This window comes from Phascolarctos cinereus, unplaced genomic scaffold, assembly GCF_003287225.1.
Source record: "Phascolarctos cinereus isolate Bilbo 61053 unplaced genomic scaffold, phaCin_HiC Scaffold_4;HRSCAF=312, whole genome shotgun sequence".
Lineage (NCBI taxonomy): Eukaryota > Metazoa > Chordata > Mammalia > Diprotodontia > Phascolarctidae > Phascolarctos > Phascolarctos cinereus.
Genome location: NW_027555847.1, coordinates 327,615,165 through 328,191,880, shown reverse-complemented (window position 1 = coordinate 328,191,880; position 576,716 = coordinate 327,615,165). Strand labels below are relative to the sequence as shown.

The 576,716-nt window shown below is 37.7% G+C and overlaps 4 protein-coding genes across 4 annotated transcripts in view; 3 read left to right on the top strand and 1 right to left on the bottom strand.

Moving 5' to 3' along the window:
* Positions 1-82,349, top strand: part of RGS7BP (regulator of G protein signaling 7 binding protein) — a 123,443-nt gene extending 41,094 nt beyond the window's left edge. Inside the window, 4 exon segments of the mRNA XM_021007295.2 lie at positions 32,825-32,955; positions 56,738-56,885; positions 62,318-62,388; positions 81,328-82,349. Of these exon segments, the coding sequence (XP_020862954.1) occupies positions 32,825-32,955; positions 56,738-56,885; positions 62,318-62,388; positions 81,328-81,419 (442 nt within the window). The 3' untranslated portion in view covers positions 81,420-82,349.
* An 88,087-nt stretch (positions 82,350-170,436) lies between these two features.
* Positions 170,437-204,864, top strand: SHISAL2B (shisa like 2B). Its single transcript, XM_021007197.2, has 3 exons — positions 170,437-170,788; positions 178,133-178,287; positions 202,570-204,864. Exons 1-3 carry the CDS (start codon positions 170,598-170,600, stop codon positions 202,719-202,721), a joined length of 498 nt encoding a protein of 165 aa, XP_020862856.1. The 5' UTR covers positions 170,437-170,597; the 3' UTR covers positions 202,722-204,864.
* A 6,637-nt stretch (positions 204,865-211,501) lies between these two features.
* On the bottom strand, positions 211,502-251,044 carry SREK1IP1 (SREK1 interacting protein 1). Its single transcript, XM_021007225.2, has 5 exons — positions 250,903-251,044; positions 248,580-248,627; positions 229,618-229,761; positions 217,374-217,452; positions 211,502-213,056 (listed from the first exon to the last, which is right to left on the bottom strand). Exons 1-5 carry the CDS (start codon positions 250,913-250,915, stop codon positions 212,864-212,866), a joined length of 477 nt encoding a protein of 158 aa, XP_020862884.1. The 5' UTR covers positions 250,916-251,044; the 3' UTR covers positions 211,502-212,863.
* A 290-nt stretch (positions 251,045-251,334) lies between these two features.
* CWC27 (CWC27 spliceosome associated cyclophilin) lies at positions 251,335-516,769 on the top strand. Its single transcript, XM_021007224.2, has 14 exons — positions 251,335-251,576; positions 261,803-261,899; positions 265,044-265,156; positions 271,752-271,895; positions 273,796-273,894; positions 275,439-275,542; positions 277,634-277,703; positions 286,340-286,419; positions 287,641-287,680; positions 288,363-288,517; positions 387,929-388,035; positions 474,438-474,547; positions 482,869-482,972; positions 516,221-516,769. The coding sequence occupies exons 1-14, from the start codon at positions 251,535-251,537 to the stop codon at positions 516,381-516,383; spliced, it is 1,428 nt and encodes a 475-aa protein (XP_020862883.1). The 5' UTR covers positions 251,335-251,534; the 3' UTR covers positions 516,384-516,769.
* Positions 516,770-576,716: the final 59,947 nt, after the last annotated feature.

Below are 576,716 nucleotides of genomic sequence, written 5' to 3'. Positions count from 1 at the left end.
TTTCCCTCCCAGATTGATTTTTTTTAACTAGGTAAGAGAGGCCATTCTTTGCCTCATTTCTTGCTTAGCCTTTATCACTGAATGGGCATTGCCTCAGTCAAACTGAGATCTAGGAAAAATCTTAGCTTAAAAAGGCCACGGTCCCCCCTGCACCGGGGCCATCTCCAGTCATCCTGATCTGTATCCTGCCACTGGGCCCAGATGGCTCTAGAAGAAAAAGTGAGGCTGGTGACTTTGCACAGCTCTCTGTCACTTGCATGTCATAGCATCACATCCCTGATATCATGGTCCTCTTTGAGAATGAAGGATAAAAAACAACAACAATAACTGTTTCTGGGCTTTCTAACCAAAGGCAGAAAACTAAAACTTTAGTATGAAGGAAAGCCAAGTATATATTACATTTAAACACATACATCTAGAATTCAAAGTTAGCTGTACCACTAGTCAATATATTAGGTAGTTTTGCAGAGTCTACTACCTTGGTGACAAAAGGAGATTATAAGAAAAGCTTTTAGCTTTCAACACTGTGAAAATATTTTATAAATTTGTTCCCTGTTATCTCCTGTTCTACTTTCTCACTGCTTGGACTTTTCCTTTTGAACATGCACACCCCCCCCCACACACACACCCCATATCATATATATCGTCTATACCACTTCAAATACCATGTATACATGTATGTGTGTATGTAAGTATGTATGTATGTAAATATATGTGTATACCACTTAATGATAAAGAAATAGAGATAGATAAATTTGCAGACAGACAGAATATTTATTAAGTGCTTACTATATGTTAGGCAAAGTGTTAAGAGGTGCCAGAGCTCATCATTGCAGGCTATCTTTAAGAGAGAATCTTGTATTTGTCTCTTGGAAAGATTTACTTTCATGATTTTTTTGGGTGGGGATACCTCAGAAAAGACACACAGTGAGTACAGTAGGCAGACTGAGCAAAGGAATCAGGATAGTTTGAAGGCTTAGAAAAAAGCAAGTTAGAGTCAAATGTGGGAAGCTCTTAAGTCTGACTTAAGATAGTCATTGATTTAAATCTCTTCATAAACAGAGCTACAAGTTTTGTTTTGTTTTGTTTTTAATTTTTTCTAGAAGCACTTGCTGGGATTTATCAACACCAGTTTTCTTAAAACAAAATAAAAAAGGTTTACTGTAACAATGAGCTGGAATCTGTAAAGCATAGAGAAACAGAATGAACTTTATAAACACCATTTATTCTTAGGAAGGATAGACTTCACAACATCAACTTTTCATTTGTGAAAGTGACCATGGTGTACTGGAAACAATACTGTATTCACACACAAAGGAAATGGTTCAAATCTCAGCATAGCCACTTAAGACCTGTGTGGCTTTTGGACAAGTCACTTGACCTTTCTGGGCTTCAGTTTCTTTGACTATGAAATGATGGCATTGATGACTTCTAAGGGCCCTATCAGCTTGAAATCTATAATTCTATAGACCCATCTATCTGCTTTTTAGGTATTTTGCCTGTGTTATCATTGAAATAAATTAAAACCTTCCTAACTGAAAAGAGATTTACATTTGTGAGGTTTATAAGATAGGAAACCAACACAAATGCCTTTTATTTGGCAAATATATATATATATACAAGAACAGAGTACAAAATACTTAGTCTCACAAGAAAGGACATTGCTTTATCTGCTACAAATTCCTTTATTGTGACTCAGATAAAGATGATCAGACAGAATTTTTAGTGTTAATCTTTTACCTAGGGTTGTGACTTGGTAGTTTAAACAAATGGTATTTTGTATATATAGATATAGATATATATTTTATATGAAGCTATTCTTACATGCGATACAGAACATAAGCATGTGAGTAGCTTAAGTGTCCAAAAGCATCTTCCTAACTACTGTGTTATAGTGAAAACTGAAATTCCCAGCACTTCAGTTTTCCAGGGGAGGGGCAGGGAATTCACACCATCCTAGCAAGGTTTCTTTCATCTGATTAACCCATTACCACGTAGATCACATTCAACTCTGGCCAATAGATATTTATTAAGGGTTTACTTGCTGTATCTGAGTCTTGGGCTAGGTTCTGGGGGAAGATACAAAGCTCATAGTAGGTACAGAGCTACAGAGCCTTGGAGTTGAAAGGGACCTCCAAGACAATTTAGTACAACCATAACAAGTGGTCATGCAGTTTAAAGGTCTCTAGTCAGAAGGAAACCAATCTCTCCTTGGGCAGCCCGTTCAGCTTTTGGATAGCTCGAAATGAAAGCTTTTCCTTACATTAGGCCTAAATATGTCTGTCTGCACTTTCTCATCTTCACCCCCTTACTCTTAGTTCTACCAAGCCGAAGACATCAAATTCATCTTCTATACGACAACCCTTCAGATATTTGAAGGTAGCTATCTAGTTCCCAGGAGGTAACTAAGTGGTTCAGCGGATAGAGTGCTAGGCCTGGAGTCAGGAAGAACTGAGTTCAAATCCTGCCTCAGATACTTACCAGCTATATGACCCTAGGCAAGTCACGTACCCTCTATTTGCCTTAATCCATTAGAGAAGGATATAGGAAACCACCAAGAAAACACCATACACCGTATGGTCCATGGGGTTAAAAAGAATCAGAAATAACTGAACAACAGTATCTAGTCCCCAGTACCATTCTCCCAAATCTTCCTTTTGTCCAGGCTAAATTTATCGTTTGCCTTAAACCAATTTTTGTATGTGGCATGGTTTCTCCACCATTCTGATCTTCCTCCTGGATACTCTCCAGCTCATCAATAGATAGGTGTATGGGGATTCAGGGAGGACTAGCACCTCTGGTGTGAGGGCTGTGCCTCCTCTTTTGGTGTTTACCTTCACCCAACTATCACCTGTGGCTCCAAGAAGCTGTAGCATGTACAGCAGCCACACCCTGGTAAAAACCATCAGTTGAGGGTAACCAACAGGCCTCCGAGCATGTGAAGACTTTCCTCAGTGTAATAAGTGGATGAGGACAATTTATTCCAACAATTATGAAGGCAGAAGCAGGTGCTGTGGAGCACTTAGACTTTGGTCATACATCAAAGACGCCACGGTCATCCACTGCATCCTGGGCCATTGCCAGTCATCCTGATTTTTTTCTTGCCACTAAGCTTCAGTTACTCTGGAAGAGAGAGGCTGATGACTTGGTGCAACTCTGCCTCATTTAAATCCAGTTCTTGATCATGTCAAGGCACTACCTGTGATGTCATCGATCCTCTTTGAAACAAAGTACAAACAATAAATCCTTCTTAAAATGTGGTACCCAGAACAGAACACAATACTCTAGATATGGATAATGGCATAATACAGCAAGACTGTTATTTCCCTTGTTCTGGACACTGTCTCTCTTAACAAAGCCTAAACTCTAGCTAACTTTTGGACTATTATATCATATCTTTAATTCACACTGAGTCCACCAAAACACAGAAACTGCTATCTAACTACCTTCTCCTGTCTTATACTTATGAAGCTAATATATTAAACCCTAGTGAAACAATTTTCACATTTATTTCTATTAGATTTCATATTCTTAGGTTCAACCTAAAGTTCTAGCCTATAACAATCTTTGAGGATCTCATACAATATGTTGGCCATCCCACTTGGAGCTTATTGTATAGTAAGAAGCTGTGACCCACAGATAATTAGAATACAGAATAATACATTGAGGCATGAGAGAAATGCAAGACTGTTGTAGGATTCACTAAAAATCACTGTGCTATGATAGGCATTAAGAGGTAATGTGGTATAATTGATAGAGGGTTGGCCTTGGAATCAGGAAGACTTGGGTTCAAATCCTGCCTTTGACAAATTGTAATTATATGAGGACAAAAAAGCCATTTAGCCACCCGGCATTATCAATATCTCTCTAAGAATAGAAGTTAAAGAAATTTCCTGATTTTCAGTGGTAGAGGTAGTTTCCTTACACAGAATTCCCAAGACAAAACTAAACAAATGAAACAAAAACCCCAAACCTAGAAATTGTAAATAGCATGATGAAGCAGTAGTAGTGACTAGGAGATGACAGCTATCTCAAAAGGGGTGACCTTGTGATCAAAACCAATAATGATGGACTTGGCTTCAGAGCATCTCCAGGAAGCAGACATCTGCTTTTTTAATTTTAATTTTTTGTAACAGCACAGCAGCTTCATGTCTAATAGCATTGATCTTACAGCACATTTTGATGTTAAGTGTTTTGGTCCTCCGCCAGTTAATAGGGACTCCTCCTCAGACTTCACTTGGGTCTATTACTATCTAATGCACATACAGTGGGCTGTATGCACCCACAGGCAAGGACCACATATGGGTTAAACTTTTTACCTCCTCAGTGTATCTTTGTAACTCCCACAGTGCTCCGTTGTAGATGCTGAAAGGTGTGCTGTAACATAGTATATGTAATATGCAAATATTATATATAGTATAAATTTATACATATATGTATATGTAATGTGGTCTTTAAAAAGTTTAGTCCAGAAAGCACTTGACTAGAAGGAAAGTGGAGAAGACAGCATATGTTCCATTTGTTTTGGCGATCAGACGCCTTCCAGCAGATTGACGATATTCTGGAGAGCTCTGTTGTCTCCTTGGCAGTGGAGGCATGGCAGCAGTGGGGGTAGAATGTTCCACTCCCTGGGAAGAACACGAAGCAGAAAGAAAGGAGGGCCAGGGAATTAACCCAAGGACTCACCTTAGGTCACAGTGTTGGGTTCTTGTGATCTATGGTTTCTTTAAGGGCTGGGTCTGCTTTTCGTTTGGTCACCCCTTGGTGCCTTTCACAATAACTGGAGCCCATTAGGCATTTATTAAATCCTCTTTGGATTGGTTTGAATTGCATTGGACTGGATTATATCGGCAGACAGTATGACTGACTAAACAAATGTTTAACCTCAGGCTGCTCCCTTGCCTGCTTTGTCGTGTAGAATGTACTCAGGGAATAAAAACTCATTTTAATTTTAGTGTCAGTCAAATGAAATCCTGATTCATTAGCGCAGGGAGCTCCCTTCAGCAACTTGGATCTGTGATTTAGGAAGTAAGGCCTGTGGCCTGGGACTATAAACATTGAATGCCTTCCACCAGGGCCACTTGACTAGTTCTAGGGGAAGGATTTAAAGCCTGGTGGATTTGTCTCAGAGTCCAGTGCTCTATCCCTGTGCTTGGCTGCCTTTATTTAGTCAGACATATAGAATGGAAACTTCTTGAGGGCAAGAGCTTTATCATTTTTGTTTGTATATCTCCAGTGCCTGGAAAGTAGTGGGTAATTTGTAGTGTTGTTTTTCAGTCCTGTCTAACTCTTCATGACCTCATAGATCATATTGTCCATGGGGTTTCCTTGGCAAAGATACTGGAGTAGTCTGCCATTTCCTTTTCCAGTGTATTACAGCAAATAGAGGTTAAGTGACTTGTCCAGAATCACACAGCTAGGAAGCATCTGAGGCCAGATTTGAACTCAGGTCTTCCTGACTCCCGGCCCAGTGGTCTATCCACTTAGTCATCTAGGTGACTATGTGTTCTGTAAAATCTGTATGTTTAAGAACTTCCAAGGACATTTCATTTAAATTTGGTCCTAAAAATGGACAAAAAGATGATACTTATTACACCCCTATTGATTCATCACTATCTGTTACTAACACATTGAGCATATTGGAAAACTGCAGAAGCTTCTAACTTAATACTTTGAAATTGGATAGGTTATTTTAATCCTCAAAATAGAAACTGATTTTCACACAATAAAATCCATGTGAAATCTGACATTTTCAAGTTAGGAAGCAGCATACTAGAGCAGAAAGAACACTATGTCTGGAGTCAGAGGACAGGGTTTAACATTCTGCCTCTGGCGATTTCTACCTATGAATGACCCTGGACAAGTAACTTCACTTCCTTGGGTCTTAGCTACTTCAGCTACAAAATAAGAAAATCTGGCTAGTGAGTCTCTGAGGTGTTGCACAGCTCCAGATCTCTGGGAGAGCTCTCATTCAGTTTTTCAATTCTTAGACCTAAAGTAGATGCTGAAGTTTTCTTCTTTAAATATTGGGCACAATCTTTCAGTTAACTAAGGTTGGTGTGTACTAAGGTCATTCAGTATGCAATGAAAGAGCCTTGGTGGTCTAGTCCAAGCCTATCATTTTACAAATGAAGAAAGCAAGGCATACATCAATTCGGTGACATTCCCAGTCACACAGCTAGTGCTCATACTACTTACATTCATCGATTTCCTGACTCAGACCAGGGGACTTTCCTCTAGGCTCAATCACCTTTCCTGTGGTCCTGACATGTAATCAGGGGTGGCTCATGAGAAAAATGTTATGTAGAAAAGCAGCTTGGTACCAATTAAATAGCACTGGCTGTAGAATCAGAGGATCTGAGTTCAAATGCTACCTCTGTCTTATTATTTGTATAACATTACACAAGATAGTCCTTGGACCTCAGCTTGATCATTTGTAAAATGAAGGGACTGACATCACCCTGCTTATTCTTTAGTCAAAATCCTCATTGCCCTCCCATAGGAAACTTGGACTCCATCCTGTCACTCCCTGACTCTAATAAGTGAGCTTTTGTCTTATGTTGCTGGGGAACAGGTGTCCAAGCTACTACCTGGCAGTCTCCTCACCATGTTGTCTCCAGCTATCATCCTCATCCTCATCTCCTTCCCATCAGATCCTTGATCTCTGCTTTGAGTCCTTTGGTTCTAATAGATGAACTGTCTGCTGGCCATCCCTCTTCTGCCTTGTCCTCCTTCTCACTGTTTTCTAATACTTCTCAATGCACTGACTTTCCCCATTAGAATGTAAACTCCTTAAGGACAAGTCTTGTTTCCTTTTATTTGCGTCCTAGGTAGTGATCCAGGCCTGGAGTCAGGAGCACCTGAGTTCAAATCTGGCCTCAGACACTTACTAGCTGTGTGACTCTGGGCAAGCCACTTAACCCTGTTTGCCTCAGTTTCCTCATCTGTAAAATGAGCTGGAAAAGGAAACGGCAAACTACTTCAGCATCTTTGCCAAGAAAATCCCAAATGAGGTCATGAAGAGCCAGATACAACTGAAAAAAAGACTCAACACATCAACAGAACTTAACACAATGTACAAAGCAAGTGCTTAACAAATGCTCTATCTATCTATTTATCTAGGCTCTGAGGACCCTTTAAGCTTAAGATCCATGATCTTATTTTGTATATTTAGCCCCATCTTTAAGACAGCTAAATTAAAATGTGTCCATCGGAAAATGTCTGTCAAAATAATTATGGCCCTAATTATAACAGTTTTTTGAGACATTACCATAGAACGTACATGTAAGAATTATGTACTTAAAGAAACCAGATGGAAATAATTCCTTCCTACCTCTAGGTTCACTGACATGTTGCAAAATTGGTCATTTAGGAAAAGATGATATTTGCCTCCCACATTTGCAGTGCAGTGGCCAAGCGTCATCCCTTTTTGAAAACATCATTTCACTATATAGTCAACAACCATCACTTTGTATCCCCCACATCACAATGTAAGGGACTTTAATGATGTTTTTGTTGAGAATGAGTACAGGTCTTTGTAGAAGAGGTGGGCAGTGTAGAAGAGGTGGAAAGGGAAATAATGAAATACCATTTTAAACAATAATCAATAACTCAAATACTAATCCTTTAATATTTTGACTATTTAGAGACATTTCCTTTTCATGACACAAGGTTATAATTTGTTTCAATACATCAATGGCTAGAATCGATGGATGTACATACTAAAATAAAGAAGGACAAATTTAAAAACCCTGAATATTAGAAATAGCAAGGGGAAAAAAACTCATGGATATATTCAAACAAGACTGCGTGACTCATTCATAATACTATAATATACCAGATTCATTAATTGTTATCATTATCCCTTAACATTCTTTGAATGCCCACAGGGTTCATGGTGCTGTGCTGAGGTTCAGAAACTAGGCCAAGGGAAGCCTGCCAGTGTGGTTGAGAGTTGTGAAGCTGCCACTTCACTTTTTTTGACTCAACTGAAAATGACAACAGTGACCAGAAGTTGGGCTACGTCACACTTCTGCTTCTAACCTCCAGAGTGAGGCTTAGAGTGTTTTCATGTATACTCTTCCCACAAACCCCTGTGAGCAAGCTAGGGACAGGGGAAAAAGCAATGACTCAAGAGTTAAAGGAATAGGGTTGAAATCCAGGATTGGATACTCTGGGACTGCATAGACCTGCATGACCTCGGCCGAGCCACTTACCTTGTATGGGCCTCAGTTTCCTGATCTATAAAATAAAGGGAATTGGAATAGTTTCTGAGGGCCCTTATAGCTCTAGCTCTGTGGTTCTATGGTCCGTCTTGCTCTGTGATCTAAGAATAGAAAAAAATCAGAAGTACCCAGAAGGGAATAGGACTGACTTTTAGCCACATAGGAAGTTGTGGCCAGAACAGAAGAATGAGGGCAAATCATATCATCTCCGCTTTAGTTTCCTGATCTATCAAATAAGAGGGTTGATGCCTGTGAAATAATTTTTATTACACATCCTAATTTTTTTTTAACTGAAAATATTTTTATAGACTGAATATGATTTATAGATGAAACAGACCTTAGGGATTGTTTAGTCCAACCCCCTGACTTTACAGATGAGGAAACCAAGGGCCAAAGAAACTTAGAACCTTACCTAAGCACCCATAGGTAAGGAAGTGGCAGAGTCAGGGTTAGAACCCAAGTCCTGTGACTCTAAATCCAACATTCTGATTTCACAGTTTCTTCTTCTTCACAAGAAGAAACTCTTCTTGTTTCTCTATGAATAGTAAGGCATATCATTCTGTAGTTGTAATTAATGGTCTTGATTTGGGTTTGAAATAAATTTGAATTTATGATCAGGAAAGTTTTACTTTAATTTGTTTCTTTTTCTACATATTCTTCCACACAGCTCCCTTCAATTTAATAAATGATTATTTCCTTTCCTCTTCGTCTTCTTAATCTTATAAGTTCTTATCTTGAATTCTGTCTGGTTGAACACTGCTTACATCTCCCTAAGAAAAGGCTTGTAGAGGTGTGTGTGTGTGTGTGTATCAGAGAGAGAAAAAGAGACAGAGACAGAGACAGATTGACATAGAGAAAGAGAGAAAGGAGAAGAGAAAGGAGAAGTGTGTCTGTGTGTGTATGAGAGACAGAGATGAGAGAAGAGAAAGAACATTATGACAATTTTCAAACATTTTAACATTTATTAAAAAGTGGTTGGCTCAAAAGTGCTAAGGAAACTGTCTTCAATAGTTACCTCCAAGGGAAATGGTTTTGTGTTTATTGAGTGAAGACAGGAAAGGGGTTGAAACTTCCAGCTTCGAATGACCATCCAAGTAAGCCAAGTGGAAAAGAATCTTTCTTAGAGGAGTGAGAGCCACACTATGTTCTTTCTTTTTAATGAGAAATTGTGGTGTAGAAATCCAACAGAAATTAATTCTGGCCCACTCAGACCTTGCAAAATAGGATGTATTATGTCGTAGATGTTTCACTATACTCTTGGCAGCTAATATGTGTAAACTTCCACTAGTGAAGTGCCGTGAACCTCCCACACAGTGCTCTGGTTTTCAGTCAGATTTATCACCTATCACTCCTTTCCTTGAGTCTCACAGTCAGCTAGTTCCCTGCCCCCACCACGGGCTTCTATGGCATGTTTCCCACTTGGATAATCCTTTCTACTTTTGCTGTTGTATTCTGTTTAATGGTGTGTCTTGCCTAAGGCACTGATGCTCTGGGTAGAGAGAATACATGTAGCCCGACCAGGATTTTTGGCTTTACAGAAAACCAGTTCCTGTATTGCCAGTCTACCTCTGAACATCCATAGATGTTAGTTAATGCCATAAAGTCTGACGCCATATAAATATTATTCATCACTCCTGAGGTACACTGGGCATCCATTTATCCAACCGAGATCATAGGAGCACAAATTTAGAGCTGAAGGGGACCTCACAGGCCATTTAGTCCAACCCTTGCTTTTTATATATGAGGAAACTGAGCCTGGGGAGGCATCTGGTCAGGTTATGTAGACTATGTGCTCAGATTACCGTGGTTCTCTGATAGCTAGGTAATGCATTGGATAGAGTGGTGGGCGTGGAGTCAGAAAGACCTGAGTTCAAATTTGCTTTCAGACATATACTAGCTGTGTAACCTTGGGTAAGTCACTTAACCTCTTTTTGCCTTATTTTCCTCATCTGTAAAATGGGGATAATAATAGCACCGACCTCCCAGGCTTATTTTGAGGATGAAATAAGATAATATTTGTAAAGTGCCTAGCACAGTGCCTGGCACATAGTTGGCGCTAATGTAGATGCTAGCTATCATCATCATCATTATCATCATCATCATTATTACTATTAATTCAACAAACATTCATTAAGTACATTTGAGGTGAGAGGTGATATTGGCCTCCAGTCAGGACAAGTCCAGCATCTCTGTCACATACTGGCTTTGTGACTGGGTAAGTCACTTAAACTCTCAGTGCTTCTAGACAAGTCTATAAGACTCAGATTACTGAACATTTGCCAGTCTATCTTGTTAGTGAGAGTCTCCTCACTAGGGAGCTGATGAAATCGGAAGTGTGGACTGACAGACCGATGTTAGGCCCTGAGGACAGGAAAGCAAAAATGATATACTCCCTGCCTCGAGGACCTTATATTCCACTGGGGGAGCCTATGTTCTCCTGAATGCACATTGAATTGTAACATTTTAGCAGGGCAGACTTGTATTTGGCATTCCCTTATTTTCCCCCTTTCCCATTTGTTTCACAGTAAACAACCCAGCATGCTAGAGTCAGGAAGCTGGGGGAGATTGTCCTTGCTGAGCCCAGGATGGTGACAATCACTTTACTATTCAAGCTCCTGTTTACCCATCTACTCATTTATAAAATGTGGATGATTGCAGTCCTTTCAGTCACCGGGAAATACCAATTGATAGCTAATGGGCCTTGTGATATTGGATCAAGGACAAAATCTCTTTTAGCCTCAAAGGAAGACAGAAACAGGAGGAGAGACAAAGTGAAGTGAAATCAAACCACTCCTGAATTGGGATGTGCCTGGCCTAGTAAAACATTTTGAGATCCTTTCATCTAAAGTATAAACCAAATAGGATTTGCTACTTGAGTGCACGCTCTCCAGGAGACCCCTCAGAAGTGTCTGCCAAGTGATGCTCTGCTCCCCATGGAAGCTTGTGATGTGAAATGCATTCTCACTGAACTCCTGGGGGCTGCCCTGGCTTTCCATCTGCTCTGGAGTAGACTCCAAGGTGTGGGTCTGGACCTCCCAAGTGTTCTGTAATTTGGGTCCTGATTAGTATTTGAAACCATATATCTCCTGTTTTACTCTTCTAGCAATTGAAAGCGACCCAGATGTCAAGCTCCCAACAAGGGTGGAGGAAGTGACGCACCTGGCTTGGGCATAGATAACAGGGAGATGCAGTGACATAAAGTATGTGTCTACCAACCCAAGCACATCATACCTTTAGGTTAGGGAGGCAGTTTTACCATTTTTGCCTTGGGTGCATAATTACTTCATTAAGATGCTGTTAGTTGAAGGCAGTATCATTCTGTTTACCAGAGTCCTTCCTAGGTCTGGCCTTATGTCCTCTGCCTGTGTGATGCCATCTGAGGAGCACTAGGCAGGGACTCTTGCTCTCATGTATCAATTTCAAATCCAGTTGTTCCATCGTTATACTTCATTCCTTCAGGCCTTGAAGTCTTAATGGTATTGAGGTACTTGTGAGGTAATAGCAGAAGCACTGGATATGGAGACAGAGAACCAGGATTTGAATCTTGATTCTGATACCTATGTGACTTTGGACAAGTCACTTCATCTCTGCATCTGCTTCCTCATCTGTAAAAAGAAGAGGTTGAGCTATGGGTCACAACCCACAGTTTAAGAAGCACTAAAGGGTTCATGAGTGGAAAAACTTTAAGAAGCCCTGGACTTGATGATCCCTTCAGTTCTAATCCCTGCGTGTTTTTAAAATGCGTTTAGTTGTGCTAATGGTATCATCTTAAGCCCTAGTATCATTTGATACCTGAATTACCAACTAACATTTTAAGTGAGATTAGTTGACAGGCAGGGCCAGGTAGGTGGTTTAGCAGATGCAGTGCCAGACCTGGAGTCAGGAAGACTCATCTTCCTGAGTTCAAATCTGGCCTCAGACACTTACTAGCTGTGTGGCCTTAGGTGAGTTACTTCACCCTATTTGTCTAAGTTTCCTTACCTGTAAAATTAGCTGGAGAAGTAAATGGCAAACCACTCCAGTATGTTTGCCAAGAAAACCCCAAACAAGATCACAAAGAGTTGGACCCGACTGGAACGATGGAACAACAAGCAGAAGTTGACAGGCAGTGGGATGCAGAGACAGGAAGCAAGAAGGGATGGGGCTTCTGTTAGGGGGAGATGAGAGAGCACCAAAGACAAACTCCAGCTCATTTAGAGGTTAGCCTAGAGCTGACTCTGGTTGTCCTATCAAAGAACTCAGATTCTACTGTGGTTCTCTGACATTCTGTTGTCTCCTGATTCTCCTCTCAGTTTCCCTTGCTGTACAGTCATCCACCCCCTAACCTCTAATCCTGATAGGTACACAATAATTGTTTGCTGAATTGAACTGAATTGTTATTTTAAAATAAATTTCAATTGATATCTTTTGGTTTTATTTTTACCAGAATTTCTTTTAGCATCCCATCCCCTGTCCCCTCCCAAAGAGCCTTCTTATATAATAAATGAGAATTGAATTGTTATGATCTGTTTAAGTGATATGAACATGTGTTTTATTTGTCATTTAAAAATCTAAGCACAAGACTAGAAAATTAACTGACAAAAAGCCATATCTTTTTATAATTTGGAAGTAGAGTGGAACCCCAAATTCTGATAATAGTTATAGAGGAGAGGAGTGACACCATAATTAAGAGGTAATTGTGTATACCAAGCTTTAACTGAGTTTGGGTACATGCTTCAGGGGACATAGTTTGAGATTAAGAACATTCATATCCATATCTAATAGGAATCTGAGTTACAACAGGAATCTACTGTATTTGCTTTTAGTGTGGATTTCATACTGGACATTTTTTTTTAAATCAGTAAGTTTCTTTATTCATAACCTTGTATATGTATGCCTATTTGGGATGCTGCTATAGTTTTCTTCTGATGTTTTGTAATCTTTGAAAAGCTAATCCTTGTCATCAGTGGAATAGCTATAGTCTTTTTTATCAGACCTGCAATTTCATTGATGTAAGCAGCTCTTGCCAAGGGAGACTCTCTCTCTACAACTATTCAGGCTGTGGTCTTAGAGTTGCACCTGCTTTGCAGTTCATACTCCTTGGAAGCTGCTTGGGAGCAATGATTAAGTGACTTATCCAAGATCACATAGACCAAGTATCATAGGCTGGATCTGAACTCAAGTTTTCCTGACACCAAGGGGATGTGTCGATCCACTGTTCTATGCCACTTAAACCTAACTCAAGATAAAGCATTGTAAAACATATGCCAAACCTCAGTAATCAGATAGCTATAACATCTGCACCTTTGTATTTGTCACCCTATCTTTGTTGCCTGCAGACCAAGAATTATAAGAGAATTTAGAGGTCATTTAGCCCAACATCCTCATTTTATAAGAGAGTCCCAGAGAAGTGACTTGTGTTATGTCACATAGGTATTAAGGGGCAGAGGCAGGGTTTGAACTCATGGCCAGTTATTCTAAATTTAGCACCATCCACTGCTTCCCCATGTAAATATAATCTATCATATATAATCCCTGCTTTCAAGGGTTTTCTCAAGGAATTTTGCTAGCTTTTTTTTTTACTATGGATTATAGATATTATATAGGTTATTTTGGTTTGCAAATTAAGGATTTCTTTTACTGCCCATTCCTCTGTCTAATGGGAAGAGCAGTCTCCATTCATGAACTTAGTATTTTTAAGAGATCAGAGGGGTTTCACTGTTAATCTACCTGTAGAATGCTATGTTTCATCATCCAAGGAGAAACAAGTGTGTACAGATTCTCCCTTGTTGAGCTGATAGACTGAAAAAGGGAAAGTAGTGATGCTATAGGATCAAGGGAGGTCATCAGAACAAGAGAACTGAACTTTCCATTACTGATGTGAAGAAAGAATTTTTCTCAGAAGAGCTATCACTATATATTTGTCATTTATGGAAAATATCAAAGGATGTTTTCAGGGTGAAACTTGAAGTCCTTTGAGTGACTAATGACCTGAAAAAAGACTCCAACAAATGACAGTATCCCTCAATAACTATTTGCAAGCCTTGAAGGCAAGAACCACATCTTTGTCACTAAGTCCATAGTAAATGGTCAGTGAATGAATGAATAACCTTTTTTTTTTTGGAGGGTAGCAGGTGTGTGTGTGTGTGTGTGTGTGTGTGTGTGTGTGTGTGTGTGTAAATATCAATTAAGCTCAGTACCCTAGGTGGAAGAAGAAAGAAGGCCAGGAAAAACATGTGTAAAGACGTCTGGGTGTACTGTGGTAGGTGCAGCCTTCATCTTTTGCAGTTATAGCATTACCAGCTGATTTCCCCTGACTTCTACACACTCCCATGCATTCTTTGACTTTCCCAGGCACTCAGAGAGCATGAGGCTGGGGAGGAGGTGAGTGGGTGTTCTTCCTAGGAGTAGCTGCTAAGAACATGGGTCTGCCCGGTTTGGAAATGCATGTCGTGACTGGTCTGCCATGGTGATCAGACTATCCCTGCCGCAGATGTGAGTCATCTTGAGTCTCCACCACTGACCAGATGTGGTCTCTGAGCTCCAGAGCCTAAGTGCTAAACTAGCCTCTTGGAAAAAAGTGAAACTATTGGAATTTAAAACTGCACAAAGACTTTTGGGAAACCCTGTGTGTATAATGAAATCCTAAAGTGTTATGCAAATGTTGGCTATAATTATGTTTATTATTATTGTTGTTGTGTTGTTATTATTAACCCTGCCCTTCTGGTTTCTCTGAATGACCTCACTATTTGTGTGATCTGGAGAAAAGCACTTACCTTTCTGGGCCTTAGTTTCCTCATGTATAAAATGGGAGAGTTGAACTGGATCATCTCATGTGTTTTCTAGTACTAAATCTAGGGACCCGCATTCCTAAAGTTTGAAATGTAGACAAATGTAGACAACCACCAGCAGTCACAGTTGGAAAATAGTTACGTCTGAGTGGCAGCAGAGACATAACATCCTTCAGGCTTTTATCAACTACTCCAGTTTTTAGTGATCTCTTCCTGGTTGAGCACTGGTAGCAATTCTGATGTGAAGCACTTGTGTAGTACTTTTCATATGTACTTTACATTATTTTTTTTTAAAGTATTTATTTTATCCCCGTCTCCTCTCTCTCTCTCTCTCAACACCATTGAGGAAGAAACAACAACAGCAAAACCCTTGTAACAAATACATATAGTCAAGCAAAACAAATTTCCATATTGGCCATGTCCAAAAACTTATGTCTCATTCTGTGTATTTCTTTTATCATCTCTCTGTCAGGATGTGAGCGATGTTATATGTTACTTTTTATTCTCATAACCTCTTTTTGCAATTAGACTGTAAGCCTTTTGAGTGCAGATCCCATATCTTATCTCTTTGTATCTTCAGCACATAGCACAATATTCTACATAAGTGCTCAATAAATGCTTATACCGATGATAATTTTGTCTGAACCAAGAATTTAACTATTAAGATAGAGAGGAAAGAGTAGTCATATCATGAAACATAGACTTAAAGCTGGAAAGGACCTCAGAAGTTAACTAGTCCAGTCATCTCAGTTACAGCTTAGAAAACTGAGCCCTAAAGAGATTGAATGACTTACCCAAGGTGATAGAGGTAGGAAATGGCAGCTATTGGACCCTAGATGTTCTGATTCCAAATGCTATCAGAAAATAAACTTTCTTATTCCGTTGTACAAGCCCTGCACAGTTATTCAGAAGACCTTCACTTCCTGCCAACAGTCTCACTCCCTTTCCTTCTTTAAATCCCATCTTCTATTTGGTATATGACAGTGAAAGCCTCTAGAGAAGTTAATTCTAGGATGGACTCCAGGTTAAGAGAGGGTAACCATATTGTGTTCCTAGAAAGACCTGTTTTTCCTGAATCCTGATAAGGATAATATAGTAAAAAGAGTCTTGGGTTGGGAGATAGGAGACAGGGTTCAGTCTCCACCCTGCTACTTGTTGCCTGTTCTATAAAATGAGGAAGTCAGCCTGGACAACTTGTAAGGCCCTTTCCAACCAGAAATAACTCTGTAATTCCATGGTTTACACTAAGTTCCAGTTATCTCCCCTGATAGAGACATCAGCTCCTTGAGGACAGGGATTGTTTCAGTACCTAGCACAGGGCCTGGCTCAGAGTAAGTGATTAATAAATCCTTGTTTAATAAGTGAATGAATGTGGGGGCATCGTGGCCCAATGAATAGGGAGCTAAGCTCAGACTTTACATTAGTAATAATTAATTACTTATTACTTGACTGTCTATATAATATTTATATTACTAATATTACTGTTATTAATGAATAAAGATCACTCATATATAATATAATTATCATATACTGTATTTTATTAAATTATAACTATTACTTAGTATTACTAATAATAGTCATATTAGTAATTACTTGACTCTAAGTTTATAGATTTGGAGTCAAGAAGATCTGCATTCAAATCGTGTTTCTATGACCTACTAAATGTATGACCACGAGCAAGTCACTTAATCTCCCTGGGCCTCAGTTTCCTTATCTGTAAAATAGAGATGATACCTTTAGTAACTACCTCACAGGGTTGTTGTAAGAAAACGAGATAATGTATATACAGCATTTTGTAGACTTGAAGTATATAAATATATATGTACATGGGAGACAGAGAGAGAGAGACAAAGAGAGAGATCGGTTATTATTCTAGACTTTAGTTGTAAAATTCATTTCAATTTACAGCTCTTTTAAAAGGCCAAAAGCTGCTGTCAGGCAGTGCAAATACACCATTCATCCTAGGGCCTTCCTCTTCATTCAGTAGAGTACACGGATCTTTAGAGTGAATAAACATTAGCCATTTTGCCTCTGTTTACAGAGATAATAATTACTACTGTCGCTGTTTTTTAATGCTAAATTTGGAAATTTTAAAAAAAAGACAAAAACCCTATGGCTTTTATTTGCCTTCAAATCTGTAGTGCAAAATTTGTGCAAATGACAGATATTGGTTTTTTTTTTAATTTTTGGACCAAGATTGGAAGGTGTCCTGATGTTACTTTGTTGTTGTTTTTTTTAATAGATGTGATTTATGTCACAGATTGGACTCCACATTAGTTCAAAGAATTGTTAAGGTCACATAGAAATTACTCATCAATTTGATTCCCACATTATTATCTTGTAGGCTGTGATGAAATCATCATTTATACTAATGTAACCGCCTCCTTCCAGATCTCTCCTCTTATTTTTCAGACCCAAGAGGGCTTCTTTTTATTACATTTGACTCCACTTGGGTCGTTGCGAACATTTTCTGCTAGCAACCTTCTCCCAAGCAGTGCTGAAAGGGTCTGTTAAGCCGTATCAATAATGTACATATCCTGGGCCCTAAACTCCACAAGAGGAAAGCAGACCCTGGAGCAATGGATTGCTACATGCACAGAATCTGGACTCTTAAGGCTGAAAGGAGCTTTAGAAGGTCCTTCATTTTACACCAGAAAGTTGCACTGATTCACACTCAAGTCTGCTGCATTCAATGCTCAATGCACTTTCCACTATACCGTACTGTTTCATACCAACAAAGAAAATGAAAAAAAGTTCTATGAAACAAGAATCTTTTTCTTCATTGGCATCTAGTCTATCTAGATAATTATCCTAAGTTTCTCTTGCTTTGCTGGTAAAGATACTATTTATGTGAAATTAACTAGAGGGTATTTGATGCAGTAGAGGCAGCTAGATGGCTCAGTGGTTAGAGTGCTGGGCCTGAAGTCAGGAAGAACTAAGTTCAAATTTGGTCTCAGACATATCAGCTGTGTGACCCTGGGCAAGTCACTTAACCTCTGTTTGTCTAGGAGGCAAGTAGGTGGTTCAGTGGATAGAGTGCTGGGCCTGGAGTCAGGAAGATCTGAGTTTAAATCCAGCCTTATACACTTACTAGCTATGTCACCTTGGGCAAGTCACTTAATTTCTATTTGCTTTCATCAACTGGAGAGTGAAATGGCAAACTACTCTAGTATCTTTGGCAAGGAAAACTCCATGCACAGTATGGTCCACAGGGTCACAAAGAGTTGGACATGACCAAACAATAATAATTTGATGCGGTGGGCCGAGGACTGGATTTGATGTGGAAGACATAGATTGGGTGTGAAGACTGGCTCCCCAATTACTACCTATGTGAACCAAGCAAGTTTTTAATTTCCCTGAACCTCAAGTGTAAAATGAGGAAATTGGTCTTCTTCTGAGGTGTTTTCTAACTCTGTGTCTGAGATCCTTAGTCTTCTCCAGACGATCGTTCTTACATATACACAAAGCAGTTCTTCGTTTCACAATTGCTTATCTGCGTTGTGGCAGGACATAGAATCTTTTGGAAGCAATAGAAGCACAAATTGTCATTTCATCTAACCTAATCTTTCAGAATCTTCTTACATAGAATAATACTTCACCACCACCATCCCCTCTGAGTTTGGCTTAGTGTGGCTTGGGGACGGGATGGCCATAAGCCTACAATTCCTGACACTGAAAATGTCTAAACATGCAGCCTTCCATTGAAATTCTTCCTCTCAGCTAATGAATGAACCAGAAGGCTGAAGCCTCAGCCCAAAGCCTTGACATCTGAAAGGAAAAGTGTCTGATAGGGTCCCGTATGCTCTGTATTGAGCATTCACCCCTTTTCCTGGCCAATATACACCTGCATCCTTGAACTGTCCTGGTTAACTAAGGTTCATATGCAATCCTCTCTTCAAAATTAGGCCAAGTAACAGCTAAAATAAGCAAGGTGAAAGGGGCAACAGGGGATACAAATTCTAAGTTATACCAAGGAAGGCCCTTGGTGAAAACTGTGAAGGAGTTAAAGCTACTATCCAGGCCATCTTTCTGGGCTTCTGCTCTAGGCACCCATAACCCAAGGTCTGCCATCATCTCTGGCTGAGAAGCCTCATGCTATCATTCATCCTCCTTGAACTTCATACCCAGCATTTATGGCTGTTGTGCTCATCTCCCTCCCAGCCAAAATTTACCTGTCTGGTTTCTTTTACCGTCATATGTTTGTCATTTAAAGTCCTTCACAATCCGGCAAACAACCTATCTCTTTGGCTTTTACATTATTTTCCCTTGCATGCTGTAGGTCCCAGGCAAGCTGACCTACTTGCCACCCTAGGAACTCAACAATCTGTCTCCCGCCTGTCCACCTTTGTGCCAGGCGTCCTTCATGCATGGGATGCTATCTGTTCTCATGTCCGCCTTTTAAAACCCCTAGTTTATTTCAAGGATCAACTCAAGTATCATTTCCTGCAAGAAAGACCCAATCTGTGTAGTGATCTCATAGCAAACTCATTGGGATGGAAACAGGTCTAAGGTAACCTGTGATTAACAGGACTAGCTTTCCCAATTTCCTCTGTTGTTTCTGCTCTCCCCCTTCCACTCCCAATTACCTTGTATTTACTTTCCACTTTATATTAAATAAATATTGATTTATCTGTGTGAGTGTTGCTTTCTGACATAAGAATATAAGCCCTTTGAGGGCAGCGACTATTTGATTTTTGTCTTTGTATCTGCAGGGCCTAGCACATCATCTTAAACAAGAGTAGGCCTGTTGGATGAATCTGGTAAACTGAAAGATGCTATTTCTCTCTGTCCCTGCTTTCTTTGTTTAGCCCATTAATATTCAATAGTGAGAATTTCATGCCTTTGAGGGAGATTTCATGCCTTTGGGGACAGGTAGGGACTTTAAGTCTCACCACATTGGGACCTGGGCCCACCCACATCCTGCTTCTGCTATTGATTGACTCATCTACAAAGCATGCTTAATGCGTTGGAATGTATGGTGTGTTTGGTAGGAACCCAGACAGAAATAATCCTTTCCAACATTATCATATATAATGGGGCTTCACTGACACTCAAATAGTTAATTATTAAATTATAGAAGAGCTTTATGCATTCAGTGACAGATAAATGAGATTACAGAACAATTTTAGATGATCACAAGCTCTTTTATATGGTCATGGAGGACTACAAGGACGCAGTTGGTCAATTCAGCTTCATCCCAGGTTGTCTTAACCCTGTTCTGGTCCCAGTCCAGTTTGCCATTAGCATAGTTAAACAGACTGTGTCTTTCTTGTGCTGGAGTAAAAGTCTATTTTCATTTAATTTTGTGGCACAATTAAGAACAGGAGTTCAAAGAATAGTGCTCTAATAAACCAACAGTTTAATGTCTGTGTCCTAAAAGTATCTAGTGGATAAAAGCAGGACTAAATGCCTGATGCAGTTAATGACCCAGGCTTTGAGTGTAATAGAAAATTAATGAGTTGAATTCTTTCCAAGATAACACACAATAATTGAATAATTACTGACCTTTGAAGCAATTTAAGAGCTTATTGATGTCACATGGAAACAATAGGGATCCAGGGCTGAAAATAGATATTTAGGTGCAAAGCTATTTTTCAGTTTTCAGTTTTTAGATTCTATGTTAGGCAAGACTAGGTCCAAATGGAAATAAATACACAATTTCTCAATTAATTTGTAATTTTTTTCCAAGTAAGGTGCTCAGTTTTAATTGTATGGTATAGTGAAAAGAGGACTAGATTTGAAGTCAGAGGATTTGAGTTCAAATTCCATCTCTGCCACTTTACAACTAAAAGCAGGTGGTATGGTAGATACAGTGCTGGCTGTAGAGTCAGGAAGACCCGAATTCAAATCCAATCTCAGACACTTGCTGGCTGTATGTTCCCAGGCAAGTCATTTGATCTCTGTCTTCCTCAGTTTCCTCAACTGCTAAATGGGGATAATAAGAATACCGACCTCACAGGGTTATTGTGAGGAACAAAAGAGAAAATATTAACGAAGGGCTTAACACAGTGTTTGGGATATAGTAGGCACTCAGTAAACGCTGTTTGCTTTTTCCTTCTTACCTGTTTGACATTGTGTAAGTTACCCAACTCTTAATTTTTTCATCTCTGAACTCCTTTGCAACTTTAACTCTATGATCCTATGATTCCTACTTCCTCTTTTTCAGAAGAGGACATTTAAAGCACCCTACCTACATCTCTAGATGGTGCTGTGGGTAGACTGCTGAGTTTGGAGTCAGGAAGACCTGAGTTCAGATTCAGCATCAGAAACTTCCTAGCTGTGTGACCTTGGGCAAATCACTTAACTTCTGTTTGCCCCCAGAGAAGGAAATGGCAAATCGTTCCAGTATCTTTGCCAAGAAAACCCCATGGACAGAGGTCCAGGAGGCCATGGAGAGTCAGATATAACTGAAACAGCTCAACAACAACAACCAACCTATACCAACACAGAAAATATTGGAGTGGGCAGAATCAAAATATATTCCTTAAATTTTAAAGATGCTGATCCTCGCTCCCAGCCATGCTGCTTCTTGTAAAGAAGCAAGGATTAAATTACCCAAAATAATATTAGTAGTAGCCCACATTTATGTAATTCAATTCAACAAACATTTATTAAGCATTTACTGTATACAAGGCATTGTACTAGGTATTGGGGACACCAAGATAAAGAAGAAAGCATTCCCTGCCCTCAGGGGACTTACATTCGACTGCAGTGGGGAGAGTGGAATTTATAATTTACATGTGAGGCTGGTAATGCAAGTAGCATTACTATATTTGACAAAGATCAAAGAAGTTATATGAATTGGCCAGTAACACAGAGGCTGTGTGGGGTCAGAGGCTACACACTCAAGTTTTTCAAATCCCCAGTCTAGTGTTCTCTCCAGGACACTCTTTACTAAATGAGGTGCCTGGGTAGATAACCCACTTAAATTTGGTTTCATTTCAGGCTTGGTTTTTCTGTTAGAAATAAAGTTCTGCACTTGATTCTGCCTCATAGCTCCAGGGCAGATTTTGATCCCCAGTTGCGTTAAGTAGAGAGAAAGACACAGGGCCACATGTTCCCATGAAGCTACATGATGTAAAGTGTAGGGAATTATAGCAATTGCCTCTTAAAAGCTCCAAGGTAAGCCAAATTGAATATGATTCTGTGCTAATAGTCTAGGAAAGTTTTTACCAAAGACACAAGTTCCATACAAATTATTGGAGGGAGGAGGGGTAGGGGAAGGAGGAAGAACATCTTTTTAAATGAAAAAGAAATTTGAATATATATATATGAGATACATGCATTTGTTTTGGGTCTGGATCTATGATGTTACCAGTGGAAGGGTATTCCCAGTCTACAAATTCGATCTACTCACGCAGATTAGTAAACTGATAACATAAAGTCTAAAGAGCCTCACCTGGGGCACTGAGAGGTTAAGTTACTTGCTGAGCAACACAGGGCCTCTATGTTCCAGGGGGAGAACTTGAACCTGAAGCTTTCTGACCCTAAGGCTATCCCTCAATCTATTACACCATGCTTGTTCAGTCATTCTAGTCATGTCGGACTCTTCATGACTCCGTTTGGGGTTTTCTTGACAACATGGTTTGCCATTTCCTTCTCCAGTTCATTTTATGGATGAGAAAACTGAGGCAACTGGGGTTAAGTATCTTTCCCGGGGTCACACAGCTAGTAAGTATCTGAGGCTGAATTTGAACTCAGATCTTCCTGACTCCAGGCCTAGCACTCCATCCACCGCATCACCTAGCTGCCCATTATGCTACCTGTCTAAATCAATCAACAGGTGTTCTATGTTCCAGTCAGTAATAGCAGGCTCTGGAAATACAAATAGAAAGAATGAAATAATCCCTACTCCCAATCAATTTACATTCTAATGGAGGAGACAAGAAGGATGTAAAACACACATATGTATATGTATATATACATATTATATATGTTGGTGACAAATGCAAATATATCCAAAGTGGCTGAATACAAGATAACATGGCAGGGGAGGAGGGAAGCATCATATTTCAGCATTTGGATTAGCTGTGGTGTTATATTATTGGTACTCCCATTTTGCTATTACAAAGATACCCCCTAACCACCTAATGGTTACCTAGCACCTGTGTTGCAATGGCAATTGCTCATGTGCTCTAACAGACATTGTCCCTTTCAGCATTGTCTGCCTAAAAATAAAGCCAAATAAATAATCCACAGATGCAGAGAGGAGACATGCTTCAACAAACCCAAATGCAGGCTTTTGTCCGCTTATTCCCTGTTGGATTACTGAAAAATAGAGCTACAGAGGTGGAAGGAACCGACTAGTTCATCACTTACCTTTAGGCAGCACTGTTGTCTACACTGTTGTTTACATATCCCCATTGAAAGTATGCTGTGGCCACTGTGGGACTTGGCAAAAATGTCAAGCTACCTATCTAGGCATATGGAAGCATCCATTGACATCCACTCAAGAGCCTCATCATGGCTTGGAGGTGACTCGAGATTCTAGAATGCTCTTCCAGGGCAGCAAAAGTTTTGATGGGTTCTGTCAACCTAGAATAGCTTTGCACATGCACCCAGGAATGGATTTCATGTCATCTGAGAACCAGTTTAGCTGATGACTTAAGACTTGTCACCAGATTGGTCAGAAAATGATGACGCTTTTGGCCTCAGTAACTTGAAAGCTCCCTATTAAATCATTATAGGACTGATAGAATCACAGATCAGTAAAGCAAAGAAACAAAGTATAGAAAATCTCTGAACTGCTTTTAGGATCATGAAGCCTTGAACAGTGGAAAGAGCACCGGCTCTGGAAGCAGGGCCACCCCTAGGTTCAAATCCTCCCCCTGTGAGTTTGGACAAGTCAGTTAAACTCCATGAACCAAATGAAGAAGTTGAACTAGATGACCTCGAGTCATAGCTCTAAAAGTATCATCCTATGACCTCTGGCTTAATGGTATCTGGGGGGGGGGGTCATTAAGAGTTAGAAAGAACCTGCACAGAAGATGCCCACCTTAGTGTCTTCTCTATTTCAGTAGATTGATGAGCTCATCAATGAGAGCCTTCCCTCTTTCAGTGCAGCATCTCTCTCATCATCTTATGTGTTCATGGCTTTTCACAGACCCTCCATAAAGAATTCACCTTATGTACTGGAGGCTTTCCCTCAGACCAGTCAGAATTCCTAGATTCTATCCTACCTTCCTTTTCCAATCATACCTGTCTTTGATGATGTTTTTTGACATCACTTCTTGCCACAAGTCATGACAGGAGACACGTATACAAGGCTTTTACTAAGAACCTTTTTTTTTTTAAGGCAATTGGGGTTAAGTGACTTGCCCAGAGTCACACAGCTAGTAAGTGTCAAGTGTTTGGTCTGAGGCCGGATTTAAACTCAAGTCCTCCTGACTCCAGGGCCGGTGCTCTATCCACTATGCCACCTAGCTGCCCCACCAAGAGCCTTAACTAAGCTTCTTAATCTCTTTTCTTTTCAGTCTTTTACTCTAGAAAAAATATAAAGAGAACCATCTTGTCAACAACACATAGACTCTTGTTAAGTGACATTAGTACTGATGAGATTATTATAAAAATTGGGGACTTGGATGTAGTTGATGTGACATAAGCATTGGCTTCCTGAGACACCTCCATCGTACATCTGCTTTTCCTGAGACACCTCAGTTGTACATCTGCTGTGGCTAAACTCTGTGAAACAGCTAATGTCTATTAATGGTGGGGGCTTACAGCTGCTTTCATTCTGGATTATATCGTCCCTTTGTCCCCACTGAGGACCGATGCTGAGACTTCTCCACGTTAAAAGAAAGCTGAGGAATCCCATGAGGTGGTGTTGCAGAGGTTGAGATCAGTGTCAGATTGAAAACTGGAAGGGGTCCTTACAGATCAGCTAGCCCAGTCCCTGAATTTTGCAACTAGACTGAGCTGGCTGAGTTGGGAAAGTCTGCAAGGGTAAGGTGTCAGTTCACCTTGATGTGTCAGTGAAGAGAGTTTATCAGAGTATTTACAAAGCAAATCAGAGGCCTAAGGCAGGAACTTTGCTAGGAAACTGAAGAGTAGATTGGCTATGAGGCATTCTTGAGATCCAAGGGGTGTGTGGAGTCCATAATCTGAGGTCTGGTGAGAATTTACCCAAACTGAGTGAATAGCATTGTCTGAGCAAGCAAAGATAATTCATTCATAGTCTGTAATATTCAACAAGATGAGTGTGTGTGCATGTTCCAGATAGGTGAAGCTAAGTATATCCTCCATATTCCTCCGAATGAGCTTGAGCTGTGGACTACTCATCCACAGGGAAGGAAATAACCATGCAACCAATGACAGACATATTTCCTCAACCTAATGGTCTCTTCATTTAACTGAGGGTTATCATGGAAGCTGTCAGCCTAAGAAGTGTTGTTAGAAATGACAACAGATAATTTTGAAAACTAAACACAAATATAATTTATTATTTTTCAAGACTCAATAACATAATTTTGATGTAAAGAGTCTTAATTTAGTTCAATTTGATTCAGAAGTTAGGAGTATAGGATTTAGACTTGGAAGGTAGGATAGGCACTGTCTAGTCCATCTCATTCATTTTACACCTGACGGAACGGAGGCCTAAAGGGGCTAATTGATTTGATTCAACAAACACATTATAGTCTCATGCAGAGAACTGAATTTTGGACTACTGCAGGGGTGAAGAACCTGTGGCCTTGAGGCTACATGTGACCCTCTAGCTCAAGTGAGGCCCTTTGAGTGAATCCAGACTTTATAAAAACAAATCCCAGAATTTGTTCCGTAAAATTTGGACTCGGTCAAAAGGCCTCACCCAAGGACCTAGAGGACTACATGTAGCCTTGAGGCCCCAGGTTCCCTACCCCTGGACTAGGGAAAATAAATGCTAAGCTAAGCCACATCCCCTGCCTTCATGGAGCTTACCCTATCCAATGGTTGGGGGTAGGGGGAATGACATACAGGTAAGTGTAATCCAAAACAATACATGATAAATGCATTTGAAGAGTGCTGCAGGAGATCTGAGAAATAGGAGAGTTATTTATGCCCAAGGAGAATCAGGTCATGTTTCCCATTTGCTTAATGAAGGCAATAGCCACCAGCCAAATAAATATGCCATAAAATTAGGAAACACAATGTTGAAATAAGGAATTTCTACTGGACAATATTTTTAATAGATATCATTACTAGGTTCATACACTTCGGTAATGACAGGAATATCATGGAATCCTTGATGTTTATTGCAATTGGTATATCATATAGTAATGTCTTACAACTAAGTTCTGTGATGATCCCAAATTCATAGTTTTAAAGTCTTAAAACTGGAAAAGAATTTAGAGATCATCTAATCTAACTTCTTCCTTCTATAGAAGAGAAGAGCAAGGCCCAGAGAGGCATAGTAATTTGCCTAAGGTAATACAGAAAGTTAGTGAAAGAACTGGAATGGAATGTTCCAGTTGTCAGTACTGTGGTTTGTTAGTTTCTTTTCCCTGCATTATACTGCCTTCTGAATTATGCTTTGTCAAACCAGATAACATCTCAGTTAATTTTTCAAGTTTTAATCAAATATTCAGTGTTTTATAATTGGTTATGTAAATTTAAAATTTGAACCACCAAACAAATATTTCAGAAAGGTCACTCTTCCCTTTGGAACAGCAAAATAGATACAACTCAGAAGGCAGCTGAGTGCACAGTGGATAGCACCCTGGGCTTGGAATCAGGAAGACTCATCTGCCTAAGTTCAAATCAGACGCGTATTAGCTGTGTGACCCAGGGCAAGTCACTTAATCCTGTTTGCCTCAGTTTCCTCACCTGTAAAAAAAGCCGGCGAAGGAAATGGCCAGCCACTCCGGTATCTTTGCCAAGAAAACCCCAAACAGGGTCATGAAGAGTTGGATGTGACCAAAAAACAACAACAAACAGCAACAGATGCTCTTGGAGGCCCCTTTTAGCTCTGAATCTGTGATCCTGTGATCCTGTGTTTCCTTGATTGATCGCCAACAATAAAAATGATTTCAGTTGTCAACTCTGCTGATTTTTGTTTTCTGGATTCAAATCACAGAAATATTATTACAGTTGATCCTCAGCTTCCTTTGATAACAAAGGTATGATTAGCCTGCCTACTTTTTAATAAGTTTTAATAAGCCAGCATAATAAAATATTAGCTCCTACTTCCTAGCCACCATTTGATTGCATTAAATGACCATTATTCTGGTGGCTCTCCATAGATAGAAGCCTTGAATGGCGGGGCCTTTTTGAAAGGTAAGAGCACAAGTACTGTAGTGCAAAGTTGCCTTCTAGCTAAGGAAGTTGTTTCAGTGTCCAGAAGAAAGCTCTTGAGTCTAATTTTACTTTAACATGAAAGATTCCTTAGATATTGTAATTTGGCTTCAGGAAATCCCAAACCTTTCCATTATTGTCCAAAACTTCTCTTCCACTGTTTTTGCTCTGACCTGATCTGAGATTCTGTAAATACTGGAGTAGCAGCATTGTTCCTACTGCTGGCAAACATCTTTTAGGTCTTCTGCCTCTACTAAAGGGGTCTAGTAATCCACTTGACAATTTGTTTTTTCTCCCTGATGAGCTTATAGGAAATCAGTGGCAACAATAAGTCTTTAGACTGAGAAAAAGGAATTGTAAATGACCAGAAATTAATACAGTACAGTTTATTCACTAGAAAGCAAAAAAAAATTTTTTTAACTTTGCTGCTGCTCTTTAGTCATTCTTCTTTCTATTTCAGTTTTCCAAGACATAAAAAAATAACATTTTCTGCAAAACATTACAGGCAAATATTTCCTCCTTGTTTCAGGTAGACCAAAAAGTCATACATAGGCTTATAGATCTAGAGGTGGAAGGGACCCCAGAGGCCATCCAGTCCAACCCTCTCATTTTACAGAGGAAACTGAGGTCCAGACATGCCCAAGGTCACACAGGTAAGCTTCAGAGGCAGGATTCAAACTCAAGTCCTCTTGCTCTGGAGACAAGTATTCTTTCCATTGTACCATGCTGTCCATTTCTGTTTTTTTTTAATTTTTTAAATTTAAATTTAATTTTTATTTATTTATTTATTTATTTATTTTAGGCAATTGGGGTTAAGTGACTTGCCCAGAGTCACACAGCTAGTAAGTGTCAAGTGTTTGGTCAGAGGCCGGATTTGAACTCAGGTACTCCTGACTTCAGGGCAGGTGCTCTATCCACCACGCCACCTAGCTGCCCCTTGTCCATTTCTAAATGTAAATGTAAAGCAGATGCATTGATTTCTGCTGTGTGGATTATACTTTGGGTTGGACCTACTCAGCCCTATTTCTTGCTCTAAAATCTGGGTGCTGTGTAAAGATTCTGTGCAGTAGAAGGCGATGTGTCTGAAGAAGCACATGAACCCAGGTCTTCCTGATTCCTAGTTCAGTGCTCTATCCTTGAAAACAGGGACTTTTTTCTTTCCGTTTCATTCCTAGCACTAACACAGTGCTTGGCATATAGTTGGTGCTTAATAAATGCTTTTTAAAAAATGATCCCCTACACTCTCATGTAGGGAGATCTTGATGTGGAACTCCCTCCACCAGTGCAGGTTGGCACCTTCTTTCCAATATGGTCTTTGAGTTTCCTGGGACATTGAGTGATTGAACCAGATTGAACCCAGATTGAACCCAGAATCCCACAGCTATTATGTGTGAGAGATTGTTCTACCTCTGATAACGATTATTTATAATAAATAAACTGTTTCACCTCTATTTTCCTCATCTTAAAATTGTACATAATATATACTGGCTCTCCAGATGTAATATAAATTAATGAGTCAATTATCTATTTTAGGGACTGTCCACTAAACTCCTCCTCCACTGCCTCAGTGTGTGTGTAGAGGTCAAACACTGACCTTGGCTAAGCTCAGAGAGGCAACTAGGTGGCCCAGTGGGTAGAGCGCTGGGGTTGGAGTCAGAAAGACCTGAGTTCAAATACGACTTCAGATAATTCCTAGCTGGATGAAGCTGGGCAAATTACTTAACCTCTCTTTGCCTCAGTTTCCTCAGCTGCAAAATGGGAATAATAGTAGTACCTACCTCCCATGTTGTTGTGAGGATCAACTGAGATAATATTGGCAAAAAAGAGCTTAGTGCTATGCCTGAGGCATATGCTGGCTTCCATCCTTCCTCATCTCCGGAAGAGTGCTCACCCAGTAATGAGTTTTGGGGGGGGGGGTTGTTTGTTTTGTTTTTTGTTTTTGTTTTTACCACAAAAAATCATGAAATCACTCAGTGATTGATGGAGGCACTATGGTGGTCAGTGGTGGATATATCCCTCATGATGAAATTGGAGATCTTTTGAGGCACTGAATTATGTTTTAGGAAAGCTCCTAGTTCTAAAAACAGTAATATTTCATTGCTTAATGTGATATTATCCTGAGCTTCTGGGTGTTCCCCATCATATTTATAATACATCCAGCAGTTTCTATTGCATCTATGTGCACACTGTAAAATAAGAAAATATACAAAGTGCTTTGTAAACTTTAAAACTCTGCATACTAGCTATTAATTATATTACATGAGGCAGGACAGCTGCCACATAAAAGTGATGTGAGCAGCCGCCAATGTAGCCTTGTTTTGGGAGCACTGAAAGGTTGGTCTGCTGAAAATATGCCCCTTGGGAAGCAGCAAGATACAAGAAACAAACACTGGTTCTGAGATAAGAGGACTGGGTTCGAATCCTGAGTCTGCCAGTAATTATCTTTGTGATCTTGGACAAATTGATTTTCCTTCATTCTGGGTCTGAGTTTCCTCATCAGTAAAATGAGGAAGTTGGGTCTAGCCGGCCTCTGAGGCCGGCTGTAGAGCTAGGCTCCTGTGAGCCCCCTGTAGCCAACCTTTGAGTTAAAGCACAGCCTCTCCAACACTCCTGTTAAAGTTCTGATACATTAATTAGTACATTAACCATGATCATTCAGTATCATTTTAGAGGGTAATAAGGCCCCGAGGAAGGGATTCAGGGCAAATGAATTTAGGTGGAGCAGAGCTAAAACGGTCAGGGAAGATTAAGAGCATGTAGGCCTGCGGTGGATAGCTGGACAGCAGCTGGAAGGCCCTGCATGCTGACACCTAATAGCAGAAACATTGAAAGGGAAAGGCATTGAAAGAGAAAGTGGGACATTCACCAAAGACATTTTTGCCTGCTTCAAAGTCTTGCCTAGGGCAGGACTTCCGAGACAGAAATAAGAGAGGAAGCTGCTCTTATTCTGTTCAGCTGGAGGCAAGCAAAGGACTAGATGGGATGTAGTTATGTTGAAGCACCTGTCTCTCCCGCAGTTGGCTCACTCACTACATCCCCCATCATACACTCAGCTATGGACAGGCCCATTTTTCTGACTTATGTAATCAGATGGTTGGAAGTGATTTTCCTCATTTCTTCAATGGGCGTTGGAAATCAGAATTAATTATGATTGCGAAGTGCTGCGTAAGGACCAACTATTTCCCCCATTCTGGCTTTTTTCCTTAGGAGGCAGCCTCCAGAATTTAGAAAAAACATATACACCATCTTTTTCAAAATAATTACATCTGATATCTTGCCACTGACCCACTTAAGGCAGAAGACAAATCCAGCCCCTGCATTATTTAATTAAACATGGTCAGCATTTTCAGATGAATGGCACTGAGAAATAAAGATGCAATCTAAGCAGAAATGTGGTCCAACTAACCTTTGAGCTTTCTGCCCTCCCCCCCATTCTTAAATTTAACTTGCTGTCTTTTGTTTTATTTCAAAATGTAAAATTTTGTAGGAATGAAAAATTATTTAAAAATACCTCCCCCAGAAACTTAAGTGATATCCCCTAATTAGTCCAAATATCCTACTTTACCTACCTATTTTATTTTTTGGTCTGAATCTGTGATTTCATCAGTGTGTAAATTTACTCCATGACTGGATCTCCAAGTTAACCGCAACTTCATCTTTGGGAATTGCTTGAGGGAACTGAAAGCTTAAGGATGCCACCATTAGTATGTGTCAGAGGCAGGACTAGACCCCAGGTCTTCCTGACTGCAAGGCTAATCCTCTATCTGCTCAGTCATGTTGTCACTCTTTTTTTATATTCTATTATTTTTTACAACTAATTAACTAATTTGAGGGTTTACATTTTGTTTTGATGCAAATGCTTCCCAGCACCTATGTAAACTCACTGACAAAATGCATTCCTCAAAAGGTTAAACAAAATTGCCTAATAGTGTGATTGTAGCTGCTGGTACATTTCACTTTCCACCTTTGTCTCTTGCCAATTATCAGAAAGGAAGAGTTGTTAACATAGAGGCAGTGTGGTATAATGGATATAGAGTCAGGAAACCTGAATTCAGGCTCTGCTTCTGTCGCATACTGGATGTAACCTTATCAGAGGAGGAGAGGTCCATCTGCTTTAACAGTGGAAACTTTCTCCTTGTGAGTGAAATATATCAGTGAAAACAGTGAAAAAATAAAGTCAGAAGGGAAGACTATAATACTCTTTTTAGATAGCCACAAGGATTTCAGCACAATATCCTGGACTATGTCTATAAGTAAATTCACTATTTATGCAGCTTGATTTTTCTAATCAACGATACTAGAATTTTCGCATTAATCTCCATCCCTCCCCTCTCCTCTTCCTTCCCCTCCCTCCTTTCCACAACCTCTGTCCTCTCCCCTTCCTTTCCCTACTCCCTCCCCACTATCCTCTCCTTTTCCCCTTCCTTCTCTTCCCACTTTTCCTCTTTCTTCTCTTTTCCCTTCTCCTCTCTCCCCTCTCCCCTTCCCCCACCCCATTGAATTTACAAAGAGTATGTCTCAATTAAAACAAACATGTTACAGATGGTTGACTATAAGGGAAAATAGTCTGGAAAGCAGCTTAATCTTGATGCAAGTAAATTCATGTCTTCTCTTTCTGGTCATCTGATTTTAGAGGAACTTTGTGTTGAAAATCATCATAATTATTTTCAATTAAATTAAATTCAACAAGCATTTATTAAGTGTCCAACACACTGGGGATACAAAGAAAACAACAAAAACAGAAGAGACTTTGCCCTCAAGTGGCTTACATCCTATTGGAAGGATACTTTTGAGTATATATCCAGTTTTATATACATATGATAATTTGAGGAAGGAGAAATCACTGAGAAATAGAGGAATCTAGAAAATTTTCCTGTAGGAAGCTGCTGAGCTAATCTCTGAAGGAAAACAAGTGTTCCAAGAGATAGAGATGAGAAGGGAGTACATTCCAAGTCTTGGGGACAGCTTGTGCCAATGGTCAGAGGTAAGAGAGATGGGATGTCAGGTCCTGGGAACATCCAGTAATTCAATTTCGTTGGAATATAGAATATGTTAAGGGAAATAAAAAGAAATATGTCTAGAACAGTATAGTAGCCTCCCAAACTTGATTCCACTTCATTTAGTTGGGGGGGGGAGTGGAGAAAGCATCTTCACCAGTGGTTCATGGAAGGCTAGGGGATTTTTCAGGATTAGAGTGTGGTGGGTGTGTGTGTGTGTGTGTGTGTGTGTGTGTGTGTGTGTGTGTGTGTGTCTGTGTGTGTCTGTGTTGACAGGCTTAGAATACTTAGGTATTGAAATTATTTAAAACCTTTATGATTTTAAATTTCCCATATTACTGCAGGGAGAAAAGAAACCCTTGGGATGCTTGTTTAAGGAGCTGTTAGTCAGAAGGGCACTTTAAGAGAGAAATGTGTCAGCAGTATCTGTTTGCAAGGCTGGATACTATGGATTAAATGCTTTCAGGAATCCTCCTTGTGTAACAGTTCTCTCTTGAGTGGGACTGAAGTTTGATAAGTGAAACCTTTAGGGTATTAACAGCTTTCCACCTTCTTTTTGCTACAGCCCAGAAGATGGTGAGATACATCCAGAAATCTGCAGGCTTTACATCCAGTTGCAGTGTTGCTTAGAAATGTACACCACCGAGATGCTAAAATCCATATGTCTGCTAGGATCTCTTCAGTTTCATCGGAAAGGTATCTCGTTTCACAAATTGCCAGAAATGCAGATGAATTTGTTATTAAAGTACAAACCATCCATATGCAGCATTATTTGAGCTCTTAGGCCCTGTATATGGTGATAGAGTGCAAAAATCCAAAAAGTAGGAATAATTATTGGGCTTTATTCTCCCACCACCAAGCATATAGACACAGAGACACAACCCCATAGCTCCATGAAACATTTCAGAGACCTTTTAGAGGTAGGTGTGCCATTTTCCAGAATGGTTTATATCATTTTGGGGTAAATGACATGCCTATGACACAAAAAGCAATAAAATGAGGAGTGGTAGTTAAGAGAAAATGTGGAAGATTCAGCCATTCATTCATTCATATACTTGACAAGTATTTGAGGACATTTAAATGTAAAATAATGCAAAGCATTGATAAAAATTACAAGAAATGTACCCCTTGATCATACCTTCCACACAAAAAGCTAACCTCAGGTTCAACTCATATTTTGGGTCAGCATCCACTCACCTACACGGATACATCTTCCCATGGAGTCATATACCACCAGTGGGTATGGAAATATGAAATACGCAACTAGGGACATTCTTGGAAGAGGGCATGTGGACAAAGTGCGGTTCAGTGGCAAGAACACTGGGATTAGATCCAGGAGAATTTGGTTTTGCTACTTACTATCTGTGTGACCTTGGTCAAGCTGCTTAACTTTTCTGGTCTTTAAAATAAGGATGTTGGACTAAAGGACTCTAAAGTCCTTACTAGCTTGAAGACTATGGTCCTAACCAAAGCAAGTCATGTTTGTAGGGGAGCAGCCCAGCTGAAACCTGTCCCTTGTGACACCCACTTCAGGGCCGCAGAGATAATCAACTGTTCTAGTGAACTCAGTAAATGATGTGCTACCATGCTACAACTTGGGTGTGTCTGCCCGTGGGCTATTCTCTATTGTGCTGCTTCATATAAATCAAATTTTCAAGGGGAAAATGGACTCTAACATGAAGAATGAGTAATTCTTCCTCCTGGGACCTACTGGCCCTTTCCCATTTCCCCTGATTGCGACTTCTTGCTGGTTGGAGAGAATGTACTTCCCAGATGCTACATTTTCAATTCTCTTGGTTAGGCTGCTGTCTTAAAATCTTAGGCAGTACCCGCATAGCCCTTCCCCCATAGCTACACCTATCCAGTTTTCAAAAAGCCAGCCCAGGTCATTAGGCTATTTTTTAAAACTACTTTCTTTCTGCCTTAGCCTACATTAGACTCAATCTGCTCTTTGAGGTTACATTGAGAACATTCTCTTTGAGACTCCTTTCAACTATTGTCATGCCTCTGGTTGCTGCCCAGGGGTCATGGGTCAGCTCTAGAATTTTACTGAACAAGACTGCAGAGGCAGGTGGAGTTAGTGACTTCTTGGTCTGCATTCTTGCCAGCGACAAAATCACTGCTCTTCCCACAGAATCATAAGAGATAGTCCCTACCAGGATCAGAATTCAAAGAAAGAGGGATCAGTGGGGGAGGGGAGAAGAGGGGAGGCATGCAAAGGCAAGGGGGAAGAAATGGGATGTGACCTGCATCCAGGAGGATAACTAAGATTTGAATAAGAGAAAGGGCATTCCAGGGATGAGAAGGAAAAAGGAAGGATTGAAAATATTAGTATGAGCAAAGGTTTGGAGTAGAAGAGAGAATGATGGTTTGAAGGTACTGTGAAAAGACCTTCCTATACATGGATTGAGGGATTTGTATTGAGGAATAGCTGAAGAAAACTTTTAATGGGTAGGTTGGGGTCAGATTGCAGAGAGTTTTGAGTGCCAGTTGAGGAAATGGACTCTTAGGTTGTCAGTCTCTATAAGCTGAGGGCATATGAATATAGAAGAAAAAACTATACTATAAAACATATCAAAAAATTTTTAGTGAAAAGAAACCCCTCAAAGCCATATGCTACTGTATATGTAGGGGAAAGCTAGTGGCACAGTGGATAGAGTGCCCAGCCTTGAGTCAGGAAAACTCATCTTCCTGAGTTCAAATCTGGATTCAGACACTTCTTAGATGTGTGACCCTGGGCAAGTCACTTTACCCTGTTTGCCTCAGTAACCCTATCTGTAAAATGAGCTGGAGAAGGAAATGGCAAACCACTCTAGTATCTTTCAAGAAAACCCTAAATGGGATCATGAAGAGTCAAAAACAACTGAAAAATGACTGAACAACAATAACCACCACGTATATCTATGCAAATATGCTCTCTTAGACTGTCAATGTGACCTTAGATAAATCATTCAACTAAGGTCCCTCTTTAGGCCTCGGTTTCCTCATTTGTAAAATGAGGGGGTTAGACTGGATGGCCTCTGGGGTACCCCCAAGATCTAGATCTATGATCCCATAAGTCTAGGATTTCTGCCATCCTCCTCTTCTTCATTGTCAAGAGCAACAACAGATATTTCTGTACAGGCATATCTGTATCCATGGCTTCTGAACAACCACGAATCCAAAACTCGGAGGTGTGAGGCAAATATCAAGCTCCACAGATAATGATACCAGTCATGAGCCAAAGAATCGGGTAATCAGCAGGCCATTTTTCCAGCACAGACTATTTGTGGATCTCTGTGCTAAATTCTAGATACAAAGAAATATAAAGTTCTTGCCCTCAAGGAGTTTATATTCTACTATAGGGACACAACCCATTCCTGGAGGTGGTGGCCAGGAAAAGAAGCTTTGATCTAGGCAGTCAGAGGGGCTGTGAACGGAGCCATCTGGCAGTAAATTGTCATGTCCTTCCTATTAGCAATGGTAATGATTGAACACATGCATTAATGAATAAATGAAAAAGGATTTATTAAGCACTTACTATGTGCCAAATCCTGTGCTAAACAATAAGGAAGGAGGAGTAGGGTTAGGGAGAGAGAAAGAGAGAGAGAGAGCGCATGAAATGAATGGATGGAGGGATAGATAATCTTTGCTCTTGTTCTAATTGGGGGAGACAACATTTATGGGAGAATTTAGCTCTAGGACAAATGGAAAGATCCAGGGGTCTGTGGATTCCTGTGCTAGGGTAGATGGCAAGGCCCGGAGGGCCTTAGGATACATTTCTAAAGTAGATGGCAATGTGATGGTGAGGGTGGGGTAGGGGTGGAGAGGAAGGTTGGAAGGTATAATAGCTGAGCAGATGGTAAAGTCTGGTGGTCCTTAGGGAGCAATGACAGGACAGACGGTAAGGCCAGGTGGTCCTCAATCTTAATGGAATGTATAGTTGCTGCCTCTCTGATTTCTGAATTGTTGTGAACATCCATGTCCACCCTGTAGCTGGTAAGCTGGAAAAGCCTAGGCTCATAACTGTTGTGGAGGAAGGAGGCCTAAGAGTAGGAGAAAAGTGGGTGTTCTAGGCGCCTTCCTGTGGGGGTGGGATGAGTGTTCAGTAACCATTTGGGGTAGGTGGGGTTAGGGTGAGTGATGTTGACAGGAGGGTTGAGGAGAACAGAAGTTTCCAGTGAAATCTGAACAAGAGCAGGCTGGGGAAGGAGAAGGGATTCTCCGATTCCTATTCCCATAAATATCAATTCAATTAGTGTTTCTTGGTCAAGAGGCAAAAGGTGCATGTTTGGGGGTAGGGGTGGAGAGGAGAAATACATACATGGAAGCTGAGCAGAGAACAAAATGTCCATCCTGCTTAGTCCCAAGTGGCCTGGTGGATGGCCGGATGGAATGAAGCATGATCTGAGCACCTGAGGTCTGGCCAGAAATAGTGAGAGGGGGTAAGGGTTGAATCAACCTCCAATTCAGGAATCTTCACTCTGGAATAAGTCACAAAGCTGAGGAAATTTACTGCTTCCTTCTCCTATTCCCCACCACCCAGGCCTGCAAACCCCAGAGAACCTTCTTCACATTTAAGGAGAATGTGTAGGGAAAAAAGCATGTTTACATATGTATACATGAAGCTTTTTAGCCATACTTGCATACTGACAGCAACTATAATCAGAATCTTCATGTTAAAATACAAAGGCCATGTACATAGATACATAGGTCTCAACAACGGTGACTTGTGTTCATACTTGTTTGCTTCAGTGTAGCTCTCCACTCATGTCAGCATGAAGCTTGTATGTTCGTCTAATCTCATTGGTGAGAGACAGACAAGACATTCTATCTGGGTGATCCATGTCAGTGTTGACCCTTTAGTGGAAGTCTCTTCCCAGGCCAATTGAATGTCTCTGTCATTGATAGTGTGGTTGTGGCATAGAGGCAAATGAGGTGAATGAAGCCTAAGGGTATGAAGCAACTCCTTCCTGGGTGCATTTTTTGGCATGAAAGGTTAAAAGAATGATTATAGAAATTGCAGTTGAGGGAAAGAAATGAGAATGATCTTCTGGTACATGAACAAAAATGATTTATTTAGCAAATTAAGTCCTTATTTAATAACTTCTAAATTAATTGTGGTAAGCTGCATTTCCCTGACTCAGGGACTCAGTACAAACTCTGGGGAGTATCATTCATTACTAGTGCTCCACACCTAAAAAAAAAAAAAACAAAGCTATTGTTTTCCAATTACTTCCTGATATAAGAAATAATTCAAAAGGCAGTCATGTGGGGTTTAATTTTTCTCTCCTTCCACAACACAACCTCTTTGTAACTTCCTTTCAGAGTTTCACTTGTAATAAACCAAACCATCATTTTGAGCTCTCCATAAAATAAAAGGAACATACATTTGGAGGGAAAAGGCACATCTGAGATCATCCAGTCCACAGCCACCATGCATTTCACCCTGCACCAGGTCAGAAGGCTTTCAGACTCACTTCCTCAGGCCTCTGAGATATTTTTTCCCTTACCGAAGATGTCAGTAGAAGGTTGGCAATGGGAACAGAGGACAGTTAGAGGATATATGTGAAACATTTTGCAAACCTTGTAGCACTATGTAAATGTTAGTAATGAATGTTCAATGGAGAGCAGAGAAACTCAGAGTTGGGGGGGATGAATCAGAAAAAAAGATGTCACAGACGTCACCTACTAGACGACATACTAGCCAAAATCCTAGGGTGTTCCCTCCACTAATTTAGATAGCACAGCTTACCTCATCCCCTTGTTACATTTTCTTGAGTTGTCAGGGCCCCAAAAATTCATTGCCTAGGTGATGACCAACCTCCTCCCAAACCTGTCCAGACTTAGTGAAGGAGCAGTCTGTCATCAGACCCACATTTGATGCCTTTGCAACTGGTTAATCCAACTTCTGGGATCTACTGCTTACATTTCATTGGCCATGGTATTTGAGAACCTAGGGTCATCTCTGTGCCACAGTGAGGCAGAGAAATAGGAATTTCGTAGAGCGAAATGTAATAATAATAATTTCCCTGGGGAAGGCATGAGAAGCTCCATTTCCTTTGTCACATTAGGCTAGAGTAGACAGAGCACCACAGAGCTTTACTTATACTATAGGAACACAAACAGGCCTCAAATATACTTTTAGTTTTTAAAATTAAATTAAATTAAATTTTTTTCAGTTAACAAGTATTTATTTCCTCTCCTGTTGAATAAAAAAGAAAAAGAAAGCCCTTATAAAATTTGCATAGTTATGTTTTAATTTTAATTGTGATCATTTTAAATTCAGGAAAAGGTTTTATATCTTTATAATATTGGACTGTTCAAAAATGACACCATTTGAGGTCAATTAAAATGCTTTGGGCTTAAAACTAAGTTTGGATTCATACAAACCTTTCTACCTGAGGAGTGGAGGAGGGAAGACAGTCTATTGTTTGTGAGTATAAAGTTAGCTTTCTCACTGTGGTTCTCTAGCTGGGTGATTATGAACAAAAGACCATGAATTATTATTTCAGAAAGGTCATGATAGTACAAGGTAGATACACGTACTTACTATCTCTTTTACTTAAGTATCTGATAGCCTCACCTATTTGAAACACAGCCAATTAACAGTAATGAGACAAAAGCAACCTCTGAGCAGCTTTTTTTTCCCCAACAACAAATAGGTATCACAACAGTCCAGTGACTAAAGCTTCTGTGCTTTAGTCATAGGGTGGTCCTTTGGGCCCTCATTTCTAGTTACTGGATGACTACAGTCTTAGTACAGCAGTGATTACTCTTGCCCATTGTTTTCCCATGCCCTTAGGAGGCTGAGGATGGGATCCCTCCTCTTTGCCACCAATTCAAGCCCCTACTAAGCTGTTCCCTGTTAGGAGTCTGAGCTACCCAGTTCCATTTAACTATTTAATTCAAATTAACTTTTACAAAGGAATATTTTCCCCAGAGATACAGCAAGAACAAATATACCAACATTTCTCAGTCCACCCTACCACCCCTTCACCCCCTTCCCCCAAATACCACTTTGTACTCTGGGGAGAGAAGGGATTGCAGGTGTTATGATTCTCATTTTATAGATCTAGGAAGCCAAAGTTCAGAGAGATGTGGGGTTAAACTTACCTGCTTTTTTGCAATATGATTTTTCACATTTTATGAATTGTGCTGGCATGGAGGTTCTGTAAAGAACTGAGAAATGAACAAGCTCCTTGCTCACAAGACCCCTTGAACTTAGCGTGTATTTGCAAGCACAGGAATAGAAAGGAGACTGTGAATGTGCCTAGCAGAAATCCAGTGATCATACTGTGAAACATAGCCAAGGGTGAGCAGTACTGTTTTCATTGGAGTTGTTTTCTGAAGTAGTTGAAGACAGACCTCCCAGAAGAGCTGAGCCTTGAAAGATCTTAGCAACTTGTGGAATAGGCCTCATCAGCTACTTCAAATGAAACTTGCCATACTTTCCCTCATACTTCACATTCTCCAGGCCTTACGTTTGCCCATTTTGGGGGCCTTCCATCAAATTTGTGACCTTAATGAGTAGCAATAGAAAGTGGGATGTGGAATTGTCTGTAATGAAATCAAAGTTTGTCAAAGTCCCTAAAAGGCAGCGAGGTGGTACAGTGGATAGAGCACCAGGCCTAGAATCAGGAAGACCCGTCTTCCTAATTTCAAATCTGGTCTCAGACAGCTGGAGAAGGAAATGGCAAGTCACTTAACCCTGTTTGCCTCAGTTTCCTCATCTGTAAAATGCATTAGAGAAGGAAATGGCAAACCACTCTAGTATCTCCACCAAGAAAACCCCAAATGGGGTCACAGAGAGTCGGATAAGATTGAAAATGATGCAACAATAACACAAAAGCCCCTAAAATTAATGAAGCTATAAATATATGTTGAGACCATTTCATTTCAGTCCTCATGTTTTCATGACTAAGGGGATACTTCAGAAGATTGGTGATTTCATCCATATGACCACTCTCTCCATTGAAATAAATTATAGTTCCTTTATTTCTTGGGAGAAAGTTTCATGAGATCTTTTGGTCAAAAAAAAAAATCTAAAACATTTTCTAGGTTGTAAATGTAGTGTAAATAATAAAGTTTGTAATCAATTTTGTATCAGGCAGGTATACATAAAAAAGGTAGAGGTATAGAATGGGGTGGGATGAGTATTGCGCTTGTGTGGGGGGGGAACAGATGGCCTGTCAGTTTCATCCAGTCCTTTTTGTTCTCATGCCTAAATTCATTTGCATGTCAATTGAGGAGAATCAAGGGCAGTTGGGAGAGCTTTATCACCTTAGTTCTAGAATAGCTCCTATGAGATTTTAGAGGGCATTGTCCCTGAAATTTTTTTTTACTGAGGGGCCAGGAGGTAGAAAGATCACAACTAGCAATTTAATAGTCATTAAAAGGAATTTTCTAACATCAAGTCAATAAATGCCTGGGTCCAAGGACCTACTATTGGCTCCAAGACAAAGGTGCTCAAAAGAATAGATTTAAAAGTAACTCAGAGGCCCTTGCTATCTTTTGCTGGTTGCCAAATGGGAGCAGTGTCTGCTAGCCCTAGGCAATGCACTAAAAATTAGCTTGTCCTTGTTAGTGAGAGGCTTTCTATAGCTACCACACCATAGCAGAGAGAAACTGGACTACTAGAAGATAGCAGCTTGGCCACCAAAAGACCAGTCGGGTTACCTAGCCCGAGCAGTGCAAGGAAGAGCTAGGATATAACACCCAGCAGAGACAATGGCATCCCACTACAGACTAGAGATTCAGTGCCCAACTCAGAGCAGCATAATGACATCACCAGATAATGGCTTTGCACTATTAGAGTTATAAGGTGCCCAGGCCATGTAGGCTTCTTGCTTGTGCCACTACATGCATGTTCTCTGCTTAATGATATTTCCTTTACATGTAGGCCCTCCAAATGTGTTCCTTGGTTATGCATGTTCTTTATATGCATGTACCATCCTCTTTTTATAGTGTGGCAACCTGTGAAAGAGTGTATTATGAGGGAGAATCTTCTCTTTTTACCTTATTTGCTATGCTGTTTAATTAAAAGTTTTTTTCTTTGAATTCATATGTTTGCTGGCTGGCTAGTAAAAATATACACATTGTTGGGGTCCATTAACTATAACTTGAAGTGGATGCTGACCTAGAGAGTGCTTCTTCTGACTAGAGAAGTTTTCTATGGACCCACATCGTAGGGGACTATAAACATCATTCCTTGTTTTTCCTGCCACTGTTCTATTTTCCACTGCAACTAAGTGAATACGTCTATAATTACAGGCTAGATCTCCTGGCTTATTTGTGTAGTTTTCTAGTTCATGTTCCTGTCCTCAGACAAAAACATTGAAAACATCAGCTGGTGCCACTACTATCTGTTCTTTCTGGTAAAGTGTCATTGGAAACTGGAGAATAACCTTCTGTCTGTTCCCAGAAGCCTGCATGCATAGTAATATGTACCAGATCTATTCCTGACTGACAGGGCAGCCCTGATTGAGAATGATGGGAGAGCTTGTCACTAGTGGTCACGGATGGGCAGAAATCAGCAGAGGAAGAAATGGGCTCCCAGACTACAGCACAAGGATATTAAACTTCCAGAGAAGACTTGGGGGAATTAAGAGAGGCAGCATTTTCGGGGCATTCAGAGGAAGGTGTTTTCTAATTCATAAATGTCGAGGGGGAAAAACAACTGGAGAACTTCAGAAAAAAATCAGTCACTGCTGGCTAAATTAATGACACTTCTTCAAGAAAGCAAGAAAACAAAGCAACAAAAAAACTAAGGGGTAGGGAAGATGAATCCTACTCATGTTCCTTATTGAGAGATTACATGAAGATCTGTGATTAAGGAAAAATCTCTTTGGACAATGAAAAATAGAGCTGGGAACCGAATTGAACTAAATACAATTTAGAAGGGAGAACAGCTCCCTTTATTCTCCCCTTCTCCAAAAACCCCTGTTTCTGAAAGGGGGCAGTATTGCCTAGAGGAGTCCATTTCCCTTCCTCTAGTATAGATAATAACAATAGCATCTCACTTCACTGCTGTAAAGAAGGGTAAAGGTTAGTCATTAGGAAGAAAGAACTTAGTAAGAATTGTAAGATGCTAGATTTAGCTTGTCTTGCTGGAGATAGGGAGACAGCCAGGTATTATAGAAAGCCTTCAATTTTACCCCCCTCCTGCCACAGATTCACTTTGTGACCTTGATTATTTAAATCATGTAACCACTCTGAGCCTCAGTTTCCAATATCTGTAAAATGAGGGGAGTTGGAATAGATGCTCTCTAAGGTCCCTTCTAGCTCTCACCTTGTGATAATCTCTGAAGTTTTCTAAATGAAGAAAAGACATCTTAATTATCTTACTGTCATCATTTTGTTATAACCTTACCAAAAGGGAGGAAAGTCATATTAGGAGGTTTGGAGTTGAAAGGGACTTTCGAGGTGATCTAAATCAATTTTGTTTTACAGGTGAGGAAACTGAGACAAGGCCAACAGAGATGAAGTGTCTTATGCAAGGTCACATGTAGAAAGTAGCAGAACTGGAATTTCTCTGATTATTAACTTCACAAGCAGCAGTATTGCCCCAAAGCTCCAGAAAAATTGTTGTTTCCTATCTTGATCTTAGGGCAGCTAGGTGACACAGTGGATAGAATGCCAGGCCTGGAGTCAGGAGCACCTGAGTTCAAATCTGGCCTCAGACACTTACTAGCTGTGTGACCCTGGGCTAGTTACCTCACCCTGTTTGCCTCAGTTTCTCATCTGTAAAATAAGCTGGAGTAGGAAATGGTAAACCACTCCAGTATCTTTGCCAAGAAAACCCCAAATAGGGTCATGAAGAGTCAGACATGACCAAAACAATGAACATTTAAGAAAATTATTATTATAATTAATAATAATATTATATTTATTTGCTTATTAGCATTCCCACCCAGAAAAGAATTCCCTCTGCTATCCATCAGTCTGGCTTTTGGTGGGTACCTCTAGAAAAAAAAAATGTTGGTAGGAAGCAATGTTGAAACAAAGAGAGAAAATCAAGTCTGATGATGATCTGTCCATTTCATTTGTCTCTGTGATCCTGCTGCCTCATAGACACCATTCATTGTGGGTAGAGCATATATGAAATTTATTTTGACTGCCTCAAACTCTATATAGCAAAGGCACCTAGTGGTCACTCTCTGTGCTTATGAGTAGTTTCTAGAGGAGAAAAAAAAGTCTTTGAACTAATTTTAAAGTGAGCCCCAGTGTGGGTACTGAGAGATTAGAATTTGTGATGGCTATAGCTCCTCTCTGCCAATTAGGCAAATGATAATTACCCTCAGCACTTAATGAGGGCTTCAGTGGAGCTCCCTCCTTTCTTCCTATATTGTCCTGCTGAGTTGTCGAGGTTGAATAAGCCTGATTGGCATGGTCTACCTGGATGCCTTTGGTATTTCACAAGATCAAAAAAATTGCCAAAGAAATGAAGGAAAATGATGCTGGAATGGTTCTTTCTTATTATGTCCAGACAAAATGTAATTTAATAATCCAATTTAATTTAATTACAATAATGTAAGACAAAAACCCATACTTAAGGAAGAAGGTTAGGCTATATCAGGTCAAAAGTGGTTTTGAAGAACTGCACAGTGTTTTTGTTTTTCCTCTGAGTGCCTTCTTTCTCCAATCCATCCCTTAGACTGCTGCACAGAGATACCCAAAGCACAGATCTGGCTGTGTCACTCTTCTGATCAAAAAACTTCAGAGATTCCCTGTTATCTTAGTATAAAGTAGAAACTCCTCTGTCATTTACAATTTGTTTCCAATTTCTCTTTCTAGATTGATTACATATTGCTGTCTTTCATACATCCCACTTTCTAACGAATCTGACCTTCTGGCTGTCCCTCCCACGTGACCCTTCATGTCCCATCTCCACGTCTTTCCATGGATTATGCCCCATGCTTGGAATAAAGTCAACATCAGCTACAATCAGCAAGCATTCATTAAGTGCTTACTATGTTCCAGGTTACTGTGCTAAGCCCTGGGAATAATAATGATGGCTAACATATAGCACCTGCTATGTATCAGACATGTAATGCTAAGTGCTTTACAAGTATCTCCCTGGGAGGTAATAATGATAGCTAACGGTTTATAGGATTTACCATGTGCCAACGTGCTAAGCACCTTACAATTATCATCTGATTTGATCCTCACAATAAAACTGGGAGGGAGTTGCTTTTATTACTCACAGATGGGAAAACTGAGGTAAACCGAGGATAAATTACTTGCCCAGAGTCACATAGTTAGTGAGGGAGAATTTGAACTCTACCCACTGTGACAGCTGCCTCAATATCAATATAAGCAGAAAGAAAGATATTCCCTGCCCTTAAGGAGTTTACATTGTAATGGGAAAAGCCAAAGTCAAGGATAGCTGAAGAGGAGTGGGGACAGGGAAGGCAGAGTAAGGGGGATGGTAGAAAAAGTCCGGAGAACAGAAGTACAGACTTGAGAGGTTGGATGACATAGGCAGCCTGGGTGGCCTCCTTAAAATGGAAGTTCTTCAGGGTCCCTGCCAAGTAGAGAGAGAGCCATAGAGATGGAGGGTGTTTCTATTGGAGAAGTCCAGGCATACAGCGAAACTCCCTGGGTGAAGAGGTTTCTGTTGCATGATAGAAAATCAGGAGGGCAACCTGGGTAGCGATGTGCCCCTTGCCTCTGCTTCTTAGGCCCTGGCTCCCTTCAAGGCTTAGCCCAAGTTAAGTCTTGTTCGGCGAGTGAGGAACCAACCTTATCCTGGCCCCCTCCTCCAGTTATTAATGCACCCCCCTTCCCATATGCTGTGTATTTACTTCGCATCAATTTTATCTTTACATTCCCAGTGTATGCCTCTCCCAATCCCCTACACCCCACCCCCCAGAATTCAAGCTCCTTGAGGGCAGAAATTGTTCCATTTTGGTCTTTGTATCTCCAGCACCTAGCGTAAAGTCTGAGTACGGGATAGTGTGTAATACTGGTCTGTCGTACACCCTAGGGTAAGCATTACATTTCTTACACTTTCCCTTTACTCTTTCCCGCACGTGCAGTTTATGGGCTTATGTGTCCCTCCCTTCTCTCCCCCCCCATCCGCCCTCCCTTCCCCCCCGCCAGTGTAGGTGCTTAATAATGACTGTTGAATTGAATTGTGTGGTGTGGAAGAAGGGAGACTGTGAATTTTATTCATATTATTGTCAGGAAATCTAAGCACCATTTTAAAGGAATCAGGTGACAGCAATCTTGATTTTGATCTTCTGTGTTTCAGCCCATTGCCTTCAATTAAGGCAGCCTCTATACCTGTCTGGAGTAATCCCAGAGGCGAGAGCCCTGCAGTTTAACCCTATGCCTTCCATTTCAAGGGGCTGTGTGATATAGCAGTAAGCGTGTAGGTCATGGTTCGACCTTCTTCAGGGTCCTCAAACTAGATTAAAATGTAATTAGGAAATATTTGACAAACACAATAAAAATAATAGAATTTAACAAAATAAAAAGAAATACACTAGAACATAGATAATGTAAATATGTGGTTCTCTAAGTCAATAAGGCAACCAGCAGGGATCCTTACAGACGGTTTAGTGTTTCTATCTGAGTTTGATGCCAATGATGGAGCAGACAAGAAAGCCGAATTGTGATTCAGGGATGCCTTTGTTCAGTTCCTGCTTCAGACCCTTATTAGCTGTGTGACATTGAGCAAGTTACTTGATTTTTCTGAGTCTCAGTTTCCTCATGTGAAAAATAGACACATTCTTGCTCTCAAGAAGTATCTATGGTACCAATCTCATGGTCGTAAGGCAAACGAAATAGAATGTTTTGAAAGCTTTAAAGTAGTTGCAAATGTCTATTATTATTATTATTATTATTATTATTATTATTATTATTATTATTCCCTGTAAACCAGGTGAGCTCATCATTTACCTCTCCTTCCTTCTTTTAATTTATTCTCTCTCTATACCCTTGATAGGGACTGTGTCCCTGTCTGGTTATATTCCCCTTTTCTGAGACAGCATATCATGTCAAGTAACCGAACTCCATTTAGAGTATCTCCGCTCTCCCTCCTCTCCCTAGTGTCCATGAAAGCATGAGCTCCCATTCCCCAAGATACTTCAGTACCATGATGACAAATACACACATAATATTGTGTAAATGAAATGTAATCACAGCAGGGAAAGGATGGAGAAATGCTGAGACAAAGTTAGAAGTCAATTCAAAACCTACTGGGACCAAGGAAGCCCAAGATGGTCTAATGAGTAACAAATAAATCAGAGTCCTGGAAAATACAAAATGAGCTCAGGGCCCGTGAAAAGCGCATTAGCTACAGAGGCCCCAGTGGATTCACCATCTGATTAAGGGAGTTTACAGGAACAGTATAAGGGAATATCTGAGTCAAATGAAAAAAGCACGCATTGCAAAGACTAAAATGCACTTATAATGCAATAAGAGCATGGTGACAGGGAGAAAACAATGGCTCGAAAAGAATGGAAAGACATCATAGAAAACACACAAAAAGAGCCTTACATTTCAGTGCATATGTTACCAGGGGTGCAGCATGATTTGAAGACAGTGAATAAGTTATAGTAATAATAATCCCTCAAAGCTCCACCTGTCGTCCATGTTGTGAAGTGGGGAGAATGAAAAAATCAGGGAATGCTAGCCAAGGTGATTGATGAACTTTGGGGACTGTGGGTGCCACATTTAGTACTTCATAGTGAATCAGTCAGCAGAATTTACTGAGCACCTACTGCGTTCAGGGCACTGTATTCTCAAAGTCATGTTATGGATTTAAAGGACATAGAAGACATGTTCCTGCCCTCAAGAAAATTACAATTTGGTGTTCAGCAATTAGGTACTAACAACACTATCGAATCCTGGATCCAGAAAGGATTTAATTTTATCTGAAGGAATTTCATTAAATTGAGGCTGACTTTGCAAGAGAGCAAGGATCAGCCACTAAGCCAATGCTTTAACCCTGAGTGCTCCCAATGAAACTGCTACTTGGTACCACTGTGAGTTTAATGCATAGGCAGAGAGGAAAAAAAAGATAGGAAGTAGAGGAGGAAGAGGGGAATAAGGACGCAAGAGGGAGCAAGGAAGAGGAAGATTAAGAGAAAGAGAAAAGAAGGAGGTGTATATGGTGACTACATAGATGCAGCCAGTTGCCTCAGGTACCACTCAGGTAGCATTGATGTCACAGATCACAGGGGTGGGGAACCTTTGACTTCGAGGCCACATGTGGTCCCCAAGTGAGGCCCTTTGACTGAATCCTAACTTCACAGAACAAACCCTTTTAATAAGGGTTTGTTCGTAAAACTTGGACTTAGTCAAAAGGCCACACCCGAGGACCTAGAAGGCCACATGTGGCCTGGTTAGACACACACCAAGGGCTGATCCATAGAAATGAAATACTACAACTCAGTCCCATGTTTAGTTCATCCTCAATGACATAATTATGGGTAGGGTCACAGGATCTATGACAGTCAGAGAGTCCACAGACTAAAATTTTATTTCTAACTAATATAATGAGGGACTTCAAGGAAGTACCCTAGAACTCTGCTTCAATTTCCTCTTATTTAAAATGCTTACGTTAATCCCTTGCTCACATGAGGCACTGTCTGAATAATATGAGATCACAGTTGTGAAACCACTTTGAAAGAATGTAAAAAATGTCAGAGGAGTGTTCACATGCATATTCAATTCAATTCACTTTAAAATCTTGAATAAAAGCCTGGGATATATATGACCATATGCTAAGTACTGGGGTTAAAATAATGAAAAATGACTGAGTCTTTTCCCAGAAGGAACAATGGTGCCAATGCATGATTGGATCAGTATCTGCCAGGGTCTCCCAGCTTCCTGGCGCATAGATTAGGCTAGTTCTATCCCCCAAAGGCAAGGAAATTGTCCTCATGACTTGAACAGCCTCAGGCCAAATAAAGTAAATAGCCAACATTTATATAGCACTTGATATGTCAGGCACTGGGCTAAGCATTTTACAAATGTTACCTCGTTTGATTGCCACAACAATCCTAGGAGGTAGGTGCTATTATCCCCATTTTACAGATGAGGAAATGAAGCAAAGGGAGATTAAGCAATTTACCCCCGGGCACAAAGCTAGTAAGTGTGTGAGGCTGGATTTGAACTCTGGTCTTCCTGATTCCAGGCCCAGCACCCTATACACTATATCACCTTAGCCACTGAGTAGTTGTTCATTTGGACATGTCAAGGCATAAAAAGTCCTGCCCATTGGAATTGAGCCCTTCAGACTTGATAGAGGCCAAGGGAGTCACCAGGCCTTGCCTTCCTGATCTGATGCATTTTCATACGAAAATGAGGGAAGGGAGGTTGTCTACTTGTGTTAAGCACATTTTCTTGTCGAGTATCCTTTCTGTGATATGACTCATTAAATGTTCTTTTATTAACTATTGAGTGACCTATGAGTGTCTTATTTCGTTCTAGTGTCAGACTTGAACTACCTGAGGCCCAACCTAAGTCAGGCCTAAATTATAAGAGTTGACATAGTTGGTAGTTGGAACAAGATACCATTTTGGTTCATATTGTGGTTGAAGTGGGGAAAGGAGATGCAAATATAGACCACAAGGTGATTGAGCAGCCGGATATAGTATCAAAACACTTTGTGTCAAGGGCCTTTTTGGTGGTAAGAGCCCCCTCAGTGAATCTTGTTGATGACTATAAATTAGCACAGTGGGTGCTAGAAGATGCTAATAGGAAGGAAAAAGAAAGTTCCAGGCTTTCTATCCCTTGTTTATTGTTAATCATCGTAGAGAATCTGAATAGCCAGCACAAAAAAGTGGCCCTTAAGCTGGAACAGCATATTGAATAGTTAGAGAAAGAGCTTGTTGTGTTTAAATATGCAGTGAAAGCAGAGGGCTTTGATAGGACTGGTAACAATACAGTTGAAAGGAGTGATGCTGATGTAGACAGGGACCCACAGTTCATAAGGTCTCTGACCTAGAGGTTTTGCTAGAAAATATGCTACTCTCTTAGCTGTCTTACTATAGAAGACCCTAAGTTGTGATGAAAAATCAGTTACTATGCTGGATATGGCATCATTAGTGCAGTATCTCTGATTTTCCTGGTGTTCCTCTGGCTCATTGTGACCACTTTTCATCAGGTCACCCAGTGTGAACTGCAAAAGATTGTGGCATTTGACCCACTACATGGACCAGATCATTGAGATCCAGGACCTAGCCTTTCTAAAGTGAAGAAATGAAAGTGTAAGATTTCTTATCTTCATTCTCCTCCACATTCCTCCAAGGAGCCATTACATTTTTGTTTATTTTGGGTTTTTTTGTCTTTTAAATTTAGATCTCTTTCCTTTCTTTTTTCTCCAGTGTTGCTTATGGAAGGTTCCTTGAGTTCCCAAGATTAAGGTTGTCCAGCAACAGTCTTAATGCCATTCAAATGGTGGGAGGCCCTCTAGAAGACCTTTAGGACCTTCCTAAAAGATAGGATGGCATAGCATATCTATCAGAATTCCTCCTTTCACTCCCCTTGCCATGTAGGTTAGGCTAGCAAGTAGCTGTCATCAACACTTAATTGACCAGGGACTAAGGCTTATGCTGAGTAACTGATATCACTTCTTGCTTGCCTCGTGCTTACCTGATCATGTAAGGGCATAAAAAAGCCCACCTTTGTGTTTCAGGCTTTTATACTTAGTGAATGTCCCAAGGCCATTTGAGTAACCACAGCCTGCCCTGCTGCCCAGGTGATTTCCATACAGAATGGAGGCAGGGGTGGGGACTCGGGAAGTACTCTCAATTTGCTATATCCTTTTGAGTGTCCTTTCTATGCTATGGCTATGAACCTCCCTTTGTTAACTGTTGAATGACCTACAAATGTCTCCTTTGGTTCCAACATTGGACCTAAGCTACCATGGCCCAATCAGACCTAAACTATAATGCAGTGCTAGTCTTCTTACTGATCATGGTTGGCTGGGCCCCTTTGTGAGAATCCAGGGGAAACTTGTAAAACTTATACCTTAAAAATGGTAGACTTTAGGGAGACATGACATCCATCATTGCCTCCCTGCTCTGCCAACCACACCCCCATGCCACAGAGTATCCATAGGAATATAATGTAGGCATCTCATAAGTACTCAGGTGACCCTGCCTTTCAGTGGTTCAGGAGAAAGTGGATCTGACTATTGAAACAGGCAGCACCTGATTTCACAGATTTTCATTGTTCCTCTCAGTCTCTGAAGCCTAAGGTTGCCTCTGCCCAGGAGCCGTGGGTAGCTGGTACACTGCCTTGCTGTGCTCATCCTGGATGCCAGATACAAATACTCTTGTGAGGTCAGTGCTCCACAACTATGAAATGCTTGTTCTGTGCTGAATTAGGTGTGCAATTAATTTCAGCACCACATAATCAGAAAATAATTCCCTACGTGGTTTCCACAGCTAAGCACAAATGTACATAAACACACTATGGTCAAATGATCCTAATCAGTTGACTTGTTTTTTATGAATTGTCTGATGGATCTGATGCTTTGTTTTCCACAGCTTTATGAAGGTGCCTGGAATCCCTTCTTGTTCTGTCCATTGCTTCTGTGTCATGGTTTGGAAGGCATGATAGCAAGATGTAGTGAGAAGATCACAGAATAATTGATTTAGAACCAGAAGGGACTTATAGAGGTCATTTAGTCCAACACCCTCATTCTGTAAATGGGAAAACCAAAGCCCAGACAACTTGCACAAGGTAAAATAGGTAGGAAGTGGGAGTATCAGAATTTCAACCAGGTCTTCTGACTCAAAAGCTAATGTTCTTTCTACTGTACTACTCTGCCTCTCAGCAGTTATAGAGTCAAATGATTCATGTGAAGGTCTAAATATGACATTTATTAGTAGTATAACTCTGAGAAAGTCACTTAACATCTCTGAGCCTCAGTTCTCTCTTCTATAAAATAGGGATATTGATACTTGTACTATCTGGATCACAAAATCATTGTCAGAAAAGTATTTGTGAGATTAATGTACTATATAAATGCTAATTATTTTTATTGTCATTAGGCAGTGACTAATGTAGTCTGGTTGGGGTACAATCATAGTAGTTATGAAGGTTTTTGTCATTGTTGAGTTGTTTTTAGCCACATCCAACTCTTTGTGACCCCATTTGGGGTTTTCTTGGCAAAGATACCTGAGTGGTTTGCCATTTCCTTCTCTAGCTCATTTTACAGATGAGGAAACTGAGGCAAACAGGGTTAAGTGGCTTGTCACACAGGTAGTATCTGAGGCCAGAGAAAGGAAGAGGAGTCTTCCTTTCTGGGTCTAGCCCTTTAATTACTGTGCCACCTAACTGCTCTCACATACATGCATACATACATAAATAACTGCATACATGTGTGTGTATATGTATAAATATGTGTGTGTGTGTGTGTGTGTATTCTGGATCCCTAGAATACAGCCACTACATTCCCACAGGGCACTAAGGGGTAACCCTGATAGGTTGGAGGCTATCTTTCTAATACCACATAGCTTCCAAGCCCCTCTACCAGTATGCTTTCTGCTATGTTTATTGGTTTGAGTAAGTCAACCAGACTTTTAAGGGGTATTTAGTGCAGTGATATTATTGGTACGGGTGGTACATACATTCCCCCAAGTCTGTGACACCTGCTTCCACCAGTACATGCAGAGTCCAGGAGAAAGTTGGCTCAAGCTTAAAGAGGACAAGTGACAAAGGGGTAACTCACTGCTCCTGGACCCCCTTTTGCTGGAGTTCCCAAAATGTTTTCCTTTAGCTTTTCTGCTGGGTTCTTTATACAGCCTTGCTTTTGCTTTCCTGGTTGAATCTAGTCTATTCTTGGTTTCCAACATCCACCATGCTGGCCATCAGCCACTGGGGATATTGCTCGGATGCTAAGGTAAAAGCTACACCCTTCAGATGCCCCTCCAGCCAAGGGGGATTGGAAGAAGACAGAACCTTAGGCAGATTCCTTGGGCTCTGCTCCTCCCCACAATGGATTCCTTCTCAGGGGTTCACCTGGCACAGTCTCTCCTCTTTACTGCCAAACACTTGATGCCACTATGCCAGCTAGCTTGATGGTTTTATACAGGCCCCATAGGGTGTGGCCAAGTCCCTCAGCCAATTTGAACAGACTTTCTGTTGCGGCTAGAGAAATATCTAGTTCATGTTCACACCTTGTGAAAATCAACATGGGATCTTTCCTGATAAATATATCAGAGTGCAGCATATTTTTATCTACTTTAAGTGGGGTAGGATAATTATCTAGAGTCCAGAGGTAGCAAATTCACAGCCCCATGCAGGAATTTGCCTAAAGTGTAATTGGCAAATATTTAACAAAATAAATTAAAATAATGTTTTTTGTGGCTTTCTAAGTCAATGTGCAGTGCACAAAGATCTGTTTTTATTTGAGTTAGACTGAACCTCTACCCTTACATCCTCCCCTAGGTTTAATGACAATGCATGCCCATGTAGTGTTTGCCTTGCATGTAATTACATATGTTTACTGACACATTGCATTGTTGTGCACTCCTGTTTTTTTTCCTGTTATGCATTTATTTGCTTTGTTTCAGCATTACTTACATGTTGTAGTTTCCTAATTCTGCATCGTTTTTTTCTTAGCTATGAGGATTGTGATAGGGCAATTTTGTATAGCCTACAGACATTAGCATTGCTTTAATGTTATAGTCACTGTGACAAGGGCAGCTGGGTGGTGCCTTGGATAGAGTGCTGGGTCAGAAGTCAGGAAGATTCATCTTTCAGAGTTCAAATCTGGCCTCAGATACTTCCTACCGGGTGACCCTGGGCAAGTCACCTAACCCTATTTGCCTCAGTTTCTTCATCTGCAAAATGAGCTGGAGAAGGAAATGGCAAACTGCTCCAGAAACCACCAAGAAAACCCCAAATGGGGTCATGAAAAATCTGACACAAATGAAACAAATGAATAACAAATATACAAATAAAACAAATGTAAATTGAAGCAGAGTGCCAAATCTCTGCCTAAATGTTAGGAATTTTCCATACTAACTAGGTGCTGCGAGTAACTGTGATTGTTGTTCTAATTTCTTTGAATAGAATTTCTTTTAATATAAGCTCACCAAAGCAGCAGAGGATGGAACCATGTAGACAGGAGGGACTGTTATATTGCCCTTAGGCTTCGCATGAGCTAATTATTCTAATAAGGTGATATATAGATATGTACAGGTGGTGATTGGGGGGGCGGGAAGGCACTTGAGATTGGGGGAGCAGGAAAAGCTTCGTGGATGGTGGTGACTGAGCTGAATTTTGAAGGTAGGGAAGAGATTATAATCATAATTCTGTATGTGTGGAAATGGAACTTCACACCATTTAAGTGATTTATCCAAGTTCATGCAGCTTAGTAAGCCCAAGCACCAGGACTGAAATCCGTATCTGACTCTAAATCCAGAACTTTGTTCTACCTCAGCTGCCTCAGAGAAATTTCTTGCCTCTTCTCTACAACTAGAAAATATCTACTCCATCTGGCAATTTTTTTTAAAAATAGAAGTAATTATATTAAAACAAGAAAAAGGTCTAGCAGTTCACATCATTTGGGGAAAAGGCTAAAGTAGTTGTTTTATAGAGATGTAATGAATTTCATTATATTATTAGAAATAGTGACTATAAGAAATCTACTTAAACATGGAAAGACATATGAACCAGTGCTCACTGGCTCATAGATTTAGGGAGGGACCTTAGAGGTGATCTGATCTAACCCTCTCATTTTACAGATGAGCAAACTGAGACCCAGAAAAATTAAGTGACCTTCTTAAGGTCACACAGCTAGTAAGTGGCAAAGTTGGGATCTGAAACTATGTGTTCTGGCTCCAAGTTGGGCAGTCTTTTCACTATACCACCCGCCCTAAAGAGTGAGAAAAGTAGAAACAATATGTACAATGACTATAAAAATGTAAAAAAGAACAATGATTTTAAAAAAGCATAATTCCAATAATTGCAATGACCATTCATGGCCCTGAATAACAGATGATGAATCACACTTTGCCTTTCTTGGTAGTGATATGGAAGACTGCAAGTACATAATATTGCATTGTCAGATATAGTCATCATGTCTGTTGTTTTGCTATATGCTTTTATTACAGAGTGGTTCAAGGTAAGGGGGGTAGGGAAGGCCTATTGGAAAATTATTTCAGTGTAAAAACAAAAGGCAGCAATGGAATTAAAAATAATTTAATCAAGTTCTAGCTGCAATCTACCCTTGAGACATATTTTTTATACTATAGTCCCTGAAGAATTATTGAAGTCATATATATACACAATACTGATACTACTAGTTGAAAAAGTGGAGAAATAAAGTGTTTATTTCCCAGTTTAAGAAATGCTGAATGTTGGAGCAGGGACTTTAAAGTTCCTCTAGTCTAGAGGCTGGCCAACTCTGGCCAACTATGACCTTCTGCAGAGCTAAGAATTTATTTTAATACTCTCTCTCTCTCTTTATATATATATACATACATACATACATATATATATATATAATTTTTAATAAGATGAATTTAATTTTAAATACAATAAAACTTTAATTTTTATTTTATTAAAACTTTATTTTAATTCTTAGCCCAGGGGCAGTACAGAAACAGTGAGCTAGATTTGGCCAGCAGGTGATAGCTTGCCAACCTCTGATCTAGTATGACCCTCTCGGTTCCCAGATGAGGAAATTGAGAATCAGAGAGATGAAGTGATTTCTTCCAAGATCACACAGGCAATTAATAGCTGAGCCGGAGTAGATGTGGTCTCCTTACTCCCTGTCCATCCTTCATTTCATCCTGCTATGCTGCCCCTTCTTAGATCACCTTCACAAACGCTCATAGCAGATTAAATAACATAACAAAGGACATGGGAGTTAGAATGTATGTTCAGTGGCACATCTATTGTTGGGTGAACCAGTTGAGGAGAGGAGAAGTTCAAGGAATCCATGGCATCTTTGTGCCCACTGAACCCTCATGTCCATCCTCCTGCCCTGCAGCAATAGTGCCTGGGCCTCAGGGCCATTCATATACACTTGGGTCTGATGGCCATAAATCACTATTCCCAAAGCAGCAAGCCTGGTCTCACACATCAACACCAAGTTGAGAAACAGCAACGCTCTCTGGGGAGCTGTTAATTATATTTGAGTCTTGAGTTTATATTGATATTACATTGTCTCTGTTCAGTTCTCAAAAGTTGGCTCTGCTTTACCACTGCAGTGTTTATGTGTATGTATGTATGTACATATGTGTGTGTGCATACGCACCTATATTTTACATGTTTACATGCAAATATGTAAAAACAATATATACATGGTATGTATGTATATGATTTTTTATATCATTCCTTTGCTCAAGAAGCTTATGTCTCTGCAGTATGTCTCTGCAGTAGGATAAAATACAAACCCTCCGTTGGACATTTTAAATCCTTCATAATCTGTTTCTAGCCTGGCTTTCTAAAATGATCATACATCGTTCTTCCTCATATACTTTACATTCCAGTCAAACTAGTCTACTTGCTCTTTCCCATACATATCTTGCAATCTCCAGCCTCCAAGTATTTGCACAAGCTGTCCCTGGGTCTAGAATGCTCTCCCTCTTCATTTCCATCTCTTGGAACTTCTAGGTCTCTTCAAGGCTCAGCTGAAGAGCCACTTCCTTTAAGAGACCTTTTTTTAATTTCTCCTAACTGTTAGTGACCTCCCCTAAGTAACTATATATTATTGATTTTGTATAGAGCTTGTATGTACTTATCTGAGGATATGTTTTATCCACTCCAAGAAGAATGTAAGCTTCTTGGGGGCAGGGACTAATTTATTTTTGTCTTTGTATCCCCAGGACCTAGCATAATGCATGGAACTTTGTAGGTATTTAATAAATGCTTATGTTATAGATATACACAGAAATATCTATATACATACCTACATACTGCATTGATAGTGAGAATTACTCTCTGGAAGCTTTCTAGACAGATCCAATAATACATGCATGCATACATACATATACACACAGAGTTTGATATTGTTATCATGTACATATGCACATATATACTCGTGTGTATATGTGTGTATATTGTACATATATGTATATATACGTGTCCATGTGTGCAAATATATACAGATATATGTATATAAATATAATTGTTTACCAAAGCTAATAAGGTAGTTAATTAATAATAAGTATAGCTAGGTGGTGCAGTGGATAGAATGCTGGGCCTGGATTCAGGAAGACTCATCTTCTCGAGTTCAAATCCAGCCTCAGACACTTACTAGCTGTGTGACCCTGGGTGAGTCACTTAACCCTGTTAACCTCAGTTTTCTCATCTGTAAAATGAGTTGGAGAAGGAAATGGCAAACCACTCCAGTATCTTTGCCAGGGAAACCCCAAATGGGGTCACAAAGAGTCAGACACAACTCAACAACACCAACAATAACAATAACAACACAGTGATCTTCAACCAAATGTATGGCCCATCTTAGAAACTAATGCTTTCCATAGAACTTATAGTTATGATTCCTCACATTTCCCTCCTCTAGGAAAGGAGCCTGGAGCAGGGATCAAGAGCCCAGAATGCAAAACTGAAGAGGGTCCAGAAGTCCCCATTTTAGAGGACACGCTATCTTCACCAGTAGACACTCAGCATCATTCCTGGCAGGTTTCCACGGATATTGAGAATACTGAAAGGTAAGTGGTCTTAGGATAGCTCTGCATTTACGGAACAATTTATTTCCCAGATTACAGCATTGCATGGCACAGGGGGTGGAGACATCTTAACCCAGGTCTCAGAAAGCAGACTTTTCTTCTGCCTGCCATAGTATCCTAGAATTGGGAGGGACTTGATCATCTGCTCTAACCCCTGTGTTTTTCAGGTGATGTGCCATCAGGCCAGAATAGTAAAGGATCTAGCCCAAAGTCACATAGCACATTAGTGTCAGAACCCATGCCAAAAACTGAAACCCTAGGTCCACTACACGTTACTGCATCCCCAGGGAAGTTGAAATATATTATGTTTCTTTGTAAAGGGATTAAAGGAATTTCTCTTGTGGGATTGAGATCCCCTAATTGTTTCTAGTTTACTCTGGACAAGAGCTATGAAGAGGCTGAGGTGGTGAAAGGAGCCAGGACCCAGAAGACTAGATGAGGCTACTTCCAGTTGATGCCCAAACATTAGTTATCCATATGTCACATGGCAGTCATTGGGAGAGATAAGAGGGACAAGAAAGGGGAAGAAGCATTTGCTATGTGCCAGGCACTGTGCTAAGCTTTTTACAAATGTTAACTAATATGATCTTCACAACAACCCCAGGAGGTAGGTGCTATTATGATCCCCATTTTACAGTTAAGGAAACTGAGGCATACTGGTTAAGTGACTTGCTCAGGGTCACACAGCTAGCATCTGAGGTCAGATTTGAACTCAGTTGTTCCTGACTCCAGGACTAGTGCTTTATCTACTGTACTACCTAGCTGCGTCAAGAAGAGGCTATTTCTCTGAACCTACTTGGCTGCCAGGAAGTGACATCTTAGAAAAGAACCCAGTGTTTTTATTTCATTCGGGTAAAAGAAAACCATAACAATAGCTTATATTCATATAACACTTACTATGTGCCAGGCACTGTGCTAAGTGCTTTACAAATTTTATCACATTTGATCCTCACAACAACCCTTCCAGCGAAGTGCTATTATTATCATCCCCATTTTACAAATGAGAAAACTGAAGCATACAGAGGTTAGGTGACTTGTCCATGGTTACACAGCTACTAAGTACCTGAGGCTGGATTTGAACTAAGATCTTCTGGACTTCAGGCCCAGCACTCTACCCATCTAGTTGCCTCTGATAGTAGTGTAGATTACTTAACATGTTGATGTATTTTACTAGACACAGCCTGGCATGGTTGAGAGAGTGCTGGGCTTAGCGTCAGGAAGACCTAGGTTCAAACCCCACCTCTAACCCACATTACTTGTGTGACCTTGGGCATGTTGTTTAACCTCTGTGTGCCCGGGGCAGCAAACTCCCGTGGACTACTCTCCTTGGTCCTTCATATTCCTGTATATCCCATATTCCTCATTTTCTCATATGTTTCCATATATCTCATTAGGATGCTACCATCCCTTATTCTGCTACAAACCCTCTCTGTGTAGTGTCCACACACTGAGGAAAGAGCTTTGGATTTAGACTCAGAGAACCAGAGTTTAAATATAAACTCTTAACTCTGTGACCTTGGACAGCTTGCTTCACCTCAGTTTCCTTACCTGTAAATGAGCTAATTAGACCAGCTGGCCTCCAAAGACCCTTTTCAGCTCTCCCCTCTATGATCTTATGACCCAAATAGCCCAGTTCTGTAATCCCCAAAGCTGGCACAGCACAACTTGATTGAATATGGGACAGTTCCAAGGAGTAAGATGTGTTGGGAGTATTGCAGGTAGGTTGAATTATCGACGAAGTAATGAACATTTTATTTTATTATTTTTACAAGGTTAAGACATATTTGTATTTGTAGTCTTTGCATTTCTACTTCCAAATTGTAGTACAATTACAAAGCTAATTACCAAATGTCCATGTTTATAGGAAAAAATGGTGTATGTGGTAATTATGAGCTATTGATAAAACTCTCACCTTGTACGAGCATGAAAATTGAACAATTCAAGCACTGAAGCTGTTTGATGAAAGTGATAGTACTCCACAAACAAATTATTAAGGATGATTTCTTTTTTCACTGGAAAAGCAGAGAATTCTGTAGTCTAGAGCTTCTTAAACTTTTTTCCACTCACGACCCATTCAGCACTTCTTAAACTGTGGGTTGTGGTTTAAGAAGCACTACTTGGAGTCTGTTCCCTATAAAATCAGCTTCTTCTGACCATTGCTTTCCACAATCCATCCTCCCTCCTATCAGCCTTTTCCCCCTCTTCTCTTATTTCTCTCCTTTCCTACTTCCTTGTAGACATATATATGTATATATGTACACATATATCTATCTATAGATAGATTTTTATACCCAACTGAGTATGTATATTATTCCCTCTTTGAGCCAATTCTGATGAAAGTAAGGTTTAAGCATTGCTTGCCACCCCCACCCCTCTTCCTCTCCACTGTAACAAAATCAGCTTCTTGCCAAATTTACCTTGGCTAGATTCATTTCCCTATTCAGAAGCCTTATAAGTCAGCTATCAGATTCAGAGGTTATATAAAAAAATCAAACTGTGGAAAAATATGGATTTTTTAAAAATTGAAAAATTTTAAAAATATATTCTAACATTGGCACTCTGGCCCCCATCCTTCAGTTAACCTGAATTTCCTCATAAGAGTCATTAAGGACAGAGCGGACAAATAGAACGGAGTTCTCATGGAGTTAATTATGTTCTTCCATTTTCCCATATTCTTATTCCTAAGGGCCTTTTGACCTCCAGAAGTCAATTAGTATATATTAAATATTGACTATTTAATGAAAATATATGAGAAGGAGCCGTGGGCATTTATGAACTCATGGCCCTACTCTTGAGAAGTTAACGGAATAGTGGGGAACAGTGTGGTATAATCAAAAGAGCACCAGGATGAGAGTTAAAAGACTGGGATTTATGGAAGTTCCAGCTTTCACACTCACTAGTTGGGGCTCTATGGACCTAATTTCCCTTATCTGTAAAATAAGAGGGTTGGACATAGCAATCACGGAGCTCTAATTCATATTAAGGGCCTGATCATCCTAATTTTCTCCTAACATAGAACCTCCACATTTACCTTATTCTTCTATGAATTAGTGTTATTTACAGACATTATCTTCAGATTCATCCTCACTATTTGTGGATAAAGATGCCAAATATTTTTGTGAATGGATTAGTTTTTGTTTTCTGTCTCTAGAAGGGCTTTCTTTCCCATATGGCTATACCGAGTATAGAGCTTCTTCCGAGCAATATTAGCTTAATACTTTGCACAGCTCTGTAGGAGAGAAGAATGTATGAATCTGCTTTTCTGCAGGTCATTGAAATAAGAAACTCAGCTCTACATCCAACCAAATAGAAAGAGGGAAATGGACTAGTTTAAGGACAGGCAAGGTATTTTTGTGAGTACTCATCATGAAGAAAACATGGATTCTAGCTGTATGCCCTTGGAGAAGTTACAACCTCTCTGAGTTTCAATTTCCTCATATGTGGAAAAATGGAATTAATACCTGGCCTGCCTGTCTGCCTCAGTTGTAAGGATCAGAGGAAAGAAAGCTTATAGAAATGGACATTGAAAAGTACTCTACTAACAAAAGGGACTCTGATGTTTTCATAACAAAAGTATCATCCTGGATCAAGTTTTAGCATTAATTTTGTCAACACCCTAGCATCCTTTATAAATTGGAATTGCATTTTTTACCTTATAAAAGACTTGTCTCTAGGATCAACAAGGTTCAGGCTAAGGTGAAGAAGAGAAAGGTCATGTATGGCAGGATTGCTACCAACAGTATGGATTGAGGACCCCCCAACTGAGGACATTCTCTAGGAAAAGAAAAACAACAACTCAATATCTGGCTGCATTGCCACACTTTACACTTATAAAATAGTTAATAACAGCTAGTATTCATATAGTGCCTTAAGATTTATAAAGTGCTTTACAAACATCTCATTTTACTGTCATGACAGCCCTGGGAGGTGAGTGCTCTTCTTATTCCCATTTTACAATCGAAGAAATTGAGGCAGATAGAGGATCAGTATCTTACCCAAGGTCACACAGCTATTAAGTGTCTGAGGATCATATTTGACCTCAGGTCTTCTTGGCCTCAGGCCCACCACACTGTATATCACACCACCCTGCCTTTAGATCGTTTGTATGGTACTTTAAGAGTATTTGACCTAATTCTGTCAAACTGGCAGCTGGTGGTACAGTGGATAGAGCACTACACCTGGCATCAGGAAGACCTGAGTTCAAATCTGACCTCAGGCATTTATTAGCTGTGTCAGCCTGGGCAAATCACTTAACTTTTGACTGCTCAGTTTCATCAGTTTTTTGTAAAATGGGGATAATAATAGCACCCACCTCCCAGGGTTGTTGCTAAGATCAAATAAGATAAGATTTGCAAAGCACTTAGCAGAGTGCCTGGTATATAGTAGGCATTTAATAAATATTTGTTTTCTTCCTTCCTTCCGACACCCCCAGTGGCACCAGCAGGTCATATCCCTACAGGTCCTTCTCTCTGAGTTCTAGGGTTAACCCTAAGGGATTAAGACTGATTTCTAACACTATAGCCCTAATCTGATGTGCTGTCCTTCCCCCCCCCAACCCACCCCTCACTGACTGATTATTCACTACTTAGAAACCAATATTTGCTAGGGTAGAATAGTTAGAAAAGTTGGTTAAAAAAATTTCCCCAAAAAAGTCTGGGGCAGACTCCCACAAACACATAGAGTGTCCAGGGGGGAAATGGGCATGAGCTTAGAGAGCACGTGTGGCAAAGGAGTAACTTACAACTGTTGGTTGGATAGAAATCCTTCACTCCCTCTGTGGCATCCTCGGGAAGTTCCCTTCAGCGCTGGGACCTGAGCAGTACCGACAGCCCATCAGTGTTCCATGGATGTTCTCATTCAGTCCTCACTACAATTCCATAATAGAGTTGCTATTGTTTTCCTCATTTTCTAAAAGAGGAAAATTAGGCTGAAACAAGTTAAGTGACTTGCCCAGGGTCACACAGCTATGTCCAAAGTGTGCAAAGCAGGAATTGACCTCAGCTCTTTCTGACACCAAATCACCGATTAATTGCATTTGAAACCAGATGCTTATTTGACATGATATATGAAATAAAATTTATGGCAAGAAAACTGTTACCCACATCCTCATTCTCTAACTCAGGGCTTTTTGATCAGGGGTCTGTGAACTTGTTTTCAAAAAAAATTGGATAACTATATTTCAATATAATTGATTTACTTTCTTATGTATTTTATTTTATGCATTTAAAAGCATTATTCTGATAAGGAGTCCATAGGCATCACCAGACTGTCAGAGGGGTCCGTGGCACAAATAAAAATAAGAACCTTTGCTCTAGCTGGTTCTTAAAGGAAATGAATAAAAACTATCTAACAGTATTTGTACTTAAAGCTTACACTGACTAATGCTGTCATCAATGTGTTTGTCATTCGTGCAGAGACATGCGAGAAATGAAAAACCTTTTAAGCAAACTCAGGGAGACTATGCCTTTACCATTGAAAAATCAAGGTGAGTCTTGTCATTTCTCTATGAAAGAATATGTTTTCATTGAGATAACGTTGAAAGTTCATTTTTGAGAAGTTAATTCAAGCTTTTTATACCCATATAAAAATGAATTTAAGAGGAGGCAGTGTGGTATGTGGAAAGATCACAGGCTTTGGGGTCAGAGAAGCTGGGTTCAGATTCTACCTCTGACACTTACCAGCTGTGAGATATTGGGTAAGTCACTTAACTTCCATGGGCCTCACTTTCTTTGTCTGTAAAATGGGAGAGTAGAACTTGACCTCTGAGGTCTCTTTCAGTTCTAAATCTATGATTCCTGTACATTTAGTTTCCCTTTATCAGAAAAGATGGAGAACTTTCCAGATGACCTTTGAATGGAGAGGAGGGAAGGGTGGCAGTATTCAAGCAGACAGATATTTATGTACAAGGTGCTGTGGGAGACCCACAAAAGAACAAGACACAGCCCCATGCCCTCTGGGAGCACAGTCAATATGGTGGCTTGAGGAGAAGTCTTAAGTGAAGTCTGTCTGATGCCAAGAGATAAATGTCATCCACTTGATTTGGTCATTGTCACAGATGCCCTACATGTACACGGTACATAAAGGGTTACAAAGCATTTTACAACAACAACTCTGTGAGCTAAGTGCTACTGTTAGCCCCTGTAACTATATGTAGAGCACTGCACCGATAAGTCCCAGAGAAATTCACTAGGAACAAAATTAGGATGGCTGAACAAACAAGTGAAAATTATTTAAAAACAGAGCCATCACTAATTTGGAAGAAAAACTCCATATGTTTTAGCCAAAAATCTGTCAGAGACATTGTATTAACATGCAAGCCTTTCTGCTTGGAGAGAGATGGGGAGTTCCGTCTACTAAAAGGGACTTCCACCTTTCACTTAATAGTATTGTGAAACAGAAGATAAAGTTTCACAACAAAGTAAAATGAAAAAAAACATAGTTTAGGATTTTTGATTTGCTGAAGGCTGATAATAATGTTAATGCCAGTTTATGCTTAGAGAAAATATCTCCCTGAAAGCAATTATTCTCTCTTTAGTTACTCCCCTTTCAATCTAGTCAAAGGTGAATAGAAACTTCTTTCTTAATTGGATCAAAGACATTCCCATAATTAGATCACATAAATAAGGCTAAGGGGAGTCAAGATCCCTTACTGAAATTGTTTGAAGCTACTCAAGGAATTAGCCACCCCTCCCACATCTCCTTTCTAAGTGCTCCAAAACCCCGACACAACATTGTCATGGTGGCTCCCTCTCTCTGCATAAACCCTACCTCCCAAAGGGTGATAAGGTCTAGGGGATAGGTTGTCTCTTCCTTTGGTGGGACTGTCCTCTCTGCCAATATAACCTCCCCCCTGTCCTCTGCAACATTAGCATCCTCTTCCCCTTAACTGAATTTGTAATAATTATGGCTAATTATGGCCTTGCTTAAGAACCAAGTCTTCAACATCTACAAGTGTAGTAAGGTCTCAGGAATGTTGACCAAGCAAGCTTCAAATAGATCTGTAGATCTGCTCTGAACTGTACTTGCCAAGGGAGAAAACCACAGCAAGAGCACAGACTATGAAATAATAACAGGTAGGCCATTCTGTATAGAGAGTTGGGACCCACATGATGAGGGAGGATCAGTCAGACTTGGATAGAAAAAGGAACTGAGGAAATAATTGCTGTGGAGACAAGAGAGACAGAGAGAGGCAGAGACAGAGAAAGAGAGAGAGAGAGAATTTGTCACTTTTCTTTCCTCTTAAGAAATGATGAAAGTTAGGGGAGGATGTGATATTGTTAGTGAGGGAAAGGAGAGAATTTGGCAGGCAGGAGCTAGGGGAGCATTTCAGGCAGAAGGAGCAGTGTAACAGAAGGTGAAGAGGTGGGAGTGAGAACAACAGATGAAGGGAGTGGTGAGGAGCTTTGCCTGAGCAGCATGAAGGGATAAGAGAGAAAATAAAATGCATGGGGGCTTAGGTGGCCTGAAGCATTTGCTTGATGGAATGCCTGAGGGGGAGGGAAGGAGCTTGATTCTCTCTAATGCATCCTGTGGCTGGACCCTTCCCAGTATTTTAAAGAAAAAGGCAATGTATTTAAAACTAAGAAGATTCTGATCATAGAACTGAAGCATTTACCCTTTCCAAAAGCTCCTTCTATGAGTGCAGCTATGGTCAGGCAGTAAGAGCAGTGAAGAAGAAAATAATCAATCAATCACCAATTTATCAACAAGCATTTACTAAGTAAGCACCTACTAGGTGCCAGGCACTGTGCTGGTCCTGGGGATACAAAGGCAGAAGTGAAATGACCCCTTCCCTCAAAGAGCTTACATTCTAATGGGAGAAGCAACTTGTCCATGTAGAAGTATATACACAAAGCAAATGCAGGGTAAAATTTAAAAATGACTTTTTATTGTTTGTTTTTTAACATCATAAAATTTCTCTCCTCCCATAGAGTCATGCCATATGACAAACAATATGACAATGTTTTCAAGAAAAAAAAAATTAAAGAGAATAAAAATCTGCAAAATGGTCAGTATAAAATGGTCAAATCAGAAAAAGTCTGAAAATATGCACAGTGTACTACACCTGTGAAACTACCCCTCTGCAAAGGACTGGGGTGAGAATGTCTTTTCACATTTCTCTTTGGAGTCTTAGCTTAGTAATAGTGCATTACATTTATGTGCCATAGTTTGCTTAGCCATTCCTCAATCAATGGTCATCTATTTTATTTCCAATTCTCTTCTAAAACAAAAAGTGTTGCTATTAATATTTTGGTGGATAGTGGAACTTTTCTTCCTATCAGTGACTTCCTTGGGGTATAAGCCTAGTAGTAGAATCTCTGGATCAAAAGGTATGACATTTTAGTGACTTTATCCTTATAATTCCAAATTCTTGCTTTCCAAAATGGTGGTACTGACTCACAACTTCACCAAGAAGGCATTGATGTGCCAATTTCCCCATAACCCTTACAACATTAACCAAACCAATTTTTTATCATCTTTGCCATCTTGCAGGGTGTATGGTAAAACTTCAGGGTTCATTTGATTTGAATCTCTATCTTATTATTAATGATTTAGATCTCTCTCATTCAGTTTGCAGTTCTCATTTTGAGAACTGTTTGTTCAGATCATTGGCCACTTATCTATTAGGGATTGCTTTTGATCATTTATAAATCTATTTTTCTATCTATCTCTCTTTAGATATACCCCATCAGAGAAATTTGATATAAAGATTTTTTGACTATTTCCTTTTGTATGTTAGATGCATTAATTTCATTTGTTCAGAAGCCTTTTAGTTTAACATAATCAAAGTTTTCTATTTTATCTTTTATCCTATATCCCTTGTTTAGGCAAGAATACATCTCTTCCCTATAGTTGTAGAAGGTATCTGCTTCCCTTCTAATTTTTTAAAGATATGATCTTTAATATCAAGGCTATGTATCCATTTAGAATGTATTATGAAATATGGAGTAAGGTGTTTGAACTAATATGATCTAAGCCTAATTTCTGCCAAACTGCTTTCTAGGGCACCCAACATTTTTTTTTTCAAATAGAGAATTCTTTCCTAATTTAGGTTTTCTGGTTTATCAAACACTTACTTGGTCATTGAATTCCATTGTTTCTGCATCTCCCTTGTCTCATCTGTTCCATTGTTCTGTCTCTTTTTTAAACTAATGGCAGATGGTTTTGATGCTTTATAATATAGTTTAATGTCTTTAAGGGCTAGCCGTCCTTTATTCCTGCCTCTTTTCATTATTTCCCTTGATATTCTAGATCTTTTATTTTTCCAAATGATTTTTGTTATTTTATTAAGTTTCGTAATATACCCCTTTGATAATTTGATAGGTATAGTTAAAAGCAGAAGTTAACTTTAATAATATGATTTGATGATATTGTCATGTTTATTGTAATATTGGCCCAGCCCAGTCATTAGTGCTGACTATTTGTCCAGTTCAAGGAGCACTTTGTAGTTGAATTTATACAACTTTAATAGATTTGTATTTAATAGATTGGATCCCAAATATTTTGTGCATTTTGTAGTTATTTGGAATAGTATTTCTCTATTGCCTTTTGGATTTAGTGCTTATTATGTAAAAATGCTGCTGATTTGGGGGGGAAGGGTTATTGACATCTGCAATTTTGCCCAAGCTATTGTTTCAATTTAATCTTTGGATTCTCTAGGATTTTCTAAATAAAACATCATGCCATAAGCAAACAGGGTTAGTTTTATCTCCTCTTTACTTATATTTCTGTCTTTAATTTCTTTTCTTGTCTTTTGCTATTGCTAACATTTCCAGAGTTGTATCAAATGATACCTGGAAAAAATGGACATTCTTGCTTACTCCTGTATTTCTTGGAGAATGTGGTATATCCATGTTGCATAAGATGCTTACTTTTGGTTTTAGATAGAAATGTTCTACCATATTAAAAAAGCCCATTATGCCTATACATTGTAGAGTTTCTGGCATAAATTAACATTCTTTGTCAAAACCTTTTCGTAAATGTGGGCTGATTTTGTGAGGGAGATATTAGCAGATGTGGAGGGATCTAAAAAAGTACCATGGATAGGGGTGACATTTGCATTGAGCTTTGAAGGAGGCAAGAGATTCCAAGAAGTGGAGGGGAGGAAAAAGTAAATTCCAGGCATCAATTAGTAATCAATCAATAAACATTTATTAAGTGCCTACTGTATGCCAGGCACTGTGCTAAGCACTAGAAATACAAAAAGAGGCAAAAGATAATTCTTGCCCTCAAGGAGCTTACAATCTAATGGGGGAGACAACATGCTAACAAATATATACAAAGCAAGTCGTATAGAGGATAAATAAGAAATAGTCAACAAAGGGAAGGTATTGGAATTAAGAGAGGTTGGGGAAAGCTTGAAGTAGAAAGTGAGATTTTAGTTGGGACTTAAAGGAATCCAGGGAGGTCAGTAGTTAGAGTAGACGATAGATAGCATTGCAGACATGGAGGATAATAAGAGAGAAATGCCCAGAGCCAAGGTATGGATTGTCTTTTTGTTAGAATATCAAGGAGGCCAGTGTCATTGTATTGAAGAGTACATGGCAGGGAGCGTGGAATAAGACTAGGCTATGAATGCCAAACACAGCATTTTGTATTTGCTCCTGGAGGCAATAGGAAGCCACTCAAACGTATTATGATCAGACCTGTGCTTTCAGAAAATCACTTTGTAGCTCAATGGAGGATGGATTGAAGTGGGGAGAGACTTGAGGCAGGCGGACCTACTAGCAAACTATTGCAATAATCTAGGCATGAGTGATGAGGACGTGGACCACAGTAGGGGCAGTGTCAGAGGAGAGGAGGGGTTGAATTGTCTGTGAGTGGATGATCATACCCAAGACCTAAACTATGAACATACTGGAGTATAAAGAAAAGTTAGACCAGAGAGAAAATTAATTGCTCAGAGGAGAGTGGCAGGCTTTTGAAGGAGCCAGTATAAGAAGATTAAGAAGGTCTGAATTTGGAGTCAGAAGACCTCATTTCAAGTCATACTTCTTCCCCTTACTTTGTGACCTTGGAAAAAATCATTTCATCACTCTGGGCCTCAGTTTTCTCACCTGTAAAATGGGGGGCTGGATTATAAGGTCCCTTCTAACTCTAGCTCTATAGTCCTATGAATTAATATCAAGGGGGAAGAATTGTGGAGCATCTATGCTCCCTTACTCTTACTCACTCAAGGAGAGAAGTGAAGCCTTAGTATTGTTCATAGGAGTAGGGAAGGGGCAGGAAACAGATAATTCATGTGAAGAAAGATTTCTGTTTTCTTCCTATATGATATCAGCTCCCAGCAAGATATGTATCTTTTTTTTTAGTTTTAAAAAAATTATTTATTTTTAACATTCTTTTCTTTTTAAATTTTGAGTTCTAGATTATCTTCTTTCCTCCCACCCTTCCCCCACTGAAAAAGCAAACAACATGATATAAATTATACATGTGAAATCATGCAAAATATATTTCTACATTAGCTATTCACAAAAAAATTCACAAAAACAAAAAATAAAACAAGAAAATTATACTTCAATTTGCTCTGTCATTGCAAAATTTCATTTGAAGCATTATATTAAAGTTGTTTGGAAGGGACTGCTGGGAGAGTTCAGCTGGGTCCCATCCCATACTCTGCCATCTTGGCTCCCACCAAGATATATATCTTTAGACAACTTATAGAGATTGATTGATAAAGAGCCAGGCTGAAAGGGATGTAAAGCCATGTAAATGAGGGGGGGAGTCAAGGAATACCAATTAACTTCATCTTTCTGAAAATACTTGTGACAGAAACTAGGCAGAGAAAGAAGTCCTGTGGCATTGTACCTGACACATAGTAGGCAATTAATGTTAGTTGACTGACTAGAGAACCCAATCTGGATGGGCCCAGAAATGTCTTCCCCTGTGTCATTCTCTGTACCCATTTCTAACCACTTGATTATTGTCATGGCCGGTATTGCTGTATCGAGGCTGAAGGATAGGGATAAAGACTGCACCTATGATTCCACTAAGCACTTTCTCTGCAGCCTATAGTCTTAAAGGACTGCCTAGAACATTGAGAGGTTAAGGGACATTCTGAGAGTTACATAGACTGGGTCAAAGGTGGGACATATGGAGGATGAGAGGTGAAGTAAAATGATCAGGAATAATATTCAGATTCTTTTTTTTTTCTTTTTTGGTGAGGCATTGGGGGTTAAGTGACTTGCCCAGGGTCACACAGCTAGTAAGTGTCAAGTGTCTGAGGCCAGATTTGAGCTCAGGTCCTCCAGACTCCAAGCTCTATCTACTGTGCCACCTAGCTGCCCCTATTCCGATTCTTTTTTTGCAGAATTTGAATGTTTCTCTTATGCATCTGACTTGATGAAATCCATTCCTGAAACCCTGTTTGCTTTCTTCTGTTTTCATTTTGTTCCTTTCCTGTAAGTGTATGTTTTGGGGCAGAGAAAAGCTGGGTAGAAAGGGAAAGTCTCACCCTAAGTGTTTTCCTCCTTGAACTTTGGCTGTACAAGATAGCTCTGGATAGTGGCTAGCACACTCAACCCAAAGTTATACTCCTCTCTCCAAAATGCTATTCCTAAATCTTCTAAGTTCCCATCATTGTCTATTACCATATGATCACAGGACCTTAGATTTAGAGCTGGATGGAGTCCAAAATCCTTATTTTACAAATGAAGAAACTGAGGCAGAGAGGATTTAAGTAACTTGCTCAGGATCACACAGCTGTTAAGTGTTTGATGCAGACCTTCCCGACTCTAAGCGTGGTATTCCAACCTTCTTGACTCTTTTAGTTATATATCTCATTTATTTATATATCCATCCATCTGTCTGTCTATCTATCTATCTATCTATCTATCTATCTATCTATCTAGTTCAATTATCTCCCCCATTTGGATCATCACCTGTTTCCTTTAGAATTGCTTTAGCAATGGAGAAGAAAGCAGCAAGGAAAGACACAAAGGCCAAAGATTATAAAGATGGGTATACTTTGGATTCCCAAAAATCAAAGCTTAGAGATTCACCTAGCCTAAACCCCTTGTTTTACAGAGGAGAAACCGAGTCCCAGAGAAGCAAAGTGATTTGCTACAAGGTCACACAGATAACTGGAAGAACCATGATGTGAACCCAGACCCTCTGACTTGAAATCTAATGCTTTTTCCATTGTGGCTTGCTACAACCTTTCCCTTATAACTTCCTCCCTGGAAAACTGAAAAAGCTACAGGACTGCAAGAATACAGGAGGTGTCCTTGTTCTTTCCTCATTAGCCTGTCAGGACCGAGGGAACCTAGGACCCAGTCCATTGCTCCACGGCAGACTCTCTCTCCTCCTTTGCCCCACATTCTGGGTCAGTGGCAGTGCCGTTGGGAGCTTCGTTAATTATAACCATCTTGCTGTGTTTAATGGATTACAAATAGAACAGCCTGCAGAGAGCCCTCAAGGTGACTAACAAAGGGTCAAAGAAAGAGAAAAGCTAAGGGCGAACATTCTCTAAGTGCCCATTGTTCAACAAAACAAGTCCGTGGAAATGAATGGAGCCTGAAAGTCAGTCTCATGGTCTCATAAATCCTGAGGCAATTAATGTAATGTTCTGGAGTGTTTGTGATACATTCACATGTGTGCGCTTAGGATGCTCTGGTACTTACAGTAGAAAGAGGGCTGGATCTGGAGCCAGAGGACTGGAGTTTGAATCTTGTCCCTGACACTTTAACTACCTCCTGTGAAACCTTGGTCAGGTCACTTAACCTCTTGGACCCTCAGTTTTTTCATCTGTAAAATAAGAAAGTTGGCCTTGTAAGACCCCTTTTCAGTCTAAATGAGAGTTCCTGTGATTTTGTTACAGAATACTGTGAACCATAGACAACATCTACTTGGCAAATGGAAAAATTGTTCTTACCCTCTTATTGTGTCTGTTCAGTTTTTTCAGTTGTGTCCCACCCTTTGTGACCCCATTTGTTGTTTTTTTTGGCAAAGATACTGGAGTGGTTTGCCACTTTCTTCTCCAGCTCATTTTACAGATGAGGAAACTGAGGCAAACAGGGTTAAGTGAGTTGCCCAGGATCACACAGCTAGGAGCTAAGTGAGGCCAGATTTGAACTTAGGTCTTCCTGACTTCAGGCCCAGTGCTCTATTCACTGAGCCACCAGCTGCCTCTAGATTAAGTCTAGAATCCAGATTAAAAAACAAAACAAAACATTTAAGTGCCTACTGTATGTAAAGCACTGTGTATCCAAAGGCAAGAATTGCAACCACAGGGAACTTACATGCTACGAATATGGGCAACTTTAATCTATCCAATTTTCTGAGTCTAGTAAGAATCAGGTTCAGATTTGATGATGAAGAAAATTGAATTGGATTCAGTTCTACAAGTATTAACAAAGGAGCCTCCTCTGTATCAGGCACTAAGTTATATACCAAGGAAATAAAGTTAAAAATGAAACAGTTCTTGCCCTGTTAGTATTCTACTGGGGGGCAGAGAACCACATATTTGCAAAAAAACAATTCAAGACAAATGATATACAAGCAATTTTCCTGTTAGGAGAGAGCTAGCAACTGGCAAAGTCAGTACAGGCATCAACACTTTGAATTGAACACTTTGTTTCTCACATCCTTGTAATCATCTGAAAATGGGGTCTAATAATCAGGAAGAAGCATTTCTGTGCTGACACATGTGGGAGAAACACAAGTGAAGAGAAGTTTCACCCACAACAGGTAACAGTTTGCCCTTTCTGAACTGTGGGCTTTCCTTCACTGGAGGAAAAAGACATTGAATTTGACATAAACAAGTAAAATAACTTTTGAGGAAACAAGCAGGTAAATCTCCTGTCTGTTTCTCCTCTTTTCTTTCTGAAGCTGGTCTCAAGAAACAGGCCATAGATTCTCAGAAGAGTATCACTTATTTCAAGAGTACATTCATATGTACCCCAGGCCGGTACAACACTACATGGTCCCTTCATGTGGGACACCAGACAATAAGGACAGGGGATGAGCTAGCCCTGAGTTAGCATCCCTAGCCAGCACACAGTGACACTCAAGAGGCTTTTCTTGTTTTTGTCTTTGTCAGCAGCACCTAATCCAGGTGCTTATTGAATTGAATTGAATGAAATTGAATTGGGTCATTTCTAAGATAGCAAGTCTGGAATAGAGCAAGACTGAGAACTGAGTGTGATTGCCAGTCTACCCCCAGGAAAGTCTTGGGGAGGGTTAGAGAATCACAGAATCAGAGCTACAAGAGAATTCAGGGCTGATCTAGTCCAATCTGTACCAGGACAAAAACTCCCTCCCTATTCAATCCTGCTGAAACGTGGCCATCCAGCTGTGGCCTTGAAGGCTTCCTTCTCAGAAGCAGCCTGTTCCACTTCAGGACAGCTCTAAATGCTGTGAAAAATAAAATAAAATCTAAGACTGTATCTTTACAAGGCATTCTATTTTATGGGGTCAGGTTGAACAAGTCTTTGGTCTTTCTTATTCATGACAGCTCTTCAAGTACTTAAAGAAATTTAACAAATCCCTTCAACTTTTCTGTTTTCTAAGCTAAAAGTCCTCTGTGCCTTTGACTAATTCTCATTCTCTCTGACAAATATGGTCCAGTCGCCAATTCTCTAGCTATCTTGGTTGCCATCTGGACACTGTCCAGTCTGTCTCTGTCCTTCCTAAAAAGTAAAGGCAAGAAATGAACACAGTATTTCAAATGTGGTATGATCAGGGCATTGTACTCATCCTGACACTATGCTTTTCAATTCAGGCAGAGATGGGGTTATCTTTGGTTTTTTTCATTTAATTTTATTTATTTTTTCAACCAGCAAAAATCCACCTTTTTTTCCTCTCCCTTCCCCCAATTTGAAAAAAGAAAGAAAAACAAAACCTTTGTTACAATCATGTATAGTAGAACAAAAATTCCTCATTGGCCACGTCAAAAAAAAAAGTCTCCTTCTGCACTGAGTCTTTCACCTCTCTATGAGGAGGCGGGTTGCATGTTCCATCATTAGTAATAGGATTAGCTTTTTTTTTTAACCTCCATGCCACACCATCAACTTATGTTGAGCCTGCAATTCACTAAAACTCGTTTATCTTTTCACTGAAATTTACTGTCTAGTTATGCTTCTTTCATCCTGTACTAGTGTGATTGATTTTATTCCTGTTAAATTTAATCATATTAAGGGGCAGCTAGCTGGCAAAGTGAATAGAGCTCTGGCCTTGGAGTCAGGAAGACCTGAATTCAAATCCAGCTTCAGTAACTTAACACTTACTAGCTGTGTGACCCTGGGCAAGTCATTTAACCCCATCGCCTCACCAAAAAAAAATAATAATAAAATAAATAAATTTAATCATATTAGATTCAGTCCATCATTCTAGTCTGTCAAAATCAGTTTGAATACTGACCATCATTTATCATGTTAGTATCCCTCCTAGCTTTGTATTATCTGTAGATCTGACAAGCATGCCTTTTATTTGTCCAAGTTACTGAGGCAAATGTTAATTGTTACAAGGCAAAGGTCAGACTGCTTTGCAGACTCCTTTGCTTCAAACTGAGATAGACCTAAAAATGGACTTTCTTGGTCCTCTCCAATCCAACCCCATACTTTCTTTGTTTTAATTTAAACTTTTAAAATCAGGCTGAAGTGATGCTAATGGCAGGCAGCCAAGGCAGGCAAGAAGCATTTATTAAGTGTTTGCTATGGGCCAGGCACTGTGCCTACTACTAGTATATACGAAGTCAAGAGAAAAAAAAGATATTCCCCACCCTCAAGGAACTTATATTCTAGTGATAAAAGACAACACTTAAAATGGGCATGAAATTGGGGGTGAAGTGAGGGTAGAGGAGGGGTTGAGTAAATTTTAGAGTCAAAAGCAGGAGGAGAATGAAGTATAGAAGACCTGAATGTCCCCAAAATGAAGGTCCCAGAAGCAACTCACCAATGTGAAAAGGGGGCAAACATAGCAGAAGATGTTCCAGGCTGAGAAAGCCCTAGGTGCTGAGAAAAGTTCCAGGATGAAAAGATAGCTGAGTCATGGTAGCAAAGCTTGTATAGTCAGAAGTTCAGTCTGGAAGGGGAATGGAGCATGGTGGACCTGGGCCCATCCCCAAAATGGAGACCTTGGAAGGAATTGGTGGAAGAAAGGGGCCAACATGGCAAAGGGACCTAGCAGGATGAGAAAGCCCCAGGTGCTAAGGAAAGTTCCCTGGTAAGGAGACAAGACGCCTAGGATACTGAGCCACATATGCCTGGTAAGCTCCATCTAGGAATGTGGCACCCACAATAGGTACTCAGTAAATGTTTTATGAATGAATGAATTTGTAAGGGCACCCAGTGACTCATTCTAATATTAAAATGTCACCTTGGGTATTTATAGCTTATAACAGAAGCTCTTCTTCACCAAATATGTGTATTTTGACACAAATTCCAACATACTTTCAATATCCTTGAGCATTCCTAGAAATAATCAGCTGTCTCTTCCAATGTGAGCACTCGCTTTGGTCACAGAGTCCAGCTATAGCCTTGCTCATGTGGCTGGATACCAGGTATAACTTGTAAATTCCTCTTTCCCAGTTATTCTTTTTCTTCAGTGGGGAGCCCTAGTACACGCATATTTTTTTTTCAGCAGAACCAACACTGTCTATGGGGATGCTCTGTCATTATTCCCAGGCATAATACTTCCATTGGCTGTTTGACCTCTAGAATTTTGCACAAGCCTGGCCGGAATTTGACATCACCATCTGACCTAGAGTTCTGCCCACCCCATCTTTCCTCTCTTACTTCTTCTAATCTTTTCTTCCCTCCATCCACTTCCCTTAACTCTTTCCTTTTTCTTATTTTTTAAGTGTTAAAATGTTACAATTTGTAGTTCTCACAGCATATCTTTGTATTCTTTAGAGGTAGATAGCAAAAGTCTCACACATATGCTACATCCAGTTGTTATTTAGATGTCAAAAACTTACAAGTCCTATTCAAGAAATGGGTTGGCTCTTTTTTATTTTTTATTTTTTAGTCTTTTGACTTTGTTTTATTGCTTCTTGATGTCTCATGGAGTCACTAGCTTCCACTGGACCAATTCTAATTTTTAAAGAATGATTTTCTTGAGTATTTTTTGAGCCTCTTTTTACCAAACTGATAATTCTCTTTTCACAATTTTCTTGCACTGCTCTTATTTCCTTTCTTATTTTTTTCTCTTCACTTTCATTGATTTTTAAATTATTTTTGCTCTTCTTTTTAATCTCTTTCTTCTACTCTTCTAGGAATTATTGTTGGACCTCTGTTCAGTGTGCATTTTTTCTTTGAGGCTTTGCTTGTAGATGTTTTCAATTGTCTTCTTCTGAGTTTGTGTCTTGAGCTTCCCTGTCACCATATTAGTTTCTTTATGGGCAGATTTTTGTTTTTGTTGTTGTTATTGTTGTTTGCTAATTTTTCCATCCTATTTCTTTCAATTTTATGTTAAAATTAGGTTCTGCTCTCCTCTGAGGGGATGACTGGTCTGAGCTTCAGTCTTTTTCAGGTCTAGGGGCCTAAAAGTTTTCAGGGAGTGATCTGGTCATTGCCCTCCTGGTCTGTGCTCTGGTCCTTACCCAGGTAGGGTCCTGCCCCCTTGTGACCACAGTTGTTCCTCTTCACCCTGGAATTGCAATCTGAAACTGGGTAATGGGCAATGGAGCTGCCAGATGATGTTGAATCCTGTGCCCAGTGCTAACACAAGGGTCGCCTGGGATCTCTTTCTGCTCAGCTGTTCAGTCCCCTTACCTTTCCTGGGCAGTGGATTCTCCTGGCACCACTGTCCTTGTGCTGCCTCCAAAGCCAACAGCACATGCTGCTGCACACTCCCATCCCAATGTTGGCACACTTTCTGTCCTCCTAAGCTGCTCTGGGCTGGAAAAATGACACACTGTGACTTTATGTTAGTTTTCTCATTCAGAATTCAACTTGACATGCTTTCTAAAGTTGTTTAGAGGTGTGTGTTGGGAGAGCTCAGCAAAAATACTCCATCACTGTCTTTTTAAGGAAGAAGAGCCCTTGGAGAGCGGGTGTGTGTGAAAGAGACACTATTCATAGGATATAACTTTTTGAAGAAACATGGTGTACATCCGTAAGTTTTCAGTTTATGCCAGAGAGATTTTACAAGTTTATCTGTACATATAGATTCTTATTATTTAAAGGTTATACAGCTTAATACGATATAATACAATACAACACAAAGACCAAATAATAAAAATCTATTGCCTTGAGTTCCTGGAACATAGAAGACACTAAAATAAATATTTGTTGATTGATTGATAGTGGAAAGGATGCGGAACTTGGAGTCAGACTACCTGAATTCAAATTTAGACATAAACTATTACTAGTTGTATAACCTTGGGCTTTTCAAAACTTTTCTGAGCCTATTCCCTCATCTGAAAAATGGGCATAATAACATTTGCACTACCTACCTTTCAGAATTGCTGTAGGAAAATTCTGTGTAAATTTGGAGCACTGTGAAAATATGAGTTATTGTAATTAATATTATTCTCATGTACATGGGAGCTGAGAAATAGAAGTAGCACCCAATGAGGAGATAGTGGGTACAGTAGAAAGCACACTGGCTGTAGAACTAAGAGACTTGAGTTCAAATCCTCCTCCTTGTTTGACCCTGGCCAAGTTACTTCACTTTGAAAGGGAGAAGAACTTGGAGGAGGGAGGCCTAGCAGCATCATAACATGGGCTCAGGATTCAGGGAAGGGAGGGCACACCAGCAGAAATTGGCTTTGGCCAATGGAGTGAAGAGAACATGAGAACTCAGCTCAACTCTAAGGCTAGCAATCTATTGGTTGCAATAATAATCTTATATTCATATAGTACTTTACAACAATCCCTTGAGGTAGGTAGTGCAAATAGGATTATTCCTGTTTTACAAGAATAAGAAACTGAGGCTCAGAGACATGAGGTAACTTGCCCATGGTCATACAGCTAGTAAGTGACAGAGATAGAATTGGAATTCAAACCAGAGTTTTGGCTCTTTTCCCTCACAGTAGCTGACTTTGATACAGGGCCTAAACATTTGCACAGAGCACTACAGAAAATATCAGTATCTTTGATCCTTGCAACAACCGTGAGAAGGCGGTTGAGATCGACATCATCAGTCTCATTTTAGAGATGACAATCCTGAGACCTTGCCGCTGTTGCACAGTTGGTATGGGTCTCATTAGTTTATTTGGTCTAAATGAGCCCCACTACGTGGATTGAAACAGCCTTGTTAGCCACCAGGTGCCAAACCTGTCCTAGAGGATTAACCTAGAGATTTTGCCACCTTACCCACATTGTTTCTCACTCATAGCCTGTTCAGAGAGAAGATTTCAGCCCATGTGGAGCTTTCCTTTGATTTCAATTCATCTCATTTATTTCAAACAGCATTTTCTGTAGGTCACCACTTTGTGAATTTCAGCATCAGATCCAAGTGCTGAGCTTCCCACAGTGTAGAAGCTGCTCTGAATTCCTGGCAAAGGCATTGTGGGTTTTTTGTGTCAGTTCAGCAATAGGGGGTGATCATGAGAGCATGGGGCCTGAGAAAGGGAGTTGTCACAAGTGTGGGGCAAAGGTCTCCCAAACCAGGAGTCCTTCTGAACTGAGAGCGTGGTCTCTGCTGAGAGCCCGAGCACCCAAAATCTCGTCTCTCTCATCACTTCTAGCAAATGCTGGATACTTAGAGAGGGCTGAACAAGGGGGAGAAGTGAGCTGTAGGTCATGGCGGCCTCTCATTGTTTGTGTGTGTGTGTGTGTGTGTGTGTGTGTGTGTGGTGGCATTATGAAAAGAGCAGTACTTTAAAGGAAAAATATCTTATGCCTAAAAACAAACCGTGATTGTTTATGGTGCCACAGCTCTTGGTGGATCTGTGAACTCGGTGTAAATATTTCCTTCACTGGTAGAGATTGCAACTCATCCATGCCTGCCCATGTGGAAAAACATAAGAATGAGATCATATATACATTCTTTCTTCCTTTGTGCTATAGATACATTATTCATTCTTTTCCCCTTTCTCCCTTCCACTTTGCAGATTTAGCACAGTTATAGAAAATAGTATCCTTGAGATGTCAAAAGGGCATAAGGAAAGCCCTTAGCACAGTGGATGGACCCCTTGTGGCCAATTTATGGGAGGACGCAGAGAAAAATCACAAATGAATGGGTGGTGATCTGCACATTGCTTATATAACATGAATTAAGTCTTATATCCCCTGAAGTATTTCGTGTCATATAAGAGACATATATGTGAATTTCCTTTGTTTATATGTAAACAACAAAGCCATGTATTTGTCCCAAATTTTGTCAACTATGGAGGTATGTGGAGGTCAGAGAAAATAGTCTTCTGAACTCCTTTAAAGCATAGGAAATATTCTATAGATTTTTAATAAAGAACATCTGCTACTGAAAATGCTGAGATCTTTGTTCCTCATAAAAAGATTATTATAGATTTGATGAACATAAGCCAGACAATTTTAAATTACTTGCTAGATTGGGATTGCCAAAAATCCATCCAGTATTCAAAAGAGTTATTGCAAAAAGTTATTGCAAAAATTGCAGTTTCTGAGGTAGCTCCAATATGTCAAATATGTTAAATTTGCATTTAAGTGGGATATATATGCATATATGTGCATATATATATATATATATATACATATATATAGTTAGTTAGTGATGAAAGGTATAATATTCATAATTATGATGAGGCTAAATTATTTTTTTCTTCCAGTTTTTAATTGTGACATGAGTCATTCCTGAACTATCTCATTACAATATGGTACATTATTTTATGTATCTTAACTAGTTGGAAGTTTAAGTATAAAAGATGTACTATTTCTAGCTTCCAGTATGTTAACAGTGGATTGTTTTTACTCTGAAAGGAATGAGGTAGCACTGTTTTTTGGGTTGTTGTTGTTTTGAAAGATCCAGAAATAAGGTTTTTAAGTAAAAAGGATTTTAACCTTTGGAGCCTGAGCAACTGAGTTGTTTGATTAATTTGGTCTACACAGCTGAACTTCCTGTTGTCTTCCCTAATTCTGTACTGCCCTCCTGGTTCCATCTGAATGCATCAAGTCCTGTTTTCAGAAATACTATTGCCCCCACTGGGTTGTACAATTTACAGATAGGAATGGCATGTGACAGAAAACCTTGAGGAAGAGAAGGGAAGGAAAGGGGCATATGTTTGAGTGGCCCTGTTTAATCAAGAGGACAAGATAGAGTCAAGACTCATTTTTCTTTCTTGCTGAGGTCTTGAGCCTTCAGATTCAGGCATCAAGATGAAAAATCAATCTATCAACAAGTATTTATTAAGTGCCTTCTATGTCCCAGGAGCTGTGCTAGACTCTAAGGTTACAAATACAAAGCAGCCTTGAAGCATCAGTCAGCACCTTCTAGCATACAATTCCTTCCTTTGTCCAACTAAATATCCGGGGCCTTTCTGCAAGGTTGGACTGGAATTGTCCCTTAAAAGTCTGGAGGCAAGAAAAAGAGTTACTTAGTGAGGCTCCATCTCTAAAGAGGAAAAATGCACACAAGTCTAAGGCCAGGCTAGTGGATACAGTTTTGTTTGGGGACTAGTTGAAAGCATCCAGAACTATAAGGGCCACTGTGGCTTTGGGCACCTTTTTGTTCCATAGTGATACCTCGTCTGCCAACCACTGCAGTCACTAGAGTGCTCCACCCTTTGGGTTGGAGGAACAGTTGTAGCTTGATTCCTTCCTCCACTTTGCTGTTGTTCATTGGTGATAAGCTCCGTTGAATTCCTCCTTTGATACCTCATTACTGTAACATGAATTTTCTGGGGCTGTGGCAGCAGAGCGCATGCCCTATCAAGTCCTATGGAGCTGAAACTTTTTCAATCAGGGGTCTGAAGTTGGATGGTGTGTGCCTTTCATTCAAAGACCAGCTTAGCTAAGTGTGAAAGGGCCTGTCATTATAATAGTGGCCACCAAGCGATGGATTTTACTAGCCACGGTAACTCATGACATGTCTAGCAAGGTGCAAAGGGATTTTGTTCTTCATTGGTAGAACAAACCACAATGATAATAATGGTGATATCTTATACTTACAGAATACTTTAATATTTTGCTAAATGGTGTATATACATTAATTTCAGTTCTGTTCCCTTGTGAGCACATATGAGGCAGCTGCTCTTATAATCTCTATTTTACAGATGAAGACACTGAAACAGTGCTGAACTTAAAGTTGCAGGACTTGAGTTTAAAGCTCTATTCTGCCACTTATGTAACTTGAGCAAGTCACTTAATCTCTTGAGGCAAGAGTGGGGATGGTGAGGAAATCTCTTATTTGTATAATGAGGTGATTAGATTTTATGATTTCTGAGGTCTCTTCCAGCTCTAAATCACTGATCTTGGGAAGTTTAAATGACTTGTCCAGAGTGGTGTAGAAAGTGTATGAGATTTGAACCCCTTATTTGTCTGGCTTTGTGTTCCATCCTGCTGCTCCATACTGCTTCTAAAAATCACAGATATTTTGAAATTCAACTAGTAAATAGAGCCAATGAGTATCATTGACTGAGTACCCTTGTGTATAGATTAGGCTTGGCTTGAACCCCAAGGTGCTGAGGAGGAGAAAGGAATTGAAACATTAGCTCACTAGCAAAGGACATAGCTTCTCTAAGGTTGTCTTCTAAGCTATAACTTCTTAGTCGAAGGATAATAGACTGTTGTGGTTTTTTTTTTCTTAGAGCCATTTCATAGGAAAGCAATTGATTTGTCTCTAAGTATATAAACAGCAAGGAACTGGTCACTAGTGGGGTGCTCATCAATTGGGGACAAATTGTGGTTTATGACTGTGATAGAATACTATTATGTCATAAGAAATGGCAAACAGAGTAGGTCAGAAAAACATGGGCAGTGTTGTATGAACTGATGCAAAGTGAAGTGGGCAAGTCAATTTAACAAACATTTATTAAATTACCATGTGTCAGACACTCTGCTAAGTGCTGGCAGTGTAAAGGAAGGCAAAAAATGATGCTTTCCCTCAAGGAGCTCACCTTCTAATGAGGGAAACAACATACAAACATGCGTACGTACAAGCTATCCGGTCAATTAGAGGTAACCTCAAAGGGAAAGCAGCAGAGAAAATGTTTATGACAACGACAGTATTGCAAAGACAAACAATTTGGAAAGATTTCAGATCTTTGATCAATGAAATGAGCAACCATAATTCCAAAGGGCTTGTGACTAACTGTGCTAACCCACCTCCTGACAGAGAGGTAATGGGCTCAAAGTGCAGAATGAAAGACATTTCTGGCTGTGGAAAATGTGCAAATTTATTTTGATTGACTAAGAATATTTGTTACAAGAATTTCACTTTTCTTTCTCTTTCTCTTTTAGGGGATGTAGAAAGGAGAAAAGATAAATGCTTATTAACTTAAAAATAAAATAAAATGAAAAAAAAAAACGAATTGCATTCATGTATACATTTTTCCCCATGACAGATGACAGCAGCCTCCTGAACCTGACTCCTTATCCACTAGTTAGAAGACGGAAGAGAAGATTCTTTGGTCTATGCTGCCTCATCTCAAGCTAGATAATTCCCATTAAAACTCCCCCAAGAAAGCCAGAACATCAAAGAAACAGATGTCATTTGCTTTTCAGATGGATAAACCACACAGTTATTGGTTATCGACCATGTTTTCTATGCTTCCCTCTTAATTTTCTTCCCTTCCTTTTCAAGAGTTTTACACTTTAATTATTGTCAAGGACCAGAGAGAGAACAGATTCAAAATGGAGAATGTTTTTAAAAGGATTTTTTAGATGACCTAGTGCATGTCTGCTCTGAACTATACAATGACTAGATGCAAGAATTATGATTTTAAAGTCATTCTAAGTTTTTTATGTATTGTATAAATTTCAAATGATTTCATGTACAGTAGCATAATTATAGCTCTTACTAGTCTCATGTTAATACTTTATCATATATGAAAGAGTCTTTAAACATAGAAATCTATTTAAAATTACAAAACTGTGTTCAAGGTCAAAGTTATTAAATCACTAGAAGTAATATTGTTAAGAGAACTTATATTCCTCTCCTATTGCTTTCTCTGCTGTCATTCATGTCTAGTCTTCCACTCTGTCAGAATTTATCCAAGAGCTTCAAAATACACATATCTTAATTTATAATGCTAAAAATATTGAGGCTATTAAAAATTTGTAAATACACAATAATATCGTCATACAATGCACATGAGCATAAGAGTAACTAATTTCTTTTTGATCCAATGGTGTCTTTTTTCAACTTCTTGGAGAATGACATAATCCAGTTAGGAAATGATGTAGTCAACTATACAATTACCCTCAAATATAAAATTGGATTATTATTACATTTGATTTTAATTGAAATTTGAAGCATGGTGTCTGCACATCAGCATAGTGTTAACTCATATAGGGCATGCTGGAATTAGCTCAGATTGTATAATATTTAACATTTTACATTGTTAATAAAAAGTTTTTTAGTTAAGCGAAGCCTGTCTCATTTTAGATGACTATAGAGATAGAAAATTCCCTGGCCGTGCTTAGTGAGTGGTCTTATCATTAGAAAAGCACATGGAATTTGGAGTCAGAGGAACCCCACTTAAACCTTGGCTCTACTGCTTACTTCCTGGGTGACTAACCTTGGGCAGGTCAATGACCATCTTTAGGCCTCAGTTTCCTTGTCTGTAAAATTGGGGAGGAAGTGGTAGACTATATGAATTTCCAGCAGACTGATCCTTTCCAGCCTAGAGTGGATCCCATCTAGGACTCAGCTATTTTGTAAACTTTCAGAAAGATGGAAAGAATGAAGCAGTATTGTGGGACAGGGAGAGGAAGCTTCTCATCTTCCTCCCCATTAACATAGCATGAATTGTACCATTTTTCACTGATCTCTTTTTGGCCCCCTTCCCAGAAAAAAATTCCCGTTCAATTAAAAGATTCCTATTTACCTCCTTTTCCTTATTTTCTGGGTCTGGAAAATTTTAAAACTAGATGGGAGACAACATAGGCAACACTATTTACCATACTACAGGAATGATATTGCTCTGTCATTAGGAAGAACCAGAGCCATACACAACTTTTTCCAAGCTCAGACCTCACCCTGTGATTTTCTTTCTTTCTTTCTTTCTTTCTTTCTTTCTTTCTTTCTTTCTTTCTTTCTTTCTTTCTTTCTTTCTTTCTTTCTTTCTTTCTTTCTTTCTTTCTTTCTTTCTTTCTTTCCTTCTTTCTTTCTTTCCTTCTTTCTTTCTTTCTTTTTCCTTCCTTCCTTTTTCCTTCCTTCCTTCCTTCCTTCCTTCCTTCCTTCCTTCCTTCCTTCCTTCCTTCCTTTCTTTCTTTCTTTTCTTTCTTTCTGTTTTAATGTCTTTTATTTCTTGAGAAAGTCTTTTTCTGAATGTACCAAACCACCCTTAGAACTCTCCCCAATAACCAAGAAAAACAGTTGTACAAAACCAAATGACCCAGCTGTAATCTGACAGGATGTGCAACATTCCACACCTATAGTCTCCTAATTCTCCACAAGAAGCAGGAGCTATGTTTTGCCATGGACTTATGGTGGTGTGAAGTTGATGCTGCAAGTTATGCCAAAGGAGTGTAAGCCTTATCGTATGTCTGTTGAGCCTGACTGTGTGCCTATTGTGCAAGGATGAGCCTAACTCATTTTAAGGCAGTCCACAAACAGAGTGTTGACCACTAGGTGATAAATTTTGGTTTTTTGGCCAAATTGTTATGGTCTCAATCTAGAGTGCTCTGTCATATAATTTGATCACTGAAAGGAAAATCACATGTAAGTATAGGAACTAGACTCATGATTTCATTGGTATAAGGAGCTTCTACTGAGCTACTTCCTTTACCAGTGGAGGTTAGTACTTTCTCTGCAACTTGTAGTCTTAAGGAGTTGCCTGGGGCACTGTGGGTCAGAGGAAGGACTTGAACCCAGATCTCCCTGGCTCCAAAGCCAGCTGCTATAAGTATACAGCAAAAAAAAAAAATCCCATAACTTCATGTAAGTAATCAGTGAGTTCCATCTATAACTTACTAAACAGGGAGTTACCTGAAGCACTTAGAGGTTAAGTGACTTAGGCCAGAAGCTGGTTTTAAGCTCAGGTGTTCTTGAATTGAAGCTCAATACTCTAGCCACTGAAATACTACCTCTATTACACAAAATTACTGCTTAAAAGACATTGGCCTATTTGAGAGAACCAACTATTTTCTAAAAAGGCAACTGAATCAGTGTTTGGGAATATGTTGAGCAGCAGACATGGTGGATTAAAGAGTACCCAGAAAAGTGAGCACTTTACAGTGTCAATCAAAGGAATTTGGGCTTTTCTGCTTGGGAGGAGACTGATGTGTGCTGGTAAATATTTAATAGTTAGTTGACTTTCTTAAAAAAAAACACAAAAGAAAAATGTACTCTCAACCTGCTTTTAAGTTTAGACTGCATTATTATTGTTTTCTCTATCACTTTCTTATGTCCAAATAATCAGCAAAATAATAAATATTGCCCTGATTTGTAGCATTTGCCAATATTAGATGTAAATACTAACACTGAAAATTTAACAACCAACTCTTGAAAGCACTCTCACTTGCCTTCCTCATCCCCATACTTTCTCTGATTCCACTGGAAATCCCACTACTCCATGTGGTTCCACCACCCTGCTGCCTCCATCTCCAGGCTCCAACCTCCTCTTGGTGACATTGAATTCCAGAAAACTGCAGCTGTGAGCAATAGCTTCTGCTAGTGGTAAGTGGGGATGGAGCAACCTCTTTGAAGAGGGGAACACTCAAGGATTCTGTCTCATCATCTTCCCCTAGCATTCCTCTCTAGCCTGGCTAATACAGAGCCATTTGTGAGCTTAGAGAGATGCTCTCTCTGACTGGGGGACTCCAAGCAGAAAAGTTGCAGGCACTTGCTTTATGTGTTTAAACTGAGGAATTGGCTTCCTTTACCTTATAGCACAAGTTTCTTCAGAGTGTGCCTCCTGCTGGGAAGCTATTGCTACTGCTTCTCCAGGATAGAGCAGAGAGGCTGAAACCTGGCCTATGGTACTAAGACTGTGATTAGGAAACATATGTAGCTTAATAATCAGATTTGAGAATAAAATGTGGGAATAGAGATGGCTACAGTATCTAATTTGCAAATCCAGGTTTTTATATAATGACAGGGATAGTCAAGGCAAGTCAGCAAGAATTCAGTAAGCACCTATTACAGTTTTCCTTCCACATTGCCACTTTCCCCATCAGGGTTTCACTGTATCACAGGTTGGCATAAGAAATAAAATGGGAATTTGGGAGGAGTTTTGTGGAAGCTACAGACAACATGTGAAGGGCAGTAGACAGCACAGAAGTTTAGAAACTCAGAAATGCATAAAATATGTAAATATGATACTGTATAATATCAACATATTTTATCTTTTGATGCCATAATAATTCAGAATACTTCTCTGGTATGAAGGGAGGGCCAAAAAATTTTATATGGATTTTCCATATCATGGGGGTGCCATCCCCCTAAGACCCTTGATGTGGAAGGGATAACTGTGCCTAGTCTGGGGATACAAAGAAAGGCAAAACATAGTCCCTGATCTCAAGGAGTTCACAACATATACACAACTATGTATAAATAAGATATATTCACCAAAAATTAGAGATAATCTCAGGAAAAACATTTTGTAGAAGGTAGAATTTTAGTTAAGATTTGAAAGAAGTCAGGGAATGATGGAGGTGAGAAACCAATAGAGACAGCATTTCAGGCAAGAGGGGAAGCCAATGACAAGGTACAGAGTGACAAGATAGGGTGTCATTCAAGGAACAGCAAGGAGGTCATTGTCACTGTATCACAGAGTATGTGGGAGTGAAATATAAGAAGCCTGGAAAGGTAAGAAAGGGCAAGGTTATAAAGGGCTTTAGAAGTCAAGCCAATTTGAGTATTTTATATGTTATCATGGAGGTAATAGGGAACCACTGGAGTTTATTGAAGGGTTGTGAAGGGTGAGTGAGGAAGTGACATGGTTAAGCCTATATTTTAGGAAGATCATGTGACAGCTGAGTGGAAAATGGGCTGGAGTAGAGAGAGACTTGAAGCAGGGAGTCTAAGGCTATTTACAATAGTCCAGGAGTGAGGTGATGAGGACATGCACTAGGGCAGTGTCAGTGTCAGAGGAGAGAAGGGAGCATATATGACAAATGTTCCAAAGGCAACAGATTGGATGTGGAGGTGGGGGAGGGGGAGTAGGGGAGTGGGAGGAGAGAGAGAAAGAATGAGGAGTTGAGTATGATGTAGAGGTTACAAGCCTAGGTGATTCAGAGCATTGTGGTGTCCACCACAATAATAAGGAAGTTAGGAAGAGGGACTGTCTGGGAGGAGGGAGAGATGAGCTCAGTTTTCAACATGTTGAATCCAAGATGTTTAAAATATATAATAATCCATTGGAGATGGAAAACTTGAGGTCAGGAGAGTGGTTAAGGTTAGATAAACAGATCTGAGAATCACCTGCATAGAGATGATCATTGAATCCATGGGAGTGAATGAGATCAACAAGCAAAATAGTATAGAGAGAAATGAATAGGACCCTGGACAGAGCATTGGAGGACATTCACAATCATCAGACACATATTAAATGAAGATCCAGCAAAGGAGACTGAGTAGGGGCAGTCAGGTAGGAGAAGAGCTAGAAGTGTGATAACAGCTTAGAAAGAAGAGAATATCAAGGAGGAAAGGGTGATCAAGAGCGTCAAAGGTACAGAGAGGTCAAGAAGGATGAGGACTGAGAAAAGGCAATTACATTTGGCAACTAATTGGTAACTTGGTACAGAGCAGTTTTAGTTGAGAAGCCAGACTGCAAAGAATCAGGAAGAGAGTAAGAGGAAAGGAAGTGGAGGCACCGATGGTGGACAGCCTTCTCGACAAGTACAGCCACAAAGGGCAGGAAAGACGTAAGATGATAGCTAGTGAGGAATGGGTGAGCAAAGTGAGGGGGGGTGTTTTGTTTGTTTTTGGGGAATGGGGGAGAAACAGACATGTTTGCAGGCAGAAGAAAGCAGCCACTAGACAGGGAAAAGTCAAAGTGAGAAAGAGGGCCATTTCTAAGAATTGACATGCTACACGTTCATAATGGTAGGCAGCAGAGAGACTCAGACGTGTCACTGCAGCTAGTATGCCCCTCAAGAACGAAAGCACCTGTGGGAAATTCTCAAGCTTCCCCAGGCAGCTATTAGGGCCTTTGATGCACCTGTGCACCACGAGAAGGCTCTCTGTTTGACAATGCTGCCATCTACTGAGGGTTTAGCATCAAAACACAAACCCAAACCAAAACAAAACAGAAAAACAGAGGACAGTAACCCTGTGAAAGACCAGATCCACAGCTAACTTGTTTTTGATGCCAGTTTTGGACAACATTGGCAATGACACCACCCTGAGGACTGGAATCACATCCATCCATTTCTTCACTTTATAAGGCCTTAACCAACTGTCAAAAATATATAATTGTTCTCTCCCGAGGCTCCTCGTAACCTGGCCCCTCTATACCTTTCCATCTTCTTACATGTTACTCCTCACTTCTCTCCCCAAGGACTCTGTGATCCAATGACTTTGGCTTCTTTGCTGTTCCTCCCACACAATGCTCCATCTCTTGACTCTGGGCATTTTCACTGGCTGATCTCATGCCCAAAATTCTCTCCCTCTTCATCTCTGCCTCCTGCTTCCCTGGCTTCCTTCATATGTCACCTGAAGTCATACTTTCTACAAGAAATCTTTCCCAGTCTTCCTTTATTTTAGTGACTTCCCTTTCAGACCACCACCAATTTATTCTGAATATCTATTGTTTGTTCATAGTTGTTCTCATGTTGTCTTTTGCATTAAACTCTGAGCTCCTTGAGATCAAGAATGGTCTTCTGCTTTTTTTTTTGTAATCTTGGCACGTAGCTGGTACATAGCTGGCATTTAACATAGTCAGGCTGTTGACTGTCTTAGCAGATCAATTTTAAAATATAAGAAATATCATACATTTAGCTTTTTAAATGTTCATATTCAGAGAAAAGGCATGGGTAAACCAAAAATAGTGAACAAATTTAATATTATGTTAGAAAATTAGAAACAAACTTTAGTACTTTCATGATATATAGTTCCCTCACTGAGGGTTTCTGCCCTCGTACCTCATATGTCCTTTGCATCTTAGTAGATGGTCTTTAAGAGTTGCTATGGCCATAAAAATTCTTAACTCTAGCTCTGGTAATGAACTTCTCCAAACCTTACCAGGATTATCCTTGAATGACACCTCATTACACTAGATTCTTCTATTCTTGGCAGAACCCACCAGAACTTATAAGAACCTTTGTGCATTCAAGGTCACCTTCATGCCACAGTGAAGCAACAGAAAATATGTTAATGGAGGAATTGATTCAAGTCAAATATTTATGGAGCACCTACTATGTCCTCCGCATTGGGATTTGGGGGCTCAGGACTCACAATTTTATGGGTGTACGGAACTCACTATGGGAAAACTCCCCCAGTCAACGTAGGTCATATAATCTCAGAGATTTGCCTGGGAGTGCTGAGACCTGTTCATGGTCACACAGCAAGTAGATGTCAAAAGTAGAACAGGAATGCAAATCTGGCTCTGTAGCTACTTTTCAGGCCCTGATAATCCAAATATAAAATAAAACTGTTCCTGCCCTCAAGGATATTGCATGCTCCTGGAATTGGAACCATACCATCAGAAACATACACACATGCTCATTACCCTCTGTACTCGACTCCAAGCACCACCTCATTCATGCTTCTACTCCACATACCCACACAATGACTAAGCCAGGGGCCTATGCTCAAAGCAGTCAGCATCAAAAGGGTTAGAAGAACTTGGTGAATTTTAAAAGCTTCTCTCAACCAGCAAAATCCTTGTTTTTCTCTAATGTTTTACAGCAGTCATTGGCAACCTACCTCTGCCAAATCCAGCTCATGAGATGTTTTCTAGTGGTGTGTAGGGTTTTACTACCCCCATGAGCTCTAAACATAATAGGAAAGTTGATAAAATCTGTTTGGGAATGGTCTACCTCCAAGTGCCCTCTCTCTCTTCCCTGAGGCCTTTCCCGATGCTCTTTTAGGGCCAGCTGTTAGGGTCTCATCTTCACACTGCTCTTTAATCATTTTAGTTGTGTCTGACTCTTCATGACGTCTTTTTTGGAGGGAAGGGTTTTTTTTGGCAAAGAGACTGGAGTAGTTTGCCATTCCCTTCTCCAGTTCATTTTACAGATGAGAAAACTGAGGCAAATGGGGTTAAGTGACTTGCTGGGGGACACACAGCTAGTAAGTGTTTGAGGCTAGATTTGAACTCAGAAAGATGAGGCTTCCTGACTCTAGGCCCTGCACTCTATCCAGTGTGCCATGGAGCTCCATGCTCACTTTACTTGGTACTAATTTTATATAAACTGTGTATATACAGGATGTCCCAAAAGTCTAAGTGCAATTTTAAGCTTTTACAGCTTTGTGTTTACATGTGGTGTCCATCTCAATAAAATGTAAGCTCCTTGAGTGGAGAGACTATTTCATTTTTGTCTTCGGATCCTCACTAGCTAGTCCAACTCTTGGTATATAGTAGGTGCTTGATAAACATTTGTTGAATGAATGAATGCTGAATGCCTTCATGTTATGGAGCCCACCAGTTCAGTTCTCCAACTGTCCCATGGTCCAATGCAATCATTCCTCTCCGTAAGCCCAACTACCTCTAGTCCAAACTAGACTAGTGACCTCAGCCACATTAGGAGGAAATATGGTGATTAAATGACTTGATCAAGGACATACATGAAGTAAGTGGCAGAGCCTGGGATTCAAACTCAGGTTCTCTTACTCCAAATTCATCACTCTTTCCCCTACATCATGCTGCTCTTGCCTAACGTAGATTTCGTTTTCCTTTTAATTTAGTCAATCAGATGCCAAGGAGGCCTGTTTGTCCTCACAAATAACCAGCCCATATGGCAAAAGAACTGTAACTGACGTGGTTCCTCCCTTTTTATCCCACGCAAATCAAAACCCAACCATATCTTTTCATTCTGTGTCATTCTTGAGTCTCTTGTCGTATATCTTCCATAGTCAGTCTGGTGCTCAGCACAATGCCTGGCACATAATAAGTGCTTAAAAAATATTTATTGAGTTAAATTCAACAAATCCACTACTCACATTCTGCATATCTGCTGGGCCTTTTCAGATTTCAGATACGAGGGCATCATGAGAAGCAAAAGAGCCTTGAGCCTGCCTTGGAGTATGGAAGACCTGGCTTTAAATCCTTAGGACATATACCTGCCTTGTGAAAGGAGGCCAGTCATTTAACAGCTCAATGCCCCAGGCAACTAACTCTCTGAGAAAGAAAGAGAAGAGAGAAGAGAGACAGACAGACAGACAGACAGACAGACAGACAGACACAGAGAGAGACAGAGACAGAGACAGAGAGACAGAGAGAGAGACAGGGACAGAGAAACACAGAGAAAGAGAGATAGAGACAGAGCACCAGTAGGGGGAGCTTCCTCACAGGTAGTTCCCTACACTATTGAAAAACAGGTTTAGATACATCATCCTCTCCCCACCAAAAAGAGAAAACAAAAGCAAAACCATCACAGCTCAGCCTTGGAACTGCAGGTCTGCTATATCTTAATCTCACTGCCTAACACCTGGATGTCCTGATAGCCTCTTAGACTCAACACGTCCAAAACAGAACTCATCCTCTTTTCTCAGAAGCCCACCCCTCTTTCACATTTCCTAATTCTCTGGAGAGCACTGTATCATATCAGTCACCCAGTATCATAAACTTGGAATCGTGCTGTTCTCATATGTAATGCTCTTTCTTCTATCTCCCTCAGGGAATAAACATTAAGCTCCTGTTATGTGCCAGGCTTCATGCTAAGTGCTGCTAAAACAAAGAAAGGCAAAAACCAGTCACTACTTTCAAGGATCTCACAGATCCCATCACTTTTCCTGGTCCCCCCTGTTTATTGTACCTTCTCTTTCAAGGCTGCCTTTCATCTAATCTGTAGTTATTGAATGAACTGTGATTTATACATGTGTTGGCTTCCTCATCAGCGGATCATGAGCATACAGTGCAAAAAAAAGTCAGACCATAGAATCTTTCTTTGGTGACAAAGAAGACCAAAACATACAAACCAGAAGAAGACAACAAAGTCAAAGGTCCTACATCCAAAGCCTGGGAAGAGATATGAGAGTGATGCAAGAAAATCATGAAAAACTAGTCAAATGCCAATTCCTCTATGAAATCTTTCCTGACTCGCCTGGCCCCCTTAGTGTTCTCTCCTTTCCTCAAATTATGTTGTTGTTATCATTTTAATCTGGTACACACATATAGATGTAATATTATAGATTTAGAACCGGAAAAAAACTTACGTGGACATCTATTCCAATCCTATCATGTTACAAATGAGGAAACTGAGGGCCAGTGAGGCTAGGTGATTTGACCAAGTTCATACAGGTAATAAGAGGGCATATGATGCCACATTCACATAGCTGAAAATTGAACCCTCGTCCTCTGACTCCAAGTCCAAAACTCTTTCTTTTGCATCATGTTTTCCTTTTACTGCTCAGTCCAATGGAAGCACTTTGATGGCAGAGACTGTTTGGTTTTTGTTTCTGTATCCTCAGCACCAGAAACACAGCCTTGCACATAGTAGGTAATAAGTGTTGAATTGAATTGTTGAGCTCCAGGAAACTGCAGGGCTTCTTCAATGAGCTGCTAGCCACTCACAATAAAGGACAACCTGAATTATGCTGAAAGAATTATTGAACCACCTATACCTTTTGACCCAGCAATACCACTATTTGGTCTATTCTGAAGATAATTAGGGGAAGAGGGAAAGAATCTATGTGTTCCAAAATATTTACAACATCTTTCTTTGTGTGGAAAAGAACTGGAAATTGCAGGGATGCTGCTCACTGGGGAATGGCTGAACAAGTTGTGGTATATGATTGTGATTGAATACTACTGTGCTATAAGAAATGCTGAGTTCAATGATTTTGGAAAAACATGGAAAGACTTGCACAAAATAATGAAAAGTGAAATGAATAGAACCAGGAGAACTTTATATACAGTAACAGCAGTATTGTTTTAAGAATGACTTTGAGTGAATAAGTAATTTGACTACTATAAATACTCAAATTAACCATCAAAGACATATGAAGAAAGATACTATCTGCATCCAGAGAAAGAGCTGATAAATAGAAGTATGTACAGAATAATTTTACATATGTATACCTTTTTGTTTCTAATAGTAGCCCTCTCTAGGGTGGGAGGTGGGGAGAGAAGAAAAAAAGAAACATGATAATGTTGTTGTATATTTGAAAGGAATAGTAGATTTACAGTTTCATGTGCAATCATCTTTTTTTATTGTACTATGCTATGGCAATGCTTGTTTTATTCCATAAATTTAAAATTAAAATTAAATTAAATTTTAAAAACTAAATAAAAAATACAATTAAAATTAAAAATAAAATTAAAAATTCACACAGGAAAAACCAAGTAGATGAAGAATGTCGATTATCTAGAAAATGGCACACATCTGAATGGGCTGCCCATCGAACTAGTCCAACAGATACCTTGTAATAAATTTGCAATTCATTCTTTTTTATCCCTCAGAAGCTGATTTTGGTGGGGGGTGTGGGATGGAGGAGAAATTCAGAATACCGTAATTTAAAGTATGACCCCAAGGTGGCAGTACAGTAATGCTTTGTGGCAGCATGTTTCCCTAAATGTTTAGCACTCTTTACTACACAAGGTGTTGAAGACAAAGAGATTAAAATTATCTATTTTCCTCTTTTTTCTCCTTTCATAAATATTGATTCTTTTTGTTGTTACATTACACTAATTTCTGAATACTTATCTTTTCTACTTCCCTACCCATGGAGCCATTTATTTGAAAAAAGAAGGGGAGGAAAAAAGCAGTTTATACAAACTACCAAAAACATTGACTACATCTGGCAGTACATATCACACTCACACTTCCTCACATCTTCAATGAAGGTACGCACATTTTCTCAACTCTTCTCCAGGACCAACTTTGATCATTATCATTTGATAGCATTCCATTTAATTTTATTGTTTTTTTCCTTTTCTATTACATTATTGCAATCATTACACATATTGGGTTTTTTCTACTTAATTTACATCAGTTCCTTGTCTCTCTGAATTTTTCATATTCATGATTTCTTGGGTAAAATAATATTTTATTACATTTATGTGTCACCATTTTTTGTTCCCCAGTTGATGGTTTACCTACTTTGTTTCTAGGTCTTTGCTACCACAAAAAGTGCCTTTTTGATATACTTTTAAAAAATACTTTGATGTATGTGGGAATTTTTTTTCTTTTACCTCCTTGAGGCAAGTAGGATTTCTGGGTCAAAGGACATGGACATTTTAGTGATTTTTTTTTAAAAAGTCAAGAAATATAATTCCAATTTTTTCTCCTAGAATTAGATAATTTCATGGTTCCACTAACATTGTATGAGTGTGCCTTTCTTCCCATATCTAGCCCTTCTAAAACTGACTACTTGCAGTTTGAGTCCTCTTTGCCAATTTGTTGGGTGTGAAGTAAAAACTCAGTTATTTAGATTTGCATTTTTCTTATTAGTAGTAATTTAGAAGAATTTTTCACGTAGTAGTTATAAGTTTATAATGCTTTCGAAATAACCAACTTACCCCCCACATATGATTGCCTACTCTTTACCTGTACTTGCCATCTTGGAAATTGTGAGTGACCATGAACTTGACATCCATAATAAAATCCATTGTGTAAAGGAAAGAAGGAATGGTTGTGCCTTTCACAAGGTAGCCACTTAGTAGATTTTTGTTGTACTACGTTCATTTGTTTGAATAGAACATACAGGTCCTGCTGAAGAAATGTTAACCCCTTAATATATTCAACATACCCTCTTAGCGTATATCAAGATAAGAACAGTTTCTCAAAGCCCTCATAAAATTAGTTTAGTACAAATGAGGAAAACTCAGGCACTAAGAGGATAACTAAATTTGTCCAAAGGAAAGGCCAGGAATAAAAACCCAGGTATCTTGATTTCCAGGCATGGCCAGATTTCTATACATAGGGAACTCCACATTTCTTGGATGTGATAGGTTCCCTCCTGATGAGTTAGCCTGGTGAACTAATAAGGAAAAAGAATTCAATTTCATTGCATCCAGAGTCACGCCTGGGTTCAAATACCAGATTTTTCCATTTAGTACTTGTATGATCTTGGAAAAGCCTATTAATTCTCCGAGCTTTCTTTTCCTCACATGTAATATGAGAATTGCACTAGTGTGACTCCCAAAGTCTTTTCATGCTTCTAATGTATGATCCTATAATCAGATGGCTGCTAGAAGTTTGGGGGCAGCTGCACTTGAAAGTACTAATGAGCCTTTTCCCTTCTCAGCTGCTCTTCCTGAGTCTTGGTAAGTGCTTAATAAAAGCTCTATCTATTATATCATATGCAATAATAAATTCAAAATGGATATCACCTAAATAATAAAGATCATATTATAAAAAAAATTAGAAGAAAAACAATGCAGGCATCATCTTTCACAGATGTGGCTCGGACTTTTTATTTTCATTTTTGTGAGACAATTGGGGTTAAGTAACTTGCCCAGGGTCACAGCTAGTGTCAAGCGTCTGAGGCTGGATTTGAACTCAGGTCCTCTTGACTCCTAGTCTGGAGCTCTATCCACTGTGCCACCTAGCTGCCCCATAGGACTTAAATTCTTAACAAATAAAGTATAGAAGCAATTATAAAATATAAAATTGATCATTCTGATTGCATGAACTTTAAAAGGTTTTGTATGAACAAAATTAAAGCAACCAAGATAACGATGAAAGCAATTGACTTAGAAAAAAAACCCTTTATATCAAATATCTCTGATAAACATTTGATAGGTAAAGTATATAGGTGACTAACAAATATATAAGACCAAAAGCCATTCCCCAGTAGATAAGTGGTAAAAAGATATGGATAATTATATAAAAAAGCCAGAAAATCATGAAAAAATCATATAAAAGAATGGTCCAAATTACAAATAGTAAGAGAGATGCAAATCTAAACAACTCTGAGGAGTTTCACCTCCTACTCAGATAATTGTCAAGATACCAAAAGGAAATATTGATTAAGTAACTACTATTTGTCAGGCAATGTGCGAAATACTTTACAAATATTATCTCACTTGATCCTTACAACTCTGGGAGGTAAATGCTATTAGTATTACTGCCATTTTACAGATAAGGAAACTGAGGCTAACAGAGATTAAGTTAATGAATCTCAGACCAGATTTGAACCAGTTTTCCTGACTCCAGGCCCACTGCTCAATCTACTGTATGAGTTAGCTGCAGATGGCAATTGTCAATGTTGGAGGGGTTGTGGAAAGACAGGCATAATAAAAATTTACAAATGTTGGCAGAATTGAAAATTGATCCAATTCTTCTGCAAAGTAATTTGGAACGGTGCAACAAAATGTCTATGTCCACTGCAGGGCATGTATCACAGAAGATCAAAGGTAGCAAGAAAATTCCCATATATTAAAATATTCATAGCCCCATTTTTATGGTATCAAAGAATTATAACATAGATGCTCATCAACTGAGAAACGGCTAAACATATTGTAGCGATGTGTGTGATAGAACATTACTGTGTTGTTAGAAACAACAAATGTGATTGAAATGGAAATGCATGGGAAGATTTATATGACCTGATGCAAAGTGAAGTAAGTAGAACCAGAAAAACCATATACATATTGAATGCAATCATATAAATGGAAAGAACAACAATAAAACAATCAAGGTAAATGGTGCCTCCCTAGGGTTTGTATCCTGCTTCCTATACTTTCTAGCTGAGGGAACATAGTCAGATCCCTTAGATTTTCTGGAAAAAGTACAGAGTGTATTATCTACCTCACAAGGCTGTTGTAAAGGAAGTACTTTGTCAACATGAAAGCACCATACAGGATGTCCCAAAAGTTTTAGTGCAGCTTTAAGCACTAGCTTAAAATGCAAAAAAGCTATTATTAAAGTCATTTAATCAGATTCCTTCCTTCCTTCCTTCCTTCCTTCCTTCCTTCCTTCCTTCCTTCCTTCCTCTCTCTCTTTTTCTTTCTTTCTTTCCTCTTTTCCTTTTCTCTCTCTCTCTTTCTTCCTTCCTTTCTCTTTCTTTCTTTGTGATTTTAAAAATGAAGGAAACTCTCTCTACTGAAATCTATCAGCAACCATCCGCAACTTTGAGAGTTGCCTAGGTCACTGTAAGTGATATTCTGGTGGTCACATAGCTAAGAGGTATTAGAAGAAAGAATCGATTCCAGGGACAGCCTCTCGTCCTCTATGCTGAACTACCTCTCTTCAATCAGATGCCAAATGTTATTAGTGTAGTTGGTCTTCAATCACTCACCCAAAAGAGACTGCACTTCATAGGGTCCTTTAGGCATCTTCCATTGCAGTACAAAGAGACCACTATGAAAATAGCTGCAGCATATTTACCACTATCTGCTGTAGAAGGTGAAGAGCTGGAGAAATTCTACAAAAAATTCAGTGACACCATCCATGTGAAATCATATACTTTGACACACAGCAACCTCAATGCAAAGATGAGAATAGGTAATAACAGCAAGAAATATATTGGAAAACATGGATCAGAAGTAAGTAGCCAAAGGCTTGTAGGCTACATAGAAGCCTCATGCCTTTACATCATAAATACTTTGTCAAAAAAATGTGTTGAATACAGTGAGCAATGAATAGCATCACACACATATAAATTACATGAAAATTTTGTCTTTCAAATCATTAAATTAAACTTGTGTTTTAGGGGGTGGAGCCAAGATGGCAGACTGAAAGCAGTGAGTTGCTTGAGCTCTTCCCCAACCCCCTCCAAATACCTATTAAAAAAATGGCTCTGAACAAATTCTAAAGCAGCAGAACCCACAAAAAGATTGAGTGAAACAAATTTCCAACCCAAGACAACCTGGATGATTCATCAGAAAGATATATCACACTAGGCTGGGAGTGGAACACAGTTTGGCCTGGGCACACAGGCTGCAACAAACCTGGAGCAGGCCTCAGAGGACTGAATCACAAGAAGCTGTGGCAGTTTCCAGACTTCTTAACCCAGGAACGCCAAAGACAATTTAGAAGGTCAGTGGGAAAAGTCTGCTTCTGTGATGCTGAGAGAGAAGCTCCATTCCCGAGTGCAGTCCAGGGCAGAGGCTGCCTCCTGAGCTTCTGGACCACAGACTGAGGGGGAATCAAGTGGCTGCTCAGAGGGTGATTGCAGGGATCTTTTTGCTGGTGCAGGATTCTCTTGCTTTGCCTGTGCTTGGATCTGGGTCACAGTTCTGGGTGGTGGTCCTGGGGCAAAGAGGAGTGCTTGCATGGTGGAGCTTGTAGTGGCTGTGAAAAGGAAATTCTCCTCACAGTTGCAAGGCAGAAAAGAGTGCTTGTGGTCACTTACAGCACAGAGCACAGACCAGGAAAGGAGTAAACACCTTGCGCTTCATCATACCACCTTGGAAGAACTGAAAATTTACAGGTCCCCCAGAAGTATCTCTGAAAACATTTCACGAAACCCCTGAAGCTTGGGACAGTACATTCTCTACACTGGAAACAGACTCCCACCTTAACAAAGAGTTTATAACTCAAGTAATTGGCCGTGATCATGAGCAAGCAGCACAAAAAGAGTCAGACTATATTATCTTACTTTGGTGACAAAGAAGATCAAAACACACAACCAGAAGAAGACAACGAAGCCAAAGCCCCTACATCCAAAGCCTCCAAGAAAAATACGAATTGATCCCAGGCCATGGAAGACCTCAAAAAGGATTTTGAGAAGTAATTAAGAGAAGTAGAAGAAAAACTGAGAGTGATGCTAAAGGAGACCCAAAAAAATACTGAAGAAAATAACACCTTAAAAAATAGCCTAACCCAAATGGCAAAAGAGGTCCAAAAAACCAATGAGGAGAAGAATGCCCTAAAAAGCAAAGTTGGTCTAATGGAAAAGGAAGTCCAAAAGCTTACTGAAGAAAATACTTCCTTAAAAATTCGAATAGAGCAACCAGAAGCTAGTGACTTTATGAGAAATCAAGACACTGTAAAACAAATCCAAAAGAATGAAAAATTAGAAAGCAATGTGAAATATCTCATTGGAAAAACAACTGACCTGGAAAATAGATTTTTAGGAGAGATAATTTAAAAATTATTGGACTATCTAAAAGTCATGATCAAAAAAAGAGCCTAGACATCATCTTTCAAGAAATTATCAAAGAAAACTGCCCTGATATTTTAGAACCAAAGGGCAAAATAGAAATTGAAAGAATCCACCGATCTCCTCTGAAAGAGATCCCCAAAGCAAAACTCCTAGGAATATTGTAGCCAAATTCCAGAGTTCCCAGGTCAAGGAGAAAATATTACAAGCAGCCAGAAAGAAACAATTCAAGTATTGTGGAAACACAGTCAGGATAACACAAGATTGCAACTTCTACATTAAAGGACCGGAGGGCATGGAATATAATATTCCAGAGGGCAAAGGAGATAGGATTACAACCAAGAATCACTTACCCAGCAAAACTGAGTATAATCCTTCAGGGGAAAAAATGGTCATTCAGTGAAATAAAGGACTTTCAAGCATTCTTGATGAAAAGACCAGAGCTGAATAGAAAATTTGACTTTCAAATACAAGACTCAAGTGGAACATGAAGAGGTAAACAGGAAAGAGAAATCATAAGAGACTTATTAAGGTTGAACTGTTTACATTCCTGCATGGAAAAATGACATTTATAACTCATGAGACTTTTTTCAGTATTAGGGTAGTTGGAGGGAAAAAATTATATGTATGTATGTGTAGATAGATAGATAGATAGATAGATAGATAGATAGATAGAGATAGAGATAGATAGATAGAGGGCACAGGGTGAGTTGAAGATGAAGGGGTCATATCTGGAGAATAAAAATAAGGGATGAGAGAGGATTATGCTGGGAGAAAGAGAAAGGGAGAGATAGAACAGGGTAAATTATCTCACAAAAAAAACAGAAAAGAAAAGGCTCTTACAGGGGAGGGGAAACAGAGGAATGTGAGAGGGAATGAGTGAATCTTATTCTCATAGGATTTGGCTTAAGGAGGGAATAGCATACATGCTCAATTGGGTATGGAAATCTGTCTTACCCTACAGAAAAATAAGGGGAGAAGGAGACAAGAGAGCAGGGGAATGACAGAGAAGAGGGCAGATTGGGAAAGGGGGTAATCAGAAGCAAACACTTCTGAGGAGGGACAAGGTCAAAAGAAAGAATAGAATAAATGGGGGAGGTGGGACAGGATTAAGGGAAATAGAGTTAGTTTTTTGCAACATGACTACTATGGAAGTGTTTTGCATAACTGCACATGTATAACCTATGTTGAGTTACTTGCCTTTTCAATGAGGGTGAGTGGGGAGGGAGGAAGGGAGAAAATTTGCAACCCAAAGTTTTAAAAACACATATTCAAAAAAAATGCAACTGGGAAATAAGAAATACAGGAAATGGGGTACAGAAATCTATCCTGCCCTACAGGAAAGCAGAAGGGGAAGGGGATAAGAGAAGGGGGGGAGAGAAAGAAGAGAGGGCAGACTAGGGGAAGGGATATTCAGAATGCATGCCATCTTGGGGTGGGGGTAGGGGTGAGATGGGGTGAAAATTTGGAACTCAAAATCTTGTGGAAGTAAATGTTGAAAACTAAAAATAAACAATTAAAAAAAAAACTTGTGTTTTAATGGGAAAGACTTGTTATTTATATGAAAGTCATCCCTGAATTATCTGACTGTGTATAGTCAGACTGTCAACTTTTTCAATTAAAGATCAGAATTAATATAGAAGACTAATTATGCAAAAAATTACAGCATACAATTGAAATAACTCAATGTGGATCTATTTAAACAAATTGATAAATAAAAATGGATAAAAAACAGTAGAAATGACATTGACACCAATTAACAATAATCTTACATAGAAATTTAATTAATATAAATCAATTCTGATAACAAGGGACCAAAAGAGCCTTAAAAGCATTTCAGTTACAAACTGTCAATTTGCTTACAAAGCAAAGAGAGTTGGGAGCCAAAGGTAATACTAGCTTAAAATAGAACATAAAGACCTTTATGAAATCTTGAAGGATGATGGATAACTATGATCTGGTCACCTCATAAAGCAAAAAGAAACTATGGAGGGTAAAACCAGTTTATGGAAATCTTGGCAGGAAGTCCATTTAAGCAAAATCATCCCAAGGGCTTTGAAAAATAAAAATGGACTAAGGGCAAGAAATGAAAGGAAAAAAATCAGAAAAGATTTGTATAAAAGCCCTTTATAACCTAGCTTTTGCCTATCTTTCCAATCTTCTTGAAAATTGTACAGTCTTTTGGAAGAGACCTGTAACCACTCAGAAAAATTTGTCTTGACCATCCACAAGGAAAGACCGAGTGGGTGAACAAAGTCTGTTCCCTAGACTTCGGTTCAGTTGGATGGATGACAATAGAGCTTGTTAAAAGTATGTGTGTGTGTATGTATGTATGTATATATGTATACACACACACACACACACACACACACACACACATATATATACGTGTGTGTGTGTGTGTGTGTGTGTGTGTGTGTGTGTGTGCATAATAGACAGTACAAATAGACAACGAACTGTACCTGGAATTTAACAGAAACAGAAGAGGTGGGATTCCTCTTAGGAAATTGCAAAGCTCCTTTAATGACCCTAAACTACTCCTGGAAACACACACTCACCTTTTTAATAATGATATTTTAGCAGTGTTGTCATACGACTATGAGACATGGAACACATTAGTCTCCAAGGAATGGAAAGTGAATATAACAGAGGACAAGGGGCAGCTAGGCGGCACAGTAGATAGGGTGCTAGGCCTGGAGTCAGGAAGACCCTCTTCCTGAGTTTAAATCTGGCCTCAGACACTTAATAGCTGTGTGACTCTGGGCAAGTCACTTAACCCTGTTTGCTTCAGTTTCCTCATCTGTAAAATGAGGTGAAGAAGGAAATGGCAAACCAGTTTAGTATCTTTGCCAATAAACCCCAAGTAGGGTCACTCTTCTGACAAAGAGTCAGAAATACCTGAAACAACTGAATATGCCACATAACAGAGGACGATAGAGATGCCCATAGTGGTTGTGATCAGGTTGGGATGTATAACAAACAAGGAACTTAAAAGAAGAAAAAGAAGAAAAGATGTCATTAGCAAAATATCAGATAGAAGGGGCAGCTAGGTGGAGCAGTGGATAGAGCTCCAGCCTTAGAGTCAGGAGGACCTGAGTTCAAATCTGGCCTTGGACACTAGACACTTACTAGCTGTGTGACCCCGGGTAAGTCACTTAATCCCAATTGCCTCACCAAAAAAGCAAACACAAGAAATGTAAGATAGAAAAAGAAGCGTTCTGATAGAGCTTTTTTTCTGATTCTTTTAACTGCTAGTGGACTTCTTCCCAAAACTACCTTGTGGAGCATATATAGTTTCCCAGCTCATTGTCCCAACCCCAACTTGCACTTGCAGGGTTGGATTTCCAGAGTACTGTCACTACTCCCTCCTGGGGTTGTAAAGATAACCCAGAGGACTTGGGGGTAGTTTTTCTAATGCTATAATTCATGAGCCCACATTTAGTCTATTTCCCCACCATCAATTCCCAGTCACCATTTCCCCAATATCAGTTAACACATGATTATCTCTTCTATATCAATTAACCAATTAATATTAATTAGCTTCGATAAAAGGATATTTACTTAATTATGAATCCCCTTTCCCAAACCAGGGGCACACTTTCTCTAGTGTGGACTCCAACTTAACGGGGTTGTTATAAGGTGATCCTCCCACCAAGCTGACTTCTGACTCTAGCATAGCCCATGGATGAGTTGCTCCCTAGATTGCAAGATATGATGTCTCTGCTGCTGGAACGGGTCATTCAACCAGGGTTCATTCCCTGAACTGATTCCTCACCAGGCTACCAGTAAATAATGCTACTATTATTTATGCCTTATTGGATCTCTGATGGCTCTTCTGACCTTTGGGTGCTTACAAGGTCATAATCTTGTCTGTTCCTAACTAAAATACGATGATATAGGCAGCCAGGTTGTCTAGTGGAGAGAGTGCTGGAGTTAGAGGCAGCAAGATAGAAGTTCAAATACTACCTCAGTCAAGTAGTAGCAGTGTGACCATCATCAAGCCACCTCAGCTTTTTGTATCATTGGAAGGAACATTTGTATGGGCGAGGTCATGGATTCATTTGAGTATTTGAACACTTTGAGTACTTTGCAAATGGTATTTTTTTATAGTGGCACAGTAGATAGAGAGTGAGCCTGGAAGCCAGGAAGACCCAGGTTTAAGTTCTGATTCTAATACACTGTATGATCCTGAGCAAGTCACCTTAACTTTTAGGGCTCTATACAATTCTCCAAGACTATGAGTTGCAGAGAAGGTGCCAATCTGCATTGATAGATGGAATTTCCTCACCTGGGAGTTCCTTTTGACAACAAAAGCAGAGTTCTAGTCCCTGTCCCCTTGCCCCATACATTGCTGGAGACAAAAAGCTCAATAGTGTTTTATGATTAGCCTTTTTAACATATAAAAGAAACTGAGCACATGACATGTGCTTATATAACTTGTAGTATAAAATAGAAATTGTGCCATATATATTTATATACATACATGTATATACACACACATATACACATATATATATGTATGTGTGTGTGTATGTGTGTGTATGTATTTTAATTCTCATCAGAAACTGAAATGTGGGTGATCTCTGCCCTTATGAAGCAATGTGCTTCTAGAAATCATGTCAGAAATTAGTTCAGGTTAAAGCAACTCAATTTGCACAATTGTATTCAAATGTTCATCATGGGCAGAAAGCATCAGATGAACAGAAGAAATAAAAGGTGTTTATTAAGCAGCACAGAATGTTGGAATCAGTAATTGCTGGCTTTCTGTGTATGTGAAAGGGAGAGAAGGGGGGAGGAAGCAGAGACTATTTGTATACTTAGACCATAGACTTAGAATCAAAAGAGCCCCCAGAGAGAAAACTAAGGCCAGCCCCCTCCTTTTCTAGATGAAGTATCTGAGGCCCAGACATATGCAGTGGTTTGCTCAAGGTTACATAAGTTAGAAATTTGGTTTTGAACTCTGGTCCTCTGACACCAAGGGCAGCTAGGTGGCCCGGTGGGCCTAGAATCAGATGGACTCATCTTCCTAAGTTCAAATCTGGCCTCAGAAGGGTCCGACAGGACTAAAATAATTGAATAACAACCTCTGATGCCAAATCCATCACAGCATTCTTCTTTTCATGGTGCAATTGCATGATATTCTTTCAATGCATCAAGAATATGGCCCCCAAATGGCATCAGAAGCCATGCAAATAATCACCAATGCAGGACAGACAAATTTTTTTTGGTTGAAAAAGAATCCATTTTTAAAAACCACTAAAATTCATAGTTTATTTTTTTTAACTAAACCTGAACCTCCACTAGAAAGAATCCATTGGAAACAAAACAAAACAAAACAAATGCAGTTGACAGGTAACTGCTGTCTATTTGTTGGCTGCATTACCCAATCTACTATAATTGGGTATTGGATATTTAAGAAAAACAAGAGAATAAAGCAGAGAACAGCCATGCCAATCATCCTTTCATCATCCTTTCTACACAATGACCTTCATCATGTTCCCTTGCCCTCCATCCTTTCCAGCTTTCGAACAATAATCAAATCAATACTAACATTGTACCTGGAAAGAGTGTCATTCAAATTCCCCAAGATTCTACTCATTATCCTTGGGACCTCCCAAACCAAAACACTGCCCTGCCGTCACTCCTCTAAATATGTTAAACTACTAAAGAGCAAGGATTGTCTCATTTTTGTGTTTGCATCTCTGGTGTTTAGCACAGTGATTGTCACTTAGTAAACCCTCTCTTTGCCATGCTGTGCTTCATCTCATGGACAGCAAATCCACAAGTAAATGATGAATTCCACTTATGATGAAGTCATCTCTACAGTTAAACAAAGCAGTGATTTTATAATGATAAATTTATCTTCCTCCTAAAGTAAAGACCTGCCCATTAGATAGAATGAGATTAAAGTTCATCTTACAATACTCCTTCGTATAAACTTCCTGCTCCAATTAAACTTTGTATCTGTCTCCTTCCCCAACGCATCACATCATTCCTGCTCCCTCATATTTGCTTTCATTGCATCTCCTACCCTACGTGGAACATCTTCACTCAACTTCTCCAAGTTGCTCAGGGTCACACAGCTAGCAAGGGTCTGAAGCCAGATTTGAACTCAGAAAGATGAATCTTCCAGACTCCCTGCCTGGGGCTTTGTGCACTATGGCCCCACCCAGCAGCCCCCTGGCTGGATATTTACACTTTATCAGTTCCTGTAGTCTCAACTATGGTTGTCTCTTCATGATTAAAGGCTCAGCCACGAGAGGTAAGCCTGCTGTTATCAAAGTCCACTTCTCTCTTAGTGATTGCCACTGCTACCCTGTCTCTTCTCAGCCTCAATCTCCTGTTTGGGGTCAGGGTGTGAGAGGCAAAGAAATGTTTCTGTTACTGCTGCCTCTAAGTCTCTCCCGAGCAGTTCTCCCTTCGCTCTTCTGCAGAGGAACTGAAAAGCTCCCAAGTCCAGCAACACTCAACTAGTCTCTTACTGGTCTGGGGAAGGGATGCTGTCCCTCTGGACAACAATTTCCGCAATTCCAGATTAAGGTTCTAGCACTTTTGCCCTGCTCACAGGGAAGTCTGGATTCCTATTACCCACACTTTGAGTAGTCCAGGACTCTAACAGAGATAGGTATTCCTGTTAACTATAACACAAAAGGAGGCACTAAGGGCTGTAGGAATTCAAAGGAGGGAAAGTGTTCTTATGGTTGGACGATCAAGGAAGGTTTCATGGTGGAAGCAGCACCTAAGCTGGGCCTTGAAGAATAACTAGAATTTCTCCAGATACAAGCCAGGTGTTATCTATTTCAGATGTGTGGGGCTCTTTTTCAATCTCTAGTAATGGGCCTGTCTTTGTCTTTGTGATCTCACTTAGATCCCATCATATTTCTTTAATGTAAAACCATATCCACTTTTTAAAAATAGTAGCATAGTCTAGATCTGTGTATCTACCCAATTAATTCACAAGAAGAATATTATGTTCCAAAGCATTTTTTACAAAAGAACCTATTCCATTTTATTTGTGAATGCCATCTGGCCTCTCAGTCATTAAGGAGAACTTTTTGAAAGCATTTTCCTCTTGAATAGGTCTTGCATAATGTCTGTTTTGAATAGATGAACAAATAGATCTAATTCTAGAATCAGATAAAAGGGATGAAATGAATCTAAAAGCTTGATCCGGTAACAATTTTGTAGAACAACTACTATGAGCTCAGTAATGGGTGAGGCACTGGGGTGTGGGAAGGATAGAGTCAAGAAGACCTGAATTCAAATGTGACCTGAGTCACTTACCAGCTATGAGACCCTGGGCAAGTCATTTAACCTCTGTGTAAGGGTTGATTTCCTCAATGAGGATAATAGCACCTACCTCTCAGGGTTGTTATGAGAATTAAAGGAGATAAATATTTGTGAAGTGCTTTGTACCATACCTGGCACATAGAAGGCACTAGTTACTGTTCAGTCCTGTCCAATTCTTCATGACCTCATTTGGGGTTTTCTTCGTAGAGATACTGGAGTGGTTTGTCATTTCCTTCTCCAGCTCATTTTAGAGATGAGGAACTGAGGCAAATAGGGTTGAGTGACTTGCCCAGAGTCACACAGCTACTAAGCGTCTGAGGCCAGATTTGAACTCAGGAAGATGAGCCTTCCTGCTTCCAAGCCCAGTGCTCTATCCATTGTGTCACCCAGAAAGCACTTATTAAGTGCTTATTTCATTCCCTTCTGTTTTTTTTATCTCTCCCTGCAAAGGTGTAGGCATTTTAATCCTAAATTTCAATATTCTTTAAGTCTGTTATAATTTCTGATCATATCTGTAAATTTGAAAAAAAATTTTCTTTTCTTTTAAAAATAAATTCAATTCAGTAAACATTTATTAAGCACCTACTATGTTCCAGACACTGTGCTTAAGTTCTGGGGATACAAAAAGATTCAAAAGACAGCACCTGCCCTCAAAGAGCTTACAATCTAATGGGAGGGTATCAACATGCAAAAATATATGTATACAAAGCATGCTATCTATAGGATAAATGGGAAATAATTAAGAGAGTGGAATACTTCGTGTTACATATCTATTATTTATTCATTTTGGGGGAATGGCAATTGGAGGATACCAATGCTTAACTTGAAATACGCAGAATTTAATTAGGCCAGAGAATTATACTTCCCAGAAGTCAAGATTTCATATTGGCTTGGGGCTCTGAGATGTTATGGAGAAAGGATCGTAGGATGATTTTTTTTTAAAATTAACAACTTGTATTTATAAATTCCTAAAATTAGCAGAAAGGAACCCACATGTCTGGGACCATTTCACTACCTAGGCTAAAACTGGGTCATTCATTCTTATAACTGGATCCAGGTGTGTGCTCATACTGTAAGGGCCTCAGGCAAATCTCTCAGCTTCAAGTAAGAAGGGGGACACTGGAGTGTGGACTAAGGGAAAATCACACCAGGGGCTGACTAGTAGGAAGAGAAAGTTGTGGTCCAGGAAGAACCAGCTCCTTGTCAAATGTCTATGGGAGAAGGGAGTATAAAAGAGCAAGTGAACTTTACTCCACAGAGACAACTGCTAGGTTACACACACACACATTTTTATATATGTGTGTGTGTATATATATATATATATATATATATATATATATATATATATATATATGCAAAAGAACAGCATGATGTAGCAGAAAACTTGTTTTGGAGTCAAAAGAGACATGGTATGGGAGAAGTGGGGTCTGTCTTAGCATACTGGACTAATTTCCCTTTAAGGAAAGCAAAGAAGACATTTTCAGGATTTTGTTGGTCTAGGGAGCTTGGGCTTCCATGTTCATATATCTTCCTCATTGCCTGAGAAAAGTCCAGCTTGTGTTGAGTTGGGTGCATCAGAGGTTTGATATAATTCCTATTTCCCTGTGGGAAGTTTTTCTGACCCAACATTGCTGCCCAGATTCAAAAGCAGAGGGGAGTGACATCCTTTTGAATTAGTAAATTGCATCCTTTTAATCTTTAATTATAAGTATGTTCATTATTATTGAATTTTATAGTCCTAGAGAGTTTCATTGCATTCTAATCCCAACCCTGTATCACTAGACTTGGCCCATAGTAAATCCTCCCTCCTATGCTTACTAGTTGTGTGACTATGGAGAAGTAACTTAAGCTCTCTGAGCCTCAGTTTTCTTATTTGTAAAATGGGACTAATAGTATCTGTAAACCTACTTCACTGGATCATTGTGAAAAGAACTTTGGAAAGATTAAAGTTCTATATAAATCTCAGAAGCCAAAGGCCATTTAAACCTATATTGACACCCCTGTACTGGGAAAGGTCATCTTAGCCTTCTAAACAGCCTTTTTGGCCCAATTTAGGGCCAAATTAGGAATAGACTTTTGATTCAAACAATAAACAAGTATTTATTAAGCGTCTACCATGTGCCAGACTCCATGCTTGGTACCTGTTTCCACTTCGGAACAGATCTCTAGCCTTCTGTCCTTACTCAGAGACTCCTGAATGATTCCTCCAGTGTCCTCCAACCAGATCACTTGATCCATCAGATCTTCTGACCAGTGGCCTCTAGAAACATTTCAACTCATATGTGCAGTGCATGAATCAAATTTTTATAAAGGTTTTAAAATTTTTAATAGGTTTGTATTGATGTCTTTTATTTTAATGTTGATTAGATTTCTCCTTGTCCTACTTCCCCCTCCAAGAGAGTCATCTCTTATAACAGAGTTTTGTTTTGTTTTTTCCTTATGGAGAAAAAAAGAGGAAGAGAAAAATCATCAAAACCTACCAATACATAAAAAAACCTGTAATTATATGAAATGTTCGATTCATGAGCCCCCATTTCAGCAAAGGAGCAGGAGGGATATCTTCTCATATCTGTTATTTTGGGCCAAATTTGTTATTTATAATTTTGCAACACTCATTTTGGATTGTTTTGTGGTCATTCTTTCTATTTCCATTGTTATAGTTGATTTTGTACATCGTTTTCTTTGCTCAGCTTATCTCACTTTTCACAATTTGTCTAGCTTTTTCTAGGCTTCTCTTCATTCATCTCATTCATTGTTCACCATTTTGCAGAGCACAGTAACAATCCATTACATTCACATACCACATGTTTAGCTATTCACCAGTTAATGGGACCTACTTTGTTTTCAGGTTTTTGCTACCACAAAAAAAGGTTTTGGTATATATGGGCCTTTTCTTTTTATTTTAAAGATGTTTTAGAGTATATGCCTAGCAGTGGAATCACTAGGTTAAACAGTATGGACACTTTATTTCAAGCAAAATCTTGATTAAAATTTGAGTTGCTTGATAACATAAAATGCTAATGTAATAAAGTTGAAAACAATGAGAAAGTGAGGTAAAGTGGCGGAGGTGTACAAAGGAAGAAAGAAAGCTGAGGGGGAAGACCAAACAAGATTAACCATATTTTATAATTTTTCAGTTACCTTATCAAATCTACAATTGCTCTGCTCTGAATGGAAGAGTTACTGTATTCCAGCTGAGAAGGTAGTTACTTTCTGGACCACAGTTCCTCTTTCTACATTTGCCAAATGCTGAATAAATTTAAACCATGTTCAAGTTCCAACCTACAGTTTTACCACTGATTTGTGTTGAATTCTTGCTTGAAAATTGGATGAACAAATTGGGGTACATGAATATGATGAAATATTACTAGACTGTAAAAAAAAAAGACTACCAATAAGCCAGAGAATTTAGATTCAACATCTTCAAAATTAAACTCATTATATTTTCCCCAAAACCCTGATTTCCTAATTTCCTTATTTCTTTCAAGGGCACTACCATCCTTCTAGTCTTCGGGGTGTGAAATCTGGGGTTATCCTTGACTCCTTATTCTCTTGTAGCCCACATAGCAGACAATTACTAAATCCTGTCATTTTAAATTTCACAATATCTCTTGTATCCTTTCCTTTCCCTCAACTCACATGGTTTTAATGGCTTAGAATGAATGTAAATAGCAATTGTTTTCATTCTGACCAGAAACTTCGAGATTCTTCCCTTCCCAGATTGATATTTTTGTGATGGTAAATTAGACTATCTTTTGTCTCAATTCTTACCTACCCCTTAGTCATTGAATGGCCACTGCCTTAGACAAACTGAGGCCAGAGAAAGACCAAAATTAAAATCCCTGATCTCTCCCTTGCTATTTTCCTGATCCAGAGCAAGTCATTTAGCTTTTCTTGTCCTCATTTCCCTCGTTTATAAAATGAAGACATTAGAGTAGATGGCCTCTAAATCTCCTTCTAGCTCAGAATCTATCATCCTTTGAACTGATGCAGAGTGAAGTAAGCAGAACCAAGCAAACAATAAATGCAATGACTACAACAATGGAAAGAAATGGAAACAAACAAAAATCCCTAAACACTCTGAAATTTTACTTCCCAATCTTAGCTCCAAAGAAGAAATAAGAAAATGCCTATTCTTCCCTCCTTTTCAGAGAAGAATCTGGGGGTGGGGGGAACACTGCATATGCTTGCAGACCTAATGGATAATGTTGCTTAGTTTTACTGAACTTTTAATTTTCTTTTTCAAATTTTTCAAATTTTTGTTGTTGTTGTTACAAGGGATGGCTCACTGGGTCAGAGTGGGGAGGTAAAGTAAAGACAAAAATTCTCAGTAAAAGTTAAAAAAAATGTTATTGTATAAGCATTCCCACCAGTCTAACTTCTTTTGTTACCATATTTTCACTCTTGGCAAGCTGATCCACTTCCAAGTTGATTCTTCCAAACTCCACATCTCATATCTGTTTTGTAAATATGGATGTTCATATACTGGATTAACTTAAATCAAGGTATAATTTTGCATGTTTCATAGACAGGCAGACAAACACACATACACACACACACACACACACACACACACACACCTTTGGAACTGCTTTTTTTTTTAGCTTTAGATTTCCACTTGTCTTTTACTTTAGAAAGTGTAACAGTGAATAACTTTCCAAAGTCACTTTTAAGTACTGCTTCTAAGGTACTTCCATCTCTCTTCCTCCTCTTTGTCAAACTTTTACAAAAAATAATATAAAATATATAGACAGTCATATGCACATGTGTAAGGAATTTGGTATAGAAATACATTGAGTTCAACAGCAAAACAGGAAAGGTGGAAAGAAGGGAAGAAGAGGAAAGGTAAATTAAGGGAGGGATTAGTTATAAGCAAAACAAACTAATCTTGGAACAAATACTGCCTGGTTTCTCCTCAGACTTGAAATTAGGTTGGTGGAAAGGATTGTAAAACATCAAGAAATTATGTAAATTGGATTAACTTAATTTTAAATTTTTTTCATGAAAGAACTAGATATCTTTAGGAAGAATCAGCACTGCCTTACTAGCAATTTTCATGAGCTTTTTTGTATGTGATGGTAAGAGAAATGATTATTTCTCTCTTGTACTAATTACTAATTATTAAATCAGGACCCAAGTTTTTCCCCTTTTCTACTTCCTCATCCAGAAATCAACCAGTGTGAGAAATCTTTCTCAAAGACTTATCCAGATAGTATTGCTAAAATCTAATCAAAGACAGTAAAAGAAATTCTAAGTTTAGGCAAATGGGTGGATTCCTTCTCACTGTGTTTACTTAGACAGGTCTGGAAAAACATGGATTCTCCCTTCTGTCAGACAGGTGTTGTGGAAATTGATAAGTCCCTTTGACCAAGACTTGGGTGATCTAAGTCATGTACCCGTAAGGCCCTCATTAGAATGAGCCCACATCTCATTATAATATTAATTTTCTCATTGTTAATAAATCAGAGTTGATTGCCACCTTTAGGAATATCCACCTTTCTGAGGGCATATAAGCACTGAGTGGGCTCCATGAGGGGTCTTTAGCATTCAAGAGTGCCACCAACCTCCTTTGTTAATAACATGCTAGCCTTATTAATGAAATGATAAATTACCCAGAAATTATGTCTCTTGAACTTTTCAAACATCACAATGAGCTCCCTTAGGGGAAATGGATTCCTAATAACTATGTCTTCGAGTGTGGAGCTATCTGCCTTCTCTAAAACGTCCTCTAGATCAAGAGGGTTATGTGGTAGGTCTACTGGAGAGCAAGATGCAGGATCTAAGATAGTCTCAGAGAAGGGAAGGGAGAACATTTTAAACAATAATTTTTCGCAACTACATGTAAAAAACAAGTTTTAAACATTTGTTTAAAAATTTTTGAGTTCTAAATTCTCCCCCCCACTCCCTTCTTGAGAAAGCAAGCAATTTGATATAGGTTATACATCTACATCCATGCAAAATATATTTCCGTATTATGTTGTGAAAGAAAATACAGACCAATAACAAACAAGAAAAATAAATTTTAAAAAGTATGCTTTGATCTGCATCTAGACTTCATCAGTTTTTTTCTTGGGGTGGATAGCGTTTTTCACCATAAGTCCTAGAGATAAGGCATTTAAACCTACTCATTTGATGTATAATTTATCTATTGGCCTGCCCCTTTGTTAAACTTACTTCAATACTTCAACATACCTGGTTGATTTGGTGACACCCTTCACCAGTGTGAACACAGTCTGGTTAAACCTTCACATCATTTACAATTACTGTCTACATTCTCAGAGAAATCCTTCATATGAGAGGCAGGTTGGTATGGTGGAAAGAGTACTGACTTAAGAATCAGGAGCTGCCTGGGTTCAGATCCTGTTTCCAACACTAATTAGCTGTATGATTGTGGGCAAGTCACTTAATCTCTCCCAGCCTCAGTTTCCCTAGGATACATCTATTTTCACCAGTTTGTTTTAAGGATCAAATAGGATAATGCAAAAATCCTTTGCACAGTTCAATTCAACAATTCAACAGGCATTTGCCTGGCATGTACCTAGAACTGGGAATACAAAGACAAAATCAAAATAGCCCTTGCCCTCAAAGAGCTTATTTTCTACTGTACACAATATATATTAACTATGCTGAATTGAATTTGTGTGACTAAGAGTGCTTATAATATGAACTAAATAGAAGGTCTCCCCAATACTTGGGTGGTCTTTTTCTCTGGCCATTACATATTTCTATGACACCAACTACAACATCATCAACACAACACTTGTTCTGTGAATCTGTTATCCTTGTTTTTCACTAGGTGACTAGCCCACCTCCTTTTCTGGTCATACATGTTCCATCTGATGCCTTTTTATGCCACTTCTCCTCCTCACCACTGGTAATTTGATGCAGCCCAATTACACCTACTTCCTGTGAAAATAAAACAATTATCCTAGGGATATGGTGGAGTCTGAGGTTTCCTAGGGACAGCTCAACCCCACAAAACCAAGTATTACCCGTAAAAAAGCTGCCAAACTGAGAAAATTCACCAATGCTTCAAAAAATGGTGTGATAGTATCTCTTTCTCTTGCCAAGATTATTCTTACAGAAAAAAAAAATGAGGACAAATTCACCAGCCTATTGTTCTGGGTGCTTTCGAAATGCCTGACTTTCCTGCCCCTCACCCCACAGCCATTAGCTGCTGATAACATTTCTGCTCCTCAATTTTGAGGCTAGCCCCTTTGTTAGCTTCAGCCCTGTATTCTCTCTCACCTCACACATCCAATCAGTTCCCGAGTCTTGCTATTTCTACCTCCCCAACATTTCTCAAACCCCATCCCTTCTCTACTCATTCATCTACCACCTTAGCTCAGACACTTAGAATCTTTCACCTAGATTATCGTGACAGCCTGATTGGTCTCCCTGCCTCAAGTATTTCCCTACTCCCTTGATCACATACACTGCTGCCAAAATGATTTTTCCCAACCTTGGATCTGACCTTCTATTCAATAAACTCCAGTGATTCTCTATTGCCTCTGACATAAAATATAAACTACTCTGTTTAGCTTTTCAAATCTTTCATATCCTGGTCCCAACCTCGATTTACATCTTCATTGTATAGTTTTCCCCACCTACTTGTCATCCCCCATGACTAGAATGCACTCCCTCCTCATCGTTGCCTCTTACATAACCTCTCTTTTCCTTTATGACTAAGCATAAGCATTACCTTATACATGAAGCCTTTTCTGATCCCCCAAGTGCTAGTCCCCTCCCTATGCTAACTGTCCTCGTATTTGCTCTCTTTATATTTATTCTGTATATATTTACATAAGAGTGGAGGCTCATCCACACCTCAATTAATTATACAAGGCCCAAATATTTGGGTTGAATGAAATAATCATAAAATACATATGGAAAAAGTTCTTATTCAATTTGAAAGTATCACGGGGACTTTGGGTCATTGGATAAAGGCAGATAATGCGACACAGGAAATGTCTTATGAATGGTTGAAGAAGATCAAATCATTCCTCTTGAGCTACATGAAAAAAAAAAGCAATTTATTTCAGAGCCATTGGGTTGAATGGTGGTAATCATGGACTCCAGAGAGGGTAATTGTGATTTGGAGGGGGGGGCGCAGATTTTCTTTCTTTCCTATACCCTACCAATTCCCCACTACCTAGGTGATGACCTTGTGTACTTCAAAAGAAGTACAGATCAGAAGATCTGTAGTTCCCATAGGCATTAATAGCACTACCCCTGGAGCAGCAATAGCTGATGAGAGAATAAGTATTTGGAGCTGAGAGATACACTGAAGGCAAACTAGACACATCAAGAAAATGAAGTTTCAGGACTCTTCAAATACATCGACACACGGAGCCCAGCAAAGAGTTACATACAAGGGGAATTTTATGGAGATTTCACAAAGGGAGAAAAAGATCTCCAATAAACAAAGAGATGAGTTCACCTTTTGCCCATGAGTACTCTCTTAGTTTAGGCTACTCTCCTTAGGGTATGTGCAAGAAGAATGGACCCTGGTTTAATGAAATGTTTCTATAGCTACTGTCCCTGCCATACTTGCTTAGTGAATATCTTTTCTAAAAGCTAATTAAGTCTAACTGATAGTCCCTAGAAATTACACTGCTGGAGACTCATGAGCAACACCACAATACCAGAAAACTGAGTTCCTCCAGGTTCTAATAAGTAGCTACCTCCTGGGAACCCAACCTGCCAAAATTAATGGGGTTTGAGAATGGTTTGAATGTAAACTCTTTGAGAGCAGGTATTATTTCATTCTTTGGGAATATTTCTATCCCCAGTTTTTAACACAGTGCCTACCAGGTGCTTAATTACGCTTATTTATTATTTCTTGAACTAAACAGACAAAGGGGCTTATCAAAAAAGACAACTTCATGAGTGAAAAATGCATAAGCAGAGAACCCTTATGCTTGGGACTCAGGACAGAGGGTTATGAATATCAGACCTGGGATGAGTAAAATACCCCAAATCAGTCAAGGTAAAATTTCAGCTACAGCTCAGTCTCATGCAAAAAATAAATAAGTAGCAAACAGCTCAGGATCCTCTCTCTCTCTCCCTAGACTTTCCCTTTCTCCTCTTCTAACTGATATAAGGAAGAATAAATTTTTTCAAATACAAACATTGTAGAATCATTTTTTTAAATGGACTTTCACTAAATCTCGTATCCCAGTAAATTACTATCACAATTTTATGGCTGAATTCAAAGACTAAAAAAGAAGATAAATATTCTATTGTCCAGAAAGGGAGAAACTGCTCAGCTAGAAGAGAATAATGACACAAAGTAGGCTTGATAAATAAATGTGCCTGCTGATGGACCCTTTGTACTATATTTTGCTGTTCCAATACCGTGAGTGTGGGTGGGGAGAGAGGCAGGAAGGGATATGAAAAGGAGGATTATTTTGATTCTTTAGGCTACTGCAAAATTACCTGAATCATACAACAGAAACCTCTAAGTGGTAGAGCTATGGCAACACAGGCAGATTCCCATGGGTTGTTTTGTGTCTGTTGTGTAACCGTGCTCATTCAACATCGCTGGGCTGTGACTCAGTGCATTTATCGAAGGACTGAACCCTTACAATATCGATGGTTGATTTCTTTACCATGTTCTACTGATAAATCATATTTCTAATGAAACACAGAAAATGCATGATAATCGTATCAAAGACTGAACTACTCTCAGATTTAAGTTTGCTGCTTTGAAAGGTAATAATTATTCAACCCAGGGCTTGAAGCCCTCACTCAGTGTGTTACTTTATTGCTAGTCACACCAGGGACAAATTCATTATATATGCTTTTAATTATGGAGAGTGTATGGCCAGGAGTAGTCTGGTCATTTGGCGTAATAATAATGAGTTGGCATTTATATGGCGCTTTGAAGTTTGCAAAGCACTTTACAAATATCGTATTTGAGCCTCACAACAACTCTGGGAGGTAGGTGCTATTTTTATCCCCATTTTACAGATGAGGAAACTGAGGGAGACAGAGGTTAAAGAGACTTGCCCCGAGTCCAATAGCTAGTAAGTGTTCAAGGCTGGATTTAAACTCAAGTGGTCTTCTTGACTCTGAATCCAGAGCTCCATCCACTGTGCCACATAGCTGCTTCCTCATCATCATTGTTATTATTTTATAACTTCCTCAAAGCTCAACCTATTATCCATGTTATAAAGGGTAGGTCAATAGCTAAGTAAGAAAACACCAGTCAGGGAATTCATGTGCTCTAATATCCTACAGGAGTTGTGAAGACCAGGCCGGAACCCTAGAACACTGACTACTTGGGCTCTGATTATACCACTAATTGGGCTTGCACCCCATCCAGGGTTTTTTAAAAAATAAATTTAATTTTTTATAAGCAAAAATCTACATCTTCTTCCTCCTGCTCCCCTCAATTGAGAATATTTTAAAAAAAAAAAACCTGTTGCAAAAATGGATATTCAAGCAAAATAAATTCCCATAATAGCCATGTCCAAAAGAAATATGTGTTCATATGTTCACATATGCATGTATATATATATGTATGGTGTGTATGCATATGTATTGTGTGCACATATATGCACCCATATACATGTGTCTGTGTATGTATGTATGCAAGTATATGTACATACATGTATATTTGTATCTTATACTGTACTCAGAATCTTTCACTTCTCTATCAGGATGTGGGTAACGTGTTGTTTTTCAGTTGTCTCAGTCATGTCTGACTCTCTGTGATCCCATTTGGGGTTTTCTTGGCTAAGATATTGGGAGTGGTTTCCCATTTCCTTCTCAAGCTCATTTTACAGATGAGGGAACTGAGATAAATAGGGTTAAGTGACTTGCCCAGGGTCACACAGAGAGTAAGTATCTGAGGCCAAATTGGAATTCAGTTCTTCCTGACTCCAGGCCTGGCAATCTATTCACTGTGCCACCTCATTGTATGGTAACATGTTTCATTGTTACTCCTTTGGAATCACAGTTGTACATTATACTGATAAGAGCCCCAAGTCTTTCACTGTATAAATTGTTCTCTTGGTTCTGTTGACTTCCCCTTTATCGGTTCATATTAGTCTTCCCAGGTTTACAGCACAATAGTACTCTACCACATTTAGATGGTATGTCTCATTCAATCTTTCCTTGGTTAATGGGTAGTGCCTCAGATTCCCATTGTTTGCTTCTCAAAAAGAGCCATAAATATTTTTATACATCTTTAGAGTTTGTTTTGCTTAGGACTAATTCCCTCCTTTAATTTGCCCTCCTTTCTCCCTTATCCTCTTTCCTTCCTGTTTCCCTGTAGAGTGAAATATATTTCTGTACCTATGTGTGTATTCTTCCCTCTTTCGACCAGTTTCTGATGAAAATGAGGCTCCAGTGTCAACCACTTCCCCTTCTTCCTCCTTGTTTGTGAAGACTTCTTGCTCACCCTGATTATATGAGATATTTTCCCTAATCTTTCTTTCTTTTCCCTCCTTCCTATACAGTGTCCCCTTCTCCTCCTCTCTTTCCATTCTCAAGATCATTAAACATGACAGAGCTCCCAAGCTCTTTGTCTAACTCTCTCATGAGCCCTGATGATGATAGACTTCAAAGGGGACAAGCGTATCATCTTCACATATTTGAATGTAAGCAATTTATTTTTGTTCAATCCCATATCGCTGTTTATGTTTATCTTTTATGTTTCTCTTAACTCCTGTGAAATAACTTCAAAGTTTTTATGCAGCTCTGGTCTTTTTTTTTCATCAGGAATACTTGGAAGTCCTCTATTTCATTAAAATTCTATTTTCCCCTCTGTATGATTAAAATCAGTTTTTCTGGGTATGTTATTCTTGGCTGTAAGCCCATGTCCTCTCACTTCTGAAAAATCACATTACAGGCTCTCTATTCTTACAATGCCACGTCTATAAAATCCTGTGTGATTCTAACTGTGGCTCCTTTATACTTGAATTCTTTCTTTCTGGCTGCTTTTAGTATTTTTTTCTTTGACCTGGAAGCTCTAGATTCAGGAGTATAAATGTTCATGGGAATTTTCTTTTAGGAGGTGACCAACAGATTCTTTTTTTTTTTTGGTGAGGCAATCAGAGTTAAGTGACTTGACCAGGGTCACGCACCTGGTAAGTTTCAAGTGCCTGAGGTCAAATTTGAACTCAAGTCCTCCTGACTCCAAGGCTGGAGCTCTATCTACTGTGCCACCTAGCTGTCCCAACCAACAGATTCTTTCTACTTCACTTTGCCCTCTGGTTCTAAGAGAGCTGAACAGGTTTTGGTTTGCTTGTTTTATAGATTTCTTGAAATATGATGTCTTGACTCTTTTTTTTTTTAAGTCACAGCTTTCAGCTTACATTTTCCCCCTGCCTCTATCTATTTTCCAGGTCATTTGTTTTTGCTATGCTATATCTTGTATTTTCTTCCATTTTTCAGTCTTTTGATTTTGCTTTAATATTTTTTGTCATCTCATGAAGTCGTTGGCTTTTCTTTGGTCCATTCTAATGTTCAGAGAGTTTGATGCTTGGGCAAAGTTTTGTTCCTCTTGTTCCAAACTATGAATTCCCTTTCTAATTCTAATTCTTTCTTTAATAGCTCTTACCCCGCTCCCGCCTTTTTTTTTTCCTCTGGTGCTCTTATTTCACTTATGAGAACATTTTTAACTCTTTTAAAACATTTCTTGCTTCATCTCTTCTAAGAATTCTAGTTGAATCTGTGCCCAAGCTGTATTTTTCTTTGAGACTTTATTTATAGATAATTTGGAATCATTCTCTTCTTTTAGTTATGTGTCTTGAACACCCCTGTCATCATCATATCTTTCATAGTGGAATTCTTTTTTGTTTATTAGTCTTCTAGCCTACTTTCTGACTTGAGATTTGATGTTAGGGCCAAGCTGTGCACATTTCTGAAGGTAAGGTCTAGGCTGATCCTGTTCCCGCTTTCTTGGGGTATGGGGTATTGTGCTATTCAAGACTCTTAGGGACAGCACAGGTTGAGAAGCCTACAAGCTATTGGTGATCCTGAAGTGATTCAATTTTTTTTTAAAAAGTCTCATCATTGTCCCCTCATCTTAGCTTTGTAAACTCCTGACTTGAGATTGGATCTGAGTGACAGGAGAATACTGCTGGACTCAGCCATTGCCAGCCAGCTGGGAAGCTCTTCCAGTTGAGAATGATGGAACTGTAGACTCCCCTTTGGTTTGAGATTCCTGCCTTGGTTATTCCTCTTCAGGCTTCTCCTGGGGGTCTCAACCATACCACTACCACTTGCTTTTGAACTTGCCCACTATCCTTCTTCACTCTGTACTGCCATCATTAGGCACAGGAACCCTTTTCTACCCTGGATCTGTGACCCAGAAAGTGAGTAGTGAGCAATGAACCTGAAATTTGGAACCCTGTGCCATGCATGAAGCTCAGGTTCCCTGGTATAGGTGGGGGACCTCCTCTTACCCTGGTGCAAAGCCTCTCCTGTGCTAGAGTGCTCCTTGAAGCCCTGTCCTGGCCACACCATGGTCCCAGTGTCGAAAGACCTCTCTATCACCCTATGCTGACCTGAGCTGGAAAAATGACTCACCGTGGCTCTTTAAAAATGTCCCATCATTATCAGCATTTCTATATATTACCAACAAAGCCCAGCAGCAAGAGATAGAAAGAGAAATTCCATTTAAAATAACTGTAGATAATATAAAATATTTGGGAGTCTACCTGCTAGCACAGATCCAGGAACTATATGAACACAATTATAAAACACTTTTCACACAAACAAAATCAGATCTAAACAACTGGAAAAATATCAACTGCTCATGTGTAGGCCAGCTAATATAATAAAAATGACAAATCTGTTTAAATTAATTTATTTGTTCAGCATCATACCAGTCAAATTACCAAAAATTATTTTATAGAGCTAGGAAAAATAATAATAAAATTCATCTCCAAAAACAAAAGGTCAAGAATTTGAAAGGAATTAATGGGAAAAAAAAGCAAAGGAAAGCAGCCTAGCTGTACCAGATCTAAAACTATATTATAAAGTGGCAATAATCAAAACTATTTGGCACAGCTAAGAAATAGAGTAGTACATCAATGGAATATGTTAGGTGCACAAGATAATAGTCAATGACTATAGTAATCTACCCTTTGATAAACTCAAAGACTCCCGATTCTGGGATAAGAACTCACTATTTGACAAAAACTGCTGGGAAAACTGGAAAATGGTATAGCAGAAACTAGGCATAGACCAACACCTCATACACTATACCAAGATAAGGTAGAAATGGGTACGTGATTTAGAAATAAAGGATGACACCATGAGCAAATTAGGAAAGCAAGGAATAGTTTGTCTGTCAGATCTTATGTAGAAGAGAAGAATTTATGACCAAAGAGATAGAGAACATTATGAAATGCAAAATGGATAATTTTGATTACATTAAATTAAAAAGGTTTTGCACAATCAAAATCAATGCAACCAAGATTAGAAGGAAAGCAGAAAGCTGCAAAACAATTTTTACAGCCAGTGTTCTGATAAAGGCTTCATTTTTCAAACATATAGAGAACTGAATCAAATTTATAAGAATACAGGTCATTGATAAATGATTAAATGATATGAACAGGAAGTTTTCAGAAGAAGAAATCAAAGCTATCTACACTCATATGAAAAATGCTCTAAATAATTATTGATTAGAGAAATGCAAATTAAAACAACCCTGAGGTACCACCAATCGGATTGGCTAATATGACAGAAAAAGAAAATGTTGGGTGTTGGAGAAGACATGGGAAAATTGGAACACCAATATGCCATTGGTGGAGTTGTGAATTGATCCAACCAATCTGGAGAGCAATTTGGAACTATGCCCAAAGGACTATAAAACTGTGTATAAGGGGCAGCTAGGTGGCACAATAGATAGAGCTCTGGCTTTGGAGTCAAGAGGACCTGAGTTCAAATCTGGCTGCAGACACTTGACACTTACTAGCTGTATGACCCTGGCAAGTCACTTAACCCTGATTGCCTCACCAAAAACAAAAACAAAAACAAAAAACTATGACTGTGTATACCCTTTGATGCAGTAATACCACTACTAGGTCTATATCCCAAAAAGATCATAAAAAAGAGAAAAGGACCCACATGTACAAAAATATCTATAGCAGCTCTTTTTGTGGTGGCAAAGAAATGGAAATTGAGGGAATGCCCACTAATTGTGGAATGGCTGAACAAATTGTGGTATATGAATGTAGTGGAATGCTATTGTTCTATAAGAAATGATGAGTAAGTAGATTTCAGAAAAAGCTAGAAAAACTTACATGAACTGATGCTGAGTGAAATGAGCAGAACAAGGAGAACATTGTGCACAGTAACAGCAACACTGTGCAAAGATTAACTTTGATAGACTTAGCTCTCCTCAGAAATACAATGATCTAATACAATTCCAAAAGATTCACGATGGAAAATGCTATCCACACCCAGAGAAAGAACTATGGAGTCTGAATGCAGATTGAAGCAGACTATTTTCTCTTTTTATTGTTCTTTTTCGTTTTCTTTTTCTTGTGGTTTTTCCCTTTTCTTTGGATTCTTCTTTCTCAACATCGCAAATGTGGAAATATGTTTAATATGATTGTACATATATAGCCTATATCAGACTGCATGCCATCTTGGGAAGGAAGAGAAAAAGGAGGGGGGAAATTTTGAACTCAGAATCTTATAAAAGTGAATGTTGAAAACTATTTTTACATGTATTTGGAAAAAAAGCACTACTAAATACAAAAAAATATCCCATCAAGTTTTGGTCTGGTACATTTTCTAGATCTGTTTAAAGGAGTTTTGGTGTGGAGCTCACTGAACTTCATGCTACTCCACCATCTTTGCTCCACCCTACCCCAACAATCCCATAAAACTCAACGTTATAAAATGGCTACTATTAGTTTCATAAATAGACAGGGCAGGCTAGGTTTGAAGATTGGCGTCAGTCAAAACCATTGTGATGATCAGCTTGACACAGAGGACAGTAGAGTGAGTGACACTTCTTAATGCGCTGGAACTCCAAGATGGCAAGATACATCAGAACAGATCAAAAATACCCACACCTCACTTGCAACACACACTTTAGCATACATACTGCAGGGAGTGCTGACTACAAAAGCAGGCAGATTATGAGTATGCATTAAATGGACTAAAGGCATAAATATTTTCATCATGAACCAATATGAAATCATAACAAAGTTGGAAAAAGTTATAGGCAAAGTCTTCATGCTACTTTTTGTCAAAAGGAGCCTTGGCTTCAAGACATACAACCACATATTGCTGACCAGTACTGGGTAATCATAAAACAAAACTTCATTCCAAAGCCTAGATTAGATAAAATAAGAGATAATATTGAGGCACTATTAATATCTGAATAGAGAAAAATTGAAGATCTCAAGAGAAATGAAATCTTAAAATTATACTTCATAATGAAATAGATGACAAAAATAGCATTGAAGTCACAAATAATTTTGAAAAGAACATGGACATACTTAGGTAGAAATACCAATAAGTGATCTTTCATTCTGATGGCATGAATCCAACTAGTACAGACTCCTTTTAAGAAAATAATATTTAAAAAAAGCTAATATTTGCTGCAATTACCATGAACCAATGCATTTTCTACTGATATTTGACAAAAGCAGTTAAAAAAGATTTCAATACCTGTATTCAGTAGTATATACATCATCATAAGAACCATAGGCAGAAAGATTGAGCTGTCAAAGATGCCTAAAGATGGGCATCAGACAGAACAATAAAACAAGTGACTTAAGAGAGCTGTTGAAGAGCTGTAGAAGGGCATTGAAGGACTACATTAATATCTAACTGGTTCATGTAGTAGGAAACTTGAAGGCCATAAAAATAAAGTAAACAATTCAGCATCAATCGGAAACAAACCTTGAGATACAAAGAAATTGGGGCCATGATGGAGCCTAAAGAGGAGGATGAAGATAATTCCTGATCACTTGTATGGTCTCAGGAAGTTCAACAGAATGAAAATGCAAGTTGGATTATACAAGAGATGACCTAAAGAGAGAATTTCCAGGAGAAGAGGATGACCACTAGTGTCAAAGGCTTCAGAGAGACCAACAAGGTGTTATAGTTTTTATTTCTTTGTTTTGCGTTCTTTGTATCCCCACAGCTTATGTGCCTGGCACATAGTAGGTACTTAACATGCCTTTTCACAGTTTCTCTGGAGATGTAGTTGGTCATTACATTGGTCAGAGTTCTTAAGTCTTTCACAGTTGTTTTTCTTCACAGTATTTCTGTCATATAAGTGTTCTCCTGGTTCTGTTCACTTCAGTATGCATCAGTTCATACGATCTGGGATTCTCTGAAATTATCTCTTTCACCATTTCTTATGGTTCAATACTATTCCATTAATCAATCAATAAGCAGTTATTAAGCTCTTATTATGTACCAGGCACTATGCCAAGTGATAGGGATACAAAGAGAGGTAAAAACACATTTCTGCCCTTTAGGGGCTCATATATCAATGTTGGAGAAAACATGCAAACAACTATGAACCTACAAGATATATACAGTGTAAATGGAAGATAATCTCAAAGAGAAAGCACTAGCAGTGCGATGGGAAGGCCAAGTCCTTAATAGGAGACAACTAGTAAAAACACATAGAGCATGGAGTGCCATGTGCAAGAAGCAGAAGAAAGGCCAGTGTCACTGGATCATAGGGTACTGGGAAGGAAGTAAAGTATAAGACTAGAAAAATATGAAAGGGTCATATTGTGAAGGACTTTAAAAGTCAAAGAGAAGATTGTGTATCTGATCCTAGAATGGAAGGTCATTTTGGCAGCTGAATGGAGAATGGGTAGGAGTAGAGAGAAACTTGAAGCAAGGAGACCAACCAGTAGTCTATTACAATAGGCCAGGTGTAAAGTGATAAGAACATGCAATAGGATTGTAACTGTGCATGGAGAGAAGGGGACATATAGAAGAGAAGTTGTGAAGGTAGAAATAATAAGATTTGCAACAGGTTGACTATGTAGTTGAGTTCAAATCTGGCCTCAGACATTTACTAGCTGTGTGACCCTGGGTTAATCACTTAACCCTGTTTGCCTCAGTTTCCTTATCTATAAAATGAGCTGGAGAAGGAAATGGCAAACCACCTCAGTGTCTGTGCCAAATGGGGTCATGAAGAGTCAGATATGAATGAAAAATCACTGAACAATAACAACAACAACAACATGACTGTTTAGGGAGAAGACAAGAGAAGAGTCAAAGATGACATCAAGGTTGCAGGCCTGGGTGACTAAGAGGATTGTGGGGCCCTTGACAATAATAGGAAAGTATAAAAGAATGGAGGACTTGGAAGAAAGTGATAATGAGTTATTTTGAACATATTGAATTTGAGATCCCTATAGGATATCCTGCTTCAGATGTCCAAAAGGTAGTTGGTGATGTATGACTAGAGTACAGGAAAAAGGCTAAGACTATATATATATGGGAATCATCTGCATAGAGATGACTATTGAGTCATGGGAGCCAATGAGAACACTAGGGGTGATGGCTTGGAGGGAGAAGAAGGTCCAGGACAGATACTCGGGGTATGCCAATGGTTAAAAGCCATGACCTACATAAAGATCCAATAAAGATCACAGAGCAAACAGGTAGGAGGATAACCAAAAGAGAGCAGTGTCACAAAAACCTAGAGAAGAGAGAATTTCCAGAACAGGGTGACCACTAGTGTCCAAGGCTTCAGAGAGACCAACAAGGTGTTATAGTTTTTGTTTCTTTGTTTTTGCCATTCTTTGTATCCCCACAGCTTAGCACAGTGCCTGGCACATAGTAGGTACTTAATAAATGCTTAAGGTAGCTAAGTGGCACAGTAGAGTGTAGGGCTGAAAATCAGGAAGACCCTTCTTCATGAGTTTAAATCTGGCTTCAGACACTTACTACCTGTATGACCCTGGGCAAGTTATTTAACTCTGTTTGCCTCAGTTTTTCCTCACCTGTAAAATGAGCTGGAGAAAGAAATGATAAACCACTCCAATTTCTTTGCCAAGAAAACCCCAAATGGGGTCACAAAGAGTTGGACATGACTGAAAAACAACTGAACAACAACAACCAAATAAATGCTTATTGACTTGACTTTCTGTCCTCCCTAAATTCATGTCACCTGACAAGCATTTTAATTAATGCTTATATTCAAGTCATTGTTTAAAAAAAAAGTGAACACCAAATGACAAAAGAGAGATTGGTAGAGCAATCAGTAGAGAACTCTCAAAACTGATAAATATGGCAACCACTTTAATTACTGCTTTTTATGTCCTAGTCATTAAACCAGCCCTGAATTCACCTAGCTATACTGTTATGCAGCCAAAATCTCACTACCATCTTATGAAATAATTTGAAGAAATTGAAGTATTCTGTATCAGTGGAATTCCTCTGATCTACAAGTTTAGCTGCCTTATCAAAAAAAAAAAGGAGAGAAAAGGAAATTGATTTAGTCTGGCATCATCTATTTTTTTATGAAGCCAAACTGGCTTTTTGGTGATCCTTGCTTTCTTGAGCAATAACAACCACCACCTTCCTTTTTAGGGGCTCACAAACCCTCAAATTTAATAATACGTTCTAGAATTCTGTCAGTAAAAAAAAGTCAAATACCCTGGCTTACAGGTTTCAAAGTCAACCTTGTTTTTTTAAATTGGGACCACACTGGACTTTTCCCAGTCCTGAAGCACCTCTCCTTTTTGGTGTTTATTTTCCATTGAGACATGACCAGCCCATCGGAGTTGCGCTCTCTGAAGTACAGTACATGTGCCAAAAAGACTATTTTGTGGAGAACTCACACAGGGCAAGCGCTCACATGGTGGTCAGAAGAAACGATACAAGGACACTCTCAAGGTCTCTCTTAAGAACTTTGGAATTGATTGTGTGACATGGCAGTCACTGGCACAGCACCGCTCAGCATGGCGTGCCCACATCAGAGAAGGTGCTGTGCTCTATGAACAAAGTAGAACTGAAATAGCTCAAAAGAAATGCAAGACGCACAGATTTAGAGACCCGTCCCCTCCAAATGTTCACGTGGACTATTTGTGCCCAACCTATGGTAAAGCCTTCCAATCTCCTGTTGATCTGATCAGCCACGGTCAGACACACTATAACTTGATTCCAGCATAGGGATGTCATTTTGGTCCTCTTCAAGAACAAAGGACAGTGATTGACAAACAAGCACCTCTCCTACCCTTTGAGGTCTTGTAGAGATCAGGAGTGACTCAGAAATCACATCTTCAGTTAGTTCCTTCAGTAATAAGGCTATGGTCTTCCTGGGCCTGGTAATTTAAACTTACTGAAAACATCTGGCACTTACTATTAGTTCACTCATCTTGGGTTAAGCATTTTCCTTGTTAAGCATTTTCGTTCCATCTTTCTCAATCCAATGATCATTCTCCTTAGAAGAGAAAACAAAAGAAAAAGAAAAATTAAATAGCTCAGTGTTCTTACCATTGTCCATCTTCAATCTATCCTTCAGTAAACATTCGACCTATCCCTTCTCCAATCCTCTTCTTTTCCCCAACATAGATAAAACAAACCAAAACAAAAAACAACCTTTTGTGGCTCTCAGCATTCTCAACCTCAGCTTATTCTAGATCTTAGGATTTCTGACATTCTCTAAAAAATGAATAGGACCCATTACTTTTTTTAGAAATTCCTATAACTATCTTTTAATTTAATTGGTTTCCTTTGCAATTCTATATGTCTTTTTTTTTTGAGGCAATTAGGGTTAAGTGACTTGCCCAGGGTCACACAGCTAGTAAGCGTCTGAGGCTGGATTTGAACTCAGGTCCTCCAGGGCTAGTGCTCTATCCACTGCACCACCTAGTTGCCTCAATTATATGTATTTTAAAACACCATTCTGAGAAGTGGCCCATAGGCTTAGCCAGACCCTCACTTAATCTATCCCTCCCAACTATTTATATCCCTAAATCTCTCCTTCCTTTCATTACTGAACTCCTCAATTATCATCTCTATGCTAACGATTCTCAGATCTACTTAGCTTACTTATTCACAGATGTACTTACAAATTTCAGATATACTTATCAGATATCTTATCTCCTAACCTCCAAACTCCATCTCCAATTGCCTATTAAACATACTTAATTGGATGTCCTGTAACCATCTTAAATTCAACATGTCCAGAACTGAATTCATTGTCTTTCCCCAAAAAATCTCTTCCCTTCCAAGCTTCTCTATTATTTTTTTTCTTTTTGGTGAGGCAATTGGAGTAAAATGACTTGCCCAGGGTCACACAGCTATTAAGTGTCAAGTGTCTGAGGCTAGATTTGAATTCAGGTCCTCCTGACTGTAAGGCCAGAGCTCTGCCTACAATGCCACCTACCTGCCCTTCTTCCTTGTTATTTTTGAAGGTGCCACCATCCTCCCAGGCAGCCAGCCTTGCCACCTAAGTGTTTATCTTCAACTCTTCACTCTTACCCTAATATACCTATCTGTTGCCAAGTCTTGTTGATTTTACCTTCATAACATCTCTCATATATATCCCCTTCTCCCTTCTGTCACTGCCACAACCCCATTGCAGACCCTCATGCCTAGGCTGTTGTAATAGCCTTCTGGTTGTCCTCTCTACCTCCGTTCTTTCCTCGCTCCAATCCATTCTCTGCTCAGTGTCAAATTGATCTTCCTAAAATGAAGATCTGACCTTGTCGCTTTCCTATTCAATAAAACTCCTGCCTGGAATTTCTCTTTGTTCTCACAGTTGCCTCCCGGCTTCCTTACTGTCCCAGCTAAAATCCTCATCTTCGAGAAGTCTTTACTCATCCTTTAATGGGATTGCCTTCCCTATAAAACTATCTCTAATTCATCCTGTTTACATCATTTGTAAACAGTTGTTTGTTGTTATCTTCCCCCACCTCCCTTTATACTATGAGCTCCTTGAGAGAAGGCACTGTCTTTTGCCTTTCTTTGTATCCCACAGTGTCTGGTACACAGTAAATGCTTAATAAATGTTGACTGACTGACTGAGCAGACTGCCAAATGGATCCATGACACAAAAAGAGGTTAAGAAGCCCTACTCTAGCTCCACCTTCTCCTATAAAGTATTCAACCATTTGGTTGCAAGTCCTTTCCCAGAACACTTTGAAAATAGCTTTCTCAGAATTTTTGGTGCATGTTGGACCATATCCAGCTCACCTCTCTTCTATCACAAACTCTATGATGGAGTGGCCATTTACTGCCCCCCTCCAAGGTTCCTGCTGTTTCAGCTTCACCAGAATTCCTCTTTGTTAGTCAGAATTGCATTTAGAAGAGCAGCTCCTTTTTAGTTCTATGTTTTAAACAATAAAATCATCACAAAGCCAAGTCACGAATTGATCCATTGCTCTGCTTGTGGCAGACAGCTTCAACAGCTGTCCAGACAGTTTAAGTGCCTCATCATACTTCTATGCCAAGTTTTTCTAAAATCTATTTCCTAAACTCCTCATCTAATAATTCCACAAATCCACAATTTTCTTTCTAGCTCCCTGAACTTATCCTTGTCATAATCCTGTCCACCATATTTCCCCCTTCACCTTCCTGGGTTTCTTCATATGAGCATTTATCTTTAATGGGCAATGCTATGCCCTTTGATCTTTCTCTTTTTCTTGGATGAGCTACACCAGTACATACATGAGTTCCATCCCTCTATCTCTCATGAATGCCTATAAGGTCAAATTTGTCTCCTTAAATTAGTCTATCTAGTAAACCCTATTTATTACCCTGAATTTATGTAGATGTGTGAAGTCATAGATTTTGTTGATGATTTTCTTCTGAAGTGGGGTAGCTAGGTGGCATAGTAGATAAAGTGCAGGACCTGGAGTCAGGAAGACCTGAGTTCAAATCTAGCCTCCGACTCTTACCAGCTGTGTGACCCTGGGCAAATCACTTAACCCTGTTTGCCTCAGTTTTCTCATCTGTCAAATGAGCTGGAGAAGGAAATGGTAAACCACTCCAATATCTTTGCTAAGAAAATCCCAGATGGGGTCACAAAGAGGCTGAAACAACTAAACAAAAATATTTATTACCCCTACTTTTTGAATTTGGATAGACATGTGAAGCCATAGGTTTTGTTAATGACTCTCTTCTAAAGTCTATAGCTGGAGTGAGGAAGATAAGAATCCAGAGTCAGATATTTACTATCTCATCTATAAAAAGGAGATTATGAGAGTACCTTCCTTAAAAGGTTGTTGTAAGGATCAAATGAGATAAAAATATGTAAAGCATTTTGTAAACCTTAAAGCTCTTTAGATATCATCTCCTGTGAATCTCTGATGCTTTCTTTTTCTATTCTTCCTATTGAGAAAAGTGACTACTTTTCTATTATACTAATAACCAAGTATTAAGTTAGGATGAAGGTTTGTTTCCTTCTTTTTCCTCATTCAGGGACCAGTCCCTGTAAGTCAGTCAGTCTCTGAAGGACGTTGCTAATAGATAAGATTGCCCAACTCCTCTAGGAACATACTCCTGAATCTTGAATGGGACCCCACCCAACTAGGAGACCTTACCTCCGTTTGGAGTGTAAACAGAATCTAATCCAGCTGAATGCTAGCCCCAAAGCTTTAAACCAGGGTACTTGGCTCCCTCCATTGGCATTTAGGCTAACCTGACTCATGAAGGAGAAAACCAACCAGAGTAGTCTGGGTAGACATGGATTCCTTTGCCCAGATTGCTGAAGGTGGTCAAGTCTCATGACCAAGCCATGTTCTCAGAAGGAGGAGCTGAAGACTTTTAGCCCACCTCCTCAGTAATATTTCCACCCCTTCATTAATTGTTCAACAGTCAAGGTTGGTTTTCATCTACTGGGGCAACCCTCATTTCTAAAAGTCCAAATCCTGCTTCAGATACTTGCTTTGTGATCCTGGGCAAGTCACTTAATATCTTTCAGCCTTGGTTTTCTCATCTTTAAAATGGACATAATAATAGTACTTATTTCACAAGGTTGTTTTGAGGATCAAATTAGAAAATACGAAAAGAGCTTTTCAAACCTTAAAGAACTACATGCATGCTAGTTATTATTATTGTTATTATTACCAAATTAATTTGAGCAGTTTTCCCCACCTTATCCTTTTTCTGCAAAAAATATTCTTGATTGGGTTCATAATACAACAGACAAATATATTTATACTGGTCTCTATTAAGTGTACTTTATCCTTGGCCAAAAGGCATCTGGATGATTCAGTGGAGAGAACACTGGGCCTGGAGTTAGGAAAACTCAAGTTCAAATCCAGCCTCAGACACTGGCAAGTCATTTAACCTGTTTGCCTTAATTACTAGAGATGGAAATGGCAAACCACTCAGGTATCCCTGCCAAGAAAACCCTATGGACATTATTGGTGTGCTATGGTCCACAGGGTCAGGAAAAGTTGGACACAACTGAATGACAATCCTGGGCCAAAAACTACCATCCTAATATTTTAGGTTATGGCCCAGGGACCCAATCCTTTTCTGAGCTCTAATTTCTTAGCCAGCTGTGCCTGCCTCCTCTGAATTCCCTCCTTCAGTCAAAGGAAAGAACTGCCTGTACCCCCAAGGTTTTTAGGCTTTTTTGCTTTGTAACTTTCTTCTTGTTGTGTTATTTGTCCTCCCCCCTGACACTTTCCACCCCACCTCCCCACTCACATACACACATTGACTCACCAGAAGTGGATAGTGGTTGTCAGGTTTGAAAAGGCTCTCTGTCTTGCCCAGACTTCATGCCTTGGGAAGACGGCTGAGCTCTCTGGGTTGGGTAGGTTGATAAATATCCTGCTAACCTAAGCACCACTTTGATTGATCTCTTTTCACTCTTACCATTTTTGTAGTGCTGCTCACCTGAGGGGGTCTATACAGCCACAACATGATTTCTTAAAGAATAAGAGACTGCTTCGTCTGAGATCGCCGAGTTCCCTGCACCCACCAGGAAGAGCCTTATTTCATAGAGACTGTGTAGTATAGTGGAAAGAGCTCTGGCTGAAGTGCCCTTTAACCCAGCTATATCACTGCCAGGCCTATACCCAAAAGAGATCAAAGAAAGAGGAAAGTGTCCTATATGTACAAAAATAGTTGTAGCAGTTCTTTTTGTGGTGGCAACTAGAAGCTAAAGAAGATATTCAACAATTGAAGAATGGATGAATAAAGTGTGGTCAAATGTGATGGGGTGCTCTTCTGCTATAAGAAATTAGGAAACAGATGATTTAAAAAAAAAACAAACATCAAAAGACTTAGATCAGGGGGCAGCTAGGTGGCACAGTGAATAGAGCATCAGCCCTGCAGTCTGGAGGACCTGAATTCAAATCTGGTCTCAGACCACACACTTGACACTTACTAGCTGTGTGACCCTGGGCAAGTCATTTAACCCCAATGCCCTTGACAAAAAAAAAAATTGAGATAGATCAGAGGTGTCAAACACATGGCCACTCTCCACTGGGGCTTAAACTATATTAAAATATAACTGGGAAATAATCAAATACATAAAATGTATTAAAATAAATAATATCACATTTTAAAACTAAATTACTATGTGGCCACAGGTGTTCTTATGTATGGATTAGTGGCCCTATTTCTATTTGTTTGACCCCACTGGCTTAAATGAACTGATACAGACTGAAGTGGTCAGAACTGGAACAATTGATACTACATCATCAATATTACAAAAAATGCATAATTTGGACAACTCACATAAACTGATGAAGAATGTAATGAGCAGAACCAGAAAAGTAATTTATACAATAACAACACTGTAAAAACAAATGAATTAGAAAATTGTAAGAACTATAATCAATACAATGACCATTCTTGATTCCAGAGTACAAATGAAGCAAGCTTTCCACAACTGAGAGGTGATGGATTTAGGGTGCAGAATAAGACATGAATTTTTTATATACAGTCATTAAGGGAATTTGTTTTGTTTGACTCTGCATATTTGTTACAAGAATTTGTTTTCCTTTTTTTTTCCCATTCGGTAGGGGTGGGGGTGGAGGAGAGAAAAAGAAAATAGATTTCTGTTCATTAAAAAAGTAGAGAGATAGGGCAGTGCTAGAGATGGGAAATGCATATATGTTCAGTTGAGGGCACCATAGGGTTAGTTTTTGTTACAAGAAACTCTCATAGAGTGGGAGCAATGGGTAAGTGTTTGTAATGTAAAAAACAAAATCAATCAATCAAACAAACAAACAAAAACACTAGACCTGGAGTCAGGAAGACCTGGGTTCATATCCTATCTTTGACACTAGCTAGGTGGCATTGGGCAAGCCAGTTAACTTCTGAGGGAGTCTCAAGTGCCTCAACTGCAAAATGGGGTGAACAATACCTATGGTCCTTCCCAGATTTGCTGTAGAGATCAAACAAGACAATATCATTGATTATAATGTAGCTCCTGGTGTTCATTGGTCCTCTTTCACTTCCTTCTCTGCACTCTGTCCTTCCACAGTTCAGCTTCCTGATACAGGTACGAATCCCCCTTTGCTTCTTTATATCATTTTTCTTTGTTTCATCTCCAAAACACTTCTATTCTTTCAAGTAACATATCATTCTTCCTGACAACCAAGGGTGTGGATGCTTTCCTCCAAGCCTTATACTTACTCTTCTAGACAGGGACCCATTTGTAATTTATATTTGCCTAGTATTATTTTTTACTTCCAAACATAATGCCATCATAGCACATGACCAGCAGTTTAAAGCAAAATGTTCCTTTCCCTCCATATTTCTTTCAAACAAAATACAGTCCTTTATCTTCCTTTTTGGTAGCTCTCATGGTTAATCCTTGTAGCTAATTGGCGTTTGTGGCAAACTGCCTATTTGTGAAGTAGGAGCAAGGAAGCTAATGAAGTCTATCTATCTCACCTCACTTTATTGATCTCTAGATACTTGCCTCTATTTTCCTGGGTGCTGACTAACCACAGGGCAAAAGGGGAGGAAGCTGTTTTTGAAGAGCAGCACTGCCACAAAGGGATGAGAATGAAGAGAGAAGAACAGATGCCAATGGAGAAGAGCATAGGTTGGGGCGGGGTGGGGGTGGGGCCACCACTGTCCCCAGCTCCATAGGCAAGCTGATATAGTAGATGTGTGCTTTCTGACTCAATCCCCACCACATCCATTCAAGGCTCTAACTTATAGAGTGTTTTAGACAAAGAGTTGATATAAGATCTAATATGAGACTGCCCTATCACCCACGAGGCAAGACAACGGGGTAGCACAGACCTCTGAATCAGTGTATCCTGTGAACTGCTTAATAAGGAATTGAGGAATGAAGGGCAGGGAAGCAGAAAACTTAACTCTAACTGTGCCGTGGCGAGCAAATGGATAGGGATGGGAGCAGTGCCAGTCTCTAGTCAATTAAGTCTTAGCATACTTGCATTCTAGGGATTGTGGCCATGCCAATTCCACCAGTTTTCAGTAGCTAGCACTAACTTTTGTCTCTCTGAGAACTCATACCCTCTTTTGTCTTTAATCTCCTTGGGTCTCATTTTCCTCATCTGTAAAATGTGATCATTGGATTAGTTCATTCTTTATATTTAATTCTAGTGCTAAAACATTATATGAAAGGATTTTAGTAGGAAGCACAAAAAGTGAATAAAGGGACTGGACATCAATTTGATCTGTTTAGCAACTTTCCTAGGGCTAGCCTTGATTTTGTATTCATTCACTCAAACACTTCTTCAGTACCTAGCATGTCCCAGGCACTGTCCTCAAAGGTATGAGGGTGAAAACTGCGTGACTCAGGGAGCTTATAACGTAGCATCATGGAGTTATAGATCGTTAGAGCTTCAGGGGGTTCATATATAATTAATAACTAAAATACCTCAGAGGAGCAAGCTGGATCAACTGTAAGTTAGGATGAGAAGTTTATTTCCAAGTCAATTATAATATTTGTATTTAAAGAGCATTTGCAAATATGGGAGAAAAAATATTATCTGGACCTTTGGGTGTTAATTATGAAAGGATTACCTTATCACATACTCAGGAGGAGAAAACAAGCTCAGATTAAATTTTTTTGCCCAAAATTATACAGGGAGAGAGTCACAGAAACTTAATTTTCCTGACTCCCAGGCCAGCACTCTGAGCCAAGACTAGGCATATGCAAAGTACATGGAATGCTTTTGAATGTTACTTTATACAACTGCGTATTGAAAATGTCACTCTTCGTGGCACACAGTTATTTATTTAGTCAAACCACATGTGTTGTACTGAAGGCTCAAAACTTCAGGTGAATAGTACCAATCAGGTAATGATATAATTTTCAAATGGGGGTTGGGAAGCATATTTTCAAATCTCGTCTGGGGTGCATAAATGTTCTTTCCATTTCATCACACTGAGGCATGCATACAAAGAAGCATGTCTCGTAAATAGTCATGAATTTTCAAGCTGTCACATTTTGTGTCATTGGGTTTACTAAGTAGCATTATCCAAATTCTAACTGCAAGATAATTATAGTTCTTGAATTGCTCATTTCACAGCTCTCTGTTTTGCTTTGAAAATGGAAGCATAGAGGTAAAAGATGAAATAAACAAGCTTGTACAATGGGCCTTTCCCCATATGGTAATTAAATAATGCTTGATTACTATCCATATTTCAGGTGGTATTTAAAGACAATCTGGTGCTTACCGAATCCTGTTTCTGTTATTCTTTTCTGTGACTCAGAATACACTGGTCACAATCATTCAGGGCTTCCCAAAAAGCCCCTGACTGTGTTAATCTTGGTTAGTGCACATTTGATTTCATAGAGGGGGAGCTCCTTTCAGTTGTTCTGGTTAAGTGTCAATCTTTTTTCTTTCTTTTCTAAATTACTAAGAGAACTGAATGACACATCTACAAGAAAGTAGCTAAATCTTTAAAAGAAAAAAAAAGCATCTCTCAAGACGTTGCACGTTGCCTGGCACATAGTGTATGCTTAATAAATGCTTGTTGACTTGTATGAAGTAGCTTTGAAATAGGAAGTAAGAGGGATGTCTCCATTTGGATTTAGAGCCTTTTATAAAGAGTATTCTGAATACCATCAGTCAATCAAAAAAAGTCAAGAATAGTACAGGATCATTAAGAGGATCATTTCTTAGGACTCATTACATCTTGGCATACAATTGCCGGTGGGTTTCAATTACTCTCAATAGAGACTGCTAACCAACACTGCGGGGGATTTATATAACCAGAAATACATGAAGCTGGTGGGGGATGGGGGTGGGGAATAGCCATAAACTATAACTTCAGGGAATCTGCAAAGTCTCCATTTGCTCCTAAACCTATTTCCTGCTGGTTGTCTTCCTCTGAGGTGCCTAAAGTTCTCAGTACAGAACTCAATAGTAACAGATTAGACAGCTTTATCTCTAAAGACAACAATTTAAAAGTACAGAATAAAAGATTTTAAAGAGAAGTCTTTTAGCCCTCTTCTGTTAGCAGGATTAGAGTATTTTTAGAGTAATTAGACAACTGATTTCTTGAGGAATCCAAGCGTAGTGTCTTGTCATCAAGAAGACCTGAATTTTAATCCTGCCTCTCAAATTCACTAGCTGTGTGACCTTAGTCCAGATAAAACCTCTCGAGCGTCACTTCCCTCATCTGTAAATGGGAATAAAAACAGTTCAGTGGAAGTACAAAGAAATGTTTATCCTTTTTTTGTTCTTTTAGATAGTGTCCAACTCCTTGTGATCCTTGGCAAAGATACTGGAGCAGTTTGCCACTTCCTTCTGAGGTCTTTTTACAAATGAGGAAACCGAAGCTAAGTGACTTACCCAGCTGTTGTTGTTTGTCCTTCATTCTCAAAGAGGATCAATAACATCAGGAAGGTGATGTTTTGACTTGCAAGGGAATTGGATTTAAGTGAGGCAGGGCTGTGCAAAGTCACCAGCCTCACTCTCTCCTTCAGAACCATCTGGGTCCAGTGGAAAGATATAATAGATCAGGGCAACTGGCGATGGCCTCAAGGCCTCTTTTACTTACTCAAAAAAATAAAATCAATCAATTTGGGAGGAGAGACTCCTGGCAGCACTCTATCTACTGCACCACCCAGCTGCCCTTTCTTTTAGGAGGTGTGAGGAAAGTCTTTAATCAACCTTGATGGAATTATAGGGAAACTAGCTACTGACTAGCTGAAGGTTTAACCACACCCTTATTGACTTTAAATAACAAACTAGCCAGTAGAAGATCAGTCAGGACTGGGAGAGCTTTGTCAGTTTGGAAGTCTCTGGCTGCAGAGAAGTGAGGTCTAGTACCTCTTTTCAAGTGCAGCAGGGAAGGGATTTCTTTCTCTCCTTCTTCTCTGCCCCCACTGGCAATAATGTCTTGCATTGGAGCAACTCTTCCAAGGGGAGATGTCACACAAAGCACAGAATCCAACTGTGTCAGTCAAGTTGAGAAACCAGTTAGTAGAGTGGAGTTCCAGAGAGGAGCAGGCCCACGGAACACCGGTGGAATGACCTTCCCAATGGAGGTGTTACACACAGGAGGACCAGTGAGGATACCGTGAGAAGTCAAAAAGATATTAGAGCCCTCTAGTGTTAGAAGTGTAAGATGCCTTGACTATGTGTGTTCCCTATGTGTGTCCCTCTCTACTAGTCTATCCTGTATGTGTCCACTCTTCCCACTGCTGTTATGTGTATCTGTGTGAGAGAGCACCTCGGGTTTACCTAGGAGTAATTTGTTCTGACTACACCATTTCAATAAATACTTTTGCTTTGAGCTAATTGTGTCATCTAGGCAACTATTTAAGGTGAACATACTGGTGGGAATGTGTATTAAGTACCTTGACCTGGGGTAGTCACCCCCCAGGAACCCAGACTGAAATTCAGAATTGGGGGACAGAACCATCCTGGAAAGGGCATGATGATAGCACCTGATTCTCAGGGTCATGAGGATCACATGAGATAATATATGTAAAGCATTTTGCAAACTTTTAAGACATTGAATAAATGGGTGATATTTTTAGTACCTTGAACCTTGAGGTAATAAGAAACAGGACAGAAAAATTTCCGTGTAAAGATGGGGTTCAGAAACAAGTATACGGAGGCAGAAAAGGTAAATTTACCTAGAGTGAGCACATGGGAAAAAAGGGTGGGAGTACCTTAAAAAGGACAAGACTTCAAAGAAAAACCCTAACTGTCTTACAACTTTTTTGAACGGTGCCAGACCATGACAAATTAAGATCTAGCCTTATCAAAGGAAAATTGCAACCAATGCCACCATGGAATTCCATTCCATGCCGTAACTGAGAGCTAGCTATTGTCCACCGTACATCAAGCATCCAGGCCTTTCCAAATTCCAGCCTCATCTACCTCTCAGAAAAGCAACAGGCGTGAAGGAAGCCTCTGCTAAATGCTTCCTCTGTCCACAAGTAGTAAACCTTTAGGAATTTAACTGTATTATCTTAATTTACTTTGGAATGTTCCTTGTTTATAACCTGTTGGGAAGGGTGGGGGTCGAGGACATCACTGAAGAAAGATCTGATTGACAGAGAAAATGGACTGGTCACAATGCAGAAGGAGCAATAACCCATGGATAGATATCCTTCATGCTCCATTGGCACCATCCTGCTCTCAAGAGCAATCAAAGAGGGTGCTGGGGTCACCTGGGGAAAACCAAGCGAAGGACTTGGACGAGACTTGTAGGAGGTGGGTGGGTATGGATGGATTGTTGACGTACGTCACTGAGCACAGCATCCATGTCACTGAGAACACCCAGTCGGCAGAACACCAAAGCACTTCTCAGAAACATTGTCAGTGCATCTGAAATGTTAAATTTTAGGAGGAGATCGTTGACACCAAGAACATAATGGCGAAAGCACTGTGTCTGCCTTACCCTGCAATACAAAAACATAAGGGATAAAGCAGAGAAAATAAATCTTCCCAAGCTCCCAACATTTACAAGTTAGCTTGGTGAGTTACTAAGAACAAAATACCCTCCTAGGCCCCAACAGAATCTCAGGTCTAAAAAACAAACCAGTTGATGTCCATGAACCTCAGGTAGATGACCAAGGGTGAAATTATCCTAACCTACGTGTGGTCGTGTTTGGTCTTTCTTTGTAAGTGGAACATTGCTTCTGGGTTCACTTTCACAACGCCTACTCCCAAAGGCAGGTTGGAGCCCCAGACAGTGGATGGTTAGGCTACTCACTTAAAGTTTCTAGAGTGGCCTGAAGGATGGGAGCTTCTAAAAGTCACAAGGCCCCACCCAAAATTCTCCCCAAGATTGATAAACCAGGTAATATCAATTAGCTTTTGCAAAGAGATGTTTACTGAGAAGGCCTAGTAACAAGGACAATTGGTTCTAGAATCAGTCCCTGAAAAAGTCTTGTGCCACTTTGCCATAATTACATTTGGGGTGATTGGGGAAATTAGGCACAGCATTAGAGAGCACATATGATGAAGGGTAGCTCATAGTTCCTGGGTACTAGAATCCTTTTTTTCCTTTCATACAGTCCTTGTAAAGTTCCCTTTAGGTGTAGCTCTCCTGGGCACCAAAGGTTGCAAAACACATTGAGTCTTAAAGTGGCCTTTCTTCAGTTTATCTAGTTTGTCTTTGCTAGGTCTCTTAGCGCCTGCAGATTAGCCACTGATCCTGGGGGAACACTCATAAAGTGCTGGTGAGAACTGCTGTTCATACCAATTTTCTAAGAACCTTCAAAACTCACCATGTTGTGTCACCTGATCAAGGAGATAAAGAAGAGAAACTTGATCTCCCCTTCAACCACCACTGAATTCACTGTTTCTGGAATCTCCTGTAAGAAAATGTTCCTTGTACCTTCTTAAGGAACAGGGAGGGAAAGGAGAAAGGGGGGAAATATGGAACTCAAAAACATGTTTTTTAATGAATGTCAAAAAATTTTGCTTACACGTAATTGAGGGGAAAAATAAAACAAAAATTAAATGAAAATGTTTCTGGTGGAAGGCTCCCTTTGGAAAATGTTGGAATCCAAATTGTTTTACATAAGGTCAGAGGTGAGCATGAGTCTTTCAACCAATCCCAATACATTTCATATATGGTGTTATCTGATTTTATCCAATGGTTAAGCACTTCACTCCTCCCAAATTGGTAAGACTTGTTTGTACCTATTCTACAGTTTTGATTCATTTATTGAGTCAAGTAGAAGACTGGGCTCTCTGCAGATACATTAACTAGGAGAGATGTGGGTTCATTTTGCCTGCATTCATTGGAGGTGGAGATTTCCTTCCCTATCCTTACACAATAGGGTGACAATAAGTATTTAGAAGTGACAAGCCAATGCCTATGATCCCAGACAAAGTGATAGTGATGCCACATCAGCCCTCAAAATGCTACTTGCAGTTGGCCACTTAGAAATCAATTGAATTAGAACTTTTCTTTACATTTTCAATTCCACTACTACAAAGCTCGTTACTTTCTCCTAAAGTTTGATATGCTCAGTTTGATATACACAATATTTCATAAGGACTAAGAGAAAAAGGAATGTAGACATGAGTAAAGAGCTGAGTAATCCATATATGCACATTTTTTAAGTTCTCTTTTGTTGTCCAGGCATGCCAGTTCTTTATTATCCCATGGACCCTACTGTCCATGGGGTTTTCTTGGTAAAAATATTGGAGCAGTTTGCCATTTCCTTCTCCATTGGATTGATGCAAACAGGGGTAAGCGACTTGCCCAGAGTCACATGGCTAGTAAGTGTCTGAGGTCAGGTTTGAACTCAGGTCCTCCTGATTCCAGGCCTAGCAACTCTATCCACTGAGCCATCTAGTTACCCTATTAAGTCTCTACCATGGGCACTGAATTCTGTTGAGATATTAGGAGACACCCTGTTTTCCAGAACTTAAGGCCCAGAAAACAAGCTGTGCCCTGAATTTGGTATAACAACGATCCTTTGTGCTCCGCCCTTTAGCAAAGTCACATAATTTTTGTATTGCTTGACCAGCACCAGGTGTCTCTGAGCTTGCACAAGCTCAGATGAGTACCCATGTTCCAGTCATGAAGCCCTGCTATGAATCAAATGTGTCATTGTTGCTGTTACCCCTCATTGTCAGGGCTACAGCTCATTGTGAGGTCAGTCATTAGTATAAATATTGAGTTTGGACACATTAAAGTGGGTTCCCCCTATGAGGGGTGGGGCCCCAGCACAGGTGTCTAATCTGCCTGTTTGCTTGCAAGCCTTTTCCCTCACTTTGAAATTAAACTTCTGTTTGATTCCTGACTCTCCTGTCATTGGTCTGCTGTGTTCTGCTCTTGCCATTCACAGGTTAGAGGCCAGTTCAGTCCAGTTGACAGTTCTAAGTAGTGAGCAGAGAATCATATCAATATTAAGTGCTTGGATACTGATTTTCAGCTTGAAAATGTGTCCCTCGTCACTGTAAACCTTTTGGATTTTATCAGTTGTAGAATTCATAGGATCGTAACTCACAGGATCATTGATTTAAAGTTCTAAGGCATCTTAGAGACAATCTTACCTTCTTATTTTCAAGATGAGGAAACTAAGGCACAGAAAAATTAAAAAATATCTCAGGGTCACACAAAGAGTAAAATCTAAGGCAGAATTTGAACTCAGATTTGGCTGAGTCTAAGTTTGAGGAATCCAATGCCCTAACCACTACAAATGCTGACTTTCTAGAGCAGCTATTCTAACAACCACAAATACTCCCCACTAGGGGGTGCCACTTCTAGTTTGTCTTGAAGGCCAAACCCGTGTCAATCCATGACAGGGAAAGGAACCATTTATGGAGTAACAATTATCTATTTTCCTGAACTTGATGTGATAAAAATCTGTGATAAAGAGAAACTGAGGCATAAAATTCAAAGCACGATCAATTTATTAGTATAGCTAGCAAATACCAATAAATTGGATCTAAGACCCCTTAGTAGTCAAGGATGCAGCTGACAGAGCAACTCTTATATACAGTTGAAAAGGTAGCAAATCATATAGGGTATATAGCCCAGGCATGCAAATTACATCTGCAACTGTGATTGGTCTGACCCAAAGATAGAAGGTGGGATATGCTTGGCTTGACTCAGAGAAGGGATTTCCACAACCTGAAGTTAGGGCAACAGGAAAAAAACACTGAGTTGACTAACAAACTCTAAAAAGTCTCCTGGCGGGCAAATATCCTATGATCAGATTGACTCATCTCCCCCCATGATCAGCAAAAGCTCACAGATTTGAATCTTTGTGGCTGAACTGTAGCCCAACACAATAGGAAAGTTAGAGTCTTACAAATTTTACTAATAGGACCTATGTAAATCAAGTCTGAATTTGATTCACAAATATTGATTCTGATTAGATAGAGTAATTAGATACACTTCTCAATTAATAATTAATCATGGAATATCAATTTTCAAATTTCACAATAGACAACTGAAGTTATAGACTTGAAGGATCTCAAACTCATGTAGTGAGGGGACCAACTAATAATACAGAGTGGATTGATCATCAATATGTAATAAACTGAAAATAATAGAAGTAAAGTGTGGTGCTAATTTTCAATTTCACAAACTTAAAAAGTTATCTATTACCCAGTGGACCTTTCTTTTCCCAACAAAATATCTCCATTCAGCTTGCTAATGAAATCAGTTTGTACAATTGCTGAGCAAATAGTTTCCATGTATGTGCTAAACATATGTAGGGCAGCTTGCATGGGGCCATCTCCTCAGGTCTAATTGAGTGGACCCTCTCCATGGACTGTGGTAGAACAGAAACTTCTTACAATGATGATCTGGCCTCAGATGAGTCCATTCAGGTGAGACTCTTGAATTGCAGGGGAAACTATCTGCTTAATAAAAACAGAGATAACAGGACCCCTGGGTGGCACAGTGGATAGAATGCTGGATGACCTTGTCATTAAGGTGATCAAGAATACTGACTTAGGAAAACTCATCTTCCTGAGTTTAAATCCACATTGAGGCACTTACCAGCTGTTTGACCCTGGGCAAGTCACTTAACCCAGTTTGCCTCACTTTTCTCATCTATAAAATAAGTTCGAGAAGGAAATGGCAAACCACTCCAAGTATCTTTGCCAAGAAAACCCCAAATAGGGCCATAGAGAATCAGAAATGACCAAACAACAACAGAGGGAATACAAATTATATGGAAGAGAGAAGGTAATGACTAAGCTGCAAGTTAGACCTAACCTTTTGCTGGTACTGTGAGTATGTGGACTGTGTAGGTGCTGAGGGGAGGATACTTGATGTACCCTTGACCTCTTTGTGCTTGAGGCAAAATTCATTTAGCTAAAAGTGTCTGGGTAATGAAACAGCAAATTTTAGTATCTGTATATAGAAGAGCATCTAGAGGAGAAGATAGAAAAAGAGATGAACTTTCCTTGGGATTTCCTCCAGCATGGATTGTCCTCTCTGCCATACTTGTGGAGCCAATAATTATCCTTTACATCTCCCTTCCTTGCCACAGGTTAGTCTTCCTTTGCCCTCAAAGATGTAATGGAAATGTCATGTTTGCTCCAACTTATAGATTCCAGACCAGCAGAATTTTCCCCCAGGTTCTGAGATAGCTTCTTACTTTTAAGTTGCTTAGGCTCTGACCCAATCTCCCACATAAAATGACTGATTCAGTACAGATACTGTTCACACTCTAATTGTTTGACTCATTCAAAAGTGTTCTTAACTTCTTAAAGTATCAAAGCTAAAATGGGGTGGTTTCAACTCCACGTTTACACTACAGGGCCTTTTTTTAAATTTTATTTTCTGCTTTTTTTTTGTTGCACATGATACTATTCTAGTGTAACTAAAATAAAGATGAATATTTATCTGTCAAAATATTTTATTACATTTAATAGTGTCAACTTTTCTCATTTGTTTTTTCTTATATTTATTGCAGTTTCATTCGATTCACAATAAATATAATTTTACATTTTCTGAATTCAATTTTTCTTTCTAAATTTCAGAAATCCTCATTGTGCTCTAAAAATGAAGAACAATGTTAATGCATTTTTAAAACATTTCAACTTTAAAATATAAATTAAAATGCTTTAAACCATGCAAATAAAATACCCAAACCATTTGCTTTCCATTAACATTTTTTAAAAATTCAGCATGACACCAGCGTTTTACAAAATGTTAACATAAATGTCCAGGAAAGACTTAGAGTCAAAGGGCACCAGAAGCCACTAATTGGCCACTATGGACAAAGTGAAAATTTCTTAGGATCTCTAGTCTCTGTATAGAATCAGACACACACACACACACACACACACACACACACACACACACACACACACACACACACACCCTCTGTATTTTCTTTCTTTTCTTCTTAACTTTCCCATCTTGGGCTTCAGGCCAAACTAAAATTTAAACACTGGCAACAGTATGCTCATCTACTTTTTAAAGAAACTGATTTTGCAGTCTTTTCATAATGTATCACAGTCCTTGGTTGTTTGGGACTTTCTTGATTTCTCCCCGGATTACATCTTCCTGAAGGTATTGGAGTTGGGATCAAATGGAATACATGAGTCCTAAAGACCCAGGCAGGGACCCAGGCTGGAAATTCAAGAAGGTAGCTAGGCATGCAGGACTTTTGAAGGTGAAGATTAGGGCCAGAGGTGTGGAAGCATGGGGGCAGTGGGGAGGTTCTTTATCTGTGCCTGGGCCCCTGTCCCAGACACTCTACAGGTAGAAACCAGCAGAGGAATGAGGATGAAAGTGATCCAGACTTTGGTCTAGGCTGTGGTGGTTGCCATAGGCCTATAAAGTCACTGTCCAGTTAAGCAGAAAAAAGCCACATGCTGAGTCAGCAGGATCCCCAGTTCCTGTGGATGTTAAGGTACTGAGTGAGAAAGGTAATTTTCATCTGGTACAGCAAGTGGGAGGGACTGAATCCCACATACTTTGCCGTATTGTCACAGTAAGCAGTTTCTGTTAAACCCTTGAATTTTCTGTTTATTTTGCTTTGAAACAAGAATTCCTGAAAGTAAGGGTCTACCCCGGTGAAAATGGTGGAAGTGAGACAGTTACCACTTCTGAGATGTGTGAGGTATATAGGGTGTCCAGGGAGGGCTAGAACCTCTGGTGCAAGAGTTTGAGGAGTCTTTTCAGGGTTGTTTATTCACACCTTTGGTATTCACCTTACATTCAATTCTCGCCTGTGGCTCTAAGAAGCTGGAGTATGTGCAGCCACCAGACCAGGTAAAACCATCTTGGCAGATGGGCTAAATTAGTTGAGGGTAACTGATAAGCCTCAAACCCATTGGTGAGTTAGAGTGATATCTACCCCAAGCATGTGAAGATTTCCCCAAGCACGTGATGATCTCGTCTACCCAGAAGGCCTTGAAAGTGGCTGAAGCAGGCGCTGTGGAGTGCTTAGAGATTAGTCAGACATCAAAGACACCAAGGTCATCCACTGCATCCCAGGTCATCTCTAGTCATATTGACTTTTGTCTTGACACTGCACTTCTATGGCTGTGGAAGACAGTGAGGCTTATGACTTTGTACAGTTCTGCCTCACTTCAATTCACCAGCAAGTCAAGACATCACCCAGGGATGTCACTGGTCCTCTTTGAAAACAAAGGATAAACAACTTCTGACATATAGGTATCTGTTTGCTTTTCAATACCCTTTTATCTAACCTAATTCCTCAGTTCACTAAGATCTACTATACAGAAGATATTGATTACCAACTCCAAAAGAAGGCAGGAAGTAGCCAGTGGATGGGGGATAAATTGAGAGATTTGATAGGTGACCATGCACCCACCCCTAAACTGACCTTAGAACCCAACTTGTTGTAGCTCACTAAGTGGAGCCAATTGGTGAGTGACACCTGAGGATCCTGAGAGCAGTCAGCAGCCTGGCTAATACACACAATGCCCTTGGGTTAAATGAGATTGAAGCTAAGAAAAGTGATCTTTCCCAAATAACATGATTAACTTCTTTTAGAATCATCTTCCTTAAGCAACTATGTCTCGCTTCTTTAATCTAGTTTTGTTCTGTGAAGTGATGAAAGAGAGCTAGAAGAACATGTTTCTGTAAAGGAAAAGACATACTAATTGTCAAAGGATGTGAGATATTGCCACAGTTTTAGATGAACATTGATATCTGATAATAACAAAAGAACTTTGTCTTAATAAAAAAAGTATTAATATATTTGTAGGAAAACACATGACTTTAAAACAATTTGAAATTTTGAACAGAAAATGATCTGTGCTATAAATATAAAGGCTGAAACTTTCTTCTGAACAGTGTAAACAATGTAAAATGATTCATTGAGTGGAACTATTTAATGTTATAACAAGGCAGAGAAAGATCTTTTATTTACTAAAAAAAATAGAGAAAATAAGGAATACAGTTTCGAGATCATCAAGAGATGGGCAACTATGTTGAAACTTCAAAGCTGCAAAGCATTATGGTATATCAGCAAATCTGAATGTATTTTGTATGACTAAAGGGAGCAAAACTATAAAAAAAAACACAGAACATGAGAAATTACATAAATTTGAAGACCACTATGATTTTAAAAGGACTTTCAAGTTGACAGGGGAAATTTAGGGACTTGTGATTTTTTAAGGGAAAGGTGAGACAGAGAGTTAAGAAGCTATTTAAGTCACTGAAGTTATAGGAACCTGAGGAGAAAAGCTGAAAACAGGGAGGGGAGGGGATAAAAAGCAGCTTTGTAGGAACTATGGTGGTTAGATATAGCCTGATGACAGAAGGCTTCAGTGGAGTAATGCCTGACTGATGGAGAGAAAATTGAATTCGTTGGCCTAGAGTTTCAGTGATAGCAATTGCCTTCCATGGAGTTGGAGAGAGGTGAAACTTCTCATGAGGGACTGTTTGCTCTCATAAGGGTTGCCATTCATGTATAAACCATATCAGATTGCTTACTGTCTCAAGGAGGAGGGAAGGGAGGGAGGAAGGGAGGGATAGAATTTGGAACTGGAAACTTTTTTTAAAAATGTTAAAAATTGTTTTAATATGTACTTAGGGAAAAATAAAACATTATTTTAAAATAATTAATGGAAAAGGGGGGGCTGCCACCAGTGGCTTGAGAAGGGAAAGTAGAGGGGAAAGGAAAAGCATCCTGGCAGGTGCTTTAGCATCCAGGTCAGCTGGCTTTAAGCTGAGCTGTGTCGATGTGAGTGTCATTCTGGTCAGACAACATGGCAAACGAGTGAGTGAATAATGTACTTGACTAGTTTATATAATACAAAACAGTGAATTGGACGAACTTGACAGTTCCTTGGCTCAAAAAGAGCTGCTATTCATATTAAGAGCTAACATTACCTAAATACCATTTTTTAAAAAACAATAAGTTTTTACATTTTCTGTTTCTTATATCACCATAGTCATCCCATGTATCTTTCCCCTTCCCCCTCCCAGAGAGGCATTCCATATGACAGATAGCAAAGTATTTTGTTGGAGAAAAAAAAAGTCAGCACAACTGATGGATACGTTGAAAAAGTAAAAAAATATGTGTGATGTGTAACACCTATCAACTTCCCACACTAAGTACATGAGTGTTTCTCCCTTGCATACTTCCCTGCAGGTTCCTTTAAGTACACACCCATTCTTCACCATAGTTATTAAGTGCATTTATGGGAGAGTGTGATGTAGGTTTATAAATATATTGTGATCTGTTTTTATTATTTTGTTTGCTTTGATACATTAGCACCTATAATATTATTTCTTGTGCTTTGTTGTTACATACAGGATTCTGTTTAAGATCTAAAGTGTCATTATTGTGAGTGGCTAGTTGTGTAAATATTATACATTATGTATAATATTTGGCTGATTATGTAAATAGAAAATGCATTAGATAGAGGTTCAAGAGCTAGAGTGATGAGGAAGGGGATTGGACTGACATTAATAGGTGTTACTCCAAGATCCTAAGAGAGTTTGAACATAACCACAGGGTAGTGATCTATCTCTGGGAATTTGTACCAGCCAGGATGAGGGTAAGCTGGTGTGAACTAGTGAAACCCATAGAAAGAGTAGGATGTCAATAGGCCTTGTGAAATGGATGATATAAAGAATATAGGGTGTAATATTAATGATGGTCACCATGCCAATTCTCCCACATTATGTTGTGGTGGCTACATGTATGAGCATTGACTGTATCCCCTGTAGTGATGACACTATTTATAGCATCACATTTATATACTTTTGGGCTAATCTAATTAATCCCATTTAATGGCTATCTAATTTCCTTCTTACTCTTTTCTCTTCCTCTACGAGTGACAGTCTGAGATGTTGAAACTGCCCATAGTAAAAATTGTAAGTTATGTATGTGTGTGTATTTGCTCTCAGTGGTCAGGCCAATTACCAAAATAGCAGAAGAGATGCTTCTGTCCAAGCAAGACCTCAAAATAGTTTAGCTATAACATATTAAAAAAAAATTCTGAAAAAAACCCCAACAACAAACAGATGAACAGATGCTTTGTTTTTAACATTTTTTAGGTGTGTGTCAATGTGTTTGTGACTTAGGTGCTAACAATTCATCAGGCCACCATGTAATGCATCTCAGAATAAGACATTGTAAGACATTTTAAAATATGGATTTTGGAAGAGCCACCATTTCATATCTTTACAATGAAACTAGGAAATTACAAAATACACTCACACAACTCTCTGCCACAGCAGAAATGAAGAAGGTAATTTTATTAGGCTCTGGTAGTATAAGATTAAAAATCTTATTTTTCTAAGCCATTTATGAAAAAAGAAAACAAAATAATTCTCGTTATAATAATTCCCATTATAATATTTCAGTGAAAACAAGATACAATTGCATTTTGTAGAGCTAAATTCTCAAAACAAAAAAAAACCCTATATAGTTAAAATTAGGGTGAAAGTTTTTTACTCTGAACTCTGATTAAAATGCCAGCTAGGAAAGTATCAAAACTGGTCATGGACTGTTGCATTCAATCACTCGTCAAGATAATCAGATCTTCATTTCCAGAATAAGTCTCTCCTAGCTACCTGGCTACTACTAGCTTCCTTGAACTACACCCTTCTTCAGTCATTTGATTCATTTACCTGTTGTTATTTTTTAACAAATATTGATTGAGCCATGATATGCAGGAAGACTCAGGAAATTTAAAAAAAAAAGATGAATAAAACATGATCTCTGCCTTTGACAAACTTCTCCCCAACTCCACTTCCACTCCTATTTTTGCTAGCTAGCTGGTGCGATATCATCATTAGAAAGATTTGTTAGGAAGGAATCTATTTATTTTACATTTTTCTTTGGGCCTATGCTGGCCAGATCCAACCAATTAGAAGATGAAAATAGCATTGATATACAAATGCTGTCAGAAACTCCAAAAGTCATAGGCCTAAAGATGGAAAGTACCTCAGAAGGCCATCAGTCTAACTCCCTCATTTTGCAGGAGGGGAAATTGAGGTTCAAGGAGGCTTTTGTGGACCCCTTCTCTTACGGGTGGGTGCTTCCCAGGACCTTCATTTTGGGAAAGGGCTCTAGCAGAGGCATTGCTCATTCTTCATAGCTGCCTCCAGACTCTACTCCTGTGGGCCCCCTTTCCCATTGGTGAGCTCTTCCTGAGACCTCCATTTTCAGAAAGGGCCCCACTCTAGCCATTCCTCATCCTCTGGACTTTGGGATTTAGCTCCCACATGCCCCTACCCTGGGTACCTCTTTCCCTACACTTCCCATTTTCAGCTCCCCTTTATATGTTGTCTTCTCCCACTAGTATGTAAGCTTCTGGTTACTTCAGGATCACACGAGCAACAAAACGGCAGACTAGATGTTTTATCTGATCTCCATGACCTCTCAGACCTCTCCAAAACAGAAACTATGTGCCAAAAACAAAGCAACTTCAGTTGTCTCCATGGTCCAGGATATCCAGAATCTAAAAGAAGATTAAAAAACTGCATGAAATAATGCTCACTGTTCCTCAACTCACTCAGCATCCTTCACCTATCTCCCATTCTACAGACAGCGAGGCTCACTAGCAGACCTAAAAACCCAACACATGGCCTTGCAAAAACAAAACAATCCCACACCCAGGTACCCCCTCACTCTTTCCAGTGCCATGGAAACCCTGGCTCTAGGCTGCAGACTTTTGCTTAGGCAGTGACAGCCAGCCAACACAGTGGCAGCCCTTCAGGAACACAAGCCTTCTGGGGGCCTTGACAGACAGCCAGTGCTGTGGTAGACAACCCCATAGTGCTCTCTTAACTGCTACTGCCTGGCTACAGAACTAAGGAACACAAGGAGCCAGACAGGACACCACTCTCTAAACCTAAGGGAAACAGCTTAGCATCTGGCTGGGGCCAATTCTGTCTGTCCAAAAGTCATTTGGTAGCAGAGATCTTGGCTGGTGAAACATGAAATGTTCAGCACAAGAGGAAAATGAGATGTCCTATCCTCTAAGAAAACCATTATCACAAGGGACAGAATCAGAAAGTAAGGAATAAGGGATAATAAGGGGGGGGGAAGGGTAAACTGAAATCTACAAAGACCTCAGGAAAAAGAAAAATCAAAGACCTTGAATGTAAACAGATAAGTCAATAGAAAAATAACAGAAGGAAATATGGTCTCCAGATCTAGCAAACAAATTCAGGCGTTAATGAATAAATACTCTAAAACAAAGAAAAGTGATCCAACACTGTGGAATAGGAGAACACAGAACCACAACACTGCTCCTGAGTGGTTCAAAAGAGAAATGAGAATCATGAAAATAAAATTTATGGTATGCACAGAAACAATAATAGACAGAATAGAAAAAATAGAATTTACAATGACAAATCTCACTAAAGAAATAAAAGAGAGAACAATAAAAAAATTCTCTTGACATTGCCATCCTCTCTATCTATGATAAGCACATAATAAGTGTTTAAAAATATTTGTCAGGAAAATGATGAATTTTGGAGAAGATGTGGGAAAATTGGAACACTAATGCATTGTTGGTGGAGTTGTGAAACGATCCAACCATTTTGAAGAGCAATTTGGAACTATGCCTAAAGGGCTATTAAATGTGCATACCCTTTGACCTAGCAATAGCACTTCTAGGGCTGTATCCCAAAGACATCATACAAATGAGAAAAGGACCTACATGTACAAAAATATTTATAGCAGATCTTTTTGCGGTGGCAAAGAAAAAAAGAATTGGAAATTGAGGGAATGCCCATCAATTGGGGAATGGCTGAACAAGTTGTGGCATATGAATGTAATGGAATACTATTGTGCTATAAGAAATGATGAACAGGCGTCCACCTGCTCAGAAAAACCTGGAAAGACTTATATGGACTGATGATGAGTGAAGTGAGCAGAACCAGAATGTTGTACACGGCAAAAGCCATATTGTGTGATGACTAACTTTGATAGACCTAGGCTTTCTCAGCAATATAAGGATCTAAGACATCTCCAAAAGTCTCATGCTGGAAAATGCTATCCACATCCAAAGAAAGAACTATGGAGTTTAAATGCAGACTGAAGCATACTACTTGCTATTTTTTTCTTCTGTTGTGTTTTGTTTCCTCTTTCTGGTGGTTCCTCCTACTGGTTCTAATTCTTCCTTACAACATCACTAATGTGAAAATATGTTTAATAGGAATGTGTATGTGTAGCCTGCATCAGATTGTGTGCCGTCTTGGGGAGGGAGGAGGGGAGGTAGGAAGAGAAAAATTTAAAACTCAAAAACTTATGGAAGTGATTGTTGATAAATCAAAATCAATTAAAAATTTTTTAAATATTTAGAAAAAAGCTTGTTGACTTGACTTGCTCAATGTTAGCTTGGAGATATGTCCCTAGTGCAGCTCCCCAAGACCCTGTAACAGGCCTTATGCTCTTTAGTGGTTTTATCAGTGACTTAAATGAAGGTATAGAAGGCATACTTGTCAGATTTAAAGATATCACAAAGCTGGAAAGGACAACTAACATGTTGGAGGACTGAGTTGAGATATTAAAAAAATCTCAATGGGCTAGAATAATGGACTAGCCTAAACTTAATAAATTAGAATAGAAATAAAAGTAAAGTCCTACAACTATGATGAAAATGAATTTCACAAGAACAACATAGGGGAGGAGTGGCTAAACACCAATTAGTGTGAAATATGTCTGGTGGTTTTAGAGGACTTCCAACTTGCACCTCAGCCTTCACTTCATTATAGATGGTATGGTAGTAGAATGGGTCCTGAATTTGTAGTGAGGAAGAACTGAGTTCCAAGCCTGGCTCTTCCTCTTAACTATTTCAGTGATTTTCAACCAATCAATTAACCTCTCAGAGCCTCTGTTTCCTCATCTGTAAAATGAGGGAGTTGAATGGGTCAGCAAACTATGACCCAAGGGCCAAATATGACCTGTCACCTGTTTTTGTTATTCTAACATAAATTATCAGTGCCAATCCAAAAAAGCTAATGAAATCTTAGGATTCATTAAGAAAAGTGCTGGGTCCAGAAAGAAGGAAGTGATAATCCCATTGTCTTATGCCTTGGACAGACCAAATATGGAGTATTGTGTTCAGTTTGGGGCACCACAATGATAATCTCTCACAGTTATATAGCACTTTAAGGTGTACAAAACTCTTTATGTACACCATCTTCTTTGTACCCCACAAGAACCTTATGAGATATATGCTACATCTACATATGTGCTGCATCTACAAATGAGGGAACTGAGGCTTACAGAGGTTATGTGACTTACCCAAGGCCACTCAACTACTAAGTATCTGAAATGGAATTAAAACCCAGGTCTTCCTAACTGCAAACCTTGTACTTTAGCCACTATGTTGTGTTGCCAAGGAAACCTTTATTACCCTAGGACCATAGATCTAGGGATCAAAGGAACTCTTCAAGGTCATTTATTCCAACTGTCTCATTTTATAGTTGCAGAAACTGGCCTTGTAGAGATTGGGTGAGTTGCCCAAACTCACATAAGCAATGAGTAGCAAAGTCAGACTATAAACCCAGGTCCTCTGACTCCAAATTTAGCACCCTAGTCACTCCTGCATTCAATAAACTTCCGTGGTTCCCTATCATCTCCAGGCTCAAATATAAAACCCTCTGTTTGATTCTCAAAGCCCTTCATGACCTACTTTTCTGGTCTTCTTAAACCTTATCCCTGTCCACATACTCTTCAACCCAGTGACACTGACCTTCTTGCTGTTCTCCCATCTCCTAACTCCTAGCACTTTCCCTGGTTACTCCTATGCCTGGAATGTTCTCCTTCATCTCTGCCTCCTCACTTCCCTGGTTTCTATCAAGTCTCAGTTAAAGTCCTATCTCCTCAAAAAGCCTTTTTGCATCCTCCTTAATCTTACTGCTTTCTCTTTGAGACTACTCCCAATTTATCCTGCATATATCTTGTTTGTACGTAATTGTCTGCATGTTGTCTCCCCCATTAGGCTGTGAACTGGTTTAGGTTTTTTTCCCCCTTTCTTTGTACTCCCAGCACCTAGCACAATGCCTAACACATAGTAAGCACTCAATATATATACTAGTTGATTAACTAATGGAGACCACAATAAACAAGGATTTGTTAAAGGTACCATGGATGTTTAACTTGGAAAAGGAAAGATCTTGAAAAGATGAGGTGACAGAAGAAAGTGATAGCTGTCATTGTTGTTGTTCATCCTTTCTTTTTAAAAAGGACCAATGACATTGACAGGGTGATGTCTTGACTTTCGTGTGAATTGGATTCAAGTGAGGCAGAGTTGCACAAAGTAGTCAACCTCACTTTCTCTTCCAGAGTCATTAAAGTCCAGTGACAGCACAGAAGTCAAGATGACTGGAGTCTTTGGTTTCTGACCAAACTCTAAGTAGTTCATAGCGCCTGCTTCAGCCGCCTTGGCTGTCTCTAAGTATTTGAAGGTCCATCAAGTGAAGGAGGGATTAGAAGACAAAACTAAGGACAATACATGGAAGTTGGAGAGAGACATCCGCTTGATAGAAGGATAAACTTGATATAAGGAAAAGTTTTCTAAACATTTAATTCCAGAAGTTAGACAAGCTGCCTCAGGAGGCAGTAGCTTCCCCTTCCCTAAAGGTCTTAGACAAAAATGTTAATGGTGTGGTAGAAGGAACTCTGGTCAGGTTCCAAGAGAATTAGACTAAATTGTTTCTGAGCACTGTCCTTCTGATTCTGTGATTCGATAACTAGGAATAAGCTACTATTTTGTTTACAGATATCCTTATTTGCAGTTTTGTTGTTACAAAGACCAATCAATGTGCCCACCAGTTGCTGTGGTGATAAAATTTTGGCATCAGGATAACTTGATTACCATATTACGCATAGAAAAAAATGTACCTATAATTTTATGATGATGTTTATTCTCAAATACAGTCATGAAGTTAGCTTAGAATTTTTACAGGGTTATTTGCTAGAGATACAATAGGGAAATGGTATAGCTGGATATCATTACTCTTGTGATAGTTATCACAAAGTAGATTTTTTTGGAAAAGGTTTACAGTCTTGATGTAACCAGCCCTTGTTCCAAATATTCTTAGCAATTGTTAAATTGAAATAATTTACTTTGTAATGTTATTCCTTGCTCAAACCAAGCTACTTCCCAACAACTTCACACTATTATTACAATGAATGATAATGTTTGTACCCTGATCATCACTGGGGTCTGTTCAGAGAAGCAGCATGGTGCCATGAATATGGTGCTGGATTTGGAATCAGGGGACCTGGATTCAAATTGCATCTCCAGAACTTATTGCCAGTATAAGACCTTGTGCAAGTCACTTAATTTCTCTGAGCCTCAGTTTCCTCATCTGTGCAATGAGGTTGTTGAAATACGTGGTCCCTTTCATTTCTGAATCTGTTTCTCTGAAGAAGTACTAGGAAGGAAGGGACCTGTTATATTCCACTTCCCTCCTGAAGTCTACTATCCATCAATTCCCTCAAAATATCAGCTATAGAGGAGCTCCACCTGTGGGCTAGCTCTGATTTGAAATAAGCTCTTGGAAGAAATTACTTTCAGGTACAAATTTTAGGAATTAAGAACAGGCAGTTTCCTATTTGTTCTCTCTAAGAACAAAAAAGAAAGCATTATGTCTTTCCCTTCCTTCCTTCCTTCCTTGCTTGCTTTTTTTCTTCCTTCCTTCCTCCTTCTTTCCTTCTTTCTCCTCTTTCTTCCCTTCTTCCTTACTGCCCTCTTTCCTTTCTCCCTCCCTTCTTCCTTTCTTCCTATTAAAATGCTAAAAAAAATTACCAAGATTATAACCTACAGGTAACTTTAAATGATAAACCACCCTTCATCTTTTATCTATGCAGTAAGAATATTGCCTTAGGTTAAGCATGCCCTGTTCTAACTCAAATGAGGTGAGAGGGGTTTTTTTTCATTAGCTTTAAAAATTATTCTTTTATTGTTTTTCTGATGCTACTTGCATTATGAAGGGAGAGACAATTGTTTAAGTTATTTATATTTCATATCTAATACTTATGGCAGCTGTATTTTTTCATGTAAGTTTTCTGAGCAGTCATTTTTCATTATTTTGAATGTGGGATTCCATATCTTGGCAATTTTTTCATATTTATTGTTTCTGGTATCTGTGTATTTTCCCATGGTTATTAAAAACTACAGTTTATTAAACAATAGAGCTACCTTTTCTGTATAGTTTTATAGTAAAGCACATTTTCCTACCAATAATTGCTTTACTTTTTGGTCTTGAATTTATTTGGATATGATCCCCAAGAAAGCTACTCTTAGAGAAAAATGGCTACTTACATCATTATCAGTAGAGCATTGGACATGGGGTCAAGAACCATTTGTTCAAATCCTGCCAGAGATACTTTGTGTGACCATAGTCAAGTCATCTAATCTCTCTCTGAAGCTTTTTCCTCATCTTCAAAATGAGGATAATACTAACACCAAGCTCACAGGGTTATTGTAAGTCTCAAATGTGATCAGTGATGATGGTAGATAGTGATGTGATTGCTGATGATGCTTTAAGATTTACAGAATTGTTTGCTTTTCAAAAATTCTTTGCATTGTTAAATATAACTTCATTGCTTTTACAAGCAGCATAACCAAGTCTCAGTTAAATGACTTCTTAATACCATATGATCAGTTAATGTCAGAGCTAGGATTCAGATCCAGGTCTCCTAGTATGTCAAGTCTAATCCTTTCTCCACCATACCCCACTGTACTGTTGTGTTTTGGTCTTGGTTTTTCACTTTTATTATACAAGTCCATGTTTTTCCCAGATTACTTTTGTTATTTTACATGTCCACAAATTATGAAATGAAATTGCTATTTCGAATTGTTTCCAGTATTGTTTATTATTATTCTCATTCATTGTTTCAATATTCAGAGCATGTTAATATTTTGTTTTGATTAACTTTATTTGAATCTCCTGCAATTATGAGGACTTTTAAATTATTTAGCATCTATCTATCTGTCTGTCTATCTGTCCATCTATGAGACTCATCACCAGGTTTCCCTCAGGCATCAATTGTTTTGGCCACAGCAACTCTCAAAAAAATCTACTAAGTCACAGAGCAGTTGCAAGCAATGTCAGTGGAGAGGTTACTCACATCAAAGAAACCATGGTTTGATTGAAATATTGAAATATACTCATGTTTTCTTCGGAAATAAAAAAGAAAATGACATAGTAAATGAATTTTTGGCCTTGGTCCTTAGCATATATGAGCTCTGTTACCATGGGAAAGTCATTTAACCTCTGATTCTCAGTTTCCTCATCTGTAAAGTAGGGATAATAACAGTACTTACCTCACAGATGTGTTGTGTAGATCAAGTGAAATTATGTGTGTAAAGCATGTTATAAAACCTTAAAGTGCTGTAGAAATGTGAGCTATTATTACTACAGTTTTCATTTCTTTACCCATTTTTTTGGATGTAGACTTCTAATTTGTGTGTCTGATTAATTCTTGACATATCCATAGAAGTAGTTTGTTAATCAGTTAAGTTTTTCAGTGTTACACAATCTTTCCTCTGAATTGACTATCACTTCTAAAGTTCCAAAGGAAATTTCTGCAAGCTAAGTCATTCTATTACCTAAACCTCCAGCATTTCTAGGGAAAATGAATCTTTATTTCAAAATCAACTTTGAAGCTCGAAAAAAAAAGCCAACAAGCTATTTCTTAATGTGGAAAGCTTTTGAATAAGGACTTTAAGGGATGTTACTGATTTCCTGTGATATCCACATCTCAGCTGAATTTCAGGATTCTGGCAATCCCTTTTTTTCTTCTCCCTTTCTCTTCTCTTCTGTGTCTCTATACATCTTCCTCTAACCCTTTCCTTCTGCCTGTTTTTCTTTCCTGTACCCTCAGTTCGTATCTTTCACTATGCTAGCCATGATTTTAGAACTTTAGCGTTTATTATTGCAGTTATTGAATGTAATTTTATGTTCCCTGTTCTCAATGTTAAAAGCTGAGTGGTACAATGAATTTTTAAACACATAAATAAGTTTTTAAAAACCCAAAGAAACCAAAGCTAACTGGACTATTTTTATTGCACCCGTGTGTGGCCCCAGGCTTCTTTCTGTCAATGTCTTAATAGGCTAGAGCTTGTGCTGAAGTTGGGATGCAGCTTGAATTAGCTCTGCCCCCTGGCGGATTGACCAGAAAACCAGGTGTGGGGCCCCTGGGAAGTTGTACTCATTTGTACCTCTGCTTATAAAGTCCTTATTTACCTGAATCCTCAGGTTCAGATCAGGAACCCCTCTGAGACAGTCAGTGACCCTCAATTATAAAGGGTCTACAAGTAGCTAGGGGGAGATCACGATAAATGTTCTCTCATCTTAGGCAAATTTACTGTTCCTTAAAAGCCCAAGTTAAATGCCTTCTCCCAGAAATCTTTCCAGACCACCTCAGTTAGAAATAGTATTTCATCCTTCTGAGTTCACATAAGAATGTTCTTATTATAATAAGAATGCTTTTTTATAATTATTCTGCCCAACAGTTCTATAATTATTGTATAATGTGACATGTATAGTGTTGTATGCAACACCCCTTTCTGTGCTAGGTGACAAATATTATGAGATATTAAGTCGTATTTATCACTGTGTCTTCCTCAGTATGGCACAGGAGATAGAGAGCCAGCCTCTGAATCAGGAAGACTTGGGTTCCAATCCTGTCTTTGATTCGTAATAAGTAGGTGGCCATTGGCTAGTTACTTAAAAGTTAATTTTTCAAAAAAGCTAACTTAAAAGTTTTATTGTATTTGTATGTGGACCTGGATTTCTTTTTTTTTTTCCATACGTGGATTAATGTTTTAGGCCAGAACCAATGCTGAGCATGGGATGTAGTTTGAGTCAACTCTGCCCCCAGGGCCCCTTTGGAAGATGCACTTATTTGCATTTGCTTAGTAAAGTCGTTGTTTACCTGAACCCTCAGCTTCAGATAGGGAACCTCTCCCTAGACAGTCAGTCCCTAGGCAATGCTATAAGACTGTAAGTTTTAGATCTGATGATGATCTGCATTGGTGAAGGGAGTACCCAAAGAAATGGATCCAAAAGACATGTCTCTCAGCTCCTTATTTACTACTTTGACAAAAGAATGCAGGCTCAATACATAGCTACTAGTTGAAAGAAAGAACTAAGAACTAAAACAAGAGGCAAAGGGGAGAGAGAGCCCTGGTCAGTCTTTTCTGGAAGCCCAGTGATCAGTTTGCTTACAGCTTTGGGGGGAGAAAGAGAGAAAATGAGAGAGAGAGAGAGGAGAGAGAGAGAGGAGAGAGAGAGAGAGAGAGAGAGGAGAGAGAGAGAGAGAGAGAGAGAGAGGAGAGAGGCAGGTAGAGACAGAGAGAAGGAGGAGGAGGAGGAGGAGAGAGAGAGAGGGAAAAGGGAAGGGAAGAGAAGGGAAGAGGAAAGGAGAGGAGAGGAGAAGTGATGAGAAACAGATAGGGAGAGACTGAGAAAGACACAGAGAGATTGTTTGGTGTTGCCTAGATGGCTTGTCTAATATGTTGTTGAATTGCTCCCTAAACCTAACAGATGAAGCACTTCTTGCTGACAGCCTTTCAGATTTCAACTATTTACTCTTGAAGATTATCTTCTGGGTTATTTCATGTGATTCATGGCCTTATCTTTGTTTGACGCCACAGATGGCAGAATTTCTTGACAGCTAACTTAAAATGCTAATGTTTAATTACTTCAAATCTGAAGAAGCATCTTTGTCCATTTTAGTCTTGGAAGGGTCAGGGCTTTTGGGAATGGTAACAGGCATGCTTTTCTCTGACTTTGACAGAGGCAAATGACTTTCATATTTTAAAATACTTAAGTAAGCAACTAAGTAATTGATGAGTTACTTTTTATTTGAAGATACCTTTTAAAATTCCCATTTTTCTAAGATATTTATGACTTTGATGACAGCATTTTTAACACCTGAATTAATTCTGGCATTTAAATAATTGTTAAACTGACATTTCCTCATGCTTGCTCTTTCCTTTCAGTATTTAGTGCTCAGGCCCTATCTAACTATGTGCCAAGGTCTGTCAATTCTTCCTTCAAAATGTCTCTTGAAACTATACCTACTTCCTTCCTATAGCAATGGATGCCATATAAGTTTGGTTTCTTATCCCCTCATATTTAAACAATAGCTCCTAAATGATATTCCTATCTCCAATTTCTTCCCTCTTCAGTCTACTGTGAACATCATTGATAGATTCATTTTCCAGCAGTTAAATGCTTTAAGATCATGATTCTTAGTGCCTTCTTCCCTCTCTTCTGTCATACTGCCCTTCTCATAATAGAACTGAAAGGGGACTACCTGAGACTGAGGACCATTTTGCATTTTTATATATTTCTAGGTTTGCTATAAGGGATAAGCCTGATGCTAGCACCCTAATTAGTTCAAGTTCAATGTTTAGATTAAATGAAACACTCATAGGTCAACAAATAATGGACAAATAGAGGCTTATTTAACCCTAACACACCAAGGATATACAGAAACACTTCACTTCTATTGATGAGGCCCTCCTCAGATCCATATGGAAACAGGTCTGGTAAGAAGGGCAGAGTTTGGAGACTTGCATGATCTTCAGGCATCCACCAGTTCTGAAGGACATTGAACCCATGTGGATGAGAACTTTTCTGTCTCTAGGTAACCAAGAAGCCACATCAACAAAGATAGAGGCCACCAGGAAGCTGCATCAAGAGAGGCACAGCTTGAGTCTTGCGCCACTCCCAGGCCAATTAAGTCCTAGATTTGTGGTCTTTTAGGGTAATCTAGCCTAACCCATATTAGAGAAGGTGAGAAAAGGAGAAACCTGGGTAGATACTGGTCCTATCATAGTTGCCATGGTCAAAGAATTCATCACCTGATGACTAGTTGACTCACAATGAACCTCTTCATACTTTGTTACACTAGTCCTTACTGAGCAGACACATTTTTTCTCCAGGACCACGTCTGAAGCCTTTCTAGCCAGGTGAACACTATTAGAACTTGTACTATCCTGGAATCACTTTTATGACTCTAGATTCACCTTCATGCCACAATGAAACCTCAAAGTCAGACTTTTGTGAAATGTTTCCCTACTAACACCCTCCCCAAACCCTCTGTTCCAGCCAAATTATTTTTCTCACCATCCCTCAAACATGCCTTCTCTTTTTCCCCTGCTCTATGGATTGACACACACCGCTTCCTAGTTCCAGAATGTTCTTCTTAATCTTTTAAGACTCAGATCAATCCCTGTCTCCCCTGTGAAGCCTTCCTCTGGTAATCCCAGCTTTAACTGAATCTTCCTGCTTTTGAAATCCTATAGCATTTATCTAAACCTGCCACTTATCATTTAATGCTCGATATTTGTATCTTTTAATGTAAGAATGTAGGATGTAAACTCCTTGAAGGGATAGTGTGTGGCATTCTTATCTTAGTATACCTAGTACCCAAGGAATACTAGTATCCCAAGTCCCTGGCACTCAGTAACTTCATAAGTATTATTGAATTAAATATTTTTGCTATTTTATTTTTATCATCCCAACTATACTGTAAAATCTGTAGGAAGAAAAACTGTGTCTTACATCTTTGTACTTATCATAGGTACTTGATTTGTATGCATCCTGCATGCATGTACAGCTCAAAAAAAATGTTGATTGATATTTCAAAGGGTCTTGTTCTATGACAGTGAAACAGCACTACAAAAAATGAGTTCAAAAGTCTAGACATTCACCTTTTATAGGAATAGGAATTTTCCAATTCTTCCCATATCTGCCAAGAGAATAAAAAATTAGATTTTGTTATCTATCAGTAACATAAAGAAATAATGTACTAAAGTTCTGGGCCATATTTTCAATTATTACTAAAAATGGATACGCATACCCAGTATATGATTTCTTTTAGGTTTCAGCCACCATGTGCTAAGAATGTAAGCACCTGGAGGGTAGGGACTGGCTCACATTTGTACTTGTATTCCCAGCAGTTACGACAGTTCTTGACACGTAACAAGCACTTAATAAGTGCTTGTTGATCAATTGATTATCATGGCTGCAATAACAGTGAGATTATAGTCAGCAACATTTAGGACTAAGTTTAATAACTTTTCATGTTAGTACTTGTCATAAACCATGAGAAATTATGAAAGGCAGTCTTTCTTTTCCCCCTTTTTGTTTTAAATTTTATTTTATTGTGATCTGGTACTATTTGTATATCTGTGAAATGCATAAAAATTGTCTGACCATCTTTTTGTTGAGAAAACACCTATTTCAAGATCTCAACATACTTTAAAAAGTTTCCACTATTTGTCTGCCTCATTTCAAACCTCCCTATTTCCATCAAAGGTAACATAATCTTTTCCTATTCGCCCAGTTTTCTCATTTCACTGTTTTTCTTGACATCTTCCTCACCCCACATATTCACTTAGTTGCCAAATCTTGCCACTTTTACCTCCACAACATCTCCCTGCTTCTAACTCCTCTTTATTCATCCCACCACCATCTTAGTTCAGATCCTCATTATCTCTTGCCTGGATTATTTAAATTTAATACGTTTTATTTTTGTCCAATTTCATGTTAAAACAACTTCTAAACATTTTAAAATAAAGCTTTGAGTTATAAATTCTATTCCTCCCTTCCTTCCTCTCCTTTTCCTTCCCTGAGATGGTAAGTAATCAGATACAGGTTATACATATGCAATCATGTCAAACATTTCAATATTAGTCTTTTTGTACAAGAAGATTCAAACAAAAGAATAAGAATGAAAGAAAAAAGTGAAAAATAGCATGATTCAGTCTTTATTTAAACAATATCAGTTTTTTCTCTAGAGGCAGATAGTATGCTTCATCATTAGTCCTTTAGGATTGTCTTGGATCGTTGTATTTCTTGCCTAGATTATTGAAAAAGTCTAATTGGTTTTTCTGTCTTGAATCTCTTCCCACATCAGGCCATCCTCCACACAGATGCCAAAGTCCTTTACCTTAAGCTCAGAACTGACCACATCACTCTTCTACTCAATAAACTTCAGTGGCTCCCCATTGCCTCTAGGATAATAGATGAACTCATCTATTTAGCTCTTAAAGCCCTTCATAACCTGGTCACAACCTCGTTTTAGAGCCTCGTTTTATAATACTCACCTTCCTACACTCTGTGATCTAGACAAACTGGTCTTCTTTCTGTTTCTTACACATGACACTCCATCTTCATTTCCCATGCTGCTATGACCATCCCCCGTGTCTGAGATTCTTTCCTTCCAAATCCCTCTCTTCCCTTCAAGAAAAAGATCCAGCACCATCTTCCACATAAAGCTTTTCCATATCTCCCTACTTGCTATTGACCTCCTTCCCAAACTACCTCATCTTTGGCTACTGAGACTTACTCTCTTCATATCAATTCCATACATAGTTACATACACACTTCTTGTCTTCCCTGTTAGGATGTAATCTCCTCATGGGTAGAGTTTGTCCATTCTTTGTATCAGTATCCCTAGAACCTAGTATAGGACTGGGAAGATAGTAAATGCCAAACAAATTCTTATTGGTTCATTGATTGATTACTTTACTAGGTTGTATACACTGAGAACTTATAGAAATGGGAGTTGTTATGACTCTTCTGGCCATCCTTGTTGGTCCAAATAGAGGGAGGTTTTGTAAGTTGAAGAACTGCAAGATAAATTAACAGCAACAGCAGGCACAGTACTCAAATCATTAAATTAAATGTTCCCTAAGATTCCACCCTTGGATCCCTTTTCTTCTTATACTATCTCCCACCTTATCCACTCTCATGGTTAAAAGTTATTATTTCTAATAACCCCAAAGAGATAAAAGGAAAAAGAGCCACATGTACAAAAATATTTATGGCAGCTCTTTTTGTAGTAGCAAAACATTTGAAAATGAGAAGATGCCCGTTAATTGGGAAATGGGTGAACAAGTTGGGGCACATAAATGTGATGGGACTCCTATGTGCTGTAAGAAATGATATAGAAGATGGTTTCAGGAAAATCTGGGAAGACTTATATGAATTAATGCGAAGTAAAGTGAGCAGAATGAGGAGAACAATACATACAATAACAGTAATATTGTAAAGTTAATCCACTGTGAAAGACTCAGTAATTCTTATTACAATTTCTTTTCTTTTTTTTTCTAAGGCAATCAAGGTTAAGTGACTTGCCCAGGGTCACACAGCTAGTAAGTGTCAAGTGTCTGAGGCCAGATTTGAACTCACGTCCTCCTGACTCCAAGGCCGGAGTCCTATCCACTGCACTACTAGATACCTCGGTTCATCACAATTTCAAAGAACTCACGATAGAAAATGATATCCCCCTCCAGACAGAGAACTGATGGACAGTTTAAGCAAAGTAGGCCTTCAGATCTAGTTCCTCTGACTCCGAATCAAGTAGTACCAATGCCTACCACGCTGCCAGTCCTAGCCCTCATTTTGACTTCTTCTTTTGTTCTTTTGTTCTTTGCCATCTTGTCTGTTCAGAACTTTGGTGGATCATCATTCTTTCTTCTCCCTTACCTCTCCAACCTGTTTCAATGACCTATTAATTCTATTTCCCCAATGCCTCTCACTTTTGTCCTCTCCAATCTGTTCTAATTACTGTCACTCTGGCATATCCCATGTGAACTATTGTGATAAGCCTTTTGATAGATCTTTATGCCTCTACTCTCTTTCCCTCCAATCCATCCTTTATACCACTTCCAGAAGTCTTCCTGGTGCTCAGATCTGGTTATACACTCCTCTAATTAAAACCCTCAAGGGGTTCCATATAGCCTATTAAGTAAGCTTCAAAGTCAGCCTAATATTTAAAGTCTTATACCCCAATCTGTCATTATCCTACCCTTTTCTGTCTTATTCCCTGGGACACAGCCTGATAAAGTGGAAAAAGCATTGTAGTTGGGGTCAGAAAGGACTGGATTCATATCTCAGCACTAACCCTTACTCGCTATGTGAACCCAGCAATCCCCTTTATCATTCTGAACCTCAATATCCTCAATTAACAATGTGAATAATAATGTTGATAATATCTGCTTTACTCGAATGTTAGGAAGAAAATGCTCTCAAAAAGCATTATAATGGAGAACTGGCCAATAAGCCCAGCCGCTATGATTGTATACAGTGCCATTAATGCAATTCCCTATGTAAAAGAGATTAGGGAGCCTTTTTCCAAGACAGTCATTGTGACTTATAATGAAAGTGCCTTGGAGTGACTTCAGAGCATGTCATTTTGCAATAGCTCTATGACAGCTAAGTGGCACAGTGGATAGAGCACTGGGCTTGGAATCAGAAAGACTCATCTTCATGAGTTCAAATCTGGCTTCAGACACTATCTGTGTGACTCTGTGAACATCAATTAACTCTGTTTGCCTCAGTTCCCCAATAAACTAGAGAAGGAAATGGCAAACCACTCCAGTATCTTTGCCAAGAAAACCCCAAATGGGATCACAAAGAGTTGGACAGAACTGAAACGACCTAATAACAGCAAAAATAGATCAGGAAAATAATAACATGAATTAAATGGCAGTGGAACAGTCAGATGGAGGTGTCCTTTAGGAACTTAGAGAAGCAAGTATGGAGCTCGGGACAGGTGTAACAGGGACATTCTGTAAGTGGTTCTTGTCTGCTAACCACATGGTATATAGCAGCCTTTTTGATGGGCTATGGTTGCAGAACCAGGACTGAAGGTGCATTCAGAAGGCTTTCCTTAGCATCCTCTTTCTTTTCTTGGTTTGGCCTCTTTTCTTTGGCTTACTTCAACCTAGGGTATGGTGTTCATTAAGAGACAATGCTGTAAGGGGAGAGATCTTTGGCCTTCTCCCCTTTTGAAGCCAACATGTGGCCTAGTGAATTTGGGCCTTGATTTCTTTGACTGCCTTGGTATTTGGTCTTTCATTTTAAAGAAGGAAATTGGAGCCTATGACCTTGTGAGTATTCAAAGATCAGCGACTGATACACCTGGGAGTCCAGGAGTCCAGAAATCTGGCAGCTGAGTCCATGAAAGATTGTAAAGCAGGGATGCCAAAGATGCCTAGAGAAGTGACTTTTCAACAGTAGCTAAAACAAAACTCATCTGGTAGCTTCTCTTCATTTGAATGTGGACTTGGTGGGACCATTGCTAAGTTTGAGCCCAGTAATCCCAGAGGATGAACACAGTGTACCCCCAAGGTACTTTGGAGGAAGAGAAAATGTTTTTTACTTCTATTCTTGCTATATCGTCAAAGTAAATATCCCTTTGTAAAAGTGAATTAATAGGTTAAATGGAACCAGGGAACTACTTACTGGTGGTCCATGGAGGGAACACATTTGGCATGAGAACTCATGCCTTAGAAATGTCTCAATTGCTCATGGCTGCCCCTAGAACCCTGAGTGGAACATGTAGCCAGTGTAGTTCTGGGGTGGTAAGTCTAGAGAGTACTCACTAGAGCACCATAAAAATGGAATTTATTATTAGCTCTTACTATTCCTTGAAAAAGTACACTGCAATCAATCAATCAGCACTGCATGCTGTCCCTAATATATGCCTTGTGCTTTTTAAAATCTGTCTCTTTGCCCGAAAAAGTCTCCACTACATCCCCAAACTGATCATTCTTATACTTACTTTCGAGCCCAAATCAAGCCCAAATTTCTCCAAGATGCTACCTCTGACCTTACTCTTTGGTAAGTTCTTTGCTTATACTTCTCTTACGTATTTATACATTGTAGATATTTATGTATAACTGGGTATTCAGACTTTCTCTGTGGGAAAAGAAAGGTTCTGGGACCTGGCAACTCTGACATCTAGGAAATTCATTTCTAAAGAACAGTATGAGTTCCATCTCAGGCCACCCTTTCCTAAAACCCTTCCAGGAGTCCTTTGTCCCCTACACACACACACACACACACACACACACACACACACATATACACATGCACAACCACACATACAGAGGTTCAGGCATGGAGTAAAGATGGCAGTATTGGCCCAATGGTAATTAGAAAGTGAGAGAGACAAAGAGATAGACAGGGACAGACAGAGACACAGAGAGACATGCACATAGACATAGTTTAAAAAGAGACAAATAGACTCAGGAAAAGACACAGGGAGGAAGAAAGGAAAGAAGCAAGGAGAGAGAAAGAGAGAGAGAGAGAGAGAGAGAGAGAGAGAGAGAGAGAGAGAGAGAGAGAGAGAGAGAGGAAGAGATTGAAATTCAGTCTGAGGGTTCTAGGCTTGGCTCCAGAGGCCACAGGCTCCACTCATTAGTCCATTAGTCACTCAACAAGCATTTATTATGTGCTTACTATATGTCAGGCATAGTGTTAAGCACTAGGAATACAAGGAAAAGTGAAAACATGCTCCCTGCTCTCAAGGAGCTCACATTCTAATGGGGGAGACAACATGTAAATAACTAGGAACATACAAGATGAATATATACATATATGTATATATAATACAAGATGTACACACATACATATGTATATATATACACATATATCTGTGGTGTGTATATATATATATATATATATATATATATATACATATGTACATATATACATACATATATGGGGCAGAGAGAGAGAGAGAGAGAATAGATGAAAAGTGATCTCAAAGGAGAAGGCATTCGTGCCTAAGAGAAAGAGGTGAGGAGGCAGAGCATTCCAGGCATGGGGTCCAGTCAGCATAATGGCACTGTGATGGGAAATGAAATGTCTTGTGTCAGGAACAACTAGTAGGTGAATGTAGTTGGATGTGGTGTGTGGAAGAGAGCTAAAATTTAAGAAAACTGAAAAGGTAAGAGGAGGCTAGGGCATGAAGAAATTTAAATGACAAATAGAGGAATTTATATTTGATCCTAGTGATAATAGAGCCATGGGATCTATTGAATAGAGGAGTGACGTGATCTACATTATAGGGATGTCATTTTGGTAGTTCAGTGGAGGATGGACAGGAGTGGGGAGATACCTGAGGCAGAAAGACCAATTAGAAAACTATTATAATAGTCCAGGCAAGAGGCGATGAAGGCTTGACCTAGGTTGGTGGCTGTGCAAGTGGAGAGGAGACATGTTCGAAAGATATTGTGAAGGTAGAAATGACAACATTTGGCAATGGATTGGATATGTGAGCATGAGGCGTCAAAGATGACACCAATGTTGTGAGCATGTGCAACTAGGAGGGTGGTAGGAAGTTGGGAAGACAAGAGGGTTTTGTCAATCAGTCAAAATTTTACTTAAAATGTCTACTATGTACCAGGTACTGTGCTAAGTGCTGGAGATATAATGAAAGTCAAAAGACAAATCCCTCCTCTGGAAAAATTTACTGTCTGATGGGGGAGATAACATAAAAAGGACTATGTACAAACAAGCTATATGCAGGATAAATTGAGGAGGAGGTAAATATGATCAGACCTGCACTTTAGGAAGATCACTTTGACAGCTGAATGGACGATGGACTAGAGCAAAACGTGACTTGCAACAAGGAGGCCAACCTGCAGGCTATTGCCCTAGTCCATGAGAGGATGAGGGACTGCACCTCCCTCACCTTGTCCCTTATGCTGGCAGTTGGCATGTATTTTCTATATGATTTCTTTATTTTATTAAACTGTTTCTAATTCCTGATTTTATCTCATATAAATCATGAATAGTGATAAATGATTTATGACTCACATCTGTTCATTAGTAGCATACACTAATACACTGTTGGTGTAACTGTGAATTGATCCAACCATTTTGGAGAACAATCTGGAATTATGCTCAAAGAGTTATTAAACTGTGTATGCTCTTTGACCAAGTAATACCACTGTTAGGTTTCCCAAGGTGATCAGGGAAAAAGGAAAAGTACCTATATGTTCTAAAATGTTTATAGCAGCTCTCTTTGTGGTGGCAAAGAACTGGAGACTGAGGGGATGCCTATTAATTAGGGAATGGCTGAACAAGTTGTGATATATGATTGTGATGGCATATTACTGCACTGTAAGAAATGATGAGCTAGTTGATTTTAGAAAAACACAGGAAAACTTGCTTAATGAAAAGTGAACAGGACCAAGAGAATGTTGTATACAGCAACATCAATATTGTTTGAACAATAATTGTGAACAACCAAGTTATTCTAAGTACTATAAATACTCAAATCAGCTATAAAGAACTTGTGAAGGAAGATTCTATCTACCTCCAGAGAAGTGATAAATAGAAGTATGCATAGTATGGTTTTACAGATATTTATAAATCTGCATCAAATGGTGGCCTTGTGTAGTTCAGGATAGGGAGGGAGAGAAATAGTTTAGAACTTAATATGTAACAAAAGTAAATAAATAAAAACTTTTAATAGCATACAGGGGGATTGAAAATGGAGGAAACCAGTGACTAGCTTGGCATACAAAGGACTAAATAGGACAGAGGTCCAAAATGCCAGGCCTCAATGTCTCCCAAATTACTTCTCAAGTTCCAAGGAATCTCTCTGGATGCAATTGTGTGGGATTATTTAAATCAAACTACTTAGAGTAGACCTAGAATAGGATGACTGAGAAAAGAGAAACAATTCTAAGAGACCAGTTATGTGCTCTGTCTTGTCTTACCCTATTGTCGACTTGGGCTGTGGATTTTTACTTTCTTCTTCTTATTTCCCTACTCTGAAGCCTTCAGTGGCTCCTTACTAACTCCTATCAGCAAATTTGTTCTCCACAAACTATACCACCAGAAGGTCAGTTTCCTAATACATGGACGTGACCCCCCAGAGTTCTGTAAGCGTGAATTCCCTGGTTTGGGGCCGAGTTGAATGAGAAAGCATCTTATAATTTTGATTTTGTTAACTTTTATGATCTCCTCAATAGCAGAGATAGAAGGATAACTCCTAAGCTACTGAGTCATGAGTAAGCAAGATTTAAAGGGCATAGAGTGTCAGGCATCTCAGTGAGGCTTCCACCTTCAGCAGGAGGCATGAACCTCAGTAAGATCATTATCCTCATGCCATGTGGTAGGAAGAAGAAGATGTCATCTCAGGGGAGCAGGAATACCCTAAAGCTCTGAAGGTGGGGGCTAAAAAAGAGAGCAAGGGACTATTCCTGTCACTATTTTTTTTTTCACCTAAACCTCCAAAGCTTGCCACATACTACCACCTGGTGGCCACGTATGTATATGTATCTCTGTCTACTAGACTTGAAGCCCCATGAGGCCAGAGGCCACATCTTATCTAAACTTTGGGTTTCTCGCTTTGCTTCACAAAGATTCGTTGAACTTGACCCGACAGACCTTACCTCGAGTTTTGGCAAAAACGTATTTTTCTGTTCCACTTATGGGTAGTCAGAAAGGTGTGTCAGGTTAATGTAATACATGTTTAAAATTGTGTCATAGTGTTATAACCTCTGGTTAGAATGTAATCAAGGCTCAGAAAATAGATACTGGTAGTCTAAGACAGAAATGACTAATGATACTTGTAGTTGAGAGATGACCCTGTATTCCAGAAGTGGAGGACAAGAGATGAGGGACTTAGGACTTGCAAGAAGATTCCAGCTATTTAAGAAGTGTAGGAAGTTGCTCAAGCCTAGTCCTCAAACTAAATGATTGGTCTTTTTTAAGCTATAAACACTCTTAACCTTCAACTTCTTTCATCATTTCAGTAAAACAATTGATACCTGAAGCAGCTGATTGTCCTGGCTGTCGTTTTGGACTTAGCTGTGGAAGGTGGGGTTGAAAGGCTAAATGGGATGATAGATAAATGGGAGACAGACAGATAATGTCTAACTTAGAAGGATGTGCATTTACAGAATTCTTCCAGTTACACTCATGTCATTACCTTCTGCATTAGAAAGTACATAGAAGGGTGGTATAGTTTATACTAGATCAGTTTGGACTTGCTGGTAGGAAGTAATAAAGAACCACTGAAGGCTTTTGAATAGAGAAACGACAACAATAAAATAGACATCTGCAGCCTAAGCCAACAGTAGGGTATGACAAGAGAACATATGACAAGGAATTATTCCTCTTTTCTCAATCACTCCACTCTAGGTCTGGTATAGGTATGGTGATTTAAATGATCTTTTAAAGAGATTTCTTGGGACTTAGGAGATATTTGTGGGAGATATTGGGGTGCTTTGCTAACTCCAGTACAAGTTAGGCAGGGGATACCTTTTCTTGGTGTCAGAGAGAAAGGAAATCTGGGTTTTATAGTCATCATATCTACTCTTGGTGATGGTAACTGAGGCAGAGGGTAATGGACTTCCTGTGGTCAATCAATCAATCATTAACATTTATTAAATACCTACTATGTGCCAAGCGCTATGCTAAGCACTCAGGATAAAAAAAAAGATAACTCCTGCCCTCAAAGAGCTTACAGTCTAATAGGAGAGACAACATATACAAAGCAAGTTATATGCAAGATAAATAATTAACAGAGGTCAAATTTTTTGTTAGAGTAGGGGTAGTAGCAAAGAGGTATATAGGAGGCAGAATGTTGCAGTGAAATGAAAACTGCAATAGAAGTCATAGGCTCTGAGTTTGAATTCCAGCTTGCCACAGTTACTTTGAGCTTTTAGCTTCTCAATTTCATCTATAAAATGAAAGAGTTGGATTAGATGGTTCTTTCCAGCTCTAAATATGTAATCCTATGAAATAACATTAGTGAAGGTCCATTCCTAGTCTGGCTGTGACTAGTGCTGTGTTGTAGGGAGACATGCATTTCTTGCCAGAGATAATCAGGAGACAATCCCTTCTTGCAGTGGGCAGAGATGGATCCAGGGAAAAACCTGGAGAACACCTAACACTTCTTAGAACCTGCTGGGACTCCTTTTTATGTCTTTCCTTCTCTTTCTCTACTTTCTTTTCTCTTTCCAACTCCTCTGAGGCTGTCTGTTCCTTGCTTCCTGTCATTCTACTTTTTAGGTATCAGTATCAGGATACTGATTAAGTACCAGTGAATAGAGCACTGAACTTGGAGGCAAGAAGACCCAAATTCCAATCTCCCCCTGGGCCCTTGCTACCTTGCTACCATTGTCAAGTTCCTCTGTCTCTCTCTGTCTCTCTGATTCTGTCTGTGTCTCTCTGCCTGCCTGTCTGTCTCTCTATGATGATATAGATATCTACATAGATTTTTAGATATAGATATAGGATATTAATAATGATAATAATATTAAGCCTTTATATACAAATATATACATATATAATATAAATGTAAATTATTTCTGATTCTCATTCCTTATTTTCCTTACTTCCTCTCTTTCTCTTCCTTTCATTTTCTCTCCATAATATGGAAGTGAAGCATATTTTAAAGTATTTTTTATATTTATTTAATAAAATGTATTTAATTTTTAATGAGATGCTTGACTTTTATGTACTTATGGGTGAGTATATATAAAAATAAATGGAAACCTAACTAAATTAAGTTCCTCTTTATCTCCCCAGAACCTTTGATTGACCTTCCCCTCACACACATTTCAACGAGAAAAAAGAGACATAAACAGAGATAGACAGAGACAGAGATATCCAACCCTTTCTACTGTTCCCAGAATTTTCATCAGTCCAGAGCTCATGGTAACTTTGTGCTATATGCTTAGATTGCAAAGTCTTTTCTAGCATCCCAATTTCTCTCCCTTGGTTCCTTCCTTTATTCTCAGTCTCTTTTTAGGAAGGGAAAGAAAGATCACTTTGGTGAGTAAAATAAGTAAGAGAAGAAAAGATCAGGGAGGAGAGAAACAGCAAGACAGAGACACAGAGAGAGTATCAAAGATGAGGACCGTGGTGACAGGAACAGAGGCCAGCAGATTTAAAAAAAAAAAAAAAGGCGGTCCAGGAGCCAAAGAGAGACGCCAGAGTTAAGCTCCATGTGGAGAGAGGCAGCAGAAGGAGCAGTAGGGGCAGGAAGGAGACCAGACGCGTAAGCTGCCAAACCCCTAACCAGAAGAGGTGATTCGGCTACAGGGGGTGGCGGGATTGCGAAGAACGGAGAGCAGGAGTCAAGCTGAGGTGGGGCTGGGCGCAGGCTTTGAAGGTACACAGCCCAGAGTCGGGAGCCTCTCCGAGGCTGTGCTTGCAGTGGAGATGATCGAGGCCGGCCAAGTCTGCTCGGGCTACTACAGCCTCAACCACAGCTTCGTGGAGACCTTCCAATGCCCCCGACGTGGAGAGGGGGCCAGCCTCAGATACTGCTGCGGCTTCGCAGACCTCAAGTACTGCTGCAGCGAGCCGGGCAGCTACTTCCCCTACAAGTACAGCTATATGTGGAGCCTCAGGTGAGGGTGTGGGAACTGGGGAAGAGGGGAGAGAGGGGCTGGAAGTGGCTGGGACAGCCAAATGGAGAGCGATCTGCAGCACCCTCCACCGGGGACCCAGGCATCCACCCCTCCGCTCCTTTTCCCCAGCCCCAAAGCCAGAGAGACACAGCCACCTGTGGAGACTAACGGAATAATGCAGGCTGCTTTATGTGCGCACCTAGAGAGAATTCTCCAGCCTTAGAAATATTACAGTCTTTGGTCTCAGAGCAAAAGGTCCTGTCCCCGATTCCACAGCCAACCCCTATCGTCATTCCCATTCTATCGTCATCCCCATCCTATCCCCATCCCTATTTCCATTCTGATTCTGTTCCCCGACTGCATCCTGATCTTTTCCCCCATATTGATCCCCTTCCCATCCCATTCCCATACTCATCTTCTTCCTTTCTCCCTTCCCCTTCTCTCTCTTTCCTCACGCTCTCTGCTTTCTCCATCCCTTCCCTATCTACATCCTCTCATTGCTCTCAGAGTCCAGCCCCTCCTCAATATCTCCTTATTGAACTGGGAAGAACTATTTTCTTTCTTCATCATCCAAGGATATTGACTGTGAAGAGTTCAGTTCTTGAGAATCATGTCCTGTTCGAGAAGGAAAGGGATAAATATTTGTCCTGATAAAGCCATTGTGCATATGTTTTAAATTGAGAATATCGAGGGCACAAGAATAGCACCCCCCCCATCCAGGGTGTGTGTCCTTTGTAGGGGCTCCCGTTTCCAGGTTTGCTTCTGACCACATAAAGTGAATCAGGCCCATTTGAGGGGCAGAGAAAGCCCACTGAATTTGAACTCCTTAACTCAAGGAGAGCAATTACTCTGCATTTTCATCCAGAAGATTCAGAGAAATATTCACTGTAAGGCAGAATCAATTGATATATAAAAGTGGAAAAGGCAGTGGGGCACTAATAAATTATTTGCTGATTAATGCTGTAAACTCCTTTGCTGTTTTGTTTCCCTCCTTTAAATCAAGAGCTACTTTTGAGATGCTCATTTCTTTTGTTCTATCCTTCCTTCTTTTATTCCCTCTTTCCCTTCTTTCTTCCCTCCCTCCCTCCCTTCTCTCCTTCTTTCCCCCTTTTCTCCTTCCTTCCTTCCTTCCTTTTTTATTCCTTCCCTCCCTCCCTTCTTTCTATCCTTCTGTCTTTTCCCTTTCTTCCTTCTTTTCCCCTCTCTCCTTTCTTCCTTCCCTTCATCCCTATCCCAATCCCTTTCTCCTTCCCTCCCTTCCGCCTTTTTTTTTCAGATGTTCTGACACCATCCCTTAGTTCAGTTTAACAGAGTGGCCTATTGTTTTGTTCAATCCTTTAGACATCATCACTATGATAAAGTGGATAATATTATGCAGAAAGTTTGCATGCCACTTCCATTTATTTTCCAATTTTGTTTTACATAATGTACCTTACCTATTGTGGACAAATGATCTGACCTCAGGCAGAATTTTGCTTCTTTCCTTTTCCCATTAAAAGAAGTACAACTGAAATATGATCATCACTTTTATTTATAAAGTGCTTTTTTTTCTACTTTAAAGAGCTTTTACTTTTAGTGACATATGACAATTTCTTCATTTGGGAAAATGCATATACCTCAGGGTTTGTGGGAAATAAAAGCATCCTTTGTATCCCCTCGCTGTAGTTGGGTGCCCTACTCTCAGCTACTTTACATGATTTGGGAGGCAGCACTACCCAAATCCACAGTAAGTGGCTAAATATTATTTCTATCAGTAATAAAACTGCATTTTTATATTTAATGTTTTTGTTCATTTCAGAAGGGGAGTATTCTCCTGAATTAAGTTCAAATAGGTACTGCTATTTTGGCAATAAGTCAGACAGTATGATGATTTAGGCTTAAATATAATGGATTTCTTCAGAACAATTGTGCTTGGTACAGCAGGCACCATATTATTTGATGCTTGAATGAGTGGTTCACTAGGCTGGTCTGGTGAAATAAAGACTCTGAGTAATGGTGGCAAAGTTTCAAATAGAAAGTTTGCTCTTCCTACATTGGATATAATAGAAATTTTTATTTTGGCCACTGGGGTCTCCAAGAAGCACCCAAGCGCCACACAGAAATGATTCATTATGAAATGTGGAAGCCAATAGATAGCTCCCTAACATCCTCTAATACTGATAAATATTCAGTGGAACCTATCTAGCAGAATGTTTCTGTCACCTTTTATTTCTTTAGGAAAATGTATAATTCATCCATTCATAGATTCCAGTTAGTAAACCTGGAGTTTTTATGTCATTATGAAGTTAGGTCTGATTGGGAAAATTATTCCGGGAGTTACCTGTACTTGGACTCTACTGCTGCTGTAAGAAAAGGACAGCTGTCCCTAAAGGTGGTGCAGTGGAAGGAATGCTGGATTTGGGATCAAAAGTCTTGGGTTTAAATATTGGCTCTGCTGTTCTGTGTGACCTTGAAGAAATCACTTAACCTCTCTGGGTTTCAGTTTCCCCATCTGTGGAATGAGGGGGTGGAAGATTCCTTTTGGCTTTGATCTTTTGACTTTCCTTGAGGAAAGTGAGGATGCTAGGTGGGCCAGCTCACTGAAGTTGGGACCCGAGATTGGACCCTTCTCTATAATGGGAGAAAGTGAGGTGGAACATGGCATTGCTGCACTACCTTCCCTTATCTCCAATCTCCTTGTCTTTGCACAGCCTGTTCCGAATCCCTGAAATGTATTCTGTTTAAGATGCAGAACATGCACTCTCTTCTGGGTGAAGCCTTCTCTGACCCCCCCCATACTAGTGCCCTTTCTCCCAAACTATCTTTTAAGTACTTTGTATATATTTGCATTTATTCACTTTATGCTTATGCTGTACATATATGTATTTTGTATGTGCTAGTTATTTCTCCAACTAGAATGTAAGCTCACTGCAAATAGAGACTGTTTAATTCTTTGTTCTTGTTATCTCCTATGCCTGGCACACAGTAGACACTTAATACACACTTATTGATTGTAATTTGCACTGTCTCTAGCATCTAGAGATAGTACTTATTACACAGTGCTGAGCATGGGGTAGGAATTCAGTAAATACCTATTGAATTAGCTATTGGGAAATCTATGTGGTCATTCTTGGTAGCCCATCATTGTTTAGTTGCTTCAGTCATGTTTGACTTTTCGTGATCTCACTTGGGGTTTTCTTGGCAAAGATACTATTTCCTTCTGGTCATTTTACAGATGAGGAAACTGAGGTAAATAGGGATAAGTGACTTGCTTAAGGTCACACAGGTATTGTCTGAGACCAGATTTAAACTCAAGTCTTCCTTAATCCAAGCCTGGTGCTCTATCCACTGCACCACGTAGCTGCCCTGGTAGCCCATCAGAATCCCATAAACATAATGTCTTTACACCCATTGCTGAAGAGGGTGATAACAAAGTAATGTCAGGAGGAAAGAATGTGGCACCAGGAGAAAAAATATGAATGGGATATTTTGGAGATCTTTACATATAATAGCCAAAACTCATAATCAAATGTAGAAATATTCTCCCTCCAGAATGCCCAACCTTGTTTTTGAAAGTTCCATGTAACTTTTTTTTATACCTTTTCGTGATCTAGTTCTCGTTTTTAGGTAGCTTTTCCCACTGTTAGTCTATCTGTCACGACTATGCATTCATCAGATATCATTTCCATGGCTATGTGTGCTGGGTTGGGCACTGTCCAAAGCAACTTGCCCAAATGGGACCACAGATCTTTCTGACCCTTGGAATGACAGCTAACAGCAGAACTTCTGGGTAGATAAATGTGCCTAGAAATGCTCTCAAACACAAAAATAGCACTAAATACTAGAAGATACTGCAACTGGAAGACTCAATCTTAGGAAGAAATATTTACAGTGAAAATGAAATTAGACACTCCCTCACATAGGTCCGGGAACTGATTGAAATCTAAGCTGAGGGAGAATAGACTAAGGAATCTGAGCCCAGTGACTTTCTGGAAAGCAGCAAGTACTGGTATGGCCTACTAGAAACCAGCAGATGACCATAGCCACAGTAATAAAATCGTGCAGTGATTTATCATTCATTTTCAGTGCAATGTTGCTACTTTGGGGTCAGTCACAAGGTAGTTATAGGGCATATGCTTACTTCTGGATCAAGAATAATGAATCAATCAATCAGCAGACATTTATTATTTACTGTGTACCAAACACTGAGTTAGATGCTGGGAAGTATAATAATAATAATAATAATAGCTAATATTTGTATAGCATATACTGTGTGCCAGGCACTGTGCTAAATGCTTTACAAATTATTATCTCATTTGATACACACAACAAACCCAGGAGGTCAGTGCTATTATTACAGATGAGGAAATTGAGGCAAACAAGATAAATGACTTTGCATAGGGTCACATAGCTAGCTCGTGTCTGTCAGATTTGAACTCAGGTCTTCTTGATTCCCAGCGCACTGCTCTACCCTTTCTACCACCTACCTGCCCCAAATACAGTGAATGAAACAATCCCTACTCAGGAGAAGCTTACAGAAGAAAGATAGCATATGTATATTTGTTCATTTTCTCTTTAAAATCCTATCTCTTTTCTTCCAATTCACTTTTTCCCCACTTAAAATATGAAGAGCCTAAGTTCATGAGCATAGATCTAGACTTGGCAGGGACTTCAGAGACCACCTACTCCAGCCACCTCATTTTACAAATGAGGGATCCGGGGAGATTGTAACTTATCCGAAGTTATGCAGCTAGAAGGAACCACAGATGGGATTCGAACTCAGATCTTCCCTATTCTAGAACCAGCGCTCTTCCTGTTGTCAAATGGACTGAACTGGCCTCTCGCCTGTGGATGGGCAGAGCTGAACAGAGCAGGCTAGAGAAAGGAGTGTCAGGAATCAAACAGAAGTTTAATTGCAAAGTGAGGAAAGTGGCTTGTAAACAAGGAGGCAGATTAGACACCTGTGCCAGGGCCCCACCCCTAATGGAGGGTCCCGAGGTAGCGTGCGGAGATCTCAATCCTTACACCAATGGCTGCACAGTGAGCTGCGACCTTGACAATGAGGGGTAACAGCAACAATGAGACAAGTTGGATTCATAGCAGGGCTTCGTGACCGGAACGTGGGTACTCGGCCAAGCTTGTCCGAGCTACGAGAACACCTGGTGCTGGTCAAGCAATACAAGAATTACGTGGGATTTTGCCAGACGGTGAGCACAAAGGATTGTTGTTATGCCAAGCTCAGGGCATAGCTTGCTTTCTGGAAAACAGGGTGTCCCCCTAATATCTTGACACCATTGAACTACTTTTCCTTCTTACCGAAGCAGGTATTATTTCTGAAATAGCTGTTGATAGAAATTTGGGACCATGGCACCTTCGCTGACTGGACCGCTAGATGGCGCCATAGTGCATAGAGTGCCAGGCCTGGAGTTAGGAAGACTCATCATCCTGACTTCAAATATAGCCTCAGTTACTTACTAGCTGTGTGACCCTGGGCAAGTCACTTAACCCTGTTCACCTCAGTTTCCTCATCTGTAAAATGAGCTGGAGAAGGACATTGCAAATCTCTCCAGTATCTTTGCCAAGAAAACCCTAAACGGGATCACGAAGATTCAGACATGACTGAAACGACCGAACAACAAAATTCAGCGAACTGTAATAAACTATATAAATATGTACAATTTTTTTCTTAAAGTTCTAGACATAAGTGATCTTTTGAGAGAAAATTCTTCTGTGACTGATTCCAGGGTTTTCCCCAATGTTTTGCCTTTCCAAACCATTAATGGGAGATTAGACTAAATAAGATTGTTTTCTTTTTTGGCAGTTGGGGTTAAGTGACTTGCCCAGGGTCACAGAGCTCCTAAGTGTCAAGTGTTTGGTCTGAGGCTGGATTTGAAATCAGATCCTCTTGACTTCAGGGCTGATGCTTTATCTACTGCACCACCTAGCTGCCCCTAAATAAGATTCTTGAGTTTAACCACTTCAATTCCTGTTTTCCCTTACCTAGGTCTTTTTTCTTTTTCTTTTCTTCCTTCATAATAATAACATTTTCAGAGGCCAAAGTAAGAAATTCTCTTTGTAGAGTAGATGTTTTGCTTTTTAAGACCACAAGATCATAAATTTAAAGCTGAAAGGAATCTTAGAAGGCACCAATGACCCTACTATGATCAGTTCAGGATTCTTACCTTAAAGATGAGGCAACTGAGTACCATAGAGGTTAAGTGACTTGACTGAGGTCATCCAAGTAGTGAACAGAAGTGGACTTCAAACTCAAATCCTTTGATTCCATCCAAGGCCCTCTTTCCATTGTACCATGCCTAGAATTATCTTGCTTATTTTGCCTCCAAAAGAAATCCTCATGTTGATATTTGCCTCTAGGAAGCACCTCATTTTCACAGAAAACAAACAAACAAGTATTTTCCTATTCATTTTGTTTTACTGTGGCAACTTGGCAAAATCACTAGAAAGGTGGCCTCAGAGTCAAAGACCTGTGTTCAAGTTCTACCTCTGACATAAACTACCTATGTCAACCTGAGCAAGTTTCTCAAATTCTTGGGATCCCAAGCTATTCTCTAAGAATATAAAAGTAGAAATCTAGAGTTTCAAGAGACCTCAGGAACCACCAGCCTCTCATTTTACAGATAAAGAAAGTGAAGCTTAGCAAGTGCCTTGTTGAGCCAGTCACATAGGTATGCAAGCACTGGAGCTAGAATTTTAACCTAGATCCTCCAATTCCAGAGCCTGGACTTTTCCCACTATGCCAATCTGTACTGGTAGAGGACATTCTTCTCTAGGCATCCTCCACACCAGTGAAATCACAGGTCCAGGGGGTGAGGGAGGAGGGGGTGTATGACTTTTTTTTTTTTTTGCTGAACTTTGTACTTCTTCCCTAGCCATCCTTTTCTGATCTCTGAAACAAATGACTGTGGGGAATACATTCCAGGGACTTCACTGCAGTATTTATGGAGCCCATTAGATCAGGCAGGGAATACCAACCTGGGAGAAAACTCTCCTTGGAGAAATTTGGGAGCACCACACTCGGAGAAGGGGATTACGGTGCCAGGCACCATGTTAGACAGTGGGGACACAAAGGACATAAGGAGAAATAGGTCCTGACCTCTGGGAGCTTGCATTCTCCTGGGTTTATCTCCTGGGGAGAAAAAACACGTTCTAGATAAGTTAATATAATATCTAGAACATATAATAATAATAATAATATAACATAGTATTATGTGATATGATATGATACAATATGATATGGTATGTTATGATAAGGTGGCATATGATCCCTCCTGGTATTCATCCTAGAAGTTTTCTGTCTGTTCCAATCCAGTACACGTGATGTGTTGGTTTTCTCCCCTCTCCCAGCATTGGTGCCTTGATTGGACTGGGAATTGCTGCGCTTGTTTTACTTGCCTTTGTCATCAGCGTCTGTGTCCTTTGCTATTTATTTCTTTATTCAAAACCTCCGAGATTAGACACCGGACTCAAACTCCAGCACCTGGAGGCTTCTTCAGGAGAAGGTAATCAGCAACCATTATTGTGACAATGTGTTGATACTGTCTCTGAATAAAAAAGCAATGAACTAGCATTAAGGCAGACTGTTAACATGAAGATGCTAGCTTTTAAATTCCAAATCATTACCTATCTTTGCAAAGCCACATTGAACAAGGCTTTAATGATGAAATAGCTTTGAGAAATTATCTTAAAGAAGTGATGCTGGACCAAAGAGAGTTTCCAGAAGGAAAATTTTGTTCCAACAAAAGCACTTTGTGTCTGATACAGGATATATATCTGTGAAAGGACCTATCATTTCTCATTGTTTAAAATGACTTTTTCTGGGCCAACTCAGAGAGTCAAATAAATAGAGCAACCAGAGGAATGATATCTAATTTGCAGAGCCATGGTTGTCACGTTACTGTAGTCTGGTAAGTCACTGAGTGAATAAACATTTTGTGTGTACCTGCTATGTGGAGGGCATGGGGATGCTACCAGACGCCGAGAGGAGAAACAAATAACACGAAAGATGTGATCTCTGCACCCGCGGAGGTCATAACCTAATCAAAGGGACAGTCAGGCATATGTGCCTGTGGGCAAACTCATGTGTGTATGTATATGTGTGTTCTGTGTTTAGGAAATAATTTGACGTTTCCATAAGCTATGGGTGAAAAATCAGTCTTAATTCTTCACAGTTGCATACTGTAAGCACACACACAACATGTGTGTTTGATATATTTAACCTTTAAGGAACAATGTCTTTACACTAAACTCCCTTTTTTCTCTCAAAAGAGTATAAAAAAGCCAAGATCACAGAGAATATATGATCTCCAAAGTCACTGGTGATATAAGTAAGTTACAGGGCATTATTATAGGGTTAGAGCATAGCAAAATAAAATTACAAAGTTAAAGAATTGCATAGTGTTGAAACCCTAAGGGAATCTGATCTGGTCCAAACTCTTCTGTTATTCTCTCTATGTGTGTGACAATACTTCTGGGCCTCAGTTTCCTCATCTTTAAAGTAATAGCAACCTAGTATAGTGGGAAAAGCATTGGTATGAGAATCAGAGGGGCAGCTGTGTGGCACAGTGGATAGAACATTGGCCTGGAGCCAGGAGGACCTGAGTTCAAATCTGACCTCCACTTGCTAGCTGTGTGACTCTGTACATGTCATTTCCCTCAGTTTCCTATCTGTAAGATGAGCCAGAGAAGGAAATGTCAAAGCACTCCAGTATCTTTGCCAAGAAAGTCCCAAAAGGAGCCATGAAGAATCGACTATGATTGAAGAGGACTAAATAACAACAACAGACTAGAATCAGAATCCAGTCTCTGACACTTGCTGCCTGTGTGACCTTGGACAAATCACTTAACTTTTTTGGCCTCAATTTCCTCATCTATAAAATAAAGGGATTTGACGTATAGATAAGGCTTCCAAGGTCCTTCTAGCTTATAAGTTATTCACATAATGCTATGAGGTTTATAAAGATCATATCTATGATCTGAGATCCTCTAGTTCCAAATGCTATGATTTATTTTATAGATAAGAAAACCCAGGAAGGGTTAGTGCCTTGCCCGAGATAACATAATAAATTAGGGGCAGAAGCTAAAATTACAGCCCAGGTCTCCTGACTCCCACTACATATGCTGTCTATTATTCTAGGTATGAGTCATCTTTTTAGAGAGGAAAATACAATAAAAATGAAATTCAAATAAAATGTGGTAGGTGCATATTTGCTCCCCATTTTTCTTAATTACGTTCTTTGTACAAAAATCTTGCCTATACTAAGACTCAGTGCAAATAATGAATCCCCTGAAGTGGTTGCATGTATTTGAATTCACACAATTTGAAGTTATAATTATGTAAAATATGGTGATTGGTCCCAGCCCCATGGAAATATGTAGTGCAAATTCAACTAATGGGACCACTTCACAGTATTTATTATTCACACTGGTCGGGATCCAGTTGTGTATTGAACCTTGACAGAGTGCTAAAAGTAAGAGAAGTAGAATACCATGGTGAAGTGGGGACCTAAAGGAGCTGACTTCACATCTTACTTCATAAACCCTCTGGCAAAGTCATTTAATAGCTCAGTGCCTTCTCTCCCACCCCCCAACTCTCTAAGACTATCAGTAGCAGAGCAGGAGCTGATCCAGACAAGCAGAATCAATCCATAAATGAGTGTTTAAAAGTAAAGCACCTACCATGTGCCAGGCACTGTGCTAGGCAGTGGCAAGATAAATGATACAAGTACAAAGAATAAAACAATTCCTGCTTACAAAATGCTAACATTCTAATGGGGGAGACAACTTATATATAAAGAAATATATATGTATATATATATATATATATAAACAGTGTATAGATATAGATATATACATATATATATAGACATACACAAAACATATATTCACATATGGTATATAAAATTATATTCGCATATATAAACACATATACACACATCGTATATGTATACATACACTTGTATATATTGTATGTGTTTGTGTGTATATATATGTATATATGTCATAAACTTAAAGTGAATTAATACAAAGTGGTTAAATGCAATGTATTATGGGATGGAGGGCACCAGTAGTTGGGGAGATCAGGAAAGGCATCATATAGAAGGTGGCACTTAAATTGACTCTTAAAGGGAAAAATATCAACTCTTTGAAGTAGTGGTAAGGAAGTAGAGAATAAATTCCGGACATAAGAGAAAGCCAGTGCAAGGGCATGGAGGTAGAGATGGATTTCCTTCATTGAGATTTCCTTACACAAAAAAAAAATTCCTCACCCCACCCCCCAAATCCCTTTATTATAACTATCACTATATTGGTACTAAACGCTGATAATTCACACCAATGTGCTCACTTTGATTCCTACCTCCATAGCACAGCAGCACCTATCTCAGTGGATACTCTACGATTCCAAGGCAGGAAGGGAGAATTTCATGCTTAATGGAGGCCTTGAGATTTCCAATCTCCCTTGGAAATGGGAAGGACTGCCTATTCACTCTACATCTCTCAAGCAGCTGGCTAGATTGTCACAGCAGCAACAGAACAAAGAGCTATGGTAGAATTTATGGAATTTCGCCAATGGGCTCCTTAGCCTCAGGATGAGACTGAGATCTCCTCAAAGCCCTATTTTGAATTTAGGGGTTAGAGACCACAAGATTGAGCATCTTGTTGTTAGATTGAATACGGTTGGAATCATCAAACTGGGTCTGTATGAGTGTATGGGCAGAGTTGTTCTATGTGATAAAGTAGGCTAAGACACAGGCCATAAACATAATTTTGTCTCAATGACCTAGAATCCCAGGGCATAGAATCTGAGAGTGGGAAGAGGCTTTAGGGTATCTAATCTAAACCTCCATTTGCCACTCATGGCCTGACCTCACTGCTGATTGATGGGAACAGAATCTTTGACCTTTTTTCCCACCTTAAAAAGCCTGGTGGCCCTCTGCTCCCAGGGGAGCACCGTATTGGTGCCAGACTTAGTGGAAATACCAGATTGACTTTATCCCTACTGCACCTCAGAACTCTCGAACTCAAGCAATCCACTGGCCTCAGTCTCAGTTACCCAGTAGCAGGAAATAAAGGTGTGCGCCATGAAGCCAAGCTTACCTGAAATCTTTTCTACAACAGCTCCAACAAGTAGCCACCTATTTGTGCTTAAAAACTGCCAGTAATCCAATACTCTTTCCACTATGATGTGGTCTTTAGCAATGAAAAGGGCTACATGATTTCTCTGTGGCATAATTAATTTGTCTAGAGTAGCAGACAAACTCAATTAGAATTGTTAGGTGCTCTTGATATTTCCTCACTAACTTAACCTTTAACACCCCTTTAGTCATATTTTGCCTTTTCTTTGCAGTCTGAAAATCATCCACAGAGTCAGAATGTCAGCCTTGGAATGGATTTCAGAAGTAATTTCATTTTTTATCATATTGCATTATGGAAATGCTTGTTTTATTCCATAAATTAAAAATAAAATAAATTTTAAAAATTTAAGAAGAAGTAATTTAATTCTATAACATCCCCCAAAGTGGTCATCCTTCAGTGATGGGGAACTTACCTTCCAACAACCTTTTTCACTTTTGGATCACCCTCATTGTTAAAATATTTCTTCTTCTGTTGAGCTAAAATTTGTCTCTACAATTTTCTCCCATCCATCCTACTTCGGCCTCTGGGGATAAACAAAACAAGTCTAATCTCTCTTCCACATGATTGATAGCTCTTCAAGTACTCAAGTCTTCTCTTCTCCAGACCAAACATCCCCATTTCCTTCAACTAAATCTCAGTAGAGCATAGTTTCCATGCCTCCCACTATTCTGATCATTTTCCTCTTGATATACTTCAATTTTTCAGTGTTTTTCCTAAAATGCCCAGAACTGAACGAGGAAACAAGTATTTATTAAGTGCTTAGCATGTACCAAGCACTATGTGATGAGGATACAGATATAAGCAAAAAGAATGGTAGTCCCTGTCCTCGAGGAGCTTACATTCAGTTGGAGAAAGATAATACACAAAAGAGAGCTGAAAAGCTGGGAGACAGATTAGTGTCCATCAATTTAATTTATATCTTATCTTGATCCTGTTTTACGATGGGAGCATGAGAGAGAATGGTTTTGAAATCCTGAAGCTGGAATAGGGCCAGGAGATGAATGAATGTGCCCTTTTACAAAATGCAGACCCCAAGAAGAACTCACCAAAGGGAGAAGTGGGCGGGCCTTGTGGAGCCTCCTGGACACAATAGTTCAGATAGCGTAATAGTTCAGAAATCTGACCAGGGAAGGGCACAGTAGGACTATCACCTCCTTTACTCTGGACATTTTGCCTGTATTTTAAAAAAAACACCTTTTAAAATAATTAAGCAGCTCTTAATGAAGCCCAGGATTGCATAGATTTCTTTGGCTACTATGTCACATTATTGTCTTATTTTGTACTTACAGTGCACTAAAACCCTTATCCCTTTTTCTGAAAAAACTGCTGCCTTACCACACCATCCTATGCCTGTGCGAATGAATGTATGAGCTTAAGTGCGAGTCTACATTATCTGTACTAAATTTCTTCTTTTAAAAAAATTATAGCTATGTTTTAATTTTATATTACTTTCATTTCTGAATTTATCCCTCCTATTTCCCTATCCTACAAGCTTTCTCTTGTAGCAAAGAATAAAAAAGAAATAGACAAAAAGCAGTTCTACACAATCAACCAATACTTTAACCACGGCTGACAGTATTTGCAATACTCTACACTCATCTTTGGCTAGGAGGCACAGTGGACAGAGCACCTGGTGTGGAATCAGGAAAACCTGAGCTCAAATCCACAGACTACAGTGGCTATGTCTGACCACAAACACTTAGTAGCTCTGTGACCCTTGGCAAGTCACTTAACCTCTTTGCCTCAGTTTCCTCATCTGTAAAGTGATCGGGAGAAGGAAATGGCAAGCCACCCCAGTGTCTTTGGCAAGAAAACCCCAAATGGGGTCACAAAGAGTTGGACATGACTGAAATGACCGAACAGCAGCAACAGTATGTTTGTATTTGTACCATGGTTTACAAAGCACTTCATATATTTATATATGTTAAACCATTTTAAATACTGAGCTTGGAATCAAGAAGACTCCTCTTTCTGAGATTAAATTTGGCCTCAGACACTTACTAGCTGTGTGACCCTGGGCAAGTCACTTCACTCTGTTTGCCTCAGCTTTCTCATCTGTAAAACGATCTGCAGAAGGAAATAGCAAACTACTCCAGTATCTTTGCCAAAAAAATCCTAAATAGGGTCATGAAGAGTTGGACACAACTGAACAACAACATCCATATTTCCCCTACCTTTATAAATAAAGGAAGGAGGTACATTTCTCACTCTTTTCTGGAATTAAGTTGGCCATTATAATTACATAGTGTTCAGCATTGTTTTTTGGTTGTTCTTTCCACTACATTTCATTGTATGCTGTATACATACATATATTACATACATATGTGTGTATGTATATGTATACTGGAGCCAGCTCATAGGTTGATTATTAGGCTTTCATTGTGAATATTTACACCTCAGAAATTGGCAAATGCTACAAATAGGATTTGACTTATTCTTTTGTTGATTAAATAGACTTAAGAAAATGATAGAGAAAGTGTTAATAATGCATATTACCCTTAAAAGTATGTTGTGTGTACTTTTTTTCTGGAGAGCTAGTTGTTAAATATTTACCAGAACACTCCTGATTGTATGAGACACATCCCATCATTATAGTTCTGACTATACGTTACTAGATGTCTGACACTAGGCAGGTCATTTGATTTCTCTGTGTACTTAGTTTCTTCATCTATAAAATGAGGTTGGATTAGATGATACCCACAGCCTTCTCAAATTCTCAAATCCTATGATCTCTCTGCTTTCTTCTTCATCAGAATTAAGAGTCTGCCATCCTTTTGGGGCTAGCTTTCTTTTTGGAATTTTATACCATGTGATCCTAACTACCTTTTCTGTGAGTTCTTTGCAATCTACTTTTCTTAAACCTAGAACATGCATCAGACTATGTCCAGATGCCCCCTTCTCTAAGGTAGAGGGATCACTTACTCTCAATGTTCTCACGATTTCTACCTCAGAAACAGTTCAAAGTAATAGTTCATTTATTACTTCCTCCATCTTTTGGAGAGTGAAATTATCCATAAGATAAGGCAAGACTTTGCCAGATGCTCTGCTTTTGGCAGAGAAAGAGCTATAGCAGATGTTTGGATAGTGAAAATACCTTTTTACAGCTAGATAACTCCATGCCAGGCTTGTAATTTGTTTCCTCATGTCATCATCCACAGTCAACTATCTAAGTAATTGTCCCAAAGTTCTATTTCATTTTGCCTCTGAAGACCTAGCAACAAAATTGTGTGATTTGATGATTCATCTTTTGTGACTTGGCTATCATATGATTACTTATGGTACTATGCGTATACAGTACCTATATAGATAAATAACTTTCCACTTTTTTGTGTTTTGGAGGCAATCAGGGTTAAACAAGCAATAATTGGGTGTTTGAGGCCAGATTTGAATTCAGATCCTTCTGACTCTGGGGCCAGTGTTCTATCTATTGCACTACCTAGCTACTCTGACCTTCCACTTTGAAAATTTTTTTATTAATTCATCAATCAAATATTTGTTCAATGTATGCTACATACTACAGTGTTCTAAATACTATGTATAATACAAAGTTGTACAAGACACAATGTCTGCTTTCAAAGAACCAAATATCAACTGGATTTTGATCCTATTGGTTGATGAGAATTTGTGTATATATTGTATCCCCCAACAAAATATAATTTGTTTGAGAAAAGGAACTATTTTTTCTCTTTTACTCTGTATCACTAGCACTTAGCACAGTGCATGGTACATAGCAAATACTTAATTTTTTTTTTATTAAATAGTATCATTGGAACGAATACTCATTGTTTGGTTTTGTTTTGTATTCCTTGAGAAGCTTCAGTTGAATCAGTGACTGGAGACTGATATGCCTATGGCCAAATACCAATCAATGAACATTTATTAAACACTTAATATATCCCAGACACATATACAAAGACTAGTCCAACATGTTTATCGAGAAATAGAAACCTGAAATTGTTTTTGAGAGCTCAAGGCAAAAAGCACAAGTTAAGGTTCATAATGTTTTGTAAATCAGAATCACAGTCAAAACATATGAACTAATATATTAAGTAGGTCAAGTAATCACACCTAAAAACAAACAAAACCTCCAAGTCCCAGCAGTTGATATTTCCCCCCACAGAACAATCTCTTCTTAAAAGAAAAGCAACATCTCATGCTTGAGATAAATTGTTATTTTAAAAATTCTTCATCATTATAAAAAATTCAGAGAACTTTGGGGAAAAGTAGCATTTATGCACGGATAGGAACCAATTTCAGGACCTTGGACATTTCCTCCCTCTATCAACTTTGGTGGTAAGATTTTCCTGGAACTGTTAAGTCTAATAAAGTTCCGTTTGACAATGATTTTTTTCAGTTCATCACACACACACACACACACACACACACACACACACAGACACACACACACACACACACACACACACACACAGAGTCATTCTTCTTGATGTATATAATTTAAGTCTTTTAACAATGGCCTTGAGACAGTGGGTCTTTGTGTTATGATGCCAGGATTTAGAGCTGCCTCTCTCTGGGGAAGGGTTTTTCCCTGCTAAAGAGCTATTACCGAGCAATTGATTGGTGTCTCAATCTTGTCTCTAAGCAATTTTCTTCCATTCTAACTTTTGTTAGAAAGGAACAGGTTATAATAATTGTAAATCATTGTGTTTAGAAACTACCACTGTGAAAATCTCATAGCTTGTTAAAAGTAAGCAAGGTGCTTATTACTCTTTGTGAAGAAAGAACAGTGGATTTGGAGTCAGAGGACCTGGGTTCAAATCCTAGATCTGCCATTTCCTACCTGTATGGTCTGTTGACTTCATTTACCTCATTTGTTAAATGGAAGCCCTTTTAAGATCTAACATCCTATAATCTTATGAATTATATAAAGACATACAGTTCCTTAGTAGGCACTCATTAAGTATTTGTTGGATGATTAATTCCATAGCTGAATACATCCAAGAAGAGTATGTAAAAACAAAATCATCTTCCTAGACATCTCTTCATTGTTACACTGAGCTTTCAGTCAATGCTGAATTTTAATGTCATAGTGTGTGGAAAAAAGAAAAGTTGATATAGGAACCTAGAGAATGATCATACTAAAATCAATTTGGAGTGAAATGTCTGGGGGTAGTAGAGAGGCTTTCAAATTAAAATTTAAATCCAATGAACATTTATTAAATGCCTGCTATTAACATGGCACTATGGTAGGCACTGTAGGAAATACACAGTTTAGAGAAGATGGTCTGTTCTCACTATGCCTACAGGTGGAAAAGAGACATCATAGATAACTTTAATCCATAAAATCAGCAGAAATGAGCAAGCAAAGTCCTATCCAGAGGGCAGTAGTTTGACAAAATGACAAAAAAGGTGAGTTTCAGAGCCTTGAATATCAGTATAGAAACTTTACCTACTAGGCAAAGGGGATCCACTAAAAATTTTCCAAGAGATGTGATGTGACAAGATTGATTCATAATGAAAGTATCTGACAGTGGTATAAAGGTTGGATTGGAGGAAGAAAGTATAGAGTTGTGGAAGCCTGTTAGGAAGCTAATGCAGTATCAATCAGGTGGCTGATAATGGAAGTTTGTGTGAGGGTGGTAGCAACAGGAATAGGAGGGGAGCAGGTCCAAGAGGTTTTTCTGGGAATAGAATGAATTATATTTGGAACTGAGGTAAAGGAGAGGAAAGAGATAGATAACCTCAACATCACAAACTTGAAAGGTCATGTGCACGGTAGTAAATAGTAAAGTAAAAAGGAGGAACATTTTCATGGAGAAACTTCAGTTTGGTATACATTATTCCTGAGGTGCAGCTGGGACATCTGGGGAGGAGGTGTACTGCGGGAGCTGGAGATGCAGGTTTGGAGCTTGGAAGAGAGGTCAGAGCTAGAGGTTAAGACTGCAGAGTCATTTACATAGGGGTGGTAGTTGAATCTGTAGGTGTGAATGAGACCACCAAAGGAAAGAATGCTTTGTCCTGCATGTAAGAAGGAAGACATAAGCACACAGTAGTAGTGGGACTCTGCGGAATTTAGTCTAGTGGCCTCTTTTGTGATAATAAATGGTATTCACTGCCGATAGAGATAGGCAGGGAATTGTAGCAATAAGGCATCATACTCAAAACACCTAGAAGAAAAAAATACACTGCACCAAGAATCCAGAGGCTGGAAGGAATCTCAACAGATGATATAATCACCTTGCCTGTGGATAAGTGTAACTAACTCCCTTCAAACTGGCTCAGAAAGCAATTTCCCCTCCTTCTCAAAATAGCCAGAGGAAAAGTTCCATGTTAAACATCAGTTTATAGGATTGGAGAACAAAGTAGGAGATTGTGGTGAAAAGAGTAAACAGACCATATGCTGTTAACTGTTTTGGTCTCCTTTTGCCTCCTACCCTTTCTGCATCTTCAGCTCCTTCAGGTAGCTTGTCTATCAGTTCCTCAAAGTCCTCCCGATTATATCATCACCCGTATGGAGCTCTTCTATATGTGCTTGATCTGCTTTAGCTGTTTTTCCTGTCTGTATTTTCTTTAGTGCAATTTTTGCTTCCTTTCTAACCAATGCGATGTCACGGTCCAAGTATGATGGTTCTACTCTTTGATAGAGGAAATAGCTTATTAAAATGGCTTTTACAAATCCTCCATTTTTCTTCTGTTTGTAGTCCTTCCATATTCCTCATTGAATCTCATTTTGGGATGGTTTTGTTAAGCTACATATTTTGCCACATTTTCTTTTTTATCTCGCATTTAATTTTATTTTTTTCTCAATTATATGTAAACAAAGTTTTGACATTTTTTCATTTGAGTTTTAAATTCTATTCCTCTGTCTTCTCCCTCCTTCTTGTCAAGGCAAGTATTTTGACATAGATTATACAAGTGTAGTCATGCAAAATATTTCAATAGCCATGTTATGAAAGAAAACACAGAACAAGAAAAAAACAAGAATAATAAAGAAAAATCTAAAAATGTTCAAACCTGCATTCGTGCACCACTAGTTCTTTCTCTGGAGCTGGATAGCACTTTTTTTAAAAATCATAGGTCCTTCAGAATTGTCTTGGATTATTGTATTGCTGAGAATAGCTAAATCATTCACAGTTGATGACAATATTTATCTTACTGTGTACAATGTTCTCCTGATTCTTCTCATTTCACTTTGCATTAGTTCATGTAAGTCTTCCCAGGTTTTTCTGAAGTCCACCTGCTCATCATTTCTTATAGCACAGTAGTATTCCATTACATTCATATAGCACAACTTGTTCAGCCATCCTCCAATCAATGGGCATCCCCTCAACTTCCATTTCTTTGTCACCACAAAAAAAGCTGCTATCAATATTTTTGTACATACAGGTCCTTTGAGATTTGGACCTAAATCTCTTTGGAGTATAGACCTAATAGTGGGTTGAAGGGTATGCACAGTTTTATAGCCCTTGGGCATAGTTTCAAATTGCTCCCCAAAATGGTGGGATCAGTTCACAACTCCACCAACAGTGCGTTAGTGTCCAAAAGTTTCCACATCACCTCCCACATTTGTCATTTTCCTTTTCTATCATATTAGTCAATCTAATAGGTGTGAGGTGGTACCTCAGAGGTTTTTAATTTGCATTTCTCTAATCCATAGTGATTTAAAGTATTTTTATGAGACTATAGGTAGCTTTGATTGTTCTTCCATAAACTGCTGTTCATATCCTTTGACCATTTATCAAATGGAGAATGACTTTATATATTTGACAAATGAGGCCTTTGTCAGAGACACTTGTAAAAAAATTTTTCCAGTTATCTGCTTCCCTTTTAATCTTGGCTGCATTGGGTTTCCTTATACAAATACTTTTGAATTTAATGTAATAAAAATTATCCATTTACATCCTATAATGCTATCTATCTCCTATTTGATCATAAATTCTTCTCTTATCTGTAAATCTGATGGGTAAAATATTTCATGCTCCCTTAATTTGCTTTTAATATTATGTTTTATGTCTAAATCACATGCCCATTTTGACCTTATCCTGGTATACAGTGTGAGATGTCAGTCTATACCCAGTCTCCACCAAATTGCTTTCCGGTTCTCCCAGAAATTTTTCTCAAACAGTGATTTGTACCAAAATCTTGCATCTTTGGGCTTGTCAAACACTAGGTTACTATGGTCATTTACTATTGTGTATTGTGTACTCAATCTATTTCACTAATCCACTACTTTATTTTTTAGCCAGTACCAGATCGTTTTGATGATTACCACTTTGTAATACAGTTTGAGATCTGGTACTGCTAAGCCACCTTCCTTCACATTTTCCCCCTACTGATTCCCTTTTGATATTCTTGAACTTTTGTTCTCACAGATAAATTTTGTTATAATTTTTTTCTAACTCTATTTTTTGGTAATTTGATTGGTGTGGCACTGAATAAATGAATTAATTTAGGCAGAATTATCATTTTTATTAAATTGGTCTTGGCCTATCCATGAGCAATTAATAACTCTTCAGTTGTTTAGTTCTGACTTTATTTGTGTGAAAAGTGTTTTGCAACTGTCTTCATATAGTTCCTGGGTTTGTCTTGGCAGGTAGACTCCCACATATTTCATATTGTTTGCAGTTACTTTAAGTGGAATTTCTCTTTTTATCTCTTCTTCCTGGAATTTGTTGGTAATATATAGAAATGCTGATGATTTATGTGGGTTTATTTTATATCGTGCAACTTTGCTAAAGTTGTTAATTATTTCAAGTAGTTTTAAGTACACCATTATATCATCTGCAAAGGGGATAGTTTTGTTTCCTCATTGCCTATTCTAATTCCTTCAATTTCTTATTCTTGTTTTATTGCTATAGCTAGAATTTCTAGAATAATATTAAATAATAGTGGTGATAATGGGCAGTCTTGCTTCACGATTGATCTTATTGAGAAGGCTTCTAGTTTATACCCATTATAAATAATGCTTGCTGATGGTTTGAGATGCTACTTATCATTTTGAGGAAAGCTCCATTTAGTCCTAGGTTTTCTAATGTTTTTAGTAGGAATAAGTGTCATATTTTGTCAAAAACTTTTTCTGCATCTATTAAGATAATCATATGATTTTTGTTGTTTTTGTTATACATATGGTTATTTTGCTGATAGCTTCCCAAATATTGAACCAGTCCTGCATTTCTGCTATAAATACCACCTGCCAATCATATATGATCTTTGTAATATGTTGCTGTAATCTCCTTGTTAGCATTTTATTTAAAATTTTTGCATCAATATTCATTAGATAAATTGGTCTGTACTTTTCTTTCTCTGTTTTTGCTGTTCCTGATTTAGGTATCAGGACCATATTTGTGTCATAAAAAGAATTTGGTAGGACTCCTTCTCTGCCTATTTCCCCAGATAGTTTATGTAGTATTGGAATTAATTGTTCTTTAAATGTTTGGTAGAACTCACTTGTGAATCCATCTGGAGCTGAGAATTTTTTCTTGGAGTACTCATGGATGGTTTGTTCAATTTCTTTTTCCAAGAAAGGGTTACTTAAGTATTCTATTTCCTCTTCTGTTAATCTGGGAAATTTATATTTTTGTAAATATTCATCCATTTCACTTAGTTTGTTAGATTTATTGGTATATAATTGGACAAAATAGGTCCTGATAGTTGCTCTAATTTCCTCTTCTTTGATGGTGAATTCACCCTTTTCATTTTTGTTAGGGGTACTTTGTTTTTTTCATTATTTTTAAAAAAATCAAATTAACTAGTAGTTTTCTATTTTATCATTTTTTTCTCCCATAAAACCAGCACCTAGTTTTATTTATTAGTTTAATGGTTTTTCTTTCTTTCAATTTTATTAATCTGTCTTTGGATTTTTAGGATTTCCATTTTTGCTTGCCCAATTCATTGATTTGTTCTTTATCTATTTTATTGATGTACACATTTAGAGAAATAAATATTCCCCTGCTTTGGCTGCATCCCATACATTTTGGTATTTTGTCTCATTGTTGTCATTCTCTTTAATGACATTTTTAATTGTTTCTATGATTTATTCTTTGACCTACTCATTCTTTAGGATTAGATTATTTAGTTTCCAATTAATTTTTAATCTGTGTTTTCACAGCCCTTTTTTGAATATAATTTTCATTGCATAATGGTCTGGAAAGGAACTATTTAATATTTCTGCTTTACTGCATTTGGTTGTGAGATTTTTTATGCCCTAAGACATGGTCAATTTTTGTCAAAGTGCCACATACAGGTAAGAAAAAAGTATACTCCTTTCTATTCCCATTCAGTTTTCTCCAGAAGTTTATCTAAAATTCTATTCATCTTCTTAACTTCTTTCTTGTTTATTCTATGGTTAGATTTGTCTGGTTCTGATGGGCGAAAGTTGAGGTCTCTGACTAGGATGGTTTTACTGTCTATTTCCTTCTGTAGCTCATTTAACTTCTTTAAAAATTTGTATGCTATGCCATCTGGTGCATATATATTTATTACTGACATTATTTCATTGTTTATGGTACATTTTGGCAAAATGCAGTTTCCCTGCTTATCTCTTTTAATTAGGTTTATTTTTGCTTTTGCTTGTTCTGGGTTCATGATTGCTATCCCTGCTTTCTTTTTTTTTTTTTAACCTCAGTTGAAGTATAATAGATTCTGCTCTGGCTCCTCATTTTTGCTCTGTATGTCTCTCTGTTTCAAGTGGTTTTTTTTGTAAAAAACATATTGTTGGATGCTGCTTTTTAATCCATTCTACAATCCACTTCCATTTTATGGGTGAGTTCATCCCATTCATATTCACAGTTATGATTATTAACTGTGTATTTTCCTCCATCTGATTTCCCCCCTATTTATCCCTCTATTTCTTTTTACTTTCTCTCCTGAGAAGTCTGTTTTGCTGCTGACCACTACTTCCTTCACAAAGCCTCCCTTCTTTCAGTACCCCTCCCCTTCTCTTATCCTTTTCCTCCCCTGCTTTCCTGAGGGGTAAAATAGATTTCTATACCCAACTGAGTGTGTATGTCAATCCTTCTTTAAACCAATTCAGATGAGAGTAAGATTCAAGCATTACACTCCCTCCTCTTTTCCCTTCCATTATAAAAGATCTTTCTTCCTTGCCTCTTTTATGTGAGACAATTTTCACCATTCTACCTCTTCCTTCTCTGTTCTCCTAACGCATCCCTCTTTCTGATAACTTAATTTTATTTTTTTGAAATCAACTCTTCATAGTCATCTCATATCCATGCCCTCTATGTAAACTCCTTCCAATTGTCCTAATAATGATACATTTCTTAGGATTTACAATTATTATATTCCCCTATAGGAATGTAAACATTTAAACCTTATTGAATATCTTATGATTTCTCTTTCATGTTTACCTTTTTATGCTTCTCTTGAGTCTTGTGTTTGAATGTTAAATTTTCTATGCAGCTCTGATCTTTTATCAGGAATGCTTGAAAGTCCTCATTTCATTAAATATGCATTTGTCCTCTAGAGGAATATACTCTGTTTGGCTGGATAGGTAATTTTTGGTTGTAATCTTAGCTCCTTTGGTTTCCAGAATATCATATTTTAAGTCCTCCAATCCTTTCATGTAGAAGCTGCTAAATCTTGTATGATCCTGACTGTGGCTCCATGATATTTGAATTGTTTCTTTCTGGCTGCTTGCAATATTTTCTCCTTGATCTGGGAGCTCTGGAATTTGGCTATAATATTCTTGGGAGTTTTCATTTTGGGAACTCTTTCAGGAGATGATCAGTTGATCCTTTTAATTTTAAGTTTATCATCTGGTTCTATGATATCATGGCAGTTTTCTTTGATAAGTCTTTCAAATAAGATATCTAGGATCTTTTTTTTTAATCTGGGCTTTCAGGTAGCCCAATACTTAAATTATCTTTCTTCAGTCTGTTTTCTAGGTGAGTTGTTTTTCCAATGAGATAGTTCACATTTTCTTCTATTTTTTCATTCTTTTGATTTTGTTTTATTTTTTCTTGGTGCCTCATAGATCCATTACCTTCCACTTTCTTAATTACAATTTTTGAGGAATTATTTTCTTCAGTAAACTTTTGTAACTCTTTTTCTATTGTACAAATTCTACTTTTTAAGGTATTCTCTTCAGGGGAATTTTGTGCCTCTACCATGCTATTGAGTCTCTTTTCACAATTTTCTTGCATTACCCTCATTTCTTTTACCAATTTCTCTTCTAACTCTCTTATTTGATTTTTAGAATCATTTTTTAACTCTTCCAAGAATTCTTGTCAGGTTTGCATACAATTCACATTTTTTTTGAGGCTTTACTTGTAGCTGCTTTGACATCATTGTCTTCTTTTTGATTTGTGTCTTAATCTTTCCTGTCACCATAATAACTTGTATGGGCAGGTTCTTTCTTTGTCATGCTCATTTTTCAAGCCTATTTCTTGACTTTGAACTTTATGTCAAAGTTGGGCTCAGCTCACAGGGTGGAGGAGGCACTGTCTTAAATCTCAGGCCTTTCTTGCTGCTGTTTTCAGAGATAGCTCTGGGGTCTGTACATTTTTGGTGCTTCCAAGGTGGTATGATCTAAGAAGATGTGTGGTCACTGCTCTCCTGATCTGTGCTCAGGTCTTTACCCAGGAAGGGACCTTATTTCCCTGTAGCCACCAGCACTAGATGTCCTTCTAGCCCTGAGACTCTGACCATATCCCTTGCTCTTCTACAGTCACAATTGCTAGTGCTCACTTCTGTCTTGGAATTGAGATCTGGATCCCTACTGCCCTGTGAGTGACTATAAATGCTTCTCTTATCTCTTGGGACCATGACCTGGGCCCTAGCTCCCCTGTACTACAAAAGATATTGCTCCTTTTGGCCCTGGAACTCAACCCTGAACTGTGTGTGTGCAATGCAACATGGTACTGAACCCAGCACTAGCAAAATTTCCCCTGCAATCTTTTTCTGACCAGTTGTCTGACCCACCCCCATACCCCACCATCTGTAGGCTGAGAGCTCTGGAAGCTGCTTTTGCCATTAATGCAGCTACCCCCAAGGTGCGACCTTTACTGCCTGCATTGTTCCTGCCTACCTCCTAAGTTATCCTGGACTGGACAACTGTTTCATCCAACCTTTTGTTGGTTCTGCCACTGCAGAATTTGATTTGAGGTGTTATTTTAGAGTTAAAGGGGAGAGCTTGATTGAGTGCTTTTCTATTCTGCCATCTTGGCTTTGCCTTCTATCCATCCATAGTTTTCTTTAAACCAGTTTTAAGTTCCACTTGTTCTACTTCATCTACCATCCTTCTTTGTAAGATTTTGCAGATGAATTTATAGTTCAATCTGGTACTGTCTTTGATGGGCCTTTCTCCTTTTGGAAGTAAGTCAGATGTCTGCTAACTGAGGCTTTTTTGGACTTTTCATTCTCCTTGTTGTGCCAATTAATTTATGAAGAGAGTGTGAAATGACATGTCTTCTCTCTCAAAGCTGGAGGCTAGAAGACTAGAATTCAAGACTAGATTCAAAATCAGTGTTTTGTACCTCCCCCAATGAGGAGAATCTTATAAAAATGGTTTTTGAGCCATGGGTTATGTTCACATTGGTTAATCATCTAAATAAAATCATTGTAGTTGGTGTTGATGTCAGTTCTGTTGTCCATTAAAGACTAATTACTATTTTGGGAGTTATCACTGAGTCAGTTATCTGTGATTTGTTAGAATTAAGATAAGATTAAAAAACAAAGAAACAAAAAACAAAACAAGAAGAAGAATGAAGAAAAATATGGAGTGCAATTAAAATGACTGAACTTTAAATTGTTTAAATAAACAATTGAAAATCAGAAATTGAAAATGGATTTGGCGAATATTAAAGTTAAAAAGATGTTTTGCGTCCAATAGCATCTTGTGATCTTTGAAAATCCTATGAAATTTTTCACATGCAATTCATTCCATCTTCTTCCTCTAATTCAATTGTGAACCTGGCTCACTGTCTACCTGCAGTGGTTGTCCAAGGTATATATTTTGATTGATTCAGAGCAAAAAACCATGATGTAAAATATAATCATTTTCATAATATCCAAGAACCAACATATATTTATCTCTCATAGAAACAATTTTAGTACTAATAGGAATTTAGAGGTTTCACATACAAGAATGAAGGGAAGTAGCTACATTACTAACTGGAAAGTATGTAGAGATTCAGGATAGTGTGAATGAAGATAGGAGGATGTGAAAAGATTTTATAAAATCTGTGATTTCATAGCTATGAGTACTCCCTCCACTAATGCAGGTCGCAACCTTTCCCTGTTTTAGAGGATATTTTTTGTGAGTTGTTATAACCAGACATATACCTTCTCCCACACACTCACAAATAATCAACTGATGGCTAGTGATATGGTAATGAATTTGGCTGGTCCTAAGATAATATTGTTGGGCAGTACTCAAGGCTTTCCCAGATTGATAAGACCAGCTGGAATTTGCATTCCATTGGCCTAGCCTTCAAGAGTCCAAGGTCACCCTCATCCCTTAATAAAGTTTAGTTAACCCCTCTGGGAGATTATCCCAATTTGTACTTGCAAGTCAGATCCCTACAAGAACAGTTGATATCTGGGGTATTGTAGGTTTGGACTACTAACACTACTAGCTCCTATACCCCCACTGCATTAGCAATCATACAGTAGACACAATTAGCTGTTAGCCAAAGCTTTTACTCAAATGGAATAGCAAGAGTAGTAGCCACAAAAAGTTCCCATTACAAAACCGGGGTACTCCCATAAATGCACACTGTTCATTGTAAGAGTGGGCTCAAACTTAATCATAACGGTAGGGTGGCACCCATGTAGGATACACATGTGGCAAAGGTTATTCACAGCTCCTGGTATTGCAGGGCCTGGGAGTCTTGCTCGCTTTCCGGGGTCCACATGCAGCTCTCCTTGGTGAAGTGCTTTTGCTGGACAAAGTGTTGTTCTCCCAAAGTTTACTTCTCACTATGGTATGACTGTCTTCTCATCTGCTAGGAGTCACTCTCCTGGAAGATGCTTTCTCCCTCAGGTCTCATTCTTTATCTGCATCTATCTGGAGTGTGGCGTGGCTGGATGCAGTGTCTCATATTGATCTGGTAGTTCTGATTAAAAGCTGGATGGTTGATGTTGGTGGGATGAGAAGAGAGAAAACCCTTGCTCTTCTCCCTCTCCCTACTTCTCCCTTTCTGCAGAGGTCTCTTTGCAGCTTGCAGAGGCTTCAAAACTGAGACAGCTGGATGAGGCATCTCCTTCTGGGCATGGTTCTGTGACATATCATGACAAACGAGGTGTGGAAAGGGACTCACATCTCTTCTCCCTTACAGAAGAATCAGAGGATAATGAAAGAAAATTTAGCTCTAGTTTCGCCTAATGACAAGGAAATAAGACCTCTAAGATGCCTTTAGTCCCAACAATACATGAAAATTTTGGTGAGAAGATATTGAGTAGGAAGGTTTTTAGGATAATATATACACTTCTTGAAGAATGACTCTAAAAGTGAATGTAATCAGAAAAAAAGATGAATGAAATCATAGCAATTTTAAGAAGGAGAGCACTGGCCAGCTTTCTGATGATGATAGGTAGAAAAATGTTGCCAGCTTACTTATTGAACTGAATTTAAACATGCACAATTAAAAAAAAAACCAACAACCAAAAGATAAAAAAGATTGAAGGCTGAGATTGACATATGAACATCAGATATAAAAGAACACAATGAAAAAGAAGAAATGAAATTATTGGTTCTAGGCAATCTCCAGAATGGAAAGAAAAGGAAATAAACAAATGCTTATGCATGTGTAACAAATCTTTGAGGAATTAAAGTGCATCTTTATTTATATCTTTATTATTAATAATAATAATAATAGCTAGCATTTATATTGGGCTTTAAAGTTAACAAAGAGCTTTATAAATATTGTCTCATTTTATCTTCTCAACAACCATGAGAGGTAGATTCTATTATTATCTCCACTTACAGATGAGAAAATGGAGGCAAGTGGAGATTAAGTGACTTGCCCAGCTACTAAGTGTCTGATTTTTTGAAGTTTTCCTGATTTCTGGTTCAGTGCTCTATCCATTGTGCCAGCTAGCTGCCTCTTTGGTTGAGAACATATCCTTGCAATATCATTATGACCAAGAAAAGAGTAAGTAGCATTATACCTAGCTTGCAGATCAGGTAATTAGCTTTCTATCTAAATAAAGGAAAGCCAGAACTGAGGCTCATAATCTTTTCCTTTTCAGTTTTATTTCCTTTTCTCCTCCTGTATTCCTGGAGGGAAAGCAGTGACTTTTGAATAATGTCTACTATTTCCATGTTCCAGATTGTAAATGTCTTTTTTTTCTCATTATGTGTACCTAGTATAATTTATTGGTGGGGTATAAACAGAAGGCCTTTTGCACAAATTCGAGAAAGAGAGTGAACACTATTAGTGTTGACTGGCTAACCAAATCAGGTCAGTTTGGTATTTAAAATAAGAATTTTCCCTCATGGTCTGAAAAATTAGGGGAATTGCTCTAATAAACAGGTCTAATAAGTTGTGTCCTCTCCCTCATGTTAAAAAGAATGAGCCACAGGGGGCCTCGCTATTTTCAAAAGAAAGAGAAAATTCAATGCCCTAGCATTAGAACAAAATTTTGCAAGCCTATAGAGTTCAGTGGGAAGGGGGCAGATTAAATGATAAATTATTTTAATTGCTTCTAGAATAAATATAAGAGAAATCAGTTGTTGGAATGTAGATAACTTACAGAGAACACCCAAATTAACTGAGTTAGGAAACAGCTGATAGTTTTTATCTATTAGGAAATTGGATATGATTGGACAAAACATGGCTTTTTGAAAGTCAAAAGAAACATGACTCTAAACATGGCAGGATTAGCAAAATAGGAGGAGACCTAACCAATTGCTGACTTCTGAGGAGCACTATTTAAAGCAATTAAAGTACAGATCTTTTTTTTTCGAGTGTTTCAGATGCTTATTAAGATTTAAGAAAACTTCACTAGGCCCAAAATAGTAATCAATTATATTTTGTTTCCTTGACCTTTCAAATAAAGCTAATTTATGTTTTAAAATTGCCTCTTTGATTAATGTAATGATACTGAAAAATAGTAAACAAAGAAACAAAATGAACTATAAAGTAACATAAACTTTCTCCTCAATTGTGTACCACAGAAATTATAATGTTCTCATACTATATATATAAAATACTCACAGTATAATAATATAATACAATGTAATACAATAAAGAGACTATAATATATAGTTCAGGTCTGACTCAGGTGGATCTGGTGCTTCAGCTTTGGAAATGAAACAAAATGAGATGTCTACAAACCATCTAACAGTTAACAAGCCATCTCCAGTCGTCCTGATGAATATCCAGCCACTGGACCCAGATGGTTCTGGAGGAGAAAGTGAGGCCGGCAACCTTGCGCAGCCCTCCCTCACTCAAATCAAAATCAATTGTAAGTCATGTCATCATCTCTCTGACGTCATGGTCCTCTTTGAAAATGAAAGACAAACACCACCACCACCACCACAACAATAGTTAACACAAGGAGCATCACTTAGCCATAACAGGGAAAAGATACTTAGCAAGGACACAACATTGATTCAGTTGAGTGCAGTTGCATTACTTCTGTTTTTGCCCTACTGGAGCACTACTAAAGCTTAAGGGGGAGGAATAATCAATGGTTTGAGCCTTAATCTCAGTTTCCTAAGTCAATTAAGCCTCAAAGCTGGCTTTTAATACATTTTAAGGAAAAACTAGCTTAGCCTACACAGTAGATATTGTTCCTACCACACTGGTCAAAAGAACATAGAAATTGTCTTTTCCACCAAGCACTTGATCTCCCTGCCAATCATGTAAACATGGCAGCCCAGGGTAACGATGGTTTAGCTTATGAGCTCATTTGCATAGTATTAGGTGAGAGGATGTTGGAAGATGCAACCAATATCATCTCATAAAACAGATGTTTTCATGTCTCTTTAATCATGTTAAAATTACAAAAAAAAATATCTACAGTTTAGAACTCTTGTATAAGGATCATATAGGGTTCAGTGAATAGAGTGATGGGCCTGGAATCTTCATAAGTTTAAATTCAGCCTCAGACACTTACTAGCTGTGTGACCCTGGGCAAGTCACTTAAACCTGTTTGCCTCAATTCCTTGTCTATAAAATGAGCTGGAGAAGGAAAGGGCAAACCACTCCAATATCTTTGCCTCCAAACAGGGTCATGAAGAGTCAGGCGTGACTGAAACGACTGAACAGCAAATAGGATCATATATTCAGAACTGAAAAGGACAGTAGAGTTTATTTAGTCCAACATCTTCATTTTTGCAAATGAAGAAATTGAAGCCCAAAGGAGTTAAATAACTTACAAAATATCATATAAGTGGCAGAGGCAAGATTTGAACCCAGGCCTTCTGACTTCAAATCTAGTACTTTTACTTTACTACACTGCCTGGGGTGCATGCCTCAGGAACTAAAATACTTAACAGCTAAATTATATTCTAACACCAAAGGAATTCATCCCATTTTTCTAATAAGAATAAAAAATTTGCCAGTTTGCCTAAATTCCTTGCCAGCCACTCCTCACAATATGAGGTAATAAAATGAATGAAACTAGCCATCTTTCACACCCCTATAGGCTGAGAGGGCAAAAAGCTATTGTTCAGGCTGGTGGACACATTCTGCCTTGTCAAATAAAGTTCTACTTTGGGAGTTACTGTATTCCATTTCTGCCTCATTTCCCAATTCATTGCCTGGTGGGCAGCTTGCTGGACATAAGCCTTTCCAAACTGAGTTTGACTGGTCCTCAGATGAAATACAGGCTATTCCAAGGTCTGAACTCAATACCTTTCCAGTTTGATAGAATTTGCTACAGCATATGTTTTAGGAAATCCAGGATGACTTCTGTTCCATGATGAGGTATAACAGGATTTTAGTGGCAAACAAGATGTTAAAGGCACAAAATGACAGTAATTTATTAGTACCCACTGGAAAAGTTCCAAGGAATAGTAATGGATTGAAACTCTTCTTTGCAGATCATTGGCTTTATACTTGGAAACTTTTTTGTGTTAGAAAAGGAGCTACTATCAAGCATATTTGTTAAAATGAATAGTTTCAGGCCCAACTTCTAATGAGTGAATATCTACATCAAAAGTGCTCTGCTTCTGATCCAGCTTTGTGGCACAGTTGATAGAACAGTCAGGAAGACCTGAGTTCAAATCTGGCCCCGGGCACTTACTATCTGTGGTACTCTGGGCAAATCACTTCACCTCTGTTTGCCTCAGTTTCCCCTCCAAGAAATGGGGATAATGAAGCACCTATCTCCAATGATTGTTGTAAAGATCAAATGAGACAATAATTGAAGAGTGCTTGGCATGGTGCCTGGCACATAGTTGTTGTTTGTCCTTCATTCTCAAAGAGGACCATGGCATCACAGAAATGTTAGCTGTTATAGCTATTGTTATTCCGCTTCCATTGGTTTGTAGTCTCAGTTTCTCTGTATGCAGTGACTGAAGGAGATGGTGAGTCACCGTACTTGGTTCTGATGTTAATGGTTTTACCGGTTAAGCCATGTCATCTTTCTAGATCTCAGTTTCATCTATAAAATGAAGCAATTGGACTATAAGATGTGCACTGTTACTAAATTACAAAAATTATGGAGTATGGCACTACCAATGCATTCCTTTTTTTAAATTTCTTCCTCTAAGAACTTTATTACTTCCTTTACAGGTGAAGAAGCCCAGGTTCAGTGGGTAGATCCTTACGAATGGACAAGATTTGATTCTTCACTTCATGTTGCCAACTAATTTCATGTCAGTTCTTTTGTTATTTTTGTTTTTTTTAATTAATTTATTTTGATTTATCAACAATCACTTCCATATGCTTTTGAGTTTAACAATGCATTCCTTTTGCTGGTCTTCATAAATAGCACTCATCTTGATCATGACTCTGGTCAAGATGAACAGACTGGTTACACTATATACTTCCCCCCCCAACCCCCCCCAACGGAGACGTAGCCTTAGTATAAATGTCAAATATCAATTAGGCCTGGGAATTGTGAATGAGAGGTAGAATGGCATAATAGAAAGTGTACAGGACTCAGAATAAACCTTAAGTCCTAGCTCTGACATCTACCAGCTGTGTGACTTCAAGCAAACCACTTAAAACCTCTCTAAGCCTGTTAACCTCATCTGTAAAGTGGGGCTAACTGTACTTGTGCTGTATACTACTCAGAGCTGTTTTGTTAGCTAAAGCTGTAAAAATGTGATTTATTAATACCTTCTGATCTAGTACGTGTTTCTGTCATAGAATCATGGAGGCAGAAAGTATGAATGAAAATGAATTCAGTGTTGCTGTTGTATGTTGGGGAGGGAGGGAGAAAAGGAAGGAGCAAGCATTTATTGGGCATCAGGGTCACACAGCTAGGGTGAGGATGCAATTGAACTCTAATCTTCCTGACTCCACGACTAGCATTCTGTTCTGTACCACTGTCTCTTTTCACTTTCATCAAAATTTTTTTTTTTACTTTCAAGGAAAGAATTAATTATATCTCATTCACAGCATAGGAAGTGATTTCTAGCATAATGCTTCTACTTTATAAAATGTTGCTCCTCCAGGAAAAATGATTCCACCATTCAAATTTAGCAAAAATTCAAAAACCTAACTTTATATAATAATGTTCTATAGTTATTTAATGGTGTTTTGTGTATTTATTTACAGGTAACTCAAATAGAAAAGCCAAAGCTACTAATTTAAGTGCAGTTTCAAATTCAACAAATGAAACATCATGTGATGCAGATGAGATCATTCAAGAAAAGCTGATGGATAAGACAAATCAACATCGCTCATTTGTTAAAAATACTGCGTTTTAGGAATTTGGTGGAAGGACGAGAGTGAAAACAGTATGTATTTTAGGTATCTTTGCAATTTCAGATGCAATTTTTCAGCAAGACAACAGTGACATAAAGTCACATATGCACGCACACACACACACACACACACACACACACACACACACACACACACACACTCTCTCTCTCTCTCTGTCTCTGTCTCTCTCTCTCTCTCTCTCTCTCTCTCTCTCTGTCCCCTGCATCACATTTCCCAAATAATCTAGTTGTTTTTTGAGCAACAGAAATTTTTATGACTCAAATGCCTTGCTCAAGGATGTGGCATTAACTATATAATAGGGAATTAGGTTAATGAGGTTCTTTGGTAGAAATACAGTTAAATTTCCACACAAATGACAAAAATATCTATTAGTCTATTACAGCATAAGAAAAAGGCATAAGAAAGTTTGTGCCATGTTATGAGTGTTTGATAATTCAAACAATTCAAATTGCAAATTTAATAGTCTTTTAATAAGCCTCTTTTAATAAGAAATGGTACTTTGTTTATAATTACACATGAGGTGAGATAAACAAAGTATATTTCCTGGTTCCAGTCCCTTGAGGATTCTCAGACCAATCTATGTTTAGTAAGCTTTTTTTCTTAACCCATTTTCCCATTAAAATAAAGAAGTCCACATACTAATGCTGGTTCATGTGCCAAAAGTCCTGTTTCCTTGATCTAATTACAATGGTTTCTATGGTAAGTAATAGGAGTTTCATGTTATTCAGTGGAGAGGGGACTAGTTCTGGAGTCATAAGAGCTGGGTTCCCCATCTTTGGTGCTTATTATCTGTATGACCTTGGTCAAGTAATTTATAACTTCCCTCCACCTCAGTTTTCTCACCTGTAAAATGAGGCATTAGGCTAGCAGGCCTCTGAAATGCTTTCCTGGGCTGGCTCTCTGACCCTAATTTGGTACAAGTTATTTCCACTGCTTCTCAATAAATTATTCTGTAATCCTACTCTATAGGCAATAGGACGTAAGTTAATACAGTATTTCAACTTTCTGATTTGTTTTTAGTATATGTTAATATTTGAAATGTTGTTAATAAAGTTATTAAAGTATCATCATAAAGTTACCTATTTTTCCTTAATTGTGTGATTTCAAAGATGTTGCTTCTGAATTGCGATCTCAGTATGTCCAGTTATGAGCTTATAATGGAAATAAATGGGGTAATAGGATTCAATTTATAGCAAATTTTACTTGGGCGTGTTTTTCTCTTAAGTGAGGTAGACATTTATTTTGACCTTTTCACCAAGACTCAGTTTACAAAAAAAAAGATTTACTGTTCTTCACAGGCAAAACCTCAGAGATAGGTGGGCATTATTTATCAAGCTCTGCCAAAATTCCTAATAAAAAACCTGAGCAAATCTTATACGCCATTAATGCAATAGCTCATGAGCTAAAGTTATAGTTAAAATAAATGCACTGAACTACACATCAAGTTCAAAGAAATAGTTCAAATTTGTTTCAGTTGAAAATTCAAAATTGCTTTTTAATAGTGCATGAAAGCCTGAAAGTTGAAAAATTTCCATTATAAGAATGACATTTTGTTTGAATGTAGAGTACTAAGAACTTGGTATTCATTTTTATGAAGGGTGAAAATTTAGGGCAGTTATTTATAATACTACTGTGGACACACTGTGAATTGATTTTTAAGCTTTTAGTGTAAAAATCCAGAAAAGTGGCTATTTTAACAGTTACAGCCAGATATTATCTCTGATGGATATTTGGGTTGAGGAACAGGTTAGTTAAGATACTGGTATGTTTTATTTTGTATGTGTTAACTATGTTACACAGATTATTGAGACAAAACTTAAAGATCTGGCAGCTTGAGTCAATAAGAGTTATTTTCAAAGCTGATGTGGAAAAGATTCCATGTCAAATAAAGCACAATGGTGTAATTCCAATGTTTCACATAGCCTTGATGAATACTCAATATATTTTGTTGTTTTTATCTGCTTAAGTCATTATATGGTTTTGAATTAGGTTTCTTACTGTTTTCACTATTTAGTAATATGACAGAAATATTAGAAAGAAGGAAAAAAAGGTAAAAATGAGAAAACAAAAATAAGCAAATAGAATTTGATATGGCATAAATCCTCTATGTTATTTAGTTACGGCAATTTCTTCTAAATTGGAATAAACTATATTGTGATTATGTTTAAAAAATAAACTTAATTTTTTTGGGTAAATTTTCTACATGTATCTTTAATTTTTTGTTAAATGATGTACTTTTTTACAATGATCTATGGACTGTATTTGTTGTTTTAAGTATGCACATATACTTGTTTTGTTCATTCCCAGTTACTGAAGCTTTTCGATTTACAAAAAAGATCTGAGATCATGGAATTTCTATGCGATGAAAGTGTGTAATGGATAAGGAGAGCCAGTGACACTTCTTAGCCAACAGGTGGCATGGGAAAAAAGGAAGGAAGCAGTTGGCAGTTCTGCCTATCTAGAAGCAAATTCTTTACCTCAAATCCAGGGACCTCAACAGTTAATCTTGATGCATTCCCCTTTTGAAAGATCATGTCTCCATTTCTATCTAGATGAAGGTGAATCTGTGTATGTGCCTCTGTGTGAACATTTGCAAAGTGATTCCAGTTAAGTACTGAAATATCTACATATTGGATAAAATGCTATTTTGGTGATAGTCATATTTGTATAACCTTCAGAATTTTTATTATTACTGAATGATAGTAGCTTATTTGAAATAGCATATAATTTTTATTTATATTAGATTAAATGAGTCAATATTTTGGAGAAAGGACTGCAACTCCAACCCCCTAAACTTTATTGATAAAGAAACTAAAGACCAATGAGATGAAGTGACTTGCCCTAAGTCATAAAGCTAGTTAATAGCAGAACCTAGGTCTCCTGGTGCTCTTTCCAATGCATTTTCTGCCCCACCACACTGCAGAAGAATAGCGTTTGTTCACTTTCTGTTATGGTAAACTGGTAAAAGTAGAAATGAGAATGACAACTTGTATTGCCGTTGAATGGGTATTCAATTCCCATAGCAAGTCATAGGTTCACTATGGAAGAAAATTAATCAGAATTCATACCTGAAATCAGGAAAAGGACTACATAATGATAAAATAAATAAAATTGATAAAGAGCAGACTTAGGAGCAATTAACTAAAGCTCTATGGAGCATCTGAAAAAAAAAAAGCTGTGGGCAGCTATGTGGTACAGTGGATAGAGAGCCAGGCTTGGAGTCAGGAAGACTCATCTTCCTGAGTTCAAATCTGGCCTCAGACACACTTGCTGTGTGACTCTGGGGCTGTCACTTGACCCTGTTTGTCTGAATTTCTTCATCTGTAAAATGAGCTAGAGAAGGAAATGGTAAGCTACTCCAGTGCCTTTGCCAAGAAAACCCCAAATGGAGTCACAAAGAGTTGGACACGACTGAAACAACTAAACAATAATATGGGCAGTGAAGAAATGGTATTAGGTATTATATATACCTTTGGCTGACCTGACTAAAGCCTTTGTTAGTGTTGTTTTATATATGAATTTTGATGAATAGGTGATCATCTATTAGAAAATGAGTCTAATTTGTTCATTTATTTAATGTAATAATATAAGATAAAGAAATTGCATTTGGAATCAGGTGAAGGTTTGAAGTAATCATGTCAATAACTGGGTACATTTTATACTTTGCTCTCAGATCACTACTATAAATGTCAACCATGCCAGAAATTCAATATGATGAGTCCATACTTTTATGTGTAGCAGCTTACATTCAATTTATAATTTTAGAAATTTCAGGCAAGATTAAACAAGAAAAAAGTCAAGTATCTGAGAGCTAGATACACATTTCTTACCCTTTAAAACTTGTGTGATCTAACCTCCAGGTAAGAAATTGTTTTGCCTATGAATAATACCTCCCTGAATCTACCCTCTTATTCCTTCTCTTCTGCTAGTGAACTGTATTTTGCACCCAATTGTGTGCATATTCTTCCCTCCACTCCTTCCATCCTTTCTTCCTTGAACAAGCTTTGTGTTTTTCTACTTACAGACATTGATTATGTGAAATAATTTCTCCCCACCTTTCCTTCTCCCCTAGTGTATTCCTTTCCCTCTCCCTTCTTTTATAACCATCAAAAACAAAAGTACTCCCAAACTCTTCGTCTTATTTAACTCCCACCATGAACCCTGATAACAAGATTTCGAGGGTTATCTCCCCTTATCAGAATGTAAACATTTCATCCTTGTTAAGTCTGTTATGATTGCCCATTTGGATTTATTTTGTTTCTCAGTTCCCATATCTATATTTCAAAGTTTCCATTAACTTTGGGAATCTTCTATTTCATTAAAGGTCTCTTCTTGCCCCTCCCCAGTCCCTTAGTAGGATTATAGTGAGTTTTGCTGGGTAAGTTATTCTTGGTTGTAAATACAGCCTATATATTTTGTCTTTTGAATACCATATCCCAAATTCTCTATTCCTTTATATAATGATGCCCACTAAATTGTGTGCCAACATAAATGTGGTGCCTTGAATTCTTTCTTTCAGGTGTTGTGTCAATCATTTTAGGGTTTCTTTTAGTAGGTGATTCTTGGATTCTTTCTTTTTTCACTTTGCCCTCTGCTTCTAAAAGAGCATTTTTCTCTCAGGCCTTAGTATGTTCATGGCTTTGAGGCAATCCAAATGCTTCTTAGATTATCTTTCCTTGATGTTTTTCAGGTCATTGTTTTTGATATGAGTCATCTTACTTTTTTTTTTCTATTTTTTTCAGGGTTTTGATTTTCTTTTAATATTTGTTGCCTTGCGTATTTGATACATTCTAATATTTTCATTTTTAATTAATTTATTTTGATTTATCAACAATCACTTCCATATGCTTTTGAGTTTAAAATTTTTCTCCCCCTTCCTCCCCACCACCCTCCCCAAGACAGCACACAATCTGATATAGGCTATATATATACATTCTTATTAAACATATTTTCACATTAGCGATGTTGTAAGTAAGAATAGGAACCAATAGGAGGGACCACCAGAAGGAGGAAACAAAATTCAACAGAAGAAAAAAAAAAGTAGCAAATAGTACGCTTCGTTCTGCATTCAAACTGCATAGTTCTTTCTTTGGATGTGGATAGCATTTTCCATCATGAGACCTCTGGAGATGTCTTAGATCCCTGCATTGCTGGGAAGGGTTAAGTTTATCAATACTAGTCATCACACAACACAGCTGTTTTTGTGTACAACGTTCTCTTGGTTCTGCTCACTTCACTCAGCATCAGACTATACAAGTCTTTCCAAGTTTTTCTGAAGTCAGCCTGTTCATCATTTCTTATAGTACAATAGTATTCCATTGCATTCATATACCACAACTTGTTCAGCTATCCCCAATTGATGGGCATCCTCTCAATTTCCAATTCTTTGCCACCACAAAAAGAGCTGCTATAAATATTTTTGTACATGTGGGTCCTTTTCCCATTTGTATGATCTCTTTGGGATATAGCCCTAGAAGTGCTATTGTTGGGTCAAAGGGTATGCATATTTTTATAGCCCTTTGGGTATAGTTCCAAATTACTCTCCAAAATGGTTGCATCATTTCACAACTCCACCAACAATGCATTAGTGTTCCAATTTTTCCACACCTTCTCCAACATTTATCATTTTCTTGTTTTATCATCATGGCCAATCTGATAGGTGTGATACTATACCTCAGAGCTGTTTTGATTTGCATTTCTCTAATCAATAGTGATTTAGAGCATTTTTGCATATGATATAGATGGCTTTAATTTCTTCATCTGAGAACTGCCTGTTCATATCCTTTGACCATTTATCTATTGGGGAATGACTTTTATTTTTATAAATTTGACTTAATTCTTTATATATTTTAGAAATGAGGCCCTTATCAGAGAGACTGGTTGTAAAAATTCTTTCCCAATTTTCTACCTTCCTTCTAATCTTAGTTGCATTGGCTTTGTTTGTGCAAAAACTTTTTAATTTAATGTAATCAAAGTTACCCATTTTGCTTTTCGTAATGTTGTCTATCTCCTGTTTGGTCATGAATTCTTCTGTTTTCCATAAATCTGATAGGTGAACTATTTCTTGCTCTCCTAGTTTGCTTACAGTATCAGCCTTTATACGTAAGTCATAAACCCATTTTGACTTTATTTTGGTAGACGGTGTTGGATTTTGATCAATGCCTAGCTTCTGCCATACTCTTTTCCAGTTTTCCCAGCAGTTTTTTTTTCAAAGAGTGAGTTCTTATCCCAGAAGCTGGGGTCTTTGGGTTTATCAAATAATAGATTACCATAGTTACTGACTACTGTGTCTTGCATACTTAACCTATTCCACTGATGCACCACTCTATTTCTTAACCAGTACCAAGCAGTTTTGATGATTGCTGCTTTATAATACAATTTAAGATCTCGAATGGCTAGGCCACTTTCTCCTGCATTTCTTTTCATTAGTTCCCTTGATATTCTGGACCTTTTGTTCCTCCAAATGAATCTCATTATTTTTTCTAACTCCATAAAATAATTTTTTGGTAGTTTGATTGGTATGGCACTGAATAAGTAAATTAGCTTAGGTAAAACTGTCATTTTTATTATATTAGCTCGGCCAACCCATGAGCAAGTGATGTTTTTCCAATTATTTAGATCTGACTTTGTGTGAAAAGTGTTTTGTAATTGGGAGGTAGACTCCTAAATATTTTATAATGTCTACAGTAAGTTTAAATGGGATTTCTCTTTCTATCTCTTGTTGTTGGGCTTTGTTGGTAATATATAGAAAGGCTGATGATTTACGTGGGTTTATTTCACAGCTTGCAACTTTGCTAAAGTTGTTTATTATTTCAAGTAGTTTTTTTACCTGATTCTCTAAGTATATCATGTCATCTGCAAAGAGTGATAGCTTTGCTTCTTTGCCTACTCTAATACCTTCCCTTTCTTTTTCTTCTCTTACTGCTAAAGCTAATGTTTCCAATATGATATTGAACAACAGTGGTGATAATGGACATCCTTGTTTCACCCCCGATCTTACTGGAAATGCTTCTAGCTTGTCCCCATTACATATGATGGTGAATTCTAATTTTAAAAGTCTTTTGCTTAGGTAAGATTTTTGCAATGTTTGTGTTAAGTTGTTAATTTTCTTTCCAAATCATTCATTTAAAGGTCTCATTTCTTTCCCCATTCTTTTATCTAGCACTTTCACTTCATTTATAAAACCATTTTAAACTTTTTTTTTTAGTTGTTGCAGTATTTCTTTTGGGAATTCTAATTGATCTTGTGCACAAACTTTTTCTTTGAGGCTCTGCTTGTACTTGTTTTAGAGTCATTCTCTTTTTGTTTGGGGCATTCTGGTCACTTAAATAGCTTTTTAATGATAGGATTGTATTTGTTTACTCATTGTTCCAGTCTTACTTCCCCAAATGGACTTGCATTAGGGTCAGGCTCTGTACCCTTTTGGAGAGAATGTCTGGTGCTTGGTTGTTTTGTATTCTCTTGGATCTTATTGCTGCTTTCAGCAGGCAATGAATGTTGCATTCTTCAAGGACCCCATAGGTATCTCAAGCTGGGAACCTGTCAGTTTTCAGTGCTCCCAAAATGACAAAGTGAGACCTGATTGCTGCCCACCTGACTGAGCTTTACAAGTGCCTGATCCTGGTTTGGGTCTGAGTAACACAATGGTGGGCTTGCTCTTAGTTGGAACTACAGCAGACTGCTACTAAACACAATTGCCATCAGCTAGCTGAAAGACACTAAATTGAGAGCAATAAAACTGCAGGCACTCCATTAGTCTGAGCTCTCTACACTAGTTATCCTGCTATAGCCTTCAACCTGGAGTGCGGGACTGGGTCTGAGATCTTGCTCCACCCCCAGGGTCAGAGCCCCATAGCTGCTACTGACTTATGTTCCTGCACCATGTCCAGAACACAGCTTCATGCGTAGGACTACTCTTTGTCCTGGTTAGCCACACCCCTATAGGCCTCTTTGGGCTGCACTGCATCTGTGACCTAGCTCTAGAATCTACCTAGATCTACCAGTTGGCATCTGTTCCTGCTCCCTGCATAGCTGGATCCAGGACCTCTTCTTGCCCTTGTAAATATTCCTAAGCCCCATTTCATTCCCCACACTCCTCCATGCAGCTAGACCCCATCCCAATGCGATAGCCCTCTGTTCCTCAACACGAACCTGGACTAGAAAAAATGACTATGTTGTCCCCTTGAATTTCCTAATCAGGCTTTAGTCTGCATTTTCTAGGTCTCTGTGGAGTATTTGTGGAGGGAAATTGTGCTGTAATACTTTCAGTTTAGTTTGTCATCTTGGCTAGTCTTTTCCAGGCGCTGTCTAAACTATATAAAAAACTGAATCTCTTTCTCAGCGAAGCTGGGAATGACTAATTTGTAGGAATGAAGGTTGCACAAAAAACTGACTTGGACTGACAACTGCTGAATTGTCATTGTCAAGGTAATCTAGGAGAAGCTGAAAGTGCTTAAGTCTCCATGGCCACCAAACTGGAAGAAACACATATGAGGGTGCGGCATCATGGAAATTCAGGGCATGGATATAAGGTAAAAATATCTTCAAATATTTTAAAAAAAGGCTAAGAAAGGTAAAAAGTCATTTCCATTCAGGCAATGTGAATGAAAATGGCACAGTCAGATACCCTCTAAAACATAGATACTTTCATCTCCAGTATCATTGACTGAACTTATCTGAAGTCAGAACTCTCAACTGAGGCAGCTCTCAGGACATAAGGCTAGCTGGCAATAGGTCAATAAGTTGGCATTCCAAATGCTGATACAATCTGATAAATCTTTAATTTATTGATCATAACCATAAAGAATGTTGTCCATTATTAAGGAAAAAAAATCCAGGACAGGTTATCTAAGTATGCTAGTTTATAATTGAGAATGCTCAAACATATAATTTTTATTTGAAAAATGTAAGGTCATAGCCAATGAAGACAAATTATTTCTAACATTCTGAAGCTTTTAATTTTCCAAACAGATGGCAGGATAAAGATCTGCAGTCTTTCTTCATCGATAACTTAATTAAAACTATTTTATGCATCTGCTAAAGTTTATGACTAAGTAAAAATCAAATTCCTTCTCCTACCCCAACTGGCCACTTAAGAAAGCACGAGAATTAATGTCAAATGTTAAAAAAGCATTTAAAAATTATTTGACAAAATACAGTATATAATTTCAAATTTATAAAAATTCCTGCACTACTCTAATACAAACAAGCTTCATAAAATTTTGATATTTCATCTGACAAAAAAAAAAAAGCCAACCCTAATGAAGGTTCCATCTTCCCCCAGAATACAGATGTTGATATCTGAAGCATCACTTTTACATATGCCAATGTGGCACATTTACAAAACAAAACAGCTGTTACTGCTATAAATACTGATCAACAGAATCTTATCTTTAAGTCTTAAGTAGAGCAGCAATGCTAGGAATAAATGCTCAAAATGGACTGGTCTTTAAAGAGAAAAGAAAATACTACAACTGCTAGAGGGAAAAACCCACACTAGGCAGTTACTAAAAACTTTTTTCACATAAGAGTAAAACTTGGAACAAGGCTCTTGCATTTAGTACTTTTCTGTACATTCCATTTATTTAAAGAAAAAAAAGACCCATAAGGCAATGTTATGGGTCAAAAGCCTGGTCCTATAAAAACAATATACTATTACTTATATAATAGGATATAAGGCTACTTGATTTTGCTGTGGTTTTTTTTGGAAGATGTTGAATGTCTGCAGGGATCCGCTTCCCAAACACATGTTTCACTTCCTAGATCTGCTCCCTGGGAAGGTGGACAGACATTTGGTAATAGCATTGAGAGTCAGGTAGGCTACTTGTACAGATGGTTTTTTCCTTGTCTTTTGTGATGACACTTTACGATAAATTTCTAAAGCAATGGTAATAGCAAAGAAAAACATATTAAGGAGAATGAAATAAGATATGTCCCTAACAAGACTGATTCCTAAATCTTATAATAATCCTTCTTACTTCATAGTCACAACCCGGGTAGGTCAAGAGCGGTGTTGGCCTTATACATGGAGGAATGCTTGTCTGGAAGGTGTGAGTTTAATACAAAGCATAATTACTGAAGCAAATCTCTTAAATATAAAATGTCAGCAGAATGAGTGGATATCTCAGTTACTACTAGAAGAGTCTGAACTATCAGAAGAAGAAGAATGTTTTTCCTTTTTTCGCTTCTTTTTCTCCTTTTTGTGATGTTTTCCTTTTTTTGTTTTGCTTTTTTTCTCCCTTTTCTTTTCCTTCTTCTGGGATTTCTGTTTCTTTTGTTTTGAAGTATCTTCTTCAGTAGAACTAGATGAATAAGACCTATGGATAATATAAACATAGGTTATCAAATCAATGGCTGACAGAGAAACTTGAACAAGAATTTATATTTATTTTAGAGAAAGTGACAAAATATAAACTTCTCAGCTCCAGTTTATCAACATATTTTAAACCTAGTGAGGTAAAATCATCTAATTGTAATTTTCATTTTTCACTCTATAACTAACCTTATGATATAAAAACTTAAAAAGCTTAATTTAAGTAGCAATTATCATTTGTCATTATATGTTTATCTAATTCATTTGCACAAAAATAAACTCACTACAAAATTAGTATATTCCCCTAAGAGACAGGGAGATAGTTACAGGCATGAGACTGGATTTGATTCCACTGGTCTAAGGCAGTGGTGTCAAACTCAAATAGAAAATGGGGGCCTGAAACTGTAATTAAGGCTTCTGTGGATGCATACTGACTTAGAAAACTACACATTAATGTTATCTATGCTTAATTGTGTTTTTTATTTACTTTGTTAAATATTTCCCAATTACATTTTAATCTCATCCAAGCTGCAGCACTTAGGAGCATTATTTGATGCCTCTGGTTTACAGAACTCCTGAGTGAGGAAACTTTCCCTTACTGAGGCTGTTCAGCACCTTCTCTGGAAATTATAATCTCAGAGAGTTATCTAAAGCATTGAGATGTTAAGGGACTTGCCCAGGATCACACAGCCAGTATGTGTGAGAGGCAGACAAATTTGAACCCAGGTCTTTTTGGATGAGGATGGCTCACTAATTGAATTACATGAACAGTTATAATTTTACATGAATAAGGGTGGCTCAAGGATGAACACAAATGAATGAAAATGAAAATAAATATAAATATAAAAATATAAATATATTTTTTTAAAATGTCCCTTAAGTTAAATAAAAGTATGGATCTCTTTGACTAAGAGGTAATACAGAATAGCAGACACATTTCAATACAATTTTCATTACCTACTTAAATACTCTATACAGGCAGTCACAAAATTCAACTTTACATAAAGAATTTGGAAAGAAATCAAATCCCTCCGAGTGAAAGCAGAATAACAGATGAGTAGACAGACCACCATGCCACTGCCATGTTGGTTTAAGACCTCTAGTGCTGAAAGGGGAGACCTTTGCCTTGCTCTGCGCACCTGCCTGAGTCTCCAGCCCCTACATATCTGTCTTCTATTCACGGTTGGGTACCGCCTGTCTGTCCTTAGCTTCCATGTGCCTCTCTGTGTCACCCGTCCTCTCCTGTCTGTGTCCCTGGCTGGGTCCATGTGTCTGCCCCCTGTGTGTTTTTCCTCTCAGTTCCAGCCAGGTGCCCATGTGGCTGGCTGGTCATGCGTGTTTCTCCTCCTACTCTTGCTTCTTTGTCCCTGGCCCCCATATATCCTTGAACTGCGTGCTGGACCCCTCCCTCCATGGACATGAGGCTCTTTCCTGCCTTCCCCTTCCTCACTTTCCTACATCTGTGGACAAATTAACACTATGTAAAAATCACTTTAAGTAGAGGTCTGTAGAACAGCTCATTTATGTAAAGAGAGAACTGTATTTATGAAGTAGGACCTTGCAATCCCTTGCTTTATTTTTTCTGTTCAATAATATTTTCAAATTAGTAGAAAATAACAAATTAGAGCAGGTTTCCTAAACTTCACACCCTTACATAAAAACCAACGCTTCAAAACTGTATATAAAGCTGTGCAACATGCTACCTTTCCCTGGCTCTCAAATAACATGAGACAAGACTACAAAAACTTCTATCTCTCCCCAACCTCACACACACATTTCAATAAGTTAATGAACATGGAACAAAAATGGAAAACTTGAAATAGGTGAATAACTCAACAAACAACAATGTCAAACCCTAAAACCACTCTTAAAATACATAAGATAAAACCTAGATACATAAAGAAAATACTGTTCTCTAATGAATAAGTTCTAGGTCCTCTCTCTGTTTTAACTGTTTTAGGCTGAACAGAGATGGACAAATCTTTAGGTTTCAAGTTTAAGAGGTACCTAGAAACTGGAACCTACATGAGAATGACAGCATTTTTTCTCTTTGGAAAAATGTACTTTTGTGTTTTTAACAGATAGTCCTACATAGATATTTTATTTGCATAATGCTTGATATCCTAGAATTCCTCCTAGATCTAAACAACCTTATTAATAGTATTATTTTTTAGAGGGGTGTGTGTGTGTGTGTGTGTGTGTGTGTGTGTGTGTGTCTGTAAGGGAATGATGCATTACACTGGATCTTTACATTCCAGAACAGTGGTATCAAACTCAAATAGAATAGAATCTCTACTGGCTGCATTTTGACTTAGAAAACCACAAATTAACATAATCTATGTTGTATTTTTTATTTATTTTGTTAAATAGTTCTCAATTATATTTCAATCTGGTTCCTGCTGCACTGGGGAGTTTTGTGGAACTTTAACACCTCTGTTGTAGATGAACTTTGGCATTCTCACTTTATACTGTTTCTTCTATTGCAATAGCAGCATGGGAAGAAAAAGTAAAAGACAGTAAAAGATCAATTTTGGACCATAGGTGATCACAATCTCATCCCTTTACAACTCTCCTCTGGGACCTTGTTCCCTCATTTAACCCTTTTCTCTACAGCATCTTTAATTGTGCCCCACTGGTTCCTCTCCCCTCTGTTTTCAAACATTTTTAGGTCTCTACTACTTTGAAAAGGCTTCATTTTCCCCCTTCTTTCCTCTAACACTACTACTGCTTTGGTGCAGGCCCTCCTAACCTTAGGTCTAGATTATTCCAATAGCTTACTGGTAGTTCTCCTTGCCTCAAATCTCTCTCTAATTTCAGTACATCCTCCACTTGGCTGTCAAATTAATCTTCCTAAAGCACAGATCTAATTATGTCACCTCCCTGCTGCCCCACCTCCCCTTTCAATAAACTCCCAATCACCTCTAGTATTACATATAAAATGTTGCTTGACATTCAAAACCCTTTGCAACTTGACCCCTTCCTAACTTTCCAGTCTTCTGCACCCTACATAGCTCCTCTCTCTCACTCCCAACCCTGTTCTTTGCTATCCAGTGACACTGGCCTCCTTGATGTTCCTTACACAATGCACTCCCATCTTCAGGCTCTAGGCATATTCATGGTATCCCTCGTGTTTGGAATATTCTCTCCTTTGCCTCTTGACCTCTTTGTCTTCCTTCAAGTCCCAGCTAAATTCCTATCTTCTACAGGAAGTCTTTTCCAATTCCCTTTAATGCTAGTGCCTTCCTGCTGTTGGCAAGTCATTAGCTCTCTGGACTTTAAGTTCCTCAAATATAAAATGAGTAGGGTGGACTGGATGATCTTTTAAGGTCCCTTTCACTTTTAAATCTGTAACTCCTTTTTTTGGGGGGGAAGGGATGGAAATTGAGATAAGAGTAGTGAAACATGAATCCTCAATAATGTCTTCTGTATCATTTATTTAATGGAAATTGGTAACAAGCTATAACCTATTAAGTGCCCCAAATAATTAATAGTCAAAATTCATAGAGAGATCAACAGTGGCAAAGGTCCTGAAAGACATGGACGGATTTTCAGTATACTACTCAAGCACAAGGACATCTAGGATAGAGCGCTGGGTCTACAGTCAGGAAGACTCATCTTTCTGAGTTCAAATCTGATCTTAGACATTAACTAGCTGTTTGACCCTGGACAATTCACTTAACCCTGTTGGCTTCAGTTCTCTCATCTGTAAAATGAGCTGGAGAAGGAAAGGGCAAACTTCCAGTATCTCTGCCAAGAAAATTTCAAATAGAGTCATGAAGAATTGGACATCACTGAAAATGACTGAACATTCAAGCACAAGAGGGATATATCACAGTTTTTTAGAAAAATAAATGACTTCTTTCAAGACAATTGTATTTTGAAGATGCAGACATATTTTGACATTCATCTTAGTGGGCACACAAATATGAGAGAAAAAATGATCAGAAAGATTTGTGACATTCCATTGTTTTGTTTGATTAAAGGTGTATATAACGTTTTAAACTTTAACTCTAGAGTATAACCGGAGAGAGATTAATTTAAGAAAATTTAAGAGACAGCTTACCACTCATAATTTTGTTAAGTGTGTTAGTCTTTGGTTATCAAATGCCAACAAATGAGATGTTTTATATCATTTTTGATTCTTGAACTCTCTCTCTAGCAATCCTGGTTTTGTTAACAATTGATGCAAATAATTCAAGAGAGTGTGACTATTGACTTAGACCCTATTCCAACAACTGGCAAATCTACTTAAATAAATCAATTTAAAACTTTCAAAGACATTCCAGAAAATCTTATTCTTCTGTATGAGATTAAAGGGTACCTTTTTCTTTTCTTTTTCAATTTAAGTTTCTCTTTGTTTTTTCTTTTCTGTTTTTTCTTTTCCTCTTCCTCATTTATATCTGTAGAAATAAAAAGATCAGGTCGTCATACCATACATTAATCTAAGGCATATTAATAGCATTTTAAATGAGGAGGTTTTTCACACATGGTAGAGAAAAGTATAGTGGAAGAAAGGAAAGAAAACGTTTGTAAGATCTATTAAATTTAAAAAAAAACCAGTGAAAAATATTCAGAATTCAAACAACAAGTATTTAATAGGTTTCTACGATGTGCCAGGTATTGTGCAAAAATGAAATAGTTCCTGCCCTCAAGGAGTTTACATCATCTATCAGTTGAAACATCATATGCACGTGTAAGTATATACAAAGTAAAAGCAAGGTAATTTTGGGGAGGAAGGCATTGGCAGTATCGGTAATGGTGTCATTAAGAAGGAAGCACTGGAGCTGAGTTCTGAAGGAAGCTAGGGATGCTAAAGGGTGGACAAGGGTGGGAGGTCAGGGGGAATGGCATGTGCAAAAGCATACAGACAGGAGATGGGATGTCATATGTGAGGAATATCAACAAGGCCAGTGTGGCTGGAACGAAGACCATGTGAAGGGGAGCAATGTGTAATGGGCCTAGAACCAGGCTGTGGAAGGCTTTAAATGCTAAAACAGAGAGTCTGCATTTGACTTCAGAAAAAATAGGGAGCCCCTGGAGTTTACGGGCAGGGGTGCAACATGGTTGGACCTATTCTTTATCAATATCATTTTGGCAATTATGTGGAGAATGGAACGGAGGGAAGAGAACTGAGTCAAGGAGACCAATTAGGAGGACATTATAATAGCCCAGGTGAGCAGTGAGGAGGATCTAAACTAGAGTAGTTTTTGTGTGAGTGGAGGAAAGGAGACAGATGCAAGATGGTGTGGGAAGCAGAATCACTGATACTTGGCATGTTACGATGCATATGAAGTGAGGAAAAATGAAGCATTGTAGATGCTTCTGTGAATGTACCCAGCTGGGCTAGGATTGAGAATGAAGACATATATACAAGGACAGTCTTTGCTTCTAAGGAGCGTACAATCTTCAGGTAGGATGGGAAATACAATATATTTGCAGATGAGTGAATGAAGCATGTATCTATAATAAATACACAGTGACTGAGTGGGATGTCTAACGAGTAGGGGGAATCAGGAAGGATTCCTTTCCTCATCTTCTGAAGGATATGGTACTTGAACTGAGTCCTGAAGGGAAAAAGGAATTCTAAGGGACAGAAGTGAAGGCAGAGACCCTTCCAGTCATGGCATGAGAGATAAACTGTCTTATTTAGAGGAACAGCAAGTAGGATGGCTTTACTAAATCACTGGATGTTTGGGGGCACCAATTTATAGTCAGTCTGCAAAGTTAGGCTGGAACCATACTATAAAGGCTTTTAAATGTCAAACAGAGGAGTTTTCATATCATGCTAAAGGCTATGAGGAGCTGATGATACTTTCTGAGTGTCTGTGTGTGTGTTATATAATGAGACAAGTACTCTAGGAGTATCAATTTGGCAGCTGTGTAGAGAATGGACTGGAGAGGATAAAGATACCAGTGAGGAAGCTGGTAGTCCAGGCAAGAGGTGACGAGGGCCTAGATTAAGGTGGCTGTGGTGTGAATAGAGAAGGGGGAATGGATGTGAGAGATCTTGAGAAGACAGAAATGAAAGGACTCGGTGCCTGATTGGATATGGGGGCATGAATAAGAATAAAGAACTAACCTCAGTTCTGAACCTGGGTAACCTTAAGGTACAATGTAGGGACAGAAACTGCAAAGGGAGAACACTTCAGTCTCCTTTATGAGATCACTGTTCATGTCCTGCCCTTAACTACAGGTATACCGCATGGTTTGGTTCTGTATCTTCTCTTCTTTCTCTAAACTATTTCTCTCTCTCTCTCTTTTTTTTTTAGGCAATTGGGGGTTAAGTGACTTGCCCAGAGTCACACAGCTAGTAAGTATCAAGTGTTTGGTCTAAGGCCGGATTTGAACTCAGGTCCTCCTGACTTCAGGGCCGGCACTTTATCCACTGCGCCACCTAGCTGCCCCTCCTAAACTATTTCTTGATGACCTCATATTAGCTCCCATAGGTCTGACCATCCTCTCTATGAAGATGACTCCTGTATTTCTTTATCTGGCCCTATTTTCTTGCTTCAACTTTTGTCTTGTGTTAGCATGCTCTAATGGAGATCCCAAACTGACTGGCCCAGAGAAATCTTAAACTAAATATGTCCACAACAGAATTCACTGTTATGCCTCAAAACTCTTCCTTCTTCCAAACTTCTCCATTTCTGTTCAGGAGGCCACTATCCTTGAAGTCACCCAGGCTGACACCTTCAGAGTCATCTTTGACTATTCTCCCTCACCCCATATCCAGCTTCCAAATGTTTTTAGAACATCTTGTCTATACCATCTCTCTCATACCTGTCCCTTTTCTCTATTCACACAGCTATGACCCCAGTTGAGGCTCTTATCATCTCTTTCTAGGACCATTTCTATAACTTCTTAACTGGCTTCCTTGCCTCAGTCTTTCCTCTGCCATCCATCTTCTAAATCCCAGGGCTGATCATGCCATCCAAGGGCTCCCCACTGCCCCAGGGGTCAAAGAGAATCTTCTCTATTTAGCATTTAAAGATCTTCATAATCTGGCTCCAGTCTACATTTCCAGTCTTATTACACATCACTCTCCTTCAAACACTCTATGTTCCAGCCATAATGCCCACTCCAACAGTCCCACTCCCACAACTGTGACATGGTACAGGCCATCTCTCATGCCTAGGATGCAGCTCCTCATAACTCTTACCTCAGAAAATCCCTAGATGCTTTCAAAGTTTAGCTCAAGTACAACTTTCTACATAAGGCCTTTCATGATTTCTCCATCACCATCTTTAGTTACTTTGTATATATTTTTTAATCTTCTTATGTGTGTGTGTATATATATGTATGTATACACATTGTTGTTCAAGAGAATGCAAGCTTACTGAGGGCAAGGACTATTTGGTTTATATCTTTGTGCATAAAAGTGTCTGGTACAGTGTTGAGGTACACAATAAATGTTAATTCATTGATTATGTTTGTCAGGATAAATACTTAATCATAACTATTACATTATGAATTTGTTAAGGTTAGGGGCTATGTTCGAACATTCATTCAACACTTATCATGTACCTACTATGTACAGAACACTGAGGTAAGCTGAGGTCATATGAAGTTTAGAGAAAATATGGTCCCTGTCCATATGGAATTTATAGTCTATTATATTTATGGAACCTTGTTGCCACTAGGATTATATACAAACTCTCCAGCATGGTATTTAAGACCCTCTGCTATCTGGCTCCCATCTATCTTTCCATTCTTATTTTACAATATTTCCCTTCACAGATGCTGTCCAGCCAAATTGGAATAACTTCCTGAACTTGACATTTCATCAAATGTCAAACTGCATTTACACAAGCTGTCCTCAAAGCCTGGAATGTATTTCCAGCTATAAAGCTGCTTTTTAGTATCCTTATTTTCTTCCAAGGCTTAGCTTAGGTATACTTCCTCCATTAAATTTCCCGATTCTTTCCAGCTGGAATATACTTATCCCTATACAAGCTGTGTCCCTTCTCTTCCAGTAGAATGTAAGCTCATTTAAAAGATGGACAGTTTCATTTTTGTCTTTATATCTAAAGCACCTAGCATAGAGACTTGTGTACCAGAGGTGATTAATAAATGTTTCAACTGGCCTTACGGTTTGTCATTAGTCTGATAATGTGAGATGGTTAAAGGGACAACATGTAATAAAAAGGACAATAAACTACAAGTCAAAAGACTGGGGTTCTATTGCTAGTTCTGCCACAAATTGTGTCACACTAAAAGTCATGTAATCTCTTGCCCCCAACAATTTTACATGTAAAATAAAGGGGTTATTTAGATGTTCTCTGAAGTCGCTTTCAGCTCTCACGTTCTAACAACATCCTGTTACAATAATTAGCCTAAGTCTAGGGGGAAATATAATGGCCCCTAAGGTCCATGTGATTCCCTCTTCAACTTTATCAAGTTTATTTTAGATGAAAGGTTATGAGTTCAATCACAATTATTCTGAGCACCTAGTTAGGAAAATTCCTAACGTTTAGGCAGAGGGTAGGTTCTCTGTCTTACCTTTAATTTATATTTATCTTTACTTAACCCTAGGTTATTTTGTGATTGAGGAAAAATTCCGTTTATTTGAAATGTTTTGGTAATAGAATTTACTGGGCATTTTATCACTTACTTTAAGTTGGGTGAGGTTCAGTAAATCAGTCATCCCACCCTTATACTATGGATTAAAATAAAGTTTAAAAAAAGATCATGGACAGAGAAGAGGTAAATGCTGCCCTTTCAGAACTGAGAGTCTTTAGTTGCACTGGTTGGCAAACTGTAACTGTGATTTTGGCTGTATGGACTTCTCCAAATACTATTAGGAAGGTAGACTATCTTTAACTGATACGGTAAGATATTTTAAAAAATACTAACTTTTAGATGCTTATCCTCATCTGACCCTCCCTTTAGTTCTCTCATTTTCAGTAACTCAACAAACTGAAAAAGATGGAAAATATTTTTCTAAGCAGCACAATGGAGATATTTTTACCCAATGTAATATATTCCATTACAGCCAGTTTTTCACTCTTGGAAAAAGAAATAAAAATAAACCCCAAAGCCACAGATTTCACTTTAAAATTCCTATCATACTGTACTGCTATATCCTCATTATTTCTTCTTAGCTTATAATTTTTTCTGACATAGCCTCCTAACACACAAACCTCTCCTGGTCTAAATAAGATAATGGTCTTGGCTTTCTCAGGTGTCTATAATAGGTTTTTCTAATTTTTGCTTAGAATCAAAATTTAAAATCCCATTTTAAGATTCCTTTTCTATTGAGTATAGAATTGAGTTAACATCTGTAATAGAAGCAATATTTCCTGGGGCTCTGCCATGTAGAGGCTGGGCTAGCTTTCCTAAGACTCTAACCAGTGCAAGTCAGGGCAGTTATTTTCCTTAAGAGGTACAGAAATTCTCCCTGACACCCGACTGGCTAAGGGAAGGGCTTAGGTTGCTGGTGTGGCTTGCTGGTTGCCCAAGTACAAATGGCTATGAGGAGTTCCAGCTCCCTCTGTGGTTTCAGATGCTGAAAAATAGTGTGACTAACATCAGGTAGCTTCATTCACCTGAATCAATGTATTATCTTTACTGATTATCTTTGTTGAATACCCTTCCCTTCCCATGGCTCCTTGTAAAAGTTAACTGTAAGTGGACTACAAGTGCCTCATTTTGTTCCAGTACTGAACCTAAACTATATTTGCATCTCCAGCACCTAGAACAATGCCTTGCACATAGGAGGTATTTAATATTTGTTCAATTGTTTGTTGAGTAGTCTAACCACACAAGCTCTTTAATCATATTGGAGGTCATCCTGGCAGCAAATTAAGTCTGCTTTTTGGAGAATCAGCTGGGCTAAGTAGGCTGGCCAATAGATGATGAATTCTTTAGCTATGACAACGCTCTTAGGGAAAATAGTAGGAAAAGGGGCAAATATATTAAGAATGATATAGGTTTAAGATAGTCTGTACATATTAACTTAAATGAAAGGTCTTTGCCTAGTACAAGTGACTGGACATACTGCTAGAGGAAATGAATCATAACAATGCTGACATTGTCATGAATCAAACCAGAAAACAAAAAAAGAAAGTACAGTTAAATGGAAGGATGGCTCACAGGCAACAGGATTATATTCTTAGAGCTTGAAGGGACCTCACATACTATCCAGGCCAACTCCCTCATTCCCAAAAGAGAAAACTGAAGTCCCAGGAGATCAACTGACTTGCTCAAGGTCACCTAGCCCTAGAGAAGCAAGTAAATAAACTGGAAGAAATGGTTTTATTGCAAGTACGATGACAACAAGAAACATCATTTAATGGGATACTTGGTTATCCTGTCTTGAAGTGTTTATGACGGGCATTTATAAAAAGACCACCATGAAGCCTATTCCATTAAATTAAATCCAACAGATATTTATTATGTGTTACACTATGTCCAGGGCATTATACTAGGTGCTGTGGACACAAAAATAACAACACAAGGAATTTGATCACAAAGAATTCATATTTTGGATGGTAGTAGAGGAGGAGGGAACATATAGCACATAAGGATAAGTATGAAGAATATATATATAACACAAAATAATTTTAAGATAGAATAGGCTTTAACAGTTGGGCTTGGGGCAATCAGCAAAGTCTTCTTGAAGAAGGTGGTACCTGAACTATCCCTTGAAGGAAGCTAGGGATTCCAAATGAAGATGAGGAAACAGTGCATTTCAGATGTGAGAAACAGCTGATGTTAAAGGCATGGAGGTAGGTGAAGTATGGCATGTACAGCAAACAACCAGCAGGCCAATTTAACTGGACTGGAGAGTACATGAAGGGAAGTAATACAAAATAAGACTGAATGTAGATAAATATACGAGTATATGTTAAAGAAGATAAGGATGTCAAGTAATACTGTGAATTTTCCAAACTGACTCAATGTATACTTTAATACTTGCTGACTTCAACACAAAGTGAGAATAGAGGACAGTGAAAAATGCGATGGAAAACACGACTCAGGAGTAAGAAACAAAAGAGGCCAAAGGCTTATAGATTATACTCTACAAGACCAAAAAAGCCTTCTATCTATCAAAAAGGAATACTTGAGAAGAAACTTGGCAAGCGATAGACATGGCAAGCACAAAATGATACCACAAGAAATGAACCTGATCATGTCTTGACTACCAATTGGGAACTGTTTTAAAATCATCTAGATTCAGGTGAGAATTAGACGATCTGCTTGTTAGAGGAAAAGATAAAATTCAACATCAGATTAGAGAAATAAAAACGTGAACATGTGATATGATAATTTTAACAGCTCCAACTCAAATATAAGCTCTTTGATGGTAGGGATTCTTTGTATTTGTATCCCAAGCACCTCACACAGTGCCTGCCGACTAGTAGGTATTTAATAAGTGTCTGTTGATTGGCTGATACTGGAAAATGTGAAATAGATAAAGGAATAGATATTGACATTTAAAATCACTTATAATCATCCTTTCCCATAGAAGTTTTAGTAAGTGTAAAGCAACTATCAAAAAAAAAAAAAGAAAAAGGAAAGAGTGTAGAAACTGCTTTGGCTAGTATACCTCATCTCCTTGGCAAACAAAAATATTAGGCAGTCAAGGGCAACATTCAGTTCAGAATATAGACTTGTTTATGAAAAATCTTAGAGGAGGATGGTAGAAGATTGCAACCAGTATTACTTCATAAAACAGCAAATAGTAATGATGGGGAAAATAAGATTTTAAAATTTTGGCAAGAGACCCAATGAAGCTGGGTTATCCTGCAAAATTTATGGATGAAACTGGAAGTACAACAAATGAAACATGGAAAAGATCTGTTAAGATTACTATAATAAGTCATTTCTCTGCATCAACAATAATGGAGCTACCCACACAGGTTAACATCATAGTCCCTGATATACTATAGGAAGAAGGTGAAATGTTACTAAAGGATATAAAGATGGGCAAAGCATCTAGACCAAACCAAGTCTAGAGGAAGTCCATGCTAAAGGCAATGATTGTAGGGATTGGTTTTCTTTCTTTTTTTTTTTCTTTAGGTGAGGCAATTGGAGTTAAGTGATTTGCCCAGGGTCACACAGCTAGTACGTGTCAAATGTCTAGTCTGAGGCTGGATTTGAACTTAGGTCCTTCTGATTCCAGGCTCGGTGCTCTATCCACTGCACCACCCAGCTGCCCTGGGATTAGTTTTCATGATAACTGAAAGATGAGAGGATAGTGAAGGATTTGAAAAATAATCACAGATGTTACTCCTCTTCAAACATGTGGATTAATAAAACATCATTAACTACTGACTTATATTCCTATAGAGCTTTCCTATCACTGAAAAATCTTTGAGAGTAGTTACACATATATCAAAGGTGTGCTTGATAAAGAAGGCATGACACAATGAACAGACAGGCTTTGGGAAATAATGTTGTATAGCAGACCACCTCTTTATAGTCACAAAAGGTAAAGAAAATTCAAGCTTCCACAGCACTTACTAGTGTGTTGACTATAAAAAAAAAAACGCCTCAACAGAACAAGATGCTGCCTTACAGGCACTGCTGCAAAAAAGTGTATCTCGGGGCAGCTAGGTGGCACACTGGATACAGCACTGGCCCTGAAGTCAGGAGCACCTGAGTTCAGATCTGGTCTCTGACCAGACATTTGACATTTACTAGCTGTGTGACCCTGGGCAAGTCATTTAACCCCAACTGCCTGAAAAATTTTTTTTTTTAAAAAGTGTATCTCATTAATATTCTGAAATCATACAAGATTCTTTGAAAGATTCAATGAAATTACTTTGAATTTCTAATTATTAATATCCAGTAGAGTATGAAACTAAGACATATAGGCTTACAAAAAGTATCTGTTCCTGTCATTAAGAATGTGCAGCCCTGAGTCTAAACTGAAGAAGAATGCTCTATAGTTGGTTAGGTTATGCAGGAATTCCTGGTGGTGGATAGCACAGGAATGGTGCTGATTCCATCAAACTATGGATACTGTAGATATTGGGAAACTGCAGAGTGGTTTGAACGGCACTTTTTTTTCCTTCTGAAACACATGCTTATCTTTTTAATGACAATATTCTTCCAGTGATGCTTTGATGCTGTGAATGCCACAGTCTCAGAAGACTTAGTTGCAGGTCTTCCAAAGGGCAGTGGAAAGAAGCATGGTGGGCCGGAGTAGACTGCAGACAAAGGGTGATTACTACCCCTCAAAAAAGGGTCCATTAAGAATATCCTGAAAAGGAGGTGGGCTGGTCACGTACAAAGAATTAGTGACAACCAATGAAGAGCCTTCTTGCCACGGTACCTACAGAATGACAAAAGCCTTACCGGGAAGTCTCTATCAGGTTGTGTGGACTTCTCTACAGAGAATTTACAAGAGGATGCGGGCCAAGGCGCAGGTGATAAGGCTTGGGTGGGCTGTCATTTCCACCACTGGAAGATGTACTCATTGAATATTCTAAGGTACATTTTTATTAATATAATGGAGAGTAACATAGTATTTGCATATATATTATTCATTTGTCCATCACAGTAAGAGCAAGTATGAATATTTTCATTTTACAGCTGAAGAAACTAAGGCTCAGGGAGGTTAAATCCACATAATAACAACAGCTTATGTGTGTAGAGCTCTTTAAGATTAAAAAAATCCTTTCTTACAATGCCTCTGTGAAGCAAGTATTGTAATTATTATTTCCATTTTACAGATGGAGATCCTGAGGTTTAGAGCAGTTAATTGGTTTGCACATTGCTACTCAGATAAATTTCAGAATCAGGACTCAAACGTGGATCAGGTGAATGACACTTGAGTTCTTTCCATTTAGAGCCAGTCTTCTTACTCCTGTTCCAGGACTCTCCACTAAAGCATGTTTCTCCTCATTTCCTACCCTTGATCAACAATCCTAGAAACGTATCAAGGATGGATATGGGTTCTATCAAAAGATTTTTGTCTTCAAATGACAGTTTGTGTGTTTTACTAAATTAGCAAGTTATATTTATTCATCTGTCCATCCATCTATTTATTTATCTGCAAAAAATGATTGGCTGCTATTTGGCCACAGCTGATCATGTACTTACCCTGTCTTACTTTGTAAATACTCTCACTAGCTTAGAGCAAGAAAACAACAAGGAGAAAAATAAATTGGGACACAACAGTAGTACTGCTGAAATATACTTGCTGTAGAACATATCTGCAGAGATAGGTTCAGATTAGAAGATCCTGGGATAAGCAAAGTTTTTCTTAGAAGTTTATTTTCTTAGGGACAAGTATTCTGCTTTCCTTGATAATTTGCCAAATGTATTCTGCTTGCAACATATCTGTTTGCAAGCTTAGTAGTCGATCACTCAATAAGTATTTGTCAGCCATCTACTACATGGCAGACATTGTGTTAAGCATTGGAGCACACGTGTGTGTGTGTGTGCACGCGCTCATGCCCATGTAATACACTAAAAAAAAGCATGAAGGGTTTAGTAACTACTCTATACAGAAACAAGGAGACATCCACCCACTGTACTGAGTTTCTTCAATGAATGTGAGATTTCATTGATATAAAATCTAACCCCTTTGTTTTACAGATGAAGAAATGGAGGCTTGCAGAGATCAAGTGACTTGCTCAAGGTCACACAGGCAAATAAGAAGGAGTAAATCCTCTCTGGGCTCCACTCCTGACTCCCTGGACTTTTAATACCATGCCACAGCAGCCTACTCACACCAGCAGTTCACTCCACCAAACTTACCAAACTGGAACTCTGTTGTGGCTCCCCCCTCTGGATGCTCCTAGAACCTACATTTAAAGGAAAGCATGCAGGCAAGTCATCTCTTCATTGCTCTCCATGCTCCATTCCTAAGTCTCCTCACCCTGGAAATTCAGTCTACCCCTGACCTTTTTCTAATGGAAGGAATCTGCCCCTGCAGCCCCTTCCCTGATTGGCTAGTCTCTCTCAGGATCTCCATTTTGAGGAAAATGTTCAGGCTAGGTATTTCTTCATTCTTTTCCAAGTTATAATTCTGACTCTCCTCCCTCTTGCTTTTTAACTTCCTTTTACATGCTGTCTTCCCTCAATTAGAACATAAGTTCATTGAGAGCAGGAACTGACTTTCTATTGCTTTTATATGTATTCCCAATGGTTAGCTCAGTGCTTGGTACAAAGTAAGTGCATAATAAATGCTTATTGACTTGACATAAACCCAGGTCCTTTGATTCTTGATTCCATGTCCTTTCCACTGTACCACATTACCTTTCAGCCCAACAGTGGCTTCACATCCTTGTCCATGTGCTCTATGGCAGGCCTGGACAACACGCGGTTCACCAAAGTGAGCCGCCGATGGCATTTGTGCAGGTCTGTATTTACATCTTTTACATTTTTTGTGAGCCACTGGAAATCCTTTGGTGGGCTGCAAGTGGTGCACAGGCTGTTATGTTGTGCAGGCTTGCTCTATGGGGATGACAGTGAGGAGGTGTGTCCAGTGTGCTAGGGAGCTTTCTCTTGACATTGTATCCTTTGATACCACTACACAACTAGCTCCTCCTTTACTGATTATAAATCTTTTTTATATCTTTTATTCTGCTTCTTCCGTATAGTTATTGTATGTTGGATCTTACTCATGCTCATCACACACCTCTCCACTACCCTTTGGCTGATACACAACTTGCATCACTAGAAGAATACTAATGTTATAAAGATGGCTTTTGTTTCAGGGAGAAGGTCGGAGTCATAAAAACATGGTGCGATTTCCCAAAAAATTGCAATCCAGTCCAACCTCTGGTCACTGGACTCTCTGACAAGCCATGTGGGCCTCCTTCACTGTATACATAGTGTCCACAACACGCGCAGACTTAAAGACTATCTCTATGCCTTGCTTAATCAAATACATATCACAGCTTGGACAACAGGCCTTCTTCACCCACTTGGTTTTCTCCTGGTAGATGGTTAGGCCAAACTCTTTTGAGAGACTATAGATCTCACTTAAGAGTCTCTTTAGTATTCTAAGGCTTAACATAATTAGTACAATGTCATCTATAAACAAAAGTTATCTGGAAGGCGCCACCAACTCTTATGGAATCCTTCTTCACCTTGGATTCTGCACTCAAGGGATACATTTGGTCAGCATACATCTCCTTGTTTTATGACTCTCTTGATATTAATAAGTAGATAAAATTATTTTTGTCATACTATCTTTTTAGGAATCTTGTATGATTTTATCATATGCAACAGAAAAACTTTGTTGGAAGTGTGCCTTTAAGGTGCCATCTTGCTTTTTTGAATTAAATACTTTTCTATAGTCACCAAATAATAAGCATAGTGAAATCATTCTCTTCACCTCTCAGTCCACTATGACTATCAAGATGTGTTCTGCTCTAAACTATTGTGAAAACCTGACGGTCCCACTCATACCTTCATCTAGGACACTCCAGATGAAAGTGTAAGTTATTCCTACAAAGACTTTATATAGTTGGGAAAGTAGGTATTTAGGTTAGTAGTTCGGGAATAAAGTGACTTTAATATTGTGACAAATTATACACAAAATAAAATAAAATACCTAAAAGCATTACAAAGGCTTCTTAGTATGATCCCTAAAATGTTTTACTTACTTTTCTCAGGCAAAGTCTGCAATTTATTGAGTTCCTCAGCATCTTCCTCACTGTCTTCACTACTTGTGCTGCTGACATCTAAAACTATGTCTCTTTTGGGGTCTACTCGGAGAAAATTACGGCATTCAAAAGTCAGGTGACCAGCTGAATAAAACAAAACAGAAAATTAAATGACAAGATGCAGAAATGGAAACATCAGATTATTTTATGCTTGAAAATTATAAATATTCAATGTAATAAGGGCAAACCATAATTTTAATAATGCCAGATGAGAATGTCTTAACTTTTACAAGACTATAGGCTATATTACATTAAAGTTGTTCAGTGTTTAACAAAATACTTTCACACAGATCACCTGATTTAAGCCTACAAACTAGGTAGGGCTAGAGAGTGATTTGTCCAGGCTGATCTTGCTAGAGGTAGATGAACTTAGAATCTGACTTCTGCTCTAGTGCTATTTCCACTTTACCAGGACACTAGGAGAGAAGAGGGATATTTTTTTCTTTAGTTGACATTTTAATTTCCATAACATTTCTTCTTTTAAAAACTTTTTCTTTTGTGCTAAATATTATTTTTTCTTCTTAGATGTACAAATGTAGACTCATCTTTGATTTCTGCATCTCAAACTTTTCTATATTCTAATCACATTTACTAAGCTGTTAAAATCATTAAAAGAGCTTTTGCTCAGCAGCCGCTAGGACGTGAATACACTACTTGATCCTGGCTAATTGTACCATTCACACAAATTAATATGTTCTTCTTTAGGCTACCTTGAAGACCACTTATAAGTGCAAGTTTATATGGTACATCTGTAGCAAATAACCTGTTCATTTAAATTTAAAAAAAATACCTTGTGCTTTGACCTGTAATAGCTATCTACTTCCTTTATGAGACAAATCAATTTTTTTATCCAAGTTATATTTGCCCAGGCAAGGAATAACTGAGATTATAGTATTTATTTGCAAGTAGACAACATCAGTAAACAGGATAAATAAGCAGGAGCCTTGGACACACCTTCCTACTAAAATGAAAGGAATGGAAACAGGAAGTAGCCCATGATATGGGTGAGTCAATAGGAAGAAGGGAGCTGGTGAATTGAAATAAGATTTTACATATGAGGAAGAAAAGAGAAGCCAGAAAATAAGTTGGAACTAGAAATAAAGTTGTACTTAGCTCATCTTTTTTAGCATAGACACTGAGGTAAAAACAGATGATTCCTATGTGAACAGAAACTCCCAAGTATTGATCTTGGCTATACATACCTACATCAGGCTGTAATATTAAAATAACTAATTAACTATAAATATAACCATTAAAATATTAAAACATAAAAGTTAAAATTAATTAAAATTATTACGTAATAAGAATTAAGCAAAATGACTAAATAACAGAACCTAAATTGTGGTGAGTCAGAAAATCAAACTGCTTATATATACAAAATGAATGAATTCTTCAAAATCACCAGGGACTGTTTAAAAATTTTTCTTCTGGCAGGAGTCAGAAACAGGCTATTTGTAGCCAGAAACAAGACTACTGTTAACACCAATTGATGCTTTTAATATCTGAGAAATTTCATCATTTTAACAACTGTTAAAGTGATGTGAGCTCCCTGATTGTCTTTTGCCTTTCTTCATATCCCTAGCACTTAATATAATGCCTGACATATAGTAGGCACTTAATATTTATTGACTGAACAAATAATGGTATATAGTGTTATTCTTAGGACATTTTCCAAAAGCTTAAAATTTTTTTAATTGTTAAAAAGAAAAAGAAGTCCATCAGTTTTAGTAAAAAGTATTTCTATTATTAATGTAATGTGCCACTTATATGATGAAAAAAGACGCTTTTTAAAAATAGCTCTAATTTTTAAAGATACATTTATTGTAATTCTAATACTTTTTTTGGAAGTTGGGAGAATTTGGCCCTATGTCATCATATGGCACCCATCATTATGTTATTATAAAATTTAAAAATATCACCTGCAGAAAGCTCAAAACATATAATCTAGCCAATATATAATCTAACACAGTTGCGTTGGAACACTAACAGCTTACCCCACTGAGAGCCCTTTGCACCTGGCAAAACAATTAAGAGTACATAAAGAGAAAAACAATGTGAGAATTGTAATTGTGTGAGGAGCAGCTGGAAAAAGAGTTACTGCATTTAGTTATTTTACCTTCTAATCTGTTCAAAGTGGAGCTTCCATGAAAGACATAAAAAAGAAGCCAGCATTTAAAGAAAATACTTTTATAAGAGGAAGGAAATAAACTAAAAATTTTTTAAAGGATGATTTCCTTTAAATGTCAGACAAATTTATTTCAGAGGTTCATAAAGAACAGTTAGGGCAACTGATTTAAATATATGCTATTACCAAAGTAGTTGGGGAGTGTATATAATCATGCTACCTTGTATCTTACCAGACATTAATAGTCAAATGATAGCATAAACAGTGTATACTTTTTTTTATTGCCTCCCTCTTACCACCTCATATATTTTGTGTTCTGAAGTTCCAGAAACGGACAATTTACAGTATCAAGGAATAAATATTGTTGATGACAAATCATTTCAGTTGGATCAATAAGAAAACAAATACAAAACCATGATATGGTCATAGCAAAAATAGTCTCCCCCAAACCCTCCAAAAACACAGATTTCTATGAAAAGCAATCAAGAATGAAATAAAAAAGTAATATGGAGTACATAGCTGACCTGGCTTGACAGATTTTTTTAGTCCATGGAGAGCAAACTGGTTCACTGTCATTTCTGACATTTGTAATTTTTAATATTAAAGCTGAAATAGCATGTTACAGTGGAAATAGCAATGGACTTTGAGTCAAGAGACTTTGGTTTGAATCCTGGCTCCACACTCCACTCCTAGCTGTGTGACCAGGAGGGCATGTTACTTAACCTCTCTGAGATGATTTCCTCACATGTAAAATGGTAATAATAATAATAATATCTGTACTGCAAATCTGAATGAATTCTTGCAGAGAAAATATTTTACAGAAACAGGTAACTGGGTAAAAAAAATCTTTGCAAGAAGCTTTACTGATAAGAGTCTCATTTCCAAAACATATAAGGAACTGATTTAAATCTATTAAGAAGAGTCATTCTCTAACTGATAAATTCCCCTCAATTATATGTAAAAAAAAAATTTTAACATGAGTTTTTTTAAATTTTGAATTCCAAATTCATTCCCTCCGTCTCCTCCCCCCTCCTTGAGAAGTCAAGCGACTTGATATAGGTTATATATGTACAGTCATGCAAAACTTATTTCCATATTAGCCATGTTACAAAAGAAAAAACATTAAAAAACAAGCAAGAAAAACAAAGAAAGCAAAAAAAAAGTATGCTTCAATATGCATGCAGACTCCATCAATTCTTTCTCTGGAGGTGGATAGCATTTTTCAAGAAGAGTCCTTTGGAACTGTCGTGGATCTTTGTACTGCTGAGAATACCTAAGTTATTCACAATTGATCATCGTACAATATTGCTCTTACTATGTATGTACAATGTTCTCCTGGTTCTGCTCACTTCACTTTTTATCAGTTCATATGAGTCTCCCCAGGTTTTTCTGAGAGCATCCTGCTCATCATTTCTTATAGCACAACAGTATTTCATTACAATCACATACCAGAACTTGTTCAGCTATTCCCCAACTAGTGGGCATCCCCTCAATTTCCAATTCTTTGCCACCACAAAAAGAGCTGCTATCAAAACTTTTTGTACATATAGGTCATTTTCCTTTTTCTTTGATCTTTTTGAGATACAAACCTAGTACTGGTATTGCTGGGTCAAAGGGTATACACAGTTTTAAAGCCCTTTGGGCATAGTTCCAAATTCCTCTCCAGAATGATTGGACCAGTTCACAACTTCACCAACAATGCATTAGTGTCCCGATTTTTCCACATCACCCCAACATTTGTCATTTTCCTTTTCTGTCATATTATTCAATCTGATATGTGTGAGGTGCTACCTGAGAGTTGTTTTAATTTGCAGTTCTCCAATCAATAATTATTTAGAGTATTTTTTTTATACGACTATGGATAGTTTTGATTTCCTCTTCTGAAAACTGCCTGTTTATATACTTTGACCATTCATCAATTGGACAGTGACCTGTATCGTTATAAATCTGACACAGTTCTCTATATATTTGAGAAATGAGGCTTTCATCGAGATATGTGGTATAAATTTTTTCCCCTCAGTTTCATGCTTTCCTCCTAATCTTGGCTACATTGCTTTTGTTTGTGCAAAACCTTTTAAATTTAATAATTATTCATTTTACCTTCTGTTATGTTCTCTATCTTGTTTGGTCATAAATTCTTCCCTTTTTCCACAGATCTATGGGTAAAATTTTCCATGCTCCTCTAAGTTGCTTATAACATCACCCTTATGTCTAAATCATGTGCCTATTTTGACCTTATCTTGGCATACAGTGTGAGGTGTTGGTCTATACCCAGTTCTGGCCAAACTGCTTTCTAGTTTTCCCAGGTTTTTTGGGGGGGTCAAATTGTGAGTTCTTGTCCCAAAAGCATGAATTTTTGGGTTTGTCAAACACTAGATTACTATGGTCATTTACTACTGTGTGTTGTATAATCTATTCCGTTGATCCACTACTCTATTTCTTTGCCAGTACTGGATTGTTTTGATGATTACTGCTTTGTAATTGTTTGAGAACTAGTACTGCTAAGCCATCTTTCTTCACATTCTTTTTCACTGATTCTCTTGACATTTTTGACCTTTCGTTCCAGATGAATTTTGTGATTTTTTTCCTTATTCTATAAAGTAATTTTTGGGTAGTCTGATTGGTATGGCAATGAATAATCAAATGAATTTAGGTGGAATTGTCATTTTTATTATATTTGCTCAATAGACTGAGCAATTAATATTTTTTTCCAGTTGTTTAGATCTGACTTCGTGTGAAAAGTGTTTTGTAATTGTATTCAAATAGTTCCTGGGTTTGTCTTGGTAGGTAGACTCCCAAGTATTTTATATTGTCTACAATTACTTTATTTCATTTTGTTTTTTTTTTTTTGGTTGGGCAATGGGGGTTCAGTGACTTGCCCAGGGTCACACAGCTAGCAAGTGCTATATGTCTGAGGCCGGATTTGAACTCAGGTTCTCCTGAATCCAGGGCCAGTGCTCTATCCACTGTGCCATCTAGCTGCCCCTACAGTTATTTTAAATCAAATTTCTCTATTTTTTGCTGCTGGACTTTATTGGTAATATATAGAAATACTGATGATTTATGTGGGTTTGTTTTATATACTCCAACTTTGCTGTGGTTGGTTAATTATTTCCACTAGTTTTTTAGTTGATTCTCCTGGATTTTCTAAGTAAACCATCATATCATCTGCAAAGAGTGATAGTTTTGTTTCCTCACTGCCTATTCCAATTACCTCAATTTCTTTTTCTTGTCTTAATGCTCTAGCTAGCATTTCTAGTACAATATTGAATAGCAGCAATAACGGGCATTCTTGCTTCACTCCCGATTGTACTGGGAAGGTTTCTAGCTTATCCCCATTACAAATAATGCTTCATGATGGTTTTAGACATCCAAGATACTACTTATTTTAAGGAAAGCTCCATTTATTCCTATGTTTTCTAGTATTTTTAATAGGAATGCGTATTGTATCTTGTCAAAAGCCTTTTCTGCATCTATTGAGATAATCACAGGATTTTTTTTTCTCCCTGATAAGGTCAATTATGCTGATAGTTTCCCTAATACTGAATCAGCCCTGCATTCCTGTTATAAATCCCACCTGGTCATAGTGTATGATCTTTGTGAGATACTGCTATAATCATCTTGCTCCTATTTTATTCAAAGTTTTTGCATCAATATTCATTAGGGAAATTAGTCTGTTGTTTTCTTTCTCTGTTTTGGCTCTTTCTGGTTTAGGTATCAGTACCATATCTGAACCATAAAAGGAATTTGGTAGGATTCTTTCTTTGACTATTTTTCCAAATTGTTCACAAAGTATTGGAATTAATAGTTCTTTAAATGTTTAGTAAAATTCACTTGTGAATCCATCTGCTCCTGAGGATTTTTTCTTAAGGAGCTTACTATTTAATCTCTCTTTCTTTCTTTCTTTTTTTTTTTAAGGCAGTTGGGGTTAAGTGACTTGCCCAGGGTCACACAGCTAGTAAGTGTCAAGTGTTGGGTCTGAGGCTGGATTTGAACTCAGGTCCTTCTGACTCCAGGACCAGTGCTATATCCACTGTGGCACCTAGCTGCCCCGATTGATGCATTTTTGTACTCTTTTTCCATTTGGCCAATTTTGCTTTTTAAGTAAAGCTTTCTCTTCATTAGATTTTTGTGCCTCTTTTACCATTTGGCCAATTCTGTTTTTTAATATTGTATTTTCTTAAGTATTTTTTGTGCCTCCTTTACCAATCTATTGACTTTCTTTTAATAATTTTCTTGCATCACTCTTACTTCTTTTCCCAATTATTTTCTTCACCTTTCTTATTTGATTTTTAAAATCCTTTTTGAGCTCTCCCAGGAATTCTTTTGGAGACTAACCAATTTGGGCCTGTGACATTTTTCTTTGAGTCTTTACATGCAGTTGTTTTTACTTAGCTGTCTTTTTCTGAGTTTGTGTCTTGTTCTGCCCTGTCACCATAGTAACTTTCTGTGGTCAGGCTTTTTTAAAAATTGTTTTATCATTTTTCCAGCCTATTTCTTAACTTTTAACTTTATGTTCAAGTTGGACTCTGCTCCCAGGGTAGAGAGGACATTGTCCCAGGCTTCATGGTTTCCATGCTGCTGTTTTCAGAGCTAGTGCTGAGGGCCTATAAGTTTTTGTATTTTCCAAGGTGGTATGATCTAAGGAGAAGTTTGGTCACTGCTCTCTTGGCCTGTGTGCACCACAAGTATTCTTCTCTACCCTGGAACTGTGACCAGGGACCCTGTTCCCCTGCAATCACAAGTGCTCTCACTTATTATGGCCCTGGAAATTTAACATGGGCCCCTGCTCTCCTACAGCCATAAGGATTAGTACTCCCTTTTGCTCTAGCCCTGAGACCAGGGTCGTTGTTCCCTTGTGATTGCAAGCACTTTTCTCCATCCTAGATCTGTGACCAGGACTCTGCTCCCACATGACACCACATGTTTGGCCATTAGTGTTCCTTTTTGCCCTGGGACTACAACCTGGAACTCTGTATGGGCAATACAACAGGATTCTGCACACAGTGCCAGCAAAAGATCCCCTATAATCTCATTCTAATCAGTTGTCTGATTCCCTTGTTGTGTGTGGGCCTGAGCTCCCAAAGCTGCCGCTGCCTCCACGGCCTGCTACTGCCTGACTGGAGCATGGCCTGAATCGAATAGCTCTCTAGGTCTGACCACCACCCTAGTGAGACAGACCTTTCCTACCAAACTCCTAAGTTGTCTTGGGCTGGAGAATTGTTTCACCCCAACTTTTTGTTGGTTCTACCATTCCAGAATTTGATTTGAGGCATTATATCTGAAGGGTGTGAGGTGGAACCTCAGTGATGCTTTAATTCAAATTTCTCTAATTCTTATCAATTTAGAGCATTTTTTATATGGCTACAGGTGATTTTGATTTCTTCCTTAGAAATCTGCCTGTTCAAGGGGAAGAGCCAAGATGCCTTTACTTTGCCACCTCACACCCTTCAGACTTGGCCAAGTTGACAAAAAAAGGAAAACGACAGGTACATTAATGCACTACTGGTGGGGCTGTGAATGGTCCAGTCATTCTGGAAAGTAATTTGGAACTGTGCCCCCAATTTACTAAAATGTGCATGCATTCTGACCCAGTAACACTACTACTAGGTCTATACGCTGAAGAGATAAAGGAAGAAGAAAAGGAACCATATGTTTACCAAAATATTTATAGTAGCAGCTCTTTTGCAGTAACAAAGAACTGGAAACTAAGAGAGGGATACTCATAAATCAGGGAATGATGGAAGAAATTATGGTGTATTAATATAATGGAATATTATGTGTCATAAGAAGTGATGAAATGGATGGTTTCCCAAGAAATCTGGGAAGATTTGAATGAACTGATGAAAAGTTAAGTGGGTAGATACAGGATAACAATTTTTACAGTAAAAACACTGTAAAAACAAACTGAAAGCTGTTAAGACCTCAGATCAATGCAATGACTAATCATAATTCCAAAGGACTCACAATGAAGCATGCTAACCACCTCCAAATGGAGGCTCAGGGTACAGAATGAGTCATATATATTTTAGGCACAGCCACAGAGGGAATTTGTTTTGCTTGTCTATGCATATATGTTGTAAGGGTTTTTTCTTTTTCTCCCCTCTATGTGGTGAGAAAGAGAAAACAGATTTTTATTAATTAAAAAAATACCTTGTAAATCTTGTAAGACTAAATAAATGAATATTTTGTAAGTTAAAAAATTCATGATAAATGTAATTCAGTCTTTAAGATTCAATTATCTTCTAAATAAAATATTTATTTAGAAGTACAGCTCTCATTCTTAACTTGAAAAGTCAATTTATTTCAGACAACAAAATACACTATTAAAACAATCCTATAATCACTACAAGTATCTTCAATAAAGCATTAAATACTTTAGATGTAAATTGCTTAATGTGTGTTGCTTTTTGTTTATTTTTATAGCTAAAGAAAGATAATTTTCCTCTGTGATCAATTCAAGGACATCCACATTTCAGGCATGAAAGCAAAATAAATTGATTCATGAAGCTCTTTCTGTTACTCCTATAAACAAAAGAAAAATGTTATGGTCCAAAAATAATGAGCTGACTGATTGTATTTTTAAAAATGTAGTCCATATTGGAAAACACTTGTTCACTGAAAAGGGTTTTATCAGTAACATCTGTAAAGATGTAAACCTAACAATAAGAAAGGTTCAGCATGCTATGTTGGTAGCTAGGCAACAATAATAACAAAAGCTTCCTAGCATCTGAAGATTAGAGTCTGAGAGAATAATGTGAAAGGAAGGCAACCTGAATATCAGAATCTATTTGTAGGATACTGCCCCTTTAATATGCAGACATTTTGCTTGTTGAAAGGGGGAGAAAAAAAAGAACATTTATGTGAGGAAAACTGACAAAATCAGTTTAAGAGTAAACACATCCTCTCATGAGGACAAAAAGACTGTTCTTAGGACCTGAGGAGAGAATATCCTAGGACCCATTTGAAGACACATAGTTAACTGAAATAACAACAATTGCATGGTACTATAGTCCATAAGCTCATTTGCATGTGATTATTTTCAGAGTTTTGAAGGTTATAACTGAGAAATTGTAAATAAATAACTTTTTGAAGACTATGAGAAGATTTGGGGGTGATACCTGATAAAAAGATGGAATTTCTGAGTTTCATATCTTATGTTACAGGTGTATCACTACCTGATTTGAGCCATTAGAAGAGAAAGAGGACATAGGAAAGGAAGGAGATAAAAAGATGAGAGAATCAGGAAAGTACTTTGGTTGACAAGATGGCACAGTGAGAAAAGAACCTCTGAAGCCCTCCCAAATTCCCCTCCAAACAACTAGAAAACCATTTCAAAACTGCTTTAGGAGCAGGGAAGTAGCTTACCAGCATGGTGGGAAAGATCTGTCTTACTAGGGTAGGTAGGAAGCAAGGTCCAAGAGCAGCAGCCAGACTCAGCCTAGGGAGCCTGCAGCAAGGCTCCAAACCTGGGGCAATCCACCAACAAGGCCCCACCCTCTTGCAAACCATCAGCCCCTGGGCAAGTGCGCAGTTTGTGCATCTCAGGAAGGCCCCACTCCAGTGACCCTTCCTACCCCCCCAGCAAAAGCCACCAGCAAGGCCTTGATTCCACTGCTGACCAGTAGTGAAGCCTTCCTCTGGGGGCCTGCCAGCAGAGAGAAAGACCTTGTTTGCATAGCAACCCAGCAGTGGGGCCCCACCTAGTGGGCCAACCAGCAACAAGATCACTCCTCCAGGGCCAGCCACGAGAAAGACTCTATTACAACAACAATCCAGTAGCTCCACCCCTAAGGCAGGCCAGCAGCTAAACCCCACACCAAACAGTAAACTCCTTGTTGAGGCCAAGAGGGAAGCTCAACTCCAAGTACAAGCCAGAAGGGTAACAAACCCTCCAGTGAAAGCCAGCAGTAAGACCCTGAGCAGCCGCACAAAAAGCTTGGAAGAGTACAAAACCAGAGCCCAACCTCATATAAAAACACCAAGTTACAAAAAAGGTAAAAAATGAGCAAGACAAAAATACAAATGACTATAGAAAGTTACTATGGTAACAGAGAGAATCAAGACATAAACTTAGAAGAGGACAACAGTGTCAAAAAGGCTACATGTGAAGCCTCAAAGAAAAATGTAATTTAGTCTCAAGTCCAAAAAGAATTGCTAGAAGAGCTTAAAAAAGATTTTAATTAAACAAATTAAATTAGCAGGAGAAAAATTGAGAAAAGAAATGAGAGAAATGTAAGAGGATCATGAAAAAAGAGTCAACATCATGGGAAAATTCATAAAAAAATTTACTGAGGAAAATAATTCCCTAAAAAATAGAACTGGCCAAATGGAAAAGGAAGTACAAAAGCTCACTGAAGAAAATAATTACTTAAAAATTAGAATTGAGCAAGTGGAAGCTAATAACTCTATGAGACATTGAGATACAACAAAACAAAATGAAAAAAGTAAAAAAAAAGAAGAAAATTTGAAATTTTCATTGGAAAAAAAACAACTGACCTAGAAAAAGATCCAGGAGAGATAATATAAAAATTATTGGACTACCTGAAAGCCATGATGAAAAAAAAAAACAAAAAAACAAAAAACCAAAAAAGCTTGGACAACATCTTTCAAAAAATTAGCAAAGAAAACTGACCTGATATATTTGAACCAAAGAGCAAAAGAAAAATGGAAAGAATCCACCAATCACTGCCAGAAAGAGATCCCAAAATGAAAACTCCTAGAAACATCATAGCCAAATTTCAGGGCTCACAGATTAAGCAGAAAGTATTACAAACAGCCAAAAAGAAACAATTCAAACATCATGGAGCTAAAGTCAGGATTACACAGGATCTGGCAGCTTCCACATTACGGAACTAGAGAGCTTGGAATATGATATACTGGAAGGCAAAGTAGTTAGGTACAACAAAGAAAACATCTACCCAGCAAAACTGAATATAATCTAACACAAGAAAAAAATGGACATTTAATGAAATAGAGGACTTTAAAACATTCCTAATTAAAAAGACCAGAGTTGAATAAAAAAATCTGACCTCCAAATACAAGAGTCAAGGGAAACATAAAAAGACAAAAAAGAAACAAGAAAGAGAAAATATAAGAAATTCAGTAAGGTTTATATTTTTATATGGCAAAATAATATTTGTAACGCTTAAGAATTTTATTACTATAAGAGCGATTAGAAGTATATACAGTCAGAGGGTGTGAATATAAGGTGACTTTGATGGGATGATATCCCCAGAAATAAAGGAATGAGAAAGAAAATTACACTGGAAGAAGAGGTGAGGGTCGGTAGTGGTGGTAGTGGAGACTCAATGGGGGTAAATTATCCCACATAAAAGAGGCATGAAAGATATAATGTAGTGGAAAATGGAGGTGGGTAGGTAGCAGGCAAAGCTTAAACCTTACTCTGATCAAAACTGGCTCAAAAAGGGAATAACATACACAAAATCCATCTTACTCTATAAAGAACTAAAAAGGGAAGGAGATAATAGAAGGGGGAGAAGGGATTGATAAAAGGAAGGGTATATTGGGGAAGGTGGAGATTAAAAGCAAAACACTTATGAGGAGGGAAAGAGTGGGAGATAAGAGAGAGGGAGATAAACAAAGGGAAAATAGCTTGAAGGGAAACAGTTATCTTAACTATAAATATGAATGGAATGAACTCACTCAAAATGGAAGTGGATAGCAGAATGGATTAAAAAGAATCCTACAATATGTTGTTTTTAAGAAACACATATGAAACAGAGAGATATACACAGGGTAAAGGTAAGGGGCTGGAGCAGAATTTATTATGCTTCAGCTAAAGCAAAGAAAGCAGAGGTAGCAGTCATGATCTCAGACAAAGCAAAAGCAAAAATAGATTTAATTAAAAGAGATAAAGAAGGAAACTATATTTTGCTGAAAGGTAACATAGACAATGAAGTCATATTAATAGTAAACACATATGCACCAAATGGTAAAAGCATATAAATTTCTGAAAAAGTCAAATGAGTTACAGGAGGAAATAGATAATAAAACCATACTAATAGGAGACCTCAACTTTCCCCTCTCAGAACTAAATAAATCTAACCAAAAATAAACAAGAAAGAAGTTAAGGAGTTGAATAAAATTCTGGAAAAGTTAAATATGATAGCTCTCTGGAGAAAACTGAATGGAAATAGAAAGGAATATACATTTTTTCTCAGCAGTATATGGCACCTACACAAAAACTGACTATGTATTAGGACATTAAAAACCTCATAACCAAATGCAGAAAAGAAGAAATAGTAAATACATCCTTTTCAGATCATAATGCAATAAAAATTACATTCAATAATGGAAAATAGAAAGATTAAAATTTAATTGGACATTAAATAATCTAATCCTAAAAAAATCAGTGGGTCAAAGAACAAATCATAGAAACAACTGATAATTTCATTAAAGAAAATGACAACAAACATACCAAAATTTATGGGATGCAGCCAAAGCAGCACTTAGGGGAAAATTTATATCTTTAATTGCTTACATGAATATAATAAAGAAAAAGCAGATCAATGAATTGGGTATGTAACTAAAAAAAAACTAGAGAAAGAACAAATAAAAAAATTCCCAATTAAATATCAAATTGGAAATCCTGAAAATCAAAGGCAAGATTAATAAAATTGAAAATAAGAAAACCATTGAACTAATAAATAAAACTAGGATATGATTTTGTGGGGGAGAAAAAAGCAAACCAATAAAACAGATAAACCATTGGTTAATTTGACTTAAAAAAAAAAAGAAGAAAACCAACTCACTAGTATCAAAAATGAAAGGGGCAAATTCACCAGCAGTGACGAGGAAATTAAGACAATTGTTAGGAGCCATTTTACCCAATTAGATGCCAATAAACTTGACAATCTAAATGAAATGGATGAACACCTACAAAGATATAAATTACTCAGATTAACAGAAGAAAAAATAAATACTTAACCCAATCTTAGAAAAAGAAATAGAACAAGCCATCAATGAACTTCCTAAGAAAAAATCATCAGGACCAGATAGATTCACGCACAAATTCTACCAAAAATTTAAAGAAAAATTAATCCCAATACAACATAAACTATTTGAAAAAATAGGTGAAGAAGGAGTCCTATGAAATTCCTTTTATGACACAAATATGGTGTTGATACCTAAACTACAAATATGGTGTTGATACCTAAACTACAGAGAGCTAAAATAGAGAAAGAAAATTATAGACCAATTTCCGTAATGAATACTGATGTGAAAATTTTAAATAAAATACTAATAAAGAGATTATAGCAATATATCAAAAGAATTATACACTATGACCAGGTGGGATTTATACCAGGAATGCAGGGCTCGTTCAGTATTAGGAAAACTATCAGCATAATTGACCATATCAATAATGAAACCAACAGAAATCATATTATTATCTCAATAGATGCAGAAAAAGCCTTTGATAAAATACAGCATCCATTCCTATTAAAAATACTAGAGAGCATATGAATAAATGGAGCTTACCTTAAAATGATAAGCAATAGTTATCTAAAACATCAGCAAGCATTATCTGTAATAGGGACAACCTAGAAGCTTTCCCAGTACCCCAAAACTCCAATCAGGGCTGAAGCAAGTGTGTACTACAGTTATCCAAAAATAACACTCAAAGATTTTCTAGGTATAAAGTGAAAGATTTATTATGTTCTTACAAGAAGTGGGTGTCTGCGGAGTGAAGCGAGGCAAGGCACAAAGGCCAAGACAAAGGTTTTATATATATATAGCCCTAACACAGAGATACCCACCCACCACTGGCTTTGAATTCCCATTGGACAGGAATTTCAGCCTTACAATCAAAAACGCAAAAATCTACCACAGAAACAAGGAATCTGATTATAATACTACCAATCCTAGCTATTTTATCCTTTTTAGTAATTAGCCATTACCTACTGCTGATGTAACAGTACAAATCATGTGTTTTCTAGGAACCTGAAACTTAGGCCTATTGAGGCTAGTGTAACCAATCTTGAGTTTGTAACAGTCTAAGAAATTGCTACACTCAGTCCATCTGAGAGATCTCACATTGCTTACATTGTTTCACTCAGTTAAAAAAACCAGAGTCTTGACAAAAGTTTGCAGAAGGAGATATCTTTTCATTGACTTTCTCCAGAAAGTGCACCCCCCTGCTGCCTCAGCTGCCCTGAGAGTTCCAAGTGCTCTTTGTTCAAGGTAAGATTACATAGACCCCAAGGTAGCAGCCCACCCTAACTTCCCGTCGGCTCATTGACTGAGCCTTAGGTATACAATCTATTCGTGTAAAAACTACCCCAGCAACAGAGAGAACAAAGAGGTATAGAAATTATGTTAGCACATTCCCCTTTTCAGGGCCTCACAGTTTCAGCGGTCTTTTACCCAAGGTCATACAACCAGCTAGAGGACGAGATAGACAAGATGCTCCCATGTCTCAGGAATTTCTGCTAACACTATCCAAGAGCAGGAGAGGGAGAAGGCTAGGGGAGGGGGTCTTACATTCTGAGGGGTCTTCACTTAGTATTGGTACATATGTACCACTCAAAAGCAACAATACCAGAACCATTAACAAGAACTAATGACCCTTTGAGGAGGCTTCACTTCTGAGAGATCATCTCTCATACAAGGATGCTCATTACCACCTCTATTATTTAATACTGTACTAAAAATGTTAGTTATAGCAATAAGATAAGAAAAAACAATTAAAGAAATTAGAATAGGCAATGAGGAAACAAAACTATCACTCTTTGCAGATGATATATGCTATACTTAAAAATCTTAGAGAATCAACTAAAAACCTACTTGAAATTATTAACAATTTCAGCTAAGTTGCAATATACAAAATAAACTCACATAAATCACCAGCATTTCTATATATTACCAACTATTCCAGCAGCAAAAGATAGAAAGAGAAATCCCATTTAAAATAGTTGTAGACAATATAAAATACTTGGGAGTCTACCTGCCAAGGCAAATCCAGGAACACAACAATAAAACGCTTTTCATACAAATAAATCAAATCTAAACAATTGGAAAAATATTATTTGCTCATGGCTGAGCCAGTATAAAATAAAAATAACAATACTACCTAAATTAATCTTTTTATTCAGTACCATACCAATCAAATTATCAAAAAAGTTATTTTATAAAGCTAGAGAAATAATCACAAAATTCATCTGGAAGAACAAAAAAGTTCAAGGATATCAAGGGAATCAATGAAAAAAAATGCGAAAGAAGGTGGTCTAGCCATACCATATCTCAAACTGTATTATAAAGTGCTAATTATCAAAACAATCTAGTTTTGAAATAGAGTGAGTGGATAGTAAGAAATAGACTGGTAGATCAGTGGAATAGATTAGATACAAATTACATTATAGTAAATGACCATGGTAATCTAGTATATGATAAACCTAAAGATCCAGCTTTTAGAACAAAAACTCTTTATGTGACAAAAACTGCTGGGAAAACAGTATGACAGAAATTAGGTATGAACCAATATTTCACACCATATACCAAAATAAGGTCAAATTGGATGTTTTATACCTAAAGGTTGATACCATAAGCAAATTAAGAGAGCACAGAATATTTTATCTATCAGTTTATGGATAAGGAAAGAATTTAGGACCAGAAAAGATATAGAGAGCATTACAAAATGTAAAAGAGAAAGATTATATAAAATTAAAAAGTTTTTGCACAAACAAAACCAATGCAACCTAAATTATAAGGAAAGCAGAAAACTGGGAAAAAAAACTGTTGCAACAAATATCTCTGATCAAGGCCTCATTTCTTAAATATATAGAGTATAAATTTATAAAAACATAAGTCATTCCCCAATTGATAAATGGTCAAGGGATATGAACAGGCAGTTTTCAGACAAAGAAATCCAAGTTATCTATAGTCACAGGAAAAAATGCTCTAAATCATCATTGATCAGAGAAATACAAATTAAAAGAACTCTGAGGTACCACCTCACACCGATCAGATTAGCTAATATGACAAAAAAGGAAAATGTTGGCTGTTCGAGGGGATGTGGAAAAATTGGGACACAAATGCACTGTTGGTGGAGTTGTGAACTGATCTAACCATTCTGGAGAGCAATTTGGAACTATGCCCAAAGGGCTATAACTGTGCATACATACCCTTTGATCCAGTTAAATACCACTGCCAAGTCTCTATACCAAAGATATCAAAAAAATGAGGAAAAGGACCTCTTTGTAGAAAAATATTTATAGTAGTTCTTTTTGTGGTGTCTGAGAATTGGAAATCAAAGGGATGCCCATAAATTGGGGAATGGCTAAACAAGCTGTGGTATATGATTGTAATGGAAATATTATTGTGCTATAAGAAATGACAAGCAGGATGATTCCAGAAAAACCTTGAAAGACTTATATGAACTGATGCATAGTGAAGTAAATAGCAGCAAGAAAACATTGTATACAGTAACAGCAATATTGTTTGATGAAGAACTGTAAATGACTTGCTATTCTCAGCAATACAATGATCTAAGACAATCCCAAAGGACTAATGATGAAGCATATTATCCCCCTCCAGAGAAAGAACTGATATTGTTTGAATAGACTGAAGCATGCTATTTTTCACTTTCTTTTATTTTTTTCTTTTGAGTCTACTTGTACAAAATGACTAATATGGAAATGTTTTACATACATAAAGCATGTATAACCTATAGCTGATTGCTTACCATCTCAGGGAGGGGGGAGGGAAAGGAGGAAAGGAGGGATAGAATCTAGAACTCAAAATTGAAATGAAAACGTTAAAAAAAAATTATCAGGAGAACAAGCTGAGGCAATCAGGAACAGAATATTAGGAGATAATTAAAAAGAGATGCTAATGAAAGAGACCCAGGAGCTATCAGGAGTTGAAATGCTACATGCAGGATCTGCACCTGTTATGCCAGGACATGTGCGAAGAAGACACTCCTTTGCTGAGAGCTGATTATTTGGCAAAAGGAAGGACTGCCCTCTAGTACTATTAAAGTATGAAAGAGGGGAAAACTCAGTGGTTTATCAGTGTTGTATGTTAGGGGCCTCTGACATGCCAATGATAAACAAGCAGAGTCTTTGCATTTATTTTATTCTAAGAAGAGTTGCTCTAAGAGAGCTAACCAGATAAAAAAGAATCCCCTGCTGTTTGCAGAACTGGTGGGGGAGAAGCCATATGGCTCTCTTGTTATCTACAAATCTACAACTGGGAAACTAACAAATTTTAGGGAAACACCTCAGATAGGATATATTAGAAATGAACAAACTTGCATTATTTACTTCAAAAGAGGTTTTCTGAAGAGATTATTCAAAGGTAAAAACAATGGTCTTGATTACTGTGAAAATATTCTTATAATCACAAATACTAAACAATGTCTATTGGACAATGACTCCAACAGCACCATCAAATTACTAGCACAAATATTATTCCCATTATTGATAAAGAAAATGAAGTTCAGATAGGTTAATTAGTTTGCTCAGAAACATGTAGGTAGTGTCAGAGCTGGGAATAGAACCCAAATTTTTTTAAAAAACAATTTTTGTTCTTTTGCTTTTTTATCACCTACATTCCCTAATAAATTCTTCCTCCCCCTCCCAGATAGCAATCCCTGAAAACAAATAAAAAACAAAAATAAGTAACTCAGCAAAACTAACAAAATGAGACAGTCTGACATCATGTGAAGTATTCTTCGACAATACCACCTTAATTTTGTAAGGAAGGAGGTGAGTAACCTCTTATCTCTCTTCTTTATGGCTAAACTTGGCCATTAGCTCCCTAAAAGGGGGAGGGGGTTCTTTCTTTGTCTTTCCAGTACTTATATATAGCGTCATAGGTGTTTAATAAAATTTTGCTGTCTTAACTCATTTCGTTTTGGATTAGTTCATATAAGACTCCTCTTTTTCTTTGGAGTTATCATATTTATCATTTCTTACAGCATAGTGGTACTCAATTATATTCATGAACTATAACTTGTTTAGCCATTCCCAATTGAATGGAATCCAAGATATCTAACTTCAAAATCACTGGTTTTCCTAATACACCACCATGCTTCTCAAACTGCCATTTTATTTTCTGAAAAAACTTTTTGGTGATTTTATGAATATGTTAATAGTCTTAATGTTTAAATAAAACTTTCACAACCAAACCTATCTGTGATAAATGAATACATTAGTACACAAGCTAGAAAATTAAATGCAATTTTGAAAACAAAGACAGTTTTCAAGTAAAAGGCTCTGCATATACCAGGTGTTTAATCAAAACTTGATGAATGATACAAGCAAATTGATAATGATTTATAAACCATAGGAATAAAAAAAGTTATGCCAAGAAGATGGTTTAGAATACAGATATAAATATAAAAAAAGTAATCAGATAGTTGTCAATTAGTCAATGGCAATAAACAGCCATTTATTGCACTGCTGGGCTTTATATGATCTATTCTTACAGTAAAGTTAAAAGGTAAGGAAATACATTCAAAGATTCCTTTTTTGGAACACAGTTTGCATGAAATTACATTCTATAACTAAGCACTAGAATCCTGCTTATTCTATTCTTGGACAGTCATAAGATTTCTCACTGATTCTTAACAGTCAGTAATGGTGAATTCTCTTTGTTCCGATATTGGAATCTCTGAACCTATAAATGCTTTTTGGGACGTCAGGCTTTTTGTTACATTCCAGGATACTAAATAAAACATAGTTATAACATAACAGTTCTAAAAGCTGCAATATGAAATATTATAGTATGGAATCTTAGAGTATGTAGTACTTACGATAGCCACATTTTTTACATCCAGCTCTGATATTGTCCTTGTTGCTACCTGAAATAAAATCATACATATTTTAGGAGACACACAAATATGTAAAGAACCCAAGAATGTCTTAAAATGAAAAAAGTTTAAAAATGCTTTTATATCAAAAACATACATAATACACAGAGACAAGCAGTGTGGCATAGTAGATAGAATCAGAAGAGCTAGGGTCAAGTCTTGCTTCAAACACTAACTGGTTGGATACTATGGGCAAGTCACTCTTTCTAAGCCTTGACAAACTCACTAAAATATACTATTACATTCCAGACAAGTTGTGTTCTAAGTGGTTATTGATATTCCAACATATATCAATTACTATGGAATCCCTTTATTCCCCAGACAAAAAAGGAGAACGAGAGGAAAGAGAAATCTTTTAACTTAACATAAACTAGATGGCACAGTGGACAGAGTGGAGTCAGAAAGCCTGGAGTCAGAAAAGCTCGAGTTCAAATTTGCTCTCAGACACTTCCTAGCTGTGTGACCCTGGGCAAGTCACTCAACCCTGTTTGCCTCAGTTTCCTCATCTGCAAAATGAACTGGAGAAGGAAATGTAAACTACTGCAATCTCTTTTCCAAGAAAGCCCCAAATAGGGTCGCAAAGAGTCAGACATGACTAAACAACAATAAACTTATTAACACAAGATAATTCTTATATTATCTGGGAAACACAAGGTTTTTCCACTTAAGATATTTCTGTTGACACATTCTGTGTGTATGTGTAATTAAAAAAAAAAGCATTACTATTAAAAAGCTTTTAAAAACATCATTCTCCTCCCCCATCACATCTACTCTTTCCCACACAAGCATTTGTGCACACATACCACACATATAATATATATACATACCACATGCATACATAAATGCATGACATACATCAAGCATACACATATCACATATACACATACTACATATACACATACAGTCATACATGTAACAGCACACACCACAATGCACTTATACATTCATATACACATGGTATGCACAGCACAAACATATACCCATGCATATGAAAGACATCATACAATGTAGTATAGATATGTTTGCATGTATGTGACTGAACGTATGGCACAGATATGTGATCACATCTGCATGCATGTGCACACCACACAAGGCACGCTTACACCCATAACACATACACACAATCACAGACACACATATACCGATAAACATGTCACATAAACATGTATATACCACATACACACATGCATGCACACACAGCATGTATACACACCCATACACAGAACACACATGTTACACACTCACAAGTACAAAATACATTTATACACACATATATGTATACATGTACATCACAAGACAAGCACACAAACCACACACACATGGCATACCACACGCATGTAATCACATGCATGTCCCACATATACTGTCACATAATACATGTAAACATGCATGCACTAGATGTACATGCTCACACATACACTGTACACACACAATCACATTATACACTACATTCATACACATACACACACATAAATGCGTACCACATATATCTAGTCATATACATACCACATACATACATAATTACGTGTACGTTGTGCTGTGTGTAATTCTTTGCGACCTGTGGACTATACTGTCCATGCGCTTTTTTTGGCAAAGTTACTGGAGTGGTCTGCCACTTCCATCTCCAGTGGATTAAGGTTAAGTGACCTGTCTAGGGTCACACAGCGAATAAGTGTCTGAGGCCTCATTTGAACTCAGGTCTTCCTGTCTCCAGGCCCAGTATTCTCTCCACTGATCCACACAGCTGCCTCCACCTACAGGTACACACACCACATCTACACACTCACACATGTATACCACATATACAATCACATATTCACAGCACACACCATACTTGTGTTCAGACACTACATACACACATAAATACACACCACACGCACACGCTCACACTCACAGACACGCACACCGCACACTCGATCACACACACAACTGACACACCACACGTGTTCACACACTACATGCATACACACATACACACCAAATATACACACACCGCATACACGATCACAGACACAATACACACTATGCATGTGTTCACATACTACTTGCACACATAAATACACACCACACATACCCGCTCACACTCACAGACACGCACACTCAACCACACAGACACCACAGAAGCACCCCCACACACGCCCTCCTTCGCCCAGGCCGCGCAGCCACGGGCTCCCCCGACACGTCTCCCCCGGCCGGCCCGGCTCGGCTCCGCCGGGCTCCCGGCCTGCGCCTTCACCCCCCGCCGCCCCAGGGGGCAGTCAGTCACCTGGCAGGGCCATGGCCGGGGTGGGGGCCGCCTCTGGGCCTCAGCTCCCTGGACTCGCTTCCGGTGCCTCTCGCCGGCCGCCCGCCGCTCCCGCCAGCACCTCCTCTTAGGGACGCGGGTCCCAAGGAAGGCTACAGAACCCGGCGGCTTCAGCCGCAGTTCCCGGGCGGAGGCAGAGGACCGAGCACTAGCCGTCCAAACCATTTCTGACATATCCTGGGGGGGTGGTGGTGGTAAGAGGAATTGCCAGTCGCAGGCTAAAGAGTAACAAACCACAAGAAGGTTTCTGGCGAGGCTGGATAAGTAAATGACTCTTAACTTCCAGTGGATGATTAGCGGGCCGCCTTCGCCTCTGCCGGAGCATTTCTGTAGGAGAGGGTCGAGGAGCCCCCTCCCTTCAGAGCGCGGTGCTCGGGCCGGGCGCAGTATGGCGGCCGCCTTGCTCCGTTAGCGCCTCGCTAGGCTGCGGGAGAGAGAGGAGCCGCGGTCGGGGCCGCAGCTGGGGTCGCACCTGGCCGCCGACGGTCCGAGCACTGGGCTGTCCCTTCGCCGGGCAGCGCGGACGGTCCGAGCGAGCGCCCCTGAGCCTCGTAACCGAGCAGGGAGTCTCCCCTCCCCCTCGGCCACCCAGCATGAGCAACATTTACATCCAGGAGCCGCCCACGAACGGCAAGGTGAGCGCGCAATGGGGGCGGGCGCGGCTTCGGGGCTTCCCCGCAATTCCCTGGAGTGGGATGGCAGCCTCGCAGGAAGCAGTGTGGACCGCGCCCATTGGGCTGCGAGTCGGGGGATCTGAGTTCGAATCCCCGCTCTGTCGTTTACTAACGTGCAACTTTGGATGAGTCACTTAACTTCTCTGGGCCTCGGTTTCCTCGTTTGTAAAATAACGAAGTTGGCCTAGATGATTGCTGAGGACGTTTCCTAATCCAAGTGCTTTAATCCCAGGGTCGGAAAGGTCACAGATTCTATCTCCCATACTTTCGGAAGAATTGCAACTAAACCCAACCTCAGCTAGGTGCTCACTTTTTAAAAACAAGCAGAGAGGGAACAGTCTACTTTTTCATCTCTCCCTCCTTCCTTTCCTCGCCGTACTACCCTTTCTTGGACCTCGCAACTTTAACCCATTTTTGTGTCCTGAGCCCCTTTGCCAATCTGGTGAAGCCGCTGGATCCGTTCTCAGAAAAAGGGTTTTGAATAATTGGTTAGTGAAGATAAGGATGCAGTTTTTTCCCATCCAAGTTTACAGGAACCCCCCCCCCCCGCAAAAAAAAAATCTGTCCATGGCCCCTAGGTAAAGAATCTGCAGGAAAGGAATCCCAATCAAGAATTTGTTGAGTGCCTACTATGATGCAGGTGCTGGAGATACAAGTAGGACCTTTGATACCACCTGGTCCAACCCCTTCCTTTTGTAGATGTGGAAAAGGAGATGGAATGAAGTGAGTTGCTTAAGGTCGCTTGGCTGGGGAATGGTCTGTCAATAAACATTTATTAAACACCTGTTACAACACTTATTAAACACCTTTGACAAGCACTGTGCTAAACACTGGGGATTGAAAAAGAGTCAGAAGACAGTTTCTGCCATGAAGGAGCTCACAATCTGATGGTGGAGAGCTAAAGGAAATTAGGGAAATTAATAGGCAGAGTTGAGGAGGGAGAGCATTCCAGGCATGGGGGACATGTCCTGAGAGAAAGTGTCCTGAGAGGAGAGATGGAGTGTCTTGTTCCTGGAACAGCAAGGAAGCCAGTGTCAGTGGATTGAACAGGATGAGTACATTTCAGGGAGTAAAGGTGTAAGAAGATTGTAAAGATTATGAAAGGCCAAACAGAGGATTGTATATTTGGTTCTGAAAGAAAAAAAAATCAATCAGTAGGGGCAGCTAGGTTGCACAGTGGATAAGAGCACTGGCCCTAAAGTCAGGAGTACCTGAGTTCAAATCCAGCCTTCGACCAAACACTTGACACTTACTAGCTGTGTGACCCTGGGCAAGTCAGCCCCAAATTGCCTAAAAAAATTTTTTTTAAATTAAAAAAAAATCAATCAGTGAACATTTATTAGGCACCTACTATGTGCCAGGTACTTGCTAAGCACTGGGGATACCAAAAGAGGTAAAAGACAGTTCCAGACCTCAAGGAGTTTATAATCTATGGGGGAGATCACATGCAAATCTATGTAAAGCAAGCTATATACAGGATAAATAGGAGATGATTAAAAAAGGGAAGTTTATTGAGTAGGTGGGTGACATGGTTGAACCTGAACTTTAAGAAAATTACTTTGGTGGTTGAATGGAGGGTGAATTAGAGTGGGGAGAGCCTTGAGGCAGTCAGACCCACCAGTAAATTATTACAATAGTCCAGGCATGAGGTTGTGAGGTTTCACACTAGAATAATGACAGTGTCAAAGGAGAGAAGGGGGCATATTTGAGAAATGTTGCTGCAGAGGTGAAATCAACAGGCCCTGAGCAAAAGATTGAAAATGGAGGGTGAGAGGAAGTGGAGGTGAGGAGTCGAGAATACCTTCTAGTTGTAAGCCTGTGTGGACTGGGAGAATAGCTTTGCTGTATACAGTAACATGGAAGATAGGAGGAGGGAAGGGTTTAGGATAACAAATTCCATTTTGGATATATTGAGTTTAAGATGTCTATTGGACATCCATTTCAAGATGTCTAAAAAGCAGCTGGAGATGTGAGATTGGAGGTCAGGAGAGAGACTGGGGCAAGATGGGTAAGTTTGAGAATCATCAGCATAAGGATGATAATTAAATCCATGGGATCTGATGAGATCACTAAGTGAAGTGGTATACAGGGAGAAGAGGGTCCAAGACAGAACCCTGAGGGAGATCCGTGGTTGGAAAGCATGATCTGGAGGAAGATCTCTTGAAGGAGACAGAGAAAGAATGGTCAGATACATAGGAGGAGAACCAGGAGAATTATGTCCCAAAAACCTAGAGAGAAGAGAATATCAAGGAGAAGAAGGGAATGCATAGAGTTAGAGGCTACCATGAGTTTGAGACTGAGATTTGAGAAAATTTTGCTGTTGAATTTCACAACTAAGAGATCACTGATAACTTTGGAGACAGCAGCTTTGGTGGAATGATAAGGTCAGAAGTCGAATTATAAAGGGTTAAGAAGAGAGTGAGAGGAGAAAAAATAGAGACAATGTACATGGCCTTTTTAAGAAATTTACCCACAAAGGGCAAAAGAGATATAGGATGAGAGGGGTAGGAAGGATCAAGTGAGGTATTTTTGAATTTGGGGAAGACGTGAATATCTTTGACATTCAGTAGGGAAGGAATTATTAGATAGGGAGAGACTGAAACTAAGTGAAAAAGTAAGAATGAGATTGCCCTTTGTTGGAGGGGCTGGGATAGAATGGGATAACTTGAACTTACAGGGGTTATCGTTGGTAAGGAAGGAATAAAACACCTCATCATGTGATGTGAAAGAAGGTAGTGTCAAAAAGCATGTGAGTGATATGAGATGAGGAAGAGGAGAGAAGAGGGAGCTCATGATGAATGACTTCAATTTTTTCTTTAAAATATGAGGCAGGGTTCTTGCCTGGGGCGGGGGTGGGGGAGTGGGAAGGAGCCATGGGAGGCTTGAAAGAGAATGAAAAGGTTTGGAAGGGCTGATATGGAGAGTGAATTAATAAGGCAGGTAACAAAGGATTGCCTAGCAGTAGTAAAGGTTCAGGTTTCTAAGTGAGAGCCCAGTTGAGCTTGTGTTTATACATAAATTTGTAGTGGATCTAGTCAGAATGGTCTAATGAGATTTTCTCCATCATCATTCATCAGTATGTGTGTAGATGTATGTAGTTGTGAAGGAGGGGGATGGTGGAAGTGATCCAAGGCTGAGCCTTGGCAGGGCACAATCAGTGATATGCTAAGAGTGGTAGAGAGTTGAGTGAATTAGAGTAGACCTTAGAATTGAATTGGCTCACAAAAGAGTCAAGATGGGGAAAAGAGTATAGTGGTTAATGCAGGGGAGATGACTGGGAAGGAATCTTAAGGTAAAGGGACTGGAGATCATGATGTGGACAAAGAATAGATTTTGGTAAGTGAAGGCAGAGGGAGTGGTCGAAAGCCAATAGAATATGGTCAGATAAGGGGATTTTGGAATTCTTAAACATGGAGTTGGGGCATTTATTGGAATGTTGACTGGATCAATGGTATGACCATCTTTGTGTGTGGCTGAGGTAGGGTGAACAAGTAGAAGTAACTTATAATCAAAAAAAATTGAGAAACATGTTAGAGAGATGACTTAGATTTTGTAGAAAATGGAAAGATGAGGCATAAAATGAGAGGGATTGTAATAGATTGTGCCCTTTTCCATATTTTTTCTGTAATAATTCTTCCATTGTGAAAGCACTAATGTTTTGCATAGTGTCCTAAAACATCTATGTTTTAGTAGTTTTAATTTTTCCCTTTTTGTAATGAAGTTTAGAAAGTTAACACGTAACAAGAAATCCAAGTATAAAGGTTAAAGTATATTTGTTATTATTTATTGTATACTTTAAGGCATGCTGTTTTGTGATATATATGATTGGAATCTGAGTTTCTGAAATGTATTTTATTTATTGAATTTTGGAATGGTATATGTAGATGCAGTGAATCTAAAAAGAAGAGGTTCTGTGATAGAAGCAGAGGGAAGGACTTAAAATGTCAGTGAGGAGCATGGAGTCTACCTCCTCCTACTTTTAGTCCACTTTGTGGGCAGAAGCTCCAGAGAAGGAACACCTGGTCTTGAAGAAGATCCAGGAATATTGTGACTTCTAGAAAGGGCCAGGTTTTTATGTATGCAAGATGATAAAAAGAGGCACGGGAGCTGGGTTGAGAGAATGTATTTCCAGAGAACAGAAGTAGAAGGACGTTAGAGAGGCGGAACTATATGGGGATGAGAATGAGGAGTGATAACAGTTTATTGTTGTTGTTTTGCTTTCTGTAGCAGAAAGCTATTTGAATCACATGTAAGGGGAGGAAAAGAAGAGAATTTGTTGGGTGAGTGTGATAGTGAGTAGACACTGAGGAATTTCACTTAAGATTGTGTCTGTGTTCAAATCTAGCCTTCATATTCATTTAGTTTATAAATAATTTAATAGATTATTAAAATTTTAAATGGTCTAATCAGGACTTTTAAAACTGGATGACAGAATCCTCTTTAGTCTATTCTAGCATTGACAACTTAGGAACATATCCTTTGTGCAGTAGATGTAAAGGAGGTCAAAATATATTTTTTTCATGTAACAGTGTGATTTAATGAAATACTGTTCTTATAAATCTGCATAATTTGAACAGCCAAGTAAAAGACAGTTTACTTTTGTACGGACAAGTCATTCTTCAGATCTCTTTTCCTTAGAGTGCAAGTATGTCTTCTGGCTTACATTTACATTTTGAGATTAATATATTTTTAAAGGAATGCATCTTTTCTTTTCATTTTTTATTCGAGTGAGGTGGTTCCATTAGCTACTTCTATAAGGGTGAATGACTGTTTCAGATATTATATTTCAGAAAGGAATTAAAATGTCAACTTATAACAAAAGTGAGAACTGCATATTTACATATAAGAATATATTAAATAATGTACATTATATGGAAAAAATCTCACTTAACTCTGCTTCATACATAGAAGTCAGTAAAATTTCTGGATTTTCTGGTGAATTTTAAAAATTTATTAGTATTTTGCATTTGTTACTATTATTATCATCATCCTTTTTGAAAAAAATTTAGTGTATTGTCCTCTGCTTTGTGCTCTGAAACTACTACTACTAAAAGTAATAGTAGCTAAGTGTTTATAGAATACTTTAAGGTTTCCCGGTCCTTTTCATATGTTAACTTCTCACAGTTTGATCCCCACAACAACCTAATGAAGTAAGTGCTAATTATTATCGTCATTCTACAGATGAAGAAACTGAGTATGAGTGACTTGCCCAAGGTCACAGAGATAGTGTCTGAGGCAACATTCAAACTCAAGTATTTTATATTGTACCACCTTGCTGCCTAATCAGAAGTATAGTTTCTAATGTATATACTAATTTTATTATTTAAAAATATTAGTAACTATTATTTTCATTCAGAAGTGGTAAATTACTGTCTTTTGAAAAGTAGACAAAAGGTATTGCAAAATAAAGACAGTGAGTAGATGAGAAACCTTTTTTAGAGGAACTCGTCAAAGCTAGGTGATATACAAAGCAGTAGGAATAACAGAGTCTATCCATCAAAATTCATCTTTGATCAGTTTTATTTGTAAATAAGAAGGTAAATTTTCATTTGTTCTATAAAATGTTTAATTCATATGAATGAATGAAAATACCAGTTATTACATGTTTACTATGTTAAGCTAAGCACTGGAGACAGAAATTCAAGCAAATTTGCCCTGCCTTCAAGGAGCTTATATTCTAATATGGTGACCAGAGAGAAATATTAAGTCATTGGGAAATCCTGGTGATTGTAGTCACTGAGGCAGTTGCTTGACACTTCCTTTCCAGGAATGGTAGTGTTGACTTGATTACTTTTTTAAGGGCTAGAATTGGAAAGGAGGGAGGTGGGGAAAAACAGGAAGAGGGTATCATGGCAGGAAAATTTCTAAGAAGGAACATAGTGGGCCTGGTTTTGGTTAGGATAAAATGAATGTTTACCAGGGTCCTGAGGTAGAAAGAAAGAAGGAAGGAAGGAAAAGAGGGAGGGAAGGAGGAAAGAAACATGGGGAGGGGAGGGAAACAAGCATAAGTGCTTACTATGTACTAGGCACTGTGCTAAGCCCTTTACAAATATCTCTTTTGATCGTCACAATAACCCTGGGAGGTAGGTACTCTTATTATCCTCATTTTATGAATGTGGAAACTGAGGCAGACAGAGGTTAAGTGACTTGCCCAGGATCACACAGCTAGTAAATATCTGACACTGGATTTGAACTCAGGTCTTCCTGACTCCAAGCCCAGCACTCTATCCAAGCTGCCTCAAAGTGAGCCTTGAAATCTAGTTTTAAGGTGAAGAACAAGAGTATGGCAGCTTGAAGGTAGCCCAGAGGATGTTTCCCAGATTTTATTGAGTTAATATGTATAAAGTGCTTTATAAACCTTAAAATGCTGTATAAGTTGCTATATAAAGTATTATGTTGTTGTACAGAGAAATCAGCCAGAGAGACCCAGATACAGTTTGGAATGTGGATTCATTAGCACGGCTGCAAGGAGTATACACCCAGATCGAGCAGCCCCCATCAGGGGTAGAGCTTGGGTTTCTAAAGGCAGAAGCCACAGAGTAAACGGTCATTTTATCCTAACCAAAACCAGGCCCACTATGTTCCTTCTATCTTAGATATTTTCCTGCCATGATGCCCTCTTCCCGTTTTTCCCCACCTCCCTCCTTTCTAATTCTAGCCCTTAAAAAAGTAATCAAGTCAACACTACCATTCCTGGAAAGGAAGTGTCAAGCAACTGCCTCAGTGAGAAGTTACAGAAGCCAAACAAGCAATTGGTTAATCCTGCCTTTGGGACCGTGTAATGATCATGAAATAGATTGGGGCAGATAGCCTTCTTGGCGGGTTTTCTAAGGCAGGAACTCCTACTTCCGTGAAGGAGGGCATACAAGATGGAGGTCAGAAAACAAAATGGAGTTCAGTACTTCAATATTAATAATTCTTTCAAGAATGGTTTTTGAAATTAGTATTCAAATGTGATTGTTCTTCCATTTGATGGACTTGGTGATTTCTTGAATTGTGAGATTCTCAAGTTATAAAAGATGATTCTTTAATTCAACAAGCAACTGATTTTTTTTTAAGTGCTTACTATCCACAAGGCACTGCTAGTCACTGTGGGAAATTCGAGGAAGGACAAGATACAGCTGTTGTCCTTCCTGAGCTTACAGACTAGTTGGGAAGGTAACAAAATGCAGAGATAAAGATAAGGAGATAGAAATAATAAAAATACAGTAAGAGAGATACAAACTTGAGTGGTCATTCAGATGGAGGGATTCCTTCTGCTTGTGCACCTTGACTAGAAGTCTGTCCTCCCATCCTTCTCTTGAGTCTTGCAGAAACAGGTTTCTATAAGACTGTTTTCCTGTTCTCTGAAATTGTTCTCTTCGTAATAGGGGCCCAATCCCTTCCTACGTAATTCTTAGGCTGTACCATCTAATAAAATTTTTCCAGTCTTACACATTACTCTCCTATATGGACTCTGAGGTCCTGCCCTACTGGCTTGCTTGCTGTACCTCACATCTAATACTCCATCTCCTGGATATGAGCCTGCTGGGGATCCTCCTACCCCTCACTTCTTAGAAACCCTGCTTCTTTTAAGACTCAACTCAAATGCCAGCCTCTGTAGGAACCCTCTCCTGATTCTCCCCCTCTTGGTGGTTATCTTGTTTCAACTCTGTAAGTATCTCCTGTATACCTATTTACTTTTGTATTGTAACCCCCCCCCCATAGGATTGTAAATTTCTTGAGACCCCAGGCAGTTTTTGCTTTTACTTCCTATCCTGAGCCTTAAGTGGGTGCCTGGCACTTGGTAAATACATGTTTAAGTGGATAAAGCCTTGAACCTGGAATCTGGAAGATCTGAATTAAAATCTAACCTCGGATTCTTACTTATGTGACCCTAAGCAAGTCATTTAACTTCTCTATGCCTCAGTTTCCTCATCTGTAAAATGGGGAAAATAATAGCACCTACCTCCAAGGTTTGTGGTGAGGATAAAAATGAGAGAATTTGAAAAGTTCTTTGTAAACCTTAAAGCACTGTATAAATGCTAGTTATAGCCTTCATTGAATGATTCCTTTCTTCTTGGACTTTTTCTAACAAAGGACCTTGGTTCAAATCCTAGCCCTGCCACTTACTCTCTGTGACCTTGAACAAGTCCCTTCATATCTTATCTTGGGCCCTATTTACATTGTAAAACTAGAGCTTTGGGCCAAATCATCTCTAAGATTTTTTTCTAGGTCTAAATCTTTGATTTAATTATGCTAAGCTGAAATTTGCCACCTCTTTTTTTTTTCCAGTCTGGATCTGTGATTTCATTGGTTAACTCAAAGCTGGTCTAACTTTAAGGAATAAAACAAACAAATAACAAAACCCAGAAAATTGTAGCCACCTTGCAGTCCTGCCCCCTGCTGTTCTTTCCAGCTATTGTCTGATTTCTTTTCCTTTCCAGTGGAGCTCCTTGAGCATAACTGCTCTACAGAACTACAGCAGCCACATGTATTCCATTTGCTGGATCAAAGAGATTTTCTGGGTCAGTCTAGATTTCAGGAAAAGAAAGTATACATTTTTAACCCAAATAAACCTTCCTTTCATTTATTCATTTTCAATTTAAAAATTCATTTAATTTTAACTTTTATCGATATATATATATTCAGACATTTAAATAAATACATAAGAAAAACAAAGAAGCAAAAGAAGAACATTTGTAAATTATAATAGAAAGAAAACTTAAATTTAAAAAAAATTGATATCTTTTTTTTCCATCATTTATCATGATATCATTTCCTTGGATTTATACCTGCTGTCCCTACCTCTTGCCTTACATTCACTTTTAATTTTCTTCAAACTGACTTCCTTTCCACTTTACTGAGATTGCTCACTTGAAAATTATCAAAGCCCTCCCTCCTGCAAGTTTCCGTCCCTCCCAAACTCTATTCAAGTAATAGTTGAAGAAACTGCTGTGTGGGCTTGTTTTATGTAGCATTATATAAAATATTAAAAATCAATTTTACAATATGGAGTTTAGAACACAGTAAAATTTCATTGACTTGGACTAGCTTGAAGGCTAGCTTAAATAGTGAAACAATCTGAATTGTAGAACATTTTAGGAGAAGTTCATTTTTAATTTCATGCTTCAAAGCCCTTAGAGGACTAATTTTAATATATAAAAATTATTTGGAATTAATTATTTATAATGATTATTAATTATTTACATGTACAAGGATAATTGTAAGTTATTGGGAAACAATTTGTTGTTTTAAAAAGGTTGTTTCCCAGACATTTTTCTTTAAACTATTGACATTAAACTGTTGATCTTCTGAGCTTGCAGAGAAGGCAAAATGCCATTGAAGGGAGAATCAAAGAGCTGAGTTCCAATTACTAGCAATGTGATTCTGGTGGAGTCAATTTCTCAGTGCCTAAATTTTCTTAAACTAGATATAGCAGTGTATAGAATGCTGGACTTAAAATCAGGATGACTTGAATTCAAATTTTGTCTCTGACACTGGCTGTATGATTCTGGACAAGTTACTTAATGTCTCTCAGCTTCAGTTTCCTCTTTTGTAAAATTTGCATAATAATAGCATCTACCTTCTACAATTGTTGGGAAGACCAAATGAGATAACATAGAAAGTGCTTTGCAAACCTTAAAGCATTATACAAATGTTAGCTATTATTATTATTTACAAAATGTGTTAGATAATATCTTAGAGGACTGTTGTGAGAAAAACACTTAAAAAGAAAATACAAAGTACTACAAAATATAAGAGAATACTGCTTCTCATTTCTGTACAAGTGCTAGCATAAATTCGGAGTCAGCAGAGTCCAAATTAATTAATTTTTCCTATAACATAAATAGGCATATTAACTTTTTAATCAACCCAAAATTTATTTTTGAGAGCTATCTCGGATACGTTGTAAGTAATAGTTGAATATTTAAAGTTTCATTGACTACAACAAAAGCCAAACTTTCTAATATTTATTATAAAACTGGGCAAGGGCATATAAGCTCATTAGGGCACAGACTGTCATCTTTTATATTTGTATCCCCCATGTGCTAGACAGTCCCTTACACATGGTAGATACTTGATAAGTGTTTGTTAAGTGAATGATTGAATGAATAAATGGATGTGTTGACTAGTGATTGTAACACTGAAGCAGATTCATACTTTTATTTAGTCATAATTTAATCTAATTACTTAATTTTTTCTAGGTTTTATTGAAAACAACAGCTGGTGACATTGACATAGAACTATGGTCAAAAGAGGCTCCCAAAGCATGTCGAAATTTCATTCAACTTTGTATGGAAGGTAATAGTTACACTAAAGTTTTTTCTGTGGAAAAAATTAATAGTTGTTAATTTGGAAAATCAGTTATTGGTTTTTGCGTCTTACTCCCTTGCTAAAGGGAGATCTTTGGTAGGAAGGATTGTGTCTTAGCTAAACTTACTATATGCTCCAGAGCCTAGCTCAATACTTTGTACCCAGTAGGATGCTTAATAAATGTTTGTTGAATTTCACTTTGTATTCTTTTATAGAGATGAGAATTTTGTAAAAGAACTCTCTTCCCAGGAAGTTTCCAATTTAAGACTAAGTTCATTTCTCTGAGTTTATTTATGTAAAAGTCATTGCTAGGCATTCAGAAGACATTTTTCAGTAAAACATTATAAATTGCTATTACGTTTCCAGGCATACCCACAAAAAATTATTCATGCTATTATATATATGATCTGTAGTATTGTACTAATAGTACTCAGATATATTGTTTCACTGGGGTATATTGGAGAGGAAAGAAACAGTAGAACAAAGAGACCAATTAGGAGACTATTTCAAAAATCCAGGCAAGAGGTGATAACCTGAATTGTGGTCCTGACTCCATTGTGAAGAGAAGGAGACTGTTGTGACGGATGTTGTAGAAGTAGAATTAACAAGATTTGGCAGTTGATTGGCTGTGTGTTGTGAGGAAAAGTGTCAGAGATGACTGAGGCATGAGCCCAGATAACTAGAAGGAACAGAAACAGGCAAGTGTGGAGGAATACAGAGGAAGTTAATGAGTTTTATTTTGAACAGGTTGAGTTTCAGTTGCATGTGAAATGTACAGGTGTTGTCTCATAGGCACATGGTGTTGTGGGACTGAAGCTCATGAGAGAGAATAGAGATTGCAAAGTGATAGTATACAAAAAATAATTATGTCTCTTTCCTGATTAAGAATCAACTTCCTGTTGTGTCCAGGATAAGATACAAACTAACTCCTCTGCTTGGCATGGAAAGGCCTTCCCAGTCTTATTTCACCATGCTCCCTCTCACACATCCTAGTTTCCAGCTGAGCTGGTTTCCTGCTTTTTCTCACACTCTGTCTTCCCTCTCCCATCTCTGTGCCTTTGACTTGCTTTCCTCACATTTTCCTCCTAGAAATCCTCAGATCAGCTTAGGAGCTGTATCCTATAGGAAGCCTTTGTTAATGTCAGGAAATTTTTCCTAACACTTAAAGCTGTCAAAAAGTGGGATGGACTGCTTTTAGAGGTGATAGGTTCCTCCTTGAAAGTCTTCAGACAGAGGCTGATTGACCACATGTCAGAATTCAGTAACTTTGGGAAAGTATGTAGCAGTTAATACATTTTGTTTTTCTGTTAAGACTTGGAATTTCATCAGTGTAGGGAATTCCCACAGTGAAAATTCCTTACAATGATGAATATGCTCACATTAAATGTAACTTATAGACTTAGAGAATCATCTTGGACACTGAGATGTTAATTGATTTTTCCAAGATCGCATAGCTAGTATTTGTCAAAAGCCAGGGCTACAATGCATGTCTCCCATGGTTAACCATCTGTCCATTGTGCCATACAGCACACGTAATAGAAGTGTGGTGTGTTCTATGTGATCTAATTTAAAAAAAATGAAAAATGAGAGAAATTGTGTAAAATAATACAACTCTAGAAGTTTATAATGACTATTTCTGATATTATTTGACCTCTCTTTTAATTCAGCATGCATTTTAAAAATACCTTAAAACACTCTTCTAGGTGCTGAAAAAATAAACATAGGCCAGCCAATCCTTGCTTTCAAAGATCCTCCATTCTTTTGGAGGAGGTGGAGACTCTGAGCTCTTCCTACTAAGAACAGATTTACAAAAAGGGCAATCATTTTATATAAAAGGACACACAAAAATAACTCATGTTGAGGAAAAGAGAAGGGCATAAGCATAAAGGAGGTTATGGAAGAGGACAGTATAATAAATAATAACATTTGGAAATAAAAATGATGAGTCATTGAAATGAGTCACTCTGGACTTAATAGAATATCAGTATAGGCTCATTTTATGTTTAAAGATAAATGTGCATAGTAACACTGTGAAAATGAACCATTTTGAAAGACTTCAGAACTCTGATGAATGCAATAACCAACCCTGATTCCCATGCTCCTCTCCTTCTGACAGAGAGGTGATGGCCTAAGCATGGATAATGAGATATGCATTTTTGGACATAGTCAGTGGAGGAATTTGTTTTGCTTGACTATGCATATTTGTTAATTGAAAACAAGGGAAAAGAAATGCTTGTTAATTAAAAAAATAATAAAATTAAATGTGGATTTGTAGAATTTAAATTGGTAACTGTTATAATTGGGGTAAAATCTGACAGAGGCTGTTTGGTTGCTTGGTCGGGTCTCATTGGCTGAGAATACTTTGATATGGTCACATCTGCTCTAATATCTGGTCATCTACTTTGTAGGTTTAGGAAATTTAGTTTATCATCACTTTACTTGATGTGTAATCAGGAGATTGAGTCACCTTAACCACACTTTAAAAATAAGTATGATGTAATTATACCTGCATAAAGTTTGAGACCAGTGTATAGAATGGATTGTAGATAGACTAGAAGTGGGGTAAATTATTGGAGTAATTAAGAAGGAACAAAGGCCTGAAGTAGAGTTTTTCTAGTGGGGATGGAAAGGAGGGGACAGATTGATGAGGTAAAATAAGTGACATGGCAACTGATTGGTTATGAGACTCAGGAAGCTTAAATGACTTGCCTTAGTTAACACAGGTAGCAAATTGCAGAGCCTGGATTTTCTCTTAGGTTATTGGAGTAGTAGAAACAGAAACTAGATTGTAGAGGTTAAAAAGGAAGGAATTGGCTAGGAAATGGAAGTATTTGATGAGTTCATCACTGAAATGATGGTGATAATTTGGATGACATCTAGAGAAGGTAACCTTTTTAAGAAAAGGAAGACCTGAGAATATTTTAAGGTAGAAAGACCAACTTAATATGGTACTTTTTGAGAAGAGTATCAAATATGGGAGCAAAGTCACTGAGCCCCTGACTTGGAAGGGGACTTCTGAAGTTTTCTAGTCCAATCAGTATCTGAACAAGAATCACCTCTACAACCTCATTTGACAAGAGAGGAAGAATCTCATAGTCCATCTTGGTAAAATCTCAAATGATTTCTTTTCAGGTTATTATGACAACACAATATTTCATAGGGTTGTACCTGGTTTTATAGTCCAAGGAGGAGATCCCACTGGTACTGGAACTGGTGGAGAGTCTATCTATGGAGCCGCTTTCAAGGTGAGCTTTGATTTGCTTATTTTGGTTATTATTTTCTAGAGCATCATTTATCTACTATCTCTTCAATATGAGATTTACAGGCTTCTGCCATTATTCCTCTGGCTTACTTCACTTGTCATCAGGTTATCTTAACCTGAATTTTCTGAAATTATCACTTTCATTGCTTCTTTTTTTTTTTTTTTTGGCTAGGCAGTGGGGTTAAGTGACTTTCCCAGGGACACACAGCTAGTAAGTGTTATGTGTCTGAGGCCAGATTTGAACTCAGGTCCTTCTGAATTCAGGGCTGGTGCTCTATCCACTGCGCCACTTAGCTGCCCCCATCATTACTTCTTACAGGATAACAATATTCCATTACACACACATAGCACCATTTGCTCAACCATTTCCTATTTGATTGGTATCCCCTTAGATTCTTGCCCCCCCCTTTTTTTTCCTTTTAATCCCCTTATTAGGATCAGGAAGTTTGTATTGCTTATTCTATCTCTGATATTATATTGTCCTCTACTTTGGCCCCTCCCACCCCCAGTTCCCACTTTTTTCACTGTTGAGTTTTATATATTTCTACTCCAAATTATGTTTGTTATGAGTGTTTCTGTTTTCAACCCTTATTTGTCCATTTCAGATAAGAGTGGTCCTATTATCTGCTGCCTATTATCCCCACTCCTTTCATATTATGTAATCTTCTCAAGCACCCCAAATATGAGAGTTAGCAAGTTCCACTCCCTTTTCCTTCCTTTCCATACTGGGGTATTTTTTTTACTCTCCTTTCTCTTTCTCTTCTGCAAACCCTTAGGACAGAACCAATCCACCTCCAGGTCATTTCTTTTTCTTACTTAACTCCTTAATATCCTTTGAAGACATTAAAGTTCTAAAGGGATATTTATTTCTTTTCCTTTATTAGAGTGTTAGCACTGTATCATTATAGCACCTTCCAATTGCTCACATGAATTTGCCTTTCTTTGGTTGTAAGCCTTTATCTTTTCCAAAAAAACAAAGGCCTTTTGGAATTTATATTCTAAGCTCTCTTCTCATTCATTTATAATTTCTTAAAATATAGTGCACAGATTTTTTTAAAAAAAATATGGTTCTTAGGAAGTCCAATGATTCTTAAATTACTTCTTTTTGACCTGTTTTTCAGGTTTCTGAAATCAGATATCTTACATATTCTTTTATTTTTTTCAATCTTTTAATTTTGTTCTTATATTCTTTGCTGTTTCATGTAATCATTGATTTCTCTTTGTTCTGTTGTAGTTTTCATGAAGTCCATTACTTGGGTAAGATTTACCACTTTCCCTTATAAACTACTTCTTGTTCTGTTTTCAGTCATGTCTGACCCTTCATGATCCCACTTGGGGTTTTCTTGTCAGAGATACTGCAGTGGTTTGCCTTTTCCTTCTTCAGCTCATTTTATAGATGAGGCAAATAGAGTTAAGTGACTTGCCCAGAGTAATCCAGCTAGTAAGTGTCTGAGGCCAGATTTGAACACAGGAAGATGTCTTCCTGACTTCAGGGCCAGCACTCTATCCACTGCACCACCAATGCAGGATTTCATATTCGTTGAGACACATCTCCCATCCTTATGAAGCTCATATGCATCTCCCCTTAATAAAACAATTATGCAGGGTATTCCACACCTTTGTTTTTCATTCTTGTTAAGTTTCATTGGCGTAGTCTTGCACATACCCAAGCCCAAGATTTGTGTGGGGTAGTGACTATTTCCGTTGACCTGATGATAATTTTTTTTTAGACAAGCAGAGTTAAGTGACTTGCCCAGGGTCACAGAGCTAGTAAGTCTGAGACCAGACTTGAACTCAGGTCCTCCTGACTCTAGGACCTGTGTACTATCCACTGTGCCAACTTAGCTTCCCCGCCCCCCCCTTTTTAAATTTTGGCTAGGATTCTGATCTCTCTCTTTTTTCTTTTGGTGAGGCAGTTGTGGCTAAGTGACTTGCCCAAGGTCACAAAGCTAGTACGTGTCAGGTGTTTGGTCTGAGACCAGATTTGAACTCAGGTCCTGCTGACTTCAGGGCCAGTGCTCTATCCACTTCGCTACCTAGCTGCCCCTAGAATGGAGATTCTGAACCTGGAGTCTATGAACTTGTTTGTTTTTGGATAGGATAAATCTTTGATTTCAGCAATGTATGTATTCTCTTTAGTGATACAGATTGCAACCCATCAATATCTTTTCATCCTGTATATCTCTTGTTCATGTCCTTCAGTAAATCTTCCTCCAGGGATTCACCTATGCAGAAATGCTCATGTATTCTTCTAGGTTTCTTGATATTTAGTATTCATCCATTGGTTGGTTCTTCCTTGTTCTTGCTATTCGGACTCAGTTCAATTCAGTAATGTTTATTAGGCGTTTATTGTTTAGAAGGCACTGTGCTTTCCTTAGTTGCTAGGAATACACAGATTCTGCCTTCAAGGAGTTTATAATCTCCAGCTTTAATCAATTAGCCTCCCCATCCCTATGTTGCTCTAAGGCTTAGTACTTTTCTGTTTCCATGTGGAAATGGGTTGTACTTTTTCCAGCTATAAACAATAGATTTTTCTCTTTTTCTTTTCTCTTTGAGGAAGGGAGAATAATGCCAAGTTATCAGAGAGTTGTCATCTAAACCTCTATCTGCATTCAAAACTTTTCACAACCTGCTTTCCTCCCACTTTTCCAGTCTAATTACACCTTACTCCCCACCCTGTGCTTTGTGATTCAGTGACACTGGCCTCCTTGCTATTCTTTGACACAAAACACTCCATCTCCAGACTCTGGGCATTTTCACTGGCTGTCTTTCATATCTGGGATTCTCTCTCTCTTCAGCTTTACCCCCTGGCTTCTTTCAAGTCCCACCTAAAGTCCCACCTTCTATAAGAATCCTCTTTTCATTATTTTTCACTTATACTGTCAATAGCTTGTTTGCATACACTTGTTTTCATATTGTCATTGTCTCTTCCATTAGATTGTGAGCTCCTTGAGAGCAAGGATTGTCATAGTAGGGTCTTAAATGAATATTGATTGATTAACTGACTAACTACCTGGCCTTTAAACTAGAGGTTTGGGCAGTCCAGAGGAAGAAAGAGATAACCCCTTTTTCTGTTTTGCTTCTAATCTCTTAGTGATTACTTTGCCTTGGTTTTAAAGTCAATTTGCCCTAGAATCCTCATTTCACAGCTTTAAACCTCAGGGGTCTTTCTGATCTCAGGCATCCATACCATGCTCAGGCCTGTTGTAGTGTCAACTACACACCAATTTTAGTTTTTATAGATGGTGCTTAGACTACTGGGAAGCAGATTTTCCATTTGTAATATTGTTGCTTTGGAATTAACTTCCACCTTTGCAACTTTGTTTCAGGAAAGTGTTTTCTTTGAACCAATTAATGATGTAAGGTAGGCTATGAAAGGAGCAGTCATTTAGTCAGAATTTCATAAATGATCGCACTTAAAACTGAGAAAGCTTTTCTGTTCTTAGCAGAGGCAAATTATTTGATTCTATGATGGAATTGAGCCCAGGTATAAGGTGATGATAGGAAAAGATGATGGTTCAGAAATGAAGAATGTATCAGTTGCAGTGAAATCTGGCTTCATTTGATTTCTTCAGATAAAGAAAAATGGAAAGCTTTTGGATATTGTGTATGACATTTTATTTTCAACAGTTTTACTTTAGCTTTAAAGTGCATCTATTTAACTTTGCTAATTTTGTGTGATAGTGTGCCATAACACAGAATACATGCCAAAAAAAGAAATCAAATAAGAACAATAAAGCCTATGGCAAGAATAAAAACCCCAAACTTGGATTTCAAAGAAAAAAGAAAATAATGATCAAGAATAGACTAGTGATTTTTTAAACCACTAACATAAATTTAAAAGAAAAAAGAATTGATGATGTTTGCATTTAGGGGAATGAGAATGACAGAATTACTTAGAAGTTTATTCTATTTCTATATTATTCCCATAGTTCTCCTTTAAATGAGGAAGGATCAGCAAATTTTTTTTTAAACCCAAAGACCCTTGTATTGAGAGTTCTGTGGGCCAGTAATTGCACTTAGATTCCTAGGGCCTTGAAGGCCTCCACTCTTTACAAGCCAGATGAATGTGGGAAAATCGATGTGCAAAATACTACGTTAGCTCTTACTAATCATCACACAATGTTGCTGATACTGTATACAATGTTTTCGTGGTTCTGCTCTTTTCACTTTGCATTAGTTCATAAAGTCTTTCCCTGTTTTTCTGAAATGTGCTGTCCATCATTTCTTATTGCACAATAGTATTCCATGACATTCTTATACTACAGCTTGTTCAGCCATTCTGCAATTGATGGGCATCCCCTTAATTTCCAATATTTTACCACCATGAAAATATTTTTGCACAGGTAGGTCCCTCCCCCCCTTTTTAAAAAGTTATTTATTTATTTTTAGTTTTTAACATTCACTTTTATAAGATTTTGAGTTTTAAATTTTCTCCTTCTCCTTCCCCTTCCCCCTCCCCAAGTTGGCTGCATTTGATATAGGTCATACATGTACAATCATATTAAACATATTTCCACCAAATGGTAACATCTTGTGTGGTATATGATGTAAGTATTTCAGACAGAGTTGTGGAATTAAAAATTATTGAGGTGGATTGAGAATTATCAGTTTTTAAAAGGGAACTTCTCTTTGAAGAAACACTTGCTATTAATGAGTCCCAGCCTTTGTCCCTACCCCCCAGAAAAAATGTAAATTCCTTAAGAGTAGGAGCTGCTTTTTGTCTTTGTACCCCTAGCTAGATGTTGCATATACAACTTAACACTTTTTTCTGTATACTACTTAACACTTTTGTAGTACTGAATTTAAGTCAATTGCCTATTAACTATTAGGTTAATGAAATAAATGAAATATTATAGCTCATATTTAGAAAAAAGACACATTTTTAGACAAATTAGCCCATCTGAATATTGGAGGATGAGATCATACCAAGTGTATAGAAAGGTTTAAACAAAGAAAATGCTATACATGCATTTAAAAAATAAGCCAACTGCTCATTTGCCACTGTAAATAGAGGAGAAGGGAAGGATAGGCAGTTTCTTGGGTCACTAAAGAGTAATGGGGATGTAACAAATGCTACGCTTAACTTGGATGACAGAATAATTTAGTAAATGTATTCAGACACCCATGCACTCTCCACAGATCTGTGAGCATCCTAAATATATAACATGCTGCTGTTTGATAGGTGTGTATTTATTAGTGAGAGGACCCTAAAAGGCAATACCCTTCTTACTTGGCAAACTCTTCTGAATGGATCTTTGATACCATCCCCTCTCATCTTCTTCAGCAGATTACTCCCTCTATCTTGTCTTTATTCTCTGTCCAATTTTCAATCTCTTCTTAGCTATTGACTCCTTTCCTTCTTGCTATAAGTATGCCCATGGCTCTCCTGATCTTTAAAAACTCACTTGATCTGGCCATCCCTGCTAGGTGACTTGCTATATCTCTCTTTCCCTTCTTTGCTGAACTCCTTGAGAACACCTGTATGTTAAGTGTTTCTAATTCTTCTTCTCTCACTCTAAACTCTGGATAGTCTGTTTTCTGCTATCAACTGAAATTGCCTTCTCCAAAATTATTGTTTTCTTATCACCAAATCTGATGACCTGTTTTCAGTCCTCATCCTTCTTGATCTTTCTGCAGCACTTGACACTTTTTTCCTTAGGATGCTTTTTACTCTCTAAATTTCATGACACTGCTCTCTCCTAGTTCTTTTTCTATTTGTCCAACCACTCCTCAGTTTCCTGTGCTTGGCCCTCTACTTTTTTCCATCATGTTTTCTCTCATTTGGTGATCTCATCAGTTCCCATCATGTCCATTATCATCTCTATGGTGATGATTCCCAGAGCTATTCATCCAGCTGATGTCTTTCACCTGAATTTTAGTTTCATATTACCATCTCGAACTGGATGTTCTGCAAAACACATCCAAAACAGAACTCATTATTTTTTTCTCCCAAACTTTCCTGTTACTATCAAGGTAACTATCTTCTCAGTCACTCAGGCTTGCAACCTCAATGTCATTTTAGATTCCTTATTCTGATTCACACCATATTTCCTATCTGTTGACAAATCTTACCATTTTTGCATTCTCAACATTTCTCAAATATATCCTCTTCTCTCTGCTCATACAGCCACCACACTAGTTCAGGCCCTTATCATCTCTTGCCTGGATTATAGCAATAGCCTTCTGATTGATCTCCCTGCCTCAAGTCTCTTCCCACTCTAATCTTTTGCTACTCAGTGGTCAAAGTGATTTTCCTAAAGTATAGGTCTGATCATGTCATCTCTTCTCTCCTCTGCCTACCAACTCAGTAAACTCCAGTGACTCCTGATTACCACAGATAAAAAATCCCCTTTTTGGCATTTAAATCTCTTGTCAAGCTGGTCTCTTCCTACATTTCCAAGAGATGTTGTTACTAATGATAAGTAAATATAGACTTTTGTCATACTTGAAAATCAGTTCCATTAAAAAAAAAGGAATTTTGAATAGAAAATAAAATTTATGTAGGATTTTGCCAACCAAATGAACATTGACTAAACTGATCTTATACATTTAATCTTTTCTTTTTTCTGCTACAGGATGAATTTCACTCACGATTGCGTTTTAATCGGAGGGGACTGGTTGCCATGGCAAATGCTGGACCTCATGATAATGGCAGCCAATTTTTCTTTACCTTGGGTCGTGCAGATGAACTTAACAATAAACATACCATTTTTGGAAAGGTCAGTGTTCAGTTCTCATTTCAAAGATCCGCTTTTGTTTCTTATTAAGTTTTATATCTCCAAAATTTTTGGCTTTCTAACATTTGTGAATTGGTTATTGTTTCCTTTTTATTCACCTTTTTTTCCCAATGTTTATCAAATGGTCAAATTCTAACTGCTTATCTTCTAGGCCTGCAGGATTGCTCAGTTCTTTTTACTACATAGAAATTTTGTTGCAGCAAATAAAATTGACAAGTGGCCAGAACTTTTAAGGTTTTTTGCTTCTAAAGGATTTGGGGTTAAATTTTTTTTCTGAAACAGTTATAATCATATGCTACTTGTGATATGATTTAGTCTATTTTCCTAGGTGAATTTTTAGTGATGAAGTACAAGTCTCAACTAAAATCCCATCTTCTTCAGGAAGCCTCTCCCAACTCCTCTCAGTTCTAGTGCCTTCAGTGTGTTAATTTTTTCCCCCTGTTTATCCTATACATAGCTTCTTTGTACATATTTGTTTGCTTGTTGTCTCCCTTATTAGATTGTGAGCTCCTTGAGGGCAGGACTATCTTTTGCCTCTTTTTGTGTCTCCAGCATTTAGCACACTGCCTAGCACATAGTAGGTACTTAATAAATGTTTATTAGCTGATAGAATTTGACTGTTTATAATTAATTTTACTGATAGCATTATTAATGTTTAAAATGGAAGGAACTTTTTTAAAGTTGATTGATATATCATCTTTTCAGCATATTTGGATTCTATTCCAAAATGAATTCTTATTTAGAATTTATTAATCTCTGTATTCTTTGACTGAATTTTCAATAAACTTTTCTTTGAAGTCTCTGAACCACCGTACCAACTTCCATTTCCAGTTTTACAAGAAATTTTAAAAAAAAACCCAAAACCTAGCATTTTAGTTCCATGGGTCAGTAGCTCCCTCTGCTGGTATATTGTGATCCACTTGCCCGTCCTTTGATCAAAACTGGAATCTATGATCATCGTGGAGGAAAGCCATGTAAACACAGTAATTAAAATTAAATTAGAAACCCAAGACAAATGTTAAATGTTTTTAAACTGGAGAACAATGGAAACTCGAAATAAAGTTATCAGTCCTCATGAATATTGCTAGGTGGCCTAGAAGATAAGCAGTTAGAATCTCCTGCTCTGACCACTCTACTGAAGAGGGACTTGAGATTATAGATTTTGGGTGTTTTTTTCCTTTTTTAAAATGCCTATGGTTTGCTAATCCTGTTGGAATATTTGGGATTTCAGTGGTGAACATGAGATCATTGTTATACACTTGAACATCTTGTGTGTACTTTTATAAATTGACTGCTCTAAATCTGCTTTGTGGGACAGATTTTTCTCAGATTCTTAAGCACAAGTTTTTTGATGCATTGAAAAAAGTGCTATTCTAGTCAGGAAACTAATATTAAGTGCCTACTATGTTGCCAGGCAGTGTACTAACCACTGGGACATAAATTCTAAAAAGAAAGGCAGCCTCTGATTTCAAGGTGCTCACAGTCTAATAGGGGAAAGCAATATGTAAAAGAAAGCCAAGGAGGTAGAGAAGAACACACCTGTTGGAGTTGGAGGGGTATAATGGGGAAGTCAAAAAGGTCCAAAATGAGTGCTGCTGGAAAATCCAGGGAGGTCCCAAAGCAAGTGCTGTTGGGTGGGAAATGAGGAGATGTCCAAGATGTCTCCACTTCTCTGAGTTAGTTAGGAGAAGGTCATATTGAAGAGGTCATTTCAATGAAATTATTCCATTTATATATTTTTTCTTTTGAGGAAATAGTTTTGTTTTCCATATTAAATATGCATATACTTCAATGTTTTAATATTAAATACATCTTTTTATTTTAAATATTTGGAAAAACCTTAATCATTATTAACTATATTTTCAATATTTCCATTTGATAGGTAACAGGAGACACAGTATACAATATGCTGAGATTAACAGAAGTGGACATTAATGAAGAAGAAAGGCCACTTAATCCACATAGAATAAGAAATTGTGAGGTGGGTATTCAGGATACTTTTGATGAGGTTTGTACCTTGAATAAATTATCATCAATTTTTTTGAAACCTTTGGTTGAAGTAATAGATGTATGTGCATACATTACATACATATATATTTGTAATATTTCCAGATACTATATATGTATACGATATATGCATGCGTGTGTCTACATGTGCTTGACAATTAGGTGATGAATTCTTTGGTCTGGCCAAATCCAAGAAAAAGAAATGTGCCCCTCTGCTTGTTCGGTGACAGTGGTAGATTGGCAGAACAAAGATGAAGGGGGGCTGAGAATCACATGGTCTTTAAATATCCCCTGACTCTAAAATAGAAGCAAATACGAGTCCACATAAAATTAGGCATGAGACCCACATGAGCCACATCATTCTTTAAGAGAATTCTTAGGTGCAGCTGATTGAGGGATAACAAATAGATCTATAATGAAAAAGGTTTGCCAACATTTCTGTGATGCTCTGTTAATGAAACATGAACCATCACATTTTGATGGTTTCTTTAGTTTCCATTACAAAATATTGAAATTCTCAAATGAATCTCTGATGTCATCATTTAGAGAGTTCCTTCCAGTGGTGCATATTGCAAGTTGTCCATGTCCACCTATCCCATGCTACTCTTTTCATGTTCTCCCAATAGTTTTCTACAGGGGGTCCAGTCTTCCTGGTGTGATGGGAGCCTTTATCACTTTCTCCTCTTATCATGAGGGTACCAGTAGAGCCTTCTGGCTCTCCACTTGTCATTCCATGCTCTTGCCATGTGATTGGCCCATTTTTTCTTCCTGTCATAACATTCCTTAATGATGTTCTTTACTCCTTTAGAGTTGTACACTGGTTATATATTGCATTTTTTTCACACCTACCATATGCGTCACCACTACCCTCTGTAATACTCATCTTTAGTTCTTCAGACATAGTGATTTACCACATCTTGTTTCCATATAGCAACATATACATAGCAGAACACAAAATGAGGATTCTTTGTGAAAGTAGAATCTCTGTCTTTCTCAGTTTGCTTTAGAAAAAGCATAATAAATTCTATACATTACTTTCAGAACTATCTTGCTAGTCTGTGCTTTCCTCTGAGCTTCTTTTCTGCTCTCTTCTGTGCATTTTTAAAGAAATGTTTTAATGGTTCTTTCTTTCCTTTTTTTTTTGGCATCACTATTGCTACCCCATTTTCTGCTGATACATACTCACCCCATTAACTGAGAGAAAGAAAAAAACCCCTTATAACAAGTAAGTGTAGTCAAGCAAAAGAAATCCGCATAAATACTTGTATGTGACCCATAGAAAGTGTGAAGGATGTGAGAACTCTGGATCATCTTACTATGTTAAGTCCTATTCAGATTATTGCTCTATTTACTTCTTGAGTCTATATAAATGTGAAAAAAATGATTTAAAGAGATATAAGACAGATGGCTGGATAATGGAAAAATATTGCACTAGGGAAAAACTGAGAATTAAATAAGGTTGCTTATTTTAAATATTTTAAAATAGCCAAGTCATGTTTTAAATGTTACTTTTCCTAGGTTTTATTTAATCCTTTTGATGACATCATACCAAGAGAGAATAAGAAGCCAAAAAAGGACAAACCAGAAGATGAAGTAAAGAAATTAACAACTAAAGGCACAAAGTAATCACAATATAAGAATTTTACTCAAATGTGAAAAGTACTACTAACTCATCAACTTTCCTAATTTGCGGTAGTTGGTGGAAGACTAGTTTGAATTACTTCAAAATTAGAATTATAGAATGTTTTTAAACGTGGATTGAATGCTTTAAAATATGTAGTTAAAATCCAAGCTTATAAAGTTGCCTAATAGATGTTCTTGAAGAATTTGTTTTAGTGAGTAGATGGTAAAAATTTATAATTTATGACAAACTGTATGTAAAGGGATTCAGGCAAGTTGATTGAAAAGAGTTTGTGCTTTTAATCATTTTTTAGATTTCTTACACAGTGCTGTCTTCATCCTTAATTTACTTAGCAAATCTTTTGGGTTTGTTTCTTTAATCTACATTAAAAAGATAAACTTCCTTCTAGGCCCCATCACAAATTCAGAATAAATGAATTCTAATTATTAGGTTTTATTCTTCTACATGTATTGCAAAGCAAGTTAATAATCTGGCAGATATTAATAGGGATCAAATTGTAAAAGGACTCGTTATTGCATGATAACGTCTTACCTAGCTCAGAATTTAATTTATTTCTTTGCTTCATTCTGGCTAGTGTTATTTGTATGAAATGTCACCATTACTGACATTTGAATTGATTTTTCAGGGGATATTATAATAATTGCAAGTAAATTTTTTCTGACAATAAACAAGAGAGGCCTTCTGGCATAGGAGATGAAAGACCAGTCTCACAGCCAGGAAGAACTATGTTTAAGGCCCAGATTCTGGACAAGTCACTTAACCTCTCATTGCCAAAAGCAACTGTCTTAGATTATATGTTGCTTAATGGTTGCCAAATTGTATCTGGTAAAGGGCATTTCCTTACTGGGAGCTACCCTATGCCAGGGAAATTACAGGCCCAGACTAAATCAGTCAACCTACAAGTTACAGAATTGATGCTTTCACTGCCTCTACAGCTTGCAAAAAGCATTCCCTTCTAATGCTAATGATCTGTCAAGCCTTCTCCATTTCTTTATATCATTTTTCTCTAATAGTTGAAAAAAACAAGTTCAGATGAAAGAATGATAATTGCCATTTATTTTACTTGGTCTTTGAATTACAGAGCATTAACATTAAAAAGAGATGGTCTAATCCAGGGATTCTTAACCATGTTTTGGGTCATGGACCCCTTTGGCAGTCTGATGAAACCTATGAACCCCTTTCAGAATCATGTTTTTAAATGCATATAGTAAAATACGTAGGATTACAAAGAAAACCGATTAGAGTGAAATAAGCATGTAATTTTTTTTCCCATATGAGTTCACAGACCTCCCAGAATCCATCTACAAATCTCTTTAGGGGCTGTGGGCCTCCGGGGTCAAAAACTTCTAGTCGATTTCAACCCCTACATTTCACAAATGAGTGAGCTGAGGGCTAGTGAGCAAAGTAAATTGTTTCAAGTTAGAAAGCCAGTAAGAGGCAAAGCTACCTATGTCTTCTGACTTTTCCAGGGTTTATTCCATTAAACCTAATTGCCTTTCATTTTAGATTGAGGAATTAAGAAAGAAGAATAAGACAATTTTCCTGATTTCCTCCAATATCCATTTTTGCATGGCATTTTTGTTCATATACAATTTTTGCATAGCAGATTTTAATGAGTAAAATGAGATGTTACAGATTATTTTGGTACATAATGTATTGTTTTATCCTTTCGGGGTTTTTAGGGTAGGCATTTGCATATTTTCAAGAATTTCAATTATGTAACTAGCCATTTGGTAAGTTCAGAGATTTTTTAACTCTCTTGGAGTGATGATTATGTCAAAATATCTGATTATGTAGATCCTAGGGTGAATTTTGGTTTGGTTTTTGCAAGTTGAACTAACAACTTGAGAATATCTGTGCTCTGTGGCAAAAGCCTTATTTTTTTGTTTTCATTTAGGAAGTATTTAGTAAAGCAAATTCAGATAATAGTGCATTTCATCAAAATAAGGTATAAGTTTTATTTTTGTCAAATAGCAAGTACATGTTTGCTCTTGAAAATTTAAGTCTGTTTCTTGGCAACGAAAACAAGATACTTTTGAATGCTGTTTTATGAATCTTTTGCTTTTACTAGGAATTTTAGTTTACTTTCATTTGGAGAAGAAGCTGAAGAGGAAGAAGAAGAAGTAAACCGAGTTAGCCAGGTGAAATTGCAATTTGTTTTTTCTTTTGACTCATAATTCTTTTGATAACTTTTGGAAAATTTAAAATCTGTTTAGTCTATCACTTTTCTTTTTTCTTTTCTATCTAGTGAAGCGTCTTAAAGCTAGACACACACACACTGGCTTCTGGCTTTTCAGGAGTGCTGACTTCCAGACTTAGAGCTACAAATTAGGCTAAAATTGTTGGAGATATCACAAAGACCATTTTTTTCCTCCTTGTCCTATTTCCTCTAAAAGGGCAGAGGATAGTGCAGTTCTTAAATTTACCTTAAGAGGTGCATTTCTCAAGTCATTTTCACCTCTGTTCATTCACTCCTTTTAGATAATATGTGAAAATTGACAGCGGATGAAGATTTGGAATTCTAAACTCTATTGGACCTTTTTGAAGAAAAGTTGTGGCTTATGTGGAATTTACATGGGCCTCTTGGTTGGAAGAAAGCTTATCTGTTTAGTATTTGTGCATTTTACTAGATAGCATTGATTTGTATTTTATAAGATTTCTGTACTCTATCCTGCATTATCCTTAGGTATTTTATTTCTTGTATTTATATTGTAATAGAAGCTAGAAAACCTTGTTACTATTTTGAATGTATTTCAGATTCCTTCCTTCAGAAATTGAACTTTTCCAAATTAAAAATGGGAATGATTTGTTCCCTTTGCTTTATTGGTTTTTCTGTTATCACAGGGTGGAGCTTTTGTATGTGTGTGGATGTTTTCTCTCAGTGAAGGTGGCAGAGCCTTTCTTTACAAATTTTTTAACTTTTAGGAAGTTTCTGGAAACACATCTACCTAGATTTCGTCTCTTCCTCCAAAGTCTAACTAATTTAAAACTCCATCTACATTTAACAGAATAACAATTGGTACCAATGTTTGAATTTTTTAATCAATGCCGTTTATAATTTCCCCTTCCTACCATCAAAGATATCATCCATATTTGTCAGTGTATGCCACTTGCCTCCTCTCCGAGCAGATAATCTTGTCCTTACTTCACTGAGAAAATCCACATCATTTCTCATTCTTCTACTCTTCTTCTCAAAATGTCTTCCCTAATTGTTTCTCCTTTGCTCTGGGCTCAGAATTAAGTTGCTCTTCCTGCCAAGGTTTTATTTCTCCTTATCATCTGAATCTAATTGATCCCAATGTCTCTCCCTTGAGGAACAGGCCTCATCATTAATGAATCCTTTCATATCTTTCTCATTTTTCAGTCTATTTACTTGCTTCTTCTATACTTAGTTCTCCCAACCCTTAAAAGAATTTCCACTTGAGCCTAATGTGCACCCAGGCTATTGTCTTGTATTTCTATTTGCTTTCTCTTTTTAGAGGATCATAGATTTCAAGCTGGAAGCAAACTTGAAGAGTTATCTATTCCAACCTCATCATTTTACAGATGAGGAAACTGAGGCCTAAGTTGTGCCTGGAGTGCCCTGCCCAGAGTCACACAATGTAGTGAGTGGCTGAGCTTTGATTTGAACTCGGGTCCCATCACTCTAAGTGCAGTTCAGCATTCATTACCTGTTAAACTCCTAGAAAAAAGTAATCTTTACTATCTACCTTTTGAGATGTGGCTTTCAGCTCTAAAACTGCTCTCTCAATGATCATCAGCTAACATTTTATGTCTAAATTCAGTGACCTTTTCTTAATCTCTGTTCTCCTTGACTTTCTTGCAGTTTTTGATGCTGTTGACCACCTTGTCATATGTACTCTTGTCATCTGTGACACTGTTCTCTTCTGGTTCTCCTTCCTCTCTGCTGGGTCATCGCCGGCTTCCTGTCTTTTAACTGTGGGCGTCCCCAAGGGCTTTATCCTGATCTCTCTTCTCTCAATGATCTCATCTGCTCCCAGATATTCCTGTTCATCGATGATATTGTGCCCACTGCCTCTTCTAAGTGGGGATGTTCTCTAGGGTTCTTTCCTTGTCTCTTGTTCTTCTTTCTTCTTTGATGAGTTTGTCTGCTCCTAGATGATGCTGTGCTTATTGCATAAAGTTGTTGAATAATGCAGAATCTCTTCAGGCAAATTCTTGGCCACTCAAAAGAGACTGACCTGCCAATCCAAGCTTATGGCTCAGACTATGACATGAGTTAGTCTATCAGTACATCTATCTTGGACAGGATAATGGATTTGCAACCTGAATGCTTGTACCAGTGCCCGTGAAATTTTAAAAGGCCATATTGGGCAAGTACTCTGTGGAAGAGAATTTTATCAGAGTCCTGCCGAATACAGAAGTGTGGGTTAGATCTTCAGCTTTCGATCTGTGATGAGATCTCTGATCCATTGAAATATTGAGGCGTAATAACGTGAGGCAGAAGGGAATTTTTACATGAAACTTTATTAATCAGTAGGTCTTTTAAAAAATTCATTTCTGTAAGCTTAAATCACACATTTGAAATTTAATAACTTCAATATGAAAGTTAATTTCATTCATTTAAAAATACTTTTAATATAAAAAATTTTTGTAGGCAATTATTTTTCGGAATTGACCTCACTAAAAAATTAACTTGTATTTTCTTTTACTTTGCTATAACAGCATGTGTTTTGGAAATGGAACTTATCTGCTTTTTCCTGCTGCACTTGGTTACTGTTCCATGAAATGGAAAAAAAATATATATATATATATATACACTTAAGATCTACTGAATATTGTACACAGTGTGCTATAAAAGCAATTTGTCCCAACTAAGCTTAAAGGGGATAAGAATGCTACTATGTATGACATGTTACTTCCAAACTCTAGAACATTTTTTTCTTTCTTAAAAATACGAAAAATTACTATAATCTATTGAAAGATTGAATACAATTGTTCTTCTTCAATGAGGATATTAAAAGCCAGTGTTCTAGCAAGTAATTGGCTTGACAACTCATCATGTTATCCTATGTTATGTTTCATTGTCATAAAAACTGGTGAAAAGGCACTGTGCAAGGGAAAGCGTTATTATGAATTATTTTATTATTTTGATACTAGTCACAATTAATAGAAATTTAATGGAAAGCTAGAGGTAGCAACTAGAAAGTATGTGGTATAAGAGAAGGAAAATATTCTTGGGTGGAATATTTTCTCAAGGGATGGATGATAGGATGAATTGATATAATACTGTATATTTTCTCTCTGTAACCACCACAGAAACATGAGGTTTTGTGTGTATATGTGTGGGTATGTGTGTATATGTACAGTAAAAGATAGTCAGTTGGAGAGAAGTTCTGCTTGAATTTGTGAAAAGTCTTAGGAATGTTTTAAAAAGAAATTGAGCTATATTCTTTTTCAGGTAGCTATGCTAAAAATATCTAGACTAAACTAAGTGTTAGCTTCAATGAATCACTTTTGTCTTTGTACTCCCAGTGCTTCTCATAAAGTAGATTAGTTGTAAATGATTACTTAATCTTTTGGAGTTGGTTAAAAATGTTTTTTAATTAATCTCATTTAAAATTCTTTGCTGACATTAAGATTACATTATTTAGACATAAATGGATATTTCAGAACAATTTGAGATGACTTTATTTCATTCTTTTACTTAGGAAGTTCATTTTTTCATCAGTGGTTCAGCGGTAAACCTCTGCCCACTGACCCTGTTTAAACGATCACAAATTAAGAATGAATAAAGCTTGAACTCGACTTTACTGTATAAAAATAAGAAAGATGATATAGGGATATTCAGCATTTTGTTGCAGAGACTTCTTCATCTGATTCTGTCAAATCATAATTTGACTTCCTTTACCTTTGAGTTCCCTGAGGTTTTTTTCATTCTTTACTCAGTTCTTCTCTACTGTCTCACAAAGTTTTTGTATAGAATATTATAGAGATCATTTCATCCAACCTCATCGTTTTACAAATGAGAAAACTGAAGTTCTAAGACATTGTGACTTGTCAAATGAATCTGATTTCCATTATTTTTTTTAGTAGTCTTACTAAACGAGTACGTTAGGGGAATGCAATAAACATATACTTGACTTCATAAAGAATTTGGCAGTGTTTTTCGTGACAGTCTTATAAAAAAAAGAGAAATGTGCTTAAATAATACGATAGGTTGGTTTTATTAGCAGGAAGCAATGTGGCACACAGAGGAAGCTTGGTGTGGTTTATATAAAACAGCAACACTGGGCTTGGAGTAACAATTATTGGGATTAGAAAATCATTAACTAGGTGGCTAAGAATCAATCTCTCATACTTTCTGATCTTCAGGTCCTTCATTTCTAAAATGGAGTTGGTAATATTTACCATTAGCTGTGAATATGAACTATCATTTCAATTCAAACATTTATCAGGTACCCTGCTTGTATAATCAAGAAGTATTTTTAAAAATTATAATAGGCAAAAATGCAGGCTTTAGAGTCAGGAAGATCAGGGTTCAAATCATCTCTGACATTATTAACTGTGTGACCTTGGACAGGTCATTTAACCCATATACCTTAGGCAATTCCCTAAGACTTTAACTACTAAATCATAGATAGGTTATGATCTGCTTTGGTTCAGGGAATTTGCAGAAGAACTTCCTAGTGTAGGACTCCCTATTATTGGTGAAATTATAGCTTATGCATATAAAGCTTTGTGCTAGGCGCTGGGAACACAAAGGAAAAAAAAGTACGAAATCCTTATCATCCTTAGAGCCTCCATCTATTAGGAAAGAGCAGATGAGAAGCTAGAGGCAGCTAGGTGGTTCGGTGGATAGAGCCCTGGGCCTGGAGTCAGGAAGACCTGAGTTCAAATGTGGCTTCAGACATTTACTAGCTGTGTGACCCTGGGCAAGTGATTTAACTTCTGTTTGTCTCAGTCCACTGAAGAAGAAAATGGTAAACCACCAGTATTTTTGCCAAGAAAATCCCGTGGAGGGTATGGTCCATAGGGTCACAAAAAGTCAGACACAACTGAACAACAAGAAGATGGAAAATTATGCTATCTATTCAGATTCATTTAATATGTTGGGGGAAGGAGAAATCTAGAAAAAATGTTCTCAGGAAAACTGTGAGAGGCTAGGTAATTGAACTAAAGTCCTTTGATTGAATGATGTGCTGCAGAGCCCTACCTTGACCCTGGTTAACATTTTTGTCAGTGACCATTCTTTAGCTAGTGTACAACATGAGAGAGATCAGAATGGGGTGACTTAGTCAGAGAAAGTTTGGGGGGGTCTTAAAAGAAATGTTAAACATTGATCATTGTTGATTAGAAAGGGATTAGGCGGGGAAAGTGATATGAAGAATACTGAAGATTTTGTTTTTTCATTATCTTAGACAGATATACATATGTATGTGTATGTATATCTACATACATATATGTCTATACATCTATAGCTACACATCCACACACATATACATATGTGTATATATGTATATATACATACAACTTATAGTTGTAAACATACAGGCATACCTTGTTTTATTATACTTAGCTTTACTGCACTTCACAAATATCATGGCTTTTTACAAATTAAAGGCTTGTGGCAATCCTTCATCAAGCAAGTCTATCAGTGCCATTTTTCCAATAACGTTTATTCACTTTGTGTCTCTGTGTCACATTTTGGTAATTCCCATAATGTTTCAAACTTTTTCTGTATTGTATCTATTATGGTGATTTGTGATCTGTTATCAATGATCCTTGATGTTACTATTGTAATTGTTTTGGGGAGCCACAAATCATACCCATATAAGATGGCAAACTTAATTGATAAACGTTGTATGTGTTCTGAGTGCTCTACCAACCTGCCATTCCCCTCTCTTTCTCCCTCTCCTCAGGCCTCCCAATTCCCTGAGACACAACAATGTTGAAATTAGGCCAATTAATAACCCTACATTGATTAATCAATAACCCTGAGTGTTCAAGTGAAAGGAAGAGTCAATTGATATGGCAAACTTCATTGCTGTTTTATTTTAAGAAATTGCCACAGTCATCTTAGCCTTTAGGAACCATCCCCTTGATCAGGGAGCAGCCATCAAATTGAGGCAAGACTTCAACCAGCAAAAAGATTATGACTTGCTGGAGGCTCAAGTAATGGTTAACATTTTTGGCAATAAAGTATTTTTTAAGTAAGATATGTACATTGGTTTTTTAGACATAGTATTCTTGCACACTTAATAGACTAGAGTATAGGGTAAAACACAACTTTTATATGCACTGGGAAGCCAAAAAATTTGTGTGACTTTCTTTATTGTGATATTTGCTTTATTGTGGTGATCTTGAACCGAACCTGCAATATCTCTAAGGTATGGCTATATTGTGTATGTTTTAAATAGCATATTTTACATATATACACCAATATACATATATACATATATATTTACAACTATAAGTATTTTATTTATGTAGCACCTTATGATTTGCAAAGTGCTTTCATATCCTTCATCTCACTTGACCCTTACAATGACCCCTGAAGTAACAGGAAAATAATAGTAAATCTATTTTTTTATACAAACTTGGAAACAGACTTTGAAAGATTAAATGTATTTCCTGAAAGTCACATGACTGCTGGTAGAGCTGGTAATAGTGGCTGGTGAAGTATTGCCTTTTCCACTATACCATGCTGCATTTTAGTGAACGTTTTTTCATTTTTTCCACTATTTAGTATTGCATAAATATAATTAGAAAATAATTCAATGATAATTAATCTGTCTGTTCATCACTACCAAGTCTAAGCATGGGTTTAAAATTATCTTTTATACCTAAATCCATTGTATTTTTCAAGTTCCCTTCTAATGTTAGCCAAGATGTATTTTCTTACCATTGATCAGACCATATCTGGTCACTGCAGAACAACCTAGATGAGGTCCGAGACATGGCACCAAGAAGCTGGCCATTGCATACTGGTTTGCTTTCCTCATGCCAGAGTGGAATTCCAGATTTGGATTCCCAGGACCTGGTTCAACTTCTGGCTCTGTGACTCTGGGCAAATCATCCAGCTGTTCTGGACTTTAGTTTCCTCATCTGTAATGAAGAAGTGGGGCTTTATGATCTCTGAGGTTCTTTCTAGGACTAAATATATGATCCAATGATCCTAATTATTCTAAGATCAGTTACTAAAGCATGAAAAGATGGTAGTAGATGTAGGTATGTTAGTGTAAGGAGTACATGTACTAATGAATTGAAATAAGTATTGAGGAATAATGCCATATTTTCAAATAACTGTGTAAAATGAAGTAGTTCTTTTGAAATTATTGCAAAGTAGATAGTTATTGATTAGATCAATAAAATGTCCAGAATTTATTATCCCAAAGAATTTAACTTTCACATTTAAAATTAATATCCATTAAGTATTTATTAAACACCTAATATATACCAGGCATTATATATTTGGGCAGCTGTGCTAACTGCCACCCCTTTCTGCTACTGGCTTATCTCCTTATTGATTTATCTCTTTCTGGGTTCAAAGGCAATATAGTAGATTGCTCTGTAATATTCTCAGTCAAATACCAAAATTGCCAAAACTCTTTCTGTAACGACTGTGGTCCCTGCTCTAGAGTAAAATCAGGGAAATTCTTTTTTTCCCTCCATGGAATAGTTTCCCTTCTCTCAGTCTTGAACCACAAACATACTGTTAGACAAAATCACTGTTAATGTCTGCGTAATTTATTAGCAAGCTTAGGTAATTTAGAAATACAAATAAACATTTAAACAAGGTTTTGAAGGCTATGTTACTTCTTTCTCTATCTTCTACTCCTTCCTTCTAGCCATTCTGAGAGGGATTTTTGAAGATGGAGAATGAGATTTAATTCTGGTTAGAAATTTCCCCAGCATTGTGCTCTGGGAAAACAGGGTAAAGATAGGAACCCTCAACTGGACTTTGTCACTCTTGTTCTTGCTGGTTAGAGGGCAGAATTGTTTTTGTGGTGCAGTTTTGTGAAAGCCCTCAGTATGGTTAGGCAAGGGAGACTCTGTGGACTTAGCATGCATTTTTCTGACTCTGGGTTGATGTTTTGGGGTTGCAGGTGCCTTCAGGAATCCAAAGAAGCAGGAAAGTATTTCCCTAGTGGGTACAGCTTCAGTACAGTATTATGTTTGCTGGCCAGAGCATCATTAAAAAGAATTGATAATATGGAAGCAGAAGAGTATGATTGCTACAAAGGAGTGAGAATCCAAGGATAAATGATTTGTCAAAGAAGCTGTCAGGAAGGACGATATTTATTTGGATTTATAGGCTCTGTTATGTTTATTTAAAAATCAGTTTTATTACTTTAGAGGTATGAGGGGGATCAGGAAAAGTTTCATTTAGAAAATGGTACTTGAACTGCATCTTGAAAGAAGGTATTGTTTGATTCAGAGATGAAGAGGTAGTGCATTCCAGCCAAACATGGGACATGGCCAATGCAAAAGCACAGCGATGGAGGTGGCATGCCGTGCATGAGGAATAGGGAAGAGGCCAATTTGGCTGCATCTTAAAATGTGGGAAGGGGAATAATGTATAATGAAGCTGGCAAGAACTTGGAGTCAGGTTGTGAACAGCTTTCAAAGCCAGAGGACTTTGTTATCCTAGAGATGTTCAAGGTCATCCAACTACTAAGTGACAGAACTAAGATTTGAAACCAGGTCTCTTTTGATGACAAGTCCAACACTCTTGGGACCATACCATGCTATGCTTTTGGTGGTAAACTCTGCTCCATTCATAATATAATTTTTATTAAATCTTACTTTTCAGAGCATGAAGGGAAAAAGCAAAAGTAGTCATGACTTGCTCAAGGATGATCCACATCTCAGTTCAGTTCCAGTTGTTGAAAGGTTAGTTATCACACTGGTGCAATGTCAAGTTCATGTATGTGTGGGGTTTTTTTTTGGGGGGGAACGACATATGTTGCTTGCAGTATTTAAATTCCCTTTTTGTAGTGTCATTGATCTCTCAAGTGTACGTAATCTTAAATTTTGTTTTCTTCACTTATCGGCAGTTCATCAAACTTGTGTTTGAATTTCAAATTGGAGAGAAAAACCTCCTAAACTCTCTCCTTCTGTTATTATTGCTATTGAACTCACAAAACAAATTGTTTTAATTTTAAAGCTTTGTAAAATGTTTTCTTTATTCAGCGTTTTCTTCAGAAATTTGATGTTTAATTAAAATCTGGTTTGCTGCAGTGGTGATGTAGTTGAACTAAATTTTTCATAAAAATTGTTTCAGCTATATTAGTGTTTTCATTAAAGTATAACGCTTGAATCTCTCTTCTAAGAACAAGCAGTCATGTTTTGGTCTAAACCATTGAATATTATTTTTTGCCCTCTGGAGTACAACAAATTATGGTCTGTGTTGCTTCCCTTTGGGGATGAAGGATAGCTTTTGATTAGGTTCTCTCTGATTAGCTGGTACTTGATTAGTTGAATGACTATTCAGTCTATTTTTCTATGTCAAATTCTTTTCACATCTTACTTTGGTGATCCTGTTAAATGCAGTCTTCCCTAATAGGTACTGTGCTTTTATTCAGACTGTTCATTGGGTTGTGGCCCAAGAAATGCTGGAACTTAAGCATTTAGGCTACAGTTGAGAGAGGGAGTAAAGTGCTAGTTTCTTAAGGTTAACACATTTTAAAAAGTCTTACTTGGAGCAAAACATTTAAGAATATGTGAATCGAAAGAATATTCTTTAACTAGAATTGATACAATAGGAGCTCTTTCCAAAGATTTTTCAACATGTTGACATTAGAAATGTCCTGGACCCTCAGTCTGGTTCAGTAACATAATAAATCTGTTTTACAGTTTCTTTCTCTTCTCACAAGTCAGCAAGCTTCATTTGTGTGAGTAAAGAGTGACCACCATTGAACAGTAATAACTTAATGAAGCTTCTTTAATTGTGTATCAGTTTTGGCATGCGTATTCAAAAACAAGACCCAAGTAAAATGAGTATGGTTGATCTGATGTGTCTGGAAAGTAGGCTGTACTTTTTTCATTTGTTTAGTATTTTTATTAATTTCAGGGAGAATCTGAAATTTATGTGTGTCTTCTATTTCCTTTTAGTGAAAAGGGCACAGATTCAATGACAGGAGATTCAGATGATGTGAGTAATAACTTTTTTATAAAGAGTTTTGCACTGTTTGTAGATGGCTTAAATTTCAAATGTAATTAATTTTGTAATATTAATGTAAATGTCCATGGTTAGATGTTTTACATGAAGTATTTGTAAAATGTATGTGAGAAATAATAGCTTCAGTATTTTTTCTTTGAGCTATTATTCTACTTGCATACACACAGTTTTGCATTTTAGGTTTGTCACCCAGGAGTTTATTAAGATTTAAATTTTAAAAATAAGTTGGTGATGACCATATGACTAAAAAACTGTAAAGGTCATTTTTCTTTTAATATGTGAATAGGCAAGGCCCTTTAAGTCAGTGAAATGTAGCTATTTAACAAGTAGAGAATTCTTTTGTACCTGAGCAGGAAGTATCAATTATATATTCTTAGAAGGAAAAGCTTTGTCTTTTTTTTCTTTATATCATTCATCAACAGTTTCTAGCACAGTGATGCAATCATAATAGATCAGTGAATGTTTGTTAAATGAATGAACATGTGTTTTGTGGCCAGCAGTGAAACACCATAACCTCTATTCATTAAAAACAATTTATTGGAAAAATGTTATACAACATACATAAGAAATGAATAGTGTGTAAAATATTTATCTTTTTTCTCAGTGCTTGTTGGGGTAATTGTTACCTACGCAGATATTAAATTGTATTCTCTAGAATGAAGATGAATGTGAAGAAGATGAAAATGATAGTGATGAAAAGAATCTAATGAAAGAGCGAATTGCCAAAAAATTGAAAAAGGATAGAAGTGAAAATGTTAAATCTGCTAAAGAAATAGATAAAGAAATAGAGAAGAAATCACCTAGCCGCAGGTAAGTCAAACATGTTTATGATTTCAGTATATCTTTGAGGAAACCTCATTCTCTTTCTCTGACGACATTTTAAAATAAAGCTGCATACATTGCAGCTGTAATGAAAATATCTTATTTTAATGATTGGTCATTCTTTGCCTTGCCTGCTTACATGTGTGTACAGTCTCAATGAGAAGTTATATATGTTGTGCGAATTTAGTGCTTGTACACTATATTGTCAATCAATCAATATTTATTAAACCCTTTACCCCACACAATACAAAATTAAGACCAAAGACCAAGACAAAAAAAAACCATAAAAAACCCTTGTTACAAACAAGAATAGTTGAACAAAATGAAGCCACACAGTGGCCTTGTCCAAAAATATGTTTCTTTGTGCACCTTGAGTACAACAATGCTCTGTCAAGAAGTAACATGCTTTATCCTGTATTCTCTGGAGACATAGTTGGTGATACTACATTGAAGAGAGTCCTTAAATCTTTTAGAGTTGGTTTTCTTTACAACGTTATTGTAGTTGTATACATTGTTCTTCTGTTTTCTGCACTTTACTCTGCATTAGTTCATAGTATCCTGGATTCTCTGAAATCATCTCTTTTGTCATTTTACCACTCGCTAATATTCTAACTACATTTATATTCCAGGATTTCTTTATTCATTCCAAAATTAATAGGTACTACTTCAGATTCTAATTTTTTCTTTTTTTCCCTTTAACTCACCACTTCAAGATCAAGAAGTTTGTTTTGCTTACAGCTTTCTTTCCCTGGTGTTATCTATCGTATTGCCCTGCTTCCCCGTTTGTTTCCCTGTTGAATTTGATATATTTCTGCATTAAAATATTTGTATATGTGTGTTCAACCCTTCTTTTTTCATTTCAGATAAGAGTGAGTCTCATCTAATGCCCATTCCCCCTCCTCGTTCCTCCATGTTTCTATACTCTTCTTACTTACTCCAATTATGAAAAATAGCAAGTTCTACTCTCATTTTTCTCCTTTCTCTACAGTATTATTTTTACTTTCCCTTTTTTTTCCCCTTTGGAAACTGTCAAAACAGAATCAAAACAGAACCAATCTACTGTCAGGTCCTCTTTTTTCCTTGTTTAACTCCCTAAATACCCTTTGAAGACATTAAAGTTCTGAAGGGACAATTGTTACTTCCCGCCCTACCTTTCCAGTATTCTTACACCTTATACCTTTCCACATTCACTTCAATCCAGGGACACTGGCCTTTTAGCTGTTCCTTGCACGTGACACTCCATCTCCCAACTCCATGTATTTGCATCGGCCATCTCCCATGACTGAAAATCTCTCCCTCCTCAACTCCCTTACTAGTGTCCATGAATTCTTTTAAGTCTCAAAGTTCCATCTTCTGCAAGAAGCCTTTCCCACTCCCCCTAATTTATAATACTTTCCCTTTGATGATTATCTCCAATTTATCCTCTATATATTTTGTTTGTACATAGTTCTTTGCAAATTGTTTCCATCATTACACTGAAGGTTCTTGATAGCAAGGACTGTCTTACCTTTCTTTGTATCCCTTGTGTTTCACACAGTGCCCATCACATAGTAGGTGCTCAATAAGTGATAGTAAACTAGCTACATCATCATACAACACCTTCCAAATTCCCAAATAAATTTAGCTTTCTAGATTTCTCTGGACTGTTGTTTGTATTTCAGAGTTCCTACTTAGCTTTTATCTTTACATCAGAAAGGCTTGAAAGTTCTCTAGTCCATTTTCCCCCTTGTAGGATTATATCAAGTTCTACAAAGTAAGTTATTCTTGTTATAAGTATATTTTTTGCCTTTTGAAATATTGTATTCCCAGTTCTCCTCTGATTTTTAAAATTTATTTATTTATTTTTAGTTTTCAGTATTCACTTAAACAAGATTTTGAGTTCGAAATTTTCTGCCCATCTCCTCCCTCCTCCCACCCCAAGATGGTGTGCATTCTGAATACCCCTTCCCCTAATCTGCCCTCCCTTCTATCTCCCCCACCCCTTTATTCCCTTCCCCTTCTGTTTTCCTGTAGGGCAGGATAGATTTCTCTACCCCATTGTCTGTATATTTTATTTCCCATCTGCATGTGAAAACAATTTTTAGCATTTGTTTTTAAAACCTGGGGTTCCAAATTTTCTCCCTTTCTCCCTCATTGAGAAGGCAAGAAACTCGATATGGGTTATACATGTGTAGTCATGCAAAACACTTCCGTAGTAGTCATGTTGTGAAAAACTAACTATATTTCCCTTCATCCTATTCCGCCCCGCATTTATTCTATTCTCTGTTTTGACACTGTCTCTCCTCAGAAGTGTTTGTTTCTGATTACCCCCTCCCCCAGTCTGTCCTTCCCTCTGTCATTCCCCTCGCTTTCTTATCCCTTTTCCTCCTATTTTCCTGTAGGGTAAGATAGATTTCCATACCCAATTGAGTGTGTGTGGTATTTCCTCCTTAAGCCAAATCTGATGAGAATAAGATTCACTCATTCCCTCTCCCCTGCTTCCGCTCTACTGGAAAAGCCTTTTCTTGTCTATTTTATGTGAGATAATTTACCCCATTCTACCTCTCCCTTTCTCCTTCTCCCGGTATAATCCTCTCTCACCCCTTAATTTTATTCTCCAGATATCACCCTTTCATTTTCAACTCACTCTGTACCATCTATCTATCTATCTGTCTGTCTATCTATCCATATAATTGTTTTTTCCCTCCAACTACCCTAATACTGACAAAGGTCTCATGAGTTACAAATACCATCTTTCCATGCAGGAATGTAAGCAGTTCAACCTTAATAAGTCCCTTATGATTTCTCTTTCCTGTTTACCTCTTCATGCTTCTTTTGAGTCTTCTATTTAAAAGTCAGATTTTCTATTCAGCTCTGGTCTTTTCATCAGGAATTCTTGAAAGTCCTCTGTTTCACAGAATATCCATTTTTTCCCTTGAAGGATTATACTCAGTTTTGCTGGGTAGGTGATTCTTGGTTGTAATCCTATCTCCTTTGCCCTCTGGAATATTATATTCCAATCCCTCCATTCCCTTAAGGTAGAAGCTGCTAAATCTTGTGTTATCCTGATTGTGTTTCCATAGTACTTGAATTGTTTCTTTCTGGATGCTTGCAATATTTTCTCCTTGACCTAGGAACTCTGGAATTTGGCTGTAATATTCCTAGGAGTTTTCCTTTGGAGATTTCTTTCAGGAGGTGATTGGTGGATTCTTTCCATTTCTACTTTACCCTCTAGTTCTAGAATATCTGGCCAGTTTTCCTTGATAATTTCTTGAAAGATGATGTCTAGGCTCTTTTTTCAAAAACTGACTTTCACATAGTCCAATAATTTTTAAATTTATCTCTCCTGGATATATTTTGCAGGTCAGTTGTTTTTCCAGTGAGATATTTCATGTTGTCTTCTATTTTTTCGTTCTTTTGGTTTTGTTTTACAATTTCTTGATTTCTCATAAAGTCACTAGCTTCCATTTGCTCCATTCTAATTTTTAAAAAAGTATTTTCTTCAGTGAGCTTTTGGACTTCCTTTTCCATTTGGCCAATTCTGCTTTTGAAGGCATTCTTCTCCTCATTGGCTTTTTGACCTCTTTTGCCATTTGGGTTAGACTATTTTTTAAGGTGTTATTTTCTTCAGTATTTTTTTTTTGGTCTCCTTTAGCAAGCTGTTGACTTGTTTTTCATGATTTTCTTGCATCACTCTCATTTCTCTTCCCAGTTTTTCCTCTACTTCTCTTACTTGCTTCTCAAAATCCTTTTTGAGCTCTTCCATGGCCTGGGACTGATTCATATTTTTCTTGGAGGCTTTGGATGTAGGAACTTTGACTTTGTTGTCTTCTTCTGGTTGTATGTTTTGATCTTCTTTGTCATCAGAGTAAGATTCTGTGGTCTGACTTTTTTTTGTGCAGCTTCTTCATGTTCCCAGCCAATTACTTGAGTTTTAAACTCTTACTTTTTTTTTGGGGGGGGGGCTAGGCAATGGGGTTAAGTGACTTTCCCAGGGTCATACAGCTAGTAAGTATTATGTGTCTGAGGCCGGATTTGAACTCAGGTCCTCCTGAATCCAGGGCTGGTGCTCTATCCACTGCGCCACCTAGCTGCCCCCAAGTTTTAAACTCTTTGTTAAGGTAGGGGTCTGCTTCCAGTATGGAGAATGTACTGTCCAAAGCTTTGGGGGTTTTGTGCAGCTGTTTTCAGAGGTATTTCTAGGGGACCTGTAAATTTTCAGTTCTTCTAGGATGCTATGATCAAGGGCGAGGTGTTTACTGTTTTTCTGGCCTGTGCTCTGGTTTATGAGTAACCACAAGCACTCTTTTCTGTCTGGGAACTGTGAGGAGGATTCTCTCTTTACTGTCACTATAAGCTCCACCATGCCAACACTCCTCCTCATGCCAGGACTACCGCCCAGAACTGAGCCCCAGCTCCAGGTACGGGGAAAGCAAGAGAATACTTCCTCAGCACCAGCAAAGAGATCCCTACAATCCCCCTCTGATCTGCTACTTGATTCCCCCTCAGTCTGTGAGCTGAGAGCTCTGGAAGCAGCCGCCAACCCAGCGCTGCTCTGGGACTGGGGCTGGCACCAAGCTTCTCTCTCACTGTGGTCATAGAACTTTCCTACTGTCCTTCTAAGTTGTCTTTGGTGTTTGTGGGTTTAGAAGTCTGGAAACCACCACAGCTGCCTGCAATTCAGTCCTCTGAGGCCTGCTCCAGGTTCGCTGAGGCCTGGTCTTCGCCTGTACACCAATGCTGAACTGCATTCCTCTCCCAGCCTGGCACAAAAAACCTTTCCAATCAACCATCCAGGTCGTCTGGGGTTGGAAATTTGTTTCACTCTTCTTTTTGGGTATTCTTCTGCTCTAGAATTTATTTAGAGCCATTCTTTATAGGTATTTGGAGGGGCTTGGGGGAGAATTCAAGCAAGTCACTACTTTTACCCTCTCCTCTGATTTTTAGTAGAAGCTGTCAAGTCCTGTGTAAAGCTGACTGTGGTTCCTTGGTACTTGAACTGCTTCTTTCTGGATGCTTGTACTTTTTCTTTGATATGGGGGCTCTGAATTTTGACTAGTCCCTTCTTGGGAGTTTTCATTTTGGGGTTGTATCGAAGAAAAAATAGGTAAATTATTTCTATTTTCACTGTTCTCAGATTCTAGTATATCTGGGCAGTTTCCTGATGAATTCTTGAAATAGGTTGTTCAGACTATTTTTTTGGTTATAATTCTCATGTGGTCTAGTGACTCTTAAATTATCTCCTATTAACTAGTTTTCCAGGTCAGTTGTTTTTGGTTTAAAGGATCTTATATTTTCTTCTGTGTTTTCTACAGAAATTATGTTCTAATATATTTTGCTCTCTTATGAAGTCATTAATTTCTGTTTGTCTATTCTAGTTTTCAGGGATTTCACTTCTTGGGTAAGGCTTGCCAGTTTCTTTTCAAAGTTGTTTTTTCTTCCTTCCAGTTCTTTCTTCAATAGATTTTATTTGATTTTTATCCTTTGCTTCCTTTATAGCAAAAGAAATACTAATGCCAGCAATTAATAATTCTGTAAGATAGTATTTTTTTTCTTTTTTCGAAGTTACTTATTCCTTTTTTTGGGTATCTCTAGTTCTGCAATAATATACTGCTTAGTGTTTTCTTTGATATAATGATATCTCCAGCTTTATTCTGAATTGGGTCTTTGTACCAGGGCTACTTTTTTGGGTAGGCCGTGTTTGTTCTCATCCTGGGTGTCCCTGTGCTTACCTCCATCACCTGAGGTTAGTCCCCCCATCTCACCCCCTGAGCTCTATGGGGAGAAAATGTCTTCTCATAGATAGTTTACTTTCTTGGATAATTGAGTTTTAGGTGTCCTTTCCTGTTGACAGTTCATAAAACCTTTCTCTTCTCATTTGTTCTTGATTCTCTCTCCAATATCCATTTGACTCGTGTGTTCCAGATGTTTCACAATTTATTGTGAGCCCTAACCAATGACTGAACTGGCCTTCTTTTGGGCTCAAGACATCCCACCTAGGAAAAAGTCATGGTTCTGAATTTCTAATAAAACAAAAAGCTTTCTTAAATCTATTTTATAATTTCTATCATTTGAGTTCCTGTGTCAGTTTCATTTGATTGTCTACATTTGTGTAACCAGTTTCTCAATTATATTGCATACCAACCAGGTCCAACTGCCTGCTGTTCACATCACAACTAACCCACTTACTGATTCCATCAGAATCTGTGGGACCTTGTCCTTTGTTTCAGTGCATAGGCCCAGTGGCCTGGGGAAGCTCATTGACCAGATAGAACTACTAATTAGCTCATGACCAACCCAGAATCCTCTTATCATACTTTTCTTTGTGTGTGTGTGTGTGTGTGTGTGTGTGTGTGTGTGTGTGTGTGTAAAGTCATTTGGTTGTGAAATTCTGCTTCTAACAATTGCTGTGACTGGACTCATGATTTTGCAAGAGACTTATAACATGCACAAATTCAAATAAAAGCAAAAGTTATTTTACTTAAAGTGAGAGTGCAGGAAGTCTACAAATGAAAGGTACTTATTACCACATCCTTGGAATAGTAGCTCTCTCTAGCTCCTCAGGTCCAGGATTCAACATTGAAATCTCTGGGTAGATGTTTTGTACCCATTCTTACATGTGTCAAGATTGGGGAGAGAGTGGACTTGGATTTCGGGAATTTCTCATGCCCAGAATGAATTCCTTCCTCGCGCCTGTTTCTTAGAATCATTTTTTTTTTTTAATTTAAATTTGTTTATTTTTAGTTTTCAACATTCACTTCCATAAGCTTATGAGTTTTAAATTTTCTCGCCCTCCCCAAGATGGCATGCAATCTGATATAGACTCTACAAATACATTCATATTAAACATTTTTATATTAGTCTTATTGTAAAGAAGAATTAGAACCAATATCCCTTGCTTTCTTCAAAGCTCAGCTCAAATGCTGCTTCTCATATGAGGCCTTCCCTGATCTCTTTCAGTTCTCTCCTACCCCCAACCCACTGCTTATTCCTCCCTTCTGAATTAACTTTTTATTATTTTGCATATGCATAAGACCTGGCACATCCTAGCCATTTAGTTAATGCTTTTTGGATGTAGGTAGGTGGGATGGGGAGAGAGTTGGAAGATGGACCTGGGAGAAGAGGAGTAGAAAATACCCTAGCCTGGCATATTATTTTCTTACACATTTTCCTTTTTCCCTTCTAGCCCCTTATTTACAACAAAGGAAGGAATAGATTAAGAGAAAGAATCTGATCATCACTGTAATGGAGCTAGTCTATTACTATTCCTCTTCACTAGTCCCAGACTCTAGTCTCCAATTTTTGTACTTTCTTTTATTCCTCCCTAACTGTACCAGTCTTCTTCTTTCTTTATCCCACTTGTATCTTCATTGAGAGTGGTGTGTGTGTGTGTGTGTGTGTGTGTGTGTGTGTGTTCGTGTTTGTTCATTCCCCCTTTATATGGTTCAGATAAGGATGAGGTTATGAGATGCCCACTCCTCTGACTCTTTCCTCCATGTTTGTATGCTCTTCTCTTATTCCTAATTTATACAAAATAGTAAGGTCTTCCTCATTTGTTTTCTAGTATGTTCTGTTTTTTCTCATCATGTCTTATGGCTTCCAGCCTCATTACAGGCATTCATGTTGATTTCCTGACTGGAACCCCTGTATTCTCCCTGAGTTCTCTGGTAAAGCCCTTCCACCCACCACCCCTGCTTCTAGGTAGTTTTTTAGACACTCCTGGATTGGATGTAGAGGCTTATTTCCGCTTCCTTTCAGATTTCCTTTTGGTACCTTTTTCAGATGCTTGCTGTAGTTTGTGTGGGAGAACAAGGTTTCTCTGTGACCTTTCATGTTGCCATCTTAATTCAGTATCACCAACTCTTAGATAAGTTTAGCCAATACAAACAGTTGCCATGGTTAGGTGGTGTAAAGAATCATGAAACTGCTTCACCTGGGCAAATACTTGAACTCCTTGAGAAGTTATGATAGTCAAAGGCAGCACCAGTTAGGATGTTTGCTCATTTTTAGACCTTTCAGAGAACATTGATTGAAAATTCCAAGAAGTAATGTCTCCTCACAAAATAAGAAAAGCAGTTGAGAAAATGAACCTTCAGATAGCTTGGCATGATATCCTGCTAAATGAGATCATTTTAAGTTCTCAGTGAAATTTATAATAATTCAAAAGATTGATCTAGTCATCAATCAATCAACAAATATTTTTTAAAGTGTGTAATATGTGCCAGGCACTGGGCTAAGCACTAAGGATACAAAGAAAAAAGAAGTCCCTGTCCTTATAGATCTTACATTTTAAGCAGGGAAAAAAACATGTATATAGTTATATGCAAGATACTACACTAGTAAAAATCAAATGAATTAAAAAGGCATTTTTTCCAGGCTAAGACATGCAGGTGGATTTGCAGCCTGACATGTTAGTATGTTTAAAATAGCTAATAGTTATATTTTGAACAGACACTGTAGGTAGACAATGAACTTGACCCAAAATTTATTAGAATAATAAACTTGGATTGGATCACATTGGGGAAACTGCAGCTCTTTCCATGAATCTCAACTATTTGTTGTTGCTGCTGCTGCTGCTGCTTCAAAACCTTACGTCTTTAAAACTTCAATTCTCACCTTTTTAACAATCTCCTGTTGATTCAAAATTATTCAGAATAGTACAAATCACAACTGATCCTTAAGAGAAAGGAAAGATACATACTAACTATGAAGAGACTACAGCGTTTTATTAACAATGGCTTGTGCATAGGAAGTGGTATGACTCAAGGATATGGATGTAGATAAATATAATTGTTATGTATATGCCAATAACACTCATGACCTTAACAGCATATGAGAATGAGAGAGACAACAGATGGATAATCTGAGTATTATATTGGAACTCCCAAGACAGTAAAACAGCCAGAAGAAACCATCTAGTTTATTGGGTGGATCTTTTATGAAGGATTTGTGAAAAAGACTTTCATAAGAATTATACAGTATGAGGTCTTGAAGCCTTGAAGTCCTAGTTGAATAGTATTGAAGTCATAGTGCCTTCTAAAGAAATGTAAATAGAATTCTTTACTTCTTCAGTAATAAGTTATAAGCAAGTTAACAAAACCTTGGTTTTGTAAGTATATTCATATAAGAAACTTCATCTCAGAATGCATTTTCTCTGCCTTGTTTACCTAAAATCTGTCCTGTATCATGTGTTAAATAATTCAGCATGACAGTTTGAGTTTATGGAGTTTAGTACTAAAATGACCCCCAGTATTCATGGCCATATCCACAATACTAAGAACAAGAATTCTTGAATTTTTCAGTCTCTTGAATACAGTCAACTATTCTAAGGATATGTTTGCTTCTGTCATTATTTATAAAGGGCGATTGTGTTTCCAGGCAAACTCATACAAGACTATTCTAAAATGTTGGTTTTTCTATAAGCTTGCATTTATTCTGTTATTTTTAATCATTGCTTAAGCTTCTCCATTTTAAAAATAGAACACAAAAGTTAAATTAGTCATGTGATTATAAAATTTATCTGAAAAAGTTTAGAACAAATCTTGAAAAAACATAGGATTTTAACTTATGATAAATCCTTACTTTCTTTGAAATTCCTAAACTTTATATTTTTGCTTGAATTATGCATTTAGCATAGAGCTTTTTAGCTAGGCTAAACTTTCCATCAGGTCTAGTTAAACTTATTTTTGAGCATACAGCTCGTAAAGTTACCTGGTTTAAATAACTAGTGCTTTTCTGCTTTTCAAATGTGTTCATTTTTATTGAGTGAATGTAAATAGAACAAAATGACCTGTCCGAGGTTGTTCTCCTTCAGTTCCCTTTAAAAAGTAGCATTTTTGGTTGTAGAGGCCAGAGTCTGGCCACAGAGCACAGTTCTTATGAGACAGGGGTGAATAATGTGCTCAGGGGTAGGGCTTCCCTAAGACCTGATTTCTAGTTTATATAGAGCACTGTGTCAAAATGAGCCTTCTCATATCACCAATAGAAATTGTGTTGTTGTTATAGCCTAGAATTATCTTAAACCCAGGATTGGGGAAAGAAGGCTGTATTGGGAGTCAAGAGTCAAATTTAGATCCCAGCTCTTTTGCAAAACCTTGGACAAATCACTTCACCTGCAGTTTCCTTGTGTAAAATGAGGGATTTGTTCTAGATAACCTACAAAGACCTTTCTTTACAATGTAATAATTTCCCCCTTCTAGGAGGAGCAGGTCTCTTCATCTCACTGTACTTCCTTTTCCTCATGTTATAAAATGGGGTCATTGGAGTGGATGATTGTTTTCAGGCCTAACATTCTGTGATTCTGTGGTTTCTTAAATATAAAGTGCATTTTGTTCAGGGAAAATAAATAGCCAAACAGATCATACTGAAACTTTATCAAAACTAGTTCATCCTTTATGTAAAACCAAACATTAAAAAGTTCATTCCTACAAGATTATTTAGGGGCAGCTGTGTGGCACAGTGAAGAGTACCAGACCTGAATTCAGGAAGACTCATCTTTCTGAGTTCAGTGGTGGCCTCAAGATATTAACTAGCTGTGTTACCCTGGGCAAATCAGTTAACTTTTGTTTGCCTCAGTTCTTAATCTGTAAAATGAGTTGGAGAAAGAAATGGCAAACCCATTCCCATGTTTTTGCCAAGAAAACCCCAAATGGGGTCACGAAGAGCCGGACATGACTGAAACAACTAAACAATAAAACTATCCCTTGATGGTTGTTTGAATAAATAAAAGTGGGACTATATAACTTTCAACTGACTTTTTTCATGATATAACTTATAATATCCAGACTACTTTGTAGACCAGTTCTTTTGAAATGCTTTCTACTTGGGCGGACATTTTAAATGATAGGCAATATGTGTTGCTTAATATTCTCTTGGATGGGGGCAGCTAGGTGGCGCAGTGGATAGAGCACCGGCCCTGAAGTCAGAAGGACCTGAGTTCAAATCCAGCCTCAGACCAAACACTTGACACTTACTAGCTGTATGACCCTGGGCAAGTCACTTAACCCCAACTGCCTAAAAATAAAAATAAAAAAAAGCTAAAAAAATATTCTCTTGGATGGTAATCCCATGTATGTGATACACACACACACACACACACACACACACACACACACACACGGGTATGTATATGTTGAAGTATGTATTTAAGTTTTTCCCTTTTATTAATAATTCTCTTTTTCCTGTTTTATGAGCAGAAGGCTTGACTCATTTTATGTTTTCATTCTTTAAAGAGACCCTTGAATTTAAAAGTACTTTGTTTTATGTATGGCTAAGCTTCAAAGGGGAAATTCTCTTGTCAGCTGTTGCTTCTTGCTTAATTTGCTCCATGGGTGGCTTTTAAGGTTGAGATAAGCACATCAGTATTGTGTTCATTATTGGGTTCTTTTAATACAAATTGTCGGGAACCCACTCACATATAAATGGTGAAAGAACTTGACATTTATTCTCCTTTTAAGTATTCCAAAGCTTTTCTTCACTCTTTCTTTTTTTTTCTTTCTTCCTGCTATTTAAACAAAATAAAGGAAAAACAAAACAGTGTTTGAGGATTATGGGGAAAGCAATAAGTTTCAAAGGGAAGATAGTGTTCTTGTCTCTTCAGCTTATTAATTTATCATCTAATGTCTTTCACTATTTATTTTTCAGTAATATCAATAATCACAGCTTTTTTTTTCAAATATGCTTACTTTATGACAATTTTAGCTTCTGGAATCCACCTTTGGTAAAATTAAATCTCTCTTCTCTTTCTCCTCCCTCCTCTACCCCAATCTCCAGACATCCTTGGTTTCAAAAATGAGAGAAAAAAAATGAATATATGAGAATGTTATAAAGGAGTAAGTCTTTTGGGCAATCCAAAATGAATTAAAATAGCTATTGATGTCAGTTAGATAATTTAGCTGTGTGAAATGAGTACGTGTGTCACATATTTCTCATTTAGGTATATTTCAAGTATTCTCTCTTCTTTGGTTATTTTCTTCTTGTTACTATAGTATTGTCTATTTTGAATAGAACAGGTGGGGACCTTACTAACTTTCCATCACTTTGGGCAGAGGGCCATGCAAAGTATATCTTCACTGATAGTCTAGGGTACTCTTCCAATTGGTGAAGAAACATCTGGAATCCATTATAGCTGTTCGCATAGGCTGATGTTTAAATCTACAAGTAGATTGAGTGAGTATTTACATGATTCAGCTGGGGAATGGTATTAACAATGTAATTTTTCAATAAATTTATAGACAGTCAAGTTTTCCTCTAATAACTTATCCTCAATAGTTTTTTTTTCCCTTCTACTGAAGGTTACATAGTAAGTTGGGTGTAAAAACCTGCAAGTGACAGATAACTTCTATTTTGTGACTTTTCTCCTAATTACTCTTAACTCATTGAATAAATCTTTTTTATAGGGTTTGAGAAATGTACTATATGTAGAAGAAGAATTTAGTCATACATTTAAATATCCTTAAGAGAGAGAAAATCTGTTCTGTTCAGAGTTAGGTAACTTGTGGGAAGGGAGGGAAGAGGAAATTTGCATTATATTAGATTTCCTTCAGTGTAAAATGTCAGATCCATAGTAGTAGATATTTAAATAGATTACTCATTATTAGTTTGGAATTACAACTTGTCTTTTTGCAGCCATTTCTGAATGCTCTAAATCTTTTAAATTCTTAAAGAAAACTATCATTTTTTATCCTGTAGGTGGAGCTCATCTGCTATAATTTTTTTTAAAGAAGTAAATCAATTCCAATTCCTTCCCTGCTTCTTTTATCTTTGTCTTGGTATATAGGTATTTGACAGATACTTTGCTGGCCAGCAAGATGTGTCAAGATGCTCTAATGACAGAATAGATAGTAAGAACATATAAAATATTGTGATGGACAAAAACATTATGGGAGCACTTTTTGTCTTGTCATCAGTGCCAAAAGTTAATTCCTGTTATGTTTAAAACACTTTCGAAAGTACAGCAAGAAGTAGCCCTTTGATTTCGAGGGAGATTTCAGCAGGTTTTTTCTCATTTGTGACTTCTCTTTTGTTTTCTCTCAAATCCACTGTAAATCAAAGAAACTTTAACCTTCTGATCATTAACTATTTGGTAGTAATCTTGTAATGGTAAAGATATGAACCCTGGAGTCTTGGACAGCTTCCAATGTGGTTATATTTGTATTGTGCCCGTAGGTCATTTTCTTCCTGTCATTTTCAGTTGGATATAGCACTGTTTATTTCTTGTTTGGATCAGTTCTGTTGGTTGACACTGTTTAATGGAATTTGTATTTTCAACCACATATGAATTATGTTAGACTGACCAACAAGTGCAAAATGACTTACTGGAGTGGTTATTCCAGGAATCTGGAAAGCAGTATTGTTATAGAATATAAAATGGGCATTGAAGTAGAGGTTAAGATCTCCCAGAAAATTGGATTGAACCTAAAATTATGAAGCAAGAAATAATAAATAGCCATAAGTAATGTTTTCATACCTCCAGAGGCTTGGATAAGCACCCAGAAATGCTGTTGCTAATTTTAACCTTTTAAGTCTGCCTACTTTGGATGTGAAATATGAGAACAGGGTTTCTTGCAAGACTTCTGGTGCTTTGTCCCCTGTATTTCTAGGCTTTCTCAGAAAAGGGAATAGATTCTCACATGGTGCTTCCTTTTATAGCAGTCCTCACTTCATTATCAGACTTAAGAAGTGAAGATGTGTCTGAAACTATAAGCTCTGTGATTATGGAGATTAGGCTAGTTAGTGCAGAAGAGTGAAATCCACACGCTTTCAAACTAACTTTACTCATTAGAATCATCCCTCCCAGACCCCCATGCAGACTTACAAAATCAGAATTAGAATTGAGGAAGTGAATTGACCATTCACCTCCCAAAATAACTAACTAACTAAATATGTGTATGTGTATATATGTATATATGTATATATATATATATATATATATATATATATATATATATATATATATATATATATATGTGTATACGTATATACACATATATATACGTGTGTGTGTGTGTGTGTGTGTATAAAATTTTTTTTTTGGCTAGGCAGTGGGGTTAAGTGACTTGCCCAGGGTCACACAGCTAGTAAGTGTCAAGTGTCTGAGGTGACATTTGAACTCAGGTCCTCTTGACTCCAAGGCCAGTGCTCTATTCACTGCGCCACCTAGCTGCCCCTCAAAATATTTTTTTAAGTACCTACAATATACCAGACACTCTTCTATTCAAAGAGAACTAAAGCAAAATAGCCCTTGCCCTCAAAAAGTTTATATTCAGTTGTGAGGTAATGACACATAAACAGAGAAATAAATACAAAGCACATACAAAAGGGAGCTAGGGCTTCCAAGAGGCAAAGAAAGAAGAGCTTTCCAGGCATGGGGACAGCTTGTTCAGTGTCATGGAGGTGGGAGATGGAATGTTGTGTAGGAGGAACAGTAGGAAAGCCAGTTTGGCCGGAAAATAGTGTGTGAAGGGGAGTTATGTGTAATCAGTCTGGAAAGATAGGCTGGAGCCAGGTTCTGAAGGGCATTAAATGTCAAACCAAGGAGTGGCAATAGGGAGCTGCTAAAGCTCTTGAGTAGAGGAGGATTATCAATCAATCCATAAACATTGATTACCTATCTTTCTAATATGTGCCAGGCACTGTCTTAGGTGCAGGGTATACATTTTTTACTTCAAGAAACTTCTATTGAGGGAGACAATATATACATATGTATCACAGGTGTACATGCGTGTGTATATGTGTATATGTATGTGTGTTTGTGTATGAGAGAGAGAGAGACAGGGTAATGGGGGGAGAAGCTGGGAATATCAAGAAAGGACTTGTGGAGGAGACAGCACTTGAGCTGAACTTTGCGAGAAATTAGGGATTTTAAGAAGTGAAAATGAGGAAAGAAGAGCTTCTGCAGACACGAAGATGAACAGTGTAATGTGTTTGATAACCAGGAGGAAGGCCAGTTTCATTGGACCATAAAGTGTGTGAATGAGGGTAACATGTAATATGGTTGGAAAAGTAAGCCTGCTTGTGAAGGATTTAAATGCTAAACAGAGGAGTTGGTATTTTATCTTAGTGATAAGGAGCTGCTGCAGTTTGAGAAGACAGGCAACTTGGTTCAGACATGTGTTTTAAGAATACCACTTTGGCAGCTGTGTGGAGGATAAAATGGAGAGTGGAGAGACTTGAGGTAGGAAAACCAGAGTGCAGTGTCATTAGTTCAGGTGAGTGCTAAGGAGGAACAGAATCAAGGTGGGGACTATGTGAGTGTAAAGAAGGGAACATAAGAGAGGTGTTGTGGAGATACAGAGATATGGTGATTGAACACCAAGAGAGAATGTAGTTAGAGAAGAGAAGAGGGCTTTGGACTAAGTAGGAAGCAATTGCAGTGGTCCAGCTGAGAAGTGGTGAGGGGACTGAACTAGGCTTGTGGCCGTGTGATAAAAGAGAAGAGGTTGGTTTCTTTAAGTGTGGTGGAGATACAGAGGTGGCAACTAATTGGATATAATAATAATAACATTTATGAGCACTTTAAGGTTTGCGAAGCATTTTACATACTTTATCTTTTTGTATCCTCATAACCCTGTGAGTTAGGTACCATTGTTATTCCCCTTTTACATATGAGGATATTGAAACTGAGAGAGATTGAGTGACTCTCCCAGAGTCACACAGCTGATAAGTATTTGAGGAAGGATTTGAACACAGGTCTTCCTAATTTCCAAGTCTAGTGCTCTATCCACTACCACACCAGGCTCACCTTTTGATTTGAGGGATGAAATTGACTAATGGAGTATGACTCATTTTGAAAAAAGTCTTAACTTCTTTCTATCCATTCTCTGAGCATTAGAAAATATATTAACAATTAAATGATTCAAGTGGTTAGTAAAAAGTAAAATAAAATATATATGTAATCTATATACTGGGCTATTTGCCTTTGAATAGTGAAAATTGGATTGTAATTGTTTTTTGAGTATGGGGTTGGTGTTCCATACTGTTAGTGTTTTATTTGTTTTCTTAAACTTAAAGCTTAAAACACAAATATTGTGCAGTTCTCTTTTGATGAAACTTGTTTGCTAAACTGTCATGAGAATTCATTTTAATTTATAATATCATTTTGCCCTATGAATTTTAACTTAGAATTTATTTTAATTTAGGTTTTTAAGTAACTAAAGTTTTTTTCTTCCCAAAAAAAATACTAATGAAAAATTCCTGTGTACTAGTAAAAGAAACAGTTCTGTGGGGTGACTATTTGCTTAGAAACAGGCTTCTGGTATCAAGTTCAGTATTGTTTCCTGTGAGTACTTATTTTATTAAATTAGACCTGCAGAATTTCCCAAAATAGAGTAGTAGACATAGTTGATTTTCATGCCTTTGTTTTTGATGGTTAGATGTGGGAGTAGGAGAACTCACAATATAAGTTTACATTATCCTTTAGGCAGCTTGTCAAACTTTCAGTTTTCTTCCATTTTAGTCTTGACAGCATATTTCTTGTGTGTAGACATTTTGTGTAATGTGGCTTCTCTGACCATGTAACATGTAGTGTTACTTTTTTAGCTGATAAATCTCAACCCATTCACAAACTGAGGAAATATCCAAGGGCAAGGTGGTGGGGAGGGGGAGGGTTGGCATTTCAAAAGCAAAAATCTTTAAGCTTCATTCATATTTCTAACTGTATAGAGAGAGAGTGAGCAAATATAGTAGCAGCTATTTTTTGTCATTAAATTTTGTATTTCAAGTAGAATACACAAGAATATATATGGGGAAAAATTCCTCATAGAAATATAGAAGGAATTGTTTTAATTTGTGTTTAGTGTTTTTGAGAAGGCAGTGTGCCCAAGTGGGTAGGGAGCAGGCCCTTGAGTCAGAATCCCTTGGCCAAAGTCCCATCTTTGACACATTTTGGCTCTATGATCTAAAGCTTTTTACCCCTCAGTGCCCCCATTACTCTTAAACACTACACAACGGAATGGTTATAGATCTTCTTTTTCAATAAGTTATCTTATTGGAAATTCTTTATACCAATGAAATTATAGCTCCCTATTCCCACTCCCATGAAGGCTTATTTGTATACTTTTTGAGATTTATAACATGCTATTTATCTTAATATGGTTGTTGAGGATTGAATTAGATATCTTATGTAAAACACTTTCCAAACCTCAAATTTATGGAATTATTATTTACAATAACATCATACCCTTGTAGCACTCACATTACTACTAAAAAAAAAAGTTTTTTTAAAAAGTCATTCTGCATTTTAAGTGTAATCTGCCTTGAAAAAAGTAGTCATATTTGAGAAATTTAATTCTTTAAAGTGAATGGCTCATTGTTACTTTACCTTTAGGATAGTTCCTGGTTTGAGGCATTAGTCTTGGGTTTTTGGTATACTGTACAAATCCAATTGTAAATTTCACCTCAAACTAGTTACTGCATAAAGTGTTTGTGCTTGCCTGGGCCACCTAGTATGTGCAGCTTCTCCTTGTTGACACATAACTGAGATAAGCTGAAGCCACATGCAGTATGTTTATTTTTGGTGTCTCTAGTCTCTCTGCTTCTTTTACCTTCCTTCTCTGTAACCTTCCCTCCCTTCTGTCAGGTACCCAGGGCTGTTCTGCTTCCCATGCCTTTTTCTATAAAAACAGGAAAGGGTTGGTTATCTTCTTGTATGCTTTGTCTGGGACTCCTACACACTTTTGCATTAACTCTTCCAGGTGCTTTGCATTTTTATTTCTGACAGTAATGAATATGTGAAGTAATATGGCTAGTCCTTCTGCTTGCCCGTAGTGTGACTGTATGAGTCTGGTTCTAAAGGCAAAGACCTAATTAAATGGTTTTACTGTACCAGAGGAGCTAGATTAGAAAAAACAAAAGTAGTGAGTACTTGAGCTGTCTATTCCTCCAGACCTTTTTATTAAACCTTACCTGCCCTATTCTATCCCATCCCCTCAGACTTCTAGATGTCAGGGATCCTAATTGGTCTTCTGGCCTCAAGTTTCTCCTCTCTCTAATTCATTCTCCACATAGGTGTCAAGATGATTTTCCTGAACACAGAGCTGACCATGTCATTCCCCTATCAGTAGACTGCCATGACTCCCCATCGCCTCTAGGATCAAAAATAAACTTCTCTGTTAGCCTTTTAAAGCCCTTCATAGCCTAACCCAATCCAGCCTTTTTATACGTTACTCTTCTACCTGCGCTTTATAGTTCTGCTAAACTGACTCCTCTTTTGTTACAAATAACACCAGATTTCCTGCCTCTGGGTGTGGAATGTTCTCTCTTATGAATTCTGACTCTTTGAAGCCTAAGTTTTCTTCACTGATCGATTGAGGTATCACTTTCGACATTAACTCTTTTCAGATTGTACCCAGCTCCTAATGCTCTGTCTTTGAAAATAACCTTTTTAAAACTTTGGTATGTATTCTATATTTACTCAATTGCATACATGTTGTTTGCCTCAATAGAATGTAAGTAACTTGAGGGCAGGGAGGGACTGCTTTAATTTCTTAGATCCAGACATATTTAATCTTATTTTTGCTTATGGTGCATTTGTAAAATTCATGTCACCTTCTATAGTTCAGCAGGTCAGTATTTAGTAAGTCCGAGTTTCCCTTTTCATTCTCTTTGTTATCCACTCGGCTCTTAAACTGTAGTTCCTTCCTTGTTGTCCCTTAAACTAGAAGCATGAAACTTTGTAAATAGGAATGTGCTTTTGAAAAGTATAAAGCTCTGTGTGGAAGGGTAGCTTTGGTGGTGGTGATTCAGGCAAAGACTGCCTGACTGTGGCAAACTTGGAACTTTCTCTGATTCCACAGGCAAGGCTCCAGAAAACATGGATACTTACCTGACAATTTTCCTATGGGGGCTCCTTTGGGGCCTGCAAATTCCATGTGCCTGATACCTACTTTTTCCATGTGGGTCATGGGTTCATCCTTTCTCATAGCAAGTAATTCTCTATGGGGGGCGGGGAGGGGACAATTGAATTTATTAATCTTTTTCCATTGGAAAAAAAAGGTTTTTCCAGGGTATATTGCTTTTCATTTGTTACTGTGTTAAATAAAGGGCAATGGCCGTTTTTCCAGATGACCAGTGTTTGGAAATAAGTAACCGTTCCCAGATATTTATGAAGGTTATAAATAATAGAATGGCTAGGTATTTACTAATCTCAGGAATAGCAGTAGCACCACCATCCTCTTCCCTCTCTTCTCTTATCCCTTCCCCAAATATAAATTTCTGAAAATTGCAAGGGATTGTTCATGTTTGAAAGCTGTTTGAGTTTGTCACGTCATTAAAAGGGTGATGAACCTCATGTTCTAAATATGGCATATTCATAAGCTTCACATTAGGAAAGGGTCTCATGGAATCCACTATTTCCAACTTGTTTGTAATTGTAACACTTTATGTGTCCATTCTTTCTTCCCAGCTCTCTGTTCTTTTAAAGTGCTTCATGATTTAGGGATTGGGGTGGGGTAGGAACTGGACCTTTGATTTCATTGGTGTTTGGAAATCCTGAGTGAAGAACCTCTGTCTACCAATGTATGTATCCTTATTTTTTAAAATCCATTTCATGGTATCTTTTCAGATATTTGGAAGCACTTTGGAATGTTGTGAGACCAGTGTATGTTAGGGAAGGAAGATAATTACATTCCTGCTCATTTATGATTCCTATAAATTTTAAACCTGAGTCATCTGAAATTTTGAAATGTGTTTATATTTAACACGAAAATAACAATAAAGTAATGGCAGCAGATAGAGTACTGGACCTAGAGTCAGGAAGATATGAGTTCAAATCCAACTTTAGACGCTTATTAGTTATATGACCTCAGACAAGTCACTTAACCTTTGCCTGTCTCAATTTCTTCATCTGTAAAATTGGAATAATAATAAGACCTATTTCTTGGGGTTGTTGTGAGGACAAAATGAGAAATATTCATAAAGGCTGTAATATTTTTATCTTCGGGCTTTGAGGGAATTATTTTTTGAATATGTTTTAAAGCAAATAAACATATGCATGTTTATTGCATAGTATCTTGTTATAAACATTTTAGCCTAAAAGATATGCTGTTTGGTATACTTAGGTGAGTGTTAACATTTGTGACTCAAATTTTTTCCTTTAATTTTTAGATTGCTATGTATGTAATATTTGCATTTTATTTATATTTGCATTTAATAGTATGACTTTTAATCACTTTTTATCTTTTCATTCAAATTTTTATAGGTCCACAGATAATTTCAGGAAAAAACAGATACTTTTTTTTTTCTGTATCCAGTTATATCTGTTCACTAGTATATAATTTAGTTGACTATGTTAAGTTTAATTCGTCTGCTTTGTATTTAGGAATTGGTGGAATTTATGTAGCCATTTATTTCAAAACTTATCTAATTTAAACATTCTTGAACTCATTATGTACTGACAAGTGTTCTGGTTTCTACTAAGATGTCCTTTTTCTGAAACAAAAGCAGTTTTTAAGTGTTATATAAATTGAGGCTGCCAATTCACTTCCTTTAAGTGTGTATTTTCAATTTATTTAAGAAATTAAATAGTTCAAAAGTGTATATGCAAAATGTATGAAGTAAGATTTGCTTTTAGTCATATATTTTATTTTCTTATGTTTTTGAAGAATGTTTTCTTAACTTGAAAGGCTACTTCAAACTTAACTTGAAAGTGATTTCTTCTTGACAACTTATTCCTATCAACTTAGACTTTTTACTATAGTTATCTTAATGATTTGTATTTATTAAATTTTATCAGACACGCTAATTAATGTGATGGTTGACTGTCAGTAATGCTACTGTTGCTGCTGTTGTTTGTTCTTTGTTCTCAAAGAGGGCCATGACATCAGGGGGGTGACGCCATTAGCAAAACATACCAAGCATAATACTGTTGGTTTTAACATAAAACTGTACTTTTTTTTGTTTTTTTCTTGGCTTAACTTGAAAGCATCTAAGAAGGATTATCTAAGAACGAAGTCTAGAGTGTTACAGGTGTATGGTTCAACCTGTTGCTACTTGGTAAGACTCAATATAGTTTTAGATAAAGTTTATAGGTACTTGACTGGTCAGCTGGGAAAAAGGGTACTTTGCTAACTAGTGATGGTGCATTTACTGTGATGGAAGGTAAGAATGTGTAATACCCATTATACAGTCTAGATCATTAAGATGAAAATGGTGAGCACAATATCATTTAACTCCTGAATCCCTTTTGCCTATATTTACATATATTGACATTTTAATTGAGCCTCAAAGGTTTTTTTACAGTTATTTAATGTTTATATTTGTATGTTTTGTTTTCCTAAAGAGAGTAGCTTATAATAGCTAGTTGAGGCCAGGGGTTTTTATCTTATCCATCTCTCTAGCCTCCATAGTATCTAATCGGGGCTATGTACAATTGAATTGAATTAAGACTTTTAAATACGATATGGGAAATATTGACTAATTTGGATGAATTTGCAACTATAGGAAACCTTGTCTGACTTTCTGAAACGACTCAATTTTAAACTACGTTTCCTGCTGTTATAGAGGAGGCGTTTAGCTTTTTGCTAATAATCATTTGTTGGTGAGGCCGAAGTTGCCTCATTCTGAGAGACCTCCTTTAGCAGCAGCCCCCAAAGCTGTAGCTGTAATGCCTTGGGGAAAGTAGGACATGCCCAAGAGGATTATTAATGTGGCAGGGAATGAACAAGACTCCTCACTTTGAATATTGTTGCCACTGATTGCTTTTACTCCCTGGAGCTACCATAACTATTTCAGGCGCATGATCTGTGCTTCTAGTAGCAGAGGAGGACACAGAGTCTAGAAATCAAATCAACAGGTATTCATTAAGCACCTGCTGTTTACTCTCAAAAAAAAAAAAGCAAAAAGCACAGTCAAGCAACCTCTAGTTGCTTGCAAAATATCACTGGGGAGAAAAATAACCAACTTAAATTAAACAAATAGAAAACAGTACAACTAACTAAAAATTGTGTGGAACAAAACATAAGTATTCCACATTCACCTACACTACATCTTAGAGAAAGATCATGGTGGGCCAGAGTAGCTGGGGAAATTTTCATAGAGGAATTGAAACTTAAACTGAGCCTTGAAAGATTTGTGTTCTTAGAGCAAAAGTGTGTTGTAAAGGAGAAGAACATACACAAAGACAGGAATGAACAAAACTTGTGTGAGAATCAGTAAAAAGACTGGTTTGAATGGTGGGGAGTAGTGGGAAATAAAGTTAGATAGGAAAACTGCATCTCGAGTATGGAGGGCCTTCCCTTCCAGATGGAAAGGTCTGGAGGTAGAGGGAAGCAGCAGCTCCAACTGTGGCACTGACAGCAAGATTGAGGGTTGGCTAACCTCCCAGTGGAGGCGAGCCCTGTGTCTAGACTGTGGTAATAAGTGACAGCCATACTCAGAGTGAGGAAGACTGTCTGTCATCTGTTGCTGAAGCCGTACCACAGCCTCTACACATAGTCTGGATATAGCATTACTAGTCCTGGCCTTCAGAGGTGGGTGAGGTCTTTGGTAGTGGCTGCAATGAAAGATCAAGGTAAATAAACGACATCCTCTGTACCACCGAGGATTGTCTCCATGTGAAATTCTGTCCTTACTTCAGGTTTGGGAGATTGTCTGAATTACCATGAATTCTGAATTCAAGTTGTCTGAATTGAAGCAGGGTTTTTTTTTTTAAAGGAAGTGGGATGGGGTGTTGAAGATTGAATGTCTCAGTATTCTCTAACACCAGTGAAATTTTGCTTGTTCAAGTTTAAACATGAAAAGGCATCTTCACATGCAGGAAAATTTAGCTTAGTAAAGTCACAAAGATATGGTCCCCTTTGAGAGTTCTTAAGGCAGCTTTTTTCAGTGTTTGAAAAGTCATCCTATACATAATTTTCAACCAAATTTTTCATATTGTAATTTAGTGCTGAATTTCAGCTTGCGTTAATGACTGTAAAAAATCAACAGTAGAGCTATATGTCATGGCATGGAAGAAGAAAAAGAAACACTCCTTCAGGGCCAAGCAGGGTTGTCCCATGTGACCTCTTTTCTGATTTAGAAGGCCTCTAGATTGGAGCAAGTCCATTGTTTTGCTTTACCACATTGTTTCTAAATACCATTGATTGAGGCTAGGGCTGCTTTAGGTGGCTTCCTTTAAATGGCTGTCTGGAGAAAGAGCTTTCTCTGTGTTTCCAAAGTTTTTTTATCAGCTTAGGACTGTCCTAACAACAATTACACTTAGCATTTTAAAGTTTGCAAAGTGCTTTGCAAATATTATCTTATTTTATCCCTCACAACAATCCTGGGAGGTAGGTGCTATTATTATCCCCCTTTAGTTAATGAGGAAAGTAGCAGTTAAGTGACTTGCCCAGGATCATGTAGCTAGTAAGTATCTGAAGCTGGATTCTCATCTGCAAAATGAGCTGGAGAAGGAAATGGCAAACCAATACAGTGTCTTTGCCAAGAAAATCCCACGTGTTCACAAAGAATCGGACACAACTGAAAATAATTGAACACTACTACTTCTTGATTCCAGTTCCAATGCTCTGTCCACTATGCCACCTAACTGCCCATATCACCTCTGCATGATCCCATGTACCTGCCCAGCTGAGCAGGTAATTTTAGTTTTCTATTTTGATTTGGCAACTATTTTTATTTCCCTAATTGTCATAGAATGATCCTATTTTCTCACTTTAAGTCATATAGACTTTCATAGTTTATGTGTGAATGGTGACTAGTAGATCTAATCATATGGAAATTAAGATTATCTAAGTTAGCTTTTACACTATACATTATTGAGTAGAGAAAAACAATACTAGGAAGCTTGCCTTCATTTCTTTCAGCAGTGTTCTAGGTTTTTCTTCAATGAAATTAAGACTGATCTTGGGTGATATATTGAATTCTCATTTATGTAAAATTTATCAATAATAAAGGTATTCAGAACCACAGTACTAGCATTTTAATTCTTCTTGCTCAGTATTCTGTTTATGTGCAGTTTAAAGGCACATTTTGATTTTTTTTTAAAAAAAGCTTTTTATTGAAAACAGGTTTCATTTTTCATTGAATTGTTAGCCTTCTGGTAGACTTAGTAACTCCATATAATTATCAATCAGATTTAGGTATATTAGAGGTCCCTAGTTTGCTTTCACTAAATCTAATATAGTTTGGACAGATTTACAATTTTTTAAAAGTAAAGTACTATATTAATTTCATTTAAAGATAGAGTATCCTATAACAACAACAACAAAACCTTGAGTTATGGCCCATCACTGTAACAATTATTATAAGCTTTTAAAAATTTGTGTTAAGTGGTTACTTACAAATAAGTGAAATCTCCACTAATTATATTGTTTCTTAGAAATTTCATTACATTCATGAGTTATTTTTCCAAGTGCTATAGCAGTTGAAGCATTTTCCCATATAGAGCATCTAGGACATAGGAACCCTTGGCCAGTTTTTTTTTCCTTGTTTCAGTGTAATATTATATATGTACGTAGTACAAAACTGTTTATGAATTGAGAAAATTCTAGCTACAATCCATAAAAATTAAGATAAAGTAAAATTTACCAAAGGCCTAATTGAACTTTGCCAACTTTAAAGGCCCCAAACTAGCAGCTCTTGGATGATTCTAAACTTGGAAAATAAATTACAGCTTTATAAATGCCTAGGGAAGGGATGGAATTTACAGTTTTCTTTTACCATCTACCTTCCTTCTCTTCCTGCCCTCATCCCTCACCCTAACATACCTGCTTTCCTTTTATATCTCTGACTCATTAGACCATGAATCTGACTTATAAGAATCCTTATTGAGCCATAATGAAGCAAGGTGAAACATGAAAAAGTTAATTGTCTTAGCAAAGACAAGATGATTGACTTATATCTCTAATTATGACTTTGGGGCCCTGAGATATCTTCCTAGTTGTAATCCAGGGGGCTAGATGCAATTTTTTTAGTATAGAGACATGATTATTTCCATTTTTTTTATTGTTACAGAATTAAATGAAGTAATGCTATGTTAAATTCACTATTACCAATTAAATAATCAAAGGCGGCACTTAACAACTGGTGCCCTACAATTTGGTTTGGGTGCCTATTATTTTAGAGGCAGCTGGTGGCATACTGGATAGAGCACTGGACCTGGAAGACCTGATTTCAAATCCAGGCTCAGCCACTTCCTAGGTGTGTGACTCTGGGCAAGTCACTTAACCTCTGTTTGCTTTGGTTTCCTCCACTGTAAAATGGGGACAATAAAAGCACCTGCCTTTCAGGGTTGTTGTGAAGATCAAATGAAACAATATTTGTAAGAGCAGTTAGTGCAATATCTGGAACATAGTAGGCACTTAAATGCTTTCTCCTTCCCTTTTTGCTGTAATTTTATAAAAATTAAGTGCATTTCGATGTTTTTGCATGTGCTTTTATGTGTTATTGTTACAATACCTTTAATTTTCTTTTAAATTTCTTGTTGTTACATCATTCCTTTCCAAATATATCTCCCTTCCTTACCCAGAAGACCTCTTGTAACAGAGATTTTAAAAAGAGGAAAACAAAGGAGTTCTGCAAAAGTAAGAAACACCTCAGCTATGTCTGCTAGTATATATGCTGATCTATAATCCATAGTCCTCAACCATCTGGGAGATGTACTTTTCCTGACTCTTCTTAGCAATCAAACTTAGTCATTGTATATATTGTTTTTCCTAATTCTGCTTGCTTTACTCCACATCAGTCCATATCAGTGTTTTCCTTGATTCTTACAATTTTTTGTATTTTTCATTTCTTATGGCACAGTAATATCCCATTACATTCATTTACTTTATTTTGTTTAGCCCGGTCTATACACACCTACTTTGTTTTCTACTCTTTGTGCCAGTTTTGGGCAGCTATGAATATTTTGGTTTATATGAGAACTATCTGTATTTTATCTCTTTAGTTATATGTCTACTTTGGCATATACTTGAAGTAGTGTTCTGGTCGGATGTTCCAATTTCCTCTGTGAGATTTTGCAGACTGACCCTGGATGACCATATTTTGGGTCTCGACTTAGTTAGAAATCAGTGCATTATGACATTTTGTAGCCATGCCCTTATCTTCTTTCTCTCACCTTTCACTCCTTATAGTTTTTTTCTTTCCTTTAAAGAAGAAAAATTTCTCTACTTCTTAAATTTAGAGGATACTCCTGTATTGAAAAGAAATTTGTCAACTATCAAGTGGTTGGTACATGGGACCTTTTTGATATTCAAGGCCAATCTACCTGTAGGTGAAATTAATACATTAGTTTCTTAATCTATAAAATAAGAATTAGATAAGATAATTTTTGCAGTCAGTTTTAACTTCTTGTTTCCATAATTTAGAATCTTATTGGACTTAATTCAACATTCCAAAACAGAGGTTGTGACATTTTAAGGTAAGCTTAAATAAACTGAGGTAGGAAATCTTTTCTTTTTCTTTATCACATGTCATTAATCTCAGTGGGCCTTAATTTCCTTGTTTTTGAATGAAAGGGTTAGACTAGATGAATCCTATGTCTCCTAATTCTAAAATTTTATGATTCTTTGCTTTTATACCATAGGTTAAGAATTGACTTTATATTGTTGAATTAACAGTGAAATTAGTTATACTCTGAAAACTCTTCCTCTGATTCTCTTGAGAATGGCATGTAGAGTATGGTCAATTTATAAAACAGTTTAAATGGTGAAAGAGGTCTTCCTGTTTACAGGAAGATAAGGAAATCTGGAAATGTCATCAGTTACTTTCTAAGAATATTTTCTGTGCTGCACAATGTGATTTTTCTTCCTTCTTCATTTCCAAAGGTGTTTGTTCTTGTAACTCATTAAATATAATAGGATTAGCCAATATAGAAGGCTTTCTTATCAACCTACATTCTTCAAAGCATTTTGTTACAATGCAGTTAGCATCTAACCTGATCATACAGACACTCGCTTACTGAATGAAAAAATGAATAACTGCATTATTTTTCCTTTTCATTCCTTATTTGTTACCTTCCATCTCTCCCCTCTCTTTTGGACCCCTTGTCCCTCTCAACTTAGGTACATATGTATATATACACACACACACACACACACACACACACACACACACACACACACACATACACAACACTTAGGTGTGTGTATATATATATATATGTGTGTGTGTGTGTGTCTATGTGTGTGTGTGTGTGTGTATACATATATATATGTATATATATGTGTGTATAGATATGTATATCTTCTTTCCCTGCTAGCTCCCATCACTGCCTGTCATCCAGGAACCCTTTATATCACATTAATCTGATCTCATGGTATGTAGGGAGGGATTCAGAACTAATCACCTCAAAAAGAACAAGGTTTATGACTTATTATATTTGGAGAAATTTACTAGAAATGAGGGTAAACAAAGTCACAGGACCCTTAATTAAAAAATGATCACAAATTTTGTTACCTCAAGAATTCCTCTTCTTCCCAGAACCTATAGATGGGAATGGCTATTTGGACAAATTTATATGTTATCCAATTCACTTGAAACCTGTATGTCTGACTTAACTAGTTTTCTTAAGACAAAGGATGAATTTCACTAAGTTCTAAAACTGAACAGTTTCCACTGAATTGCCGCCCTCTAGGATTCCAGTTCAGTGATCCATCATGAATTAGGCTTCTCCTGGTTTTCTCTGACTTTCCTGTTTGATTACTGTATGTATCCTAGCAAACTCTCCATTATCCAAAAATGCTTATCTTATGATGAGTTTTTCTTTCAACTTCCTCTTTGTAGTTTAAAGTTCTGTTAGCTCCTTTTGTGATGTTTTCTTTGCTTGTTATTAATAGCAACAAAAAAAAGCTGTCTTAATTTTTCTTTAATTTAAAGTCATGCCATACTTACATTTTAAAGACTCTATGTTTCTGTTGAATTGCACTGAACAGAGACATGATGACTGCTAGGCCTCTTTCGGCCTTAGCCAAAGTGATTCCAAGTGATTCTGTGATCCAAGAAACTAAGAAGGCACTACAGCATAACAATTAAGATGAATATGCATGGAATATGACTTATGTTTAATTTTAAGAACTAAAAAGTTTCTTATAATAACGCACCTGGAACCATGTACTTTGCTGGAAGAGAGTAGCAAGGAATTTACGTTCCATATTTACCTTACTGATAGAACTGTGATGCTGTGGACCAGGAGACAGGTAACCCTGTTAATTGAGTTGTGACTCTACCAGAAGGAGATATGGCATACTTTGGTATGGTTCATGTCAAAGAATGGCTTCTATATGAAAAAATTCTTCATTTTGGGACAGTGATATTGGGGAATACTGTTGGCATTGAGAAACTGCAAGGCATTTTTGTGGAACTTTATGAAACATAAAAATAGTACTAGTCTGCAAATGTAATTATGTGTAACTGATATACGTGTTCTTTTAGAGAAAAAAAGGATAAAAAATGGAAATACTAACTTGAACTGTCTCATGTATAACTTGGTTTTGGCAAGATGAGCATTTTGTTGAAAATTCAGTAATGATTTGTGCTGCCCAGAGAAAACATTCCATTTTACAAATTTTTCCCTTCCCTCCCTCCTTCCTTCCTTTCTATTTCTTTCTCTTTCCTTCCTTTATGCTTCCATCACCAAATATCCCCTATTAATAGAAACATGAATAGGAACTCCTGAAGTCTCATGAAATAATCCAAATTAAAAATTGAACAGCAGAATGGTGTAATGGAAGGAAGACCTGACTGAGAGTCATGAGACCTTGTTCCTAGTCTTAACTTTGCCTTCATTTCACTGAGAGACCTTAGGCAATTTATAGCCCCTCTTGCGTTAGTTTTTAAGGTATAAAGAGCAGTGTAGTGAAGAGTAGAATATGGAGAAAATATGAAGCGTAGATATGTAGAAGCAGAGTAGTGAAATTCTTGATTCCATTCTTGGCTTGATACCTAACTGCCCATTTCTATGACCTTGGGCAGATCACTTCTGCCTCCTGCACCTCAGTTTCCTTTTCTATAAATGATAGATTTGTTCTAGATAACCTTTGAAGTATCTCCCTTACATCTGTCAAAGTGATCTCTCAAAGTGTTTAAATTCCAAGCTTTTCTAGAATATTTCAAGGTATAACCTGTTGAAGGTATCCTCTTTTGGAGGGCATCACTTCATATAATTTTTCCACATTTTCTTTTATGCTTCAAATTGATTTTACTCAAAAATTCAAATGGCACTATGATCTGATTGATATGCGTATTTGCTTAAATGATGAAGATCCTCACCAATCCATGTATGCAACTCTTGTTCATATTTTCCCAGAAATTTACCATTAGAGACCTTATTCACTTTCTCTTATGTAGTGTGGTTGCCAGAAGAGCATTTGCCATGAGATCAGCTAACCTTTTTTTTCTTCTCATAAATTTCTTTGATGATATATCACTTTTCCATAATTCTTTGTAATGTCTTGTAGTCTTTTTATGCCCACCAGGATATATCTTACTAATTAGGGTTTTGTCCATTCAACTGTATATCATAGTCTGGAAAATGACATTCTTTTTCCACTTAGTTTTTGTTTCATAGAGAGTGAGGCCAAGCTTTTTTGAATGTTTCTTTTTTGTTTTGTTGTTAAGACCAGACTTTTTTTTTTTATTACACTGATATAGTGAACCCTAATTTAAAAACTCCCTTTGCCAATACAGATCACTACCGGCTCTGAAACTTAGAGTCTTAGAGTTGACTTGGACATTGAAAAATTATATGACTTGTCCAGGGTCGCACAGCCAATATGTGTGAAAGGCAAGTCTCCTTGACTGCATCCAGTGACCCCTCTGTGGACAGTGCCATGCTGCCTCTTTATTATGAATTGTATTGTACTCTGTATTGTTCCAGATTGGATGTAATCAATGCTGTGTCATCCATAAATAGGAGTATCTGAAAAACCTCACCATCTCTAGGAAATCTCTCCTTAAGTTGGACTCTACATTGGATCTCTACCCTCATTGGTGAATACCTGTGGCTAGTGTGTGTGTGTGTGTGTGTGTGTGTGTGTGTGTGTGTGTGTGTGTGTGTGTGTGTGTGTGTATGTGTATACAATTACCTGTTTTAACCCTTACTTAATATTAATGATCATAGGGTTGTTGAATAAGGTTATTTCTTTATAATTTTCAAGAAGCTTGTATAATTTTGACATATGCACGGGAGATAATCTTGTTGGAGGACAGCCTTTAAGATGGCATTTTGCTTTGCCAAATCACATGCTTTTTTGATCAGTAAACAATAATCACAGTGGGATATTGTATTTTCTACCTTTTTCGAGGTAAAGATGGGTTCTACTATGGGACGTCACTAAAGAAAGCCTTCCTATTCCCTTCTAATACCCTTAGAAAGAATGCACATGATACACATGTAGATTGTTTTCCTAATATTTTTTATTCATGGGGAAGCAGGCATGTGGGTTAGTAGTTAATGTTTGTTTTTTTGTTTGTTTTTTTGGTTATCTTAGTTTATAAGGTCAAATTTATTTTTACTTTGGTTTCTTGAGACTCGATTTCTCAATGCTGTTGCAATTGTGTCTCCTCCAGCGTGGACCTTGTCCGCTTATACTCAGTCTAGTTTAGCTGCTTTTCCCATCTTTGGCTTCTTCAGTGTCATTTCCATTTCCTTTATGAGCACATGGAGAACTTTGTTGATGGAATCCATGTGTGGTTACTCTGTTGTCCTTGAAGGTAAAAAGAAGATATTATTATATATCTTAGCTGTTTTTTTCCATCTTTTGCCTGTTTGTTATCCTCCTTTCAGTTTCATTTTTAAATGTGCTGTCCTCAATTTAATTTTGCTTATTTGGATTTTTCTCCAAGATTTTTTAAAACTGTAAACTTTTTTTCTCCTCCATTGCTTCTCACTATGCAAAATATTCTACTGTCCTTCTTTATAAGATTTTTACAAATAACTTTATATTCTAAAGTTGCTCTTGGGTAACATATATCTGCATTTGCTATTAAGTCAGGTATTTCCTGATTGAGTTGTTTTTTATGCTCTTTTTGATTTCTTCATTATGAAAGCTGATTTTTACATCAATTAAACTTTTGTATGAAATTCTAGTAATCAGTATCAATGTTCTTTCTTCCATCTATTTCCCATTTTTAATATCAGTTACTTGTTTAAATAGATCATATTGGAATTATTTTACTTATGTGCCATTTCTTTTTCTGATTTTATTCTCCTAACTTTATATTAATTTTTATCTTTGATTGAATAAGTTGATGGTCATACTGTATGCAGACAGCCGATTCAAGAATGAATGACCTCCTCTTCATGGCTTTTCTTGTGGTATTTGGTAACCAGTGTTCATGGTACCTTCTCATTGTTTTCTCAAAGAAAGTATTCATGATGTTTAGGCATAAAGCTTCTTTGAAATCTATGAATATTTCACCTCTCACATGCCTTAGTTTCCATTCATATTTTTCAACATATTTTCTTTGTCCTTGTTTATTCCCACTTTTGCACTAAAGTCACTGAGTACCATTTACTTTGCACAATCTTATAGAGCTCTTCATAGAATTTTTTTTATCCCTTCATCCTCTGCAATACATGTTGATACATAATCTGTAGTTCATTTTATGGTAGTCTTTTTGCAAGTCTTGACCATGAATATTACAAAATGACCAAAAGTCCCAGTAAATGTTTCTTGTTGCCTTTGTATGCATAATAAAACCAACTCCTTTATTTGCCTCTCCAAGGGGAACAACCTAGGAGCTATCCTTTCATTTTGGTGTATTTCTTCTGCCTTCTGGTTTTGTTCATAGGGAATATGTCAAGATTGATATGATTCAGTGCCTCAAGATTAATATGATCTGTGTCCACTTGGTTTTTTGGACAGTTATATTTAAAGTTCTAATTGTTAAGTTAATGTTTATAAATCATCTAAAAACTATGCTGCTTAGCACCTTCTTTTCCTTTTTCTATCACTGTGCCACAATAAAGGTAATATAATTACAATTTAAAACTGCACTAAGACTTTTGGGACACCGTATATGTGAGACATTTTTGCAAACCTTAAAGTACTATATAAATGTTAGCTGATATTATTTAGGTCCTAGATCCCATTAGAATTTATTGTGGCGCATGGTATGAGATATAAATAGCTCCAAATTCAAATCCCTTGGGTTTGCTACTTAATTTTCTGTTCCCAGGTATGTCTTTTTGTAAAAATTTATTTATTTTTAGTTTTCAACGTTCACTTCCACAAGATTTTGAGTTCCAGATTTTCTCCCCATCTTGTCCCTCCCCTCACCCCAAAATGGTATGCATTCTGAATACCCCTAATCAGCCCTCCCCTGAGGTATGTCTTTAAAACTGGATTTATTAAGCTCTTTATCTACTTTGTATTCTATTTTGGGATTCTCTATTCTTTTCAATTTGTCTATATAGTCTTTTTCCAATATCAGATAATGCCTTTTTTCAGTTAAGTCATGTAGTGATGGACAATATTAATTTTCAGTTAAAGTGGCTAAAATTTCTAAATAATTATATTTTCTATAATTTCAGTGTATAAAATGTCATAATTTTTAACTACTCTAATAAGTCTCCCATTAGGATTCTTTGTCCATTCATTTTTATTTGCTTTTTCTCTTACGGTATAATTGTTATTTTTTCTAATTCTTCTCTCATTTTACACTATTTAATAAAAGTCATTAAAGCTTTCATTGTATTTCCTACTTGTTGGTCTTGATTGTATTAGAGCCTTCTGTTACATGAATGCATCAGAATTTGTTTAACTCTTCCCTCTCTAGTTAGACATTTGTGTTGTATCCAGCTCTTTGTAATGCCATATAATATTGCTATAAAAAAACAAATTGGGAAGAGAGTTTCATAACACTTTCATGGTATATTCACTGCATTGCAATTTTTAGGTCAAAGGGCAACTCTTACAATAATTCTTGCTTTCCCAAAACTATAATTTTTCAATTCTGCCAGTTTAAAAAGCACTTGTAGAAATAAAGAATTTAAGACCTGAATGGATCTTAAAGATTATCTAGTTCAAACTCCGCAGTTAAGTAATTGAAGCCCAGAGAGATTGTGAAAAGCCCAAGGTCACATGGAAGGACAGTGTGAACCAGAAAAACCTACATACAATTATCTATATTCCGTAAAAGATCTGAAAACAATTGTGGAATTATGCTACCTTAGCAAGAAGTGAAAACAAAGAGGAAAGTGTATGACAGGCATCTCTTGGGAAATTTGCCAGCAGAGGGGTGCCATTGTGTTTTTTTTTCATCACTGGCCCCAGGCCAAGCTTATGTTCTGTTGAATGGTAGGTTCAGATCCACCAAAGGGGTCCTGTTCAGTTTCTTGACCATTTTCCACAGTACCATTTACACGGTATGCTAAACTTTAAAGTTAAACAATAATTAGCATTGAAACCTTGGTTCTGTGCCAGTTAATCAGCATTAAAGCCATACCAGCTTCATCCCAGTGTTGATAAACTGGTTGTGTGCCAAAGTTGAATGAGAACAGGTTACCTAAACCTTGTTTGATAATGCAGTGAAGTGCAATGAATGATTTCTGGGAAAGGCAGAAAAAGAAACCCAGGAAGTGTTCACTGAGTAAGAACCCTCAACAATGCAGAATAGATATAGACTATAGCCAGATCGGTTCTTTGTGTATCAGTCCCAAGATGAATGGATTATTTGGACTATGCGAATCACCAAATATGTATGTAGTGGCAAGCCCTGCAGAAAGTGGATTTATAGGAAATGTTCTTTTTGAAGATTTGCATGAGTCTCAGTTTTAAATATGTGTATGAGTGCTCTGTATTTCTTATGGTGCTATATTTATCAATTCATAACTTGATCATTGCTCCAAAAGCAAGAAATCTCCTTATTTTTTTAATCTAAAATGTTTACAGAACATCTTAGGCAGAATCTAACCCAAAAATAAGTAAATAAATCCAACATTCATTGAAATCCTTAGGAATGAAGTCCTTCCTTCCTATCTCTGTCAGTCTACTTTGGTTTATCACCTTCTGTTTGTAGTTAAGCATTCATCACAACTGACACTAAACCAACAATTTTCTCCTTATTTGACTGTGGTGGTATGTAGGTGTCATGCCTACTTATTAATAAATAATTCCTTTTGGTTTCATACAGAGGACTAAATGAATGATTTTAGGGCACCTAAAGTGAATTATAAAGCTAGTATTTAGCTGAATAGAGAAACTTTTAACAGAAATTATAATGAGTATCATCTTTGGATTACCCAGTCAATATTTTGAGGCAAATTTCTGTGTCATTACATGAATAGATCTCATTTTTTTGTTTTGCATATCTAAAATTCAAATTAGTAGAACATTCCTGAAAATCATTGTCAGTGTTTTTATTCAGTGTCAAATATCTTTTCTATCTCTTATGCTTTTGAAAATTAGAACTTGAGAATTTCCTTAGTTTTTAAGCTACTTGTCTTTCACTATGTCCTCAAAATAACATGTGCACAAACATGCACTCATGTGTGCACAAACACACACGTGTGCACACACATATACACATTTAACTTTTTAGAACACAGAAATGCAAACTTTTAAGGAGCTTGGGAATCCATCCCTTCTCTTTAAATAATTTTAAGCCTATCTGGAAAGATGGTTGCCTATCCCATTGCCCTGAAATGTTTGTGGTTATTTCTTTGTTCCAAGTTACCTGAGAGAGCAGAGAAAGAGACTGTCTTTCTAGATCAGACTTCTGCTCTCCTGCCCTTGACTTTGGCATCCAGGCTGTTGCTTTGGCTATGGTCCTATAGCTTACTATGGAGAGCAAGATGCCTGACAACCCAGGCTGCCACTCTGGCAACATACTGTTCTTTATTTCTCATTTGACAGGCAGGACCAGTCATCAAGTACAGCACACACATCTAGGCTGTGGTTTCAGCAGGGAACCTAGGGCTTGCCTCCAGCGTGGCAGCCTCAGGAACACTCTCTGGATTCTCTTGTTCATCCCTTTTGGGACCAGATGAGGCATGCTGAGCAGACCGTTGAAACAGCAGACAGCTAGCAGGCAAAATGCCCTAGTCAGGTGGCATTTATACATAGACATTTATACATAGACATAAGAAGTATGGCATATATGCATCTAATTGAATAGTCAAGTCCAAGTTTGCTCTAGCCACCTGTGATCTGGAAACTTAAGGTTTTTTTGTTTTTTATCTTTAGTGTAATCCTTTAAACTTTTCAGGAAAAGAAAGAAAGAACTAAAGTTTTCCATTTGCTATCTTGTGTCAGTTATATCTAATTATAAATTGCCTTAATGCCATAATTTAACTTGATGTTTTCACTTCATGGCATTTACAACCTCTTAAGGCTTGTGTCTTTTTTAAAAATGTTTTGTTATTTATGTTGTTTTCATTTTAAAGTACTACAGAATTATGTGACCAATTGATTTTGGGATCTGCTCTGACAATTTCACCGTTGGTATGAACAGCTGAGCAGGTTAGTCAGTTAACATTTACTATGTGCCAGACACAGTTCTGCTAAGCACTGGGGATCCAAAAAAGGGCAAAAATAGTCCCTGCCCTCAAGGTGCTTACATTCTAAAGGGAGATAGTGTGCATACAAGATAGATACAAAGTAGATAAAAGGTAGTCTGAAATGAAAAGGCATTAGCAGCTTTGGAGGTGAGGGATTGTGGGGTGGGGGAGACTGGAGACTGGGTTAGGCCTCCTGCAGAAGGTGGAGGTTTAGATGAATCTTGAAGGAAGCCAGGTAAACTGAGAGAGAAAAGTCCACCAAGTATGGGGGACATGAAAACAAAGGTTACATTGTACATTCAAGTTATGATTGTATTTGAATGGTCTCTGGTGTTTAAGGAGAGGAGGTAATTTTAACAGGTCCATAACTAATACTAACATGAATTGTTACAGTGAAAATTGTCAGTGATCCTGGAGAGAATGGGTTAACACAAAATTTGAGAGCATTCCAGATTTAAGAACAGCAAAGCATACTGCACGACACAGCTGGATAATTTCACAGCAAAATTGCTTTTTAAATGAGAATTATATTAGTAGTGAAAAGCTTTTGAAGTTTCCTTGTTGATGAACAGGCCATACTAAGCTCATTGATGGAAAACGCATCATTTTCTCTTCAGAACTCCTGTTCAAGACCTGGAAGTCACAGTGATGTAATTTCACAGTTAATTGGATGCACCTGTCACTTGTTAACTTCTATAATACAATAGTTTTTGAACCACAAAAGGTCAAAACCAAGAAAGAACTCTTAATGTTTATTTGTTTGTTTGTTTGGGGAGAGAGGAGTGGAGAAAAATCCTATCTCAGAAAGCTGTAGTACCTCAGTTTAGTTTGATTTGTTTTCACTCTTGATAGGGAGCTATTATAATGTTGTCTTTGTTTTTGCTGTTTAGAAAATAGTACTTGCTGACATTTCAACAAAATGTGTTGCTTTTTTAAGAAAATAGTACTTGCTGATATTTCACAACTATATTTGCCTAATTTGAGCATATTTTGTTCGTTTGTCTGAAATCTGTTTGTAATTACACTATCAGTTCAAAACCATGATAGCTTTTTATCTTCACACAATGGAAACATAACATGTATTTTCAAATCTCCTGGCATCAAAGTAAGAAGACCCTAAAGCCTGTTGCATTTTGATCTTTGTTTTTTAAACAAGTAATTTATGTATTAATTGATCTACATTTAAAAAAAAAGATATTTGTGTTTTTCCCATTACAAGCAGATAGTAGGATTGCAGCAATATTTTTAAGAGTTTTGAAAATTTTGTAACTATAAAATATTCACTGTGAGTCATTTTTAGAGGAAATCAACATAAAAATGTATGAAAAAAGGCATCCCAAAAGACTACTTAAAAACCACTGACATTTTGCTCATCCATGTGATTGCATCTATGACTTGCATTTTAATGTTGAATTCACACTAAAATAATCCCCAAAACTCCCTTTACTGAGATTTCTTGAAGCTTATGTATTTTAGGGCATTCTTTTGATGAGGAAAAAACGTTACTTTTAAGAGGTATATTTAATTAATTATTTCAATTAAGTTCTAGAGAAATTTTTTGGGTTTTTTAGGGCATTTGGGGTTAAGTGACTTACCCAGGGTCACACAGCTAGTATGTGTCAAGTGTTTGGTCTAAGGCCGGATTTGAACTTGGGTCCTCCTGACTTCAGGGCCAGTACCATATCCACTGAGCCACCTAGCTGCCCCTAGAAAGGTTTTAAATAATATGTGTTGGAAACATTTATTTCCTATCCCACCTTGAACCCCATTGGCAGTCTGATGAAACTTATCGATCGTTCCTCAAAGTAATGTTCTAAAAAATTCATAATTGGAGGAAATGAAAAATTTCAATTAGAGGTTAGTGAAAATAAAGAAGTAATTTTTTTTTGGTCCTTCCAAGTTCACAGACACTGAAATTTATCCATGGTGTTCAGGTTGCTTTTTTGTGTGTCTTTTCTTACACAATTTTTAATATTGATGCAGTCATCTTGAGATTATCTAATCACTGATTTTTCTAGCTAGGTGAATTCATCGGAACTTTGGAGGTTATTTATGACAAATTGTATCTCAAAAGGAATTTCCTTCTAAAACATTCCCAAGAATGAAGACTTCTAGTGATTCTCACTACATCTTAATATATACCATTTTGAATAACTACAATAGATTTGTTTCTCTTATATTGAGCTGAAATTATTTACTTTTTAGATGTAAGGACAAGGTGCTTTAGTAAAAAATATTTCCATCAATCTTAATACTACCAGTTTGTTTTATGACCAGGTATGATGCCAGCTTAATATTGTATACTAGAAAAAACTTCACACATTTCCAGAAATATTTAAATTTATAGACAGTCTTGTTTAGTGTAATTGTTAAAATACTAATCTTTCACCAAAGTAACAATTAACTACATTGTCTTTATTGGTGTTGTTGAAAAATAGTACCTCTTGTGTTTTTCTTTCAAAGCTACTTTAGTATTCATTGCAAGGGACTTGGCAACTTAATATTTTAGAAAGTAACAAACTGTAGTATTCAGAAAAAAATTGAAACAGAAATTGACTGTAAGGTGAAGTCTAGGTTTAGTGTGTTGGTTGATTGCTGAAATGGTAGTTCCTGTCATTTGGCACACTCTAAAATAAAACTTCTGTGAAGTTTATTTTAAATTCTGAATAAAAAGGTAAGCTTCTTAAGGAAAGAGACTATTTTATTTTTGTCCTTGTATCCCTAGCACCTAGTCCAGTGCCCTGCCCATAGTAAGCACTTAATAAATGATTTTATATAATGACTCAATAAACTATAAACAAATAATTGAAATTAACCAATACTTATTCAGTGCCTGCTTTGTGCAAGGAAAGTTTGATGGATACAAGGATGTTTAGAAGTCAACAAGCATTCATTAAATGCTTACTCTGTGCCATGTACTATGTTAAGCTCTAGAGATAAAAATATAAACAAAAAGAAATTCAGTCCTGTGAGGAACTCCCATTCTAATGGAGGAAGACAAAACATGAAAAGAGAGCTGAAAGGCAAGGGTGCTTGTTGGGGAAGAGAAGCTATCTGAATGGGGCCAGTGTGAAGTCTGGAGAGTCACAGGCGGAACCAAAAGAGGAAATGAAGGATGACCTGCACCCTGCCTATCTACCTAATCTTCTTATATATAACTCCCCTACACAAACTCTTCTATCCAGGAATACTGGACTGCTTGTGGTTCCTCATACAAGACACTCCATCTCTGGGCATTTTCACTGGCTATCCTCTCTATACCTGGAACACTCTCCTTCCTTACCTCCCATTCTGGCTTTCCTGGCTTCCTTTCAAGTCCCAGGTAAATTCCCACCTTCTGCAAGAAGTCTTGACCAACCCTTCTTAATCTTAGTGCCTTCCTTCTTAAACATGCCTCCTCTCCTCCTCCTCCCCTCCCCCTCACCACTTTATCCTGCCTCTATCTTATTTGTATGTAGTTTTTTGTTTTTTTGTTTCAATGTTGTTTTCCCCATTAGACCATGAGTTTCTTGAGAGCAGGGACTTTCTTTGTATCTTCAGTGCTTAGCACAGTGCCTGGCATGTAATAGGCTCTTAATAAATGTTGACTAAATGATCCTCAACAAAATTTGGGAGTTTCTAGGAGGAATTCGGGGCAGCTAGATGGTGCAATGGATGGAGTGCCAGGTCTGAACTCAGGGAGATAAGTCTTCCTGAATTCAAATATGGCCTCAGATACTAAGTAGCTGTATGACCCTGGGCAAGTCACTTAACCCTATTTGCTTTTCCTCAGTTTCCTCATCTGTAAAATGAGCTGGAGAAAAAAAAATGGCAAACCATTCCAGTATCTTTGCAGAGAAAACCCCTAATGGGGTCACAGACATGACTGAAACAACTAAGCAATAATAACAATAACTTGGGCAATAGTTATCAGCCTGAAGATTTCCCTTTCTTTGTGACTAATACCAGGAAGTTTGATTCTTTTCCTTTATTCTTCCTACAGTTACCACAATATTTACTTTTTATTCTTGTTTTGTTTTTCAAATTCTCTCAACATAGTAAACTATTATAAGTTTCACTATTACCATTTGCCTTATACAGATCCTTAAAGTTTTATGACTCTCTTTAGACAAGGTTATCTCTCCCACAAAATGTGAAATGAGAATTTGGGGCGTTTTTTTTTTTTACTTCTGCTTTTGGGGCAGAAGTAAAAGTTTCATTTCCCTGGAATAAATCCTTTATTTATACAACATCAACAAATTGCTAGTGGTATTTATCTTTAAATCATTTTCTTGTATTTACATGTTGGAAAATAAATAATGATTTAAATAGATTCATGGCTGTTATCTGTCCTTGACATGCTATTTATCCTTAAACATGAGGACATACGGGGATATAATTACTTTGGGTAAAGTAGTTTTTGAGGGGCTTTTTGGGAATAGTAAAGGAGACACGCCTGAACTGTTTAAAGAGTTCTTTACTATGAGCATGGAGGTATTGTTAGAGATTGTGTGTGTGTGTGTGTGTGTGTGTGTGTGTGTGTGTGTGTGTAAACAGTCTCATAATCTGCTGTTAATGATGAAAATAATGTTGACTCCTTGTTGTTGAAATTGTACAATCCTAAAAATTAGAGATACCAAACCTGGATTTTACATTAATTTCCTCAGCTTGGATAAAGATATAATATGATACATTCTTCTATTTGTGGTCAGAAAATATGATTTTTTCTTCTGAACTAAGTTTCTATTAAGTGCCATAATAGAGTTAACATGTAAAGTCTTCAGCTACCGTTTCCATAACTTCATATGATATAAACAAAACTGGGTAACTGGAAGCTTTGTAACACCTTACAAAGAGAGATTAGAGTAATTTTTTTAAAAAATTATAATATGTTGGTAATTTGTATATTTTTTCATTAAATTTCCCATCATTAAAGGTTGGCTGGCTGTAACCTTGGCTGCCTGCAGGTAGTGCCACCAATATAAGCTCTGGTAAAACCCATCAAGTCCAAAAGACTTTGAACATGGGCCTCATGCCTCAATTTTTTGGGCTGTTGGAGTCCCATCCTAGCTAAGTTCCTTGAGAGTTGGCTACCAGATGATAATTTGTTTCAAGCCCAGCAATTCAAAAAGACTTTCTACTAAGGCATAGGAGATTTGGAGTTTGCAGTGCTGAAGAGAATGACCCATATTAACCAAACTTATAAACCTTTAAGGCATTTAAGAAGTTAATTTGTTTTTTAGCATTTTGTGAGAACCAGCCCTGTCATTAAAAAATTAGCATTTGTACTAATTGTTCTTCACAGCCTGGCCAAGGAGTAGAGTTCCATGTAATTTACAATCCAAACAGTTTACCTAAAAATTCATTTTTATTGCATTCTGTACTGTGTTGTATGTTTAGGATGAAACTAAAGTGTTTCTTTGTAAACTCCAAGGACATTACACATATGGATTCTATACCTAGTGTCCAAAAGTTTCCTATTGGTATTCTCATTCTAAGCTGTTTCTTAAGAATTTTGTACATCTAAGCTCTTAATCCCTTCCTCTAAGCCATCTCCAAAAGTATAGCCTCCTATTAGATGAAGCAAGAATTGTTTCTGAAAATTGGCCTTGGACTTGGTTACAGGACCAGAAAAGAGTTTGTAATTCTAGGAGTGCCCCTGACTTCTCCCATGAAAACAGTCAAAGGCTTCATCCACTGCCGTTCTCTCTAAATAGATGCAAAAGCATAGCTTTTTAAGTCTCACTTGACATAGTAGAAAGGAGAGAGTTTATTATTTTTTTAAAAGTTTTTTTTTTATTTTTAGATCTGAAAGAGGTCAAGCAAACCATGAAGCATTTCCATCAGATAAATAAAAATCTGTCCTTTCAGATATTTAATAATAGCATAATCAAGGCTGGAAAAAAAACAACTATTCAGAACGCATTCTAGTCTTTTCGTGTACATTTTTATGGTGCTTCCTAACTTTTCATCTAAATGAGAAAATCCAAAATTGACTACATATAATCAGTAAAGATGACATTAAAAATATGACTGTGTAGATGAGTGAATTATTTCTATGTTAACTAAAAAATGTGTATCAGATTTTAGAGGATCATAGGACTAAATCTGCGCTCATCCCTTTACATGTAAGTGCCTAAAGCAGATGGCCATGGAAGCTATATGCATGCATTCAACCTCTGTCAATTCCTAAATGTTTGGCAAGGATAATTATATATTTTGGCTTGGGGTATGGAAACAGCATGTGAAACTTTTCCACTTTCCATTATGTAAATTAGCAGTGGAAATAGCTGTATATTTTTTTTTGTGGTATTATCTTTCTAAATGTAGGCAATGTATAATTACTCTTATTAGAAATAATGGCTTGCTACTAATTAAAACTCCATTTTTAGGTAGTTATAACTTAAAATTTCTGACTTTTGAGTTTATTTCTTACTGTGAAATAAGTATAATGAAAACAAATTACCTTGGGCAATTTATTCTTACTTCCATTAACTTTAATAGATGATAAATATGCCTCTGGCAAAAGCAGTCAATATTCCCTGATCATTTTGTCTTTCATAGAAAGTCTTTCCAATTGGCATTATCAGTGAGACTAAACTACTATTTCCTTGGCTCAGGAGAAAATACTGGAGTCATTCTGTCATATGTACTTCTCCTAAGCCTATTTTTCCCTTGTTCTATCTCAGCTTTCCTATCCTGGTGTGTCTTATGTTAATTTAACCCAAATGAGGATTTGAAGCTTGCTCATTTTAATATTTCAATCCAGCAGACATATATTAGGTGCCTGTTGTGTGCTGGGCACTGTGCTATGTAGGGAGCATACAGTGACAAGAACCAAACAGCTTCTGCCCTCAAGGAATTTGCATATATTGTTCTAGGGAGAAACAAAAAGTACAGAAGTCAGTATAAAAATACAAATTTAAGGGAGTGGTCAGGACCTAATCTCAGAAAAGGAGCCTACAAGATGGTGTGAAAATAACTGTAAAAGGTGTGGCCTTTCCAGATGATCTTTTTATGAGGTGCAAATTAATCCCTTGAATGATTTAGGAAAGAAAAATAGTCACCCCAATGTGACCTTCAGAAGTCAGCTCATTGAGTCCAAAATCTGGGTTCCTCTCTGAGTCAATGTCCGGGGCTCATTGAACTGTCTTTTAAAACTCAGACTAGTCATTCAATTATTATTCATTCTATGTGGTTGTTTCCTTTCATTCATTCATTCATAAAGAGATCACCTGGTGTGGCCACATCATTTACGGTTAGTTAAACACCTCCTTGTAGACTTATTTTCTCTGATTTGGCCTTGGTCTTTAGACTACTACTCTCTCACATATACAAAATTAATAAAACAAGAGGTTGGAGAGGTGTAGTAGCAACTGAGAGGATCAGTATAGAGCTGAGGAGATGATGTCTGAACTGACCCTTATCGGGAGCTAGAGATTAAGAGGGGCAGAGGTGAAGAGGGAGGGCATTCCAGGCATGGAAGACGGTCTGTACCAAGGCACAAGAGTTGGAAAATGGAATATCACATGCAGGGAACAGTAAATAGACCAGTTTGGCAGAAATGTACGGTTCATGAGGGAGAGTAACATGAAATAAGTGCGGAAATGTAGGCTGGAGCCAGATTGTGAAAGGCTTTAAATGCCAAACAAAGAAGTCTTATTTTGTCCTAAATGCAATGGGAAGCCACCAAACATATTGTTAGTTATAGGACTGACTTGGTCAGATCTGTGCTTTAGGGAGATTATTTTAATCTTTTTTTTTTTGTGGCTAGGCAATGGGGTTAAGTGACTTGCCCAGGGTCACACATCTAGTTATGTGTCTGACGCTGGATTTGAACTCAGATTCTCCTGAATCCAGGGCCAGTGCTCTATCCACTGTGCCACCTAGCTGCCCCGATTATTTTAATCTTAATGATGGTAAAATATACTATCACCAATCCACTTAGGCTACGGAGAAAATATTTCATGTCATAGGAAAAAAATGTATTGTGAATCTTATACCTCCTTATACTTACTGAATTTATTTTTAAAAAGAATGGCATCATTCAGCAGATGGTTATTCAGCCACTCTGCTTCTCCTTTGCTCTGTGCTTCCTTATCCCTTTATGATATGGCACAATATTCACTATGAGATCTAAAAGAGGAGGCAGGTAAGAGAAAGAATATTTGTCTCAAATCAGTCACAAACAGCATTGACTGACTATCTACAACTTCTTCTTGCTATGAACTATGACTAATGGGTTAGTAGAACAGTAGATTAAATTTGCTGGCTGTATGAAATTTTTAAATTTTTAAATTTTTCATCATTTTATTTCATCTATTTGTATTTTCCTATCAGTAGATAACCAAATGATCATACTCAGAACTCTATGTAGCTATTTCCTTAGCATTGCTATTTTCTGCCTTAAAATGAAGGAGTCGGAGGAGAGTAACAACAACGACAACAAAAAAAAGCTTCAGCTTTCAGTATGTGGTTAGGTGTGGTTTGGCTCATGCACATCAAGCCTAATTTGAAGTGAATTAGTATTTTGAGAATTAGCCTTTGAGAAAATCCATCTCTTAAAATTTAGACTAGAAGAAGACAATAAATCTCACTGTTTAAATCACCTAATAGAGTAACAGTACTGTTTGTAACATTTCTCCAGTTTTAGTTCTCTAAATCTTTTGCTCTCTGATGTAGAGCCTTGGTTGCTTTTCAGAACTTTTAAATTTGTTTGCAGAAGGTGGAGTTCAGAAAATGTGCCCATCATTGAGTGCTCTAAGTTTAGCTGAGTAAAAGCAAGGATGCTGTAATGTTTCTATTCTAAAAAGCTTGTATTTATCTGAGTTACAGGACTGGTTTATATAAATGTGAAGCTAAGATTTTCCATATTCCTGAAGGAATTGCAAAAGAGTGGCTTTTCCACTTGCCATTTTACACCCACCAAATTTTATAAATAAATAATTGTATCTACCCATGACCTTTTGTGGGCAGTCATTGAGATTGAGATTCACAGGCAAATTTGTTGTCAAGACTTGCCTAGGTACAACTGCATGGAATCTTTGAAAATTAGTCTTACTTTAAATTTTTTTAGAGCCAGGTCAGGTTTTAAATTTTACTTAAAAAAATATGTATATGTATATACACACACACACACACACACATATACATGAAAAAATATATTAAACTGAAAGCATATTGCCAAAGACTCTTTGAATTTCAGGAAAATATTATGTCAGCATTTGGTTGAACCCATATTGTTGCATTAATTACCATATATGATTTTGTATGATATTCCTTATACTCTTGATTCTTGGGCTCTCAAGGATGTTGATTTAGAAACAAACTTCATAGAAATTTCATGTCTGATAAGTATTCTGTATGATTCTTCATGTCCCTTCCTTTGGCATGGAAGTGTCAAATTTGGTTTTGGAATTTGTGAAAAATTGATTATAGTTAGCCTTTTTTCCCCTTGTAGAAACCAGATGCAATCTCACTGAAGTCATAGAGTTTAATATCCAGCATCAGCTTTACCTCCATTGCAGAGCAAAATGCTTTCCTTTAGTCAGTGACAAAATGACAGAAGACCAGACTTAAGTCCATTTATTTTATCACCATATTTCCCACTTATGTCACAGGAAATCTCTAGCAGCTTTTTTTTTTAAAGGATGATGATGATGATGATGTTGATGTTGATGTTTTCTCATTTTTTCCCATGGGATTCAAGTAAAAATGGTCCTGGAACAAGTTGCTATCCTGCTATTTTTTTTATACTTAATTTTCTATAGACATTGCACAAGATGACAAAATAACTGCTTTTTTGTATTCTTGTTAAAAATCAGGATGTAAGATCATTTTGTTTTTTAATTTCATTACTGTTCAAGTTAATAAAAATTTATTTTCTGTCTCTTCTCTCTTCTCTTGCTCTCTCTCAGTCTCAATTAAACGACAACAATGAAAAACAATCTCTACAAATATGCATAGGCAAGCAATGCAGATTCCCACATTGGCTATGTGCGGAAATTTATGTATTGTTCTGCAATTTGAGTCTGTCATCTCTCTGTCAAGAAGTAAATAGCATGTCATACAAAGCTCTCTGGAATCATGGTTTGTCCTTGCATTGATCAAAGTTTTCCTTATAATGTTGTCATTTTATAAATTGTTCTCTTGGTTTTGCCCACTTCACTCTGTGACATTTCAAAAGGGTCTTCCTCTATTAAGCTGCCCATTTTGTCATTTCTTATGTAACAGTAATATTCCATTTCATTTGTATACCATAATTTGTCTACCTATTCCCCAATGGGTGTGCGTTCCTTAATTTTCAGTTTTTAGCTACTACAAAAAGAGCTGCTATCATATTCTTTGTATGCAGTATTCAGATGACATTAGTTCTTTCTCTGGAGGTGGACAGTATTTTTCATCATGCATGAGTCCTTTGGGATTGTCTTGGATCATTGTATTGCTGAGAATAGCTAAGTCATTCACATTTGTTCATCATGCAGTATTGCTGTTACTGTATACAATTTTCTCCTGGTTCAGCTTACTTCACTGTGTGTCAGTTCATGTATCCATATCATGTATCAGTTCATGTAAGTCTTTCTAGGTTTTTCTGAAGTCATCCTGTTTGTCACCTCTAATAGCAAAATAATATTCCGTTACAAGCATATACCACAACTTGTTCAGCCATTTCCCCCAGTTTTTCCATATGTAAAACCTGTTTGTGTCTTTCTAACTTCCCGTCATTGTTCCTAGTTGTACCCACTGAAGCAAAGCAGAAAAAGTGTCATTCTTCTTCCACATGATGATAACCCTTCATGTACTTGAAGACAGCTTTCATAACTTGACATCTCCTCTTGCCGACCACCTCCAATTTGTTTTAACTACTCCTCATGTGACATTTTTTCAAGACTATTTACCATTATGGTTGCTTTCCTCTAGCTGTGCTCTAATTTATCAGTTTCAAAAAAAAAAGTATCCTTCTTCAAATTGAGTATAGCCCAAGAGACATAGGGCTCTCTCCTTCTTAATCCTGACATATCTCTCCTGTTCTACATTCTCTTAAAGGGATCTCCAGCTGTGGCTCAGCATTCACATCTGAGAAATCTTTCAATACCCAGAGATTTGGTTCATTTGAGCCAATTGAAAACTGCTAGGTGCTGGCTTATCAACACTCGTCAGATTTCAGTTTCCTATTAATTTTATTTTTTAAAATTTATTCTTTGATTTATTCTGTCAGTCAGAAGATCATTCTTCTCAGTAGAGAAATGTCAGTATATGATTTCATTAGTGTGGGAACTCCCTCCATCAACGCAAATTAAATAACCTGTCTATGACATAATGGACAAATCTTAGGGAGGTACTTAAGACTTTGAGAGATGAAGTAATTTGCAACATGGCTAATTTATATTAGAGATTTGAATACACATCTTCTTGACTCTAAGTGTATTCTTCTATCCAATACCCCATACTTCACATCCAGTATAGAAAATAGATGTAAAATACAAATACAGTCTGCTTTCTTTTCATCCATTATCATTGCCCCATTCATCTTAAGCAGTAGTTCTTTTCCTTCTTTGATCATCCTTTTGTCCCACTATAGTACAAAAAGCCCTTTTTGTCATCCTTAGCATTCATCAAAAACCTCAATTCCTTCTGGTTTTAGCATTCCTCTTATTTTTCTTGCAACTGAGCCACTCCTTTGTATTTATTTTCATTTATCTGCCAATAAGCGTTTAAGTACCTGCTATGTTCCAGTCACTGTACTAAGCACTGGGGATAAAAAGAAAGGCAAACCATAGTCCCTGCTGGCTTGCTAGGGCAGGGCCTGCACTGGACTTCACTCTACTCTTACCTCAGTGAGACAGATCTTTCCTGCCAACCTTCTAAGTTGCCTAAGACTGGAAAAGTTTTCCGTGCTGGTGTTGGTTCTACCACTCCATAATTTATTTTGAGGCATTATTTTAAGTTGTTTGGAGGGGAATTTGGAAGAGCTCAGGTGAGTCCATTTTTTCATTCTGCCATCTTGACCTCTCTGTGTTATTTCCATCTTCTGTTATGTATCTTTTCAAAATCTAAGTTGTTAGCTGAGTTCCCTATGCATCCACATTGTTCTCTTCATGCAGTTTTATTTTCTTCCCATTTGGAACCATTTGTTTTTGTGCCTTCAGAATTTCTTATTGAATCCCTTTTGTTCAAATGGTTTCTGCAGTATTTTAGTCCATAGGAACCTTTTTGTTGTGGTGGTGGTGGTGGTGGTGGTTTTCACTGGTATCTAGGGTTCATGCCAGATTATCTTCAAGCAGTGCTTTTCTTACCTCTACAATAGTATGGTCACTACCTCCCAGGATTTCCATCATTTTTGCTTCAGTAATTATTCTTTCTTTTTGGTCAGAATTTAGTCCAGAATAATAGTTCTTGTTGCTTCTTCAGCCTTTTAGAGAAGAAATTATCATTAAAGCAAGTTAAGAATTCATCAGTGTCTCTGCTAGAGAGAGAGAGAGAAAGAAAGAGGGAGAGAGAGAGAAAAAGAGAGAGAGAGAGAGCTCCAGTAGATGTCTCTATACTTGAAGTCTACTTTCACTACTATTTTGTGACTCTGCCAGCTTTATTTTCTATTTCTAGAACCCATCATACATTTCTTCCTTGTGGTCAGGTGACCTTTATCATATTCCTGCCACAATATCACTTTGATTTTTATCTCCCTTGTTCCTTACCCAAATTTTCTCTTCACTACATTTTTAGATTTCCTTACTTGAGTATATCTTCTTTATCTGCAGTGCTGCTCTGCTACTCCCTTTATTTGATCTGTTCCCTTATGAATAAGATATACTCTGCCATTGCCATCTTCTAGTCATGAATAGTGTATCACCAATTCTCAGTGATAACAATAAGCTTGAATTGATCTCCTTCCATTAAGATCTTTATTCTTAATTGTTTATTATCTATACTCTACAAGTTTGTGCTTAAGACATCTGAACCCATGAATACAATTACTAATGGCTTTGTTCTTAGATGCTATCTTCTGTGAATTACTGGGCCTCTCCAGTTATATATACATATATATATATATATGTGTATATATATATATATATATATATATATATATATGTATATATACATATATATATGTATATATATATACGTATATATATATACACATATATATATGTGTATATATATATATACGTATATATATATATACATATATATATGTATATATATATATATATATATATATATATATATATATTCTATCTGCTAATTTCCATGCTATTTTGTTGAACAGATATAGATGGCTGATTTTCTCCATCCTCTTTTTTTTTCTTTTTCAGTTTAAAACCCTTTTGAACAGATCAGTAAGTAAGTCTCTGTAAAATTATATTGTTCTCAGCTTTCATCATACATATATTTATCCCTGGCTAATATTCCTCTTAAGCCCTTATACAGGAGTTCAGCTCACCCCTTTTCTCTTATAGCATGTTCTTAACCAACTGTTCATTTCCTACATCTACCTTTCACTTCTAAAGTTCCTTATTTCATTTCAGTTAGCAGCAGTGATGAAATGTCTCATGTGCACTTAAGATCTTTAATTTCTTGCCTAGGACTTAATAACCTCTAGACATTTGTTTTAGGTTTTTTCTTGTCCCTGCAGGAGTCAAAAAAATTGGGTATTGTTTGTCAGCTTTGATAAGCTTCTGTACTATTTTGGGTGCATGTTCTTGGAGGACAGGATTCTTCCTCATTATTTATGTCTGATCAGCATATGTCTTCTCAGTATTCTTCAGCAGCAGTTGCAAATCATCAAAGTCATTATTTTTTTCCTCTAATTAGGACTAGTTGCTTTCCCTCTTGGCAGTACCTATGGATCCCCATCCTCAAGATGCTTCCTCTTTAGGGGGTCCATTTCCACTTTCTATTAAAAAAGTCTCAAGCTTATTATATGGTTCCAAGAATGGAAAGGAGGTGGTAAAAGCAGATGGCATGTAAGAGTACTGTGATATTTATAGAGAATAAGCCCTAGAGGATCCCTTGGATAGTTCATGAGTACCCACAGTAGACATGGTTGAGGAGGAACTTTGAACTTCCCATTTTGAGTATGGCAGAATAGGCTTCAAAATTTAAGAATAGAAAAAATAAATCTTTTTGAGAAGGAAGCAGTGAGATGGAGTGGAAACATCATTAGCTTAGGAGTCAATTTAGGAGTCTTGCCTGGCTTCCTTCCAGTCCCAGCTCTTCACCTCATGGGTGGTGTGTTTTGGACAAATAATTTCATTTCTCTGGTCTTCAGTTTGCTTGTCTGTAAAATGAGTAACTTAATGTATTTTTATATAGTTCTTTTAATTTTTTAGAATGCTTTCAAATTATTTCATTTTATTCCCCATTGGCCATTTTGAGGTAGAAAATGAAGATGGCATTATTTGATTGTTTGGCAAATTATGAACTCACCATAAGAGAGAAGTTAAAGAACTTTCTTAGGGTCATACAGCATCCAGTAGTAGAGCTGGGTTTAGAATCCAGATCATGTCCTTAGTTCATTATCCTTTCCTCTTTATTATATTGCTTGCTTTTGGGAATTTTAAAGGAAATGCAAATTACATGATCAAAGAAACTTCTATTTAGATTGTGTCAAAAGAAACTTGATTTTTTTGTACTTATCAGGTGATATATTTACTTAGAGAAATGGTTTTCCAAACATGATTTGGGTGATTATATATTCTTATTGCTTCCCATGAAGAATTAAAATAAATTTTTGAACAAAATCAAGCATACATTGTCACACATCTTTAGTCAGCACAGTAGTGGTCTAGATTCCAGAAATGAGGCTTTCAACTAAAACTATCCCCAAGTTTGTCACTCAGGTGTTTACTTTTAGCCCAACCAGTTTCAACTTGAGAGCTACCATTGAGTTAATTCGATTTTCCTGTACACCTAATAAACATGTGACTGAAAGACCAAAGCCTTAAATTATTTTCTGGGGTTTTTTTTCCTTCATTTTCTTCAGTATGGCACTTTCTTGTGTTCCTTCCTCCACCATGTCCAGCTGGAAATATACATCAAACCAACTTGTAAAGTTTCAGATGGAACCATGGAACTGTTTCCAGATGCATTTTAAGTTGTATATAGATAGGTACAATCATGATGTTTACTTAAATAATGCAGTTTATTTATCTCCAATTTTGAATAAGCATTTGTGCCTCACAAGTACAAAATAAGTTGCTACTTTAAAAACTATAAGAATTTTCAAACATTGTCACCAGAAGAGTGATGGAAAATAGAAACTAATCCAAGACTTTTTCAGTGTCATCTCTGCTGGCAGAAAAATACTTCCTAACTAAATTCTTATTTTTAAAATTTTGGCCCTTAAGATAACAGCATTGTTTCAAGGCTATACCATAATTGTTTATCATTTTCTTCATATGTTAACTGAGTAAAGAAGTGTTGTTTGCATGTCATCCTGAATATATTGTGATGATTTTCTGTTGTAACTCATTTCATCTTGAAACACTCAGCAAATTCTGTTAGGGAGATCTGTATCTGCTACTGAAATGCAGATCCCTCTGGGGTGAAAGGCAGCAGATGTTTAATACGGTGTTGCCAAATAGCTCTTTAGGAGTCAGAAATCACTATTTTCTTCTTCCTATTAGAAGTGTAAGGGGACTTTAGATGGAATTGCTAGAAATGGAATTGAGCCATGAAGTAATAGAACCAAGTTTATGAAGGGAACTATGAAATCTTTGCTAAATACCAGGAATAAGTCTTGGAGTTACTGAGTCAACCAAACAAGTCACAGCCTCAGTCAAAAATACGATATCCATGCTCTTCCTTTGTTTTATGATGAGGCTGTTGTAAATGGTGCTTTTCCTCAAGCTCACCTTCTAACTCTTGGATGGAGTTAGGTTTAAACTGTCCATGTTGTGGATTGCTAGCATCACAGCACTCTCTGCCTCCTCTTCCTGTGGATCAAAGCAAGGCTGCATTCATCCAGTGTTACTCCTGTGAAAGAGGTCTGAGGGGGAGTGTCTGTATTATGCAATATATGTTTTGGCATTACATCTTGATTATAATTTCATATAGCCTCATACAGCCCCATGCAGCCTCTTTGGCCTCCATCTTTTACGCTTATCTACCCTGTCAGTCCTGCTGGAAAGTGAGAAATCTGGAGAAAAGTTAATTATCACAGAGTAAATAAAATACTTAGTGTGCTTCTACCCAAAGCCATTCTTTGCAATGTGACCTAAGCTCAGCTTTGTAAAAAATATTCTTCAACAAGTTGCAATGATCATTTACTTTGGTAATTATTTAAGTATAATTTACATCTGGTTCCAGGAAGGGATAATGCAGGTTCTCCAGGGAGCAACCTAGCCCCAAATGATTTCTGAATCCATCCTTACTTAGTTTTGATTCTTCATTGAAAACCATTGATTAAAGATGCCCTACCTGTTTCTTAGATACCTGTCCAGCAAGTAATAACTTAACTGAATCTTGCCTGTGCTAAATACAGCTATAACCAAACCCATCTGATAGGATCTCTTTCAAAATGGCTGTAGGGCACCTGACTATTTATTATGATGCCAGGTTTTCAGGAAAAAAAAAATAGTTCTCTAGTTTCATACAATATGCTGTTTGGTGGCTGTGGTTTCTACACATTGATAATAAACATATTTTAGTTCTTTAAAAGATATATGATTCCATCAGTGAAGATGACAACCCTGCTACATCTTAGTGTATACAATGAAGCCAACTTTCTACCGATAAGGATTTCCACACTTAGGTTGACTCTTATTCAGATAACAAGCATTGTCTCTTGCCAGTATCATCCTGAAGATTTTTGCAGTTTGGTATGACCAGCCAGAGCCTGAGTTCTGGGGTCATGGCTTTTGAAAATTCAAGGTCACCCCCGTGCCATGGTGAGACATCAGAGAAAAGTTTTAGTAGAAGTCTTCTAAATAAAAGTGTACTTAACTCTTGCCTTCTTAATTAGTGACTTTTGGTAAAATAGTTCTCTGCTAATGGCTTTGTCCCATACCCAAGGAGTTTTGTTATCTTATTGATTCTCTAAACATAAATAATTTCCTTTTTTGTCACATCTAGAACTAATACTCAGCTAACTTTCAAACAGGCTAACAATTGTTAATCAGTTGTATTGCAGTTACTAACCATTTATTCAAGATAGAGAAAGTTTAAACATTATCATACTAAATGTAAACTTGGCTTAGTGTACCAGTGATCTCATATCAGCTTGTGAGCACTGTAGGGGAGGGAAAAAGAGGAGAGAGAAAACTAAACAATTCTGAACTTACCAGTCCAGACTGCTTTTCTTTGACAATAAGACTATTAGTTTTGTATTATTTTTTTTTCTTGGAAATCCTTGATCCCTAGATACGCGGAACAGTTAGTACTTCTTATAGGGATCAGTTTATTCATCTTTCACCTGTGTCATATCAGGAAAAGCCTGAGTCAAGGAGAGAAGCAGGAAGCTAATTTTGAGATAGTAAAGCATAGAATAGTCACAACTTGGTGATTTGGTTCTTTTTATTTTCTTTTCCAGAGCTGAAAGAAATAGGTGATACAGGTGTCCAAATATGAATTTCAGACCAAGAATTGGAGATGAAAAGATGATAGCCTTGCACAAAACCTGACAGATCAATAGAGCATCAGTTACTGTTTTGTGATGAAATTTCCAAGTTGGAAGGAACCTAGATCAACCTCTACCTAAAGCCAGAATCCCTTCTACAATACATGCAACCAGTAACAGGCCACCCAGCCTCTCCTCCAAGGTCTGAGATGGGGAACTTAATAGTTCCTGAAGCAGACTCTTCCCTGTTTTGGATGGCTTTCATTATTGGGAAATATTTCCCTTCTGTCTAGCTGAGATCTGCCAGTCAGTAATGCCAGCCCCTTTCCCTTTGTTTTGCCCTCTGGGATTTGGGAGCATCAGTCTGGTTTCTCTGCAGTATGACAGCCCAGTCATACTCTGAGGGGATGGTGACTAAGTATAAATGATGGTGGCCCTTTCTCTTCAATTCATTTCAACAAAGCATTTATTAAGTGCCATCCATGGTGCTTGGGGGAGATACAGAAATACTAAGTCCTAACCCCCTGCCCGCAGTGAGCTTGTAACGTAGTAAGAGAAGTAAGACAAATATACCCATAAATTTAATGCATAATAAAAAATAACACATAAGAGAGGACTAACCAAAGTGCCTGGCAGCAAGCCCATGAGCAGATTGCTCAAAGGAGCAGAGTGGATTGTAGCAGAAAGCCAAGCCCTCCTTGGAAACTCTCAGAGTTCTGTTACATATCTATCAAAATATTGTCCTGGACATTGTTCTCATCATAAGTTTTAAAAAGCATAATTATTAATTTGAAGCTATTGTTTATGATTTTCATTTGTTTTCTGTTGAAGATAAATCCAGATTGAAAGAGGCCATTGATTTACTCACTGAAAAGGCTTTATTTTCTGCTTCACAGGGTTAAAATGTATATCATTAAATTTGTTTGAGGGGACTCTTTTTTTCTTTTTCTAGGGTGGGGGATATGTGAAATCCTCCCCCAGAAGGGACTGTCTCAGAAACAGGTAAATAATTTCTCATGCATGTGAGGAATTCTCATACTTCTCCTCAAAGTCACCTCAGGAGAGCTGGATTCTGGTTCTGAGTTCTCCTGCTGTATGTGCCATTTCATTTGACCTCTCTTCGTTTTCATTTCCTCACCTATAAATTGAGTGCATTGGAATATATGATCTCTGCAGTCTCTTTTGACTCTAGTAACAATCAGTCACCCAGTATTTACAAAGCTCTTCTGTGTGCCAGGCACTGCCTTAAATACAGTTATCCTAATACAACAAATATCCCTCAATGTAAGGAGCTCGTGCTTTAATGGGCAAGACAACAGGAATATGCAGAAGCATATACAGAATAAATTAATATAAAGTAGTCATTTGGGAGGGAAAGCCGTGGCAATTGAGGGAGATCAAAAAAAGACTTCCCATGGAAGGCAGTGCTTGAGTTTCATCTTGAAGGAAGAACAGAATTCTCTGAGGTCACTATTCTAAGGGTTTTGGGATGGAGGGGCTTCTGTTTGACACTGTACAACTTAAAAATGTTTTCATATATATTATATCTCATTTGATCTTTGCAAAAATACTGTCAAGTAGGTAGGGTAGGTAGTAATTACCCAATTTGATGGATAAAAAAAGGTCAGAGAGGTTGTGTCACATTTCTGGTAATTGTGGAGGCAGGAAGGACTCTGACTCCCAGATCTTCTGACTACAAGTCTAATTAACTTTGTCCAGTGACACACACAGCCTGTCTGCCCGCATGTAATGGTATTAATAGACACTTCCTATGCTTTTAGCATTTGGCCACATTTCTTTGTGAGATGTTTACCCAAATAGCACTTAGGCAGTCGACAATAAACCAGACATCCATCTTCACTGTGATCTTATAGTTCACCAATACCCCAGAGTAAACACGTGTTTGTTGCTGCACATTTGTGAGAGGGTGATGTGAAGTGAGTGCTAGAGCTGAGCCAGTGTCATGTATTAATTATCTGCCTCTGAGGAAGTCTCTTTTGTATGTTAGTTGTAGAAACTAGTACATTCCTGGAAACATAAGCAAGAATTTAAGTGATGATATCATGCTGTCTAAGTTGCAGTATTTGTTATGTCATATATAAAAGCAGGTACTTTTAAGCCTTTGGGGGCTTTTAAAATTACATTTTTGGATACTTAATTGAAATTTTATTTTCTAGTTTTCTAAAAATGTTGGTGTATGATTGAAATAATGAGGAAAATGAATGAACTGAATTGAGTGTGGTTCATTTTTTCAAAAATAGTCCTGAATAGCACCACATGGCACAGGAGGCAGAATGGTCTGGTAGAAAGTATGCTAACTTTGGAGGTAGAGGACCTGAGTTCCAGTCCTGGCTCTGCTACTTAGTACCTAGTTGACCTTAGGTAAGTCACCTAACATCTCACATATACATGTACATATACATATACATACATATATATGTGTGTGTGTGTATATAAGCTCAACCAAAGTTGAGCAGAAGTATGATCATAGAACAGAAAGAAGCTAACTACAGACAACCCTGGGGTTGCCAGGGACAAGAGTTTTGACCAAACAAACAAACGAACCAATAACAAAAAACTCAGTCTCTTGCATTCTGACAGTAGAAGTTATTCAGAAAACTAATGGGGAAAATGTAGCTTGAAGAGCCATTTTTTTGTTATTTAATATCTGTTCTTTTTCACTGCTGGTGGTTTTTCAATAGTAAGGCAAATTTGCCACAGTTATTTAATTATTCTCTATACTTTATCTGACTAGATCCATACCTGGTGCAAAATGTTTCTATGAGGTGGTGGAATAACAATGGACTATTCTTTTAGTTTTCCACAAAATGCCTCAAGTCCAACAGAGGTCTCTTTCTCAGAAAGCTAATAAGGGAAGGAGGAGAGAGCTAATAAGTAAGGGAGAGTGATGAATGATATGAGCTTGAGAAGCCAAGAAGGAAAGCTTCCTGTATCATGTGTATACTCTAAAACTAAGAATCTATTGAGTGAAATATGATGAGAGAGCCAAAAAAAATCAATGATGGGCCATATAAAGGTAGCTATTATTTTTCTGTCAAATGTTTCAGGTGGCCCAGAGAGGTGGTATCATGTATTGTAGTGGGTAAAGTAATGGAGTTGGAGTCCAAAAGACTTGGATTTGAATCCTGCCTCCAAAACCTCTTAGCTATATAAAAGTGGGTGTGTCACCCTTTGTCAGTCAGTTTCTTCATCTGTCAAATGGAGATAATGATATCTATAACACCTGTCTTACAGGATTATTGTGATTTTCAAATGCATAAGTAAGCACTTTATGAAACTTCAAGTGCTAAATACATATCAGTTATTACCATTTTTACTGTATTTTTGTCAAACCAAGTTACTATAACACTGGACTTGGAGTCATGGTAGGGTGGAGTTATTAGTCTGTTACTTAATAACTTTGCCACTTTGGGCAGATCACTATACTTTGCTTAACCTCTCTGGGCCTTGGTTTCCACATCTTTAAAAGGAAAGGGGTTGGACTAGATAATCACCAAATTCCCTTGCAGTTCTAGAGCTTATAAAATGCCTATGAAATATCCTCAGTAGCAGACAAATGTTCCTAACTGATTTGGTCTACCTCTCTTTATTGGTGAACAATTGTTCTGAGATACCTTAAAAGACTTTTTGTAGTATCTCTAGATTGCTAATGGATCATAGGAAGTTTGCATACTCATTACTCTGAAGATTTTATTTAAGTACCTTTCTTTGACCTCTGATTTTAACATTAATCACATTTCTCTTACATTATCTTTAAGTTACAATAACTGTCATGCCAAGAGTTATTTTGTGATTGGTGAGTTGTTTCAGTTGTGTCTGTCTCTTTGTGATGCCCTTTTGGGGATTTTCTGGCAAACATAGTGGAGCGTTTGCCATTTCCTTCTCCAATTCATTACATAGATGAGGGAACTGAAGATAACAGGGTTAAGTGTCTTTCCCAGGGTCACACAGCTAGTAAGTGTCTGAGGCCAGATTTGAACTCAGGAAGATGAGTCTTCCTTACTCTATGCCCTTCACTCTATTCACTGCACCCCTTAGCTGCCTCACCAATGATTATTAGTAGGTTAGAAATGTAGCCATTGGGGGCAGCTAGGTGGCACAGTGGGTAGAGCACCGGCCCTGGATTCAGGAGGGCCTGAGTTCAAATCCGGCCTCAGACATATAACACGTACTAGCTGTGTGACCCTGGTCAAGTCATTTAACCCCATTGCCTAACCAAAAAAAAAATGTAGCCATTGCCTTAATATATAGCTTTACAGTAGATTCGTGGAGGCTGTTTCATGAATAGAGTGCACCTTAGAATGAAATCTTACTTAAAGTAAATATTATATGTATTTGGAAAAGCCTGTTTTCAGATCAACATGGTATTTGTTTGGGCCAATCTCTAACCTAAGAAGTAAGATTGGTTATAAGAAAGGTATCTGGCAAAATTCACTGCAGTGCAAGCTTGTACAAGCTCTATAATAATTTTTTATCCCTTGTTGACAAGCACCTGCATCTGTTGAATTAGAACTGTTCTACACAAACAAATTTTTTAAAAACCATTCTAAAATATGTTTATGGAACGAAGAGCTATTATTAGTACTTTTCATGAGAAGTAATGTTAGAGTACAAAACTTATGAAAGATTGAAGATGATTTTTAGGTAGATAAATGGTAGGTACAGTTATGTCATAATGTTGGTTACATTTCAACACATTAGTGATATTAATTGGATTACCTTCATTTTCAAGTCAGCCAAAACTTCTTTCAGTCACTGGCTTTTTGATCAGTGACATTTCCCAATTCTTATACAATTGGTTTGATAGCAACCCTAGAAAGCAATGCTAAAAAATGGAATCTTTGTGTAGAAATAAGATTCCTTCATAAGGAATCATTCCTCCTATTTCCATTTATGCCCTGTAGAATCTCAGCCTGGAATATACCTGAAGAAGATATTAAGATAACCAGCCTCCTTCCTTATTTAGAAATCTCTTTATGGCAGTGGATATTTAGCCTGTTTCCAGTGGCAGTGAATTCGTTTTAGCTCTGCTTGCATTAGTCCCATCCTCCACCTCATCCAAACCTGGAGGAAGTTGCACAACCATGCTGACTGGTACGATATAAATTCATGTTCTTCAACTTCAACTGGGCCCTTGCCTTAACAAGGTAGTCCTTGTATTCCTATTGAATCCTTATCTCACTCCCACAGAAGCTGTTCTTTCTTAAGCCTTCCCTTCCCTCCTGAACTGCCCTTTCCCCATCTCTTTGACTTCCTAAGCAAATTGAGTCATTTAACATGAATTCCCCCTTCTCCATTTCTCTTCATCTCATAACTTCCTTATATCATCCTCACCTCTTTTGCCTCAGTCTCTGACCATGAAGTGTTCCTTCTCTTTGCCAAGGGTAACTCTACATCTCTTCTTGACCTCATCCCCTCACATCTTCTCCGGGAGATTGCCTTTACAATTATTCACCCCTTTCAGTCTTTAGTTTCACTCCATCAGTGGCTTCTTCCCTATTGCCTTCAAATATACCCGTCTTAGTCATCCAAAACCAAAACAAAATAAATCAAAACACAGACACACACACACACACACACACACACACACACACACACACACACACACACACACACACAAAAACCACCCCTCAAACTTGTAACATAAAAGCTGTCTACACACTGCCTTTCCTTCCTCTCCTCTACTCACTTCTCAACCCTCTGTAATCTGGATTCCCACCTTATCACTTCCCCAAAAATGCTCTCTCCAGGGTTATCAGTTATCTCCTAATTGCCAAATTAGACTTTTTATCAGTCCTCATATTCCTTGACTTACCTGCCACTTTTGACACTGTTGACTATTCTTTCCTTCTGTATGCTTTCTCCTCCCTGGGTTTTCATACCACTACACTCTACTAGTTCTCTTACATATCTGACAATCCTTTCTCTTCTGCTCATCATTCATATCATGCTGCCAAACTCTGGGTGTTATCCAAGATCATGGTCTAGATCCTCTTCTTTTGGTAACCTCATTGTACACTGTGGGTTTATATATCATCTTTATGCAGATGACTCAGAAATCTTTATATCCACCCCCATTCTCTCACCTGAGATTCATCCTCCTATTTCCAGTTGCCTATTGGACATTTCAAACTGGATGTCCCAGAGATGTTTAAGCCTACGGTGTCCAAAACTGAAGTCATTATCTTTCGCCTGCCAATCTCTCCCCTCTTTTACACTGCCCTTTTTCTGTTGAAGACTCCATATCCTTCCAGTCTCTCAGGTTCATAATATTGGCATTATCCCCAAGTCCTCATTTTCTTTCACCCCACATATCCAAATCACTTGCCAAATTTTGTCATTTCTGCCTCCACAATACCTTTTACATTTAAACTATTGTCTCTGCTTACATAACTACTACCGTTTCAGGTCCTTATCACCTCTCACCTAGATTGTTGCAACAATCCTCAATAAGTCTCCCTGCCTTTAGCCTTTGTCCATTCTAGTCTATCATACATACTGCTGCCAAAGTAATTTTCCTTAAATGTTCTGACAATGTAACTCCCCTGCTCATTCCACTTAGGGGGCTTCCTATCGCCCCTAAGATCAGATATAAACTCCTCTGTTTAGCTTTCCAAGCCTTTACATCCTGGATCCAACCTATTTTTTGAGCCTTGCTGGATATTATTTCTCTTCCCACATTTAGTGGTTCTTTCAAACAGGCCTTCTCTTTGTTCTTTACAAGCAACACTGCATTTTCTATCTCCATTCCTATGTATTGGTCATTCCTGATGCCTGGAATTCATTACCTCTTGACCTCTGGCTCAGAAAATCCTTTTCTTTAAGAAACTTTTACCGATTTACCTCTCGCCCCTACCACTTGATGATATATACTTTTTTATGTGTCTGTATTTATTCTCTTTATAGTTTATCTGTATGTGTGTATGTATACAAAGACACATACACATACTTGTCTCTCCCACAAGAATGTAAGCTCCTCAGGAGCAGGGTTTGGTTCATTCTCTGTATCTGTATCTTCAGTATCTAGCACAGTGCAGAATACATTAGCATTTAATACATGTTTGATGTTTGATTGATTGGTTGATTGGCCCATGATACATCACATTCTATTTTTAAACCTTAGATTTGTGCTGACTGATATTAAGTTTTCCTTTTCACATATTTTAAAAGAATATTTGAGTATATTGGAAGTATTATATAACTTTGAATATTAAAGGGAAACTGGAGAAGAGGTAATTATTCAGAAATGTCATTATCTATGCATTGTTCCCCTGCTAAATCATTACCTGCAGTTCGGTTGTCAATTAAAATACGTGAGTAAGAATAAAAGTCACCAGTGAGATGAAAACCTATTTAGTTAACTAGGATAAATCACACTATCAATATGTATTGACATGTTTGTTAACATATATATCTATAACAGCAAACTCTGTATTCACACATAATATACCATGACACAGATCCATATGAGAGGCAATTTGGTGTAGTGGGATGTTGGATATGGAGTTATAGATATGACATAGAGTCATAGATATGGATAAGAAGTCATAGTTTTGAATATCATTTCAAGTATTCTAGGCAAGTTACCCTCCCAACCTCAGTTTCCTTATCTGTAAAATCAGGATAATACCAGCACTTACCACATAGGGTGATTATGATGATCAAAAAGCTTTGTAAGCTTTAACCACTATGTAAATACCAGATGTCATTATTACCCCTGCATGATATTCTATGCATACACCTGGTTGTTTAAAGTTCTCTATTGAAGTGGGGGGTGGGGGTTAACCTTAAAACATAAAGGTATATTTTATGGTAGTGTTGTGTTTTTTTTCCCCTCCTTTAATGACATTATTTAAGTGTTCTGGAGTAGATTCAATGGCATAATTACAAATTAAGTTGCCAGAAAGTCCTACCAATTTTGCCTTCAAATCTTAAATTAACTAAGAATGTATAAGGTGAGCCTTAACACCCCAAGTTTTTATTCTAAGAAAGCAGATGTAACAGCTTATTCCTATGTGCTATTTTGATTAAGAACTTTCCAACTCATTGGCAATATGATGTTCTAATTAAGTTGATAAAGGTTAAAGTGCTAAAGGAAATTCTTTGAAATGTATAGTGAAACTTGGACTTTCTGGCAGACTGGTATCTAGCACTACCCTAGTACCTCCAACCAACTTTTGAGCATTGTGGTGAAATATCAAGTCAATGAAGAAGTTTCTGAGAGTATTTACTGTCATATTTTTTCCATTAGTAAAGAAAGCTCGTTTCAGATCCTTAGCCTGACTTTGGCATAATAAATCTGTGCATTTGCTAGAGAATTTTCAAGTTTACCCCCAGAAAGCCAAGTTGATGTTGGTAATATTTTTCCCATCTTCCTGACTTCTAAATAATTGATTCAACCTGGGGGCCAGAGCATTATTCCATTTTAAGATTTTGAATTTTAATGTTGATTATACCAGGAAGTCTGTTAAAAGCCAGACGTTAAGGAAGGCTTGGAGAAAATCAAGGTCCATTGCCATGTTTACCTATGAGTTCTGATGAAGAATTTGAATTTACAAAAACATATTGATACAGATTCTCAAAGTGGCCTCCTTTGTATTCTGTGAACAAACTTAAGTGAAATTTAAAAGTGAATTGAACCCAGTAGGGGTATTGAAATAGTAATTGTTTGCTGAAGCTGAAATAGCAGTTTTTGAATTCTGTTAAAAGTGAAAGAACCTTGATGGGGAGACAGTATAGGAGAGTTTGTAGAGCTTAGGAAAATAGCAAAGAAAGTGACTGCTTCAGGCTGTTATTCAGTAATCAGGAAGGCTGCCATGTTACACTTTTTAAGAAGTTGTGCATTCACACATTTTTCATTCTACTTGTTTGAGGAATAAGCAAATGATAAGACTGTTAAAAAGTATTGAAACAATAGTTTCATCACTTGAATTTATCCAACAACTGTGGATGACTTAGATGTCTTTGTATAGGAAAAGGAAGCTTATAAGTAGATAATTTACTACCATTTATGCTATATAAGCAGCCCTCACTTTTCATTTTTTTAAAACAATGCTTTCATGAACAATGTATTAGAAAATGAAATAGGAAAAATAGATCATTTTGGCCTCCGTATAATTTTGGTTAAGTATAAACCCTCAACCACCACTTACCACCATTCAGCAATAAGACCAGTTGCTAGGCCAAAAACACTATTCCAAGATGGAGGTATATACTCTTGACTACTCTTGGGGATTAGAATTATTGACAGATATGCAAGTTAGTTAACTATGTCTGTGAGAAATTAAGTGTAGCTGTGTGTTAGGAAGCATTGAGTAATGAGTTCAACAAAAATTATAATTATCCATATACTTCAGTAAAATACTAAATAATTAGTAAATTAATATACTTGTGAGAAATACATGTGTCCAGTAAAGCTAGCAAAATCAAAATAATAAAGGGATCTAGGGAAAAAAATTCACAATTTCCTCCTTAAGATTGAGGGGGGAAAAAAACAAACCTCTGTGTGTGTATACACACATATATATGTATATATGTATATGCATACACATATGCACATATATATTATATATATTATACATATATAATGATTAGGGGAAGGAAAAAGGAGAGAAATAGAAACAGAGAACATGAAGAGTAGGTAAATATACATAAATGCAATTGTGATCTTATCAGTTTGGGTGAGTAAGCTTACAATAATAAATTTCCCATCCTTGCCTCATCCTGTACAGTTCTAGTCTATAACTTCTCATTAGTCCTTCACAGGGAGTCTACATGGGCTTGTCTCTGGGTCTCTTGACATTGCACAGACACAGTAGAACATGTAGTCTTTCCATCTGTTATCCCCCATTCTCACTATATGACTGAGGTTTCCTTTCTTTTTAACGATCTTCCATGCTGCCAGCATGTATCACTCCAGTGCCCTACAAGTGGACCACAATTTGTTTCCTTGGAAATTGTGATATTCCACAATTCACAACCATATGGAGCCACAAGGAGAATACTCATAGTTTCAAAGGATGGATTTTGCTTCAGAGAGAAGTTGGGGGAAAGAATGAAGTATTGAAAATACTATGCCGTTTCTCAAATCCAGCCCTGCTTTCTTTGTCTTGTTCAATGTTGGCCCCAGTTCACTCATCTGGAGTATTTGCCGGATGTGTGTGTGGGGGTGGAACAGTGGGAAGATCGCTGGATTTTAATTCAGAGGACCTCAGTTCAGTTCTTGCTTCTGCCACTTATTCCCTGTGTAAGTCTGAGCCAGTAACTTAACCTTTTTTAGCCTCAGTTTCTTCATTTGTAAAAGGAGGGGGTTGTATTAGATAACTATTATAAGATAACTTATAAAGGTACTTTTAGCTGTAAATCTTGTTATTTTCTAAACTGCCTGTCATAGTCTGAACATCATAGACCTACATCATATAAAAATGAAGATAAATGTGAAAGTCTTGGGTCCAGTTTCTTCTTACACAGGGTGTGGCAAAAGTCTTACTGAAGTTTTAAACTTGAAGGGCATAAAACTGCACTATGACTTTTGGGACACCCTATATTTCCCATATTCATAATAAAAATCCTGAAAATCCATAGGGCAAAATAATTTCTGATAATTCATATCTAGATTATCCCAAATATTAAGTTATTATAACCCTACTGATAAAATATTACTGTATCAATGATAAATATTTTATCATTAAATTTTCTTGGAGCAACATTCATTTCTCAACCAGGACAGATAAGGGTCTTAGGTTTCTCTAGAGCCTTTTTTTGTTTTTTAAACCAAAGAGTTATAAATAGCAGGCCAAGCCATTTAATATCTCATGCCAGTTTTTTAACACTAGTATTTGTCTAGTGGTGCAGTATGGATACAAATCATGAAATACCACCATGATCTCAGAAAAGTCAAAATTTGTAGGTAACAAAGAAGATGATGAGAAGGACACATGATGTGCTGCTACATATTACCGTGATCACTTGTCCACAAGAAGTAGCATTAAAAATATCGTTGAGGAGATTTAGGGCTGAAAAATGAGATGGTCCAATCACGAAATAAGAATGAGAGCCAATAGAATGACAGTCTTAATGCTGTATTGGTATGCTCAAGATATTTAAAGGACCAAAGAGATCGCTATCAGAGTATCAAAGCCAAGCTGCTGATGGTCACATGCTGCTGCAGGAGCCCCCATTCCTTTACTCCCCACTTCTTTGTCCCAGTTTTATCCTCTTCCTTTTTATTTATGTCTACCTTCTTTAAGGCAGTCAGAGGCATGCTTAATTCTTGCTCTTTTAAGCCTCAGTTTTTGTGACTGGATTGTTAGACAGTCGGTGAATAAAACCTGTCTAACTATAAATTATGGTTGAACTTATGATTCCTGCTTTAAGCTAAGACTAAGGGTGAGAAGGGAAAAAAATAAGCTAGTAAATTTCCATTTTCTTTTCCTGATTTTGATAATTCCTAGAATGAAATCCATGTAATAAAATGAAACTCAGGCTTATCTCACCCACTCCCCTGATTCTAGGCAGAACTGTATTTAATCATCTAAGTGAACTCATTGATCAAATTGTGTTTAATAGTTTTTATAATGTTTATTTCATAATAAGTGTTTTATTAATGTATTCTATGTATCAATATTTCTTGATAATGCATTCCCATGTTTAACAATTCTGAAAGTCAAAAGTGGACTATTGGATCTATTGTTTTTTGTTTTTGTTTTAAATGCCTCTAAACTTACTTCCCAGAGCAAGAATCAAAGTTGTTCTGCTTTGAAAAGGGAGATTAAAAGAGTTCTAAAGTGCTTTTACTCCCATACATTAGGTAAGGATTAAAATACTTAAAATCTCCTAGAAAATTTTAATAGTAGTTTGAATAGATTGCAATACTGTCTAATATAGCTAGCCATGTGGATATATCATCTCCTTAATAAATTATAAGCTCCATCAGATCAGAGGCTGTGTCTTATCTAAACCTTGTATCTCCAGCAGTGACTACCACAATGCTCTGCACAAGATGAAGTGTTGAATAAATGTTTGCTAATGAATAAATGAATGAAATCAACACTGAAGTTACTATTGTAAACCATCTTTATGATTATATCACTCTAAAGTAGAATAGATATTGTTAATTAATGTTTGATGGACATAATAGAAAATTAGGAAACAATGGACTTGATGGATTGATAAATACGAAAAGTACACATTATAATGGTAAAAGGAAAAGTGCCAATTCAAGATTATTTCCTAGCCTCTTTTCCCAGTGATGGAATATAAGGCAAGCTTATCCTTGACTTAAAGTTTGAATGAGTTAGCCAATGAGAAGTATAATTTGAAAGATTGAAGTGTAGTCACTGCTCACTTTTTACCAATTTACATCTTGCTTCTCTGTTAGTTCATGGCTCAATAAAGATTCATGCTATACTCACTATCTTTACTATGGATGCTTTTTGCCAATGTCTGAACAGATAAAGTCAGCAGTGTATGTATATGTATAGGCACATATCAGGATTCTGCCATTAAGAGTCAGCGGGGAAAAAAAAAAGTCAGTGGCACATGTTGGAATAGGATTTAATCCCAGACTTGTCAAAGTCACATAGTCACAGATAGATGTCAGCCCAGTAAGCAGAAGGGTAAATAGCACAAATCAAAGTCAGGTCAGCCAGAAGGATCATTTAACAATGAATTATAAAGGAAGGAATATAGCTTTCTGGTCTGTAAACAAATCCAGAAATCAGTGCCTACAAGTTTCAGTTGGAAACAAAGTGATTACCCATCAGTTGAGTAATGACAAAACAAATCAAAAATTGTGTTATAATTGGTGCCTCTCTGCTTCTAATATCGGAGTTGGGGAAACAATCAGACTTGTAAGAGACTGCCCCTCCCTAGAAAATACTTGATCCTTAATTGATTTAGGGAGTAAGCTTTTGGGGATGAGCTAGAACTAAGGCATATACCTACTTAACTAGGAGGAGTGCTGAGGTCCTGACCTAAGATGGGATACTGAGACAGAGGATACCTCTCAATTTCCTTCCTTTTGTATCCTGAAAATAATTTTACCCAAGGACTGGATAACTCTCTTTTGGGTATCCCATACCACCAGTGACAGTGATCTGGATGTATCTTTGCCCCCTCTTCATTTACCACCCGTCTGCCCTATCCCCTGGGTGTCTCAAATTAAGCTACAAATCTTCCGTTGTGTAAGGAGAACTTGTCAAATAAAGGCCCATTATTTTCTGCATCTCCTGACTGATCTTTCTGTTTTGTGGAAATCTCTTTCCCCTGCATTGCACTGGCTCAGGGACTAAAGAAAAACAGACCAAATGCAAGATGGGAGAATTAAATTTAACAAACATTGAGTGAAAACTTATATATTCTCCACTCTGTTAGATGCTAGATGCTACAGTGGTAAATAGAGATGAATAAAACTGGGTCCCTTTATCACGGATTTTAGAATCTTGTAGTGGAATTAAGACAAAAACATCTAATCACAGCCAAAATATGATAGCTGACATAAAGATGTGGGACAAGCTAAAAGCAGACAGAACCAAATTAAGAGACATAGATTTTCTCCGGGGACAGAAATATTTTTTAAAAAAATGCTCAAACTGAGTACAACTAAAAAGCAGTTGTTATTTTTGACAGTAAATTAAACCTCAAGAAACTGCAGAAGAATGTTAAGGATCTGAGTAGAACTTTAATTACAAAGAATTATTAAGGCTGAGTATCTGCATAATTCCATGGATTTCAATGCATAAGATTTGTTAGGTTATAATACCATAGATGTAAGACCATAGGCAAATCACCTAATTTCTCTGAGCCTGGGTATCTGTATGCTCAAGTCATACTGCCTGTGTCATGTCTTGTTTTGAGAATCAAGTAAGATAATATTATGTAAAGTGCTGTGCAAACATTGAAGAGCTACATAAACATCAGCTGCCATTGTCACCATCACGACTGCTGTTAAAGTGAAACGACAGATAAATATAATCTAATGAACTCTTAGGCTGCTTCTGTATAATAGCAGTCCAGAAAAAGGTTGCTGATGGTGTCCCTGTACCCTGTGCTGGTCAGATCCTGTCAGTCACATGATGTTTAGTTTTGGATGCCGCACTTGAGGAGCAACACTGAGAAACTAGCATGTCAAGAGGAAGGCGACTTGGACTAGGAAAGGATTAGGAATGTTCAACCTGAAGAAGAAAAGACGTCTAATGTATCAAAGGCTTGCAATGCTTGGCAAGGCTTGTCTTTCTATCTGTAATGCTTAGCAGAGTGCCTTGCATGTAGTAGGCATTTTAAATATTTGTTAATTGATCACATTGCTTGTGATCTCTTCTCAAATCCAAATACTAAGACGTCAGTTCATAAATGAGGCCACTCTACGATGCCCAATTAGTCAGTACTATGCTGAAAGAGGGCTGAGCATTGCCTGAGAGGCAAAGAAGTTCTGGAAAGGCCAAGCCTTCCCATTCTAGTCTTCTGGCTACCTGATTCAAAGGTTATATGGTCTCCTCTTTCTCTGTGACTTCCTTCTTTTATCCGACATGAGGTAGTGGAAAAAACACTAAGCCTGGAGTCGGGACAGACCTATGAGTCCTGCCTCTGGTGGTTACTTGTTTGCAAACCTCAAAAGCTATGCTTTTTTTTTTTCCTTCTCTGGAGGCTTAGAAATGAAGCTGCAACCTCCACATCTTGATTCCTCTGTCAGATCTCTTCTGTCAGGTATTGAAATACTATAATCAGAGAACTTTCCCCGTTTTAGCTGGAGGCTAACATCTTTTAGGTGATCATGATACCTCCACTAAGATCTTTTGCTGTCACTCAGTCTGTCTCATTACTCGTATATTAAGGTATTGACACCTTAAATATTGCCCTTTTCAAATAGCTGTAATACAGGAGGAATGAGAAGTTAAACTTTGCCACCTAGATATCTTAGCAAGCAGAGGTCTAAGAGCTGATCACAATTGCTCCAGTTTGGCGTGCTTCCCACCACAACTCTGGCCAGTAACTTGTCAGTCCTTTCTAAGGCAGGGAAAGATTGGTCAGTGATTGTAGCTGCAGAAACTTCTCTTCCCAGGTGCCCAAGGTGATCGTTTTCAGTCATGTGCATCTGTTACTCAGAGACCCTCATTAAATATATGGTTTCAGGTGCAAAACTGAGAGTAGTTTAATCTTCTGACTTTGCTGTTTTTTTATACTAGAAAATGTTTTCAGTATTTATATTGACTCTATCATGGACTCAGAGATTCAGATCTGGAAGGGACCTTTGAGGTGATTTACTCCAATCCCCTTGTGGCAGTGAGGTGATGCAGTAGATAGAGCAGCAGCAGGCCTGGAGTCAGGAAGACCTGAGTTCAGTTCCGGCCTCAGACACTTAAGTGTGTGTCAAGTCACTTCGTCCCTGTTTGCCTCCATTTCTTCATCTGTAAGATGAGCTGGAGAAGGAGATGGCAAACCATTCCAGTGTCTTTGCCAAGAAAACACAAATTGGGTCACAAAGACTGAAAAGACTGAACCAACAACAGTCTAATCCCCTCATTTTACAAATGAACAGAGGACAGAGTGACACAGCTGAGTGTTCCACCCAGTTCCTCTGACTGCACTGTACCATGCTGCTACCTCCGAATAGGTTCTTTTAAAAATAACATTCTAATAAGATAGTTTACTAATGAATTTTACCTTTTTTTTTTAACACAGTTCATATAGGATTCTCATGTTAAACGAGTGTAGCCATGTATGTTCCTTAGGATCTTATTAGGGAAAAAATAAAAGTGAGCACTTGAGAAGGAGGACTGTCTCTGGAGCCACAGGACTTGTGTTCAGATTTTGCTTCTGACCTCTGTAGAACTGTTACCTGTGTGATTGTAGGCTCTGGACCTCTGTTTCCTCCTCTACAAGATGAGGGGGTTGTACTAGATGGCTTCTAGGTTCCCTTCCATCTCTGATGCTGTCTGTGATTATGAGATTCTAGAAATTGCTCCCTAAAAGGAAATTTCTGATTATTCATAATATTCAATTACTAATATTAAAGCTTAATGTGTGCTGTATAGATCATAGATATAGAACTAGGTATGACCAGATAGACCAAATACTATATCCCTCTCATTTGACACATGAGAAAACTGAGGCCGGTGTCAGTTAAGTGACTTGCCGAAAGTCACATAGCTAGTAAGGCAGGATTTGAACTTGGGTCTCCTCATCTCCAAGTCCTGTATCTCTGCTCCTTATACCACCTCAACAAGATTTGAACCCTAATCTTCATATTGTTTATTTAAAGAAAATCCTAATTGTGTAGCTTTTGTGAACTATTGTTACTAATTATTCCTGACCACTCTCCCACAGTTGTGTGGAGCCTTTGGGGTACGTGTAGCGCAGATGTACATATTAGTCTATAAAATAGCAATTTTGTTCATGACACATGAATCCAGTCTAAATTAAGAATCCACATAAATAAATATAAATAAAGCATCTTTTCCACTTGGGCAGAATTGCTTTGGGTTTCATATTAGCTAAATTAAAAATATGTTTTTATTAGGTGCAAGTGGTTTCCAAAGTGCTTTTCCTGGCTCTCAACTAATCCATATTTGCTTGATGGGTTGGTCTAGTACAGTTAAAGCAGGTTTTTTGGTTCAGTTTGTCTGCCAAATAATAAGGGAATGGGAAAGAGACAGAGGAAGTAGACATAGAAGGCTGGGGTTTTTTTTCTTCTTTTCCTGTGAGGTATTAGCTGGGGAGTGAATCAGCTCTTATATTCAATTGCAAGTGACTCCTAGGATGCAACTTACTTCCTACTGGGTTCCATTCAGGATTGCAAAATCCAGCTGAAATAGAGTGCATATGTATCACGACAGGAATACTATTGCTGTAACTCTGTGGTTCAGAGGATGTGCAAAAGTCAAGCAGTACCAAGTGTTGGTTACTGCTGTAGTTTCATGTTCTTGTGTGTCTCCCAAGCATTTGTACTTAAGTATATGATGTGTCATCTCATCCTTAAAATATAGCATTTTTGTAATTTGTCAAGTTCTGGCTAGAAATAGAGGAAAACAGCTTGTTCTTAGTTTGGAGCTTCACTGTTTATGGTTGGAAAAATTGCAAAACAACTTTCTTTCCCCATTTCCATCTTCCTTGCACACAAACACACCCTCTTGTCTCTTAGGAAAGAAGTTAAAAATGGCCTAAGTCTGCTCTCCCAAAGCAATCTCTTGGTGGCAAAAAGGCCAAGTAACAAAAACTTTCTATTGGTATCTTTTAAATGATCTTTTAAAGATGAGATAAAATTGAGTATAATGCTGTTTTTGAGTGCATTAAATTTGAATCCCCAGAGTTGGTGGAAAAAATACTTTGCTCAAATTCAAAAGGCAGGCAAGTTTGCTTATCCCTAGCTGTGGTTTCAGTGGGAATTATAACTAAAATTTATTTGTTTTAAGTCTCAAGTGTGACATTGCAGAAGCATAGTTTTAGGTGATATGTTTCCTTAATTTAAAAAAAAAAAGCCCTAGGGGTAGGGGGCTGGAGTGGAAGTACTAAAGTCAAAACTCATACTCAGAGAATAAAATGAGCGCAATGTGATATTCAGATGTTCAGGACTCTAGATATATTTTTCCCCTAGACTTAATGTGTTTGCTTCAGAATGTGTGAGATCATTGAAATTCAATGTGTGATCATTGTGTGGCTCTGGAAATCTTCACAACTAAATTTTTAAATTAGTTAGGAAAATTATGTGCTACACATGCACTAAGTGATACAATATTTTCACTTATTTTTAATTAACTTCTCATCTAACTTTTCAAGCTTGAGAAACACCCAAGATTAATAGAATTAGTCTTAATTTACCTGCCAAGTTTAAAGATGTTAAGTGGAAACCATTTGTAATATGCTAATGTAAGAAAGAAATAAGCCCTTTTATAAATGTGAAAAGCATGTTTTTATCCTGCTGTGATAACTAAAAATGGCAATATTAAACAATGTAAAAGAAAGTGAGTGCCACCACCAAGAACTATCTTGGTCTTCAATGAAATTTTAAAATACCGTATTACATGTATATTGGAAAATATTTTGAGAGCATGGGGCAGCTAGGTGGCACAGTGGAGAGAGTACCAGCTCTGGAGTCAGGAGGACGTTAGTTCAAATCTGCCCTCAGACACACAATACTCACTAGCTGTGTGACTCTGGGCAAGTCATTTAACCCCAGTTGCCTCACCAAGGGGGAAAAAATACATATTTTCAGAGCATGATGGAATCAAGGGATCATAATTTTGAAATAATTATTTTGCCCTTTTAATTCTTCCTCTTCCATTTAGTCTGCTTATCTGAGAGTCTGTTCATTTACAAAATAAATGCCCACATAGCCTACTTTCCTTATTAACCAGATTTCATTTTTGCTTTAATCTGATGTTTTCCACTACTACTAGATCAGCCAAATTAGGAAAAATGTCTTATTTGCAATGGTAACAAATCAGTTTATTTGATGTATTTTAAAAAAATAATTTTCATGTATCCTTATGAAGAATGGGAGGTCTCGGGCATTATAAGTGAATATGTTTTATAATGTGAGTTATTTTAAATGTTTTTAGCATCTGTCTTGCACAGATTTAGACTAGATTATCTCTAAGATCTCTTTTAGGATTCTGTGAAACTTTATGAGGACATGGAACTTTTATTTTTTTTTAAATCACAGAATTTAATTAACCCTTTAGTGAAATATTTAAGACAGAAACTATCAGTAATAAAGTAAATTTTATAATGGTTTATAGCCAACATACCATATAATGAAATGGTCAGCAATAATGATAATAAGAATAAATGTACTATTGTGCTATAAGAAATGATAAGCAGGCAGACTTCAGAAAAACCTGGAAACACTTGTATGGTCTGATGCCTAGTGAAGTGAGCAGAACCAGGAGAATATAGTACACAGTAACAGCCACGTTGTGCGATGACTAATATTGATAGTCTTAACCCTTCTCAGCAATATGAGGATCCAAGACATCTCCAAAGGCCTCATGATGGAAAATGCTATCCGTATCCAAAGAAAGAATTTTGGAGTTTAAATGCAGATCGAAGCATACTATTTGCTATTTTTTTTTCTTCTGTTGTGTTTTGTTTCCTCTTTTTGATGGTTCCTCCTATTGGTTCTAATTCTTACTTGCAACATCACTAATGTGAAAATATGTCTAATAGGAATGTATATGTATAGCCTATATCAGATTGCATGTCATCTTGGGGAGGGGAGGGAGAGGGAGAAAAATTTAAAACTCAAAAGCTTATGGAAGTGATTGTTGATAAATCAAAATAAATTAACAAAAAAAAAAGAATAAATGTAAGGGTTAGGTTGATGATGGCAGTTGAGGGGGTTTTAATAAAATATCTCTAACTCTTTATCATGATTTCCCTTATGAGGTAACTGTGGTTTCTTCATCACAGCAAAACTGATGAAATAAAGCATAAGCTATTTATGGGAACATTTTGCTGTTTTATTTCTGAACCTTAATTATACTTCAAGAAAATACATGCATTACTGTAGAGCAAAAACAAGCTTATCACCTTTCCTCTAAAACTGACTTCTGCCAGTGTAGCCTCCTGTCCTCTCTCATTTATAGACTTGGGGTTATCTTCTATTCTTTGTCCTCTCTCTTCTCTCATATCTGTTCAGTTACCAGGTTCTGTCAAATCCAGCTCTCTGGTATCTTTCACATTCATCTGTTCTGTCTCTACTGTCACAACCTGACTAGTTGTTGCTTTGTTCCCTTGTTGCCAGCTAACTTCCCTGGGCTATTGCCAGCAGCATCTTTACCTTCAGTCTTGCTTCTTTTCAGTTTACTCTTGATTGTGCTGCAAGAATAATCTTTACTGAACTTTATATCTGCTTATGTTATTCTCTTGCACAAACATTTTCATTGGTTCTTGGTTATCTGTGAAGCTCATGCTCTTTTTTAAAAATTTATTTTGTTAAATATATCCCAATTACATGTAAAAAAATTTTAACATTCATTTAAAAAAATTTGAGTTTCCAATCTGTCCTCTACTCCTGCCTCTTCCCCCTCCTGGAAAAAGCAAGCAATTTAATATCAACCATGTAAGTGAAGTCATGCAAAACATATTTCCATATTATCCATCTTGTAAAAGAAAACACAGATGAAAAAAAGGAAAAATAATGAAAGTTTAAAAAGTATGCATCACTCTGCATTCAGAGTTTATCAGTTTTCTCTCTCTGGAGCTGGATAGCATTTTTCATCATAAGTCCTTTGAAATTGTCTTGGAACATTGTCTTGATCAAGAAGCTAAGTAAGTCTTTCACAGTTGATCAACCTTACAATATTGTAAAATGTTCTTATGGTTCTACTCACTTCACTTCCCAGGAGTTCATATAAGTCCAAATTTTTCTGAAAGCATCCTGCTTGTCATTTCTTATAGCACAATAATATTCCAACACATTCATATGCTATAACTTGTTCAGCCATTCCCCAAATGCTGGGCATTCCCTTGGTTTCCAATTCATTGTCACCACAAAAAGAGCTGCTAAAAATATTTTCTACAAATAAGTCCTTTTTCCTTTTCTTTGATCTCTTTGAAAATGGACCTAGTAGTGGTACTGCTAGGTCAAAGGGTATGCAAAATTCCAAATGGGAATAGTTCCAAATTGTTTTCTAGAATTGTTGGAATAGTTCACAACTCTACCAACAATGCATTAGTGTCCCAATTTTTCCACATCCTATCCAGCATCAGCCAATCCAAGATGTTTAAGGTGATATCTCAGTGGTTTTAATTTGTATTTCTCTAATCATTGGTGAGTTAGAGTATTTTTTTCATGTGACTACTGATAGCTTTGATTTCTTTGTCTGGAAACTGCCTGTTTGTATCCTTTAACCATATATCAACTGGGAAATGGTTCTTATTTTTATAAATTTGGTTCAGTTCCCTAAATATTTGAGAAATGAGGACTTTATCAGAGAAACTTGCTGTTTAATTTCCTATTTTTCTTCTAATTTTGGCTGCATTAGTTTTGTTTATTCAAAAGCTTTTTAATCTCATGTAATCAAAATTATCCTTTTTGCTTCTCATAATGCTCTTTTATTTTATCATAAACTTTCCCTTATCCATAGATATGACAGGCACATTTTTCCATGCTCCCATCATTTATTTATGATATTACCCTTTATGTTTAAATCATTTATTCATTTTGACCTTGTCTTGATATACAGTAGCAGATGTTGGTCCATGCCTAGTTTCTGCGAAACTGCTTTCCAGTTTTCCCATCAGTTTTTGTCAAATAATGAGTTCCTATCCCAGAAGCTGGGGGTCTTTGGGTTTATCAAAAACTAGGTTGCTATGATCATTACTACTGTGTCTTCTATACCTAATCTGTTCCACTGATCCCCCATCCTATTTTTTAGCCAGTACCAGATAGTTTTGATGGTTACTGCTTTATAATATAGTTTGAGATTGGTATGGCCACCTTCCTTTGCATTTTTTTTCACTAATTACCTTAATATTCTTAACCTTTTGTCTTCCAGATGATTTTTGTTTATAAAATAATAAAATATATTTATAAATATTTATAAAATAATTTTTGGGTAGTTTGGTGTGGCAATGAATAAATACATTAAAGTAGAATTGTCATTTTTATTATGTTGGCTCAGCCTGCTTATGAGTAATTGATATTTCTTCAGTTTTTTAGATCTGTCTTTATTTGTGTGAAAAGTGTTTTGTAATAGTGTTCATAATAGTGCCTGAGTTTGTTGTGGCAGGTGGACTCCCAAATATTTTATAGTCAGCAGTTATTTTAGATGGAATTTCTCTTTCTGCTGGATTTTGTTGGTAGTATGTTGAAATTCTGTTGATTTATGTGGGCTTATTTTATATCTTGCAACTTTGCTGAAGCTGTTAATTGTTTCAGTTAGTTTTTTAGTTGATTCTCTAAGGTTTTCTAAGTATACCATCATATCATCTGCAAAGAATGATAGTTTTGTTTCCTCATTGTCTGTTTTTATTCCTTCAATTTCTTTTTCTTGTTTTATTGCTTTAGCCAGCATCTCTAGTGTAATATTGAATAATAGTTGTAGTAATGGACATCCTTGCTTCAACCCTGATCTTATTGGGAAGCATTCAAGTTTATCCCCAATACAGATAATGCTTGTGCTTGGTTTTTAGATAGATACTACTTATCATTTTAAGAAAGGCTCCTTTGATTCCAATGCTTTCTGTTGCTTTTAATAGGAATGGGTGTTGTATTTTATCAAAGGATTTTTCTGCATTTTTCTATGATATTTTTTTTGTTTTTTGTTATTTATATGATCATTTATGCTAATATTTTTGCTAGCATTGAACCAGCACTGCATTCCTGATATAAATCCTACCTGATCTTTGTGATATGTTACTGTAATCTCATTGCTAGTATTTTATTTAAAATTTTTGCATCAGTATTCATTAAGGAAGTTGGTCTAGATTTTTCTTTCTCTATTTTTGCTCTCTCTGGCTTAGATATCAAACCTATATTAGTTTCATAAAAGGAATTTGTTAGGATTTCTTCTTTGCTTATTTTTTTTTTCAGATAATATATGCAGTATTGAGATTTATTGTTTCTTAAATTTTTTTGTAGAATTCACTTGCAATCCATATGGTCCTGGAGATTTTTTCCTAGGGAGCTCATTGATGTCTTGTTCAATTTCTTTTCTAAAATAGAGTTATTAAAGTATTCTATTTCATCTTCTGTTAATCTAAACAATTATTATTTTTGTAAATATTTATCTATTTTACTTAGACTATAGTTTTACTGGCATATAATTCAGAATAACTCCTAGTCATTGCTTTAATTTCATCTTCTTTGGTGGTGCATTCACCCTTTTCTTCTTTAATACTAGCAATTTGGTTTTCTTCTCTTTTCAAATCAAGTTAACCAATGATTTACCTGTTTTGTTGGGTTTTTTTTTCATAAAACCAGCTTCTAGCTTTATTTGTTAATTTAATATTTGTTTTGTTTTTTCTTTCAGTTTTGTTAATCTCTCCTTGGAGTTTTAGGATATTCATTTTGGTGTTTAGTTGGAGATTTTAATTTAGTATTTTTCTAGGTGTTTTTTTTTAAGTTTATCTGTCCAATTCATTGATTTGCTCTTTTTCTCTCTTATTGATGTGTATATTTAAAGATATAAGTTTTCCCCTAAGTACTGCTTTGGCTGAATCTCATAAATTTGTCTCATTATTGTCATTCTCTTTAATGAAATTATTGATTATTTCTATGATTTTTTTTCTTTGACCTCATTCTTTAGTATTAGATTATTTAAATTCTAATTAATATTTATTTTATTCCTATTAATTTTTAATACAAGCAATTTCTACTCTTCTGTGGCCCTTTATTCAATGTAATTTTTATTTCATTATGGTCCAGAAAGGGTATATTTAGTATTTCTGCACTTCTGCATTTGACTGTGAGGTTTTTATGCCCTTATAAATAGTCAGGTGTTTTTTTTTTTGAGGTACCATGTACAGCTGAGAAAAAGGTATTCTCCTTTCTTTTCTCATTCATTTTTCTCCAGAGATCTGTTGTATTTATCTTTTATAAGATTCTGGTCATCTTCTTGACTTCTTTCTTGTTTGTTTTCTGTTTAGATTTATGTAGCACTGAAAGGGGAAAGAGGAGGTTTCCTACTAGTATAGTGTTACTGTGTATTTCCTCCTGTAATTCATTTAACTTTTCCTTTAAGAATTTGAGTAATAGGGGCAGCTAGGTGGCACAGTAGATAAAGCTCTGGCCTTGGAATGAGGGGGACCTGAGTTCAAATCCAGCCTCAAACACTTAACACCTACTACCTCTGTGACCTAGGGCAAGTCACTTAACCCCGATCGCCTCACCAAAAAGCAAAACAAAAAAAAAAAAAAGAATTTGAATGATAAATCAGTTGGTGCATATATGTTTAGTGTTGGTTTTAGTTATTTGTCTATGACATCTTTTAGCAAAATGTCGTTTCCTTCCTCATCCCTTTTAATTAGGTCTGTTTTTGCTTTTGCTTTGTCTGAGACCGTGATTGCTATCCCTGTTTTTTTTTCTTTTTAAACTTCAAGTGAACCATAATAGATTCTTCTCAGTCCCTTATTTTAACTCAGTCTGTGTCTGTCTGTTTCAAGTGTGTTTCTTGTAAACAACATACTGTTGGATTCTGGTTTCTAATCTATTCTGTTCTGTGCTTGTTTTATGGGTCAGTTCATCCCATTCACATTCACAGATATGATTACTAACTGTGCATTTCCCTCCATCCTATTTTCTTCTTTTTATTCTTCTCCCTCTCTTTTTATCCTGTCTCTCCTCTAAGGTGTTTTGCTTCTGACCTTCTTTTATCTGCCCTCCCTCTTATCCTTTCTCTCTGTCTTCCCTGTTGGGTAAGATAGATTTCTTTCACTAATTGAATATATATACATGTTTTTTTTCCCACTCTGAACCAATTTAGGTGTGAGTGAGGTTCAAGCATTATCATTCCCATCCTACCCCACTGTAAAAGCTCTTCCTTGAGCACCTCTTTTATGTGAAATAATTTTCCCCATTCTTCCTCTCCTTCCCCTCTTCTCCCAGTACATCCCTCTTTCTCACTTATCCATTTTTTAAATATCATCCCAACATAATCAATTCATTCCAATGCCCTGTTTCTATGTAGAATCCTACTAACTGCCCAAATAATGATAAAGCTCTTAGAAGTTATCATCTTCCCATATAGAAAGGTAAACAGTTTAACCTTATTTAGTCCCTTATGATTTTTCTTTGTTTATTTTGTTTTTATATTTCTCTTAAGTCTTGTATTTGAAAGTGAAGTTTTCTAGTCAGTCTTTTCATTGGGAATGCTTGAGCATCCTCTATTTTGTTAAATGTCCATTTTTCCCCTTGAAGAATTATACTTAGTTTTGTTATAATTCCAGCACTTTTGTCTTCTGGAAGAAGGAATTTCATATTAGCTCTTCTCAGCAATGCAAGGGTCTAAGACAATTCCAAATTATTCATGATGAAAAATACTATCCACATCCAGAGAAAGAACTGTGGAGTCTGAATGCAGATTGAAGCATACTTTGCTTCACTTTAACATGGTAGCTGCTAAATCTTGTGTAATACTGACTGTGGCTCCATGGTATTTGAATGGTTTCTTTCTGACTGCTTGAAGTATTTTCTCTTTGACTTGAGAGTTCTGGAATTTGGCTATGAGATTCTTGAAAGTTTTTATTTTGGTATCTCAGGAAGTGAACAGTAGATCTTTTCAATTTCTGTTTTAGCCTCTGGTTCTAGGATATTGGGACAGTTTTCCTTGATAATTTCTTGAAATATGATTTGTGCACTCTTTCTCTGGTCATGCCTTTCAGGTAGTCCCAATAATTCCTTTTTTTCCTTTTTACTATTTTTATTGTATGTGTGTGTACGCAATTTATTTTTAGTTTTGAACATTCACTTCTATAAGATTTTGAGTTCTGAATTTTCTCCCCCTCCCCCAAGATGGTGTGCAATCTGAAATAGGCTATACATGTACAATCATATTAAAGATATGAATGAGAGAATTAAAGAATTAGAACCAAAGGAAAAAACCATGAGAAAGAAGAAACAAAAAAATGAGAGAGAAAATAGTATGCTTTGATATACATTCAGACTCCATAGTTCTTTCTCTGGATGTGGGTAGCATTTTCCATCATGAGTATTTTGGATTTGTTTTAGATCCGTGCATTGCTAAGAAGAGCTAAATCTATTAAAGTTAGTCATCTCACAGTGTTGCTATTTCTGCATACAATGTTCATCTGGTTCTGCTTATTTCATTCAGCATCAGTTCAAGTAAGTCTTTCCAGGTTTTTCTGAAGTGCGCCTGGCACTCATCATTTCTTATGGAACAATAGTATTGTATTACATTCATTCATATACCACAGCTTGTTTAGCCATTCCCCAATAGATGGGCAGACCCTCAATTTCCAATTCTTGGCTGCCACAAAAAGAGCTGCTATAAATATTTTTTTACGTGGATCTTTTTCCCATTTTTATGATCTGTTTGATTCCCAATAATTCTTAAGTTATATCTCCTTGATCTGTTTTCCAGGTCAGTTGTTTTTCTGAAGAGATATTTCACATTTTCTTCTATTTTTTTTTTCATTTTTTGGACTTTGTTTTATTATTTCTTGATGTCTTAGGGAATCATTAGCTTATACTTGCCCAATTCTAATTGTTAAAGAATTATTTTCTTTGGTGAGCTTTTGGACCTCTTCCTACATTTGGCTAGTTCTGCTTTTTAAGGAGTTATTTTCATCAGTAAAGTTTTATACCTCTTTTCCCCTTTGTCCAATTCTTAAGGTGTTATTTTCTTCAGTATTTGTGTGTGTGTGCCTCTTTAGCCAAGCTGTTCATGGTCTTTTTGTAATTTTCTTCCTTTGCTCTCATTTCTTTACTCAATTTTTCTTCTACCACTTTTATTTGGTTTTGAAAGTCATTTTTTAATTCTTCCAGAAATTCTTGTTGGGCTTCTGTTCAGTTCACTTTTTTTTCCTTTGAAATTTTGCTTATAGCTGTTTGACTTTATTGTCTTCTGAGTTTATGTCTTGCTCTTCCCTGTTACCATAGTAGCTTTTTTTTTATAGTCAGGTTCTTTTGTTGTTGTTGTTGTATGCTCATATTTCCACCCTATTTCTTGATTTTTCAATTTTATGTTAAAGTTTGGCTCTGTTTCTTTTGTGCTAGAGTTGGGGAGGGCACTTTCCCAAGCTTTAGGCTTTTTCACACTACTGTTTTCAGAGTGCCTTCTGAGGGTTTGGAAGTTTTTGGTGCTTCCAAGGTGGTGTGATATGGGGAGAGGTGTGGTCACTGCTGTCCTGCCTTGTGCTCTGGGCCTTGCCCAGGAAGGTCCCTGAACCCTTGGGATTTCAATCAGTAATATTTCTCAGGGCCCCTCTGCCCTTGGGACTGGAAATAATACTGTTCCTCAGATTTCCCTGATCCCTTGGGACCAGAAGTGATATTATTCCTCAGGGTCCCTGATCCCTTGTGACGAAAACCAATATGGCTCCTCAGGACTCCTGCTCCCTCTTGACAAAAAGTGCTTCTGTCCCCATCAATCAGTTCTACCCCTGGTATTTGATTCATGTAGGCTCCGGACTGGTCTCTACTCCCGTGTCATAGATCTTTTTTTCTGACCTCCTAAGTTGTCTTGGCCTGGAAGAATGTCTCACTCTGACCTTTTGCTGCCTCTACCATTCCAGAATTCAATTAAAAGTGACATTTTAAAATGGTTTGAACAGGAACATTGGGAGAGCTGTGCTGAGTGCTTTCTCTGTTCTTCCACCTTAGCTTTTCTCCCAGACGTCTTCCATACTTTTCTAAAGTTCAAGGCCTATTACATTTTGGTGTCTCCTTGCCTTACCAGCCTCCTTGTATATTATTCTCTAGCCAAATTGAATTCCTCTTTACCCCCTGAACACACACAGTGGCTCTCATACTTCTTCACAGCTGTGAAACAGGCAAAAAAAAAAACCCAGCTAAGTCTTCCGGATGTGTTTCTCACCTCATCTGCATAATGATTCCAAGTTAGTCAAGTCCACTAGTATTTATTAAGCACTGCCAGAGGGCCAGTCACTGTCTCCCAGCTGGGACTACAGAGAAATGCAAAAACAGCCCCTTCCCTCAAGGATCTCACAGTTCAATGTGGGAGACAACATGCAAACAATCATGTACATACAAGACACATATAGGGTAAATTGGAGGTAATCTCAAAGGGAAGGCACTAGCACTGAGGGGGATGGGGAAAGGCCCCTTGTGGAAGGTGGGGTTTGAACTGAGACGTGAAGGACGCTAGTAGGCAAAGATGAGGAGGGAGAACATCCTAGGCATGGGGACAACTAATGGAAACCTACAGGAGGAAACAAATGAAGAGTCATATGGCTAAGTACCAGCAAGGAGGCCAGAGTTACTGAGCTGTGAAGTAGATGGAGGGGATACAGTGTAAGAAGACTAGAATGGTAGGAAGGTTGTAAGAGGCTTGGGGAATTTTTCCCCAGTCGCAATTTTCTTGGCTGCCTACCTCCACCTTTCTTTCCCTATGTTTTGTGCTTATTGATGTTTTTCCTAGCTCCTATTTGCCTTCCCTCCCAAGCCCTTCCCAACCAGCTCCCCCTCCAGCCCCCCCCAAAAAGATTGAAAGAGTAAAGAGATTCATCCATAAGTCTCTTATGTAGTGGGAAACACACCTTCTTCTTGAAACCTTTCAGACCAAGCCATCCACCTCTTGTAAAATTCTGTTAATGTAAATTTAAAGTAACACCTCCCCAATCTCAACTGACACCTTTTGATTGTGTGACCCTGGGAAGGTCAGTTAACCTATCAGTGCCCCTGATGGGGTAAACCCTGATAGGATAAGACATTAAATTGTGGAAAAGTTGCTGATCTGCATTGGTTGAAAGACTGTCCCCTCCCCTGGAGTTCTACGTTGAAGAAACCAAAAGTATCAGACCAAAACAAAACTGCAGAACAAATTGTTTTCCTTGGTATCCAGCAGAGATGTATGCATTGGGTTGTTATTTGATGAAATGTCTCCAATAATAATTTCTTTGGTTTTGGATTATCCACTGTCATTAGTAATAACATATTTATATAGTGCTTTAATGCTGACAAGGCAGGTTCCTCCAACAACCCTATTAAGTAGGTAGTATTATCACCTCATTTTACAGATAAAGAAGGTGGCAAGACAGTCAATGTCAGATCCAGAACTTGAATCCAGGTTCACCCCAATTCCAAGTCCAGTGTACTTGCCACTATACCACACTGTCATATATTAGAACAGATGATTGAGAACCACCTGAATGGGAACTCATGTAATTAAAAACATCTTCCTCTGTAGTGTGTTCCCAACTAAAGAGTATCTAATTAATTTAATTCCACTCATGTTGAAATTATTTTTAGAGAAATGTTAAATTTTATCATCATTTAATATTTCATGTTTTGAATTTTATATATTTTGAGGAATTAACCTTTGTGGTTTATGTGCTTGAATGCTTAATTATTGAAAGTCTGATATATAGTTGTTAGGTCTTCTGAATGAATGGTTAGATATTAAGCATATCATCTTAGCAACTGTTTGAAGGATAGCTTGGAAAGCAAAGAAACTAGAGACAGAGAGACTAATTTCAATAGGAAAGTCGAGGTTGTATATAACAGGCAGGACTAGAGACTATGTTAATGGAAAAGGGACAGAGGTGAGAGTGAGAAGAGAGGGGTAGGACTGAAACTAGTTGTATATGGGGGTAGAAAGGGAGTGAAGAGTTGGGGATAATTCTGAGATTGCAAACTTGAATGACAAGAACACAGTGATGCCATCAACAGAAATAGAGAAATTTGAGGGAGGGATGTGTTTGGGTAGGATTATATAATGAGTTTCAGTTTGTACATATTTAGTTAGAGATGCCTCAGGCAATTGATAACACAGGATTAGAGTTCAGGAGAAAAATTAGAAATGGATTTACATACACACACACACACATACATATAAGAATCATCTCCATAGATATGATAATTAAATCTCTGGGAGCTTATGAGGTCATCAAAGAAGAGGATATAGAGAAAAATGAAAAGAGAGCCCAGGACCACAAGGGATATCTGAACTTAGTGGGCAGGAAAGGGAAGCTGATACAGCAAGGGAGATTGCTATTGTTTCATTACTAGCAAATTCCATATCTTTGTGATTAAAGCAGTAGAATAAAGAACATGAAGGATATACTCTCCAGCTTATAGTTATTTCCATGTGTTATAATAAATTTTCATCAGATGTTGGGAAACAACAGGTATGTGCTAATAACAAGTGCTACTTATTCCAAGGAATTAGTGATGTGTGATGTCACATATCTGACTAATGGCTTGTTTAACAACATCTGTAACAATTTCCTCCCTAGTCAGTAAATTCCATATATTCTGTTCCGTTCTTGAAACGGAACATCCTCTCCAGAAACATTTAGTCCCATAGAGCTTTGAAGCCTCAGATGTTTTTGGAAGTTAAGGGTTAAGAAAGATCAGTGCTTGAGTTGAAACATTGTGATTCTAAAGTAATATTGTTCTTGACCAGGATTGAGGGGTTGGAGGAAACAACAAAGATAACTCCAGAATTCCCTTAGATACATTATTAGAAAACTGGAGAAGATATGAAAGGTAACTGCATAGAACAGAAAAAGTTGGAGAAAATTCAGATCCATAAAATATGTGCTCTTGTTCCTCTGAATTCTTCTTGTTTGGCTGTGGACAGTTCCCAGTAGCTGCTCTCTTTTCCGTCATGGAAACAGCTGCCTAAGAGCAGCAGTAGACGCGATATGTCTCTTAAAGGGCTGACTTGGCCTTAGTTAGAGAGGGTCAGTGGAAAACATCCACCAGTTTGGGGGCATGATGTGCCAGTGGCTAGTTTTGCTCCTTTTGGACACAGTTGTAATCCCTTTCTGAGTCAGAAATTTCTTAGATGAGAAACTCTGTCCTTCTACAAACTCTAGGATCTAGAGATATCTTAAAGACCTGAGGTGAGGGAACATAGGGCCAAAATTTTCTGATTTCTTTGTTTAGTAGAGACTGATAGGAAACCAGGTGTATCTGTATTAAGGTTGGGCAGTCTAATTGTTAATTCACATGTAAACCATCTCCTAAGCTCCTTACAGGTAATTTCTGCAGAACTTTGTTCACCTTGGTGGCCTACAGTACTTGGACAGATTTGTGAGGGACATGGCCAACAAACAATGGTTAAGTGGCAGTATTAGTCTGTACATCATTTTTATTTTAAAAACCCTGCAAGTTCTTGATAGCTACAGATATCTTAAAAGATTTTCCCTCATCTTCTTCCCCTGATCTCTTCTGGCCCAAATAAATAGTTCTGTGACTTTGTAGATGGGTTCTAAGACAGGACTTGGAGAAAAAGGGGCAGCTAGGTAAAAAAGTGAGTAGAGCACTGGGCCTGGAGTCAAGAAGATCTTGACATTCAAATGTGATGTCTGACACTTAGTAGCTGTGTGACCTTGGGCAAGTCACTTAACTGCTGTTTGCCTCAGTTTCCTCATCTGTAAAATGGGAGCAAAAATAGTACCTTCCTCTTTTTGTGAGAATCAAATGAGATAATAATTGTAAAGTACTTAACAGAGTGCCTGGTACATTTGTTGTTGCTGTCATTCAGTTATTTCAGTTGTGTCCAACTCCTCATGACCCCATTTGGGGTTTTCTTGGCAACATACAGGAAGGGTTTGCCATTGCCTTCTCCAAGCTGATTTGAAAGATGAGGAAACTGAGGCAAACAGTAATAAGTGACTTGCTCAGGGTCACACAGCTATTAAGTGTCTGTGGCCAGATTTCCGGATTCCAAGCCCATTGCTCCATTCATTGCACCACCTAGTTGCCCCACCTGGTACTTAGTAAGTACTATGTAAGTGTTAAGTAGTAATAATAGTAATAGAATACCAGCTCCTGGTCTTTGGGGTATTCATACAATGCAAAGGATAGCACCTGAGTTGTCCCTGACTGATGTGTCTTCCACTCATCTTCCTTCTGGTTCATGATGATGTTGTTACAATGATGTTAAGGATCTAGTAAGCATGAAGAGCTGCAGTTCACAATCTTCATTTTCTTGGATAATATTGATAAATAGAAGTGAAGGGTCAGATGAACAATAATATTTATAATAGTAAATGACGCTTGTGTATCACTTTATAATTTGTGAGACAATAATAGTGATTATAGTAACTCAGATTTGTATATCATTGTATAGTTTGTGAGTTGTCATTGCTTGTCCTTCGTTCTTGAAGAAGACCATGACATCAGGAAGGTGATATCATGCCGTGCAAGTGAATTGGATTTAAGCAAGGGAGGGCCATACAAAGTCACCAGCCTTACTCTCTCCTCTGGAACCATCTGAGTTCAGTGGTAAGATATAGATCAGGATGACTGGAGATGGCCCTCATAGTTTGTGAGACAATTTTACATATATTATCTTATTTGAGCTTAACAGCACCCTCTAAGACAGGCATTATGGGTGTTATTTTCCTCTTATTTACAATTTTTAAAACTTGCTTCCTTATACCCAAACCCTATATTATTTACACCATCTGCCTCTTTCACTCCTTTTCATAGGCTGCTGAACAGAACTAGAGTTCCTACAGCCATGCTAATTGGGTTCATTACAAATTTGTTATCTAATCTTTTGAGCCTTCACTGTAGCCAAGCTGTCATTTTACTCATCCCTAATTGATTCTCTATCACATTCTCCCCAGCAACTGTTCCCAGCCATCTCTTTTCTCCTCTAGTCCCCCATACCACCTTTCGTCCCCACCCTCTCAGCTGAGATCTTCAATTGATGCTATAATAAGGAAATAGAAGCCCTCTACCATAAGGTCCTTCCTCTCTACACCCAAAAATCTCTTTATATCATTCTCCATTCTCCTCTTCTTCCCTGCAGTGTGTTGACAGTAGGAACTGAAGATAGCCACCCAAAGCCCCAGGAAATTTTCATCAGTCTTATGACCAGCTCATCACCCATCCTCAGGATGACTTTGTTAAATCAAAGGCAAGGAATGCTCCCTTTCTCAATCTAACAATGATTTGTTTTATGAGGAATAGGGCCTCCGATCGATAATTAATACAAATACAAGGCTTGCATGTCCACAGTGGCAGAAACAACTATTGCCTGAGGGCCAGAATTTGTCTGGTTAAGTTTGGGGTCCTTTATAAGTCTGACTGCAGTGAGAATCTCTGACCTACATAAGTATGTCACATAGGCTCTTGATTGTCTGTCCTGATTCACTCTCAGAGAGTTGTCAGCCAGGTACTACAACAAAACAAAACAGAGAAAACACATAAGAGCCCTCAGACCACCAGAACCAAGCCACAGCACCATTTCTTGGAGTATTTCCTTTCTCCCTCTTCTAACACACTGATACTGACTAGCCATTGCAACTATACTTTTGAACCTAAGGTGGCTTAATTTAAAAATGGAGACGGTAGTCCTTGTACTCTCTTATCTCACTTACCTCTTTTATCTGTTGCAGAAATCAAATCTCTTATGTTCATTTTTTCTTGCCATACAATAAATAATATTCCATTACATTCACACACCCTATTTTGTTTTACCATTCCTCATCTTATGAATGCCTATTTTGCTTCCAGTTTTTAACTACTACAAAGAATGCTACTATGAATATCTTGTATATGTGACCTTTCTTTCATTAACTTTCTTGGATATATGTCTAGTAGTGGAATCAAAGGCTAAGATAGATAAAACAGAGGAGTATCCCTTGCAATAGTAAGGTGCAGCTTGTTAGCAAGGGTTTCAGATATAGTTAACAGGACCACACCCCTATTAGCAAAATAGAACCTTTTGAGCAAACACATCAAAAAGATTGTTATCTAATTTTATCATCAAGGGTAAAGTAGTAATAATGATTTTTAGTCTCTGTCACATTATCAGCAAACTGGAAAGTGGTTCAACTTTTAACCCATTTTTGAAAAATATTGGAAACCAATCTGAAAATTTTAATTTAGTCCATCTCTCCCAATTATCACTAATCAAAGACTTTAAAAAATTAGATTTAATCTGAAAAAAGAAAAACAGGGTGTGGATGAGAAGGAATCTTGTCAAAACAAAACTATAATCCATAGTAGTAACACTGTATTTCTCTGATGTACTAGCTCTCACTGTCATAAATTGCATAATTCCTTTGACACCGATAAATATATGAAGGCTACTGGAATATGTAGACTGACAAATTTTTATTGGACTAATATTTTTTAATCCATATGAGTATAGGCAATTTAGAGGAAAAAAATAAATGAAATGTTTACAATCCAATTATAGGATTAATTATAGATAATTTAAAAAATATGTAAGTGTATTCGGTGAAACCTAACTTAAAGAGAAAATCCCGAAGAGCAAAAAACAAAAAAGCAATTACTTACTCTAGGAAGGAATAGTTTATGGGAAAAGGCCCCACTGTCAGAGATTTCTGAAGTCATTTCTTTGTCCTTTTGGGTAGAAACATGTAGCATCCAGGGAAAAAAACGACATTTGACAGCACACAGCAATGCATAGTCCAAAGCTCATAATTTTCATTCTCATTTTAACAGCCTTAAATGTCTTCCAGTGCCAAAAAACAGAGAAAATGAGATTCTTGAACCTAAAAATTAGACTGATCTGAAGACCAGTTTATAAATTTTGTTTTTCATTCCAAGATGTAGATTCCGAGTGTCCATAAAGGTGTTATTTGAGTGAATTTAAATGTTTTGACAGGGTTACAAATCTTCGTTATTTGAAAAATGCAGTACCAAAAAGAAGGCAATTTTGCATAATCTGTTTTGACCTCAAGCATAATTGTTCACTTTGAAATCTGTTACTTATTTCAACACTTCAGAAGAACCATGATTTCATTCATCCCTCTGTTGATACAATCAAAAAGAATATTTTTATTCTCTACCTTAGTCTTTATGAGTTGCCGTGACAAAACAAAAACACAAAAACACAACCAAAAATACCTGTTACTTGGATCTGTTTTCTAATGAGTAGCCTTTCTCCTCTTAGCTAGACTTGAATGACAGACACAGGTCCTGGCCCTTGAAGCCTGGGTAAACCTATCAGAGTTCACACAACTAGCACCCTCATTTATAGAGGAGGAAGCTGAGATCCAGAGAGGCTGCGACTTGCCCAAGATAACACAGTAGCGGAGCCAGGACTAGCATTCATGACTTCAATTTCTAATCCAAATCTCATTAATTTTTTTAGTCAAAGAGAAAATTCTCTTTTTGGACATTAAAATATTTACTGCATCCTTGCATTTCAGCAAGAATAAGTAGCAATAAGCTTAGTTTTATAAGGCATCCCCTCAGCTTTCTTTCTTTTTTTTTTAAATAGGTTTAGTTTTTATTCTGAATTTTACAAACACTGAGTAAAATAAGTGTTTCCATGTATGTTGTAGAAAAGAAGATTTTGCATGAAACTTCGAATTTCAATTATGTAGAGCTTGCTTTTCCTAGTGTTCTTTCCATTATATGTGTTGCCCTCCCCAAGCCTTATAAATTCATCCTCTTGAACCATAAATTCTAAAGTATAAAATTCGTTCCAGTAAGGTGATGAAGAATCCAGCTGTCACAATGAAATGTTATCACCTTTAATATAATGTTTTAATAGGGCCAGAATTTTAGTTACCTTAAAATATAAACAGTTAATGAATCTCAAAATTCATGCTAGACAATATTCTACTATCATATGGGCTCGTGAACAACTTTACTGTTGTTTATCAAACTTATAATCAGCTATAATACTTTCTATCTTACACTATTTTAGATTTCCAAAGGGTTGGAGAGACCTCAGCTAATTTTTATACAGAATTGCTCATAACGAAAAGTTATTATACACACAGACACATGTAAACTGAGTCTTAGCGAAATTTTTCATCTACATTTGCAAGATTAAAGAATCTCAGCCGTATCCTCAGGGTTCTTGCTTGTTTTTCTTTTTCCCCAGTCTCCAGGAGTTGCAGTGCATTGGAAAAGTCCAGACATAGATGCATGAGTAATTTGGGGAGAGGCTTGCTTATAGAAAAGAGTATTTAAAAAGTGTTCATTAGGGACATAACAACTGAACTGTACCTTGAAAGAAAGATTTCAATAGAGGTGCAGGTGTGGAGGATTTAGAGGTAAAAAGAGAGTTGGACTAGATAATCTCTAAGATCCATTCTTACTCTAACAGTCTATGATTGTACTTCATACTTTGCCTAGAGCTTATCTATCAGTCTTTTCTCATTGTTTTAAAGTCAGTTGATTTCAGTTTACATTTAAATGATGTAGACATTTTCATCAGTGCCACTGAGGCAGTAATATTTTGAAGTAAGGTGAAAGATGGGAAAGTAGATTTCTTATCAGAATGAAAAGATTAAAAGCTGTTAACTATAGTAATTTACTCACTTTTTTCAATTAAGTTCAAGTGCACAGACACACACAGATCTATATACATATCTTGGGTTAACAGTAGCTCCTGCTAGTATAGTCTCACCTTCACGTTATTTCTGGCATTTATCCAGTTAGCTTCTTTTTCCATACTGTTAATATGTGCCAAGGTTTCCATTTAATTTCAATAAGATTTAACACTTGTAAATGGTCTTAATTTGCTTGGTATAACCATTTGGGTTAACAGATGTGCCATTTTCCCATTTACAAAATGTCTCTGCCAGATATGTGGAAATTTAGCCAAAGGGAAATGAAAAGTCTCATATGTCTGATCATCTTCCCAAATATAGGTTTTTGAAATTAAGTCCATTTAAGACTCAATTTTTTGCTTAACAATTTACATTTTATTATGTTGAGTAGAAGTAGAAGTAGTCTGAGTTTATCACCTTTTGCTTAGACTATTGCAACAGACACCTAATTGGTCTCCCTGCATTAAGTCTGTCCCCACTCCAAACCATTCTCAACATAGCTGCCAAAGTAATTTTCCTTAGGTATAGAAATCTGACCACATCACTCCCCTACTTAATCAGCTCCAATGCCTCCCTATTGGCTATGATGGGGTAATAATGATGATGATGATAATAATAATAATAATAATAACTAGCATTTATGGAATGCTTTAATGTTTAGAAAGTGGTATGAATACATTAGCTCATGTGATTATAATACTTAGAAGCAGTGAGGTATCACAGTGGATAGAGTACTAAGCCTAAAATGAAAAAGTCCAGAGTTCAAATCCCAGCTCAGACATTTACTAGTTGTGTGATCTTAATCAAATCACTTGACCTCTGACTCAATTTCCCCAACTATCAAATAAGGGTAATAACAGTACCTACCTCCCAGTATTGTAATAAGGATCAAATGAGATAATGTTTATAAAGTACTTAGCATAGTATCTGGCACATAGTCAGCATTTAATAAATGCCAACCCAGATCTCCTAAGTTCTAGCCCTGCATCAACAACTGTCCATTGGCCAGAGTTTTTTCCAGTCCTGTCTGAACTTTGTATTTCCCTCAATATCTTGTAAAGTATTCTGCACTTAATAAACAGTTGTAAAATTGAATTGAATTGAGAGCACTTGTAGCAGTTGATTCCCTAAGTCCTAACCTGCTTCAGGCTGAAATACACCCTGGGTGACTTCCTGGCTTCCTAAGCAGCAGCTCTCCAAACCCCAGCCCCCAACTTATTTCTAGATAAAGTAAGAGGTTATCAGGATGATATATACAATTAGCAGACAGTTGGTTTTATTTTTTGTTTTTTACAAATTCCTGAAATAGAATTATTTCCCTATGATTTAATGCTACTTAGCCAAGCATCCTATTATTTTTACTAATGCTCAGTTTATCCCGACTTTTTTCTAAGGCCAAGTGTCTCCTATCAAAACAAAGGGGAAAATGTCTGCAAATAAGTCAGACCCCTCAATTCAATTGATTACCTATATAGTATAGAATATTTGTCTCAATTATCACCTTCCTTATACATCTAGAGTCTTGGCATTTATGTAGGCAGTGTTTTTTAAGATAAGTTTTATATAAGTTTTAAAAAACACAACAGGAAAAGAGTGACAGAAGGGAATGGAATTATAGCTACGTGGACAGAAGGGCAAGCTGACATAGCACATTCTTGTAGTATGTCGAATTGCAGGAAGTACGCCTTCATTTCATGAACTAAAGCCACCCTCAGGTGCCAAAATTGAAATGAGAGGATGAATGTTGAATTTGCAAAGAACTTCTAAATCAAGAATCAGCTGCTTTCTGTTCTATGTATTTTTTGTTGTTTTTCTTCTATAGTTTATCACTGTAGGAATAAAAGTATTTGTCCTGTCACAACTCAAGAGATGGTATAATACAAGAATTATACAAATTAAAATAAGTATTATAACTTTCAGGACATATTTGTTATATTTTTACCCCTTCATTATAGTTGTCAAATATAGTTAAGGTTGGTGTTTTTTTAACTACCAATATTAATAAAAACATTTGCTTTTTGAAAGGTGGTTATTGTTTCTATTAAAACACTTTTCTTACCTCTAAGATAAATGGATGCCACTTATGAATCTAAAATTTAAAAAACTTAGTCTTTTTCAAATGGTCAGAATTTGCTAAGCTCCATATTCTTCATTTCCATGTGTAGAAATTGTCACTTCCAATAGTAAACATGGCAGTCCTTTGAAATGGTAGTAGATCTTTTTAAGAGCAGTCACTCTTAGAGACTGAAGACTTCAGGAACCTCCTGTAGGAACATATGGTGAATGGCATCATGCTGAAGTTCATATGTTTCAACTATAGTAATGGTATAAAAGAAGACTGGGAAGATCAGTATGGAAAGGGGTCGGGGGAGGTTATCAGATCATTCATAAAAGAATGAAGGTAAATCAGTGCATGGAAAAAGCAAAAGTTCAAGATCTCCAGGGCTAGCTGTGGGGTATTCAGTGGTTTTCTGTGTTAGACCTGCTCAAAGAATATTATCAGAGCTCCATAGCAGAAGAATATAAGAAGATAGCTTTCATCTGCCCAGTGACATTGTACTAATTAGAGTGTATACCCCAAGGGATTTCTGGGACCTTGCCATTTTTAAGTAGCTCATAGAAAAAGTATGTAACCCATGGCTCAGAGCTACAGCTCTGAGTTCATACATACCAGATTTAATCTTGGGGGTTTCTCAAAACGCAATCTAGGTTTTCCCTCCAAGAAAGTTGGAATTTGGCTTCAGCTCTTTCTTGGTCCATGAATCCCTCTGCTCAGTCCAGGAGCTCCTCTGATAGGCCCAGTTCCTCTGTAGGTCACTATCCTTTGCTGCCATTTTTTTATAAATAAAGGCAAAATAAGTCAAGATAAATAAAGGACAAAATGAATTTGAACCTTGGCAAGGAGAGAGAGCATCCATTCCAGAACAAAGGACTCATTGGAGTTAGCAATGAATTAGCCTGGACAAGGTAACCTCAACTCGTTGAAAAACCCAGGATGGATTTCAGGGAGGCCTTACTAGGTTGGTGTTTGGTGACATGAACTATTTGGTGACATGAGCTATTTGGTTTAACTGAATAATCTTCTCTTCAGAAAGACCTTGGGAGACTAGAGAAAGGTTACCAAAGGTATTATATCACCTGGAAGTTTGCATATCTAAAGCTGTTGATTGACAAGTCTACTGGGCCTCTATCAGGCATGCAGGCCACAAGTTTCTTAGAATGTAGACCCTAAGAAGGTAGGAACATTGGTCACCTGGCCACATCCAGAGGATTGCAGCTAGGTCTCATTTAGTGCTGAAAATAAATCCCATGAAATGATCACATTATTTGCATTTACATGGTGTATTTCTTTTGATCTGGATCCAATTGCCATATATTACATGATTATAACTGTGAATAGTGTAAATTTGAATATGTGAAAAGACTTGGAAATTCATTATTCACACTAGTTAGGAACTGGCTATATTGAAAGTTGAAGCTCTTTTGGAGTTTTGGTAGTATTTATGAGAAAGTTGGAAGAACTTCACCATCACTGCCAAGCCTCTCAGTGATCTTATTTGTGAATGTGTGGTTGAAAAGTACAAGTACAAGAGCAGAAAGGGACAATCTGAACTGAACTGAACCTTTTGACTTCTTCTGGAGATTGATGGGGTCAGAAATGTAATTAAACCTTTAAGAACATTTTTATCTACTTCATCTATATATCAGGGTTAACTTTTACCCATCCAGTCAAGCCCTTTCTGTTACACTGATGCCAGGTTAGATGGCTTGGGAAACCTATTGCATTTGCCATTAGTACATTAACTGGTAATAAACCTATGAACTTGTCTACAAGTTAAGGTTCTTGACTTTGAAATTAGGTATAATGAGAAGTTTGGGTGTATCTGAATAAAATTCACTTTCAGGTATGAACATACCACAACCTTGTGGGCATTTGTACACATATATGTATATGTGTATGAATCTCCTTAAAAGCACTAATACGATCTTATAATTAATCAGTCTTGATCTTCCTCGAAGATACTAAAGTGATTTTCCTATACAGGTTTTATTATCTCCCTTTCCTATATAGAAAACTTCTAATAATTTGTGATTTTAGGATCAAATATAAATTAAACTGACCTTGCCATTCCTTTCGCTGTGCCTTGACATCAGCTGTGCCTAATACCTGGAATGCATTCCCACCTCATCTTTACTTCTTAGAATCCCATGTTTTCTTCAAAACTATTTAAGCAGCATTTTCCAAATGAAACTTTTCCTAATCCCCACCCCACCCCCAGCTGCTAATGCAAAACCAAAACAAAACCAAACAACCCTTAAATTTCTTTTGAATATATTTTACATATTCTAGTTGGTATAAATATTCTCTTTCTGATAGAACTCGACTTTCTTGCCTTAAGGCAATTTTGTCTTCCTATCTCCTGTATCTAGCACACAGCAGGCACTTAATAAGTGCTTGTTGATTAATTGATTGATTACAGGAGATATTGCCAGGGGCAGCTAGGTGGCGCAGTGGATAGAGCACTAGCCCTGGATTCAGGAGAGAACCTGAGTTCAAATCCGGCCTCAGACACATAATACTTCCTAGCTGTGTGACCCTGGGCAAGTCACTTAACCCCATTGCCTAGCCAACAAACAAACAAAAAAACAGGAGATATTGCCATCCAGAGCTGGGTAGTGGCTATAATCAGCCAGTCACTCAGGAAACATTTATCACCTTTGAAGACTAATGTAGATACTGATCCCCTACTGCATAGGACCTTTTCATTAAAAATTATTTTGATGCTCCAAGTGGAGGTTAGAGGTGATCTGTAACACATAAGGAACAGGCCTACTAATGGAAGAGTCTGGAGGTTCCTCCAGGGCACATTATTAGAAGTAAATTATGTAACTTTAAGTTAATCCCCTGTGCTTTAATTGATTGTAGATGACTGGCATCAAGCTCAGATTAAGGATAAAAAGTTTATGAGAAGAGGTACATGCCAAGAGAAGAGGGTATAATCTTTGGGAATCAAGCCTATTTTCCCAAATGTGTGAACTGCTGTTAAGGGAGTGGCCAAAATTAGAGCTCTGCAATAGAATCCTGTATTTGATGGTAATTGACACTACATGAGATATGAGTAGGCAGTCAGTGCTGCCCCAGAACTAGCATTCCACAGCTGTGAACACCCTGCACAATGATTTTGGACACCTGGAACAAGAAACCTGGATCTGATGCAAAACAGGTTTTGCTAGCTCAGGATAGTAACAAATCTTTACTAGAATGGCAAAGCCTAATTTCAAAGGAAAGTGCTACCAATTTGAACTGCTTAATTGGAAAACATCAAAACTAGCAAGCTTTTGGAAATAACGAGCATAGACTTCTTGTCCCTGGAAGAAGCTTAGAGGAATAAGAGCATTATCCTTATGGTAACAGACTTCTTCACCCAGTCCACACTGGCCTACATAATCCAGAATTGAAAGGCTTACATAGTCACTAAGGTCTTAGGATCATAGATTTATAGTTGGAAGGAACCTTAAAAGATATTAAGTTAAAAAACCCTCGTTTTACAGAAGAGGAAACTGAGGCTATTCTAGAGGTAATTTTCAGTGTATGGTTCCCTGCCATGACTCATTTTGACCAAAGTCAAGATCTTGAGAGCAGGCTACTCAAGGAGAAATTTGTCAAGGATCAGGAAGTTTGGGATTATACCATAACAGACTCAAGGAGAGCCACAGTTAGAGCATTTTAATTATATTCTGAAAGTCTACTTGCTGATGCCCAAAAAGAAGGCTTGAAGTCATCATGTAGCTTTTCTAGTAAATGCCTATAATGCCACCAAGAATAGTGCCATAAACTTTATTCCATATATAATCCTTTGGAGTCTCTGCGAATATGCAGATTTAAAGATTTATAACAATATGTCACTCAGCTGAGAGGTCAGTTGATGGAAGTCCAACAAGGGTTCCCAAAGTGGGCAGTACAGTCCCCTGGGGAGCGATGGAATGATTGGAGTGGGGGCCACCAGTAGTAGCCTCAGGTACAATTGGGGGAGGAATAAAACTAAGGGGGCAGTGGAAGCATTAGAAAAGAAAATAGGAAAATTTTGAAAAACTGTTCATTTTTGTTTCATCTGTTGTGTAACAGAGTTAAAGTCATAGTGATTACATTATTTTCCAAATAAACACACAAAATGTAAGTTATAACTGATCAGTGGTCAAATCTGCTGACAGGTCTTAACAAGCAAGTGTTGGCAGGGGAATGTGTCATGTGTTGTCAGGAAGTCCAGCATGCATTGGTAGGAATTTGTGCATATAATGACTTGTTTACAGTATGTTACTATATGGTTACATGATGCAATATTGCATCATCAAAATTTCAATGCAGGGAAAAAACCAAGTTTACAATAAGTTATTACATATAACATGTGTCCCTTTTTAAAAAAAAAATTTTTTAAATGACTCAAATTTAAAAGAAAAACTGTTAAAGGGTTAAAGAAAGTAGATTTCCAGTGGACACTGAGTAATTTTTTTTTTGAAAAGGGGGCAGTAGGCCAAATAAGTTTGGGAACTTCTGGTCTACAATCTAGTTCTGATCTTGGCTCAGACAAGCATGAGGAAGAACCTGTAATTGTACATTACTTGAGTTACCATCAGAAACGTCATAGAATTCTGCTGCAAAATCTTGATTTCTAAAGAAAACACAAGATAGTGGACCATTAGAGTCCAAATACATTCAAAACAAACCACTGAAAGACAAAATAGAGCGAAGATGGCAGAGTAGAGGAAACAACTGGGTTCTCCCAACATTACAACATTAAAGTTGTTTAAAACAACTTTAAAATAATGCCTCAAATAGAATTCTGGGGTTGCAAAGCCAACAGAAGATTAAAATGAGACATTTTTCCAGCCCAAGGCAATGTAGGAGATCACAAGGAGAGGTCTATGACACTGGGGTAAGGGCTGGTCTGGAGCCCATGAAGCAAAAGCACCAGCTATGGGCCTTGGAGGCAGTGGCGGCAGCAGGAGCTCCAGGAACTCTCAAGCCAAAGATGGAAAGAGAATCTGGTAACTGGTCAGAGGAGATTCCAGAGTGCTAGCCCTGGGCACAGATCTAGACGCTCTTTGCCCAAAACCATTGCCTATTCCAAGTCACAGTTTCAGGGCAGAGAAAAGTATTTGCACTCCCAAAGGATCAGGGGCCCTAAGAAACAATATCACTTTCAATCACAAAGAATTAGGTACCCTGACTAACAGCATCTCTTGCAACTGTAAGGGATCAAGAACCCTTCCTAAGTAAGGACCAGAACACAGACCAAGAGAGCAGTGATTACATCTCTCTCCAGATCACAACACCTTGAAAGCACTGAAAATTTCCAAGTCCCAAGATCTAGTTCTGAAAACTAGCACTGTAAAAAAGCCTGAAGCTTGAGGTGCCATTCCCACCCCAGCAACAAAGCCCAACTTTAACATAAAGTTCAAAGTCCAGAAATAGGCTGGGGGAAAAAAAATTGAGCAAACAACATCAAAAAAAAACCACCTCACCATAAAAAGCCACTATGGAGTTAGGGAAGATCAAGATACAAACTCAGAAGAAGAAAATCAATGTTAAAACTGGTACAGACTGTTATAATAGAATAGTCTGAATAAGCCTCAAAGAAAAATATGAATTGGACACAAGCCAACGAGAATTCATGGAAGAGCTTTTAAAATGGTTTTAATAATCAAATAAGAATGTTAGAGAAAAAATTGAAAAAATAAATGAGAGTGATGCAAGAAAATTATGAAAAGACAATTAACAGCTTGGCAAAAGAGACACAAAAAAATACTCATGAAAATAACACCTTAAAAAAAATGAAATTAGCCAGATGGCAAAATAGGTACAAAATTTCACTGATGAAAATAACTCTTTAAAAAGCAGGATAGGCCAAATTAAAAAAAAAAAAAAGAGGCACAGAAGTTCACTGAAGAAAATAACTCCTTAAAAATTAATATTGGGCAAGTGGAAGCTAATGACCCCATGAGTCATCAAGAAACAATAAAGCAAAGCCAAAATAATGAAAAAAATTGAAGAAAATGTGAAATAATTTGTTGGAAAAAAACAGCTGACCTGGAAAATAGATCAAGGAGAGATAATTTAAGAATTATTGGACTCTCTCAAAGGCATGATCAAAGAAAGAGCCTACAAATCATATTTCAAGAAATTATAAAGGAAAACTGACCCAATTATCTTAGAATCAGAGGGTAAAATAAAATTAAAAGAATCTGCCTGTAATCTCATGAAAGAGATCCCAAAATAAAAACTCTTAGGAATATCATAGCCAAATTCTAGAGCTCCAAAGTCAAAGAGAAAATACATCAAGCAATCAGAAAAAACAACAACAACAACAACATTCAAATGCTATAGAGCAACAGTTAGAATCTCACAAGATTTAGCAGCTACCATGTTAAGGAAGCATAGGGCTTGGAATATAGTATTCTGGAGGGCCAGACAAACTAGGATTATAACTAAGAATAGGCTGAATAGGCTACCCAGTAACACAGTATAATCCTTCAAGGGAAACAATGAATATTTAATGAAATAGAGGAGTTTTCAGGCATTCCTGGTGAAAAGATCAGAGCTGAGTAGAAAATTTGACTTTCAGATACAAGACTCAAGAGAAGCATAAAAATGTAAACATGAAAAACAATTTATAAGGGACTCAATGAGGTTAAAATGATTACCTTTCTATGTGAGAAGAGGACACATATAACTCCTAAGAACTTTATCAATATTAGAGCACTTACAAGGGCTCTACTTAGAGCATGAGAATGAGTTAATTATGTTGCGATGATCTCAAAAAAATGGATTGGTATGGAAAAAAATGCACTGGGAAAAAGGAGAAAGGAGAAGAATGGGGAAAATTATCTAACATAAAAGAGACATGCAAGGAAGAGCTTTCATAGAGAAGAAAATGATGGGAGCTGAGGGTAGCCAATTCTTGAATCTTGTTTTCATCTGAATTTGTTTAAAGAGGGAAGAATATATTACATATATACATACATACATACTCGCTCGCTTGCACGCATGCACACGCACTTCAATTTACCCAACAGGAAAGTAGGAGGGGAAGAACAAAGAGAAAGGAAGGTATATAATAAAAGGGAAGGCAGATTAAGGGAGGCAGTGGTCAGAAGTAAAACAGACTGTTGAGGAGGAACAGGGTAGAAAGAGAAAAAGAAAAGGATAAACAGAAGAAAATACGATGGAGAGAAATGCAAAATTAGTAATCATAAACTGTGAATGTGAATGGGGATGAACTCACCCATAAAACGGAAGTGGGTAGCAGAATAGATTAGAAACCAGAATCCAACAATATATTGTTTATAAGAAACATACTTGAAACAGAGAGATACCCACCAAGTTAAAATAAGGGAATGAAGTAGAATCTGTTGTGCTTCAGCTGAAGTAAAAATGGCGACAGTAGCAATCATGACCTCAGACCAAGCAAAAGCAAAAATAGACTTAATTAAAAAGAGATAAGCAGGGAAACTACATCTCCACGAAGTTTATTTCCTCCTAAGGAAACAAAACTATGACTCTTTGCAGATGATGTGATGGTATACTTGGAAAACCCTAGAGAAAAAACTGAAAAACTAATTATAACAATTAATAATTTTAGCAAAGTTGCAGAAGGTAAATAAACCCACATGCATAATCAGCATCTCTATTTATCACCAATAAAACCCAGCAAGAAGAACTAGAAAGAGAAATTCCATTTAAAATAACTGCAGACATTATAAAATACTTGCAAGTCTGCCTGCCAAGACAAAGCCAGGGACTGTATGAGCACAATTACAAAACACTTTTCACATAAATAAACAGCTGGAAAAATAATACTCATGGGTAGGCTGAGCCAATATGACAAACATGATAATTCTACCTAAATTATTTTACTTATTCAGTGCCATAGCAATCAAAGAACTTTTATAGAGCTGGAAAAATAATAACAAAATTCATTAGAAGAACAAAAGATCAAAAATATCAGAAGAATCAAAGGGGGAAAAAAGTAAAAGAAGGTGGCCTAGCAGAACCAGATCTCTTAATTCATTTTATGGTCATACTGTATGTATTTTTGTATGTACTTGCTGCCTCTTCCATTAGAATGTAAGTTCACATGTATATGTAGGAATTGTTTCATCCTTTGTACTTATATCCACAATGCTAAGCATTTGGTGGGTGTTTTAAAACCCTTGATTCATTGATTGCTGCTTACTGAGAAACTTGGATTGACCACACTCTACATGAGCCTAAGCTTTGGTTCTGTATTGTGTCTTTTATATTGCTTCCATGAAAAAACTGGTTTTTTTTTCCTTTTAAACTTACTCCCTTTACCTCCCCAACTTATAGTTGAACATGAGTGAATTGATCTAATCCCTTTGTTTACTTCAGTGATTTGATGTACATTAACTGACAGTTCTGTTTTTTCTAAGAAAACTTTACTTTGTCAATATCACTTTATACTCATGTATATGTGTTCTGTCTTTATAGTGAGGAGCTCAAGAAAGAAGTCCGACTCCTAAAGCGAGAACTCTTAGCTGCAAAAAGAAAGAAAGAAGATGACACTTTTGCCAAACAAGCCGAAAAGAGAACGGAAGGTAAGATCCAGTATCAGTTATGGGTTCTTTCCTAACTTTAGTTGTCTTAAGAGTTTAAATCTGCTTATACCTTGTTTGGATAATAAGCAAGAGAAGGATTTCTATAAAGGATGTCTCTAAATCTGGTATTTTCTGAAAAGTCGAGTTAATTGCAAATGTTGTCATCACTATAGCCATCACTCTTGTTAATTGAGTATTAGTGTATAAAATATAGGCAATTGGCATAGTATATAACTGTGTTTACAGATGACTTGGGTTCAGATTCTGCCTCTGCTATTTAGGAACCAAAGGTAGTATGTAACCTTCAGCAAGTCACTTCTAAGTAGCAAATCTCCAGCCTTCAATTTTATTGCTCATCTATAAATGATGGGATTGGACTAGATGATTTCTAGGTCCCCTTCCAGCTTTTACTGCTGTGCATCACACTTTAAAAATTAAATTATGCTATTCTTTTAACTATATTTCATCTCAAAGGTAATCATGCTTATACACATTATTTTTGAGGATGTGAGTGGAAGCAATGGAGAAGGTGAAAAGAAGATAGACTCAGTTTAGCTTAAATAGAGCTTTATACGAGGAGAGTATGTAGCCTTAGGAAGTAATGGCCTCTCTTGCCAGAGGTCTTCATGCAGAGGTCACATGACTCAGGTGTATTTCATAAGAAGAGACTCTTGTTCCAGTGTGCATTAAACAAGATGACTTCCAGAGCCATTTGTGATTCTGTATATATTTGAGTGCTGATTCATTTACTTCTAAAACTGGCAATATTCACTTCTGTTTTGTTTTGTTTCTCCTTTTTGCAGTGGGATGTAAGTGTATTAGAAAATCTAAATGATGGTATTGAGAAACTGGTCAGTCATGTATAGCAATTTGTTTGTAAAAGTTTACTACATTCCCAAATATCTCATTTTTACTTTTGCTAAGCTAGAACATCTTTGGAGGAAGCTGTTTCACCAAAGAAAGAGTTTAATTTTGTCTAAAAATTCTTAAGCTATAAAGTTTGTTCATAATGAGTTTCCAAAACTTTACACAGTTTTGACTCCTTAACTTTATGTTTTCTTTTTACAAAGATGAATTGCCTTGTAATTCCAGTTAGTGTGGTGGGAGATTTGAGTCAGTTGCCTTTGATGCCATATGATAAATTTACTAGAATAGGTGTTCTCTTCTGCTAATAAATTCCTTATCTCTTTCGTGGTTCATACTGAAAGAGTGAAGTGAGAAAGTTTTAAAGAGCCAGCATAACTCATAGTTCAGTCATGTTCATTGCTGTTTCGCTTATTTAGTGGGAAGCATACTATATAACCACTGAAGAAATCATGGTCTTGAGATTTGGGACATGACTAAGAAGTCACCAGAATATATTTTGAACCAAATTAATCATGCATAATTGTCAGTTGTGTAAAAAACAGCTGGAAAAAAAATCTCATTCATCTCAAAAATGTAATGAAATGGCTAAGATTGTAATACAAACTTCCAAATTACAGGCCAGAATTTTTTTCTTTGTAGAATTCATTGGTGGACTATTACCTAAAGTGTGAACCTCTATAATTGTCATGCTGAGTTCTGAAAGAAATGTCAGTGAAAGTACTATCTTTAAAGAGTTAGCATTTAAATGTTAATAAATTATTTTTTTAATCTTACCTATAATTAAGACAAATCTATAATCCATAAAAGTAGTTACTAGAATGTTAGACCTGCAAGAGACTTTAGAAATCATCCAGGCCAGCCACTTCTTTTTACAAATGAAGAATCTGAGTTCTCAAGAGATTAAGTGATTTATACAGTGTCAATCAGCAATCAGTCAGCAAGTTCTTCTTGTTATTGTTGTTACTCTTCTTCAGTTGTTTTCAGTCATGTTTGATTCTTTGTGACCCAATTTAGGCTTCCTGGCAGAGATACTGGAGTGATTTGCCATTTCCTTCACCTCATTTTACAGATGAGAAAACTGAGGAAGACAGGGTTTAGTGACTAGCCCAGGGTCACACAGTTAGTGGGTGTCTGAAGCCAGATGTGAATTCAGGTAGGTGGTCTTCCTGACTTCAGGCCTGGCACTGTATATGCTGTGCCACCTAGCCACCGTATGTCAGTCACTGTGCTAGACACTATGAAACAAAATGAGCAAGATAAGTACATACAAAAATATGTGTATATACAGTATGACTGTAAGGTAAATCAAATATATGCAACGTAGTTCAACGTAAGTTAGTTTGAGATAGAGGACACTAGCAGTTGAAGGGATCAGGTAAGGCTCCATACAGAAGATAGAGCCTGAGCCATGCATTCAAGAACAAGAGGGTACTCTGTATGGCAGATGACGTGATGAGAGTGAATTCTGGACATGGGGAATGGCCAGTGCAAAGGCATGGAGCTGGGAGATGGAGTGTTATTGGTGAGAATCAGAGAGGAGTTGGCTAGCTGTGTGAGTGAAGAGAAGGGCTCAGATGGGAGAGCTGTTAGGAAGGTTTTTAGATTTCGCAACTGATGGGGTCGTATGAAATGAGATAGAGTAAGAAGTTGAGGGCTATGCTGAGATTTCAGATTTGGGAGGCTGGAAGAAGGGTAGTGTCCTGTACAGAACTAGGGAAGTTTAGAAAGAGGGCAGGGTTTAGGGAGAAAGATAATGAGTTCACTTTGGGACATGTTATGTTTAAGATGTCTCCCAGACATCCATTTTGAAATAACTTCTAAGTAATAGGTGATAGGCCAGCTGGGTAGCACAATGGATAGAGCGATAGAGCACCGGGCCTAGAGTCAGGAAGACTTGTCTTCTTGAGTTCAAATCTGGCCTCAGACACTTACTAGCTGTGTGACCCTGGGAAGTCACATAGCCCTGTTTGCCTCAGTTTCCTCATCTGTAAAATGAGCTGGGAAAAAAAATGGCAAACCACTCCAAGATACTGGAGTGGAGTGGAGATACTCTAGTATCTTGGTCACAAAGAGTCGCACATGACTAAACAATACCAACAATAGGTGATGTGCCACTGAAGCTCGCGGAAGAGACTGAAACTGGATAGATACAACTGGGAAGCATCTTCAAAAAATGGTAGTTTAATGTAAAGCAAGCTAATACCAGCATCAGGACTAGAACCCAGGTTGCCTGTCTCATAGTCCATTATGATATTCACAACACAAACTTGCTTCTCACCTAAGGACTGCTTGGAAAGTAGAAATAAAGTTACAAGTCACTAATGTAATTATTTGATTTTGAAATGCTGATCATAAAATTATAGTTTGCCTCTAGGAGTTCATTATAGAGGAGAAAGGAAAAGGATATAATCTATAAAAAGCAGTCTTTTGTGATGACAGTTGTTTGGTTTTATTTATATAAAATTAAGTTCAAATCACTTATGCCCTATAATTGTGGGAATTTATAACAAAGATTCCTATTTCTGAATCTTCTTTGTCTTGTCAATACCATGTAAATTATCTATATATGCTACTATATTGGGGAAAAGTATAATATCAATGGCATTGAAAACAAAGAAATTTTGAAATGAGTTTAGAATCACTTTAAGAAGATTCTTATGTTTATAGGATACAATGAGGAAATACTGTACTATAAAATCAATCAATTAATCAGTAAACATTTATTAAGGGCCTTCTATTTAGCAAGCACTGTGCTAAGCACTTGCGATACAGAAAGCAGCAAAAAACTGTCCCTGCTTTCAAGGAGCTCATAATCTGATGGGGAAGACAAGATGAAAATATATACAAAGCAAGCTGTATGCAAGATATGGGAAATAATTAAATAAGGGAAGATACTAGAATTAAGAGGGATTAGGAGAGTCTTTCAGTAAAAGATGGGATTTTAATTGGATTTTAAAGGAAGCCAGAAAAGTTAGTAGGCAGAGTGGAGGAAGAAGAGCATTCCAGGCATGGGGGACAGCCAGAGAAACTGTTTGCAGCTAAGAGATATAGGGTCTTGTTTATGGAAAAGCTGGGAGGCCAGTGTGGGGAAATAAAGTATAAGAAGACTAGAAAGGTAGGAGAAGGCTAGGTTATGAAGAGCTTTGAATGCCAAACAGAACATTTTGTATTTCATCCTGAAAGTTATAGGAAGCCACTGGAGTTTACTGAGTAAGGGATGGCTTGGTTGGACCTATACATTAGGAAAATCACTTTAATAGCTGGATAGGATAGGGATTAGAATAAGGATAGATTGGAGTGGAGAGAGATGAGGCCGGCAGACCAGCCAGCAGTATTACAGTATTATAGCACTGGTCCGGGCATGAAGTGATAATGCCTGTAGTAGAGTGGTGACAGTGTCAGAAGAGCGAAAGGAGCATATTTGAGAGATGTTACAAAGGTGAAATCAGCAGTCTTTGGCAACAGATTGGATTATAGGGAATGAGAGATAGTGAGGAATCCAGGATGCTTTGTAGGTTGTGAACCTGAGGGACAGGGAGAATAGTGTTGCCTTCTACAGTAATAGGGAAGGTAGGAGGGGAGGAAGTTTAAGGGGGAAAATAATGAGCTCTGTTTTAGATATAATTAAGTTTAAGATGTCTGCTGGACATCCAGTTTGAAATGTCTGAAAGGCAATTGAAAATGTGAGACTAGAGGTCAACAGAAAGGTTGGGGAAGACAGATAGAATTGAGAATTGTGAACATAGAGATAGATGGTAATTAAATCTGTGGGTACTGATAAAGTTGCCAAGTGAAGTAGTATAGAGAGTGAAGAAAAGAGGACCCAGGACTGAACCCTGAGGGACATCTATAGTTAGAGGGCATGATCTAGATGAGGATTTAGCAGAGGAGACTGAGAAGGAGCAGTCTGATAGGTAAGATGAGAACCAGAAGAGACAAGTGTCCCAAAAAACTGGAGAGAAGAGAGTAGGAAGGAGAAGAAAGTGATCAACAATGTCAAAGGCAGAGGTCAAGGAGAATGAGGAAAGAGAAAACACCATTCGGCAACTAAGAGATAGTTGGTAACTTCGAAGAGAGCAATTCTGGTGAAATAATAAAGTCCGAAGCCAGATTTTAAAAGATTGAGAAGAGAGTAGGAGGACAGAAAGTGGAAGCACGTATTGTACAGTCATTTTGAGGAATTGATATGAAGCTAAAACTTAGCTGGATACAATTAGGGAAATTATAAGGGTGCTAGGGATTCAAGAGTGGAAGACAGTGTAGAGTTGAATTGGCTCACCAAGGGGTCAAGATGGGGAAAAGAGGAGAGAGTGGTTAATGCAGGGGAGATGGACTGGGAGACAATTGAGAGGTGAAGGGTTTAGAGGTCACAGTGAGGACAAAGAGTATGGTTTTGTAGAGGAAGGGAGAGGGAGAAACAAAAAGCCAATAGATTATGGTTGGATAAGGGAATTTAAGAATTCTTGAACATAGAGTTGGTACGTTTGTTGGTGAAGGCAAAATCAAAGGTATGGTCAGCTTTGTGCATGACTAAGGTGAGTTAGAGAAATAGCTCATGAGAAGTTGAGGAAGTGAGTGGGTAGGCTGTTCTAGGGAGAATCAGTGCCTATGTTGAAGTTCCCTAACATGAGGACTGGAATTGGGGAGAGAAAAATTGTGAGCCAGGTATGGAACTCATTGAGAAAGTAATGAGAGTGTCCTGAGGATCTGTAGTAGTCCTGAAATCTGGGTAGTAGGTATGAATAGAATGAATCTCAAAGGTAGAGAGGCAACTGAGTGATGGAGGTAGGGGGAGAATCTGGAAGTGGCGGTGAGGAGCAAGAAGTATTCTAACTCCCACACCTCCATCAGTGAGCTAGGGAGAATGAGTGAAGGTGCAGCCAGTACTAGAAAGGGTGGCCAGGGAGGCCCTGTCATCAGAGGGGAGCCAGGTTTGAGTAATAGTAGATGGAAGGAGTAGAAAAGGAAAAAGATTCAAGACAAAGGGAATTTTGTTGCCAATGGAACAGGCATTCCAGGCATTCCAGATGACAACAGTGGAAGGGCAAGGTGATGTTTGGTCAAAACTTTGGAGTGGAAAGGTTGAGGGTAATGAGAATAAGGAATCAGGGAGTAGGGGGGATTGGGTTTTGAGTTTTGAAACCCGAAGAGTATTGGCCTAAGAATCAAGAGATCTAAGTTCTAATACTATATACATATGTGTGTGTGTGTGTGTGTGTGTGTGTGTTGTGTATACACACATATACGTAAAACCACATTAGGTAAGTCTTTGGACCTCAGTTTCCTCATCTGTAAAATTTAATAGTTGTGTTATATGAGTTCTAAAGTCTCTTCCTCCTCACTCTTTAAGGTACTCCTTCAGTTTTGTCTGTATCTCCTACATCCCATGCAGAAATCATCTTTGAGTTAGACCTTTCATGTAGGGTCCTGCACACAGTGGACATTTAAGTAAATATCTATTGGATTGTTGAACAGAATATCTTGCACAGTGCTTTGTAAATAGTAGGTGCTTAAATGTCTATTGAATTGAATTAACATATTCTCTGCGTTAATAGAGTTCTTGGGAACACATGGCTTAATTTTTTTTTAATGACCTTATCGTGCACCTTACAGAGTAAGTGACCTTATTATTGGTCATGCTTTATTTTTTAAATTGCAGTCATTTGTCATAGTTTGCCATGATGTAAGACTTTCTTCCAACTCTTTACTTGGTATTGCGTGACTTTTGCTGAATTTGACTTTCCTCTCTACTTTTATACATAGTAACTAAATAGACAAGTATCATAATGAAATAGTGATAGAAAAACATACTGCACTATGGCGGGTTAGTGAGCATCAGCAAACACTGTGTTTTACTTTGAACTTTACAGATTTCCTAATGACTGCAACATGTAGCTTTTAAAGCTAATTGTGTTTCTTTTCTCGTTAAATGAAAAATGATACCATGTGCCATCAGTGCAGAACCAATCCACAAGCAAAGGAGAACAAGAGGTGTCCTTGAATGCGTGCCAGAACTTCAAAAATTTCCTCTGCACAGAGATATTTGAATGTTAGGATTTTGTGAACTCTGAGGACAAATCCAGAGGTTCATATGTATATTTCTTGAGTAAGATCATCACATGAGAAGAAGTTGGAAAGTTTTATTTGACCTTGGCTCTATAACTTTATGCATCAGTTGGTCTAAGTACCCTGTTGAATCCATTCAGGAAAGATTTCTTAACTGGGATGTGTGGTACATACCTGGCTTTGATAAACCATTTTATTTTAGTCTGAGACCATTTTTAATGTATTTAAATATTTGAGTATTTTGGCAACTCTGAGTGATTTGGTCCTTCAAACACTATGTGCTATGTATCTGGCACTTTAATTTGCAGATGGATTTAAAGGCTGAAAATGAATTCTAAAAAGACCCAGATGTTTCAGATATCCAGATCGTTTTGCACACTTAGTAAAGCAAATTGCTGCAATAATATAGATGTTTCTTTCATATGGGTTTCCATTTCTTTGTGTGCAATACTAACTAATACAGATAAACTAATAATTAAAATCTTTAAAAGTCCATGATCTTAACAACAAGGCTGAAAAACTAGTTATTTCTGGTTTTATTTCTTAATGTCAAATATGCTAGGTAAAAATACTTAGTGAGGCTAATGGAGATTTGGTTTATGGTAGGACCAAACTCAGTAATATATTCTTCTTCAGACCATCTGAATTTGTTAAGCTCAATGCCAGAGACTAAAACCCTGAATGAATAAATAAAATCACTGGCCTTAAGAAAGGGTCAGAAAGAATTAATCAGCATTCACATCTGACATAAACCAGGCTGTCCTCAGTGGAGGACTCCTCTGATTTGTTTCCTTTTTTTATTTTCTTTCCTAACAACTGTGAAATGAATTGGCTTAAATGACTATTTTTTTCTTTAAACCTTAAACTAATTACTAATGGGCCTTTCAGGATCAAAAGGAGTATCCATTGAGCATAATACAAAACAAAACTCCTGTGTCAATGAAAATATTTTAGATAATTTTTATCTGACAATTTCATAATTAAGAATTTAATTTTAGGGGCAGCTAGGTGGTGCAGTGGATAGAGCACCGGCCCTGGAGTCAGGAGTACCTGAGTTCAAATCTGGCCTCAGACACATAACACTCACTAGCTGTGTGACTCTGGGCATGTCACTTAACTCCAATTGCCTCACTAAAAAAAATAAAATAAATTTTAAAAAGAATTTAATTTTATTCCATGTGGTTTAGAGTCCACACATGACCATTTTACTTTGATAGATTCAGTCAGGAAAGTATCTTACAGACATTTATTGCACAATTCAAGTTGCACGTGTGCATGTTTAAAGATACCCCTTTTCTCTGTCAGTCTAGATAGATTAATCCCACAAGTGAAGGCTAAAAGTTTACTTTAATATTTATGGCAACAACTTAAGTGATATATAGAAAGAGATAAGGTAAGCTAAAAAAGTAGGCACAAGTAAAATGTAAATAACCTTACATTTAACATGTAAAGAGGTAGTCTTATAACAAAGTTATTTCCATAACATGGTACATGATTATTTTTTTTTAATTTTTTTTTTTAGGCAGTTGGGGTTAAGTGACTTGCCCAAAGTCACACAGCTAGTAAGTGTGAAGTGTTTGGTCTGACGCCTGATTTGAACTCAGGTCTTCCTGACTTCAGGGCAGTGCTCTATCCACTGTGCCACCTAGCTGCCCCTATGACTCTGTTTTCTTGATCAAAACTTCTAGTAAAGAACCAAATGATATATAGAAAGACGTAAAGTGAGAAGGAAAAATACAGAGAGCTAAAATCTCATGATAAAGTAGACAAAACTGTTATCGTGTCCTCAAGTAGTCTTACTTCCTTGACCCAGTTACAATCTATTCTCTATATAGAATAATTGGTTTTCAAGAGTGTTTTCTCTGGTTCCTACCATGGAAGGCAGGCTTGCTAGTGACAGTGTTTGATGGTGTGCTGTTTCTGTTACATGAAAGGAAGATGAAGTTGGGAGTAGGGTTGTGGAGGGGTATAGCATGATGGAGTCTAGTCCAAAGGACTGGATGTTATATTTGATGAACTAGGTGGTACGGTAACTAGAGCATGGGACATGGAGTTAGGAATATGGCCTCGGACACTTACCAGCTTGGTGATCCTGGACAAGTCACTTAACCTCTGTTTACCTTATTTACCACATCTGTAAAATGAGCATAATAATAGCACCTACCTCACCTACTTTGTAAAGATCAAATATGATAATTGTAAAGCATTTAGCACAGTGCCTAGCACATAATAAACACTATATAAATGGTAACTATTATTATCTTATAAGGATCCTTTCAGCTCTTGATCTGTGATTCTGTGGTCTGCCTCTTTTACCTCAAGGTGTTTAGTAACTCGGTTTCATAGCTTACTTCTCACCTCTTTAACCCTCAAAATTTAAAGATCTCCTAAATCCCCAAATCTCACTAAAGCAAACAAAACCCCAAAAAATAATTAAGGAGGAAGAAGAGGAGAATGGCGTATAGAACAGTGTATAGATAGATGGCACATGCTTTCCTTCCGTCTTGGCTTAAAAGTACTCCTTTTCATTTTTTAATCAGTTTTATGTCCCTGCCTTTCAGTCTGAGAAGATAATTTCAAGTAATGTGTGCTTCAAGGATATAGCACAACTAGCACATGAACACATTTGATATAAAGGCCAAAATCTTATTACAATGAACTCTATTATGGTTTCTCTACATATTTCATAGTTATGTTTCTAGTATTACATTCTTTAGGATAAAAGTATGTGAGAGTGATTTCTGTGGAAGTTATGTGAGCATATCTAAGGCCATAAAGACCTGACATTCTATGTCTTTCTAATCCCTGTTGTTATAAGGTAATAGAGGTCCTTTGGATAGTACTCAAAAAAGTGCTTGTGATGTGATCCTAGAAAAGTTTGTGCATGTTTGAATTCCTTCTTTCAGTCTTGGTTTCCCTGTAATAGCCTTGGTTCCTCCTTCCTGATAAAGACACCATTTGATCAGGGAATAATACTGTAGCATTTTATTGCTTTCCTGACTGAATGTTGATGGAAGTTTCTTTTGCTAGTCAGGAGACTTAAATTCGAATCCTACTTGGACTAGTAATCCTATCACATAACCTTAAAAAAAATCATTTACTAATTCTGAATCCCAATTATTTTCCCATGTGTGAGACAGATAGGCTAAAGACAGACACCATTTTTAAGCTCTTGCTATTTCCCAATCACAGTGCTAAGCTCTAGGGATACAAATGCAAGCAAATGTGATAGTCAGTACTCAAGGACATCTACCTTCTGATGGGGCCAGACTGTACATATATACAGGAACTGGAAAGGGTGGCGAATAAGAAGAAGGAGGAAGAAAATTCAGAGAGTGAATCCAGGCTTGTGTGAGATGAAGCGTAACTGGGGTCCTTCCTAAAATAGTGGTCCCAGGAGGAAGTCACCAGTTAGGAGAGCAGAGCCTCAGGGCAAAGGTACTCTACTGGGATTAAAAGAAGTTTATAGGAGCCAATCCAGGTATGACTGGAGAGTTCCAAAATGCGGATGAGGGGGAAGGGAGTTACCAATCAGGAGAGCAGAGCTTTAGGGCAGAGTTTTGAGTGAGATCATGATAGTTATTGCTCTGCTATTAGAGATAATAGTAGCTACCCATTCCCACCTGACCAGACAGTTGTGAGTTAAGAATATGCAAAAATGATTTTAACATTAAGGAAGATAAATGCTATATAAATCTACCATATCATCAGTATTGTTACTATTATTATATTTTAACATATATATTTTAAAGATTGGATGAAAGGCTTTAGAAAATCTAATGAATAAAAGTTAATCAGTCGATCAACAAGCATTTTTAAACACTCTTTGTCAGACACTTTGCTAGGTGCTAGGAATACAAAAACTAAACAGTCCTGCCCTCAAGATGCTTACATTCAGTTAGGGGGAAAGTATGTACACATTTAAGTAGAGTCAAACATATTCAATATAAATACAAGATAATTTCAGAGGAGGAAACTAGCAACTGGGGAAAACCAGAAGAGGTCTAATGAAGGAGGTGGCTTGGAAAAAAAAAAAGCTGGAGATTCCAAGAGGCTGCGAGAAGGAAAGGTGTTCCAGACATAGGGAGGCACAAGAGATGGGAGACAGAATCATGTATGAGGAATAGCAAATAAGCCAGTTTGAACTACTTTAGTCCAGTAAAGTGGAATGTGTAAGAAGCCTGAAAATATAAACAGCTTTAAATGTCAAGCAGAGGTGTTTGTATTTAAATCCAGAAGCTATAGTGACCCAGTAGTGCTTTTTGAGCAGAGGAGTGACATGGTTAGACTTATACTTTTGAAATACCACATAGCAGGATCTTAATAAATGCTTGTTAATAAGAACTATGCTGAACATGAATCAGAGGAAGGAGAGGGTTAAGGTAGGGGGGCCAATAGAAATGAGGACTATTATGGAGAAAGAATTGACAAACTTTGGCAACTGATTGGGATATATAGGGTGAGTAGTCCAGGATGATTCAAAGTTTTGAACCTGGGTATCTGGAAGGATGGTTTTGATAAGGAAAGAATCAAATCATTCATTTGGGCTCGGAAAATCAACTGAGTACAGGATAAGGCTAAAATGGCTAAACAGTTCATGTTTTTATTTAAAAAAAAATCTAGGATTTTAGCAGACAGAAAACTCAAGTCAGCACTATGATATGACAGCCAAAATGTTAATGCAGTCTTGAGCTTTTAATAGAAGTATAGGGTCCTAAAAGGAAGGAACTTATAGCCCTGTTGCACTTTGGCCTGAAGCACTGTGTTCTGTCCTGGGTGCCACCTTTTTGACAAGACATTGGCAAGCTAGAGTGTGTTTAAGAGGGAGGCATCCAGAATAATAAGGGCACTCAAAACCATACCAGAAAAAGAGTTCAGATTGAAAAAACTGACAGTGCTTAATCCAGAGGAGGAAAAAAAAATTAAAGACTGGGAAGATAGAGGGGGGTGTCAGGGAGGTATATGGCAACAAAGAGACCTGATACATTGGGCTGTCTTGTGGAAGAAGAAATTAGATTTATTTTACTTGCCCAGAAGGCAGAATTAGGAGCACTGGGTAGAAATTGCAGAGGAGTAGATTTCACCTTGATAGGGTGAAGAGCTTCCTAACAATCAGAAAGTTTGTCCAAAAATGCTTGTGGTGGTAGTGGATTCCTAATTACTGGAGGTTTTCCAGGGAAGACTGGATGACCACTGTAGTGTGGGTTAGGGTTGAAGTGGGTGTTTTCTGGAGAGCCTCTAACTTTGAGGGTCATAAATAATTCTAAAACAATTGTTTGTATAGTTTAAATTTTCCATACTGATATGAAATTTGAACATGCAAAACTGAAAATCAAACTAGTATAACCCAAGGTCTGCAATAAGTACTCAATTTAAATCTAGTAAACAAGGAATGTTGTATTACATTTTAAATGCCAGTTTTATCCAAAAAGAGATATGCTTCAGGATAATTGTTTATAGCAGTAGAGTATTTAGTCTCCTGACCCAGTTGTCTATACCTCTATACAGGATTGCTATAGTATATGATCAGTTCTGCCTAAAGTTGACAGTAGGTTAGGGTAAAGTTACTTGTCTGAGTTGACTTTGTCTGATACTTTAATAAACTTTGCAATTTTTGTTGGTTAAATTATGACTTCAACCCCCTCCAATTTCCTTTAAGTTTAATCATATTATCAAAACCAGCAGTAAGCCAAATAGTCAGAGAGAGATACAGGTTTGAGCAAATTCCTCAGTCAACTTTAGGTAGATAAGGTATCTGATCTTCTCTTCTCAGAGTACCATGTGGACAATACCTTCTCTGTGAGGAGTGCCAGAATTCAAAGAAGGAAGGACAATCTGAGCTTGTAAATCAAGAAAGCATTTTAAAACCTGTTGTGAAAGATCTCTTTGCAGTGCTTAATACCTCTCAAGTTGCACTGGGCCATTTAAAGTCTCTACAAACTATCTTTGAATAATGGATTAAGTCAGATCGGGGCCCCTCTATCGTTACGGGGTTGAGGAAATGTACAATTTGTGACTGCTTTTCCATCTATCTAATATATAATGTTAGACAAGATTAATCTTGGTTTCCTAAGTGAAACAGAGACTCTAGAATGTTAGCTGATACTGCTAGGATGAATTGATTCCCTGGTGTTTTTAGATTGTACTTCTTTTCAAAAGCAGTTAATTCTCTCCTGGCACTCTTTGGGCATTGTCTTATCCTCCTAGCTAGTAACTAACTTTAAGCTCAGGTATAATGTTTTGTCTTTGAGGTTTTGTTTTTTTCACCAATTCTGATGTTTTGTTCTGTGCACTCAAGTTTTATTGTTACATACTGTGGACAATGAAAGTAAAGTGTAGTTATGTGGTTACAGTTTATGTTTTTTTAACTCAACGATAAAGAATCATGCTTTAGCATAATCGGAACCTCTTCAAGTGTGTTTTGAATTCTGTATTCTCCCTCACTCCTCATCCCCCATCCCCTTTTGTATGCCTTTTCATTTTCTGTTCTCCACCTTTTCCTTATTTTTCCCTTTCTTCTCAGTCAGTATATAATGCACTGAATGCCTCATATGAGTCTGGCATTATCTATTTCTAAGTGGAAATTGTAGCCGCAGAAGAAATGATATCATTGTGTGGTCTCAACCTCCTTTGTGAGCAGTAGTAGTCATTTGAGAGTAGAAAGTTGTGCCATGTAGGTGGCAACCTAAATTGTCCAAAATATAGTCAAAACCCAAAAGGAAGTAAAAAAGTCCTTTGAGTAGTTAAAATAGATTACACAAAGGCCGTGAATTAAAGCTCATTCACTTTGCTATTAGGAAAGTCCCTTAAACCCTCATGCAAAGCACATTTCCTCTTAGGTGTAATTCTAACATCCTTGCAGTAAATTAGGCTCAGGGGAGGAACTGCTAGAAATAATCATATTAACAACAGCAAAAAATGATGGCTGACAAAGTGTTGGTGAGGGAACACATTAAAAAAAAAAACACCTCAAGATCCTTTGAAGCAGACCAGCCTCAGTAACCCCTAGAGGTCTGTCTTACTTCATTATATGATTATTGTTCATAATGATCACTCTTGATCATCAACAATATGTTTAGTTATGTTTTGTATACACTGTTTTGGAAGGCATGAGAGAATATATTTGAATAAGTTTAATTTGCTGTTGAAAAGCTAAGTTTCAGTGACCTAGAAAATTGACTTTGGTGAGACTTTTCATTTTCATTGATGCCAAATATTTGAAATATTTTGGTTGTGTGGCCGGTATGTTGAGAAGTAATTTAATCAAACCTGTGAATTATTAGGTCTTTGTACCAGAAATGGGTCCATACACTATTTAAAAGTTTGTCCTACAATAATAATCTTCCTTTTTTCGGAATAAAGCTGGCGTAACAAATATATCCTGATTAGTGATTTCTCACTTTAATTTGTTGTCTTTTAAAGCTGTCATCCTCAACTATTATGTTATGTGCCTATAACCCACCTGGTTCCTTTTGCCATATTCTTTTTGCTTGCCATCATAGATACAGAATTATTGTGCAGCTGCTGCCTGAGGAAGTGACCAGTATAGAACATGTGTATTGGGAGTGTTAGTTTTTGTGCTAAAATCTGCTGTGAAAATATGGGGTGAAAATCCCACACATTTTATGGATGTGTGACTTGACTTTTAAAGATCAGAGCCTGGACTGCCTAGAGGAGATTTTAGAAGCCACCAGTGAATTGAATAACACACATCTGAAAACCACTGTACTAGGGGTATCTCTTTTCAGTTTAGGGACTTTCGGGGGAAGAGTAAAAAGCAGAAAAACAAAAAACAAAAAAAAATTATACTGACATTTCAGGAATTTCCCTAGGTTGTAGTCATGAGCCTAAGATTACATCCCATTACCCTTCTAATATATTTGTCATGATCACCTTTGACAAATAATAATAGTAAGGTCATCCTTGATGAAGGCTTTTGAAGGGAAAAATCAGGTTTTCACAGGCAGTGTTCTGTTGCAAAGCTCATCTTCACTGTCTCACAAGAATTAAATGGCATAAGCTTCCATTCTGCATAATGTTTGTTAACTTTTAAAAAAAGCATTTGATTCTGCCTAGTTTTCCGATGAAGTGTCTTTCTTACATGTTAAAATTGTGTAAATTTCTTGAATGATAAAATAATAGAGATAGATTTGATAACCCCCTTAATGATAGTCCATATCAAGCAAGGCATAAAACAGGGAAACATTTACCAAATGTATTCACTGTCATCCTAAAGGATCCCAACTCAGAATCCAAATGGAAGAAGAAATCCCTATAGATGGCAGTCCTTCAGCAGATGCTGCTATTTATGGATAACATTGTGCCAAATGTATTGAGCCCCAGAACAATGCATAGGCTCCCCCCAAATCTCCACTTCATTCGGCAGTTCCTTGACATTTGTAGGTTGTTTACTGCCTGTCAGTGTTGCTCATAGTTAAGGGGGATGCCTGTGAGCTTACTGGATTTAAATCAGTGAAGAACTTTAGAGGTCAGGTATTTGAGTGTCAGCGTTGTTCAGAAGTAGGTGGTGGAGGGCGCAGGATCCCATAGAGTGGTGAGGTTTCCAAACTTTGCAAGTGAGCAAGGAGGGTGTGAGAGTAAAGAAAAAGGTGAAGGGAGAATGAGGGCAGAACAGTCAAGATGCCTCATCTCTGTGCTAGCTGCTTCCCTAGCCAGGAAAGGCCCAATTTTCCAATTGTACTTTTCCATTCTCAGTTTCCCCCGTTTTGGGGGTTCCCTTTAACTTGCTGTGATGCTTTATGTTTTTATACAACAAAAGCTGATTTATTTCTTTGTATTTAAAAATAACAACAGCAGGTCTTTCCCTCTAACGGGTTTTTACATGGAAATATTTTGTAGAGTCAGCCTGGCATAGTGCATGGAGAACCAGCCTTGGAGCCAGAAAGACCTGGGTTCCAACACATTGATTGTTGTCCTTTGTTCTCAAAGGGAACCAAAATGTACAATGTTGGGGTCAAGGTACAATGTGTCTGACTGTGGCTGATCAGACCAACACAAGTTTGGAAGGCTTTACCACAAGTTGGGCACAAATAGTCTGTATGAACATTTGGAGTGGAGATGTCTCTAAATTTGCACATCTCACATTTCTTTTTAGCTACAGCAATTCTGCTTTGTTCGTAGAATACAACACCTTCCTTGATGCAGACACGCTATGCAGGGTGATCTTGTGCCAGTATCTCCCATGTCTCACAATCGTTTCCAAAGTTCTGATTCTGTGACTGGGTGAGTTACAAGATTATAAATTTCAGAGGAAGTGACAATATGCATTAGCCAAAGGAGTTTCATCATCTACTATTTCTCTATGTCAATGAAATCAGAGGTCAAATCCCTATCCCTAATTTTTTGTGATTTTTTAAAAAAAATATATACTTTTTTTTTCCTTTCCAAAAAATCTTGTTATAGGGATGCACCCTATATTTGGGAACAACCTATATTCAGACCAATAGAGGACTTTGACAGACTTCAACATTTTCCTATTGTTTCTGACATCAGTGTTGTTCAGGACCCATAAGTCATATTTATTCGTTTTTGTAGGGGGAGGCTTAATCTGTGGCCAATAACCCTGAAGTGAAAAACTTAGGATCACAGATTTAGAATGAGAAGGGACCCTAGCGATCATCTTGTCCATTCCCTCATTATATAGGACAAGATAGATGATGTCACCTATCAAAGTCACATAGGTACTAAATGGCATAGCCAAGAATCAAGCCCAGATCCTCTGACTCAAGAGCCAGTGCTTTCCACTGTACCATCTTTGACTTAGTGACATCCATTAATTCGTTCATTCATTCATGCATTCTCTGTCTCTGTCAGGGAAAAGGGATAAAGAAAGGAAGGTAAACATTTTTAAAGGTGGTGGAGGAGGGGTAGGGAGACAGTTCTTACCCTTCTGTCAAACAAACAAAAATGTTTTGGTTTAAGGGAAAAAGGGGGAAAAAAAGCCCTTACAACCTCCCACTTGGTGCTTGCTGGAAGATATCTGTGCTCTGACACCTGGGAATTCCATCTCCATTGACACAATGAATGGCTGGTTTCTTCCAGTCAAAAAAGAAAATAATATTCAAGAGGTGAACTACCTGTTGGCTGCTCTGTTACCACTACTTGTCTTCGTTAACGGCTTCTGACAGCTCTCTAAGAAATATTAGAATCACATCTGATATTTAATCTTTAAATTGAACATATTACGTATTTGCACACTTACTTTTGTTCCAGGTCCAAGGCTTTAGAAGTCATTAAGTAAAAGAATTTTTTTAAGTGTTTACATTGTCTCAAGAGGGGGGAAAAAAACTAATTCACTCATTACAAGTTTGATTATAACCAGTCTTCCCATTTGGGGATGAAGCTGTTAGCCATGCCAGACTGCTGTCAAGACCTTCCTTTAAATAAGATGTTTTTCTTTTATGTGACATTTTCTGTAGTGTTGCCAAAAATGACATCAAACGTATAATTCATTTGAGCACTGAATTTCTTCAACATCTTGCAGCACTTAATCAAATATTTGAAAAAGATATCATCCTTTTCACAACTTTGTAGTGTAAACCTGTGAATATGTTGCTATGAAAGTTACTTTGGACAAGTTTAATCTGTATGGTTGGGGGGATGGGTTGAGTATGTTTTTAAAAATGATTAATACAATTTGCTGACAGTTTTAAAGTTATTATCTTTTAAAATATTCATATAAAGTCTTTGCATTTGGTCAAGTTACAACTTTTTGGTATTAGCATTTTGTAGAAGAATCTGATAATCCCAGAATTATACTAATAGCGACATTAAAGGAGTTGGAAATGCCCCAAAGGACTAAAGGAGTGTTACCGTCCTCAGACTAACACGATGTCAAAATATTAAGAATCATGTTAAAGTATAAAACTCATTTGCATCAATTATAGAAATTTATGCTTGTTTTAAATACTGCACTGCAATATGTTAAAATATAAAAATAGGCATCTGAAAAAGATGTCATGAGCATTAGAAATTCTGATCCTGAAAGTTTAGGTTCAAAATCCTCCATAATCACACTTAGATGGAAAGATGGAAAGAACCTTACACATCATTTAGTCCAACTCTGTCATTTTAAAAATATATGGGGAAGAAACTGAGATCCAGAAAAATTGAATGATTCACTTCCCACAATGAGTGGTGAAAAGTGCCTGAGCAAGGCCTCCTGCTTCCCAATCCAACGTCCTTTGTGCTGCACCATTAAGCCTCTTATTTGATAAATATTAACATGCATAAAGACTGTAAACTTTTAACACATTTTGTTAACACGATACAATTTAGCAGAAGATACGTAATCAAATCTTAAAACCAAAAAAGAGATCACATTGTTACTTAAATGGTGACACCTTTTGGAAATGAGGATGCAATAGTTAAATGACTGACAAAATAAAACATTGTTATGGATGAAAATCCAAGAGGACTAAGAATTAAAGCACATCACAGGAAAATAGCTTTCCAAAGAAACATTCTTTCATGTTTTAAGAAATATGTAAGTAGCTACAATACCCAGATCCTTTGAATTCGTCTCTATCCACATGGCTCTTTCAATAAAGCTTATGTCAGCAGATAAATAGGATGGATAGATAGATAGATAGATAGATAGATAGATAGATAGATAGATAGATAGTAGAGCTGAATGTATGTGTTTATGGTCTTCCACAGTCTGTGTTTTGCTACCTTTCTAGATTTATTTCACTCCCCTCTGGCATTCCGTGTTCCTGCCAAAATAGACTATGAGATGTTTCCCAAACTCAGTGTTCCCTCACTGGGCCTGTGCATTCATACAAGCTCTTCCCATAGGTCTGAAATGTATTCCTCAGTGCCTTCTAGAAATCTTACCTTGCTTTAAGACTTCACAAACATGCCACATGCTCCACAAAACCTTTCCTGATCACCTCAGATCATAATGTTTTCTCTCTCACTCAAATAATCTTATACTTGTCAGATTTACATGCCACATCTAATCCCCAACCCTAAGTAAAATGTTAATGTTAGCTTCTTGAGGGTAGGTACCATTTTCTGGTTGGTACCAAGCTAGGTGCTACATGAAAGAAGTTAAGTAAATGAGCTTAGAGGTCATACTTTTGGAAGTGTTTGAAAATCACCATTTAAAAGTAAACGGTTGGAAATGGCAAACCATTCCATTATCTTTTCCCAAAAACATCCCAAATGGGGTCATGAAGAGTTGGACATAACAAAAACAAGTGAACAACAACAATAAAATTGAGAAAAAAAATACAATAAAAACTTAATGGGGAAAAAATCTGTTAAGTGGAGAAGTGATATAATCAGATCTATATTTTAGGACAGTCAGTTAGCTGCTCAATGGAAGACAGGTATGAGTGGGGAGACTCGTTAGGCAGAGAGACCAATTAGCAGACTATTAATATAGGGTAAAGGTGAAAAGGATCTGAATTGGTATCTTGAAGAGAAGGGGAGAGATGAGAGATGTTGTAGATATAGAAATGAGAAGATGTGACAACTCTTTGAATAGGTGGTATGGGGGATGGAGGAGAGTGAAAAGTTGAGGATTGTGCCAAAGTTGTGAACCTGTGTAATTGGAAGGATAGTGGTGCCCTCAATAGAAACAAGGAAGTTCAGAGAAGAGGGAAGCTTTAGAGAAAGGATAAAGTTCTGTTTTGGATATGTTGAGTTAGAGATGTCTACAGAACATCCAGTTTGAAATACCTGATAAGCATATGCAAATGCATGACTGGAACTCCTGAGAGACCTCTAAGCTAGATGTATAAATCTGGGAAATCACTTGCATAGAAATGATAATTAAATCCATTTGGAGCAGATGAAATCATCAAGTGTTAACATTTATTGAATGGATGCATGAATAGAGGCCTAAGTAACTCAAGTATTTGGGCTCTGGCCCATATGTATATATCTCTTCATTCACTAATAAGTGCCTTTTTACAAATGGGCTTTTTGCACTTAAGACTCCCTTATCTGCAAATAGATACCATGACCAACCTGAATGAAAAGCTTTTCTCAATGCTTGAAATGATTGGTTTACTTTGGGGACAGTTTTTTCTTTGAGAGGACTTAGAGCACTGGGAACCTGGTAGAGTGAACCAGAGAAGAGAGGGGAAAGATTTAGAGTTGAAGAGCTCCTATTCAGTCTTCAAATATTGGCCATCACATATGTGAAAGAAAAAGGATAATCCTATTTAATGGGACAATGGAAATGCTTGAGAATTGCAGGATTACACACAGGGTGGGCTCAGGAGAGAACTTTCACCTTTTTTACTGACTAGGTAGATTAAGTCTTCCTAAGAGGTATAATTTTAAAAGCTATTTAAAGAAAGTAAAAGAGCTTAGTTACCTTAAGATTTCTTTTTTTAAAAAAATACCATGTTGGTTCAAACTATTTTCGTTCTTAAATTTCAGATCTCTCTTTGGCAAGGCTGAGTCCATTTCATTTCTGCATCATTTCTGAAATAGGAATAGAACAGGGTCTACACAGAAACTCTTCAGCAGCCTTTTAGCTGGTTAGATTCTTTTTTGACCAGAGTGAATCCCATTTAAACCAGCTGTGCAGTAGGAAAATGATTTTAAATCCTTCAGTCCTGTGCTCATCATTATTTTACCCCTTTTAAAAATTCAAATTTAGGAAGGAATAATACCCTTCTATTACTTAGCTAGAATATATTTAAATCTCTGTGTGTTGATCTACAGTCCACTTCTGTAACACTAATACCAAACAAAATTCCTCAGTGGAGGAAGATAATATAAAACTTGAATTACAGCAGCAATCCTCCCCCCAAAATTATTTTAGATGTTTGAAAAAAGATAAAGTTTAATATCACATTTTATTTAAAAATCATTGTGGCTCATCATGCTGAATAATACATAAAATGATTGTGGATTTTTTATATAAAATAACATAAAATGTTTTACAAAAAAAGACTGTAGAGGAAATTTTAAAAGGAGAATAAATAAGTTCTTACTGTGAGCCAAGCTATGATTTTGCCATTTTGATGTCAATTGGACCCTGGCTCCTGAAATGCTGGACCAGTTCCAATTGGGAGAGTATGTAACAAATAAGATCTCTGGCTCATACCCCCATTCACAAAAAACCTGGGAATGTCATTATTTGTTCTGTCCAAAAGGCCCTTCATTTCCCCTGTCTAATAAGACATCAAATGTAGTAGAGGCTTTACTAAACCTGACCAAAAACAAAGAATGGATTCATTTCTACTCAGGATTGCTATGAAATTTATCTTCCGAACCACACAGTCCACTTAATTTGTAGTAAAGGACAAGGTCTGGATTTGCTCCCCTGCATTGTAAGTTTTATGCTTTATTGTTCCTTGCTACACACAAGTTCCTAATGTGCTGGTCAATCAGTCGGTCAATCAAAAAGTATTAAGTATAACAGCCACATGCTAGGCATTGTGTTAAGTGCTGGGGATAAAAGACAAGAGTGAAACAGTCCCTGCCTTCAGCAAACTTATATTCTCTCTCTCTCTCTCTCTCTCTCTCTCTCTCTCTCTCTCTCTCTCTCTCTCTGTCACATACGCTTATATATGTTATTATCTCTATACATTCCACTGTGTATCTGAAAAAAAGCACACTTTGGAGTTCTGTGCCTCACTGCAGCCACTTAGAAAACAGACTGTCCAGTTGGTCACATAGGCCTATATGTAAATTAGTATAGTGCCACTGAAGAGAACATTTGAAATGTTTCAGTAGACTCTTAATTTACACAGTTGTCCCAAAAGTCTTAGCTTTATGCTGTTAGAGCTTTAAAAATGTCCTTGTTGTCTTCCCCATTAGAATGTAACCTCTTCATGAGTCAGCTGTTTCATTCTTTGTATTTGTATCCTCAGTGTCTAGCATGGGACCTGGTACATAGAAGATGCTTAATGAATGTTTCTTGATTGATTAATTGATATCCAGAGCTACACATCCTTGGTGTAGGTATATATAAATTATGTGTAAAATGAATTCAAGATCGTTTAGCTAGGAGGCACCCGCAAGGGGGGGGGGTGTAAGGGGGGGGTGTGGAAACCATATAATCGTAGCATGTGAGAGTTGGGAGGAACTTCATGGCCATCTAGTCGGATTGTAACACAAAAAGAATTCTCTTTATAACATATCCCTTAAAGAACTGATAAACTCTGAATGCAAATTGAAGCATACTTTTTTAAACTTTGTTTATTTTTCTTGTTTGTTTGGTTTTTTATGGTCTGTGTTTTCTTTTGCAACATGGCCTATGTGGAAATATGTTTTGCATGATTACACATGTGTAACTGATATCAAATTGCTTGCTTTCTCAAGGAATGGGGTGGGGAATTTGGAACTCAAAATTTTTAAAAATGAATGTTAAAAAGTTTACATGTAATTGGAGAATATGTAATGAAATAAGTAAAAATATATTAAAAAAAAATAACATCCCTCAAATTTTCATCCAGCCTGTGCTTGAGGACTTCCAAGAAGGGAGTATCCTACCCTTCTCTGCAGACCATTCCACTTTAAAACAGCTCTAACTGTTGGATTTTTTTTTCATGACCTCAAGCCTAAATTTGACTGTTTGCAACTTCCACCCCTTGCTCCCAGTTCTCCCCTCTGGGGCCAGAAGAATAAGTCTAATCCCTCCATGTGACAACCTTTCAAATACTTGAAGACAGTTATCTTTCTGAAGTTTTCTTTTCTCCAGGCTAAATATGCCCAGTTCTTTCAACTAGTCCTCATATGACATGGACTCAAGGCCTTTCACCATCCTGGTTGCTCTCCTCTGGACATTCTCCAGTTTATCGATGTCTTTTAGTTGTGATGCCCAAAACTGGATATGGGATTCCAGATGAGTAAGATCTGACAAGGACAGGGTATAGTAGGAATATTACTATCCCCTCCCCTAAGCTACACCCTTTTTTTTAAATAAAGCTCAAAATTACGTGAACATTTCTCCCTATTGAATTTCATTTTATTAGATTTAACCCAGTTCTCTAGCCTGTCAAGATCTTGATTCTCTCATCCCCTGTGTTAGCTATCTCCCATAGCTTTGGGTCATTTGTAAATTTGATGAGTATTCCATCTATATCTTTATGCCAAGTCATTGATAAAAATGTTAAATGGTATAGGATTAAGCATGTATCCCTGTGGGTACTCTCCCAGAGACTTCCAATTATATTGATATTGAACAATCAACAACCATTTTTTGAGCCCAGCCATTTAGCCACATCTGAATCCATCTATTCTGTTATCAGATAGTCCACATTTCTCCATTTCCGCAAGGATAGTATAAGACACTTTATCAAAAGCCTTGTTAAAATCTAGGAAACCTTTATGCACAGTAATTTTTTTTTCATCTCTTTAATCTTTTCATAGAAAATGATACTAGACTAGCATAACCTGTTCTTGATAAATCTGTCAGTCAATATGCACTTATTAAGCACCCGCTCTTCAGTTCTAGAATCCTCTCAGTAATAAAGGTTAAGTGGATTGACAGATAGTTGGCAGATTCTGCTCTTTTTGCTTTCTTGAAAATCAGGACATTTGCTTTTTGACAAAAAGTCAAATGATGTCACAAGAAATGGAAGGATGTGACTTAAGGGGGATTGGGTACAAGAGATGTTGTAGAAACATGATAGATTTGGATGCTGATTGGATATGTAAGGTGAGGAATCAAGATAATGCCAAGGTTGGAAACCTGAATTCCTGGAAGGATAATGGGTCCCTCAACAGAAATAGAGGAGTCTAGAAGAGGACTGAGTTTGGGAGGAAAGGTAAAGTTTTGTTTTGGACATGCAAAGTTTGAGATGCTTACAATATATCTCATTTGAAATGTCCGTGTTAGCATGGTGCCTGCTATGTAAAAAGTGCTTAATAAATGCTTTTTGACTGACTGACTGTCTGACTAACTAGTAGAGCCTGGGAGAAGGAGTGGGTCTAGATATCTAGATCTGCAAAGAGATGACAGTTATATGCATGGGAACTGTTGAGGTTACCGAGTGACAAAGGATAGACAGATCAAAATATGGCATAGGGCAGAACTTTACCTCCACAGTTAGGGTGCAAAATAGAAATAATAATAGGAGCTAGATGAGAAAAATCTCCTGTCTATTTGTCCAAAGTTGAACAAAGTGATGATGAAGGCAGTATGGCTTAGGGCAGTGGTCTCAAACTCAAATTGCATGCATTTGTTTTTAAATTTTAAATAAACTGTATTTGCACTACTTAAAATTTGCTCAGTGCTTGTTTCTCTTCACAGAGCTTTGTTAATCTGATTATATATCTGTCTTAAGTGGTTGTGTAGTATGACTTTAATGGCATGATGCAGCCTTAAGCATCCTACCATGAATCTGAATTCCTATTTGAAGGAAAAAAATTCTGAGTCTAATTTAGATTCTGGCACTAACTTTCTGGGTTATCTTATGTATGTAGCTACATTATTTTTCTGTGTCTTATTACAGTTTACCAATTCCAAAGTAGGTTTTATGGCTACATGGAAGGAGTCACAGAGGATTAACACAACTTAGACTTGTTGTAGCCTGTACTGATAGAGGCAGTACCCACGGTGATCAAATCACAGATCTATCAAAATATTGCAATGCCATGAGCAAAATCATTTGAGATATATAAAGCTCCCATTGCTGATGATTTAACTCTTCGTAGACGTCGTACTTGTACTTTTGGGTAGCTGCCAACAAATAAACTAGACTTGATTTCTTTTTATCTGTAGCTTAGGATAGTGTAGTGAATAACTAGGAGTAGCAATGTTTTATATATAGATATATCTATATATAGATATATGTAGATATATCTATATCTATATATATATATATATAAAATACACAATCTGTTCATCCCTACTTTCCCCCCAAATATGATCAATTTTAAGAAAGTAGCACATATATAATTTTACTTCTTATAAGTAATGTAATATGCCACAATTCAAGCAAAGACTCAAAAAAGTATAGGTAAACAAGCATTTTATTAAGCACTTGCTATGTGCCAGGCCCTGTGCTAAGCTCAAGGGTTGTAAAGGAAGGCAAAAGAGTCCTTTTTCTCAAGGAGCTCACATTACTGTGGAGGAGACAACATACTACAAATAACTGCAAACACAAAATATACATTCATGGGATAAAATGGAGTGAATCAACTGAGGAAAAGGGTGATTGGGAAAAGCTTCTTGTAGAAAGTAGAATTTTAGCTGGCCTAGGACGAGAAGAATGAAAACCAAGAAAAGCAGAAGGGGACAAGAACAAGCATTTATTAAGTAGCCACTATTTAGCCAGATGAGGGAAGTGAGGAGGTGGAGATTAGAAGAGAGAATTCCAGGCATAGGGCACAGCCAGTTCAAATGCATGGAGTCTGGTCTCATTCAAAGAACAGCAAGAAAGACAATATCATGGGCTCATGGGGCCTGCACCAAGGTGGTAGTAGTGTCAGAAGAGAGAAGGGAGCACATAAGAGAAGTGAAGGTAGAAACAAAATAACTTAACAACTGATTAGACATGGGAGGTAAGAGAGCAAGCAGTTTTTGAGTCTGGGTGACTGAGAAAATGGTGGTGGCCTCAATAGTAACAGGAGAGTAAGGAAGAGAAGAATCCTTAGGGGAAAAGATCATTCAGTTTTAGACATTTTGAGTTTAACATGTTTATGGGAAATCCAGTTCAAGATATCCAGTAGACAGCTGGAGATCAGGTCAGCAGAGAGATTAGAGCTGGATAAGTACATCTGAGAATCATCTGCATAAAGAAGATAATTCTTTGTGAGGAAGCAATTGGTTCCTCAGTCAGTGATTCCATTATGAAATTATCAGTGGAGACTGTATAGAGAGAGAAGAGAAGAGGACATCGGACATAGCTTCTGGGAACACCTCTAGTTAGTGGGTGTGACCTAGATGAAGATCCTGCAAAGGATACTGAAAAGGAATTGTCAGTGAGGTGAAAGGAGAACTGTCACAAAAACCTTGAGAAAAAAGAGCATCAAGGAGAAGGTGATCAATTTTGTCAAAGGCTGCTGAGAGGACAAGAATGAGAACCGATAAAAGGGGAAGGGGATGAGAACAAGCATTTATTAAGTACCTACCACGTGCCAAGTGATTTACAAATATTTAATTTGAGTTTTACAACAAGCCCAGAGAGGTAAATTTTATTTCCCCATTTTACAGTTGAGAAAACTGAGGCAAGTATTTAGTGACTTGCCCAGGGTCATACAGCTAGTAAGTGTCTGAGGCTGGATTTGAACTCTGGTCTTCCTGGCTCCAGGCCCAGTACTCTTATCGACCACTTCCTTGCTGCCATTAGATTTGGCAGTTAAGAGATCCCTGGTAACTTTGGAGAGTGAAATTTCAGTTGAATAATGAGATCAGAAGTCAGACTGCAGAAAATTAAGAAAAGAATGAGAGGAAAGGAAGTGGAGGCCCCCATTGCAGAGAGAACCCATTTAAAATAATGTCATATCAGCCTCTTCACACCTCTTTACTTCTCAGGAGTATTGTTAGGAGAAAACAAAATAATTTATGGGAAAACCACCATAACAGCATGGATAATGACTAAAAGGATCTTCCCACAGAATTTTTCATTATTCTTTGTTTATAACAGTCTTGATCAGGATAAACAGCTTTTTTGGTTCATCCCGAGTCCCATCATCCCCCGTTCCTTCAGACCTGCACGTTTCAGCTGGAACTCTGTAACTTATCCAAGAATACCTTCAGGTTGCCCGTAGAACATCTTTGCCAGTCTTCTTTCTGTATGCAGGTTTACTGCTTCCTGTTTGCCACAGAATAGTGTTCTCTTTCTGGCACATTCATTCCTAGCTCATCTCAGCTGTGCCATGATTACTTGGGCTTTGATGTCTTTGAAATGACAAGATTCAAAAACATTAGGAGAGATTTTTTTCTATACCTAGAGAATGCTCATGAAGTTTATTTAGAAGTTAAAGTTGATGATTTCTCCTATTCATAGCTTGTAGCTTTACTCCAGGGTAGAGAATATCATCATTTTGTCAACTTTCAACTTAGTTTAAGCTTAATTTTGTATCACATTGTCAAAATATAATTCCAGATGTTTGGATAAATTCTATATTATTTATCTTTAGTATCATTAGACAAGCGGGCTAGCAACAGTAACGAACATTTTAAGTACCGTTCTGTGTTCAGAGCTAACCTGTGTACTAGCTTATGTTGGAAGTAAAATTTTAGTTGACGTTGTCCGTTCTTCTGTTGAAGACGTTTTTCTTTCGACTCGATTAGTACAGGCTAACAGATGGTACTGGTCATCTTTAAGCCTTGCAACATACAATCATGTGATTTTGATAAATGATCTATCAATATGTTTTTGTGCATGTACTTCTAGGATATGCTTATCAGCAATCTAAGAAGTTATAGGGAGGCACTTTTCAGTTCAACACAAGGAAGGATTTTCTGACATTAGATCTCTCCAAAATGAAATGAGCTTCCTCACAAAGTCATGAGTTCTGTTTTTACCAAATTATTTATACTAGTATTTTTATGTGACATCAAAGACCTGGGAACATAGTGGGTAGCTATAAAATGGCTGAACTAACTATGGTTTTAAATGGAATTTTTGTGTGGTATTATTATACAGTAAGATATGATGAGTAAGAGAAATTCAGATATACATCAAGATGATATGAACAGATTCAGAGTAAAGTTAGCAAAACCAGGACACTATAAATAATGACTACAGCAATGTAAATGAAAGAAACACCAAAAGGAAACTGAACTCTGAATAATAGGAAAGACCTATTTTTATCCTAGAGAACAGATAGTAAAGCTTGAGGTGGGAGACAAAGAGGCACATTGTTGCATGCATTGTCAGATGTAGTCAATGCATTGGTTATTTTGCTTAATGGTTTTTCTTTATTGTACGGCAGAGTTCAATATTGCATCAAATTTTTGCTGTAACCAGAAATTACCATTGTGAAAAACAAAAGACATCAATAAGAAAATAGTGAGTTTTCTGTCACAGCAAATATTGTTACAGAAGTTGACAGTTTGAGGGTATCATAAAAAGGAATTCCAGCGTTGGTAGAAGGTTGGACTATAGGGTTCTCAAGGGTCCTTGAAATTCATACAGTCTGTATTTTCTAGTTTTATGAATGGTTTCATCATGGCCTATTATAGCGTCTTATGGCTTCTTGAAGTAGAAAGGCTCCCTGCCGGATCAAAAATGTAACTTGGTATCACCATGCAGCTCATTTGTTACATCATCAAGCATGGTTGTATAAGTTAGATTGAATAAAATGAGACACATTCTGCAGCTCTGCTTTATACTGTTAGTGATGGGAAATGAATCAGACAAACTGCTGTCAACGCTAGTTCAGCCAAACTCTTCTGCCTTGCAGTGGTCTTGGTTAAATGTTTATAACAATTGCCAGCATCCAGATCTCATCAGTAAAGATATTATCAATGCTTTTCCTATATTTGGTTAAATAAGCAATATAAAATTTGCTTTGTAAAATGCTTGATTTTTTTTTGTCATTTCCAAAGGTGCAATTAGGATACTCGTGATCAGGAACACATAGACTTGAACCTAGTGTTTTGAGTACACTCAGAACAACTAATTTCCTTCTCACAGGGCCAAATTGTTGGACTCATTGTCTGTGTCTATGCCCCTTGAACCTACAATGGGAACACACTGCTCCCCTCAGTCAACCTGCTGACCTGCTGGACTGCCGTCCTGCTTTCACTTAATAACAGATGCCCTTAACATATAATGGGAACACACTGCTTCTCTCCCAAGTGGGCCCTCCTAATCCCGCGTACAGCCGTTCTGGCCTTATGTTCATTTGGGGACAGATCCCTGGCTGTTCTATGCACTCTCTGGACAGTTCTCTGGATCCTATCCACTAGGGGACAAATCCCTGACATCTTCTCCAGACAGATCCCTGGCCTGCTATCCATTCTGGACAGCTCTTTGGCTTCCTGTCCAAATGAAGACAGATCCCTGGCTTTCTGCCCTTATTCACACCACTGCAAGGATATATCCTCCTTCTCTTATTCTCCTTTGGTCAACTCACTTGAGCCACCTAGTACTCTCTAAAATGACCATCCCATACATATCACCCTAGACATGTATCATGTGGAAGGGAACTTTTTCGTTAACTCAGGTCATCTAATTACACAAAAACACTAGTACAGACACAACAGCATGAAAAGGAGAGAGATTGTATAAAAATAGATTAACATTTGCCAAAAAAGCTAAAGCAAAGAATTGTATTCACCTTCTTTTCTTATCTATAGTGGGAAGACACTGAACTTGGAGACATAAGATCTGGCTTCAAGGTCTGACTCTACCACATTAGCCTGTGAGTTTGGGCAAGTCACTTAACCTCTCTGTGCCTCAGTTTCCTCATTTTAAAAAAAAAAAGAGTTGAACTAGATTATCTCTGAGGTTCCTACTAGCACTAAAGGTTCCAATCTTACTCTTTCCCAGGAGAATGCCCAGGGAAAGGGATTTAATTTTAGCCTTCCTATATCTAATCTCCATACTAGTCCCCCTATAATTTACTTCCAACTGTTTTGTGGTGAAGGGCATTCTACTTGTCCAAGGCTCAGCTCAGAGGTACCCTCTATGAGCAGCTTTTTCTGATCCTTAACCCCCTGAAATGATACTATGTATCTTCTTTGTATTTAAGTATATACATGTGGTATCCTCACAGTAAAATGGAAACTCCTTGAGGGCAGGGACTATTTTGTTTTTGTAGCCCCAGAACTGAGCATAGAGCTCTGCATCTAGTAGACTCTTAATAGATGTTTATTGATTTGAGTTAAATTGAACTGAAAGACCTAAACCAATCACAGAGCTTTCTTCTATCCAACAAGAAGAAATGGGTGTAAAGTGCAGGTCTGACTGTGTCATTATCATATTCAGTAAACTGTAGTAGCTTTTGATTACCTCCACTATGCAGTTTGTAGAGACAGCTGGAAGCACAATGGATAAAGCCCTAGGCCCAGAGTCAGATAGAGCTAAGTTCAGATCTGGCCTCATACACTTATTTAGCTATGTGACTGTGGGCAAGTCATTTAATCTCTGTTTGCCTCAGTTTCCCACCTATAAAATGGGGATAATAATAGTGCCTACCTCTAAAGTTTGTGGTGAGGATCAAATGAAATAATATTTGTAAAAAGCACTTAGCACAGTGCCTGGCACATACATGGTAGCCGCTATATAAATATGTATTCCTTCCTTCTCAACTTCCTTCCTTTATATTTTATGTTATATCAAATATAAAATCTTTTGTTGGCTTTTAAAGCCCTTAAGAACCTGGCCATTTCCTACCTTTCAAAACTTCTTATACTTTACTCCCCTCTACTCACTCTATGATCTGGTGACAGTGGCCTCTTGGCTATTTCTTGCACAAGACACTCCATGTCCCAACCTTGAGCATTTTCACTGGCTCTTCCCTGTGTTCTTCCACCTCTTCTGAGCCTTGTGGCTTCCTTCATGTCTCAGCTAAGATGTTAACCGTCTACAAGAAGTCTTTCTGGTTCTCCTTAATGCTAGTGCCTTCTTTCTGACATCATCTCCAATTTACTCTATCAGTACATAATTGTTTGCATATTGGTTGTGCCTTTCCACCACCTCCATTAAGTTGTGAGCTCCTCAGAAGTGAGAACTGTTTTTTTTTCTCTTTGTATCCCCAGTGCTTAACTTAGCACAGTACCTGGCATCTAATGGATACTTAGTGAACACTTCTTGTCTTAACTAAATTCCATACAATGGAATTAGATTTTACAGACTAATTCTAAGGGCAAACTCCTTGATTTGATCTGTGTAAGAACTACTGTATCAGTGTAGATCACAGACTCTTTATCTTTTCATTTGTGGTTCAGTGAGCTGCTGGGGAAAAATGATTTTATCACCCAGTGGCACACATTTCTGGTTATAAACCTCTCAGAAATTAGGAGGCTGGGTCACAGAAGACATATATATTTCATTTGTCACTAGACTTGTATTCAAATCCTTGATAGTCCAATATGTTATTTGTTGCTCAGTCATTTTTAGTATTGTCCAACCCTTCATGACCCATTTTGGGGGTTTCTTGAGCAGAGATACTGGAAGGGTTTGCCACTGCCTTCTCCAGTTCATTTTACAGATTAGGAAACTGAAGCAACAGGGTTTAGTGACTTGTACAGGGTCACACAGCTAGTAATTGTCTAAGGCCAGATTTGAACTCATGAAGATGAGTCTTCCATGTATTCCAGGCCCAACAGTGTATCCACTATAGGACTAGCTGCACTATAGTTTGATAGGACTTGCCTGCATTTGAGTTCTGTCAGTTCTGCCTTTTGAGAACCCAGAATCACCTCTTCTTTACTCCTGCCCAGCCCCACTCTTTCTCCTTTCTGGAGAAATCTTCAGATTTTTCCTTCTTCCCCACTCTCCTCCATTTTCAGGTCTCTTTCATGTGTTGTTAGAATATAACATTCTTTTTGTTTTATTTTGGTTTGGTTTTTTTGCTTTTTGGTGAGGCTTTTGGGGTTAAGTGACTTGCCCAGAGTCACACAGCTAGTAAGTATCAGATCAAGGGTCTGAGGTCAAATTTGAACTCAGGTCCTATCCACTGCGCCACCTAGCTGCCCCTAGAATATAAGATTCTTAAGGATAGGCTCTCTTTCTTTTGTGCTTGAATATTTCCAGCACCTGGCACATAGTTGACTTGACTTGACCACCACACTGGGATGAGGAATCAAAGAATGATATAAGTAAAGGTTTCCAAGCACAATTTAAGTATATTCACAAATTGAGAAAACTCATACATTTCATGAGTCTAAAAGGGATCCCATTTGAAATTTCTTCCAAATGTGGCCTTACATTGTATGGGATTAATGCTATCATTTCTGTAAAACAGGGGTGAACTTGATTAGTTAATTCATGGCTTTCATATTAAATCTGGGAGAAAATTTTCACTCCTTACAATACTAAGGATGCTAAATATTTATTGATTGATTACCCCCCAAAAATTACATTTTAGCCAATTAAATATATAGGAAGTTAGAATGGAGAAGAAACAGTGCAGAAAAGATCTACCAGATATAGACCTCATCCAAAATGCTTACTGGAAGTTATATGTGTTGACAGAGACAAGAAGATACATCCAATCTAATATTATTTCTAGGAGTTCAGTCAAATAAAGACAAACTTTCTTTTTGGAGGAAGTGAGGGTGTGGAGGGGGAGGAATGCTACTGTAACTAAAATAGCATCCTTATTAGGTAAGAATTGGTAAGAGCATTCCAGTTATGGAAACTCAACAGACTTGTTACAACCAGGGTAACAGACTTAAGGATCCTTCCATTTTTTCCGCCACAGGCTTACTAAGGGGAATTCAGAGGTACCAGGTAATAGCAGGGAGTTTCCTTTTCCACTCTCATACTTTCAGGAAGTGTGCTGTGCAGAAAATAAGAACTGGGAGTCATTAGCAGTTATTAAATGGCTTGAGGCTAGGAAAATAGCATTGGGAGTTGCCTACCACCATCAACTTGTGTGAGGTTGGGATGGCTGTTTCTGTAAGCTCATATCACCTCCCTGAGTGTCACTAGTCTCCTAAAGTACTTGGTTCCTGCATATAGTTCCCTAAAGGCAAAAAGTAAAAACCTGTAACCTCTTTTCAGCAAATAAATTCTTGTTCAAGAAAGGCTCTGAGCATACCACAGCCTCAGTGACTTCAACCACTCCTTTGAGTTAGGGCAGAAACAATGTTTTAATATGAAATGAAGCAAAAGGCTGGGTGGGTCCCTTTTCTTTTTTGCCAGCTGAGGGCACATTTCCCACCATCTGAAATTTCCCCTTGCCCCTGAATAAAAAGTCTGAATCTTTTAAAAATTAGAATAGGGGGGAAAACCCATTATCTTGTTACTGCTATGACATTCTGGGCCTTGTCCATTTATATCATCGGATTTTAGTTCAGCTCTTCATTTAACAGGTAAGGAAAGAAGCCTGAAGAGGCAAAGTGATTTGCCCAAGATCACACAGGTGGGAGGCAACAGCAGAGACAAAAGAAGCCTTCCCAGTGCGCATGTGTTGGGAAAACTGGAGGTTGTGTGCCAACTGATTTTTTAAAAATCAATTTAAAGTGATTGAGCAAATGTAGTATTAGGGGACTACTGTTACTGGAAACTACTGGGGTGTCTTTTAATCTTATTGCTAACTTTTATTTTAGTATTACTTTCATTTCTGAATTTATTGATCGCCTTATGCCTATCCAATGAGCTGTTCATTATAACAGAAGTTATGTGTGTGTATATACACACACAGATGCGTGTGCATGTTATATATACATATATACTTACATATGTATATATACATACACACATATATCTGTAATGTACATATATGCACAGATATCTGTATCTAGATATATAGGGAGGAAAGAAAGAAATTACTGTTATTCTGCATAAATTACTATTATTCTAATGGGTATAAAAATGAATTTCAGGTCAATTGGAATCATTAAGGCTTCCCTGAGTTTTAACAATCCTAATTTAGCTAAGACTTAAACATGGATTTTTACTGCCTTCCCCCCCCCCGTAATTTTCATTTAATCTGGCAATCTGCATGACCTCTCCTAAAGTTACACAATGTTGTTGCCCTTCTCAGAATATCTTCCACATTCTCTTCCCCAACCCTGAGAGGCAATGCATCGAACGTGAAGAAAGTCATTCCACTAGAGTCTATAAAGTACTTTGGGATCATGGAGAATGAATGGTGTTATATAAATGTCAGATTGTTTCATAACAGTTCCTAAAACAATGAGATAATGTCTGTTAAAGGACTTTAAGCACAGTGGAGAAAGGCTGTACGTAAATACAAGTCATTTTTACTTTTATATTCCTTTATGTTTTGCTGAAAAATTTAAGACTTAATCATTATATGCCTTAAAGTTGTAAGCGTTTCTGGTGTTCTGCCTTTCTGGGCCTGGAGTGTTAGGTTTTGCTTGCTTCATTTTGCAGCCAAGTGTTTAGATGTTACCCCATTTGGCGCCGGGGTTTTTGTCATCTTAAATCCTGGCAAAAGTAAAATCTGAGGTCTAGTAAAGGTCTTTTTTAAGGATTCAGCATGTATTTCAACTCTCAAATCAGAATTTAATATTATGTTATTCTCAAATGTTTTTCTTTTCATTATAGGAAAATGTACAGTAACTTACTACTGCTATGTAGTACACTGATTCATTGATGTCTTCACACATCTCAGAGAAGTCACATTAAAGCTAAATGCATGCAAATTTAAGCCATTTGTTTTGTGCACATTACAGAATTATTCCTTTGGTAAGAAGCGTCTCTTTAATCCTACATAGAACATTAGCAGGCTTAATACTTAATACTTAATCCAAATACTCTGTAGCCAGCTCTTGTTCAGTCACGTGAAGGGTTTTATCACAAGCTTCATGAACAGAAGAGAGATCGTGTTCTCTAAATTTTGCATCTTCCCCAGCACCTTGCACAGTGCTTTGTACACAGTATGCTCTTTATACATTTTCCTACACTTAATAGATTTTTATTGAACTGACTCTTACTGGAGTATATCAAACTTTTCTGAGAGATCTATTCCAGCCCCTTATTCCCCCCTCACCCCCACCCCTTCAGTCTGTGGCCTTCTCTACCTCTCTAAGCCTCCTCTCTATTACTTTTCTCTGCTTTGGCATACTTTTTTTATTTTTCTATTGGTTTTCATTTTTCAGTAAAGAATGTTACCTTCTAGCAGTAGAAAGATTAGAAATTGGGAAATGAGGGTCATTTGAGGCTATGCATCAAAGAAAGAAAAGGAAATGTCTATGTATACTACTCCTTCCCTCCCCTTGAACTATCATAGAAAATGCCTTTTCAGCTTCCTGCCTCTTATTCATTGATCACTCTGATCCCAGGAGTCAGACTCCACTTTGGCAGAAAGAAAAGCCATAAAGGAATTATCTGCCATTTTATATTGTATGTATTAATGGTTCCTTCCATTTATTTAGAATTGAATAATTGACAACTATTTGTAAAAAATGATTCTAAAAATAATGGAATTATTATTGCAATTATTACTGTATCATAGCATACCGAGATTTCAATTAATCCTTGGATCTTATTTTTAAGTATTAATAGTAGGTAGAACTAAATCCACTGATGATGAGGTAGATGATGAATAGATTGAATTCTTTGACTTTTTGAAAGTATGTAAAACATTTGTATGTATATATGTACGTATAGAAAAACACACATTTCACATGTTTAACTATTTTTTTTCAAACTCTGCTTTAGTTTCAAATGTATTTTTGGTTTGTGTCTTTATGGCATAATTTTTCATTTTTAGTCCAATAATGGTAGGATGGCAACAGCTTTATAACAGTTACATCATTCAGTAAGTCTGGCAACTATTCTGCTGTTAAAATAGGAAAAGTCAAAATTGTTTATTTTGCATTGACGTCACCTATTTTAATGTAGGTAGTAGATGTATTTTATATTATTAGGTTCTAAAAGCTGAGGAAACTCTAGATTGAAGAAAACTCCAGATTGGAAGTTTGTCATTCCTGTAGTGCTGAATCCCAATTCCATTCCCTGCAGTGGTTGTTCCAACTCTTTTCTACACTGCATAAGCCCTTCATCCCCACCCAGTCCCATCCCTCTCAGCAGATGACCTCACCACCTACTTTACCCATGGGAGACCATCAAACAGGAATTATTTCAACTTTACTCCTTTCTTCCTTAAAATATATATATTTTCATTCATCCTATCTTCTTTGCTTCCTATCTCAGAGGGAAAAAGGCATCATTTCTTTCCAAAGCTGGCCCTTCCACCTGTGATCCCGTCCCTTCTTCAGGAAGCCTAGAATGTTAGACGTCATCTAGTAAAAACCCAATGTTTACATATAAGGAAACAGAAATACAGTAAAACAAGTGATTTGCAGAAGGTCCTATAGCTGTTAGTGGAATGGACAGGTCTAGAACTCATATTTTCTGACTGCTGACCCTTTGTTCTTCCCATTATCCCATTTTTGCCACTTGTCTTCTTCTTCCCTTCCTCTGAGCTCCTGTGGAACTCTGAACCTCTCTAAGCCCGTGTACTGTGTCCTATTTTGCTTAATTCCAGGTGTCTGAACTAAACATAATGTTTGGAGGCTTCAGAAAAGGAGATTTAGGCTAGATATACAGAAAACCTTCCTAAAAATTTTGTGTCCAAAAATAATGGGCTGTCTTGGGAAGTAGTGAGTTTCCCTTCTCTAGAGATAATTGATTGTTTAATGTCAGCTTGGAAAGAGGACTCCCGTGGAGTGCCCCAGGGATCTGAGCTGGTCTTCTGCTTTTTTCATTGTTATTATTATTTAATTTTTTCTTAATTACATGTAAACAGAAGAATTTAACATTCATTTAAAAAATTTTTGAATTCCATATTCTCTCCCCTTCCTTTCCTACCCCTCCTTAAGAAGGCAAATAATTTGATATATGCACAATCTTGTAAAACATTTCCATATTAATCATGTTGCAAGGGAAAACATAGAACAAAAAAAAAGAATAATAAAGAAAGTTTTTAAAAAGTATGTATGCTTCAATGTGCACTTCAGAGTCAATCAGTTCTTTCTCTGGAGATGGATAACGTTTTTCATCATAAGTCTTTTGGAATTGTCTTGGATCATTGTATTGCTGAGAATAAGCTAAGTCATTCACAGTTGATGATCATATAATATTGCCATTGCTATGTACAATGTTCTGGTTCTGCTTATTTCATTTTATGGGTTAATGTAAATCTTGCCGGATTTTTCAGAAAGCATCCTTCTCCTTATTTCTTACAGCAAAATAGTATTCTATCACAATTATATGCCACAACTTGTTCAGCTGTTCCCCAGCTGGTGGGCATCACCTCAACTTCTAACTCTTTAATTTTTTTCTTTTTAAAAAAATTTTATTAATTTATTTTGATTTATCAACAATCACTTCCATATGCTTTTGAGTTTAAAATTTTTCTCCCTCTTCCTCCTCACCAACCTCCCCAGGACGGCGCACAATCTCATATAGGCTATACATTTACATTCCTATTAAACATGTTTTCACATTAGTGAAGTTATAAGTAAAAATTAAAACCAATAGGAGGCACCATTAGAAAGAGGAGACAAAACTCAACAGAAGAGAAAAAAAATGATAGTGATTCAACTTCCATAGTTCTTTCTTTGGATGTGGATAGCATTTTCTATCACGAGGCCTCTGGGGATGTCTTAGATCCTTGTATTGCTGAGAAGGGTTAAGTTTATCAATATTAGTCATCACACAACGTGGTTGTTATTGTGTACAAAGTTCTCTCAGTCCTGCTCAGCTTCATTCATCAGACCATGCAAGTCTTTCCAGGTTTTTCTGAAGTCAGCCTGTTCATCATTTCTTAACTTCTAATTCTTTATCACCACAAAAAGAGCCACTACAAATATTTTTGTACATATAAGTCACTTTTCCTTTTTATTTTATAACTCTTGGGATACAAACCTAGTAGTGGTATTGCTGAGTCAAAGAATATGCACAGTTTTATAGACTTTTGGACACAGTTCCAAATTGCTCTCCAGAATGAATCAGTTCACAACTCCACCAACAGTGTATTAGTGTCCCTATTTTTACAACTCCCCTACAACATTTGTCATTTTCCTTTTCTGTCACATTAGCCAATCTAATAGGTGTGAGGTGGTAGCTCAGAGTTGTTATTTTAATTTGCGTTTCTCTAATCAATAGGGATTTGGAGTATTTTTTCATATTACTGTGGATAGCTTTGATCTTTTATTCTGAAAACTGCCTGTTTATATACTTTGATCATTTATGAATTGGGAAATGACTCATTTTCTTATTAATTTGACTCAGTTCTCTACATATTTGAGAAATGAGGCCTTTATTACAGAAACTTGCTGTAAAAAGTTTTTCTCCTGCTTTCCTTCTCATCTTGGCTGCAATTTTTGTGCAAAAACTTTTTATTTCATGTAATCAGAATTATCTATTTTTATCTTGTAGTGCTCTGTATTCCTTGTTTGTTCATAAATTCTTCCTTTATCCATAAATCTGACAGGCAAAATATTCCATGGTCCTCCAGTATGTTTATGATACTACCCTTTATGTCCCTAAATCATGTACTCATTTTGACCTTATCTCAGTATAGGATATGACATGTTGGTCTGTACCTTTGTTGTTATTATTGAATCGTTTCAGTTGTATCTGACTCTGTGTGACCCTGTTTGGGGTTTTCTTGACAAAGATACTGAAGTGGTTTGCTGTTTCCTTTTCCAGCTCTTTTTTACAGATGAGGAAACTAAGGCAAACAGGGTTAAGTGACTTACCCAGGGTCACACGGCTAGCATCAGAGGCCAGACTTGAACTCAAGAAGACTAGTATTCCTGACTTCAGCCCTGGCACTCTATTCCCTGTGCCACCTAGCTGCCTATAGTTTCTACGAATCTGCAGTAATTTTTGTTAAATAGTAATTTTTTTCCCTTTTGCTTATTTATTTATTTATTCATTCATTCATTCGTTTAGTCATTTATTTATTTATTTTTAGTTTTCAACTTTTACTTCCATAAGATTTTGAGTTCCCAAATTTTCTCCCCATCTCTCCTTTCCCCAGCCCCAAAACAATGTTCAATCTGATATAGGCTCTACACATACATTCATATTGAACCTATTTTCACATTAGTCATGTTGTAAAGAAGAATTAGAACCAATGGGGGAAACCCCGAGAAAGAAGAAACAAACAAAAAAAGGGAAAAAAAAGAGAGATTAAATAATGTGCTTCAATCTGCATTCAGAATTTTTCTGGATGTGAGCAGCGTTTTCCATCATGAGCCCTTTAGAGTTATCTTGGATCCTTGCATTGCTGAGAGGAGATGAATCTGTCAAAGTTGGTCATCATACATTGTGACTGTTAGTGTATACAATGTTCTCCTAGTTCAGCATCAGTTCATTTAAATCTTTCCAGGTTTTTCTGAAGTCTGCCTGCTCATCATTTCTTATAGCACAGTAATATTCCATTACATTCATATACCACAACTTGTTCAGCCATTCCCCAACTGATGAGCATCCCCTCAATTTCCAATTCTTTATCACCACGAGAAGAGCTGCTATAAATATTTTTGTACATGTGGGTCCTTTTCCCATTTGTATGATCTCTTTAGGATACAGACTTAGAAGTGGTATTGCTGGGTCAAAGGGTATGCACATTTTTGTAGCCTTTTGGGCATATTTCCAAATTGCTCTCCAGAATGGTTAGATCAGTTCACAACTCCACCAACAATGCATTAGTGTTCCAATTTTCTACATCTTTGCCAGTTGTCATGTTAAACAATCTGATGGGTGTGATGTGTTACCTCAGAGTTGTTTTGATTTGCATTTCTGTAATCAGTAGTGATTTAGAGCATTTTTTCATGTGACTATTGATAGCTTTAATTTCTTCATCTGAAAACTGCCTTTGACCATTTATCATTTGGGGAATGACTTGTATTCTTATAAATTTGACTCAGGTCTCTATATATTTTAGAAGTGAGGCTGATTGTAAAAACTCTTTCCCAGGTTTTTGCTTCCCTCCTATTCTTGGTTGCATTGGCTTTGTTTGTGCAAAACATTTTTCAATTTAATGTAATCAAGATTATCCATTTTGCATTTCATAATGTTCTCTATCTCTTGTTTGTTCATAAAGTCTTCTGTTCTCCATAAATCTGACAGATAAACTGTTCTTTGTTCTCCTAGTTTCTTTATAGTATTAGCCTGTATATCTAAATCATGTACCCATTTTAATTTAATTTTGGTATACAGTATAAGATGTTGGCCTATGCCTAGTTTCTACCATACTATTTTCCAGTTTTCCCCCAGCAGTTTTTGTCAAATAAGGAATTCTTATCCCAGAAGCTGGAGTCTTTAGTTTTATCAAACAGTAGATTACTATAGTAATTGACTATTATGTCTTGTATGCCTAATCTATTCCACTGATCCACCACTCTGTTTCTTAGCCAGTACCAAGTCGTTTTGATGATTGCTGCTTTATAATGTAATTTAAGATCTGGTATGTTTAGGCCACCTTCCCTGCATTTCTTTTCATTAATTCCCTTGATATTCTGGACCTTTTGTTCTTCCAGATGAATTTTGTTATTATTTTTTCTAGCTCTACAAAATAATTTTTTGGTAGTTTGATTGGTATGGCAGTGAATAAGTAAATTATTTAGGTAGAATTGTCATTTTTATTATATTAGCTCGACCTACCCATGAACAATTGATATTTTTTCCAATTATTTAGATATGATTTTACTTGTGTGAAAAGTGTTTTGTGTTATTATGTTCATATAGTTCCTTTGTGAAATAGTGATTTCTTCTCCCAAAATCTTGGATCTTTCAGTTTACTATGGTTATATACTTCTGTGTATTGTGTATCTAATCTGTTCTACTGATATACGACTGTTTCTTAGTCAGTACAAAAAGGTTTTGATGGTTACCATGTTGTAATAGTTTGAGTTATGTCACTGGTAAGCCACCTTCCTTCACATTTTTTTCATTGAGTCATTTGATATTCTTGACCTTTTCTTCCAGATGAATTTTATTATTATTTTTTTCTAGCTCTGTAAAATAGTTTTTGGTAATTTAATTGGTATGGCACTGAATAAGTAAATAAATTTACGTAGAATTTGTCTTTTATTATATTGTCTCAGCCTACCCATAAGCAATTAATATTACTCCATTTGTTTAGATCTGACTTTATTTGTTTGAAATTGTTTTGTAATTGTGTTCACATATTTCCTAGGTTTGTTTTGGCAGGTAAACTCCCAAGTATTTTACATTGCTGACAGTTATTTTAAATGAAATTTCTCTTTTTCTCTTCTTGCTGGACTTTGTTGGTAATATATAAAAATGCTAATGATTTATGTGGATTTATTTTATAACCTGCAACTTTGCTGAAATTGTTAATTTTTTCAATTAGTTTTTTAGTTGACTCTAAGTATATCATCTGCAAAGAGTGATAGTTTTGTTTCTTCATTGCCTGTTTTTATTACTTCAGTTTCTTTTTCTTGTCTCATTTCTATAGCTAGCATTTCTAGAACAATATTGAATAATAGTGGTGATAAAAGGCATCTTTGTTTTACCCTTGATCTTATTGGAAAGGCTTGTAGTCTATCCCCATTACAGATAATGCTTTCTAGTGAGTGCTTTTAGACAGATACCATTTTCCTATGCTTTCTGATATTTTTAATAGGAATGAGTATTGCATGTTGTCAAAAGGTTTTTCTGCATCTATTGAGATAATTATAATTTTTGTTGGTTTTGTTACTGGTATGGTCAGTCAGGCTGATAGTTTTCATAATATTTAAGTAGCTCTGCATTCCTGCTATAAATCTCACTTGGTCATAATGTATGATCTTTGTGATACATTGCTGTAATCTCTTTGATTGTATTTTATTTAAAATTTTTGCATCAATATTCAGTAGGGAAGTTGGTCTGTAGTTTTCTGTTTTTGCTCTTTCTGGCTTAAGTATCAACACCTTGTGTCATAAAAGGAATTTGGTAGGACTCCTTCTTTGCCTGTTTCTCCAAATAGTTCATGTGATATTGGTATTAATTGTTCTTTTAACATTTGGTAGAATTCACTTATAAATCCACCTGATCCAGGGAATTTTTTTTTTAGAGAGCTCTTTGATGGCTTGTTTGATGTTTTTTTTTCTAAAATAGAGTTATTTAAATATTCTATTACCTCTTCTGTTAATCTGGGCAATTTATAAACTTTTATTCATTTCACTTAGATTGTCAGATTTGTTGGTATATAATTAAGAAGAATAACTCCTAATTATTTCTTTAATTTCCTCTTCATTGGTGGTGAGTTTACCTTTTTTGTTTTTGATATTGGTAATGTGGTTTTCTTCTTATTAAAAAAATCAAATTAATCTATGATTTAACTTTTTTTACCCAGTGGTTTTCTTTGTTGTTGTTTTTTGTTTGTTTTTTAGGCAATTGAGGTTAAGTGACCTGCCCAGGGTCACATAGCTAGTAAGTGTCAAGTGTTTGGTCTGAGGCCACTTTTGAACTCGGGTCCTCCTGACTTCAGGGCTGGTGCTCTATCCACTATGCCACCTAGCCGCCCCTCCCAGTGGTTTTCTTATTTCAATCTTATTAGTGCCTCTTGATTTTCAGGATTTCCAATTTGGTGTTTAATTGGCGATTTTTAATTTATTCTTTTTCTAGTTTTTTTCATTTCATGCCCAATTCATTGATCTACTTTTTCTCTGTTTTATTGATGTAAATGTTTTGAATATGAATTTTCCCCTAAGTTTTGTCGTGGCTGCATCCAATAAATTTTGGCATGTTTTCTCATTGTTATCATTTCTTTAATGAAATTATTGATTGTTTCTATGATTTTTTTTCTTTGACCTACTCATCCTTTAGGATTAGATTATTTAGCTTCCAGTTAATTTTTAATCTCTGTTTCCATGGCCCTTTATTTAATATAATTCTTTTGCATTATGAGCTGAAAAAGATGCATTGAATATTTCTGATTATGAGGTTTTTACTCACATAATAAGTAGTCAGTTTTTTGGTGAACTTGCCATGTACAGCTGAGAAAAAGGTATACTCCTTTCTATTCCCATTCATTTCTTCAAAAGCCTATCATATCTAACTCTTGTAACATTCTGTTCATCTTTTTAAACTTCTTTCTTGTTTATTTTATGGTTAGATTTATCTAGTTCTGTGAGGGAACAGTTGAGGTCCCCAACTAGTATAATTTTACTATCTATTTTATCCTGTAACTCATTTGACTTTTCCTTTAAGAATTTGTATGTTACACCATTTGATGCATATATGTTCAACATCAATATATTATTTCATTGTCTGTGGTACCTTTTAGCAAAATGTACTTTCCGTCCTTATCTCTTAGGTCTGCTTTTGCTTTTGCTTTATGATGAATCATGATTGATAGCCCTGCTTTTCATACCTCAGCTGGAGCCTAAAAGATTCTACTCCAGCTCCTTATTTTTATTGTGTGTATCTCTCTGTTTCAAGTGTGCTTTTTGTAAACAACATATTTTTAGATTCTGTTTTTTAATCCATTCTGCTTTCTCCACTTCTGCTTTGTGGGTGAGTTCATCCTATTGAAATTCACAATTTTGATTATTAACTGTGTATTTCCCTCTATGCAGTTTTTTTCCTTGTTTATCCTCTCTCTCTCTCTCTCTCTCTCTCTCTCTCTCTCTCTCTCTCTCTCTCTCTCTCTCTCTCTCTCTCTCTCTCTCTCTCTCTCCTCCTCTCCCTCTCCGTCTCTCCCTCTCTCCCTCTCTCCCTCTTCTGTTATCTCCCTTAATCGACCCTCCCTGCTTATATCTCCCTCCGCTTCTTTTATTCTCTTCCCCTTCCACTTCCCTGTAGGGTAACATGGATTTCTGTATGCAAGTGAATGTATATGTTATTCTCTCTAAGCCATTTCTCATGAGAGTAAAGTTCAAGTGTTGCCCACTATTTCTTTTTGTTAGAAAAGTTCTTCCTTTTTCACGTCTTTTATGTTAGATGATTTTCTCTGTTCTTCTCCCGTCTGCCTTCTACCAGTGTATCCCTCTTTTTCACCCCTTAATTTTACTTTTCTGAAGTCATCCCATCATAGTCAACTCAAATCCATGCCCTCATCTATGTATACACTTTCTAAGTTTGCTAATAATAGTAAAGTTCTTAGGAGTTACAATTATCATCTTCCCATATGGGAATGTAAACATTTTAACCTTATTGATTCCCTTATGATTTCTCTTTTGAGTTTGCCTTTTTAGGCTTCTCTTGAGTCTTGTATTTGAATGTCAGATTTTCATTTCAGCTCCAGTCTTTTCATCAGGAATGCTTCAAAGTCCTCTGTTTCATTAAATATCTATTTTTCTCCTGAAAGATTACATTCAGTTTTGCTGGATAGCTTATTCTTGGTTTTATCCTAGCTACTTTGCCTTCTTGAATGTCATATTCCAAGCCTTCTAATCCTTTAATGTAGAAGTTGCTGAATCTTGTGTGATACTTACTGTAGCTCCAGAATTATTTCTTTCTGGCTGCTTACAATATTTGCTCCTTGACCTTGGAGCTCTAGAATTTAGCTATAATATTCCTGGGAGTTTTTATTTTTGGATTGCTTTCAAGTGGATTCTTTCAATTTTTATCTTACCTTCTGGTTCTAAGGATACCGGGGGAGTTTTCCTTGATAATTTCTTGAAAAAATGATATCTAGACTCTTTTCTTGATCATTCCCTACAGGTAATCCAGTAATTCCTAAGTTATCTCTCCTCAGTCTGTTTTTGAGGTCAGTGTTTATCTAATGAAATATTTCACAAATTTTCTTCTATTCTTTTCATTCTTTTGACTTTGTCTTATTGTTTCTTGATGTCTCATAGAGTGATTAGCGTCCATTTGCCTAATTCTAATTTTTAAGGAATTGTTTTCTTCAGTGAGTTTTTGCACGTCTTTTTCCATTGGCCAATTCTGCTTTTTAAGGTTTTCTTCTCTTCAGTGGATTTGTGCCTCTTTTAACATTTTGCCAATTCTGCTTTCGAAGGTGTTATTTTTCTTCACTGTTTTTTGTGCCCCTTTACTAGGCTGTTAATGCTTTTTTTCCTAATTTTGTTGCATCCCTCTCAATTCTTTTTGGGCCTGAGGCCAATTCATATTTTTCTTTGAGGCTTTACATGTAGCTGTTTTCACTTCATTGTCTTCTTCTGAGTGTATCTTGATCTTCCCAGTCACCGTAGTAACTTTCTGTGTTCAGGTTCTTTATTTGTTGTTTGCTCATTTTTCCAGCCTATTTCTTGACTTTGAACTTCAGGTTAAAGTTGGGCTTTGTTCCCCACATAGAGGGAGCATATCCTAAGCTTCAGGCCTTGCTTGATACTATTTTCAGACCTAGCTCTGAGGGTCCCAGGGTAGTATGATCTAGCGAAAGGTGTAGTCACTGTTTTTCTGGCCTGTTCTTTGATCTTTACTCAGAAGAAGACATCATTCCCCTGTAGGCACCAGCATTAGTACTCCTCCTGGCCCTGGTATGTGTCCAGTGCCCCAGCGCTCTGGCAACCACAATTACTAGTGTTCCCTTCTGACTTGGAATTGGAACCAGCATTCCTACTTTCCTGTGGGTGACCATAAGCACTCCTCTCTTCCTTGGATCTGGGACCAGGGCCCCAGTTTCTCTGCACCCGCAAGTGATATCACTCATTTCAGCTCTGGGACTGTGACCCAGAATTGTGCATTGGCAATACAACAGTGTACTGAACCCAGCACCAGCAAAAGTCCTTGGTAAGCTCCTTCTAACTAGTTGTCTGTCCCCTTACCATCCATGAGCTAAGAGTTCCTGAAGCTGCTGCTGCCACCAATGCAGCCACCTCCAAAGCCCTCTGCTGGGCTCATAGAATGGCAGATGCTTCATGATCTGCTCTGTGCTCCAGGCTTGACCAACCCTTGGTGAGATAGACCTTTCCTGCTGACATCCTAAGTTGTCAAAGGCTGAAAAATTCCTTCACCTGACTTTTTTTGGTTCTGCCACTCCAGAATTTAATTTGAGGCATTATTTTAAAGTTGTTTGAAGGAGAATTTGGGAGAGCTGGGCTAAGTGCTTCTCTACTTTGCCATCTTGGCTCCTCCTTAGTCCTTTACTTTTTAATATGTGACCCTGATAATGGTATAGATGGCACCCATATCAAATTTGCCAATGACAGCTAGTACTTTGATAGTCTGAAAAACTGAATCTGACAATGAATCTAATAAGGCAAAATTTAATAGGATTCAATGTACATTTGGGTTTAAGAAATCACCTTCACAAGATAGGGGGAAATGATTGATGGTAATTTGTCTGAAAAAGATCCAGGAATTTTAATAGATTACAAGATCGTTACGAGTCAACAGTGTTACCTAACCTCTCTGACCACTACTTTCCTTCCTAAAATGGAGTTGGATTTCTAAAGTCCCTTCCAACTCTCAATTCTAAGTGACTCCTCTAAGTCCTATCAATTTCTGTTTCCTAATGTCTTTCCCATCTGACTCTACCTTTCCATTTTCCTTTATACTACCCTATTTTATGTGCTTGATATTTCTCACTTGGACAATTGCAGCATTCTCTTAACCAAACTAATATCATCTGATTCACTGTGCATATTGCCATCTGATTAACTTTCCTGAAGTATTATTTAAACGTCTTTGATAATCACTCACTGCTCACTAAGTAAAATCAGTTCTCCTCAGCCTGAAATGCTGGTACCTTTCAGCCCCAAACTAGCTTTCCAACCTTGTCTCTTACTGCTCGCCTGAACATACCCTTCAAGTCTGCCAAAACAGACTTCGTCTTCCTAAAGTATCTTTTCTGAAGCTATTTCTTATGTTCCCTGTATATGAATCACCCTCTCATACTTTCAATCTACCCCCAAATAAATCCTACCTATTCTTCAAGAAGAGTCAACTCAAATACTGCTTCTTCCCCAGAGCTTTCTTTCCTTTATTGCTCCCCTCTCCTCCACCAGCCCTCAGTGATCCATCTTTCTTCTAAACTCCCCTAGCGCTCTGTTTGTACCTTCCTGGTTATACTTCGTATATATGCTACCCTGTATTAAGAATATTTATGTGTGTACATGTCTTATCTCCAAATTTTGACTTCTTGTGGTCAGGAACTAAGGGGTTGTTCATAAAATCATAGCATTTTAGAGCCAAAAGGAACCCTAGAAATTATCTTTTCTGAACTATTCATCTTATTAATGATAGAGGAATGCAGGCCTCAAGATATAACTGGGTTGCCTAAGGTTAAGCTGCTATTTTGTGAGAGAGCCCTACCTAAAACCTAAATTTCCTGGTTCAGTGCTCTTTTTTGCCATACTGTGTGTTCTACCTTCTCTTCCCCCCACTGCTCTAACAGAATGTTTTACTCATTGCAAGTTACTAAAAATATATATATATGGGAGAGAAGGAAGCAGGACAGGGGAGAGATAGGCAAAAAGACAAACACTATTAGGGAAATATTAATTTAAGAAAAAGCTAATAATAGAATTCTATCAAATGTTAAGTCCCTCAGCTAACAATTTGTTATTATTTCTTTTTACCACAGTGAGATCAAAATTTGCATGAGTATCTTTCACATTCCTTAACGACTTGCCACCACATGTTGTGAATAATGTTTTTTTTATTTTAGTGGTATCATCTCTGATCATGACCCCTTTTAACTAAGAAATGACTCCAGTTGGCAAAAGATAATATTTCTGTTCGATGGCTGTTACATCATGATGCAAACCACTTCCTATGAAATTTTGAGATTTGGAGCTATGTGTACCAGACAATATTGGAAAGATTTACCAGTTTCACATTCTTCCTGCCTAAGATAAGATGTACAAAGTGGCAAGGTGAAATTTCATATGCTTGCTGTTGATAGAGTAGATGATGAAATTTTAATTTTTTTTATCCTAGGTTATTAGCAGTAAAGAAACAAATAAGTATTATTGAGTACCCTCTCTCTACCCAGTCTTGCAGTAGAGGTTTTTGAGTATACAAAAGGATTATAAAATGATAGTTTACCTGTGAAAAGCATATAATTTTGTTGAGAAAATTAGATATATATTTAATAGAGAGCAATAGAAGGCATTATTTAATTAAATAAATTGGTTGATTTTAAGCAGTAAGTACTATGGGAGTTCAGAGATAGAAGAAAACCTTGGCTAGAATAGTCAGGGAAGGCTTTATAAAGATGATGAGATTAAAGCTGGACTTGAACTTGATCTTGAAAGATAAGTCAAATAAGCCTTTAGATACTCATCCAAAGGAGGGATAGCAAGGTAAGGTAAGAAGATAAGAGAAACATCATTTTCAAGAATATAGAAAATGGTTATATAAACATTAGTGGAAAATAATTAGAATCCTAAAGGGAATTTTCTATGGCCAATTTTGTAGTGTAAGTTATTCTATCAAGTGTACCATCAAGCAATATAAAGATTTGGATGGAGAGGTTTCAGGTTGATAATATGTGGTTGTACCTTCCAACAGTGCAAATTGTACAGATGCAGTCATGCCAAGCTTTTCTTTCTTTGGCACTTTCATCTCAGTCCTCTTATGTATTCACCTCAGGGAGTTCACCCATTGGAGTGGGGCATGGGGAGGGAATTCCTCACATCTTCTTGCCATTGCATTGGATGTCTCTTGGCATCCAATGGAACACAGTCTGTCCTTGGATTATTCCTCACTCTCACTAAACTCATTTTTTTCCCTGATAACATCCTTTAAGATGCTTCTTCTCTATAATTTCTTATTTGTAATGTGTTGTAGCTTGTTCATACTCATCATTGTTCATTGGGTGATCCTTACTCTCACTTCTTTGGCAACTATAGTATTCCATCATTAATAGCCATCTATCATTGCCAGAAAAGTATTGGTGTTAAAAAGATGATACAAAAACAGGTATCTTCCCAAAGGCAAGCCAGGTCATTTTTCTCCTGTTCTCTTCTAGGTCTAACTCGTCGTCCATTTGCAGTGTCTGTCCACTAAAACTATACTGTTGGACCAACTCTGTAGGTTGTCCATGCAGCTGTATATTATTGTCTGGATCAGAGGTGTCAAACTCAAGTCCCATGGGCCAGTGTGGCCCAAACCAGATTAAAAAGTAATTAGGAATGTTTAACGAAATAAATAAAAATACAGTGTCACATAGGTAATGTTAATTTTTGGTTTTCAGAGTTCATATGTGGCCCGGCAGGGATCTCTTTCTGTTTGAGTTTGTCACTACTGCTCTAGACAATAGATATTCTTCATCCACTTTGTTTTTCCATTGTGGATAATTGTCAGACTCTTCTGAATGATTTAGATCTCATTCTGCAGCCTCTGCAATAACTCAGGGCTATGATCAACAAAATGTCATCCAACAAGATTAGTGTCTGGACCTTAGTAGCCTTAGGGAATCATCCCACTTTGATCTGGGGCCTGCTCTGTGACAGGGACAAAGGTTCTTCCTTTGGCATACATACATACACCTCAGTGTTTTACACATTTTATAATAGCAGCCAGGGTTAGCCAATCAAGTCATATCTCAAAATATTGTGGAATATTTCCACTAGTAGAGCAATAGTTAATTAACACAGACAACAACGTCAGATTTTTTTTTTTAAGTAAAGATTCCTTTACCCTATCAAAATGGGCAGGGCTTTTCTCTATTAGAGAAACAAAACAGTTATTCTTTAACCAGGTATATCCACTTTTTAAAGGAGCTTAAAGAATAAAACCACTGAGGCCTGTTCACTTTTAGGATATGCTGTGTCATACCCTAAAGCAGGGCATCTAAAGTAAAGTACCACTTAATCTTCTAGACTCACTCTGAGGAACCATTAGATATCTCTGTAACTCTTTCAGTTTGTTTACCTTACCTAATTCCTATTAATGTAGGAGTTTGAGCTGTGACCTAAACCTTAACATTCCGGGGAGCATCCAGACATGGGATCATATAACAGTCCACTGTTCGAAGCTCTTATCCCTTTAGAATTGCTTCTATCTCCCTTATTTTTACCCCAGTTTTAAGTTCTTATTCAGTTTCCATATAACACTTTAGCAATATAATGCAAATGATCAAAGTGCTTGTTAAAATGCCTAGACATATTCCATGAAGTTATTGCATCCAGTGTACCAGATAGGCTTTAAATTTTTTAATGGAAATGCCCCTATCATATGACAATATCCACAGGTTTTTATTTGGTTGGAATTAAGGTTTTTTGTTTTTTAATACTAGCAAAAAAACTTCAAAAGTAGTTCATTTTCCTCCCAGTTAAATTGGATAATGTAATTATTACATAAATATGTATCATAGAATCTACATTCCGTATATGAAGAGGCTGATTACATTCCACACTATGAGAATCTTTAAGTTCAAAATCACATCTTAGTATGCATCACGAGATTGACTAATAGGTGTGTTTTTTGCAGACTGGAATATGCTTGGTCAGGCTGTTTTTATTTTCCATGCTTGTCACAAGTAATAAAAACATTAATGTTCCAAAGTCAACCAAATATTTGTTTTGCTACTACTTACAGGTTTCTGTAGACTAAATAATATTTCTTGCTTTCAGCAGTACAAGTGAAATTTTAGTTTAATCATCTGAAGCTTCAAGTTTAATTTTATGCCTCTGCATATGATTCCACATATGTGCCTGTATTAAGGTTATTAATAGTTTACCTTTTGTTGTGCAGTGAAAGGAGCCCATTGTATTCAGGTATCTAAAAGTGAGCCCCAAAGAAAGAAGATAATGGTATCTGTGAAAATGAAAAAAAAAAAGTGCTGGCATGGAACATAGAAATATAACCCCTCTAAAGAAAAAAACAGACATTCAAATTCTTAAATGTTTAAAACAGGGCATCCTGTATGCTTCTCAATAAAAACTGATGATAGCTGTGGTAAAGTGTTTCATCAGTATGATTGTAATCTGAGGTCAAAAAAGATGAAGGCAAGAAAAAAAGAGGCTGATGAATAAAACAAATGTTATTCTGTACTCGTCTTATTTGCATCCATATTAAACAAGGTAGCCTATATTCTCCTGGTTCCATCAGCAATATTAATTTTGGAGGTGAAAGGATAATATAAAAAGTATCTTTTTAAAATTTATTAAGGAAAGTACCCACAACATTGATTTCTCACCAAGGCTTTTTTATTATTTATAATTTTTAAAAAGTAATTATTCTTTCAAAAATGCTAAGTTCATTTTAACCAAAGCAGGAAGCCACATGTTTGTTTAACAAATAGAAATAGGTTACTACAGTTCATAAAGCAATCATGAGAATAATTTTTCTTACCCAAGGATAAGAATATAGATTATGTTTTATCTTTCTGAAGAACTTTCACAATGCTTGTCTCACTTGGTCCACCAAAGAAATAGGTAGGGCAGAGATTAGTATCTCCATTTTAAACATGATGTACGTGAGGCCCTGTGAAGTTCAGTGTCCGTCTAAGGTCACAGAACCAATAACCAGAGCAAGGTCTCTCAGCTCTTAATTACAGCATTTTTTTCCTATAACAATAGTAGTCACTGACTAGGGGAATCTTTAGTAGTATGATTTAGTCTTATCATTTCTTTATTAGCAGAGGAATAAACTAATCCTTGAAAAAAACATAGTTGTTTTGTCAATGTCTTCTCAAAATTAAGAAGGTAAGGAAAGTTAAAGAAAAGTACACATTTTCTGTGCTAGTGCTGGCTATCTTGTCTGTACTGACAAATCACATCATTCAATGTGTTTACTTATTGGCTTTATGTTATTTATTGCTATCTGCTGCTAGTGTAGCTGTCATGAAAAGTAGATAATCTTTGTAAAAATTGCGATGCACAATGACATGTATTTCACTATCAGATACTTCTTAACAATATCCATTTTTAACTTTTTCCTTCCTCTCCTGTATGTCTCTCTAGCCCTCATTTGTCTTTTCCAGATTCATCAGCTATCAGAATACAATACAATCTAACCATTAAGTAGTTATTTTAAATTAACCTACTTAGATGAGTGAACACATAATTATTCTATTTGGGAGTCAAGGAGTACACAGATAAAGATGGGCAGTAAACTGTTATTTAGTATTCCTTCCATCATGATTTCTGGGTCACCAGTGACCAACAAGATGGCTCAACTAGACATTTTCTCTGCTCCCCACAATCTCTCAGACCTCTCCAATATAGAAATTATGTGCCAAAAATAAAGAATCTTAAGCTTTCTCCATGGTCAAGGACATTCAGAATCCAAAAGAAGATTTTTTAAAAATGAGCAGATACTTACCCTGATCTCAATCAGCATCCCTCCCACAGTGCTTTCGCAACAGCAGTCAGGCTGCGCTAGCTGATCCTAGGCCCTGACATGCACACTTGCAACAAAATCTGACCCCACACTCTACCCCTCCGTACCGCCCCGCCCCATCCCCACCTTCTTTTCAGTGCCGTGGAGATTCCAGCTTTAGGCTGCAAAAGTTTGTTCGGCCCAACAGTGGTCTGTGCTACAAAAGAGAGTGGAAGAGTGGAAGAACAGAGGGAAAAGGGTAGGACATGTGTCTGGGCTTGAACCCCACACCCCCTTTCCCTCCTCCCATAGCCCCTGAGACACAAACTACATAAATCAGCCCCATAATACTGATGCTCTCAACTGCTGGTGCCAAGCAAGAGTACAGAGAAAAAGAGGGAGTGGGGCAAGACCATTCTCTGAAGCTCTTCAGTAATGCTGAGGGAGGTCTCACCAAAAAAAAAAAAAACACCTCACAAAAAGCAGTAATATTAAAGGAAAATCTGCTTACTATCCAAGCAAAGCATTCTGTCCTTCAAGGTTCAGTTGAGATGCCACCTCTTCTGTGAAGCCTTCCTATTTTTTCCATCCCCAGTTGTTAGTGTGTTCTCGCTCTTCAAACTGCCTTGTGTTTATTCATCTGTCTGCATGTTTTAGCTTCCCAGGAAGGAAGGGCCTTGAAGCCTATGTTTGTTTGCTTTTTGATTTTGGTTGCCCACTGCCTAGCACATTGGCTTGCAGATAGTAGGCACTAGTTACATGTTTATTGAATTTAATTGTATTCAGTGACTCATTCTGTTGAAACAAATGAACTACTGTGTGTATAGGTGCATGAAAAAATATTTGTATATTTATATATATAAAATACATAGATGTGCAAACATATATCTATTTTCATGCATATATTAAATATGCACATATATTACATATATGCATCTGGACACAAGTAGCTTTCATTCTTATCTCTTCCTTCTTCCATGTGTATTCATACATAGGCATATGTATACATATATTTGTAGTTATAGAGACATGTACCTATACAAACATATACACAAGCTATACATGGATTACTAGTTTCCTAATACATAATTTGAAATATTTAACCTTGAAATTGCACTGATTATATAGCTATTATTTCTAATCTGTTGATCGATTGATCTGTTGATTAATAGAAATGCTTTATTGAAACTTTCAGGATTGGGGGCATATTGGGATTATTATCATACTCAACAGTTGTTATTGTATCTGTCATTGCATGAAGATTCCCATTCCCAGAATGGTTGGGTTTAGTGGAATGTCCAAACCTCCAAGTGCTCTCACCTCTAAGACTGTCAGTTGCAGAGAATTTGACAGTTTGCATTGGCCTGGGGAGTTTCCTCATCCTGTGAATTCCCTATACCAATGAAATCCCAGTTCCAGCCCCCAGCCCTACTCTAAGATGAAGATGAGGTAAGTCATTAGACAATGAGATCACCAGATGATGCAGTGAGTTGTAATAGAAAGGAATATTTGCCTGTGCCCTTGGCCCTAATTTACTTCTCAGAGTTTTGGAAATGCTCTCATGGATGAAACTTCTAGTCACATTGCTTCTTTCATCACCTCCTCCAATTGTTTAAAGAAAAAAAAGTTACCTGTCTCTGGTTACAGTTTTCTCCTGTGGTTAGACAAGTACCATGTTCTATTTCCTGCTTTTCTTTTCAGTGTGGTTTTTATATTGGCATCAGTGGCTGTCTGTGGTTTCTGATTGGCATGATCAGCATTCAGGCCTCTTAGCTGTTTAGATCAATTTCATTCTTGTCCTCTCTGTAATTCTTGCACTTAATCTGCCAAACACAAAAGGCCAGAACACTGTCTTTCTGCAGCTAAAATTGGCGCAGTGTCCGCAATCTGTGCCCACCAAGTTATTTCTCTGAAACTGATTCTTTCCTTCGAGTGCTTGAGTGGCCTCTTCTACTCAGTGACCATTGATTTTACTGACTTTCCTATTCTCTTCTATCTTGAAGCTGAAAACTTGGGCCACACTGGCAGTCTAAGCTATGCTACTCCAACAGTGTTTTCGTGTATCACCTTACTTCTCTGCCTCCTAGAAAGGAAACATTCCCTCCAGCTAGCACCCGTTCCACCTCGTTCCTCATCAAAAGGACAGGCACTGGTTCAAGCTCTGTCAACACTGCTACATCAGATAACAGTGTTAGCACTGTAAAAGATGATGTGTGTGTATGTGTTTGTGAGCAGTACACGTACCTCAGTCTGCATTGTCGTCACCACTCCCACAGCAGCCCAGATGCCGCTGCTACTTTAAACAGATTTAAGTTTAGCCCACCTAAATGTTGGCAGTGACATTTCCTTACCTCTGATGCCGGTACACGTGCCAGTATTGTTACCAGCTGCAACAGGAAAAGGCCTTAAGTCTCCTAACAGTGTAGTCAGTAGGGGAAGAATCCTTATTTCCTGATTTTCGCTCACCAGACAGTGTGAGCAGTTAATGATTAAGTCTGTGTGTAAGACTGTTAGAACATTTTTTTAAAGGGAGTACTGTAGAAGATGGTGCTCCCATTATCAGCAGCCCTCTTTTTTTTTTTTGCTAGGCAATGGGGTTAAGTGACTTGCCCAGGGTCACACAGCTAGTGAGTATTATGTGTCTGAGGCCAAATTTGAACTCAGATCCTCCTGACTCCAAGGCTGGAGCTCTATCTACTGTACTACCTAGCTGCCCCAGAACATTTTTTAATGAACTATAAATACTTCAATCAGAGAAGGAGCAAAAGTAACTGCAGTGCATCAGTAGGGAAGAAAATCTGTTACCATTTCACTCCATCACTAATTACATTCAATTTGGAACAAATGAAAAGAATAAAGCCACTAAAATGCTGTTCATTCTGTGGCATGAAACATTTAACTCATAGGAGATGCTATGATGAAAGTCTTGTGGACGGAGAGAAAGAGTATCAGACATAAACATTACCAGGAGGCCACCTTTTCTTATAGGGTGGACTCTGGGATTCCACATTCAACACATTTAAATGAAGGTAGGTTATCCAGGGGTAGTGGAGAGAAGGTAGAGGGGAAACTTATGGAACAAGTGACTCTGTTCTTAAATATTAAGTAAAAAGTTGTAGTAAGACAGTATAGCACATCATTTTGCCAAATTATATTGTATTAGCTGTAAGTACAGAGAAGAGAGAGACAACAAGGACTGGATAAACAAAGGAAGACTTTAGAGAGGTGATAGTTTTTCAGATGAGCCTTAAAGAATTATGTTAGGTGTAGGGGGAAAATATAATGTTCTGTATGAGGAATAGCCCCAAGCAAAGGCTGGAAGGTTGGAATGACTGCTTATCGAATTAGTCTGGGTCCCTGGACTTGGAGAAAGAGGACCTTAATTAGAATCTTGCCTTAGATGTTCTCTAGGTCCCACAGACTATGGATAAATAATTCGACTTTTGTGAACCTCAGTATCCTCTTCTATAAAAATGGGAATGATACCTACGCTGCCCATTTCACAGGGCTGATGCATGAATGAATGAAAAAGCACTTATAAGGCATTTACTGAATGCCACACACAGTTATGAAGAAAGTACTATATAAATCTTAAATGTGGGTTGTTAAAGACATTGATAATAATGACAATGATAATAGAAAGTTAAGTTCTTAGTACAGTACAATATTACCCTGAAACAGTATTTGAAAACAATTTCCACTTTGGAAGCCATAATTCTTAATATGACCAGGGACCTACAAACACCCTTGAGGTAGTTTTAAATTCTGCTTTGGAAGTTGTGATGGAACCCCCAAACAATCTGAATTACTCTTTTTTTCTTGATAGCTCAAAAAGAAAGTTAAAATTTAATCATTTTTAAGAACCTCTCAAATTTTTTAGAATTTATCACTTCAGAACCATTAGTAAAATTTTGATATAGTTTATACTGCTCGTACTTACTTTAACTTAGGCAATGAAAATGCTTCCAAATTTCCAAAAACAACCAAGAAACCTGGAAGCTTCAGCATCATTCCTTTGAGACGACTTTTGTTGCCCAGACTCCTGGTGTTATTTTTGTGAAGGGGAGAAGTATCCCCAAATGCTTACATTTGATCTTGAAGTTAATTTCTCAAACATTGATGAGGGATAGGTTACCTTACTTTTTTTTTTAGTCTAATTGAAAAGAGTTCATCTCTTAATGCTGAATATTATGAGAAAATATTTCTCTTCTTTTGTTCCTTGTGCCCAGGCTGACTCTATCCCTGCATGCATATTTTCAGGGCTCAACAACCTAAAGAAAGTAACATGCCTAGACTTTAACCACAATCCCCCTTCTAAACATTACAAACTAGAACAAGTTTATTCTGTCACAATGTTCTTGAACTTCTAAATAACGTATTATCACTGGTATCCAGAACAATTTTAATTATTCTTTGTTTTTAGCCATCTTCTACTGAAGTTCTACTCTGATGTCTTATAAGCTACCCTGTGTCCTTGCCCACATACATTAGGGAGAATATTGCTTATACAGTTTTTTGCAAGTTTTTATGTTTTTCTTTTTTACTTTCTTTAAGATTTCTCTAGGGGCAGCTAGGTGCCGCAGTGGATAGAGCACCAGCCCTTGAGTCAGGAGGACCTGCGTTCAAATCCAGCCTCAGACACTTAACACTTCTTAGCTGTGTGACCCTGGGCAAGTCACTTAACCCCATTGCCTAGCCCCCCCCCCAAAAAAAAGCACCTAGTATGTGCCAGGCATTGATAAACGCTAAGGATTCAAAAAGGGGAAAAAAAACTGTTTGCCTTCAAAGGAACTCACTGTCTAATGAAGGAAACAACATGCCAACAACTATGTATGAACAAGACATATACAGAGTAAATTGGAGATAATCTCAAAGGAAGATACTAAGAAATAAGGCTTCTTGAACAAGGGAAGATTTTAGCTGAGATTCAAAGGATGTCAGGAATGACAGAATTTCAGAGTTTTAAAAGGACCTTTAGCATCTTTTAATTCAGTCTTGTCATTTTACAGATGAGAATACTGAGACCCAGAGAGTCAAACTGACTTGTCTTGAGTTATAAGCAAATGACCAACTGGGACTGTGACCAAGCTCACCACCCTCCCAACACAGCAGCCTTTCCATTACACTGTATTATTACTCCATGATCCTTTTTCTTATTTGTATTTATGTTTGTATGTATGTATGTATGTATATGCTTGTATGTGTATGCATATGTGCTTATATGTATGTATGTTTATATGTATACATTGACCTTATATGCTACATAGCAGTTACCTTCCAGTGTGCATATATCATAATCAGGTAAAACAAGGTCTGATTCTTGGCATGTGTTAGCCATCTTTAGAAAGGCTCTTTATATGCATTATACTCCTTTAATCTTAGTGATAATCCTATCTGGAATTTTCTTAAGCTGTTCTTTGAACATGAAATTATCTTGATTTTCCTAACACTTGATAATTTATTTCCTCATTAAATTAATTTACTAAACCTACAATCTAATCACAGTTATTAGTCTAAACCTTTTGTTTGTTTGTTTATAAAACTTGAGGCTACTAGCTGTTAAGTTTTAGTAATGAAGATTTGACCTCATTTGTAGACGACAGCGAAGACTCTTCAGTTCATGTGTTGAAGCTCAGAAATAGCTTCGTATAGCATATTGTAATCATGTGGTATCTTTTATTCATAAAAATGTCACAGTACTATCAAGCTACACTTATTTTATGAATTATGAAGATATTTTATAAAAGACATTGTGGTTTAGATGCAGGTCTGTAAGAGATTGTGGTTTCAGATAGACAATTTGGATGAATTGTGGAATGCATAAGCTCATCTTGGCCTCACTTGAATTGGGATGTATATAAGTGAGTCACTTTTTTTTTTTTTGCTTAGGCACTTGGGGTTAAGTGACTTGGCCAAGGTCACACACCTAGTTAAGTGCCAAGTGTCTGAGGTTAGATTTGAACTTACGTCCTCCTGACTCCAAGGCCAGAATTCTATCCACTGCACCACCTACCTGCCCCTATTGAGTCACTTCTGATCCACAGTTGTAGAACTTTAGAGATCATATAGTCTAGCCTCCTTAGGAAATTGAGGCTCAGAAACAGTAAATCATCTATCCAAAGTTACATTGCTTGTTAATGGCTGAGTTCAGAGACACCATACGGACAATGAAAAAAAGGACTGAATTTGGAATCAGAGCACCTAGGTACTCCTGCCTATGGCACTTATCTGTATGACCTTTAGGGAAGCAATGTGCTCTCCAGGCCATGGTTTCCATTTCCGTAAAAATGACATTGAACCAAATGGCAACACAAGCCCTATCCAGCTCTAAATCTTTGATCCTCTGACATGATTCAGGACCTTTAGAATCCACGCCCAGTGCTCTTCCACTGCACTGTAAGGCATTTGATTAAATGCCCTTTATATCATTGTATTGTTTTAAGAATTAGTGAAATGGAAAAAAAAAGAATGAGTGAAATGATGTCTGTAAAGGTTTTGGAAACTCCTAAAAATATAAAAGTTTGGTTTTGCTACATGCAGATTAATTTCCTTTTTCCTGTTTCCTGATATATTCTTAAAACGAAGAAACAGTGTAGTGGTGTCATTTATAGATTCAAAACAGGGTTAAATGAGATACTTCTGGTGCTTACTCTTAAATGGAGCTCATGAAGTCCATTCTCTAGTTAGTTATGTTCTGACAAGGCAAAAATGGATGTTTGCTCTCCACCAACACATAGTATCTTCACTGCAGAGCTAGAAGGGACCTCGGGGGCCAACACTCTCAGTTTACAGAGGAAGAAACTGAGACCTAGGGAACTAAAGTGATTTCTTCAAGGTCAACTTATGACAAAGACAGCAATGAGAAATTGCTGCTTTATCACTGCCTCCAACAGCTGATGTCTTCTCCCTCACTGGAAACTTTGAGGATGTCTGACCTTCCCCAGATGAAAAAACTTTCTGGTTTAGATCAAGAAATGTGAGTATTCCTATTGTCAGCACGTTAATTATTCTTAATGATTTTCCATAGCATATTTCATTAATTAATTTACTACATCATATTTTTAAAGGTAGTAATTATTAATAGTCTTTACTACCTGATAAAATTGGGAAAAATAAATATATGTGACAAGTTCAAGCCCTACTCCCTGTCCCTTTCCTCTTGTCCTCCCATTTCTCAGCTCTACCAGCTTTCATTGAATGATGTAAGGAATAGAATTTAGAGTGGCTAACTCCCAATTCTGTACACAGTCCACTCAGCTGTGCGGTCTCTATATTTTGTAAATGAGCCAAAGGATAAAAAAAGATTAATCAGTGAGAATGTGTCCATAATTATGGTCTAATCTGAAATAAGAGGGTGAGAAATTTTTCACTTCACTAAAGGAGAAAGTGTAGGATTGCTTCAGTGACCAGATCAGTTTGTGGAACTAGTCAAGTAACCTGAGATAAACTTAATGTATGAAAGGATTAGTCATTTCAAAATTGGCAGTGTAAGAGGCAGGATAAGAGGAAGCATGGAATAAGGTTTAAAGAATGGGCCTCAAAATCAGGAAGACCTGGGCTCAAGTCCTAATTGATCCATACTATTGTGCCCCTAGGCAAGTCACTTTAGCTCAAAGTGCTTTAGGCCAGAGGTATCAAGAATATGGCCCACAGTTGCCCAAGCCAGATTAAAATGTAATTGGGAAACATTTAACAAAATAAATAAAATACAATAAAACATAGATAATGTTACACTTCAAAACTAAGTCATTATGGGTCAACAAAAATCCTTATATATGGATTAGTGCCTCATTTTTCTATTTGTTTGACATCCCTTCTTTAGGCAAGCATCTAAGACCATAAGTTGCAAAGAAGGTATGGACTTGCATTGATAAGAGGGAATTTATTCACCCTGGAGGTTCACTATACCTGTGAAATCACAGGTCCAGTTTCTATTGCTATCCTTTAAAATGGGTGCACTTCAAAGTGATTCAAGATTATCATATCTTCTTTTTCCTCCAATTATATCATGGACTGCAAGTAATTTTCCTTCAATTAATAAATCACATTGAGCATTATTTCCTATATGTTTTCTATTAATTATTTTGACTTTAGGGCAGCACAACTTAGACTACTTAGAGGCATTAAAGTTATGTAGATATAGTGGTATGTGAAGATGTCTAGTATAACAGAGATGTTAAAGTTTAAGGGTAAAGAAGGTGGGACCTCTGTACCACAATGCCTTGTAGTTCCTAATATCTCTTTGAATCTTCTTTACTTTTTGAAGAACTTTGTTTCCTTTTCTTGTGGACTCTTTTTCATTATCAACTTCTGTGTCTAACTTTGGGTTGCTTTTCTATCAGTGCTTAACTTAATTGGTGGCCCACCTGAACTCGGGTTACATTCTCTCATGTACATTTTGCACCATTTTCCTTCTTTCCAGAAAGTACAGTTTTCCCAGTATTTACATAAGGCTTTCGTGTTTGGTCATGATGTTGCCTCCAGCTTCAACTCTTTTCCCTTTGTAGGATTTGTGTAGGAAAGTACAACTTCTGTTATTTCCATGTTGCCAATAATCTTGTTAATGTGCCCATCTAATTATATCTCTCCCTCCTGTTAAAATTCTTCAGTTGCTCTCCATTGTCCATAGGATTTTCTTGAAAACATCCCTATTCTAAAGTTCAAAGCTAGGATATAGAGAAGGACATTAGTACAAAAAGAGGTTGGAAAGGTAGGGTTGGAGGATTGTCTTCCAACCTCTCTTTGTACTACTGACCCCCAAACTGTACTATTAGCCATTGCCAGAACTCATCTTGTCTCAGTACATTTGCATATCCATCCATGTGCCAGTAATAGACTCCTTCCACCTTTTCACCCATTGAAATTCACCCTTTCTTTCAAGGCTCAACTCATTGGCTGTCTCTTCCATGAAGCCAGCCTCATCCTTCCTGAATAGATGTGATCCCTTTCTCCCCAAATCTCTTATGTTTCTTTTTACAACTATCACTTTGACCTATCCTTGCATTAACTTGCTTTATAATTCTTTCCATTCTAGTTGAAGGGATCAGACTAGATGTGATATTTTAGGACATGGACTCTCTCATTTTTCCTCTCTCTGTGTCCCCAGTAACTTGCACAGTATAAATGCTTGATAAAGGTAGAATTGAATTGAGTTTCTGTTATGTCCATAAATATTTGTTTATGTTAGGTTTAGCTAAATGAAGAATGTAAATGAAAACTGTTGTAAGCAAAATCTATTTATAAAAATCTAGAGATCTCACTATTCACTTTACAAATTACCTTTACATATTTCTTTAAATAGCTAGGTCTCCTAGTGCATTTTAAATATGGGGACATAAAAAAGTATTATATAAATGTCAACTATTTCTATTATAATTACTCAGATTTTGAAGTTTCATAATAGTTTAAAATAGAGTTTAATAATAATTAGGATGTTTATAATGATTAACATTTTGTTAGAAAACATTTTATATGTATTATATGTGAGGTCCCTTCAAGTTTGTGATCTGTGATTCTAATTTATCTTCACAACAATCCTTTGAGGTAGATATTACCTACAAGTGTTATTTACCCCATTTTATAGTTGATGGAACTGTTCAAAAGAAGCTAAAAAACTTGACCAAGGGCACATAGCTGGTAAATAACAAAATCAGAATTGGAACCCAGGTCTTTCTAATATCAGATACAGAGCTCTTTCTGTTATGCCATACTACCACTCATTAGAGTAATCATTTTATATGTTCTTTGACTATCTAAAAATATCCCAATCAGGTAACATTTATTGTTTAAAAATTTATCATTTTAGGTGCCTGATATTCACTGCCCGATGATAGACTCAGTATTATCCTGCAAACCATGGCATTAATGCCTAAGGGGCACTCTATGATTTTTAACCATGCCAAGCACTTTTTTCCCTAAGATGACATTGGTCTTTGACAAATCTCTGTTAAAATGATTGACTCGTTTCTATACTTATTCTGCCCCAGCCATAGGGTTTTAATTAGGTTGGGGGTTGGGGAAGGGTCTGGGGGATGAAGATAGAATTGGAACCCAAGTGTGAATAACTGTCATAAAAGGCCAACCAAGAATGCTAACTGATGTGGTAAAACTGAGCCAAAGAAAAGCAGACATCTTGTTTTCAAATAATTTAACATATTTTTATACTTAGCTCAGAATATTCTAACAGACATGAAAAGGCCTTACCTGGACTTACATATATGTCTGGGGGGGAAATGTTTAAAGATATTGATCATATTAAGATGCCTTTCTAAGGGTCCCTTTTAAAATCACTTTAAAAAATTGCAAGAAGCTAATAATTTTGTTTTTCACTTTTTTAAAAAACCTCCTGAAGAATGCATAGTTCATTGGGCAATAGGCAGTAGAGGCTAGCGAATAGACTTCCACACTAGAAGTCAGGAAACTCAGATATTTTTTATCCTGTTGCCTCACCACTCATTCAGGAAAGGCCTATGGCAGGATAATAATCCTGATTGGTAATTTAAGAAGCTTGGAAGAGACTTAAAAAATAATATCAACCAAGCTTGGGGGTTTTTTTTGGAGGGGGGGAGTTGTAATTTTTTATTTTACACTTAAATATAACATGAGAAAAGGAAAAAAAAATTACCACGTACACAGCAGTTGCTAATTCAATATAAAACAATAAATTTCCATTTCAAGAAAACCTATATAATAAATACTACACATTGTTTTCAAAGCTGCCCAGCTTTTATTTGCTTCCTTGTTGGTTTTCTTCCGTTCTCTGCTGTGTACTTTTTACTTTTTTTTTCTCTTCCTCCCCCTCCCCACCCTAAAGAAGGCTACAATTAAGCATAGCTACACACACACACAGAGATATCTATATACATAGACATATACACGTACATACTCATACACATATATGTAAGACTATGCTTATTTCCTCCTATCATCTGTTTCTCTGAAGGTGGATAGCATAAGTCCAAGTCTTTCCGTGTTTTTCTAAATCAACCAGCTCATCATTTCCTATACCACAGCAATATTCTTTTCTGTATTCAAACAGCATCTTCCTTCATAAGATCTTTGAGGTTAATTTGTGTATTTATAATAGTCAGAATGGCTTGGTTGCCCAAAGTTGTTTTTAAACCAATACTCCTTTACTGTATACAGTATTATCTTGGTTCTGCTCATTTCACTCTTCATTATTTCATGAAGGTCTCTCCAAGCTTTTCTAAAATCATTGAGCTTATCATTTCTTACAGCAGAGTAATCATCGTGAACATATACCACAATTTGTTTAGCCATTCCCCAATTGACAAGCATCCCTACAATTTCCAATTCTTTGCCACCACAAAGAGGACTGCTATAAATATTTTGGAACGTATAGGTTCTTTTCCATTTTCCCTAATCCTCTTGGGAAACAGACCTAATAGTTGTATGGCTGGGTATAGAAAGGGTATAGACAGTTTAGTAACTCTTTGGGTATAATTCCAAATCTTTCTTCAGAATGGTTGGAACAGCTCACAGTGGATCCTCCAACACCTGTCACTTTCTCTTTCTATTATTTTGGCCAATATGATAGGTGTAATATGATATCTCAAGGTTGTTTTAATTTGCATTTCTCTAATCAATAATGATTTAGAGCATTTTTTTCATATTGCTATAAATTGTTTTGATTTCTTCATTGGAGAATTACCTTTTCATGTCCTTTGGTCATTTATCAATTGGGAAACAACTCACATTCTTATAGATTTGACAAAGTTCTTTATATATTTGAGATATGACACCTTTATTTGAGGAAGCATCTGTAAAATATCACCCCCAGTTTTCTGCTTTCCTTCTAATCTTGGCTATAATTGTGTTATTTGTACAAAAACTTTTTAATTTAGTGTAATCAAAATTATCCATTTTAAATCTCACAACACTCTCTTTTTTGTACATAAATTGTTCACCTATTCATAAGTCTAATAGGTAATATGTTCCATGACCTTCAAATTTCCTTGGAATATCTCTCTTTATAACTAGGTCTAGATCATGTGTCCATTTTTACCTTATCTTGGTAAATGGTGTAAGATATTGGTCTATGCTCAATTTCTGCCAGACTGCTTTGCAGTTTTCCCAACAATTTTTACCAAACAATAAATTCTTATCCCAAAAATGTAAGTCTTTTATATTTGTGAAACACTGGATAACTGTATTCATTTGCTTCTGTGTATCTTATGTCTACTCTGTTCCACTGATCTACCTTTTTATTTCTTAGCCAGTATCAGATAGTTTTGATAATTACAGCCTTATAATATAGTGTAAGATCTGGTACTCCTTGCTTTATCTTTTTTTCCCATTAGTTCCTTTGATATTTTTGACCTTTTGTTCCTCCAAATGAATTTTGTTATTATTTTTTCTATCTCCATAAAATCTTTTTTTGGTAATTTAATTAGGATGGCATTGAATATATAGATTAATTTTGGTAGAATTCTCATTTTTATTCTATTGGCCCTGACTACCCATGAGCAATTAACATTTCTTCATTTATTTAAATATGGTTTTATTTGTGTATGAAGATTTTTTTTTTTATGGTTTTGTTCATATAGATCATCCTGGGTTTGTTTTGGTAGGTGTATTCCTAGGTATTTTATACTGTTTAGAGTTATTTTAAATGGGGTATCTCTAGCAATCTCTTCCTACAGGATCCTGTTGGTAATATATAAGACCGCTGATGATTTATGTGAGTTTACTTTATATCCTATTAGTTTGCTGAAATTATTAATTATTTCAATTTACTTTTTAGTTGAGTCTTTAGGATTTTCTAAGTGTATCATTATGTCATCTGCAAAAAGAGATTGTTTTATTACCTCATGCCCTAATCTGATTCCTTCTGTTTTTTCTCTTATTGTTATTACTAGGATTTCCAAAACAATATTGAGTAATATTGGTGACAGAGGGCATCCTTGTTTCATGCCTGATCTTACTGGGATGACTTCTAACTTATCCTCATTACAGATAATGCCTGCTAAAGGTTTTAGGTAAATGCTTCTTATCAATTTAAGGAAAAGTCCATTCATGCCTATACTTTCAAGTGTGTTTAATAGAAATGAGTGTTGTGCTTTGTCAAATATTTTATTTTTGTTACTTTTATTATTGATATAATCAATTATGTTATTAGTTTTATTTAGTTAAACCATTCCTGCATTCCTGATATGAAGTCTGCTTGGTCATAATGAATAATCTTTGTAATATATCTTGTAATCTTTTACTAGTATTTTATTTAGAATTTTTGCATCCATATTCATTAATGAAATTGATCTATAATTTTCTTTCTCTTTACTTTTCCTGCTTTAGGCATCAATGTCGTATTTGTTTCATAAAAGGAGTTTGGTAGGACCTCTTCTTTGCCTATTATTCCAAATAATTTATTTAATACTGGAATTAGTTGGTCTTTAAATATTTGATAAAGTTCACTTATAAATCCTTCTGGTCCTGGTGCTTTTTTCTTAGGAAGCTCATGTCTGGCCTGTTCAGTTTCTTTGTCTGAAATAGGTCTATTTAGATATTGTATTTCCTCTTCTGCTAATCTGGGCCATTTGGATTTTTGTAAATATTCTTCTGTTTCACATAAGTTATTAAATGTATTGGCATATAATTGGGCAAAATAACTGCTTGTAATTGCTTTGATATCATCTTCTTTGGTGATATATTCACCCTTTTCGTTTTTGATACTGGTAATATGGTTTTCTCTCTCTTTTTTAATCATATTAACCAATGGTTTATTGATTTTATTGATTTTTTTTAATGCTAACTCCTAGTTTATTTATTAATTCAATTATTTTATTACACTCAATTTTATTGTTTTTACCTTTAATTTTTAGGATTTCTAATTTGTTCTTTTTCTAGTTTTTTTTAAACTGCATACCCAGTTCATTGGTCTGCTTTTTCTCTTTTTTATTGATGCAAGCAAGCACTTAGAGATATAAATTTTCCTCTGATGACTGCTTTTGCTGTATCCCATAGGTTTTGATATATTGTTTCATTATTGTCATTTTCTTTAATGAAAATGAAACTGATTATTTCTATTATTTGTTCTTTAACTCATACAGTCTCTAAGATTAGGTTGTTTAATCTCCAGTTAGGTTTTTTTTCCTGTGTTTCCATGGTCCCTTATTAAATATAGTTTTTATTGCATTGTGAGGAAGCATTTAATATTTCTGCTTTTCTGCTTTTAGCTATAAAATTTTTGTGCCCTAATATATGGTCAAGCTTTGTAAAGGTACCATATACCACTGAAAAAAAAGGTATATTTCTTTCTATTTCCATTCAGTTCTCTCCAGATATCTATCATACCTAGCTTATCTAAAATTCTATTCACTTCCTTTACTTCTTTCTTATTTATTTTTTGGTTAGATTTGTCTAGTTCTGATAGGGGAAGATTAAAGTCCCCCACTATTATAGTACTGTTATCTATTTCCACCTATAATTCATTTAACTTTTCTTTTAAAAATTTAGATGTTGTGGTATTTGGTGCATATAAGTCTAATATTGATATTGCTTGTTTTAACACCCTTTGTTGGTGATAGGAAACCTTTCAGATACTCTTGTGCCCTTTTGTTTACTGTATAGATCTGCAAGTTGCAGTCTTACTTGTCTGTCTTCATTCATATTTGTTTAAAATAGCTAGCATTGGGGCAGCTAGGTGGCACAGTGGATAGACCACTCACCCTGAAGTCAGGAGGACCTCAGTTCAAATCTGACCTCAGACCAAATACTTGACACTTACTAGCTGTGTGACCCTGGGCAAGTCACTTAACCTCAATTGCCTGCCTAACTAACTAACTTAATTAATTAATTAATTAATTAAAATAAAATAAAGTGGCTAGCATTTTCCTAACTGCTTAAGGTTTTCAGAGTACTTTACATAGGTTAACTCATTTGATACTCACAATATCACTGTGAGGTAGGTGCTGTTATTTACTTCATTTTACAGATGAGGAAGACAAGGTTAATGAAATGACTTGCCCAGGGTCACTCACATAGTGAGGAAGTATCTGTGATTGAAGTCAAATTTTAGGTCTCTAATGAGAGAACAAAGCCAAATTGATGCCTTTAAGAAAGTAGAGATGAGTTTCTGACCTATTAAGACACATACCTGATGTTGGATAAGTTACTTTATTTCTTAGTTCCTCATTTATGAGGATTGGTAATAATATTGTCTGCTATAGTGGAGTAGCAGTGGAATAGTGTAAAGGTTCATCAGAGTAAATCTTTAAACTGTGCAAGCTACTTGGAGAAAAGTGCCATGCAAATACAGTATTGATATAATAAACATAAATGTTACAACATAATGGTGGGGGTTTTTTTTAAGCTTTATTAGAAACGCTAGTATTCTACAAGATACTGTTTAAGCAACTTTACTAACTTTAGCCTTGAGTTTCAGATAGCATTGCCTTATTTCTTGAGTAGCTACCCTGACAGAATGAAATCTCTTTATTCTGAAGAATTTTATATTTTTTCATTGTTGTCATAACATGGAATATATAATTTGTATCTACCATATCCATGGTAGCTGCACAAAGTAGGAGTGTTTTCAAAACTGCCATCTGATAGTGCTAGCTAGTTGTTATTCAGAAGAGCTGGAAAGGCATGAAGTGTAATGTCACTATTGTTACCCAGAAACCATATCAATAAACAATCTATATTCATCTTAAAATCTACCTGGAAAGGAACAACATTGTTGAAACCAAAAGTGCACATCGTGACCAATGACTGGAAGGGTAAAGCAGAGCTCCTGAAAGAAGGGAATAGTGTTCCTTTCCATCAATAATTTTTAGCAATTTTATGTAATAAAGTTGTTTGTCATGATTTAACAGTTGAAGCAATATTGCTGATAAAAAAAACCAATTCACACAGTACAATAAAATAGAAAAATAATAGTTTGTAAAATACCAAACAATACAATTAGGTCTGAATTGTTATTCAAAAACTTAAATATAGAGTCCATTAATTAGATATATTACTAATCAAATTAATCTGCCTTCTGATATGACATTTTTAAAAGAGATACATGCTATAAATTACACGTAATTTCACATAATTTCTGAATGTAAGTTACTATCTGTTATTGGTCTTTAAATTACATCCAGATATGCTATTATTTTTCTAAAAAATTAGTTGAGCTTATGGAAGTTCTGTTGGGCATTTTTGCTTTCAAATTGCTATCACGATAAGAAGAATTAATTGAAAATGTTAAGGATACTCCAAGTCCTTATCTAACATTTGAGACTTGTAGACTTAAATTAGTATTGAAAACTTTCTTTTCATAAATGTGCTACCATTTTTAATAAATTAAAAGGATTTTTTTTTAGAGTCTAACAACATGACTTTATAGGTTATGACATCACAAAGAGAAAGTTTGTGTAGTAAAAGGAGCAGAGAAGTAGGATGCAGAAGACCAGAGTTCTCATCCCAGCCCTGAGAGTGTCTGACTGCTAGTGCTGTGAGATCTTGGCCGTGGGAATTAACTTGACTGGACCTTCATTTCATCATTTGCAGAATGAGGAAGCAAAACTACATGAGTTCTCAGGATTCTTCTAGTTATGTGATTCTCTTCCACAATTATAAATACATGAGGCAGTAGCATAGTGGCAAGAACCCTCACTTTTTGTAGTCATAGTACCAGGATTTGGGTTCTAACTCTGCAACATGCTTGATCACTGAAACTCTGAGCCTCAGTTCCCTCAAAATGAAAAAAATCTTACTTTTACTATTTACTTCACAGGATGATTATGAGGGAAATTCATCATCTACAGTAAAGCCCTGAAGAGTCTGAGCTATTATTATTACTACCCACAAAGTTTCTAACAAATCACAATTGGATGGCCAGTGTGACATCGATATTCAAAGCACTTATGTATGAAAACTTTCTTTGTGTGCATCCGCCCTACCTCACTGCAAAACTATTATGCAAACCACACCTGAACTTCAGGTACTCATTACCCTGGTGTGTATTCCAAAAAGGAATATGCTTCTCTTGATAGTCTGGACATATTTTTAGGCCCAAATTATTTCTTCTCTCAAACAAACAAACAAACAAACAAAAAAGCAAAACACACTCAATGTGCACTGAACTCTGGTGTTTTAAGGAGACATATTTTTCAGCCATGTCTATGTATACAGTAGCAAAAGTCATGGTAATTAGTTATATTTTACTTTATTTCATGGCTAAATGGACTAAGTAATTTTTGTCAAATCTGGAAATATTGTTGAGTGATAAAATTACTGTATTGTAACATGTCTGGTGCATTTAACACCAACACATGAAGAAAATGAATCATAAGAATAAAAATATAACCCCACCCAAATTAAAACCATACAGCTAGATAGTAGAGTCAATAGAGTGCTGGACTTGGAGTCAGAAAGACCAAGGTTTAGTTCCTACCTTAGTCACTTATTAGCAGTGTTAACCTATGTGTTAAATCACATAACCCCTCTTAGCTGCAATTACCTCGCCTGTAAAGTAGGAATCATAATTACACCTACCTCACAAGATATTGGGATGATCGAATGTGATCATGTATGTAAAGGATACCTTAAAATGCTTTATAATTCCATGTAGTCTATCTCTTATTTAAATAATAGCCCCCCAAAAAAACAAAATACAGGCATCTCCTAAATTCTTTTCTTGGATATGTGTATCTGTGAAAATATAGAAGTTTATCTTAACCACCAGAGGGAGCCCATCATGTTCAATTAGTAGAGTTTTCATATGCCAGGAATGAAAATTGATTAAAATTAAACTAATTAGAATGAATACCAGGTCAGTCTCTCATTTTAGGTCATTGTACAGACAGAAATATTTGCAAACTAGACCTTATGGTAGTATTTATCCCTAGGCTTTGTGAAATTATACATGCTAGAGCAAACACTCTGAAAATAATTTATAAGATCATAGTTTTGGGACTGGAAGGACCTCAGAAGTCTTTGAGTTCAACTCCCTCATACTGCAGAGGAGGAAACTGAAGCCCAAAAAATTGTAATGACTGACCTGCCCAACACAGCATGGATCACAAGCCAGGACTTGAACCCAAGTTATCTGGCTCCAAGTTCCATTACTCTTTGTACTGTATTGTTCTCTCTCCCTCCAATATGAAAGTAATTATTTGATGTGAAGGCTTAGAATTTTTTAGTTGCTGTTGACATCCTTAGACAGGCCTCTTCTTATCTTGTTAAAAAGAAGAGGCATAGGGACAGGGCCCGTGATTTCACTGATAGAGGGAACTTCTATTTGAGGAAACTTTCCTTTTTCCTCCAGTATAGGTCAGCACCTTCCCTTTAATTAAAATCCTAGGGAATTGCATAAAGGCAGTTCTTAGGCAGATAAGTAGTGGAGTGGATAGAGTGCCTGGCTTGGAGTCAGGAAGACTGGAATTCAAATCCAGCCTCTTACATTTACTAGCTGTGTAACATTGGGCAAAACATTTTTGCCATGGTTTGCCATGGTTTCCTCAACTGTAAAATGGGAGTGATACTATTACCTACTTCTCAGGCTTATTGTGAAGATCACATGAGATAATATTTGTAAAGCACTTAGCACAGGGCCTGCCACATAGTAGACACTGTATAAATACTTATTCCTTTCCCTGCTTTTCCCCGTAGCATTAAAAGTGTAACTGACTTGCCTGGGATCACTATGTGTCTGAGATAGGACTTGAGCCCTGTTGGAGGCTGGCTCTCCATTTTGCCAGCCTGCCAGGTTTAAAAAATGATATATTTATAATTTTAAGTGCCCCAAAAAACCTAGTACAGTGGCCTTAGTCCTGTGGTTTGTGAAAGCATGAAACATCACTTTTTCTTCTTTGTTTTCCATATTTTGTGCCTATTTGGGGCAGGGAGTGGGGGGGGGGAGGTGAGAAGTCTAGACATGTGATTTTACTGGTATAGGGAAACTCTATTGGGAAAATTCTTCCAACTATAATTTTTAGGCTTGCCAGTAGCCACTTATGTCAGAGGTAAAACTTGAACCTGACTCCAAGGTGAACATTCTTTTCACAAGGCCATGCTGCCTATGTTCACTTATCTGTGTTATTTTCCCCTAATAAAATGTTACAGAGCGCCTTGAGGGTAGGGGTTGTTTAATTTTTGTGATGTATCCCCAACACCTAGCATAGTGTCTTGTACATAAAGAGCGATAAATAAATATTTATGCAATTGCTTTTACAATATAGTTTGGTGTTTTGGTTTTTTCCTTCCATTAAAGTCCTTGAGTGCAGGCACAGTTTTTTACTTTTTTGTGTCCCTAGTTCTTAGAACAGTATCTGGCATATAATAAGTGCTTAATAAGTGCCCCTTGAATTTACTTTTCTTATTTGGTAAATATTTATATTTTATTAGCATTTCTACTAACATCTTTCCTTACTGTGCACACAGTTACCACCATGCAAATACAAGTCAGATCCTGTTCTGTTTAGTGACAACTCAGAAAATAAATATTAAGTACAGAGGACTGTGCTAAGCTCTGGGAAAGCTCCCAGATTTTAAAAAAGATGCAACACCTTACCTAATGGAGCTTATTATCTAGTAGGGAAGATACACAAATAAGTATAATGAAAAATGCATGCAAGTCCGAGGAAAGTACAATATTAGTTGGAGGTGGGGAGGGAAGAAATTACCTGAGATTGTCAACGCAGACTTTATTCAAGAGGGATGCCATCTTAAGCTGAGCTTCAGAATATTTTTGTAGATGAAACAATTCTCGTTTTAAAATTATCTTTAAGCAGCTGCTTATATACATATTCACCTTTTCTAACCTTCGTAAGCCATAATGACTTAACTTGCTACTTCTCACACATGACAGTTCAACTCCTTGATATGCTGTTGTCTGTTCCACATGCCTGGAATTCTTGTTCTCGTTCTCTCTCTCTCTCTCTCTCTCTCTCTCTCTCTCTCTCTTTCTCTCTTTTTCTCTTGTTCCTCCTGCCATCTTTCCCTCTCTCCCATTCTGCTCAGGTGCTGCTTCATCCAATAAGCTTTTCTCAGTCCTCATGGCTTCAGGTAAAGTGTGGGCATTTTCAAACCTGTAAGTCTCCAATATTGACTTCTGTCCCAAGCTCCAAACCCAGATTTACAGCTGCCTTCTCATTCCTACTGAGCATGCTGCCAATACCTTAATTTCAACATATCTAAAGTAAAATTCATCTTCTTCCTAAAAAACAATCAACTCTCCCCTAATTCCCCCTTTTTAGTGATGTTATCCTTCTCTGTGTCCTTCAGATATAATCATTGATTCTTTCTTCTCTCTCACCATATCAAAGCAATTGCTAGATACTTTCTCAAGATCCTTTCCACCACCTTAGTTCACACTTTTGTCACTAAACCCTATTACAATAGCCTCCTAACTATAAGAACCTGCATGCCTCCTACTGCGATCTGAACTGTGCCAAAATAATCTTATTAGTGTATGGGTTCAAGAAAAAAAGATAGTTATGATCAGGTTAAAGTATTATTATTGAAGTCAGTGGATCTGGGTTCAAATTCCAGCTCTTATGATTACTGTTACTATCATAGGTCTCAGTTTTCTCATCTGTAAAATCAGCATGGAGGGCTAAATGACCTCTTACATTGCTTGCAATTCAGTCCTGTGATCCTGTGACCCTGGAGACTTTGGAAGGGAAGGGAAGCCATCTCATGAAGACTAAGAGACTTTTAGAGAATGACATTCTGATAATCCAGTTCTAAAAGAGCCTGAGAAAAACATATCTAATTCCTCTGCCACAAGCTCTTCAGATACTGAAGGAGAGCAATCCTGTCCGCCCTCAGTCTTCTGTTTTTCCTTTAACTGTCCCTCCTAGATGTGGTGTTAAGTCATTTCACTTCAACTGATCCTGGCTACTTTTTCTTCCCTTCTTACTGAGTGCCCTTTGGCTATTTTGAGAGAGAAATGAGAGAGGAATTTCGAATGAAATTCAAGTCTGCCTGTGAAGCCAACGGAAATGACAGTTAGATAATTGGTGTTTTCACTTTAAACAAACTCAATATAAGAAAATACAAAGATACAAAACATAAATTAGTGTCACTATTCTCTTTGCAAAAGGTTCCTTCTTGTTACTTACTAATGGATTCTCTACAAAATTCCCACCAGTGCTTTCAGTATAAGTTTCATTTTTTAAGAATTTGATTTATACATCTTAAATGCTGCATTTCATATGAAGGTACATCTGTTTTATGTTTCATTATCTATTTTCCCCATAATTGAGAGTTAATTATAAATGTGTAAATGTGGGAAAACCTCAAAAAAACTTTAAAATGTTTTCTTTTTTTGTTCATAAGAATAACATATTTTTAAAGATTCATCTTTTATTTGTTTTCAGGGTCCTAAAGGTAATTGGTATTGATTGGTTCCTAGGAACTCTGAAGTCTCTTCTAATTCTGATGTTGTGCAATGCTGTGATTCTCTTTAGTTGTTGTTCCTTTCAGAGTATGAATTGTAGAAAATCATTGGTAAAAATCATCACATCTCTTTTGTGACAGTAGAGAAATACTGAGACAAAGCCAAGGAAGTTATTTTTAAAAGAGAACACTTCAGTTTATTGGCAAGGTTCTCTTTGGATGTGTTTCTACTTTGTTGGATGATGACTTATGTGTTGCCATTTTTAATATTATCTCCACTGCAGTAAAGGTTTGGTTGTTTATCATAGTATCAGTGAATCCTGGAATTCTCATTCTTATATAGTTTTTTTAAAAAAGCCAGAATTGCATAATCCAGCCAACCAAAAGGGAGAACACAGGACTTCTTAACCTCCCACCCCCAAAAAAGGCAGTATTTGAAGGGGAGATTTAAAAAAAAAATCCTTAAAAGTTCCAGCCCTGGTGTAGGAGTTAGAGGCCCCGGGGTCAGATCCTCAGTCTGTTCTTCACTACTTGTGTGACCTGGCACAAGTCATTTCACCTTTTCTGAATCTTAGTTTCCTCCCAGAAAATTGTTTTCTTCACATGAAAAATGAAGGGGTTAGACGAGATGACTCCTAGGGTCTCTTCTGGTTCTAAGTACTGTGAAAGGGAGAAACAACTCAAGAGACTGACACAAGTACAGGACGACTTCTCCAGTGAGCTCAAGGGTCATGTAACCAAGGGAGAACACTGTCAAGAAAATCAAAGCCCAGAATTAGCCAAGGCTTACAATGAAATACTAAAGAAAACAAAAGATGTATTTTTGGCGAAGAGCAACAGGAGAAAGAGGGAACCGCTGTTTGAGGCAGATCAGTCTCAACAAATAGTAAGTACCTACTATGTGCCAGGCACACTGTTAGACATGGAAGATACAAAAATAAGGCAATCTCTCACCTCAAAGAACTTGCATCCTATTAGGGGTATATAACATGTTCATAGATTCAATAGATAAAAGATATTTACAAAATAGAAACCAGAGGAATATTTTCATGGGGAAAAAGAAAATTAAACTGAACTGTGTTTGGTTTCCATCTTGTCTTTCACTGAGGGAGATCAGACTAAGAATGGTAAAATAGACAGGGGTAAGGAACATTGGAACCAAAGATAGTCAAGAAGATGGCAAAAGCACGCTTAGCTCCTTTTTATCAGTTAATGTCTCCAGATCAAGATGAGTTACACCCAGACTGTTGAAAGCACTTATAGATAGGATCACTAAGCCACTGCCTGCTGATTGTGATCTTTAAGAAATCTCAGAGAAATACTAGAGAAAAGGTGATAATAGGCAAGCATCCTGATTTTTTAAATGGCAAAGAATATGGATTCCACCAACTTAAAAACCAGTGAACCATGAGGTCACAGAGAAAAATTCTAGAATATATTATTAAATGGACAATGTAAAGCACTTAGAAAGGGGGAAACGGTGGTCATTTGTAGTCAGTATAGAATCATTAAGAACAACTCATGCCATGCTAACTTCCTTTCCTTTTTTGACAAGAATACTAGACCGGCTTTTATTTTTGCTTTAGGTTTTTAGGTTTCAGGGTTTTATTTTGATTGGGAGAAAGCATGGAACTGAGAGATCAGTCCTGACCTGTAGTTTCATCAATGTGTAGGGTATTTTCAGTATGGAACTCCCTTAACCGATGAAGATTGGCAGCTTATCTGTGACTTACAGTTTTAAAAAATTGCATGGATCATTAGGAGGTTAAGCACCTTCCTCAAGGTCACTTGGGCTATTATTTGCAAAAGCTATTGTATGTGAAAGACAGTATCTAAACCTAGGTCTTTCAGACTCCAAGACCAACTCTGTATCTACTTTTAATACAGTGCCTCTCTCCTAGACTGGTAAATCATGGAAATGTCATCAATATTATATAACTGAATTTCAGCAAATAATTTGACATGTTTTTCATGGTATCCTTGGGAACAAACCAGAGAAATGTGAGATCATTGATAATATATTCATAAATGGTTAAGTGACCATATGCAAAAAGCATTATTTCGTTGAACCGGTTCAAACTGGAAATGTGTAGATCCTGACTTCTGATAACTATCTTCTGTAATAAAGTGAAAATGGGATCCATGGAATGGGCAGACCTGCCTTAAAAGAATACTAGAGGATGTGTTGGGTAAAAGATTCATTTAGTTGGTGCCTCCAAGTTACCACATTTATTTAGATTTTTCTGGCTTTTACTACTATCCTACTTATCTTGACACTTTGTTTTCATCTCAGCTCTTGTTCCTCATTTTATACCCCAAAATAAAACTATTTCACAGATTATGGTTCCCATTTCCTTTTTGGCCCTTTTCCATCAACCTCTCTTTTTCTCTCTATGATCTGTGATCATTTGACATCTCAGATTTAAACCCTGGTCTCATACTTTGACCATCACTATGCTTATCTCTGTTTATGGTTCATGGCCCAGTTTCTGTACTTTGTTCAATTGATATTTGTTCACAACCATCAGAATCCTGGTCTTACTTTATCCATTGCTTAGCAAAATTCCTGGCACATATTAGGTGCTTAATAAATGTTTATTACTTGATTAATTAATTGATTGATTTGTCAATGCCAGTTGACTGAATCTGACCAAAAGAGGTCTTCAGAGTCTAGGCCTCTGTTCTGTTGAGAGCAACACATTTTGCCACTTTTGGATGAAAATATAGATAGCATACTTATCAAATCTGGGAGGGATGTGAAGCTGAGATAGTTAATATATTAATATGCCATAATTGGGATCCAAAACATCTCAGTGCAGAGAATGATGTACATCACTGAAAAGATGGAATTTAAGAGGAATAATTGTAAACTCTGCAATTGACTTTTTAAAAAAAAAAAACAACAGAAGTACAAAATGAGAAAGACATAGATATATATCATGTAAAGAAAACTTGGCAGGTCTTACGTCACTTTAAGATAATCATAAGCTATATTAATAGAATAAAAGAAGTGATGATCCCATTGTATTCTGCCCTCCTCAGATCACAGTTGGTTAGAAGGCATATGTTTTAGCTTAATATATTTTTAAAACTTAATAAAAAGTAATCAATTTTGGAGGAAAAAGAAGTATCATAGAAGACACAGTATCACATCTTGTAACAGATGGAATGATGATAACTGACAACAGAGAAAAGGCAAAGGTACTTAATTCTCATTTTATTTCTGTTTTCTCTGTAAAGACATGACATTTGGACTGCAAAAGACAAAATAAAAATAGAGAATCGAAACCCAGTATAAATAAGATAGAATATACCCTCTACCTAGATTTTATTGATTTGTTTGAAAAGATTAGATTTAGATTAGAAGAGCATACCTAACTGCCCTTGATGAATTCAGATCACCTGGTGCAAATGAATTGCTTTTTGAGGTCCAAAAGGAACTGGTGCATGTGCTTGCTGATTTGCTGTCAGTGAAATCTGAAAGACTGTGGAAAATGGGAGTTAGCCTAGGACTGGAGAAGAGAAAATGTCTCAGTTTTCTCTATAAGAAAGTGAATTTGACTTCTATTTCTGGGGAAAATTTGGTCAGTTTTTAGAGTTAGTAAACAGTCCATCCTTCATTTTTTGACCAGTCTGCTAACCCAGTAGATTAAGAGATTATTGTAGGTAGAATATACCCTTTACTTAGATTTTAGTGATCTATTTGATAAGATTAGAAATTTAGATTAAATAAAGTATTTATTAAACCTTACTATGTAAGTGGTCCATTTGGTAAGATTAGAGATTTACATTTAGATAAAGCACTTATTAAACCTTACTACCTCTTAACACCATGCTAAGCATTGGGAATACAAGTATAAATAAAAAAGACGGGCCCTGCCCTCAAAGAATTTCCATTCTAGTAGGGAAGACCATCCATAAAAGGGAGCAAAGGCACCCACTTTGGGGGCAGGTGAAAGAGTAGTCTGGAGAGTCAGGAACTGAGCCAGGTTAGAGATGTTAATAGCTGGTATAGGTACTTCCTCAAAAGGAGGTTCTGAAGAGGAGAAATTCACCAATTGGAGGAAGAAGCCACAGAGATGGAGGCATCTTCTCAAGAAAGCTTGGTGGTATCTCATGCTATTCTTAAGGTAAATAGGAAGAATCATGGGCTAGATGTTAGCAGAAATAGGTGAACTCAGAATTTGGTTGAATGGCTAACCTCAAAGAGTTCATTGTCAGCTTGACAGAAGGCCTCCAGTGGAGTTTTCCTTGGATCTCTGTTTCTTCCTGGGCTATTTAATATGCTTATTGATGATTCTAAACTTAAAGATAACATACTTATAACATTTTCTGATAACACAAAGCTGGGGGGAATAGCTAACACTCAGTGACAGAGTCAGGATCTAAAAAAGAACATTGGACTGAACTTAAGGAACTAAAATTAAATGAAGATAAATGTAAAATTTTATACCTTCTTTAAAAAAAATTAACCTTCCACATATAAGAGCAGCATAATAATTTGTTTAAAAAAAGATCCAAAAGTTTTAATGGGATACAAGCTCAATATGAATCAGCAATATGACATGCAGCCAATTAATCAACCAGTATTTATTAAGTGTCTTATGTGCCAGGCTCTTTGCTTGGCACTAGACATATAAATCCTTTCCTTAAGGAGTTTACATTTTTCTCAGGGGTTATATGTTCATAGATAGGTGAATTCAGGTAATATATAAAATAGGCAAAAGAGAAGAGGGAGTTGAAGGGACTAGAAAAATCAGAAAAGGCTTTGTTAAAGGATACAGCACTTGATCTGAACTTTGAAGGAAAATAAGAATTACAAGGAATAAAGGTAAGGAAGGAGAACATTCCAAACGTGGAATATTGAGGCAATACATTAAGACAAAGAATTCTGGGCAATATGCTGGAGAAAGAAAATTGAAAGACAAAGGGAAAATAACACCCTAAAATGGGAACAAAAGTGTGCTACCTTCATGAGAAAGACCTCTTATAAGAATGAATTTTTAAAATCTTCTGTTGTGAATATAACAGTCATCAATAAGCACAAGCATTTCAATATACAAAAGAAGAGGACTATGTAAGAAATTGAGCACTTGTACGATATTTTGCTTTTAGATGTATGCATATTAAATTTAATAAAGTCATAATAGAATTGCTCTATTTAGGTATCCTGCAGTTTTTTGTTTTGTGCATTTTTGGAAAGTATTATATGAATATAAGATGGGCTTATGTTTTCATTTTTAGACACAGAGCAAATGGAAAGGCCATTTCCTTGATTTATTTATTGAACAATAATTATTTATTTATTCAATAAATATTTAATAAATCATTTATTTATTGAAACTTATCCCATGAAATTGTAAGCTCCTTAAGGGTAGAGGCTGTCTTTTGCCTCTTTTTTTATACCCAGTACTTAGCACAGTGCTTGGCAAAAAGTGGCACTTAACAAATGTTTATTAATTGAATGATTGAAGTTTTTTTAAAGATCAGTAGGCAGACTCATTTAGGCAGACTCAAAGATTGATGAAAATTCTTACAGTACAAGATAAACTGGTCAAAAACCTACAGAAATATCACTTCACAATATAATAGTAAAGGCTAATAATAGATACACACCATTGGATTTGTGGAATGTAACCCAAAGTGGTTTGCCTCTGGATAAAGTCTATGAAAAAGCTAAGATCCAAGAATGGAATCACAAGACTCTTCATGGAAAAAACTCACATGAACTCAAAACATGTCCACAAAGAAACATCAGACAAATGCCTTGCTTATTTGTAAGTGGAGCCAGAGGAGTTTATGATGACAATATAGGACCTGGTCATTTCCTCCAGAAACTATCGAAAGATTATCCTGAAGGATAGGGACTGCACCTGCAATTTCATTAGTATAAGGAACTCCCAAAATGAAGAAATTCCCCCTCCTTATACAGGCATTTTCTCTTATAGTTTTAGTAATTACCTAAAGCCGTAAAATGTTAAGTGACTGATCACACAGCCAGTTGGTGTCTGAGGTGAGCCTTGGACTCATGTGTGCCTGCTCCCAGGCCAGCTCTCTGATATACCACATTGCCTGTTTCTCTATTCTTAAAGAGCTCAAATTTAATGATCGTTGCAGTTTATACAAGGATGTGACAAAAACTTTCCTATGTAGGCCATAAAATTTTAGCATCTATTAAGTAGTACCCATCAAGAGAGGACTTGGTGGCTAAAATTATAAATTAAACACTCCCTGTCTTTCATGGACTGACAAATGACAAATCCTATCTATGTCTATGTATAGATTTTATGTATTTGTATTTATGCATACATACATACACATATACGTACACACCTAAATATCTCAGATAACTCAAAAAACTACTAGAATCAGACTGAACTGTTATCTACAATTTCTTGACTATAACGTTGGCCCATGAGGACATTTTTAACAGAAGTTGCCTTACCATATGTTTTTCTCCAAGCTATACAGAATGGAAAGCTTTTAAAACATATAAACCTAGCAGAAGAGGTCAGAGTCATGTGGGAACAAGATGAGATGCATATCATCCTTGTTGACCTGTTTGCTGTTTAGAGTTGTGCCACAGACCAGTGATCCTAAAAATAACCTTACATCCTAACACTTTAACTACAGAAAAGTAGTTATTTTGTCTGTCATGCAGTAGTCTGTACAATATTAAATATGAAGAATAATAGCAGGATAGCAACTTGTCCCAGGATCAAATTTCAGTCTGCACTCCAATAGAACAAGCTCATAATATTAATAGCCAAACAGCAAAGCACATATATTATCTCATTTGATTCTCACAACAGCCTTATGAGACAGGTGCTGTTATTATCCCCATTTTATGGATGAGGAAACTGAAGCTGAGAGAGATTATGACATTTTCTTGGTTATGTTACAGTCTAATTGAGTAGATCATAATTTAAATTCACTTGGAATCTGTATATCCCTGAGGATGGTTGACAAAACACCCTGATCTCATCAACAGTCAATTTACACACTTTTTCTTAGGGTAGATTACTTCTGCAGCTGGCTAATGTCCCTTATTTTATATTGATTTTTTTCAACTTCAGAGGTTTGGTTTTTTTTTAATGAGTTAACAGATTCTGTGGATTCACCTTTATTAGAACTTGCAGTCTCTTACCTACTGATCCTAATACCAAATAGATTAAATAGAGCAGTTAACCAGGTCTTCCATCCAGTTAGATTTGAGCAGATTTCATTGTATTTGCTGTGTTTGTACCATGTAAAAACATTTCAATTGTACTATTTCTACGTAGTCTAGTTGGAACCTTAGGCAGGACTTAATGTTGGTATCACAAATGTACGTAATGAAAGTCAAGCAGGCCTCACAGCTGTTCGCAAGCTATTTCCTTATTCATTTTGGCAGAAAGTAAAAACTTGGGGGTAAAGGGGAACCTTTTAAACCTAGTGGCTGAAACTTTTAGAAGAGCCAAGAGCTGTGCAAGTAGCAGGCCACACAGTAGACAGGTGGTCTAGAACTCCTCGAATTTGGCCCTTGCTGGGGGATTTATGTCCATTCTTTTGTTGGAGGGTAGAGAGTAGCCATGCTGTGAATTTCATTTTGCTTCTGTTCTTACCTGATGTTTTCCATTTTGGTAAAGGACTGCTTCACTGTACTTTGTGAAACACATTAGTAGCCAGATTTTCTGATCTCAAAAAGATTTTCTGGATCAAGTCAATCTTCCTGTACCAAATACTGTGATCTTACTTCTGGATGCAAAACTGACTTTTGCTTTTCTGCTTTTCATTGGCATTTGCAGGTGGGTAGGATAAATGACCTAATGTGTCTTTCTTGTCTCTGATTTCTATGAATGTTATCCACTAGATCTTGGAGTTTTATCTTACAGTGAACCAAATTCAACAACAAATGTGGCACGGCTAAGAAGGAATCCTGTTAACAATAAAATGGTACTGAATATTTCTTTGGACAGGACAACTCTAGACGTTTTACAGATTGATATTAGCACCACTGAGGGGACTGAATCTTTGAAAAAATAATCTTTGAAAACTTTTCTTTCTTTCTTCATCTCTTTCTCTTTCTCTTGCCTGCCTGCCTTCCTTAGTGTTCAAATTATAGTTTTTTTAAGATTTATCTACCCTTTTTACTCCAGTGAAAAAAAAAAAGAACCAAATATTTGTTGTGACGTATCACTGCATGTCCAGTAGTGTGTGGAATTTTAATTATTTGGAGTTGCATCAGTTTATGGGCTTGCAGACATAAAGTAGCATCAAATTGCTCTTCGTTGCTCTTGGGAACAAGTATTTTTGCTTTATGGCTGTTTGTGAGAAAATTATCACAAGATAACTTTGGCACAAACCGAACTGCTACGTGTTTCACTAAGAGTGTGTATAATGGCAATAGGCTAATTAATGAGACTATCTTTAAAACATTTTAATTGTGTTCTAACACACCTAGCCTCCTATGGCATTGCTATTCCTTTTTGTCCTCTACCTTTATTTATATATCTCTGGTTAGAAGTAAATGGAATTCTCCCACCATGTTATCCAATATAGCCGAAGAAATCTAATGAGTCAAATTAGAATGGAATTTTTAATAACTCCACTCAAAAGAAAATCCTCAGACTATCTAAGTAGCTGAAAGTAAAAGAAGTTGTAATAAGCTTAATAGCTTTTCCTATGTAAGTGCCAAACCATTTTGAAATAAATGTAATCCTTTAGTCCTCAAGCACCAAGTCTATTGATCCCTGGCTTTTATCAAAAAACACACCTTACTCAATGTGCCTATGGGGAAAGAGTCCAGATCCACTATTAGCGGGCAAGAGCCCCAGTTTTCCTGCAGTGTTTTTGGTTTCAGGTAAGCCAAACAAATCCCAGGTCCAGCTCCAGTCCTTATTCTAGTGATATAGACTTGTCCTTGTGAAGGTCACTGGAGCTTGGTACATGTAATCTCTTGTGCATTTAATCTTTTTCTAATTTGTAGCACAGTTTTGCACATGTGTTTTCTCCCCACTATATTGTAAACTCCCATTGTCTTTCTAGATGCCTTGATAGTGTTTGCTGAATTGAATTAAGGAGAGGGAATAGCTTTATAGACCTTTATAGACCTTGGAGTCTATATCTGTTATTAGATTTCAGGAATCTATTAACTTTGAGGAAAAAAAATCACGTCTTTATTTTCACTAACTTCTAACTGAAATTTAACATTTCCTTCAATTATGGGTTTAAAAGACAAAAAATTATTCTAAGAAGAGGTACGTAGGTTTTACCAGATAGCCAAAAGCTATCTGAAAACAAACAAAAAAAAGTTAAGCCCTGTGATAAAGAATGTAGTAGGAAAAAACCCTACCTATCAGAGTCAAAGCTTCTGTTAGTTACCTTAGTTAGGGTTTTTGTTATATTTGATAGATTTTTTTCATAGCCCTAAATTCCATAGTTTACCAGATTATTTCCCTTGAAAAACACCTTTTATATCATAGGGGGACTTACAGCCTAATTATTACTTCAGTTTAACAATGCAAATCTTATCTAGCTTCTCCTCTTCTATGTCTGCATTTGCTGGCCACTGCCATAGCAATTATGGCACAGAGTAAATAATTCCTGAAATTTTATAAGTGAAACTTGGGACTTTCTCCCTTATTTGAGATGTGTCCCATCACAACCACCAGTTACCTTGTACTGCACATTTGTGTACCATGCCATAACTACATACTTCACCATGATAACTTGATCATTGTTATTAAAATATTAAGGTATCAGTGTTAACATCCACAGAAGCATGTGTACCCATATTCCTTTTCATAAACATAACTACAGACTTGAATATAAGTGTTATTTGTTAAATACTGAGGAAATATGTTTCTTTAAAAGCCATTTCATATACCTTTCTAGTAGAGGTTAAATAGTATGAAAAGTAAATATAGGGGGAAAAAACAAACAAAATAAAAATATCACTATATTTGAGAGCCTCCAACCCACAAGAGAAATGGTTATTATCAAACTACTTGTAGAATCTGTAATCATATTACATAATAACATTTGTAAAGTACTTTAAGGTTTCCAAAACATTTTTATGGACATTGTCATATAATCTCACAACAACCCTTTGAGACAATACTACAAGCATTATTCCATTTTTATAAATGAGCAAGCTGAGGCTTGAAAGTTAAGTGGAGTGTCCAGAGTAATATCCCTAGTAAATATCAGATGTGGTATTTGAACCCAGCTCTTTCTTAAGTCCAGGTTCCTGATACCCTTTCCCAAGTATCCTTTCCACTATATCAGTGATTGATAGGCAAAAAACCCACAGGCACATCTGGCCCACCACTGGTTTTTGTACACCCTGTGAGCTGAGAGTGTTTTTTACATTTTAAAATAAAGCTTTATTATATTTTGAAATGTAAAAACCATTCTTAGCTCACTCACTGTAGAAAAACAAGTAGCAGGCTGGATTTGGCCCTTAGGCCAACCCTGGTACTATATCATACTTTTAGGGGATTATATTGTAAAATTAAGTTTTAAGAGTATAGTTTCAATTCAACAAATACTTGTTAAGTGTAAGATACCGTGCTTGACTTGGAACAGGAAGATAGAAATAAAACACAACCTTCACACAATGAGCTTATATTACATTAGGGTGGTACAGCATATAAAAATGCATATAGTACAAGGAAAATTGGGTGAAGAGAAAACTAATAACTGAGGGGATCACAAAAGGCTTCATGGAAGGAATGACCCCTAAGCTGAATCTTAAAGCAAGACAAGAATCATGAACAACAGAAACAAGTGGTGAGGGCATTCTGGACATAGGGAGCAGCTTGTACTAAAGCACCCAGGTGGGAGAATGTCTAGTTGAAGGAGTATCTGATAGTGAAGGATGGCATTCTTAAAGGGGAATAATATGAAATGAACCTGGAAACGGTTATGTGAGTCAGATTGCGAGGAGGAAGTGGGGGTAGGCCTTCAATGCCAGGCTGAAACTAAAAGCAGGACAAACCACTTAGGAGACTATTACAGTAATCTGAATGAGAGCTGATGAGGGCCTGAACTAGAGAGGTATCTGTGTGAGCAGAGGCTTAATCAACAAAACTTGACCACTAATTGGTGGAAGGATATGGTAACTTGGCAAAGCTGGTGGGAGGAGGGATATGGAAGGGTTAAGGAAAACTCTGAAGTTGATAACATGGGCAATTTGGAAGATGCTGGAAACAGGAAAATCTGGAGGAGGGACAGAGTTAGGAGTAAAGAAAAGATAAGTTTGGTTTTAGACAAATTGAGTTTAAGGTACTATGTCATACCCAGGAAGAGGTCGTGTAGCAAGTAGTTGATAGTGTAGGGCAGGAGTTCAAACAGAATATTAGGGCTGGAGATATAGGTTAAGATTTGTTAGATGTGATCCTTAAATCTGAAGAGCAGATGAGATCACCAAGGGTAAGAGCATAGAGCAAGAAAAGAGGGCACAGGACAGAATCCTAATCTCATAAATCATAAGTATATAGAACTCTGAGGGACTTCATAGGTCATCTAGTCCAACTACCTAATTTTACATATGAAGAAACTGAGGACTGATAAAGTTATACAGTTTGCCCAAGGTCATACAGGTGGTAACAGCAGAGGCAGGATATACTATGCTAAAAGAATGGGAAATGGAAACACTGAGAAGTCATGTTAGCCGATTAGAGGAAGACGAGAAAGAGTAGTTACAAGAGTGCCCAGGAGGAGAAGGAAGTTAAAAATTTTGGAGAGAACAGTTTTAGTTGAATTGTGAATGAGAAGCTAAATTTCAAGAGGTCTAGTCCTGAACAAGTACTGAATCTAGACATTTGTAGAAGTCTGTAGCAGTGAAAGGAAGGAAAGATAAGAAGACAATAGTTTAAAATTCAAGATTACCATGTAAATGGAACAGATATTAAGTACCTACTATTTACAAGTTATTGTGGCAAAGTCAAGTGGTTTGGGTGGTTGTTGTTTTTTTGTTTTTTGTTTTTTTTAATGGGATAGCATGGTCAGATAAGTAGGAGGAGAACCAAGAGAGAATAGTCACAGAAACACAAAGAAGGAAGTGTAGTCAACAGTGTCACGCCCTTCAGAGAGGTCAAGAAGAATGAGGCTTGAGAAAAGGCTATCAGATTTGGCATTTGAGAGATGATCAGTGGTAACTTTAGAGAGAGCAGGCTCAGTGAGGTAGGTTAGAGGCCAGATCTGAAGGAGTTTAAATGTGTAAGAGGAAGGAAAGTGGCAAGCAAAGAATAGAAACAGCTCCTTCTCTGGGTTTGGAAATTAAAAAGATAGAGAGATATGGGAAGAGTTTTTAAGGAAATGGGCAATTGTGGGAGCTACTAGACAAATGGAAATAAACGATTAGAGAGGAAATAATTATTGTTGGGGCAAAAGACAAGAGAGGATGTGATCAGAGGTATAGAGATATTATAACCCTTGATGAGAAGACCACCTTTATCAGATTTGGAGTAAAGAATGGGGAATGATATTGGTGGCTTTTGAGATCTAAGGTAGAGAAGAATGACCTGAGGGAAATGGCCTCAAGTTTCTTTTTGTTGTTGTTGGGTAATAGTGGATTTATCAAATACCGACAGACACCAGATGATTTGGTCAGATATCAAAGAATGGGTCTCCTCATCCCTTTCATAAATGATCCAATTAAAGTAAACATGTTGGCTATAAAAATTGAAACCAATAATGCACTTTTCACTGACAACCCTTTGAACATAAAATCGGTAGTAAATAACAAAGGGAAAATTTCAAGCAATTAGGAAATCTAATTGGTCAGTTGGAGGGTATTTGATGTTAGTTGAGAAAAGGCTTCTAGTGGAGTCAAGCTCTTGGATTCAATTTGCAGATTTAGTAGATTTGTAGATTTCTGTTGACATCCTTTTTTTTTAATCACCTAAATTTCTCCCTTTATCCCTCACCTTCCTCCTCCACAAAAGCATGCCTTTGCTAAGAATAGAAAAAAAGTGGAAGGAGGGAGAAGAGAATCAGAAAAACCAGTCAACATATTGAAAAAATTTGATGCCATATGCACTGTTCCATACTTCTGACCCCCCCCTTCCTCTTTGAAGGAATAAGGGGAGGAATCTTTTCATATTTGTTCTTTGTAGTCAGATATGATCATTATGTATTTTATTTACATTCACTTTCAATTATTTAGTTGTTATTGTGCTTTCCATTTACATTGCTGTACTCATTGTGTTTGTTGTTTTCCTTGTTCTCCTTGCTTCACTTTTCAACAGTTCATGTAAGTCTTTTCATGCTTCTCTCTATTGACCAGGTAGATTTATATCTTGTTGGCCAGGTGCTGTTTTTTGTTGCCATGAGCACAAGCAATCCTAGAATAATCTTGTGAAGTGAAAATCTAGTTTTTTTAACTGTGTTAAATATCCATTTACTCCTCAGAGGAAGATGATGCTTCAGATAATGCTGTTGCTGAATATCGAAGAGAAAAGAAAAAATATGAAGCTTTAAAGAAGCAACAGCCAAAAAAAGGATCATCCCGGGAAGAACAGGTAACTGTTCAGAAGCCTTTCCAGAGACATGCCTGAAAGGGTTGGCTACATCTTGATTTTACGTTGAATGTATCTTAATTTGATTATGGAAAAGTAGCATAGTATAGAAAGTAGTGAAAGAGCCAGACTTGGAGTCAGGAAAGCCTGGATTTAGGTTCTGCCTTTAATACATCCTGGTTGTGTGACCCAGAGCAAGTCTTAACTTCTCAGTGCCTCAATAAGTTTCAGAGTAGGCTCTGCATTAGCAGAGGAAATAGTTCCCTATTCCAATGAAATCATCAGTTTGAACCCAAAAAAAAAATTTTTTTTAATTCTTTGTCTGGAAAGTACTGCCTCTCTAGAAAGAACCTTAAAGAAACTGTCGAAGGAAAAACCAAACTGTGGTGTAGATGAATTTACAGATGAATCTTATCAAACATTTAAAGATCACTTAGTACCTCTAATGCCCAAGTTATTCTTAATAGCTGAGAAACAAAGCATCCTACCAAACTCTTTTTATTAGACAAATACAATTCTTATACCTAAACCAGAGAAAGAATTCCATAAACCAATTTCACTAATGAATAGTGATGTAAAAATATAAATAAAATCTTAACAAAAAGGCTACAGCATGAAATCCAAATAATCATTCACTATAACCAAGATAGATTTATACCAAGCATCGAAAGAAAAGATATACTGTTGATTACCTGAAATTGAAAAGTTATTTCATGGACAAAATTAGTGTACTTAGGATAATAAGGGAAACTATAATTTGGAGGGAAATCTTTGCATAAAATGTTATATCCAAGGTATATTGGGAATTAGTCTAGATAGGTAAGATCAAGAACCTTTCCCTGTAAAATAAATATTTCCCTGTAAAATAAATAGTCAAAGGATGTGAACAATTAGCAAATAACCACCAGCTATTAACAACCATGTTTAAAATTGCTCCAAGTCACTAATAATAAGAGTAATGGAAATCCAAACAGTTTGTCTTACCCAGAAAATTTACAAAAATGACAAAAGATAGAAATAATGAATGTTAGACTCTAGAAAAGCAGTCTCGGTAATGCACCGTTGATGATGCTGTGAATTGTCCTACCATTCTGCAAAACCATTTGGAATTATGCTTAAAAACTTAGTAATATGACCATAACTTTTGGTTTGGAGATCCCACTCTTAGGTCATAGGTAGCAAGGAAGTTAAAAACAGAAAGAAAGGTCACATATACATGTATGTACATGTACATATCTATGTATCAATTTAGGCTTACAGGGTGACAGCCATGCAGAACCACAGATTGTCAGATCCTTTGGAATCACAAAACCCAGTTCTTCACATGCCAGCTTGCCATATTGGCATAGCCATCTAGCTCCAGTGAATATCTCTTTGGGATTCTGACCTAAACAAGATTTGGGATCACAGACTGGCACAGTAGCACCAATATAGAATGCTTTTATTTCCATTGCAGGTGACATTTGATGAAGCTGAAAAATATCAGAAGCAAAAAACAAAGAAAGAAAAGAGACAGGAAGCCAATCTACCATTTCCACAATTAGCATAGCATTATAGTCAGTGGGATATTTAAGACTTAATGGAATGAACTTCTCATGCTGTGCATCATGTTAGGTGGTTGCCTTTAACTGCAGCACTCCAAAAAGCCTGTGTTTATTTTCAGTGTGGCTATGTACATCCTGCTCTCTCTTCTCAAGCTACTCCAGTTGAAGAACCATGCCTATTTAGTCACATAAATAAAGTAGACAAAATAAAAGTGAACTTAATCGGTATCACCCTATTTTGATAAATTAGTCTAATCAGGAACTACATAATAAATGATACCTAGTTACTGTTGAGAAAAGTTTATGCTTCATTGCTTAGCTATGAAATCAATCATAGAAGTTTCAACAGAAAAATCAGATAGAGGAAATTGTAATTGTAGAGAATTAACCTACTATATACCATTCATGAAAAAGAAGTAGCACATCACATGGAGCTGACAAAGCGTACATCATTGCCTTGTTCCCGTTAGAATTGAAGAAGCACCTAGTCTAGTAGAAAGAGTACTGGGCATGAGGTCAGGATACCAGAATTCAAATCCTGATTATTCCCCTGGCTACCTATGTGACCTTGGGCAAGTCACCCAAGTATCAGCTCCCTCCTTTGTAGAGCAGAGGTCATAATACTTACAATGCCTACCTCACAGGGTCATTAGGAAGATCCATTAGACATTGTATGTAAAGTGTTACACCACTATAAAGAGTTGTCTGTAAAATCCATTAAATGGTTTATTTTAGAAAGATGGTGGTGACTCTACCACTGCAATTTACTAAGAAATAACCCTCATGCAAAGGAGACCTTGTTGACCCAGTGAATATGGTCTTCTACGGCACATGTCTTTGGAGCAGCTTCTAACAGGATTTTGTTGTGGTGAGGAACCATGCTGCAAGTGGTTCATCATTCATTCCTTCTGGGAAAGCCAAAAGAAGGAGCAATTGATTCTTCTGTGGGTGCCAAGTAGTGATGCCTCCATGCAGATCCTCTCCAACCCAGCCTCAAATCTGCCCTGTTCTAGTTCTGTTTGCTTTTCTGCCCATTGTCCTCTATTGCCTTTGTAAAACAGCCAGAGAGAAGCAAATCTCAAACTCAGGAGGCCTTTAACAAAGGCCAGGGGTATGTTTTTCATTCGTTACCACCCCATCTCTCTGAGCACATGCTAACCCCACATCCACTTGGCTCTGAGGGCAGACCGCCAGGCCCCTTTCAATTTAAGAGAAAGATGCAAGTTTAATCTCAGTTTCTAGAGAGGTCTCAAGTCCTGCATCTGCAAAAAGAGGGGCCTCCACAGTTTTCTCCATGCTCCACGGAGATGAGGCTTTCAGGTATATGAGATGTCTGTTGCTTTTTAAAAATAATGAGAGTTTAAAACAGTGGATTCTTCTTTAGTCCAATTTGGCTAAAGTGTAAAATACGGAGAGGAGAGTTTGGGACCAAACCTGGGATTCTATCAGTTTAACAAAGTCTCAGTGTGGAAACTCCAAGACTGCAGATCAGTAATTCATCTGTTACTTATAATCTTAGAGAGCTGCCCAGGGGCAAAAAACCGAAAGTTACTTTGTATTTATTTTACATGTACTTTTATATGTACCTTGTCTATGTCAATGAAATGCAAGCCCCTTGAGGGCAGGGACTATTTCATTTCTGTCTTTCAATCCCTGTTGTCCGGAATAGTGCCTTACATGTGGTAGGCACTTAATAAATTCCTACTGAGTGATTGATTGATGTGAGATATTTATGGAAAGTTAGGGTGATGTCACAATTCCTTATGGCTTTATTTTTTATAACAGAAAATGTTTCCCAGATCAGTCTAAATATTTACTCTCCGTTTAACTCTATCTTCTGCGACAATGCATCCACAACCATTTTGATAAGGAACAAATTTGACTATACTGAAGACTTAAACTAGGAGGGGCTTTTGAAATCAGTCAACAAGCATTTGTTAAGCCCCTGCTTAATTTAAAATGGCTACAAGCCAAGACTGAAGTGGAGGGAGAGTCAGTGTGTGACCTTTTGTTTGCAGATGATTGTGCACTCAATGCTGCTTCTAAAGCTGAGACACGACATAGATCAGTTCTGGGCTGCTTATGCTAACTGTAGCTTAACAATTAACTGGTTCTCCACCAGCCAGCACCACACCATCCACATTTGGAAACATCAGTTACAACAAATGAAGAACCTTGAAGACTGTGGATAAGTTCACTTACTCAGCAGTATACTTTTCAGGGATCTACACATAGATGATGAGGTTGACACTCACATTGCCAGAGCTAGCTCAGTGTTTGGGAAAGAAAGTGTGGGAGAGAAGAGGTATCAGACTACCTATCAAACTGAAGGTCTACAGAGCCATTGTGCTGACCTCATTGTTGTATGCCTCTGAAACCTGAACTACATACCGGTGCCATGCCAGGAAACTGAATCACTTCCACTTGAATTATCTTAGGAGGATTCTAAAGACCACCTGGCAAGATAAGGTACTGGACACTGAGGTCTTTTCTGGAGCTGAACTGCCAGTCTTTCAAACTCTGCTTCAGAGAGCACAACTCCAAAGGGCTGGCCGTATTGTTAGAATGGCAAAAGTACATTTGCCTAAAAGACTATTTTATGGAGAACTCACACAAAGCAAGTGCTCACATGAAGGTCAGAAGAAGTAATACAAGGACACTCTCAAAGTCTCTCTGAAGAACTTTGGAATTGATTGTGAGATATGGGAGACATTGGCACAGGCCCTACCAGCATAGCATATCCACATCAATTGCAGTATCTCAAAAGAAACATGAGATGTACAAATTTAGAGCCATCTCCACTCCAAATGTCACGTGGACTATTTGTGCCCAACCTGTGGTAGAGCTTTCTGTGCTCATACTGGTCTGATCAGCCACAGTTGGACACTCTGTAGCTTGACCCCAACATAGTGATGTGATTTTTTTCCTCTTTGAGAACAAAGGACAACTGAAGCCCCTGCTGTGCTCCAGGCACTGGGATTTACAAAGCAAAGAACAGCACAGCCATGTAATCCGATCTCCTGATTTTTCAGATGAAGAACCTAAGTCACTGAGAAGTCCAGTGACTTACCCAAGGTCACACAGGTATTAAGTGGCAGAACCTGGATTTTAACCCAGCTTGCCTGACTCCAAATAGAATTCTTTTTTCCCTGTGCCAGACTGCCAGAAAATAGAGAAAGAACATTAGCTTGAACTCCTCATGATTTTATTTTTAAATTGATGAGAAACATTAGCGTAGCACATACAATAGAATCTCTGTGTACCCTGTGGTTGATGGGCAGTACATCATCTACAGAAATGTAAATCTCTATCTCTTCAAATCCATAATGTCTACCAGCTCTCTTCATGTCTTTGTTTTCAGACTGCCACCTCAAATGTGAGCATTAAACTTTGCAGAGTGATGTATGGCATAGGATCTGGAGCTGGAAGGAGCTGAATCTTGAGATTAGGACTTAAGTCGTCGGGTCCAGTCTTTTCATTTTACAAATGAGAACATGTAGGCCCAAAGCAGGAGGTGAAGTGAGGTTCCTTGTTGAAGATCACATAGATAGCAAGCAGCAGAGCTTCAAACCCAGGTCCTCCTTTCCAGATCAAGTGTTTTCTCTCTCATACGGGTGGCAAAATCACACATTCGCGCAGTGACTATTAACTGAGACTCATTGCGCACACCACACATGAAAATCAGCCTCCTTATAAATCATATCTTGTCCATTGCTGCCTTACCACACTACCCATATCAATAAGGAATTCAGTATAAGAAGAAACTGTGATATGATCTCACCTAATCCTCAATGACACAGGAAAGGAATTATTTGTAACATGTTTAACATATTCTTAGTCCCTTCCTTTCCCCCACCTCCCAAACCTTAGTCTTCAAGAACCCACAGTCAGCTTCCACACTCTGATGAGGCATCAAACTAGTATTTTGTGCGTGTAAACATCTGGGGGAAAAAAAAAATAAACAAGCCCATCACTGTTGCTTACAATCAAAATTTGGGCCTTCTGCTGTTGACTGTCTTTAGATTCTAGAACTGATACTATCTCTCTCACTTAAGATCTACTAAATAATTGGGGGGCAGGGGGAGCAACACTCCATTAGTAACTATATGCATGTTAAGCTGTCACATATGTTTTCTAATAATGTGTACTTATTTAAGAGACTGGGCATATCGGGATATTGATTAGTCACTTAATTTTTTTAAAAAATGTTTTATTGTCTTTTCCTTTTTGTACGTTATTATCATTTTCAGTTGACTCCCTCCTTCCTTAGTAGAACCCTCCCTTTTAATAAATAAGTACAACTAAGTAAAACAGATAAATACATTGACCATGTCTGGCAATATATGCCTTATTCCACACATAGAGGCCATTATCTCTCTGCTGAGAGATCAGAGTTCTACAGTCTTTTCATGTTGTTTCTCTTTATATTATCATGATCATTGTGTAAAATGTTCTTCCAGTTCTGTTTACTTTTTTCTTAACCAGGTCATTCTCATCTTCCAAAATTTCTCTCATTTCTTCATATTTGTCATTTCTGACAGCGAAGTAATGTTGTGAAGTAATATTACATTTCATTCATATACCGTCATTTGTTCAGCCATTCCCAAATCAGTGGACACTCACTTTCATTCCAGTTCTTTGCTACTAAAACTGTACTGCTATAAATATTTTTGGTACACATGAACCTTTCTCTCTTTCTTTGACCTACTTGGAGTATATGCCAAGTAGATATCACTGGGACAAAGGCTGTGTACAGTTGATGACCTTTAAAACTCAATTTCAAATTGTTTTCAGAACAGTTGGCCTAATTCACAGCTCTTCCAGTCTGTTTATTAGTGTGCTGGTCTTCACAACCTCTGTAACATTTCCCCTTTTTTCCGTTGTTGTCTTTGCTATCTGATGGGTGTGAAGTAAAGCCTTCTATTTGTCTTACTATTCATTTGCCATACTATTAAAATTTTGGAGCATTCTTCCTTATGGTTACTGATAGTCTGCATTTCTTCTTTTGAAAATTGCTTGTTTGTGACTTTTAGCCTAATCACCTAATTTTGTGATTGGTGTTATTCTGCTCTATTTTCTTTTCCTCATTGTGCACAGAAGCACAACAAAGTATCCATTAACCTTCATGGAAAAGATTGTCTCCTCAAATTGAATTTTATACCTGGTGAAGTAGAGAAATGTTAAGTTAGAAATCATGCATCCATTGTGAGTAGCAGGGAATTAAAGATTATTACTAAATCACTTTAACAAATCACAGCCTCTTCTGCACCCCAGATGCCCTAGGAACTACATGTGCATGAGAACTGTTGCTCCGCTCCTAGCAGAGTTGGAATTCTTTCTGCCCCATCTCCTGATTTATAAACTTAGCCCACTCTAGGTTTATGCAAGCTTGGTATCTAGCCTATAAGTTGGAGAATCAAATTCATTATTCCATTTTAGGAATTTCATTAACTTAAAAACTTGCAGATGTGGGATTCTATATTTTCATTTTGTGTTTCTGGCAATATAGAGCACTGGACTGTCAGAGAACTGGAATCTTACTTCCAGCATTGATGCTGACTTGCTCTGCTACCACAGGCAGCTAGCTCACTTAGGGTCTGTGTCTGCCCAGCTCTTCATTGGTAAAAATAAGCTGATGATAGTTACTACTTCTACTTATTTTTAAGAGATATTATATGATCAACCCAAGAAAAAAATTCTACAAAATAAAGATAAAAGATGAGATGGCATATCTACTGTACAGATTTCTTCCAATACTTTAGTGGTGTGACTGCCTGACCCCACAGCCAAGTCTGGGCTCTGGCGGAGGACGTAGAGGCCAAAAGCAGGGGAACTTAATAGGTGAATGTTTAATTATGTTTTTTCTAAATGTATCCCATAGTCATGGGGCAGCTAGGTGGCGCAGTGGATGGAGCACTGGCCCTGGAATCAGGAGGACCTAAGTTCAAATCCAGTCTCAGACACTTGACACTTACTAGCTGTGTGACCCTGGGCAAGTTACTTAACCCCATTGCCTAGGCAAAACAAAACAAAACAAAACAAAAAAACCAACCAAACAAACAAAAAAGCATTTATTATTAGCTGTGTACCCTGAGCAAGTCACTTAACCCCAGCTGCCTCACCAAAAAGCAAAAAAAAGGCAAACATATCCCATAGTCAAGTGAAATGATATCTGGGTCATTTTAATGAATATGTGTCTGATCACCTTAAGTGTAGACAATTGAGAGTTGGCTATATATGTGATAGACCTATCTCTTGGTAAAACTGTAAATATAAAAAGATAAAACAGTTGTCTTGCTGTTCAAAGTGTTGTGTCAGTAAGATAGTTAATATGAATGTGAGAAATGTAGAAAATTTTAAATATAAATTTACCATTTATGCAGAGTAAATTTATGTACTGAAGCTCCCAAAATTGAGTCTCTTTTCCCCCACCTCAAAACATTAAACAGAGAGGAGAAAGTTTCCTACACAAAACAGAGCCATCATCCGAGACTGAGAAATCTCAGTGCAAATCTAGAAAGAATTCATGTAGACAAGATCTTCATAGTACATCTCATAACTTCTGTCTAGTTCTCAATCTCAAGACATTTTATGTGAATGAATTCATAAAGAAAACATGTATTAAGCACTTACTGTGTGCCAGGTAGAACTGTATCCAGGAATTATACTACCATAAGGATTTGATTTCATTTATACCTAATGTGATTTTCTCAAATAATAATAAATATTTTTAAAAGCAGCAATATCATTGTTAATTTTTTGACTTTATTGTTATTTCAGACACTGGCATTGTTGAATCAGTTTAAATCTAAGCTCACTCAAGCCATCTCCGAAACTCCTGAAAATGAAACTTCTGAAACTGAAGTGGAAGATGATGAAGGATGGTAAGGGCTTTGATTTATTGAAATTAACTATTAAAGGGGCAGCTAGGTGGCGCAGTTTATAGAGCAGCGGCCCTGGACTCAGAAGGACCTGAGTTCAAATGTGGCCGCAGACACATGATACTCACTAGCTGTGTGACCCTGGGCAAGTCACTTAACCCCAATTGCCTTGCCAAAAAATCAAAAAAAAAAAAGCTGACTGGGAATTTAATTCAGTGCAACAAACATGTATCAGTTACCTACAGTGTTCATATCACCATGCAATCCCTAGGTGTTGAGAGAAATATGAAGTCAGATAAAATGTGGTCCCTGTTTTCATGGAATTTGAAGACTAGGAAAAGGGGATACCACACATGAACAAATAATTATGATACAAAACAGTATGTGGTAAGTGCATGAGAGGTGCAGGCAGAATTTTTGGTGAGCTCTGAGGTGGAAAAAGCCATTGCCTCCTCGGAGGAATGCACATGTGGTGAGTGGGTTTTAAGAGGTATGTAGAAAGTCAGCAGGTAAAGAGGAAGAAGGGGATTCTAGGCATTAGAAATGGTGTAAGCAAAGACTTGGAGTCAGGAAAGTAGCATGAAATGAATGTGTGGAGTTTGGAAAAGCAGAGGATGCTCCTCTGAACTAAAGCAGCTTTGGAAACATTTTCTCTCCTCAGGGGATGGCTCTGTTCATGCTTCACTTGTTGGATTGGCAGCATATTAAATTCTGCTCCTGGCTTCCTTTCTGATACCTAGAAAATCTTCTATTTAGATAACAAATAATGAGCATTGGTTCATCTAAAGCAATATTTCCCAGACTACAGACTACTTTTGAGCTTGAAATGTATCAATGAATCCATAAATGCTGTTGGTGGGGGAGGGTGGGTTTGTGGAATATCTCTAGAAGAAATGGAAGTTAGGGAAATTGCGGAACAAAATAGAAGACATTTTTCATACCCACCCCCCATCATCTGTAGCAAGCATTTTTATATATAACTTCATATTTAATCTTTAGAAGGCAAAATATTGATACCATTGAAATTTTCTCGTGGAATCCATATTTACTTTGCATGGAACACCAGGTTTCCATGAAATACAGTTCAGGAAACACGGATCTAGTCTAGCATCCTTATCTTGCAGATAAAGGAAACAAGACCTAGTGCAGTCAGTTGGCTCATGAGGAACAATGACTAGGCTCCAGATCCATGAGTAGTACCCAAGTTTCTTAACCTTCAGTCCAGTGCTTCTTCCTCTCCATCGTACTACTTATTGTCTCAACCTAAGTAGGAAAGCTTCAGTTTCCTCATACATCAAATGGGGGGATGGCATTGCTGACACACTCATGAAATTAAATTAATCATCAGTTTTTAAGGACAAGAAATGTCCATCCTAGAAGCTCAGACCAGTATTTTAACTTCTTACCTGGAACTTCCTTAGTGTCATAGGATTCAGAGGTAGAAAATTCTTAAGAGATTATCTAATAAAATCTCCTTTTAAAAGATAAGGAAATGGAGGCCCAGTAAGATAAAACGATCTGTCTAGAGTCATACAAATAGTAAATCACCAATTTAGGATTAAAATCCCAATTTTTGGCACCCTCCTGGCTCAGAGTGAATGTAAACAGTAACTGTTACTCTTTTGGCCAGCAACCCTGAGGGTCTTCCCCTCTCACTTTGATTTATGATGATGATGATGATGATGAAAGGGGCTATCCCTTGACTCACTTCTTAAAGAGGCCTATTCACTGATTGGTAGTTGCCTCACTCGAAGTGAGAACTTGAAAAGACCTTAGCTTGAAAAGGCCAAGGTCTCCCTCTGCATCCTGGACATCTTCAGTCCTCCTGATCAATATATGGCCACTGCACCCAGATGGCTTTGCAAGAGAAAGTGAGGGTGGTGACTTTGCACAGCCCTCCCTCACTCATTCAATTGCAAGTCATGTCATCATCTCCCTGATGTCATGGTCCTCTTCAAGAACGAAGAACAAACCACAACCACCACAAAATCCACAGCTCCAGGGTGCATCTTCAGTCATTTAGAACAGTGGTGCCAAACTCAGATAGAAATGGGGGCTACTACATAAGGATCCCTGTAGACTGCTTATTGACTTAAAAAACCACGTATCAACAATATCTATATTGTAGTTTTATTTATCTTGTCAAATGTTTCCCAATTACATTTTAATCGGGTTGGGCCATGTTCAGGAATGTTGTGGGTCTCTCCAGGTTTGACATCTCTGATTTAGCGTGTAGCATTATAATACTGATCCTTTATCAGACAGACTGATGAGCATAGGTAACGGGACGTCTTAATCTAGAGGCAAACCTTCATAATTTACTTTTCTTTTGTTAAGTAAAAGCAATCTCCCAAAGGTGTCGTCTGTCCATTATAGACCCAAAGAGCTCCCCTAACATATGCCTTCTCTTCTTCATGCTCCTCAACATTTAAAAACCTATTTATTAATTCTGTAATATTGAATCTTTCTTCAGATCTCTACTTCCTGTCACCATGTTTGTCTTTTGAATACCTCACTGGCTTTTAAAGCCATGTTATGAAATAATGAATATGAGAGCACCTACTTCTCTTGTTCTTAACTTTTATTCAGTGATGGCCAAAGAAAAAAATGAGAATTTTTCTTTTTGTCATCAAACTGTTCTTTCCTCAACTTTGCTTATTGTGTAGTATACAAAGCCTCCTCTAACCTAACCAGCCTTTTCTCCCACTACACCCTGGATCAATTTCTTTTCAACAAGCTAAGCAAATTAACCTCCCACACATATGATTCACCTCTCTAGCCTTTGGGCCATCCATATGCCATAGCTGCAGCCTGAAATGAAATATTCCTTCCTCTCCACCAAACTGAGTATTTTCCCTCTTTGAGCATCCTACTCTTGACTCAAGTTCTTCATAAAATTAGTCAATCAACAGGTTGGTTGGGCACTAGCAAGTTAAGAGTCCTGAAGGAGAAATTCAAAGATGAATGTCCACTGCCCTTGAAGAGGAGTTTACAATCTAATGGGGAAATCTGGGGAGAATCCACATAAGAGTACAAAACATAAGAATACAAACAAGTGCAAACTTGACATATATTTGGAACTTTATAAGTATTTGGAGATGTTGGTACAAATCAAATGATAGAGATTAATCCAACCTCACTTAGCAAAGCGACCTGAGAGAGGGATAAGAAACAGCATGTGCCAGACAAGCCAAACCACTGTTATCACTTCATCCACCACTTCCCTTCAGACTTTGATAGAGAACCCAAGGGCACTGGAAATAGCAGTGCCCAACGGTCTATAGCCTGGCCTCTGTAGCCATCATTGATGGAATCTGGAGGAGAGTATCTTTGATATGGTTATCACCAGCCTCTGACCAGCTACCACCAGTGAGGAAATAAGCCAAAGAGCCCTAGGAAAAGAATCATCTTCTCTCTCCCAGATTCCTGTTCTGCTAGAAAGTCCAGCCCACAGGGAAGCAACCCTAGTGGAGATCAGCAACCGTAGACACCAAAGACTCAGAAAAGAAAATTTTCCCCACCAGAGTCCTTGTCACCATCAGAAAGTTCAGCGCCAGAAAAGGATATGATTTTGTCAGAGGAAATGACATTAAAGATGTGTTACCATCTTCTTTGCTTTTGCACTCTAAGGATCATTGGACTTTTCCCTCTAATTTGCAGTAGACACCTCCTGTATGTATCATCTCCCCCTATTTATATGTGTGCTTCTTCAGAATAGGGATAGTTTCTGCTTTTCTAATTGTGTTCTTGGCATTTAGAGTGCGGTACTTTGAAGACAGTAAGCCCTTAATAAATACTTTTTCATTCATGAAGTCACACTAATCACTTCATTCAAACTGAAAGCATTTGTTCATATGTCTGTTCGCATGTATCTTACGCATATATTTCTGTCATATGTGTATGCATCTATGTAAATACACACTTGTGTTGATCATATCTGTGTCATCAAATTATAAGTTTTTCAAGGGTAAGAACTATAACTTATTTCCTGTATTTCTCCCCTTGGTTCTGTCTACATTGTAAGGGCTCAGTAAATGTTGATTATATGAATATCTGTGTAAATAGATCATTGTAATCATTGTACATTATACAGGCAAACCCTATAGTTTGGTTTTGTTTTATGACCAGACAAGCTTAACTTCACCTCAATTTCTTGGATGTTTCAGAATATCTTTCAAATGCTTTGGATTCAGCCACCACAAAATATTCCATGGCTTTTCCCCTTATTTTTAAATCCATACTTATTTTTAAGAGAAATATGATCCGTGTGTTTCTAATTCATTTACACTTAAGTCATCAAAATGTTTTTTATAAGAGTTATTTGGTGCCCCATAATTGTTTTTTGACCTTTTTATAAGCCATTTAAGTCCTTTTTTATTGAACAGGAAAGTCACCAACAAATTCAAACCCCACAAGTTTCATTTGAAAATTATAACCCACAGAATTAAAGTTGACTTTCAAACTTGGCAAAACATATACCCTTTCAAGGTTCTTCCTAACTCTTTTATTCTATGATCTCCCATTTTTTTTTATTCCTCATGAGTTTCAGATATCAGCTACATGTTTATATTTTTATATTTATATTTTCAGCATAAAATATAAATTTAGCACCTTCATTAGAGTATTAAACAAAATGTAAAACCCTCAGCCTACAGAAATGAGTCCTTGATGTTAGCCAGTCTTCTCTGATCTTCAGAAATAAAAGCAAATAATTTAAGAGAATGTTTAGTAAGTCTTGAGTAGGTGCACTCCTATTTCTAACTTCCATTATGATCTCCTAAGTATCCCACTTCATAGGATACTGTACATATGTGGGAGCATTAGCAAATGTTTCTTTCAGAATAACTGTGGTTACTTAACACATAGTAAGCGACTGTGGCATGTGTAGTCCTTTATAGGACTATATGAGTTACATGGTGGCCATAATTTAACTTGTTCCTAAAGAGATGATTGAGTTTTTCATGAAGCAATGAGAATGTTAGTGTTGTTAATACAGTTTACATGCTCTTTTTCATTTGCAGTATAAATTACATACATACAGAGAAATGATGCTTATCAGTGCTTGCATGGAATCATTTTCTTCCTCCATCAGTGCCCTCAGTTGATTTGGAAAGTCTTGTTCAAGTTAAGCTAATTCAGCTTTAAGAAATCTCTTCTGATTTAGACCCTCTCTTGTGAAGTGTATCTCAGTACAACAAAAAGAAGTCATATGCTTAGGATGATTTGTAGCAAATATTATGAGGGCATGGCATGTGCGTGTGTGTTATGCATAAATTACATGGTTCCTAGACCATTTGGTAGGTCATGGTTGCTGCTTTTCTGAGAAGTGAAAAATCAGCCAGTGTGTTGTACTATACTGTCAGGGTCTGTTATCTGAGGTAAAATGATTGCTTCTAAGACGTTTTTATGTGTCCACATGAGTAGCCACACATTGAGGGATCATTTTCATTTTCTGTCAAGATAGAAACCATTACCAATTTGTTATGTTTTCTTTTACTTGGCAAACTTTTCCTTTCACATTTTTGGCTGAGCTGCTTTATTGGCATGGTGTACAACAGACATTTGGGTACTATTCAGCAGTGTTCTACTTTTTATGCAAGAAAAAAAGAGAGAGAGTCTAGAGGAGAAGAAGAAGAAAAAGAAATATGATTCTATTGTAAACAGTGTGTATGGTGCTTGATAATTATTACCAGATTTCACTGTGTAACAAGGCATTTGAGGAAGTGTTATTAGGATACCTAAGCAGAAGCACATGATAGAAAAATTTAAGTAAAAAAATTTCTAAGATTCTTTCTTGGGAAAGATGGTGCCACTATTTGGTGGCAGTGACTGGCAGTGGACTGTCAAGCAGCTGTGTTAGGCCTCGTTGCCACTCTGCCCCTTGAGTCCCACAGTATCACATAATGCAATGGCCAGAGAATCCTTCCCTAAGCTTGGAATTTACAAAACTAATTAGACACATGTCAGAAGACTACGGCCAAGGGACTCATATGACTGTGTGGATGAAGTCCATGTGCCAGTTTGTGTTTGGTCAGATAAAGCTTGGTTAGCCCTGAAAAGGCTGAGGTTGTGTCTGACAGCGAATTGGAGAGCTTTATTAAAAAGAAAGCCACCTGCTCCTTACACAACAAAATGGGCATTTCCGAGAGTGGATGTTAGGGAATATCCAATGTCATTCAGCAGTTCGTAACATACTAAGTTTCTTATAAAGGAACACAAAAAAGTGAAATGGAATTTAGCAGCCAAAAGAGACTTTGAAGGAAAGTATTCTCTTTTTTTTTTAAGCCACACCGTTTTGGTTATCATTCTAAAAATATGTGAAAAGCACTCACCCTTCCCTTCATTCATTTGAATTTTTTTTTTAATCTCATGTCCCACTAACCCTAAGGGTGATAGAGTAAGAGGTCATTGTGTGAATGGTGAGACATGAGGTCCAGGTGATTAATTGTAACCCCCCAAGCTATTTACATGCAGCTCCCCTGGGAAACCATTCAAAGATTTCAGACCCGTTTAGTAAATATCCAGCATCAAACACCAGAACAAAATAGAGAAGGCCATTCAGACAGACAGCTCCAGAATTTTGGATAAGCTTACGTTTAGTCACTAGACAATGTTTTCAGTGTCATTCATTTTATTGACATCATAAGCTAAGTGGTAATGTTTATTTTAAATGTCTCCACAGAATTTTGTAATGCCTGTTTATTGGAGTGATTCACTTCTTCACAGTAAACACAGTTGCTGATAATACCAAATTGCCTATTTATTGAAAAAAAAATTTTTTTTAGGAAGAAAGAAGTTGAAAGATGATAGAGGAGGCTTCAAACTTAGGCACTCTTAACCATTCACCATATTGTTTCATCACAAGTTTTTTTCCATATTTTTAAATCTACGTTTGACCTGAAAATTTATAGCCTAAATCCATGTTGAAATTGTTATGGGAGAAATATCTCCTCTCTGAGTTCATGTGGTAGGTAAGTGCTGCTGAAATATATTTACCACACTGCAGAAATTATAGAGGTAAAAACCTAGCTTTTATTATTGTGCTCAAGTGTTCAGGCCTTAGAAAAAAACAGTAAACCTGAACAATCATTAGGATTCTAACAAGGCCTTTTATAGCCAAAATTACATCAAGACAGAGAAATAATTCTTTTACATATTGCAATCTTGTACATTCCTCTTAGGCCATAAAAGTTACAGAAAAGACAGATCCATAATCCCATGCTTCCAAAGTTGAACAAACTTCATTAAACAGTCATACTCTCATACATAAACAAACCTAGTTAAACAGATTTTATAGGTAAACTAAGGTTACAGATTAAACTACACTTAGAGGGTTCACAAATAGGCTGATTGAGAGAGAAGATTTACATGTCACCAAAGAATCAGGAACAGTTGAGATTCTTCCTCTGGCTTTTTATCTAAGGAATGTTTAAGGCCTTAGGTAAATTTTCACACTCCATAGGACAGGTTTTGGTCAGGTGAGGTTAATAATACCAGAAGACAGGCTTTCAGTTAGTTAACCAAAAGCTATAGAAGGAATGGTCCTGAGCCCCAAATAATAAAAATGAATAAAAGGAAATCAAAAATTCCCATTATAAAATAATAAAAGTATATAGTTAGTTCTGTGCATTTATATTCTTTCTCAAAATCAAGCTGAACTTTCTCTCCTGTAGTGCAAATAGTAGAAGTATATTGTGAAAATTATAAAAACACCTGAATTTGAGAAATTTCCCAAAGTAAATATAATTTTAAAGACTTGTCTTAAGTGAGGTTAGGATTATAGGTATTAATCAAAGAACCTCATTAGATAGATAATACCCTCTTGGAACCAGTGTTTTACTATGATTAGTATATGACTAACTTATCTGTGCCAAAGGTTTCGAGGGCCTAGCTGGGCTAAAACATTGGTGCCAATATTTTGGCTTTGGCACTGAGAAATCTTAAAGCCTTTCATTAGAGTTAACGTAGTAATCTTGTGCTTATTATACGTAATTTTGTAGAAGCAACAAGTACCAGGAATTGAAGTGAATGTGCCACATCACCCCAAGCACTAAGGCTTAATAATGCAGATGGAAAAAGAATATTGAGTCCCGGACGGGCTCAGACCACAACATAAGATATCATTAGAGGACATGGCCTTGTCCCATTGCAAATACTGGCAAAGCATTAAACACTTATCTTTTACATGTAGCACTTAGTATAACTTGTGTGTGGTACAGAATTGCATTGTGTGACATGTACTATGACAGAAAAACCAACATTTGACTTTAATTCTAGTTTCCACCTCAATAAAACATTCCACTGCCCAGCAGGGGTAATAGGATGGGCTACAGAACACAAACTCTAGTAGTGAGAGTGGAGGCAGCAGAGCAGCCAATATGAATTAACGAGGTTGACATCAAATGGAGTCAGAGGACCTGGGATCCAGTCCCAACTTTTCCCTGACCTCAGGCAAGTCATCTAACTTTTCTAGGCCTTACTTTCCTCATCTAGAAAGTGAAAGAGTTGGACTAAATTGTATCTAAGGCCTGTTAAAGCTCTAAGGTTCTGAGATTCTCTTAAGAGAAAAGACAGCTTTCCCCATGGCACTTAGGAAGGATTCCAGGGTGACTATGAGGACATGAGTCTTTCCCAAAGCAGGCATAGAGGCCTAGTTTATATTTTTTTTATTTTTTATTTTTTTATTTTTCGGCAATTGGGGTTAAGTGACTTGCCCAGGATCACACAGCTAGTAAGTGTCTAGTGTTTAGTCTGAGGCGGGATTTGAACTCAGGTCCTCCTGACTTCAGGGCCAGTGCTCTATCCACTGCACCACCTAGCTGCCCCCATAGAGGCCTAGTTTAGCATAGGATTAGGAAACTTAATCCCAGTCCCATCATACTTAAGGGGCAGTTAAGGGAACTCAGATAAAGCTCTCTCTCTCAAATTTCCTTAATCAGTTTTGATCTGGTATTCTTATAGTTATCCTGACCTGGGCCTTCATGTATATCCATATTTTCCATCAAATATCCCATTTGATGTTTTGGAATGGGCCTGGATTTGGAAGGTTTATAACCCAGACACATGTCAGAATGGTACTTTCTTGTCATTCAGTGCTCTAAGACTTACACCACATGACTCACCACTATCTGGCATTCACCCAAATGCTAGTGTCAGTTAATACCTCCATCCTTTGGGGATGGATTTTTTATGTCACTAGTTACTACTACCACAGTACAAAACACAAACATAAGATAGTTTTTTCCCTCATGTTTTCATTAAGGATATCCTTGAAAAATACATAAATAATTTTTTATAAGGGCTTATATGAGGAGTTCGTGGTCCCGTTGGGGAGACAGCTTTCACAAAAGTGAAACAATTAGATAACAGGACGAGGAGGCAATGTAGTTATAGTAGATAGAGCTTTGGACTTCACATCAAGAAGACCTGGATTTGAATCCCACGTCAGACACTTAGCAGATGTCTGAGCCTGGGCAAATCACTTAATAGCCATCAGCCTCATTTTTCCTCATCTGTAAAATGGGCCATACTAGCACATACTTCACAGAGTTGTGAATATCAAGTAAAGTGACATATGTAAAGCACTTGTCAAACCTTAAAGCCTTGTATAATTGTTAACTTTTGGCCAAGATGACCAACACTATTACCTCTGAAATGCATATCAATCTTACTGAAATCTATTGTGTGCACAGAAATGAGATAGCTGTGGTAGAGCAGAATATGTATTGCCTTGCCTTGAAGGAAAAAAAAACTTGTTGGAGATTTTGTGTATTTTCATATATACCTCTATATGTACATGTTGTTCCTTCTTCCCCCAATAAAATGTAAGTTCATTTAAGGTAGAGATTGTTTCATTTCTCCCTTTTTATACCCAATGCTTGTTGATTTAATATTATTAATAATTATTATAAGTATTATAATTAACATAAAATTAGTATCATGGGTCAGAAAGGAATCATGGATATCTAGATTCTAACAAAGTATAGAATCAGATTTTTGAAGGCTCATAATTTGGAGGAAGCAAAAGTTACTGCAGCCTGGGATGGTAAGGCTAAAGCCCTTCATGGAAGAGGTCGAGTATAAATGATGAATATCAGACTAAGGGGGAAGGAAGAAGCTATATGAACCAGAATGAGCAAAATTTTTAAAATACTAAGGAGTCTAGTTGCAATAAATATTGAGGCATGAGGCTTCTGTAAATGTTAGTAGAGACTTCTTATAGGGGAGTAGCATGAGAATTAGAAAAACTTATGACTGGGCTATAGAGGACCTTGAACCCCAGACTGAGAAGTTTGGACTTGATCCATTAGCAGTAGAGAGTCATCAGAGGTTTTTAAGAAGGCAAGGAAAAGGAATAAACATTTATATTAATGCTGACTGTGTTCCAGACACTATGCTAAGCACTTTAAAAATATCTCATTTGATCCTCATAATAACTCTGAGAGGTAGATGCTGTTATTATCTTGATTTTACAATTGGTAAAACTGAGGAAAACAGGTTTTGGTGGTGTTGTTAATGGTTTTGTGTTTGTATTTTTCTTTTAAGTGATTTTCCCAGGGTCCCACGGCTAGTAAGACTCAGGTCTTCCTGACTCCAGGGGTGTCGCTCTATCCCCCATGTCACCTAGGGGTTGTGACATTCCAAAAAGGTAAACCAGAAGAGAGGAAATAAACATGGTGCTGAGGAACCTGTAATGAAGAGGAAATGGAACTGGATTTATAGCCAGACAACTTGGGTTTGAAACCTGGCTCAGCTGTTTGCTACCTTGAGCAAAACTCTTTTGTGTCTATTGGCCCCAGTTTCTTCATCTATAAAAGAAAGGGGTCAGAGAATGTGACCTGAGTTCCCTTCCAGATAGCATTGATAGCACTTTTTCCCCACACCTTTAGAACATTTTCCTCTTTCACATATCTTAAAAATCTGACCCCAGGTGTCTCCCATATCTTCAATACAAATTTTCCTCTGGTCATCTGGTCAGATCCAGCCCCATTTTCCCCATGTCATTTTTTTTAAATGACATTACTTCTTTCTACAGCACATTAAGCACCAAGGCAGGAAATCAATTATGAAATTAAATGACTATTGTAACACTGGCAGATCCATTCTATTTCTTCCATAATTCTTAGAATGATCTAGTTAATTGGGGTTTACACCCTTGATAAAAATATGAGAAAGGCAGGCTTTCATGGATAATTCTCTACAACAGATGAGTTCTTTAAAGGCATACAGTTTTCTAAGAAGTTTGGAGAATATGAGAATATTGTTTGGCATTTACTTTTTAAAATTTGACTTGGTAGAACAAAGTGTATTTCCTAAGAACTCTCCTCCAACAATATATTTTACTATGTTGAAATCATAAAAGATCACTTGATAAGGTACAGTCAAAAAGATAACATCATTCATAACTGTCGCCTAATAATCAGTATTAAGAAGCATATAAAATAAGTAGGTATATGTTAGCCAAAGGAGCTCACTACCTCTCTTAGAGATTCTTGCACAAAGTCAACATAGAAGATCCCTAAATAGTTGGTCAGATCCTCCATAAGTTTCTATTTTCAGATGACATTGTATTTATTATATCAAGCCCTATAATAAACACTAGAAGGTTTGCTTCAGAAGAGATCAGCCTCTTAATAACACAGAAAAAACAAGTGAACAAAGAATATGTGTTGCCTAGATTGTGACATGAAGTTGGATAGATAGTGCAATGAGTTAATCCATTTGTACATATATCTAAGACAGTAATTGCAGATGGACAGTGAAACTGGGCCCAAAATTGAATAGGAGGAGGAGAGCAAAATGAGTTTCATTTGGGAAATTTTGTAGCACGTAACAATCTTAAGCTGCTTCCAAGTCCATCATTTTTACACTAATATTTTTTCCCAGTAATGTCGTGTGGCTGCAAATCATTTCACATAAATCTATCAATGAATGAATGAGCATTTATCAAGTACTTGGAGCAAGCACTATATTCTGGTAGGGAGAGGCAGCACATAAAGGAGAATGGTGGCCAAAGAGAGGTGTTTTGATTTGGAAAGTAAACAAGAATGTTGATTGGAGCCATAGAAGAGTAGATTAGTATACTCTTTCCAGTATGGCAATGGCAGTATCAGTTTGATTGTGGTTACAGAACCAGAAAGTTTGGGAGGAAGTACATGTGATGGCAGGCATAAAGATGGCTGTAGTTAAAGTGAAGCATTAGGGTAACTAGGTGGCGAAGTAGATAAAGCACTGGACTTGGAAACAGGAAGACTCATCGTCATGATTTCAAATCTGATTTCTGACACTAGCTGTGTGACACTGGACAAGTCACTTAGCCCCATGTGCATCAGTTTCCTCATCTGTAAAAAAAAAAAAGATGCTAGAGAAGGAAATGCAAACCACTCCACTGTCTCTGCCAAGACAACTCCAAGTGGGGTTATGGAGAATTGGACACGAGTGAAAACGACTGAGCAATAACACCAACAAAGTGAAACATTGTTGAGGCTAGCATGCTATAGTGGGCTGAGTGAAGTATTCACCAATCAGGACAGCTCAGGAAGCAAGTATTCCAGAGCTGATAAAGTTAAGCCTTCCAGAGCACCATCTTTGGTCTGTAGGGAGCTTTAGAAAGGCAGCAAACAAGGAAACTGAAAATTTCAGGTGACCCAAAGGACTCAAAGACACATGATGGTTAAGATCAGGCTGTGTCGTATTACCAGTAATGGCTTATGCACAAGAAGTGTCATATTGGAATGGTGGTGTTGTAGGTCAGCTTTACATGTCACATTTGGAGTATTTCAGGAGCCTCTGGTTCCTTCCTCTACCAAGTTCTTTTAACACATAGCCTCTAGCAAGGGCATGTATAACTAGAAAAGCTGGACCAATTATGTAGCAAGAGTGAGATCTAGCAGATGAATAGCTCAGGTATTACATTGGTAGCCACAAAAACAATAAAAGAGACAGAGACAATATTAAGTGACATCTGGTGCATTGCTGTATCCTCTATGGAAGATTTATGGAAGGGCATAGACCAGAATCATGCAAATTGGAAAGGTGTAAATTGGTTGTGGTCTGCAATGAAAAAGGAAGTACTCACACCGATCATGAAGTATTTACATGCTGAAATCATATGCCGTATTAGACTGTCATTAAATAGAAATCTTGTTCTAAAGCACTATTGTTTTGGTTACACTGGAGGTAAAATCATGTCCCTTGTACATAGTGACCTATAGCAGCTTCCTCGCTATAATATTCAAAGTTCCATAAAAGGATTTTTATTTTATTTTCACATCTTTAGTGGCATTGTACATCTTGAACTTTTCTCAAGACCAGCATGTCTAACAGTACACAGTCTTTGAATTCAACGTTATTTAATACCTGCCATTTCTTAACAAAATACATACATACCTTCTGTGATACTACTCATCTCTTTCTTTCCAACCCATTACCACTATTCAATGCCTAGTCCTTATTTCACATTTGAAGTACTTTAGTAGTTTCCTAACTGGTCTTTTTTGCCTTCAGCTAAAGCATTGCTTTGATGATGTTACTCTCCTGATTTAAAAAACAAAAAACAAAACTTTCACTGGATCTTTGTTACCTGCAAGATAAAATCCAAATGTATGGCCTTATGTCCTTGCATAACCAGATTCCAAACTAACTTTCTATTCTCCCATTAATCCCCTGAAAAGTGTTTAGCTGCCCTATTCCACTTATCACATTCCCTAATCATCCTCAGCCGAATTTTCCACCCCCCAAAAAAAATTTTTTTTCCTGCTTCTGTGCCTTTGATCATACTGTTTCCCTTGCCTAGAATACTTTCCTCACAGATAAGTCTGAGTTGCTTGAGGAGCTCAGAGGAGCTCATCCATTTACTCATACCTGAACAAGAAATCCTTTACAACCTAGATAACTAATAGTAATCCAGCCTTTTCTTGAAGACCTTTGTTAGTGAGTTAGTGTTATTTAGCACACGTTCAGTGGATAGTTTTCTCTTTAAATTGCAAGCTCCCTGAGAGTAGAGACTAGGTCATATACTTCCTTGTATTCCGTAGAGTGCTTAACACAAGAGTAGTTAAACACGCAATCAGTAATTCTTTATTGATTAAATTTGTTAGCTAAGTTATTCTGATGACTCCAGGCCTATAAACACAACCTCTAGCACCTTTCCTATCATTATTTCCAGATCAGGGTGAGTTATAGAGTAGAAAGAGTCAAAATTGGTATGATCACACTCGTCCTAGGTGTTTGAATGTCGTAAATATTGCCTAAAACACATTTTACTTTCTGTGTCAGAACACTCTTAATACCCACAGCTTCATAACCGTAGGAGGCAAGCACACAGCTCATTTTAGGATAGGCTAAGAAGGATAGAATTTTTTACTTAGTTCACCCCCTGTGATTTGTTGTTTCATTAAATTTGTTAGAACTATTCGCTTCCACTTGAACCACTCCCTTTAGCATTTATAGATCTTCACTATTAACCACCACTCATTTCCTCTCAAGTGGAAATGTAGCTAAGAACAAATATTTATCATGTCTCTGAAGTGTATGAGCCTGCATCAGAAATACCATCTGACTAATGGAGTTACAATGAGAGTACATAAAATGAAGACCAGTCAGAACACAAGATAGTAATTTAGTACGTTGAGGATCACAAATTTAGGACAGGAGGGGACCATAGAGGTCATCTAGCCCAGCAGACTCATTTTGTAGATCAGTCAACAAGCATTAAGTGCCTACTACCTGCCAAACATTGCACCAAGTGCTGAAAATAGGAAGGAAGGAAGGAAGAGAAACAAAGACAGAGAGAGAGAGAGAGAGAGAGAGAGAGAGAGAGAGAAAGAAAACAGTCCCTTCCCTCAAGGAGCTTTCATTCTAATGAGACAGCAAATATGTACATAAGTAGGTATATACAATACATAAACAAGCCAAATGCTAGGTAATCTTGGTTGGGGAAGCACTAGGAGCTTTTGGGAGTGGGAAAGGCATCTTATAAGAAATGGCACTTAAGCTAAATCTTGGATGAGCCTAAAGATTCTTGGAGGTGGAGGTGAGGAAGACGGTCATTTCAGAAATGGGGCATAGCCTGTGCAAAGGCATGTAGACAGGGAGTGGGTCATTATGTGTAAGAAACAGCATCTAGGCCAGTGTGGCTGAGCTGTAGGGTACATGAAAGAGAATAATGAGTAAGAAGACTGGAAAGGTAGGAAGATATCAGGCTGTAAAAGCTTTAAATAACTAACAGAGTTTATATTTGACCTTAGAGGGAATAGGAAGCCCCTGGATTCTATTGAGTGTTCAGACCTATGCTTCAGGAAAATCCCCTTAGAGGATGACTTGGAGTGGGGAGAGACTTGAAACAGAGAAAACAAATAGAAGGCTGTTGCAGTGTTCAAGTGTAAAGTGATGAAGGTGTAAGCTAAAACAGTAGCCATATGAGTAGAGAGAATAGAACATATCTGAGAGATGTTGTATTGAGGTAAACTGCAAGATTTGGCAGTTAATTGGAAATGAGGAATAAGTGAGAGTGAGGAATCAGCGATGATACCAAAGTTGTAAACCTGGGTGACTAGAAGGATAGTTTTGCCCTCAACAGTAATAGAGAAATTTGTTAAAAAAAAAAAAAAAGATGGGTTCAGGGAGAAATGGTGATGAGTTGTTTTGGACTGGCTAAGTTTGAGATGCTTCTGGGACATCCAGATCAGACTGTCTGTTGGTTGACTTGAATCATAGAGGTAGTAATAAGTGGCCGAATGGAGCTTCAAATTCATACCATCTGAGTCCAAGTTCAGTGGTCTTTTTATAGTGTCACACCACCTCCTATAGAAGTGTTTGGTCAGTCACCAAGTTACATTTTTTTCCTCTGGTTCTCTGGAGGGAGGTGGATTTCTACTTTGAGCTAACAAACAGACAAAGAGAATTCTGGCCACTTGTCTTCCAGAGAAACACATGGCATTGAACGGATCACTTTACCTGAGTTTACTTTTATTGCCTCAATTACTTCCTCTGCAAAAAGAGAGGGCCAACAGTAGTTGTCTAAGGTTGTGACAACTGTTAGACATTAGGGTGTTAGTATCAGCTTCAACTCCCACTACCATTGTTAAGCTGAGACACAGATCTTGCACAACTTCCACAGACTCTGCCCTCTCTCACTTTGTTAAAAGAGACCATAAAATGTCGTTTTCCATAAAGAGCATTTTCAGGATGGAAAGGATTGAAGTTTGTGGACAGTAGGGTATGTCCATTCCAAGAATAGGAAGTGAGTTGGTGTGTTATTGGTTTTGGAAATTCAGCTTTGTTTTCCTGAATGATAATAACATCCTGTATACTTTGCTTTGTCTTCTTTGAGGAATAAATGAATAGTGATAATGCAGCTGTAGAAATTGTTTACTGATTGTTTCCCAGCTCTTCCAGTCATTTTTATCAGTTCCATAATAGTAAGTTTTATAGCTCCAGTATGATTTTATATTCATGAACTGCTTGTTGCACACCAAAAAAAAGGTACTAAGTCCATTGTATAAAATCCCTGAAGTAAGTCTTATCATTTTTCGATCTCTATGCCATCATATTTCCCTCACTTCACTGAGCTTCACACAAAGGAAATCATTAAAATTTGTTCTGTTCTGATTGAGCAATTTTGAATGGAAGTGCTACTTCAAAATTAGAAGAAAAAAATTAACAAATCTGAAATGGGAGATAGCATTTAGAGAATTTTTCCAGTCCACAACTGTCTGTTGCTTCAAGTCATGACATCAGGGTATCACTGGACCTTCTCCAGACCAACAGGTGTTAGCTGTGCAGAAGTCAGTGGAGGAGGCGAGATAACTGTTGTGCATAACAGATTCTCACTAGGGAGTATTACATTTTTTTTCCTTCCTATTGGCCTCCCTGAAAGCCAAAACTTTTTTTGGAACTTAGGTTGAGGTAAGCTTCAACATACTTTTCTCCTATGAAAAACAAGCTGTTTGTTGCCTTTGAGAATATGCCTCTTAATTTTTCCAGGACTAAAATATTGGTATCTACTTAAATAAAATTCCATATTCCAACTTTTCTATGGGAACCATAATACTTTTGTCATTCAGAATTGATTGCCAAAAGACAAATCAATTATGATGTCTGTGACCATGATCTTGTCTGTACATTAGCTGAAAGCTACCTAGATTACTAGTAGATCATTTCTATTGTAGTTTTAAGAGATGATACTGTCCCAGAGAATGTTGAGATAGTAGAGGTAAAAGCTCTGTGACTAGATACTTTTGACTTGAATACTTATCTTTTCAAGAATTAGGATAAATATAACAAAATTCACATGAAAGAAGAAAAGGTCAGATATATCAGTGAAAAAAAAAGTGTGAAGCAAGGTAGCCTAGCAGTTCCAGATTTCAAACTATATTACAAAGTACTAATCATCAAAACAATCTGGTACTAACTGACAAACAGAGTAGTAGATTGGTAGAATAGATTAAGTCCACAATACACAGTAGTAAATGACCACAGTAATCTAATGTTTGATAAACCCAAAGATCCAAGCTTTAGAGATAAGAACACGCCATTTGATTAAAAATTGCTGGGAAAAGTGGAAAGCAATTTGGCAGAAACTACACAGAGACCAACATCTTACACTGTATACCAAGATAAAGTCAAAATGGATAAACAATTCAGACATAGTGATATCATAAGCAAATAAGGGGAGCATGGAAAAATATACCTATCAGATCTATGGATAAGGGTAGAGTTTATGACCAGACAAGAGAGAGAGGGGATCACAGGAAGTAAAATCAGTAGTTTTGATGACATGAAATTAAAAATTTTTGCCCCCCCCAAAAAAAACTGATGCAGCCAAAATTAGAGGGAAACTGGGGGAAAATATTTTATAGTAAGTCTCTCTGATAAGGCCCTCATTTCTCAAATTGACTTGAATAATAATAGGCAGCCTTGGTCATTAAGTTGCTTCCCTTTTGTCAATATCTTAAACATCTGATTTGGAAGAACGTTTAATGATTTAAAAGTTGCAGCCAAATTTAGAAATAATGAATACATGAGTGACTCAGTATATGAGAATATTTGACTATACACACACACACACACACACACACACACACACACACACACACACACACACAGAGCATGATTTCTGATTATTGTTCTTTTTTATGATATCCTCAATTGTTACAAATAATTGAGGATTATAAATGTACAAGCACATGAGTAGGTGAGTTTGATAGTAATTTCCAATGCATCTATCCAGGTCTTTGCTAACTAAAGCAAGCAACATTTCTACATGAACTCTAGTACTTAAGTACTTAGCATATTATGCTCCTCTGTGTGTCCATGATAACTTTTAAGAAGTTGGCTGATTTTAAGGACAAAAGAAATGTCTCTGTTAAAAAGATATCAAGAAGGTATATCTTAAGTTTGAATCATGTGACTCTGCTATCTTGAAACTAAATGGCAAGATGGCAGAGTAGATGAAGCACTCATCCAAGTTCTTCCAACATTCCTCTCCAAACAATTTTACAGTAATACCTCAAATCAAATTCTGGAGTGATAGAGCCAACAGAAAGGTCAGGAAGACAACAGGCATTCATAAAGAGAGATGTGTGACCCAGGATTGGAGCACTGGATGCAGCGCCAGATGCTGTTGGCAACTCCATTGCTTATACCCACTTCTGGGACATAGTTCATGGGTGGAGAGGAACACTTTTAGTCTAGAAGAAATGGGAGCCCTGAAGACAATAGTGCTTTTGGTCACAAAGGATCAGGAACCCTGAGGAACAGTATGATTTCCAGTTCCTAGGGAGGAGGGGCCCTGGGGAGCAATATTGATTGCATTCCTAAGGGATCAAGGGCCTTTCCTAGGTAAGGACTAGAATACAGACCAAGAGAGCAATTACCACACGTCTCCCATATTACAACACCTTGGAAGCACCAAAAACTTCTGAAAACAGCAGTGCAAAAAAGCCTAAAGCTTGAGGCAGTATCCCTTTTCCCCTACCATGCCAGGAACAGAGCCGCTTGACTTTAATATAAAGTTTCAGATCAAGAAACAGGGTTGAAAAATTGGCAAACAACAAAAGAAGAACCTGATCATAAAAATCTACTATGATGACAGGGAATATAAAGACATAGTCTTAGAAGAAGACCATGAAGTCAAAACAGCTATAAGCAAAGCCTCACAAGGGGAAAAATGTGAATTTGACAAAAGCCCTACAAGAATTCCTGGAAGAACTAAAAAAAAATTTCAAAATCAAATAAGAGTGATAGAGGAAATATTAGGTAAAGAAATGAAAGAGAAGGAAGAAAATTATGAAAAGATAGTTAACAGCTTGGCTAAAGAGGCACAAAAAAAGTGCTGATGAAGAAAACAATTCCTTAAAAAACACAATTGGCTAAGTGGAAAGAAGTACAAAATTTCACTGAAGAAAATCCTTAAAAAATAGAATTGGACAAGTGGAAGCTAATGACTTCATAAGACATCAAGAAACAATAAAACAAAATCAAAATAATGGGGGGGTAATGAAGAAAATGTGAAATAACTCATTGGAAAAACAACTGACCTAGAAAATAGATCAAGGAAAGGTAATTTAAGAATTAGTGGACTACCTGAAAGCCATAATCAAAGAAAGAGCCTAGACATCATATTTCAAGAAATTATCAAGGAAAACTGCCCCAATATCCTAAGGTAAAATAAAAATTGAAAGAATCCATGGATTACCACTTAGAAGAGATCCCAAAAATTAAATATCAGATGGTAAAAATGTTCAAAGGAATATATTTTCCAAAAGAGATCTATAAAATATCAGCATTACTGGTAGAGGGAAAAGTTATATTCATCTTCACTTCTTTTAAAAATCATTTGCTTCATGCATGTATAGTTAACTCTTAATTATATCAAAAAATAACAGATTAAACAGAAATAATTTATATTTCTTTTTATATGAAGTCACAAACTCACATTCAGCCATTTATAGATTCATTCCTGGTGTTTGTGGCTCCAACTATTCTCATCTTTGCTCTGTGTTTGGCAGTTTGGGTAGGTAAAAGGGAGTTGAATATGTAGCATGTGGTCCGGGGCTTCTCTTGCAACCCCCTACTTGCACTGGTAGTTTGGGGCCCCTCAGAGTGCTAGAAGTAACCTTGAAGGATGGGGAATTGTTTTTTTAATTCTGTTGTTCGTGAACCTACACCATTGTCCTCCCATTAATTATCAGTTGATATCAATTAACTAGCCAGGCTTGCTTTTAAAAACCTGTGTTTACTAAAGCAGCCTCTTAAGAAGAGGTGGCACAAATATCCCTCTCACCCACACCCCACTCGACCCCAAGAATCTGGAACACGCAAAAGAGACCAGACCAGCAGAACATGGGCCCAGGCTTAGAGAGCCCAGGCTTCTGTGGCAAAAGGGTAATAAGCTCACGACTTCTTATTTGAGGAGGTCTTTTTCCTCGTCTTCTTTTTTTTTTTTAATTTTTTTTTTTTAATTTTTTTTTTTTTAGTACAGGCCTCGTGAAATTCGCCTTAAGCACATGTTAATTTTCTGTTGGGCTCCTTGTAGAGTCCTAAAGCTGCCTTCCCTCAGTGTGTCTAATTTGTTCTTATCTGAAACAGATTCTGTCAACTACTGCTATTCCATAGACCCTGCAAAGTCCAAAATCTTTTGGCCTCAAAGTTCACAAGGTCTTCCTCCAGTCCATGAGGTAGGAGAGGAGGAAAAAGAGGCTTTTTATCTTCTCTTCCCCCTCCCTCCACATGATTCCCTGTCAAGGGCTTGGCTGAAACTACTCTTTCTAGGCTGGTTCACTACTGGAATCTTTAATTCTAAAATGGCTCTCTGTGTGTGTGTGTGTGTGTGTGTGTGTGTGTGTGTGTGTGTGTGTGTGTGTACAAGCTCCAAAGAGCATCACCAACTCTTCAAGCAATCCTAATGCACTTCCTTTGTAGTGTAATTTAATTTTATCCAATGACTGGAGCATTTTGCTCCTTCCAAATTAAGTACTTTTTGAACCTAGTAAATGTGTTTCATCTCATAAGGTATCAGAGTAGCACCTTGCTAGTTATTTTAAGTTGGATAGGGTGATTTATTGATTCAATCAACCACATCCTTATGAGTCCATTTCTGCTGTGCCATGGTTTTACCTGTGATATAAGAATTTCTAAGATGAGAAAAATAACCTATCCATTATATTTCAGAAATATTTGATTCAGTAAGTGTGTTAATATACATTCTTAAGAGCTGGTAATCATCAACATTCATCTTCCCCCATTTATAGTTATGCAAAGCATATTTCCATATTCATCATGTTGTGAAAGAAAACTCAGGACACACCCCCCCAATTCCGAGAAAAATAAAGTAAAAATAAAAATATGCTTTGATCTGTACTCAGACTCCATCAGCTCTTTCTCTGAGATGGATCGTATTTTTCATCATGAGTCCTTCGGAATTGTCTTAGATCATTGTATTGCTGAGAATAGCGAAGTCATTCACAGTTGATCATCGTACATTATTCCTGTTATTGTGTACAATATTCTTCTGGTTCTGCTCACTTCACTATGTATCAGTTCATGTAAGTCTTTCCAGGTTTTTCTGAAAGCATCCTGCTCATCATTTCTTGTAGCACAATAGTATTCCATTACAGTCATTTACTATAACACTCATCTTTATTCTATCTTCTCTTCTACGTTTCAGAGAATGTCTAGCCATTTAAATTCTAAGGCAGGCATTTACTTTTAACTTGGGAGTGGTGAGCTGAAGTCATATTTTTCTATCCCACATAAGTGAAAATGATCTTGGTGGTTGGTATGTCACATCACTAAAAGATTCACTATACTAATCCCTCAAGTTCAAATATAAAGAAAAGTTAAATCATAGTCATTTAAAATATTAGATTACAGTTTATCTGCAATCAAAGTTGATATTAATCTATCTACCTAGAGCAGTGGTTCTCAACAGGTGTGCCAAGACACTTGTGAAAAGCTTCCCTTAAATTATATACAACTTATACTTAGAATCACATGAGATAGGCCCTTAAGGAAATGTAGACACACTAGTCTGATGTGCTAATGATGATAATTTACTGCATAGCCATACTACTTTTCTTTCTCGATGCTCACAAACCATTCCTTTAATAATAAGTAACAACAATAGGTAACATTTATATAGTATGTTAAAGTTTGCAACGCATTTTGAAGTATATGTGTGTGTAGGTGTATAATATTATTTTATTTTATAGTATGTTCTGTAATTTTGATAGCACCTGGGGGTCAAATACCCTGCTCTGTAGTTTGAGCATTTCTCCCATTCTCTGTGACTTTTCAAAGACCACTAATATGTTGTAACAGTGACTCTGCAGTTTATCCACAAGTTCTTTCTGTCTTCTCAGGTGAGATTTCATCTCCAGCCTGTTGACTGTGGGGAATAGCTATAGATTCTCCTCATATATCTTGAGTTTTACCTCCCTATTAAACATGATAGTTTTCTCCTCCCTAAGCCAAAGTTCATTCTCCTTGGTAGACTAAATAGAAACAAAATAAAAATTGAGTTCCACCCTCTCATCATCATCTGTTGAAGTTGTCCACCCTGAACTGGTCTCATTTTTTATCCTCCTCTTCCCCTGAACCTAGCTTTAAAAAATCCCTTTGGTAGCCTACAGAATTCTTCACCACTCTCTCCAGCAGCTTTAGTTCTCGTAAGCTCCCATCTGGGAAATAATCTTTTCACTATTCTCTTCATTAGTCAAACCCTTGTTAAGAGTACAGGTTCCAATTTTAATTAAATTTTCCTTGTGTAGGGAAGGTTTAAAAAGAAAGCACCTCTTCTTAGCCAGACTGAAATGACATGTTTCAAATGCAGAATAGAATAGGTTATAGGTCAGAAGTAAGCAAGATTTTCGGATTGAGAGACTAGACAGCATCCCCCTGCCTCCCATTTTACATGATATGTATTCTTGGGAAAGCTGATAGAACAATATTTATTGAAATGTATAATCAGAAGAAAGCACTTTTCAAAACCCAGAAAATTTTTCATACTGTCAGCACTGTTGTTACTTCGCATTGTTACAGAAAATCAAAACTTAAGTGTAATCATGGTAGTCTCTCCTTTATACTAGAAGATAATGCAAATGATCCAATGGCTTTGATTTGTTTTTCTAGTATTGGTGATAGACTTATTCAGATTTGCCCCCTTAAGACCAGTGACATTATTTGTAGGATGGCCTGGCTGGACTTTGTGTTATTTACTCTACCATAAAAGGAATAGCTTTTCTGGCACTTCACAACAACCCTGTGAAGTAGGGTCATTGTTTCCATTTTACAGATGAGGAAACTGAGGCCCATTGGATCAGAGATCTAGTGTTGGATGAGATCTCAGAGCCATCTAATCTAGGCCCTCGTTTTACAGATGAACAAACTCAAGTCCACAGAGTTTAAGTGACTCTCCTAAAATCATATAGATCATAAGCATCAGAAGCAAGCCTTGTCCTCAGGTCATCTGACTCCAGAGCTAATGTTCTCTCCACTAAACTACACCTTTCCTAAGAAAAGTCACCTAATAGAGAGCAGTACTAGCTTGTATATACAGCCAGCCCTTCTAGCCCTGAGTTCGGGCTTGCCACGACAGTTCTCACACGTCGCCCTTGCTCAGAGTGAACTTACAGTCTAGTTGGGATATATAGCACATACTTAAAAAATAACAAAAACAGGGGCAACTAGGTGGTATGGTAAATAGAGCTCTGGCCTTGGAGTCAGGAGGACCTGAGTTCAAATCCAGCCTCAGACACTTAACACTTAGTAGTTGTGTCACCCTGGGCAAATCACTTGACCCTGATTGCCTCACCAAAACGGAAAAAAAAAAATAACAAAAACCTTAAGTACACTTATAAAGAAATACACAGATGTACATAATACAGCACCAGGACTGTTCTCACGCAAGGTGTAGACACGAAGCCCCTCATGATATCCTTGTAGACAAGATGGAGAGAAGTGAAAGATGTAACTAAAGTTATGGGAATTTAAAATTTACTGAAAATCCGCCCTGAAAGCAGTGACTAGTAGATTAATGCTAGCTTTGTAGAGGACTCTAATGGAGTCTCGTGGTGTTCTGTATCATTGGCCTTCCTCTGTTCACAATTTTATCAGTAATTTTGAACAAGGCATGAATATCATGCTGCTTCTACACGTAGCCTTTCCTAATCCCCTAAAATTCTCGTGCCCTCCCTTCCAAACTACCTTGTGTATGTTTGTATTTATTAACTCTATGTTTATAATGTAAACACACACACACACACACACACACACACACACACACGTGATATGTCACTGCCTCCCCCGGAATGTAAGCTTCATGTATGTAGGGATTGTTTCATTCTTTTTGCTTGCGTCTCTAGCGATGCCTAGCAGGCACTTGGAAAAGACTTGTTGCTTGATTGGTTAATAGATTGATGTGTCTAGACAGCAGTTCATTTAGAAAGTGTGTGAATCAAAGAACCACAGTCCAAATCCAAGCTCTGCCATTTTCTGCCTATATGACTCCGAGGTCTTTTAACCTCTCTGGGCTGGGTTCTGGGAACACAGAGACAGAAAATGAAACGTTCCTACTTTCACAGAGCCACATTCTGTTAAGGGGAGCAATGTGAACGTATTGAATTATATATGGATTAATTTAGGAGTGAGGGAGATACCCCCAGCTGAGGGAGATCAAGAAAGACCTCGAAGGGGCACTTAAGTGGCACAGTGGATAGAGCACTGGCCCTGGATTCAGGAGGACCTGAGTTCAAATGTGGCCAAATACTTACTAGCTGTGTGACTCTGGGCAAGTCACTTAACCACATTGCCTAGCCAGAAAAAAAAAAAAAAGAAAGTAAAGAAAGACCTCACAGAGGATGTGGTGCTCAAGCTGAGTTTTGAAGGAGCAGAGTTTCTAAGAGGTGAACCTGAGGACAGAGTGCCTCCTAGGAGTGGCGGACAGCACTGGCAAAAATCTGGAGATGGAAGGTAGACTATCTTCTGCTCATCATACCAACCTGTGTGGATCGTTTCCTTTTCAGCTGCCCCAACCAGTGCCACTTCCATGGAAGGCAGTGAATCTGTGAACCAAGACGGCAGGGTGCAGGTTTCACATTTTGACTAAGGTGTAAAAATGTGGCTCTAGTCCTACTGTGTATTGTATATAGAGGATGGAAACAAGTGTAGCGCTTTCTGTTGATTCCTAACGCAGTTTGGTGTCCCGCTAAGAATACAGCATCCAGAGTCCTTAAATTCCTTGAGACTGTTTTCTTAAGTAGGGCTTTCATTGTGTAATATTGTAGTTGTAAATGGTGTGATGGGAGGAGCACTCAACTGGCCATCCTTGCCTAGATTCCATTAATCATGTGACCTCTGAACAATTCACGTAAAACTCGATAGACCTCAGTTTCCTTATGAGGAAAATGAACTTGTTCAACTAGATGGTCTCTATGAGTCCTTTCACTTCTGATGCTTTATAATTCTTTCAGCTACTGCAAAAGTTTTGGGAATTTTTAGAAAAGGAAGGACCAAACTCTGACAATCAGTCATAGAAAAAAGCAGTGTAAATAATGGTCAAAAGGAAATGTTCATGAGGTTTTACCTAACAAATTACATTCTGATTGTCAAAACTTAGACATGTAAAGAGTCATCAGAATGTTATATATAAGCGTGCTCTGGAAATGGCTGCACAAAAGGTCAGTTTTTTAAATACAGCGGTTTTTGTTTTTGGTTTTCTTTGTTGTTGTTATTTTGGGGGTTTTTTGCTGAGGCAATCAGGTGACTTGCCCAGGGTCACACAGCTAATAAGGGTCAAGTGTCCGAAGCTAGATTTGACAAACTCAGGTCCTCTTGACTCTAAGGCCAGAGCTCTATCCACTGTGCCACCTAGCTGCCCCTGTTTTTGCTTTTTAAGTGACAAGAAGCTGAAAGTCAAAAAAAAATGTGAGTTGTGAAATTGTGCTGTATTGATACCCTAGGTTCTTTATCTGACTTTATTTTTTATGAACTCATTTGATTTGAATGTGGGAAGTTGTAGTGTCTCTGCTTTTACCTATACTTTATAAGTTATAAGAGATTAGAAACCCTCTTCCAATTATACTTAGAACTTTTACACAGTTATTGTCAATGTTTTCCATACATAATTTTGGCCTTCATTTTGTTGTTGCCTGCAAAAGATCCAGTAAAAACCTCAGTGTACTAGATTAGGGCTGGGGAGCTGGGGAGTGTGGGAGTATATTTTTCAAGGCCGATAGGATCATAAAACACTTCAGTTTTAAAGTATCCCAAGTTCTAAAGTAAAAAATGTATCCTAACTTAAACATATTTTCATTTGATCTATTCTCATTTTTGTGCTTCACTTTCTTCCTTGGTTTCTGTACCCTACACATCTGCCAGCAGGGAATGCAAAGAGTAATCATTTAATCAGTAAGTAATCAAGTAGCCAGACTAACCTTTCTAAGGCACAGTTTTGATTACATCTGTCCCTCTGCTTAACAGCCAGCAGTGGCTCTCCTTTGCCTAACAATTCAAGTCTATATGTTTTGTCCTGCCTCAAATTCAAGTGTCTCCGCAGCCTGGCTTCAGTTTCCCTTTCCAGCCTTATCTCACAAAGTTCAACCATATTCCCAGAACTCCTATTTCCTATTTCTTAGTTGTTCACACCATTCCCCTGAGCCTTCTTCTATATCACTACCTCTTAAAGTCCTTTTGCTCCTCCTCCTCCTCCTCTTCCTCCTCCTCCTCCTCCTTCTCTTCCTCCTCCTCCTCTTCTTCTTCTTCTTCTCTTCTTCTTCTTCTTCTTCTCCTTCTCCTTCTCCTTCTCCTTCTCCTTCTCCTTCTCCTTCTCCTTCTCCTTCTCCTTCTCCTTCTCCTTCTCCTTCTCCTTCTCCTTCTCCTTCTTCTTCTTCTTCCTTCTTCTCTTCTTCTTCTTCTTCTTCTTCTTCTTCTTCTTCTTCTTCTTCTTCTTCTTCTTCTTCTTCTTCTTCTTCTTCTTCTTCATTTCTTCTTCTTCACAAGGCAGTCGGGGTTAAGCCAGTTGCCCAGGGTCACACAGCTAGTGTCTGAGGCCAAATTTGAACTCGGGTCCTCTTGACTCCAGGGCCCATGATCTGTGTACTGTGCCACCTAGCTGTCCCCTTCCCATTCTTCAAGGCTCAGCTCACATACCACCTTTTCTATGAAAGCCTTTACTGATTCCCATGCTTTAAGCAGGCGAAAATGAGGCTTCCTCTTAACTCGAGGTGTTTGTTCCTCTCTTAAGTACCTGTCATACTTCAGGTTATGTTTATTTCTATATTTTTCTATATCTCTCTTGCCAGATCATAAACTCATTTTCATCTGGAACTGATCCTTTTCATTTTTATACCGCTCTCTTCCTCCCTTCCCCCCAGACGGCACATAGTGGTTTGTGCAGAGCTGCTTCTCAAAATTATACCTTGAAAATATTTCAAAACTCTCATTTCTCTTATTTCATTGCCTTAGCAGAGATTATAAGTCACTGTGACAGAAAAATTCATCTCTGTGTGGGGAATACTGGTGTTGATCCTATCTAAAAATGGCTAGGCTATGTTTAAGGAGTAAACAAAATGCCTTCAAAAAGCCTACCGTCAGCAAAGGCAAAAACTCACAGACATAAAATAGAAAACAATTAAATATACATTGCTGATTCTGGCTACAGGTGCAATAGTGATTCCAAGAAAGGCAGGATCGGTGTGGACCAAGAGAAATGAAATCTGAGTTAGTCTTTGGAGTGAATGGAACCCTGCTAAAGAGTTGGTAAGGATATCAATGAATGGTACTACCATTAGAATTGTTTTTAATAACTTTAATGAGATTTGTTTTTATATAGAACAAGTCTAAGGAAGAACACATAGTCTTACAACTTAGGCTCCTCTGTCAGGTGTTTTCCCCTTTCTTTTTGAAGTGTTACAATGCTGAAAGCTGCCTCCACTCCATTGCCTCATAGTGATTATATTGACTCAGAACCTTTGCTAGTGAGGGGCTGTGCTGGCAGGCTGCCCATTCTGACAAGTTCTTGCAAGCTGGAAAAGCTCAGAGGGTAGATTCAGCAATGCGACAGAGCTTAAGCACCAGCCTAGCATTTTTTAGATAGGCTCGTTATGAGTATTGACCACACAGAGATGATTTTTTTTCTGCCATAGTGACTTATAAAGGTAGTCTCTGCTAAGGAAGTAAAATAAGAGAAATAAGCACCTTGAAATAGTTTAAAGGTAATACATGTATTCCTCGCCCACCCTTTCCCATTAATACTAATCTTCCTATCCCAATCTTTTTCACAACCCTTGTGGGAGACCCCAAAAATTAGATAAGACTGTTTGATGAGGTTATTCGAGACCCTGTGGTACTTAGAGAAGTGGTACCTTGCTTATGAGTCTGTTTCTGAGACTTTAGGCAATCTTAAAGTTTTCAGTCCCCATCACTCACCCTAGCAAAGAGAATCTTTGGGAATCTGGAGCACTCTTTGGTGTTACTATATACTCACTTCTCAGTGGAAGGTTGAGAATATGAAAATTATAAGTCATATTATTATTGCCAGATAGAACTCCAGGGTTAAAAAAAATTCCATCTCCATTGCCAATTAACCCCTTCCTTTTAATTTATAATTTTAGCAGACTGCCTGGACCACTCAGAGGGTATAATGACTTACCGAAAGTCAAACAGTCAGGATGTGCCAGAGGCATTGTGTGAACCCATCTCTTCCTGAGCTTGAGTCCATTTCTCGCTACTCTCTGCCACACTGCCTCTCTAAGCATTTGAGACTATGATACCCATTTTTGTTGTGCTCAGTTTGAAAGATGCATCAGAGTTTTTTTATCTTTGGTTAAAAAAAAAACAGGTCATATGTTAAATGAACTCTTCACTGTTAGAAGTAGTCCTCAATAGTTTCAGATATAAAAGAATGATTTATATCTCTGTGTCTCAGAAGGGTTAATTGCTAACGTTGGACTAAATTTTAGATCAGCCGTTTCAAGCCCCATATGGGTAGCATTGGGTTATTGGTACATACAAGACTGTAAACTACGAGACCTTTTTGTATGAGAACAAGTCTCTGTAGCCAGTCTGCATGTGTATTCTCCTAGGAGATTGTAAAATGTGGGCGTGCTTTCAATTCACTGTGTCTGTGATTTATAAAGGCTCACAGAGCAGGAGTTTATTATGCTGAAAATCACAAGCGTGATTTTGTTTTGGCTTTTTAAAATGAAGTGACCCAAACATGGTGAAAGATAAACACATGAAGCCATTTTGATTATGCTTTTATTTTTATTAAGGAAAAGATTAAATATTATTGTAAAGTAACCATCCATACTAAGCATTATGATATTAAACCTGAAGTAGTCTGTAAGCTGATAGCCCCCACTTTCCTCTGGGCTTAGGTTTGTTATTAATCAAAATGTTGGCTATGTTTAGTGCAGCCGTGTATGAAACAAACAGTTGAAAAAGGCCACTTTAATTTAGGGGTTTGTATTTTATACAAGTAGTATAAGAAAATCTCTTTCCCCTTGTGGACCTTGGGCTGCTGTTGGCATTTCTAGATTTCTTGTTTTGCTCAGGAGCCAGCTAAATCCAACAGATGTGAGATACTATACCATATTTCGGGGAGTGTCTTGTTTTACATTTAATTGGTGCAGTCACCATTTTTTAACACGTCAATTCCCTGGTATAAATTTAATATTTAAGTAAGGCTTTTTGTGTTTTTGAGAGGACTGAGGGGAAAGATTTTAAGTACTGGCAAAGTTAAAAAATTAATAGGATATTGCTTGTCTCCCTTTAGTCCCAAAAGTAACATTAAATTATATGTAGACACTGAGGAAAGTAATCATTGCAAGGTTTTCTTTATCCTGGGCAACCACTGACACCTTCTAAAGAGGTGGATTATAGTGGTTATCTCCTTCAGAGTGGCATGGTGTCTAAAGCATTCTCTAAAGTTGCCACAATCTCTCATTAACATCTTGTTGTAAATGTGAGATTACTACAGAGGAGCTAGGGCAGGTGTTTTTATAAAATGTTAACGCATTCATCAGAGGACACCCCTTCTTCTTGCCCCGCTCCTGTGCACCCTCTCTGCTTTTGTGGCCATGATTCTTCCCAGGAGAGGCTGGGCTCACCGAGGCTGAAACCAGGAGCTTACTCTGGAACTTGCCCACCAAAGCACAGGGCAAGCTGAATCAGGCAGGTAATGTTGATTTGTCATGTGGAAGTGTGGCCAAAGTGGAGGGCCAGGATATAAGAATTGTGGCTGAGTTCATGAGAGGGATTTGTATAGGAGCGTAGTTAGGTATGGTGGAAATTGATACCAAGGGAATCTGAGTCAGCCAAGGCCAAGACAAGAACAAGTCAGGGGTCAAGGATCTTCACTGGGCTGGGGAGGGGAGAGGGGACAGGTGTAGAAGAGGAGGAGTCACTGGATGCAGGCAAGTTCACAGGTGAGAACTGAGAGTGATTGACTGGAAAGACAGGCTGTGGCATCATTGAAACTTTTGCCACAATCCAGGAAGCTCAATCAGTACCAAGACAGGAGCCCAGGGGAGATGGAAGGTAGCACCCAGGATCTGTATCCAAGGGAGATGTGCTGACAGAAGACATCCATGGATGTACTGCCTTTTAAGGAGTCTCTCAAGGCCTTATACGTAGCCATACCCTGGGAAAAAGCAGTTTGTCTTGAACTTAAGGGGACTCAAGAAGGCCAGGCAGGAATTTGTCTTCATTTCTTTCATCTCAGGTCCTTCAAGTCTGACTCAGACTTTACCTGCTTATATCAATGCAAAGCTTATCATGATTGGCAGTAGATTCCCTTGGTGTGGTGTCCTCAGGGATGCTTGAAAGATTTATTGGTACCAAGGTGGATGTAACCTTTCCTGAGCCTTCGTGGTCTTTGCAGTCAAGATTCATATCTGAGGGCAGGGCTGGAAGGCCACTGATAAAGTACTGGCCATCCCTGTGACCTGGAAACTTCACACCAAAAGGATGGGACATTTACCAAGAATTTCTGAGAAATCGTTTCATGGAAAAACTTGGACGAAACTTGCCAGAACAAGCAGGCATGAATGGATTGGTATCCCCATCATTAGAGGACACACACATCAGTGAGATCCTTGATCCACTTGAATGTGATGAGAAGCAAATACGAGGCATGGAAGATGCAGAGCAGTGACCTGCAGGAAGCCAGCACCCTCACAACTAAATGAATCTGAAAAACAAGCAAATCCCAACCATGAATGAACGAGTGAAAAATATCTATTCATTGCTTGTCGTGTACAAGGCACTGGAAATACAAATAAAAAAAAAAACAAGAAAGACTATTCTCAAGGAACTCACACTCTGATATGGGAAACAGCATATAGATGGCTTCAGCTGCATGCTAGATAAAAAGGTCCTGTGGTCCTTAGGGTATACTGACAAACAGATGTTAATGCGTCTTCCTTGATGTCGTTTCTGTTGACAAAACCATCATCTGTTTCTGACGTTGAGCCACTTGACAATATCGTGAACCTTGGTGATAAGAACTTTCTTTCCAGTCTTCAGCAATGTGGCTTCTGAAGAGGTGAGGGCTGCATTACCTGCAGATGTGGTTGCCAGGACTTAGAGCAAACACTTAATTAATGTTTATTGAATTGAATTGAATTACTGAATCTTCACAGGGGTTGCCCTCTTGGACAATGGCTGTAGCAGCAGGGCTAAAAGCAGAGCTGGTGGTTGGAGGGAGGTGAAGGAGGTACTCTATTCCTGGGGCTCTTGGGCTTATCTGTCCATCATTGGTAGTGGGTCCACATTTGGTGGTGGTGTTGGCTAAGATGTCAACACATAATGAGCATTATGACTGTTTCCAAATAAAGTTTTCTGTGTCATCATCAGTACTATCAGCAACACAGCCTCAATGATCTCTTTTCTTGGGCGGGGGGGTGAAGGTTGAGATTAATGTGTAACACAACATAATATATAATACAAGCTCTATCTGAAAAGTCGTAAAGCAGGTGATGAGTGTGGTAATCTTACAGGTAGCTTTGAAGACAGAAGGTTAGACCATCTCTATCCCAGTTTCTTGTGTCTTGTAAAAGTACAGATAAAAGCCATAATTTAGGTAACTAATGAAAACATCTTAAAAGTTCTATATTTGCTAACACTTGTTTTACTGCCCTCAAATTTGGTCCCTTGGGCCAGGCCTGGTGACTCACACCTGTAATTCCTCCTCCCGAAGAGGCTTGAGCACAGGAATTCTGAATTGCTCTGGCCTGGTCAGGTAGGTGTCTGCACTGTCTGGTATCAATATGATGAGCCCCCTGGAACCACCAGCCTGTCTACAGAGTAACACGCTTACCCAGGTCAAAAACAGAATGACCAAAGCTCCTGTGCCAGTCAGCAGTGGGATCAGTCTATGAGTGGTCACTGCACTTCCAGATTATGCAAAATAGGGAAACGTAGTGTTCCCCAAAATACATATTTTTTTGGTCCTTTGACTCCTTTGCTGTTATTCCCAGAGCACTGACACTTCCTAATGGGGGTGAGCTGAATGCTTGCAGACTTTCCTGCTGCTAAGTATAGCCAGCTTATAAGTACTTCTAACTCAAGCACGTGTTGATGCCTTAAGCCAGTTAGAATTTGATAAAGTAGAAAAATATCAGGATCATTGAATTTGCTTTAATTGATGCTAAGAAGAGGAAATCATCTCAGAAAGTATTGCCAGAACACAAATTAGTCTTCTTTTACATGAGAAAAATCCATTTCCCCTTAAAAGGAAGTCATCATAAAGCCAGTGTTGCCCAGTTCTTAAATTTGGGCATCAGTTTTGAATTTTTATAGTACATTCCCTGCCTCTGACCCAATTAACGATTGAAAGAGAAGGCCCTGATGTGGACAGTCTACATGTGCCTGCTTGAATGCAGCCTTTAAAGGAAGTTCTCCAAATAGGACAGTGGATGGTTTCATTTCCAGGGTAGGAGGGCTTTGTTTTGTTTTATTTTGTTTTTCCATCAGGGAAGGTGCCTCAAATGAAAAATAAGGCAAAGGGGGTCACTGCTAGAAATAAAAACCAGGGGAACAAGCTCCAGGCATATTTTTTAAATTTAAGTGTTTTCAGAGAAGTCGGTTGCCATGTGGTATAAAGCACCAGTAAACAATAAGCCCATCTTTGTGTTCTGTGCCAGTATAGTTGCAGTGTGTTATGCCAAGGATAGCGTAGTGTAGAATTTCAGACTTCCATTCTGTCACGCCAAAATCATTGAACCATCTCTCTCTCTCTCTCTCTGTAGGATGTCCCATGTGCTTCAGTTTGAGGATAAAAGCAGAAAGGTGAAAGATGCAAGTATGCAGGACGAAGACACTTTTGAAATCTATGATCCCCGGAATCCAGTGAATAAGAGAAGAAGAGAAGAAAGCAAAAAGATCATGCGGGAGAAAAAAGAAAGAAGATAAAAAGAGAATATTGCTCACCATAACTCACTGGAAAAGTGATGGCAGTCTAAATGCCCTTATAAAAAGCCATTGTTCCCCAAAGCATCACTCAAGGGTGTGAAAAATATTTTATGAACCTGTTGTCTGGTTTTGAGACACAATTATCTTTTTACGATTGCGCAATGAAGTAAGTGATTTGGATGATACAGAGTAGTCCAAGTTTTCCATGATGTTTTTTCTTACTTAGAATTTTGTATGACCGATTCTGAATTAAAATAGTTTTTATTCCTGTCTACATGTAACCACTCGCACGTTGTACCAACCGTGTTTTATCTTTTCAGCCCCAAAAGTTGAAAGTTACTTAAGAGATACCCACAGAAATAAAATCCAAAGAAAGCTTTCCTGAATGTTCGTTGCTGCATTGCTGATTTTTGCGAGCTATTTAAAGCTAATGAGATGATTAAGTGTAATGATACTTGGGTTGAGTTCAGCACATACATGTGGGAGCATTGCTACACCACTGAGATTCAGTAGCACTGTGTCTTAAACCCTAGAAAACAGATGTGCAGTTTGAGAAGGTCAGCACTGACTGGGTGATCAGTTGGTTCCAATTCTGTCAGAACTCCGTTAAAAACTCATTTGAAGTTGGGGTTAAATTCCTTTCACTGTGCAAACTGTACTTTGTAAAAATCCTTGGAAGTGAGATGGGAGCAGCATGTTTGGGCCACGATGAGTTTTCTTTAGAACGCCTCATGATCCTCCAGTTTGAATGGGAGCAATGACCTCAAAAAAAAATTAGAACATTGTGGACTATTTTAAAAAGCAGTTTCAAAGAGAAAAATGAGAACTATTATATCAGGAAATTCTTCCTTGAATTTCATAAGTAAAACTAATTTTATATTTACTTAAGGTTTATTTTTCTTCTTTTTCTTTTTGGTCCAGAGGCTTTTATTCTGTAGTACCAGACTAAAAAGCTTCTTCTGATTATATTACTTGAATGTCTATGATATACTTGGTGTTCTAGAGAACACGGGAGGAGACTACCAAGATTTTTTTTTTCTGGCAGCTAAACCATCACTCTGCTTGCTAAAAGCAACTAGGCAGTTAAAGTTAGGCATCACATCTTGCTTTCTCCCCTTCTCAGTTAATGTTTGGAGTCCATACAGATCTAGCTAGAATTTCTAAGAAGACAATTAAAATGTATGGCATGCCACAGCCCATCAGCATGTCCTGCAGACTGTACCTACAGTGACACACTCTGCTCCCTCTAAAAATGGCGCTGCCAGGGGCCAAGGTCATTCCAAAGTGTGAGAAGACAAGTGGTTTGGCTGCTATTGCTTTTAGAACAAGATCAGTAAGGTATGATGTCCTTATCCAACTGCCACTACCAAGTTTCCTGATAAGGTCTGATGTGTGAGGTACATAAACCTGTCTCACTATATTAATGTGGTCTGCGTGGCAAAGGTTAGATGGATGCAAAATTCTGCCGAAATGTGCTTTGTAATCTATGAGATAATGAGAAAGAAAACGGAGGTGTGAAGTGAGGTCCCATAGAAACTTGTTGCTGTTCTTGTCTGGGTCGAAGCAACTGTATGTCGGAGGTGTGGAGAGGTTAAGAGGGGTCACATTCTCAAACACTGTCATTCATAAAAAAGCAAGTCTGTGGTTTCTGTTCTTTGAATCTGTTCCCATGGCTGCCTGACCTTATCTGTTGGTGCCATTTCTGCTTACTAGAGAGCAGGGGATGCTTTTCCTCTCTGGGGCATGTACTCCATCTCCTTGATTCCTTTTTTTAGCTGCTTTAATGAAACAAAGACTTGAAACAACTCAAATTTTTGAGGAATACTTTCTAATAAGTGCTTGTTGGGATGATCAAAAAAGTGTTGAGACAAAGTTAAGTCCATGACAGTTTGTGTGTGTGAACTGTAAGGAAGGTTCCACAAAGATTCTTTAGATAATGATTTCAGTCCTCAGTACTTTATCATACTCTGGAAAACATCCCAGAGAGTCTTTGGAATTGTCACATTCTAATGTTGTTTATCTACTTAGTTTGCATTTCTTGACATTTCATTTTTTTTTTAATAAATATACTTGTAATCACAATTTTTTCCTTAATTAATGAATCCTACAGTTTATTTGTAAGATCCATTCATAGCTCCATTTTTGTAATTATTTTGAATACTTATAGAATGTTCTTTGTTGGCACTAAAGATGTATGCCATAAACTTGTGAAAAGATTTTGGAGAACTTAATCTTCTGCCAGCATCACATACCTAATGAGATAAATCACCTTGCTATATATTTGTTGTATGTAATTATTCTTAAGTCTTCTCGTATTTTAGGAATGACTTGGCCTAGCCCCCAGCAACAACCTCTATGCATTTTTGTAGCCGGTTCAACATATCCAATCCTCTGTTGATTTCATTTTCCTTAGCTCTTTGGCTCATCTGTTTGTTTCTGCTTTTACTTTTTGCTATAATTCATCGTAGATTCATGCCGCAAGATGCAAGTAGACCTCACAGGGAAAAGGGGCTTACAAATGTAAATTCCATTTCCTTTGGTTACTGCCTTTAAATAACCAAGTACAGAATATATCCCAGAAAAGAAAGAAGAGGGGAGAGAGAGAGATTCTTACCTGGAGAGAAGACTGGAAGACAATCTTTTCTCTAGGTAATTAAATGCAGACAGCAGTCTGGTCTCTCTCTCTTCCACATCTGCTCGATATTATTCCTTTAACTTTTTTTTTTCTTTTAGATTAGATCATGGTATTAACTCATTTTACCTGATCCACAGAAACATCTTTTTGAAAGCCACCTTCTTGACGACAGCCAAACGACGGTCCTCTAGATCTTTGCAAAAATGGATTGGCTCATCTTCCCTGTTTGATGAACAATAGCCATTTCAAACATTCCACGTAATCTTCTGACCTTTTACTAATGTTTAGGATAATCTTAGGATAATCTTTACCAAAAATCACCATACTTTTTTTCCACAGTTAGTAACGGTGCTTGTTTTGTTGTAAGTACTCAAAATGTAAATCATAAAACATATTTATTTGAAAAACTCTTGTTATGTGGTGAGCAAATGGTTATTTTAATACTAAATGATTGAACTGAATGAAGATAAACATATAAGCCATCTAACAAATGATAGTTTTTTTATGCCTGTGTCTGCAAGTGTTTCACCCAGTTGCTGGGAAAGTAGTTGGATAAGGAACATTTGGGATCTTTCATTTTATATACTTATGTCCTGGTGTCGTATGGAACTGTCAGTTGATGACAAGCATTTATTGAGTACCTGCTAGGGATACAGAGACAAAAGTGAGATACTCCTTGCCTTCAAGTAGTTGACAATGTAACCAGAGGAGACAACCTTCATATACACATATATACATACATACATATGTGGATATGCATGTGTGTACATGCATACATATATACACATATATACATGCTCGTCTACATATACGTGTAGGTACAAAGTAGTTAAGAGCTCATTTGTGGGGTGAGGAACAAGGCAGCTGGGGGTATAAGGAAAGGTTTCACATAGAAGGCAGCTCTCCACCTGAGAGCCCTGAAAGAAGGTAGAGAGTCTAAAAAGGACAGGTGGGAAGGGAGTGCATTCCAGGCATATGGTAAAGACAATACAAAAGGATGGAGACTGGAGGTGGAATGTCTTGTTTGAGGAACAGGAAGAAGTTCAGGTTGGCTAGACCATACTGTACTTAGAAGGACTAATATGTAATACAGTTAGAGTGGTAGACTATGTGAAAGACTTTAGATGCCAAACAGAGTAGTTTATGTTTCATCTTTGAAGACTTCTGAGACCTGTAAACTTTAATTTATGTCTTGATAACTATATGTCAGTGTAATTAGTTTCCTTTGTGATCCTATATTATTCTAGAAGGCTCCATAGGCTTCACCAAACTGCAAAAGGGGTTAATTAAAAAAAAAAAAACACAACCACTGTTTGAAGTAATGGAGAGCCACTGGAATTTATTAAAAAAGTGAATGAAATAGTAATACCTGAATTTTGGGAAAAATCATTATGGCAGTGGTGTATGGAGAATGGGTTGGAGTAGAGAAAGACAAGGTAGGTAGGCCAAACAGGAGGCTATTGTCTAGGTAAGAGGTGATGTATACCTGAACTATGAGGCTAGCTTTGTTTAGTGGAGGAAAGGAGATGGATGTAAGAGGTAACCAACAGGCCACAAACCCATCCGTGAGTTAGGGAGGTGTCTACTCCAAGCATGTAAAGACTTCCTCTGGTGGAATGGGCAGGTAAGAACAGTTTGTTCCAAGGCCCTAAAGGTGGTTCAAGCAGGTCCTATGGTGTGCTTCCATTCAGACATGAAGGACAACAAGGTCATCCATTGCATCCCTGGGCCATCACCGGTTGTCTGGACTTTTGTCTTGCTTCTGGACTAGAGTGATCATACAAGAGAGAGTGAGGCTGATGACTTTGTGCAACTCTGCCTCACTTAAACCCGATTCACATGTAAGTGAAGGACTGTGAAGTCATTGGTCCTCTCCTGAAATGAAGGGTGAACAACAACAACGGAGCACAAGCTCTGATAAGTCCTACCAAGCTGGAAGGGCTTTGCATGTGGCCCTGGTAACAGAAATATATATTCTTCTGAAGACCTGCCTATCTATATTAAAAAAAGGTTTATCAGTAGTTTGAGTACAAGGTGTTAAATATTTCAGCCACAATAGCTTTTGAAGACTAAGTCATAGAATGGTTACAGTGAGGAAACTAGGCCCAGAGAGGTTAAGCAACTTCTGAGTCACATAGCCAATGATTGTGAAAGACAGGATTAGAACCCGTATGCTTTCTACCCTTCTTTGTCTCTGCCCTTCAGTTTAATCTCTGTGCTTTAATTTTCTAATCTGCCAAATGGGAATAATAATATCTATCTTATCTGTCACCCCCTGTCAGAAGAAGGGCCAGTAATGATTGGCAGTTCTCTAGGCAAGGAAAAAGTAATCCCTGCCTGGCACCAAGCAGGTAGAGTCAACATCAAATGAGAACTGAAAATCCAGGGTGGGTTAGCACCTGGGTATCCACAGAGCCCTGAGATCCTAGGACCGAATTGTGAGAAGCAAGTTTTCAGGCATATATTCAATCAGGAAATCAAAATATATGGGAGACCAGGAAGTTAACCATTTGTATAGCTCAGTTCAATCTTATTGCCAATACTTGTTCTCCCCACCCCACCCAATACGAGCAGCTCAGGGGGTCACAAGTGGGATCTGTCATACCTCATTTAACTTCCCAAGTCAAGCTGTGAGGATGTATGCTACCTGCCTCCCAAGAATCAAGTGAAATTAATGGGTACAAAGTACTGCAGGTGTTAATTCATTAATAGTATTATTATAATATCTAATCCCTGACCTCTAGGCACTTACAGTAACTGTGCATGTGAGAAAAAAAAGCATAGAAACATAAAAAGGACCTCATTAAAAGTGTAAAAATAGTAATGAAAGCTATAAATAATAACATGAATGAAGTTGAGTGAGAAGAGATGATCAGAACCCAATAATGTTTGTCTAGGATTGGGGAATTCTGAACAGAAAGTAAAAGGGGGGAGGGACATGGTATGAAATAAAGGAGGAGGGAGGCTTCTCCAGGTGGGGAGAATGCTGTGCATCGAGACAAGCTATGAAGTCATATGCGGAAGATAGTAAAGCTGTGTCAACACAATGCCAAAACATCTGGTCGATTCAGTCCTTTTTTTTTTTAAAATTTAGTCAGTGTAGTAAAATATTCAGCCAATCCAGATGTTTGGCCTCATGTAGACAAAACATCTAGATGATTAACTGAATATTTGACTGGATTGACCACATGCCAGAGCATCATGTAGACATAGTATGAGTAGGTGTGATTGGCTAGAGCAGCGTTCAGCTGGGAAGAGAGGTAGATAGGCTAGGCAGTGGCAGGGAGGGGATGGTGTGTGGAGTGGATCTTGAAGCACATGCTAAAGAACCCAGTTCTCTTGCAAGAGGCTGGTTGGAAACCATTCTAGGAAAGACATAATCAAAATTATACTTAAGAAAATTATTTCTGCAACTTTACATAGGATAGCATAGAAAGACTGGGCCATTTTGGGGCCTGTGGAATAAGGAAAAGCATCAATGAGTGGATATGAGTCTGGTGGTTTTAGGTGAAGCCTCAGATTAAGAGGAGCACCACTCCACCTGATTATGCCAGGGAAGAGAAGTAAGAACAAATCCTGGGGAGGAGTCACATGATAGGCAAGAATCCGGCCAATGGTAATGAATCCTCAGAGGCCAAAGGGACAGTTGGGTAAGACTGCTTTTTTAACATTTTGGCACAAGCAGCTATGTTTCTTTTCTTCAGTTTATGCTGTTTTTCAGTACAAATGCATCTCTATGCCTCTCCCTTTCCACTTCCTCTTCCTTTCCTTCTCTCTCTCTCTCTTTTCCATCTTCCCCTTTTTCCCTCTCACCCCTACTCTTCTTTCTTCCTCCTAGGCCTCAACCACTTTGTGGCTTTTATTATAACTTCTCATTTCCCATGCAGCATCTCTCCCTTTTCTCCCTCATCTTCATTGATGTTATTTTTAGGTCAGGTACCCTGAGTTCATAAAGATTTCACTCTATACCCTCTATACCCAAGTAAAAAGTAGAATTCAAGGGAATAAGCAAGTTTAAGTGAACTTTTAAAAACTCAGACTAATCAATATCCATTTCCATCTTCCACCTCAGGGCATTTGCACAAGCTATTGCCCTTGCCTGGAATACAACCCTTCCTATCCACATCCTTCAGAATCTTGTCTTTGTCCAAGGCTCAATTCAGATGCAACCTCCTACATGAAGCTTTCTCTGTTCCCTCCCACCACACACACATACGCACACACACACCACACACACACCAGAGTGCGCTCTCTTCATTTTTTCCTGTATTACACTTCTGTACATACTGTACAGCTACCACCACCCCACAGATAGAATGTAATCTCTGATGACAGAAATGGTTTATTTTTGTCTTTGTATCCCTAGCATCTAACAGTATGTGGCACAAATTCATCCATTCATTCAACAAGCACCTATTAGTATAGTAGCTTAATAAAAGCCTGTGGAAGTGGATTGAGTTGACCGTATAACCCCAAGGGAATCAGCCAGCAGCTCTGAGCTACAAAATGGCATAAGAGCTAGGAATCCATGTCTATGACAAGAGGTCTAAGAAGGTATCCAGTGAGTCTACTGAAAGCTGAGGATCTGTCTTGCAGTAGGTTAAGTTGGAAAATGAACAACACAGTAGGGATCTGTACCTAAATGGGTAGAAGAACAGGAAAACTGTTCAAAGGGGTCAAGGATACTGATTGGGGTGGAGGTGGGAGGAGAGGGCAGGGATACATAGAGTAGTATATTCCTTAGATGGGTACACATAAGTACTTCAGTCAGGGAGACTATGCAACATCTGGTCCATAGATACAAGTCAAAAATAGCATAATGGTTATACTGGAAGGCAAAGCTCTAGGCAAGAGAGGGACTGTGATAATAACCCAGGTGGCAAGATAATATCATTGGAAATAACTAGGAAAGGGCAGGTTAGACCAATGCTAAAGCAAAGGAACAACCAGGTATCACAGGAAATATGGTGGTGAAGGAAAGTGAAGTCTAACATCACTCTGGGCTTAGAGGATTAAGGAAACTTCCTTTCAACTCGTTTATTTAAAATCTACAGTGTGCAATATACTATTTGGGCACCAGGGACAAGAAGAAAGACAAGAAGACAAGAAGAAACTGGTCCCTGCCCTAAAGGAGTTTATATTCTATTTAAGACTATAACTTGTACCCAAATCATCAAATATAAACTACCTTGAGGAAAAGAGAGAACTAATAACAGAGAGTAGAGGAAATTTCATGGGGGAAATGGCACCTACCTGAGCTTTGAAGGAAAAGAAAGATTCAGAAAAGCAGAGATGAGGCAGGAGCAGATTTCAGATAAAGAGAATGACCTGGAAAATGCACAGAGGCAGAAGGTATGGAATGGACAGGTTGGGGAGTAGCTACTATTCCAATCTGCTTAGAATGTAGAATATGTAGGTAGCAAATAATACCAAATAAGGCTGGAAAGGTAGAACCGAAGCCAGATTGTGGAGCATTTTAAATGCGCAATGAGGAGTTTGTATGTATTTTAAGGATAATAGAGAACCAGCAAGGCTGAGGTTTTTGAGTGGGGAAATAACATGATCAGAATGAACACTTGGGAAGAAGTTTTTGAGGACCTTAGGGAGAGAAGAAAATGGAAGCAAGCAAGCCAATTAGGAAACCATTGTAATAGTCGTAGTGATGAAGTCCCAAACTAAGGAGACAGCCATGTAAGTGGAAAGAAGGGTATGGGGGGGGGGGCATCTAGGTGGTGAAGTGAATAGAGCACTAAGCTTGGAATCAGGAAGACTCATCTTCCTGAGTTCAAATCTGGCTTTAGCCACTTACTAGCTATGAGTCACTTAACCCTGATTGCATCTCTGTCCCACCCTCCTCCTCTCCCCCCTAAAAAGAAGGAAAGAAATGGGAACATATGTTTGGGGGCAGTTAGGTGGTACAGTGGATAGAGCACCAGCCCAGGAGTCAGGAGGACCTGAGTTCAAATCCAGCCTCAGACACTTGACACCTACTAGCTGTGTGATGCTGGGCAAGTCATTTAACCACATTGCCTAGCAAAAAAACAACATAGGCGGGGTGGGGGGGGGCATGGAAGCAACAGATACTGTGGAGATAAAACTAATACAACTTAACAACTGAATGGATATGGTCGGGGGAGGGGGGAGTGTTTATAGGAGTCAAGGTTGACTCCGAGGTTGGAAATCTGGGTAACTAGGAAGAAGAAGGTGTCCTCAACATAAATAGTGAACTTTAAAGGAAGGGCAGATTTTGAAGAGGAAATAATGACTTTTATTTTGAACCTCCAAATGGAGATACCCACCAGGCAGTTGACATTTTGGGACAGACAGATTTAGAAGTGATTAGTGTAGAAATGATATTGAACTTGTAAGATTTGATAGGTCACCAAGGGAGACTAGAGAGAAAAGAAGACCCAGAATAGAACACTGGGGGACTGTCATTCACCAGTGGGCCAGAAATGGATGATGAAATGAAGACTTCTCAGGAAAAAAATATCTATGGGAAGGAGAACCATGAAAGAACAGAGTTATGAAACTGAGCGACAAAAGAGCTGTCAATAACGTCAGAAGCTATGGAGAGGTAAAAGAGAATGAGAGTAGAGAAAAGGTTATTGTTCATCCTGCTGATCTTATCGGTGACCTTGGAGAGTACTTTCAAAACCTGGTCAGTGGTCTTGGAGGCAACACTGTCTTGCTATTGTGTGGACCCTGAAAGAAAAGAGAGCAAGTGTTTTCCTCACTAAACCTAACCCTCAAGCCCAACTCCTAGAAGCTCTACCCCTGCTGAGAGCCAATCAGAAAGCACACAAAGAGGCTGCCAGAAACCCAACAAGTTCAGTGGATTATTTAATCATTTTAATCATCACCTGCCCCAATATAGTTCCATTTTTAATCATTTGTGGGATTCTTTCAGGTTAAAGCTAGTTTACTATTGTTGTACAGACAGCCTCCGTGAATAGCCTTAATTGTCGACTACAAATATGTCTTATGAGGAAGTTTCATGAGCACCAATAAATAAATTGAGATGAATTCATGAAAGTTAAAATTCATAGTATTCCTACATTGTACAACAGTATAATTATAAAGTATAATATAATAATATATATAGTTAAAGTCTGACAGTATGCAAGAATTAAATGCTGGGCCCCAGAATTGAGTTATAGAAATCCATTGAGCCCTTGATGTGAGATATTTCCTTGGAAGTTTAAAGTAGAGGTGTCAAATGTGTGCAGCCCACAACATTCCTGAATGTAGCCTGAACTAGATGAAAATATCATGGAGCAATATTTAACAAAATAACTAAAAATACAAAAATGAAACATAGGTAATATATTTAATATATGGTTTTCTAAGTTGATACGTGGCCTGTAGAGAGCCACATGTATGATTCCTATTTGAGTTTGACATCACTGGTTTAAACTCTATCTGTTTGGCTCATGAGATCTGGATAGTTCACAGAATAAAATATTTCTTAAACTTCATACCTATTTGGAATAATCAGAAATTTTGCTGTAGTGATAATCAGCTTGGTTTTCCCGTAGAGGCAACATGGCATAAGGGAAAAGGAATCCTAGACTTCCGTCAACCTAGACCTGGGTTTGAATCCTGCCGACTAACTAGTCAAGCCTCTCTGAGTCTATTTTCTCATCTGCATACTGTGGATACTAATACCTGTAGAATCCCACTGGTATTTTGTGAGGATTGATAAAATATTAAAAGTCCTCATGAGTTGCCTTCTCTGTAAAATGAGGACATTGGACTCCATAGCCCCTCAGGCTCCTCCAGCCCTATAAACCTATGATCTTATGACCATATAAATTTATGTAGCCAAGGCCACAAATCCCCTATCCAGATGTCCTTTCAGTTCTCCTGATAGTGTCATTAAGGGAACCCCTACCAGGAGCTAATCCTTCTCTCACATGTTGTAATTTGGCCCCGTAATTGAGAAGCTGAATCTGTGACTGCTGAGGGCCTCTGGCTTTTCAAAGTTGATAAGTGAGTGAACTGTATCCTCTTTACAAAAGGGTCTTCCCTTTATGCCTCAGAGCATCTTCAAGTAAAGATCTCCACCAATGCATCTAAAATAGGGTTGGATTGCACAAAACTGATTCACCCAACAGCTTTTTCAAGGTGGCACAACGTTAGGCACACCTGTACTTCCAGGTGGGAGTTGGGGAAGAGGAATGGGTTGAATGATGAAAAGAAAAGTAGCCTGTCTATGATAAATTTCCATTTGGCTGCTTCAGCCCATCCTGAAAATAATGTTTACCTAGTAAGGAAAGGTTATTAATGATCATTTCTAATTCTCTCCAGTGCTGTAGGGTTAGTGAGTCATGCTTTTATCAGATGGAAAAAGAGTTGAATTCTCCGAAACAATGGGTGGATTTCTCCAGGTGTCTGGATAGCCCCTTCCCCTATCTATCATTTGGGAAACAATGCCTCCTGAAGCACATAAATAATAAACTGGTTGTTCAAAAAGTATATAAATAAAAAATTCCTGAGAAATTTGCCTGTTCCATATGTATAAGTTCTTAGCCACCTACATCCAAAAAAGAAATTCTGGGGATTCCATCCCCCCATACCCAATCCCACTCAGCATTGTGCACCCATTCCCCTAAGTCAACTCTTCCTAAAATGTCTTTTCTCCAAGAGTCAGGAAAGGATGAATAAGTTTAGTTATGTTATTGTTGTTCAGTTGTTTCAGCCATGTCCGAGTCTTTGTGACCCCATTTGGAGTTTTCTTGGCAACGATACTGGAGTGGTTTACTGTTTCCTTCTCCAGCTCGTTTTACAGATGAGGAAACTGAGGCAAACAGGGTTAAGTGACTTGCCAAGGTCATACAGCTAGCTAGTAAGTGTCTGAGTTTGGATTTGAACCCAACAAGAGGGGTCTTCCTGAGTTCAGGCCCAGCGCTCTATCCACTGTACCGCCTAGCTGCCTCCTATGTTATTAGACATCTATTGGCTAGGGAAGATAAGAGTTGAAAGTCGACCTTTTATGTTTTAACATTGTATCAAAAAATTCAATTAATGCAAACACAAATGGCGAGTCTGTCCTATTAAGTTGCCCCTAGATGCTACAACAATGCCGGGAAATGGCACAGGTCCACCAATATCGGTCTGAGGAATGGTATTCAGAGAAAAAGAGAAAAGGAAGAAGAGGAAACTTGATTTTTTTCAAAATAGTTGAACCTTATTTGAATAACATATGTTTTTTGCAGGTTGAAACAGAATGAGATTCATTGGATTGATCTCTTATCTAGATTAGAATTTTAACCTCTGCGCTTCTAGATCAATAACAATTGTAAATTTCATATATGTATGAAATTATTATTTTTAAAAATGAGTAAAGAATGAATTTAGAATATAGTAACCAAACATGTTCTATTGACTTCACCTTCATTTATTATGATTGGTAGACCCAGTTTTTGAGAACTAGTGTGGTGTGGTGAAAAGAATGCCAAACTTGGACTCAGGAGACTTGAGTTCAAGTCTCAACTCCCTTGCTGACTAGCTATGCGACCTTTTGCAAATCACTTCATCACTCTGGGTCTCAGTTTCCTCTTGTAAAATGAGAATAATAGTACTTGAACTACTCATCACACAGGAATACTCTGGGAAAAACACTTTGATGGTAAAGCAGCATAGCTGTTATTAATATTATATTAATATATTTAAGATAACTATGCATTATTTAGCAAGTATAATTTTAATAAGAATTTATCATAAAAATCAATACCCTAAGTCTTGACCCTGACACACATTGGCTGTGTAATCATGGGCGAGTCAATTAACCCTCTCAGTACTAAGGGCAACTCTTTGACTATAAATTATAGACAAATTACTGAGCTGCATCAAGGGAGGAGATTTTCATCCCAGGAATTCTTCACGCTGATGAAATAACAAGTTTAGAATGAAATAACAACAACAATAAATTTATTAATGCAGAAATTTCTTTTGTTGTTTTACTATGGCCATAGGTGCTTGGAATGTCCTATCCTGTCCTCCACCTCCCTTTCCTCTGTAGAATCCCAGCCCCATGCTTTAAAGCCAAACTCACATGTCACTTGCTTCATTAAGCCTTCCTTAACTGTGAGTTTAGTGATGACCTTCTCCCTTAGATCTTACATAGTATTTTGTTTTATACCTTTCTAATAGATGATTATGATATTGGTGATGATGATGATGATCTTTGTATTGTATCCCCCAACTAGACTGTAAGCTCCATGAAAGCAGGGACCCTGTCTTATGTGATCTTTGTTATTCCCCTATGGCCTAATACAACGTGCCCACACTAGGAGTTTAATAATTGTGTGTTAGATTGCATTGAATGCTGGGTTTCCTACCTCTTCCACTGACACTTCTCTTATACTGAGTCCTCATCCTTCTCCCACCTCAACTGCAAGCTCATTTCTTGGTCAGTCCATCAGTCAATAAACATTTATTATGTTTATGTGCCAGACACTGTGCTAAGTGCTGAGGATACAAAAAGAGGCAAAAGACAGTCCCTGCCCTCAAGGAGCTTACAATTAAATTGGTCTTTTGTTTTTCTTTGTACATTGCCCCTTAAGGAGATCATCTGTTCTCTTTACTTTTCTTCAGTTTTGCTTTTGTTTTCTGTTTCCACTAACTTGTAAGTTTGAAAGTACCTCTTTTCGAAGTGGTGCAGTAGAAAGAACACTTGGGCTTGGAGTTCAGCAGACCTGAATTCAAATCTGTCCTCAGATACTTACTAGCTCTGGGACCTTGGGTAGGACACGTCACCTCTGTTGGCCTCAGCTGCCTCATCAATAAAATGGCGATAATAGACTCTACCTTCCAGGGTTGTTGTAAGGATCAAATGAGATAATATTTTTTAAGCGCTTTGAAAATCTTACTATGTAGATGCTATTATTGTTATTATTATTATCATCATCATCATATAGTCCTAAGCTCATAGAAAGTCCTTTCATATGAGCCTGATCCTGCCAATGGGAAGGAAGAATTGAATTGTTTTGAAGCCCCACAAAGTACACTATTCTTGGCTAATGGAATGACCACTGTTTATCAGAAAGAGTTGATGCCCCTCTGAAAATCAAATAGTTGGCTCCTTTTTCTCCAGGAGACCCAGGCTTAAGGTTTGAAGCATACACAATGCCCCATTGTCCTGACAGAAGTAGACATTGAACCTGGTGGCTTCTGATATGTGTTTGGTCCAGCCTTCAGGACAACTGTTTCCAATTCAGGGCTGAGACACTTCGGACTTTCAGGAGTAGAATAAAGTGTGAGTTTCCAGTTTGCTCACTCGAAGGACCTCCATGACGAGTACTCAACACAGGAAACCATTCCTCCTTTCAGAGTGAATATTCACTTAGCTTGCTTTTCCAGCCAGGAGTTTAGAGCAAGCCAGAGCGCAAAGCAGGCATTTGGTAATGTCCTCCTGACTGCCAAGATGGATTAAAACTGGGATATCTTACAACTGGTGAGTAATAATTAAAGCTCCTGTGGACCCTCCATGTTCCCCATGGTGTGATTCTTTTCATACATGGAGCTCTGTCATCATTCTACAGAGGAGGCTTTGTAATTTCCTTCACCATTCCCATACTTGGCTCCCAAGGCCATATTAAAGAGATACTCTGACATGGTTTCCAGTTTCTTAGAAGAATTCAAGCAATGGCCAGCCTTATTCCTTCTCAGATCCAATCCCTAAACAGAGACATTATTAAAATATAAGAATCAGACTTTTCCTTTTAAGATATTCTTAAGAATAAAAATAAAAAGTATCCTTTTAGACTAACAGTAGAGAGCTAGTTCCTCCACCATGCCCATTTCCCCCATTGTGTTCCGTTGTGGGTGCTGAATTTTAGAAAAGGCATTGACAATCTGGAGCATGTCCAGATGACCAGAAGGGCTGGAGACCTTGCTTTATGAAGATTATAAGTATTAAAGGATATTTAGCCTGGGAAAGAAAGACTTTGCAGGGAGAGGTTGAAGAGTAGCAACCCTCTGGATTTGCTCTCCTCATTCAACTGCTTCTCCTCTTAGGGTTTTATCATGAAGTAACCCTGAACAGATGGGTTTTTCTAACACTGTTAGTCATGAGTCCCATCTATATGGGGTACCACAATATCAGTCAGCTGGTTGACACGAATAAGCCTTTACAGAGGAATATTTAATCAACTGGAGAATCAGTGAACCAATTTTGTATGTAAATGTGATGGAATACTATTGTGCTATAAGAAATCACAAAGGACACAGTTTCTTAGAAACTTGGGAAGAAGTATGAAGAAAGTGAAGCGAGCAGAACCAGAAGAGCAATATATACTTGAACAATAATATGGTAAAGATAAACAACTTTGAGAGACATAGGAACTCTGGTCACAGTGACCACCCATGATTCCAGAGGACCCATGATGAAATAGATGACCCACCTCCTGACAGAAAGGTGATGGAATTAAGGTACAGATTGAAACTTTTTTTTGACATGGCCAATGTGGTTGTTTGTTTTGTCTATACATATTTGCAACAGGGCTTCAGTTTTCTTAATGTATGTGGGGGGTGGGATATGGGGGGAAGGGAGAGAGAAGGTGGACTTCCAATAACCAAAAAAAATAATTTTTAAAAAGTGATTATTTAAAATTACTAAGGGATATTTACTGAGAAGGCACAGAAAGGACAGAAATTACTAAATTATATCCCAAACCAGAAATGAACTCTCACCTTGCATAGACAAGGTTTCAGGGGAAAGGAGCTCAGGCTGAAACTACATGGGTAGTCAAGTGTGTATGACTCCTGGATTTGAAAGTCCTTTTCTCACTTTTGGGAGTCCCAATTACCTTCACTGTTGAATCAGTGCTGGATGTACAGTATCTCAACTGATGGGTCAGTCTACTGTTGGGCTGGGTTTAATAACTGCCTGTGTCCTTTAACCCAGCAATACCATTAGGGCTTCCCTCAGCAGTTGGAGACTATAGCAGAGACCACTGGAACCCAGTAACCTGTGTGACCCCACCTATACCATTACTAATAAATGCCTATACCCTTTGACCCAGCAATACCACTACTAGGTCTATTTCCAAAAATAATCAGGGAAAAAGGAAAAGAACCTATATGTTCTAAAATATTTATAGTAGCTCTCTTTGTGGTGGCAAAGCAGGGATGCTTGTCAGTTGGGGAATGGCTGAACAATTTGTGATGTGATTGTGATGGAATATACTATGCTAAAGAAATGATGAGCTGCATGATCTTAGAAAAACATGGAAAGATTTACATGAAATCATGAAGAGCAAAATGAGCAGATCCAGAACATTGATTTTAGTAACAACAATATTGTTTTAGAAACCACTTTGAGCAAATAAGTCATTTTGATTTATAAATACCCAAATTAATTACAAAGGACATATGAAGGAAAACACTATCTGCATCCAGAGAAAGAACTGATAAATAGAAGTATGTGTAGAATGATTTTACACCTATGTATTTATGTGTATGTAACTGTGCACGTGTGTATATATTTATGTATGTATATGTGTATGTGTGTATATATATATATGCATACATACAAATATATGTGCGTTTAATAGTAGCCATCTCTAGGATGGAATGGTAAGAGGGAAGAAAAAAAGGAAACAAAAAAAGAAAGAAACTGACATAATAAGTTGTTTATTATATATTTAAAAGGAATAGCAAGCTGTACGTAATAGACTTGCTGTTTCATGTGCAATCATCTTTTTATTATACTATGTTGTGGAAATGCTTGTTTTATTCCATAAATTAAAAATAAAAATAAACCCTAATGGTTCTTTTGACCTTTCAAAGCTCATAAGGTTAGATCCTGGTCAAGTGAGTCTCCAGATATATGTAAGTTTGGGCAAGAATAAACATAAAAGAGGCCAAAGCTTCATGTCTTCATGGAGAAAGGGAAGTCAGGTAGGGAGATAGGCAAGAGACTGCCCTTTCCCCCACCCAGCCACACACACAACAGTTTTCCTCCCTGGGAAGCTGTTTATCAGCTCAGTCCCTTTATAGTCCAACTCATTTCTGGCTCAGCCTCTTCTTAGTCATTGTTCCTTTCACCTCCTTAGCCAGCCAGAAGACTTCTCATCACCACATCTTATTAACCCTGAGACATAATGATCAAAATGGGCTTCCATGTGTTAGTTGGCAGCTGGCAGGGAATATTGTGTATGTTCTGTAGAAGTCACCAAGGAGGGCTAATCCAAGCATGTTCTAAGGACCGTGCCTTCACTGGCCAGTCCCATTGTTACAAAGGAATCTAGAGATTTTAAGAGGTAGAGGGGAAGAAAAAATGAATGCCAAACATAGCAGGCAACCTGTGCCAAGACAACAAGATAGAAGATGAAATGCCTTGTGTGAGGAAGAGACAGGTGGGAGGCCAATTTGCACAATGATCTTGTCAGTCATGAAAGTCATGGTGGTGGAGGCCACTAGTTGTAGTTAGTGTGTTTCAAGAGCTAACAGAGGGTCTCTTCTGTCCCTCTTTATTGCATTCTTTCTGAGGGTCTAATATTAGGACCAAGAAGTCAAAGGCAAAGGGAACTGGAAGAATCATATAATGAAGAGACCCATAGTTTCACTGATGGAAAGGCAATTCACCCTTAATGATGGTCCACTCTCTTACCTGGATCCCGAGTGTGTGGTGACGGGGATGACTAGGCTCTGGGGCAGAGGCATTTGGGATACCAATACCAGTACCTTCTTTCTACTCAAAGTTGTCTTTATTCTGCCCAGGAAGGTAGAGGAAAGTATTGAAAGAAGGGGTAGCTACCCCACCTATGTAGGCCACATAATGATGTCAGATTAAATAGGTGCCAGTTTCACATATGTCAACCCATATTAATGTCTCCTCCTTCCTTGTGCCTGTGTTGATTTTGAAGGTAGAATAACAGGGGAGCATATTGCAATGGGCTCTACCCTAATAGGTGTAGAATCATACAACTATGGAGTAAGTAAAGTAGAGCCTAGATATGTCTATGATGGAACATGGAGCAATTTTTAAGTGAATGAAATAGAATGAAGTGAGAGAAGGCATTGTGGCTTAATTATTGAAGTACATAGAGAAAGTGAATGGAGAAGTCTGGAAAATGAATCTAAGCAAGGAAGGAGGTCCAGGTGTGGACCTTTGAGACCTGATTGGGCATTAGGTACATGGAAGTAGATTCTAAGAGTGGATACCCCTGCCCATGTAGCTGACTCCTATTTCTGATCCTCTGTAAGTAATATCATCATTTGGGGGTTTCTAGGTCCTCCTAGCAGATGTCAAAACTGATGGACACAATTCTGAGCTGCTCTTCATCTCCACTGGGGAAAAGAATATCTGGGCAGTCTGGACACAAGCATGATCAGTAACAAGTGGGAAGTGCTTGTGAGTGTGGTGTAAATGTGTATATATCAGTGTGCATATGTGTATGTGTGTGTGTGTATCATGGTTGAAGGCAGGAGTGTGTGTTGAGTCCAAGCCACAAAAGCAACAATGTAATAGTACCTTGCCCCCATCTTTGTCCCAACTCTCCTCTCCAGCCAGATTTACCTCCTGATTAAAAAAAAAACTGACTTCCCTTCCCTCAACTAAAAGCCATGAAGAGGTTATGCCGTGGGATTTGTCTTGACTCAGCATATTTCCTAGAACGATCAGATTCTGGTCCATGACACCTCATACCTGACCCCTAAAAGTTTCCCTCTCTTCAATGGAACCCTGGGCCTACTGCTGGTGCTTGAGCTCCTGGCCCCTGCCTTTGGTTATCCTTTAGTTCCTGTGAACTCTGATTTACTGATGGTTATGTGGCCAGACATGCATGTTAGGAAAATCACTTTAACAGCTGAATGGAGGATGGACTGAAGTGGGGAGAAAGGCCGCCCAACAAGCAAACTATTGCAAGAATCCAGGAGTGAAGTGATGAGGACCTGCACCAGAGATGAGGCAGTGTCGGAGGAGAGAAGGAGGCATATGTGAGAGATGTTACAAAGGTAAAATCAACAGGTTTTGTCTATAGATTGGAGATGGGGAATGAAAGATAGAGAGGTGCCAGGGATGACACCTAGGATGTAAGCCTGGGTAACTGGGAGGAGGGTAGTGCAGTAATAGTGATGTTAGGTAGAGGGGGAGATTTGGGGAGAAAGATCATGCATTCCATTTTGGACATATTATATATAACATGTCTTCAGGACATCTAGATCGAGGTTTCCACTTGGCAGTTGGAAAGATGGTCCTGAAGGTCATCAGAGAGACAGGTTAAGGATATGTAAGTAGATAAGCTATATACTTCAAAACTGTAATAGATGGGTGATCTCATTCATGCTAGCATATCTTCCAACAGTGCAGATCACCGCCTATCCTGTGGCACATTTGTCAATGGTGTCCTGTAAATGTTCCATGAGAGGAGTGGGTGCTTACCACCCAAAGTACTAAAAATTTTCTATAGGTTACCAATGCACTCCAAAAGCTAGCTACCATGTCATGAGGCAGCTAGGTGGGACAATGGATAGAGCTCTGGACCTAGAGTCAGGAATACCTGTGTTCAAATCCAATTTCAGACACTTACTAGCTTTGTGACCTTGGGCAAGTCACTTAACCTCTGTCTGCCTTGGTTTCCTCAACTTTAAAATGGGAACAATAATAGAACCTACCTCACAGGGTTGTTGGTGAGGATTAAATGAGATAATATTTGGACAATGCTTAGCATAATGCCTGGCACAAAAGTGCTTAATAAATACCTTTTTCCTTCTTTGTCTAACTCTCACTCCAAAATCAATACACCTTCTCTTCCAGCCATATTTACACTTTCTTGAAAATGTATTTTAACTGCTTCTTTTGGATAAATCATTACTAGTCATATGTTACATCTTTACTACCAAGTGTTGCTGTTGCGTGACCCAAAATGTTGACACTACAGAGCTTGCCATATTCCAGGACTTGTAGTTATAAAGCAATACCAGAACAATATTGGTGCTAACAAGATGAGTTTTTGTTTTAAAGAGAAGGTTGAGTTTGCCTAAAGAATGGCACAATTTCCCACATCTAATCCATCATGCTTTATTTCTCTTATTCAATGTTTAATCCAGTTCGTTATCAATCTACACAGTGTTTATTAAAGATTTGCGTTCTGATGGACATATTATATGGGCTGATCATATGATAATCTAGACAATAGGCATTCTTTCATCCACTCGGTTTTCCATATGTAAATTGTTAGGCTGAACTTTTTTGAGTTATTGTGGATCTCATTTAGTCAATAAGCATTTACTAAGCACTTTCTAGACATCACCCACTAAGGTAAGTGCTACAGATACAATAAAAGGCAAAAACAATCTCAGCTCTCAAATAGTTTTCATTCTAATGCGAGAGAAAAACATGAAAATAACCAGGAACATACAAGATATATATATAGAGAGAGTAGCTGGAAAGTAATTTCATAAGATAAAACACTAGCATCTGGGGAGACCAGAAAAGACCTCCTGCAGAAAGAGGGATTTAGACTGAGGTTTGAAGGAATGCAGGGAAACAAAAAAGACAGAAATCTGGGAGCTAGCCAGGGCAGAGCTACAGAGATGAGAGAAGGAGTGTCATGGGCAAGAGGCATCAAATAGGCCAACGTCAATATGTCTTAGAATTCATGGAGGGGAGTGAAAGCATAGGGAAGCCTGGAAAGGTAGGAAGGGACTAGGTTGGAAAGAACATTAAACACAAAACAGAGGATTTTGTTTGATCCCAGAAATAATAGGAAACCACTAACTAGAATTTATTGAATTGGGGGAGGGAGGGGCTGTTACATGGTCAAACCTTTACTTTAGGAAAATCACATTGGCAGTAGGCTGGAGGATGGACTCTAATCCACCCAGTGGGAAAAGACATGAGGCAGGGAGGCTCAGTCAGAAGGCCACTGCAATAGTCTAGTCAAGAGGCATTGTGGCTGTGTAAATGGAGAGAAGGAGACATGTATGAGAAATGTTCCAACGGTAGAAATTACAAGATTTGGCAATGGATTGAATATGTGGGAGAAGTTACGGATGATACCAAAGTTGTAAGCTTAGGTGACTTGAAGAATGGTGGTACCCCCAACAGTAACAGGGAAGTCAGGGAGAGGAGAGGGTTTGATGAAAAGATAACAAATTCTATTTTGAACTTGAGATTTGAGGTTTTTGAGATGTCAGTGGAGTATGTAGTTGAAGATGTCCTAAATGCTGGTGGTGATGTGGGACTGAAGCTCAGAAGATTCATACAGACTGAGGAATCTGCATAGACAAGATAATTGAACCTATGGGACTTGATGAGATCCCCAAGTGAGATAGTATGAGGGTGAAGAGAAAAGAGCCCAAACCTTGGGGGACCTCCACAGACAATGGACATGACCAAGATGAAAATCCAGCAAAAGAGACTGAGAATTGACAGCCATGTAGGCAGAACAATGAGAGATCAATGTCACAAAAACTTTGAGAGGCGAGAGCATCTAGGAGAAGAGGGTGATTGACAGAGTCAAAGGCTACAGAAAGGCCAAGAAGGCTGAGGATTGAAAACAAGACCATTCAATTTGGCAATCAAGAGATCACTGATAACTTTGAAGAGAGCAATTTTAGTTGAATGAGATCAGAAGCCAGATCACAAAGGGTTAATAAGAGAGGACGATCTGAAATTTTCATGGACTTGATAAAATCAGCACAATGTCACCTGCAAACAGGAGCATCTGGAGAAGCTCTTCATCAATAGGAAATCCCTTTTCCATTTGAACTCTGTTCTGAGCATCCTCCATGACAGTGACAAACACCTTTGGCAAGAATACATCTCTCTGTTTTAGTCCCTGGTCAGCATTAATACCCAGAAGGTTTTCAAAGTTGTCTCTAGCATTGCATCTTTCGATGAATTGTGAATGATTTTAACATATGCAAGGGAGATAGACTTCATTGGAGTAGAGCCTCTGCAAGGTCATTTTGCTCTATTGAATTTATTGAATCCACAAACAATAAGCAGAGTGTGATCTTGTATTCTGTGTGCTTTATAAACAACGCTACAACTATAAGGATGTGGTCTTCTTTTGAACATGATTTGCAAAAACCCGATTTTTTTCCCCTTTTGGGCCTTTACCAGTGATTTTCTTAATGCATATGCATATTATTATTATTTATGAAAAACATCATTTGGAAATGCCTGCTTCTTTGCTTCTCATTTTTTTTTCAAGCATGTCTTTGACAACATATTGTATGGATTAGTTCCATAAAGATTTTGTAAAAATGAGAAAGCAGGAAAAGGATCAGTAGTTATTGATGTCCTCTTAAATTACCTTTTTCAATAATAATAATAATGCTCATGATGGTTTTCCCCTAATCATTTAGCATTTTCCCTTTTTTCAAATGTAAAAGTAGGGTGTTGAATATATCAGGCAAGTTACCCCATCCCACTTGAAGGGGTGATATTCCCTAATGCCTTAATGAAGTGAGAGTAAGTTTCAATTCACAAGTTAAGCAAAGGCTTTAGATTAAGTATAAAAAGTCCTTGAATAAGCCAGAGTTAGTTTGACAGAAGGACATTCAGAGTGGTAAAAATTTCATCCTCTGGTTCTTGTATAAAATAGCAAACCGGCACAAGCTAAGAGACAGGCATTGGGAGCCTGGAGAGATTGCAGGGATTAGACATCAGAGAAGGAGGACTAGAGATGTCCATATTTGAGAAGGGAACCCATGAACAACCAGTAAAAGAACAAAAAGGAACTAGGACTGAGCTGTGGAAGAGACAGAAGATAGCAAGGAGGGCCATTGTCCCTGTGAACATCTCAAAGTCCTCAAGGACTGAAAGGAATTCCCAAAAAACTGTCCCTGTCCCAACTTCATTCCCCAGTCCCTGTCTACCAACAGAAATAGTAATATCCTATGCAACTTACAGAGCAGCCAAGTGGGCACAGTGGGTAGAACGCTGGGCTTGGAGTCAAGAAGACTCCAGGAAGACTTTAAGAGTTCAAATCTAGCATCACACATTTACTAGCTGTGTGACCCTGGGCAAGTCACTTAACCCTGTTTGCTTCAGTTTCCTCATCTGTAAAATGAGCTGGAGAAGGAAATGGCAAAACCACTCCAGTATCTTTGCCAAGAAAACCCCAAATAGAGTCTCGAAGAGTTAGACTCAATGGAAAAACGACTGAACTTGCCATGTACTCCTTTACCCAAAGTCTCTAGTAACCTGAATTTTGCCTCTAATCCACCAAAAGTTAACTAAAGACAGATAAAGCTAAATCTACACTTAAATGTAAGGACTTTTTCTAACTGGGACTCAGAGTGATCGTAACTATATTTCTAACTTTTTGTCTAATACAAACTCCCTAGAACAATAGAAAAGAAAACTCCATGGAGCTAATAAGCAACATTATATTGTCCCTAGGTTTAAGATAAGCTAATTATTGTAAGAAGATATTACATGGATACGTTGAGAATCAGTCTCTCAATAACCTCAGAAACATATTTTGTATCCAATACACATCTTCTGTAAAGTGCACAGTCGCTTTGATCCAGCTATTTTTCCCATCTTTGTTTCTTTGATACAGTTTCTGCTTTCTTGTGATCATAAGAAGACTGAATGTTAGAGTCCATATTTGGTGGCTTTGCTATCATTAGGTTATTTTAAATACCTTACATATCTGTCTATTTTTCGCCTACTTGTTGATCTCCTTCACATTGCAGGTGCTCCATAAATAGCTATGTAAAAAGATATTACCTCCTGACTGTTTCACAGTGAGGTTAATAAGAATGATCAGATATGTCTGACAAAATGTGAACAACTTTAAAATGTTATAAATTTTTCCATTTTTCATCTGTTTGTAAGTCCATACTGACTTATTTCTTTCAGATTCATCTTTAAATACTCTTGAGATACTTTGGCATTTTGAGTCTCATGCCAGGTGTTTTACTTTTTTGTTTTTCCCTCTATTGTTTCTCATCGTTTCGCAGGATGACACCATTTGTGAGATTTGAAAGATTTTTCACCATCTTCCTCTGTAAAATTTTACAAATGAGTGTATATTCTAAACCAACATTGCCTTTGTTTGCCATACTTCTCTGCTTGGCAAGACAATTAAGTGTTTACTGGATATAAAGTAATTTCTGGTTGCTTTTTGACTCTTCAATATAGTGATTGTTTTGCATTTGTTAAACTCCTAAGAAATGATGACTTTATCATTCCTTATTCTTCACACAATACAGATTGTCGGAGTAGTAGAGGCCAGGAACCTGGATGAACAAGGAGATAGCCCCAGATGTTCCACATATGCCACAATGACAATTCAAGGGAAGGAGACTGGTGGCCTTCCATCAACAGGAACTCTTGACTCCATCCACAGCATCTACTAACTCTCACCAAGTAATAATTGCAATAGACATTACACACAGTGTCCTTTGAGCCTCACAATAACCCTGCAGCGTAGGTGCTATTATTATTCCCATTTTACAGATAAGAATACTGAGATTCTGTCAAATGCCCTAATACCACTATGTACTCCTACCAGCAAGGCTGGTCTTCTAATACATGGAACCCATATATCAGGCCTGCACAATATTTGGCCCACAGGAGACTTACAGCCTTTATGCTCCCACAAAAGGATTTTTGGTCAGCCTGCAAAAGGATTTTGGGTGGTCCATGAAAAATGTAGAGGAGGCAAAACAGGCCTGTATAACATACCACCCATAAGCCGCTTTGGTGGGCCATGGGCCATATGTTGTGCAAGCCTGCATATATTGTCCATTGGAATTCCCTGGTCGATTAAATTTCATTTGTCTCAACTGTCCCCCCCAGAGTGAAACATAAGAAGTCACATGGAAGACCAGTGTTCCCTTGACTCATAGCACCTCATTGTTCCTACTGTATTGAGAGTATCACCTCTTCTAAGGTCTGTCTTCTCTCCTCCCATTGGAAAAAATTGAGTGGGGAAGGGAGGTTACTAACACTTGAAATACTTCCTCCTTCCTTAGGAAAACAGGCATCCATTGATTTACCTTATTTCTGATGAGCTGGCTCACTTATGTTAGAAGAGGCTGTAATAGCTTGTCTTGGTGTTTATCCACCTAGCATTCTCCAAACATTTTTTCTACAAATCTTCCTCTCTATCCTTCACTTAGAAGGCCCAGTAGGGCTGAGGTTTGCCCTGCTTATTTCCTATATCATCTGCTTCACAGTCTGCCCAACCAAAATGGAGATATACATCTATGGCCATGTTCTGGGTTTCTTCCTCAACCCTACAGGCAAGGTCTCATAAATACACCCCTTCTCCAGGCAAATAGAAGGCTGGTCAGCTCTTTCCTGTACTGGATAACTCATCTTGGCACCTTCAGCTATTCTCTCTCTCTCTCTCTCTCTCTCTCTCTCTCTCTCTCTCTCTCTCTCTCTCTCTCTCTCTCTCTCTCTCTCTCTCTCTCTCCAGATATGGTCTGACTCGGTCAGGCTTTTGAAGTTGATATTTTGAACCCAAGCTTAGGACTTTCCATTTATCTCTATCAAATCTCATCTTATTCTAGTTGGCCCTTCATTCTAGCCTGTCAAAATCTTTTGGGATCCTGACTGCCATTCACTGTATTAGCTTTCTCTCCGAGCTCTCAGATTTAGAACATAAACCTCAGCCATGCTAACTAGTGCTCCTTCTACCTAATCAAGTAGGAGGAATGAAACTTAATGTCAGCAATAGGGCTGGTTGATTGTTGATTGATAGAATCATAGCAGACTAGGTTGTGGTACATGCAAACTGGGAATCGGAATACCTCATCAATTTCACATACAAAGCTAGTGGAGAGTAGAGACAATTCTGATACCCTATTGGAATAAACTGAATATACAATGACTGTTTTTTGCAGTTCCTTCTCTACCTGGGAAATTCAATCATCTGACCTCAGCATCATCATGTAGGCAGACCAGACTGTGTCGTTAGCATGGCACTTCTGCCACCTGGAGATAGGTAGTGCTTTCGGATGCACATGATTGTAGTAGCTAGCTCTGACCCAGAAACATGAGAAACTGGTGACCAATTGCAATTATATCTAACCACTTCCTCTTAGTTGGATTTGACCCACCTTATTGTTGATTTGGAAGCTGTTAGAGAAAAGTTGAAGGTTTCTGTCCTAATTCTGTTCTGGGCTGGCTCTGACTCAGGCAAGGTCTCGTAATTAAAGTTCAATATGATAACAAATTGAGACACTTATGGATCATTCAACAGTTAATAAAAGGAGATTTACTTAACCACATCAGGACAAAAGGTATTCAACAAGGATAAGTATTGAAGAGACCTCAGGCTGATTCAGCTAAGTGAAGGTCTCTTGCCTGAGTTGCCCTACACTATTTGTCACACATCAGAGAGGGCCTGGGACTCCCTTTGCCTGTTTTGTACTCAAGTGAATGTGAAGTGAACTGCCTATTCCTCTACAGGGAAAAACTAAGCCTCCATAAGGAAAAACTAGTCTTACTTGCGTGTGGGCAGAGGTTAGGATATTGCTCCTACCATATCATGGAGGTCCAGGATTATCTAAAGACTGGAGTACATCTGAATCCTTCCTCAGCTCTAATCATAAAAAATGAGGTTAAGGCTTTGGGTTGATGTATATCAAGATATCGTTCATGTCCTTATGAGCCTACCTGTTTGACTAACCTTTGCAATATTGTAATTAGCAATTGATGGCCAGTTACCTTCTAGCTGTTTGGAATTGGGGGAAGGGATGATAATCCCTCAACCTTCTTCCATTCAGCTTCAGCAACAGGTTTCAAGAAAGTAAGTCCCAAGAGTCTTGTGACATCTGGATTAAGGAGGCAGAATTTTTGTTACTAACAAAAAAAGACCTCTTTGATTCAAAAGTGACATGTCCCTTGGGAACAGGGAATATCAATCCCCTTCTTTCCCACCCCCCTAACCTACCCACTACCGCTACCAACCCACAGTGGGATTAAGGAGGCAGCTTTCTGTTATGAATATGACTACCCATTCAATTCATAGCTGACTTGGTAGAAAAGTGACACCACTGATATTGACGAGTCTAACAAAGCTAAAATTGAGAATGTGTGCGTGACACATTTCATCATGATGTGTATCTGGGCAATTTTTTAAAATGTGAATATTTATTAACAAGGAATAGGGTTGGAGACTGCTTCTGTGATTTATTCAATGTAGGGAAGTCATAAAGCACATTAAATCATCAAACTAAAATTTAGCGAAATTTCTATTTTAATTAACAATTCAATTTTACTTTAAAAATACAAACTTTAAAAGTGAGACACAAAATATCCATTTTTCTAGGCATAAAAGTGGGTCCCGGCACACAAGCCTATGGTAAAGGGTAGAGCTAATTAGGCTTACATCTTAGTATGTGACCTATCTAGAACAGGAGTAGTAGGTGGGGATTAAAGAAGCAGGCCTAAATTCATTTGACTTCGTTCTCCTCTTTCCCTTGTGGGCAGGTGAACAGGTTTCTTGGGTCTGTTCTATCACTCTTTCTTAGAATCATTGATTCCAAGTTGGAAGGGACCTTAGAGGCAATCTAGTTGTAATAGGGAGCAGGTCCCCCTCACCCTAAGTCAGAATGAAGCTGAGCACATCTGGTGAGTATAACAGGGAACAACAGTCTTATAAGCATGTGCAAATTGCAGCTAATGCAATTTCCATTATGGATTTTGGAGCATGCAGAGACATTCTGTAACTGGTAGCTATCACGGGAGGAGCTGTCAGTATTACCTTTACTGGTTATGGTTTCTTTTTTATCATCTTATTTTTATAAATGTTGTGGTATACGGATATAATGGAAAGAAGAGATATGAGAAGATAATCCTATCCCACTAGGAGGGATGAAAGGAGGGAAAGAAGGAAGGAAAGGAGGGAGGGAGGAGGGAAGGAGAGAGAGAAGAAAGGGAGGAAGGAAGGAAGAAAGGAAGGAAGGAAGGAAGGAAAGAAGGAAGGAAGGAAGGAAGAAAGGAAGGAAGGAAGGAAGGAAGGAAGGAAGGAAGGAAGGAAGGAAGGAAGGAAGGAAGGAAGGAAGGAAGGAAGGAAGGAAAGAAGGAAGGAAAGAAGGAAGGAAGAAAAGAGGGAGGGAGAAAGAAAAGGAAGGAGGGAAGGAAGGAAAGGGTGAAGAGGAGGAAGGAGTGGGTAATAGAGAAATGGAAGGAGAGAAAGTCTTCACTCCGATATAAAAGGAACTTCACTTCCTAAGAGGCTTGAGATTGTTCCATCATACCTTATTCACCCAGTTAGTGTAGAAGGTTTTTCCCCCGCAAAGGAGATTGAACCCAACATGGTGAGGGCCGGTAGTCCTGTATATCATAAAGTAGAGAGATGCCACTCCACCTCCCTACCCTCCTCATGCAAAAAGACTGAATGTGCTATCAGCATGGCAAATACTTTTTGAAGTAAGATCTTTACTTCCTAAAGACATGTAACATGTCATAAGCTTTGATAATGCTATAACTGCCAGAAACGGACCTTGATGTGCCAGTGACATTGAACATGACGGCATCAAAAGACAGCGCTTCTGACATCTGAATAAGACCCACTCTGAAAAACCCTTGGCTTAAGCTGGGATGGGCTTAACTGTTATACACACACACTAAAAAAAAGCTCCATGTGAGAATGTAGATAATATATGCATTTGCATTCCACCACCCACCACTAGACTCCCAAGCAATTAGCCCTTGGAAGGAAAAGCTTTTCAGTTTGGGTGAGGTACCTTCTATCCCATGCTCCACCCAAAGTAAGTCAAGTTTGAGTTATTTGATGGTACCAAAGAAAAACCTTATTCGAGAAGGAGAAAGAGAGATAGATTATCCCTTGAATGCAGTGACCCTCACCCAAAAGTGTTAGAAGCCAGGGGATCTAAAAATCTTTGATTATAGAAACTAAACAGCTATGATGTAGGTGCTGGTCAGTGAGAGAAAAGGGCAAAGATGCCTCTTGCTGAAGGGTGGAATTGACAAGACAAGCCTCCACCCTCCCCATCTGTCCAGGATAACTTCATCAGAGACTGCTGATAGGACTCACGTGCTTCCATCCGGGAGTTCTTAGGTTAATCTTCCTCCGACATTTTTCTATGGCCCCTGCAACTTGGTTAATTGCTCACTGCCTGCCCAGCCTCTGGCCTACTAAGTGTCCTCTGAGCCTTTCTTATTAGGTGACCTTGGGCAAATAAGTTAATCTCTCTGGGCCTCAGTTTCTTCAATTAAAAAATGAGGGGGTTGACCCACATTATATAATAGGTGACCCAGAAATAGGCTAGCATTTTTGTAGGAAGTTAAGGTTCAATAATAATAGTTACAGTAATAGCTAGCATTTATATGTGTTTACTATATTCCAGTTACTGGGCTAGGCACTTTACAAATATTATCTCATTTGATCCTCACAACAACCCTGGGAGGTAGGTACTATTATTATCCCCCTATTACAGTTGAGGAAACGGAGGCAAACAGATTTAAGTGACTTGTCCAAAGTCACACAGGTAGTAAGTGTCTGAGATTAAATTTGAATACAAGTCTTCCTGACTCCTGGCCCAATGCTCTACCTGCTATACCATTTCCTTCGAGATTCATAATATATTATTATTCCCATTTTATAGATGAAGAAACTGAGGCTCAGACAGATTAAATATTTGTTCATAGTCATCCAGTAAGTGTCAGATGTTGGATCCAAACTCAGATTTTCCTGACTCTAAATCCAGCACTCTATCTACTGTACCACACTACCTAGAAATCACTTATAAGGTCTTTTCTAATTCTAAATTTCAGGTCCTAAGTACGCCTGATTCCAGACTAAATGCCTGGTTTGATATGACCACTGCTTTGCCTTGTCCTTGGGTACTTGTGTGCATCCACACTCTTTAACTGTCTGCTTGATTGGTTCTGCTTTCTTAGACTTAAAGCATGTTATTACTTTTTTTTGGTACCCCAGATGCCAAGTCCAGGGGACCCTCAACTCTTTGGTGCCTTTCCTGATTTTATAGTATTTGGTACTCATTCATTTATTGTATTCTAATTACACTCCTATCTATGTTTATCTGTATTATTGTGTGCCTTTTAAACTTTGATTAAAATTATTAATGACCCCTCAAGAAATCAGAAAATGTTTAAGAGAGATGAGTAGGCTGCACCATATTGTCCATGATGTCTTGCACATGAGAAGTGTCATTGGAAGACGTCAAGGACATATATAGTAAAAAATATTTTTTTTAAAAGAGGAAAGCCAGTTAATTAGCACAAATGAACAGATCAAGTGGTGCAGTCCAAGAGATGGAAAGAAACAGAGGAAGGAAGGCCTTCACCTATGTTGGGTGAATTCTCAGTGAACAATTTATGGAAGAACAGGGACAAGAATCAAAACGAGCTTGAGGCCTGACAACAACAGGTGATGGGCCATATTCAGCCCACAGGCCATAATTTGCTGACCTGTGACTAAGAATAAAAAAGCATAGATGAGAGAGTATGTCTGAAAAGGAAATACCCACCGTGAAGAAATCTTGGATTCATTCAAATACCAAAATAATTGCCTATCTAATTATCCCCACTGGGGGCAGCTAGATGACATAGTGGATAGAGTGCTGGAGTCAAGAAGACTTATCTTCCTAAGTTCAAATCTGGCCTCAGACATTTAGTAGCTGTGTGACCCTAGGCAAGTTAATTAACCCCGTTTGCATCAGTTTCCTCATTTGTAAAATAAGCTGGAGAAGGAAATGGCAAACCACTCCAGTATTTCTGCCAAGAAAACACCAAATGGGGTCATGAAAAGTCAGACACAATAGAAATGACTAAAAAACAATTATTCCCACTAGGTGGTACAGTCCTGGAGGACAAAGACACTGTCCTACTCATCTTTTTATCTCCACTAGCATTTCGCGCCTGCGTGATATATAGCAGGCAATTAATATTAATTGTATGAATGAATGGTTCCAATATAACTTCTTGCTCTTACCTTTGAGATCTATATTCACCCTAACTCAGGACTGCTTATTTACCTGGCTTCAGATCTCAGCTCCACCTTTACTGGTGATGAAGGAGAGACCTGTTATACTTGGGAAATACACTGTATAGAGCATAGAAAGTAATGAAGTTACTCCACCCCGGGCTGTCGTTGAATGAAAACATTTGCAGGGTTCCTGGTGGGTGGTAGGGTGCACATTCTTGTGAGATGGGACATGTGAGGACAGAGCAGCAGAAAAGGGGGAGGAAAATGGATGCAGAGTCAGGAAGCTGAGCCATAGCTGAGTCTGATACTTACTACTATAAACAAGAAGATTTACCCTCTTCTGTGGGGGAAGAAATGATTGTGAAAGTCTTCCCACCTTTGGTTCCTATCATAGGATCACACATTTATAGCTCGATGGAACTTCAGAGGTTGTCTAGTTCACCCCACCCTGCACCCATTTTACAGATGAGGAAACCTGGAAAGTTTAAATGACTTACCCAAGGTCTCATAGATAATAAGTAACACAGGATTTGAATCTTACAACAAATCCAGTGCTTTGTCCTGAGAAACTATGTTGACAATACTTTAATGCTACAACACCTTTAATACCCTGAAACTCCTGGGCTTAATTCATTGCTGGCCAAGTTGCTAACACCCTTTATTCTTCCTTAGATTTCTGTGGTTTTCAGCACTAGGAGTACAATAAAAAGTTTTTGCTAGCTTATACTACCAGACTGATGAATCAATGCAAAAGGACTCACCATCCACATTCTCTGGAAGTTTGGGAAGTTGTAGTTTGAGAAATAGATAGAGCATTTTACACAATCACATAAAGCTGGGAAAAAATCCTAGAGGCAACTTAGAAGGCTGAGACCTAGGAAAGTTTACTGACTTGCCCAGATTCACAAAGATAGTAAATGTCAGAAGCAAAATTTGAACCAGATCCTCAGACTCAAATAACCAATGATCTTATCAAGGAGCCACATTGTTGCTTAATTCCAATTTCCTGTTATGTCCACTTGCATTCTAATTTAAATAAATATCCTTTTTGTATTGCTGTGGTGTCACCTGATTAGTTATGATGGATAGTCGGGAGTGGGAAGGGAATCAGAGAAAGAATGTACAGTGGTTGAGTAGATGGTGAACCCAGACAGGTTCTAGGAACCCAAATGTGGCCGCAGTCTAGCTGCAGAGAGCCCTCCTAGGTGTTTCTCTCACCCCATTACCCTGCTCCTCAGCCCTGCTGGGGCTTTCCAGATGCTGATTCCATGACATTCCTTCATGACTAAGTGCCATTTGCAATCTCAGTATTGACACACTATTTTGCCTTGGATGGGGCACAGTTGTTGCCAAATAGCATCAACAAGATTCGGGAGTATTGTCTTTATGGCAGCATATGTTTAAGACATAATAGGACCCTTTCAAGCCTTCTCAAAACAACTTGACAACTAACCACTTCTAATGAGTCCTTCTGGGCATGAATAACACTGCCAGCAGAAGCCCAGAAAGCATTGCCAGTAGTTATGAAATCTTGGGCAAGAGACTGAAGAGCATGGGGTCACAGGTTGTATTTTCTTTTCTGTTGTCCATTGTAGGCAAGGGATGCAGAAAAGAAAAATTAATTGGGGATGTGAATGGCTGGCCAAGAAGGTGGTGTCTGAGAATGGGATTTGGATTTCTGTATCACAGCTTAAAACATAGGGATGTCAGATTCCTGGCCAGACATGGAGTATACCTAACAAAGGCTAGTAAGAATGTGTTTGTCTGGTGTCTTGCAAATCTGATGAAAAGGGCTTTAAGCTTAAAAAAAAGGCTCTTGACAGGTATACTCTATCCAAATGAAACAGGATAGTAAAAGAGAGCTGGAATAGCATTGTATGTTTAGAAGATATACACATGTAAGGAAATTCAGGAACCAGAGAGAGGAAACGTGACAGAAAAATTTGGGTGAAGTTCAATGAAGGGAGAAACGGAAATGATTTTGTCATTAGAGTGTAAATAAGGAGTTAGGAAACAAAGCACAAGCCTGACTTGGAAATCTGATAATTTCATCCTTCAAAAGGTGGAAGAACCAATAAGGGGAAATTCTGTTTTCTATCTGATTACTACTAACAGGGGGAAATTATTTGCTGAGATTGAAGTGATCACTCCCTCTTGAATTTGTGGTACATGAGAGAAAATATGGGCATAATCTAACATGCATCCTAGACTTTGGAAAAGAAAATTTCAGAGGATTCAGAGGAAAGAGATAGGATTCCACAGAGTAAAATGCTATAAGAGAAGTCAGCCTAAGCAGTATGGAAGACGCTTCCAGAATGAAATTCAGAAGACATAGAAAACAACAGTTGCAACGAGGAGGTAAAATGTCATTGTTGCTGTTGCTGTTGTTCCTGAAGAGACAAATGTGAATGCACAGGGAACTCACTAACCAACTTAAATTATTAAACAGAAGATGGAAGCAAGGCTAAGCAATAGAGGATGAATAGAGAAATATGGCAGAGCCTTATACAAATAGGATCAGGAATGCTAAAGTTTCTAATGAACTGAGGCTGGTGAGTGAAGTTCTAAAAACAACAGACACAGAACCGTTTTTTTTGAAGCTGTTGGGAGGGAGAAGGGATCTAGAAACTTTGGGATGGATGGGAAAATGATAACTGACGATAGAGAGGAGGGCAAAGCTGCTCCTATTTTCTCTGCCAAAGGAAAAGATACTGCAAAATGACAACAAAAATGACATACAAACTTGGTACCCAAACTAAGTGATGTATAGTAAGAGAGCACCAAGTTGGGCTTGATTAATTCAACTCATCTGAATCTTGGGTATTGAAAATACTGGTATATGTGATAACTGAGCTACTGTGAGTGATAGCAGAATGATACAGAGAGCAGCTAGGTGTGTGGAATACCAGACTTTGAGTCACGTTGATATGATATTAAAGAAGAGGCACCTTTGCTGTTGCACTTTAAGGATCATGAGTCCTTCCCCCCAGACTTGTAGCTGAAATATTGTCTCTGTTTTCTCTCTAGGTAGAATGGGAGCTCCCTGAGAGCAGGCACCGTCTGACTTTTCTATTTGTATCCCCAGGGCCCAATAAAGGATTTTTTTTATCCATCCACCCATCTCTATGCCCTTACCTGTTCCTAGAAATTTTCTCCTCATTCTTCAGCTCCTTTTCTTAAGTTTGATGTGTCTAAGAATAATAATAATAGCTAGCATTTATATAGAAATTCAAGCTTCGCAAAACATTTTACATATGCTATCTCCTTTGATTCTCACAGTAATCCTAGGAGGGAGGTGAGAAGACTCCTGACTTTGCCCACAGTTTATTTGAATATGATACTTAAAAAGCTTGGCTTGACTTCAGTTATTAGGCAGCCAGATAATTCGCTTTTCTTTTTTTTTTCCTCAGGGATAGATGGAAACCAGGGAAATGGGAAATAGGATTTGTGCTAATTAATTCTCCTGACAGGTGTGAGCATTTCCTTAGCTACTCAGAGCTCTTCTCCTGATATTGGCATCCGTGTCACACAAGGAAGTTCTGTTCCCCAGTTCTAGGCTTTTTAGTATCACCTCACAAAGCAAGGTCAAGGGCCAGTCTAGAAATGTCCACTTCCAGACTGTTCTCTTGATCTCTGGCCTCACTGACATTCTCCAGCGATGTGCTAATGAATTTTTCCCATGTATCCCTTGCCAAGTATTCTGGGATTGTCTCAGAGAAGACTATGGCCCTATGGCAAAAGGATGTGTTAAAAAAAAATCTTCAAAATCCAATATAATTAATAATATAATGACATAACTTACATCTTCACTCAGAGAGGCAATCATAGGAAGCCTATTCCTTGAAGAGAAAAAAAGAAGAAAACGGGGGAGGATTGCCTCTCCTGAAGCACTTTCCAATTGTTATCTAGGATCTAATTACCCTTCTTGGCTCCAGGACTGGACCAGGCTGAAGCCCAATAATTGTCTCACCATTGTGGTGATAGTAATCTTTAAGAGCTTTGTTAGTCTGGTTCTCAACCACATGACAGTCAGTACAGGATGGACCTGCTCTGGTGAGGGAGATGAGGAGGAGGAGGAGGGGAGGAGAAAGATGAGGAGGAGGAAGAGGAGAGGAAGAGGGTGCGCTGACCTATTTCTTAGCTAGGCTGATGGGGAGCTGCTGGCCTTGCCAGTGACTAGACCTTTCCACTTCATTCACCTTGGTAATCGAGTTCAATCTGTCAGCCACCACAGAGAACCTCAGATTCAAACCATTTGGAATCTGCTCTCAGCTTTGGCTGAGTCTGGGATTCACATCAAGCCCTGTACACCAAGCCTCTTGCTTTTGGCCAAGGGATTCGTCTTTCCAGGGATTAATCTGGACTCCGTAATTAATCAGCACTTTCTTCTTTGGCGTGAGGTCATTTTCTTTGAGAGCGAAAATAGTCTTACTTTTAAAACACTTTAAAACTTTGACCTCCTGGTAGCCTAATGAATTTAATTAAGCAGAGACATGCCAGGTTCTATAGCCATACCCAGGCTTCAACCCCTCAGTCACTTTTGGTTATTCAGTCTTCTTTATCACCTCTACACAATTCATTCAGTCTGTTAAAGTCAACCAGCCTAAGCAGCTGGGTGATACAGTGGATAGAACACTGGGCCTGGAGTCAAAAAGACCTGAGTTTGAATTGTGACTCAGACACTTACTGTGTGACCCTAGACCAGGAGTGGGGAACCTGCATCCTCCAGGCCACAAGTGGCCCTCTGGGTCCTCAAGTGCAGCCCTTTGACTGAATCTAAACTTCACAGAATAAATCCCCTTAATAAAAGGATTTGTTTTGTAAAATTTAGAGTCAGTCAAAAGGCTGCACCCAAGGATCTAAAAGGCCACATGCGGCCTTGAGGTCACAGGTTCCCCATCCCTGGCTAGTCATAAGTGTTAGAGAAGATGTTAATAATGAAGACTAAACTACAAAATGTGTTGTACACATATCTCCTCTCCCTCAGAGAGTCACTTGTTAAATATTTGCTGGACGAACCCAAGCACAGGTCATGTGCAACACCATGGGCCCAGAGTCTACGAGAAAGGGATGAAAAACATGGAGGAAATGCAAGATCACTGGATCACAGAGTAGGGGGCGGGGGAGAGTTGGAGAGAGTAAGGTTTACGAAGACTGAAAAGGGGACAGGGAGCAAGTTACAAAGGACTTTGACAGATTTCATAGGGAACTGCTGAAGTTGTTTAAATAGGAGTGTGATCTAGTTATCCCCGTGCTTTAGGAAGATCAGAGACTTGAGGTATGAAGGCCAATCAGAAGGCCAAAGGCTATTGCAATAGTCTAGGTGTGAAGTGATGAGGGCCTGCACCTGGGTAGTAGCAATGGTAGAGGAGAGAAGGGGATGTAAGTAAATGAGAGCTATCACGAAGATAGAAATGACAGAAACTGTCAAATGATTGGATTTGGAGGAAGAGTTGAGGATGACCCCCCGGTTGTCAGTCTGGGTAACTAACTTACTAAAACACAATAAAAACATGAGCTGGTGTCATTGCATGTAGAGGAGGTATATGTGTTAGGGCTCTGTAATAATCTGGAACTACATGGATAGAAGAACAAGGAAGGATTTAATTACCTTAAAAAAAGGTTCCTCTAGTAAAACCCTATTTGGACACCTCGTTATGGCATGGGGGTGACTAACCCTGGTTCCCAAAAGCTTTACCAGGAGAACACAAACCCTGATAGTTCCTACCCAGATGTCAAAGCTTTAAGACTGGACCCAGCACTAGATGGTTATCTGAGACCCAGCTTAGCTAAGTATGGATGCATCATCAGGCTGTTGGCCCCCACCACCATACTTGAAGACTAGCTACTAAGGTACAGAGATAGTACAATCTGGAAGGCAGATACTCCAATGAAGCCAAGGCTCTTCAAAGGGCTGAAGGAAAAAGAAAAGTAACCAACAATGGCCTCTAGAAACTTGGCCCTGGGACTTTGGCTTGGAGTTCCAATTACCAGTCATTCATTCAACTTCAGTGTCCCACGCAAAGGAACACAATGGCTTCTTTCTGCTAGTACAGGGAGATTTACGTGGAAAATACTTCTGATTTGTTTCAGTGACATATGTATAGTATCACTGTCCCTCAGTATGATGCCCCAGAACCTATATATAGGTCTAAGGGACTCTTTGGGTGAGTATCTGAAGGAACTGCAGGTTCACATGAACTAGGTGACCCAGAAGGGTCATTTTATTTCTTTTGCTCCTTATGCTCCATTCTAGAGTTAAAAATTCAAGGAAATCTGTAAAACAAAGCTTACGCATGGCTTGTATCTAGTTCTCCTCATGTGTGAGCAACTAGATGCCTTCCTAAAATGTATTTTAAGTACATTATGGGACTCAGGCATTGAATAACCTTTATTTCCTCAACTCCACAAAATATATAAGATGCAAAGGATTCACTAGAGCCCATGAACAAATTACAAAAAAACACAAATCACTCAAATAGATCATCAGTTTCATTAAATTCCCCTAAGAACCATTGTAGAATGGCTATAAAAATAGTGCAGATTCATACCCATCTGAGCAATTCAGCAATATCAGGGAGCACCAAAAAGGTCCAGATCATCTGCCTGCTGTCCACAGTACAGAACCGGGTGTCTCCTTATCTCTTGACACTGCCATGCTATACCTTTGGTCCTTCAGCTGTAGGACAGACAGTCTTCTTGTCTCTCTCTGAATTACATACAGTTGAGGATATCTCCCATTTGGAGTTTGGTGCTTGATTAATGAAATCCAGAGCTCTCAACTTCTGGAACACTTGAACTCAGGATTACTCATAAGGAAATCCCCAAGGCCATAAACTCTCATTCTCAGGATTAATAGTCTCTGACCTATGCTCAAGCAAGAAAGCAAAAAGAGAGTAGAAGGCATCCAGGAACTTATGGTCACTTACCCTTATAGACTGTTCTCATGAGGAGTCCATTCTCCTGGGCCTCAGGATCACTGGGGGCCAACCAAAGGAGTTCTATGTGTCCTTTCAACAAGATATTAGGGTGTATGTCCAACAAAGCTTCTGCCTTCCAGCAAAGGTCAATGCCTTGTAATCATATAGAGTTGATTCATGCTATTTTTTTAAACCAAGCCAAATCAGAATCCATACTAACTCAAAACAAAGGTATTTAATTAAACAGAATAGCAAAGCTAAAATACTAGGAAAATTTTCAGTCTTTCCTAGATTCCCATGCCAACAGTGGGAAGAATAATTCACCTTTGGAAGTTAAGGAACTTGCTGTTAAGGAAGAAAGAAAAACCAGGATAATTATACAAAATAAAAATAAATAAAAAGAAGGGCCCAAGAAGTAGATTCAATATTTTTCATGTCTTTTCTATGAACACTCACAGCACTTGATTCACACCTTTCTTCTTACACCTTAATCCCTGCCATATTCTCTTCAATCCAGGGACACTGGCCTTCTGGCTGTTCTGCAACAAAAGACTCTCCATCTCTTGGTTCCGGACATTCTCTCTGGCTGTGTCCCATGCCTAGAATGCTCTCCCTCCTCATCTCAGCCTCCTGTTTTCCCTTCCTTCCTTCCTTCCTTCCTTCCTTCCTTCCTTCCTTCCTTCCTTCCTTCCTTCCTTCCTTCCTTCCTTCCTTCCCCAACCCCTCTTAATTCTATTGTCTTCCCCTGTCTTACCTATTTCTTACTTATCCTGTATATACCTGGATTTGTATATCTTGGTTTGATTTTTGTCACCCCCATTAGACTGTGTCTTCACTGAGGACAGGGACTGTCTTTTGCCCTTTTGTATCCCCAGCACTTAGCACAGTGCCTGGCGCATTGTTACTCTGTCATTCAGTCATGCTTGACTCTTTGTGACCCCGTAGATCATATCATGCCAATACTGTTCATGGGGTTTTCTTGGCAAAGATACTGAAGTGATTTGCTATTTCCTTCTCCAGTAGATCAAGTCATACAGAGATTAAGTGACTTGCCCAGGGTCATACAGCTAATAAGTGTCTGAGTCCAGATTTAAACTCAGGAAGATGAGTCTTCCTGACTCCAGGAATAGCTTATCTGCCCTCCTTTATCATAAGGTCCTGAAAGGTCTTGGTAGCATGGTGCATTCATTCATTGTATATAATGTAAAGTGTCCCCAAAAAAGTCTTAGCTTTAGTAGCTAAAACAGCACTCAGATTTTTGAGATCCCTTGTATATAGCATGTATATTATGCACATGCTATCTCTCCTAATGGCATGTAAGGGTAAGGATGATGTTATCACAGTAGGTCACAGAGTGATGAATTTTTTGGCTATAGCAACTCTCAAAGACCATATACCAAATTTTTGAGGGGTTGCAATTTGCATCTGTGCAGGGAGAACCCACACCATTGAAAGGACAGATTCTTGAAATATTGAAGCAGCCTAGCTTCTTCTAGAAGAGATGAAGCTAGCTGTGTTTTGTGATGGTTGGTATTCAAACTCAAATCTATCTATCTATCTATCTATCTATCTATCTATCTATCTATCTATCTATCTATCTATCTATATTTATATGATAGTACCACTTTCCTCAGGCAGCTAGGTGGTTGCAGTGACTAGAGTGCCGGTCCTGGAGATAGGAGGACTCATCTTCTTGAATCCAAATCTGGCCACAGACACTTGCTAGCTTTGTGACCCTGGGCAAGTCACTTCACCCTGTTTGCCTCAGTTTCCTAATCTGTAAAATGAGCTGGAGAAGGAAATGGCAAACCACTCCAGTATCTTTCTCAAGAAAAACCCAAATGGGATCACAAAGAGTTGGACACAACTGAAACAACTGAGCAGCAGTGAACCCATTTGAATATTCCCTCTAACGATGTATCCATGCCTGCCCATCCTGTGTAACTATCGTCTTTGTCCTCCCAAAAATTTGCCTCAGAGGGTCTACCCAATGTGCTGGAGGCCTCACTCACTTTCTCCTGATTTTGTGAAGATACCAATGGAGTACACTATTTTAACTCCATAGCATTTCTCATATATGCTCCCTTGTCTCCTCTGACACTGCCACCACTGTGGACCTCACTACCTCAGGCTTGACTACTGCAGTTGACCTTCTGGTGAGCTTCCCTGTTCCAAGTCTCTCCCCACTCCAGTCCATCCTCTACTCAGCTGCCAAAGTGTTCTCCCCAAACCACAGATCTGACCATATCACGTCCCTATTCAATAAACTCCAATGCCTCCCTATCACCTCCAGGATCAAATATAAAATCCTCTGTTTGGCATTCAAAGCCCTTCACAACCTGACTCTTTCCTGCCTTTCCAGCATTATTTTACCTTGCTCTCTTCCAGGTACTCTGTGATCCAGTGGCTTGGCTTCGTTTCTGTACCTTGCCACAAGACCCTCCATCTCCTAACCCCAGTCATTTTCACCAGCCATTCCCCTGGCCTGGCCTTCTCTCCCTCCTCATCTCTGCCTCCTGGCTTCCCTTGGCTTCCTTCAACTCCCAACTATAATCTCATCTTCTATGAGAAACCTTTCCTGGTTCCTCCTTAATGCTAGTTCCTTCCCTCTGTGATCATTTCCAATTTATCCTGTATATATCTTGTTTGTACAGTTATTTCTATGTTGTTTCCCTCATTAGACTGTGAGCTTCTTGAGAGCAGGGACTATCTTTTATCTTTCTTTTTAGCTCAGTGCCTAGCATAGTGACTGGCACACAGCAGGTGCTTAATAAATGCTGATTGGTTGACACAAGCTATCCACCTGTCATCGTTTGCCCTCCCCTGTTATCAGCCTTTTCTATCATACATATCCTCAATGACATTCTTTATTCCTGACTTCCTTCATTATGTTTTGGCCTCTTCACACTTACTATGTTCCTCTCCATTGAATTCTATGTGATATTATTCATTTTTAATTTCTTTAGAAGCTGTTTTCCATTTCTCTCATCTATATAACAGGGCTGGGAGAATACTGACATCAAAAAGATGGACTTTTTCTGAGAAAATTCTAGGATCATTAAAGGAACTTTTCTGTTTTCTGAAGGAGATCTAGTCTGCCCTCCTCCTTGCATTTAATTCTTTCCTCAACAAAGACTGATTCTCATACCTCATCATGGTGGGAGATAACTTGAATTCTTGGGGGCTTTGCCAGCAGGGCCCAAGGTCTGGCAGGTTTTACCATGTTGGAAAGATCCTGAGGATGGACAAAGTTGTTTTCCAAAGACAGGCCTAGCTAAATGGAGAGAAACTTATCACCGGTTAGATTAACCACTTGGCATCTTTGGCTGTGACAACCCATGAATATGATAGAGCGTAGCTTATAATGATCTTTGGGGTGGATGGATATTGGAGAGCAACAGGTGACAAAGTTATAAAGTGGTAGAGAGTAAGATCTAGGTATTGAAGAACTTGATGGCCAAAACAAGAGATTAAACTTTTGCCATCACAAATAGGACTGGGCTTCCCAACGGCCATCAAAGAGATTATTTTATGATTTTGTTTATATTTTGCATATACTTATACATGTACATGTCATCTCCCCCAATACAATATAAGCTCCTAGGGAATGGTTCATCTCTGTCTTTATATCCCCAGGGCTTGATACATGGTAGGTGCTAAATAAATGGTTATTAGGTTGTTTTGTTATTTTTAAAAATTACACACACACATATTTCAGTGAGCAAAAATTCACCTTCTAGGGGCAGCTAGGTGGTGCAGTGGATAGAGCACCAGCCCTGGAGTCAGGAGGACCTGAGGTCAAATCCGGCCTCAGACACTTGACACTTACTAGCTGTGTGACCCTGGGCAAGTCACTTAACCCCATTGCCTAGCCAAAAAAAAAAAAATTTCACCTTCTCACCTTCCCACTCCAATTGAGGATGAAAGAAAAACAAAATTCATTACAAACATGTATTCATCAAACAAAACAAATTCCTGAATTGGCCATGTCCAGTGTGTGTATGTGTGTGTGTGTGTGTGTGTGTGTGTGTGTGTGTGTATGTGTGTATGCCTCATTCTACCTCTAGATCAGGAAGTGTGTAGCATGTTTCATCATGTGTCCTTTGGAATCACGGTTGGTCATTATAGGGATCAGAGTTCCTAAGACTTTCAGTTGTTTCTCTTGACCATATTGTTGTCATAGTATACATTGCTCTGGTTCTGTCCACTTTACTCTGCATCAGTTCATACAGGTCTTCTCAGGTTTCTCTGAAACCATCCCTTTCATACTTTCTTACAGCGTAATATAGTCCATCACAATATATGCTTGTTTTTGATTGATTGGTACTCCAGTACCAGTCCTATTTTTAAAGAGAAGTTGTACCCAAAGTGTTGGCCTTATCTCTCTCTTGCTTCCTCAGATCTTTTCATCCCCATGTTGAGCCTTATATCTGTCCTAGCTTCTTGATAAATGTCTGCTTCTTGCTAGGCAGCTTCCCAAGAGCCTAGACCAACCCAGTCTAAATGCTACACAGTCCAAAAAGGTCCCCGTCTCTCATTTCTCATGGCATCCCTTTTGTAACTACCATGCCCATTCAGAGAGCATGCATCAGATCTTAGAGCTGAAAAGGACCTTAGAGATCATCTAGTCAAATTTCCAAGTTCCAGGTAAGCAAACTGAGGCACAGAGAAGTCATATGCCCTGCTCAAGGTCACACAGCTCATTAGTGGCAAAGGCAGAACCAGAACCCAGGTCTCCTAACTCAGAACTAGTTTAATGCTCTTGTGACTTCTCTGCTCTGCCTCCTTGGCAGCCCTACCCTGTTCCAAGGGTTAAACGGACACTCACTCTTTGAACTCTTTCCATTCCTTCCCCCCAGTCCTATGCATTATTTGTAATATCCTCTTAGAAGCTTAAAAATAACATTTATTTCCCCAATGATTTAGTACATTTCCATTTGGCAAACCTTATTTTTTCTTCCATGTGTTTCTAATGGAACAGAAACCAAAATGGCTTTTTAGTTTATTTCTTTCTTTGTGCATTGGTCTCATCAGTGTTGTCCTTCCTATTTGGGGAACTGTCTGTCCCTTAGAAGACAGCCTACCCCACTACATGACCAGGACTCAATGATGGCTACCATCTTGATATAAGACCTGCATAAAAAAGAAGCTCAATTTAATGGGTGAGGTGTTTGTGATGTGATGTTTTATACTCCTCATACCAACACAGTGGATTTCTTTTAGAAATAGGTAGACTCTAGTGACCATGTTTAGCTATAAACATTTACAAGTAGGTCAAGTCGTAAACTTAAACCATGTAACAGCATCCACTATTAAAATGAAATGGACTTTCTTTCAAAGATACAAATGAGGAAGGTTATGAAGTTCATTCTAAATGTATTTTAATCCTCCCAATGGTGGGTGCCTTCCCCCACAAAAATGACCTTATTTTTATTTTGTATATTCTTTTCCCCCCTTTTTTAAAAATAATGTATTTATTTTTAGTTTTCAACATTCATGTCCATAAGATTCTGAGTTTTAAATTTTCTCTCCCTCCTTCTTCTCCCCAAGATGGCATGCAGTCTGATGTAGGTTCTACTTACACATTCATATTAAGCATATTTTCACATTAGTCGTGAAGTAAAGAAGAATTAGAACTAATGGGAGGAACCACGAGATAGAAGAAACAAAACAAAACAACGAAAGAAAAGGGGAGCAAATAGTCTGCTTCCATCTGCATTCAGACTCCAGAGTTCTTTTTCTGGATGTGGATAGCAATTTCCATCTTGAGTCTTTTGGAGATGTCTTAGATCCTTGTATAGCTGAGAAGAGCTGAGTCTATCAAAGTCAGACATCGCACAATGTGGCTGTTACTGTGTACAAATCTTCTCCTGGTTCTGCTCATTTCACTCAGCATCAGTTCATAGAAGTCTTTCCAGGTTTTTCTGAAGTCTGCCTGTTCATCATTTCTTATAGCACAATAGTATTCTATTACATTCATATACCACTACTTGTTCAGCCATCCCCCAATTGATGGGCATCCCTTCAATTTCCAGTTCTTTGCCACCACAAAAAGAGCTGCTACAAATATTTTTGAATGTGTGGATCCTTTTCTCATTTATATGATGTCTTTGGGATACAGACCTAGAAGTGGTATTTCTGGGTCACAGGGTTATTTTGTATATTCTTGTATATGTATGTGCTATCTACCCCCATAGCAGGTAAGCTCCCTGAACCAGGGGCTATTGTCCATTTTTGTCTTTCTGTTGATCACATCTGATACAGGGCTTTACTTGCTCGTAGTAGACACTTAATAAATGCTTGTTGGCTAACTGATTAATTCTTTCAACACTTTCTCAGTGACACAGATTCATTGATAAACTATTGAAACAATTACAAGTTCCTCTTGAGAATGTCAATTTGCAGTAAATGGCTAACACTGGAACTTAAAAATGGTTATCAATCAACAAACATGTCTTTAGTACCTTCTATGTGCCAGACACTGAGATAGGTGCTGGGGATTTAAAGACAAGGCAGTACCTGCACCAGGAGTTTACAATTTAGTTCAGGAAGGACAGCTTGTCCATACAGAGGGATGTGCACTATATAGATATAGATATAGATATAGATATAGATATAGATATAGATATAGATATAGATATAGATATAGATATAGATATAGATATAGATATAGATATAGATATAGATATAGATATAGATACACATACATACATATATATGTAATACGTATATGTATATATAATATATATTATACATATATTTGTGTATGTATGTATGATAAATACAAAGTGATTAGGGAAAGGGGTGAACTGCCCACTAAATGGCCACAATGGAGTTTTTTTTTAATCATACTATAATCATAAGAAATGTAGATTCAGTAATTTGAATGGATACCTGGGTTCAAATCCCACTTCTGATGCATACTACCTATATGACCTTGAGTAAATCATTTAACTTCCCTGAATCTTGTTTCGTTGTCTGTAAAATGGAAGAGCTGGGCAAGATGGTCTTCGAGGTCCCTTCCAGCTCTAACATTTTGATTTGTGCATCTTATGCCTTTACGTTATGTCTACAGTAGTCATGGTTCAAGCTACAAGTTGTAAGAATGTTTACCTCCAGGGTTTGTTTCAATATCTTTTTTTATTGAAAAGGAAATCATGTGGGACTAGTTTAAACTATTGGAGATGTATTGGTCTCAATAAATCAATTAATCAAGTGCTCTTTATGGGGAAAATCCAGACATGCTCTGTTTGGCACGGGAGCCCAAAACGATGAAAAGGTCTGGCACGTAAAGCTGGAAGATCCATCTCTCATTCCTCAGTTAACCTGTTATGCTAGGCAGCCCAAGTATTACTGGAAATTTTACAGGCAACACTGATGATGCTAAAGTAGGCTTAGAGCAGGTGAATGTCTCCAACTAGCTCCCAGATGATTATGGCTGAACCTTCCTCTCCCAAAGTTCCTTTCTCAAGGCACTGGAACTTGATTTTCAGAAATAAAAATCATTGACATTTCTTTGTGCTTTGAGGCTTACACAGCTCTGTACATACATTATTTCACTTGATTTTCAGAAAGGCTCCTGGGGCTCAATAGTTACTGAAGTAACCCTCTCTCTACACTGAATAATCAACACATGCCTTTCTGAGAAGCAACCACAGACAAAATTCCTTTTGGGGCCTTTATTTCATGAAATAGCATTCTTCAAGGTTCTCCATAGCTTCCAGCTTTTATTTTTCTGTGAAAAGCCACAAATGGGTTTTTTGTTGTTGTTGTTGTTGTTTTGGGGAGTTTTATTTTTTTGGGTTTTGTTTTGCTTTTGCTTCAGGGAAATGCACTTTCTGAACAAAGAGGTGGTATTTTTTCCCCTTGTAGTTCTTGACAGACTTCGTCCTGTACCTGACAGCCATAAGGTAGGAAAACAGCCCGGTTATTGAAAGAGGCATTTTGTTCTTGGTCTCACCATTCAATATCATAGGGTGTGATGAAAACTGGAACAAATATGGAAATCACTAAGATGCCAGAACATTACATTAAAAAAATGGAATTATTTGAGTCAATCTGGAATGTCTGGTTCCTTCAGCTTAGGCCTCATGGGTAGCATTGTGCTTCAAAAACAACTTGAATAGGCTACCAGGATTCCAGAAGGGTAACATAATCTTGTACCTTTGTGAAGAGATGCTTATCTTTGTCCACTGTTAGCAAAGAAGGGCTGGATTCCTCCACCTTTTCATGTTTCAAAATGAAAATTGTTCAAATAAGTTCCAAACCTGAAAGGAATTTGAAAACAAGAGAATGTGTGTATGTGGTCAGGGGATAGGGGGGAGTGGGTGGTATTTTCTTAGCTCCTGCCAGTTCATGCTGGGAGTAGTTTAAAATAAATGCCCCCATGGTGAGTGAGACTGTGCTCCCAGAGCTGTGGAAATGTAGAGGATTTGAGAGAAATTACTTTAATCCTCCATACTTCTCCCTAAAAGGGGGGAAATATGCTCTGGCCCTTAGATACCAGTCTTAGGAGGGAGTAAGCTGAGGTTCAAGACATGTTCCTTGGCTGCAACTCTACTTCCCTTTCTGGTAAGTGGGGACGATTTTCCAGACTTATTTGGAAGTACCTGAACAATGACACTTGAAGTGAGAGACTATGGACATGGATGTAAATTGTTGATTTTGATATAGGAGCCATAGACTATTTACGCAGCTTTCGTGGGGAAGCTCAGCTAGGGATAGCTAACCTCAAAGTAGTGACACACTCTAGAAAAACAACTTCGAAGGAATAATTCTGCTCTTGATCTCAGGACAACTGTGTGACCTACCCAATTCTTTGCAGGGAGATTGTTGTACACATACTGTGTTAGCAATGCCTTTATCTCTTGGGCAAGAGTTTAGAGAATTGTGTAAACATCTTGTCATCTAATTTAGTGATGTGTGAACTGATGTGAGAGATTACTGCATTCATTCCTAGTGAGGCTGGCAGCTTTACTATCTTATATACTCCATATTTCCTTGTGATGGACTTTGGTATCCTCTACACCTTCTTTGACACTTTTGAGACACTCTCCTCGTTGCAAGTTGATTCCAATCATTGGTAGAACTTTCGATAGGAGGTATCCTCATCATTGGTGGTAGAACTGAACATGGATCTTAGTAGAAGGGCACATTACTAAAAGCATGAGGCTACTTTTAACTAGAATCAATAGGAGGGGCATTCAACCAGGGTTTCTGAAGTACTTACTTTTACCTCACTGACTCTCTTCCGTTCCATTGGGCTGTTTGAACTGGTTCTCTGTCTTGGGTTTCTCCTATCTGGAAGGATGGAGTAGTAAGAGAGTCTGGAAAGCCCTCCACCCCTCAGTTTTTCTGTTGGAAGAGACAGACTCAAGGCTACCCTTCTTCTGAGTGGAGGAGGAAAAAGAAATCTCTCTTCCTCCCCATTCTGCCCCATTCCAGCTGGAGTGGGGAAGCCCTCATGTTCGGGCAGCCTCAGTAGGCTAGGGAAAAGTATTGCTCTATTAATCATTGGACATTTCATATGCTTAGGATTACTGTTATGAATTCTATGTTTATTATGTAGGAGTAATTTTAATAGATTCTTTTTCAATTCTTTGTTAGAAGGGATGGATAATATATTTAGAAATGAATATGACAAAAAATGATGCCAACAACATACAAAATAAGAAAAAAGCTTTTAGTAATATCATATTACTTGACTGAATGTCTGTCATCTGACAACCAGCCTAGCTAAATTCAGGGAAGTTAATCCCCAGGGTGGCTCTAGGGTAATTGTTCATTTATAGCAACTAGGTGACAGGAGGATTGCTACTTGATTTTAGGAGAGTTCACCCACATCAATGAAATTACAGATCCTTGAAGTATATATATACACATATATATGTGTATGTATATATACACATATATATGTGTATGTATATATATGTGTGTATGTATATATACACATATATGTGTGTATGTATATATATATGTGTATGTATGTATATATATATGCTTAAAACATCCTTTTAAAAATATTTTATTTCATTAAATATTTCCCAATTACACATAAAACATTTTCAACAATTTTTTTTAAATGTTGAGTTCCAAATTCTCTTCCTCCTTTCAGTCCTCCTTCTTGAGAAGGCAAGAAACTTGATATAGATTATACATGTGAAGTCATGCAAAACATATTTCTGTATTAGCCATGTTACAGAAGAAAACACAAACAAAATGAAATGATAAAAATTAGAACAGCTTTAAAAAAATATGTTTCAATCTACATTCAGAGTTCATCAGTTCTCTCCCTGTGAAGGTAGATAGCATTTTTCATCATGGGTCCTTTGGAATTATCTTGGATCATTGTCAATAGTGATTTATAGTATTTTTTCCTGTGGTTATTGATTGCTTTGTTTTCTTTTCTAAAAACTGCCTATTTGTATCCTTTGACCATTTATCAACTGAGGAATGGCTCTTTTTTTTATAAACTTGGCTTAGTTTCCTATATATTTGAGAAATAAGGACTTTGTCAGAGAAACTTGCTGTTAAGTTTTTTTCCCCCAGTTTCCTGTTTTCCTTCTAATTTTGTCTGCATTAGTTTTGTCTGGGCAAAAGCTCTTTAACTTCATGTAATCAATGTAATTTCTTTTACTTCGCATAATCCACTCTTTCACTTGTTGGTCATAAGCTTTTTCCTTATCCATAAATCTGTCAGATACATTTTTCCACACTCCCCTAATTTACTTATGATATCACCCTTCATGTCTAACTCATTTAACCATTTTAACCTTATCTTGGTATATGATGTGAAATGGTGGTCTATGCCTAGTTTCTGCCAAACTGCTCTCCAATTTTCCCAGTAATTTTTGTCAAATGATGAGCTCTTCTTCCAAAGCTTGGATCTTTGGATTTCTCAAACACTAGATTACTACAGTCATTTGCTACCGTGCATTGTGTACCTAATCTATTCCACTGATCCACCACTCTGTTTCTTAGCCAGTGCCAGATTACTATTTTGGAATATAGTTTGAAATCTGGAACTGTTAGGCTGCCTTCCTTAACATTTTTTTCATTGATATTCTTGATCTTTTTGTTCTTTCACATGAATTTTGTTATTATTTTTTCTAGTTCTGTAAAATAATTCTTTAGTAATTTGATTGGCATGGCAATATTTTTATATTGGCTTGCCCTTCTCATGAGCGACTAATATTTCTCCAGTTATTTAGATCTGTCTTTGTTTGTACAAAAAGTGTTTTGCAATTGTATTCATATAATTTCTGAGTTTGTCTTGGCAGCTAGACTCCCAAGTTATTTTGTACTGTCTGCAATTATTTTAAATAGAATTTCTCTTTCTTTTCTCTTGCTGCTAGGTTTTGTTGGTAGTATATAGGAATGCTGATGATTTATGTAAGTATATTTATATTATATTACATTATATATTATATTATATTATATTACATTACATTATATTATATTATATTATATTATATTATATTATATTATATTATATTATATTATATTATATTATATTATATTATATTATATTATATTATATTATATTATATTATATTATATTATATTATATTATATTATATCATATCATATTATATTGTATTGTATTGTATTATATTTTACAACTTTGCTAAAGTTGTTATTTCAACTAGGGGTTTTTTTATTCTATTTTTTTTTAACTTTTTTAGGCAATTGGGGTTAAGTGACTTGCCCAAGGTCACACAGCTAGTAAGTGTCAAGTGTTCAGTCTGAGGTCAGATTTGAACTCAGGTCCTCCTGACTTCAAGGCCGGTGCTCTATCCACTGTGCCACCCAGCTGCCCCTATTTCAACCAGTTTTTTAGTTGATTCTCTATGGTTCTCTAAGTATACCATCATATCATCTGCAAAGAGAGATAGTTTTGTTTCCTCATTGCCTATTTTTATTCTTTTAATCTTTTACTTGTCTTGTTGCTATAGCTAGCATTTCTAATGTAATATTGAATAATAGTGGAAATAATGCAGATCCTTGCTTCATTCCTGATCTTTTTGGGAAGCAAGTTTATCCCAGTTACAAATAATGCTTGCTCTTGGTTTTAGGTTGATACTACTTGTCGTTGTCAGGAAGTCTCCATTGATTCTTATGCTTTCTATTGTTTTTAATAGGAATGGGTGTTGCCAGAGCCTGCTGATTTCACCTTTGTAACATCTCTCAAACATGTGCCTTCTCTCCCTTGACACTACCATCATTCTGATGCAGGCCCTCATAACCTCATGACTAGACTATTGAAATAGCCTCTTGGTGGGTCTGCCTTTCCCCAATACAATGCAACCTCCATTCAGCCACCAGAGTGATTTTCCTGAAGTACAAGTCGAACCATGTCACTCCCAACCCTATCCCCATCCCCAACATACACACTCAGTAAATTCCACTGGCTCCCTATAGTAAATTCCACTGGCTCCCTATCACCTGAAATATCACATACAAAATCTTCAAAGCCCTTCATAACATAGGCCCCTCCTACCTTTCTACTCTTCTTACACCTTATTTCCTGCCACATATTCTTTGATCCAGTGACGTTATCCTCCTTGCTGTTCCATGAACTAGACACTCCGTTCCTTTGCTATCAATGTTTTCTCTGGATATCTCCCACTCCTGAAATGCCCTCCTTCCTCATTCCAGCCTCTTGCCTTCCTCAGCATTCTTGGAAGTCCCAATTGAAATTCCATGTACTACAAAGAACCTTTCTCAACCCCTCCTAACTCTAGTATCTTCTTTCTTTTAATTATTTCTTATTTGTTCTGTATATAGCTTGTTTGTATATATTTGTTTGCTTGCTATCTCTACCATTAGAGTGTGAGCTCCTTGAGGGCAGGGACGTTTTTTGCTTCTTTCTGTATCTCCAATGCTTAGCAAAGTGCCTGGCATATGGTAGGCTCTTTTTTTTTTTTGAGCTTTTATTCCTTTTTTTTAATTTAAAAAAATTTATGACGTTTTAAGGTTTATAGCACTGTCTTTTTTGGTAAAAATTTTAATTTATTTTAAACATAAATACAAAATGTAAAAAGAAAAGCAGAACACAGAAGAACATAAGAGAAGATTCGATGTAAAACAATAAATTTCCATTTCAAGAAAACCTATATAATAAATAGTACACATTGTTTCCAGTGCTGCCCAGCTTTTCTTTGCTTCCTTGTATGCTTTCTTTTGTTCTTAGGTGTGTACTTTTTACTTTATTTTTCCCCTCCCTCCCCCCAGCCTTAAAGAAGGCTACAATTAAGCATGGATGCATATCTGTATCTATATATGTATCTATGTACGTACATATACTTCGATATCTATAAACACACATAACATATATACACACATACACTCATACACATGCATGTAAGACCATACTATGCTTATTTCCACTTGTCATCTGTTTCTCTGAAGGTAGATAGCATAGATGGTAGAAGGTAGATAGTCCAAGTCTTTCCACGCTTTTCTAAATCAACCAGCTCATTATTTTCTACATCACAGCAGTATTCCAATATAATCAAATCCTCTCTGAGAGATTGTCTATGAAAGTTTTTCTCCAATTTTCTGCTTTCATTTTATTCTTGGCTGCATAAGTTTATACAAGAAAATTTTAATTAAAAAGAATCAAAATTGTCCATTTTATACTTTAATAATGTTCTTGTCTTGTAATATACTGCATCTAATATAATGATACTGCTAAGTCTGCTTCCTTTACATCTTTTTTCCCTGGTTTCTTTGAAGTTCTTGACCTTTTGTTCTTCCAAATGAACTTTGTTATTATTTTTTCTAACTCAGTAAGATCATTTTTTTTAGTAATTTAATTGGGATGACATTGAATAAATAGATTAGTTGGATAAAATTGTTATTTTTTTTTTTACTATATTGGCTTTACCTACCCATGAACAATAAATATTATCTGACTTTATTTGTATAAAAAGTATTTTATATTTATATTTATATAGTTCCTGTGTCTGTTTTGGCAGATATACTTTCAGGTATTTTTTACTGTCTAGTTATTTTAAATGGTCTAAAACAATATTGAACAATATTGCTGAAGCGTTAGTATAGTTTCCCTATTTTTCTCTTATGATTAAATCTATTTTAGCTTAAGCCTTTTTTTGAGATCATGAATTCTCCCACTGCTTTTTTTACCTGATAAATTCTATTCCTGGCCTTATTTTCATAAGTATCTCCCATTTTTACAGCATTTCCTGAAAACAACATAATGTTGAATTGAAATTTTTAATCTGCTCTCCATTTCCATTTTGTGGGCAAATTCATCACATTCACATTCTAAGCTTGTGTATTTTCTTCCTTCCTATTTTTCCTCGCTATCCTTCTCACCCTATTTCTATCCCTCCTCACTCTTCTGCTTTATTTCTACCCACTACCTTGCCCTCCTATTCCTTAACCTACCCACCCCTCCAAGAGTCCCCGTCTTATCCTCTCCCCTCCACCCTATCTTCTTGCCCTCATTTCTTTTTGAATTTAGAAGACTTTCACACCCGTATATATGTATATGTATACACACACACACACACACACACACACACACACGCATATATATGTGTATATATGCGTGTGTGTGTGTGTGTGTGTATTTCCCTTTAACTCATTCCCAATGAGAGTAAGTCTCCAGGACTACCTGCCCTCCCCTCTATTAACTTCTGTATCGAATCTTCTTTTTATGCCCCATTTGCGTGAGTTAATTACTCCCTTTTATCTCTCCCTACAGTTTTATGTTTTTTAGAATCACCCCATCATACTCAGGTCAGCCCAAGCCTTCCTTTCAAACTATCCAAATAATAATGACAGTCATAACAGTGCTGATAATATTTTCGTATATAAGAAGTAAATAATTTAACCTTATTTAGTCCCTCATAATTTTTCTTCAGTGTTTATCTTATATTGCTCCTGGATGTTATATATTGAATTTTACCTTGAGTTCTGCTGTTTTTATCACAAATACCTGAAAGTTTTTCGGTTCATTACATGTCCTTTTTCTTTTCATTTAGGATTATACTTAACTTTGCTGAGTAAGTTGCCCTTCGTCATAACCCCAGCTCTTTTGCTCTATGAAATATCATATTCCAGGACCTAGGGTCCTTCAAAGTAGTAGCTGCTAGGTCTGGTGCAATCCTCATTATAGCTCCATGATATTTAAATTATTTATTTCTTGTTGCTTCTAATATTTTCCCCTAAACCTGGGAGCTTTGAAACTTGGCTATGATATTCCTGTAAGTTTTCCTCGTAAGATCTTTTTCAGGTGGTGATCAGTAGATTTTTTTTTTCTATTTTTGCTTTGCCTTCCTGTTCTAGAATTTCAGGGCAATTTTCCTTGATAATTTTTTGTACTATTGTATCAAGATTATTTTTTTAATCATACTTTTCAGGTAGTCTGACTATTCTTATATTATTTCTCCCCAATCTATTCTCCAGATTAGTGTTTTCTGATGAGATGTTTCACATTCTCTTCTATTTTTTTATTCTTTTGATTTTGTTTTATTTTTTCTTGTTGTCTGAGAATATCATGGGCTTCCCTTTGCCCAGTTCTAGTTTTCAAGGAATTATTTTCTTCCTTAAGTTTTTAATTCTCTATTTCAAATTGGTTGACTTTCTTTTCATAATTTTCTTAATTTTCTTAGATTGCTCTTATTTTTTTTTCTAATTTTTCCTCAATCTTTCTTATTTGATTTTTAAAGTCCTTTTAAAGTTCTTCCAAGACCTCTTTTTATACTTGGAACCATTTGACATTTATCATTGAAAATGGAGTGGCTTTTTTAGCTGCATTATCTTCCTCTGAATAAGAACCCATATCTTCTCTGTCCCCATAGTAACTAACTATGGTTGGGTTCTTTCTCATTTGCCCGTTCATTTTTATTTTTTTATGTTTGTTTTATTTTGTTTTTAACAGCTATTAGTATAATTGAGTTCTAGTCCCGAGGTGTGGGAAATGATGTCCCAAGCCTCGGGGCCTTCTTACTCTTGTTTTCTGAGTTCTGTCCCAGGGCTCAACCTTGGGCTCTGCTTTCCACGCCCAAGCCATAGCTAGGGCCCCCAGCCACGCTGTCCCATGAATGATCCTGCTCCCTGTGGTCCCTCTGGTGGCTGCAAACTCTTTGTCTGTCCTGGGACTGAAACCAGGGACTCTGCTCTCCGGCAAGTGCCCACAGTCAGCTGGGTCTCCGCCCCTCTGCTACTGCACTCAGCAGGTGTGTGCTAGCTCCTTCTCCCCCGCAGCAGTGGCATCTGGTCAGCGCAGCTGTGCTTGATGTCCCTTGGCAGGGGAAGGTCCTTCAGTCTCTTAGGCGGCATCACCTTCCCACACTCTCCACTGTCAGTGAGATGAAAGTTTCGAAGGCTGAGGCTGCCTCCCCAACCCTAGCTGCCCCCAGGTCTTGTTGTTTGTCGATTCTGCCTAGTGAACACTTCACTCAAGCTGAACCTCTGCCCCTAGAAGTGGGATCTTTCCTGGGATCTTCTGAGGAGATCTGTCTTAGGAGAACACTTGCTTTACCCTGACTTTTGTTTGTTTCTGCTGCTCTACATTCCCTCTGAGGTGATGTTCTGTCTTTTTTCTGTGAAGGAAATTTGGAGAGCCCAAAGTTTCCTGACTTACTCTGCCTTCTTCCCAGAATCCTCTCATTATATAGTAGGCTCTTAATAAATGTTTTTTCAGGGACATCTAGGTGGCGCAGTAGAAAGAGCTATGGCCTTGGAGTCAGGAGAATTTGAGTTCAAATGCAGCCTCAGCCACACAACACTTACTAGCTGTGTGACCCTGGGCAAGTCACTTAACCCCATTGCCTAACAAAAACAAAACAAAAAGAAATTAAACAAAATAAAGCTTAAAAAAAATAAATGTTTTTTGACTAACTAGCAAAGAAGTAGAAACAAAGTTGCTGTCCACTGAATGAAAAATGGCTAGACAAAGTATGATATAAAAATGTAATGGAAGAAACAATGAATGTGAATATGAAGGACCTGAAAAGGCATAAGGAGACATATATATGCAGAGTAAAGTGAGAATGACTGGAAGACCAATACAGACTTTAACTGCAAAAATATGAATAGAGGGGCAGCTAGGTGGCGTAGTGGATAGAGCACCGGCCCTGAAGTCAGGAGGACCTGAGTTCAAATCCAGCTTCAGACCAAACACTTGACATTTACTAGCTGTGTGACCCTGGGCAAGTCACTTAACCCCAATTGCCTAAAAAAAAAATTTGAATAGAATTTGGGGACTATGGGTGTAGTATATTATCTAATCTGTCAGACTAGATTGTTATATCCGTTTTGCTGATTCATACGTTCATTATTGCTTTGATAATTTTCTACATAGTGTTTTTGTTATTGATATGGTCAGTTATGCTGATAATTTTCCTAATACTGAATCAGCTCTGCATTCCTGCTATAAATCATACCTTACCATAGTTGTAGGATCTTTGTGATATATTCCTGTAATCTCCTTGCTAGTATTTTATTTAAATTTTTTGCATAGATAGCCATTAGGGAAATTGGTCTATAAATTTCTTTCTCTGTTTTTGCTTTCCCTGGTTTAGGTATCAAAACCATATTTGTGTCATAAAAGGAATTCGGTAGGACTATTTCTTTACCTATATTTTCAGATAGCTTATTATTGTTCCTCAAATGCTTGGTAGAATTCATTTATCAATCCATCCAGTCCTGGGGATTTTTTCCTAGGGAGCTCACTGACAACTTATTCAATTTCTTTTTCTAAGATAGGGTTATTTAATTATTCTGTTTCCTCTTCTGTTAATCTGGGCATTTTAAATTTTTGCAAATGTTCATCTATTTTACTTAGATTGTCAGTTTTACTGGCATATAATTGGGCAAAATGACTCCTAATAATTACTTTAATGTCATCTTCATTAGTGATGCATTTACTCTTTTTATTTTTCATATTAGTAATTTGGTTTTCTTTCTTTTTTAAAAATCAAACTAACCAATGTTTCATCTATTTTATTGGGTTTTTTTTTTTTTGTAAATCCAGCTACTAGTTTTATTTATTAGGGTTTTTTTTTTCATTTTTAATTATGTTAATCTCTCCTTTGATTTTCAAGATTTCCATTTTGGCGTTTTATTTTGGCAGTTAGTTTCACACCCAATTCATTGTTCTGCTCTTTCTTTTCTTTTTGTGTACAATACATAGTCAGTTTTTGTGAAGGTACCATGTACAGCTGAGAAAAAGGTATACTCCTCTCTGTTCTCATTCAGTTTTCTCCAGGGATCTGTCATCTCTAACTTTTCTAAGATTCTTTTCATCTACTTAACTTCTTTCTTATTTATTTTGTGGTTAGATTTATCTAGCTCTGAGAGAGGAAAGTTGAGGTTCCCCACTAATATAGTTTTACTGTCTATTTCCTCCCGTAATTCATTTAACTTCTTCTTTAAGAATTAGGATGCCAAACCTTTTGGTGCATATATGTTTAGTATTTATATTACTTCATTGTCTATGATTCCTTTTAGCAAGATGTAGTTTCCCTGCCTATCCCTTTTAATTATATCTATTTTTGCTTTTGCTTTGTCTGAAATCATGATTGTTACTTCTGCCTTTTTTACTTCAGCTGAGCATAATAGATTCTGCTCCAGTCTCTTTTTAAACTCTCTGTATCTCTCTTGTTTCAACTGTGCTTCTTATAAACATGTTGTTGGATTCTGGTTTTCATTCTGCTCTCCATTTCTGTTTTATGGGTGAATACATCCCATTCACATTCACAATCATGATTACTAACTCTGTATTTCCCTCTATCCTATTTTCTTCTGTTTATTGTTTTCTCTCTTTTTGTCCTGTTTCTCCTCAGAAGTCTGCTTTGCTTCTGACCACAGCCCTCTTTTATCTGCCCTTCTGTTTATCACCTCCCCCCCCCATTTCTCTTATCTCTTTTCCCTCTTAATTCTCTGTTGGGTAATGTTGGGTAAGATATATTTCTATTACCAATTGAGTGTATGTATACACACACACACACACACACACACACACACATTTTACCTCTCTAAATCAATTTAGTTGTGAGTGTGGTTCAAGCATTTCCCACACTGCCTCCCCCCATTTTCTTATTCACTGTAAAAGCTCTTCCTTACGTGTCTCTTTAATGTGAGATAATTTCCCTCCTTTTTCCTCTCTCTTCCCCCTTTTCTCAGGGAATCCTTCTTTCTCACCTATCCATTTTTTTACATCATCCCAACATAATTCCACACTCTCTTTCCATGTAGAATCCTATAACTGCTCTAATAATTATAAAGTTCTTAGAAGATATGTGTATCCTCTTCCTATACAGAAAGGTAAACAGTTTAACCTTATTGAATCCCTTATGATTTCTCCTTCATGTTTACTTTTTTATGTTTTTCTTGAGTCTTGTGTTTGAAAATCTAATTTTCTATTCAGCTTTGATCTTTTCCTCAGGAATACTCAAAAGGCCTCTGTTTCATTAACTACCTATTTTTTCCCTTGAAGGATTATACTCAGTTGTGCTGGGTCATCTATTCTTGATTGAAATCATCCCAGCTCTTTTGCCTTCCAGAATATCATGTTCTAAGCCCTCTGGGCCTTTAATATAGTAGCTACTAAATCTTGTGTGATCCTGACTGTGTTTCCACACTATATGAATAGTTGTTGTTTTTTTTTTCCTGGCTGCTTGAAGTATTTTCTCTTTGACCTGGGAGCTCTGGGATTTGGCTATAATATTCCTGGGAGTTTTTATTTTGGGGTCTCCTTCAGGTGGTAATCAGTGGGTTCTTTCAATTTTTTGAAATATGATGTCTAGGTTCTGTCTTTAATCATGACTTTCAGGTAATCCAATAATTCTTAAATCTTCTTTGCTTGATCTGTTTTCCTGGTCAATTTTTTTTTGATGAGATATTTCATATTTTATTCTATTTTTTCATTCTTTTGACTGTTTTATTGTTTCTTGATGTCTTATGGAGTCATTAGTTTCCACTGACCCAAATCTAATTTTTTAAAAATAATTTTCTTTAGTGAGCTTTTGTATTTCTTTTTCTATTTGGCCAATTATGTTTTTTAAGTTGTTATTTTCTTCAGTATTTTCTTTGCCTCTTATCAAGCTGTTAATTGTCTTTTCATAATTTTCTTCCTTTGCTTTCATTTCTTTACCTAATTTTTTCCTCTACCACTCTTAGTTGCTTTTGAAAATATTTTTTTAGCTCTTTCAGGAATTATTATTGGGCTTCTGTCCAATTCACATTTTTTACTTTGAGGCTTTGCTTGTTGCCGTTTTGACTTCATTTTCTTCTTCTGATTTTGTTTCTTGATCTTCCCTGTCACCATAGTAGTAGGTTTTTTATTGTCAGGTTCCTTTTTTTGTTGTTTGCTCATTTTTTCACCCCATTTCTTGATTTTGAACTTTATGCAAATATTGGGCTCTGTTCCCAGCATGGTGGGAGGCAGAGGTACTGTCTCAAGCTTCAAACTTTTTTGCATTGCTGTTTTCAGAGCTAGTTCTAGGGGTTTGGAAGTTTACAGTGCTTCTGAGGTAGAGTAATCTGGGGAGAGGTGTGGTAACTGCTCTCTTAGTCTATACTCTGGTCCTTTATCCCTTAGGATTGCAATTGATGCTACTCCTCAGAGTCCTCTCTCACTTGGGACCAGCAATGATACTTTTCCTCAGGATACCCAATCCCTTAGGACCAGAAGTGATACTGTCCCACAGGACTTCTACTCCCTCTTGACCAAAAGTGTTTCCCTCTGCCCTTGAACTATGACCCAGAAGTGAGTATAAGCAATGGAGTTACTAAACAGTTGTCCCTCAGGGTTCCCATTCCCTTTTGACTGAAAAAGCTCCTCTTTTCCTTTGAAGTGTGTACAGTCAATGCAGTTGCCAAACAGCTTCTGGTCCTACATCCAGTGTTAGTACAAGGGTCCCCTATAGTGTCTGTCCAACCAAGTGCCAAGCCACCATCTCCAGCTTGAGAGCTCCCAAAGTTGCTGCTGCTTCTGTCACCACTACCTAGTCCTATTACTGATATTTCTGGCATATACTTCTAATGCTAGACAATCCCCCCTCTTTTTGCATAGCAGATGAGCACTTACTTTGTGGCAGAGCAGTAAGGTGTAGTGGCAAGGATATTAGATTTGGGGTTAGAAGAGCTTCTCTCAGAATCCATATCTTCCTGCAAGGTTCAGTTCAGATGCTATCTCCTCCATGAATACCTTGTATAATACTCATCGCTGTATTTGTTATATCCCACAAGTAGAAGGAAGGCTCCTTAAGGGCAGGTACCATATCATTATCTTTGTCTTCTCATCACTTGCCCTAGTGACTTGGACATATTAAAAAATAATTTGAATGTGAATTCACATTTGAATTTTCTCTCCTCCTCCCAATTGCTTAGCCAGTCTTTGACAATATCATGATTAATAGTTGACTCAGTTACCTTCTAACTGTTTGGAATGGGGGTAGGATGGTGGATAATACCTTACCCTTTCTAACTGAGCTGCAGTCAGAATGGTAAGTGGGACCCAACAAATCATGTTAACTGTAGTGAGGAAATGTCATTCTGATTATTTTCACAGGGTAGAACATCCTTAATAGAAAAACTGATCCTTTCCTTGGAATTCTTTGTCTTTGAGACAAAGTAAAGCTTAGAATGGACAATATTCCATTTTGCCTCGTAGTCTCAAAAAAGGAAATTTGAGCAGGCCTTGATCCTTGTGCGAGACCTGGCTTGACCAGAAGTAGTAAGCAACATTTTATTATACAGGCCTTGTGAGTGACCTTTGGCCATTCCCTTCTCTAGTAGACAGGAAAGCAAAGGCTTTCTAAAGCTTTTCTTCTCTTCAATGAATCAGCAGCAATCATCCTAGTCCTTAACTTCTCTGGGATAAATTGTTCTTTTGGTGGGCAGGGGAGCTGGAAGCCATCTTTTTTCTTTCCTTTCTTTTCTCTCTCTTGGCTACAAGTTGGGATATCTGTGTGACCTCATTTCAAAGTAGCTCCAACTGGGTCAAGGAGATGTCATCCAATTCCATTCCTCCTTTCAGAAATAAATTGTTTCTCATATCTTTAGGATTATTGTTAAGAATTCTATTTTTATCATGTGAGTCATTTTTGTTATAATTGTATGCACGTAGTGAACTAGAAATTAAGTAACCTTGGTGTATTGGAAAAAGCATAAAGTTTGGAGTCAGGGGACCCGGGTTTAAAAACAGTTTTGCTACTTATCACTGTGTGATGTTGGACAGGTTATTTAATCTCTCTAGGAATCAACTCACTAAAAATTAAGAGTTTGAACAAGTTGATTTATAATATCCCTTCTATTTCTAAATCCTGTGATCCTTTATAGTCCATGTGTTTAATAGTCTCTATTAAATAATCTCTCTCTTGAGTAAAACTGCATGTTTATTTATTTTTATTTATTTCAACCCACCAGGTGTTTTATTGACCATCATATTAAGCACTAGACTTGGAATCAGGGGGATCTGGGTTCAAATCCTACCTCAAATACTTATGTAGTTATGTGACTTGGATAAGTCACTTAAGCCTTTCTTTGCCTCAGTTTCCTCACCTGTATAATAATGTGCTTTCAACAGTAATACAGTACTCATGGCTATTGGACTGGCAGAGTAAGGGCCACAAAGAGTCTTTGCTCAAAATACCCTCTTTCCTGGGCATGGGCCCTGGCCAAGGGGTGTCTGGAGATCTCATTCACACATTCTTTTGGTCGCTGGTGTTGAATACGTAAGTTAAAATACAAATGGCGTCTAGGAAAGGTAACCCGTGGATATGTGCTCAGAACACCTTAGCTAGTGGATTATTGAGAACTCGTTTCTACAAGGAATGGGATACAGAATAGATAGGTTTTGATTCAAATGAAAGAGGTCTAAAACAAGGTACATATGTGGCCTCCA

Coding starts and splice junctions, on each gene's coding strand:
- SHISAL2B (XM_021007197.2), top strand. CDS start 170,598: ATGATCGAGGCCGGCCAAGTCTGCTCGGGCTACTACAGCCTCAACCAC. Junction 170,789..178,132: donor AGCTATATGTGGAGCCTCAG/GTGAGGGTGTGG, acceptor CCCCTCTCCCAG/CATTGGTGCCTTGATTGGAC. Junction 178,288..202,569: donor GGAGGCTTCTTCAGGAGAAG/GTAATCAGCAAC, acceptor ATTTATTTACAG/GTAACTCAAATAGAAAAGCC.
- SREK1IP1 (XM_021007225.2), bottom strand. Junction 217,453..229,617: donor GCAGACTTTGCCTGAGAAAA/GTAAGTAAAACA, acceptor TTATTTCTACAG/ATATAAATGAGGAAGAGGAA. Junction 213,057..217,373: donor TTGAAAAAGAAAAGAAAAAG/GTACCCTTTAAT, acceptor TATTATCCATAG/GTCTTATTCATCTAGTTCTA.
- CWC27 (XM_021007224.2), top strand. CDS start 251,535: ATGAGCAACATTTACATCCAGGAGCCGCCCACGAACGGCAAG. Junction 265,157..271,751: donor TCTATGGAGCCGCTTTCAAG/GTGAGCTTTGAT, acceptor TTTCTGCTACAG/GATGAATTTCACTCACGATT. Junction 286,420..287,640: donor TCAGTTCCAGTTGTTGAAAG/GTTAGTTATCAC, acceptor ATTTCCTTTTAG/TGAAAAGGGCACAGATTCAA.